This window comes from Rhinolophus sinicus, chromosome X (genome assembly GCF_036562045.2).
Source record: "Rhinolophus sinicus isolate RSC01 chromosome X, ASM3656204v1, whole genome shotgun sequence".
Taxonomy (NCBI): Eukaryota; Metazoa; Chordata; class Mammalia; order Chiroptera; family Rhinolophidae; genus Rhinolophus; species Rhinolophus sinicus.
In genome coordinates this window covers 36,073,065-36,622,441 of record NC_133768.1, presented here as the reverse complement: position 1 = coordinate 36,622,441, position 549,377 = coordinate 36,073,065, and the positions used below count along the sequence as shown (strand labels likewise).

The window sequence follows — 549,377 nt, the reverse complement described above, 5'->3', positions numbered from 1 at the left end:
TGGCCAGTGGGCTCTCAACCACAAGGTTGCCGGTTCAACTCCTCGAGTCCTGCAAGGAATGGTGGTCTCTGCCCCCTGCAATGAAGATTGAACACGGCACCTTGAGCTGAGCTGCCTCCCGGATGGCTCAGTTGGTTGGAGTGCGGGCTGTCCACCCCATGGTTGCCAGTTCAATTCCCCGACTCCCGCAAGGGATGGTGGGCTGTGCCCCCTGCAACTAGTAACGGCAACTGGACCTGGAGCTGAGCTGCGCCCTCCACAACTAAGACTGAAAGGACAACAACTTGAAGCTGAACGGTATCCTCCACAACTAAGACTGAAGGGACAACAACTTGACTTGGAAACAAGTCCTGGAAGTACATACTGTTCCCCAATAAAGTCCTGTTTCCCCTCCGCAATAAAATCTTTAAAAAAAATCTTCACATTATAAAATAAAGGGTAGTTATAAGTATAAAGTAATACTTAAAAATAGAACAAAAAGAAATGATTTAGCAATGTCAAGGCCTGTTATGGAGTGACATGCGTGCCTTGGTTTAATTTGTCCTCAGGAATGTTTTTGGTTTGTTTAGCAAACACCTAAATAATTTTTTTTTAGAAAAGAGAGATGAGCTATCTCTTCCAAAATATACTGGTTTTGGGTGGCGGGGGTGGGAAGAGGTGGTATTAACTGTTTTAAGGATGGTTTTTTGTCACAGGCAAGCAGCAAGTATACTAAAGTTAGGGCAATTAATAAGCTCCACAAAATGTCATGAAGTAGCATGAGATACGTGCAAACAATTTTGGAGTTTCCTTTGTCCTTTATTGTAGGTAGTGGTTTCTCATGCTTAGTGGTGATATTTATTTTGTTTTTGGAGGGGAAGTTGTGGGGGTGGGTATGTGTTGTTTGAAACTTAGTGAACTCTCATAAAGCTTTTAGATGACTGGATCCACTGTTCTAAATTTGCTCTACACACCAAGGCTGCCAGCTTTCAGCATCTCTAAGAATTCTAACTACAAATTGTTCTTTGCAAAAAGAGTTAGATACTTTAAATGTATGTTCTGTAAAAATGATAAAATTTGTTTTTCCTTATAAAAATAATACATGTTCCCCTTTATGTGCAGGGGATACATTCCAAGACACCCCAGTAGATGCTTGAAACCGTAGATAGTACCAAATCATAGATATATCCTAGGGTTTTTCCTGTACATACATAACTTTTTTACATGGCGGCAGCACTTTACAGCTTCTCTTTGGCATATCTGCATTGCCATCATCACTACTCTTGTGTTTGGGGGCCATTATTAAGTAAAATAAGGGTTAGTTGAACACAAGCACAGTGATACCACGCAGTTGATCTGATAACCAAGATAGCTATTAAGTGATTAATGGGCGGGGAGCAAATGCAGCGTCCAGATGCTGGACAAAAGGGTGATTGACATCTTAGGCAGGGCAGAGCAGGAGGGCACCAGATTTTGTTATGCTACTCAGAACAGTGTACAATTTAAAACTAACGGATTGTTTATTTCTGGAATTTTCCATTTAATATTTTCAGACCGTGCCTGACCACAGTTAACTGAAGCTACGGAAAGCAAAACCACAGATAAAGGGGGACTACTGTAAGTGTAAATTTAGAAATAGAGAAAAGTATAATGAAAACAAATCCGTAATGTTATTTCCCACAGATAAGATAGTCACTATTAAATTGTCTTGGCATATGTATAAGGTTATTTATTACAGCACTGTTTATGATACCAGAAGTTTGGAAATAACCCAAGTGTCCATTAATCAGAGGCTAACTAAATAAATTATGATATATTCACACAGTGAAATACTATTTATCTATAAAAATGTTTTATGTACTGAAATAAAAAATCAGCAGACTTTATTATTAAATGAGAAAAGCAAAGCAAAGAACAGTGAGTGCTACCTTTTCTGAAAGAAAGGGTTGGGATATGTGAAATATATTCATATTGGTTTGGATGTATTTACTTAGGAAACGGTAAAGATAGATAAGAAATAACTAAATGTGGTTATATGGGGTGGGGGAAGAAATGGAGGTAGAGAATTTACATTGGGAGTGCGACTTTTCAGTATCCATACTTTTATTTTGATTTTTGAATCATGTAAATGTTTAACCTGTTTTTAAAATGTTAAACCCATGAACACTGTGGAGCTGAAATATAGCCCCATATTTTCTGTTCAAATTGAGGAAAGGAACATAATTCTTAATCAGAAGTACAATAACTTATTACAGCCAACATTGGAAATTTTAAGGTATTCATCTTTTTGAATTAATGCCTTTATTATTTATTTTTTATTTTATTAAATTTATTGGGGTGACAATTGTTAGTAAAATTACATAGATTTCAGGTGTACAATTCTGTATTACATCATCTATAAATCCCATTGTGTGTTCATCACCCAGAGTCAGTTCTCCTTCCATCACCATATATTCGATCCCCCTTACCCTCATCTCCCACCCCCCACCCCCACCCCCCTTACCCTCTGGTAACCACTAAACTATTGTCTGTGTCTATGAGTTTCTGTTTCTCATTTGTTTGTCTTGTTCTTTTGTTGTTTTTGGTTTATATACCACATATCAGTGAAATCACATGGTTCTCTGCTTTTTCTGTCTGACTTATTTCGCTCAGCATTACTCTCTCAAGATCCATCCATGTTGTCACAAATGTTCCTATATCATCTTTTCTTACCGTCGAATAGTATTCCATTGTGTATATATACCACAACTTCTACCCAAAAAATCTGAAAACATTTAGAGATAAAGACACGTGTGCTCCAATGTTCATTGCAACTTTGTTTACAGTGGCCAAGACATGGAAACAACCAAAATGTCCTTCAATAGATGAATGGATAAAGAAATGCCTTTATTTTTAACAAAGACTGGTGATAGGGTTCAGGGCAGACTATCCCAAAATATGGCATCTTGGCATATTGTATATTTTAAGCTGAAGGAGTTTGAGGAAACAGCAGGTGCAGTAAGGTCACTCTAACCGTACCCCGACTCTTCCCTGAAACAAGTCTTAAAACCCTCATGTGAGAGATGCCCTCATATCCAGAGGAAAGGAGCATTCTTATCTCTGAAGATGAATCCTAATGAACAGGCTTTGCTAGATTTCCCGTAGTTTACTACACTTACCCCATACACCTTGACTTTCATCAAACCTGGAATAAAAATACTCAGGTCTGTTTCTTGAGTCTTCATTTCCTTATGAAGGCTCCTTGTCGTGTAACACTTAGATAAAATAAATTTGTGTGCTTTTTCTCCTGCTAATTTGTCCTTTTCAGATTTTCTGACCAAGCCAGGGACCCTAAGAGGGTTGAAGAAAACCTTTCCCTTCCTTACACTGGAGAGTTTCTGGTTTACGATAATCCGAGAAACAGATTACTTGTTCATTTTTAGATTCAGAGGAGTATAGGTAATTTTGTTTTTTGTAAAGCAAGAGTTGATTAGGAATTGAGATGAAACTGAGATAGGCTCGTTCGTAATAGATTCCTTTTTCTTTTAAGAGAAACTGATCCAATATGAATGAATGGGATCAGCTGGCTAGTAAAGTCAGGACTTAGCTGCCTGTTGGTAGTAATTTAATTTGTAATCTCTCACCCCCAGTCGGGGTTGCTTGAGAACATATTTTATGTGAGAATATTATGTAAATATTCAATAAAACATCAGGGAAATGGCACAAGTAACAAGTTTTCTGGAAGAGTCTGAAAAGATTTAGAGGGTAAAAGAAAAAATATGGTGATGGAAGGAGAACTGACTCTGGGTGGTGAACACACAATGTGATATATAGATGATGTATTACAGAATTGTACACCTGAAATCTATGTAAATTTACTAATGTCACCCCCAATAAACTCTAATTAAAAAAAAAAAAGAATCAAGGCACAAAAAACTATAGAAACAAAAATTTTATAGCTAGAGACACATATCAAAACAAACAACAACAAAAACCAAGTAACCAAACAAAAACCCTGTCAGTTTGGGTTATTTATTGACTGATAAAAAGTGGCAAAAAAATTGATGAAGTGCTTTTAATTTGGGAATGAACCGACCCCACCTGTGGGGTGGGGAAGGAAGAGGGGGGAACCAAGTCCCGAAGAACTGCAAGAGAGGGGAAGCTGCAGGAGTAGAAATAAAAGGAAACTACAGATATCCAGATAAATCTGCAAATCTGCAGTTCCATGAGTTCGGCTCTATAATGAAATTTGGTGTTTTGGATGAAGAACTGGAAGAACTGCAAGACCCTAAATTGATGAAAATTCTGTTTTCAGCATTTGGGTTTAACAAGGGAGAAAGCAGAACTGGGAGATTTTTTTTTTTCTAATGAGTTGGGAAGTTGTGGTAGCTGACTTCAAAATTCTCTTTTAGTTCCCAAACTGATTCTACAGTTGCAGTGCTTGTAGAGTTACTTCTTAAACCAAAAGCTCGTAGTAAAATGGAGTGTCACTTCTGTTGCATCATGAGAAAGTATATCATGAAAACCGAGTAGCTCTGTGGGATTGAACAATTTGTATGTATTGGAGTAAAACAGTGGTTCTCAAAATGTGGATCCTCAGCATAATGTTTTTGAGATGAATCAATGTGCATATTACTAGTAGTTCGGCCATTGTTGTTGCCAAGTAATATTCCATTGTATGAACATACTTACAGTTTATCTATTTGCCTGTTGATAGATACAGAATATTTCTGGCTTTTATGTTAAAGCGGCTATGGACATTTGTGCCCAGTTCTTTGTGTAGATATATTTTCATTTTTTGGGGGTAAATATCTAGGAGTGAAATATCTGGGTCTTAGGTAGGTTATGTTTAACTCTAAGAAGCTGCCGTGCTGTTTTCCATAGTGGCTGAACCGTCGTGCATTCCTGTCAGTAATGCAAGGGCATTCCAGTTGTGCTGCATCCTTGCCAACACCTTGAATTATCAGGTGTTTGAATTTTAGACAGTCTAGTGGGGGTATAGTAGTCTCTTACTGTGGTTTTAATTTGCATTGCTCTGTGATGACTCATGGTTTGAACACCTTTGATTTCGTGCCTACTTTTTAAAACTTTGTAAAATACTAAGCTCAAAGAGAGCCTGTACCTGTGGAATCATCTGATTCCAGAAGTCTTAGGGTGACAACAGCATAGCCATGTCACATTGGTATAAATCTCTACAATTCCCAGTGCTCTTCAGGTGGGTACTGTACACACAGTTCCCGACATGGTACTTTCGATAAACATTGGCTGAATTACAGTCTATTGAACTTACCATAAGTTACAACAGTTACCATAAATACGGCTAGGAATGGTTTTTCAGAAGGTGATATATCTGATTTAACTTGAATATTTCAATATCTTTGATTTTATTAGGCAGTAAGGCTCCTTGGAGGAAAAGAGTGTTTAAGATTATTTATTTGTTTGGGGGGGAAGGGGAACAGGACTTTATTAGGGAACAGTTTGTATTTCCAGGACTTTTTTCCAAGTCAAGTTGTTGTCCTTTCAGTCTTAGTTGTGGAGGGTGCAGCTCAGCTCCAGGTCTAGTTGCGGTAGCTAGTTGCAGGACAAGGGAGTCGAACTGGCAACCTTGTGGTTGAGAGGACGGACTCCAACCTACTGAGCCATCTGGGAGGCAGCTCAGCTCAAGGTGCCATGTTCAATCTTAGTTGCAGGGGGCGGAGCCCACCATCCCTTGCAGGACTTGAGGAGTTGAACCGGCAACCTTGTGGTTGAGAGCCCACTGGTCCATGTGAGAATCGAACCGGCAGCCTTCGGAGTTAGGAGCATGGAGCTCTAACCACCTGAGCCACCGGGCCGGCCCCTTTAAGATTATTTTTAAATAAAACGTTCCGAATAATGACAGAGTCCTTGAAACTAGAAGACTAGAAAAAGACTCCTGTGTAAAGCAGTTCTTCAAAAATACAGGGCATGTTCTCAGTTTCTTCATCTACCAAATGGGACAATTATTGAATCTGAGTCCCCTTTTAGCTCCAGTCAATGCTTGCTAATTATTTATTTATAATTTTAAAAAGTTATTTTAAATTATAATTGACATGCAATGTTATATTAGTTTCAGGTGTATAATGTAGTGGTTCAACATTTATGTATCCTACAGAGTGATCACAGTAAGTCTAGTAGCCATCTGTCACTGTACATAGTTATTATGATATCATTGACTCTATTCCCTATGCTGTACCTTACATCCCTGTGACTTATTCTATAATAGGCAATTTGTACTTCTTAGTCCCCTTCACCTTTTTCACTCGCTATTTTGAATTGCCCTACAACTATTAGGTAGTTTTTTATGTATTAGATTTAATAACATGGTTTTAGAGGAAAAACAATATCCTTGTTAGTGTTGACAGTGAAATAATTTCCTTTCTTCTCTATTTAGGATAATTAAGTTAAAGGAACCTATCGATTTTCTAGCTGGGATAGTCAAAAATGCATGAATGTTTCTCCTAACATTTTATTATGAAAAGTTTTCAAACACACAGAAAAGTTGAAAGAATGTTATGTACATTCATATACCTACCACCTAGATCCTACAATTAACATTTTACTATACTTGTTTTATCTCATATCTTTCCATCTATCGCTCGATCCATCATTGCTTTTTTTACATATTTCAAAATAAATGACAGACACCAGTACCCTTTCCCTTAAAAGCCTATAAATTCTTTTTTAAGGATGGAGACTCTCGGTATACTGCTGCATGCATATACCTGTTTTCTGGAAATAAGAGATGCTGGTGTATTTCCTAGAATAAATATCTTTAGATATTAGCCTTTAGGACAGTGGTTCTCAACCAGGAGTGATTTTACCCCTCAGGGGCCATTTGGCAATGTCTGGAGACATTTTTGGTTGTCATGACTGGGGTGTGTAAGTGGCATTAAGAGGGTAGAGGCCAGGGATGCGGTTAAACATCCTAGGATAGCCCCCCACAACAAAGAATAATCCAGCCCAAAATGTTAGTAATGAGATTGAGAAACCCTATTTTAGGAGATGGTAAACTTATCTCTCGAGTTACCTAGAAACAAACTGGAATATAAAGTTCTTTTGACACTCTGTAGGAGAGCCCAGTAAAACTGAGAGGAACAAAGGCTTGGAGTAAAGTACTTTTGTTGTTTTTTAACTTGCTTTTCTGCTTGTGAAATTATTTTACTGAGATATCATGTGCTCATCATTTAATTTGTTCTGCTCCTTATTTTTTTCACTTAGATCTAAAATGATCACACATTTTCTTGCGAAGTGGTCTGAAATGTGCTGATAACAAGAGACAAAGAACTCAACATTTTAAAGATAACTGGCAGTTATCTTTCAACTGCCACACCCAAATACCTCCTAAGGAATGAACAAACCATCTCAGCAGTTAGGGAGGAAAGGGGCGAGTCATATAGGAAGAGGGGTCTAAATGAGACACATGGACTCATCTGTTTTTCTGGTTTTCATGTATGTCATTGTTACCTTAACCCCAATGGTATGTCAATTTCAGTCATCTGAACAGAGTTTGCTCTGAGTTTCTCATCTTTACTTTGTATGACATACACATACTCAGGAAGAATAAAAAAGGAGAAAAATAGAAAATAAATAATATAATAGCAGGTGTAAATCAAACCATCTCAGTAATTACACTAAATATAAATGGACGACTGTGATATTGTGATTTATAATAAATATCTATTTGGTCTTTGTCAAAAAAAAAAAAAAAGGAGGGAAAACAAACATTTGAAAGACTAAAGCAAAAATGTAAATTCATACTCAGCAACAATTATTCATTCATGGTAATTATCAATGCATGCTTGCCTCTGAAAAGTTAGATGTTCCTTTTCCCTGTACCCACCAACCTCATCCTTGTCCACTGTCATTAGCCGATTGTCATAACAACTACTGCGGAGAGGAGGAGTACAAATCTTTATCATTTCTCCTGGTAACTGCATTTGAAAATCACCTTGTGATTGCACTCCCTCCAAGCATCACAAATGCAGACTGATTTACCACATTGATTTTGGTACATTATGGTACATTGTGGTATTTTTGTGTTTTTTCCCTTGAGATTATTTACTTATCTTTAAAGTAGATAAACCACTTATATGGTAAACATTCACCGATGCAGGAGGATATACAACGCAAATGAGTCTCCATCCACTCTGCATCCTCTTTCAGTGCCCCAGACAACCATTGTTCCTAACTTTTTATGCATTATTCCAAACACATTATATGCCTATCCAAGCATGTACTTAGAGTCTCCCTGTTCCTTCTCATGCAAATAGAAACTATACACACTGTCCTGTACCATACTTTTTGTTTTAAATGAGGTATATACATACAGTAAAGGGCACAAATCTTAAGTATACAATTCAATGAACTCTTATAGAAGTGTACACCTGTGAAAACAATCAAGATAGAGAATGCTGTCAGTACCACAGAGGTTCCATGGTATCCAGAGAAGCCAAGAATGTTCAGTCGAAAGAAAGACATCCTCCTGTGAAGCTTTGAAGTGGCAGTGAAATATTTTGAAATATTTATTTATTTGGGAATACAGTTTTATTTTATTAAATTAGCATGAGGATGGGATGTCTTCTCAAGGGGTGAGACTTCTCTCACCATTATATTTATAATACAGATTAATCCTCGCAATATGTAAACATATTACAATTAAAGCCAATTTTTACCCATAAGAAATTCCCTTTTGGTAGTTTTAAATTATTCATGTTCCTGCAATACAGATTTTAACATCTGTCCCAATGAGTAATATGTCACAAAAATATCACTATTGTAACATCTTGTTGAAAGTGTTTCTCAAAGGGATGATTTTTGTATTTTAGCTAAGACAAATATTTGCTGTGTGAGATTTTCCTGTGCACTTTAGGATTTGTAGAATTACTGAAAATGAAATGTCACTAGTCATCACTCTGGCTGTTATAAAACAAATACCCAAACAAGGATAGAAATAAAATTATAACAACAAAAAACAACATACTCATATCGCAAAAAATGAGTGATGGTTTCATTACATTATTCTCTCTTGTATATTGTAAAACTTTTCATAATTACAAATTGAAAAATGTCACCTTATGTTTTTAAATTCTGTCTGAGGAAGTAGGGACATCTCTCTTCCAAAACTCCGTACTCAAGTAAGCATTGAACTTTTCACAAGCAGATATAAATTATTAGGGTAATACATTACCTGAATTATAGTGTGAACTGAGCAAAATATAGTGTTAAATACCATAGGTTTTCTTTGTCTATTCTCTTTAAATCACTTCACTTTAAAATTACAAGTCAAGATAAACCATAGTTAATAAGAGCTCTGTTCAACTATAGTAGTAGGATCTCTAGAAGACTGAGTTATTCATAAATAGGATTTAAGTTATTCTTATATACCTATGCTAAAGTCAAATACTGTCCTCGGTGCTGTTGGTGACTAAAATTGATCTCCAAAGAAAAATACATCTTTAAAAATGCCATCAATTTATTTTTTTCCCAATGATAGGGGAAACTTATCATTGATTTTAAATATTTGCAATAATGTGAAGACTTTGACATTCTGAGCTTTTTTTGTGTGGTTTCTTCCTTTTTTTAGTTTCAGGTGTACAAAACAATGTAATAGTTAGACATTTCATCCCTTACAAAGTGATCACCCCGCTCCCCCAATCTATTGCCCCTCTGACATCATATACATCTATTACAATTCCATTGACTGTATTCCCTATGCTGTACTCCATATCCCGTGACTATATATATTAAATTATAGTTGACATACAATATTATTCAACTTCAGGTGTATAGTGCAGCGGTCAAGCATCTACACCGTCCATAAACTGGTCTCCCTAATAAGACAGGTGCCCATCTGACACCCTACAAAATGTTTATAACATTATTGATTATATTCTCCAAACTGTCATATCCCCGTGGCAATATTGTAGTTAACCAACTTATGCTGTCTAATCCCTTCCCTTTCTCCCTCATCCCCACCCCCTCCCATCTAGCAACCATCAAATTTTCCTCTATATCTCTAAGACTATTTCTGTTTACTTTGCTCATGTATTCAGTTCTTTTGATTCCACATATAAGTGAGAGCATATGGTATTTGTCTTTCTCCAACTGACTTATTTCACTTAGTATAATGTTCTCTAGGTCCATCCATATCGTTGCAAATGGTAAGATTTCATTCTTCTTTATAGCTGAGTAATACTCCATTGTATAAATGTACCACAGTTTCTTAATCCAGTCGTCTATCGATGGTGCATTTCGGTTGTTTCCAAGTCTTGGCTATTGTAAATAGCACGCCAATAAACATAGGGGTGCATATATTTTTTCGAATTAGCGTCTTGGATTTCTCTGGATAGATACCTAAGAGTGGGATCCTGGGTCATAAGGTAGATCCATTTCCAGTTTTTTGAGATACCGCCATACTGATTTCCATAGTGGCTGCACCAATCTGCAATCCCACCAACAGTGCACCAGGGTTCCCTTTTCTCCACATCTTTGCCAGCACTTGTTTGTTGATTTATTGATGATAGCCATTCTGACCGGAATGAGGTGGTATCTCATTATGTTTTTTATTTGTATTTCTCTAATGATTAGTGAGGTTGAGCATTTTTTCATATGTCTATTTGCCATTTGCATGTCCTCTTTAGAGAAATGTCTCTTCATGTCCTCTGTCCATTTCTTAATCGAGTTGTTTGCTTTTTTGGTGTTGAGTTGAATGAGTGTTTTATAAATTTTGGATATTAACCCCTTATCAGATGTACCATTGACAAATATCTTCCCCCATTCAGAAGGCTGCCTTTTTGTTTTATTGATGGTTTCCTTTGCTGCCAAAATCTTTTAAGTTTGACGTAATCCCATGTGTTTATTTTTTCTTTTACTTCCCTTGCCCGAGGGGATAGATCAGTAAAAATATCACTCAGGGTAATGTCTGCAAATTTACTCCCTACATTTTCTTCTAGGAGTTTTATGGTTTCAGGTCTTACATTTAGGTCTTGAATCCATGTTGAATTTGTTCTTGTATATGGCATAAGGAGGTGGTCTATTTTCTTTTTTTTTTAAAGATTTTTTTGGGGAAGGGGAACAGGACTGTATTGGGGAACAGTGTGTGCTTCCAGGACTTTTTTCCAAGTCAAATTGTTGTCCTTTCTATCTTAGCTGTGGAGGATGCCTTTCAGCTTCAAGTTGTTTGTCCTTTCAGTCTTAGTTGTGGAGGGCGCAGCTCAGCTCCAGGTCCAGTTGCCGTTGCTAGTTGCAGGGGCACAGCCCACCATGCCTTGCGGGAGTCGAACCAGCAACCTTGTGGTTGAGAGGATGTGCTACAACCAACTGAGCCATTCAGGAGCTCAGCGGCAGCTCAGCTCAAGGTGCCGTATTCAATCTTAGTTGCAGGGGGTGCTGCCCACCATCCCTTGCGGGATTTGAGGAATTGAACTGGCAACCTTATGGTTGAGAGCCCACTGGCCCATGTGGGAATCAAACCGGCAGCCTTTGGAGTTAGAAGCATGGAGCTCTAACCACCTGAGCCACCAGGCCGGCCCCTAGTTTCATTTTTTTTTTTTTTTTGCATGTATCTGTCCAGTTTTCCCAGCACCATTTATTAAATAGACTGTCTTTACCCCAGTGTAAATTCATGCTCCCATTGTCATAGATTAAATGACCATATATGAATGGATTTATTTCTGGGCTCTCTATTCTGTTCCATTGATCTATGTGTCTGTTTTTATGCCAGTATCATACTATTTTGATTACTATAGCCTTGTATGATTTGATGTCAGGTAGTGTGATACCTCCCATTTTGTTCTTATTTCTCAAGATTGCCGTGAATATTCGTGGTCTTCTATGGTTCCAAATAAATTTTAGGATTATATGTTCTATTTCTGAGGAAAATGCCATTGGTAGTTTGATAGGAATTGCATTGAATCTATATATTGCCTTAGGTAGTATTGACATTATAACTATATTAATTCTTCCTATCCATGAACATGGTATGTGTTTCCATTTATTTGTATCTTCTTTGATTTCTCTCTTCACTGTCTTATAATTTTATGATTACAGGTCTTTTACTTCTTTGGTTAAATTTTTTCCTAGGTATTTTATTGTTTTTGAAGCAATTGTAAATGGGGTTGATTTCTTGATTTCTCCTTCTGTTAGTTTATTATTGCTGTATACAAGTGCAACTGATTTCTGAATATTAATTTTGTATCCTGTTATTTTAGTAAATTCATTTATCTGTTCTAATAGTCTTTTGGTGGAGTCTTTGGGGTTCTCTGTAGATAGTCTCATGTCATCTGCATGTAATAAGTGTACTTCCTCCTTTCCAATTTGGATGCCTTTTATTTCTTTTGTTTGTTTGTTTGTTTTATTGCTGTGGCTAGAACTTCCAGAACTATGTTGAATAAAAGTGGTGAAAGTGGGCAGCCTTGTCTTGTTCCTGATCTTAAGGGGAAAGCTTTTAGCCTTTCCCCGTTGAAGATGATGTTAGTTGTGGGTTTATCATATATGGCCTTTATTATGTTGAGATATGATCCCTCTATTCCCACTTTGCTAAGAGTATCATAAATGCTGCGGGATTTTGTCAAACACTTTTTCTGCACCTATTGATATAATCATATAATTTTTATCTTTCATTTTGTTAATGTGGTATATCACATTAATTAATTTGTGGATGTTGAACCAACCTTGCATACCAGGAATGAATCCCACTTGATCGTGGTGTATGATCTTTTTAATGTGTTGCTGAATCCAGTTTGCTAGTATTTTGTTGAGGATTTTTGTGTCTATGTTCATTAGGGATGTTGGCCTGTAGTTTTCTATTTTTGTAATGTCTGTCTGGTTTTGGGATCAGAGTAATAGTGGCCTCGTAAAATGTACTTGTGAGCCTTTCCTCCTTCTGGATTTTTTGGTATAGTTTGAGGAGAATAGGTGTTAATTCTTTTTTAAATGTTTTGTAAAATTCACCTGTGAAGCCATCTGGTCCAGGACTTTTGTTTGTTGGGAGCTTGTTGATTACTAATTCAATTTCTTTGTTAGTAATCAGTTTGTTCAGAGTTTGTTTCTTCTTGATTCAGTCTTGGAAGATTGTATGCTTCTAGAAATGTATCCATTTCTTCCAGTTTGTCTAATTTGTTGGCATATAGCTGCTCGTAGTATTTTCTTAAAATTTTCTGTATTTCTGTGGTATCTGTTGTCACTTCTCTTTTATTTCTTATTTTATTAATTTGAGTCCTCTCACTCTTTTTCTTGGTTGTTTGGGCTAAGGATTTATTGATTTTGTATATCTTTTTTTATAAACTTTTTTTATTTTAATAATTTCGGCAGAGGTTTTTATTTTTTTATTTTATTTTAAGATTTTATTGGGGAAAGGGAACAGGAATTTATTGGGGAACAGTGTGTACTTCCAGAACTTTTTCCAAGTCAAGTTGTTGTCCTTTCAATCTTAGTTGTGGAAGGCGCAGCTCAGCTCCAGGTCCAGTTGCCGTTGTTAGTTGCAGGGGATGCAGCCCACCATCCCTTGTGGGAGTCGAATCAGCAGCAACCTTGTGGTAGAGAGGATATACTCCAACCAACTGAGCCATTCAGGAGCTCAGTGTCAGCTCAGCTCAAGGTGCCGTGTTCAATCTTAGTTGCAGGGGACGGAGCCCATCATCCCTTGTGGGAGTCAAGGAATCGAACTGTCAACCTTGTGGTTGAGAGCCCACTGGCCCATGTGGGAATCAAACTGGCAGCCTTCGGCGTAAGGAGCATGGAGCTCCAACTGCCTGAGCCACCAGGCCTGCCTGATTTTGTTTATCTTTTCAAAAAACCAGCTCTTGGTTTCATTGATATTTTGTATTTTTTTTTTTTTTTAGTCTCTATTTCATTTATTTCTGCTCTGATGTTTATTATTTCCTTCCTTGCACTCCCTTTGGGTTTATTTTCCTGTTCTTTTTCCAGTTCCCTTAGGTGTAAAAATAGCCTATTGGTTTGAGATGTTTCTTGTATCTTTAGATAGGCCTACATTGCTGTGAGTTTCCCTTTTAGCACTGCTTTCACTGCATCCCATAGATTTTTGGTTGTTGTGTTTTTATTTTCATTTGTCTCGAGGTATCTTTTGATTCCTTCCTTGATCTCATTATTGACCCACTTGTTATTTATTATCATGTTATTCAGCCTCCATGTATTTGTGTGTTTTCTGGATTTTGTCTTATAATTGATTTTTAGTTTCATAGCATTGTGGTCAGAGAAGACGCTTGATATGATTTCAGTTCTTCTTAAATTTATTGAGACTTCTTTTGCGGCCTAGCATTTGGTCTATCTTGGAAAATGTTCCATGTGCACTTCAGAAGAATGTATATTCTACTGCTTTGGGGTAAAATTCTCTAAAAATATAGATTAAATCCAACTGGTCTAAAGTGTTATTTAAGGCCACTGTTTCTGTGTTAATTTTCTGTCTGAAGGATCTGTCCATTGGTGACAACAAGATGTTCAAGTCCCCTAGTACGATAGTGCTACTTTTGACATCTGACTTCATGTTGGTTATAAACTGTTTTATATATTTAGGAGCTCCTATGTTGGATGCATAGATGTTTACTAGGGTTATGTCCTCTTGTTGTGTTGATCCCTTGTTTATTTCATAGTGCCCTTCTTTGTCTTTTACTGTAGTTTTCGTTTTAAAGTCTTATTTCGTATGAAATAAGTATTGCTACCTCAGCTTTTCTCTCGTTTCCATTTGCGTGAAATATCTTATTCCATCCCTTTACTTTCAGTCTTTGTGTGTCTTTTGATCTGAGATGAGTCTCTTGTAAACAGCATGTGCATGGGTCCTGTTTTCTTATCCACTCAGCCACTCTATGTCTTTTGATTGGAGCATTTAGCCCATTTGCATTTAAAGTGATTTTTGATAGGTACATATTTATTGCCATTTTGTTATGGTATTTCTGGCCTTTCTTTGTTAATTTGTTTCCCCATTTTTTCTGTTTAAAAAAGCCCTTTTAACATTTCCTGCAATGCTGGTTTGGTGGTAATGATTTCCTTTAGCTTATTCTTTTTCTTGGAAGCTCTTTATCTCTCCTTCAATTTTAAGTGCTAGCCTTGCTTGGTAGCAATCTTGGTTGTAGGCTTTTGTTTTTTTATCACTTTGAATATTTCCTGCTACTCCCTTCTGGCCTACAGAGTTTTTGTAGAAAAGTCAGCTGATGATAGTCTTATGGGAGTTCCCTTGTATGTAACCCTCTGTCTTTCTCTTGCTGCTTTTAGATTTCTCTCTTTGCCATTTTAATCATAATGTGCCTTGGTGTGGGCCTGTTTGGGTTCATCTTTTTTGGAACTCTCTGCACTTCCTGGGCTTGTATGTCCCTTTCCTTCACCAGGTTAGGGACGTTTTCGGTCATTATTTCTTCAAATATGTTCTCAATCCCTTGCTCCTTCTCTTCTCCTTCTGGTATTCCTATGATGCGAATGTTGTTGTGTTTGATGTTGTCCCACAGGTCTCTTAAACTATTTTCATTGTTTTTTATTCTTTTTTCTTTTTGTTATTCTCATTGGGTGATTTCTGCTGTCTTGTCTTCTAAATCGCTGATCTGATCCTCTGCTTCATCTAATCTACTGGTGATTCCTTCGAGTGTGCTCTTCATTTTAGTTATTGTATTCTTTAGTTCTAACTGGTTGTTTTTTATGATTTCGCTATCCTTCCTTATGTTCTCACTAAGTTCCTTAAACATTCATATCATCAGTGTTCTAAACTCTGTCTCTGATAGGTTGGATGCCTCTGTTTCATTTAGTTCCATTTCTAGAGGTTTCTTCTGATCTTTTATTTGGGACATGTTTCTTTGTTTCCTCTTTTTGGCTGTCGCTCTTTGATTGCTTTGATGTATTAGGTAGGTCACCTATGTCTCTCAGTCGTTGGTGGGTGGTCTTATGTAGTATATGTCCTTTATATTCATATTGCACAGTCTCCCTATTCTGTCCCGTGTGTTCCAGAGGTGTCACTGTTGAAGTTGATCTTTAATTGCTTTTGGCATGTCAGAGGCTGGGATTGACCCTCAAGCTGATTAGCTGGGAGAATTAGCTCTGCTCCCCGTGTATGAGCTGCTGTGTGGAAGTTGACCCCCTCAGAGGAGGCTTGGCCCCTGTGGGTTCTTGTGCCTGTGGAAAATTTCCTTTGAGAGTGCCGCTTGTAGATTCAACCAGGTAGTGCTCTGGTTTGGTCTGACACTGGCCTCTGGGTATATTGGTTCTGGTGTCTCTTGTGCGGGGCCATTTCAGCACTGTATGTTACTGGCCTGTGGCTACCTGGTAGATTCCTCAAAGCTGTATGCGTTTGGCTGCTGCCCATGCTGGACCTGGAGTTATGTGGGGTGGTCTCTCTATGAACTGAGACTGGCTGCCACCAATATTGGTCTTGAGGCAGTTTTGCAAAAGGCCCAGGGCCCCCTTTGCCTGTTGCCACCTGTCAGTTGCCCGTAAGGCCCAACTATTGAAAGAGGCTTTTTAGGAGCATTTGTCTGGCTGTTTGACCCGGTGTTGAGGGTGCCCTTGGCCATGCGGCACTATCTGGGCAGGATTGAGTTCAAGTGAGTTATGAGCCGTGATTGGTGGTTTTTAAGACGTTAATGCAGATTCAGATCTTACACCAATACCTGGCCTGTGACCCCCTTGTATAGCACCCTGAGGGCACTACAGGCAGCCTCCATCTCAAGCTCGCAAATTCCTGAGAGCTGCTCCCGAGTGGCTGTGGTGCAAGTTTGGGGTCAAAACACCACCAAGATGACCCCAGGGCTCTGTGGGCCATCTGCTATTTTAAAAAACCTTTCCCACAGTTTGTGGGGGTGGGGCCAGTCACCCAGGCACCCAGAGTGTCCGTGGCAATGCAGCTGTAGGTGGGCGAGGTGGTGTTACAGGTGGGTAAAGGCTGTGATCAGTGGTTTCTACAAATTCAGTGTAGTCTCAGCTCCTGGACCAGTTCTAGGCCCATGTCCACTTTGCAAAACAAATGCAAAGCAAGGCAAACCAACAACACCAAAAAACAAACACACCCCCACAAAAACATGATAAAAAACAATCAGACAGAAGAATCAAAAATATATAACAGAGACAAAAATAGAAGAACAAGGCAGAAAAACAGAAACCAAAGCAATAACAAGACAAACCTGAGAAACAACAACAAAAAGAAAACAGAAAACAACAACAACAAAAAGAAAAAGAAGAAAAAGGAACAAAAAGATGAAAGAGAAAGAAAAGAAAAAAGATAAAAAGGAAACTGTGGTAATAAAAAAGGGAGGGAAGAAAAAAGAGAAAGACTAAAATAAAATAAAAAAATCCCCCCATTAAAAAAAAGGCTCTCTGTGTGCTTTAACCTGCAGGCCGCTTGCTCAGCAATAGTCTCAGGGCAACTCAGCACCAGCTGTGTTGAGGGGAAGGGCCCAGTGTGTCCTACGCAGGCCTCCCTCTTAGGCTTGCAATGAGCTGCCCGCAATTGGCTGCTGTGGCCTTACTCACCACCTGCAATTGACTGCTGGGATCTTACTCACCACCCAAAATCTCCAGAGGTTGCTGCGGGCTGTCCGCTGCTGCCAAAACCCTCTGTGGCCTGAGGAGGTAGGGGCCAGGCACCAGGGGCCTAGGGTGCCCCCAGCAGCACAGCTCTAGGTGGGCGGGGCAGGCCCCCAGAGCACCATGGGTCGTAGTCAGTGGCCCCCACCAAGTCAGAGCAGCATCAGCAACCAGCCCGCACAAACGTGCCACAAATGCCTTGGCCAGATTGCGCCACTGTGCAGCTCCCGGCCCAACACTCAGAAAAACTCTTAGTCTCTGACTGTCTCAACCAGCAGCCCGTGGATCAGGTAGAGCAGCCCGACAGTCAGGCGCTACCCTGGCAATGCTGCACACACAGTGTGGAGAGCAGGGACCCAAGGCACCATGCACGCACCCAGGCACACGAACACGTGCAGGCCTGCGCAGATTCCACCAGACCAATGTGGTCCTTAAACTGACCCTCTGTGGGAGGGCCCAATCCTGAAAAATGCTCCCTCCTATACACCACCCGTGTGCAAGCTCCACACAGGGGGAACAATGGTCCCAAAACCTCCGGCTCCCTTGCCAAAGGTGCTCAGCTCAGTCCTTCCCCGTAGGTTCCTGGGCCCCAGCCTGCAGAGCCATTCATTCCGCCAGGGACCGTGGGAGTGCTCGCCAGTGAGCAAGTCCATATGCCGGCTCCACAGGAGGGCAACTGGGTCTCTAGTTGCCCTCTGCCCCACTGAGTTGAGCAAAAGAGAGTCCTCACTGAATTCTACTGCCAGCTATCGTGGAACTCCCCTTCCCGGCAGAGGAACTCTGGGCTGGGGAACCCAGTGTGGTGCCAGAGGGTCCCTCCCCCAATAGGGGAAGCCTCTGCCACTGAGGTGTCCCTGGCGGGGTTCACCCTCTCACCATGGGCCTGGAGTCAGCCTGCCTCACGTCTCCGCCCCTCCAATCTTGATGTGGTCTCTTCCTTAAATCCTTAGTTTAGAGTTTCTGCTCAACTAGTGTTCAGATGAATTCCAAGGTTGAATGTTGTATACATTATTTGTAGTTTTGGTGTGATCCTGGGAGGCAGTTGGCACAGCATCCATCTATTCTGCCATCTTAGCTCCTCCTGCGAAGTATTTTTTTTTTTAAGTCAGAAATTTCTACAGATGCCTTTGCTCCTTTGCCAAGCCAGTCAGAGGTGAATTCCTGGGTGTCTAACACCTATTGTAAATACAGTGTTAATTTTTTAAAAAGTATAAATGGTAGGACCGAAATCCCACTATTTACTCTGGATTCATGGCAGTCTGGAAAATGGCAGTTTTGAGAGAGGCAGAGTGCTTTGAAAAGCATCATTCTAGTTTTGGCTCTACCACCTAAAGGCTTTGTAATTATGGACAAGTTACTCAACCTCTATGAGACTGTTTCTTTATCTGTGTGAGTAACAATGCTTACATGGCAAGGAAGTTGAGAGAACTGCAAATAGTAAATATCCAGTGCCTGGTACATAGCAGCTGTGATCAGAAGAGAGGGTTGTGGACTTAAGAGGTAGAGAATTAGGAAGAGACAGTCTTTAGAGCCATAGCAGAAAGGGTTTTGCTTCAATGATAACCAAGTAGAATATTTAATTTCCTATACAAAGTTTGAGATTCTCTTTTCTCAACAAGGAAGTATGAATATGTTTTGGGAATTTATTAATCTCTTTTTGTTTGGGAAAATATGCCTGGAGGTGGCATGGCTGTGGGGCTCTTAGGATCTCTCTGGTTCCCTGATATCACCTTTTTTCTAAAGTGCTGTAGTGTGGAGATGGCAATATCATGATAGGATTATCCCTTGGGGCCTTGGCTGGCTGCCCAAACCAGGCCACCCAGGTTGACTTCAACCTTGCAGATGAAGAACCTGAACTTTATCTGTGGCTGCAGTGTGGATAGTACTCTGAAGGGGCTGGCCCATGTTTAAAAGACACGGAATGCCAAAGTATTAATTTTGCAGCCTGGAGGGTATTCTGTTTCAAAGGCCAGAAAACTCATGGCTCTTAGCCAGATTAACTCTCTTCTCATTGAGGGAATTTGGGGAGATGAAGTAGTTGTTACAAAACAAAGCGGTAAGGATGGAATCAGAAGAAATGGCTTGTTCATCCTTTCTGTGTGTTTCTTAGCCAGTGTTGGATAAACATGGCCTACTTCTGGGTTTCTGGGCTTTCTTTTCTAGTTTGGAGCTTTACTTCCCTTTCTGTGGTCACACTTTCTCCAACAGGTGAAAGTCAATTGATTTAGTTTCCATTTAATGTATTATAACCACATTTGGTCTTTTTCCTTTCTGAGATTATAACCAGGATACAGAGACAGATCTTGGGGGGTGTGTGTGTGTGTGTGTGTGTGTGTGTGTGTGTGTGTGTTTGGAGGTGGGTGAGGGCTCTCATTAAGAAAAATATCTACAGTTAGATTTTAGTGTGACTAGAAGGAAACCCAATTTGAAGTATTTATTAAGAATGTCCACAGCCACTCCACTAGCACCCTACAGGAGGGAAAGTGTGATGAAGAGTATGTCGCAGTGGGAAGAGACAGTGGTCTTAGCTGATTGGAATTATACAGTCTGACTGGCATGAATTGAGTGTGCCCCCCCCCTCCACCCGCCAATTCATATGTTGAAATCCTAACCACCAGCATGATGGTATTAGGAGGTGGGGCCTTTGGGAGGTGATTAGATCATGAGGGTGGAAACTTCATGAATAGGATTAGTGCCCTTATAAGAAGAGACACCAGCGAGCTCTCTCTCTGCTCTCCAACATGTGAGGCTACAACAAGAAGGCAGCCATCTGCAAACCAGGAAGTGGACCCTCACCAGACACCAGATCTGCCTACACCTTGATCTTGAACCTCCCAGCTTCCAGCACTGTGAGAAATAAATGTTTGTTGTCTAAACCACCCAGTCTGTGGTACTTTGTTATAGCAGCCTGAACTGAGACACTGACTTTCATAAATTTTACAGAAACACCTGAATATGTGAACACATAGCTAGGACTCCTCCCCAAAGCCTTAGAACGTGCCCATGAAGTGAGGGACGCTGTAAGCTTCACAGTAAAACCACATCTGCCAGGTTAGAGAAGTCCCACCTGTAGCAACCCTGACAGATTGCTCCTGCATGTGGCCTCTTATATTTCCATGTGGATTTTGCTAGTTCTCTCATAGAGGTCAACTGTATTCTCAAGCCTCCCCATATAAGTGTTACAGAAGAAGCCAAATGTGTTAAATGACTAAATAATTGACACTTTAAAACCTTATTTTTACCAGTCCAATGACCATTTAATCTTTCCCCTTATTTTCTATTTCTTTAATACTGTACCTGGTTGGAGTACTGTAGGGAGGGAGGGATTGGGATAAAGGTTCTCTAAAAGGGGCATAAGAGATTACAGATGCTATGCTAAGACATAGTTGCCTCTTTCTAAATGCTTGTGGCTTTAAGGAGCTGCCCAAGGAGACATGCTATCTATAGCCAAGTGATCTTTCATTACCTCTGGCAGACTTTATGAATTATCATCCAGAAGTGGGTAACATGGAAGGAAGTGACAGACTGATATTCATTCTCTCTATACAAGATGTGTCAAGAAGAAATGGGTTTAGATAGTAGCAAGAGATTGGGGTTAGATATAAGGGAAAACAATTTTATTTTGAGGAAGTATAGACTATTAAAGCAATTGTGGATCTATCTTTCTTGTAGCTCTTAGTGGATCATCAGATTCTCATCTTTCTGAGACAATTTAAGACACAGGTTTATCTCATGTTAGGAGACTAATCAAAATTACTGTTCAAGATTCCTTCCAGTTGAGATAACATTAAGTATGGGTTTACCTTATTTAAAGCAAATCCGATATCCTAAATTCAATTTAAAAAGGGTTTCAAGGTGATGGACAAGGGGGAAGAAACAACAGAAATTCATTTTGTCACAGTTCTGGAGGCTACAAATCCAAGATCCACTGTCAGCAGGTTTGGTTCCCTCTGAGGACTTTCTCCTTGGCTTGCACATGGCTGTCTTCTACCTGTGTCTTTCACATGGCCTTTCCTCTGTCCTGCTGTTTGGTTTTGTAAATAAAGCTTTAATGGAACATAGCCACATCACCCATTTGTTTATGTTGTCTATGGCTGCTTTTGTGTAACAATGGCAGAGCTCAAGAGTTGCCACAGACACCATATGGCCTGTAAAGCCTAAGACATTTGCTCTCTGGCCCTTTATGAATAAAGCTTGCCGACTCTTGGTTTCTATTATGATTAGATTTACATAAATTTAATTACACACATAGTGTTTGATATGAGATACAGTTTGGTTTTACTCAGTTGCATAGTTCATGAAGTATTTAATTGGGGTACATTTTATAGGTTGAAGATTAAATTTTCACATTAGTGAAAAATCTAAATAAATAGTCCTCTCACAACGTCTGTCCTTTTCTAGTTACGGCAGCTCAATGTAGTGCTAACTAAATAATCGACACAAAGTATTTTATGTTGAATCAGATTATGTGGACATATAACAATGCTAGGATTCTGTGATTGGTTTCAGGAAGTACTCACATGCCATTCTTACCATAAATGAAGTAAATGGTTTAGATTATGGCATTGCTGACATGGTAAACTGCTTTAAACCAGAAGATGATTTGACACTAGACTGTACCACCTATTGCTCCATTTTCTATTTTGCTAATGTATCACCTTAAATTTTTTGTGTTACTTTGTCAGCTTTTTTATCTGCATTGCAGTATGCTTCCTGACATCTGCCTGAGTAGAATATTCAAATTGCCTTTTCATTTTGTTTATTGCTATATCCTTAGAGTTTAGAACAGTGCCCGGAACCTAATAGGTACTTGATAAATGTCTGTTGAATAAACGAATTAGTAAAATAGTGAATAGTGACTTCCCTTCCATTTTCTCAACCATGGGATCTGTGTGAATGATTGCATGTATGTACATAGATGTGGCAGAGAGCGCCAAGAGAAAGGTCACATTTAATCCCAAATTAATGGAGCATGGGGAAGAACCTCCAGAAATCCACAAATTACCTGAAGCTGTTCAGATTAATGAAAGGAATGATTGGATAGTAGCTAGGTTGACCAGGTTTAAAGTCAATCTTTACCGCTAACCATTTGGGCAAGTATTTAACCTCTCTCAGCTTCAGTTGTATCATCTGTAAGATGGAGGAGGGTGTGTGTGTGTGAAATAAACAAAATAAATAATCATTGAGAAAAAGTATATAGCACTCTATGATTAAAAAATTTATTTACGTGTATTACTTCTGAATCCTGGGAGGCAGCCAGGGCAAGTAAATAGATGTGACAGAACACAAAACCTTTTTTGTGGTTGTTGTTAATCGTAGTCCCTCACTGGATTCTAAGGAGGGTGGGTCCCAGAAGTGGAGGGCCTTTAGTATGCTGAGCAGGTGATGGGGGACAAGTTTGGACTTGTGTCAGGGCTAGACTGACTGCTTTATATAAGAATCAGCCAATACTAAGAACAGGGCAAAAACCTGGAGCAGAAGGTGGGAGAAGCTGAAGAAGGCAGGTGGCAGAGACCTGCTTGTGGACGTCAGGAAGAGGCATTCTTGTGGCGAGATGAGCAAGTGGGGCATGGAAAAGAGAACTAGCAAGAAGGATTGAAGTTGCTCTGCCAGGTGTGATGTAACCCCTTCCGACATCTACCTCAGATAATTCACATTGCCTCTGAATGCTTTGGCCCAATGAAATTATATCAGGAGAACAGAAAGAGGTGAGGACCCCGTGTGGAGGCTACCAGAAGGGAGGGGACAGCCAACATTTTGGTCACGTGATGGGGAAAGGAGAACTAATGCTCAATTCAAGCAGGGCCGTGGCCCAGAAAGGGTGGCCAGCATGCACAGCTCCACCTATTCTTATACTTACTTCTTAGGATATAGTATTGCTCATTTCCCCCTGAATGTCATGGAAAGGGCTGCTCTAGACTGAATGTTTGTGTCCCCCTAAAATTCATATGTTGAAATCTAATCCCCAAGGTGATGGTATTATGAGGTGGGGCCTTTGGGAGGTATTAGGTTAGTGCAAAAGTAATTGCGGTTTAAAAGGTTAAAAATAATTGCAAAAACTGCAATTACTTTTGCACCAACCTAATAATCTGGTCCTCATAGCAGAGCCCTCATGAATGAATCAGTGCCCTTATAGAAGAGACCCCAGACAGCTCCCCAGCCCCTTCCACCATGTGAAGATGGGCATTTATGAATCAGGAAGTGGGCTTTCACCAGGTACCGAATCTGCGGGTGTCTTGATCTTAGACTTCCCAGTCTCCAGACTTGTGAAAATAAATGTCTGTTGTTTGTAAGCTACCAGGTCTGTGGTATTCTGTGATAGCGACCCAGACTAAGACAGGCTCTTATTTATTTATTTTAATCTCTCATCAGTTTATTATAATGAGACACTCTACTGCCTTGCACTCAGTAATTGCTTTTAGCAGGAGAACCTTCCTTGGCCTGCTGAAATAGTCATCATGTTAAGCGATTAGGGTTGGAATTGAAGAAATCTAGAGCCCTTGCTTAGCACTTTGACTTAGCAATTAATTTTTTGATTTTGCACACTTAGGTAAACTGGAAAAGCACTTTGAACTCACTTTTGGATAATTAGCAGAAAGAATAAATGGCTTTGCAAGTTACAATGTGGTATGATGCAAACTGGGCAAATAAGAACAAAAATCAATACTTTCATATTCATACAAACCTCTGCCACAGAGAATTTTCATTTAATTTAATGTGATAACTCTGGGTAATTATGTGATATGATTATTCATACAACTTAATCAAACTCATATTTTGTAGCATCTCATACATAACTGCGATTGGAATATTTTAGGAAAGTCTATTATCTGAATTTAAAAATATCCATTGTATCTATTTATCAGCAAAGATGGAAAAATGTATCTTGGCTAGTTCTGTTTAGTCAGTTATTGCAATGGAAGGTGTTAGATAGTATCTAAGAAATACAATTATAAATAATGCAATGTGTACCTGCTTCTCATGCATACCCCCTGGTAAACATCCAGTGTAAATAAAGAAATAGAAATTGGGTCTAGAATGGATATAAAAATGCTTTAAAAGTAAAAGTTTGTCATGGACATTTAAAGACAAAAAAATCCTTTCTCCATTTTCTTTATTCTGTTAAATACATACATAAGTATTTTTTGAGAGTATCTAATGCTTTTACTAGCCAGTATCTTATTCAGACATTTGCCATCTGAGATAGGAAGGTATAAATAGAACCAAAATAAAGGTGGAAAGGTCAGAGGTGATTTTAAAGGCTGGATGTGTTTGTTCTAAATAGCAGAACATGATTCCTGACATGTTTGGAAGAATCCACATATTCACTTTTAGACACTAAGCTTTGCTTATGCTCAGCCTCATTAAATGAAATTAATTCTCATGTGGACTTGGGGGTAGGCACCTTTCAAAAGCATATTCCCTTTTCAGTAGTTTAGAAGCTTTCATTTGCTTCACTTGGATTATCCATATTCTCTTTCGGCTCAGCAATTTCCAGCTCACTTTAGAAAGTCATTTCATCCTTGGGTAGAAGTGCATTTCCAGATATATTGGGCACTTTTGATCCCTGTTGGCTCAGAAGCCTTCTTTGAAGATCACAGTCAGTGAAAACATTTTTCTGTGGATGACAACAATTGAGAGAATTATGGGTAACTCTTAGAGCTGGTGAAATAAGCAGTTCATTTTTCAATTGGGGTGGTTCTCTTGCAGATTAGCAGATGGGTTGGCAGTCAAGATTAAGGGAACATATTGAGAATTGAAAAAAAAACTTAATTAACTTCACTTTCCTGTTGATGGACATTTAGGTTGTCTGCAGTTTTTCTACTGTTACAAATAATGTTGCAATGATACTTGTGGGTGTTCCCCTGAGACTACATAGAAGATTTTTCTCTAGAATATGTTCCCATAGGTAGAATTGCTGGGTCCAAGGGAATATATATCTTCAATTTTACTAGATATTATCACATTGCTCTCTAAAGTGCCTGTACCAATTTACACTCCCATCAGCAGGACATGAGAGATTCTGCTACTCTACATCCTTGCCCAAACTCAGTATCATCTGGATTTTTAATTTTTGCTGGTCCAATGGAGGTAAAATTGCATTTCATTACTGTTTTATTTTGTATTTCTCTGATGACTAGTCATATGGAGATCTTTATATATATTTATTGGCCTTCAAGCTTCCTCTTCTGTGAGTTACCAATTCATATTCTGTTGGCTTGGTTCCCCTGCCCCCACCCCCACTGATTTATAGGAGCTTCTTGAAAATTATTCTTTGTAATTTTATTTCTTGCAAATAGTATCTCCTAGTCCATCAATTTACTTTTTCACCTTATCTTTTGGTGCATCTTACAGCTCAGAAGTATATAATTATATGTAGTTGAATTTATTGGTCTCACCTTTTGTATTGTAACCAATCCTTCCCTGCCCCATGGCCATGAACATATTTTTCTAAATTTGGTACGTAAATGTGTAAAGCTTTGTTTTTCACAACTGGAATTTATTTTTGTTTATTGTGTATATTAGTTCTCTATTGCTGTGTAACAAATTACCACAAACATGGAAGCTTGTAACAGCACAAATTTATCAGCTCACAGTTCTGTAGGTCAAAAGTCTGGCACAACAGCTGAGTTCTCTAATGAGGCTCTCACAAGGTTGAGATCTAGTTGTTGACTGTGTGGTCATCTGGAAAATCGAGCCCTCTTCCAAGCTAACATGGTTGTGGCAGAATTTAGTTGCTTGCAGCTATAGGACTGAAGTGCCCATTTCCTTGAGGGCTATTAGCCAGAGGCTGCTGTCATTTCCTACAGGCCATCCCCATTCCTTGCCACATTGTCCCTCTATCTTCAAACCAAGAAATGAAGAATCTCCCATGTGTGGAATCTGATGCTTCAAAGGTCCCTGATACTGAATCTCTTCAGGAAGAGTTCCATCCCTTTTAAGAGCTCCCTGAATAGGTCAGGCCCACCCAGGATAATCTCCCTATCTTCTATTTAATTTGTTTTCAATTACAATTCACATAAAAGATTAGTTTCAGGTATACAACGTAGTGATTAGACGTTTATTTAACTTACAAAGTGATCACCCCAACAAATCTAGTACCCATCTGACACCATACATAGTTATTACAATTTACTGACTATATTGCTTATGCTATACCCTACATCCCCATGACTACTGTGTAATAACCAATTTGTATTTCTTAATCCCTTCCCCTTTTTCACCCACTCCCAATCTGCCTCCCATCTGGCAACCATCAGTTTCTTCTCTATATCTATGAGTCTCTTTTTTGTTTTGTTTTTTCATTTATTTTGTTCTTTAGATTCTATGTGTAAGTAAGATCATATGGTATTTGTCTTTCTCTGTCTGACTTACTCTACTCAGCACAATACCTTCTAGGTCCATCCATGTTGTTGTATGTGGCAAGATTTCAATTTTTTTTAGCTGACTAATATTCTATTGTATATATGTACCACCTCTTCTTAATCTACTCATCCATTCAGGGACACCCAAGTTACCTCCATATCTTGGCTATTGTAAACAATGCTGCAATGAACATATGGATGCACATGACCCTTCAAAGTAGTGTTATGGGTTTCTTCAGATAAATACCAGGAAGTGAGACAACTGGGTCCTTCTTTCTCTTTTGTTATAGCCTTTGTTTTAAAGTCTATTTTGTCAGGTATAACTATTGCTACCCCAGCATTTTTGTTTATTTCTATTTTCATGAAATATCTTTTTCAATCCCTTTACTTTCAGTCTGTGGGTGTCTTTTGATCTGAAGTGAGTCTCTTGTAGGCAGCATATGTATAGGTCTTTTTTTCTTATCCATTCAGCCCTCCTATGTCTTTTGATTAGAGCATTTCATCCATTTACATTTAAAGTAATTGTTGATAGATATGTACTTATTGCCATTTTATTATTCATACTTTTTAATCTTTTTTATTTTTTCTTCTCCTTCTTAAAGAAGTCATTCTAACATTCCTTGTGATTTGGGTTTGGTGGTAATGAACTCTTTTAGCTTTTTCTTATCTGGAAAGCTCTGTTTCTGTCCTTTGATTCTTTTTTTTATTTAATTTATTGGGATGACAATTGTTAGTGAAATTACATAGATTTCAGGTGTACAATTCTGTATTACATCATCTATAAATCCCATTGTGTGTTCACCACTCAGTGTCCTTTGATTCTAAATGATAGCTTTGCTGGATAGAGTAATCTTGGTTGTGGCTCCTCGCTTTTTATTACTTTGAATATTTGTGCCAATCCCTTGTGGCCTGCAAAGTTTCTGTTGAGAAATCAGCTGACAGTTTTATGGGAGCTCCCTTGGAGGTAACTAACTGCTTCTCTCTGCTGCTTTAATATTATGTTTGTTTTTAACCTTTGGCATTTTAATTACGATGTGTCTTTGTGTGGGCCTCTTCAGATTCATCTTGTTTGGGACTCTGCGCTTTCTGGGCTTGTGTGTCTATGTTCTTTGTCAGGTTAGGGAAGTTTTCCATCATTATTTCTTCAAATAGGTTTTCAATTCCTTGTGCTCCCTCTTCCCCTTCTGGTACCCCTATGATGTGAGTATTCATATTCTGATTTTGTCCCAGAGGCCCCTTAAACTGTCCTCATTTTTTTGGATTCTTTTTTCTTTTTGCTGTTCTGATTGGGTTTTTCTGCTACCTCATCTTCTAAATTGCTGATTCAAACTTCTGCTTCAACTAATCTACTGTTGATTCCCTCTAGTGTATTCTTCATTTCAGTTATTGTGTTCTTCATTTCTGACTTTTTAAAAAATGTTTTCTATCTCTATTTTTGTGTTTTCTATTTCTTTGTTGACGTTCTCCTTGAGGTCATTGAGCATCCGTATAACCAATGTTTTGAACTCTGTGTATGTCAGATTGCTTATTTCTAATGTATTTAGTTCTTTTTCTGAATCTTTGTTCTGTTCTTTCATTGGGACATGTTTCTTTGTCTCCCCATTTTGGCTGCCTCCCTGTATTTGTTTCTATATATGATGTAGAGCTGCTATGTCTCCCAGTCTTAGTAGAGTGGCTTTATGTCATAGGTGTCCTGTGGGGTCCAGTGGTGCAGTCTCCCTGGTCATCAGAGACGGATCCTCCAGGTGTGTCCCTTGTGTGGGCTGTGTGCCCTCCTCTTGTAGTTGAACCTTGGTTACTGTTTGCAGATCAGTGGGAGGGATTGACTCTCAGGCTCATTGGTTGTGACAACTGGCTGTGATTTTGGTGGAATAGCTGTGGTGCAGGAACTGACCCTACAGAGCAGGATTCACTTTAGCAGAGCTCTGGTGCCTGCCCAGTCTACCCTTTGGGTGTCTCATCTGCAGAGGTGGTGCTCCAGCTTGGTCCGAAGCTGATCACCAGGTACGCCGGCTCTGAGACCTCCTGGGAGGGGCCCCACCACAGGCCAAGTTCAGTTGCAGCCTGTGCCTGGCCTGGGGCCACCTGACATGAGCCACAAAGCAATCCATGGATGGCCACTATCTGCACTGGGCTTGGAGTTTCCTGGGACAGGCTAAGCCTCAAACTGAGGTTACCAATACCAGTCTTAGGGTGACTCAGCAAGAGGTGCGGGTCACACAGAGGCAGATGGTGCTTGTTTGGGGTTTGTGAACCTTTGGGAGATTTTAGGAAAGTAATAGCATAAACCAAGACAGGCCGTTGGAAAAGCCACTAGGCGTGGCTTGTGTGGTCCCACAAGTTGGGCCAGGCAGGGTCTGGAATCACCAAGGCAAAACAAGTGGTGTTGTCCAGGTTGATGGAGACTTAGGTATGACGGCAGCCTGCATCTGTATGCTGGGAGGGAGGGCTTAACAAATAAACAATGGCTTTTGCCAGCACTTCTGTCCAGTAGAAAGCTGCCCCTCCAGCCCTCGATCTGAGGCCAGGCAGTTCAGCTCCTTCCTATATGTCCCTGGTGCCTTTTGAGCTGCTTCTTCAGTGCTGGAGCTCAGAGCGAGTGAGTTCATCAGCAAATAACTCCATTGGCGGCCCTTTAAGAGGAACATCTGGGACTCCAGCCACCCTCCATCTTACTCATCCACAATCTCTTCTCATTTTCACAGCCAGAAGTTGAGGGGACTTCTCTTTCTGGCACTAGAACCCTGGGCTGGAGAACCTAGGGTGGGGTTGGAACCCTTTGCTTTTCAGGGGGTACCTCCACAGCCAAGATATCCCTCCTGATTTTTAACTGCCACATGTAGTTGTGGGACTAGCCCATTCTGCATCTCTGCTCCTTCCTTTCAGTCTTGAGGTGGCTTCTTCTGTATATCCTTAGTTATAGGACTTCTGTTTAGATAGATTTCAGGTGATTCTCGATAATGGTTTTTCTATAATTTAGTTGTAATTTTGATATGCTCATGATAGGAGGCAAGGACAGCGTTTACCTACTTCACCATCTTGACTGGAAAAAAACATAATCTCCCCATCTTAAGGTCAGATTTGGGATGTTAATTACAGCTGCAAAACTTCACAATATTACCTAGATTAGTACTTGATTGCATAACTGGGAGGTGTGTATTATGGGCCTATAATCTTGGGAACCATTTTAGAATTTTGCCTACCACATGGTGTAAAGTAAGGGTCCATATTTCTTTCCACCTGGATCACCATTTTATTTTTACTTTGGAAAATTTAAAACACATACAAAAGTAGAAAAAATAATTTCATGAATCTATGTTCCCAGCAGCCAGTTTTTATGATTCCACATGGCCAATCTTGTTTTATCTATGTTCCAACTTTCTTCTCCCCACCCTTTAGATTATTTTTCAGGAAATTCAAGACATACCAGTTCATGTGTAAATGCTTCTGTATGTATCTTTAAAGACAATAACATGTCCTTCCATGTCCTTAGGGACGCTTCCATACCCTCAGGGATGCATTACCATCCCAGCATTAATATGTGGCCATACATGCACAGAGTATTACCAACCCAGGAAACACACCTGAGCTTTGGTGTCTGGACTTTGTATTGGGGTTTCATTAAGTAGGCACGATTGATTGAATCATCACCCATGTGGTTGAACTCAGTCTCCATCCCCTCTCTGCTCCCAGAAGTCAGGCTAATATCATGTGGCTCATAGCCCCAACTCTCTAATCATGTGGTTGGTCTTTCTGGCCTGGACAGCCTCTATCCTGAGTCATTTTAGTAGCATAAACTATAGGGTGTGGTCTGAAAGACCCACAATAAATAACAAAGACACTCCTATAACTTTGGAAATTTCAAAGGTTTAGAGATTACCTCCCAGGAACAGGGATAAAGGCCAAAGAAATTCTTTTTTTTACCTTCCTTCCTTCTTTCCTTCCTTCCTTCCTTCCTTCCTTCCTTCCTTCCTTCCTTCCTTCCTTCCGTCCTTCCTTCTTTCCTTCCTCCTTCCCTCCCTCCCTCCTTTCCTTCCTTCCTAACCACAATATCATTATCACACCTAAAAAATAAAGCAAGTCCTTATTTTCATCAAATATCAAATAAATGTTTTATTTTCCCCCCCATTATTTCATTAAAAACAAACAAACAAAAAATCCCCAGTTGATTTCTACAAATCAGTATCCTAACAAGCTTTACACATTGCACTTGGTTGATATGTATCTTAAATTTCTTTTAGCTTATAGGTTCCCCTTTCCTGTTTTTTTGTGTGGTTTTTTTTGCAACTTATTGGTGGAAGAAAATGAGTCATTTGTTCTATAGAGTCTACCACATTATGGATTTTGCATAAGTTGCATATCCATGAAATTCACCCAGGTAGTGTTTACACTTGACATATTTTAATTCACTTAGCTAGAGAAGACAGTTGAAACACATCTTGTGGTACAAATTTCACAGGCACAAGCAAATACTCTAAAGACCTTTGTGAAATAGTCACTAGTTTAGTGAACAGCTTGGTGACTTGGGAACTCTAGAATATCTATTCTAGTCTGTCCTTGATCCGTCCTACAAGCTTAACTTCATGTCACCCTTATGTTAATGTATACTCCAGTGCTTGGAAAGGTCTAGGTTGTCAAGGCCTGTTCTATATGACAGACACTTCATAGAATTCTGTCACTATAGCCCTGCTTAAGGGGATTTCTAAGAATAAAACAAACTGGCCTATCTGTGACTTCCCATAAAGAGATGAAGATTTGACCAAACAAAGGCTTTTTTTTTGGGGGGGGGGAGTCCACTTGTATGAATTCTGGAAAATCAAAACTGGAATTCTGGCTAGATTGGGAATTGGGTGTTCTGGGCCTAGATGAGCTTCAAGTCAGGATGGCACACATTTACAGAATTCAACTGTCAAAAGCTCAACTGAATAAAACTGGCTCTGTCTTAAAAACAGACAGTCTTTTTAAAAAGGTCTTTGAGAAGTATTCAGAGGGCTAAAATGGATGTGATTTATCTAATTCTGCTCCACCATAAAAGCATTGAAATTATGTCTTCCTTTAATATGGCATGCCATGAACAGTCCTGTCCTATCTAATGCATTTATGGTAATGGTGAAAACTGAGCCCAAGATAAGTTCCTTTAAAAATCCTATCACAGTTATCTTAAGATTGATGTACTACATGTCTTTTGTCTAAAAGAGCTTCATTGTCATGTTCAGAGGAAAAATTTATCCTCACAATGAGTATACATTAAATGATCTTAATATATTTTTAAAGAGACAAGGCTAAGGCTCACTGCTATGGCTTTAGTCCAGGTTTTTTTCCTGTTGACCACACTGAGGATGGATGTACACCATGACCATTCCATGGATCCTCTTATGGCCAGCAGGAGCCCTTGGTCAGTGAGGCTCCATGAGGTACTCTGACCAAATGCCAAGGTTTTTGGCAGATTTAAAATGTAGGTATACAAACATTTTATACCATTTTATACCTGAGTTCCACAGAAACTGGAACTGAGAAACACATATGCTCCCATATTACAAACCCAATACTCTCTCCATCCCAAGATCTGTCTCTCCATTAGCTGTCCAGCAACATAACTATGAAGCCCAGAGCACCAGGAAAGGTCCTTTTGAGGAACACAGGCTGTTAACTATGGTGGGCTTCAGGGATGAGGTCAGGATTTTGTTCCTCCCTGGCTCCCATCACTAGAATCTTTCCTTTACCACTAAAGCCAGGTTTTGGGGAACAGAAGATTTGTTTACTGTGGGCTTGGGACTGTCTTGTGGAGGGAGGCTCTATACTTAGGAGTAAGTTTTCAGGAGGAAATGGCGCTCTGAATTTTTATTCCTCCAGAACTGCTAGAAGCAACCCCACGTTGGGAGCTAGAGCCAAGAAGGGGAGCCTTGTAAGATAGCCCTGAAGAGTGGTAGAATGTCATTTTACCATGTGGCTCAGAGAAGAGGAAGATGAGGCTGGCATCGTATGAGATCTGTTTTGGGGGCTGGAGTGCCTCCTGAAGAGGCTGCCATGGAGGGATGGACACAGGAAGATTTTGGTTCTGGGAGGTCGTTGCCAAATGGAACTAGGTGGGGTGTGGGAGTGAAGCTTTATGCTCTTCAGTGCCTGCATACAAGACTGACTTGGTCTGGGCTCTGAGGTGTCACAATTTAGACTGTTGTTCTGGAAAGCTTTGCTGAGGGGAACCTGGTAGGAGAGCTCTTTGTAGCCAGAACTCTTGGGATTTTTCTCCTCAGTCTGCTCCAGTGCCACTGTCTGTTCAGACAGATTATTGAGGGTGTGGTTACAGAGAGCTAGAGAGTGATGGTCCAGAGACTTAGGCTTTGGAAAATTCCCTTTTTAAGTTCATACATAAAGACTTGTGACTTTTATGTAAAGCAGTTGGGCTGCCAATTTGGCTGATAGGATGAGAACCTTTTTACAAGGCTTAGTCTGTGATTCCTTCACCTTGACTTTGAAGGAGCCATTACTTTCTTCTTGGTCAGTATCCATGTCAGGGACCCATAGTGCGGTCTGCTCTCCTTTCACAGAGACCTGATCTGTACTCAGCTTTGGGACCACAGAGTTTGGACTTGAGTATCTAGAAAAGCTTTCATGCAGTCCTGCCCAGTCTGGCTCTTGTTTCTTTCCAAATCATAGTCTTCCAGTTTCATCATAACCGCCTGACAGCATCTTCCTGATTTCAGCATTCCATTGCAATTTCTTACAGCCTCTGCTCCCCTTTTCTTCTTCCTTACTCAAACACATCTATTCTCTCGGCTCCTTGTCTTTCTCCTCTTCCAGCATCTCTGCAATCTTTGCTTGTGTGTGTACGTGGCATTCCTCCTGGTACTTGGCCATCTGCCCTGGCAGTGCCCCGCCAATAGCTTCTTTAAGTTTCTATAGAGTCTCCTTCAGATGCACCCCTTCAGCTCCCAGAGATGAAATTTTTGAGCAAATGTGACCAGGGTTTCCTTGCTGCAGGGCAGGAATGAAGTCAGATGGCCATGCACCTCAGATCAGACCTGGCTGTCTGGCTTCTAGGTTTGTACCTCCATCATGCCCAATTGGATACCCCTTATATCCTGGGTGGAAAACTTCTGTTCACACTCTCCCTTAGCCTGAACCAGCTCTTCATTGTGCATTTCCAGGGGCACTAGCAGACCTTCAAGGATGGAAGAGAACTGTCTGAATTCCTGGTCCAATCCCACTCCACAGTAATCTCTGATATCATCTATATCACAGAAGGGTCTTCCTTTGGGAGACTCAGTGAGCAGCTGTTTCAAGTCCAAATCAGTCAGAGGGACCATGGCAGTGACCTCGTGAAGCAAACTCTTGTCAGAAGCAGAGCAGAAGCTTGAAGCAAGGGTGGGAGGGGTTTCCCCATTCCCACAGGCTTATGCTCCTCGTGCCTGTTTTTCCTGGACTTATTTTTCTTTCTGAAATTTCATGCATATCATGTAGAGCCTTAAGAGCATTTATTATTGTCCTTCTCTTTACCAGCACTGAAAGCTCTGAAGCCACTTTGGGAAAACCTGTGCTTTGTTCATTTCTTCTCACTGTTGAAAGTGTCATCTTTTTTAATTTTTTCTCTTCTCACCACCTTCCTTCAACTTCTTTGGTGATTTTTCTTCTTTAATGAAGATATTGTCAGATTCTGATGTTTGTCATCACTGCAAGGTTCTCAAGTGAATGTAAAATCCTCAATGCTTGGAGGTCAGAGTAGCAGGAAAAAGCTCATCAGATGCTTCAAGTCAAAACCAGTCGGTGGAAGAGTCAGATTTATCATACTTAACCCCCACACCAATCAAGTCCTGTGTTGAGTCTTTTCTATGATTCTTTCCACCCTTGTTTCAGGATGAAGACCTCCCACTTTTTCCTGTGCACTCTTCACCAGCTGTGGGTAGAAGAATGCTGGGCAGCGCTCTCTGTGTGAGTAAAAGCAGTGAGTGTAATCTGAACAGTTTAGCCAGCTTAGGATCTCAATGCTCATCTGCTCTCCCAACCTCCACTTGCCCAGATTTCTTTAAAAATGTGGGATTTGGAGGGTCTGGGAGAGAGGTGAAGTGGATCCTAGGGGTGTTTCTGACATGACTACAAATAAGTCTTGGCAGTTGTTAATGTTTGGCTTCTTTGTCACAAGTGTGATAGCACTGTGAGCTGAAAATGTTCCATCGCTAGCGGGATGGGCCAGATGCAGCGGCCGCAGCTCTAGTTATCAACTAGGCCTTGAAGCAAGTCTATCAACAGTGGCCCATGCAGTTCCACGGTCCATGTCCACAGATCAAAAATCTCCTGTGAGAGTCAGGAAAGAGGAGAAATATCAACTCAAAGCCTGTGAAACATCTCAGGTGACAGCACGGTGGCTTGTAGTTAATGCCCAGGAGAACTTAGAGATCTGGCTTTTCCAAAACCTGTCATTAGAAAAAAAAAAATCTTCAAATATATGGTGATGGAAGGAGAACTGACTCTGGGTGGTGAACACACAATGGGATTTATAGATGATGTAATACAGAATTGTACACCTGAAATCTATAATTTTACTAACAATTGTCACCCCAATAAACTTAAAAAAATAAATTAAAAAAAAATGAAAAAAAAATGAGCAAAAGATCTAAGCGGACACCCACCAAAGAAGATATACAAATGGAAAATTAGCATATGAAAAGATGGTCAACATCATATGTCATTAGGGAATTGCAAATAAAAACAATAGGGAGACACCACTGCACACCTATTGTGAATGGCCGAAATCCAGAACATTGGCAGCACCAAATGCTGGTGAGGAGGTGGAGCAACAGGAACTCTCATTCATTGTTGGTGGAAATGCAAAATGGTCCAGCCACTCTGGAAGACAGTTTGGCATTGCTTACATAATTAAATATACTCTTACCATGTGATCCAGCAATCACGCTTCTTGGTATTTATTCAGAGGAATTGAAAACTTACATCCACACAAAAGCCTGCACATGGATGTTTATGGTAGCTTTATTCATAATTGCCCAAACTTGGAAGCCACCAAGATGTCCTTCTGTAGGTGAATTGATAAATAAACTGTGGTACATCCTGACAGTGGATGTTACTCTATACTAAAAAGAAATGAGCAATCAAGCCATGAAAAGACATGGAGGAAAAGACATACTTCTAAGTGAAAGAAGCCAATCTGAAAAGGCTACACACTGTCTGATTCCAACAATAGTTTGTTCTAGAAAAGGCAAAACTATTGAGACAGTAAAAAGATCAATGGATGCCAGGGATTGGGGAGGAGAGAGGGATGAATAGGCGAAGCACAGAGGATTTTTACGGTGGTGAAACTATCCTGTGTGATACAGTAATGGTGGATACGTGTCATTCTACATTCTACAAAACCTATAGAATGTACAATACCAACAGTGAACCCTAGTGTGAACTGTGGACTTTAGTTAATAATAATGTATCAGTATTTGTTCATCAATTGTAATAAATGTACCAAACTAAACTAAGATGTAAATAAATAATAGGGGAAACTGGGTTGATGGGGGAGAAGGGACATTTGGGAACCCTCTGTACTTTCTGATTGGTTTGTCTGTAAACCTAAAACTGCTCTAAAAAATAGTCTGGTTAATTAAAAAAAGAGAAAGCACTCACACCATAGGAGAACAGAACTTCCACAAGGTGTCTAGCAGATGAGAGTGGCATCTGGAGTACAGAGGACAGCAGTCACTGAGCCCAGTGCCTAGAGGAGAGAAAAGGGAATGGGGCTTCTCTGGGCCATGCCCTGGGTGCACTGCACTAGACTTTTGACATTAAGGGAGAAGGGAGTGGGGTTTGGGGAGGAGGAGTTGCTTGTGGTCAGAAGTCCAAGGAGTAGGGAAGCAACCCTGCCCCCTTTTCTTTTCTTTTCTTTCTTTTTTTTTTTTGTCCTCTTCTTAATAGATGTTATACCTTCACTGATCTCTTGGAGTATCCAAAACATAATTACTTTTAAGACTCTTTCTGTTCATAATATTGACTTCACTTGTATTGAGTTCATATCAGATTCTTTACTAGATGTTTTTTCCTCAGCATGAGATTTCTTAATATGTACTAGAATTTTTGTTTTCACGTTCATTTGGAGTGTCTTTTGCTTTCTCTTTGTTTTCCTTTTCCTTTGTTTTGTTTTCACTTACATTCTAACTTAGTCTGTTGAGCTGTTTGGCAGCTGCCTCAACTCAGCACTCCTTTAATAGCAGGAAATTGAATACAAGAGTCATGCACACCTTCTATTTCCTCGGTTTATTACTCCGTGTACTATTGAAGAACCATTGTGCTTCAATGTGAAAAGTGAAACCACCGCTTCCACGCTGAACCAGTGGTATCTGTTAGAATGTGATTCTGCATCTGCTCAGACTTCTCTCTTACAAGGTCACCAGCCATGACTTTTTTACAGGCTGAGGCTTCTGTCTCTGTGTGCAGAGACTGCATTAAAATTTTTGTGAACTTGACCCATGTAGAAGTTTGGTGCAGGGCAATGACCTTCTTCTTATCTCTACCTGCTTCTTTTGTACCAACTAATCTAGAATCTTTGCTTTCATTTGCTTGGGACACAAGGAAAACTTTTATGCAGTGAAAGAGGAGGGCAAAGCAGAAATGCAGAGAGAAGCAAAACCTAAAGATGAGGACAGAGGAATTCATGAGTTCCCCATTTTCCTCAAGATCTGTTCTCTTCCCTTCCTAAAGTCTGATTGTCTAACTTTTCCTTCAATTCCAGGACACACCTCAGTATCCATATAATACATCTTCCATATATTTTTTGTATAAGCAAAAATGCACTGAGTCCAGTGTGTTTGTGATTCCTCTGCCAAGCACCACTGCATCCCACACTCTGGGAGTTCCTGCTCCCAGAACTCCTGCTTAGGAGTAGCAGCATTGGCTCTCACGGTGCAGTGGGAGAGTTTGGACATCTCTCAATACAAGGAAACTTTGACAGGAAAACAGAGTTTGGTCAGGAAAACAGAGCCACTCTATGTATTGCAGAAAGCTAAGAGCTTGAGGGTTTACACGACGTGGGGAAGCCGGGGGAGTGAGGGGTCTGAGGGCTGTTGCTGGAAGACTATAGAAATAGTCACTGGTGCTTCCTTTTAGCATGAAGCACTGGGTGTAGGAGGTGGTTCTCAGAAGTTCTCCAGGAAATTAGCACAATTTTCAAGTGTTTAGAAATAACCCAACCAACTTTCTCTTCAGCAGCAAAGTGGGAACTTGAGAAGTTTAGGAAGCTATGGTATTTGGCCACGATGACTGCAAAGTGGGAAATCATGGACAATTCTGACAGTGTGTAGTGCACAGAGAGCTCTGAGAAGACAGGGTTTGGAGAAAAGACCTTAGAAGTGGGTGGTAACCATGCAAAGTTAACAATTAAATCTAAGGACCTTTGAAGGTGTGAAAATTGTCATGTATTGAGAGCCAGAGGACATTTCCTAAAGCGATATGGCTGAACCAGATGATCTCTGAAGTCCTTTCCAATTTTAAGGCATTATCAATCTTTAACATGGTCCAGGTAGTGTCCCCTGTAGACTCATCAAGAGCAAGGAAAACATGAAAGCTTGTAGAGCTGGACCACTCTTAGTAAAGTGACATGAGCCCCTTGGATACTGACCTGTGTTTGAGAAGGTCATGCTTAATGTTCAGCACAGTTTGTTTTTCTCATAACTTTCCTCATCAAGCCAACCTTGCCTCCAATCCAGAGCCATCTCCCATTGGTTCTGCCCCAGCTTACCTGCTCAGTGCTAGTCCATGAATGATATCGTTATACCCAGCTTGGCTGGAGGGTACAGAATCACTTTTGCCTCCTCTGTCTCCTTGAACAATTTGCTTAACCAAATGCACAAGGACCTGGGACAAAGATTCATGCCTCCTTCCCTTTTAAAATATTATTCCACCTTTTTCAAACCTCTTCTTCAGTTGACCTGTTTTACTCTCCTCCCTGCACTGAATATGTAAAATATTTCTTGTACATTACGAACTTTGTAAAAGATTTACTTGCCTTAGCCACATGATTTTCCAAATGTGTTAATTATGCATTACTCACATACTCTGAGCTTTTGCTGGTAATGTCGTTTTATTGGACTGGAGAGAATGTACTTGTAATGGTTACATAATCCTCAACTTGCTGACTGGGAATTTTATAATATGCTTAAGTGTGGCGGTCCTCATTTTTGATTCATTGTCCTGATGAAATAATCCTTCTGGTATTTTCACCCTTTTGTTGGATGTTAAGAAAGTCAGCATTTACTTTTATCTGAATATTCAACTTTAATTCCATAGACAAATATCATTGACATATAGAAGTAATATTGAAGGTCTAAACAGAGAACTCAAAATTCCTATACTAAAGATTAATTTTTTTTTACCAAAGTAAACCACAGAACATATTTCTAACCCCTCAAAATAGTTTCAAAAAGGATGCATAATTCAATACTCATAAACATAGTGAAAATAACTGACCAGAAATGCTACAATTTCTTCATCGTTGCCGTAAAAGGTATAAATACTAAATAGACTGACAGAACACTTGACAGCTCTTTCTTATACACTGTTATTAATCTTGAAACCAGCTTTATTTGTCAATTAAAAAATAAGTCAATGTCATCAAAATGGCGGTGTGAGGTGAGATTCTGTAAAGCTCCCCTGGAATTTACAACTAATCGAACAACAATAACTCCCCAAAGGACTCCCTGCACAGCACACAGGCAAGATGAAGAGGCCCACTACTGAACTCACCTAAAGGTTGGTGAGTCACATGAGTGGGGGAGTAGGGAAGGGAGAAGTGTGGAGACTGAGCCGCGTGGGCGCAGGACACAGACCTAGCTCAGTGCTCCGAGCTCGCTGCATCTAGGAACTACAGCAGCTGCAGGAGAGGGAAGAACTCAGACTGCTAGGGCTCCGCTTATAGCCCACAGGGCTGAGGGGGCAGCATATAACACGCTGACCAAATGCTCACGGCAGAGACCTCGGAGAAAAGACTGAGGGAAGGAGGATGAAGACGGTGGCTTAAGCCCTCACTGCCAAGCAGAGAACGGAAGCCATAGGCACTGAGACTAGTCGCACCATCCCTACCCTCCCAGTGCTCACCTCGCCCCCACCTGCCTGGTGCTAGAAGTGGAACAGTAGCAGTGTCGGATCAAAAGAAGAGAATATTTGCTGTTCTGAGAACTGCGGATCGCAGACATAGATTCGCAGCCCAACTAGTTCCAGCAAAGGGGAGGGAGCTGTGGAAGCAGGACCGGCTGTGGTGGTGGTCGCCGCCATTGCTCTGGGCAACCTCTCACAACTCAGAAAGACCTCTTCCTATCAACCTGTTGCAGAAGCCACTCCTGTAGATGTCTAGGAAGGGAAATAAAAAATCAGTAATTGTCATAAATAACCAAGGCAACAAGGCAGCTCAGAAAGAAAATGAAAAGTCTGCAGAAAAAGAACTTAAATATATGGAAATATGTGACTTAAAACAGAGAATTCAAGATTGCAGTTCTGAAAAAACTCAACGAGATGCAAGAAAACACAGAAAGGCAGTTTAATGAACTCAGAAACACAATCAAAGAACAACATGAGCATTTTACGAAAGAGATTGAAATTTTAAAAAAGAACCAAATAAAATTGCTGGAGATTAAGAACTCCATAAAATAAATAAAGAAAGAAATATCCAGTTTAGGTAGTAGAGTTGACCAGATGGAGGAAAGAATCAGTGACATTGAAGATAGGAATCTGGAAATGAAACAGATGGAAGAAGAGAGACTTAAAAGAAGTGAAACAACTCTACAAGAACTTTCTGACTCCATCAGAAAGAACAATATAAGAATAATGGGCATACCAGAAGGAGAAGAAAGAGAGAAGGGAACAGAGAATATATTCAAACAAATTTTTGATGAGAACTTCCCAAACTTGTGGACAGAACTGGATCCTCGAATCCAAGAAGCAAATAGAACACCTAATTACCTCAATCCCAACAGGCCTCTCCAAGGCACATTGTATTGAAGATGTCTAAAAATCAACGACAAAGAAAGAATCCACAAGGCAGCCAGGGAAAAATAGACGGTAACCTACAAAGGAAAGCCCATTAGATTATCATCAGATTTTTCAGCAGAAACGCTACAAGCCAGGAGGGAGTGGAACCAAATATTCAAACTATTGAAAGAGAGAAATCATGAGCCAAGAATAATATATCCAGCAAAGATATCCTTTAGATATGAGGGAGGAATAAAGACCTTTCCAGACATACAGAAGCTGAGGGAATTTTTTTTTTTAATTTATTGGGGTGACAATTGTTAGTAAAATTACATAGATTTCAGGTGTACAATTCTGTATTACATCATCTATGAATCCCATTGTGTGTTCACCATCCAGAGTCAGTTTTCCTTCCATCACCATATATTTGATCTCCCTTACCCTCATCTACCACTTCCCATCCCCCTTACCCTCTGGTAACCACTAAACTATTGTCTGTGTCTATGAGTTTTTGTTTCTCATTTGTCTTGTTCTTTTGTTGTTTTTGGTTTATATACCACATGTCAGTAAAATCATATGGTTCTCTGCTTTTTCTGTCTGACTTATTTCGCTTAGCATTATACTCTCAAGATCCATCCATGTTGTCACAAATGTTCCTATATCATCTTTTCTTACCGCCAAATAGTATTCCATTGTGTATATATACCACAACTTCTTTATCCATTCATCTATTGAAGGACATTTTGGTTGTTTCCATGTCTTGGCCACCGTAAACAAAGCTGCAATGAACATTGGAGCACACGTGTCTTTATATATAAATGTTTTCAGATTTTTGGGTAGATACCCTAGAGAGGGATTGCTGGGTCATATGGTAATTCTATTCATAATTTTTTGAGGAATCTCCCCACTGCCTTCCTTAACGGCTGCACCAGTCTGCCTTCCCACCAACAGTGTATGAGGGTTCCTTTTTCTCCACAGCCTCTCCAACACTTGTTACTATTTGTCTTGTTGATGATAGCCATTCTGACTGGGGTGAGGTGATATCTCATTGTGGTTTTGATTTGCATTTCTCTGATGATTAGTGATGTTGAGCATTTTTTCATATGTCTATTTGCCATTTGTATGTCCTCTTTGGAGAAATGTCTCTTCAGGTCCTCTGCCCATTTTTCAATTGGGTTGTTTGTTTTTTGTTGTTGAGTTGCATGAGTTCCTTGTATATTTTGGATATTAGCCCCTTATCGGAGGCACTATTTGCAAAAATCTTCTCCCATTCAGTTGGTTGCCTCTTTATTTTGTCAATGGTTTCTTTTGCTGTGCAGAAGCTTTTAAGTTTCATATAGTCCCATTCGTTTATTTTAGCTTTTACTTCCATTGCCTTTGGAGTCAAATTCATAAAATGCTCTTTGAACCCAAGGTCCATAAGTTTAGTACCTATGTTTTCTTCTATGCAGTTTATTGTGTCAAGTCTTATGCTTAAGTCTTTGATCCATTTTGAATTAATTTTGGTACATGGTGACAAATAGCAGTCAGTTTCATTCTTTTGCACGTGGCTATCCAATTCTCCCAGCACCATTTATTGAAGAGGCTGTCTTTCCTCCATTGTATGTTTTTAGCTTCTTTGTCAAAAATTATGTGTCCATATTTATGTGGTTTTATTTCTGGGTTCTCAATTCTATTCCATTGGTCTATGTGTCTGTTTTTCTGCCAATACCATGCTGTTTTGATTATTGTAGCCCTGTAGTACAAGCTAAAGTCAGGAAGTGTGATACCTCCATTATTGTTCTTTTTTCTTAAGATTGCTTTGGCTATTCAGGATCTTTTGTGGTTCCAAACAAATCTGATGATTTTTTGTTCTATTTCTTTAAAAAATGCCATTGGGATTTTGATGGGGATTGCATTAAATCTGTGTATTGCTTTGGGTAATATGGTCATTTTAACTATGTTGATTCTTCCAATCCATGAGCATGGAATGTCTTTCCATTTCTTTGTGTCTTCTTCAATTTCTTTGAAAAATGTCTTATAGTTTTTCACATATAGTTCCTTCACATCCTTGGTTAAGTTTATTCCTAGGTATTTTATTCTTTTTGCTGCAATTGCAAAAGGAATTGTTTTTTGTATTTCTTTTCTGAGATTTCATTGTTAGCATATAGGAAAACAATGGACTTTTGTACATTGATTTTGTAGCCGGCAACTTTACTGTATTCGTTGATTGTTTCTAATAGCTTTTTGGTGGAATCTTTAGGGTTTTCTATATATAGCATCATGTCATCTGCAAAGAGTGATAATTTATCTTCTTAATTCCCAATTTGGATGCCTTTTATTTCTTTCTCTTGCCTGATTGCTCTGGCAAGGACTTCCAACACTATGTTGAAAAGCAGAGGTGATAGGGGACAGCCCTGTCATGTTCCTGAACATAGAGCAAAGGGCTTCAGTTTTTCACCATTAATTATGAGATTAGCTGAGGGCTTGTCATATATGGCCTTTATTATGTTAAGGTATTTTCCTTCTATACCTATTTTATTAAGTGTTTTAATCATAAATGGATGTTGTATCTTGTCAAATGCTTTTCTGCATCAATTGATATAATCATATGATTTTTGTCCTTTATTTTGTTTATGTGATGTATCACATTGATGGATTTATGATGTTGAACCATCCTTGTGCCCGGGATGAACCCCACTTGGTCGTGATGAATAATCTTTTTAATGCATTGTTGTATTCGATTTGTTAGAATTTTATTTAGGATTTTTGCATCTGTATTCATCAGAGATATTGGTCTGTAGTTTTCTTTTTTGTGTTGTCCTTACCAGGTTTTGGTATCAGGGTAATGTTGGCCTCATAAAATGAGTTAGGGAGTACTGTCTCTTCTTCAATTTTTTGGAAGAGTTTGAGCAGGATTGGTATTAGATCCTCTTTGAAGGTTTGGTAGAATTCACTAGTGAAGCCATCTGGTCCCGGACTTTTGCTTTTGGGAAGGTTTTGGATGACTGATTCAATTTTGTTACTGGTGATCGGTCTGTTTAGATTTTCCAGTTCTTCATGGTTCAGCCTTGGAAGGCTATATGTTTCTAAGAACTTGTCCATTTCTTCTAGGTTATTGAATTTGGTGGCATATAGTCCTTCATAGTATTCTTGGATGATCCTTTGTATTTCTGTGGTGTCCGTGATAACTTCCCTTTTCATTTCTGATTTTGTTAATTAGTGTCTTTTCTTTTTATCTTAGTGAGTCTAGCCAAGGGTTTGTCAATTTTGTTAATCTTTTCAAAGAACCAGCTCTTTGTCACATTAATTTTTCTATTGTCTTTTTGTTCTCTATTTCATTTAGTTCTGCTCTGATTTTTGTTATTTCCTTTCTTCTGCTGACCTTGGGTTTCACTTGTTCTTCTTTTTCTAGTTCTTTAAGGTGTAACATGAGGTTATTTATTTGGGAGTCTTCTTGTTTCTTGAGATAGGCCTGTAATGATATAAATTTCCCTCTTAAAACTGCTTTCGCTGCATCCCAAAAATTTTGGTAGGATGTATTTTCATTGTCATTTGTTTCTATGTATCTTTTGATCTCTCCTCTAATTTCTTCTTTGACCCAGTCGTTCTTTAAAAGTATGTTGTTTAATCTCCATGTATTTGTGTTTTTCCTGCTTTCTTTTTGCAGTTGATATCCAATTTCAAAGCCTTGTGATCAGAGAATATGCTTGGTATGATTTCAATCTTCTTAAATTTGCTGAGGCTGATTTTATGTCCCAATATATGGTCTATCCTTGAGAATGTTCCATGTACACTAGAAAAGAATGTATAGTCTGATGTTTTAGGATGAAGTGCTCTATAAATGTCAATTATGTCCATTTCATCTAATGTGTCATTTAGGGCTGCTATTTCGTTATTTATTTTCTGTTTGGATGATCTATCCATAGCTGTCAATGATGTATTTAAGTCCCCTAGTATAATTGTGTTTTGGTCAATTTCTCCCTTTAGTTCTGTTAGTAGTTGCTTGGTATATTTGTGCTCCCTGATTGGGGGCATAAATATTGATGACTGTTATGTCTTCTTGTTGTATAGTCCCTTTACCATTATGAAATGTCCATCTTTGTCTCTTGTTATCTTTTTCACCTTGAAGTCTGTTTCATCTGATATCATTATGGCTACACCTGATTTTCTCTGGGTACCATTTGCTTGGAGTGTCAATTTCCACCCTTTCACTTTGAGTCTATGCTTGTCCTTGTAGCTGAGATGTGTCTCTTGGAGACAGCATATGGTTGGGTTTAGTTTTTTGATCCAATCTGCTACTCTGTGCCTTTTTATTGGTGAGTTCAGTCCATTTACATTTAGGGTGATTATTGATATGTGAGGATTTCCTGTCATTCTATCTTTAGTTTTCTGGTAAGGCTGTGTCTCCATTGTTTCTTTGCCTTTTTGTTGTTGTCTATTATTTCTGTGTGATGGTATTCTGCGATGTTTCCCTCTTTTTATTCTTTTATTACAGTATATATTTCAGTTCTGAATTTTTTTGAGTGGTTCCCCTTAAGTTTCTGTAAATTAAAGTTTGATATTTAGAGTATTCCATTTTCTTCAGCACGCTTTCTTTCTCCATTCCCATATTCCGGTTCAGGCCTTTACTCTCCCCCTTTTTATGTTTTGTTGCTACAAATTGTCCCTGTTGATGGTGGTTGAATAGCCTCCTTTAGTATTTCTTGTAGTGCAGGTCGTGTATTAGAAAATTCCCTCAGCTTCTGTATGTCTGGAAAGGTCTTTATTCCTCCTTCATATCTAAAGGCTATCTTTGCTGGATGTCTTATTCTTGGCTCATAATTTCTCTCTTTCAATAGTTTGAATATTTGTTTCCACTCTCTCCTGGCGTGTAGAGTTTCTGCTGAAAAATCTGATGATAATCTAATGGGCTTTCCTTTGTTGGTTATCGTCTTCTTATCCCTGGTTGCCTTGAGGATTCTTTCTTTGTTGTTGACTTTTGACAGCTTCAATGCAATGTGCCTTGGAGAGGCCTGTTGGGATTGAGGTAATTTGGTGTTCTATTTGCTTCTTGGATTCGAGGATCCAGGTCTTTCCACAAGTTTGGGATGTTCTCAGTGTGTTTGGTCCTTAGTATGGGGTTCTGTAACGAATGTTGAAAAGGTATTAGGAATTGTGGTTATTATTGGAGAGCTTTAATCGATTATGATGAAAGGTCTCAGCACTAGGGAAGTATGTTTAGTTCAGAAGAAGGAGGCCTGTGAGAAATGCTCCTGGTCTTCAAGTGCCAACAAGCCCCACATTTCACGACTTCTTCATATTGTTCTATTCTAATTCTTTTACACTAACAAAGGCCCATACTTCCCTCCCTCTGCTTCAGTCTTCCAGTTCATTCAGCAGCTAGCATAGACAGCCAATAAAAGGAAGCCAGAGCATGTGTGTGGTAGGGTTTTCTCTTCTGGGAAATGTTTGGGAACCCAATGACCTGTACCCAAAAGGAAGGACTGACTCCCTATATAGTAAGGGGTTTTAACGGTGATAGTTTTTCCCATTTCCATTGAGGACAATGTGAAAGGAAATGGAAAAGCTGGAACAGAAGGGATTAGGATGAATTGAGCAAGATCTTCCAAGTCCCTCAGTGCTCAAAGATTCCATACTGTGAACACATTGCCTCTGAGTTTATTTGGGTATAGTCCAGGTTTATGATTCAGCATTGGTTTTGTGTTGTTTAAGCTACCCCAAAGAATCCCCATACATAATACAAAATGCATACATTAAGAATAAAGCCTAGGATTTTTTTAAACCATTATGTTTAAAGTCATTTGGGGTGGGGGGAGTTTCAAATTATCTTCTTTCATTATATTCCCCACTGTTGTCCTTCTCATAAATGTTGATGTTGCATAATAAGTAGGATTGTGAACAAGTTTATTTGCTTATTCGTTTTGGTGAAGGAAGGGGGACTTTTTTGAGAAAAGAAAATTGGAACATTTGTATAAGAAAAGTTTATGCCAAAAGAGTATTCTCTGTTTTGGAAAAATAAGAAAGTCAGATCTGTTCTGAGTCTTTCAAGTTAGATAACAGTTTTAGAGTATGTCTTTACATCTTATAAAATAATCATTGTACACACTGTGTATCCACTTTTCCAGAATAAAGTACTTCTTGGTACGTACACTTGAGTGAACTTAGAGATACGAGTTGGGAGAGGAGGGAGTGTGCTCCTAGCTTCTTTTTCTTCTGCAGTAGGGAAGGCAGATTGGGTAAGGGCACATGTGCACACATAGCATTCACTGAGATACAGGCTGTCATGTTGCACAACCCCGGGGGACATCATGACATTGTATCCTATGTGAATGGCACTCTCTGGAATACAACAGTGTCAATGGTGAGCCCTGGAATTGTGCCTCACTTCATAATGTCCACATTTTGCTTCTAAATGCCACTTTTGGGGTCATACGTCATTTAGTGTCCCTAGGAAGCATTATCTACAGTCCAAGCCACCATGGCAACAATTTGAAGTCAATATTATTAGAACAGAAGCTGGCAACTAAATCCAGTTTAAGATCCCTTCTTCCTCTGCATACCTGCTGGGATGCGGAAGACAGACTAAGGCTTAGTCCCTTGCTCATGATGCTCACAGCACAGGGGTTGAGCCATCAAAGGCAGGAGATTTTGGTTCTTTCGTCTAGAGAGTTTGGTGACCATATTTTTTCAAAAAAAAGTCAGGACAAATGGTCTAGCAAAGGATTATTTATGGTGTGTGAATGTATTTAAAAGGAGTCTTAGTGATTTATGTGACAAATCATTGTGTAGAAAAGAATGAAACTGTGAAATTGTCCCAGGAATTTTAATTTATACTTACTACCTATCCTATGAATCACTACCATTTATTAAAGGCTTATTATTGAACCACCAAATGAAGTGCTTTACAGAAATTATCTCATTTTCTCCTCAGGACAACTGTGGGAGGTGGGCACTATTAATCTATTTTATAGAGAGGATAACTGAAGTTCTGACATGAGAAGTAGCTTACTAAGATCATGTAGCAAGTAAGTGGTAGAGCTGACATTCCTACCCAGGCTGGCAGAGCCCATTCTTTTCAAGGATACAACGCTATACTATCTGTTCTATTTAATGGGGCATTTTACTCTTTTGTGGGCAAGTTTTCCTCTTTTGTTTAGGTCTAGAGTGCAGCACAATGCTGTAATTCCATTAGGCCTAGAGATTTGCAACTTTCTCCTGTTGGTGGAGACTAAAACATTCATTATCTCTTCAATTTAGTTCACAACAACAAATATTAATTAAGTATCTACTTGGTACCAGGCACTGGATTAGTAGTTATGGAATATAAAGATCAATGAATATTAATACTGCATTCTTCCTACTCTCAATATGTATAAATTAGAGAGAAAAGGCAAGCACACAAATAACTATCATATAAGGCCAATTGTAATAAGTGACATATTTGAGAAGCTAATTGTTATGAGAGTTTCAGGAAGGTAGAAATTAAATCCCACTAGGGAGGCTTCGTATGGAATTGGCATTTAATGAGGGCACTGGCAGATGGTAGGGCTATCATAGTGACTATGGTTGTATAGCAATTTACCCTCAAAATTAGTGGCATTAAATAATCATTTTAGTTTGCTAAAATTTTTATGTTCAGGAATTTAGGAAGGTCTCAGCTGAGCAGTTTTTGCTTGGGGTCTTTTAAGCAGTTTTGATCTGCTGTGACTGGGGCTGCAGTCCTCTGAAAACTCAAGTGCCTAGATGTCCAAGATGGCACACTCACAGGACTGGCATTGATGCTGGCTGTCACCAGGAACTCAGCTGGAAGCTCAGCTGGGCTGCTAACTGGAATGCCTACACATGGCCTCTATAGCATGGTGATCACAGGCAGATGTTATGTGGACTTTCCTGCCCTAGCCTTGGAAGTCATGCAGCATGTTTTACTGGTAAGGACAGAGTCACTATGACCAGCCCAGATTCAGCGGGAGGGGCCATAGGCCTCACCTCTTGATGGAAGGAGGGTCAATGTCTACCACAAGGGTATGACAGGTAGAGGTAGGGGCAGGGGGCCTTCTGCCCAGATAAAACAGTAAGATCAGGAAAGACAGGTGTTCAAAGTGTGTTGGAGGAATGGTGAGTTGTCTGGTTTGGCTGGGGTAAGGAGTATGATGAATGGGGAGAGATAAACTTAAAAAATTATTTTGGGTCCTGTCCATAGAGGGCTTTGAAAGCCAGAATACTGAGTCTGGATTTATTGAGTGATAACCTAGTGATGACATTAAAAGCATGGCTTTGGAACTCTTTAGGTCAACCCTTTACTGTAAGCTGTGTGACCTTGGGTGAATTCCTTAGTTTTCCAGAGACTGAATGTTGTTACCTGCAAAAGGGGATAATTATAACTTTGTTGCAGTTTTACTTTACAGGATACAGGTAATGAATGTAAATCATTTAGTATATAATAAAGGGAGGCAATTATTATTACTTTGAGAGTAATAAGGTAGCCAGTGATAGTATTGGAGGATAAAGTAACATGATCATATTCGTATTTGTCATTCAGAAAGATATCAGCAGGCAGCTAATAGGTCTGAAGTTAGGAAGACCAGTTAGGAAGAAATGACATGAACCTAGCTGAGAAGCCACGAGAGCCTAAACTGGGGTGGTGACTGGGGAGAAATTAGAATGATAAGAGGTTAAGTAGACAGGTTTTATTTGGTGGCGCATTGGCTACTTGGGTCAGAGGTCAGAAGTCAGAGTGCAGGTAGGTGCTTCTGGTGGGGTGCTGCAAAGAGGCAGCATTTCTACTGTCTAGGATTGCTCTTGCTCTCCACATAAACGAAGTTTCTTCAGCAGGGTTCTAGAGGCAGAACCTGAGACAGGGATTCTTGGATAAGTGATTTATTGGCGGACTGTTCTCAGGAGAATGCGAGTAAGGGAAGAAGGATGGAGTAGAGGAAAACCATTAAGAAAGGAGGTAGTGTCACCTGGAGACTGGCTTCAGCCAGATCTCACGGGAGCTCTGTAGCTGGATTGTACCATATAATTAGTTGTACCTTGAGGCAAGGTGGCCTGACATTTGTATTTCCCAGTTAGTCCTTGGCTTTGGGCTACCTGGGGGTAGTGGGGTAAAGTGTAATCTCCCTTGCTATATGGCTTTATTTACCCAAGAGCAATTCTCTGGAAAAGGGGGCAACTATGAGCTCTCAGCAACCACCATTCCTGGCAGCCGGGGAATGGGTGCATTGGCCTGGAAAGGGGGATTGGATGAGGCACCACCGTTGTGTCTTAAAAGGGTCGGTGTTGCAGTCAATCTGCTTGACACCTTTCCTGAGCCAGGGAACCAGTGCAACTGAACTTCTGCTCGGCGTGATTATGTTCATTATAGATAATTCCTTTAGGTTGCAGGCTGTGACAATAACTAACATTTTGTGTTTGGGAGGCCATCTTTTCTTCTTAAAGGACCATAGGGTGTGGCATCATGCATGGCTAGACGGCTGAAATGGAGGCCAGCAGTATTGTCCGGAGAGCGTCTTGGCCTGCAGATGGGCAGAGAAAGAGAGGGAAAAGGAGAGAGGCCCGTAGAACAAACAGCACACAGAGATGTGCATTACATCGTACTTACTGAAGATCTTTCCCCCTCATAATTTATGTACTTCTCAAAGGACCCAGCAGGTGCTATTTATTTCATCTCCGGCTCTGTGATCTTCTGTTCCATGCACACTGGGTTTGATTGAGATTAGACAAATCACTATTTTCTTTGAAACAGGAGACTTCTGAAGCAATCTCTGTATGTAGTGTGTGATAAATTTAACTTTTCATATAGGTGCTGTTCGCTTCTTTAAAGTCAATATAAATGATTAAATGGAAGTAACATATAATTCAAAGTAAACACATAGACACATACCAAATCTTTAGATGAATGGTTTGGCTGCCTGCCACCAGAAACCTACCACTTCCCTTTTATTATTAGAAGCAAACACAAAACCAAATCAACAGTATCAAGGGTTTGTCCACTTGGAAAGGATATTGCATTCCAGAGCAGTCCAAAGGTTACATTTCTCATGACGACTGTATATTGTTTTCTTTAAAGTTCATGGATAATAGCTATTACTTTCTGCCTTCATACCAGCTTTCCAGCACTCACAGTCCTAAAAGGTAGAAGCACACCTTTTGTGTATTTTGCAAAGTGGGCTTCTGTGCGCAGTCTTTGGGAGCCCTCCTACAGGACTGAGCCCTTCTATTTACTACCATGGTCCTACCGTGTTTTGTTATAGGAGCCTGAATGAACTAAGATATCCTCAATTTCAGAAGGAGAGAAAATATTCATGAAAACCACTCACAGACTATCACCATTCCTATACTGGACAGATAACTATATAAGAATGAATTACTAGAGATCAGAGGTTATGTTTTGACCAGATGACCACAATAAATGGTTTCCAAATGTGTTAGATTGCATCTCATTGAGTGAGCTAATTAAGTCCTAGAGGTTAAATGCTAGTAGTGGGGTTTGTCACTTCCACCAAGATTAATATTCAAGATGAGCATGTTCTGTATTAATTAAAATGAAAAACAATCACCTTCTGTTATCCGATGTGTAATGAAAATATGAAGCGTCAGGAAGCCCCGACTTGTAGTGACAGATTTTGGACAAGTCTTTAAGCCTCAGATTCTGTATCTCTATCTAAAGTTATAATATTTGTCTGACCTGTTACACAGTATCACTGGGAGTATCTCAGGAGTTAGAAATTGAAAGGAACTTTATAAACTCCTGAGCAATGTTCAAATATTGCAAACTAGGGGACATTAAAGAATTATACAATTAAAATGTCCTCCTTTATTCCATTACATAGGAAATATATACTCATAACAAAAATATAGAAAAGTGAAAAAAGGGGGAAACAATTATAGGATTAAAGGGTTATTAGATTAAAAGTGATACTTCTTTGAGTTCGATGATATAGTAGGTGGAATGGTGGCTACCGAAAAGATAGGTCTGAGTCCTAGCCCCTGGACCTGTGAATGTCACCTTATTTGGGAAAAGGGTCTTTGCAGATATAATTAAGGATCTTGAGATGAGACCATCCTGGATTAACTGGGGGGGCCCTAAATCGAAAAGGCAAGCACCTTATGAGAACAGGAGAAACACAGAGAAAAATGTAGGGAAGGCCATGTGAAGATGGAGACAGAAATTGGATTAATCCTTTGGTCAAGGATTGCCAAAGATTGCCGGCAGCCACTGGAAGCTGAAGAGACAAGGAAGGAGTGTTCCTTAGAAACTTCAGATGGAACATGGCCCTCCTGACACTTTGATTTCAGACTTCTGGCCTCCAGAACATTAAGAGAATACATTTCTATTCTCGTGAGTCACCCATTTTATGGTAATTTGTTATGACAGCCTTAGGAAACTAATACAGATGCTCACAATAAACAAAGTCGTACGAATTTCTTCTTGTCACAATAAGAAGAGTATTGAAAAACAAGGAACACTTGTTGCTGACAATCTGCAATGCATGGCTTTTCTAATGAAAAAGTTTACTTTCTGCCCTTTTGTCATGCGGGGAGTCATGCGGGGTCTCTGCTCCCGCTCCCTGCACAAGAACACAGGTGTCAGTGCGGGGCTGCCTGCAGGGTCTCTGCTCCCACTCCCCACATAAGAACGCAGTATATGGTGAGGCCCAAAAGGAACACCCACGGAGCCATAGGTAGGGAAGTCATAGGACTATATTCTCGCTGGCGGCAGGGTTGGAGACACAGGAAACAGGAGCCACACATTCTCAACCCTCACTGCGCCGCTTGCTAGCCCAGCCACCATCTTCTTGCTAGCCCCCCATTTCCTGCTAGCGTAGCCACAGTAGTTATATTAGTGGCCAACGGCTCACTGGTTACAGCTGACAGCCAACTAGCCACAGCCGATGGCCATCCAATCACAGTTGATGGCCATTTACTACCTGAGCCAGCACCTTTCCACATGAGGCCGAGAGCGTGGAAACTGCTTTCTGGATCTGTCCCCACACCTTTTAAAAGAGAACAGTCACGGGGTGGCCAGATGGCTCAGTTGGTTAGAGCACGAGCTCTTCCCGCTTTCTTTTTACAGTTGATATCCAATTTCAAAGCCTTGTGATCAGAGAACATGCATGGTATGATTTCAATCTTCTTAAATTTGTTGAGACTGATTTTATGTCCCAATATATGGTCTATCCTTGAGAATGTTCCGTGTACACTAGAAAAGAATGTATAGTCTGATGTTTTAGGATGAAGTGCTCCTCTATAAATGTCAATTATGTCCATTTCATCTAATGTGTCATTTAGGGCTACTATTTCGTTATTTATTTTCTGTTTGGATGATCTATCCATAGCTGTCAATGATGTATTTAAGTCCCCTAGTATAATTGTGTTTTGGTCAATTTCTCCCTTTAGTTCTGTTAGTAGTTGCTTGGTATATTTCAGTGCTCCCTTATCAGGGGCATAAATATTGATGACTGTTATGTCTCCTTGTTGTATCGTCCCCTTTACCATAATGGCAAGTTAGGAGAAGGTTGGGAAGGAAAGCAATCACAGCAAATCATAAGTCTGAGTCAGTTGAGTGGCCTTATCTTGGATTAAGGAAAGATTTTTGGCATAGAATTAAGTAGGTGAGCATTTCCTCTTTAAAGTGGAGCATGAAAATAAAAGAATAAAAGGGATTAGGAATGGAAGCAGTTAAGGGATAAAGAAATAACACCTAATTGATTCAGAATATACACTATCTTTGGCTCAGACGTAATCTTTCCTATTTTTGACTTTACATTTAGTTATGTTTAAACATTTTAATAAAGATATCAATTCTTGTTAAGTAATGGAAAAAATTAATTACTTAATTTGGGTGAGTTTGGGCAAAGAAAGTCCTTGGCTATTTGAGCAACCTTAATGTGTACCTGGCATGTACAGTTCAACCAGTTGAAGCTCAAATTTATAATATGGATTTTTTTTGTGTGTGGAATTGACCTCTTCCCCAGAATGATATTTAAGAGAAGTCCTGTCCAAGGCAGAAGTAACCTTAATTTAAAGTCTGCCTGGTTCCTATTTTGTCAATACCCACCCCTTCAGTTTCTTTTTCACTACTCACTCAATGACGTTCAATTCCTATTGTTGTTTTGTTATAAAATAAAAAGAATAATAAGCACCAGTTGCATCTAGTCAGTTATGTTTTAGTAAATACCGTTTGATTCTCCTGATGACCTTGAGAGGTACCTATTACCATCCCCATTTTAAAAACATTTTTATTAAAATATAGCTAACATACAATATTATATTAGTTTCAGGGGTACACCATAGTTATTCAACATTTATATACCTAAAGAAGTGATTGTCATGGTAAGTCCAGCAACCGTCTGACACCGTCCATACTATCACAATATTATTGACTATATTCCCTATGCCTTACATTACATCCCCATGAATTACTTGTTTTATACCTGGAAATTTGAACCTCTATTCCCTTTCACCCTTTTCCCCTCCTTTTTAAATTTTTTTCAATTTCAGTTGACGTTCAATATTATTTGATATTAATTTCAGATGTACAGCATAGTGATTAGACATTTATATAATTTAAGAAGTGATTCCCCTGAGTAGTCTACTACCCACCTGGCACTATACATAGTTATTACTATATTATTGACTATATTCCCTATGCTTTACTTTACATCCTCATTTTGTAACTACCAATTTGTACTTTTTCATCCCTTCACCTTTTTTACCCTACCCCCAAACCCTCTCACATCTATCACCCCGATAAATCTAGTCCCTATCTGACACCATACATAGTTATTACAATATTATTAACTATATTCCTTGTACTATACCCTACATCCCCATGACTACTTTGTAGCAACCAATTTGTACTTCTTAATCCCTTCCCTTTTTTACCTACCCCCAACCCCTCTCCCACTAGGCAACCATCAAAATGTTCTTTATCTATGAGTTTGTTTCTGTTTTGTTTGTTTGTTTATTTTGTTTTTTAGATTCCACATATAAGCAAAATCACATTGCATCTGTCTTTTTCTGTTTGACATAGTCCACTCAGCACAATACCATCCAGGTCCATCCATGCCACCACAGATGGCAAGAACCCATTCCGGTCCATAGCCGAGAAATAGTCCATTGTATATATGTACCACCTCTTGTTTATCCATTCTTCCATCAATGGACACCCAAGCTGCCTCCACATCTTGGCCATTGTAAATAATGCTGCAGTATACGTATGGGTAAACATGTCCCCTGAAAGTAGCACTTTGGGTTTCTTCAGATAAATACCCAGAAATAAGATCACAAGGTCCTTCTTTGTCTCTTGATACAGCCTTTGTTTTAAAGTAGATTTTGTTTGGTATAACTGTTGCCACCCCAGGTTTGTTTGCTTGTTTCCCTTTTCATAAAATATCTTTTTCCATTTTTTATTTTTAGTCTGTGTGTATCTCCCTATCTGAAGTGAGTCTCTTGTTGGCAGCATATGTATGATTCTTGTTTTCTTATCTATTCAGCCCTCCTATGTTTTTTGATTGGAGCATTTCATCCATTTACATTTAAAGTAATTGTTGATAGATATGTAGTTATTGCCATTTTATTATTCATATTTTTAATTTTTTTTCATCCCTCTAAGATTCCTTGTAATACTGGTTTGGTGGTGATGAACTCCTTTAGCTTTTTCTTGTCTGGGAAACTCTTTTTCTGTCCTTTGATTCTAAATGATAGCTTTGCTGGGTAGAGTAATCCTGGTTGTAGGTCCTGCTTTTCATCACTTTGAATATTTCATGCCAATCCCTTCTAGCCTGCAAATTTTCTGTTGAGAAATCAGCTGACAGTTTTATGGGAGCTCCCTTGGAGGTAACTAACTGCTTTTCTCTTGCTGCTTTAATATTCCCTCTTTGCCTTCAACTTTGGCATTTTAAATATGATGTGTCTTTGTGTGGGCCTCTTCAGATTCATCTTGTTTGGGACTCTCTCTGCTTCCTGGACCTGTATGTCTGTTCTTTACCAGGTTAAGAAAGTTTTCCATCATTATTTCTTCAAATAGGTTTTCAATTCCTTGCTCTCTTTCTTCTTCGTCTGGTACCCCTATTATGAGAATGTTGGTATGATGATGTTGACCCAGAGGCCCCTTCAACTGTCCTCATTTTTTGGATTCTTTTTTCTTTTTGCTGTTCTTATTGGGTATTTTATGCTATCTTATCTTCAAAATCACTGCTTCAAACCTCTGCTTCATCTAATCTACTATTGATTTCCTCTAATGTATTCTTCATTTCAGTTATTGTATTCTTCAATTATGACTGGTTCTTTTTTATGTTTTCTATCTCTATTTTTATGTTTCCTACCTCTTTGTTGAAGTTTTCCCTGAGATCATGAGCATCCTTATAACCAGTGTTTGAACTCTGCAGGCTGGGTTGGGGGAGGGCTCAACAAAGAAATAATGGCTTCTGCCAGCACTTCTGTCTGGGAGAAAGTTGCCCCTCCAGCCCTCGCCTCAAAGCTAGACAATTCAGTTCCTCCCCATATGTCCCCGGCACCCCTCAAGCTGCTTCCCCAGCATTGGAGCTCTGAGCAAGTGATTCCATCAGTGAGTAAGTCCATGCTCTGGCCCTTTAAGAGCATCACCTGGGACTCCAGCCACCCTCCGTCTCACTCAGCCACAATCTCATCTCGTTTACACAGCCAGAAGTTGTGGGGACTTCTCTTCCTGGAACTGGAACCACAGGCTGGCCAGCCTAATGTGGGGCTGGGACTCCTCACATTTCAGGGGGAACCTACACAGCTGAGATATCCCTCATGAATTTTAACTGCCACACATGAGTGTGGGACCAGCCCATTCTGAGTCTCCACCTTTCCTACCAGTTTTAAGGTGGCTTCTTCTGTATGTCCTTAGAGGTAGCACTTTTTTTCAGCTAGATTTCAGGCAATTCTCAATGATGATTGTTCTGTAGTTTAGTTTTAATTTTGATGTGATCATGAGAGGAGGTAAGCACAGCGTTTACCTACTCTCATTTTGACCAGAAGTCCACCATTCCTATTTTATACATGAAGTAGCTAAGAAACTGTGACATTGGAGGTACTGTGTAGTGAATGGCAGTCAAACAGACTTGGATTAGATTTCTGGCTCCCTGTGCAGAAATAGGCTGTGTGACTTTGGACAGATAAGTGACATGACCACTGTAAGCCTCAGTGTTCTCATATATAAAATGGGACAATACTCCATTTTCTTGTGTTCTAAGGAGCCCTTTATCTTCACTTTTTATTTTGTTTGAAATTGAGATGTGCCTTCTAATTGCTGTGTCTCATAAAGTATTTTTTCACCCTGTAAAGCTGCTATTAAATTGATGAACTCTTGCCATTGATAGCATTTGATAATTGAGGGATTTAATAATGCATACCCTCCAAGGTTCTTATGATGTTTATGTATTATATATGTAAGTGCTTGGTACAGCGTCAGAGCTCAAGAAATGTTAAATTTATTACGTCTTAGTAACTTGGTCATAGGTTATATTACTAGTAAGTGGCAAAGCCTAGATTTGAACCATGTTTATAACTGTAGTTACAGAGCTCCTCCTTCTCTAGCCAAAAATTCTAGCTCCAAGTAGTGAGGGAACTAGCTCATTATATTAGCTGAGAGTTGGTCCTCCATATCATGATCCAGACTCCTCGATTCTCATAATTCTGCCTGCTCTTCCTAATTTTTAATATCTTCACCAGACATAAATCCTGTTGAACTTATCAACATTCTAAATTTTAAATTGTAACCCTTAAATCAATGCACATAGCACTTTTATAATTATTATTTGTTATATTAAGTTGTCATGTTATCTTCTGGAGAGTGAGCTTGTGGAATAATAGGAACTAAGTGAGATAAAATAAGCTAGAGCAAATAGGAAGGTAAATCTTAAAATTATTGAAATGAAGTTAAGCCTATAGCCTATTCCAATGTCCTCTGTTTTGTGGGGGGGGGGTTTCCTTACAGAGGAAGTCATCAGTTTATCATTGAACTAATGATAGGTGTCAATGTCCCCTTACCCACTGAAAGTGACTCTGAACTGGGGAGGGGAGTGTGGCCAAGAATCTCAACCACAAAGGTAGTGTAGTAGATATTATTATTATTATTTGCCTGCCCAGCATCCAATCTTTCTTCTTTTCCACTGGAGAAACTCTGTCCTCCCTCAGTCCTTGTAATTTTTTGGAGGTATGATTCATCCTAGGTGTGGTTGAGAAACCCAGGCCTGGACAATCAGCACATTTTATCCCTTTGACTGCAATATTTGGTTGAACAAATAACTTACAGTTTCTGCGTAAACTAGTTTGAGTTTTCACTTTCTAATACTTTCGATTGAAAGAGTCCATCTTCACTAATATAATTGGAAATCAAGGCCAGTTGGTGATTGGGGACAACTCTGATAGCCACAGGCCAACCCTGGAACTAAACCCTTAATGAGGAGTTGATGAAGTTTCAGGGTCCTCCAGCACCATCAAGGAAGAGGGTTGCTCTGATAGACTGACACAGGTGTAAAATCAGTCAGGCAGATATTTTCATTAGCAGTGAGGTTATGATACCACAGATCAATAATCATAATTTAAACCATAGAATTTCCTCTTTTTGAATCCAGTACTTCTCAGCCAATCATTTGGACTTAATTTAGTCTTTCTTTTCTGGGAAGGGAGTACAGATAGCAGGTGGGGGGTATTTGGTAGGGTAGTATAAATGAATAAACTCATGGTCTGGTTTGTAAGTGAAACTCCTATGAGTTTCATTATCATGAGCTAGTCCAACTGGTGATCTCAACTTCAGATAATTTAACACATTTGAATTTCTGACCCTTCAAATTTGAAAATCACATACAAAACAGAAACAATTAGTAGCAAGTAAAAAACCACCTTAAAGATTACCAAAGAACACCAAATTTTAAAATTACTATTTATTGTTTTCTCTTAAGGTGTTTATTCTTTGAAATGTATTCACTCATCTAAGATCCTTGGTGCATTGTATGGGCAATCAGTGAGGATTTGGGGGCTGATTGACTTGCCTACTTTTTCCCCAAGACCTCAGCCACCAAACTTTGTGATCCTTTGTATGGTTGCTGAGATGTTAGCTGTGAAAAGTGGCCGTCATAGCCCTGGTAAGATGTTCTAAGATGTTACTTGATAAAGTGATTCAGTCTTTCATAAAGATTATATCCATGATTACCTTGGTAAAGCATGAGGTTCCAGAGAAAGGGGTAGAAAATTGAATGTCCAATTTATTTTACAGTACGGCTTATGGCAATATCTTCAAGATAAAGAATGCCATTTAGAGGATTTTTCTCTTCACTAAGAAGGCTTGATATTCCCATGTGAATTGGAAATATTAAACTATTCATAGACTTGCTAGGATTTTTGTTTAAGTGCAACCGATGCTGAATATCCACTGTGTACATGGCATGGGTTAAATAAGTGTTCCTTTTTACACAATCTAAGTGCACAATACTGTCAAAATAATTTCATAATCATTTCATAAGCCAGATAAAGGCACTTGCCATAAAGGTTGTAATGTTTTTCAAATGTCACACCAGTAACTGAACAATTATAAAATTTAGGGCGCATCTTGTTATTAATGTATCATTCTTACTATGACATTAACTTCCTCAGAATTGCTTATTTGACATTTTTCTAATCCAGACTATGTGAAGAGCTTCACAATGCACATTGCCTGATTTTTTTCTTTTTTTTTACATTTTTTAAAAAACAGTGTTGTTTTTCTTTAAAAAACAACAACATACAAATTAACTGCAAACACCTTCTTGTAAAAATTTTTCAAATGATGTAAAAGCAAATGTACCCTTTTATTCCTACCCAATCTTATTCCCCTTTCCAGAAGGTACACTGTTAACTGTTTAATGTATCTACTTCCATATATGCATTTATGAAAATATATGTGCATATATCAGCATATGGTTTTATTCTTTGGTAAGTGCGTTTATAAATTGGATTATAGTGTATTGCTTTGCAACTTGCTTTTTTCATTTAATAAGATGTGTTAGGGATCTTTCCATATCAGTACATGTAAATTAGTTCATACAATAGTTCAACAAATATCTATTGAGCATTACTGTGGATTTTATTGTTATTCAGAAAATATTCACTTTCCTTTCCCCAGCTCCTCAGGGGAGGAGTATATTTCCCTGCTCCATTGATGCGGAACTTGCTCATATCACTTGTTTAGACCAATGGAATGTGGGTATTGGAAGGGGAAGTGTGCCAGATCCTAGTAGAGACTTTGAGAGGCATTGTAATTTCCATTAGCCTTCTTGGGCTTCTGCTGTCCGCTAAAAGAATAGTATGTCCTCCATGTTCTTCAGCCTGATCCCTGGCACAGGAAGACACATGGAACAGACCTGAACCCAACCCACTACCTGGAACAAAGTTGCTACAGTTGACTGTACGTGTAGAACAGTGAGCAATAAATAAATGTTTGTTGCTATAAGCCATTGAGATTTGGGGATTTCTGTAACTCAGCATGATCACAGTGAAAGTTGACTGATACAGACACTTGCTATTTGCCAGACTTTGTTCTAGATGCTGGGAGAACAACAAAAATCCCTGCCTCATGGAATTGACATGGAAAAGCTGGACAGTAGTCCATGGAATGATTGAACTATGCATTGAATTAAGGAATTGTTTCTTTTCAGTCTTATAGGCCTTTTGTAGAAAGTGCTTAGCACATAATGTCTGTGCCCTCAATGCTACTGCTAACTTCATCCCCTCCTTCCCACCACCACGGCCACCTATTCAGTTCTCCCCACTTCACCATCTACCTTGACTGACCGCAGAAGAGCCCACTGGTTCTTCCTCTAGGTTCTCCCCACCTTAAGTTGTCCCAATGCATTATGATAGGTGCAATTTCTAGCCATGACTGTGCCTCATGCAAGACTCAGTAAACCTTTTTTGTTCTTTACCAAACACAAAGTCTGGCCTTCAATGTTCATCCCCTCTCAAGTTTCCAACTTCATCCTTTCCTTAGTCTTGCACTCTTGTGTTCTGCTAGATGACCCTGCTTACTGTACAGGGCATACATCCTGTAGTGAACTTCGTGGTAGGCCACCCAGAATTTCCCCTTCTGAGATACTCACTTCCATAGCTGCTGGGAGTTTTGGCAGATGATGGCTTTCATACAAGTCTCTGTGGATTTTTCTCAGGTGAAGAGAAACAACTCATCCAAGACAGAGAACAGCTTACATTCAATGACTAGTTGAAAGAAGGGGCTCTAAAGACTTAACCCTCTTGTTGCAAGGCAAAACAACTCTGAAAAGTCATCCCAGCTTCAGAACTCATGAGATGGCTAATGCCTTTTTTGTGATTATATTGCAGCCAAACACCTTCCTCTGCCTGATCCTACTTCCTTCAGTCCCCACAGGGGCTGATACCAAGGACACTTTTTAATTCTTTTTTTTAAAAATTTTATTTTATTAAATTTATTGGGGTGACAATTGTTAGTAAAATTACATAGATTTCAGGTGTACAATTCTGTATTACATCATCTATAAATCCCATTGTGTGTTCATCACCCAGAATCAGTTCTCCTTCCATCACCATATATTCGATCCCCCTTACCCTCATCTCCCACCCCCCACCCCCCACCCCCCTTACCCTCTGGCAACCACTAAACTATTGTCTGTGTCTATGAGTTTCTGTTTTGTTTACAGTGGCCAAGACATGGAAACAACCAAAATGTCCTTCGATAGATGAATGGATAAAGAAGTTGTGGTATATATACACAATGGAATACTATTCGGTGGTAAGAAAAGATGATATAGGAACATTTGTGACAACATGGATGGATCTTGAGAGAGTAATGCTGAGCGAAATAAGTCAGACAGAAAAAGCAGAGAACCATGTGATTTCACTGATATGTGGTATATAAACCAAAAACAACAAAAGAACAAGACAAACAAATGAGAAACAGACACTTTTTAATTCTAAATGCTAAGCTCCATATCAGAGTCTGCTTCCTGAGAAACCTGACATAAAACACACCCTGTTGGTCCTTGGGCCTTTCTCACACTTTGGGACCTTTGATCATGCTGTTTTCTCCACCCAGAACACCTTCCCTATAATCCTCTGTTAGTTAAAACTGTTCCCATAATTCATGGTCTCCCCAGAACATCATCTATTCCATAAAGTTTACTTTGACTCCTCAACCCAGGAGCCCTTGCTCTCCCTTTGAACTCCCCATTAGTGACACTCTTTTCATACTTCTCACATAGTGTGATGGGAGCTGGCAGGTTGTAAAGGAAGAACTTGGGCTTTGGAGTCAAGCACACTGGGACTCCTCCACTTACTAACTGCATGACCACAGACTCCTCAGTTTTTCTCATCAATAAAGTAAAGGGAGAAAAGGCTACTTCATAAGCTATTGTGAACATTAAATGAGGTAACACAGATAAAGTGTCCAGAACAGAGGAGATGCTCAAGTTCAAGATCGTTCCACACTCTCCTTTCTTCTCTTCTTTATTATAGCTTGTATCTTTATTGATTACACCAGTCTTTTGTGGACTTGTCTCATGTGCCTATGGGCTTGGTAAAGGCTGGAATATGCCTTGATTATCTTTGTATTCATAGAGTATTCATAAATATTGAACTGAATACCACTGCTGGGCAAAATCTTCTAGTTTGTTTTTGGAATTAAGAATTTCCATATTGTATCCCATAATTCATAAACTTATCACACAAATAAGTGGGTTCAGAATGTCTAATTATGGGTTTTCAATAGGAACTCTAGCTGCAGAGAGTTCTGGTAACCCTCCTGCTGGTCTTGTCTCTCACTGCAAGCACCACATGTGAAGTCAAATGGCAAACAAATGTGCACTTAGAGAGTCTGGATTCAGATAACAGCTAAAAAATTCAAAGGCAAACCATATACACTGATATTCCTATGACTAAAGTTTCTTTTAACTGAATTTTTTTTGTAACCATAGTTAAGAATTCTAAAATAATCTTAACGGTTAGAACCGGGGCAAGAAGTGACCAAGTTAGCACAGTGCATAGCATACATATGTTCAGGACATGTTTTGTGAATGAATAAAAAAAATGGATGGATGAGTGTGGCTGAGCCATGGATGAAGTTCTTTGGCAGGAATACATTAACCTTCTCAGACACACTCAGATCATCTTCAGAGAAAACTGAAGGGCAGAGTCAGACTATTCTCCTATGTAGCCACTCAGGTTGCTGGGGTAAGTGAAAGACCCCTCTTGTGTCCAACAACATTGTTTGTGAAACATAGATGGTGATAATGCTGTGGTGTTGGAAGTTAAATTTATTTAAAACCCCAGTATAGCTTTAAGTCCAAGTTTCTTAATAGACATTAATGGCTTGTGTCACAGGTTGGGTTCTCTTTAGAAGATGAGACTGAGTGTAGTGTGCAAGATGTTTATTAAGGAGAGCCCTTGAGATCAACACCCATGGGAAGGAGGAGAGTGAAGCAGAAGTGAGCAAAGGGAGAAGTTGAGCTAGAATTCAGGCCCAAGGAAAGCTTTGGTCTACCTTACAGGGTGCTCTAGAGCTAGACAGTCCGTCAGAGTTGTCCCAAGTTGGGCCAAAATAATTAGGCCTTTATACCCTTGCCTTAATCAGTCATTGTATGTGGTTTGTCCCTAGAATGATGTGATTTGGGTGACTATAGAGCTCTGCAGCTGAGGAAGACCCTGAAGGGGCTGAGGGCTGTCTGCTTACTATACTCACACAGCTGAAGTATCAAGTGCTTCCATATAGGGGGCTTGGGAGATGTATCTTCATATTCACATAACATTAAACCCTATCTCTGTCCTTCCCCCATACCTCTCCTCTGCCATCCTTGCCTTCCCTTTATACTACAAGCAGTGCTTGTAGTCTCCAAGCCTTTGCTCATGCTGCCTCTCTTCTTAGAATGTCCTTTCCTCCTTTTTGGGCTAACTTCCACTTGTCCTTTAAGATTAATCTCAGAACATTATCTTTTCTAAGATGTTTTTCTGGATTCCTCAAAACAAGATAAGATGTTTGTCCATGGTGCTTAGAAAATATACTGCATCTCATGCTTCTTTACCACTCTATTGTGTGTCTGTCTCATTCCAGACTGGGAGCCCCTTCAGGGCCCAGCACCAGATAATGTCTGATTCAGATATGGGGATTCAATTAAATGAATGATTGGATGGAAGAATGATGGGGCTCGTTAACAGTATGAGTATGTGAGTGTGTAGTCCTATTTGCTAAGAAGTTACAAAGTAAGTCTATTATAACATCATAAGTGTTTATTCAGACTTTTAAACTTGAAATAAATAGGTCTCGTAAGTCCTCTGAATCCTTTTCATTTGGCTGGCAGGCTGTTTTGCAAAATGGATGGCATATATGATACTTTTCTGAGCTGCTATTTCCCAACCGACAGGTTGGGACACTTTGGTGGGCCACAAAGATGTTCTTGATGTGTCACAATATCCTCCATTTCCTCATTCTCTATTATTGATTTCTAACTGGTAGGGTAGAATGTGGTAGATAGAGGAGGTGGGACAACATAGGCAAATATGTGAGTGTCTAGAGGTTAGGTGTTTGAGGTTGGGTGGCTACAGAGCTGAATCACTGAAGGGCTGGATGGGATGAAGCATGAGGCAGGAGGCAGCACACCCTGCCTTGTTTGTATATCCTGCTTTGCACAAGGTTGGTGAACACAGAGATTTCAATGACTGTAAATGATGTTGTAACTGAAGCTTCCTAGTGTGGAATCCAGTACCACTGCCAAGTCAGGACTTGCTAAAGATGGAAAATGAAGCAGAGCATGAGTTGAGGATGTAGACCAGGCACAGAGGGGCTTTTATGTGGTAAAAAGGAAAATTAGCTCTGTATATGTCCGTGCAAAGAACACTCATATATTAGAACTCTTGTGGTTACAAATGATAGAAGATTACCTGGAACCACCTAAAGCAAAATGTATATGGCTTATGTAGAAAACCCAGGTAAAGGCAGAGAGACAACTGGCTTCTGGGATGACAGGAACAGAGGCTAGTCCCTCACTAGGGTGGAGAATGCTAGTTTCTCTGTGTCAGTTTTCCTTTTTCAGACAGACTTTTCCATGAGACTGGACCATGGATGAGAGTAGCTGCCAGCTCTCATCTTCCAAGATTTCACTCATCCAATTCATAAAACACTTACCTATAGAGCACCTATTACATGCCAGACATTGTTCTAGATACTGGGAATAGCAGGCGAAGAAAAACAAGGGGAAAAAAACACAACACTTCTGTTTATATTCTAGGGGAGGAAATTTGGACAATAAACCAAAATAAAGAGGAATATTTTTTAATTTGTTTTTTTATTAGTTTCAGGTGTACAAAGTAATGTAATAGTTAGACATTTAAACCCCTCATAAAGTGATAACCACTCCCCCCAGCTATTACCCCTCTGACATCTTATATAACTGTTACAATACTATCAACTCTCTTCCCTGTATTGTACTCCACATCCCATGACTATATATACCTATATATTTAATTATAGTTGACATTCAATATTATTCTACTTCAGCTCTTTGGGTGTATAGTGCATTGGTCAGGCATCTACACAGTCTATGACGTGATCCCCCTGATAAGTCCAGTGCCCATCTGGCACCTTACATGACCTTTACAACATTGTTGATTATATTCCCCATACTGTATTAACTATAAATTTTTATTGCTTAATGCCTTCACCTTTTTCACCCTGCCCCCAACCCCATTCCCTTCTATCACCCTGATAGATCTAGTACCTATCTGGCACCATATCTAGTTATTACAATATTATTGACTATATTCTTTATGCTATACCCTACATCCCCATGACTACTGTATAACAACCAATTTGTACTTCTTAATTCTTTCCCCTTTCATCCATCCTTAATTCCCCTCCCATCTTAAAGAAGTGCCTCTAAGAGTTCTTGTAATATTGGTTTGGTGGTGATTAACTCCTTCAGCTTTTTCTTGTCTGGGAAGCTCCTTATCTGTCCTTCAATTCTAAATTGGCAGCCTTACTGGGTAGAGCAATCCTGGTTGTATGTATGTTGCTTTTTATCACTTGGAATATTTCCTGCCACTTCCTTCTTGCCTGCAAAGTTTCTGTTGTGAGATCAGATGACAGTCTTATGGGGGCTCCCTTGAAGATAGCTACAACTGCTTTTCTCTTGCTGCTTTTAAGATTCTGTCTTTGTATTTAACTTTTGGCATTTTAATTATGATGTGTCTTGGTGTTGGCCTCTTTGGGTTTATCTTGTTTGGGACTCTCTGTTCTTCCTAGGCTTGTATGTCCATTTCCTTCACCAGGTTAGGGAAGTTTTCTGTCATTATTTCTTCAAATAGGTTTTCAATTCCTTGCTCTCTCTCTTCTCCTTCTGGTACCCCTATAATGCGAATGTTGGTATACTTGATATTGTCCTGGAGGCCCCTTAAGCTCTCCTCAATTTTTTCGATTATTTTTCTTTTTGGTACTCTAGTTGGGTGGTTTCTGCTACCTTATCTTCTACATCACTGGTTGGATCCTCTGCTTCATCTAATCTACTGTTGATTCCCTGTAATATATTCTTCATTTCCATTGTTGTATCCTTTATTCCGACTGGTTCTTTTTTATGGTTTCCATCTCAATTTTTATGCTTCCTATCTCTCTGTTGAAGTTCTCCCTGAGATCACTGAGCATTCTTACAACCAGTGTTTGGAATGCTGTGCCTGATAGATTGCTTATCTCCGTTTCACTTAGTTCTTTTTCTGGAGCTTTGTTCTGTTCTTTTATTTGGGACATGTTTTTTTGTCTCCCCATTTTGGCTGTCTCCTTGTATTTGTTTCTATGTATTAGGTAGGCCTGCTATGTCTTCTGGTCTTAGTAGAATGGCCTTATGTAGTAGGTGTGCTGTGGGATTCAGTGGTGCAGTCTTTCCGGTCACCTGAGCCATGTGCTCCAGGTGTGTCCCTTGTGTAGGTTGTGTGTGCCCTCCTCTTGTAGTTGAGCCTTGGTTGATAATTGCACATCAATGTGAGGGGCTGACTCTTGGGCTCAGTGGTTGTGAGGACTGGCCTTGACTACAGTGGAAGAGTTGTTGTGCAGGGGCTGATCCTACAGAGCAGGATCTGCCTCAGCAGGACTCTGGTGCCCCCACAGTCCCCACCATGGGTGTGTCCTACTTGGAGGTGGCTAGGTAATGCTCCAGCTCATTTTGAAGCTGGCCACTGGGAGGCGCCAGCCCCAGGACCACTTTGGAGGGGATCTACTGTAGGTTTACTTAAACCACAGCCGGCTCCCCACCCAGGGCCACCTAGCTCAAGCCAGAAAGAAATCTGCAGATGGCTGCTGCCCATGCTGTGCTTGGAAGCACCTTGAGAGGCCAAGCCATGAACCAAGGCCGTCTGCTGCTTATGCTCGCTTAGGGCTGCTCAGCCAGAAGTACAGGACATGCTCAAGCCACATGCTGCTTGTCTGGGTTCCATGAACCTTTGAGAAACCCTAGGAAAGTCTGCAGCTTGAGACAAGGGAGGCAGTCTGCATGAAAAAGCCACTGAAAGCAGTCTAGGTGTGCCTGAATGTTGGGCGGGGCAGGGTCTTGAACCGCCAGGGCATGGCAAATGAACAGTGGAGACTCAGCTATGGCAGCCACCTGTGTCCGCACACCAGGAAGGAGGAGAGCTCAACAAAGAAACAGTGGCCTCTACCAGCTTCTGTGTCCAGGAGAAAGCCACTTCTCCAGCCCTCATCCCAAGCCTGACAACTCAATTTCCAACCATATGTCCGTGCTGTCTTTCCAGCTGTTCCTCCAGCACTGGAGCTCAGAGCGAGTGATTCCACTGATGGGTAAGTCCGCGTGTGGTCCCTTTAAGAGGAGCGCCTGTGAGTGCAGCTGCACTCAATCTCACTCAGTCACAATCTCTGCTCGTTTTCACAACCAAAAATTATGGGGACTTCTCTCCCCAGCACTGGAACTTTGGGCTGGGGTGAGATTGGTAAATCTCGCTCCTTTAGGGGATGGGGGGCTGTGGGGGCAGAGCCCCAGAAAGAAGTTTCCAGGCTCTCGGCCTCACATAGAAAGGTGTTGGCTCAGGTAGTAAATGGCCAACTGTGATTGCATGGCCATCAGCTGTGGCTAGTTGGCCGTCAGCTGTAACCAGTGAGCCATTGGCCACTAATATAACTGCTGTGGCTACGCTAGAGGGGAGAAGGAAGAAGAGAGAAAGAATGGGGACTAGCAAGAAGATGGTGGCTGGGCTGGCAAGCGTGGATGGCGGTTTGCGGACAGTGTGGATCCAGCCTCCATTGAGAGTATAGAGCCGCCAGAGAGAATATAGTGGTATGACTCCCCTAACTATGGCTCCGTCGGTGTTCCTTTTTGGCCTCACCATATCCTGTGTTCTTGTATGGGGAGTGGGAGCAGAGACCCCGCCGGCCTCCCTGCATGACAGGGGCTCCACAGCCGAAATAGCCCTCCCGATCTTTAATGGTCACACATGGGTGTGGGACCAGCCCATTCCGTGGTCTGCCCTTCCTACCAATCTGGAGGTGGTTTCTTCTGCATGTCCTTATTTGAAAGGCTTCAGTTCAGCTTGATTTTAGGTGATTCTCAATAATGGTTGTTTTGTAGATTAGTTGTAATTTTGACGTGGTTGTGAGAGAAGGTAAGCACAGTGTTTACCTACTGCGCCATCTTGATTATCTCTAAGAGGAATGTTTTATAGTATGTCAGAGAGTGATAAGTGCTATGGAAGAAAAATATCAAACATAGAAAAGGGATAGGGAGTGCTGGGTGCGTGTGCGTGTGTTGTGTGTGTGTGTGTGTTTCATTTTAAATAGACTAGTCAGTGAAGTCCTTCCTAGGAATAACATTTGAGCAAAGACCAGAAGGAAGAGAGAAAGTGAACCACAAAGTTAACTGCAGTTTTGGAGAGAACAAGTGCAGAGGACATGAGGTAGATGTGGGTTTGGCATGTGTACAGAACATCAGCAAGGCCACTTAGACTGAACTGGAGGGAGCAAGGGGAAAGAGCAGGAGGTGAGGCCAGGGAGATAAGGGGAGGCGGGTCAGATTGTGCAGGGATTTGTGGGTCATAGTAAAGACTTTGACTTTTGATTTAGAGTAGGAGACGGGCAACCACTAGATGATTTTGTGAGGGGGAGCAATGTTATCTTATTTGCATTAGGCTCTGGCTTCTGTGTTGAAAATGAACTGTAGAGAGGCAAGGGTGGAAGTACAGAGATCAGTTGCCTATTGCAATAATCCAAGTGGGGTATGATGGGTGCTTGGACCAGATTGTGCCACAGGTTTGCTATCTGAGAGGGACTTCTCCTGTTTCCCAAGCTCCAATTAAAAGGGTAATGAGCACTATGAAGTCATAGGGGTCAAATGGCCACAAATATGGCTGGTTGCCCCAGTGGGAGCAGTTGAGTGGAGTGGGAGAAGGAGCAGTTTACCTTAAATGTGGAGAACTGTTTCTAGAAGAGTGAAAGACAGACCACAATAACTGTCTACTTCATTGTTTACTAAAGACTACTTTACAATTTTAGAAGCAGTCTCTTACCTTTGCCTGTATGTTTGAATCAATCTGAAAAAAATGACCTGCCTGTAACTCACATAATATATTCTACTACATCCATAGACTAATCTGCAGAAAACAGAGCTAAGACTTTTGTGAAGAACCGAGCCATAAGATTTCATCCTGGCACAATGTCTTTCAGAGTCCTTGTCTTCCTTCTTAGAGAAGTTTTCTTTGTTGAAACATAGCTTACTCAATTTCTTATTTACTGTCACAATAAATGACCTAAATGGTTCCATATGTGTGCACCCGTTTTTCTCAAAAATTACTTCTTTAGAATGCCATCTCATTGTTCTGAAAACAGAGAATGTGTGATGAACATTGCATTATTTGTCATCTTTGCTTCTGAGTGATTCTTGAAAATGCAGGACAAAAATTTAGGAATCAAAAGAGTAAAATAGGCTCTTCCAATATTGCTGTTACAATTACAATGAAAGATTCTAAATACAGAAATGGTCTCCCTTTCACTTATCTGGGTGGTCTTATATATTCAACCATTATGCAAACTCAATGTGTGGTCCTTGAACAGTGCATTCTTCCCTCTCAGTTCTTTTTCTACAGAGGTATAATATGATGATATGATATCTGCAACCACTTCAGATGACATTCAGTACTAAAATATTTATCACTTACAATTGTAGTGCGCTCCCACCTCAGCTTTTATTATATTTATTACTCTTGGTTTAGATTGAGTTTAATGTTATCATCTTGTATCCCAGAAGGAGAAGCTGTATATTTCTCTCTTCTTTGTTTACAAGCTTACCTATGGCCTTTCTAGAATGAGAAGTTCAGACTTCGTCTCTATTGTATACTCTCTGAGTACCACAAGGTACACCTCGGTGGGAATAATTCTTGGTAAGGCACCATTCTGTTCACCTTTGATTTTGTGGTCTACATCTTCTGACAGCCACAAACAGAAGATGGTATGTAATCAATTTATAACGTACGAAGGAAAATGTGACAAGTAGTCACCAAGCTATCTTCATAAATACTACTAGATACCCTGTACAGTGGTACCTCGGTTTTTGAACGTAATCCTTTCCGGAAGACCGTTCGAGTTCTGAAACGTTCTAAAACAATCGACAGCTAGGCCTCAGGATCTTGCACTCAACGGAAGCTGCGTGACATGTTCGACTTCCGAGGTGTGTTTGAAAACCGAAGCATTTACTTCCAGGTTTATGGCATTCGTAAACCGAAAAGTTTGTCAATAGAGACGTTTGAAAACCAAGGTACTACTGTATATCCTTGTCTTATAACCCTTTTCATTATTCCAGAGGCTACTATTATCCTCAATTAATCTTTCTCTACTTTTTCTATTTTATTATTTATTTATTTTATTTCTTGAGTGTGGATTATTTTGTACGTACAAAAGAATGTTATATAGATAACAGACACCCATGTGTCTACCATCTAGCTGAAGCAATAGACTATTACCAAGACCACTCAAATTTCTGTATTTCTCTATGAACTTAAAAAACCACTCCTCCAGCACTTCCCTAAATTTTGTGTTGATCACTTCCTTGCTTGTCTTTATAGGCTTACTACATTTTAAATGTATCCCTAAGTAATACATTCTTCAGTTTGACATTTTAAACTTCATGTAAATGGTGTAATATTGTATCTGTTCATCTGTGACTTGCTTTTTGTGATCAGCATTATGTGTGTGAGAGTCTAGGGCTGTGGAGACCAATTATGCTTGTTGCATACTGCACAATTCTAGGGGGAGCTCTTTGCTTTGAGGTCCAGGGAAATGGTAACTCCTGGAGTTGTATAGCATACAACCTGCTTGGCTGTACCTGATGGCTGTGATAGATTGTGTTTCCAAAGATGGCCATAAAAATCTCTCCCATCCCATGTGCTTTTTTGCAATGTGACTTCATCATGGCCCCTTCAAGATGTGTTTATTTCCCCTCCCCTTGGATTTGGGCTGGCCCTCTGACTTATTTTGACTAACAGAATGTAGGAAAAGTGATGTTAGATGACTTCCAAGGCTAGAAGTTTCTGCCTTCACCACTTGGAATGCTCCTTCTTAGAATCCAGTTACCATGTAAGACATCTGATTACTGTGACACTGCCATGCTGTGAAGAAGTCCAACCTAACCATATGATGAGGTAGAAGCCACTTGCAAGCGCATTATGTGCCAGATATATGAATGAAGCCTTATTGTACCTTCTACTTTAGCTTAGTCACCAACTTAATGTAACTGAGTAAATGACCCCAGCTGATGCCATGTGGAGCAGAACTGGTCAGCTAAGCCCAACCAAATTCCTGACTCACGAGCAAATAAAATGAAAATAGCGTGGCTCTTCAGAATATTCATGGTTGTTCTAAATTGGAATAGTTAGTCATTGTATATGGCTATCTCAGTAAGGAAGGTGACTTTGGACAAGGCAGTTCTCTGTAGCTGAGGCAGTCCCTGAAGGGTTTGACAGCTGAAGGCAGATGGCCAACAGTACTCCCAATAGTTGAGGCCACAAGTACTTCCTTGAAGGGGGATCTTGGAAGTGCATCACAGAGCCCACAAGTTTTTTTTTTTTTTTTTTTGTATGTGACTATTAACCCTTTTCCTGTTGATGGATATTTGTATTTTTAAGATTATTAGATATTCTCTTGTATTTTCTAAATATGTTAAAGTTTTGCTATTCATATTTAAATTTTGAATGAATCTGGAAGTGCTTTTTTTCATGATATGAGGTAAAGATCAATTTTTTTCATACAAATAACTTAATTTGCAATGACGCCTGTCATATATCAAGTGTCTCTGTATGTTTTGGTGTCCTGCTGAGCCATCAGTTATGTTATTGTGTTCTGGCTCATTTGTCTTCTCTGATCCAATATCACAGTGCCTTAATGATTATAAATTTATAAGGCTTGGAGCAGGGTTCCCTCAACATTGTCCTTCTTCTAGAGTGTCTGGGCTATTCTTGACTCTGCTCTACCATATAAATTTTAAATCAGTTTTTCAAATTCTACACACAAAAAAATCTATTATGAATTCTTTGTTTTATACTGTTTTCTATGAAAATGTCTTTATTTTAGAAGTGGTCTGTATCTTACTGAAATTTGAGAAACATTGAATTGAGGTCATTGGCTAACCACTTGAAGTGGTTGAATGGTAGCCCCCCCCCCAAAGATATGTCCACACCCTAATCCCTGGAACCTGTGAATGTGACCTTGTTTGGAAAAAGGGTTTTTGCAGATGCAATTAAGTTAAGGATTTTGAGATGAAGGGTTATCCTGGATTATCCAGGCAGGCTCTGAGTCCAATGTTAAGTGTCCTTATAAGAACAAAAGGAGAGACAAAAGAGAAGAAAAGGAGGCAAAATATCCACAGAGGCAGAGATTGGAGTGATATAGTCACAAGCCAAGGAACAACTACAGCCACCAGAAGCTGGGAGAGGCAAGATTGTCCGTTAGAGCCTTGGGGGACGGGGGAGGGGGTGTCTAGCCCTGCTGACACCTTGATTTCACACTTTTGTGATTTCTCCACAATTGTGAGAAAATAAATTTCTGTTGTTTTAAACCACCCAATTTGTGTGATTTGTTACAGTAGCCACAGAAAACTAATACACCACTCATTCCTTATTTTCTCTAAGCTCTTCTGTTTGTTAGATCTCAAGAAAGCAACATGCCAGGGGCATATTATTATCAATATACCTATAAATAAATATAAATGTCATCAGTGAATTTAAGTCAGATATTACGTACTGGAATTTTCTAAAGAGTCTGTATGAGAAATAACCACATGAAAAAGATGTCTGCATCTTCTGCAAGACAGCAGCCCTAGTTACCAGGAGAAGGTCAAAGCAGAACATTCCTGTGGCTAAAATGAGTGCCCTCAGTCAATTCTGACAACAGAGCATAGAGAGGAGAGCCACAAGTTTGTAAGTTGTGCTCAAGACAAACCAACTTCATACCACATTTCCCTGAAAATAAGACCTAACCGGAAAATAAGCGCTAGCATGATTTTTCAGGATGACATCCCCTGAACATAAGCCCTAATGCATCTTTTGGAGCAAAAATTAATATAAGACCCGGTCTTATTTTCGGGGAAACACGGTAGAAAAACCTTGGTCAGTCTTACTCAGGTATGCAGTTCTCAGGTTAAAAAAAGATGGTGCAAAGGCAGTGGGCATCTTGGTAATGGCATCCCTCAACATTCCTATCACTTGAATCACCTGTTCCAGTTTGGACTGGTTGCAAATGTCTGATGCACAGCTGTCATCCCAGGATATCCCTTCACTGTCTACCTGGGGATTCTCTTAATCTGTTTCTTATGTTGGAGTTCCTGTTTCCTAAGTCTTATATCTTATTTTGTCTTGATTTACTCTTCTCATTTTGGTGAACACTTCTTAGGAAACTGTGCTTGAGGAATAATTATTTTGAGACCTTGCATATCTACAAATAGATTTATTTACTTACTCTAAAATGGTAGTATAATTTTCCTTCAGAATTTTGAAGGCATTGGTCAATTGTTTTCTTGTTTCTGTTGCTGTTGTAAAGAATAAAGTCATTCTGATATCAGATTTTTTTATGAAACCTATTTTTTTCTGTTGTAGAAGCTTCTGTTTGTTTCCGTTGTTCCAAAATTACCTTGATGTAGTCCTAGTTTCTTCCATTGTGCTGTGTTCTAAGTAGGCCTTTTTATCTGACAAGTCATGTCTATATGTTTGGAGAAACTTTTTTTATTCCTTTCAGTGATGATTTTCTCTCTTCTACTTTCAATATTCTTTCTTTCTATAACTCACATTTCCAGATGTTGTACCTCTTGGTCTGGTGCTTTCATTCTCTTACATTTCTTACATTTCTCTTACATTTCTTTCCTCACCATTATTCCTTTTCTTTTGTTTATCAGCTTCACTATTGAGTTGTTCATTTCTGTTACCTTCTTACCATACTTTTACTTTCCAAGACCTTTTTTTTGTACTCTATTTTAATAGTAGTATTCTGTTCTTGTTTCTTTTCTCTGATTTCTTTTAATATGTAAATGAAATTGTTTTAAAGTTTTTCTTTGCCCTGTACAGATTATGTTTCTTTCAGGTCACTTTCATCAATTTGTTTACTGGTAGTTTTTGTTTGTTTTTTACTTTGGACTCTATCTTTTGTATTAGAGGTTTGCCTATGATGTTTGTTAGACCTTGTTTGCTCATGATTTAGTCTAGGATTAAAGAGTTGATTGAAAGCTCTGACCACATGAATGAAACTTTGTTGACTTTGAGCTTTACTGTTGAGTGATCAGAGTGAGTCATTTGGAGGTGGGGGGAATCCCTAATGTCAGTATCTTCAAGTATTTCTTTGTGGATTGGCTGATCTCCCTAGAGGAGTATCTGCTAATTTTCTGCCAGGAAGGTAAAGGTTTGGCTGCCAGAGCTTTGTAATCCAGCAGGGGGAAGACTTAGGGGTGCTGTGGAATGGGATCTCAGTATTTAGCATTTAAAGATTTGGTCACCTACTCACTTGGTTTGCAGTAATGCACTCCTACCTTCAAATAATCCAATTCAAAAATGAGCAGAGGACATGAAGAGAAACTTCTGCCAACAAGACATACAAACGGTCAACAGATATATGAAAAAATGTTCAATTTCACTAGCTGTTAGGTAAATGCAAATCAAAATCACAATGAGATAACACCCATACCAGTTAGAATGGCTATCAGCAAGAAGACAAATAGTAACAAGTGTTAGAGAGGCTATGGAGAAAAAGGAACCCTCATACACTGTTGGAAGGAATGCAGACTAGTGCAGCTGCTATGGAAAGCAGTGTGAAGGTTCCTCAAAAAATTAAGAATAGAATTACCATATGACCCAGCAATCCCTTTCCTGGGTATCTACCCCAAGAATCTGAAAAACATTTATCCATAAAGATATATGTGCTCCAATGTTCATTGTAGCATTATTTACAGTGGCCAAGACATGGAAACAACCAAACTGTCCTTCCATAAATGATTGGATAAAAAAGATGTGGTATACGTGTATCTATATAATGGAATATTACTCGGTCATAAGAAAAGTGAAATATTGCCATTTGTGACAACATGGATGGATCTTGAGATTATTATTCTAAGCAACATAAGTCAGGCAGAAGAAGTTGAGAACCATATGACTTCACTGATATGTGGGATATAAAACTGAAGGCAACAAAGACACAAGACAAACAAAAATAAAAAAACTCATAGACACAGACAATAATTTAGTGGTTACCAGAGGGTAAGGGGGCAGGAAGGATGGTAAAAGAAAGTAAGGGGGTCAAATATATGGTGATGGAAGGAGAAATGACTCTGGGTGGTGAACACATAATGCAATATATAGATGATATATTATAGAATTATACGCTTATGTAGTTTTGTTGACCATTGTCAACCCAATAAATTTTAATTAAAAAAAATTTGCCTATTGTCTGCAGTCCAGAGGCCCCCTGTTGTCCCTGTATAGAAAATAAACCTCCGTATTTGTATCATTTTGGGGAAGGACAGTTGCTTTATCTTTCAGCAAAGCTTTATAACTTTCTCTATAAATGTCATGCATATCTTTATTCAATTTAGTCCTGGGTAACTTTTTTTTTGCTATCGTAAGTGGTGTGTTTTGAAACATGTTTTCCATCTGTTGTTGTTGTATACAAGTGAAATGAATTTTAAATCTTACCATTTTAATCAATCATTCTCAATTATTCTATTAACTCCAATCATTTGTCAACCGATTATTGCCTTGGGTTTTCTGTGTTAGCAATGAAATACTTTTCAAATTATGACAGTTTTTCTCTCTTTTCATTCCTTATAACCTATAAATTCTCTTTCTCATTTTACTTAACCAGATAGGATCTCTAGTTTGACATTAAATAGAAGTGGTAATAGTCCATGTCTTGTTCCTGATCTGATTTTAAAGGTGAAGTTCTCATGCTTCACATTTAGGTATGAGATTGGTTTTAGGTGTTTGGTAAGTAACTTATTAAGTTATGTTCTACTTTTAGATTGTTAAGCAATTTTATTCCAAATAAGTTTGGAATTACAATGAATGCTTGTCCTGCATTTATTAAGATAATAATTTGTTTTTTTCTCTCTTAATTAGTGAATAAAAGTAATGGATTTTCTAATATTAAAATAACTTTGCCTTCCTTGGATAAGCATAGCTTAGTTGTGATGTTTAGTTCTTCTATTCATTGCTAGAGTCAGTTTGCGTACATTTTTTTTAATTACTTTTTTTTCAAAGATTTTATTATTATTATTATTATTATTATTTTTATTGGGGAAAGGGAACAGGACTTTATTGGAGAACTGTGTACTACTTCCAGGACTTTTTTCCAAGTCAAGTTGTTGTCCTTTCAATCTTAGTTGTGGAGGGTGCTGTTCAGCTTCAAGTTGTTGTCCTTTCAGTCTTAGTTGTGGAGGGCGCAGCTCAGCTCCAGGTCCAGTTTGCAGGGGGTGCAGCCCACCATCCCTTGTGGGAGTTGAGGAATCGAACTGGCAACCTTGTGGTTGAGAGCCCACTGGCCTATGTGGGAATCGAACAGGCGGCCTTCAGAGGTAGGAACATGGAGCTCCAACCACCTGAGCCACCGGGCCGGCCCCAGGTTGCGTACATTTTGTTGAAGGTTTTTATATCTGTGTTGGTGAGTAACATTGTGCTGTAATTCTTACTCTGTTTTTTTCTGTGTTTGCTATCAAGGTTGTATAGCCTCATAACAGCTGGAGAACTGGAGAGTTTCATTTCTATTTCTATTCCCTGGAAGATTTTTCATGATATTGGAAAGACATATTTTCTTAAATACTTGGTAGAACTTTACTGCAAAACCATGTGGGCCTGATGTGTTTATATATTGATTTTATTTCCTTGGAGCTTTTAAGAATATCCAAAAGTTCTATTTTTCCTGAAGGTCAATTTGGGTTGGTTATACTTTCTAGGAGTCAGGCCATTTTGTGTAAGTTACAAATTTATTGACATTAAATTTTCCATAGTATTGTCTTTTCAATAAACCAACTTTTGACTTTGTTGGTCCTCTCTGTTGTTTGTCCTCTGTTTTGTTACTTAGGTCTATTATTTCTGCTTTTTCTATTTTGGGGGGTTTATCCTGTTTTTCTTTTATTAACTTCTTAAGTCCAATGCTTAGCTCATTACTTTTCGTTTTATCTTATTTCACAATTTAAAAAACTTTTTAGTTTGAAATGATTATTCAAAGGAAGTTACAACAATAGTACAGAGCGGTCCTCTACCATTTACCCAGTTTCTCCCACTGTTTACATCTTGGGTAACCATAGTATAATATCAAAATCAGGAAACTGTCTTTAATAAAATGTATGTATATAGTTTTATGCCATTTTATCACATGTATTGATTTGTGTAAACCACCATCATAATCAAGATACAGAATGATTCCTTCACTACCAAGATCTCTTGCCTGCTAGTCTTTTGTAGTCATACCTCTTCCTCTCTAATGCATCACTCTAACACCTGGTAATTAAAAATCTGTTCACCATCTCTAGTTTTATCCTTTTGAGAATGTTGTATAAATGGACCCATACAGTATGTGACCTTTGAAATTGATCTTTTTTATTTGGCATAATGCCCTGGAGTGCCATTTAAATTGTTGCATGTATCAGTAGCTTGTTCTTTTTCATTCCTGAGAAGGTGTTACACAGTTTGTTTAACTATTCATCTATTGAAGAACATTTTAGTTGTTTCCAGCTTTTGACTGGTACAAATAGCGCTGCTATGTACATTTGTTTACATGTTTTTGTGTGGACATAAGATGTCGTTTCTCTGTGATAAATTCCCAGCAGTACTTTTGCTGGATGATGTAGTAAATATGTGTTTACTTTTTTAAAGAAATTGCCTAATTATTGTCCAGAATTGCCATAACATTTTACATTCTCACCACCAATGTTTGAGAGATCTAGTTTCTCCACATTTGATTTTTTTATTTTAACTTTTCTGATAGCAGTATTTCTCTAATGGCTAGTAATGTTGAACTTTTTTTTTTCATGTGCTTAATTGTCATCTGTAAATACTCTTCAGTGAAATGGCACATCATGTCTTTTTCCCATTTTCTAATTAGATTGTTTGCTTTTTTTACCATTAAATTTTAAGAGTTCTTCCCTTTTTTAAAAAAACAACACAAAAACACATGATAGATTTTTATTTTAGTTAAATGCAGTGGACCAGTACACAGCATTATTTTTCGTTTTTTTAAAATTAAATTTATTGGGGTGACAACGGTTAGTAAAATTACATAGGTTTCAAGTGTACAATTCTATAATACATCATCTATTTATCACATTGTGTGCTCAACACCCAGAGTCAGTTCTCCTTCCATCACCATGTATTTGACCCTCTGTACCCTCTTCTACCATCCCGCATCCCCCCCTTACCCTCTGGTAATCACTAAACTGTTGTCTGTGTCTATGAGTTTTTGTTTCTTTGTCTTCTTCTTTTGTTGCCTTCAGTTTTATATTCCATATATATATGTGAAGTCATATGGTTCTAGATTTTTTCTGTCTGACTTATTTTGCTTAGCATAATAATCTCAAGATCCATCCATTTTATCGCAAATGGCAGTATTTCATCTTTTCTCGTGGCAGAGTAATATTCCATTGTGTATATATACCACTTCTTCTTTATCCAATCATCTATAGAAGGACACTTTGGTTGTTTCCGTGTCATGGCCACCGTAAATAATGCTGCAGTGAACATCGGAGTACATATATCTTTATGGATAAATGTTTTGAGATTTTTCCATAGATACCCAGGAGAGGAATTTCTGGGTCATATGGTAATTCTATTCTTAGTTTTTTGAGGAACCTCAACACCACCTTCCACAGTGACTGCCCCAATCAGCATTCCCACCAACAGTGTATGAGAGTTCCTTTTTCTCCACAGCCTCTCCAACAGTTGTTATTATTTGTCTTGTTGATGATAGCCATTCTAACTGGTATGAGGTGATGTCTCATTGTGGGTTTGATTTGCATTTACCTAATAGGTAGTGAAGTTGAGCATTTTTTCATACGGGGCTGCCAAAAAAATGTATACACATAACTTATTATTCATCTTTTGTTATCGGTATATAGTGAATATTACAATTTTATGCAGTTTTTTTCTTTTCTTAAAATGTGTATACATATTTCTGGCACCCTCTGTATATCTGTTGGCTGTTTGTATGTCTTCTTGGGAGAAGTGTCTGTTCAGGTCTTCTGCTAATTTTTAATTGGATTATTTGTTTTTTTGTTTTTGACTTGTACGAATTCTTTATATATTTTAGATATTAGACCCGTATTGGAGGTGTTGTTTGCAAATACCTTCTCCTATTTAGTTGGTTGCCTTTTTCTTTTGTTGATAGTTTCTTTTGCTGTATAGAAGCTTTTTAGTTTGACGTAGTCCTATTCATTTATTTTAGCTGTTACATCCCTTGCCTTTGAGGTCAAATTCATAAAATCCTCTTTGAACCCAAGATCCATAAATTTAGTTTAATTTTTTTGTTTTTTTAATTACAGTTGACATTCAATATTATATTAGTTTCAGGTATGCAGCATAGTGGTTAGACATTTATATAACTTATGAAGTATTCCCCCAATTAGTCTAGCACACATGTGGCATTATGCATAGTTATTACAATATTATTGACTACATTCCCTATGTTGTGCTTTATACCCCCCTGACTATTTTGTAACTACCAATTTGTGCTTCTTAATCCTTTACCTTTTTCACACAGCCCCCAAACCCCCTCCAATTTGGCAACCATCAGTTTATTCTCTGTATATATGAGTCTATTTCTGTTTTGTTTGTTTGCTTGTTCTGTTCTTTAGATTCCACATATAAGTGAGAATGATAAATGGTATTTGTCTTTCTCACTCTTACCTATTTCCCTCAGCATAATACCCTCTATGTCCATCCATATTGATGCAAATGACAAGATTTCATTCTTGTTTTATGGCAGAGTAATACTCCCTTGTATATATGTACCACAACTTTTTTATCCAGTTGTTTATTGATAGACATTTTGGTTGTTTCCATATCTTGGCTATTTTGAATAGCACTGTGGTAAACATAGGGATACATATATCTTTTTGATTAGTGTTTCGGATTTCTTTGGATAAATATCCAGGAGTGGAATTGCTGGGTCATAATTTAATTTTTTGAGGAAACTCCATACTGTTTTCCATAGTGACTGCACCAATTTGCAATCCCACCAACAGCACACGAGGGTTCCCTTTCCTCCACATTCTTGCCAACATGTGTTGTTTGTTGATTTATTGATGATAGCCATTGTGACAGGTGTGAGGTAATATCTCATTGTAGTTTTAATTTGCATTTCTCTAATGATTAGTGATGTTGAATGTCTTTTATGTCTATTGATCATGTGTATGTCCTCTTTGGAGAAATGTCCATTCAGGTTTTCTACCCATTTTCTAATTGGATTTGTGTGTGTGTTGAGTTGTATGAGTTCTTTATACATTTTGGGTATTAAGCTTTTATTGGATGTGTCATTGGCGAATATCTTCTCCCATTCAGTAGACTGTCATTTCATTTTGTTGGTGGTTTCCTTTGCTGTGCAAAAACCTTTTACTTTGATGTAGTCCCATTTGTTTATTTTTTCTTTTGTGTGCCTTGTCTGAAGAGATATATCAGAAGAAAATATCACTAAGAGCAATGCCAGAGAGTTTACTGCCTATGTTTTTTTCCAGGAGTTTTATGGCTTCAGGTGTTAAATTTAAGTCTAATCCATTTTCAGTTTATTCTTGTACATGATGTAAGAAGGTGGTCCATTTTTTTGTTTTTGTTCATGTTTCTCTTACGCCTTTTATTGAGTAGACTGTCTTTGCCCCATTGTATATTTTTGCCTCCTTTGTCTTGAGAGTTCTTTATATATTCTAGATACAAGACTATTGTCAGATATGTTTTACAAATATTATCTCCAGGTCTATAGCTTATTTTTTCATTCTCTTTAAGAGTCTTTTACAAAGCAAAAGATTTAAGTCTTTTTTCTTATTTTTTTATTTTTTGACATTCAGCATTATTTTATATTAATTTCAAGTGTACACCATATTGCTAGACATTTGTATAATTTAAGAAGTGATCCCCCTGACTAGTCTATTACCCACCTAGCACTATACATAGTTATTACCGTATCATTTACTATATTCCCTATGCTTTACTTTACATCCCCATGACTATTCTGTAACTACCAATTTGTACTTTTTAATCCCTTCACCTTTTACACCTTGCCCCCCAACCCCCTCCCATCTATCACCCCAACAAATCTAGTACCCATCTGACACCATACATAGTTATTACAATATTATTCACTATATCCATTATGTTATACCTTACATCCCCATGACTACTTTGTAGAAATCAATTTGTACTTCTTAATTCCTTCCCGTTTTTCATTCACACCCCTACACCTCCTCCATTCCTCCTCCCATCTGGCAGCCATCAAAATGTTTTCGGTATCTATGAGTTTGTTTCTGTTTTGTTTGTTATTTTTATATTAGCAAAATCACATTGCATCTGCCTTTCTCTGATATACTCCACTCAGCACAACACCCTCCAGGTCCATCCATGCCACTGCAGATGGCAAGAACCCATTCCCTTCCATGGTCAAGAAATATTCCATTGTATACGGGTACCACCTTCTCTATTCATTCTTCCATGCCAGACACCCAAGTTGGCTCCACATGTTGGCCATTGTAAACAATGCTGCTGTGAACATATGGATGCACACATACTCTCGGAGTAGCATTTTGGGTTTCTTCAGATAAATACCCTGAAGTGGGATTAGTCAGTCCTTCTCTGTCTCTTGTTATAACCTTGTTTTAAAGTCTATTTTGTCTGGTAGAAGTATTGATACTATAGCTTTTTTTTTAATTTCCATTTTCATGAAATATCTTTTCCATCCCTTTATTTTCTGTCTGTGTGGTCTTTCAATCTGCAATGAGTCTCTTGTAGGCAGCATATGTAAGGTGTTGTTTTTTGTTTGTTTTGTTTTGTTTTTTAATCCATTCAGCCCTCATATATCTTTTTTTAAATTAGTTTCAGGTGCACAAAACAATTTGCTAGTTATACATTTATCATTTATATCCCTCACACAGTGACAAACCCCCTCTCCTGATCCACTACCCCTCTGACATTACACACAGCCATTACATTTCCACTGTCTCTATTCCTAATGCTGTATTCCACCTTTCGTAAATATATATATATATATATATATTTGACATTCATTATTGTTCATCTTCAGCTTCAGGTGTACAGTACAGTGATCAGGCATCTACATCATCCCTGTGGTGGTCTTCCTAATGAGACAAGTGTCCATAGGATACCCTACAAAATCTTTACAACATTATTGATTACATTCCCCAAATTGACTTTCATTTCCCCATGGCAATCTATCCCAAATTTATAAAAAAAAAACCTCACTCAACTCAACAACAAAAAACACACAACCCAATTAAAAAATGGGCAGAGGATGTGAAGAGACATTTTTCTAAAAGGGACATACAGATGGCAAACAGACATATGAAAAAATGCTCAACCTCACTAATCATTAGAAAGCACAATCAGTAACCTCCTATGTCTTTTGAATGGAGCATTTAATCCATTTACATTGAAAGTAATTTTTGATAGATGTGTAGTTATTGCCATTTTATTTTTCATAATTTGGTGTGTTTTTTTCTGTCTTAAAGAAGTCCCTTTAACAGTCCTTGTAATACTGGTTTAGTGGTGATGAATTCCTTTAGCTTTTTCTTGTCTGGGAAGCTGTTTATCTGTCCTTTGATTTTAAATGATAGCCTTGCTAGGTACAGTAGTCTTGGTTGTAGATCCTTGCTTTTCATCACATTGAATATTTTATGCCAATCCCTCCTGGCCTGCAAAGTTTCTGTGGAGAAATCAGCTGACAGTCTTATGGGAGGTCCCTTATAAATTACTAGTTGCCTTTCTCTTGTTGCTTTTAGGATTCTGTCTTGGTCTTTAACTTTTTCCATTTTAATTATAATGTGTCTAGGTGTGGGCCTGTTTGGGATCATCCTGTTTGGGATTATCTGCATTTCCTGGACTTGTATGTCTATTTCCTTTACCAGGTTAGGAAAGTTGTCAGTGATTATTTTTTCAAACGGGTTCTCAATGTATTGCTTTCTTTCTTCTCCTTTTTGTACCTCTATCATGCAAATGTTATTACACTTGATGTTGTCCCAGAGGTTTCTGAAACTAGCCTCATTTTTTTGTCTTTTCTTGTTGCTGTTCCAATTGGGGTTTTCTGCTACCTTGTCTTCCAAATTGCTGATTCCATCCTTTGCTTCATCTAGTCTGTTGGCAATTTTTTCTAGTGCATTCTTTATTTCAGTTATTGTATTATTCACTTCTGACTAGTTTTTTTTTTATGGTTTCTATGTCTTTCTTTTTTTTAATGCTTGCCATCTCTTTGTTGAAGTTCTCACTAAGTTCCTTGAGCACCTTTCTAACCATTGTTTTGAACTGTATCGCTGGTAGGTTGCTTGCCTCCATTTCGTTTAGTTCTTCTTCTGGATTTTTTCCCCCTCTTCTTTCATTTGGGATGCATTTCTTTGTTTCCTCATTTTGGCTGCCCCTCTGTGCTTGCTTCTCTGTATTAGGTAGATCTGCTATGTCTCCCAGTATTACCAGGTTGCCTTATGTAGCAGATGTCCCGTAGGGCACAGTGGCACAGTCTCCCTGGTCACCTGTACTGGGTGCTCCAGGAGTGTCCCTTGTGTGGGTCTTGTGTGCTTTCCTGTTGTAGGAGAATCTTGATTGCTATTGGCACATCAGTGGGTGGGATTTACCCTCAGGCTGACTGGCTGTGGGGTTTGGCCACATCCGTAGCTTACAGGCTGCTGTGCAGGAGGCTTACCCCACTGAGTGGGATTCACCCCATCAGACTCGGGTGCCTGTTGAGACCACCCTTTGGGTATGCCACTTGTAGGGCTAACTGGGCAGTGCTCTGTTATGGTCTGAAGCCAACCTCCAAGTATGTTGGTTCTGGGGCCTCTTGGGAGGGGCTGCAGTGCAGGTCACCCACTGCCTGTGACTGGCAGGGGGCTACCTGTTAGGAGCCACAAAGTGATCGGCAGTTGTTCGCTGCCTGTGCTAAACCTGGAGGCATGTGGGAGAGGCCATGCTTTGAACCAAGGACAGCTGCCACCAGTTTCAGACCTGGGGTAACTCCGCAAAAACTAGGACACCTGGAAGCCTGCTGCCACCTGCCAGATCACTTAAGGTTCAGCCACTGAGAAAGCCTTGTGCAGTATGCAAGTGGGTGAGGCAGGGTCTTAGGGAATCACTAGATTGAGAAGAATTTTGGTCACCAGGTTAATGTAGACTCTATTTTGGTGCAAGTAGTCAGCCTGGAGCTACTCAGCAAACGTCTCAGAACACACTGAGGCCTGGGGCCTGTGGGCTCTGGTAATTTTCCACAAAAGAGTACAATGCGGCAAGGGCTGGCTGCTTGCAGAGAAAGTGCCTCTGGGGGGGTGCCCAAGTTGGGTGGGGCAAGGTCCCAGCTGAGTCAGCAGGATGGAATAGTGGAGCTCACCACGCCAATCAATTTCATATTTGGCCTGTGGAGGCAGGCTCAACATAGGAAATATGGCACCCACCTGCCGGCTGCAGGGGAGGAGAACCTCGCCAGGAAAATGCTGACTGTTCTCCAGTCCTCCCACTGAAACCATACACCTCAGCCTGCCCCCCCATATGTCTCCGATGCCCCCGAGGCACCATCCCTCCACTAGAGCCCAAGGTGAGTACCTATGAGAAAGTCAGTCTGTGCGCGGGCTGTTTAAGAGGACCCAGATGGGTTTCCCACAGCTTTCCATCCCTCCCAGATGGTTGGACTCTCCACTGTTTTTCACAATCATATGTTGTGGGGATTCCCCTTTCCCGCACAAATACTCCAGGCTGGGGAGCCTGGCTGGGTGTTGGGGTCCCTTGCTCCTATGGGCGGAATCTCTACGGCCAAGATATCCCTCCTGATTCTCAACTGCCACAGAGAGGTTTTGGGCCCATTCAGGGTCTCCGCCCCTCCTACCAGTCTCAACATGGCTTTTTATTTATATTTTCAGTTATAGGACTTCTGTTTATATAGACTTCAGATGGTTCTCTGGGTTGATTGTTCTATAATTTAATTGTAATTTTAATGAGTTCACGGAAGGACTCAGGCACAGTATTTACTCTGCCATCTTGGATCTCTCCCCTGCAATCTATTTTGTTGTTCCTTTTGATTTGGGTTGGTATTCTATTTCATAATTTCTATCTTCCCCTTTAAAAAAATTTTTCCTTCTACTTGTTTTATTTCTAACTTTTTGAGTTACTTTTTAGCCTTCCGACTTTTATTTTTCCCCCAGCTTTATTGAGATATAATTGACATATAACATTGTATATGTTTAAGGTGTACAACATGCTGTTTTGACACATTTATATATTGCAAAATGATTACCACCATAACATTAGCTACTACCTTCATCCTGTCACATAATTACCATTTCTTTTTTTGTGGTGGGAATATTTAAAACGTACTGTCTTAGCAACATTCAAGTATATGATACAGTATTACTAGCTATAATCACCATGCTGTATATTGGATTCCCCAGGACTTGTTAATCTTATAAATGGAAGTTTGTCTCTGTTAACCAATATCACACCATTTCCCCACCTCACAACCCCTGGCAACTACCATTCTACTCTCTGGTTTTATAAATTTGTTTTTTTAAGATTCTGCATATAAGTGAGAGTGAGATCATATAGTATTTTTCTTTTTCTGATTGACTGAAGAGTGACGTAATGGTTCATACTTATTAGAGCTGTTTTAGGCACAGTTTTTGTCTCTAATTACTTTGGTACTGCATATTCCTGAGATTAAATAGATTAGAAATAAGCAACGATATCACAGTGTTTATAAACCAGAAGAAACAGAATATGGGATGATTCGATTCTATCATTTTATGTTACCACTTGGAATTTGTATTTGTTTTTAAAATTTAAAACAGTGAAGCAAAGCACAAACTGTGATATTTAATATTTTTGTTGGTAAGTGAAAATATTAGTTCATACATGAAAATTTTTTAATTAAAATTTAAAGTTGAATTTTAAAGTTAAAGTTGAAATGTATTCTTTTTAATAATTAGTTGTTCAGTTTAAAACTAAAGAAAGAATTAAGAACATAATGATATTATATTTTCTCATGTAGAGATGGGTGTGCTAAAAGATGATCCACTCTGGGTGTCAGATTCAGTAGGTAGATGTATTAGTTAATAATCTGGGTTCTCCAGAGAAACAGAACCAGTAGAATATATAATATATACTGGAGGTGCCAAAAAAATGTATACAAGTGGACACTTTGGTCAACGTTGCTCAAGTAGTAGTTCGCCATAATCAGAAGTGTCTGGGTGCTGATGGTAACCACTTTGAGCAGCTCTTATAATTGCAGAAGTCAAACGTGACTTGTACTCATCTTTTGCTATTGGTGTATATTGAGTATTACAATTTTAATAGTTTTTTCCTTTCTTAAAATGTGCGTACTTTTTTTGGCACTATATATGTCATATATATATGATATATATATGAGATATATATATATCACATATATATGAGATATATATGGATATATATATATATCTCACATATATATCCATATATATCTCATATATATGTGATATATATATATATATATATATATATATATATATATATATATATATATATATATATCTCAAAGATGGGAATGCTCTTTGTATATATGTTACCCCTATATATATATGGTAAAAGTCCCAAGATCTGCAGTCAACAAGCTGGAGACCCAGGAGAGCCAGTGGGGGTAGTTCCACTACAAGTCCCAAGGCCTGAGAACCAGGATATCCGATGATGTAATTCCAGTGTGAGCCTGAGTTTGAAGGCAAGAGAAGACTGATGTCCCAGCTTGAAGATAGTCAAGTAGAGAGATAGAGTTCTTTCTTACTCAGCCTTCTATTCAGGTCTTCAATTGATTGAATGAGGCCCACCCACATTGGGGTTAGCAATATGCTTCACTCAGTCTACCAATTCAAATGTTAATCTCATCCAGAAACACCCTCACAAATACACCCAGAATAATGTTTAACCAAGTGTCTGGGCACCCAGTGGCTCAGTCATATTGATACATAAAATTAACCATCACAAGTGTGGGTTACTGGTTTGATCAGATAATATTTCTTTATACATTACTCTCTCCACCTCATACAAATCACAATACTGTGACCTCCACCCACATACATTAAAGTAGTTCAGGTCATGGGCTGTGTCCAAGTTAGCTTGGAAAAGTTATTATTGCCCCCTAAAGCAAAATACCCACAGCCTCTGAGGACATTACTCTTGGTAAATGCACTGTGTCCCCTGCAATTGTGATAACACTCATTCATACGTAAAGAGAAGACTTAATCAGAGTAAAGGAATGCACTCCAGTGCCCTACAGAAAATGTAGAATCTCAACACAAATATGTTCAAGTAAATAATTCTAGTGTAGAGAATGCTTGTACTGAAGCTAAGAAAATGAGAAATAAATTAGGCCATTTATAAATTCCGTGGCTTAAAGGACAAATACTATTTTGTGAATAGGAAGTTTGACATAAGACATTCTGATTAAGTGATCTTGGATATTTTGTAGGACAAATCTTTTGGCCTAAAATCAAAGAGTATATAATAAGTGCCTGCTATAACATGGTTAGTTTGTTGGATGGGTGTCACTCTTATCCTGTGTCTATATTAATATGGAGAAGGTCCTGCTGTATGCCTGACTGAATAAGCATTTTCCCTCTGGAGCATACAGAATGAAACCCATATGGTTCCCTGGAAAATTTCTTTTCCATTTATGAACTGTTTCTTGGCTCTCAATAAACAATACAGGCCTCGTTTGTGTATGTATTTGACCTTACTAGTTTCTTTTTTTCCTTTAGTTATCTTGCAACATCATTCATTGTAATGTTATGTATCAATCTCGAGTGGCATTTATTACAGTCTCTGACTTACAGATCTTTATATAGATCCTTCTCCCTCAAAACTGTTGAAACCATAAAAAGCATCAGAATATAGGTATTCATACCTCAGCATAAATCTTTACTTTTTTTACTGCCAGGCAGATAGTATTCCAAACTATTTTTAGATGATAATTTGGTATCTGAAATGGTTAATCTACCCATTCTTTACACATAGCTATTTGTATGAAACATGGTCTTTAAAAAGACAAGTTATCAATATCTGAAACCTCTAAATGCATGAAGAACTCATTGCAACATGGCTCCCTTCTTTGGATCTGTGATCTTATGATCTTTCTGACACCACTGTCCCCATTCAGAAAAAAATTGTTCACTTGCAAGAGGCCCTTAGGCATAACATGACATTTATGATGTATAGAGTGTACATTTCATGTTTATTACTCATGTATTTCCTTTGGTTAAAAACTGATATGCAATCTACAATATTCAAATAAATGACTTGACACATTTTATATAACACATGTTCAAGTAATTAATTTTCTCATGGAAATGTCACACCATTTAACTCATAGTTATGAGCCAAATATTTGTGCAGTAGTTTATAATGAATATATGCATAATCACAGATTGCCCTATTTTCTTTGTACTCAAATGTAATTTAAAGGGACAGAAATAGGGTGCAGTGGACTTCACTTTATTTAATGCTTAATAAGTATTAGGCTGTCAATAACTCCTCGTTGGATGAATAAATAAATAAATGACTAACCAATATGGCAGATTTTATCAAATCCTATGAGTTTAGGTTTTTGGTTAGTCTTAATGGAATCTTATTATTATATTACTAACACAATTAACTGTGTGGGATATGTTTTGAAAATACTTGGTTACCAAAGAGTGTAGCAAAAATAATTATGGCTATATGGTGAGCAAAAAAAATGACACAAAAATCAATTTATATGCATCAAGTAGGGAAGCCCTGTATCAGTCAGATTATTTCCAGTGGCAGGTAAGAGAAATAGGCTCAAACTGGCTTAAAAGTAAGGAAATCCATTACCATGCCCAAAGGTAATACGAACTCCAGGCATCATTTGAACAGGGCTCTGCTTTCTTTCTCTCAATTCTCTTGGCTCTGCCTTCCTTAACGAGTTTCTTTCATCCTCAGTCTGACTTCCTTCATGGTTGCAAGGTGGCTGCCAGTGCCAGCAGCAGCTGGGACAATATGCTTCCTTGCTCATGTTCAGTGGGAGAGCAAGAAAGTATCTCCCCCGAATCATGGCCTAAAAGTCTTTTCCTGCAGTGTGATTGGCTGGGATAAGTTCATGTGAGCACAGTTGCTTGGGGAATGCCATAAACTGATTGCATTTAGCCTGGGTTTCTCAACCAATTGCTGGCAAGAATGATAGGATTAACCTATTAGCTAAGACTGACTAAGATCTATTCCTGGAGATGAGAAAAGAGTCAGCTTCTCTTGAGTCAATTGGGCTGTGTGGAAGTGAGGAGGATGTTTGAGCAAAGTTGGGTTCTATTAGGAAAGGGGAAGAGGGAAATGGATACTCTGCAGGCAAATAACAGTGTCCATTCCAACACTTCTTTAGAATTTTTTTATTATTTTTCTTTCTTTAAATTTTTTTTATTAGTTTCAGGTTTACAAAATAATGTAATAGTTAGACACCCCTCACAAAGTGATGACCCCCTCCCACAATCTACTATCCCTCTGATATCATATATAGCTGTTATAATTCCATTGACTCTATTTCCTATGCTGTACTCCATATCCTGTGAATGAATCTATATATATATCTATATATAATATATTTAATATATTTAATTATAGTTGACATTCCATATTATTCTACTTCAGCTTCAGGTGTACAGCGCAGTGGTCAGGCATCTACACAGTCCATGATATGGTCTCCCTAATAAGACAAGTGCCCATTTGACACCCTACAAAATCTTTACAACATTATTGATTATATTCCCTAAACTGTATTTCATATCCCCATGGCTATATTGTGATTATTTAATAAACAAATTTTTAAGATAATAACCTTAAAAAATTTTTTATTAAATACTTTATTTTTCTACAGCAGTTTTAGATTAACAGCAAAACTGAGAGCAATACATAGACATTTCCTATGTATCCCTTTCCCCCACACATGCGTAACCTGTAACCTCCGCCATTAGCAACATCCCTTACTAGAGTGGTACATTTGTTACAATTGATAAACTTACATGTACACATCATTACCACCCAAAGTCCTTAGTTTACATTAGAGTTTATTCTTTATGTTGTACAATCTATGACATGTATCCACCATTACTGTATCATACAGAGTAGTATCACTGTCCTAGTAATCCTCTGTGTTCTACCTATTCATCTCTCCCCCCACCCTAACCCTTGGAACACCTCCCGTCCAAAAGAAGATTTGAAAGAGTCAATCAGTCAGTAGTATTCCTATATCTCCACAAAAATTAGGATTGATTTTGTCCTAAAGGTACATTCATCAATGAATTAAAGAAATGAGGGCAGTGTGGGGGTTCCTCAAAAAATTAAGAATAGGATTTCCATAGGACCCAACAATCCCTCTCCTGGGTATGTATCTACCCAAAAAATCTGAAAACATTTATCCGAAAAGATATATGTGCTGCAATGTTCATTGTAGCTTTATTTACCGTGGCCACGACATGGAAACAACTAAAGTGTCCTTCAATAGATGAATGGATAACGAAGATGTGGTATATATGCACAATGGAATACTATTCTGTCATAAGAAAAGATGAAGTACTGCCATTTGCAACAACATGGATAGATCTTGAGATTATTATGCTAAGTGAAATAAGTCAGACAGAAAAAGTAGAGAACCATATGATTTCACTGATATGTGGCATATAAAACTGAAAACAACAAAAGAACACGACAAACAAATGAAGAAACAAAAACTCATAGACACATACAACAGCTTAGTGGTTACCAGAGGGTAATGATGGAAGGAGGGGGATGGTAAGTGAGGGTAAAAGGGATAAAATATATGGTGATGCAAAGAGAACTGACTCTGGGTGGTGAACACACAGTGTGGTACATAGATGATGTATTATGGAATTGTACACCTGAAACCTATGTAACTTTACTAACAATTGTCACCCCCATAAACTTTAATTTAAAAAAAAAAGAATGAAAGAAATGAGGACAGGATTGGAGAATGTAGTCAGTCTTTTCCAAGTTTTTTTTTTTAAATTCACTTTCCCCTTGACCTGTATCTATCAAGATCCCATCATACTTTGGTTCTTTTTACCTGCTATCTATTCTCTTACTCTCTTTTCAAGAGTGATCATCTTCTTTGTGTCATCTCTGGGAAAAAAAAAAAGTCTAAGAATCACCAAAATAAAACCTTTAGCATTTCCTATATGTTTTCCTTCTTCAGCTAAACTTGATCTGAAAATTAAAAGCCTTGCCATCCCATCAATGTTTATTAAAAATAATGTGGGTTTATCAGTTGCATTCTGTAGGGTATCAGCACTCCCACAGTTATTTAACTTTTTCTGAAATTACTTAAATTTATGACTTGCATAGAAAACATTGTGCCTACAGCTTGGATATCATGCTTGCCCACATCTGGTTTAAGAGGCAAAGAAATGGTGGGTCATTGGCTCACTGAAGAGCAGGTTGACAGGGCTCTGGCCACTTGGACGAAAGGATAGAAACCAAATGAGAGGTCTACTGAATCAAACAGAGGGACTTTGGGATGAAAACAAAACAGGCTTCCAGGATTCATCCACTTTCTGTGCAACCCAGTACAAGTTTTGGGTGAATATAGTGGACAAATAGGTACAGCTTATGGTTTTTTGAAAGAATGATTATATTTTCTGTAAGGTCCTACTTTATGTAACAACCAGGACCAAACATTAGGGAAGGCAAAATCTCTTATATGTAAAGAAGAGTGCTATCATTGCCTATAAAATTTTTTAAACTTTTCCATCTTTTCCCATGCATATGTTGTATAAAATGTTTCCTATGAAAAAATGGGGCCATTCTTATGTATGACTTTGTGTCTTGCCTTTTTTACATTTAAGCATTTCTCCATGTTATTAATCTTCAGAGAAATGATTTTAAATAGCCATGTTATGAGCCACACTATGTAAGTACCACAATGAATAATTATCTCCTTTTTATTCTTTAAAACATTTTAAAATAGAGATATAATTTACAGATTGTGAAATACACAGATCTAAAGCATACAGTTTGATGAGTTTTGACAAATACAGATAGACCCTAATCAAGACAAAAATATTATAAGTGGAATTATACAGTATACTTCTTTATATCTGGCTTCCGTTTTGCTCAACAAGTACTTTGAGATTCACCCATGATGTTGTGTTTTCCAGTAGTTCATTCCCTATCATTGCTAATATATCACAGTTTGTTTATTCACCAGTTGATGAACATTTGGGTTTTTTCCAATTTGGGTCTATTATGAAATATACTACTCTAAACATTTTTTAAAGCAATTTTAGAGGAGATGAGAAATGGTAAGAAATGACAGATAGGTCCATGATTATTTTCTTAAGAGAAGATACAGAGAAGTGGTTGAAAGACTGGGGATGGAGGGGTGATGGAAAATGAAACAAAAGGGGCTTTTGAGAAACGTACTCCAAAGGGAAATTAATTTAAAAAAAAAGAGAGAGGAATTAAAATGAGCAAGGATAAGATGAAACAGTAAACAAACAATAGAGAAATGAAAAAAGAAATGCCTATAAAAACTAGAAAAAGTAATAAAGAATTAGAACCATGAAACTTCTGTTTCTAATCATGTTCTTTGAGCACTCTGGAATGTAGACAAACTTTTGAGCCTCTTCCATTCTCATTTCAGACCCTCACATGTTCCTGATGCTCTCTATGTTTTACACGAACATTTTCTACAGGCAACACTCTTTCCCTTGCTTGCCAGAGCAGAAGAGTGTTCAAAGCGGCTTTGATCAGGGCAGCACACTCAGGGCAGTCTGTAAGAGAGGAAGCTAGGAGGCTTTTTAATTTAAAAATAAGTGCAGCTTTGTCTCCCAAGTTTCCTTAATTGAGGCAGAAGCTGAATCTAGGACACAGACTGGTGGGAGATTGGCTATGGCATAGTCACATGGAGCCTGGATTCTGAGTGAGAAGGGAATGGTGAGCACCAGAAAAGCGTGTGTGAGTGAGTGTGTGTGTGTGTGGGGGGGTGGGTGTGTACAGTTATAGGTAAGTATCCTCAACTGTCAAGCCTGTCAGATTAAGATGTCAGAATGGGCTATGAGGGAGAGAAATAACTGCACCCACAGTAACTGTGTTATTTGATTTTGTAGACACGTTGTAGAAGGATTTAAATGCCTTCAGCCAGAGACGGAAGAAAGGAAAAAGGGTACAAGATGGCTGGAATTATTTTTGTCTTAAAGAGGCTGCAGGCCTGAGAGATGAAAATTTAGTTTTTACTGTGATGTTGCTGACATTTTGACCTAGAATATTTGTTTTCTCTTGAAAACAAAGAAGAGGCACAAAAGTAATTATAAGAAATGGGAGGAAAGAAGGGTGAGGAAATATATAACGTATATGTAAAGACATCGCTGATGGAGTTGGATGGTGCTTTATGGCAGTCTTACCTCTCCCCCCCCACACACACTATCAAATGGCTTTGAAATGAAGTTGATGGATAAATGCATGACAGGAGGGAAGGGAATGGGCCATGGATGTGTTCTGGTCTACAACTACTGAAAGGTGTTAACACGGAGGAGGGATTTATTTGATCTATAAATCCCTGCGAGACATAACCATGAGAAATACGTTGTGGTTTACAAACATTCTGATTGAAAAAAAGAAGAATTTCTTGATGTGAGAACTATTGGAATACAAAATAAAATAAGATACTATATATTGTCACACTGGGAGGAGTAAAAGTGTTGTGCAAATTCAAAGCATCATTATCATTTAACCCTTAAGGGAGATGGTGGTAACTCCACCATTAAAACTCACCAGAGCTGCCAGGCTTACATCCTCACAGCTTCAAGTTCAGGGAGAAGAAAGCACGACAGGAGCCAGAGAAGAAAGATATAAGTTCAAGGTCAGGCTTGGGTCATGTGGCCACCCTGGGCCAGTGGTTGGGAGCAAGTCCCATCCAAGACTCACGGACTGAGTGAGGCGAGAGTGAAAAATTTCAGGAGCTATTATTAGCAGAAGGAAGGACAGATTATCAGTAGGCAAAAAGAAGAGATGCCACCTAAAGTAGAATCCAAAAATGAGGATTGGGCATTCAGAAATGATAATGGGAGGTTAGCAAAGCAGATGGGTGGGTCTAGAACCCAAATAAGCCTCTGAGAGCCAACAAGATTTGACTGTCACTGCCCTGCAGACATCAACACTACACCACTTGATAAAGCAGCTTGGCAACCTCAGGCACATATCACCTCCGTTTGTCTTTCCTTAAGTGATAAGACTTACAACCCAGCGGTTGTAATGATTTAATTTAAATCATTGCTTCTAACTTTTCCAGCAGAATACCCCCAAAAGACATGGAGAGTGAGCACTCTGGATTTTGGGGTGGGTGGTGGAACAGGAGGCTGGCAGTATATTTTGAAAGAGTCTGCTGCAAAACTGAAATTTACTTGAAGTCTCATGCTTTTTCTTGAAATGTTTATTAACTTTGAATTTTAGTCCATAGACTTACCATGTAATTAAAAAAAGTTTTTCATTACTAACCATTTAAAATTTTCTCATTTTTTAAAAATAACATTGACACTCCCAAGTGACAAAAAACAAAACAAAAAAACAAAAACAAAAAACAAAATCCACCAGGATAGTAATATAGATAACTGATCCCACAGTGGCTGCGGATCCCAAAATACAGGTGCTGGGGACCAGATGAGATCACAGTGTATGCTGGGATCCCTTGGGGAAGTGAAATATTCTGCCTGCTTTCCCAAATTCCCCAAAGGTTACCACTTCTATTTGATGGACTTTACTCCACCCCTGATGTAAATGGTTGCATCTGTTGAACAATCTTAAGAGATGTATGTAGCTGAAGACCATCTACTTGGTTTCAGGTGATGAGTTAGGGCAGACATTAACCTTTCAAGAACTTGGTGAATTTTCATATCATAAGTATTAAAGCATATTCTTCGCAGGAATCAAGCAGAGGTAGGGGGCATTTCCATACGCGGTGTTGTGGAGAAATTGGAACTGTGCATGTGAATGTGAAAAAGAGTTCTCTTTGGGAAACCACTTTAATACAGAAAGTACAGTTTTCTGTTCCATTGTATAGCCTGGGGGAGGGAGTTGGGAGGCTCACAATAATAACAATATCATCCACTTTCAAGTTAATCCTATATTCTGGCCCTTTACACCTGTAATCCTGTTTAATACTCACAGCAGCCCTATGAGGAAGGCTATTATAAGTGAGTAAACTGAGACTCTGAGATAGTATATAACTTGACCAGGATTATAGAATTAGGATATAGACAGTTTGGGATTAGAGTCCAGCCCTATCTGACTCCAAAGCCTCAGGGGATATTGATTGCTTTCCTTACTGCAGTCAGCTTTAATGTCTGTGTTTTCATTTGGGTTCTCCCAGAAGCAATTCTGAGAAAGGGATTGGGAAGCATGTAGTTTATTCAGGAGGTGATCCCAGGAAACACTGGTAGGGAAGTGGGGAAGGGAAACAGGGAAGGGATGGCAGCCAAAAAATGCTCCATTATTAAGCATGTTCCCACTCTGGGTGACTGGAGCTCAGTCCTGCAGCAGAACTTTGAAAAATGACTTATCTTGCCTAGGGGAGGGGAAGGAAGCTGGTGCATTTTTAAAAATCGAGCTGTAATGGACCTATAATATTATATTAGTTTCAGTTGTACAACGCAATATTATGATGTTTGTATACGTTGTGAAACGATCACCACTATAAGTCTAGTTGATATCCATCACCTTATAGTTACAAAAAAGTGTTCTTTCTTGAAATGAGAACTTTTAAGATCTACTCTCTTAAAGCCGGTGCATTCATATATTGTTAACTCCTCTCCGTCATTGGTTGAAGGTTGTTGGGTAGGGATGGGGCATTAATTCCTGCAGGCAAAGCTGGCTCTGGTGGCCAGAGAATGCCCTCAGCCTAAGAACTGAAGGTGCTGGAAGTAGAGGTCAGGCTGCATGCACTGAAGTGCAAAGGGTGAGGGCAAATAAGGTACAGATGCTTGGGGACCGTGAACCTCTCCCCTGCCCAGAGTGCTGGCTAACTTTGTGTTCAGTAATGAGCCTTAAATGGTGCTGATCCCCTGGCTCTGCACCGTGTTAGGCACGGCCAGAGGAATGAGTCACTGGAGACCAAAATTGGTCTATTAGAATTTATTTGGCATGTTTGAGCTGTGGGAGGTCAGGCTAGAAAAGACCATAACATCCACGTGCAAAAAGAGGTACGGAGTTCTATAGGAGGTGTTAAACGAGGTTGTTCCCCCTTCAATGCTTCAAGGAGGTTTCGTTACATTGTCTCTAGCAAAAAGGGTTTCGTGGCACGACCAAGCCCTCCTGCTCCACATCCTGGTCCCCAGGCCTCCATCTGGACTGCCCAGGCCCGCTGATCACAAGCCCCTAGAAAACAAATAAAGTACAAAGCAAGAAAGGATAAAATGGTAGGGCTTCTCCAGGCCTAAGACAAACACAAGCTGGCAGGTACAAGGTACAAAGCAAGACAAGATGGCTTTTAAGATAAGAAGGTTCCTGTTTCTTGCCTAAACATGGCCTAACACAGAGGCTCAATATCCCCCTCTGCACCACCATAGGAGAGTGGCAGGGAATTCAGACACCTCCTGGCTAAGAGGGAAGGCCACTATGTTGTGCATAGAGGGAATAATGGTGTTATTTTTCTTACTAGAGGAGTCTGTCTTAGACATATGATTGCCCAGAAACCCACTGATGTGCTCGCCACCTATAAGAGATACAAAAGCAAAATATATGCAAGTTACTAGAGAGGATGGAGGTATGACAGAGGATACACTGACACTTCTAGATGCTGTGTTCTGGATGTTGTGTAACACTCTAAAAACTCTCCCAGGTCTCTTAGCAATTAGCATGTGTCATTAAAGTCTTATCTATAATTATACTCTCCAATCTAAATTCTAGCTTTGAGTTTTGCCTCATCTTTTCTTTCCAGAGCACATGAGTAGTTCACAGGTCTGTAAAATAGACAAACCCTGTAGGGGGTTTGATGTCCCAAATGACACTGAATATTTTACTGAGAAGGTGAAATTTTAAAAAGAATTCCTGAAAGGTAATGCTCCTTTCCTTTGAAGATCAAGCTTTGTGGTTGATAAGCTGTTACTGTTAGTTTGGTCAACACTCTATTTTAATAACAGAAAACTTGCCTTGAAAGGAGCCAAAGAAGCAATGGGGCTCAATGACAGGATGAGATGGTCTGCCTGAAGCTAGGTTTTCCAGGCAGGAATTTCCACCAATTCTCATGAATTTTTTTTCACTTTCCCCTACCTGAAGCTATCAGAGCCAACTTTGAGACATATATATAAGGACACATTCAGAGAAAACAAACTGTTCCTACCTTTCTTGGACTGTTTTTTTAAAAAAAAAAAATCTGAGGATTGCAGTATTTTAATATGCAAATCTAATGTAGCATTCACTATAGATAACACTGTATGACTTATCAAAAATGAGTAGTTTAGAGACGTCATCAAAATGGCGGTGTGAGGTGAGTCTCTGTAAATCTCCCCTGGAATTTACAACTAATGAAACAACTATAATGCCACAAAGGACTCCCTGCACAGCAGACAGGCAAGACGAAGAGGCCCAATACTGAATTCACCTAAAGGTGGGTGAATCGCGTGAGCAGGGGAGGAGGGAAGGGAGAAGTGCGGAGACGGAACTGCGCGGGCTCAGTACACAGACCTAGCTCAGTGCTCCAAGCTCGCTGCATCCTGGAACTACTGCAGCTGTGGGAGAGGAAAGAACTCGGACTGCTAGGGCTCCGTTGATGGCCCACAGGGTTGAGGGGACAGCAAATAACATGGCTGAACCCAACGCTCATGGGAGAGACCTCAGATAAAAGACTGAGGGAAGAAGGCTGAAAATGGTGGTTTAAGCCCTAACTGCCAAGCAGAGAACAGAAGCTTTAGGCACTGAGACTATCCGCCCCCTCCCTACCCTCCCAGAGCTCGCCCTGCCCCCAGCTGCCCGGTGCTAGAAGCAGAAGAGTAGCAGTGTCAGATCAAAAGAACAGAATATTTCCTGTTCTGAGAACTGTGGACCACAGACATGGATTCACAGCCCAACGAGTTCCGGCAAAGGGGAGGGAGCTGTGGAAGCAAGACCGGCTGTGCTGGTGGTCGCTGCCATTGCTCTGAGCCACTCTCACAACTCACCCCGCCCCTGGCCCCACCTATCTGGGTGGATCCCTGCAGGAGTAAACAGAACTGCTGAAACATACAGGCTCTGAATCTGGTGCAGGAAAAGCTCTGGAACTTCAAAAGCTTTCCACATACCCACACGGTCACTGCACCCTGTGACCCAGGCGAACTATTAACAGAGGAGAATTCCATCTCCCAGGGAATCCCCACATTGTGTGAGAAGCTGGAATAGTGCAGAGAAAACATAGCACTAATGTGTGAGAGAGAAAAAAAGGCTGCAGTTGGAGAGAAAATAAAACATTCTACCAACAAGTACTCAATCCCAACAGGCCTTCTCCAATGCACATTGTATTGAAACTGTCTAAAATCAATGACAAAGAACGAATCCTCAAGGCAGCCAGGGAAAAGATGACGGTAACCTACAAACGAAAGCTCATTAGATTATCATCAGATTTTTCAGCAGAAACTCTACCAGCCAGGAGGGAGTGGAACCAAATATTCAAACTACTGAAAGAGAGAAATTATGAGCCAAGAATAATATATCCAGCAAAGATATCCTTTAGATATGAAGGAGGAATAAAGACCTTTCCAGACATATAGAAGCTGAGGGAATTTTCTAATACACGACCTACACTACACGAAATACTAAAGGAGGCTATTCGACCACCGTCAACAGGGACAATTTATGGCAACCAAAACATAAAAAGGGGGAGAGTAAAGGACTGAACCGGAATAGGGGAATGGAGAAAGTAAGCGTGCTGAAGAAAATGGAATACTCTAAATATCAAACTTTCTTTTACATAAACTTAAGGGTAACCACTCAAAAAAAATCCAGAACTGAAATATATACTGTAATAAAAGAAGAAACAGAGGGAAACATCATAGAATACCACCACACAGAAATAATAGACAACAAAAAGGCAAAGAAACAATGGAGACACAGCCTTACCAGAAAACTAAAGATAGAATGACAGGAAATCCTCACATATCAATAATCACCCTAAATGTAAATGGACTGAACTCACCAATAAAAAGGCACAGAGTAGCAGATTGGATCAAAAACTAAACCCAACCATATGCTGTCTCCAAGAGACACATCTCAGCTACAAGGACAAGCATAGACTCAAAGTGAAAGGGTGGAAATTGACACTCCAAGCAAATGGTACCCAGAGAAAATCAGGTGTAGCCATAATGATATCAGATGAAACAGACTTCAGGGTGAAAAAGATAACAAGAGACAAAGATGGACATTTCGTAATGGTAAAGGGGACTGACTATACAACAAGAAGACATCAATATTTATGCCCGCAATCAGGGAGCACCGAAATATACCAAGCAACTACTAACAGAACTAAAGGGAGAAATTGACCAAAACACAGTTATACTAGGGGACTTAAATACATCATTGACAGCTATGGATGGATCATACAAACAGAAAATAAATAATGAAATAGCAGCCCTAAATGACACATTAGATGAAATGGACATAATTGACATTTATAAAGCACTTCATCGAAAACATCAGACTATACGTTTTTTTCTAGTGTACATGAAACATTCTCAAAGATAGACCACATATTGGGACATAAAATCAGCCTCAACAAATTTAAGAAGACTGAAATCATACCAAGCATATTCTCTGATCACAAGGCTTTGAAATTGGATATCAACTGAAAAAAGAAAGCAGGAAAAATCACGAATACATGGAGATTAAACAACATACTTTTAAAGAAGGACCGGGTCAAAAAAGAAATTAGAGGAGAGATCAAAAGATACATAGAAACAAATGACAATGAAAATACATCCTACCAAAATTTTTGGGATGCAGCGAAAGCCATTTTAAGAGGGAAATTTATATCATTACAGGCCTATCTCAAGAAACAAGAAAAATCCCAAATAAATAACCCACGTTACACCTTAAAGACCTAGAGAAAGAAGAACAAATGAAACCCGAGGACAGTAGAAGAAAGGAAATACCAAAAATCAGAGCAGAACTAAATGAAATAGAGAACAAAAAGACAATAAAAAATTATTGTGACAAAGAGCTGGTTCTTTGAAAAGATTAACAAAATTGAGAAACCCTTGGCTAGACTCACTAAGATAAAAAGAGAGAAGACACTAATTAACAAAATCAGAAATGAAAAAGGGGAAGTTATCACGGACACCACAGAAATACAAAGGATCATCCAAGAATACTATGAAGGACTATATGCCACCAAATTCAATAACCTAGAAGAAATGGACAAGTTCTTAGAAACATATAGCCTTCCAAGGCTGAACCATGAAGAACTGGAAAATCTAAACAGACCGATCACCAGTAACGAATCAGTCATCCAAACCCTTCCCAAAAGCAAAAGTCCGGGACCAGATGGCTTCACTAGTAAATTCTACCAAACCTTCAAAGAGGATCTAATACCAATCCTGCTCAAACTCTTCCAAAAAATTGAAGAAGAGACAGTACTCCCTAACTCATTTTATGAGGCCAACATCACCCTGATACCAAAACCTGGTAAGGACAACACAAAAAAAGAAAACTACAGAGAAGTATCTCTGATGAATATGGATGCAAAAATCCTAAACAAAATTCTGGCAAATCGAATACAACAATGCATTAAAAAGATTATTCATCACGACCAAGTGGGGTTCATTCCCAGGGCACAAGGATGGTTCAACATCCATAAATCCATCAATGTGATACATCACATAAACAAAATAAAGGACAAAAATCATATGATTATATCAATTGATGCAGAAAAAGCATTTGACAAGATACAACATCCATTTATGATTAAAACACTTAATAAAATAGGTATAGAAGGAAAATACCTTAACATAATAAAGGCTATATATGACAAACCCTCAGCTAATCTCATAATTAATGGTGAAAAACTGAAGCCCTTTGCTCTACGTTCAGGAACACGACAGGGCTGTCCCCTATCACCTCTGCTTTTCAACATAGTGTTGGAAGTCCTTGCCAGAACAATCAGGCAAGAGAAAGAAATGAAAGGCATCCAAATTGGGAATGAAGAAGTTAAATTATCACTCTTTGCAGATGACATGATGCTATATATAGAAAACCCTAAAGACTCCCCCAAAAAGCTATTAGAAATAATCAACGAATATGGTAAAGCTGCCGGCTACAAAATCAACGTACAAAAGTCCATTGCATTCCTATATACTATCAATGAAATCTCAGAAAAGAAATACAAAAACAATTCCTTTTGCAATTGCAGCAAAAAGAATAAAATACCTAGGAATAAACTTAACCAAGGATGTGAAAGACCTATATGCTGAAAACTATAAGACATTTTTGAAAGAAATTGAAGAAGACACAAAGAAATGGAAAGACATTCCGTGCTCATGGATTGGAAGAATCAACATAGTTAAAATGGCCATATTACCCAAAGCAATATACAGATTTAATGCAATCCCCATCAAAATCCCAATGGCATTTTTAAAGAAATAGAACAAAAATCATCAGATTTGTTTGGAACCACAAAAGACCCTGAATAGCCAAAGCAATCTTAAGAAAAAGAACAATACTGGAGGTATCACACTCCTGACTTTAGCTTGTACTACAGGGCTACAATAATCAAAACAGCATGGTATTGGCAGAAAAACAGACACATAGACCAATGGAATAGAATTGAGAACCCAGAAATAAAACCACATAAATATGGACAGATAATTTTGACAAAGAAGCTAAAACATACAATGGAGAAAGACAGCCTCTTCAATAAATGGTGCTGGGAGAATTGGATAGCCACGTGCAAAAGAATGAAACTGGACTGCTATCTGTCACCATGTACCAAAATTAATTCAAAATGGATCAAAGACTTAAGCATAAGACCTGACACAATAAACTGCATAGAAGAAAACATAGGTACTAAACTTATGGACCTTGGGTTCAAAGAGCATTTTATGAATTTGACTCAAAGGCAATGGAAGTAAAAGCTAAAATAAACGAATGGGACTATATGAAACTTAAAAGCTTCTGCACAGCAAAAGAAACCATTGACAAAATAAAGAGGCCACCAACTGAATGGGAGAAGATTTTTGCAAACAGTGCCTCCGATAAGGGCTAATATCCAAAATATACAAGGAACTCATGCAACTCAACAACAAAAAACAAACAACCCAATTGAAAAATGGGCAGAGGACCTGAAGAGACATTTCTCCAAAGAGGACATACAAATGGCAAATAGACATATGAAAAATGCTCAACATCACTAATCATCAGAGAAATGCAAATCAAAACCACAATGAGATATCACCTCACCCCAGTCAGAATGGCTATCATCAACAAGACAAATAGTAACAAGTGTTGGAGAGGCTGTGGAGAAAAAGGAACCCTCATACACTGTTGGTGGGAATGCAGACTGGTGCAGCCGTTATGGAAGGCAGTGTGGAGGTTCCTCAAAAATTACGAATAGAATTACCATATGACCCAGCAATCCCTCTCCTGGGTATCTACCCAAAAAATCTGAAAACATTTATCCATAAAGACACGTGTGCTCCAATGTTCATTGCAGCTTTGTTTACGGTGGCCAAGACATGGAAACAACCAAAATGTCCTTCGATAGATGAATGGATAAAGAAGTAGTGGTATATCTACCCAATGGAATACTATTCAGTGGTAAGAAAAGACGATATAGGAACATTTGTTACAATATGGATGGATCTTGAGAGTATAATGCTAAGCGAAATAAGTCAGACAGAAAAAGCAGAGAACCATATGATTTCACTGATATGTGGTATATAAACTAAAAACAACAAAAGAACAAGACAAACAAATGAGAAACAAAAACTCATAGACACAGACAATAGTTTAGTGGTTACCAGAGGGTAAGGGGGGTGGGGTGTGGGAGATGAGGGTAAGGGGGATCAAATATATGATGATGGAAGGACAACTGAGTCTGGGTGGTGAACACACAATGGGATTTATAGATGATGTAATACAGAATTGTACACCTGAAATCTACGTAATTTTACTAACAATTGTCACTCCAATAAATTTGAAAAAAAAGTGAGTAGTTTAAGTGTGTCACTTAAATAACTGATTTCTTTGTAAAAATCCAAATTCTTAATCATATAGGGCATACTCATTGAGTCAAACACTCTGTAGGACTAAATTACACAATTATAAATGAGGCATCTCAGTGATTTCTTAAATTCTTCCAGGAGATTTAGTATTAAGTCATTTCCTCAGGTAGTAAAGTCAATTTTTGGTTTCAAAATGACAGACTATTCACCTAAGCAGGAAGTAGTTGAGGCCCTAGGAGGTCTCTGATCCATGAAAATGATGTTTCTTCTTATACTATATTCACCCTCTGTGTACAGTTTTGTATAACAGGGATCATATTTTATGTATTATTGTATAACTTGTTACATTTACTGAATATATGTGTCCTGACAATTAAGTTCGCGAACTTGTTACAATGATGTTGCTAACCTTTTTTTTTTTTTTTTTTTTTTTTTTATTAATTAGTTTCAGGTGCACAAGACAAAGCAAAACTTAGACATTTATCATTTATATCCCTCACACTGTGTGAATCCCCCTCCCCCCATCCACTATCCCTCTGTACGTTCCCAAAACCTCTCACCTTCCCCTTATCCCCACCCCCCCGCCCCTCTAGCAACCCTCTGTTTTTTCCTCCATGTTTCCAAAACTGTTTCTGATTAGTTCATTCACTTATTCTTTTCTTTAGATTCCGCATATAAGTGAGATCATATGGTATTTGTCTTTCTCTTTCTGACTTATTTCACTTAACATAATGTTCTCTAGGTCCATCCATGGCTAACCTTTTTTGATATCCCTTTTTTTGAGGGATTATTCATTATGAATTTGTACCAACTGGATGAACAGTTACCCATCTTTACTATTTGGAAGTGCTGTAAAGGCTGCTTGAAAAAGTTAGACAACCTAAACTTTTTCCAACAATTCATGGCTCTTGCATCACGACAATGCTCCATCTCATACGGCACTGTCTGTGAGGGAGTTTTTAGCCAGTAAACAAATAATTGTTTTGGAACACCCTCCCTACTTACCTGATCTGACCCCCAGTGTCTTCTTTCTTTACGTGAAGATAAAGGAAATATTGAAAGGAAGACATTGTGATGACATTCAGGACATCAAGGGTAATACGACGACAGCTCTGATGGCCATTCCAGAAAAAGAATTCCAAAATTGCTTTGAAGGGTGGAGTAGGTGCTGGCATTGGTGCATAGCTTCCCAAGGGGAGCACTTCAAAGGTGACCATAATAATGTTCAGTGATGATGTATGTACTACTTTTTCTAGGATGAGTTCTCTAATTTAATTTTCTTACCTTAATATGGTGCCAGTTGAGCAGTAGACTTGTCAGGGGATCACTTTTTAAGTTGTACAAATGTCCATCCACTATACTGTACACCTGAAACTAATATTGAATGTCAACTGTAATTGAAAAATGAAAAAAAAATTTATAGAAATGTGGTAAGTCTGCTTTCATGTGTAATTCAAATCTACGAAGTATTCATTCACGATGAAAACGGAGAACAGCTATTGATCATCCTGCAGACTGTTGTGTTTCCTGGGATTGGAAGCTATTTTTTAAAATATCCCCACTTTTCATTTTTCTCTCTTCTTAGAAAATTAATCCCAGTTTTTAAAGTAGTCCTTTGTTTTAACTTTTGGACCTTTGAATTCTAGTAAAGTGCATTGATCCTTTAGGTTAAAGTTTCTTTTTCAGGGGAGTTACAGAAAGATTCAATTGTCTAAAAGTTGTTAAAAGGGTTACCGAGTCTTTTTGCTTTCAATGTCTAATCCCACGTTCTTCTCTTGTAGAGAACAACCATATTGATGAGTTTTAAGGAAAGTTGTCTGAAATGTGTGTCATCACACAGCAGCTTAACCATTTGTTTCCTTCTACCTGCCCCCAAAGAAAGGAGAGTCTGTAAGATGGATCCTTTCAGGGACTTTGCTAAACCTTTGTGTTTGCACCTTATGCCTCCCTGTTTGGTCCCAGAAAGATGACTGGACAGTCAATGATGAGTAAGATTCCTCACGGAAGGAACAACTCAAGCCAGGCGCAGTCATGTGGGGACCAACAGGAGAACACACGGGGTTCACAGAGGTGGGCACAGCCCCCACCTTCCCCAGGCTAAGGAAAGCCTCAGCCTCTGTGGCTCCATTCCTTCCCAAAACCTGCAAGGGAAGTGATTCAATGAGGTGCTCTCCATCTATTCATATGCATATAGGTTTTGTCCTTCAGGGAAGTTGAGACTTACAGTCCACCTGTCTGCAGGCAAGGGTGATTGACTTAAATCCATTTCCTATTATGATGTATAGGATTCACAGATCTTGAGATTGACAAGCTTTATCTCCTTTACTTCCCGCCAAACTAATAAAAGCTGATGCAATGCCAGATTCGGGGCTTCCAGTCCTTGAGATTGGGGGTCCCTTGGTCTGCTTAAACTCTATTCATGACCACTGTCTTTTCTTAACCCTGTGCCGCCCTCCTCACTCCCCACAACTCACGTAGTGTGGGATGCGACAAATATGGGCCAGGGTGATGGTGAAGCAAGTGAGGCATGTAGACCCTAGGTGGTTAAACATGGTTTGGCCTGGAGGCCTGGAAATGAAATGGAAAACTTCCTGGGTTCCTCCTGCTCTATGGACTGTCACTGACCTAGTCTTCTGAACTGGGAGGTGTTCTCAATACATGATATTGGCTCTGGGGAAAAAAGAGTTGTTTCTTGAAGAATACAGGGCCTGCAAATATTAAAGTAATGTTTTCTCTCACAGGGATTTTGGCCAACACAACCCTCTCTAGTGGGAACTGAGTTAACTCAGAGCATCATTTTCCTAATTAGAAGAGCCAAAGCAGTGGTCCTCAAGAGAGGAAAGCATGGAACAAAATCACCCAGGGAATTATACACATTATATCTTCCCCTTTCTCTGCAGAGTCTGATGGTAGTAAGCATGTCAGAATGACCCAGGCGAGTGGGTGCAGGTGATTTTGATAAGTTTCCTAGGCAACACAGAGAGGACGCTCTCTCTCACCCAACTGGGAATCACTGTGCAAAAGAAAGACCCAATGTTATTTATGAAAGTTTGACTCTACTTCTAGGAATCTATTATGCAGAAAAACTTGTACACACATTCAAAGATAAGTGCACAAGAATGGGAATTACAGCACTTTATTATAGCAATGATAGTAATAATAACAACAAAGACAACAACAATAACCTTAAAGCCCATGAGTACTGGTTAAATGTATGGTTTAGCCATACTATTGAATTTTATGCCTTGGTTAGAAAGAACAAGGTCTCACTTGGTAGCTCTTCATGCACTAACATGAAGTGATCTCCAAGGAATATATTTGGGTAGAAATAGCAAGTTGCACAATAAAATGTATAATGTGATATATTTGTGAAACAAAAATAAACAGAAAACAATGAAATCATGTGTATACATGTTTAAGTACATAAAAAATTCTGGAAAGAGATACACAAATGCTTAACACTGGCTACTTAAGATGGGAGTAGAATAGGGTGGAATTTTCAGTGTTTTAAATGGACTTCGGCACTTGACCTTTTTTTTTTTTTTTACAACTCACATTCATTAATATATTTTTCGTCCAATGAAAAATTAATTAAAAAGATAAATGCTCAAACAAGTCTCCTTTGCCTCACATGGTGCTCAGCTTCCTTTCTATTACAACCTCTTCAGTTATCTTCACCACCACTAGCTCCTCTTATTCACACCCACACCAACACTGCCACCATGAGTATCATGTGACACATGAATAAAGGGAAATAAACAAAAGTTCAAGATAGTCTACAGGGGAAGGAGAAAGGGAAGAGCCACAAAGTACACATCCTGTGACTGGCCACTTTCTGCTAGACATTGTATATGTGTTACTCAAGATGATCCTAGAGATAGCATTTTACAGATATTGTCCAAGCCAATCATAGTCTCTGTTTTGAATACACCTTAAAATATGGACTTGAATTAGGAATAAGTAGTTCTATTCTTAGGTCAGGCCCTCCTAATCCCCCATTGGGATTAGCCATCATCTTCCTAATTGGACTCAATGTCTTCTGTTTCATCCCCCTTCAGTCTGCCACAAGGGATATTTTTTTCTACTATAAAGCTCATCATATCATTTTCTTGCACAAAATTCTTCAAGCATTTAACATTGCCTATAGAACAACATCAACATTCATAAGCATAATTTCCAAGTCCCTTCACGATCTGGCCTCTGACCATCTTTTCAGTTCTGTCTCCTAGCAGGTGCCCCACCCTTCAGGAGCTATTAATAGTTTTTCTAAGCTCCTGGCAATTCCTTGAACTGCCATGTTTTTGTTCTTTGGGTCATTGTATATGCAGAATATTGAGGATTCTCTGACGAATTCCTATTTATCTTTCAAGACTAAATTCAATATATCTCAAACCTTTTCTGACTCCTTTGAACTGTATCACCTTTACTTACTCCATGCCCTGAATACCTCATGTTTTACAGATATTTGTATTTTTAAAACCTGTTTGATTTTCCTATTAGACTTTTAGTTCCTTGAGAATAGTGACCTTGTTTTCTTTATTATTTGTATCCTAACATCTAGAAGTCATGTGATACACAGTAAATAAATGTTTATTCTATAAATAAATAAAAATGGATGTAGAATCTATTGAAATCAGTTTTGGGGGATAAGAATTTGAAGAAGAACATATATAGGAAGCTCATTATTTGAAATAATCTTGTAGGAGTAAATATTGAGAGTTATTGCTCTGTAAGATTTGGGCAACGGGTGGACCAGTTAGCTCAGTTGTTTAGAGTGTGGTGCTAATAAAACCAAAGTTGCGGTTTGATCCCCGCATGGGCCACTGTGAGCTGCGCCCTCCTTAAAAACAAACAAAAAAAAGATTTGGGCATCAGATGAAACAGAAGAATTCTCAGGAAGTAAGAGTCTGACTTGAATAAAATGTGATTATCACTGATTTCAAATATTTCCCTGTTTACGAAGCTTTGATTTTTGCATACAGGTCAAGCACAGAGTAAACAAAGAAAGAGAAGTAAAAATCAGACCCATAAACAAACTCAGTACTGAAAATATAGTTCCTGTTCCACACATAACAGATGAGGTGTGGACCTTAAAGAAACAAATGTGACTAAAGTAAAGAAGAAATGTTGCTTAGAGTTATATTTTTTTGTTCTCACCCAGAGTACCTGTATTTAGAAAATTGATGTTAAAAGCAGATGAAACAAATTCTAATGACTGAGGAATGATTTTAAAATAGAACACTGATAGTAGGCCACAATACTTTCTTATAGTTACTCATCTGGGTAAGGACTTCAAAACATATTAGCTATAAACCAAAGACTCCAGACAAACATTTGCAACTCAAAATGTTTAGGCTGTCTCCAGTACAATGGCTATTGTAAACATATACAGACACACCCTCAAAGTTCAAATATGTGTTGATTAAATTCTATTAATAAGCCTTTGCTTTATATCTTAAGAGAGTGGAATAATGACACAACTCATGAAGAAAGAAAAAAGTACTCCTGGGAAAAGAGTTCAGAAAAGAGTTAACATACAACGCCTAACTGTTTATCCATAGAAAGGCCTACTTACAATGTTGGCCCTTGGCTAGTATCTGGGAACTTGGATTTCAGGAACATTCACACCATTTCCAGAACTGATAAGAGTGGCTCACTGAGCCTGTTTGTGCAAACATTAAGGTTTATGCTGAACACCTGCTTTCCTGCTGGGAGTCTGGGGTTTGAGTACATGCCAGGCAAAGGGTGTCTATGTGTCCAGCCCCCAATAAAACTCCTGGGCACCGAATCTCTAACAAACTTCCACAGTTGGCAACATTTCACATTGTGTTGTCACACTCATTTATGATTCCACTGGAAGAGGACTCTTGGAAAATTGCCCTGGTCTCCTCTGGACTTTGCCCTGTGTGCCTTTGCCTTTAGCTGATTGTTGCTTTGTGTCCTTTCACTGTGATAAATCTTAGCCATGAGTAAAATTATACTCTGAGTCCTGTGAGCCCTCCCAGTGAAACTCTGGACCTGTGGATGTTCTTGTGGATACCTGCCACACACTCAAACACCAAATGTGGATGCTTTTATGACCTTACTTGAAGATTATTTTCCTTAATATTCTCATTGTCTCCCAGCATATCTTCCTCTTTGATGTGCTGCAAACATCCAGTCAAAGCAGAACCTGTTTTTTAAAAACAATCTCATTGTTACATATATAGTTCTACAAAACAAAATACAGTTGATCCTTGAACATCATGGGTCTGAAGTGCATGGCCCACTTATTTGCAGATTTTTTTCAATAAATATTGTAAATTGTTTTCTCTTCCTTATGATTTTCTTTTTATTTATTTTTTATTATTAATTTCAGGTGTACAAAACAACATGATGATTAGACATTTCACCCCCACAAGGTGATAAACCCAACAGGTCTACTATCCATCTGACATCGTACATAGCTATTACATACCATTGACTATATTCCCTATGCTGTACTTTAGATCCCTTGAATATATATATATATATATATATATATATATATATATATATATATATATATACACACTGGGGGTGCCAAAAAATGTATACACATGACTTGTATTCATCTTTTGTTATCGGTATATATTGAGTATTACAATTTCAATACAGGTTTTTCCTTTCCTAAAATGTGTATACATTTTCTGGTACCCTCTGTGTGTGTGTGTGTGTGTGTGTGTGTGTGTGTGTGTGTATCTATATATGTAATTGTCAAAATAATTGACATTTGACATTCAATGCTATTTTATGTTTCAGGTGATTTTCTTAATAACATTTTCTTTAACGTATGTTATAAAAATACAGTATACGAAGTTTGGACAATTAAGTTGCAACTCATCTTAGAAAAAGTACTACATACTTCATTGCTGAATATAACTATAGTCACCTTTGAAGTACTCCCCTTGGGAAGCTATGCATCAATGCTCATGCATAGTCCACCCTTCAAAGCAATTTTGGAACTTTTTCTGTAATGGCCATCAGAGCTGTCATCGTATTACCCTTGATGTCCTGAATATCATCAAAATGTCTTCCTTTCAATATTTCCTTTATCTTTGGGTAAAGAAAAAAGTCATTGGGAGCCAGATCAGGTGAGTGGGGGGGGGGGTGTTCCAATACAGTTATTTGTTTACTGGCTAAAATCTTCCTCACAGACAGTGCTGTGTGAGCTGGTGCATTGTCATGATGCAAGAGCCGTGAATTGTTGCCAAAAAGTTCAAGTCGTCTAACTTTTTCAGACAGCTTTTTCAGCACTTCCAAATAGTAAACTTGGTTAACTGTCCTGTTGGTACAAATTCATAACAAATAATCCCTCTGATATCAAGAAAGGTTAGCAACATCATTGCAACCAGTTCGCGAACTTAATTGTCAGACGTCGTACAATACATATAATACAAAATATGTGTTAACCGACTGTTTATGTTATCAGTAAGGCTGTTAGTAGTTAAGTTTTGGGGGAGTCAAAAATTATACCAAGATTTTTTACTGCATGGGGGGGGTGGTCAGTGCACCTAACCCCTGCATTGTTTGAGGGTCAACTGTATAGTTAGAAGTTGAAATCTCCCCAAATAGGCCAGCCTTTTCTAATCTAAACTTAAAGTATCTGAATATTGTAACTGACAATGAAAAAGTCTGTAGGTATATGCAGCTCTTTGGGGATATTCTCTTTTGATGTCAAGACACCTGACTCACTTTTCTAAAAAGTGAGATTTCCTTTTTTCTACCTGTCAAATCCTTACTCAGCCTTTAAGATTCAGTTAAAATGTCACCTCCTCAGTGCAGCTTCTAAACTACCCCAGGCTATAAGTTTATAAGTTGGAACATTGTATTTTGTGCCCATCGCTTCCATAGACTGATCATGTTACATTAATATCATTTACCTCCCTCTCTCTTGAATTTCGAGATTCAGAACAAGGTCTAACCATCCACCAATTCCCAGAGTGAAAAAAGCAGGTACCTATAAACAATTTGTCACATGATATTAAATGAATCACTAGGCATCTATTTGATTAACAGATGAATTTAAATATACTTATATTTGTGGGACCTTTTATTAATTGTGGTACTCTGAGATATAATTGAGTGAAATCACAATTTTGAAAAATTTCTGAAAATTCTAAAGCACTATATTACTCTTGATTATTGTTGTTAATCATCATAATCACTGAGAGTTTGTATTATTATAAAAAATATAAGTTCTGGCATTTTCAAAATGTGGAATTGAGAATCACTGTTCTAGCTCTTGCCTGAGCCTATATGGAGCCAGACAGTATCTCATCTATTTAGAAACTGACCAAATATGACCACAAAGGAAGTAGCAAAGGGCTCACAGTTGTACTACTTCAAAGCAAACCATGTAAGAAGAAAGCAGTATTGGCCAGTGGTGCTGGTCTCTTAAAAATCAGCAAGGACCGCCTACTTATCAAATACAGTGGCCTTTTCTCCTAAAACTCTGCAGTGTCTGAAGCTGTTCCCTTCCTGTTTCTTTTTATTTATATTTTTAAAAAGATTTTTATTAAAATATAGCTAACATCCAATATTACAATAGTTTCAGGTGTACACCATAGTTATTCAACATTTATAGATAAAGAAGTGATCACCATGATAAGTCCAGCAACCATCTGACACTGTACCACACTAGCACAATGTTATTCCCTATGCTGTATATTACATCACTATGACATTTGTTTTATACCTGGAAATTTGAACCTCTTATTCCTCTTCACCTTTTCCCCCTTTTTAAAATTTTCAATTACAGTTGACATTCAATATTATTTGATATTAATTTCAGGTGTACAGCATAGTGGTTAGAGATTTATATAAATTAAGAAGTGATGCCCCTGACTAGCGTAGTACCCACCTGGCACTATACATCGTTTTTACCAAATTATTGACTATATTCTCTATGCTTTACTTTATATCTGCATGGGTATTATGTAACTACCAATTTGTACTTCTTAATCCCTTCACCTTTTCCACCCTGCACCCAACCCCTCTCCCATCTATCACCCTGATAAATGTAGTACCCATCTGACAGCATACATAGTCATTACAATATTATTGATTGTATTCCTTATGCTATACGCTACTTCCCCATGACTATTGTGTAACAAGCAACTTGTATTTTTTAATCCCTTCCCCTTTTTTACCGCTCGCTCCCCCAGCACCTCTCTCATCTGGCAACCATCAAAATGTTCTCTGTATCTATGAGTTTGCTTCTGTTTTATTTGTTTATTTTGTTCTTTAGGTTCTAACATACAAGCGAAATCCCATTGCATCTATCTTTTGTTGTTTGACATACTTCACTCAGCACAATACCCTCCAGGTCCATCCATGACACTGCAGATGGCAAGAACCTATTCCCTTCCCTGGCTGAGCAACATTCCATTATATAGATTTACCTCCTACTCTTTCTCCATTCATCCACTGACAGACACCCAGGCTGCCTCCATATCTTGGCCATTGTAAACAATGCTGCAATGAACATATGGATGCACATGTTCCCTCAAAGTAGCATTTTGGGTTTCTTTGGATATATATGCAGAAGTGGGATTACTGGGTCCTTCTTTGCCACTTGTTATAGCCCATATTTTAAAGTCTATTTTGTCAGGTATAAGTATTGTAACACAGCTTTTTGTTTGTTTCTTTTCATCTTCATAAAATATATTTTCTCATCCATTTACTTTCAGTCTGTGTGTTTCTCTTGATCTGCAGTGAGTGTCTTGTAGGCAGCATATGTGAGGGGTCTTGTTTTCTTATCCATTTAGCCACACTATCTTTTTTTTTTTAACAGGACTTTATTGGGGAACAGTGTGTACTTCCAGGCCTTTTTTTTCCAAGTCAAGTTGTTGTCCTTTCAATCTTAGTTGTGCAGGGTGCCGTTCAGCTTCAAGTTGTTGTTCTTTCAGTCTTAGTTGTGGAGGGTGCAGCTCAGCTCCAGGTCCAGTTGCCGTTTATTTCTAGTTGCAGGGGGCACAGCCCACCATCCCTTGCGGGAGTCGAATCAGCAACCTTGTGGTTGAGAGGACACATTCCAGCCAACTGAGCCATCCAGGAGCTCAGCAGCAGCTCAGCTCAAGGAGCTGTGTTCAATCTTAGTTGCAGGGGGCAGAGCCCACCATCCCTTGTGTGACTCGAGGGATTGAACTGGCAACCTTGTGGTTGAGAGCCCACTGGCCCATGTGGGAATCGAACTGGCAGCCTTTGGAGTTAGGAACATGGAGCTCTAACCGCCTGAGCCACTGGGCCAGCCCTAGCCACACTATCTTTTGATTAGAGCATTTAATCAATTTTTATTTAAAGTAATTGTTGATAGATATGTAGCTATTGCCATTTTATTATTCATAGTTATGATTTTTTTTTTCTGCCTTAAAGAACTCCCTCTAAGATTCCTTGTAACATTGGTTTGGTGGTGATGAACTCCTTTAGCTTTTTCTTGTCTGGGGAGCTCTTTTCCTGTCTAAATGATAGCTTTGCTGGGTACAGTAATCTAGATTGTAGGTCCTTGCTTTTTCACTTTCAATATTTTGTGCCAATCCCTTTTGGCCTGCAAATTTTCTGTTGAGAAATCTACTGACAGTCTTATGGGAACTTCCTTGTAGGTAATTAGCTGCTTTTCTCTTGCTGCTTTTAAGATTCTCTCTGTGTCTTTAACATTTGGCATTTTAATTATGATGTGTCCTGGTGTGGGCCTCTGCGTTCATCTTGTTTGGGACTCTCTGCTCTTCCTGGAAATATACCTATTTCTTTCACCATGTTAGGGAAGTTTTCAGTCATTATGTCTTCAAACAGCTTTTCAATTCCTTGCTTTTTCTCTTCTCCTTCCGGTACCTCTATGATATGAATGTTGGTATGCCAATGTTGCCCCAGAAGCTCCTTAAACTATCCTCATTTCTTTGGATACTTTTTTCTTTTTGCTGTTCTATTTGGGTGTTTTCTGCTACCTTATTTTCTAAATTGCTGATTCGACCCTCTGCTTCATCTAATCTAATGTGTCTTCCCTGTAATGTATTTTTCATTTCAGTTATTGTATTCTTTATTTCTGACTGGTTCTTTTTTATGGTTTCTATCTCCCTTTTTATGTTTCTTATCTCTTTGTTGAAGTTCTTTCTGAGATCACTGAGCATCGTTGTAACCGGTGTTTGAAACTCTGCATCTGGTAGATTGCTTTTCTCCTTTTTGTTTAGTTTTTTTCTAGAGCTTTGTTCTGTTCTTTCATTTGGGACATGTTTCTTTGTTTCCCCATTTTGGCTGCCTCTCTGTGTTTGTTTCTATGTATTAAGTAGGGCTGCTATGTCTCCTAGTCAGAGTGGCCTAATGTAGTAGGTGTGCTGTGTGGCACAGTCACTATCCTCACCAGAGTTGGGTGCTCCAGGTGTGTTTCTTGTGTTTTGTGTTTGCCCTCCTTTCGTAGCTGAACTTTGGTTGCTGTTTGCACATCATTGGGAGGGATTGACTGTTGGGCTCATTGGTTGTGAGGACTGGCCGTGACTGCAGTGGAGGAGTAGTGTAGTGGTACAGGGGCTGACCCTACAGAGCAGGATTTGCTGTAGCAGGGCTCTGGTGCCTGCCTAGTGAGCTCTTTGGGTGTGTCTTCCTTGGAGGCGGCCTGGTGTTGCTCTGGCTGGGTCCAAAGCTGGCCACCAGGTGTGCTAGTCCTGGGGCCTCCTAGGAGGGGTCCCACCTCAAGGCAAGTTCAGCTGCAGCCTGTGCCCTGCACAGGACAATCTGGCATGAGCCACAAAGCATTCCACTGATGGCCCTTGCCCATGCTGGGCTTGAAGATGCCTCAAGAGACTAAGTCACAAACCAAGGCTGGCTGTTGCTAGTGCAGGACTTGGGGCTGCTCAGTCAGAAGTACTGAATATGCCGAAGCCAGATGCAGTGTGTTTGGGTTTTGTGAAACTTTGAGAGATTTATGGAAAGTCCACAGCATGAGCCAAGACAGGCTGTTTATGAGGAAAAGCCACTGGAAGCAGCTTGGGGGTTCCCAAAAGTTGGGCAAGGTGGGAACTCAGGGGATCAGGGTGAATGAACGGTGTTAGCCAGGTTGATGGAGACTCAGTTATGGTGGCTGCCTGCCTTTACACACTGGAAGGGGGGTGCCCAACAAAGAAACAATGGCTTCTGCCAGCTCCTCTGTCAGGGAGAAAGCTGCCCCTCCAGTCCTTGCTCTGAAACCAGACAACTCAGTTCTTCCTCATTCATATATCTCTGATGCCTTTCAAGCTGCTGCCCCAGCACTGGAGCTCAGAGTGAGTCTGTCAACAAGTAAGTCCATGCAGAGGCCCTTTAAGAGGAGTTCCTGGGACTGGAGCTGCCCTCGTCTCACTCAGCCACAATCTCTGCTGTTTTCGTAGCCAGAAATTATAGGGACTTCTCTCCTTATCACTGAGACCTTGGGCTGGGGAGCCTAGTGTGGGGTTGGGACCCCTCACTCCTCTGGGGGTCCCTTCACAGCTGAGATATCCCTCCTAATTTTTAATGGTCCCATGCAGGTGTGGGACCAGCCCGTTCTATGTCTCTGCCCCTCCTACCAGTCTCAAGGTGGCTTCTTTTGTATGTTCTTAGTTTTAGGGCTTCAGATCAGCTAGACTTCAGGTGATTCTCAAAGATGGTCATTCTGTAGTTTAGTTGTAATTTTGTTATGATGATAAGCAGATGTAATCACAGCATTTACCTACTCTGCCATCTTGTCTGGATCGCCCCTTATGTTTCTTGAGACTCTCTTTCCTTGCTTTCTAGGACACCACACTCTTTTATCTGCCTTCCAATTCTTCTGCCTTTCTCTACTTTCCTGTCTGGCTTTCCTTTCCCTTCCCACCCCTTAAGTGTGTGCTCATTCACTCATGTTCTCTCCATGGCCCTCTTATCTTCCTATTCCCTCCCTTGGAAAACAAGATAGCTAACAATTATTGAGCATTTGCTATTTAATTTAACCCTCAAATTATTATATAGGTAGTATTATTATCCCCCTTTTAAAGATGAGAAAGCTAAGCACAAAGAGATTCAGTAAGTAGACCAACATCACATAGTTTGTAAGGAGACAGGCTGGGATTGAAACTCAGGCAGCCTGGCTCCAGAGTTCAGACTCATTAATTTACTGTTCTATCAGTCATTCTAAAAGGCATCTACAAAGTAAGACCCTTTGGTTTAAGATCTGGACATCAATGGCAGTAGAGTGCTGAGTCTAGAAGAACTGAGAATTGGCTGTTTTCTTGTGAATTCCTCAACAGGATCTCAAAATCAGCTTACTTAATACAGAAACCACCCTTTGCTCTAAAACTGTGAGACCAGGTAACTGAAAAAAATCTTGATAACACTGACCCCCCAACTAGTACCCTTTTTGACTATCTTGTCTCTGGTATTGATGCTACCATAATGGTGGAGACTTCACTGATGAGATATTTGAGTTCTGTGACTGTATCAGTCCAAAGTGACTTCTTAGCTCTCCATTTACTCTTGGTGTGATGGAAATATCACAACCACTGTCTATTGCACAGTGCTAGGCACTTTGTCATCTTCTGTGAAAAATATCGTGGAATGAATGAACACATTTCTATCAGATTGTAAGTGTCTGAAAAGTAGGGGCCATGGCTCTCCTACATTGTATTCTGTAAGGTTCCCACTAAGTAACACTAAGTAATCCTTCAATTAGGTACATGTCTTAAGTTCCATTGATTGGAATCAAACTTTTTGGGTGGACACATTTGAATGCAGTGGAAAGCTTATTTCAGGACTTAAGAAATATTTGCATCACTTTTAAGGAGCTTATTAAATTCTGAAAAGAGCCAATTTAAAAGCCTTTTTATTGAACCAAGAGTGAAAGTAATGAAAACCAATTTTACAAAGTTAAAAAAAACAGTGGCACTCTTAATAATAATTGTTTTTGAACTCCCCATTGCTTAACTCAATACATTTTGTTTCTGAGTAAAACTTTTCTTTTCCTCTTGGGAACATCTTAACCAACCCCAAAGTTACATAGTAATTGAAATTGTTAACTACTCTGCCAAATGCAGATCATCTGCCTGGGAGTCTGAATCACTTTTAAAAGCTCATGAATATTGCTCCTGCTGCAGAAATGTTCATGGATAGTTTAAAATATTCTTGCAGATTCACTTTAGTTTTTTTCCTCAAGTTAAATTAAGGTATTATTAAATTTCATATGTTTTATTAGATATAATATGTCTAGTCCAACTGTATTCTCATGAAATTATTTCAGGCTATCTGGATTGTTATATTCTCTGTCTCCCTCATTGCATGTGTAGATGCTAGCTTTTGCCATGTGATGGGACTCAGGGGGATTTGCAGCTTTCTTCTTTGTACTTTTATGTATTCCTTGACAGTTTTAAAAGAGCATTTCTCATCTTTTATAAAATCTTTATCATTACTTGGTTTAAAAATTTTTACTTTCTGTGTTTCAGATTCAGTTCAGACAGTAAGTACCTACTGAGCTTCTACTATATATACTAAGATGCACCACTGAGTAAGTTGGGGTGTTTTTCCTTAATGAGCTTTCAACTCAGTTGGAGAGAAAAACACATTACATGGATAAAAACACGTATGCTAGTGGTCTGCACAGGAGACTATGGAGATAGAAGAGTACTATTGGAAGAAAGAGCCTGGGTATGACAAAGAGGACAAATAGTAACTGATCAGGTGGCCTGGGACAGGAAAGGCAGAGGGGCCAGCATGAGAAAAGGCCTAGAGATAATAAACAGTGGGGTTTGTGTTGCTCCCTATAAGCCTCACTGGGATCACTGGTGAATAATGTGCTGAGCACAATCAGTATGGAGAGATACTAGAGAGGTGTCCAAGACCAGCTCAAGAAGGGCTTCCTTGCTTTTCCAAGCCAGCTATGCCATGCTACAAAGCTTGGCAGGAAATGAGGCACTGTGGAAGGGTTTTCTTTTCTTTTTTTTCAAAGGGACAGTGGGAATGTAAATTGGGTCAGCCACTATGGAAAACAGTATGGAAGTTTCTCAAAAAATTGAAAATACAACTACCATATGGTCCATCAATCCCACTTCTGAGTATATCTCCAAAGGAAATGAAAACAGGATATTGAAAAGATATATGCCCTCCCATGTTCGTTGCAGAATTATTTACAATAGCCAAGATATGGAAATAACCTAAGTGTCCATCAATGAATTAATGGATAAAGAAGATGTAGTGTATATATACAATGAAATATTAGCCACGAGAAAGAAGGAAATTCCGCCATTTATGACAACATGGATAGACCTTGAGGGCATAATGCTTAGTGAGATAAGCCAGACCTAGAAAGGCAAATATTGTATGATATCACTTATATGTAGAACCTGAAAAAGCCAAACTCATAAAAACAGAGTTGAATGGTGGTTACCAGGGGGTGGGGGAATTAGGGAGATATTGCTAAAGGTACAAACTTGCAAATAGAAGATGAATAAGCTCTGGAGATCTAGTGCACAACATAGTGATTATAGTCAACAATACTGTTATAAACTTCAAAGTTGCTAAGAGACTAGATCTTAAATGTTTTCACCACAAAAAAGAAATAATAATTATGTGGCATGATAGAGATATTTACTAAAGCTATGGTGGTAATCATATTGCAATATATAAATGTATCAAATCAACACATTGTACACCTTAAACTTACACAACATTATGTGACAATTATATCTTAATAACTAAATAAATGTTTTTAAAAATTAAACTTAAATTGAAAAAGCAAAAATAAAATAAAATTAAAAGGTCAGGTTTGCAATTTAGGTAAATCACTCAGGTGGCACTGGGTACGGATGTGAGACTGACAAGGCTAGAAGGTGAGACCAGTTAGGAGGTGTTTGCAATGATCTGTAGAAAAGATAGCTTGAACTAAAGCAGTGGAATCAGGTCAGGAGTAGACAAATGGGTGATGGGTGTGAAGTAGGTGGAATTACCAGGGCGTGTTGTTTGATTGGCTGTGGAGGGTGAGAAGAGAACTCTAGGATAATCCTCAGGTTTCTGTCTGTGTGCTTTGGTGAGATGAAAGACAGGAGAAAATTTTCAGGGGAAGGAATGATGAGCTCTGTTTCGGACTTTTTGGGTTACAGCTGTCTGTGGAACACCCAAGAGGGTTTGCATAGCAGGAATTTGGATATAGTATTCTAAAGTTCAGGGGACAGTTCTGGGCTAGGACAAAGATTAGGAAGTGTTTGTGATTAAATTCTTGAGGTCAGGTAAAATCAATCAGAAAGCGCATGTGAACAGTTATGGACTGAGGATGACACCTTAGAAAGAATCAGGTAGAGGGAGAGAGGAGCATGAAGGAGACAGAGAAACAACATTGGGGTGGAGGTGGGGTGAAAAGAGGACCAGGAGAGGGCAATGCTTTTGAAGCTGGGCTAGTAGAGACATTCTAGAAGAGACTAGTGGACCACTGTCAAATCCCTTATGACAATCCAGAAGGTAAAGGGTGGGGGTGGTGAATGTCCATTGGGTTTGGCAATTAGAGGGTCATTTTTAATCTTTGTTAGAGCAGTTTCAGCGCAGGAGGCAAAGTAGATTTTCTAACCCTGATCTGCATGAGGGCACACCTAAGGTTAAGGGGAGATTTTTTTTCCACCTTAAGCCAGTCCAAGTCAACCAAACTGCTTTGTATCTCCATAGGTGGTAGGAGGATTGTTTTCTAGTCTGTTTCATGAAGGGGTAGGGACCTGGAGGATTCCAGCCTTGTTTGGGCTCCAGGCCTCTCTCCTGGTCCTGCAGGCTGTAGGCTTTAGTAGTCTCTTAGTGACCACGGCTGAGAAACAGTCCAACTTGGGGTAGGGCAGCCAGCACCATGTTTGGTGGTTCACCACGTTAGTTTGCAGCATCTTCTACATTTTTGTACTCCAGTAGTTTTCTTACTTCCTTTGCACTCAGTTATTATATAAAAGGAATTTGTGCTGGCAACTGTAACTAACTAACTAAAACTAACTAACTAACTAAAAGGAGATTGTCATATTTTTATCTAGGCTTTATATATGTCCCTTAGTGAAGGGTTTTAAAGGATATCTACTGTCTTATATTGCCAGAAATGGATAGATATTTTTTTCTGTACATTTAAATACACTGCATATATATATAGTGTTTTTTCTTGGCCCCATAGCTATCATATTTAACAAAACAACTTGCTTGAGCTTTTGTCGTATTAAGTTCTTGCAAAGCCTAAAATATTCTTGGGGAATTTTCTCTTATTTCTTGTCACGATGTACCACTCATTCAATATGTTGCTAGATTCAATTTTCTAATATTCTATATTTAGGATTTTAGTATCTACACTTGACCCTTGAACAACATGAGGGTTAGGGGCACCAACCCCTATGCAGTCAAAAATCCACATATTATTTTGACTGCCCCAAAACTTGGTTGTCCCTTGGTATCTGGGAGGGGTGTGTTCCAGACCCCCTGCGGATACCCAAATCCACAGACGCTCAAGTACCTTATATAAAATGGTGCAGAACATTGCATACAGTCAGCCCTCTGCATCCACGGATTCCCAACCACCAACTGAAAACAGTACAGGTAGTTGAAAAAGATCCTCATATAAGTGGACCCATGCAGTTCAAACATGTGTTGTTCAAATGTCAACCGTATATCAATAAGTGAGATTGACCCATAGTTTTTCCTTATTCTACTCACCCTTTTCTTTCTCCTTTCCTCCTTTTCTTCTTTCTTTCTTAGGACTCTTTTTTCTGTTGTCAATATTAGGATTATGCTAGTTAGCATCACAGAAAGAGAGTTAGAAACTTAATATTTTTCTAAGTTCTTTAACAGTGCAACAAGGAGAACATCTGTTCTCTGAAGGGTTAGAAGACATCTCCTATTAAGCACTCTGGGCTTGGTGACTTTTTAGCACTAGATTATGGATTATCTTTTATATTTCTTCAGCAATTATTGGTTTATTCAGTTTTCCACTTTTAATTTAAAAAATTATTATATAGTAAAATTGACTTTTTATTTTGATGTATGGGTCTATGGCTTTTAATACATGTAGGTTTGTGTTATTCTTACCATAATCAGCATGCAGAACAATGACAACATCTCCCAAACTTTCTCATGCACCACTTTATAGTTACACACTGCCCCTATCTCTGGTTCCTGGCAACCACAGACCTGTTCTCCATCACTACAGTTTTATCTTTTCAAGCATGTCATGTAATTGAAATCATACAGTATGGAACCTTATGTCAGGTTTTCTCCACTTAGCAAAATGCATCTGAGATTTATCCATGGTGTAGCATGTATTGGTAGTTTATTTTTATAGCTGAGAAATATTCAATTTTATAGATTATCACAGCTTGCTTATCTATTCATTCATTGAAGGACATTTGTGTTGCTTCTAGTTTTTTGCTATCAGAGCTAAAGCTGTTATAACATTTGCACCAGGTTTTTGAGCATATAAATTTTCATTTCTTTATGATAAATACCCAGGAGTGGAATTTCTGGGTCACATGATAAGTGTATGTTTAACTTACAAGAAGCTGCTCAACCATTTTTCCAGAGCCGCTATACCATTTTGCATTCCCAACGGCAATGTATGAGAGTTCCAGCATCACTCATTTTTGTTCACTTTACTTGTCCTTAACTATGTTTCCCTATAATGTTGACGGTGACTTTTTGCTGCATAGATACATTTTCATGGTGAGCTTTTGTGGCTGAGTTTTATTTTTATTCACTTGAACTGTGAGCTAACTAAGGATTCATGTCTTTCAACCATTGTGGAAAATCCTTAGTTATTACAACTTTGCAGTTTATTTTTTCCACATTTTAATTTATTTTTCTGGAACTCTATTAAGTATATGTTGAACACTTTCATGCTTTTCTACATGCCTCTATTTATGTCTCTTTCATATTTTCCTTCTCTTAATCTGTTTGTATTGCATTTTGGGAAATTTCCCGAGAAACGTCTTCCAAGTGACCAATTCTTTCTTCAAATATATCTAATTCCTTAAATTGTGCATTGAGGTTTTAATTTTAATTATAATATTTGTTATTTCTAGAAGTCATTTCAATTATTCCTTATCTTTTTTTGGTAACATAGTGTTCTTTTCTCACATTTTTATTTTTTTATTCTAAAAATATTTGAAATATTATTTTACAATGTTTATTTGTGATATGGTTCTCAGATTTTCTCTATTTCCTTGCTTTCTCACTCTCTGATTCTCTCACCTAGAGAATAAAGGAAAGAAAAGAAAAAAAAAGAAAGGGCATCTTTACTTAGAAGAAAAATACAGGTTTCCTCCACTATCCAAAAGTTCCTATGAAACCTTTCATAAGCCGAAATGGCATAAAGCAAAGAAACAATTACCTTTGGACAGGGCTTCCTAATGGATGCACATGAATAAGTCGAGATAAAGCACAGATGCTCACAGATACAGTTCAAAGCAATGGGGCTTGATGCTGAGTTGCTGAGTGTAGTTCCTGCGGAAGGAACTTGGTAGTGCCACTCTCACTGCTCATTCTCAGTTTTAACAGTCATCTCTGTTACATGTAACAGTTACATGTAAGTCATGTAACTTACTCCCAAATATATATTTTTTTCAGTTCTAACATCTCTTTTCAATTCCCTAATATTAAATATACAGAGAACAAACTGATGGTTGCCAGAGGGGCATGGGAGGATGGGCAGAAAAGGGGGAGAGGTTTAAGAAGTACAAACTTTCGGTTATAAATTTATGGGGATGTAAGGTACAGCGTAGGGAGTAGAGTCAATAATAGCATAATAACTATGTATAGTGACAGATGGATACTAGACTTATTGTGGTTATCAGATTTGTAAGGTTTATAAATGTTGAATCACTATGTTGTACAACTGAAACTAATATAATATTGTATATCAACTATAATTCAAAATTATTTTAAATGCTAGAAAAATAAAATTTGGAAAAAAAAAGATGTGGAACTGGACGTTGCCTAATAGATATTAATAGGCAGAATTGGAAAACAGTTAAGAACAAAGGCCTTCGGTGTGGACTGCCAGGATTTGAATTCTACTTCCACCACTTCTCAGCTGAGTAACTTGGGCAAGTTGCTTCAATTCTCTGTGCCTATATTCTCACCTATAAAAGGAGAATAAGTTCGCTATTATGTCTCAAACACATCATTTCTAAAACTGATCTCTTCAACCTCCCCCTAAAAGCACATCTTCCCTCTTTCTACCTCCTCCCCTCATTAGATTTGGGCTCTTTCTTGTCTCATCAGTCCCTGGAGCCCTTCCATCACTTTCTTTCCATTCCTTGGCCACTACACTACACTATGTCTGGCTTACTTTAAGAACCCTTTTTTTTGCTCTGCTTTTAGACAGTTTCCCTTTTAATCCATCCAGTATTTTTGCCATATAATGTACTTTTAATACTTCCTGCTTATCTATGATTCTTTATTAAAATCTTTTTCATTTTCTTTTTCTTTCTGATAACAAATTGCAAAAACTCCAACTGCTACACAACAGAGAAAATTAAAGACTGCCAAACTTCCCCTAGGAACACTGTTCGCAGTTTGGTACACATTTTATTTAATATTATACATAACCATTATTAAAATCAGGTACATACTTTATTTAATATTATATAAAACCACTGTTAACATTTTTCTTTCATATTTCCACTATTAACAATTTGTGCATATTCTATGTAATATTCTACATTACCATTATTAACATTTTGGTTCATATTTTATTTAATATCATCCATAAAGCTTTTCAACATTATCACTGAACCATATAAGTTGTTGACATATTTCTACAGTAGTGATGTAGATATATATCGTTACTTTTCAAAAATTGGTTTTATTAAATATTGATTGAACACAAAAATATGAATGTGTGTAAAGTATAAAGAATTTTCATACAATGAACACTCATGTTCACACCACTCTGTTTAAGAAATCGAATATTATTTCTTTTTTAAATTTTATTTATTTTTAATTAAAGTTTATTGGGGTGACAATTGTTAGTAAAGTTACATAGATTTCAGGTGTACAATTCTGTATTACATCATCTATAAGTCCCATTGTGTGTTCATCACCCAGAGTCAGTTCTCCTTCCATCACCATATATTTACCTTCATCTACCTTTACCCTCATCTCCCACCCCCCACCCCCCTTACCCTCTGGTAAGCACTAAACTATTGTCTGTGTCTATGAGTTTTTGTTTCTCATTTGTTTGTCTTGTTCTTTTGTTGTTTTTGGTTTATATACCACATATCAGTGAAATCATATGGTTCTCTGCTTATTCTGTCTGACTTATTTCGCTTAGCATTACAGTCTGAAGATCCATCCATGTTGTCACAAATGTTCCTATTTCATCTTTTCTTACCGCCGAATAGTATTCCATTGTGTATATATACCACAACTTCTTTATTCATTCATCTATCAAAGGACATTTTGGTTGTTTCCATGTCTTGGCCACTGTAAGTAAAGCTGCAATGAACATTGGAGCACACGTGTCTTTATGGATAAATGTTTTCAGATTTTTTGAGTAGATACCCAGGAGAGGGATTGCTCGGTCATACGGTAATTCTATTTGTAATTATTTGAGGAACCTCCACACTGCCTTCCATAACAGCTGCACCAGTCTGCATTCCCACCAACAGTGTATGAGGATTCCTTTTTCTCCACAGCCTCTCCAACACTTGTTACTATTTGTCTTGTTGATGGTAGCCATTCTGACTGGGGTGAGGTGATATCTCATTGTGGTTTTGATTTGCATTTCTATGATGATTAGTGATGTTGACCATTTTTTCATATGTCTATTTGCCGTTTGTATGTCCTCTTTGGAAAAATGTCTCTTCAGCTCCTCTGCCCATTTTTCAATTGGGTTGTTTGTTTTTTTTGTTGTTGTTGAGTTGCATGAGTTCGTTTTGTATTTTGGATATTAGCCCTTTATCGAGGCACTCTTTGCAAAAATCTTCTCCCATTCAGTTGGTTGCCTCTTTATTTTGTCAAAGGTTTCTTTGGCTGTGCAGAAGCATTTAAGTTTGATATAGTCCCATTCATTTATTTTAGCTTTTACTTCCCCTGCCTTTGGAGTCAAATTCATAAAATGCTCTTCGAACCCAAGGTCCAGAGGTTTAGTACCTATGTTTTCTTCTGTGCAGTTTATTGTGTCAGTCTTATGCTTAAGCCTCTGATCCATTTTGGACTAATTTTGGTACATGGTGACAGATAGCAGTCCAGTTTCATTCTTTTGCATGTGGCTTTCGAATTCTCCCAGCACCATTTATTGAAGAGGTTGTGTTTCCTCCATTGTGTGTTATTTGCTTCTTTGTAAAAAAAATTATCTGTCCATATTTATATGGTTTTAATTTTGAGTTCTCAATTCTATTCCATTGGTCTACATGTCTGTCATGTTCCTGAACGTAGAGCAAAGGGCTTCAGTTTTTCACTGTTAATTATATTAGCTGAGGGTCTGTCATATATGGCCTTTATTACCTTAAGGTGTTTTCCTTGTATACCTATTTTATTAAGTGTTTTAATCATAAATGGATGTTGTATCTTGTCAAATGCTTTTTCTGCATCAATTGATATAATCATATGATTTTTGTCCTTTATTTTGTTTATGTGATGTATCACATTGATGGATTTGTGGATGTTGAACCATCCTTGTGCCCCTGGGATGAACCCCACTTGGTCGTGATGAATAATCTTTTTAATGCATTGTTGTATTCGATTTGCTAGAATTTTGTTTAGGATTTTTGCATCTGTATTCATCAGAGATATTGGTCTGTAGTTTTCTTTTTTTGTGTTGTCCTTACCAGGTTTTGGTATCAGGGTAATGTTGGCCTCATAAAATGAGTTAGGGAGTACTGTCTCTTCTTCAATTTTTGGAAGAGTTTGAGCAGGATTGGTATTAGATCCTCTTTGAAGGTTTGGTAGAATTCACTAGTGAAGCCATCTGGTCCCGGACTTTTGCTTTTGGGAAGGTTTTGGATGACTGATTCAATTTGTTACTGGTGATCGGTCTGTTTAGATTTTCCAGTTCTTCATGGTTCAGCCTTGGAAGGCTATATGTTTCTAAGATCTTGTCCATTTCTTCTAGGTTATTGAATTTGGTGGCATATAGTCCTTCATAGTATTCTTGGATGATCCTTTGTATTTCTGTGGTGTCCGTGATAACTTCCCCTTTTTCATTTCTGATTTTGTTAATTAGTGTCTTCTCTCTTTTTATCTTAGTGAGTCTAGCCAAGGGTTTGTCAATTTTGTTAATCTTTTCAAAGAACCAGCTCTTTGTCACATTAATTTTTTCTATTGTCTTTTTGTTCTCTATTTCATTTAGTTCTGCTCTGATTTTTGTTATTTCCTTTCTTCTGCTGACCTTGGGTTTCACTTGTTCTTCTTTTCTAGTTCTTTAAGGTGTAACATGAGGTTATTTATTTGGGATTTTCTTGTTTCTTGAGATAGGCCTGTAATGATATAAATTTCCCTCTTAAAACTGCTTTCGCTGCATCCCAAAATTTTGGTAGGATGTATTTTCATTGTCATTTGTTTCTATGTATCTTTTGATCTCTCCTCTAATTTCTTCTTTGACCCAGTCGTTCTTTAAAAGTATGTTGTTTAATCTCCATGTATTTGTGTTTTTCCTGCTTTCTTTTTGCAGTTGATATCCAATTTCAAAGCCTTGTGATCAGAGAATATGCTTGGTATGATTTCAATCTTCTTAAATTTGCTGAGGCTGATTTTATGTCCCAATATATGGTCTATCCTTGAGAATGTTCCATGTACACTAGAAAAGAATGTATAGTCTGATGTTTTAGGATGAAGTGCTCTATAAATGTCAATTATGTCCATTTCATCTAATGTGTCATTTAGGGCTGCTATTTTGTTATTTATTTTCTGTTTGGATGATCTATCCATAGCTGTCAATGATGTATTTAAGTCCCCTAGTATAATTGTGTTTTGGTCAATTTCTCCCTTCAGTTCTGTTAGTAGTTGCTTGGTATATTTCGGTGCTCCCTGATTGGGGGCATAAATATTGATGACTGTTATGTCTTCTTGTTGTATAGTCCCCTTTACCATTATGAAATGTCCATCTTTGTCTCTTGTTATCTTTTTCACCCTGAAGTCTGTTTCATCTGATATCATTATGGCTACACCTGATTTTCTCTGGGTACCATTTGCTTGGAGTGTCAATTTCCACCCTTTCACTTTGAGTCTATGCTTGTCCTTGTAGCTGAGATGTGTCTCTTGGAGACAGCATATGGTTGGGTTTAGTTTTTTGATCCAATCTGCTACTCTGTGCCTTTTTATTGGTGAGTTCAGTCCATTTACATTTAGGGTGATTATTGATATGTGAGGATTTCCTGTCATTCTATCTTTAGTTTTCTGGTAAGGCTGTGTCTCCATTGTTTCTTTGCCTTTTTGTTGTTGTCTATTATTTCTGTGTGGTGGTATTCTATGATGTTTCCTCTGTTTCTTCTTTTATTACAGTATATATTTCAGTTCTGGATTTTTTTTTTGAGTGGTTACCCTTAAGTTTATGTAAAAGAAAGTTTGATATTTAGAGTATTCTATTTACTTCAGAACGCTTACTTTCTCCATTCCCATATTCCGGTTCAGGCCTTTACTCGCCCCCTTTTTATGTTTTGGTTGCCACAAATTGTCCCTGTTGATGGTGGTCGAATAGCCTCCTTTAGTATTTCTTGTAGTGCAGGTCATGTATTAGAAAATTCCCTCAGTTTCTGTATGTCTGGAAAGGTCTTTATTCCTCCTTCATATCTAAAGGATATCTTTGCTGGATATATTATTCTTGGCTCATAATTTCTCTCTTTCAATAGTTTGAATATTTGGTTCCACTCTCTCCTGGCTTGTAGAGTTTCTGCTGAAAAATCTGATGATAATCTAATGGGCTTTCCTTTGTAGGTTGCTGTCTTCTTTTCCCTGGCTGCCTTGAGGATTCTTTCTTTGTCGTTGATTTTAGACAGCTTCAATACAATGTGCCTTGGAGAAGGCCTGTTGGGATTGAGGTAATTAGGTGTTCTATTTGCTTCTTGGATTCAAGGATCCAGTTCTGTCCACAAGTTTGGGAAGTTCTCATCAACAATTTGTTTGAATATATTCTCTGTTCCCTTCTCTCTTTCTTCTCCTTCTGGTATGCCCATTATTCTTATATTGCTCTTTCTGATGGAGTCAGAAAGTTCTTGTAGAGTTCTTTCATTTCTTTTAAGTCTCAAGTCTCTTTCTTCTTCCATCTGTGTCATTTCCAGGTTTCTATCTTGGATGTCACTGATTCTTTCCTCCATCTGGTCAACTCTACTACCTAAGCTGGTTATTTCATTCTTAATTTCTTCTATTGAGTTCTTAATCTCCAGAAATTCTATTTGGTTCTTTTTTAAAATTTCAATCTCTTTGGTAAAATGCTCATGTTGTTCTTTGATTGTGTTTCTGAGTTCATTAAACTGCCTTTCTGTGTTTTCTTTCACATAGTTCCATATCTTTAAGTTCACTTGCTGGAGACTTTTCACTTTCTTTCTGAGCTGTCTTGTTGCCTTGGTTATTCATGACAATTACTGATTTATTATTTCTCTTCCTAGACATCTACAGGAGTGGGTTGTACAACAGGTTGATAGGAAGAGGTCTTTCTTTTGTTTTCCAGGAGGTGTTGGTAGAATGTTTTATTTTCTCTCCGACTGCAGCCTTTTTTTCTCTCTCACACTGTAGCGTTGTTTTTCTGCACTATTCCAGCTTCTCACATAATGAGGGGATTCCCTGGAAGGCGGGCTTCTCCTCTGTTAACAGTTCACCTGGGTCACAGGGTGCAGTGTCCGTGTGGGGATGCAGAGAGCTTTTGAAGTTACAAAGCTCTTCCTGCATCAGATTCAGAGCCCATATGTTTCAGCAGTCCTCTTTACTCCTGTAGGGATCCGCCCAGATAGGTGGGGACAGGGGCGGGGTGAGTTGTGAGAGGTGGCCCAGAGCAATGGTGGCGACCACCACCACAGAGGGTCCTGCTTCCACAGCTCCCTCCCCTTTGCCGGAACTAGTTGTTCTGCGAATCTGTGTCTGCGGACCACATGTCTCAGAACTCCAAATATTCTGTTCTTTTGATCTGACACTGTTACTGTTCAACTTCTAGCACTGGGCAGGTGGGGTGGGGAGAGCTCTGGGAGGGTAGTGAGGGGGTGGCTATTTCTGTGCCTAAGGCTCTCTTCCGTTCTCTGTGGCAGTGTGGGCTTAAACCACTGTTTTCAGCCTTCTTCATTCAGTCTGCTCTGAGGTCTCGGCCGTGAGCGTTGGTTTCAGCCGTGTTATATGCTGTTCCCTCAGTCCTGTGGGCCATAATCTGAGCCCTAGCAGCCCGAGTTTTTCCACTCTCCTGCAGGTACGGTCGTTCTGGGATGCAGCAAGCTTGGAGCTGTGAGCTAGGTCTACGTCCTGCACCTGAGCGGTTCTGTCTCTGCACTTCTCCCTTCCCTCCTCTCCTGCTTGCGCAATTTGCCCACCTTAGTCGAATTCATTAGTGAGACTCTTCGTCTTGCCTGTCTGCTGTGCATGGAGTCCTTTGTGGAGTTGTATTTGTTCGATTTGTTGTATATTCCAGGAGAGAGTTCCAGAGGCTCACCTCACACCACCATTTTGATGATGTCTGCTTTTTCACTTTCTTTTTTTTTTTTAATTAAATTTATTTAGGTGACAATTGTTAGTAACTCAAAGACGCTTTTTCACTTTCTTGATGTCCTCTGAAGCAGAAAAGTTTTAAATTTTGATAAAGTACAATTTATCTTTTTTCTTTTGTTCCTTGTGCTGTAGGTGTCCTACCCAAAACAACAACAACAACAACAAAACAACAGAGACAAAAAACATTGCCTAAACCAAGTTGAAGAAGATTTACTCCATATTTTTCTCCAAGAGTTTTAAAGTTTTAGCTCTTATATTTAGGTCTCTGATCTATTTCAACTTAATGATCATATATAGTGTGATTGACCATGTATTGGTGTTTAGCAGTGGTACAAATTTATTCTTTTGTACATGGATATCCAGTTGTTTCAGTATCATTTGTGGAGAAGATTATTCGTTCCCACATTTAATTATGTTGACACCCTTATCAAAAATCTATTGACCAGAAATTGAAGAGTTTGTTTCTGGACTGTCAATTTTTTTCCATTGATCTGTATGTGTATCCCCATGCCAGTACCATATGACATTGATTATTGTAACTTTGCAGTAAGTTTTGAAATTGGCAAGTGTGAGTCATTCAAGTTTGTTCTTCCTTTTCAAGATGGTTTTGGCTATTAGGATTTTCTATACACAGGATCACATCTTCTGTGAATAGGGATAATTTTACTTTTTATTCCAATCTGGATGCTATTTGTTTGTTTGTTTATTTTTGCCTAATTGCCTTGGCTGAAACCTCCAGAACAATGTTAAACAGATGTGGCAAGAGCAAACATCTTTGTCTTTTCCTGACCTTAGGGAGAAAGCATTCAATATTTCACTATCAGGTATGTTGGTAGCTGTGGTTTTTCATATATGGCTTTTATTAGGTTGAAGAAGTTCCCTTCTATTTCTAGTTTTTCCTGTCTTTCTTTTTAATCAAAAAAGGGTGCTGGATTTTGTCAAATGCTTTTTCTGTGTCTACTGAGATGATCATATGATTTTTATCTTTCATTCCATTAATATATTACATTGATTTTCAGATGCTAAACCAACTCTGCGTTCTTGGAATAAATCCCACTTGATCATGATGTATAATCCTTTTTATATATTGCTGGATTTGTTTCCTAGTATTTTGTTAAGGATTCCTGTGTTTCTATTCATAAAGGAAACTCATAACTCTTCTTTTTTTGTGTGATGCCATTGCCTGGTTCTGGAGTCAGGGTAATGCTGATCTAATAGAATGAATTTGGAAATGTTCCTTTCTCTTCTATTTTTTGGGAAGAGTTTGTGAAGGATTGGTGCTAATTCTTCTTTTAAATGCTCAGGATGAGGACTAGAAATGTGGATGTAACCCAAGTAAGCACAAAATAATAAAATGTCTCAGCTTTCAGAAGCTCAGAGGAATGAGGCAGTGATATTTATGAGGATATCAGGACGAGGAAGAATTGAGAAGCAAGGCTGCAATAGAGGAGAAAAGAAAGTTCTCACAGAAATACTGTCAAAGGCACTCCCTGCTTATGCCAAGGACTCTCGCATCTTGTAGAAAGGCTCTAGATTGCTGAATGACCTCATTCTTCAAAAGAAATTTTCCAACTGGGCAAATATTTCCCTATTATAGGCCAGCTTGAGCTTGTTCAGAAGTGTTAGCTCTGCTGACCTCCCCTGTGCTTTCTTCATCCATGGGTGTGTTTAACACAGATTCTTTGAACATCAATAACAGTGCTTCCTGGTGCTTGTCCTGACATGCACCAAAGTGTCTTCAGTTATTTCAGGGGATATCCTGTAATTCTTGGAACTAGTTTACTTTAAATTTATCTTAAAAAGAAATACTCGCCATTTTAGATGTTTCTTTGGGATAGATGTGTCAGGGGAGGTGGAATGGGAAAATAGGTGTCATGGAAAGAAAACAAAGCAAGAAGGTAAGTTGTATGTTACAGAAGACCAAGAATCTCAGATCTGGGTTGTTTAGAAGTGTTCACTCTGTCCTAATCATTGATTTATCTCTATGTTTGGAAGAGGTCCTGCTATATAAGAGTAGATACTCAATAAATATATTTGTTAAATGAAAAACTATTGAATCAATAATATAAAACTCTATGTGTGTGTGGGAGAATAGACAATAGGTGTGGAGTATCTATGGAAGTACAAAGGTGGAGGTGTCAGTTTGCCCAAGGCAGATAGCATGTATGAATACCCAGGGCAATAGGTGGATGTATTGTGGGAGCCTCAGGTTCTAGATTTTCAGGCAGCTCTAATTTAAGATATTTTGTTCTGTCACTCTCTTAAGAAAGCCATTCTTATTAGATCTGCTTTTCTGTTTGGAAAATATCCTCCTTGTGGAAGGCCTTGTGTGTATGTGGAGTGTGGCTGTGGTTGGACAGTGGTCAGTGTGTGAGCTGTTGCATCTTAGAGAGGACACTGGACTTGGAATCAGAGGGTTGGATGCCCAGCTCTACAACTTGCCACAGAGGCGGGATCACCAGAAACATTTATAAACAAGTAAGGGAACAACCTGTCATGGAAAAGAGTCAAATGACACAGGAAAGAGAAGTGGCACCCCAGGAACATAAAAGAGTAGAATTGTTGGTTAAGGACTCTAAATTAAGTATGCTTAAAATGATTAAAGAGATAAATTAAGCGAGAAAAATTACAAGAGCGGGATCCCATTTAAAAGAAAGAACATATAGATTTAAAAAGAATAAAAAAACTTCTAGAAATGAAAAATATATTTTTTGAAATTAAAACTTCAATGTATTGGCTATAATCACTTTTAAAAATGTAAAATTACTTGGTAAAATTGAAAATGCTTCATTCTTTTGAAGAAATTACAAGTACAAAAATAAACACTGGAACAAAAATGTAAGTGTTCCGAAATATCAAAAGAAATTTAAAATTTTTTTTATTTATTATTTTAAAAAATTTTTTTCATTTCCATTCTTTATTATTATTATTAGTTTCAGATGTACAAAACAATGTAATAGTTAGATATTTATTATTTATATCCCTCACACAGTGATAACTCCCCTCCCCCATCTACTACCTCTCCGACATTGCATACAGCCATTACATTTCCACTGCCTCTATTCCTAATGCTGTTCTCCACTTCTTGTAACTATATATATATAATTGTAGTTGACATTCATTATTGTTCATGCCTGATCAGGTGTACAGTGCAGTGATCAGGCATCTACATCATCCCTGAGGTGGTCTCCCTAATGAGACAAGTGTCCATTGGATACCCTACAAAGTCTTTACGACATTATTGATTACATTTCCCAAATTGACTTTCGTATCCCCGTGGCAATCTTGTGGTTATCGATTGTGCTTTCTAATCCCCTCACCTTCCCCTTATCCTCATCCCCCCTCCTATCTAGCAACCCTTAGTTTTTCCTCTATGTCTCCAAGACTGTTTCTGCTTAATTCATTCATTTATTCTTTTCTTTAGATTCCACATATAAGTGAGATCTTACGGTATTTGTCTTTCTCTGTCTGGCTTATTTCACTTAGCATAATGTTCTCTAGGTCCATCCATGTTGTTGCAAATGATAAGATTTCATTCTTCTTTATGGCTGTGTAATACTCCATTGTATAAATGTACCACAGTTTCTTAATCCAGTCATCTACCGATGGGCATTTTGGTTGTTTCCATGTCTTGCCTATTTTGTATAGTGCTCCAATAAACATAGGGGTGCATAAATTTTTTCGAATTAAAGTTCTGAATTTCTCCGGATGGATACCTGGGAGTGGAATTGCTGGTCATGAGGTAGTTCCATTTTCAGATTTTTGAGACACCTCCATACTGTATTCCATAGTGGCTGTACCAGTCTGCAATCCCACCAACAGTACACAAGGGTTCCCTTTTCTCCACATCCTCACCAGCACTTGTTGTTTGTTGATTTATTGATGATAGCCATTATGACCGGAGTGTGGTGGTATCTCATTGTAGTTTTCATTTGCACTTCTCTAATTGTTAGTGAGGTTGAGCATTTTTTCATATGTCTGTTTGCCATCTGTATGTCCTCTTTAGAAAAATGTCTCTTCATGTCCTCTGCCCATTTTTTAATTGAGTTGTTTGTTTTTTTGGAGTTGAGTTGACTGAGTTTTTTATAAATTTGGGATATTAACCCCTTATCAGATATATCATTGGCAAATATCTTCTCCCATTCAGTATGCTCCCTTTTTGTATTATTGATGGTTTCCTTTGCTGTAAAAAAAAAAAAGAAAAGAAAAAAAACTCTTTAGTTTGATGTAATCCCACATGTTTATATTTTCTCTTACTTCCCCTGCCCAAGGGGATAAATCAGTAAAAATCTTACTCCAGGTAATATCTGTGAAGTTTCTTCCTATATTTTCTTCTAGGAGTTTTATGGTTTCAGATCTTACATTTAAGTCTTTAGTCCATTTTGAATTTATTCTTGTATATGGTGTAAAGAGGTGGTCCTGCATCATTTTTTTTGCATGTGTTTGTTCAGGTTTCCCAGCACCATTTATTGAATAGACTGTCTTTACCCCAACGTAAATTCTTGCTTCCATTGTCATAGATTAAATGACCATATAGGCATGGATTTATTTCTGGGTTCTCTGTTCTGTTCCATTGATCTATGCATGTGTTTTTATGCAAGTAACATGCTGTTTAGATTACTATAGCCTTGTAGTATAATTTGATGTCAGGTATCGTGATACCTCCCCCTTTGTTCTTATTTCTCAAGATTGCCAAGGCTATCTGGGGTCTTTTATGGTTCCATATAAATTTTAGGGTAATATGTTCTATTTCTATGAAAAATGTCCTTGGTAGTTTGATAGGAATTGCGTTGAATTTGTATATTGCTTCAGGCAGTATGGACATTTTAACGATATTAATTCTTCCTATCCATGAACATGGTATGTGTTTCCATCTATTTGTATCTTCTTTAATTTCTCTCTTCAGTGTCTTATAATTTTCTGACTACAGATTCAAAAAAAATTTATAAATTACAATAGCAAAGAAAACACATCATGAAGAAAAAGAAACAGTAAATATATATAATACACATGGTGATTACAATTTAAATAATCTATCAGATTTGAGACCAAAAATATTTGTCTTATCAGTAAATGTGAATGGGCTTAACTCAGCTACTAAAATAAAAATATTTTCAACATGGCTCACAAAGCAAGACCCAGCTATATGTGGTATTCAGGAGATACATCTAAATCAAAATGATTCAGACAGGCCCAAAATAAAGCCACATGCAAATGGAAATAATAAGCAAGTGGGGACAGTGATCCTTCATATCAGACAAAGTACAATTCGGCCAAAATAATTAAACATGACAAAAAATAGGATACTTTATAATGTTAAAAGCCAATTTCACAATGTAGGTATATCAGCTATGCAAATCTATGCACCAAATAACTGTCTTTAAAAAGCAGAAACCACTGATGCACGGAGATACAGATAGAAACACACTGATAATAGGTGTCTGTAGCACTCCACTCCCAGTGCAGAATAGATCAAAAGGGAGAAATATAAGTAAGAATATGGAAGAAGTAAACAACATAAAGTAGATTTCATTGCTCTTTATTGAAGTTAAAACCTACTAATATAGAATACACCTCCTTTCTCAACTATACGTGGAATAGTCAGAAAAATTGATTGAATATTAGGTCACAAAAAAAGCATCCATAAGTTCTATACAGTGGAAATGTTACAAACAATACTTTTTTATTCTTTAAATTAAAATTTATTGGGGCGACAACAGACAATACTTATTATAGTAAAATAAAACTAGAATTAGAAACAAAACCCCAAAAGCTCTTCCAACTAGAAATTTAAAATTTTCTATTAAACAACTCTTGGGTGAAAGGAAAATAAAGTCAAAATTACAGAACGCCAAACACACACACACACACACACACACACACACACACACACACAACACCAAAACAAACCCAAAACAAATAATGAAAGTACTACATATCAGAGACTACTGGATACATAAAAAAAAACATTTTACTAACAATTGTCACCACAATAAATTAAAAAAAAATCACCAATGGGCTTTATTTGTCGCTGTGAAAAATCTGAATTTTAAACATTCTTGGACTGTGGGCTTATATCCGTCAGCTCGTTCAACTTTAGCACCTACTCATCCTCAGTAGCTTTTCCAGAACTGCTACCTTCACCATGAAGCTCCATGAATTCTCCCAATTCAAACTTGGGCTTCTTTAGCATCTTGACTTTTCTGTTAATAACAAAGACATCAAGGAGAGGATAAATAGATTGGCAAAACTTTTCTATGTTTTTTCCAATGCTATCTGGAATAAATTTATTGACCATTTCTTTCAAGTCATTTGTCTGCACCTCGGGTCATGATTTCCCTCATCTTCTTCTGGATTTGGCGGACCTATTGATGCTGAGCAAAAGAGGCCATTCGAATCTGATTGTTGTTTTTTTTTTTAGTAAAACCAACACAGGATAGATGAAGCAAACAACCATCGGTAGTCATGACATCAACATGAGCTTCAATCATGGGCTGCCATTTTTTTTACCATGGAGCACATTTTGTCACTGGTAAGATCCATGCCATGGAAATTAGCCAGTCAGTTTTTGCCCTGAACATCCTCAGTAACTAACTTGAGTTTTCTAAACGTAACTTCATCATTCTGCAGATCAGCTAGGCTCACTTCAAAAACACGACCCTTGAGACCATCAGATGCAATTTTAATTCCTTGAGTTCTCGTGACTAGTGTTTTCCCAATATTTCTTATATTGAACATAGATTGTGCTTTCACATCATACCAATCTTTCTTTTTTCTTTGCTCCCTTCTTACCGCCTTGTGTAAGGCACTATTCTTGCCGACCGCCATGGTACTGCTCAGAGAACCAAAAGGGCTGGATACATTTAAAGTAGAGATCAGAGGAAAATTTGTAGGCTTAAACACATCAATAAAAACAAAAGAATGAGATACCTCCATACTGTTTTCCACAGTTTATTGCAGCACTACACACCATAGCCAAGACATGGAAACAACCAAAATGCCCATCGGTAGATGACTGGATTAAGAAACTGTGGTACATTTATACAATACACAGCCATAAAGAAGAATGAAATCTTACCATTTGCAACAATATGGATGGACCAAGAGAACATTATGCTAAGTGAAATAAGTCAGACAGAGAAAGACAAATACCATATGATCTCACTTATATGTGGAATCTAAAGAAAAGAATAAATGAACAAACTAATCAGAAACAGTCTTAGAGACATACAGGAAAAACTGAGGGTTGCTAGATGGGCGGGGTGGTGGGAATAAGGGGGAAGTTGAGGGGATTAGAAAGCACAATCGATAACCACAAGATTGCCATGGGGATACAAAAGTCAATTTGGGCAATGTAATCAACAATGTTGTAAAGACTTTGTAGGGTATCCAATGGACACTTGTCTCATTAGGGAGACCACCTCAGGGATGATGTAGATGCCTGATCACCGCACTGTACACCTGAAGCTGAAGCTGAACAATAATGAATATCTATTATAATTATATATATATAGTTACAAGAAGTGGAGTACAGCATTAAGAATAGAGACAGTGGAAATGTAATGGCTGTATGCGATGTCAGAGGGGTAGTAGATGGGGGGAGGGGCTTATCACTGTGTGAGGGATATCAATGATAAATGTCTAACTATTACATTGTTTTGTACACCTGAAACTAATAAAAAAAACCCAAAAGAATGAAAATGAATTAATTATACAATCTTATAAAGTGAGAGAAAGAACAACAAATGAGTCAAAAGAAACCACAAGGAAGAAAACAATAAAGAAAAAAGCAGAGAAATAATGAAGATTTGGAATAGGAAAACAGTAGGCCCAAGTAACAAAATAAATTTCTGGTTCTTTGAAAAATTAACAAAACATAAACCACTAGCTAAAGTAATCAAACAAACACAGCTACAAAATAAGAAAGACAAAGAAGAAATAGACAAGGATGGAAGAAAAAAAGTTAATGTGAAATACAAATGGGTACAGAATGAACCAGACTGTTTTTCATACGTGTAACATGAGTTGCATAAACACTCTAAACATGGAGGGACAAGAGGAGTGGGGAAACAAACGTAAGTCATTTGGGAACACAGTATTTTGACTAACTACATTAAGACTAAGAAAAAAACAACAGCAACCTGAAAACATATAGTGAACTCTAGTTAGTAGGTTTGTTTTTTATAATGACATTAGTTACATATACTGAAATGGTTTTGGGGGGTCTTTTAGAGTGAGCAAATAAGTAAATATTTGGAGGGTAATTGGAATCAGGTTTCTCATTGTTTGAGAAAGGCAGTACAGATGTGGAAAAGAGAACTCGAGCATGTTCTCTATTGCGTTGATTCGAGTGTGAGGTATCAATATAAACCCAGGGTTTTACTATATCTATTTCTGTATATATCTACATCTGTATCTATCTAACTATAGACAGAAATGGAAAGAGATTTATACATCTATAGCTATATGTGCATATCTATAGCTACCTATATAGATATCTCGAATATTTTGTAGTGTCAGAGCAAAGGAAATGCTTGGAAAATGATGGGGGACAATCAAAAGAAAGAGGAGTAAGCTTAGAGGGACGCTCACTGACCAAATGTGGGACAACTTTAGGATCAAAATAAATAATAATAGTAACAGATGATAATCCACTGAATAAAATAAGAATCTGTAGACCATTCTGAATAAATGAATTAATAAATAAATAGAGAGGAAGAAAAACTTCCTTGTAATTGTATGCCAACTAATATATGTAGAAGGAATGATGGAGTTGAGAAATCACCATTTGGCAACCACCATGGCAATAAATGATTTGGGCAAAATCCTCAATTGACGTTAGTAGTTTATTGAGGAACTTAGTATTAACATAGCCTCAAAATATTTCCTCACAAAACTGTTATTAGTTGCAAAGGAAAAATAGTAACTTTACAGTGGACAAACTTCGCATACACCACCACTTTAAACCAGTGATCAAAGTTAACTTCACCACTGATGGTTAAAATACATATTATGTACCTACTCCTTTGATGAATGAGAAGGACACAACATTCCTCTTGTGGTGTTCCTGCCGAAAAGCCATAAACAAAGAGCCATTAAAAACTAACAAACATGAATCTATTCATGAGGAAACATCGGTCAAAGCTAAACTGAAGAACATTCAACCAAATATCTGGCCGATTCCCTTTAACAATATCAAAGTCAGGAAAGACAAAGAAAGATGGAAGAACTGTTCCAGGTTAAAGGAGAATAAAGAGACATGACAACAATGATGTTGGATCAGATTCTGGACCAGGTTTTTAAAATTAACTTTTTGCTCAAAAGGACATTTTGGGGGGTAATCGACAAAATTTTAGTATTTTAGATTAGACAATAGTACTTCATTAATACTAATTTTCCAATTTTGGTTATTGTATTTCAGTTATGTAAGAGATTGTCATTATTAGTAAATATGCACTGAAGTAGTGAGTGGTAAAGGGGCATGATGTCTGCTATTTACTCTAAAATGGAAAAAAATGTATATAGAGAGGGAATGATAAAACAAATATGAGAAAACATAAAACAATTGGGAGAATCTGAGTGAAGGATAAGGTAAACAGGAGTTCTTTGTACTATTCTTGCAACTTTTCTAATTGGTTTGAAATTATTTCAATTTAAAAAGTAACAAAAGAAATATTTAAAAATATTTGTAAGAATATGTAGGAGAATAATTTTGTTCTATAGGATTTTTTGAATTCACATACAAAGTACAAATCATAACGGAAAGACTAATCTATTTGAGTAGAGTAAAATGACACATTCATGTATAATAAAGAACTCTATAAATGGAATTAAAAGACGAACCACGAACAGTGAGAATATATTTGCCATGCCTAGAATTAGTATCCAGGTTATATTACAAAAATTACAAATGATCAAATAGAAAAATCAGCAAAGGATGTGAATAATGAGTCACAGAAGAAGGTAACAAGCATATGAAAAGATGACTAACCACACTAAGAATTAGGGAGAAACAAATTAAAATAACAATGGTACCCCATTTTACATTTATTTAGATGATTGTTCAAAATTATACAATTTGTTAATACCCATTGTGGAAAGGATGAAGGGGAAAGGGAAATTTCTTAATTGGTTCAATGATTCTGGAGATTGTTTAGCAAGATCTAGTGAAGCTGAATGTGTGAACAATTCCACTTTTGGGTACGTAGCCTAGATAATTTTTTTTCAGTTAAAGTTTATTAGGGTGACGATGGTTAGTAAAGTTACATAGGTTTCAAGTGTACAATTCTATAATACATCATCTTTGTATCACATTGTGTGTTCATCACCCAGAATCAGTTCTCCTTCCATCACCATATATTTGATCCCATTTACCCTCATCTACCACCTCCCTTCCCCCTTACTCTCTGGTAACCACTAAACTATTGTCTATGTCTATGAGTTTTTGTTTCTTTGTTTGTCTTGTTCCTTGTTGTTTTCAGTTTTATATACCACATATCAGTGAAATCATATGGTTCTCGACTTTTTCTGACTTATTTTGCTTAGCATAATAATCTCAAGATCCATCCATGTTGTCACAAATGGCACTATTTCATCTTTTCTTATGGCAGAATAGTATTCCATTGTGTATATATACCACATCTTCTTTATCCAATCATCTATCGAAGGACACTTTGGTTGTTTCCATGTCTTGGCCACTGTAAATAAAGCTGCAATGAACATCGGAGCACATATATCTTTACGGGTAAATATTTTCAGATTTTTGGAGTATATACAGAGGAGAGGGATTGCTGGGTCATATGGTAATTCTATTCTTAATTTTTTGAGGAACCTCCACACTGCCTTCCATAGAAAGGAACAGGAGAGACTTGTTCATTGCAGCATTGTTGGTAACTAGTGAAAAACTGGAAACAACCTAATTGTTATCAACAGATGAGATCAACAGATGGATTAGTAAATTGTGATATTATCATACAATGTACTTAAAATGAATGGAATATATCTACATGTGTTAACATGTAGAAATCTCAGAAACAAAATCTTAGGTGAAAAAAGCAGGTAGCAGATAATTATAGTGTAAAACTTATAACTGCAGAAAACAATATATGTTGTTTATTAATAAAAAAGGAGATAGAGCCCCTGTCCTGGAAGAATTTGGGGGCATATGAAGAGAGGAAAGTAAACGCATGATTACAGTGCAGTACCACGAAAGTCACAATTCGATTGGGCACCTAGTACAGATAGGGAGCGGGGTGGAGAAGGTGAAGATGAACACCTTCCAGAAATGGCAAAGCCTTCCATGCCTCCTTCCCACACTGAACCAAGTCTTGAAAAAAAGAAGGGGTTACCCAGGTGAAAGATAGGAAGGAAGGGTGTTTCTTTCAAAATCCCAGAGGGGAGAAACCACAGAGCCTGGTTTGGAAACTGCCAGTGGTTTCTCAGAGCTGGAGTAGAGGAGGGGGGGCAAAGAAAGGGATGGAGGGCGGGCGTTGGAAGGCAACCCCTGACATACAGGCTTTGACCAGGCTAAGGAGTTTGCCTGCCTCCTGAAGGCGGGGAAGGCTAAAAGAATACTGAAACAGGAAAGTAACAGGCGCATGAATCGTAAGAGGATGGCTTTAGAGGAAAGATCAGTTCGTTGGGTTTTTTTTTAAACATAATTTTTAGAAAGAAAACTACGCAAGAAATAACGTGCCTCAAATGAGACAGCGGAGGTGGTGACTGAGAGATACCAACCAGCCTGTACAACGCTTAGGACTCAGGGAAGGATTAGCTGTAGGTGTGGGGAGAGGAATCAAGGAGGCTCCTAGCCTGGGCATCTTGGGTGCATGATGGAGTGACGGGGGCCGCATTTTGTGCCAACCGACCCCGCCCCTGGCCACTGTGATTGGACCAGGAACGAGCACGTTACAAATGTTTAGTTCAAATACAAAAATGTACAGAGGGCTGAAGATGGTGGTTACCAGTGAATGGGTTTTCAAGGGGGGTGGGAGAAGACTGTGGGGACAGAACCCCAAAAAGCAGTTTCCAGGCTCTCAGCCTCACATAGACAGGTGCTGGCTCAGGTAGTAAATGGCCAACTGTGATTGCATGGCCATCAGCTGTGGCTAGTTGGCCGTCAGCTGTAACCAGTGAGCCATTGGCCACTAATATAACTGCTGTGGCTATGCTAGCAGAGAAGAGGAGAAGAGAAGAATGGGGGCTAGCAAGAAGATGGCGGCTGGGCTGGCAAGTGTGGATGGCGGTTTGCGGACAGTGTGGATCCAGCCTCCAGTGAGAGTATAGTGCCGCCAAAGAGAATATAGTGGTATGACTCCCCTACCTATGGCTCCGTGGGTGTTCCTTTTTGGCCTCACCATATCCTGCGTTATGTGGGGAGCGGGAGCAGAGACCCCACAGGCTGCCCCGCATGACAAAGACAGTTGAAGTCTGTGTGGCTTTGGATCCACCTGGAACGTTTTAATTACAAAATAAAAGCTGCTATAAATGCAACATTAACTGGTGTTACATTTCTGTAAGCACACGGGTGTCATGATTTTCTGCACTTTTCTGTGTATTTGAACTAAATTTAATAACCAAATGGCAAAAAATGGGGCAAGAATCGGAGGAGCAGAAGTCTTTGAGCTCTATTAAGGGGTTAAACCAGAAAGCGGCGGGGGTGAGGAACGCTGTAGCCGTCAGTCTTTGTGTGCGCAGAAAGCCTGCAGAGAGATAAGCTTTGAGAGGCCTGCACCCCACAGAGTGGGTGGTGGAGCGCGGGGGAGGAGGAGCGCGCGGGGAGCTTCCGGCCGAGCCCCACCCCGGTCCCGCCCAGAGTCCCGACCCGTCGCAACCACTCCCTCTTCTGTGACACCGCCTCCCGTCTCTAGGTAACGCGTTGTGAGTAGAGGCTTAAACATCGCGGCCCGCCGCAAAGCTGCTACCACCTGTGGGCCCCTCTCCTGTAGGACCCTTGACCCTTGGAAGCTCAGAGCCATGGCCTTGCCGCTGCTGCCGGGCTACAGTTTCAGCCGCAACGTGAGTAGTGAGGGTGCCCGAGGTCAGAAGAGGTCGGGGTCTGGGGTCCAGACGTGGCCACCTCCCGGGACCCTACTGGAAGCCTCTTGCCGCTGCTTCGCCAGATTTAAATTGGGCGCAACTCGGACCTAACTTAGTAGGCCAGTGGAACCCTTACTCTTTGCTTCTTTTTCCCCCGTCCCTCCGACTGCATCTGGATGCTTTTCCTACATGAGATACATGAGTACAGCCTTTAGAGGTGGCAGGACCCTAGAAAGTAGCAGATGGTAATGATGATAATCATTGTTGAGCATTTAAGGTGTGCGAGGCATTGTGCTTTAATTACCTTCCTTGCTCAGCGTTTGATGCTCCTTACAACCCTTTGTATTAAGTACTATTTTTATTTCCCAGTTGAGGAAACTGAGGCACAGAGCGATGAGTCACTCATTATCCAGAGCTACACAGTCTCAGTGGTGAAGCTGTATTTCTTCCAGACAACCTGTTTCCACAGCCCAGTAGGCTAATCGTTATTTTTAATATCTTGTGTGAAAGAGATACATTTAGTTTCTGTTACTAAATTGAAGAAACCTGGCACTCTCAAGGCTGGTAGGTGGCAGATAGGTAAGGGTTCTTTTATGGAGAGAAGCACCCAAACTTTGAGGAGTTTTCTCTTTATTTGGAATTGGGAGAGGTTCAGTTCAAAACAAGGTACAAAGCAACACAACACAACAACATAAAAAAACCCTGACCATGAAAAAACTTTTGCCAATAAATAGCATCTTGTTTAAGCAGCAGCAGAAAAAAAGATTCAGGCTTTTGTTTCCACTGGATAGTATTCTTTACTTGGGTTTTCCATCTGTATCTGTAGGAGGAAGGTAAGTAATACACCTATAGGAGGGAACTAGATGGAGCTGCTCAAGTTATTTCGGTAAATCTCTGGTAAATTTAGAAAGCAGGCAACAAATTGAAGCATTCAATTTTATGCATTTTGAACAGTGTCTTTATCTACTAAGTTGTGGGCCCCAGAGTACTGGTTTTCTTTGTAGCTTCAGCTCACTGCATTCTGACCCCTGCAGGTGAGCTGACCACTCGAACTTGTTTCTGGAACACTGGTTTGTACCTTTCTTGGCTGATGGGTAGAGAGAGGCTGGCCTTCCAGTTTAGCATTGCTCTTTGGTAAGATTAAGCCAGCTGCACAAATAAGAAAGACCCCTGAGAGGCAGCACATAAAAAAAAAAAAAAGATTCCAGAAGTAAAGAAGCATACTGTGTAAAAGTAATTGTAATCAAAATGAAAAGTAGAGCCCACAGCTTTGGGCCCAGCCACACTTGAGATTACCAGCGCCTACCTCCTGCAGAAGTACCACAGCTCTCACGTGCAATGATTAAAGGTGGGAAGCAAAAACAGTAGTTGGATGTGATATTTTGAAATCTGCAAGGCTGTACTGACTGTACTTTTGCTTTTAACTTTTTTTTTTTATTGTGAAGTACAACACGTATAGAAAAATGCACAATGGATGATCGTTGAGTGAACAACAAAAAATAAAATATTACCAGCACTTCTAAAGCATCCCCCTTGACTAGAAGTGCCAGATTCAACACATAAAAACACATATCCCAAATATTGCATGGGACCTATGTATAAGAAAAGTTTTCTTGTTGTTTATTTGAAATTCAAATTTAACTGAGCATCTTGTAATTCATGTGGCAATCCTAGCATTTCCCCTTCCCTATTCTCCAAAAGTAACCACTACCTTGGCTGCTATTATAAGTTTTGCTTGCTTTCGAAATTTGTGTCAATGGAAATGTCCGGGGTTTATTTTTTTGTGACTGGCTTTTTTTAGCTCAACATTATGTTGTTGAAGTTTGTTTGTGTGGCTGTCTGTAGACGTAGTTTGTACATCTACAGACATTTTTCATTGCTCTGTAGTATTCCACTGCATGAATATGACATCATTTATATATACATTTAATATTGACAGAGATTTGGTTCGTTTGGAGTTATTAATAATAGTTTTCTGTGACTATTTGCATGTATGTCTCATGATACAATTGCTAGATCATGTGGTATTCATATGTTTGGCTTTAGTAGATGCTGTCAAAGTATACCAATTTAAATTCCCATCAGCATTTTATGTTCCTATTGTTCCACATTCTTCCTAACACTTGTTACTGTTAGTCTTTTAAATTTTAGTTATTTTGATCAGTGGGTATAGTACAACTCTAATTTTAATCTGAATTTACACATTTATTGACCATTTGGATATTCTCTTTTTGTGCAGTACCTGTTTGTCTCTTGTCTAATTTTCTACAGGGTTGCCTGCCTTTTTCTTAGTGATTTGTAGGAGTTCTATATAGATTTTGGATATGACTCCTTTGTCAGAGATATGTGTTGCAAATATCCTCTAGTCTGTGGTTGGGCTTTTCACTCTCTGGATGGTGTTTTTGAGGAATAATTTTTCCTTTAGAGTAGTGCTTTTTGTTTCCTGTTTAAGAAATAGTTCCTTATACCAGGGTCATGATGATATTTTCCTGTGTTATCTTCTGGAACTTTTGTTGTTTTTTACTTTTAATGTTTAGATCTGTAATCTAACTAGAATAAATTTGTGAATAAATGTGTGTGTGTGTGTGTGTGTGTGTGTGTGTGTATGAAAATAGGTAGCAGTTTATCGTGCGGGGAGGCCTGTGGGGTCTCAGCTCCCGCTCCCCACACAAGAACACAGGATATGGTGAGGCTAAAAAGGAACACCCACGGAGCCATAGGTAGGGGAGGAGTCATACTGTCGTGCGGGAGACCCTGCTCGCTGCACCATTTGTCATGCAGGGAGGCCTGCGGGGTCTCTGCTCCCGCTCCCCACACAAGAACGCAGGATATGGCCAGGCCAAAAAGGAACACCCACGGAGCCATAGATGGGGGAGTCATACCACTATATTCTCGCTGGCGGCATCTGCCTCTCTGCAATCCGCTCTTGCTAGCCCCCATTTTTTCCTCTCTCTGCTAGCATAGCCACAGCAGTTATATTAGTGGCCAATGGCTCACTGGTTACAGCTGACGGCCAACTAGCCACAGCTGATGGCCATCCAATCACAGTTGATGGCCATTTACTACCTGAGCCAGCACCTGTCTATGAGAGGCCAAGAGCCTGGAAACTTCTTTCTGGGGCTCTGCCCCCTCACATACCACGATAGTTTTGCTGGCAGCTGGGTTGGAGACACAGGAAGCAGGAGCCACACTGTCCGCAACCCGCTGTTCTAACTGCAATCCGCGCTTGCCAGCCACTATCTTCTTGTTAGCCCCCATTTTTCTGCTAGCGTAGCCACAGCAGTTATATTAGTGGCCAATGGCTCACTGGTTACAGCTGATGGCCCACTAGCCACAGCCGATGGCCATCCAATCACAGTTGATGGCCATTTACTACCCGAGTGAGCACCTTTCCACGTGAGGCCGATAGCCTGGAAACTGCACTCCTGGCTCTGTCCCCACAGAGTCAGTTTGTATTTTTTTCCCCATATGGATATTCAGTTGACACAGAACCATGTGTTAAAGAACAAAATCCATGAATCAGGCAGCATCCAATCTAGCAGATAGAAAAAAATTCCAAAGAACTGTACAAAACAGATTTTATAGGCAGAGGGGAGCAGGAACCAGGAATCTGTACTAGGCAAAAAGCAGATTAGTTATTGCAAGGTTATTTTCCTTATAGTGGATGGCAGGGTTTATCAGGCAGGTTACCTAACTAATGCTGATCAGGAGATTCACGATTAGCTGGTTTAAGATTCTATTTCTGGGAGAATTGAAACTAATTAGGTTTCAGTTTGGTGACAGTTTGGTGACATGGGGCATATCATAAGTGACTCCATTTTCGGTCTGTTGGCTTGAACACTGTCGTGCGGGAGACCCTGCGGGGTCTCTGCTCCCACTCCTCATACAAGAACGCAGGATATGGTGAGGCCAAAAAGGAACACACAAGGAGCCATAGATAGGGGAGTCATACTTAGTATATTCTCGCCGGCGGCACTATACTCTCACTGGAGGCTGGATCCACACTGTCCGCAACCAGCCATCCTAACTGCAATCCGCGCTTGCCAGCCCAGCCACCATCTCATTCCTAGCCCCCATTTTCTTCTCCTTCTCTTCCTCTTTTCTGCTAGCACAGCCACAGCAGTTATATTAGTGGCCAATGGCTCACTGGTTACAGCTGACGGCCAACTAGCCACAGCTGATGGCCATGCAATCACAGTTGGCCATTTACTACCTGAGCCAACACCTTTCTATGTGAGGCCGAGAGCCTGGAAACTTCTTTCTGGGGCTCCGCCCCCACACTCCACCCCTACAGGCTCTCGCCTCACAATCTACGCGACAAGCGTCTTCCGCGAGGGGACCTGTGCGAGGAGCCTGGGGGTGAATGCAATATCCTGGACACAGCCAGGCTCTCTGGGCACAGCCAGGGTTTCTCAGGGCACCACCAGTGCTTCTGGGCACAGCCAGACTTCCTGGACTTCTTAGGGTACCACCTGTCTTCCCGGACACAGCCAGGGTTTCTCAGGGCACCACCAGTACTCCTGGGCACTGCCAGACTTCCTGGACTTCTTAGGGTACCACCTGTCTTCCCGGACACAGCCAGGGTTTCTCAGGGCACCACCAGTACTCCTGGGCACAGCCAGACTTCCTGGACTTCTTAGGGTACCACCTGTCTTCCCGGACACAGCCAGGGTTTCTCAGGGCACCACCAGTACTCCTGGGCACAGCCAGACTTCCTGGACTTCTTAGGGTACCACCTGTCTTCCCGGACACAGCCAGGGTTTCTCAGGGCACCACCAGTACTCCTGGGCACGGCCAGACTTCCTGGACTTCTTAGGGTACCACTAGTTTCCCCGGGCACAGCTAGGATTTCTCAGGGCGCTGCCACTTTCTCTGGGAACAGCCACACTTCCTGGACACAGCCAGGGCTTTCAGGGCACTGCCACTCTCTGTGGGCACAGCCACACTTCCTGGACACAGCCAGGGCTCTCAGGGCACTGCCACAGCCACACTTCCTGGACACAGCCAGGGCTCTCAGGGCACTGCCACTCTCTGGGAACAGCCCGACTTCCTGGGCACAGCCAGGGTATCTTCAGGGCTCAGCCAAACTTCCTGGACTCAGCCAGGGCTCTACTCTCTCTGGGAACAGCCCGACTTCCTGGGCACAGCCAGGGTACCTTCAGGGCTCAGCCAGACTTCCTAGACTCAGCCAGGGCTCTCAGGGCACTGCCACTCTCTCTGTGCCTCTCAGGGTACCCTGCTGGAACAACAGCGACTCACAATCAAGGTGCTTACATATTCTCAATGGCGGCCAGTCAAGAGACAAAAGCAAATATCCCCCAGTTCCACTAACAACAGTTCCCAAACAAACAGTCAAGCGGTCCATTAAATTAGGGATGGAAGGCAATTCCCCATAGTCCATAGTCATTCACCAGGGCTGTCCTGGGGGTGAGGATGACCTTGACCTCACCCTCATCTCCCACGGAGGACTCAGCAAGCGTTACCTCCTGGGACTATAAGTCCTGCATCCGGGCTGCCTGAGCAGGAACTTCCCCGGCCCACAGGGCTGCAACGACCTTCGCTTTCTCCGGCCTGTGCTGGTTGGGGAACCGTCCACATCTTTCCACCTCTCCACGGGGCTCCATCTCTCCAGCAGCTGCATGGCTTTTCCTGTGCTGGTGGGAGAACCGTCCACGTCCTCCCACCCCTCCACGGGGGTCCAGCTCTCCGGCAGCTGCTCCTCCTGGTCTTCCTCAGACTGGGTGTTCACACGCACAAACTGCTCCACCGTCCTTTGGAGAGCTTTGGCCGGCACCATACCCTGCTCGCTGCGCCATTTGTCATGCGGGAGACCCTGCTCGCTGCGCCATTTGTCGTGCAGGGAGGCCTGCGGGGTCTCTGGTCCCGCTCCTCATACAAGAACGCAGGATATGGTGAGGCCAAAAAGGAACACACAAGGAGCCATAGATAGGGGAGTCATACTTAGTATATTCTCGCCGGCGGCACTATACTCTCACTGGAGGCTGGATCCACACTGTCCGCAACCAGCCATCCTAACTGCAATCCGCGCTTGCCAGCCCAGCCACCATCTCATTCCTAGCCCCCATTTTCTTCTCCTTCTCTTCCTCTTTTCTGCTAGCACAGCCACAGCAGTTATATTAGTGGCCAATGGCTCACTGGTTACAGCTGACGGCCAACTAGCCACAGCTGATGGCCATGCAATCACAGTTGGCCATTTACTACCTGAGCCAACACCTTTCTATGTGAGGCCGAGAGCCTGGAAACTTCTTTCTGGGGCTCCGCCCCCACAAACACACTTTTGGAAAAGGCTACCCTTTCTCCACTTCTCTGCAAAGCTTCATTTGTCATAATTCAAGTATTCAGATATGGGTGGGTGTGTGGGTCTGCTTCTAGACTCCTGAGTGTATTTACTTTATGCCTCAGACCAATAGAGAGAGAGAGAGAGAGGAGAGAGAGGAGAGAGAGGAGAGAGAGGAGAGAGAGGAGAGAGAGGAGAGAGGAGAGAGAGACACACACGGGAGAGTAGGGGAGGGGAGGGGAGGGAAGGGAAGGAAGAAGGGGAGAGCAGAGGGAAACTAGGGTGTGGGGATAGAGTTCCGGAGAGCAGTTTCCAGGCTCTCGACCTCACGTGGAAAGGTGCTGGCTCGGTTATTACATGGCTATCAGCTGTAATCAGATGGCCATCCGCTGTGGCTGGGTGGCCATCAGCTGTAACCAGTTAGCTATTAGCCACTGATATAACTGCCGTGGCTCCGCTAGGGGGTTGGTTGGTTGGGAGAGAAGTGGGGCGTATTGTGTGGCTCCAGTTTCCTGTGTCTCCAACCCAGCTGCCAGCGAGACTACAGTGGTATGACTCCCCTATCTATGGCTCCATTGGTGTTCCTTTTTGGCCTCACCATATCCTGCGTTCTGGTGCGGGGAGCAGCACCAGAGTCCCCGCACGACATAGGGAATGACAGTATACTTAATAGATCCCTGGGGTTGTCATTCAACAAATCAGTATTTATGTATTGAGTATCCTAGTATGTGCCCAAATCAGGTGGCTGCATTTTAAAAATTGTTGCAGTAGTCTTGGGACTAAATGTGCTGTGTGGCCGTAAAATTAATATTGTTTTAAAAACTTGTACTTGGGTAAAAGATTGAATACTGCCTGGCATAGAATGGTCAGAAAGTCAGTAAAGCCAAATCTGGCCCTTTTATCACTTTCCTCCCTCCCCCACTCCAATTACAGAGCCTTTCTCGCTGAATTAAATTATCAAGTGAAAAACCTGGGCCTCCTGGAGATAGCATAATTGCTGGCTGTTTGGGTTTAAAGTTATAACACAAGCTAACTTTCACTGCTTTTTCTCAGAAATTAAAAAAGGACCTTGTTTTCCCTTAATTAGCTGCTGGTAGTAATGAGCAATATAGATTGGTTTCCGTCCACAGCTAGGTGATGTGCAACCTATACTTCTATCTCTGAAATATAAGAAGTATTGTGCTTTTTAAATATAAGCATTTATACCACTGATGACATTAAATTTAATGTGAATTAATTGAAAACCTTTGGGAAAGATCACAACTAAATTCCAGACACACAGTATTTCTTTTCCCAACAGTTTACATGCTGGATTTGTATTGAGCTAAGAGAATCTCAGGCATATTTGTCAAAAATGATAGGATATTGAAGTTAAAAAGGGACATTTCCAGCCAAAGCTGAAAATCCTTTTTCTCCATCATTTTGGACAGAGGTCGTGTAGTTGATCCTGAAAGTCTCTAATGAATGATGAGGAACACACTTTCTGTTTTTTATGAAGCTACCTTGCCACCATCTTTGGAGGATTTGTTGTAAATAGTCCATCATCTGATTTATAACGAAGCAACTGTTTCCTTAAGAAAAAAAATTATTTGAATTCACAACAGTAAAATAAAACAGAAATTCAGAATCTCTCTGTCTCTTACAAAAAGTTGCAGGCAATACCGTGAATTTTATTTTGATCTAGACTAATATAAGTCTATAAATATGCAGGGAAAACTGTTCTTTGGGAAATATACCAGTGATTTTAAATGATAAACAGCTGAAAGAGAAAAACACGGTAATACATAGTACACATATTGTCTTCATTATGTGATGTTAGATAAGTCAATTTAAATTTAGCTCAATGACAAATATAATCATAAAACAATCACTCTATTCACAAGGTGGAGGGTTTTCCCAATCTAAAATTCTGCCTACAGATTTCTGATTATGTTCTTAGTGGTCAATTCCATTGCCTTAAAATAACCTGCATCAGGTCCAAACCCCTTAACCTGACACCTGGGGCCATTAGTTTGCCACACTCACTGTGTGGGATCAATTTAATGAATTATGACCAACATTTTTTTTAAAGAAACAGAGTAGAGTAGAACAAAAAATCAGAGTGTATTAATTATGCTTGGGAAGGGTAAGTATTGTTTTACAAACTTTTGTTTCTGTCACGTGTGTATGTGAACTGGATTGCGCTCAAATCTGTTTGTTACTGTGGTTGCAGTTAGTTTGAAAACCACTCTCATTAGAGCCATCTCCACCAATTTTTGCCTTTGTTTTAAATTTAGATCTTCAACTTCCTGCAAGACCATATCTAGTCTCTTGCCATTCAGGAAGCCTCAACAGATCCTGTTAACCATTAACATTTAAAAGTGTACAATGCAGTGGCATTTAGTATATTCACAGTGTTTTTCATCTATCACCTCTAACTAGTTCCAAGACATTTTCATCACCCCAAATCTCAATCTTTTTATCCCAGAAGAAACTTTGAAATGATTTTCAGGTCTCGGGGAACTCCTGAGTAAAAATGATTTCTACAGCCCATGGTACCTCAGCATGATCCATGAGTTGTAGATGTAATGATCCAGTAATAATGTTTCTTTTGAGTAAAGAGTAATAGTTTTCTGTACTTGTTGATTTTTGCCAACTTATTCACCTTCCCTGTGTGGTTTCCCTTTGCCACAAAGGATATCAACTCTAATGCAAATGGGAGTGTAATAGAGGAAATGTCAGGTGTTGTTTTTTTTTTTTTTTTTTTTTTTTTTAATTTCTAATGGTAAAATTTCCTGCTTGATTTTTGTTGTTGTTGTTGTTCTTTTCCCCTTATCTGAGTAGGACTAAAAATCCTTTCATAGTTTCTACTATAGAGGGTACTATGGTAGTAGGTATGAGATGTGATATATGCTATGAACAAGAGTAGCTTTCTCCCAGATTTAAAACTAAAAATGATGTTTAGCCACCTTTTCTCGAGAAACAATCAAATAAGTAGTTAAGCTTAGCTTACTTTTCTTTCCTTTTCATACATTTAAAAAATTCATAAGGCAGCATAATACATTTCTGTTAAATAACTGCTTTAACCCAAGATGGGATTTACTTTCTCAAAAAGTAGGCTCAGTTGATTTAATTTAACTAAAGGTTGTAAATTCATTTTAATTAATCTGCCTACAACATTAAAATATATTGACAATGTTAAATCAGTAAAGCTATTAAAACCATGACAAAGCAATATGAATAACGTAGCCTAAGACACAATTTTATATGTGTTGACATAAGAAATGTCCAAACCTGTAGAGAACTTTAATGAGTTTACTTGAGCCAAACTGATGATAGTTGCCAGGAAGCAAAATTTCAACAGATTAAGAAAATGATCCGGAAAATGGCAGTTTTGCAGTTTATTTTATACATTAGAATCAAAGGAGGAGATGTAAGGAGATGTACATGAAATCCATTGGTGGTAGATTAAGGGGATGGCAGAAAGCAAAAGGGGGAAATCTCCGGGATTGGATAAAAAATATGATGGAGAGACACATATTTCTTTTACATTGATGGGTACAGGATAGTTAATAATTAACATTTTACAGCACATAGAGATGGTATTCGGGGGAACAAGATAACAATGAGGGGTTATGTAGTCTGGTGCTCTGGTGCAGCGGTTGTGTCCTGAGGGGCCCTGAAAAAGGGGGATTACTCTGACATTCCAAGGGTGTGTTATCTTAGATGCAAAAAGACAATAGACAGGCTCACTTAATGTAAAGATTGACCTTTGTCAAGGAAGCCACAGGCCGAGGATGTGATTACTGGCCGTGATCTGCTTTTAGTTAGGAATTTTTATGTTTAGACCATCCTATGTGGTTAATTTCTGTCTCTGAGTTTGTAGGGCCTGCCATGCCCCTGAGCTTGTCAGGTTTAGTATGTGACCCCTTTTCATTCACATATGAGACTTATTATTTAAGTTTTTTGCTGACTGACATGATCAGGCTCAAATATAGGCAGTTACAAAGTTATTGTAATCTTGAGCTCCTTGTAGACTTGTATATACTCGTACACAAGAACATTATTTTTAAACGAATAATTTATTCCTTATTGTAAGTTAATTACTTTTTCAATGTGAAACCTATGCTTGCATTTTGCCATATAAATACTCAACTCTGGGTCATATGTGAGATAAGCTCACTTAGATTTCGTTTTTAACTGAAATGAGATTATTTCTGGCCTTCCTCTTGAAACCTCTTAAACAAGGAAAGCTTTGCTTATACATGTGAGAAGTTGAAAACTGCAGCAAAGTGGTCACTGTTTTCCTATGAATGGCAGAATACTTGACTTTCACATGAATTTGGAACTGGCCATAGGTGTGTGTTTAACTTTATAAGAAACTGCCAAAATGTCTTCCAAAGTGGCTGTACCATTTTGCATTCCCACAAGCAATGACGACAGTTCTGTGACAATCTTTGTGAGCAATTGGCATTTTCAATGTTTTAGATTTTAGCTATTCTAATAGGTATGTAGTAGTAGCTCATCCTGGTTTGTTTTTATTTCCCTAATGGCTAGTGATGTTGAACATCTTTTCATGTGCGTATTTACCATTGTATATCCCCTTTGATGAAATGTCGGTTCATGTCTTTTGCCCATCTTTCATTGGGTTATTTGTTTCCTTACTGTTGCATTTTGAAAGATGGATATGTGGTTTGCTAATATTTTCTCCCGGTCTGTGGCTTGAATTTTCATTCTCTTAAAACAAGCCTAGAAAATATGTACACATTTTTAAAGATAAAATATGACATGAATCCAAACTGACATTTCCAATGAAATGAAGGATTATAAGGTTTTTATTTAACTTCTTGGATTCTTTAGTTATCTTTTACTTACATTGAAAATCTTGATTCATAAGGATGTAAGTATAACTACTGCTTTATCCTAAATGTCAGGGATGGGGAAATTTCCCCTTACCCCTCTTGGTTATTTCTGGCTGGTCCAATAATTAAATTGACACAAGACAGATTAATATGAGGGAAACAAACCTAATTTTGGACATACGGAGGTTTCATAGATATGGGACCTAAAGAAATGACCAAAGCTGACAGCTTTTATACTTGTTAAACAAAGAAACAATAAATTCATGAAGTATTAATAAAACAAAGAAAATTAGGTTTGGATACTAATTAGTGTAAAAACTAGACAGAGTTTTGTCTACACAGACTTCTTGGCCCTGAATTTCCTATCTCTGGTGATAAGGATATCTGTCTACCTCCTGGTACAGGGAAAGTACCTTTCACATGGGAGATTTGTTTGCTGCTTTCAGGGGGGCAGAGAGAAGGGTAACAGTGTCCTTCATGTACTGGTTGTTTCTCAAGTAACTTTAATTCAAAATAATCAATATGTCACATTGGCATATTTTGGGGCAGCCTGCCCTGAGTCCCATCATACCATAAATAAAAATATATATCCATAGGATAGTTTTTGATTAACAGTAACATTATTATTAATAGTTTGAGTTTTGGAAATAGTTTCAGATTTCTTTGTAGTTCTTTTGTTTTTAGAATATATCCTACTAGGAATGTATGGTCAAATTATTAAGTTTTAATTTCATTGAAATGATTACTGATAGCATGGTTAAGTCACCAACTCAGTATACAGTTAAATTCATTTGTATCATTTTGCTTTTGATTTTTAAGTTAAAAAGTTTTGTTTTAATGTAAAAATAAAACATTTATGTGGCTTCAAAGTTAAATTTACAAAGTGAGGTGCGTTCAGACAAATGTAGCATTTATCCTGGTCCGTTTAATCTTATTCCCTCTCTCTATAAGTAACTTAAAAAAAACCACATCCTATTTATTTAGTTTTGGGTTATCCTTCCTGTTTTGTTTTTTAAAATAGTAAATTCTTAAATATTTTCACATAATCTCTTATTAAATAAATGGTAGAATACACATTCTCTTGCATCTTTTCTTTTTCCTTTTAGCAGTATATCTTGGAGATGTCTTCATTCCATTGGAATGTGTATTCCATTCACAGCTACATAGTACTCCATTGTGTGGACATACCACAGTTTATATAACCCATCCCATTTTGATATGTAATTGTGTTATTTCCAGTCTTTTGCTATTAGAAATAATGCTGCAATAAATAGCCAAAGTTGTGCTTCAAAAGAAACCGTCAAAAAAGTGAAAAGATAACCTATAATATGGGAGAAAATGTTTTCAAACTGTATATCTGAATAGCCCCAAAGTAGAAACAACCCAAATGTCCATCAACTGATGAATGGAGAGACAAAATGTATATCCATACAATGGAATATTATTTGGCCATAAAAAGGAATGGAGTACTGATACATGCTATGACATGGATATAAACCTCAAAAAACATATTACAAACAATATGCAAAAAACTTCATATTATGTGATCCCATTTATGTGAAATGTGCAGAATAGGCAAATCTACAGAGACAGAAAGTAGATTAATGGCTGCCTAGAGGAGTGTGGGGAAAGGAGGGAAAGGGGAACCAACTGCTAATGGATATGGGGTTTCTTTTTGGAGTGATGAAAGTGTTCTAAAATTAGTTTATGGTGATGATTGCACAGCTTTGTAATTATAGTAAACTCCATTGAACTGTATATTTTAAATGGGTGAACTTCATGATATATAAGTTACACCTTAATAAAGTTAAAACATAAATTGCTAAAGAAAGGAGTTGGTGGTGGAGAATTGCTAGGCAGACAAACAATAGGTGTCTATTTACCAGATCACAAGATGGTGTTGATTTAAAGTATTCTGTTAGTTGCTCCCAGTAACTATTGAAGTGTCCTTGAAATCACATTGTTTCAGACTGGACCACTTCTTTTTTTTTCTTTTTTTAAAATTAATTTCAAGTGTACAAAGCAACATAATAGTTAGACATTTAAACCCCTCATAAAGTGATAACCCATCCCCCAAGCTACTACCCCTCTATTATCTTATATTGCTATTACAGTACCATCGACTATTTTCCCTATGTTGTACTCCACATCCCGTGACTATATGTACCTATATATTTAGTTACAGTTGACATTCAATATTATTCTACTTCAGCTCTTCAGGTGTACAGCGCATTGGTCAGGCATCTACACAGTCTATGATGTGATCCCACTGATAAGTCCAGTGCCCATCTGGCACCTTACATGATCTTAACAACATTGTTGATTATATTCCCATAGTATTAACTATCAATTTGTATTTCTTCACCTTTTTCACCCTGTCCCCAACCCCATTCCCATCTATCACCTTGATAGATCTTGTACCTATCTGGCACGATACCTAGTTATTACAACATTATTGAGTATATTCCTTGTGCTATAACCTATATCCTCATGATTACCCTCAAAATACCCAATTTGTTCTTAATCCCATCCCCTTTCACCCATCTTTAATCCGCTTCCCATCTTAAGCCCCTTTAAGAGTCCTTGTAATACTGGTTTGGTGGTGATGAACTTCAGTTTTTTCTTGTCTAGGAAGCTCCTTATCTGCCCTTCAATTCTAAATGACAGCCTTGCTGGGTAGAGCAGTCTTGGTTGTATGTCACTGCTTTTCATCACTTGGAATATTTCCCTGCTACTTCCTTCTTGCCTGCAAAGTTTCTGTTGAGAAATAAGCTGACAGTCTTATGGGGGCTCCCTAGTAGGTAACTGCTTTTCTCTTGCTGCTTCTAAGATTCTCTCTTTGTATTTAACTTTTCACATTTTAATTATGATGTGCCTTGCTGTTGGTCTCTTTGGGTTTATCTTGTTTGGAACTCTCTGTGCTTCCTGGGCTTGTATGGCCATTTCCTTCACCAGGTTAGGGAAGTTTTCTGTCATTATTTCTTCAAATAGGTTTTCAATTCCTTTGCTCTCTCTCTCTTCTCCATCTGGTACCCCTATGATGCGAATGTTGGTATGCTTATATTTTCCTGGAGGCCCCTTAAACTCTCCTCAATTTTTTGGATTCTTTTTTCTTTTTGCTGTTCTGGTTGGGTGTTTTCTGCTACCTTATATTCTACATCGCTGGTTGGATCCTCTGCTTCATCTAATCTACTGTTGATTCCCTGTAATATAGTGTTCGTTTCCATTATTGTATCCTTTATTTCTGACTGGTTCTTTTTCATGCTTTCCATCTCCATTTTTATGAGATCACTGTCCATTCTTATAACCAGTATTTGTAATTCTGTATCTGATAGATTGCTTATCTCCTTTTTGCTTAGTTCTTTTTCTGGAGCTTTGTTCTGTTCTTTTACTTGGGACATGTTTCTTTGTCTCCCCATTTTGGCTGCCTCCCTGTGTTTGTTTCTATGTATTAGGTAGGGCTGCTATGTCTTCTGGTCTTAGTAGAGTGGCCTTATGTAGTAAGTGTGCTGTGGGGTTCAGTGGAGCATTCTTTGTGGTAACCTGAGCCATGTGCTCCAGGTGCATCTCTTGTGTGGGTTGTGTGTGCCCTCCTCTTGTAGTTGAGCCTTGGTTGATAATTGCATATCAATGTGAGGGACTGACCCTTGCGCTCACTGGTTGTGAGGACTGGCCTTGACTACAGTGGAAGAGTTGTTGTGCAGGGGCTGATTCTATGGAGCAGGATCTGCCTCAGCAGGACTCTGGTGCCTGCCCAATCCACCCTTTGGGTGTGACATACTTGGAGATGGCTAGGTGATGCTCCAGCTCATTTTGAAGCTGGCCACTGGGGGTGCCAACCCCGGGAATACCTTGGAGGTGGTCTGCTGTAGGTCTACTTCAGCCACAGTGTGAGCCCCACCCCAGGCCATGTAGTGGGAGCCAGAAAGAAATCCGCAGATGGCTGCCGCTCATGCTGTGCTTGGAAGCGCCTTGACAGGCCAAGCTGTGAACCAAGGCTGGCTGCCGCTAGTGCTGGTTTAGGGCTACTTGGCCAGAGGTACAGGACACACTTAAGCCAGATGCTACTTACCGGGTTTCCATGAACCTTTAGAGACCTTAGGAAAGTACAGCTTGAGCCAAGACAAGTGGTCTGCATGAAAAAGCCACTGGAAGTGGCCTGGGTATGCCCAAAAGTTGTGCAGGGCGAGCGAACAGCGGAAACTCAGAAATGGCAGCTGCCTGTGTCTGCACACCAGGAAGTAGGGGCTCAACAAAGAAACAGTGGCCTCTATCAGCTTCTCCATCCAGGAGAAAGCTGCCTCTCCAGTGCCCGTCCCAAGCCAGACAACTCAGTTCCCCACCATTTGTCCCTGCCACCTTTCCTGCTGCTGCCCCAGCACTGGAACTCAGAGCGAGTGGTTCTGTTGGTGGGTAAGTCCATGCGTAGTCCCTTTAAGAGGAGCGCCTGTGAGTGCAGCCACGCTCAGTCTCACTCAAATCACAATCTCTGCTGTTTTTCACAACCAAAAATTATAGGGACTTCTCTCCCCAGCACTAGAACCCTGGGCTGGGGTGGGGCTGGTATCTCTCACTTCTTTAGGGGATGGGGGGACCCCCACAGCCGAAAATAGCCCTCCCTATCTTTAATGGTCACACACGGGTGTGGGACCAGCCCGTTCAGCGTCTCTGACCTTCCTACCAATCTGGAGGGGGCTTCTTCTGCATGTCCTTAGTTGAAAGGCTTCAGTTCAGCTTGATTTTAGGTGATTCTCAATAATGGTTGTCTTATAGATTAGTTGTAATTTTGATATGGTTATGAGAGAAGGTAAATACAGCGTTTACCTACTGCGCCATCTTGGTTGTCTCTTGAACCCTGGGCCACTTCTTAAAGCTGCCATTCATACTTTGGAATTGACATAATATTCCATTGCTATTCCTAAATGTTAATTTGGGGTTCAGAAATATAGTCATTTTGCCTACTCGTATTCAGGGATTAAGCACCTAACTTTGCTCACTTTTGTATTCTGTCCTGAAATTTATAGCTGTGTCACTTATGATACTTTTGTCTATAAGTAACAGAATACCTGACTAGCTGTAGATTAAACCAAGTTAATTATCTCATATCATAAGAACTCTAGAGGTGTGGCAGTTTCAGGTTTAGGCAGTGGCTGATGAATGTCATAAAGGACTCAGACTCTTTTATCTCTCCATTCTGCTATCTTCATAACAGGCTTTTTTCTTTCTTAGGCTTGTGTCCTCATGGTTGCAAGATGGTTGCCTTAGTTCCAGACATCACAACTTCTCATAACTATGTTCAAGACAAGTAGGGAGGAGAGGGGAGGGGAAAAAAGGCTCTTACATCAGAAAAAGTGTTTCCCAGTCTCTTAGTAGGTTTGTCCCTTGCATCTTATTGGTTAATGTTGATTCATGTGGCTTCTTTGCTACAAGGGGATTTAGGAAGTTGATTTTTCACCATTTATTTTTGGAGCTGGGAAAGAGAAAAGGGAGTAAATAATGGCTGTTGGGAAGTAGCAAACTTTGCCACACCAGTCACAGACTCCATACCTGTGAGTTTAGATGCTCTCCTCATCCTTGGTATCCCTTTCTTTAAAATTTTTTTGTTTGTGTTTTTTAATTATACAAGTAACACATGAGTACGTCATCATTGTAACAAATTCAAACAATGCCATTCTTTCTCGACAATCTTCTTTTTCATAATTGAAAACAAGCCACATACTCTAGTTAACATGTTGCGTACGGATCACGAGAATCTTCGTTTTTTTCTGAGCCATGCGATAAGGACGGATAACGAGAATTCTCATTTTTACTGTTGACTCTTTTTACTTTGCACATTTTATTGAATTATTTGTGTTTCGTTAATAACAAAGGAAGCTGCTTTCTGCAGTATCACACCAGGAGGGATTACTAACATCATAGGTGAGTAAATCCTAAAAAATTCCATAGAAAAATAATAAATGACATAGAAGCATTTACGCTTTAAAGAGAAGAGTGCATTTTAAAGTAGTTGCTTTTAAAAACCTGCTGGAACAGAGGGGTATGAGGGATTTAAACCCTGCTGTATGCAACGTGTTAAACCATCATGCTTCCTTTCAGTCCTTTGAATGTATTTTGGTCTTTTCCACTTATTTATTTTTGTAACTCGTCCCCTTCCTTGACAGAATTCTCATGCCTCTTCCTCTTCCCATCCAGATCCTACCTAGCCTTCCCTGGAAACTAATCCCCCTCCTTATTAAAGCCTTCCCTGATCATCTCAGCAGGAGTCATCTCTCTGTCTATATAATCCTGAACACTCATATTGTTCAGACCACTCATTTACTGCCTTATTGCCTGTGTTGTGTTTTACGTTCCTTGTGTAATCATGGCATTCTTCACTGGCTGAGAAACTGTGATTGACTGCTTTTTGGATCGCACTTCCTTACCTATGGCAGGCCCTTAATATGTGCCTGTCGATTGCCCCTGTCTACCTGTAGCAGCCATGCCTAAAAACTAGAGAGGATAAACATAGCTTGGGAGAATCACCTCTGGAATTAGTTTCTTGCTTGTGTCTTCCACTGCTGCTGTGGAACAAAATACGTGTTATTTTAGGAACAGTGCTTTTGTGGTTTAAATAGGTTATAAGCCTCTCAGGATGCATAGTTTATACAAAGTGACCAGGACAGCATGAAGATGTCACTTTGCAAGTTGTGACTAAAAGCCTCCCTGTGGCCTATTGTGTCATGCAGAGGGACATTGCTCTTTTCCTTGTTGGCATCCAGTTTGGCTTTTTCTGGAGGCAGCAGACAGATTGTTCTCTGAGCATTCATCAGGCAGGACCAGCCTCCCAACAACAGGATTCTAGATATGCAATTTTGCAAATGTAAATACATTTCCTGGGCCATTTCCTGAGGAGTTCATCCTATTCCTACAGTTGTAGAAAGGGCAGAGCCAACTTTGTATGTGTGTTGGGAATTCCCCACAGCAAAGGGAAGGGACAGGTTGTAATTTCACTCCCTCATTAATCAGGCCCCATGATGCCTGAATTTGACCTGGCAACTCCACTGTGACAAAGTGACCAGCTTGACCAGTTGAAGGCCAAACAAATTCTTTGCTTCCCTAACTGTGTGTTTGGCACCACAAAGGAGGGAATGATCACAACTGCTAGAGGTTTGGGGATCAGGTCAATTCACATGGCTTAATGGTTAATTTAGACTACCTTTTCTTCTTCACATGAGCTTGGTAATTGAAACAGATGTTTGTTTTATCATTTATAGAACCACTTGCATCTCATTTCTGTGAGACTTTAGTCATTTATTGCTCATCTGTGTTTATGTTCATACTTATAAACGGCACCTAAGTGGAACCTCTCCTAGTTACCAAGGAAAGTGGACCCTCTCTTTCCTTTTATTGTTAATTGAAATTTTTATTGAGATCACTGTTGATTCACATGCACTCATAAGAAATAATACAGAGAAATCCTGTGACCATTTACCCAATTTCCCATTAGTAACATTTTGCAAAATTATAGTATAATAGCACAACCAGGATATTAACATTAATATAATCCACCGATCTTAGATTTCCCCAATTTTACTTGTACCCGTGCATGTATATTTAGCCTACACGTTTCATCACATGTGTAGGTTACTGTGATCACTAAGACAGTTAAGATACAGACTAGTTCCATCATCACAAAGATCCCTCCTGGTGCCCTTTTATAACCACACCCATGCTCTTTCCATCACCGCCCCCACCTAAACACACACAACATCCCTAACTCCTGGCAACTACTAATCTGTTCTCCATTTCCAAAATTTTATTACTTTGAAAATGTTATGTAAATAGAATCATAAAGTATGTACCTTTTAGAATTTTTTCCCCCCACTTGGCATAATTTCCTGGAGATGTGTCTGGGTAGTTATGTGTATCAATTGTTGATTTTTATTGCTGAGTAGTATTCCATGTATGTACAACAGTTTCTTTAACCATTTACCTGTTAAAGGACAGCTGGGCCTATTCCAGTTTGGCTGTTATGAATAAAGCTGCTTACAAACATTCATGTACAGGTTTTTATGTGGACATATGTTTTCATTTTATGGGTTAAATACCCGAGAATGCAATTGCTAGATCATACACCGTGTTTCCCCAAAAATAAGACCTAGCTGGACAATCAGCTCTAATGCATCTTTTGGAGCAAAAATTAATATAAGACCTGGTCTTATTGTACTATAAGTAAAATGCTTATACTAAATTTACTTATAGAAAATAAGACCAGGTCTTATATAAGACTGGGTCTTATATAATATGATATGATATGATATAATATAATTAATATAATATAATATAATATAATATAATATAATATAATATAATACCTAGTCTAATATAATACCAGGTCTTATATTAATTTTTGCTCCAAAAGACACATTAGAGCTGATTGTCCGGCTAGGTCTTATTTTGGGGGAAACACGGTAATAATTGCATAATGAGTTTTATAAAAAAAAATACCAAACTATATTTGATAGCAAATATACCATTTTATATTCCCAGCAGTAGTGTATGAGTGATCTAGTTTCTCCGCATCCTAGTCAGCATTTAGTGTTGTCACTATTTTTTATTTTAGCTATCTGATAGGTATGTAATGATATCTCACTGTGAGTTTAATTGGCATTTCTCTGGTGGCTAATGAGTTGCATATCTTTTCATGTGCTTATTTGCCATCTGTATATCCACCTTGGTAAAATGTCTATGTCTTTTGTTGGTTTCTAATTGGATTGTTTTTTTTTTTTACTACTGTTGAGTTTTGAGAATTCTTTATACATTCTAGATATAAGCCCTTTGTCTAAGATGTGGATTGCACATATTTTCCCCCAGTCTGTAGCTTGTCTTTTCATCCTGTTAACTATCTTTTGCAGAACAGAAAAGTTTCTAATTTAGATGATATCCAATTTATCAATTTTCCCTTTTATAGACTGTGCTTTTGGTGTTACGTCTACGAACTCTCTGCCCAGCCTTAGATCCTGAAGATTTCCTCAATTTTTTGAATAGTTCTACATTTTACGTTCAAGTCTGTGATTCATTTTTTGTTAATTTTTGTGTAAGTTGTGAGATTTAGATCATGATTCATTTTATTTTGCCTATGGATATCTAATGACTCCAGCTCCATTTGTTGAAAAGGCTATCCTTCCTTCACTGAATTGCCTTAGCACCTTTGTAAAAAAAAATCATTTAAGCATACTTGTGTAGGTCTCTTTCTGTGTTCTCTATTCTGTTCCATTAATCTATGTTTCTATCCCTCTGCCAATATCACACTGTTTTTACTACTGTAGTAATATAGTAAACATTAATAATAGGTATAGTGATTCCTCCTACTTTATTTTTCTTTGTCATGATTCTTCTTTGTCTAGAGCCTGTACCTTTCCATATGAATTTTAGAATAAGCTTGTCTATGTCTACAAATAACTTTGCTGGGATCATGATAGGAATTGCATTAAACCTTTAGATAACTCAGGGAGAATTGGCATTTATTATGTCATGTCTTTCAATCCGTGAACATGATATGTCTCCATTTCTTGAGGTCATCTTTCATTTTTTTCATCAGCATTTTAAAATTTTCAGCCTACAGTTCCTATACGTATTTTGTATTTCACTTTCCTTGGAGTGATTATAATGACACTGCATTTTTGTTTCCTTTTCCCTTATCTGCCCCCCACCCTGCCAGCAACCCTCAGTTTTTCCTTTGTGTCTCTGAGACTCTTTCTGATTAGTTTGTTCATTTATTCTGTTCTTTAGATTCCACATATAAGTGAGATCATATGGTATTTGTCTTTCTCTGTCTGACTTATTTTGCTTAGCATAATGTTCTCTAGGTCCATCCATATCGTTGCAAATGGTAAGATTTAGTTCTTCTTTATGGCTGCATAATACTCCATTGTATAAATGCACCAGTTTCTTAATCTAGTCGTCTACTGATGGGCATTTTGGTTCTTTCCATGTCTTGGCTATTGTGAATAGCACTGCAATAAACATAGGGGTGCATAGATTTTTTTCGAATCAGCATTTTGGAATTCTCTGGATTCTCTTTGGAACTGCTGGGTCATAAGATAGTTCCATTTTCAATTTTTAGAGATACCTCCATACTGTTTTTCATAGTGGCTGTACCAGTTTGCAATCCCACCAACAGTGCACAAGGGTTCCCTTTTCTCCACATCCTTGCCAGCACTTGTTTGTTGATTTATTGATGATAGCCATTCTGACCAGAGTGAGGTGGTATCTCATCGTGGTTTTTTATTTGCATTTCTCTAATGATTAGTGAGGTTGAACATTTTTTCATGTCTGTTTGCCATCTGTATGTCCTCTTTAGAAAAATGTCTCTTCAAGTCCTCTGCCCCCTTTTTAATTGGATTGTTTGTTTTTTTGGTGTTGAGTTGAATGAGATTTTTATAAATTTTGGATATTAACCCCTTATCAGATATATCATTGACAGATATCTTCTCCCATTTAGTAGGCTGCCTTTTCGTTTTATTGATGGTTTCCTTTGCTGTGAAAAAACCCTAAATTTGATATAATCCCATATGTTTATATTTTCTTTTACTTCCCTTGCCCAAGGGGATATATCAGTAAAAATATTACTAAGGGTAACGTCTGCAAATTTACTTCCTATGTTTTCTTCTAGGAGTTTTATGGTTTCAGATTTTACATTCAAGTTTTTAATCCAATTTGAATTTATTCTTGTATATGGTGTAAGGAGGTGGTCCAGCTTCATTTTTTTGCATGTGTCTGTCCAGGTTTCCCAGCACCATTTATTGAATAGACTGTCTTTACCCCACCATAAATTCTTGCTTCCATTGTCGTGGATTAAATGACCATGTAGGCACGCATTTATTTCTGGACTCTCTATTCTGTTCCATTGATCTATGTGTCTGTTCTTATGCCAGTACCATGCTGTTTAGATTACTATAGCCTTGTAGTATAATTTGATGTTAGGTATTGTTATACTTCCCACTTTGTTCTTCTCAAGATTGCCGAGGCTATCTGGGGTCTTTTATGGTTCCATACAAATTTTAGGATTATATGTTCTATTTCTGTGAAAAATGTCCTTGGTAGTTTGATAGGAATTGTGTTGAATCTGTATATTGCCTCAGGCAGTATGGGCATTTCAATGATATTAATTCTTCCTATCCATGAACATGGAATGTGTTTCCATCTATTTGTATCTTCTTTCATTTCTTTCTTCAGTGTCTTACAATTTTCTGAGCACAGGTCTTTTACTTCTTTGGTTAAATTTATTCCTAGTTGTTTTATAGTCTTTGAAGCAATTGTCAATGGGACTGTTTTCTTAATTTCTCCTTCTGATATTTTATTATTGGTATATACAAACACAACTAATTTCTGAATATTAATTTTGTATCCTGCTACTTTACTAAATTCCTTCATCAGTTCTAATAGTTTTTAGGTGGAGTCTTTGGGGTCCTCTATATATAGTATTATGTCATCTGCGTATAATGACAATTTTACTTCCTCCTTATCCATTTGGATGCTTTTTATTTCTTTTTCTTGTCTGATTGCTGTGGCTAGAACTTCCAGCACTGTGTTGAATAGAAGTGGAGATAGTGGGCAACGATGCCTTGTTCCTGATCTTCAGGGGAATGGTTTTAGCTTTTCCCCATTGAGTATGATGTTAGCTGTGGGTGTATCATATATGGCCTTTATTATGTTGAGATATGATCCCTCTATTCCCACTTACTTAAGGGTTTTTATCATAAATGGCTGCTGGATTTTGTCAAATGCTTTTTCTACATCTATTGATATGATAATATGATTTTTATTTTTCATTTTGTTAATGTGGTGTATCACATTAATTGATTTGCGGATGTTGAACCAACCTTGCAAACCAGGAATGAATCCCGTTTGATCATGGTGTATGACCTTTTTCATGTATTGCTGAATTCTGTTCGCTAATATTTTTTTGAGGATTTCTGCATCTATGTTCATTTGCATCCTGTAGTTGTCTTTTTTTGTAATGTCTTTATCTGATTTGGGGGTCAGGGTGATAATGGCTACGTAAAAAGTGTTTGGGAGGGGCTGGCCCGGTGGCTCAGGCGGTTAGAGCTCCGTGCTCCTAACTCCGAAGGCTGCCGGTTCGATTCCCACATGGGCCAGTGGGCTCTCAACCACAAGGTTGCCAGTTCAATTCCTTGAGTCCCGCAAGGGATGGTGGGCACCGCCCCCTGCAACTAAAATTGAACACGGCACCTTGAGCTGAGCTGCCTCCCGGATGGCTCAGTTGTTGGTTGGAGCGTGGGCTCTCAACCACAAGGTTGCCAGTTCAATTCCTCGACTCCCGCAAGGGATGGTGGGCAGCGCCCCCTGCAACTACAATTGAACACGGCACCTTGAGCTGAGCTGCCGCTGAGCTCCCAGATGGCTCAGTTGGTTGGAGCCTGTCCTCTCAACCACAAGGTTGCCGGTTCGACTCCCGCAAGGGATGGTGGGCTGTGCCCCCTGCAACTAGTGATGGCAACTGGACCTGGAGCTGAGCTGTGCCCTCCACAACTAAGACTGAAAGAACAACAACTTGAAGCTGAACAGAACCCCCCACAACTAAGATTGAAAGGACAACAATTTGACCATTGTTCCCCAATAAAGTCCTGTTCTCCTTCCCCAATAAAATCTAAAAAAAAAAAAAAAAGTGTTTGGGAGCCTTCCCTCCTTCTGGATTTTTTGGAATAGTTTGAGGAGACTAGGTGATAGTTCTTTTTTGAATGTTTTGTAAAATTCTGCTGTAAAGCCATCTGGCCCAGGGCTTTTGTTTGTTGGGAGCTTGTTAATTACTGATTCAATTTCCCTGGTAGTAATCAGTGTGTTCAGGTTTTCTGTTTCTTCTTGAGTTAGCCTTGGAAAGTTGTATGCTTCTAGAAAATTGTCAATTTCTTCCATATTGTCTAATTTGTTGGCATATAGTTACTCATAGTAATTTCTTAATTTTTTTTTTATATTTCTGTGATGTCTGTTGTCACTTCTGCTCTTTCATTTCTGATTTTATTAACTTGGGTCCTCTTTTTTTGATGAGTCTGGCTAAAGGTTTGTTGATTTTGTTTATCTTCCTGAAAAACCCACTCTTGGATTCATTGATCTTTTGTATTTTGTTTTTTTTTGGGGGGGGTCTCTATTTTATTTATTTCTGCTCTGATTTTTATTATCTCCTTCCTTGTACTCCCTTGGGGCTTATTTTGCTGTTCTTTTTCCAGATCCCTTAAGTGTAAGGATAACCTGTTGATTTGTGATTTTTCTTGTTTCTTTAGGCAGGGCTGTATTGCTATGAATTTCCCTCTTAGGACTGCTTTCACTACATCCCATAGATTTTGGGTCATTTTGTTTTCATTTTTGTTTGTCTTGAGATGTCTTTTGATTTCTTCCTTGATCTCATTATTGACCGCTTCATCATTTAGTAACATGTTATTCAGCCTCCATGTATTTGTGTGTCTTCCAGTTTTTTTCCTGTAGTTGATTTCTAATTTCATAGCACTGTGGTCAGAGAAGACAATTGGTATGACTTCAGTTTTCTTAAATTTATCAAGACTTGTTTTGTGGCCTATCATGTGGTCTGTCTTGGAAAATGTTCCATGTGCACTTGAGAAGAATGTGTATTCTGCATCTTTGGGGTGAAATGCTCTGAAAGTATCGATTAAATCCAACTGGTCCAATGTGTCATTTAAGGCCGCTGTTTCCATATTTATTTTCCATCTGGAAGACCTGTCCCTTGTTGTCAGTGGTGTGTTGAAGTCCACTACTATGATAGTATTACTGTTGATCTCTGTCTTTATGTCTGTCAGTCAGTATCTGTTTTATATAATTAGGTGCTCCTATATTGGGTGCATAGATGTTTACCAGTGTTATGTCCCCTTGTTAGATTGATCCCTTTATTATTATGTAGTGCCCATCTTTGTCTTTCAATATATTCTTCATTTTAAAGTCTATTTTTTCAGATGTAAGTATTGCAAGTCCAGCTTTTTTCTCCTTTTCATTTGCATGAAATAATCTTACTCCAACCCTCACTTTCAGCCTCTGTGTGTCTTTTGATCTGAAGTGAGTTTCTTGTATACAGCATATGCAAGGGTCTTGTTTTCTTATCCACTCAGCCACCCTATATCTTTTGATTGGAGCACTTAATCCATTTACATTTAAAGTGATTATTGATAGGTACCTAGTTATCACCGCTGTTTTGTTATTTGTATTTCTGTTCTTCATTAGTTAGATTGTTTTCATCTTCTGTTTACAGAAGCCCTTTTAACATTTCCTGCATTGCTGGCTTTGCGGTAATGAATTTCTTTAGGTTATTCTTTTCTGGGAAGCTCTTTATCTCCTTCAATTTTAAATGATAGCCTCACTGGATAAAGCAATCTAGGTTGCAGGCCTTTGTTTTGTATCACGTTGAATACCTCCTGCAGTCCCTTCTGGCCTGCAAAGTTTGTGTAGAAAAGTCATTTGATAATCTTATAGAAGTTCCTTTTTATGTAACCCGCTGTCTTTCTATTGCTGCTTTTAGGATTCTCTCTTTGTCTTTAACCTTTGCCATTTTAACTACAATGTGGCTTGGTGTGGGCCTGTTTGGGTTCATCTTGATTGGAACTCTCTGCACTTCCTGGGCTTGTATGTCGGTTTCCTTCACCAAGTTAGGAAGTTTTCAGTCATTATTACTTCAAATATGTTCTCGATCCCTTGCTCCCTCTCTTCACCTTTTGGAATTCCTATGATGTGTATGTTGTTGCACTTGATATTATCCCAGAGGTCTCTTAAACCATTTTTATTGTTTTTTATTCTTTTTTCTTTTTGTTGTTCCGCTTGGGTGATCTCTGGTAACTTGTGTTCTAAATCACTGATTCGATCCTCTGCCTCATTTAACCTGCTGGTAATTCTTTCAAGTGGGTTCTTTATTTCATTATTTATTAAAGTTATTGTATTCTTTAGTTCTAACTGGTTGTTCTTTATGATTTCTCTATCCTTCTTTTTGTTATGACTAAGCTCCTTAAGCATTCTTATCATCAGTGTTCTGAACTCTGTCTCTGATAGGTTGGTAACCTCTATTTCATTTGGTTCCAATTCTGGAGATTTTTTCTGTTCTTTTATTTGGGACGTGTTTCTTTGTTTCCTCATTCTGGCTGACTCTCTGTGTTTGCTTAGATGTATTAGGTGGATCCCCCAGGATTCTCAGTCTTTGCTGTGTGATCTTATGTAGTATGTGTCCTTTATATTTTCCTGATCGTGTGCTCCAAGGGTGACCCTTGTGTAGTGTGTATTCTCCTGTTAAAGTTGAGCTTTAATTACTCTTGGCTTGTGAGTAGGTGGGATTGACTCCTAGGCTGACTAGTTGTGAGACTTGGCTCTGCCCATAGTGGATGAGCTGCTGCGTGAGGGTTGACTGATCAGATGAAGCTTGGCCCCTATGGGCTCTTGTGCCTGTAGAGAATTCCCTCTGGGTGTGTCACTTATAGGTCAAACCCAGTAATACTCTGGTTTGGTCTGGTGTTGGCCTCTGGGTGTGTTGAATCTTGTGCTGCTTGGGCTGGACCCTGGTGTAGGGCAGTTTCAGAACAAAACAAATCAACAAGCACAACATGAACAACAACAGCAAAGAACAAACCAGACACACTCACCTGTAAAAACAGCCAGTAACCCACACTCAACATAGGCAAAAATATCAAAAAAACAAAGCAAAAAAAACCCCCCAAAAACAAAACAGCACCAATCTTGGCTTAAGCACACCAAACAATCTCCAGGCTGTCGTCTGTTGTACCATAGAGTCCTGTGCATCTTGAGGAGGCAGAGCCGACCACCTGGTGCCCACCGTGTCCCTGGCACTGCAGTTCTAGATGAGGGGCTATTGGAGTATCGATGGCAGTTTTTACAAAGTCAGTGCAGTTTCTGCTCTTGTCCGCACATAACATGCTCTGAGAGTACCGCCACCAGCCACTAGGAGGTGGGCTTCTTCCCTGTGCCCAGGTCTCCTGAGTCTTAGGGCACTTTGTCCCTGGGGGGGTGTAGAGGGCACCAGATTTCTGAGCTGCTGAAAGCCCAGAGGTGCCTCTGCCACCTGCTGTTGACCTCTGTGTGTGTCTCTGTAGCTGTAATTGTCCTGTGCTGCAGCCCAGGAAAGCTGGGGGCTGGGAAGGGAGGTGTCTTCCATCTCCCAGCCCAGTAGGGTCACACTCTTCCCAGCCTTTTCCTTAGGTCACAGCTGTAAAGCGGCTTTTTCTAGGTCCTGAGCACTATAGCTCCTCTGTAATCTGATACTACTCTTTAGTTCAGATACCAGTTTGAGACTCTGAAAGGGCAGGGGTAGAATTGCTGTGGGAGAGTGGGGGAATGGGCCCAGGTATGGAGTTTGCCTTTTGTCTTTTTTGTGTGACCTAGGGTCCAGCTGGAGGTCGCAGCTGAGGTTACTGCCTCAAAGGCTGGATATGATGTTCTCTGGGCAGGAGAGATCAGCTGTGGGACGCAGAGAAGGAGCCTACCTCCTGGCTCTTATGATCTCTGTTCTGTGTCCGGAGGCCTCCACATCCTGGCAGCTACAGATGCGGGCCAATCTTTGCAGCGCTCCCTTCCCTTTTCACCTGCTCACCGGGATGCCCACTTTCAAGTAATCCTCATAAGAGTCTCTTAGCTGTTCTGTGTGATGAGCAGAGAGTCTTTTGATGTGTTATAGATGTTCAATTTGTGTTAAATTCCGGAGGCGAACTCAGACCACCGCGCTGCCTCCATTCCTATTATGTCACTCTCATGACATCGTGTTTTTGTTTTTGGTTTTGGAGCTTAGATTTTCTTTTCTTTTCTTTTCTTTTCTTTTCTTTTCTTTTCTTTTCTTTTCTTTTCTTTTCTTTTCTTTCCTTATTTATTTATTTATTTATTAAAGTGATTTTATTGAGGAAGGGGAACAGGACTTTTATTGGGGAACAGTGTGTACTTCCAGGACTTTTTCCAAGTCAAATCATTGTCCTTTCAATCTTAGATGTGGAGGGTGCAGCTCAGCTCCAGGTCCAGTTGCCGTTTGTTAGTTGCAGAGGGCGCAGCCCACTATCCTTTGCGGGAGTCGGACCGACAACCTTGTGGTGGAGAGGATGCGCTCCAACCAACAGAGCCATCTGGGAGCTCAGCTGCAGCCCAGCTCAAGGTGCCCTGTTCGTTGTGGGGGTGAAGCCCACCATCCCTTGCGGGATTCGAGGAATCGAATCGGCATCCTTGTGGTTGAGAGCCCACTGGCCCATGTGGGAATTGAACTGGGAGCCTTTGACGTTAGGAGCATGGAGCTCTAACCACCTGAGCCACTGGACTGGTCCCCTCTTTTTTTTTTAAACTAAAGTTTATTGGGGTGAAAATTGTTAGCAAAGTTCCATAGATTTAAGCTGTACAATTCTGTAATATGTCATCTATATATCACATTGTATGTTCAACACCCAGAGTCAGTTCTCTTTCCATCATCATATATTTGATCCCCTTCACCCTCATCTATGACCCCCCTTTTCCCTTACCCTCTGGTAACCACTAAACTATCGTCTGTGTGTATGAGCTTTGTGTCTTCATTTGTTTTTCTTGTTCTTTTGTTCTTTTCAGCTTTATATACCAATGTCAAGTGAAATCATATGGTTCTCTACTTTTTCTGTCTGACTTACTTCGTTTAGCATTATAATCTCAAGATCCATTCATATTGTTGCAGATGGCATTATTTCATCTTTTCTTATGGCAGAATAGTATTCCATTGTGTATATATACCACATCTTCTTTATCCAATCATCTATCGAGGGACACTTTGGTTGTTTCCATGTCTTGGCCACTGTAGATAAAACTGCAATGAACATTGGAGCACATATATCATTACAGATAAATGTTTCCAGATTTTTTGGGTAGATACCAAGAGAGGGATTGCTGGGTCGTATGGTAGGTAATTCTATTTTAAATTTTTCGAGGAATCTCCGCACTGCCTTCCATAGCGGCTACACCAATCTGCATTCCTACCAACAGTGTATGAGGGTTGCTTTTTCTCCACAGCCTCTCCAACACTTGTTACTGTTTGTCTTGTTGATGATAGCCATTCTGACTGGGGTGAGGTGATAGCTCATTGTGGTTTTGATTTGCATTTCTCTGATGATTAGTGATGTTGAACATTTTTTCATATGTCTATTGGCCATTTGTATGACCTCTTTGGAGAAATGTCTGTTCAGGTCCTCTGCCCATTTTTTAATTGGATTGTTTGTGTGTTTGTTGTTGAGCTGTATGAGTTCCTTATATGTTTTGGATATTAGCCCCTTATCACAGGCATTGTTTGCAAAAATCGTCTCCCATTTGGTTGGTTGCATCATTATTTTGTCAATGGTTTCTTTTGCTGTGCAGAAGCTTTTTAGTTTGATAGAATCCCATTAATTTATTTTAGCTTTTATTTCCTTGCCTTTGAAGTCAAATTCATAAAATGCTTTTGAACGCAAGGTCTATAAGTTTAGTACCTATGTTTTCTTCTATGCAGTTTATTCTTTTAGGTCTTATGTTTAGGTCTTTGATCCATTTTGAATTTATTTTAGTACACGGTGAGAGATAGCAGTCTAGTTTCATTCTTTTGCGCGTGGCTTTCCAATTGTCCCAGCACCATTTATTGAAGAAGCTTTCTATTCTCCATGGTATGTTTTTTGCTTCTTTGTTGAAAATTATCTGTCCATGTGTCAGTTTATTTCTGGGTTGTTGATTCTGTTCCATTGGTCTGCGTGTCTTTTTTTGTCCCAGTACCATACTGTTTTGATTATTGTTGCCCTGTAGTACAAGCTGAAATCGGGGAATGTGATACCTCCAGCATTGTTCTTTTTTCTTAAGATTGCTTTGGCTATTCAGGTTCTTTTGTGGTTCCATACAAATTTATTGATTTTTTTGTTATATTTCTTCAAAAAGTGCTGTTGGGATTTTGATGGGCATTGCATTAAATCTGTATATTACTTTGGATAATATAGCCAATTTAACTATGTTGATTCTTCCAATCCATGAATATGGAATGTCTTTCCATTTCTTTGTGTCTTCTTCAATTTCTTTTAAACATGTCTTACAGTTTTCAGTGTATAGGTCTTTCACATTCTTGGTTAAGTTTTTTTCTAGATATTTTATTCCTTTTGTTACAATTGCAAAAGGAATTGTTTTATTTAAATTTATTTTTCTGATATCTCATTGTTGGTATACAGGAATGCAATGGACTTTTGTTCGTTGATTTTGTAGTCTGCAACTTTACTGTATTCGTTTATTGTTTCTAATAGCTTTGTGGTGGAGTCCTTAGGGTTTTCTCTATATAGCATCAGGTCATCTGAAAAAAGTGACAATTTAAGTTCTGCATTCCCAATTTGGATGCCTTTTATTTCTTTCTCTTGTCTGATTGCTCTGGCTAGGAATTCCAATATTATGTTGAAAAGCAGAGGTGATAGGGGCCAGCCCTGTCGTGTTCCTGAATGTAGAGCAAAGGGCTTCAGTTTTTCACCGTTAGTTATGAGATTAGCTGAGGGTTTGTCATATATGGCCTTTATTACGTTAAGATGTTTTCCTTCTATACCTATTTTATTAAGTGTTTTAATCATAAATGGATGTTGTATCTTGTCAAATGGTATTTCTGCATCAATTGATATAATCATATGATTTTTGTCCTTTGTTTTATTTATGTGATGTATCACATTGATGGATTTGCATATGTTGAACCATCCTTGTGCCCTTGGAATGAACCCCACTTGGTCGTGATTAATAATCTTTTTAATGCATTGTTGCATTCGATTTGCTAGAATTTTGTTTAGGATTTTTGCATCTGTATTCATCAGAGATATTGGTCTGTAGTTTTCCTTTTTTGTGCTATCCTTACCAGGTTTTGGTATCAGAGTAATGTTGGCCTCATAAAATGAGTTAGGGAGTACTGTCTCCAATTTTTCGGAACAGTTTGAGCAGGAGAGGTATTAGATCCTTTTTGAATGTTTGGTAGAATTCACTAGTGAAGCCATCTGGTCCAGGACTTTTGCTTTTGGGAAGGTTTTGGATGACTCATTCAATTTCGTTACTGGTGATCGGTCTATTTAGATTTTCCAATTCTTCGTGATTCCACCTAGGAAGGTTATATGGTTTTAAGGACATGTCCATTTCTTCTAGGTTATTGAATTTGGTGGCATATAGCCCTTCATTGTATTCTTGGATGATCCTTTGTATTTCTGTGGCATCTGTGATAACTTCCCTTCTTTTATTTCTATTTTGTTTATTAGTGTCTTTATCTTAGTGAGTCTAGCCAAGGGTTTGTCAATTTTATTAATTTTTTCACAGAGCCTGCTCTTTATTTCATTATTTTTTTCTCTTGTCTTTCTGTTCTCTATTTCATTTAGTTCTGCTCTGATTTTTATTATTTTCTTTCTTCTGCTGACTTTGGGTTTCATTGTTCTTCTTTTACTAGTTCTTTAAGGTGTAATGTGAGGTTATTTATCTGGTTTTCCTTTCATGAGATAGGCCTGTAATGATACAAATTTCCCTGTGAAAACTGCTTTCACTGCATCCCCAAAATTTCTGTAGGATGTATTTTCATTCTCATTTGTTTCCATGTATCTTTTTATCTCTCCTCTAGTTTCTTCTTTGACCCAGTCGTACTTTAAGAGTCTCTTGTTTAATCTCCACATGTTTGTGTGTTTTTTTGCTTTCTTTTTCCAGTTGATATCCAATTTCAAAGCCTTGTGGTCAGAGAATATGTTTGGGATGATTTCAGTCTTCTTAAATTTGCTGAGGCTTCTTTTATGTCCCAATATATGCTCTATCCTTGAGAATGTTCCATGTACACTAGTAAAGATATATAGTCTAATGTTGTCGGATGAAGTGCTCTATAAATGTCAATTATGTCCATTTCATCTAATGTGTCATTTAGGGCTGATGTCTTTATTTATTTCCAGTTTGGATGCTCTATCCGTAGCTGTCAATGCTGTATTTAGGTCCCCTACTATAATTGTCTTCTGGTCAATTTCTCCCTTTAGTTCTGTTAGTAGTTGCTTTGTATATTTCAGCGCTCCCTGATTGGGGGCATAAATATTGATGACTGTTATGTCGTCTTGTTGTATAGTCCCCTTTACCATTATGAAATGTCCATCTTTGTCTCTTGTTACCTTTTTCACCCTGAAGTTTGTTTCATCTGATATTATGGCTATACCTGATTTTCTCTGGATACCATTTGCTTGGAGTGTCAATTTCCACCCTTTCACTTTGAGTCTATGCTTGTCCTTATAGCTGAGATGTGTCTCATGTGGGCAGCATATGGTTGGGATTTGTTTTTTGATCCAATCTGTTACTCTTTGCCTTTTTATTGGTGAGTTGAGTCCATTTATATTTGGAGTGATTATTAATATATGAGGTTTTTCCAACATTCTATCTTTGATTTTCTTGTAGGACTGTGTCTCCCTTGTTTCCTTGCCTTTTTGTTGCTGTCTATTATTTCAGTGTGGTGGTATTCTATTGCTTTTTCCTGTGTTTCTTCTTTTTTTATGTTATATATTGCGGTTCTCGATTTTTTTTGAGTGGTTACCATTAAGTTCATGTAAAAGAAAGTTTCATATTTAGAGTATTGTATTTTCTTCAGTATTTTTACTTTCTCCATTCCCTTGTGCTGGTTCATTCCTTTACTCTCTCCCCTGTTATGTTTTTGTTGTCACAGGTTTTCCGTGTTTGTGCTGAGTTGATTTCTGTGCTGCAGTTGCAAGCTGTCTTTTTCCTCCTTTTTTTTAAGCATTTTTTTTCCCTTCTTTACCCTGAATGTTACGTTTATGTGTATAGTGTGTTATTTCGTGTAGGGTATATTTTTTTCCATCCTTTTACTTTCAGTTGACCTATGCCAGTGAATTTGATGTGAGTTTCCTGTGAATGGCATGTAGTTGGTCATGCTTTTCTAATCCACTCTGCACATCTCTTTTGATTAATGTATTTAATGTAAATGTAATCACTTGCATTTATGGTGATTATTGATATGTTAATGCTTAAGTCTGATATATTATTATCTATTTTCTGCCTTTTCCTTTGTTTCTCTTTTCTTGTCTTCCCTGTGGGTTACTGGAATATTTTTTTAGGATTCCATCTTGGTTAATTTATAGTGTTTGTCAGTGTATCTTAGTGTAGTTCTCACAGTGGTTATTATAGATGTACAATATGTATGTGTAGACTTCTGTAGACTGTGGTTGATTACTATTAGTGTTTTACAACTTGAAATGAAGTGTGGAAACCTCATTCCCACCTAGGTCCCTATACCTTTCCCACTTTTAAATATGATTTTCATGAGTATCAGATTGTTGTAAGTTCTGTTTTAATCCTTACTATTGTGGGATCAGGGACTGTTGATGAAGATGGGACTGTTGATGAAGATGTTCAGATTCCAGTCCTAAAACATACTGAGCACAATTACAGAATCACCACCCTCTCCCACCCTTGGGCTTCTGTCATCCACTGTCCTCACAGCTATGGGATGAGGTTGCCTCTGTCCCTGTAAGTCTCTAGCAATTTACTCAGTATAGTTGGAAGCTGTGTTATATTGTATCCCACCTTTTCACTCTGACCCAGGATTTTGGAATCCATAGGTCCTACCCTTAGTGGTCCATGGTCTCTAAAGCCTACAGACTCTTTGCTGGGTGGGAGAGGGAAGTCACATGAGACTGTTGCACAGACTTCGTTTTCTGGTGTCAACTTTTTTGACCATAAGTTTCCATCAGATGCTATTATAGCCAGTGTGTTATTATAGGTGTTCTGAACTTCAATGTTATGAGGAGCTCACTTCAGCCTACCTACCCCTGACTCTGACTCTGACTCTGACTCTGACTCTCCCTCTCCCTCCCCCTCTCCCTCTCCCTCTCTTTATCCCATGAAAAATTCCCTAGTTTTACCTTGAGGTAGACTTTCCTTCATAATATCCATAAAGAACGTAGTGGGCCTGATCATGAACTCCTGGTTTCCATCTGAAGACGAACTGCCCATGTGTATACAACTCACAGCTGCCTTTAGCTTTTCTGTTCTTCTGGTCTCTGTGGAACCAGTTGCCCCTCTCTACAAATTTTAAAATTAATCTCAAGTGGATCCCTTAAGTCAGTGAAGGTGATATATTTTACTAATATTTGTTGCACTCAAAGTTTTTTGTTTATTTTTTCTATTTATTTTTGCAAAGTTTGAGAAGAGATTTATTTTCCTCAATGTATAAAGAAAATTACCCTGTAGATCACTTAATAATAATATTCTGTAAAAAAGCATTAAAGCACAGCTTTTAGAGACTAAATCTATTAGTTTGTAATGCTTTCTACTGCAATGGCATACCTAACCAGTAGAGGCTTAAACAAGCAGGGATTGATTTTTTTCACCAAGCAGGAAGTTTGGAGGTAGGTGGCTGCTGGCATACATTTAAAGGCTCAGCTTTGTCTGCAGCAGCATCTCTAAAGTCCTTTCCACATTCCTGCCCATGATCCCAAGTTGGATGCTGCAGCTCCTGGCATCATGTATACATCTGAAGACAAGAAGAGATGACCTAGGGACAGCATCACCTGAATTTTTCCCTTGGCTCAAGAGGACAGGAGCCTTTTCCAGAATCCCAGAACACACTTCTGAAAAAGAAGCTGAGGAAACAAGTGGAGTATTTGGCCTTTTCTGACTTCTGAATGGAGATGGGCAAGGAAGAAGGAATTTGGGAATGGATGCAATGAGCCGGTGATTTTAATTGACTTGGCGAAATCTTTAGAATTCTTTTTATTGATTGGTGCTTTGAGTTGAATTATTTAGAAAAAAATCAGAGTTTTCTGAGGAAGGCACTGTATATCTCTCTAGATTGTATTAATTTAAATTTTATTTTCCACTCTACTGATTTAAATACATTATTAAATATATAACATCAATCTTATTGTTAGAATGAGTTCATGGCTAAGAATCATTATTAGCACAATACTTTTCCAGGTTAGGTTTGGAAAGAGAAGAAAAGTAGCTTAAAAATGTTTGAAGTTTTTTTGGCATGGATTTTTAAAATTTTTACATTTGGGGTATCTTTTTGTGTAGTTTAGCTTTATCAATAAGTAATGATAGCTTTCTTGCTCTTATGGTTCTGAACTCTAAGATCCCATTATACCCGAAGCAATTTTGTTGTTATTTTCTCTGGGAGGTTCACAATGTTTGCTGAGTGACTTCTTTTTCTCTGTAAAAGTACAGAAAAGAAGAAAAGAGAAAATGAATTTCTAAAATAAATATGATATGAAGGGAGAAAAAAAATCTATTCACGGAACAGAAGCAAACTAGTCCTAAACCTGATCAGGCAGGAATATCTAAGAATGATAGTTACAGGTAATTCTATATCATATTTTCCACTAACCTCAAGAAGTAACATGTTTCCCCGAAAATAAGACCTAGCTGGACAATCAGCTCTAATACGTCTTTTGGAGCAAAAATTAATATGAAACCTGGTCTTATTTTACTATACTATAAAACTGGGTCTTATATAATATGATGTGATATAATGTAATATAATTAATATAATATAATATAATACTGGGTCTTATATCAATTTTTGCTCCAAAAGACGCATTAGAGCTGATTTCCAGCTAGGTCTTATTTTCGGGGAAACGGGGTAGTTAGAAAAGTATTGTTAATGTACATTGAAATGTTAAACGTTAGTTGGCTCTCTTCAGTTCCCAAATTTCCAGTAACTGCTGGTGGCTATAAAAGGGTTTCTACATCACTCTCTAATATATGTCCTGCTTTAAGGGGTTGAGTCTAGGTACAATGATCTGATCTAATCCCTCCCTTCCAGGTCATGGTGGTCATTTTCATTAATACGTTTGTCAAAAGCAAAAGTATTAATTCAACCCTGATGATTTAAACAAGGGAAGACCTATTACTTTTCTCTGAAAGGGCACAAACAATGCAAGGCCTAATGCTTAAGGGCTCAGGTATTGAGTTTACCTCTTGAATTCATCACCTATACCAGTTGAGTGAGCTTGGAAAAATTACTTAAACTCTGTGCCTGAGTCTCCCCATCTATAAAATAGAGATAATGATAAAACCTACTCAGAGATTTGCTCTGAGAAATTAAAAGAATTTAATGCTTCTAAAGTACTTAGAACAGGGCTACATATGTTAGCTATTATGGCTACCGGAATCATATTCACATCTGCAGATAGACTTCTAGCTCATGGTGGCTCTAATGAGCTGTCAGTTTCTTACCAAGCACCTCACTCTTCCTGCCTTTGTCATATGGTTGTTTAGCATCTGGGCTTTGGAATTCTGCCTAGAAAGAAACAAAGAGACTCTGATGTGCTTTGAAAGAGAGGTTATAAATGGATAAACTCGTGCTGATGACTATAGCCTGATTCTCAGTTTGGGTTAGCTTTATGGTTTCTGTAGTGGTCCTGACAAATTATTGATTATTCATTAATCAATCCAACCATGTGATAAAATTGCTGTTCCAATCTTTAGCAACATGGAAGAGGTGGTGATATCAGCTATTAATTTGATATGAAACATCAAGGAGAGTCTGGATTTGGTTGCTGTTTTTCCAATAGTTATGTCATAAATGTGATGGGATCTAGAAATTGAGATATCAAGGGGTGCTGGATCTGGAGATAGTATGTAACTGACTTTATTATTTGCTAAGACATTTGTCTGATTTCTTTGGACTGAGACAGCAACATTTCACAGTCACTAGGTCAAAGGGCTGGTTGACATGTGATACTAAGAGATTATAATGTAGCAAATATCAGCTTGTGTGTTTGTGTCAGGAGGAGAAAACATTTGAAACAGGTGTTTTATGGAATTTCACATCATACCAAACGAATCCTCAAGCAATTAGTTTCTAAGGTATTGAATTTTGAATTGAAATTTCAAGTTAATACTCCAGTAGTACAGAAATGGAATTTTGCATGCTGTGCTGATTAGAATGACAGTAGAAATTGGCATTACTGAACGTTAAAGAATGTGTGTGTGTGTGTGTGTGTGTGTGTGTGTGTGTGTGTGTTTTGTTTTTGGTTTGAATGTGTGAATTCATAACTCACAAGCCAAGAGTTTTGGAAAGGTTTTAATAATAGTTCCTTTCATGCTAAAGTATTCTTCCTAAGAGTTAGGTCTGGCTAATTTTAATTTATTTAGCAAAAAATTGGCAATATTTAGGAAGTTACCTAGCTAATACTCGTTGGATAGAGAAATTGCTTATCAATTTAGCAGGAACTTGAGTGAACTACCTTCTGAATTTTATATATTGTGGTTTCTCTGCAATTTTCATAGCACTAGTGGTTTTATGTTTAAAATAAAAAGGCCCTGTTGTGTGGTATTCTTTTTAAAAAAAAATGTATTGGGGTAACAATTGTTAGTAAAATTACATAGATTTCAGGTGTACAATTCTGTATTACATCATCTATAAATCCCATTGTGTGTTCACCATGCAGAGTCAGTTCTCCTTCCATCACTATATATTTGACCCCCCCTTACCCTCATCTCCCCCCCCACCCCCACCCCCGTACCCTCTGGTAACCACTAAACTATTGTCTGTATCTATGAGTTTTTGTTTCTCATTTGTTTCTCTTGTTCTTTTGTTGTTTTTGGTTTATATACCACATATCAGTGAAATCACATGGTTCTCTGCTTTTTCTGTCTGACTTATTTCACTCAGCATTACACTCTCAAGATCCATCCATGTTGTCACAAATGTTCCTATATCATCTTTTCTTACCGCAGAATAGTATTCCATTGTGTATATATACCACAACTTCTTTATCCATTCATCTATCGAAGGACATTTTGGTTGTTTCCATGTCTTGGCCACCGTAAACAAAGCTGCAGTGAACATTGGAGCACACGTGTCTTTATGGACAAATGTTGTCAGATTTTTTGGGTAGATACCCAGGAGAGGGATTGCTGGGTCATATGGTAATTCTATTGCCTTCCATAACGGCTGCACCAGTCTACATTGCCACCAACAGTGTATGAGGGTTCCTTTTTCTCCACAGCCTCTCCAACACTTGTTTCTATTTGTCTTGTTGATGATAGCCATTCTAACTGGGGTGAGGTGAAATCTCATTGTGGTTTTTATTTGCATTTCTTTGGTGATAGGGATGTTGAGCATTTTTTCATATGTCTATTTGCCATTTGTATGTCCTCTTTGGAGAAATGTCTGTTCAGGTCCTCTGCCCATTTTTCAATTAGGTTGTTTGTTTTTTTGTTGTTGAGTTTCATGAGTTCCTAGTATATTTTAGATATTACCCCCTCATCGGAGGCACTGTTTGCAAAAATCTACTCCCATTCAGTTGGGTGCCTCTTTATTTTGTCGATGGTTTCTTTTGCTGTGCAGAAGCTTTTAAGTTTCATATAGTCCCATTCGTTTATTTTAGCTTTTACTTTCATTGCCTTTGGAGTCAAATTCATAAAATGCTCTTTGAACCCAAGGTCCATAAGTTTAGTACCTATGTTTTCTTCTATGCAGTTTATTGTGTCAGGCCTTATGCTTAAGTCTTTGATCCATTTTGAATTAATTTTGGTACATGGTGACAGATAGCAGTCCAGTTTCATTCTTTTGCACGTGGCTATCCAATTCTCCCAGCACCATTTATTGAAGAGGCTGTCTTTCCTCCATTGTATGTTTTAGCTTCTTTGTCAAAATTATCTGTCCATATTTATGTGGTTTTATTTCTGGGTTCTCAATTCTATTCCATTGGTCTATGTGTCTGTTTTTCTGCCAATACCATGCTGTTTTGATTATTGTAGCCTGTAGTACAAGCTAAAGTCAGGAAGTGTGATACCTCCAGTCTTGTTCTTTTTCTTAAGATTGCTTTGGCTATTCGGGGTCTTTTGTGGTTCCAAACAAATCTGATGATTTTTGTTCTATTTCTTTAAAAATGCCATTGGGATTTTGATGGGGATTGCATTGACTCTGTATATTGCTTTGGGTAATATGGCCATTTTAACTATGTTGATTCTTCCAATCCATGAGCATGGAATGTCTTTCCATTTCTTTGTGTCTTCTTCAATTTCTTTCAAAAATGTCTTATAGTTTTCAGCATATAGGTCTTTCACATCCTTGGTTAAGTTTATTCCTAGGTATTTTATTCTTTTTGCTGCAATTGCAAAAGGAATTGTTTTTGTATTTCTTTTCTGAGATTTCATTGTTAGTATATAGGAATGCAATGGACTTTTGTACATTGATTTTGTAGCCAGCAACTTTACTGTATTCGTTGATTGTTTCTAATAGCTTTTTGGTGGAGTCTTTAGGGTTTTCTATATATAGCATCATGTCATCTGCAAAGAGTGATAATTTAACTTCTTCATTCCCAATTTGGATGCCTTTTATTTCTTTCTCTTGCCTGATTGCTCTGGCAAGGACTTCCAACACTATGTTGAAAAGCAGAGGTGATAGGGGACAGCCCTGTCGTGTTCCTGAACGTAGAGCAAAGGGCTTCAGTTTTTCTCCATTAATTATGAGATTAGCAGAGGGCTTGTCATATATGGCCTTTATTATGTTAAGGTATTTTCCTTCTATACCTATTTTATTAAGTGTTTTAATCATAAATGGATGTTGTATCTTGTCAAATGCTTTTTCTGCATCAATTGATATAATCATATGATTTTTGTCCTTTATTTTGTTTATGTGATGTATCACATTGATGGATTTGCGGATGTTGAACCATCCTTGTGCCCCGGGGATGAACCCCACTTGGTCGTGATGAATAATCTTTTTAATGCATTGTTGTATTTGATTTGCTAGAATTTTGTTTAGGATTTTTGCATCTGCATTCATCAGAGATATTTGTCTGTAGTTTTTTTTGTGTGTGTTGTCCTTACCAGGTTTTGGTATCAGGGTAATGTTGGCGTCATAAAATGAGTTAGGGAGTACTGTCACTTCTTCAAATTTTTGGAAGAGTTTGAGCAGGATTGGTATTAGATCCTCTTTGAAGGTTTGGTAGAATTCACTAGTGAAGCCATCTGGTCCCGGACTTTTGCTTTTGGGAAGGTTTTGGATGACTGATTCAATTTCGTTACTGGTGATCGGTCTGTTTAGATTTTCCAGTTCTTCATGGTTCAGCCTTGGAAGGCTATATGTTTCTAAGAACTTGTCCATTTCTTCTAGGTTATTGAATTTGGTGGCATACAGTCCTTCATAGTATTCTTGGATGATCCTTTGTATTTCTGTGGTGTCTGTGATAACTTCCCCTTTTTCGTTTCTGATTTTGTTAATTAGTGTCTTCTCTCTTTTTATCTTAGTGAGTCTAGCCAAGGGTTTGTCAATTTTGTTAATCTTTTCAAAGAACCAGCTCTTTGTCACATTAATTTTTCTATTGTCTTTTTGTTCTCTATTTCATTTAGTTCTGCTCTGATTTTTGTTATTTCCTTTCTTCTGCTGACCTTGGGTTTCACTTGTTCTTCTTTTTCTAGTTCTTTAAGGTGTAACATGAGGTTATTTATTTGGGATGTTTCTTGTTTGTTGAGATAGGCCTGTAATGATATAAATTTCCCTCTTAAAACTGCTTTCGCTGCATCCCAAAAATTTTGGTAGGATGTATTTTCATTGTCATTTGTTTCTATGTATCTTTTGATCTCTCCTCTAATTTCTTCTTTGACCCAGTCGTTCTTTAAAAGTATGTTGTTTAATCTCCATGTATTTGTGTTTTTTCCTGCTTTCTTTTTGCAGTTGATATCAATTTCAAAGCCTTGTGATCAGAGAATATGCTTGGTATGATTTCAATCTTCTTAAATTTGCTGAGGCTGATTTTATGTCCCAATATATGGTCTATCCTTGAGAATGTTCCATGTACACTAGAAAAGAATGTATAGTCTGATGTTTTAGGATGAAGTGCTCTATATATGTCAATTATGTCCATTTCATCTAATGTGTCATTTAGGGCTGCTATTTCGTTATTTATTTTCTGTTTGGATGATCTATCCATAGCTGTCAATGATGTATTTAAGTCCCCTAGTATAATTGTGTTTTGGTCAATTTCTCCCTTTAGTTCTGTTAGTAGTTGCTTGGTATATTTCGGTGCTCCCTGATTGGGAGCATAAATATTGATGACTCTTATGTCTTCTTGTTGTATAGTCCCTTTAACCATTATGAAATGTCCATCTTTGACTCTTGTTATATTTTTCACCTTGAAGTCTGTTTCATTTGATATCAGTATGACTACACCTTATTTTCTCTGGGTACCATTTGCTTGGAGTGTCAATTTCCACCCTTTCACTTTGAGTCTATGCTTGTCCTTGTAGCTGAGATGTGTCTCTTGGAGACAGCATATGGTTGGGTTTAGTTGTTTGATCCAATCTGCTACTCTGTGCCTTTTTATTGGTGAGTTCAGTCCATTTACATTTAGGGTGATTATTGATATGTGAGGATTTCCTGTCATTCTATCTTTAGTTTTCTGGTAAGGCTGTGTCTCCATTGTTTCTTTGCCTTTTTGTTGTTGTCTATTATTTCTGTGTGGTGGTATTCTATGATGTTTCCCTCTGTTTCTTCTTTTATTACAGTATATATTTCAGTTCTGGATTTTTTTTGAGTGGTTACCCTTAAGTTTATGTAAAAGAAAGTTTGATATTTAGAGTATTCCATTGTCTTCAGCACGCTTACTTTCTCCATTCCCATATTCCGGTTCAGGCCTTTACTCTCCCCATTTTTATGTTTTGGTTGCCACAAATTGTCCCTGTTGATGGTGGTCGAATAGCCTCCTTTAGTATTTCTTGTAGTGCAGGTCGTGTATTAGAAAATTCCCTCAGCTTCTGTATGTCTGGAAAGGTCTTTATTCCTCCTTCATATCTAAAGGATATCTTTGCTGGATATATTATTCTTGGCTCATAATTTCTCTCTTTCAATAGTTTGAATATTTGGTTCCACTCCCTCCTGGCTTGTAGAGTTTCTGCTGAAAAATCTGATGATAATCTAATGGGCTTTCCTTTGTAAGTTACTGTCTTCTTTTCCCTGGCTGCCTTGAGGATTCTTTCTTTGTCGTTGATTTTAGACAGCTTCAATACAATGTGCCTTGGAGAAGGCCTGTTGGGATTGAGGTAATTAGGTGTTCTATTTGCTTCTTGGATTCGAGGATCCAGTTCTGTCCACAAGTTTGGGAAGTTCTCATCAACAATTTGTTTGAATATATTCTCTGTTCCCTTCTCTCTTTCTTCTCCTTCTGGTATGCCCATTATTCTTATATTGCTCTTTCTGATGGAGTCAGAAAGTTCTTGTAGAGTTCTTTCATTTCTTTTAAGTCTCAAGTCTCTTTCTTCTTCCATCTGTGTCATTTCCAGGTTTCTATCTTCGATGTCACTGATTCTTTCCTCCATCTGGTCAACTCTACTACCTAAGCTGGTTATTTCATTCTTAATTTCTTCTATTGAGTTCTTAATCTCCAGAAATTCTATTTGGTTCTTTTTTAAAATTTCAATCTCTTTCATAAAATGCTCATGTTGTTCTTTGATTGTGTTTCTGAGTTCATTAAACTGCCTTTCTGTGTTTTCTTGCATCTTGTTGAGTTTTTTTCAGAACTGCAATCTTGAATTCTCTGTCATTTAAGTCACATATTTCTATATCTTTAAGTTCCTTTTCTGGAGACTTTTCATTTTCTTTCTGAGCTGTCTTGTTGCCTTGGTTATTCATGGCAATTACCGATTTAGTATTTCTCTTCCTAGACATCTACAGGAGTTGCTTCTGCAACAGGTTGATAGGAAGAGGTCTTTTTTTCGTTTTCCAGTACATGTTGGTAGAATGTTTTATTTTCTCTCCGCCTGCAGACTTTTTTTTTCTCTCTCACACAGTAGTGCTATGTTTTCTCTGCACTATTGCAGCTTCTCACACAGTGGGGGGATTCCCTGGGAGACAGGCTTCTTCTCTGTTAATAGTTCGCCTGGGTCACGGGGCACAGTGTCTATGTGGGTATGCAGAGAGCTTTTGAAGTTCCAAAGCTCTTCCTGAACCAGATTCAGAGCTCGTATGTTTCAGCAGTTCTGTTTACTCCTGCAGGTATCTGCTGAGTTAGGTGGGGCCAGGGGCGGGGTGAGTTGTGAGAGGTGGCCCCGAGTTATGGCAGCGAACCACCACCACAGCCAGTCCTGCTTCCCCAGCTCCCTCCCCTTTGCCGGAACTAGTTTGGCTGCGAATCTGTGTCTGTGTTCCACAATTCTCAGTACAGCAAATATTCTGTTCTTTTGATCTGACACTGCTACTGTTCTGCTTCTAGCATCGGGCAGGTGGGGGTGGTGCGAGCTCTGGGAGGGTAGGGAGGGGGCGGCTAGTCTCAGTGCCTAAGGCTTCCGTTCTCTGCTCGGTAGTGAAGGCTTAAACCACTGTTGTCAGCCTTCTTCCCTCAGTCTTTTCTCCGAGGTCTCTTCCGTGAATGTTGTGTTGAGCCATGTTATATGGTGCTCTCTCAGCCCTGTGGGCCATAAGCGTATTCGTAGCAGTCTGAGTTCTTCCCTCTCCTGCAGCTGCAGTAGTTCCGGGATGCAGCGAGCTCGGAGCACTGAGGTAGGTCTGCGTCCTGCATCGGGGCAGCTCTGTCTCTTGCACTTCTCTCTTCCCTCCTCCCACGCTGAGGTGATTCGCCCACCTTTAGGTGAATTTAGTAGTGGGCCTCTTCGTCTTGCCTGTCTGCTGTGCAGGGAGTCCTTTGTGGAGTTATTGTTGTTCGATTAGTTGTAAATTCCAGGGAAGCTTTACAGAGGCTCACCTCACGCCGCCATTTTGATGACGTGTTTATGTGGTATTCTTAGGCATTGTGACTACCTGGATAAAAATGGGCTGACAAGACTTCATAGCAGTCGCCTATGTATATGGGTAGGTTGATAGGTATACCTCATTTACCCTTTGCTTCTTCCAGTTCCTTTTCTTCCCCTTGCTGTTGTGATGGTGACCAAGAAAGGAAGGGCTAGTCTTTTTGAGGGTGCTTCAGGCTCAATCCACTAGTTTAGTCTCCTTCAGAAATTTCAGAAATGAGAAACAGTCTGTGCTGCTAGAACCATGCTTGGGAGCTGTGCTGTATGTAGGCTAAGGAGCCAGGTGGTGGAAGTACTTTGTCCTCCTTGTTATTTTTCCTCTTCCTCCCCCCCCCCCCACTTTCAAAGTGGAATTGAGGCTGACATAAATCTTTTAAGTCACCTTCTAATCAATCTTTCTTAATACATCCAATCATAGATGTTGATTTCTTTACTTGATGTCTACCATAGCAGTGCTATTCAGAGTGTGATGTGTGTTTGTGACATTGGGACTGTTTAGAAACTTACATAGTAATTTGACTTGATATGTTATATAGAAACTTATATAACAATTTGCCATGATATCTAAGGTATGATCAGTGGGCTTGTAAGTTTTTATATCAGTTTTTTATTTCAATTTATTGGAATTTATTGCATATTACAAAAATATCAGTCTAAAATGATTTGGGAAAACAAACAATCAATCTTACCCTTCCTCAAACATTGAGTGTCCCTGTTTTTTAGGATGTTCCTTTCTTTCCATTCCCATTGTCTTCACCCTTGTGCAGGCCTTTTTTTTTTTTACCTTGTTTGTCTGCTTAGCTATGTTAGCAGCTTGTCTAGTCTGCTTGCATTTCACCTCTCATTCCAACCCATCGTATTTTTAAATGTTAGGTGCAAAGAAGTGAAATAATTCTGTTCCTCCATTTCTGGCACAACATCATCATTAATCTGTGCAAGGTCTCTCTCATGTTTTATGTAATTTTATTCCTCATCATTCCCTCTCTACTTTATATAGGCTTCCATACAAATATCTTTGTACATTCTTGAATTTGTATGTATCCTTATAAAATATGTAGCATTTTTAAAAAATATGTAAATTATATTGTGGGCCATATATATAATTTATTTTTCACCTGACAATATGTTTTAGGGATCTGTCTGTGTTGCTGTATGCACATCTGATGCGATGGAATAAATTGTGTCCCTCCAAAATTTATATGTTGCAGCTCTAATGTGATGGTATTTGGACATGTGGCCTTGGGAAGTAATTAGGTTTTAAATGAGGTCCCGAGGGTGGGGCCCCCATGATGAAATTAGTGCTCTTATTAAGAAGAGACACCAGAGAGGTTGCTCTCTCTCTCTCTCTCTCACTGTCATGTGGGGACACAGTGAGAAGTGGGCAGTGTACAAGCCAAAAAGAGAGTCCTTACTGGGCAACTAAATTGACTAGCACCTTTATCTTGGACATCCATATCTCCAGAAATGTGAGAAATAAATTCCTGTTATTTAAGCCACCCAGTCCATGCAATTTTATTATGTCAGCCTGAGCTAATACATCTGGTTTATTCTTCTTAGCAGTGAGGTGAAGTTAACATCCATCATAGTGTACTTACCCATTAAACCATATATTCTTATGCATTCCATCAACACGGATGTCTAGGTTGCCACCAAGTTCCCCAAAATATCATGACACATCCTCATATATATCTATTTATTAGCTACCATGAAAATTTCTCTGAGTTATATAACCAGGAGTGAGATTCTTGAATCAGAAGGAATACACATCCCAATTTTTCCAAGTAGTACTACATTGCTTCCCAAAATGACAGTTAACTTCCCCATCAACAAAGTACTAGGATTCCTGTTTCCCTATATCCTCTCCAACCTTTGATATCATCCAACTTTCTAATTCTTGCCATTCTTTTTTTTACAAGATTTTTATTAAAATATAGCTAACATACAATATTATATTAGTTTCAGGTGTACATCATAGTTATTCAACAGTAACCACCTGGCACTATACAGAGTTATTACCTCATTATTGATTATATTCCCTATGCTAAAGAAGTCATCACCATGATAAGTCCTGCGACCATCTGACACTGTACCACACTATCACAATATTATTGACTATATTCCCTATGATATACATTACATCCCTAAGTCTTATTTATTTTATACCTGGAAATTTGAACCTCTTATTCTTCTTTATCTTACCCCCTCTTTTTAATTTTTCAATTAGAATTGACATTCAATATTATTTTATATTAGTTTCAGGTGTACAGAATAGTGGTTAGACATTTTTTTAATTTAGGAAGTGATCTCCCTGACTAGTACCCACCTGGAAGTATACATAGTTATTACCATATTATGGATTATATCCCTATACTTCACATCCCTGTGACTATTTTGTAACTACCAATTTGTATTTCTTAATCTCTTCACCTTTTTCACCTTGCCCCCAACCCCCATCCCATCTATCACCCAGATAAATCTAGTACCCATCTGATACCATACATAGTTATTACAATGTTATTGACTATATTCCTTATGCTATAACCTACATCCCTATGACTACTGCATAACAACCAATGTTAAACAACCCTTTTCACCTATCTCCAACCCCCTCCCATCTGGCACTCAACCAAATGTTCTCTGTATCCATGAGTTTGTCTCTGTTTCGTTTATTTTGTTCTTTAGATTCCATCTATAAGTGAAATCATGACATTTCTCTTTCACTGTCTGATTTACTGCACTCAGCACAGTACCGTTTAGGTCCATCCATGTTGTCACAGTTGGCAAGATTTCATTCTTTTTTACAGCCGAGTAATATTCTATTGAATCTATGTATCACTTCTTTATCCATTCATCCATTCAAGGACTCCCAGGTTGCCTTCATATCTTGGCTTATGTAAATAATGTTGCAGTGAACATATAGATGAGCACGTCCCCTTGAAGTAGCATTTTCAGTTTGTTTAGATAAATACCCAGAAGTGGAATTACTAGGTCCTTTTCAGTCTCTTCTTATAGTGTTTGTTTTAAAGTCTATTTTGTTTGCTATAAGTATTATTACTCCAACTTTCATTTGCATGTTTGTTCCCATTTTCATTAAATATCTTTTTCCATCCCTTTATTTTCAATCTGTGCATCTTTCTATCTGAAGTGAGTCTTTTGTATGCAGCATATGTAAGGGTCTTGTTCTCTTATCCATTGAGCCCCTCTATCTTTTGACTGGATTATTTAATCCATTTACATTGAAAGTAATTGTTAGGTAGGTAGTTATTGCCATTTTATTGTTCTTTTTTTTTTTTTCATCTTAAAGACATCCCTCTAACGTTCCTTATAATAGTGGTTTGATGGTGATGAACACCTTTAGGTTTTTCTTGTCTGGGAAGCTCTTTATCTGTCCTTTGATTCTAAATGATAGTTTTGCTAGGTAGAGGAATCTTGCTTCTAGGTCCTTGCTTTTGATAATTTTGAATATTTCGTGCCAATCCCTTATGGCTTGCAAAGTTTCTGTTGAGAAATCAGCTGATAGTCTTATGGGAGCTCCCTTGTAGGTAACTAACTGCTTTTCTCTTGCTGCTTTTAAGATTCTTTCTTTGTCTTTAACCTTTGCCATTTTAATTATGATGTGTCTTTGTATTGGCCTCTTTGGGTTCATCTTGTTTAGTACTCTGCACTTTCTGGGCTTGTATATCTATTTCCTTCACCAGGTTAGGGAAGCTTTCTGTCATTATTTCTTCAAATAGGTTTTCAATTCCTTACTTTCTCGTACCATTATGATGTGAATGTTGGTATGCTTGTGGTTGTCCCAGAGGGCCCTTAAAGTTTACTCAATTTTTTGGATTCTTTTTCTTTTAGTTGTTCTGATTGGGTGTTTTTGGCTACCATATCTTGTAAATTGCTGATTTGATCTTCTGCTTCATGTAATTTGTTGATTTCCTGTAATGTATTCTTCATTTCCATTATTGGATTCATTTTTTGTGCCTGGTTCTTTTTTATGTTTCCTATCTCTTTGTTGAAGTTCTCCCTGAGATCATTGAGAGTCCTTATAACCAGTATTTGTAACTCCATCTGGTAGATTGCTTGTCTTCATTTTGTTTAATTCTTTTTCTGGAGCTTTATTCTGTTCTTTTATTTGGGACATGTTTCTTAGTCTCCCCATTTTGGCTGCCTTCCTATGTTTGTTTCTATGTATTAAGTAGGGCTGCTACTGTGTTTCCCCGAAAATAAGACCTAGCTGGACAGTCAGCTCTAATGTGTCTTTTGGAGCAAAAATTAATATAAAACCCAGTCTTATTTTACTATAATATAGTACTGGGTCTTATATAATATAATAATATAATACAATATAACATAATATAATATAATATATTAATATAATATGAGACTCGGTCTTATTTTACTATAGGAATGGGTCTAATATAATATGATATAATGTAATACTGGGTCTTATATTAACTTTTACTCCAAAAGACGCATTAGAGCTGATTGTCCGGCTAGGTCTTATTTTCGGGGAAATACAGTATGTCTTCTGGTCTTAGTAGAGTGGCCTTATGAAGTAGGTGTGCTGTGGGGGCTCAGTGGCACACTCCAGGTGTGTCCATTGTATGAGTTGTGTGTGCCTTCCTTTTATAGTTTCGCCTTGGTTGATAATTGCACATCAGTGTGAGGGACTGACCCTCAGGCTCACTGGTTGTGAGGAGTGACTACAGTGGAGGAGTTGTGGTACAAGGGCTGGCCCTACAGAGCAGGATCTGCCTCAGCAGGACTCTGGTACCTGCCCATTCTGTCCCTTGGTTGTGTTGTCCTTGGAGGCAGCTGGGTGATGCTCCATCTCATTTAGAAGCTGGCCACAGGCGGCGCCATCCCCAGGGATACCTGGGAGGGTACCTGCTACACGTCAAGTTCAGCTGCAGTGAGTGCCCCTCTGGGGCCACCAGGCAGGAGCCATAAAGAAATCTGCAGATGGCTACCACCCGTGCTGTGCTTGGAAGCGCCTTGAGAGGCTAAGCCTCAAACCAAGGCCGGCTCCTGCTAGTGCTGGGCTTTCGGCTGCTCAGCCAGAGATACAGGGCATGCTCAAGTCAGCTGCTGCTTGTCTGGGTTCTGAGAGCCTTTGAGAGACCATAGGAAAGTCTGCAGCATGAGCCAAGGCAGGCCGTTTGTTACGAAAAAGCCGCTGGAAGTGGCTTGGGTGTGCCTGAAATTTGGGCAGGGTGGGGTCTCAAAGAACCAGGGCATGACCAGGGCATGACGAATGAATGGCATTAGCCAGTTTGATGAAGACTCAGATATGGTGGCCACCTGTGTCTGCACGCAGGGAATGGGGAGGGCTCAAAAAAGAAACAGTGGCCTCCCTCAGCTCCTCCATCCAGGAGAAAGTTGCCCCTCCAGCCCCTGTCCTAAAGCCAGACAACTCAGTCCCCCCCCACCCCATATGTCCCTGCCACCTCTCCAGCTGCTGCCCAGCGCTGGAGCTCTGAGCCAGTGATTCTGTCGGTGAGTAAGTCTGTGTGTGGTCCTTTTAAGAGGAGCCGCCCTCTGTATCATTCGGTCATAATCTCCACTGGTTTTCACAGACAGAAATTATGGGGACTTCTCTCCCCAGCACTGGAATCCTGGGCTGGGGAGGGGCTGGGACCCTTCACTCCTCCAAGAGATATCACCAAGTGTGTGTGCAGGTGGCGGCATTGGGGGGCTGGTAGAAGTGTTGGCAATGGATTCTGTAAGGGACAGAGCCAGGCTGCAGCTCACCATCCTAACCACTGCCTGTAGCTTTCCTCCCGTAGCCGTCAAGCTGGGCGGTTTATCTGCTCAGTGCGGCTGTTGTGGCCTGGCTCCCTAGGGCAGGGCTGCTCAGGCCCTTCCCCATTCTTCCTGGCTGCCTTCACTTTAAGAGGAAATGAGGCCTTTTCTTTTTACTATTGGGTATTTTAATTTTTATTTTTATTGAGGTGTAATTGACATATAACATTACATTAGGTACAGGTGTACAATGTAATGATTTTATATATATATGTTATATATATTATCTATATCTATATCTATATCTATATCTATATCTATATCTATATCTATATCTATATATCTATATATCTATATATATAGATATGATCACCACAATAAATCTAGTTAACATCCGTCACCATACATAGTTAAAAAATTTTTCCTTGTGATGAGAACTTTTAATATTTACTCTCTTAGCAACTTTCAAATATATAATACACTATTATTAACTATAGTTACCATGCTGTAAATAACATCTCATGACTTATTTATTTTATAACTGGAAATTTTTTATAACTTTACTCCTTTTGCCCACCACCCCCAACCCTTCACTTCTGGTAACCACCAATCTTGTCTCTGTATCTATGAGCTCAGGTTTTTTTTGTTTTGTTTTGTTTTTTTCCAGGTTCCACTTATAAATGAGATCATATGATATTTGTCTTTCTCTGTCTGACTTATTTCACCTAGCATAATGCCCTCAAGGTCCGTTCATGTTTTCACACGTTGCAAGATTTCATTCTGTTTTATGGCTGAATAATATTCCATTATATATACCACATTTTTCTTTGTGCATTCATCCATTGGTGGGCACTTAGGTTGTTTCCATGTTTCGGCTATTGTAAATAATGGTGCAGTGAACACAGGGGATGCATATATCTTTTCAAATTAGTGTTTTCATTTTCAGATAAATACCCACAAGTGGAATTACTGGGTCAAATGGCAGCTCTAATTTTAGTTTTTTGAGGAGCCTCCATACTGTTTTCCATACTGGCTGCACCAATTTACATTCCCATCAACAGTGCACAGGGTTCCCTTTTCTCCACAACCTCACCAACACTTGTTATTTTTTGATAATAGCCATTCTAACTGGTGTGAGGTAGTATCTCATTGTGGTTTTGATTTGCATTTCCATGATGATTAGTGATGTTGAACATCTTTTCGGATGTCTGTTGTTCATCTGTATGTCTTCTTTGGAAAAACGTCTGCTCAGATCCTCTGCCCATTTTTTTTATTATTTTATTTTATTTTATTAAATTTATTGGGGTGACAATTGTTAGTAAAATTACATGGATTTCAGGTGTACAATTCAGTATTACATCATCTATAAATCCCATTGTGTGTTCCCATTTTTAAATAGAATTCCTTTTTACTATTAAGTTGTATGAGTTCTTTGTACATTTTAGAGATTAGCTCCTTATCAGATAAATGACTTGCAAATATTTTCTCTCATTCAGTAGGTTGTCTTGAAACAAGAAAAGACAAAGAAACAATGGTCCTTTTGAAGTTCCTCTCAGACTTCCTTGCCAGTGCATCATGCTTTGCAAGAGGCTACAGCCCTGGCTGTATATAATCCTGGCAAGGATTCAAGTTCAAGTAGCAAATTCAGGATAATGGTTTCTTCTAGAGAGGGAGACAAAGGCATGAACTCTGAAAGGGGCTTCAGTTGTACCTGAAATGTTTTATTTTTTATACATGGCTGTAGGGTACACAGTTGTTCATTATGATAAGATATATGATATTTATTGTATAATACATTATTATGGATATTGTCTGGAATTTGCTACTTATAATTTCCATGTTTATATTATCCATAAATAACACTATTTTAAAAAATATTTTCAGGCTTTATATATGTGGAATGAGGAAATTTTATGTGCCCTTTTAGAACCTATTGTTTTTGCTTCACATTTTTTTGAGATTTATCCATATCGATACATGTAATTTTAGACCTTTGTATTAATATTCCATTTTATATAAAGCAAACACAATTGAGTTATCTTTTCTGCTATTGATGGATATTTAGATTGTTTCTGACTTTTCACTCATTCAAACACTGCTGTAACAAATCATCTGATATATAGCTCCTCCTGCGCAACACAAAATATATTTTGGGGTGGACTTGCTAGGCCGTAGGGTACATATACCTTTCACTTTGCTAGGCCTTGTCATCTTTCTCCGCAGAGGGAATCTTCTGCTTTACTTTCTTACTAGCAGTGCATGCGAATTGATGTTGGCCCACAACTTTGCCAGCCTTTGGTAGCATTATCTGGACTTTCCTTTCTATGCCCAGATCCCCAGAAAAGATGGGAGGGAAATGAGGAAGAGGGAGGGCAAGGTTCTATAATTAGGAGGAGAATGTCAGCTCTGAGGAATTTCCTGTTACGTTTATTTTAATGAGGAAAAGATTTTATTCTCTATTTGGTGAAAATAATGTTTAGACTTCTGTGGGGAAACAAACATTTTTACTCTGAAGTACAGGAATTTTTTTTTCCCGTTTGCATTCTTGGCAAATAAGGAGAATAGACTAGTTAGCAAGCTAATGTTCTAAGTGTTCACTTGCGGCAATAGTTATTTTTAAATATTTTAAGTAGCATGGAACATTAGGTTTATTATTATTGCTTTTCAAAGTTTTGAATTTGTTAAAATGAATTGAATTTAAAATGTGACACAACTTTATGGATAAAGATTGATCATAATTATTTGCCACTCTAATATGTATTCTGTAATGGGAAAAATAAATGATGGTCAATGTGTTTATCTTTTGAAACAAGTAAGTAAAGTCATAAATGGTAACTTTGGCCATTTTATGTTGTCTCGTGTTCACAGGTGGAAAGGAAGAAGTTTCACAAATCTCAAAATTGGGGCTTTTGCAACAATGTTAGCATGCTGGTGAGTGAAAGTAAACCAGGAACAGGTGGAAAACTGCTTGTCCAGCAAAAGATGAAGCCTAAATACAGTGTATTTGCTAAAGAAGTGGGAAGTGACACACCATCCTGGGTAGCTTTTGATAAACAGGTAAGTCACATGACATTGGGAAAAATGCAATCTTAAAATGTTACATGTACTAATTAAGTATATTTGAGAAAATAAGAGTCCTCAATGTAAATGTTAAGGCTAGTCCTTCTGAAAAGACACATTCAAGAACAAAAGTACCCTAAACAAAGAAAAGTTATCCCTGCTCCTGTTTCTGACCAGGTGCTTCGGTTTAAAGATGCCAAATGTTCACCTTTGTTGGCTAATGCTTATCAACCTTTCTCTCATCTCCTCTCCTGGACAGGATAAGCTTCCCTTCTCTGGACACTAAGAGTCTGGTCAGGCTGATCAGAGGACCAAAGGGTGACATGGCAAGAATTGTAGAAGTGAAGGAAAGAGGTGCTATTATTTGACAAGAGTCTGAACTTTAGTGTGCATGTTTGTACACATAACATACACATATACTGGCATACTGACAGCTGACAAAGGCAATCCATTTGAATATCTTAAAAAGAGACTAAGGTCAAAGGGGAAAAAAAATCCCAAGGTGACCAGTTATTTCCCATAAGGCAGCTGTATGGGTATGCTGTGTTTTATGACAATCCTGTATCACCACCCCATGTTCTGTTATCCAAAAAAGAGCCTGTTATTACATTATTTAGGTCCTATAATTAAAAAATAATTTAGGACTAGATAAAGAACTCAAACCTAGTATGCTGTTTACCAGGTGTTTTTTAGCAGCCTTAACATAGATTTGTTGGCTATACTTTGATTCCAATGAAAATGTCTTCCAATTCAGTAGAGTGACATATCCCATGTCATCAGTGTTAGGGTCCATCAATTAGAAGACATTTTTTTTTGAAGCCCAGTTCTGATACTTAACGGCAATCTAACTGACTACAGGGAAGCTTCTTTCCCGGGAAGCCATCTCTACATTGAACATGGACCAACATTTCTCCTTTTTTTATTTATTATTATTTTCATTACCTGGCTCAGTGCTGGACCCAGAGTTCAGAAACAATTTCTGGGCTAACTTACTTGAATGGATCACACATGGTTTCCTGGTAATATCAATCTTATAGGTGTTTGCACATCATCATTCTAGAATATTTAATTTGCAAGGGCCAAAGAAAAGATTGTACTTTTACTTCTGTCAAAATGAGGGTTATTTAAAAGAGCTGAGTAGAGTGACCATGACTGTCCAACTTTCATGACCCAATCTTCTTAAAGGCCATCATTGTCATTGATAGACTTTTATTGTCACTTGGAATTATTAGAAAAGCAAACTTTTACTCATTTAGAGAAAGCATCAGCTTTCAAAGAATGATAATGATTTTAAAACTCTCAGGTTCCCAAATGGCTTTTAAGATCCAAATTGCATGACCCAATAGGGCAAATGCTTTGAACTAGAATGGAGAGATAAACTTTATGGTTGTTTAAAAAAATATGAGGGTTATTTACAATAGTTGAAACTAATCCACTACTGAATAACTAATGTTGTAGACCACAATATATTAAACTTCTTTTGCATTTAAAGCTGAAAATTCCTTTTCATGTTTTTCTCAATATGTGCCTTTCAAGCCTATTTTGTAGCCCTTTAATTACTTATAAAATTATGTAGACTATTTCATGAAGTTGGAATAATTTTAACTTCCAACTACTTGAGAAAATGAAGAGCTGGCTCATTTGAGGCCTAACAAATGCAACATAATTCTTTCAGTTATTTTGTTGGTCAACTTCAATTAAATATTCATTGAGCTTTAAATGAGACACTAAGACTATGAAATATTTACATGCTCTGATGAGATTGTGAAATACAAACTGGATCCTGGTTAATACCCATAGCAAATTATAAAGCACTTTCTAGATTCGTGGTTCAACAAAACAAGTCGATACCTGTTAATCATTTTTCTTAAAAATGAGACATTTTCAACTCGTTGCCAGTTTTTCCAATAGCTTTTAGTCATAGCTGTATATAACCATATATATGTATGTGTGTGTGTGTGTGTGTGTGTGTGTGTGTGTATATATATATATATATATATATATTTACATTCTCAAACAAAAAAGTAGGAATAAAGGCAGTTCCTTGGAAAATATCAAAATTAATATTTGTAGTAGATGCTCTTGGTGCCTACCCATATCCACATTAAGGGTGGCCCCCTGCCCCCGCTGCAACAAATGCTTTGGCAAACTGTTCACATCTGTAACCCACTATGGAGTGTTGCTCTTGGCCAATGGACATTGCATCACCCAGAGAAGCCTGGGAGGTTACCCTGGTCCCTTCATCACAAGGGGTTGATTGATTTGACAAGGGTAAAAAGCTTAGCTTCTTCAAGGCAGGCACCTTTGTATTCTGATATAGACTCATAGCTCCTTGTACAACCAGCCAAGGCAAAACTTCATGTGAGAATGCATTCTTGCTTGGCTCATTTCCCTTCCCTTGGCTGCTCCCCTCACTCCCTTCCAGGTTTCTCTCATGAGTATGCCCAACAAACTACATTTAAATCTAAATTTAACATCTAAATCCCTGTTTCAGGCTCTGCTTTTGTGGAGCCCAGACTAAGACAACATTCCAGTTTTTATCTATAATTCTAAAAGTGACCCTCAAAATGCTCTGCTCAGGCCAACCATCAAATTACAAGCAGAGAAGATACTATTTGCAGTCACCAAGAAGAGCCAGCATTTATTATCCTATGTGGCCCTCATGGCAGATATTTCTAGCTGTTCATCTTTTATTCTCCCTTCCCTTCATTCTCACAGAGAGAACACCAGTTTTATTCAGGCTGGAGATGTGACCACTTAAAAATATTTACATCCCCAGGCTCCTTGCAGCTAGGGCTGGCTACATGACTCACTTCTGTCCAATAACATATGAGTTAAGGTCTATTGGGTGTGGTTCCTAAGAAAGTTATTTTTCTCATTAAAAGAGTTAGGCTCAGTTGGCATGTTTTTCCTGCCCTTTGCTCTACCTTTGTTTTCCTGCCTGGAACTAAGACAATTCTTCAGGGCACAGCAGCCACCTTGTAAGTGCAGCAAAAATAAAGGGGACCTAGAGCCCTACTGATATTATGGAGTCATTGTTATCAGGCCTGGGTTGTCTCTTTCTGAACTCCTTGTTATATGAGGAAAAATCAGTCCCTATTTCAGACGTTCTTAATCCAAGGAGACCTTTGGAATTGTATGGAGGTATTTTGGATTGTCACAATGACTGGGAGCAGTGGACTAGAGGGAAGTGAGTGAAGCACTTACGTTGGGTGCAAAATTTAAGGGGCACCCCAAAACTCAGTAGTCAAGGTATGTAATATTTTAATGCAATATCTTTAAAAATCAAAATTTATGCAAAAATTCTTGCCAACATTTCAAATAAAGATAGGGTCAGTACTGCCATGCTGAGCCATATTGGAGCCTGAGCCAATGTCATGCAGGGTGTCAGGCGGGGTCTCAGCTCCCACTCCCCACATAAGAACGCAGGATATGGTGAGGCCAAAAAGGAACACCCGCGGAGCCATAGGTAGGGGAGTCATACCACTATATTCTAGCTGGCGACTGGGTTGGAGATACAGGAAGCAGGAGCCACACGAAACGCAACCTGCCGTCCGCTTCTCTGACAACCAAACCCACTTGCTAGCTGCAATCTGCCGTGCTAACTGCAATCCGCTCTTGCTAGCTCAGCCACCATCTTCTTGCTAGCCCCCATTTTCTGCTAGCGTGGCCACGGAAGTTATATTAGTGGCCAATGGCTCAATGGTTACAGCTGATGGCCAACTAGCCACAGCTGATGGCCATCCAGTCACAGTTGATGGCCATTTACTACCTGAGTGAGCTCCTTTCCACGTGAGGGCAAGAGCCTGGAAACTGCACTCCTGGCTCTGTCCCCACAACCAAAAAGGAAAAATCAGTAATACTGAGTCTATCATTGTCGTGTGGGAGACCCTGCTCGCTGTGCCATTTGTCGTGCGGGGCAGCCTGCGGGGTCTCTGGTCCCGCTCCCCACATAAGAACGCAGGATATGGTGAAGCCGAAAAGGAACACCCACGGAGCCATAGGTAGGGGAGTCATACCACTATGGTCTCACTGGAGGCTGGGCCCACCGGACGCGCGACCTGCCGTCCGCCTTTCCGCCAACCAACCGACCGACGACTCCTCCACTCTCCTCGTCTCTCTTCCGCTCTCCTCGGCTCTCCTCTTCCACTCTCTTCGGCTCTGCTCTGCTCTGCTTGGCTCCTCGGTAATCCTCGGCAATCCTTCGTAGCCACAGCAGTTATACCAGCGGCCAATCGGCTAACCGGCCACAGCCGACGGCCATCTACCACCCGAGCCAGCACCCTTCCATGTGAGGCCGAGAGCCTATAAACTACTCTCTGGGGCTCTGTCCCCACAATCGTTATTTAACATTTTGACATTTTGATATTTTATTCATGGATTTTTGCATTAATTTTGATGTTTTAAATTGCCTTGCCCTGGGGCCAGCCCTAACCAGAAGGTACTGCTGCTATTGAGTAGCTGGAGGCCAACCATGTATTTTACATTCTGCATGTAGGGATGGAGTCCCAGAGAGCAGTTTCCAGGCTCTCTACCTCACGTGGAAAGGTGCTGGCTTGGGTAGTTAATAGCCATCAGCTGTGATCAGATGGCCATCAGCTGTAACTAGTTGGCCATCAGCTGTAACCAGTTAGCCATTAGCCACTAATATCACTGCCGTGGCTATGCTAGCAAGCGCGGATTGTGGCTAGCAAGTGTGGTTAGCGAGCAGATTGTGGATTGCGGATTGTGTGGATCCTACTACCTGTGTCTCGCCCGGCCACCAGCGAGACTGGGGTGCAGGAAGACCCCTTGTTGGGTGTGGGGCCAGAGTCCCAGAGAGCAGTTTCCAGGCTCTTGGCCTCACGTGGAAAGGTGCTGGCTGGGGTTGTAGATGGCCATTAGCTGTGACTAGTTGGCCATCAGCTGTTACCAGTTAGCCATTAGCCACTGATATAACTGCCGTGGCTGAGCTAGCAAGCCTGGATTGCAGATTGCAGATGGTGTGGATCAGACTTCCTTTGTCTCTCCCGGCCGCCAGCAAGAATATAGTGGTATTAACCCCTTATCTGTGGCTCCGTTCTTGTTCCTTTTTGGCCTCACCATATCCTGTGTTCTTGTGAGGGGAGTGGGAGCTGAGTTCCTGTATTACACTGCAGTAGGGGAAAGGCAATCCCTCATTGGAAAGAATGTTCTACCTAAAATGCCAATACTGCTCCCATTGAGAAACACAGTCCTACCTGCTTAAAAACTCTGGCATTGGGAGGATTTATGCAAATAGCGAAACATAATTTTGCCTGATACTACACCTACCCCCAAATAACCACCAAAGACTAGTTAATTTACTGAGTTCCTTTAAATATGAGCAAGCACATATTCACTCACACCAATTAGTTCTAGTCAGCATCCCAGCACCTCCATGAGGAAGAAGCAAATGTGGATGATTGCTCTCACTCTATGTGAGGAATCGTTTACAAGAAGTGGGGCAGGGGCCACGGTTGAAGGTACTGTAATTGTCATGTAATGTTAACCTTTAAAATTAAATGGCCAGTTATTTTACCAGTAAAAATGAGTTTATTCAGGCACGGTGGAGGAATTAAAACTTGGGGCATGTAAACTATGGCAAATCATAGGCAAGTCTAGAGAACAAAGGAGGGGAGTGTTACTTTATAGAGAAAAGGAGGACGTTGAGGGGTCGTTATGAGTGAAAGTCCATTGGAGGAGAATGAGAATTCAGGGTGGTGATGACTTCTCATTGGCTGAGTTGTGGCGTTTCCCATTGGCTGGGTGGTTGCTGGTCAAGGAGAAAATCTTCCTTACTACTGTTACTGAAAGACTAGGGTTTGGCTGCTTGCCTCACAAAAGCTAAAGTTGGAGACACAAGGGTTGGTGGAAAGAAAAGGAGGTTTATTTAAAATGCCAGCATTCTGGGAAGATGGTTGACTCTTGTCTCAAAGGCCATCTTCCCCGTTCCTAGAACAGCCAGAAGGTTTCACAGGCACATAAGAAGAGGCAGAATAAAGGAAAGGGGGTGTTAGTCAGGTGATACCTGGGTGCTGACATCCGGAAAAATGCATCCTAGTGTTCTGTTCATTCCGAGATAATGTTATCTGGGACCTGGAAAATTGCAAGGGAGTTGCAGCCTGGTTATCGGCGTCTAGAGGTCTAAGGGCTGAAACAGTTTCTTTTAAGCCTGTGTTGTGGTGATTAACCAGATTAACAAGCTGTGTCTATAACCTTGGGAAAACAGAGCAATTGAATCAGGGAGGAGGGGAAGGAAACAAAGAAAAGAAGACAACTAAATAAATTAGATTGTTAAATCTTGCAAAATATACTGTCACCTTTACACTCCTGCTGAAGTAAAGTATAATCTTGGGAAAACAGAGCAACTGAATCAGAGAGGGGGGTAAGGAAACAAAGAAAAGAAGAAAAAAGAAAAGAAACTCGATTGTTAAATCTTGCAAAATATACTGTCACCCCTATACTCCTACTGGAGTAGTAAAATAAGCCTCTTCCTGTTGGGGATTACAAGGTATGCTTCTTTGTGCTGGAGTCTGCAGATGGCAGTGGGTGGTAGTGTGTGAGAGCTCTCCCTTCAGGGCTTCCCAACTCTGATGATTTTAAATGAGGTTTCCTTTATTCATTTCCACTTGCCTCTCTGAGCTTCAGTTTTCTTGACTGTAATGTGGGGCTTGGCTAGCTGATCTCTAACGATGTTTTACCATGCCTAAGACTTTAGTCCTAGTCTGGGACATTGTGGAGACAGAGTCTCAGAGAGCAGTTTCCAGGCTCTTGGCCTCATGTGGAAAGGTGCTGGCTTGGGTAGTAGATGGCCGTCAGCTGTGACTGGTTGGCCTTCAGCTGTTACCGGTTAGTCATTAGCCACTGATATAACTGCTGTGGCTGAGCTAGCAAGCCTGGATTGCAGATTGTAGATGGTGCGGATCATGTGGATCCTACTTCCTGTGTCTCTCCCGGCCGCCAGCAAGAATATAGTGGTATGAACCCGCTATTCATTGCTCTGTTGTTCCTTTTTGGCCTCACCATATCCTGCATTCTTATTCGGGGAGCGGGAGCTGCGACCCCACATAACACCCTGCATGACAGACACTTAGTCTGCCACTAAAGGCAAATTCAGCTTGTTCATCTTAGAACAGAGCCCAGACCCTGGATCTCCTGGCCTGGGGCTCTTTCTAATTACACCAGGCACCTAGTGCTTCATTATTAATTGAAATTTGGCATTTAGTAGTTTATGATATGCTATTGTTGCTATCATATGTGATCTATCATTAGCTGCTATTATAGAAAGTCAGACTAGTTAGACATTTTCAAATGACTGAATGTTTTTATGTGACTTTTATCTGGATGTTAAGTACCATTTACATCGACTCTACAATTATGCTCTCATTTCATTTCATCTGTCAATGGGTCCTAGTTAGCCTAATTTGTTTGCTATTTTGCAGATGACTCTATTATAGTAAGTGGCAGGATAAAGGTTGATCCTATGGGATATGCATGCATTTAAAAATGTATTATAATTTCATTTTTCCCATGTATTGTAAACATAATAATTATAATCAAAACAACTGACCACAGAACTAGAATTTTAATAACTTTGCATTCATTGACATTGGGTTTGTGCCAAGTTGATTATTTATATAGTACTGTGTGAATCTATGCTTTGAACAAAGTAAAAATAAATTTGTAAACTATAGTTTGATCTCTTAGGTCACCTTGATTTTTTTAAAATTGAACAAGTTGGTTTATTACTCATTGCAGTGAGGGAAGACACACACCCTGAGTAACCATGGGCTGTCTAAGTAAGCAGGTGTTAGAAAAGACTTATTATAGGATTTGGGCTTGTGTTAGGTAATTTTGGGGAGGGCTTAAGGAATTGGAGCCTTGCTCTGGATTGGTTGCTATCAAGAGGTGGGGGTGCTTCTATGATTGTGTATCTTAATAGATCTCACTTATAGTGAGAGCAGACTAGAGCGAGGCTACAACTGTAATTGAGAGAGAAGCAGCCATCACTCCTGTGAGCTAGGAGAGGGGCATGTTTGATATTTTGTGGCTTGGACAATGTTCATGTTTTGTCTGTGTTCAGATGTGGTTATGGAGTGGTCTTGTTTTTGTCTTGATCCATTGTGGTCACAGACTGGCCTTGTCTGAGATTGATACTCAACAGAAGAACACCAAGGCCTTGCTGTGGCTGCCAGCTCAGCTTGTAGCAGCACCAAGGCTAGCTGATAGTGCCAGGCTGGTTCCTGCATATCAAGGGCTGCTTTTCTCTTTCTCACCCAATACTAGCCAAAAATTTTAATTTACCTACAGGTGATCAAGGAGTAATCACAAGTACATTAGAATCTCATGATTAGCAAAGAACAATACACAAATACAGATTCTTGACATTTTGTTTAAAGCCAATTAGAAATGTTATAAAATATAATCAGACTATATAAAAATAAAATGCAATTAAAAATTTAAAAGTAACTGGAAGATGTGTCAGATATACCTTTAAACCATACCCAAAATTTCAAGTGAAAAATTTTCCGTAGGTTCATGTAATTTTGAGATTATCTGTATCATATTAGAATCATTTTATAAAAGACACCAATATGTATAATTATAACATAATGTAATTACAATACATTGCAGTTTAAATCCCATGTTTTACATCACAATTACATAAATTTTCAGCTATTTAGTTCCAAAGGAGAAATCAAAGCCTTGCCTGAAATCAAACATGTCATGCCCCAAATTCCCATCTATGCATTCTGCATTTATCACTAAGAATAAAACACAAAATTAAATTTGTGTTAAAGTGTTAAAGTTTCCAGTTTCATCATGCAATATGGGTTTCTCTAAATCTTTTGAAATTCAAAAGGCATTTAATAAAAAATTCCCAATTTGGAATGTTTTTTGAATAAAAAGAATGAGATGCATAAATGAGTCTCTTATTAAAGAAGAAAAAGTTCTTTCTTCCCTCTTTTCTAATAACTAGAGTTTAGTTGTTAGACAAAATTTTAAGACCCTCTCCTCAGGCCTAAACTTTTTATCAATAACTAGGCCTATGGCTTATTTTCATTAGCCCAAAGTTAAAATTGTCTTTTTGAGCTTAAACTTGAGTAGATAACACTACATACCCATTAGAATGGTTATTATTTAAAAAGACTGACAAGTACTAAGAACAACTGGAAGTTTCATAATTCCTGGTAGGAATGTAAAATGATACCACTGTTTTGGAAGACAATTTAGCAGTCTCTTAAATAGTTAAACACATAGTATCACAATCCAGTAATTCCACTCCTACATATCTAAGAAAAATTAAAACATGTTCACAGAAAAACTTGTATATGGTCATTATTCATAATTGCCCCAAACAGGAACACCCTAAATGTACATCAACTGATGAATGAACAAACAAAATGTGGTATAGCCATGCAGTGGAAACTATTCAGCAATGAAAAGAAACTACTGACGTATACAATATGAATGAAACTGAAAAACATACTAAGTGAAAGAAAGCAGACACAGAAGACTTCATATTATATGATTCCATCTATCTAAAATCCTAGAAAAGGCAAATACATCAGAGAAAGCAGATCAGTAGTTGCCTGGGCCTGGAGGTGAGAGAGGGAAATTTTGGGGGGTGATGGAAATGTTCTAAACTGGAGTGTGGTGATAATTACACAACTGTATAAATTTATGAAAAGTTGTTGAACTGTATACTTATAAGAGGTAAATTTTATGGTGTATAAATTATAGATTAATATATTAGTTTGCTAGGACTTCTATAACAAAATACCGTAGACTGGGTGCCTTAAACCACAGAAATTTATTTTCTCACTGTTGTGGAGGTTGGAAATCAAAGATCAAGGTGCTGATAGGATTGGTTTCTCTTAAGGCTTCTCTCCTTGTCTTGCAAATGGCCCCCTTCTTGCTGCCTCTTCACGTGGTTGTCTTCTGTGCACACCGATTTTTTTTTAATATAAAATCTTTGTCACGTGTAACATTGTAGTTCACAAATTAAGAACTAACAGTTGCTATTTGATTTGTTGACTGATAGTTTAAGCTAATTTATATTTTGTTCTGAAATTTTAATGTTTATTTATGTACTCTCCCCTTCTAAATTCAGACCAGTTGCAAGTTTATTGACATTTAAAAATTTATTTACCTTTCTCAATTTTGTATTTGCAGTATTCTGCCCTATAATAAGCTCACTGTTTTGTAACACTGATGGTGAGTGATAGTACAAATACTGACTATATAATGTGTGTTCTTTTTTTAAAAAATATTTTTGAAATAATTTCAACTTAGAGGAAACCACAAGGATGGGCCAAGACAGTTCCTATGTACTCTTTCTGCAGCTTTCCCCAATGATAACATTTTATATAACCATAGTACGTTATCAAAACCAGGAAATTGACATTGTTATAATACTAAACTTGCAGGCTTTATTTTAATTTCACCAGTTTTTCATCTTCTCCTTAGTTTATAGTTCTTTAAATTTTATCACATGTATAGATAGATTTGTATAACAACTATCACAATCAGGATACAGAATAACTGTTCCTTTAAGATTTTATTGTTTGAGTCTTCATATTAATCAACTTTATTGAGGTAAACCTTATTTTAATTTTTGAGGTCTAATTTATATATGATAAAATGTGCCCATTTTAAGCATACTGTTCCATGAGTTCTGACAAATGTGTGCATCTGTGTAACCACCACCCCAGACACCATGTAGAATACTTCTACCACTCCAGAAAGTTCCCTCATGCCCCCTTTCATTCAGCCCTCTGCCATTGCTCTGACTTCCCTCATCATAGCCTGTTCTTGAACTTCATATAAGTGGAATCTTACAGTGTGTCCACTCAGGTATCTGGTTCTGTTTGGGATTTAAGATTTGAGTCACAGCTTTGATAATATATATGTATGTAAATAAAGTATAGCCAATTCATGTAATAATACACCATGGCTGATTTCAGGGTATTTGTATAATCTTTTTTTCATCCTCTGGATTCATATCCTTTATTTTTAAACATGCTGGTTTTATTTTTTTTAAATAAATTACTCTCCTAACCCCATTCAGAAGTTTTAAAAGATTTTAAGATGTTAGAATTGTCTATATCCTTCTATCTATTTTATTAATAATTATGCTCCTCCATTTAAATACCTGTTTTGACCATGAAATTCATTGTGCTGTTTAGTGTGGTGATAGTTCTTTTAATAAAGAGGATTCTCCAGGGACACATGTCATTATCATAAACCTTTTATCAGAGGTATAAATAGTTGAGAGAGCATGGTAATTTATTCTAGGACATAAGAAATGGGAGGTGACAGGGAGGGCATGAATGCCACATATTCAAAGGGAGGCAGAAATGCTTATCTTCATTCTTTTTTCGAAGTTGTCCCATTGCCTTTTCTTTCTCCCCATCTCTCAACCTCCTTATCCTTTTCCCTTCCATTCTTTTAATTTTTGTCTTCATTTCTTTTTCTCTTTTATTGGACTTAAGTCTCTTTGTCCTTTTTCTTTACTTCCATCCATTTTTATTCATCTTACATCCTGAGTGCCCTTTTTAACTTTCTTCCCTTTTCCTACTTTGTCTTCCTCTGCTTCAGGCCTTGCAATTGCTGACTTCTCCTGTTCTTCCTCTGTCTCTTAGTCTTGAGGACCCATTTCAGAAGTCACTTCCCCTGTGATGCTTCAGGTGGTTTACCCCTTCCCTCTCCTACTGAGCATTTTCAAACCCCTGTTAGAATAGCCCTATTACTTCTTCTCTGTGTCTTCCACTGAGCTAGAATGTAGTGGGTATTTTTGTGGCAGTTCAGGAAATAATTGTTAACTTATGGCCTCAAGCTAGGCAGCTTGAGTTCAAATCCAGATGTCACATTCTCTTACCTCGAGACCTTGGGTAAATTACCTCCTAAACCTTGACTTTTGTAAAACAAGGATCATACTATTACCTACTTTATAGATGTGTTGTCAGGAGTAAATGAGATAGAGTGTAAAAGCACTCAACACATTGCCTGATCCATTATAACTACTTAATGTTAGCCATTTTCATTAATCTTTGAATTCTCAGAGCCTAGCACAGTGCCTGACACATAGCAGGTGCTCAGCAATGTATCCTGAATGGATTTTTAAAAATATTGAGTCTTTCCAAATGGCTTTTAGATATATCTCCAATGCATTTAAAATTATTTGGAGGTACCATACCGTTTTGCAGTTATTTGCATAACATCAAGTAGTCTAATGTCCCTTACTTGAGGTGCATATAGTCTAATGTCCCTTAATTGTCCCGTACAATTCTTGTAGCTGGAGAGATTGACTTACTGTTGAACCTTTCACACAGAGCTTTGAACTTAGCAGGTGCTCTGGAACTGGGTTGGTCTGTATTAACTTTGGTTTTGATAAAAGCGGCTTTCCATATCAAGTATCTATTTTGTGATCTTAGCTCTTGATAAACTTGTGGGTAATATACTTTGAAACCAGTGGGATAATCCAATGTCCTGGGGAATCTAGTTTATTAGTAATTACTAGAATTAGAATAGATTCTATTGGAAGAGATCATAAAAGACATCGAAGCATCTTTCTTCTGACTCTTTTGGGTGGAATCCAGTCTTTTAATATACATAATATGTCAAAGTGATGGCGTGGAGAAGTATTTTTGCCTCAGTTCTCATATTATTCCTTCTGAATATATGTATAATATTTGGTAAATTTCATATATATATCAAATATTTTTCCTTTATATTTTCTATTGTAGGTGGTTTTTCTTTTGTATCTTTAATATTGAATATTTGAATATTCAGTTTATGAATCTCCACAATTAGCAATGTGATTTCTGGTGGGTGGGGGACCCCCTTCTTCTAGTGCTATTTTTCTAGGAAGTCTGATTTTTAAGCAGTGGGTTTGAACTTCTTTTCTTAGTAATATAAAGTGTTTTTCAATTGCCTTGCTCAATAGATTCTATAAGGATGTGAAAAGACTATTTTAGATGTGGTTTTGACAGTATATTTAAGCTTCCAGCTTTGTATCCTACACTGATTTATGTATTATTCAGTATTTTTATACATTTATTTTCTCTCCAAAGCTGTTTTATATACACACACACGTATAGTTTTAATCCTTTAAATAGTGCAGCACTGTCTTGTGGTTAGCAAGTGTTCATTTTCTAATTTTGGCTCAAAGGTTAACCAACAAACAGAGTTTAAGTGGTTTGTACCAGTTATAGGTTAGTGATAAAGCTAAAAAAAATATTCTAGCATTCTAGCCACATCTTTTCCCCCTTTTATGCATTATAAAATCAGGTCTTAAGAAGAAGTAAACAAGTAAAAATAAATGTGATGAATGCTTATACTGTCCATAGAGGTGCATTTCATCTTAAACTCTAGATTTAGTCATGAAAATTTGAACATAAATTACAGATTTATAATATTTTTGTAATACAAATTACTTTGGAAGTCCTCTTTTTATGATTTGTATTTTTTGTCATTTATTTTACTTGCCTTATTGACTATCTCTTATGTTCAACAAGCTAAATGAGATTCAGATTTGTATAACTTGAATTGTCTTAAAAGATATGCCTATTTAAACACAGTATCCATAGGAACATAAATTTATCAAAAAAGAAAAGTGAGAGAAAAAAATGAGAATTTGGAGTGAAATTATAGCTTAAGACTTGATATTTGGATGAAACTATCTTCATAATGCTAATTAAAATGACTGCAAAATTTTAAAATATGGAGAAACCATTTTATTTAGTGTTGAAGGCCAGGAGTTCCATCTTCATGCTGAAAACTTTGAAGAATTTCCACTAGATATAGTGCAGATGGGATCATATTGAATAAATATACCAAAAACAAAATTTCAATTTCACTTTCTAAGAAAGTGACAAGAATTGAGTTGGGGGTTAGGACAACTTGTAGAGGCTTCCACTTGGTTTACTTTCACAGCTATTAATGGGTTAAGTGTCTCTAGGAGGTCTAGGAATAGTCAGAGGGAAAAGCAGGCCCTCCATTAAAGCATCTCTGATGTGACAGGCAATGCACATGAAGGACTGGCTACACACACTCTGTTCCTGGAGTGGCGGCAGTCAGGTCAATTTATAAAATGTTTATATGGAAAAACTTGAAATTTTTCATGCAGGGGACTATCCATGGCCCCAGCTTCCTCCCTAGTTCTTTTAACATGCTGTATATGAATTTCTATCAACCAGCCTCCCACTGAGATGAGAGGAGGAATCAGAACATTAGAACAGACTGTGAAGGAAGGGAAAGACAACTTACCCACCCTATTGTGGGGAAAACACCAGTCTGGATAGACTGCTCTTTGTTTGAGAATGAATGAAGAAACCCAGCCTAGGGTTGCTAAAAAGACTCTGCAACATAAATGGAGAACATAGTATTTAAGAGGCAGAGGAAGAACAAATATTTATTTCAAAAGTATGTTTTCTATAGGAAAATATATGTTTCCTTTGTGCTTCCTACTGAGTGCAAGAAAGTAACAAAACAAAGTAAGCAGTTAAAGCAGACTTTGAATCGAAAGCTGGAAGGAGAAAATAGAATAAGAGAATACATTCAAAATATTGCTGAATGAGACTAGGCCAAAAGGCAAAGGGAGCTCACTTGAAGAAGGAAGAAATGCGAGGAAGCTAAAAAAAGAATGCATTATATGTAGTAAAGAAAAAAAATGAAACAAGAAAATGGGATGAGTAACAGAAAAACTCAAACTTGAGAATTCTCCCAAAATGCAGAGGAAAAGATTGTCATGGTCGCATGTGGGTTGTTGAAAGAATTCACAAAGCATGGGTAGAGAAGTCAAAACTTTATTTAAGAAGTGAGATATCGGCAGAGGAGTTGTTGGGGTTAGAGTCTAGAGTAGATAGACAGCTGCACCCTGATTCTGTTTAGCTGGAATTTTCTATTCTCCAACCAGGATGTAAATTGCTTTAGTCTGCTGGGGAATTTTCCATTGTGGTCAGCTTTGTCCGTTGGGGTGGAAGAAGGTGTGGTTAAACTTGTTATCACAACCTTTGCAGATTTATGTAAGCATAAGCTGGAGCCAAATGGCTGCCGCCTAGGTTCGTTCCTGTTTTCCCATACCTATCTTATCATTCTCCCATCTCTGATCGGCAATGAAAAATCTTAGGAAATTGGGATGAGGGTCCGTCTTCTGTAACTGCTTCAGAGCTGGGCAGGGGCGTAGAGCTGTCCCTACCTACAAGATTGCCGGTTAAAGATGGTGGAATGACCAGGCCTTGGAAACTTTGGGTGTCTCTCTAAAAATTGGACCAAGTTGGGGGCTTCAGACTGGGAGTTGGAGCTCTTATCTATGGTACTGAGGGTTGTTTCAGAGTTATTTGTGGGGATGGGTTGGAAGCCTTGCATGAGTGCCATCTGCAATTTAATGGACTTGATTCTGGAAGAGACAGATTTAACCAGGTTAAAGCAGCATGGCTCAAATAGAAGTAACCCAAGAATAAGGAGGGGAACCAGTAAAGGTGACAAAAGGGACCACAACTAGGATCTCCAAGAGTGAAAAGGGGATCCCAGGTAGGGTGTAAGTAAAGAAGAAAACAAGAGCTTTTAAGAGAAAGGTGATAAAAAGCAGCTCCAGGAGTCTGGGGTTAGTTATTAGTCCTTAGCAGTCTTGGGAGAGTGACTTGTTCCTCCGTTTGAAATGGAGCTTAAGGTGTTCACTTGGTTCACAGGAACAGAAGTGACAGTCTTCCTTCTGGGGGAGTCCTGCGGAGACTTAATGAAAAAGGTTTGATTAGAGGTAAGTGGACCCAGCTACTGACTCTCTGAAGCCCAAAAGTAGTTGGGATGATTGGGAAAACTACAAAGGGTCCCTTCCATTTAGGAGCTAACTGGTCTGTCAGGTACCCCTCCCCCTCAAGGCTTCTAACAGTACTTGGTCCCCTGGCTTTCCAGAACTACAATGTGTAGAGGGGTCCGCCTAGGGGAGGTGCCGGTCCCCTATATTTCCTAAGTGCCTGCTGAACCTCTCCCAAGTTAACAACATAGGAAATAACAGAATTGAGGTCAGAATCTAAAGCAACGGACAGCAATTAGAGCCAGGGCTTAGAGGTCTCCTGACAAAACTTTTTTTAGAGTTCTTTTTTTATTTATTTTTTACTTGCCTTTTAATATTTTTATGGTAGTGACTTTTATATTTAAGTATGTTTAGAATGTCCGTTCTCATCTTGAGGTCAGATATACTCACCTACATTTTGATTTAGTTTAGTTTTTTTTTAAATTTATTGGAGTGACATTTGTTAGTAAAATTACATTGATTTCAGGTGTACAATTCTGTATTACATCATCTATAAATCCCATTGTGTGTTCACCACCCAGAGTCAGTTCTCCTTCCATCACCATATATTTGATCCCCCTTACCCTCATCTCCCACCCCCACCCCCCTTACCTTTATAGTTCTTTTTAAGGTCTGATAGGCTTGTTTTACATTCTAAGGTATAGACCGATGGTAACGAACAGGCTGAGTATGAGCCCAAATCTGTGGGCTCTATTTATCCCCACGACGGAGTAGGAAATAGGTCCAGAGTGAGCTGTCAAGACAGAATAAATGACTCCCGTATCAATCAAGAAATTAATAGGGTCACCTGCAGTTCCTCCCCTGTGATGAGAATGGCCTTTATATCTTCAATAAAGTACAAAACATTTATTAACAGATCTCAATTATCTTTTAACATATGACAAGAAGCCAGAAATAGATGAACTCGGACCTATCTAATAACTAATATTTCAGCATTTTAGTTTGAAATACCTATTCTATAATTTTTATTATTTAACATAACTTAGCAAAACTAAATATTTGGTTACCAACAGAGACTGGGAAACCATGTCCAAGCATCTGTATCATATAGTTATTACTGAAAAGTTTCATCTAAAACTTTATTTTAGTTACTTCTTATCTCTATGAGATTTTAAAGTTAATTATTACCCAAGCTATTTTCTTTACAAATTTTGTAACAGAGATAACATGAATTTATTTTTGTAAACCCAGGTAAAACAAAAGACACCATATTTAATGTTAATAACCTTAAAAGACATGTCTATTTAACCGAAAGTCAAATCAGCCTTAGCAAATATATTCTTAGAGCACGTGATCCTGAAAAGTACTTGGGTCTCTTTTAATTATTTATTTCTAATTTATGTAAGTGCTTAATCTTTTTCTTTAAGCCAATCAAATATTATAATCTGGTTAATACCATCTGGAGGCAGAGACATTATATCACATATAAAACATAAACACAGGTATCAGAGATCATATATATAAACAGAACTACCAGCAATTGCAAAGAAGAAGAACTAAGATCTTTTAATTGTCCTCATTAGGACAGTTTCTTAGAGGCTGCAACAAAAGGGTGGAGGTCTGGCTTGAGAGACTAGCAGTTGTTTTCAAAAATGCCCCCCCCCCCATTTCTTCAGTTATCTCAAACTCAGGCAATAGTGGCTAGAGTTGGGAAAATCTTTTTTCGAGGAGAGAGGTCAAATTTTGTCCAATTCTTGAGAAGACAGCCAAGAGGAGAGTCTTGGGGAATAGAGGGACCACCTCCCATGACTATGGGGGTAGTGTTTCATGATAGCTGGGTGGGAGATCAAGAGGTGTCCCTGAGTCTCTGAAGGAGTTCCTCCAACTCTGGGTTATGGACTTAATCAGTACCTTACCGTGTACCTGAGAGGGAGCGAATGAGAGAAACTGACTAACAGTTAGCTACAAGGGCATCCCCAGCGCTAAAGCTGAGGGTTGTGGACCTGGCCTGTGGAATTCCTGGCACCCCATAGACTTCCCTAGGCATATCCACTTACTGACTGATGCCCCAGTGAGTGAATGGAGGTGTTTCCCCAGAATATTGGATGAAAGTGGAAAGTAGAGGAGGGAGGGAGGGAGGGGGGCAGAGGGGGAGAGGGGGAGGGAGGGAGGGAGGGGGAGAGAAAGAGAGAGAGAGAGAGAGAGAGACAGACAGAGACAGACAGACACTGATTTACACCGTTTGGCCTTGGGAGTCCCCTTTGGTGTACAGGTCAGGCTTTTGATTCCACTGGAGAGTGGCCCCAGCCAGGAGATGTCAGTTCCCACCTACCCTGTGGGGAATCCATGAGAGACTAGTGAAAATGAGAAAGGAGACCTACTAGCATGTGTGGGTTCACCCTGGATGAGCTGCTGCTGCCAACTGCGCCACACATTGGAGAGAGTAGGCCTCAGGGAATAGAGCCACTAGGGAAGAACCCCGGTGGGGATAGGATAGAGCCTAACCATATGGGTCACCAAAATATCATGGTCACAAGCAGGTTGTTAAAGGATTCACAAAGCATAGAGGGTAGAAGTCAGAAATTTTATTTAAGAAGAGAGACATTGTCAGAGGAGTTGCTGGGGGCAGAGTGTAGACAGATACAGGGAGATTCTGTTTAGCTGGGGTTTATATTCTCCAACCTGGATGTAAATTGCTTTAGTCTGCTGGGGAATTTTCCATTGTGGTCAGCTTTGTCTGTTGGGGTGAGGAAGGTGTGGTTAAACTTGTTATCACAACCTTTGCAGATGTTGTGCAAGCTTAAGCTGGAGCCAAATGACTGCTCCCTAGGCTCATTCCTGTTTTCCCATACATATTTTATCAAAGGTCAGATAAGACCAGTGAGATAGATACTGAAAGGTTGGGCAGAGAATGGAGTTTTAACATACAGACAATTCTTCCTGAAGAATTTGAAGCTAGATTAAAAGCAACTGAGTTAATTAAGCAGGCCATAAGAAAATAATAAAAACAAACTATCTTGACTATAAAAAGACATAGAACTGCAGATGGAATGCTTACTATGCACCAGAGAAAGTAACAAGAGACCAATAATTCGCCATATTCTGGCAATTTTATGTTAATTTCAAGGATAATGTAAAGAAATCAAGCATTTTGACAGAAAAAGTAGTTTAACCCCAAAGAATTTCACATTAGATTCTTTGCAATATTAAATGCCAGTAGACAATGAAGCAATGTCTGTAACTTTTAGGGGAAAGTGTTTGTGACCTAGAGATTCTAGACTCAGCCATGGAGTTATTCATTAGTGAAAACAGCAGAAAGATGTTCTCAGATATATAATTTCTCATAAATATGCCATCCACATACCTTCTCTGCAAAAGTTTCTTGAAGATATACTCCAGTTATAAGGAAATTGAACAGTTCAACCATGGGGAAGGCAGGAAATAAAAGGATTAGTGGTAAGCAATGGCAACAAACTTACAAGTAATTATAAAATATAAAGTTAAAAAATAGAATATAAACATTTTAAGTTTATTGGAAGATAAAAGGATAATAATAACATAAAGAGTCCTAAATGCAAGATAGGGATATAACAAGAAAAAAAAATATTACTTTTCTCTATTTAAGTGAGTTTCAGTATATATTATTTTTAGAATTAATACTTGAACTGACAGTTGTTTAAAAAGTGAAAGTAACAATGAATAATTAAAATCTCTCTCAGTCAAAAGTAAAAAAGCTTATCTTTGTATCACCTTTTTCTAGGACCTGTAAATGTTCTTTAACTCTGTTTAATAAACATATATATTATACTTTGTGTTTTTAACGCTTTTTTAAAAGACTGTAGTAAAAATACACCAGAACATGAATATTGTATACAGATTGGTGGTGAGATTTTTGTGGTATGTTAATCTTCAGTTAGTATGGGAGTGAAAACATATGCATTTTTAAAAGGTATGTATAATTTGGCATAGTTATATAATCACAATTACATTGGGAAAGACATTAACAAAATAGTGTGTTCTAGACAGTAGAAATACCTTGCACTTTCTGTTCCTATTTTTGTATTTTTGTAATGCATATGCATTAATTTTTATAGTGGGAAAGTAAACTTCATTAAAATAAAAATTCCTATAGATACAGCAGAGTTACAATTACAGGCAATTTATGGTACTGAATGCTTTGTTCTCCACCCTTCAAATTAAAAATAAACTAAGCATTTAACTTAAGGCATTAGAAAAAGCACACATACACCAAAAATAAAGGACATCTGAGAACTGAAGAAAAAAATCATAAACATAAAAGCAGAATTTTATAAATCAGTAAACAAAAATAGATTTGAAAAAGAAGTCTAAGTTGATTCTTTAAATCAAACAACAGACTTAAACTTCTAGCTTATTTGCTCAGGAAAGCAAACAAAAATACACAAATATATTTAAATCACATTCAGAGAGAGACAGCAAAATGTGCAGCTATGGTAATTATGAAGTGAAATGAATATTATAGTAAATATTAACTAGCAAAATTGACTCAAGGAGAACAAAGCTGGAATTGGCCAACATTAGAGAAACTGCCAAAGAGATACTCCAATTGTTAAAGTGATTGTTTCTAAGTAGTAGGATTATGGACTATTTTTTTTGCACTTTGTGCTCTTCAGTAGTCTCAAAAATTCTACAATAAGCAGGTACTAATTTTGAAGTCAGATATGAATAAAGACCAATTGAAAGAAACAGAATCCCCCATCTCCCAAGACAAAGTTGTTCCTTTTTTGCTTTAAGACAGAAAGCAGCTGCCTTTCTAAAATTTAAGTGAAGGGAAATATTGACCCACAGTGAAATGACTGCCAAGGTTCAGGGAGCCTGTTAATGGGCCTGAGAGGTCCTATGACTCCAGGCTGACTGATGGGCTAGGGACCACTAACGGCAAATTGAATTTCTAGATCACCGGCTGCCTTCATGGCTTTCTGATGTCACCAGAACGGTAGAGTAGACACACCAAGTGCCATACAAACATAGGAATGCTAAATCATCATTCTTCGAGATTCAATGGAATATCTGTTTACAAAGTAGAAAACTATTTACAAAGTACTCCAAATTTTGCACATTTGAATTGTAAGTTTTTGCTGTGTGTGTGCGCGTATGTTTTTTTTACTAGTAACATGAACAGGTGAAGTGTTCTTTATTTCATTCATGAAATAAGTAAAGGAAGATTGTGATTTTTGGTTTAGGCCACTCTAGATATACTACACTCAGAAAAGACTACATTGCTCACTCCCATTCTTGCAGAAATAAAGCTGAATATGGCAAGGCTCGCTCCTGCATGTTAGAAACACTAGAGTATAGTCTATGATTTGCCATGAAAAATGTAGAGGGAGAGAAGCAGGTAAGAAAAGTATTTTCTCTCTATAAAAAGATCTTTTTTTTTCAGAAAGGAAAACTAATTATGTATATATCCTCTTTATCTTGTTAAATGTGTACTTACAAATGCAACCGTTTATTCACACCCATTTTTAAAATGCCCGCTTGGTAATGTCACTTTGCTAGGACCAGATAAATGACATTTTGTTCTCCGTGGATGTTATGTAGTGAGAAAGGTAAATGAAAGAGAATGTTAGAATATGATGAGTAGAGAGATACATACAAAATGTGATAAGGGCTTTGCAACAGAGAGAGTCTGACTGAGGTAGCATTTCCTAAATTCACGTTCCCAAAGAACGTGAACTCATTGAACTGACCTCAAATTAATCAAAATTATCTAGAAGTAACTTTGAGAAACACCCACAGTGTTTGTGGCTCACATTAACATATCGAAGGACATGCAAGATCCAGAAATAAACAAAAATCTGTGGAACTTTGTACAACTCAGTATTTCCCCAAAATGTGTGTCCACAACTCAGTATTTTTATAGAATGTGTGTCCATGGAACCCTCTTTTCTGCAATCCTTTATAAAAAGTTCAGGGCTCCTCTGGGTTGAGGGACACACTTTGAGCAATCTCTATTGAAAGTGTACACTAAATGGAAAAAAACATTTCTTAATTCAAAACATTGGCTTAATTTTTGAAGGTTTTCTGTCTTGAAAAATAGAATCAAATCACACCTTTAACATTACATCAGCTTCTTTTGTGTGAAGCACTCCAGCTACCGCTTTCTGATACTTTCTTCTTAAAAGACTGGATTTTCAACAAAGGGGAAAATCTGTGATATACTCAGTGTTATTTATAGAGAATATGAACTATCAAGTTCCTGGTAAGGCTTGGCCTTATTTATTTCTTTTATTATGGATGACATCTAACAGCAGAGTATATGTGGCCTTTCATCCTTGCCTTGCCTTTTGAATTAAACAGGGGTGCTAGAAATATGATGGTATTATTTCTCTTTTCCTAATATCCCCTTGTCCAAATACTGTCATTAACTCCAAGGTGTTAATGAAGTCTGTTATTCATCCATATGTTAATTTAAGAAATCTTTGCTGAGGCGTGCCTGCTCTGTTCCAGGCACTATTCTAATATTGGATATATGAACAGTGTGAACGAGACTGACAAGCTTGTAAACGTACAACCTAGTGGGGAAGATAACCAATGAACACAAAACAATTAACAACATAATCTCAAACAGTGCTAAATGCTATGATTAAATCAAAACAATAAGCTAAGGATTTTTTTCCTCCCAGTTGAGGTGAGCACTATAGATTGGTGACCAGGGAGGGCTTCTCTGTGGAGGAGACATTTGAGCTGGGAACCAAATGGCAAGGAGCTAGTTGATTTTTCTGGATCCAGATAAATGGGCACAAAAGAAACTAGAGAAGTCTGGAGTATTCTGGGTCTATTTTCATTGGCTATTTGTCAAGTGGGCAACTGAAGCTCTTCTCTGTTTCTGTCTTGTTGATGCTTTTGAAGCCCTTCTGGAGAACAGTGTTTCTAAGTGGTATACATTTGGGTCTTGTTAAGAATAAGAGCAATTTGAAAGAACAGTTGCTAGTATTATATACTGGATATCTAAAGAGCTTTGGAATTATACAACTGTTGAGAATTCAGTTCAGATTCAAAACTTATCTCCTCAGTGGTAGTCTATGATTCACCCGATTTGGCCCCCATCACTCTAAGCTCCTCCACAGCCCCCCTTGGCACATTATGACTATTAACTAATTTTTATCTGAATCAGTTTCCTTTTCGAGGAAATGTTAGTGTTGGTTTATCTGTAGAAATAATAAATTCCAAGTTGAACAGTCACTGAATTTATGAATTTAACAACAACCCATATGGATTATAGAATTCCTATAATAACAAATACATTCAGGGAATAAACAGAATAAATCACCTAACTTACTATTAAAATCCAACATTCCTTGTTTTCTTTTTTTTAAACACAAGTAGGAGGGTGATTTTATTCATCAACACCTCAACAACACAGACTGCAAGGAACAGGAATTTAGATTAGCAAATTCTCTGTACGCTAACGAACTCTTTCTTCTTTACTGACTATGCTGGCAGTCTGGCTGGGAGGAAAAACCCTGATAAAATCAAGATCCCCTTACCTCTCCTCCCATCGCATTGCACCCCATCTCACCAGCCAGAAACAGAAGTCTTATAAAGAGGTCTTGAGGAAAACATCTTGTCCTGGTTTTTTTCTGTGCTAGTGGGCTTGCTGAGTACATCGTTGGCCTGGGATACAGGCAGAGTTCAAACCAAGTCTATGTTGTCAGGCTCCTGGTCTCCTTTTATTTGGAGTACTCCTGACTGTGCCCTCTCTGATTAAATACTGTAGAGGCGACTAGTGTTCCCACGCAAGGTGGCCAAGATGTGGTAGAGTGGCTTATCTTTGATTCTGGCAATCTCTTGAATTGTGTGCAGGGCCATGCCTGGGTGGGCATACTGGCAAAGGCTTTTGGGAACCCCACGAGGAAGGAAGTAGGGAGCATCAGTTTCCACGACAATTCTCTCCAGTGGAATCTTTTTCAGAGCATCCCGGGCCTCAGAAGCTGAAGTGTAAGTCAGGACTGCTGTGAAGCCCACATACATATTGGGAAAGTACTTCAAAAGGGGCTCAATGACTGGGTAACTGTTAGTGAAGCAGTGCCTATGGATCTTGTAGTCAGGGGGCACAAATTTTTTCATGATGTCCAGCAGATCTTTGTCAGCTTCTCGGCAGTGGATCACCAAGGGCTTCTTTAGAGACACAGCCAGCTGCAGCTGTCTTTCAAATATCTTGTGCTGCTGTCGGATAGGTGTAGTGCACTTATAAGAGTAATCCAAACCCATTTCTCCAAATGCTATAGCCTTGGGGTGCTGTAAGGCTTTCAAAAGATTTCTTTCATGATACTCACTGTAGAATTTTGCAAAATGGGGGTGACAGCCAAAGGCTCCCCAAACCAGATCGTCTTTCAACAGATTCTGCCATAGGCCATCCCTTAATATGCGAGGATCACAGAAATCAGTGATGCAGCCCTGAAATTCCTTAGGGAAGGAATGGCTGTAAATTTTTCTGAACTTGGTAAAGGTCCCTTTGAAAGACAACTTGGAATAGAGCATGTCCAAGTGACAATGGGTATCAATGAAACCCTCTTTTAGCCTTTGTTCCCAGTGGCTCTTTCGCAGGGAACTAGATGCATGTCTTCCCCAAGTACATGATGGTGTCTCCTCTTGGAATGTTCTTTTCTCCTTCATCTTTGCTTCTGAACTTCTGGGAAAACGAAATGAACTAGAATTCTGGGAATGACCTTTCTCTGATGCCTTCAGGTCTCTGGACCAGTTCTGGGAGCGCACTGTACAGCTCGAGGAATAATTACTGGAGAAGCTGCGGCGGCTCTTCCCAGCCTGCAATATATTGTTGTTGCTGCTACCCAGGCAGGGATTTTGAGAAGGCTTGTGACTGCTGGTTTGGTAGCTGGCATAGTCATGCAAAGGACCACTGTACAAAGGACGCTGATATATGACACGGTCAGTGGTGAAGGATGAAGGCTTTGAAACTCTGGAGAGACTCAGTGAGACTGGCTTCTCCTGGGAAACTCTGGCTGCAGAAATCTCATCCAAGTTAGACCAGTCACTTCCTGAAGAGGGGTGCTTAATCACCACTCTCCTTTCTTTATGCTTTTGGATTTCTGAATTAGCGGCATGCTTGTCTAGAAATTTTAGGGCTGGAGAGCCTTTTTCAAAAATGACTGCTCTTTGGTCACCAAGTGGCTTCATACTGGGTTTCTTTTGAGGATCTGTAAGCACTACCCTGTCAAGGTAGTCACTCATCTTTATAACTGTCTTTTCCTTCTCTGCTCTGACCTCTGGGGCTGAAGGTTTCTGTTTCTGAGGACTAGAGAAGGTGACAGTCTTAGCTGGTCTTTGTCCATGCTTTCCTGTGCTCTGTTTTGCACTAGTGGCAGCCTCTCCCTTTCCTTTTGACACTGATTTTACCAACATGCTTTGGATAGACATCCCGTAGGTCACTGAGGAGCCTTGGTGTCTCTGCCTGCCTCTCCCTCTCTGGACCGTGTTCGGTTCCTCAGTGTTACCATCTTGACCCCCAGCTTTGGCTGCAAATTCAGGGTTCATGGAATTACGGGAACTGTGTTTGGAATCAAATCTAAAGTTGCAGGCATCCTCTAGAGAACCCATTTCTTCTAGAAAGGGGCTGGCACAGCGTGTAGGGAATGGCACAGATGAAATTTCACAGACAAAAGGAACCCGGAATGCTCTGAATCAGACAGTCTTTAGAGGGCGCTCCACCCACACCTGGGCCTGAGGAAAGGGAAGAGGAGGAATTTCCTTGGTGGGATGAGCCCCAGGAAAACTTCCACTTAAAAAGGCCAAAAGGTACTCCTTCTGGGCTTTCAGGCACTCAGGGCTGCTGGCCTCTCCCGAACGGCGATGTCGAACTATGAGCTGGACAGCCGGAAGGGGCCGCGCTACTGGGATCCCAGAAGTGTTTGATTTGCTGGGGGATCCTACCTCTGTGCCGCTCCTGTGGTACCGGACTATGCTCCGCTCCGACAGCTACGGACCGTTCCTGGTTCTTTTACCACCCCATCATAGTTTTCACTGTTCCAGAGATTTCAAAGGCCTTCCACTGAGTTTATGATTCCAAAGCGCTTTGGAAAAGTCGCAAAAATGAAACCTACCGAAGGCTTGGATTAGCGTCCAAGCCTTCGGTGTGTTTCCGAGATTACTAACCACGCTTTTCCACACAAAGCACTTCCGGTATGACAGAGCACTTCTGGGATATTAAGACACTTCCGGGGCACCATAAACCTCTTCCGTTTGATTTAGGAGAACTTTCCAAGATATAAAAGCCCTTAAAAAGGCTGCAGGTCCTGTAGAGACCACACACTGGGCACCCCTGAACTGGGCTTTTGGACTAGAGGTATAGGCCTCCACCAATTTGTAGAAGGGCAGAGCAGAACCCAGTACCAGAACGGAGTGGGAGGGGTGCAGGGAGCCGAGGCGGAAGGGAGTGGAGAGGGGGGTGCAGGGAGCAGAGTGGGAGGGCGCAGGGCACAGCTCACCCGGTCCACCAGTCCTGGCTACCAGAGCGGAGCCCGTAGGAGGCAGGGTGCAGCCACCCGTCCTGGCCACCGGAAGCACTCCTCCTAATCAGCGGCCCCTCCACTTCCACCTCAGGTCAGTCCACCCCTCAGCTGCCGCTTCCCCGCCCCTGCTCCCCACTCCCACCTCTGGCCACCGGAAGCACTCCCCCTAATCAGCGACCCCTCCACTTCCACCTCAGGTCAGTCCACCCCTCAGCTGCCGCTTCCCCGCCCCTACTCCCCTCTCCCACCTCTGGCCACCGGAAGCACTCCTCCTAATCAGCGACCCCCTCCTTCCACCTCAGGTCAGTCCACCCCTCAACTGCCGCTTCCCCGCCCCTGCTCCCCACTCCCACCTCTGGCCACCGGAAGCACTCCTCCTAATCAGCGACCCCCTCCTTCCACCTCAGGTCAGTCCACCCCTCAACTGCCGCTTCCCCGCCCCTGCTCCCCACTCCCACCTCTGGCCACCGGAAGCACTCCCCCTAATCAGCGGCCCCTCCACTTCCACCTCAGGTCAGTCCACCCCTCAGCTGCCGCTTCCCCGCCCCTGCTCCCCTCTCCCACCTCTGGCCACCGGAAGCACTCCTCCTAATCAGCGACCCCCTCCACTTCCACCTCAGGTCAGTCCACCCCTCAACTGCCGCTTCCCCGCCCCTACTCCCCACTCCCACCTCTGGCCACCGGAAGCACTCCTCCTAATCAGCGGCCCCTCCTTCCACCTCAGGTCAGTCCACCCCTCAGCTGCCGCTTCCCCGCCCCTGCTCCCCTCTCCCACCTCTGGCCACCGGAAGCACTCCTCCTAATTAGCGACCCACTCCACTTCCACCTCAGGTCAGTCCACCCCTCAGCTGCCGCTTCCCCGCCCCTGCTTCCCACTCCCACCTCTGGCCGAGATGACTGCTACCCTAATCCGGCAGCCCAGCCAGGTCTCCACCAGAGTTGTCACCATTGCTTGCTATTTGTTCTTTTCTCTCCCCCATTCTTTTCGAAAAATGCAGTTAATAGTTTTTAAATCATAATTCAAATATAGATGCTTTCAAAGACATATTTATAATTGTATTTGCCATTTTCAGTCCTGCGTTTTTTTTCCACTCAATATTTCTGCATATCAGAATTTTTCTTATTGCTGCATAGTTTTCAAAAACCTCCTACTAGTACCTTCATCAAAATCCAGGAGTAAGTAGATGTGCCATAATTCACCAGATACTTCCCTTTTTGTTAACTCTTTATGTTTCCTTACTCTAGTTTTTTTTTCTCTAATAAAAGAAAATGCTGCAAAGAACGTCTTTGCATGTATGTTTGTCCATTTTTTGGTTTGTTTCTTTGGGCTACATACCCAGAAATGGAGTTCCTGAGAAGTATAGTAATTTCAGAATGGCTCCTCATAGCACCAGATTGCCCAAGAAGAATTGTAGTAATTTAACATCCCATCCATGCTGAATAATCCTACCAGGTCCATTTAATAGGAGAAACAAATTCAGTGCCTCACTTATTTTAATTTGCATTTAACTGATAATTTCTTAGAGTGAACACTTTTATTTATTGACACATTCCTGAATTTTAAGTCCTTTTTCATTTCTTTTTTTTAGGGTGTTTTAAAAGTTAATTTTAAAAATTATAAAATAAATTAAACTTTTGTCATATTTTCCAAAATTTTATTACTATTGTTAATGAACAAAAATTCAACTGAGTAAATTTAAAGATCTAATTAGCTTTATTGAATAAGTTGTGAATCGGATAGTACCCCACCTAGTAAATAGAGAGGTTGTGGGGACGGGGCCCCAGAGAGTAGTTTACAGGCTCTCGGCCTCACGTGGAAGGGTGCTGGCTCGGCTGTGGCTGATTGGCTGTCGGCTGTGGCCAGTTAGCTGATTGGCTGCTGGTATAACTGCTGCGGCTACGGAGGACTGCCGAGGATTGCCGAGGAGCCGAGCAGAGCCGAGGAGAGCGGAAGAGGAGAGCCGAGGAGAGCGGAAGAGAGTAGAGGAACAGAGTGGAGGAGTCGTGGGTTGGTTGGTTGGCGGAAAGGCGGATGGCAGGTCATGCGTCCAGTGGGCCCAGCCTCCAGTGAGACCATAGTGGTATGACTCCCCTACCTATGGTTCCGTGGGTGTTCCTTTTTGGCCTCACCATATCCTGCGTTCTTGTGTGGGGAGTGGGAGCAGAGACCCCGCAGGCCGCCCTGCCTGAAAAATGGCGCAGCGAGCAGGGTCTCCCGCACGACAGAGGTCCTCTGAGAAGTTGTACAAAATAGAAGGTTTTTACAGGCAGAAACTGAGAGGAACAGGAAAGTTATTAGCAAAAGAAAAGAAAGGGTTGATTCAGGCAAGGTGACCTTTCTTTAGGGGGAAAGCAGCAGGTCTTATCAGGCAGATTATCTTGCTAGAGAATTCCAGACTGGTTTAAGGTTACATTCCTGGGAAGGGCCAAAACTGCCATTAATTCTTGGTTTGCTGTCTTGGTGAAGTGACTCCACCTTGGGCATGTTCCTTCTTTCTCTCTCCCACCCTCCCTCTCCCCTCCCTCCTTCCCTCTTCTTCCTTCCTTCCTTCCTTCCTTCCTTCCTTCCTTCCTTCCTTCCTACTTCCTTCTTTTTTTAACAGTATGTTGTTTGTTTTTTATTTGTATTTTGGTCTTTTGAAGTTTTAACTTGTGTTTGTAGTCAAATTTTAATTTTTCCTTTCATAATTTTCTTTTTCTCCTAGGCCTTGAATGGTTATCCTTCCTTTCAAGGCTTTGACACATTTATAAGTGTTTTTTGGAGGGTTGATTTGTTACATTTAAGTTAACAGTCCATCTGGTATTTAACTTGGGTTATAGTTTATTTTAAGTGGTTTTTCCAAGTTAGTACTTTTCTAAGTTAGTACTTTTTTCACTTATTGATATGTGACTCCTCTTTCACCATGTGGTAAATTCCTATATGTAATAGAGTCTATTTCCAAACCATCTATTCTTTTCCACATGTTAGTATGTCTCTTGTTACTGCGGTGTAGCACTAATTAAACAATTGAACCATTATAGTATGCTATAAAATCTGGGAGTGTTAGGTCTCCTACATTACCCTTTTCATAATTATCTTTAATAGGCTGGCATTTTTATTTTATCAAGTAGACTTCGAATTATTTTTTTAAGTCTCTCTAACATACCAATGAAATACCCACTTGAAATACGGCATTTTATTCTGCTTATCCAGAATATACTTCACCTATCCTGATAGTCAACTTCTGTTTCTTCTAGTAAATATTTTTAGAGTTTTATCAGGGTCACAGAGTTTTGATTAAAACTAATTTTAAGTGTTTTGTAATTTTTTTTTATTCTCTTGTGAACATACTTTTTCCTCCCACTGTATTTTCAGCTGGTTATTGCAAGTGCATAAGAATATTTTTGATTCAGTTGAGGTTATACTGAAATCTTTCATTTATTCTTAGGTTTTCAGCCTTTACCTAGGCCATTATTTTATCTGCCTATAATGATACTTTTGTCTCTTCCTTTCTAATTTTTACTTCATACCTTCTCACGTTGTCCAGAACTCCTAAAAACAATATTAAATAATGATGTTGGTAGGGCATTTTTGTTCTGTTCCTGGTTGTAGTAGACACATAGTTTAATTTTAATGCTGGATATTTAGGCTATTGTTTTAAAGCAGATGCTTTTAAATCTTGTTAAGGAATTACTTTTATATTTTAAAATATATGTTGTAGGAAACAATATGAGATCATTACATATTTACCCTTATTTCTTAATTTGGAAACATTTTTGTATCTGGGAGGAAAATGCTGCTTTTTGTGTATGTAGGTGACTTACAACTGTTACCGACTATTTAATTCTGTTTGCTTGTAATTTAGTTAGGATCTTTGCTCTATAAATCATAAGTAGTGAAATTGTTCTGGAGCAGTTCTCAACTTTGGCTTGCACATTGTAATCATATGGGGACTTTTAAAAATCACTGATGCTTAGGCCCAATCTGAGAGATTCTGATTTGTGTGTGTGTGTGTGTGTGTGTGTGTGTGTGTGTGTGTGTGTGTGCGTGCGCGCCCCAAGCATCAGGAGTTTGAAAAGCTCTACCGGTGATTCTGATGTGCATCCAGGGTGACAACTATTGCTCCATAGTTTACTTTTTTATGGTATGTCTGTCAGGCATTGGAATTCACCTTTGTGGCTTTCCATCATTTTTGGTATTCTGGGGGAGTTACATAATGTAATTTTTTTCCCTTGGAAGTTTGAGAGAATCCATTAGTCAATCATCTTGGTTGGAGCCTTTGTTGGGGCAATTTTTGGGTAATTTGTTCACTTCTTACGTGGTTATTTATGCATTGTGTTTTGATAGTTCACAATCTTAAGCTTACATAATTTGTCGTAAGATAATTTACATATTTTTTTCCTTTAAAGTTTATTGGGGTGACAATTGTTAGTAAAGTTACATAGATTTCAGGTGTACAATTCTGTAATACGTTAGCTATATCTCACATTGTGTGTTCCCCACCAAGAGTCAGTTCTCTTCCCATCATCATATATTAGACCCCATTTACCCTCTTCTAGAGCTCCGCTCCCTCCTTCCCCTTATCTTCCGGTAACCTCTAAACTATTGTCTATGTCTATGAGTTTTTATTCTTTCATTTGTTTCTCTTGCGTTCTTTTGTTGTTTTCGATTTATATATTACATATCAGTGAAATCATATGGTTCTCTACTTTTTCTGTCTGATTTATTTTGCTTAGCATTATAATCTCAAGATCCATCCATGTTGTCACAACAGGTACAATTTCATGTTTTCTTAGTGCTGAATAGTATTCCACTGTGTACATATACCACAACTTCTTTATCCATTCATCTATCGAAGGACATTTGGGTTGTTTCCATGTCTTGGCCACCGTAAATAAAGCTGCAGTGAACATTGGAACACACTTGTCTTTATGGATAAATGTTTTCAGATTTTTTTAGGTAGATACCTAGGACAGGAATTGCTGGGTCATGTAGTAATTCTATTTGTAATATTTTGAGGATCCTCCAGTCTGTCTTCCATAGTGGCAGCACCAATCTGTATTCCCACCAACAGTGTATGAGGGTTCCTTTTTCTCCACAGCCTCTCCAACACTTGTTACTATTTGTCTTGTTGATGATAGCCATTCTGACTGGGGTGAGGTGATACCTCATTGTGATTTTTATTTGCATTTCTCTGATGATTAATGATGTTGACCATTTTTTCATATGTCTATTTGCCATTTGTATGTCCTCTTTGGAGAAATGTCTCTTCAGGTCCTCTGCCCATTTTTCAATTAGGTTGTTTGTTTTTTTGTTGTTGAGTTGCATGAGTTCCTTGTATATTTTGGGTGTTAGCGCCTTATCGGAGGCACTGTTTGCAAAGATCTTCTCCCATTCAGTTGGTTGCCTCTTTATTTTGTCGATGGTTTCTTTTGCTGTGCAGAAGCTTTTAAGTTTGATATAGTCCCATTCATTTATTTTAGCTTTTACTTCCCTTGCCTTTGGAGTCAAATTCATAAAATGATCTTTGAACCCAAGATCCATAAATTTAGTACCTATGTTTGCTTTTATGCAGTTTATTGTTTCACGTCTTATGCTTAAGTCTTTGATCCATTTTGAGTTAATTTTGGTTCATGGTGACAGATAGCAGTCCAGTTTCATTCTTTTGCCTGTGGCGCAACTTCCATGGGGTGATGTGGAGAGCTTTTGAAGTTCCAAAACTCTTCCTGCACCAGATTCAGAGCCCGTATGTTTCAGCAGTTCTGTTTACTCCTGCAGGGATCTGCCCAGATAAGTGGGGACAGGGGCAGGGTGGGTTGTGAGAGGTGGCCCAGAGCAATGACAGCGATCACCACAGCCAGTCCTGCTTCCACAGCTCCCTCCCCTTTGCTGGAACTAGTTGGGCTAGGAGTCCATGTCTGTGGACCACAGTTCTCAGAACAGCAAATATTCTGTTCTTTTGATCTGACACTGCTACTATTCTGCTTCTAGCACTGGGCAGGTGGGGGCGGGGTGCATTCTTGGAGGGTAGGGAGGGGGCAGTTAGTCTCAGTGCCTAAGGCTTCCGTTCTCTGCGGCAGTGAGGACTTAAACCGCCGTTTTCAGCATTCTTCCCTCAGTCTTTTCTCCGAGGTCTGCCGTGAGCCTTGGGTTCAGGTGTGTCATATGCTGTCCCTTCAGGCCTGTGGACCATAAGCGGAGCCCTAGCAGTCTTGAGTTCTTCCCTCTCCCACAGCTGCCATTGTTCCAGAATGCGGCGAACTCAGAGCACCGAGTTATGTCTGTTCCTGTACCCTTGTGTCCCAGTCTCCGCCTTCTCCCTTCCTTCCTCCCCTTCTTGCACCATTTGCCCACCTTTCTGTGATTTCAGTAGTGCCCGTCTTACTTTTGCCTGTCTGTTGTGCAGGGAGTCCTTTGTGGAGTTATAGTTGTTCAATTTGTGGTAAATTCCAGGGAAGATTTCAAGAGACTCACCTCACACTGCCATTTTTATGACGTCTCGATAATTTATATCTTATAATTTATTACATCTCTTTGTCATGCAATGTTTTATTTACTTATATATTTTTTTGATCGTCTTTGCTAGAATCTTACCTGTTTGAGAAATTTTTGTTCAGTCCATTGCTCACGGGTTCAGAACTCTGACTGCATTTCAGAATTACTTGGGAAGTTTTAAAAAATACTAATGCCACTCTTACTTGCTTCAAGATTCTGATATAATTTATTTTTTATTCTTTTAATAGACTTTGAGGAAAAAACACGGTTATTGGGGAATATTGGGGAACAGTGTGTTTTTCCAGGACCCATCAGCTCTAAGTCAAGTCGTTGTTTTCAATCTAGTTGTGGAGGGCGCAGCTTACTGGCCCATGTGGGAATCGAACCGGTGACCTTGTGATGAGCACTGCACTCCAACAAACAGAGCCAACCGGCCACCCCTGATATAATTTATTTAGGCTTGGCTCTCGTCGTTCTCTTCAAGGTCCGAATTCGATGCCTAGGCTGAGAATTGCTGAGTTAGCACATTGAACTAAGTTAGTTCTGATAAATTCTCTAAAGTAATAATCTAAATCCCGTAAGTTACTCAAAATCACAGATTTGCCTGCATCTTACAGGTTTGTACGTCTTTAAATTTTATTAGATCCTATATTTGTTGTATTTAAAAATTTATTTTCAGCATAATAATTATGTAAACCAAAATCAATTTCAAACTGTAATAAAGAATGAAAACATTTATTTGAGCAAAAAGAGCTGCAGCCTCGGAGACACAGATTCCAATAGCAACCTAAATCATGTTCCACCAAGGCAAAGGGAGGCCATCTTTTATAGAGAAAGTTCCTGCCCAAGTTCCCAATTTGGTCTGTTTTAAACATTTCTGATTGGATGGGCCAGGTCTCAGTCCATTGGTCAGAAGATGAAACCAGGAACTTCTTGTGGTTGTGGTTGACTCTGGGTGTAAACAGGCTGGGACAGAGTACTGGGGGTTGGAAGCTCAGTCTGTGGCTTTTCCTGATATGCAGAATATGTGATGGGCTTCTGTCAGCAATGGCTGCTAGCCTTGTTATGAATTTGGGTGCAGTTAACTAAGAGAAGTCTATTTTGACAGATAATATTTATTCTTGGGATTCACAATTATTATGAGTGACAATTTTTGTTTATAGTTACATGATACATTTCCAATTGTATTACTTTGTGATCAGTGACTATAACTTGCATAATTTCTGTGTTTTAAATTTATTAGAATTTTTTTGTAAGTTAACTTATATAGGGAAGGAAAAAAAATAGTTATCCCTTTACCCTTTTAGGTTCTTGGCTCAGTTACCCCCTGTAATAAAGGACAGAGCAACAGAAGAAAAACAAATAGAAGTTTAATAGCAATGGGAGATATATGGGGGAGATACCCAGGAAAACTGTATACATGGGAGATACCCAGGAAAACTGAGTGACTCCCAGAAATGGCCCAAGCCATCATCTTAAATACCATATTTACTAAAGATGAAAAATGTGGGAGTGGGAAATAGGGGGAGGCCAGTTACTGGGAGGTTATCAGGCAAAACACAATAAAACAGAGTATGGTTGTTATGAAGGTTTAAATCCATGCCTTCTCCATTTATGTTTCTAAACATTTAGTTTTCCCCCTCTTCCTGGTACAGAGAGGGAGACACTCTTACAAATGGAGATTTTTCCTTATAAATGTAAATGTCTCTTACAAAAGCGTAACTTTTAGTCGGATTTCAGAATCTCTCCTGTGTGTTTTGTTTTGTAAAAATAATCAGCTCAAGATAATCCCTATGCCAATGAGGCGTATTTTGGGGTTTCATATGATAAGTTACATATGATAAATTTCTATAAATATACCATTGGCATATATAAAGGAGCCATCCTCTATGTGCAATACAAAATTTATTATGGTTTATTTCCTTAATTCTAAGACTCCATAATCGTAAGAGAAACTATTGATTTAATAACAGCTTTTGGGGGAAGAATAAGTACCACCACATTAAATGTATATAAATTTTTATTGTTTACTAACTTATAATAGCATGCATTTATCCTTATTATTATCTAGTACTTTCTTCTTTAATGTCGCACAATGTAACTTTTTCATCAAATAGAACCTAGACATTGGTCATTCACAAATATATAACAGTAGCATTCAATACATAGAGGTTGGTGAGAGCTATTAATATTCTCTTCACATTTTCCTACCTGATTATAAAGAGAAAAATTTTTTTCAAATTGAATACTACTATAGGGGTGGAAAACTTCCCTTCTTTCCTTCTAGGTTCTTTGTCTGGTATAATAATTAAGTTGACATAAGACAGATTAACATCAATTTCAGGTGTGTACCATATAGTATAAAATAATATTGAATGTCAACTGTACTTGAAAAAAATTTAAAAGTGGGGGAAAAGGTTAAGGTGAATAAGAAGTTCAAATCACAGGTATAAAACAAATAAGTCATGGGGATGTAATGTACAGCACGGGGAATATAGTCAATAATATTCTGATAGTGTGATACGGTGTCAGATGGTTGCTGGACTTATCATGGTGATCAGTTTTTTGGTATATAAATGTTGAATAACCATGATGTACACCCAAAAACTAGCATAATACTGTATGTTAGCTGTATTTTAATAAAAATCTTTTAAAAAGGTTAACCTAAAAAAAACAAACTTTGTGCATACAGAAGCCCCATAAAAACATGGGACTCCTTGGCAGTTAGGTATTTGAAGCTTGTATGCCATCCCGAGCTAAAGAGAAGTGGGTAGATGTCTGGGGCTTCAAAGGGGAGGAGGACAATTCACAGGTAAACAAATATTTGCCATGCTATGCAGGTACCGTGTTTCCCCCAAAATAAGACCTAGCCGGACCATCAGCTCTCATGCGTCTTTTGGAGCAAAAATTAATATAAGACCTGGTCTTATGTTAGATAAGACCGGGTCTCTTATTTTACTATAAGACCGGGTCTCATATTAATTTTTGCTCCAAAAGACGCATTAGAGCTGATGGTCCGGCTAGGTCTTATTTTGGGGGAAACAGGATAGGTCTTTCTGATATAAAGAGTTTGTTCTGGTAATAGCTCCCTTGCTGGTACAGGGCCCCTATCTAAATTCTTTTAGGTAGTTAAGGGTGTGGTAAAATGTTCTTCCTGCATCTAATGGGTCCTGATTGTCTTCAGCTTGAAATAATCCACATGCTTAAGTGGTACATTCTAGGGTGGCATATTCTGCTCTCCCTCACTACCTTTACTGAAAGCTTGATAAAGTCCTAGCTCCATTGTCCTTTTAGATGTTCCAGCAACATCTTTTTTCCACTACTATTTTTTTTGAGGTATAATTCATATAACATAAAATTCGCCATTTTAATGTGTTCAACACAATTTGGTGTCCAGTGTCTTTTTTTTAAGTTGAGGTAAAATTTACATAACATAAATTAATCATTAGCCATTTTAAAGTGTACAATTCAGTGACATCTAGTATATTCACCATATTATACAACCATTGCCTCAATCTAGTTCCAAGACATTTTCATCACTTCAGAAGGAAACCCTGTATCCGTTCAACAGCATCTTACCAGAAATGTTCACTCAGCACAAGTATGACGATATTCTAGTAGTGGGTTTAGCTAACTTCTAACTGGAATCAGGCCAGATGCATTCCCCAAGAGAGCAGCTGAACATAGGAGCGTTTTGGAATGAAGCCCAAAGGTACCAATTTGAAGGGTATAGATCTCTGGGCTTACTAGATTCTTAAGAACCTGATCCAGTAAAGACAGTGCCTGGTTGTTTGTAACTGATCCATTCATTTTGAATACAATCATTTTACTAACTAAAACTCATTTCTGCCAACCGTTATGGCAATTAGCAACGCTTCTTGTGTTGATAAGAGATAAACTACTGAGGCATTTTGTCAACCTCTTCTGAAATGTGGGCTTCTGAGAGAAATTTGCTAAACACTCCCAGAGCATACATTTCTAGTTAGGGTTACTGACCACCCCTAGAGAGTATATTGTATTTAACAGACTCACTCATGTGTATCATATTGTCCATGTTGAATGACCCTGGTATTGCATCATGTGCACAATTAAATTTTGCAACTTTAATTATAAAAATTGATCAAAAATGAAAGCAAAGGGAATATTAAAATTGGGGACCAATGCCCCATGTGAAGCTTGAAATGACAGCCTAAATCTACTGTTCCCTCAGTTGTCCTCAATTATCATGTCTTTCTCAGTGTGTGACCGTGTTACTATGTTGAGAGTGATTCCAGTGGTTAAAGATGTTTTTTCACATATAACATGGCACCTAAGCCTGAGGAAGCTATTTCAACTAATCTTCAACTGAAGAGGCAATCAGTCCTCTGCTTCAACATGGGAGAAAAGTGGACTGTGTTGTATTTACTGAGAGGCACAGTTTTCCAAAATGGTTAAGAAATTTGCAAGGGTATTTTGACTATCTCTGATTTTTACTGTAACTACTTTAGAATCCACCCCTTCTCTCTGAGCATCCCTACCCACCCAAACACACACACAAAATAAGATGAGACTGGGTCTGGCATTGAGCTGAGAGCTCTTTGAGGTCCCTGAAGAATGTTAAGGTGAGGTCTCTGTTGCACTTGAATTTCAGATGTGTCTGTATTAATTGCCTCAAGGCAGGCAATTAGCAGGACCAGAAGTCAAGATAACTTTATCCTAGAACCAAGGTAGCTTTGTGTTACTTTTAATGGGTAAAAAATGATAAAACTTATATTCATTTTGTGAAAAAGAGTATTATTTTGTCTATAAACATACATATAGAATCCCACTGTGAAATTCCAAAGACAGATTATAGTTCAGTTTATGGTAGAGCTGAATGATGGATTTATTGCCTGAATATAATTTCCTCATTTTAACCAGACAGTGATGAAAATGTAAAATAATCCTTATATACTGAAACCTAGATTGAATACCCATTCTCATAGCTGATGTGTAGTATGTCTTCTTGCAAAAGTCTCCTCAACCTTTTGCTTTACAGTAACAAAAAATATACAGGCGGTAGCTTTATTAATTTTAAGTTTGCTGATTTTTTTTTTCATTTCTTAGTTTCTAATTATGATTCCGACAGGTATTATCTTTTGATGCCTACGTAGAAGATGAAGTGCATGATAAAAGTCAAGAAAACTATAGAATAAGACGCTATAAAATCTTCTTCTACCTTGAAGATGACACAATTCAAGTAAATGAACCAAAGGTGAAAAATAGCGGACTGCCTCAAGGTATCTAAAGTATCTAAAGAGTTACTGTTCTTTCATTTCTGATTTCTGCCTTTATATTCTATCTTTCTCTAGCTTTCTAAAGAGTTATTGTTCTTTCATTTCTAATTTCTGCCTTTATATTCTATCTTTCTCTAGCTTTATAAAAGACCCCATGCTACTGATTAGGTATCTAACTTGTTGACAGTGGTGAAGTTAAACATGCTGTTAGCTTGTAGTTATTGATAGTGACTTATCAGCTTTCTACCCTCACCCCCAAACACACCTCAACATCGGCCATTTCTTTCACTCTTCTATGACATACTTGTATCCTTTCAGGTAGTATGACCAAACTGTCCCATGTCTTTGACGTTTTTCTTTAACCTTTTTGGTCTTTTTGCTATGACCACATTACTTCCTTCACAACACCCTTAGGGGAAGAGAGAACACTGTTCTCTACTGCCACTTCCAGATTGGTGTTCTCTCTTTCTTGAATTCACAGCCATTAACTTTAACTACCCTCTCCTCATCCTCATACCCATTAACTACAGAATTTGATGGTACTTAAATGAAGGGTCATTGTTCCTTCACCCCACGTATGCCAATTATCTTTATCTGTACTCCACTTTGGCCAGGTATGTGTTATCTCTGTGATGTGGCCACCAGAGAAGGTTGCATTATTAGAAGCATGGCCGAGATCAAGAGTGGTGACTGATTTTTTCTGTTTGTGTTGTGAGTTCTTCATTTGGGATGATGCTAAGTTCTGTGTGTCTTCAGGGGATAGCAACCACCATGGTTAAAGGACTGAAAATGTGTCATGCATAAGGCAAAATAGTGAAAAGGGTTTTTGTCCGTAAAGGGAAGACGCAGGTATGCCTGATAAAATGTCTTCAGAAATCTAAAAGGATGTCACGTAGAGGAGGGGTGACCTAATTTTCTTTATCCTCAAGGGCAGGACCTAGGAGGTCAGGATTCAGGTTAGAAAGAAGAGTAGTTTTCTGGAAGAGAACCACCAGAAGTTGTAGTGGATGGCTGTGGATGAGCATGATCAGGGTTGGGTGGAGGGGTGGAGGAGAGGGCAGCCACACATTCGTATAGATCTATGGCCCTGGGGTCAGGTCGGGTTATTTTTCACTGATAGCTTAGTAGAGGTGTAGGAAGGCAGTCACGTGTTTGTTTGGTGTTTGGTATAGATGAGCTTTCAAGGCCCCTCTAATCCCTGATGAGCCATGATTCTTGGGTACATTGTTGTGTCTCTGTCTTGGAGTATTGCCATCTTCAATGTCTTAGGTCTGAAATTGGCCTTTTATTTATTGTAGTCTCTACTCCTTTTACTTTCTCTATTTGTTCATACCCACCATCCTTGTTCTTCATTTTCCTAGCAATACATATCCTGAATCTGTCCATGTCTGTCCCTCTTTCCCCCTCTTTCTACCATCCTAACCTAAGCTACTTTCCTTTCTTGACTAGAGGAATGGAATAGCTGCCTAATACATCTCTCTACTTCCATTTCTGCTCTTCCTACAACCTGTTCTCTATGCAGCAGCTAGAGTGTTGTGTGGGATATTACCTTGGTGTAGTGGTGGCCTCCAAGAAGCATACATGCAGGATTTCCTAAAGACCACACAACAGAAAGCTCATGGGCCATATTAAAATGCATGAATCACACAATGCATTAAGACAATTTAAAATATATAGCATATATATCAAGAAGCCAGGGGAAAGAAGTGGGGTAGATTCACACACTTAGGACAGGGTAAAAGTGGATGGAAGGACCACCCTGTTTGAATCCTGAGGTAGGCAATGGTCCTGGCACTCTATGCTGCATCAGCTTTTCCTGCTAATAGTGTGGTTTGGAGACCAGAGTTGAAGTTCCAGGAGGACCACACACAGAAGGGACCTTGGGCTAATGGCACATACTCTATAAGAGAGATACAGAGAAAAGTGGGCCTGGCCACAGCTGTAGCTCACCAATAAGTCTGCTGAATAGTCATGGGTTTTGTCTGTGTTTTTTAGGCAAAGGGCACATAGGGCCAGAATGGGTGTCACCAATGAATGAGTGGCTGAATTATGGCCTCATGAATATTGAGTACTCACGAATATTTAGTACCTCTTGTAGATTAGTATATCATGAATATTTAGAGCCCAGGTGCCTAATATATATTTAATATATACTGAAAATTGGTTATCTCTTGGTTCTTCCATCCCCTTTCTATGTTTAACGTATACATGCTCTACTTACTATCTGCTTATAGTTATTTAACTCATGTTATGATTTTCTGTCTATGTTGAATAAAATTTTTGCTTACTGACTACTTAACTGGGCCCAGTGCTTCCATATTGATATACCACAATAGATTCTAGGGGGAGAAACAGGAATTTTGGGACCATGGGCCTCTGAGAGTAAGTCTGTGATGAGTCAGTATGTAAAGGACTTCCTTCAATGCTTATGAGATTGAGTTTTTTCTTAAGGCATGGCTTTAGTGTGTCTAGATGCTGAATTTGGAGCCAGTCAGCAATGCTAAGAAGTGTTTCTTGAATCCTGTTCTGTGCCAAGCACTGTGGTGGGTTTTGGGAAAATGGACAAAAGGAATAAGATCCATTATATTCCTATCTCATTGAGCTTATAGGCAAGCAGGTTAGAGAGAAAAGGAAGCAAGGTGACTAGTCCAAGAGTTTTGCAGTTATTCAGGTTAGAAATGCTGAGTGTCCAAACCAGGACAATGATGGTAGGAATAAAAAATAGGGGAAAGATTTTAGAGATATTTGGTTGGCAGAGTTAATAGGTCTTGACCAGCGATTAAATATAGAGTGAGGAAGGGGAATATCTAATGATAAAGTACCCGCTTTATCATTATGTTATTTAGTACCCTAACGACCATCATGAGCTTTTACAGAAAAGGAAACAGGGTTAGAGAGGTAATTTGCTCCATCTGAATCTTAACTGACTGCCTGGGAGGCTCACTGTGTGGTTGAGAAGATGGTGATGCGTTAATAGAGCCCAGGAGCATGGAGCAAGGAGCAACACTGGGATTGGAGCTGAGGTGTGTTTGTTTGGGTCATGAGGCCTTTGAAGGTGTGTTGGGACATCTGTATAGTGATGCCCATCATGCAGGTGGAACCTTGAGATGTTTTTAGGAAAAAAGTAAAGACTATAGATGTTGACTGGGACTCAGTGGTGTCTAGATCAGGCTTATTCTAACCTGTTGCAAGACAGCTGCTGTTGAAGTGGTGGAAAGAGGAAGAAGATTCGATTTAGTGTGTGCTTGGTTTTGCTAGTGGAGGGAGAAGGTGAGGATTGATTTGAGGAGGCATTATGAGCTGTCTTCATTATTCTTTGTATTCTAACTGATATACTCTGTACTCCCTGGTCTTTTCATTTGGAGAACTTATGACTTAATGGTAAATCTTTTAGGAAATATGGATATGCCTTGGTATTTTTTAAAAAGTCTTCACAAACTTTTAAGGTTGGAAGTGGGACATTTTTGTAAAGGTAGAAGAGGTCTTTAGGCTCTTTAGAGTCATTTTTAACATGTATAAAAGGCAGTTTTTAAAGACTGACAATAATGTATTAGAAGTTTGAAGGATTACTTCAGAAAAGAACGAAAATTTACAACCTTTAATTTCTATGAACATCTGTGTGTGTATGTTACTTTACTTACTTTACTTAAGTGTGTATGTTAGATAAGTGACAGTATCACTTTAGCAAAAAAATATTTTCTTACAAGTTTTTACTTAAATGCTTTACTCTGATATTGTCCAACCAAGTTTTGCTTATTTTTTGATTACCTTCCCCACATGACACCAAATGTACACAAATGATGGGCTGGAGGTCATAGGACACCCCAAACCTGCATTGTTTTTATTATGATTACGTTTTAAGTGAAAGCTCATATTCCTTTAACTCACTGGCACCTGTCCAGTAAGTCTCAGTTTTATTAAACTATCCAAGAAGAGAAATGAAATGCAACCTCTGTAAGGATCTTGGAAAGGCTTTTATTAGGGTTTTTCAATTCTCTTAGCCTCTTGATTTCAAATCACACATCAGCAGATTCCAAAGGCAAATTAAAGATCGTCATAATGATTTATTTGAAAATAATTTTCATGTAAGTAGTAAGGAATGTTACTCATGAAGACTCAGAAAACACCCTGAATAAAAGACAATTTTAAAGTCTCTTTTGAAAATTTCAGAATTTCTAGTTGGCTCATTTTGATCAGGATATTTCCCTGAGTGAAGACACAGCTCAAGGGATCTGTACAGAATACACAGTGATCATGATATGTAATGAGACAATTTGTCAGCGGAGTGGAGATACCTGGTGGGCTCTAGCAAGTCCTGTGGAAAGCAAACACGAATAACTGCTGTATCATCAATCTTGGTTTAGTGAGAAACCAGTCTTTTGACATACTTAATGTGATGATTTTTGTTAAGGAAGGTCTTTTTGGACAGAGGATACCCTGGAAAATTATTTAAATTAGGGTTTCCAGGTGGGAATTTATGCCCGTTCTCAGAAATTTTCCCCGCTTTCCTGTTCCTGAATCCCGAGATATAAACTGTTTTCTGTTCTCCACAATGAATCGTTTCCACAAAGTGACGGCCAATACTACCAACCACCTGGGTTCAAGGAGCCAATTTTCCCGATTTCCAGACCAACTTTTCTTGGGATTCGGAAACAGAAACGCGAAAAAAAATTCCCGAGAATGGACAGGAATTCCCACCCGGAAACCCTAGCAATAAATAGGAAAAATGTCTAAGAGATACACTGTGAGTAGTTCGTTTATTTCCCATTGTGGGTATTACTGGGTTCAAAGAGCCGATTTTCCCGATTTCCCGACCAACTTTTCTTGGGATTTGGGAATGGGAAAGTGAAAAAAATTCCTGAGAACAGGCGGGAATTCCCACCTGGAAACCCTAATTTAAACGCCTTCTTAAGCTTTCCTGAGTTAAATGATTGGGGAAAAGAAAACAAGCTTAATGGGTGGCTTAGACCTCAGTGGGATGAGTAGGTAGTGTTCCTTTCAGTTGTATTTTGAGAGGCATGAGCCTGCTTTTCATGAGCCTATGGACCCTGGGAAGAGGCTAGGGGTCACATTTAGGTGTCACACACTCACTGATGATGTTCCTGTCACTTCCATAAGGTTTCAGTATTTTTCAAATGAACTCGGAGATCAGATGCACCTGTTTTTTATTTGTTTGGTTCGTTTTTATTTCTCATGGAGCTGACCATTCAGAAATTAATGCACCTGGATAAATTAGCCTCCCTTTTAGTTGCCTCTTCTATCGTGATTTTTTTTAGGCAGTGGGGAGTTTGGAAAAAGCGAGAAACAAAAGAGGCATCCCTTAGTGAGATGCCAAAATAGGCATTCAGTTCCATGCAGCTTCTAATCAGAACAACGCATTTTTAACGTTCACGAATCCTTGTTGGCAGAGATATATGTGTGTGTTACAAGTCACGTCACTGTCGCACTGCAAGACTCACTTTCATTTCTTGCCAGGATGTCACTTTTTTTTTGGTTAGATGTGTTATATTTATAGAATTTGTTGTTGTTCTGTTGGAATGTAGTTAAAACGTTACACCATGCCAAGAATGTCAGAGGTTAATCCCAGTAGTTTTACCTCCAACTGTCTAACAGAATAATTGTTTGTCAAATACTACCAACTCCAACTAATCTATGTTAAAGAAAGGATAACGATTAGAAATGTGCCGTAATTTTCTGGTAAGGTCTGTACCAGTTGTTCTCAGCTGAGAGTAATCATCTCTCCAGAATCTCCGGGCCCACCCCAAGAATTTCTGATTCTGTAGGCCTGGGGTCAACAACTGGTTTCCACTGGGTTCTTAGTGTATCCCTGGTTAAGAATAGTGATTTCCACTAGTGACTTGTTTCAGCCCTTCAACAGGGTAGTATTTCTTATTTTTATTTTTATACTCTAAGATAATCTACCTTAATCAGGCAAATGTAATCACAAAATAGAAGTCAGTCATTCATATGTCATTCATATTGGGCATATACCATATTTAAGTACTGCATTCCATAAAGCGGAGGCGGGGTGGTGGTAGGATTGCCAGATGAAATACAACATACCTAGTTAAATTTCAGATAAGTGATAAAGAAGTTTTTAGTATAACTATGATCAAAATATTGCATGGGACATAGTTATACTAAAGATTATTAATTGTTTATCCTAAATTCAAATTTAACTAGGCATGCTGTATCTCAGTTTGCTAAATTGGCAACTCCAGAGGGTGGACATTGGGGAGGGAATTGTCACTGAATGGAGCAGAGTAGAATTCAAGAGTGGAGATAAGTCATTGATCTGTGAAGGTAGGTGGTTGGTGCATGTTGGCTGCTTGATGAAAATTTATTGAAGAAAGAAAGGAAGAAAGGAAGGGATGGAGGAAGGAAGGAAAAAAGGGAAAATGATAGACAATGCTCATAACACAACGGAGGCATCATAAATGGTACCGGGTGCTTTGAGGGATCAAAGGAGGCAACACCAGTATCCACTAGAGAAGAAGGCATTTGAGTGGTACCTCAAAAGTTTCTCCAGATAAAGATGGAAGAGGAAGAAGGCACATTAGTCAAAAGAAACAGCATGAGATAAAGAGGTGGGATGAGCAGTTGGGAGGTATTTGGGAGCACATTATTCGGTGTGTAAGGAAAACTAGGTAAGAAGGCAGTGATCAAGAGTACATTAGAGCACCGAACATGCTATCATTTGGGGCTCATTCAATGGCTGAGGGAAGATGCATAAGCTATGTTATTTTTTATTATGGTCAGAGATGTAGAATTTAATTTTTTTCTTCTTTTGCTACAAGACAGGTGTCAGGCTATCTATATAAAAAAGTTATTTTTATGATACCAGAACTCCATAGATGACATTAGATAAAAATAAAAGTGGCTTAGTCATTTTAGTGAAGGAATAATAATGAAATCAGGAGGAAAAGCTATTCTGTCATGTCTGGTCACAGTGAAGAGTCTTAATATTTTTAGGATTCAGACTTAGTAGACACAATGACAAGTGACAATTCTAGTTGTATATTCATTCACTTAAGAAATATACTTGCCTCTAGACTTGGATGTACCCTAGGTCTGCAGTGTTACCAAAATGAACTAAGAATACTTAAGATACAAGTAAGAGGTTGGAGTCTTAATTCTGGAAGGTGAGTTCCTTAAAAACTAAATTTAGTGGTATGAGCAAAGATCTAAAGCAAATCTCAAGTGAATGAAATGAAAATGCATTAAACATGAATGGATACATCATCATTTTGATCTAAACCACAGGGAAATGTTAGAAAGTTACAGTTTCCAGAGTATTATCAGATAGCAAGGCCTTTAAAAAGGAAGATGTGAAATATGAAGGTAAGGAAGATCTTAAAAGCAGGCATCTGATGCCTGGACATCTTCCCAAGTTGTCTTTTTGGGGCAGTTAAGAAGGTAAATATTTAAAAATTTAAAGGACAGATACGGTACTTTTGTTTTGCTGTTTTGCAGCATTATTTTTATGTATGTATTTATTTAAAGAGTGAACCATTATTTTTTTGTATAATTTAAAAATTTTTTCTAAAAAATTATCTTTCAATTACTGTTGACATATATTATTATATTAGTTTCAGGTGTACAACATAACATGATGGTTAGACATTTAAACTTCACAAAATGATAACCCTAATAAGTCTGTTACCCATCTGACACTGCACATAGTTTTACAGTATTATCGACTATATTTGCTATGCTGTACTTTATATCCCAGTGACTTTTTTTTAATTATACATGATATGTGGAATATAGCCATCAGTATTGTAAAATCTATATATAGTGTCAGGTTGGTACTAGACTTATCAGAGTGATCACTTCATAAACGATATGAATGCATTATTTTTATTTATATACCTTGATCGGGTACTTTTCAATGTGTGCCAAAGACATGGCATCCTGCCCATTTCTTTGATATTCTAGAACAAATTCCTGCTGGTGGAGTTTCTGCCATTTATCATGGAAGACTATAAACACAATAAATAGAAATTTCAGTCCCCAAAGGACACAGTTGAGAGACCCCACGAATGTATTATTGAAAGCTCTCATGTGTAACTGTACATTTCAAATGGCCCACATTAGTTTTCTGATTAGCATGGAATTGTGACTTTGGATTTCTTGTTATTAAAATTTTCTTGTTTAGTATTAGACCTGCCTTCTCTTTCCAACCCATGGGTGGTCAGGACTCTTTTTTTGATACCACAAAGACCTTCCCTGGCCTTTTCTGAGAACCATCTAGTAAGAGCAGTGTGGGAACTAAGATGAGGAAGAGGGTAGGTGTCTGGGATATACAGGTTCCTAAGGGAGGTGGAGGGGACGGGCAGTGCAGTGGTATTGGCCCTGGAGGGGGGATTGCTGCAGCTAACAAATGGGCCCTCTCCAGAAATTTGCCCTTAGAGAAGAGAGAGTCTATTCTTTTGGTAGAGCATTTTCATCATCTCTCTTTCCTTTTCATGATGGCTGGCAGCTCTTCTCCCTACTTCTGTCCTATTTTGCCTGTAACACTCCCACCTCTCCTCCACTGAAGTTAATTTGTGGCTGTAGGACCCTGAGATGCAGTTCAGTGCCAACTGTGGAAAGTAATAATATTTACTTCTTAGCTTGAAAATCCAGGTTCAAGAGCTTTTTCTGCCATTTGGTAGGGCGTTACCTTGGGCACGTTACTTAACCACTCTGAGCTTTGGTTTTCTCATCCATAAACTGAATATTTATATTCATGCATTATTATCTGCCTCATAGGATTATTGAAGATTAAATGAGAAAATATATATGAAAGCATATCCTAAGGCTATGATGATTATGATAATGATTATTATTTAAAAGCTCAGTGGGTGGGCCAGTTCTTCCCACCTAGAAAAATGTAACATTCCTATTTAGAGTCTTGCAGAACAGAAATCAGCACTAACTTGCTTATTTGAATTTTTATAATGAAATACAAATGATAGATGGAGTTTCTGAAGAAGCTCCTGGCTATTGAATAAATCTTACATATTTTAAAAACTGTCACAATATAAGTATTTTTAAAGAGATACATAATGATTCCTGAAAATACCTGAAATGCCCATGCTTTTATAGATATGTAAGTATGCAATTTGTTTTAAATGTCTAATCTTGAATGATTAAGTAATTTGCATACTGTTTTCAGTGGCATGAATTAAAGGCTAATTGAAGTGTAATTTTTTTGCAGTAAAATTATATCTTTTATGTATTACATTTAAAAATATTCTAGGCCAGTTCTAATTTTATAGTTTTATTATTTTAATTTAATGTGCCAAGTAATTAAAAGTTGCTACAAAGAAAATAAGATGAAAATGATTTTAGTTAATTTACCCTCAACAGAGTGAAAAGACGATTAGCAGAATAATGGAACAGAGCTCAGCACAGTTCCTGGCACATAAAGATATTCATTAAATGTTCCCTAATGAGTAAGAATGAATAATTAATAAGTATTTCTAGATGTTGGTAAAAGATGCCATTTACAGTGCTATATAAACTGAAGAAGATTGCTTGACATCTTTATACTAAAATACTTCCATACAGAGGTCACACAAACCAATTTTACTTGAGCCATTAGACAATCAGTTTGCTTATCTTTTCTCCTTTTATTTTTTCATTTTAAAATTTTCATTTTTTATTTTTCAATTACGGTTGATGCTCAATATTATTTTATATTAGTTTCAGGTGTATAGCGTAGTGGTTAGACATTTATATAATTTACGAAGTAATTCCCCCCAATTAGTCTGGTACCCACTTGGCGCTATACATAGTTATTACAATATTATTGACTATATTTCCTATGCTGTACTTTATATTACCATGACTATTTTGTGACAGCCAATTTGTCCTTCTGAATCCCTTCACCCTTTTCACCCAGCCCACCAAGTCCCTTCTCATCTGGCAAATGTCAATTTGTTCTCTGTACCCATGAGTCTGTTTCTGTCTTGTTTGTTTCTTTTGTTTTTAGATTCCACATATAAGTGAGATCAAATGGTATTTGTCTATCTCTGTCTGACTTATTTCACTTAGCATAATACCCTCCAGTTGCATCTATGTTGTTGCAAATGCTAAGATTTCATTATTTTTTATGTCTGAGTAATATTCCTTTGTGTATATGTACCACATCTTCTTTATCCAGTTGTCTACTGATGGACACATATGTTGCTTCCATATCTTCATTATTGTAACTAATGCTGCAGTGAATGTAGGGATGCATACAACTTTTCAAATTACATATTTTCAGTTTCTTCAGATAAGTACTCAGAAGTGGGACTGCTGGGTCTTAAGGTAGTTCTATTTTTAATTTTTTGAGGAATCTCCATACTGTTTTCCATACGGGCTGCACCAATTTGCAGTCCTTCTGACAGTGAACGAGGGTTCCCTTTTCTCCTCATTCTCGCCAACATTGGTTTGTTGATTTATTGATGATGGCCATTCTGAGAGGTGTGAGAGTATATCTCATTGTGGTTTTAATTTGCATTTCTCTGATGATTAGTGACATTGAGCATCTTTTCATGTGTCTGTTGGCTACTGTATGCCTGTTTGCAGAAATGTCTATTCAGGTCCTCTGCCTATTTTTTAATTGGGTTGTTTGTTTTTCTGGTATTCAGTTGCATGAGTTTTTTTTTTTTTTTTTTTTTTTAACAAATTCTGAATATTAACTCCTCCTCAAATGTATCGTTGGTGAATATCTTCTCCCACTCAGTAGGCCGTCTTTTCGTTTTGTTGGTTTCCTTTGTTGTGCAAAAACTTTTTAGGTAGTCCCATTTATTTATTTTTTTTGTTTCCCTTGCCTGAGGAGGTGTAGCAGAAAAAGTATCATTAAAAGCAATGTCAGAGAGTTTACTGCCTATGTTTTCTTCCAGGAGTTTTATGGTTTTGGGTCTTATATTTAAGTCTTTAATCCATTTGAGTTTATTCTTTTTTTAAAATTTATTTTTTAAATTTATTGGGGTGACAATTGTTAGTAAAATTACATAGATTTCAGGTGTACAATTCTGTATTACATCATCTATAGATCCCATTGTGTGTTCATCACCCAGAGTCAGTTCTCCTTCCATCACCATGTATTTGATCCCCCTTACCTTCATCTCCCACCCCCTACCCCCCACCCCCCTTACCCTCTGGTAACTACTAAACTATTGTCTGTGTCTATGAGTTTCTGTTTCTCATTTGTTTGTCTTGTTCTTTTGTTGTTTTTGGTTTATATACCACATATCAGTGAAATCACATGGTTCTCTGCTTTTTCTGTCTGACTTATTTCGCTCAGCATTACTCTCTCAAGATCCATCCATGTTGTCACAAATGTTCCTATATCATCTTTTCTTACAGCCATATAGTATTCCATTGTGTATATATACCACAACTTCTTTATCCATTCATCTATCGAAGGACATTTTGGTTGTTTCCATGTCTTGGCCACCGTAAACAAAGCTGCAATGAACATTGGAGCACACGTGTCTTTATCTCTAAATGTTTTCAGATTTGTTGGGTAGATACCCAGGAGAGGGATTGCTGGGTCATATGGCAATTCTATTCGTAATTTTTTGAGGAACCTCCACACTGCCTTCCATAACGGCTGCACCAGTCTGCATTCCCACCAACAGTGTATGAGGGTTCCTTTTTCTCCACAGCCTCTCCAACATTTGTTACTATTTGTCTTGTTGATGATAGCCATTCTGACTGGGGTGAGGTGATATCTCATTGTGGTTTTGATTTGCATTTCTCTGATGATTAGTGATGTTGAGCATTTTTTCATATGTCTATTTGCCATTTGTATGTCCTCTTTGGAGAAATGTCTCTTCAAGTCCTCTGCCCATTTTTCAATTGGGTTGTTTGTTTTTTTGTTGTTGAGTTGCATGAGTTCCTTGTATATTCTGGATATTACCCCTTATCGGAGGCACTGTTTGCAAAAATCTTCTCCCATTCAGTTGGTGGCCTCTTTATTTTGTCAATGGTTTCTTTTGCTGTGCAGAAGCTTTTAAGTTTCATATAGTCGCATTCGTTTATTTTAGCTTTTACTTCCATTGCCTTTGGAGTCAAATTTATAAATTGTTGTTGAACCCAAGGTCCATAAGTTTAGTACCTATGTTTTCTTCTATGCAGTTTATTGTGTCAGGTCTTATGCTTAAGTCTTTGATCCATTTTGAATTAACTTTGGTACATGGTGACAAATAGCAGTCCAGTTTCATTCTTTTGCACGTGGCTATCCAATTCTCCCAGCACCATTTATTGAAGAGGCTGTCTTTGCTCCATTGTATGTTTTAGCTTCTTTTTCAAAAATTATCTGTCCATATTTATGTGGTTTTATTTCTGGGTTCTCAATTCTATTCCATTGGTCTATGTGTCTGTTTTTCTGCCAATACCATGCTGTTTTGATTATTGTAGCCCTGTAGTACAAGCCAAAGTCAGGAAGTGTGATACCTCCATTATTGTTCTTTTTACTTAAGATTGCTTTGGCTATTCGGGGTCTTTTGTGGTTCCAAATAAATCTGATGATTTTTTGTTCTATTTCTTTAAAATATGCCATTGGGATTTTGATGGGGATTGCATTGAATCTGTATATTGCTTTGGGTAATATGGCCATTTTAACTATGTTGATTCTTCCAATCCATGAGCACGGAATGTCTTTCCATTTCTTTGTGTCTTCTTCAATTTCTTTCAAAAATGTCTTATAGTTTTCAGCATATAGGTCTTTCACATCCTTGGTTAAGTTTATTCCTAGGTATTTTATTCTTTTTGCTGCAATTGCAAAAGGAATTGTTTTTGTATTTCTTTTTCTGAGATTTCATTGTTAGTATATAGGAAGGCAATGGACTTTTGTGCGTTGATTTTGTAGCCAGCAACTTTACTGTATTCGTTGATTGTTTCTAATAGCTTTTTGGTGGAGTCTTTAGGGTTTTCTATATATAGCATCATGTCATCTGCAAAGAGTGATAATTTAACTTCTTCATTCCCAATTTAGATGCCTTTTATTTCTTTCTCTTGCCTGATTGCTCTGGCAAGGACTTCCAACACTATGTTGAAAAGCAGAGGTGATAGGGGACAGCCCTGTCGTGTTCCTGAACGTAGAGCAAAGGGCTTCAGTTTTTCACCATTAATTATGAGATTAGCAGAGGGCTTGTCATATATGGCCTTTATTATGTTAAGGTATTTTCCTTCTATACCTATTTTATTAAGTGTTTTAATAATAAATCGCTGTTTTATCTTGTCAAATGCTTTATCTGCATCAATTGGTATAATCATATGATTTTTGTCCTTTATTTTGTTTATGTGATGTCTCACATTGATGGATTTGCGGATGTTGAATAATCCTTGTGCCCTGGGGATGAACCCCTCTTGGTCGTGACGAATAATCTTTTTAATGCATTGTTGTATTCGATTTGCTAGAATTTTGTTTAGGATTTTTGCATCTGTATTCATCAGAGATATTGGTCTGTAGTTTGTTTTTTTGTGTGCTGTCCTTATCAGGTTTTGGTATCAGGGTAATGTTGGCCTCATAAAATGAGTTAGGGAGTACTGTCTCTTCTTCAGTTTTTAGGAAGAGTTTGAGCAGGATTGGTATTAGATCCTCTTTGAAGGTTGGGTAGAATTCACTAATGAAGCCATCTCGCCCCGGACTTTTCCTTTTGGGAAGGTTTTGGATGACTGATTCAATTTCGTTACTGGTGATCGGTCTGTTTAGATTTTCCAGTTCTTCATGGTTCAGCCTTGGAAGGCTATGGGTTTCTAAGAACTTGTCCATTTCTTTTAGGTTATTGAATTTGGTGACATATAGTCCTTCATAGTATTCTTGGATGATTATTTGTATTTCTGGGGTGTCCGTGGTAACTTCCCCTTTTTCATTTCTGATTTTGTTAATCAGTGTCTTCTCTTTTATCTTAGTAAGTCTAGCCAAGGGTTTGTCAATTTTGTTAATCTTTTCAAAGAACCAGCTGTTTGTCACATTAATTTTTTCTATTGTCTTTTTGTTCTCTATTTCATTTAGTTCTGCTCTAATTTTTGTTATTTCCTTTCTTCTGCTGACCTTGGGTTTTATTTGTTCCTCTTTTTCTTGTTCTTTAAGGTGTAACATGAGGTTATTTATTTGGGATATTTCTTGTTTCTTGAGATAGGCCTGTAATGAGATAAATTTCCCTCTTAAAACTGCTTTCGCTGCATCCCCAAAATTTTGGTAGGATGTATTTTCATTGTCATTTGTTTCTATGTATCTTTTGATCTCTCCTCCAATTTCTTCTTTGACCCAGTCGTTCTTTAAAAGTATGTTGTTTAATCTCCATGTATTTGTGGTTTTTCCTGCTTTATTTTTGCAGTTGATATCCAATTTCAAAGCCTTGTGATCAGAGAATATGCTTGGTATGATTTCAATCTTCTTAAATCTGCTGAGACTGATTTTATGTCCCAGTATATGGTCTATCCTTGAGAATGTTCCATGTACACTAGAAAAGAATGTATAGTCTGATGTTTTTGGATGAAGTGCTATATATATATGTCAATTATGTCCATTTCATCTAATGTGTCATTTAGGGCTGCTATTTGTTATTTATTTTCTGTTTGAATGATCTATCCATAGCTGTCAATGATGTATTTAAGTCCCCTAGTATAATTGTGTTTTGGTCAATTTCTCCCTTTAGTTCTGTTAGTAGTTGCTTGGTATATTTCGGTGCTCCCTGATTGGGGGCATAAATATTGATGACTGTTATGTCTTCTTGTTGTACAGTCCCCTTCACCATTATGAAATGTCCATCTTTGTCTCTTGTTATCTTTTTCACCTTGAAGTCTGTTTCATCTGATATCATTATGGCTACACCTGATTTTCTCTGGGTACCATTTGCTTGGAGTGTCAATTTCCACCCTTTCACTTTGAGTCTATGCTTGTCCTTGTAGCTGAGATGTGTCTCTTGGAGACAGCATATGGTTGGGTTTAGTTTTTGATCCAATCTGCTACTCTGTGCCTTTTTATTGGTGAGTTCAGTCCATTTACATTTAGGGAGATTATTGATATGTGAGGATTTCCTGTCATTCTATCTTTAGTTTTCTGGTAAGGCTGTGTCTCCATTGTTTCTTTGCCTTTTTGTTGTTGTCTATTATTTCTGTGTGGTGGTATTCTATGATGTTTCCCTCTGTTTCTTCTTTTATTTCAGTATATATTTCAGTTCTGGATTTTTTTTTTTGAGTGGTTACCCTTAAGTTTATGTAAAAGAAAGTTTGATAATTAGAGTATTCCATTTTCTTCAGCACGCTTACTTTCTCCATTCCCATATTCCGGTTCAGGCCTTTACTCTCCCCTTTTTGAGTTTTGGTTGCCACAAATTGTCCCTGTTGATGGTGGTCGAATAGCCTCCTTTAGTATTTGTTGTAGTGCAGGTTGTGTATTAGAAAATTACCTCAGCTTCTGTATGTCTGGAAAGGTTTTTATTCCTCCTTCATATCTAAAGGATATCTTTGCTGGATATATTATTCTTGGCTCATGATTTCTCTCTTTCAATAATTTGAATATTTGGTTCCACTCCCTCCTGGTTTGTAGAGTTTCTGCTGAGAAATCTGATGATAATCTTATGGGCTTTCCTTTGTAAGTTACCGTCTTCTTTTCCCTGGCTGCCTTGAGGATTCTTTCTTTGTCGTTGATTTTAGACAGCTTCAATACAATGTGCCTTGGAGAAGGCCTGTTGGGATTGAGGTAACTAGGTGTTCTATTTGCTTCTTGGATTCGAGGGTCCAGTTCTGTCCACAAGTTTGGGAAGTTCTCATCGACAATTTGTTTGAATATATTCTCTGTTCCTTCTCTCTTTCTTCTCCTTCTGGTATGCCCATTATTCTTATATTGCTCTTTCTGATGGAGTCAGAAAGTTCTTGTAGAGTTCTTTCATTTCTTTTAAGTCTCAAGTCTCTTTCTTCTTCCATCTGTGTCATTTCCAGGTTTCTATCTTCGATGTCACTGATTCTTTCCTCCATCTGGTCAACTCTACTACCTAAGCTGGTTATTTCATTCTTAATTTCTTCTATTGAGTTCTTAATCTCCAGAAATTCTATTTGGTTCTTTTTTAAAATTTCAATCTCTTTCGTAAAATGCTCATGCTGTTCTTTAATTGAGTTTCTGAGTTCATTTAACTGCCTATCTGTGTTTTCTTGTATCTCGTTGAGTTTTTTCAGAACTGCAATCTTGAATTCTCTGTCATTTAAGTCACATATTTCTGTATCTTTAAGTGCCTTTTCTGGAGATTTTTCACTTTCTTTCTGAGCTATCTTGTTGCCTTGGTTATTCATGGCAATTACTGGTTTACTATTTCTCTTCCTAGACATCTACAGGAGTGACTTCTGCAACAAGTTGATAGGAAGAGGTCTTTCTTTTGTTTTCCAGTACTTGTTGGTAGAATGTTTTATTTTTTCTCCAACTGCAGCTCATTTTTCTTCTCCCACATGGTAGTGCTCTGTTTTCTCTGCACTATTCCAGCTTCTCACAAAATGGGGTGATTCCCGGGAGACGGGATTCTCCTCTGTTAATAGTTTGTCTAGGTCACAGGGCGCAGTGTCCTAGTGGGTATGCGGAGAGTTTTTGATGTTACAAAGCTCTTCCAGCTCCTGATTCAGAGCCCGTATGTTTCAGCAGTTCTGTTTACTCCTGCAGGGATCCGCCGAGATAGGTGGGGCCAGGGGCGGGGTGAGTCGTGAGAGGTGGCCCAGAGCAATGGCTTCGACCACCACCACAGCTGGTCCTGCTTCCACAGCTCCCTCCCCTTTGCCGGAACTAGTTGGGCTGCGAATTTGTGTCTGTGGTCCACAGTTCTCAGAACAGCAAATATTCTGTTCTTTTGATCTGACACTGCTACTGTTCCTATTCTAGTACCAGGCAGGTGGGGGCAGTGCGAGCTCTGGGAGGGGAGGGAGGGTGCGGCTAGTCTCAGTGCCTAAGGCTCTGTTCTCTGCTCAGCAGTGAGGGCTTAAACCACTGTTTTCAGTCTTCTTCCCTCAGTCTTTTCACCGAGGTCTCTGCCATGAGCATTGGGTTCAGCTGTGTTATATGCTGCCCCCTCAGCCCTGTGGGCCATAAGTGGAGCCCAAGCTGTCCGAGTTCTTCCCTCTCCCGCAGCTGCGGTATTTCCAGGATGCAGTGGTCTTGGAGCACTGAGCTAGGTCTGCGTCCTGTGCCCGTGCTGCTCCGTCTCCCCACTTCTCCCTTTCTTCCTCCCCCCCCCTCCCCCCCCCTGGCTCACGCGAATCTCCCACCTGTAGGTGATTTCAGTAGTGGGCCTCTTCGTCTTGCCTTTCTGCTGTGCAGGGAGTCCTTTGTTCAGTTTTTGTTGTTTGATTTGTTGTAAATTCCAGGGAAGCTTTACGGAGGTTCACCTCACGCCGCCATTTTTCCTCCGTCCGTCATTCGAGTTTATTCTTGTATGTAGTGTAAGAAAGTGATCCAGTTTCATTTTTTTGCATGTATCTGTTGAGTTTTCCCTACACCATTTATTGACAAGACTATCTTTACCCCACCGTATATTTTTGCCTCCTTTGTAATAAATTAATTGACCGTATAGGCATGGGTTTACTTCTCGGCTCTCTATTCTGTTCCATTGATCTATGTATCTGTTTTTATTCTAGTACCATGCTGTTTTGAGTATTATGGCCTTGTAGTATAGTTTGATATTAGGTAGCATGATACCTCCACCTTTGTTCTTCTTTTTCAAAAATTATGTGGGGTCTTCTGTGGTTCTATATAAGTTTTAGGAGTATATGTTCTAGTTTTGTGAAAAATGCCAGTGGATTTTGATAAAGATTGCATTGAATCTGTAGATTGCTTTGGGTAGTATGGACATTTTAATGATGTTATTTCTTCCTATTTATGAGCGAGATATATGCTCCCATTTATTTCTATCTTCTTTAATTTCTTTCTTCAGTATCTTACATTTTTCTGAGTACTGGTCTTTTAACTCCTTGGTTATTTATTCTTAGGTATTTTATATATATGTATTTTTGATGCAGTTGTGAATGGAATTGTTTTCTTAATTTCTCTTTCTGATAATACAGTATTGATATGTAAAAATGCAACCGATTTCTAAATATTTATTTTATATCCTGCTACTTTACTGAATTTATTTATCCGTTCTAATAGTTTTTTGGTGGAATCTTTGAGGTTCTCTGTATGTATTATAGTGTCATCTGCAAATAATGACAGTTTGATTTCTTCTTTTCCAATTTGGATACCTTTTATTTCTTTTTATTGTCTGATTGCTGTGGCTAGGACATCCAATACTATGTGACATAAAAGTGATGAAAGTGGACATCGTTGTGTTGTTCCTGATCTTAAGGAGAATGCTTTTAGCTTTTTCTCATTGAATTGTGGGTTTGTCATATGTGGCCTTTATTATGTTGAGATATCTTCCCTCTAGTCCTCCTTTACTAAGTGTTTTTATCATAAAATGGATGCTGGATTTTGTCAAACACTTTTTTGCATCTATTGATATGATCATATGATTTTTGTCTTTCATTTTGTTTATGTAGTGTAATCTTGTTAATTGATTTGTGGATATTGGACCAACCTTGCATTCCAGAAATAAATCACACTTGACCGTGGGTTATGATCTGCTGAATTCAGTTTGCTTATATTTTGTGGAGGATTTTTGCATCTGTTTTCATCAGGCATATTGGTGTATAATTTTTTGGTGATATCTTTGTCTGGTTTTGGAATCAGGGTAATGCTGGCCTCATAAAATAAGCTTGGGAGCCTTCCCTCCTCTTGAAGATTTTGGAATGGTTTGAGGTGGATAGGTGTTAATTCTTCTTTGAATGTTTGGTAAAATTCACATGCAAAGCCATCTGGTGCAGGAGTTTTGTATGTTGGAAGCTTGTTAATTACTGATTTGGTTTCATTAGTAGTTTGATCTGTTCAGATTTTCTGTTTCTTCTTGATTCAGCCTTGGAAGTTTGTATATTCATAGGAATTGATCCATTTCTTCCAGATATTCCAATTTGTTGGCATATAATTGTTCTTAGTATTTTCTTATAATCCTTTGTATTTCTGTGATGTCCATTGTCACTTCTTTCATTCCTGATTTTTTTATCTAGTTTCTGTCTTTTTTCCTGGGTGGTTCTCGGTAAAGTTTCATCAGTTTTGTTTTCTCTTTCAAGGAACGAGTTTTTGGTTTCATTAATCTTTTGTATTTCTTTACATTTTATTTCTACTCTGATATTTATTATTTCCTTCCTTCTACTCATTTTGGGTTTTGTTTGCTGTTCATTTTCCCAGTTCTCTTAGGTGTAAAATTTGACTATTTATTTGAGATTTTTCTTGTTTCTTGAGATAGGCTTGCATTGCTATGAATTTCCCTCTTAGGACTGCATTTGCTGTGTTCCATAGATTTGGGGTTGTTGTATTTTCCTTTTCATTTGTCTCATGATATCTTTTGATTTCTTGCTTGATCTTATTGTTAACCCATTCATTGTTTTGTAGTTTATTATTTAGCCTCCATGTGTTTGTGTATTTTTCAGCTTTTTTCTTGTAATTTATTTCTAGTTTCATACCTTTGTGGTCAGAGAAGATGCTTGATATGATTTCAGTCTTCTTACATTCATTGAGACTTGTTTTGTTGCCTAACATATGATCTGTGTTGGAAAATGTTCCATCTGCACTTGAAAAGAATGTGCGTTCTGCTGCTTTGGGGCAAAATGCTCTAAAAATATCAATTCAATCCATCTGGCCTAGTCATTTAAGGCCACTGTTTCCTTGTTGATTTTGCGTCTGGAAGATCTATCCCTTGATGTCAGTGGGGAGGGTGTTAAAGTCCTCTACTATGACTCTATTACTGTCAGTTTCTCCCTTTATGTTGGTTAATATTTGCTTTATGTATTTCAGTGCTCCCATGTTGGGTGCATAAATGTTTACAAGGGTTATATTCTCTTTTGGGATTGATTTTTTTATCATTATGAAGTGTCCTTTTTTGTCTCTTATTATAACCTTTGCTTTAAAATCTATTTTGTCTGATATAAGTGTTGGTACCCCAGCTTTTTTTTTCATTTCTATTTGCATGAAATACCTTTTTCAGTGCCTTTGCTTTCAGTCTGTGTGTTTCAATCTGAAGTGGGTCTCTTGTAGACAGCATATGTATGGGTCTTGTTTTCTTATCCATTCAGCTACCATATATCTTTTGATTGGAGTTTTTAATCCATTTATATTTAAAGTGATTACTGATAGGTACATAGTTATTTCCATCTTATTATTCATATTTATGTACTTTATTTTCCCCCTTCTTCTTAAAGAAGTCCCTTTAACATTTCTTGTAATACTGGTTTGGTGGTGATGAACTGCTTTAGCTTTTTTTTGTTCAGGAAGCTCTTTATTTCTCCTTCAATTTCCAATGATAGCCTTGCTGTGTAGAATAGTCTTGGTTGTAGGTGTGTGAAAGTGTTCCTGTTTGTCTGGGAAAATACATGGTAGCAATGTCTGGCATATTAGGTCACTCTGTTATGCCCTTCTTCCCTACCATCCTAGTATTTATGGGTTACTAAAGTACTTCCCCAGTACCACTTAGGGAACTCTAATAACATGCAAGTCTGGTCAAATAAGTCTTGACCTCCGAAGTCTCAGCTCCCTGTGGTACCATCAGAGTTTGAACATACTAATGCTGTCTCCATGAAACAGCTCTTTGCCAAGTGACTGTTGTCAGAAAGCATTCAGGGCTGTTAGAGTTGTGCTGTGACTTCTTCCTTGTTAGCCTCATGATGAAATAGTTTTATTTTATTTATGCCATAGGGACTTTTATCCGGCGTCATCGGGTTTCTCTTCCACCTCCTCATGATGATCAGTTTTATACTGTGTATCATTTCAATATCAACATAGACATTGTCTTTTATGGCTGAACATTCAAGATTTATGACTGTGATGCATTCACAAAAAACTTTTTGAAGAAAATAGGAGTCAAATTAAACCCTCCAGGACGATGTCCAGAAGATCCTTACCTGAAGATATGGAGAAAGGTAAGAAGTTGATACATTTGTGAGTTTTTATCTTCAGAATGATAACCCCTTCAGAAAGTTAGTAGAGTGTACTGTTACTTCTGATGCAAATGTGAGAGAACTTTTGAGGCCATAGTCACTGGAGTTGCCTTCTTTTGGCTTCATTCACTGCCCCTGCCCTCACTTCTCTCCATGGAGAGTTTTCCTTCCAGACCATAGGAGTTCTCAGTGAGCTGCCCACTTAGGACCATTTCTAAGAGCCCACAGACGGTTTTGTGGTCACTGACAGCGAAAGAGTTGGGCCCACATTTACCTGGCTTGTCTTTTCCCATTTAGTTGCCTAACTCTGGAGAAATCTTTGCTTCTGTACTATTGATTTAGTGAGTCAAGCCCTCACTACACCTTTTACCTTTTTCTTTTTTTCGCGGGACTCCCAGTTCCCCTTATGGTAGCATCAGATGCAGAGATGTTCTGGAGGAGTGAGAAGAGTATGATTTCAATATACCCCCATTATGAAAGGATGATTGTTTTCAAAGTCTGACCCCAGTTAGTGTAGGGAGGAAAGAATCAGTGTTAGTAGTAGTATTATTTTCTTTCTAAAGTTTTTTTTTAATTATCCCTTGGCCCAAATTTTATGTTTTATAGAAGAATCTGAACACCCAAAAGGGCAAGTGTCATGTGGAAGATCACTAACTAGCCAATCTTCTTGCTGGGACTTGAACTCAAATCTCTTCATTAGTACCCTGGTTTTCATTATTCTCATTTGTTTTTCTCTTTTTATTGAAGTATGATTATACATAGTAAAATACACAGAAATTAAGTATACGGTTGGGTGAGTCTTAACAAATGCATATACCCATGTAATCCACACCCAAATCAAAATATAGAACATTTCAGTCACCACCCCTCCAGAAAGTTCCCTCAGTCCTTTTTCCAATCAATCCCTCTTCTCACCAAGTGATAACAACTATTCTCATTTCTATCCTATAGATAAGTTTAATCTTATTTTTATTGTTTCTAGATTTGTAATTTATTTCTTTGCAGAAAGATAATATAAAATTGAGAATAAAATTCTCCTTGTTTTGATCTCTTGTTAAAAGCTGAATGTAGGATCATTCCTGCCTCCTAGCCCCATCAGAATTATTCTTCAATGTTGTAGGCATACAACCTTCCCGAGAAATATATATTGTTGATCCTGGAATATCTAAGGTGAAATCCTTGTGGCATTATACCTGTGTGTATTGGTGTGCAAGAAGATTTATGGTTTGGGTTCATTTTTATTTTTCCAAATGCCTTAGATAAAAACAGTTTTTAGAGCTAGCAGAGAGAACCTAAAAGAAATGGATCCATATGAATTACCACCCTTTGCGTATGGCTGCACTCATTCACTAACAGTTAGTATTTTATGATGGTGATTGTGAATGATGATGCATTATATGAAATATATAGAGCACTGTGCAATTTCCTAGGTTTATAATAAAAATAATCTTTTGTGCCAGGAATCAAGAATAAATACCAAGAACAGCCAAGAAATGTTTTAAGTAATTTCCTTTTAGATTGGGAAAATCATTTTAGCATTTATTCCCTCAGGGAGAAAGCTCTTCAATAAATATAGAAATCTGTGGAAAATTAGGAGTTTAATATGAGGCTTTTATATTGATTTTAATACTTTTACTTCTCCAGTGTTTGCCGTCTTGAAATTTAAAGTTAAAATTAAACAGTTTAATGTAAACTGAAAATAGCCCCAATGGTGTGTAATCAATAATGCATTTCTTAGAGGAGTTATAATACCAAAGAAATATTTTTCAATTGATGAAAGTAGAAGTCCCATTCCTTCATTTAGAGATCAAGGATAAGACTGAAGAGCCTTTGGAAGGCCATCGTGTCTCCCACTGTGTTGGGGCAAGTCTGCACCTAGACTGCCCTGGACAGATAAACAAATTTGAGAATTTCCAAATCAGATTACATAACACAATGTAATCTCCCTTGCCACTGAGCACTTCCTTATATAATGATCCTATTTGGCTACATCAGATAGAATGGGGGTACTTTTGCTCCAAGGGCTGAGAACATGCAAACAGAGAAGAGTTGCACTAAGAAGACTGCAGAGCTCGTGGTTGCTGGGTTGGAAGACAGAGCCCAGGCAGTGGTTCTGTGCTGATTGGGATGTTTTCCATTAGCTCTGCTTCTGTTTCTATGACCTTTCAAATCCTCAGTATCTAAAGCTTTTGAGCAAAATAAACTACAAATATATTTCTTCCCTTTTACCTTCACAAAAATCTTTGGCTGAATAAGAAGGCTATGCCAATATGAATTTTCAGTGAAAAGACAAACAGTTATTTTGGTTGAGATATAATTAACATAGACTCATGTACAAATCTTAAGGATACAGATCAAGTTTTGAAAAAATGTGTACAATTTAGTAATCAGCATGAAAATCAAGATACAGAATATTTCCATCACCCCAGAAAGTTCCCTTGTCCCCCTTTCCAGTCAATCTCCCTCCAAAGGGCAATTGCTGTTCTAATTTGTCACCGTACATTAGTTTTGTCTTTTCTTAAACAATAATTTTAGTTCTTTGAGAAAATCAGTCTTTACAAACATTACAGAAATATATTTTAGTGTATTAAAATAATTTCTAATATGACAGGCTTCCTAATACTTAATTATATTTTTAAGGTTAAAACATTATATGTGCCTATATATATGGATATTGTTAGTTGAAATTTAAAAAAAAATCAGAATATTCTATGGAAAAGGTATCTTTATGTTCTTTGATTGCTTGCATCCCAGAAGTGCTTATACCCAAACCACAACTGTTATTGACCTTTGCTCCATTTTCAGAATCTAGACTACATAAAGCGCTTACATCCCCATGGGCCCTCCAACGCCCTGAAACAGTTCCTCGAATATGATGGGAAGGTTTTGCGTTTCTTCTGCCTGTGGGACAATTCAACCTCATTGTTCGGAAACCGTAGAGAGCTCATCTTGCATTATTTTCTGTCTGATGATACTATCGAAATCAAAGAATTGCTACCACACAACTCAGGCCGAGATGGTATGCCATTTTTCCTCCAGAGGAGAAAGCTGCCCAAGGTGAGCAGTATACAGAGAACCATTTTCCCAGTTTGCTTGTAGTCTGAAAGACTCTAGTCACTTACTGAAATGTTAAGTATTATGACTATGTGATAACAGTTACCATATATTAGTGCAAGTGTTTAGAAGACTTTCATTTTGTGCCCTATATTAATATATATCTTTGAAAGTAATACAGAGGATATGACAAATTGGAGTTGGAATATTCTGGGCTTAAGGCAAGTAAAGGAAAAAAGTCAGATGCAAGAGAAAGCATCTATTTATCATTGAGTTCACAATCAGTCTTATGAAGGTAACTGACTCTCTAGCAGTGACTCATGGCCTTGGATTGGGCACTGGCCTCTGGCCTCTGTAGCTTACTGAGGAGATTCCATGATATTGGTTTGGGTTCTGAGTGTGCACACAAACATACATGCATACGCACAGGAGTGACTCTTCTGAGAGTAGCCACCAGTCACCAGCTAGCCACTGGGTAGTGGCAGTGACAGCATTTGCATTTTATTTACTATTAAAAAGGAGTTGTCAGATTGATTTCTATACATATTTATGGCAATTTGAGAGCTAATATAACTTGGGTACAGCCAGAAATGACACAGAGACAGAAGACCTGGGTTAGACTTGTGGTTCTGCACTTCATAGCTGGATCATCTTGGGCAAGTCACTTAACCTTTTTGAGTGTATTTCCTTATCTCTAAAATGCAGTTAACACAGCCTCCATCCTGAGGTAACTATAAAAATAGAATAAAATAACATAGCAAAAAATACTATCAAAGGACCTATAAAGATTTATAAGGACACACAAAAATATAAAGGCTTTTTCACAGTTCCATGTTATGTTTTATTTCTTACTTGGATCAAGTATTTTTTAACTTAATTTTTAGTGCTATAGAAGGGGTTACTGAAACTCCCATTTCTGATGCAAACAACTGCTGGTTATATGGTCTACACAGGAGGCTCTCCCAGATTCTCTGAGCCCACCCCCAGAAGCCCTGCTGTGTTGCTGGGAGGGGATAGCTGGGGGAGGTAGGCAGGATTTGTCACAGAGGGAGCTCTGGGGTATGCATAGCAGGTAGCCAGAAGGTACCAGGGAAGCCTGTTTTTAGAATGGCTTTGAAAAATAGGCTGAATATAAAATAATAATGACACATCTGAACTTTGCAATGTACCTTTTCATCAATTGCTTCATTTATTCATTAATTCAACAAATATTTATTGAGTGTCAATTGTGTGTCAGCTCTGGGATTATAGTGAGAAAGAAAATGGATTAAGTCCTGCTTTGAGGAGCTCATGGGGAAGAGACACAATAGTTGTGGGTGTTCCCCTGATATTCTCAATATCTTTTGAGAAAGCAAGGAATAAGTACTGTTGTTACTATAGATGACAAATTCAAGTTTTGAGTAGATTCCTGGCCCCAAGGCCTGTAGCTAGTAAGTGGTAGAGAGAGTTTGCATCCAAATGTCCTGTTTTTCTATGTTACGTGGCTTACTTATGCCCCACACATTATAAATGCACATGTTTGAACTTAACATTTTATGTCACATGTATCAGAGATGATTCAGATTTCTCATCTGTATGTGATAAACTGATCACTGTCAATTTATAAGTTGAAGTATTTCCTGCAGCTCATGCAACTGCTTGGACCACCTCTAGTGCATATGGAACTGAGGAGTGCCCTGGCTTGTTCCAGGCCACAGTCTCTGCTGGAGGCTGTTCTTGCCACCTCACTGCACTACTTCTCTCAGCCAGCAAATGCCTCCTGAGCTCAGGATCAGGCAGGGTGATATGTGGAGTAGAGAAGAGTAGGCAAGGCATGGTTTCTTCTTCAGGGTTGTTTGTAGTTGAGTGAAGAGGAAAAAGATGACTGCTGGTGAAGCAATTAGAGAACCACAAAAAGTGGTTTAATCCTGCAGTAGGTGCTGTGGAGCTTTGGACTGTGGACAGGCCAATCGGATGGGGAAAGATGGGGCTTTATCAGGGCCTTAACAGATGGGTGGAGTATAGACCAGCCTGCAGCAGGTGAGGAAGTACAGGAAGAGGTGTATGGCGTAAGTTGTCTTGTCTTCCCTGTGGGTGGCAGAGAAGAACCATATAATGCCATATAATGCATATTTCCCTCTTGAGCCCCTCAACAGGTCCATCTTTGTGTTTAGAGGCTATCCACCACATCTTGTTTTGCTTTTGTTTTCCAGTATGGCCCACCTGGAGTCTATCAACCAGGCGAGATGACGGATGAAATAGTTCTCAATATGTATGGTGGCCTGGCAGTGAACCAAGTGCATGGCTACCTGTTGGATAAATACAAGGTGAGAAACCTCATGTTTTAATACTGTTTCCAATATGATGTCCCTGGAATCTGAAATGTGGAGTGAGTTACATATTCTTTTCTTGTGAGGCTGTGAATAAAATTGATGAATATATAAATGTATGCATTGCATTGCTGTTTATCAATAATAAACATGTTTAAGTGCATATGTAAATTATGTATTACATTGCTATTGGGTAGCAGTACATTGCTAAAAGAATGTTTTAAAATGTTAGTATCAACTGGTTGTCTTTTGATTTGATTTTTAAAATTTGGTTATAAATGATATAATTGAGGGTTGTGTTTTTTTTAATTTCATTTTTGCTTTGGGAAGGGTTAGGTCTTTGGAGGATCTGCGGTGCCAACACTGTGTTCCTTTCTTTTTTATTAGCTAGGAAAATTAGAACAAGAGTTTTACAAAGACAGTGACCTGTCCTTAGGAACCACCATCAATGTGTGGGGAAGGAAAGTGCTCCTTTGTGACTGTGATGAATTTACGAAGACTTATTATAAGAATAAATATGGAATTGGTAAGTGATATGTCTGTCAATTAGAAAATAATATTGAAACTTAGAATCTTTGTTCCCTAGTTAACATTTTTACTTTTGAGTTTCAAATGCTTAGCTCATAATAGCTACCATTATAGCTATCATTTATTGAACATTTGCTATCTGTCAGGCATTTGTTGTCTTATTTCTTCCTAACAACAATTCAAGAAGGATAGGCCCATTATCTCCATTTTAGAGGTGAAGAAACTGAAGCTTAAAATGGGCTAACTTGTTGAAGGTCATGCAGCGAGTAAAGGGTGAGCTAAGATTCGAACTTGTTTGCCAGATGCCAGAGGCTTCCGTTTTCCCTCATAGCCCTCTGCCTCACTACAATTTGGGTACATGTTTTGGTCAAGCAGTTGGAATGGAAATCTAAATGCTTTTCTTTTCACTGAATTCTTGCTTACACAGTGGATATATTTGAGTTCTCTGGGGCATTCTCTTGTGCCAATTTGGTCTACCTTTCCTGGGGAGGCTCAGCCGGGTTTGTAGCTTCTCTGTTCCTAGATATCAGTTTGCATCCAGGTTAGTTCAGTTCAGAATGAAAACCAGTGACTTATTTAAGCACCTACTAGGTGCAGGTCATTCTAATAGACTTGGGAGCTCCAGAGTTGGGTAAGGAGTTTCTAGGCTGGAAGGGGAGCTGAGACCCACTGCATGTTAGATGGTGTTATGAGGGTCGTAGAAGCAGGTGGAAGATCTGATATGAAGCCAGAGAAACAAACCCCGGGGGCGGCTGGGTGGCTCAGGCAGTTGGAGTGCTGTGTTCCTAACGCTGAAGGCCGCTGGGTCAATTCCCACACGGGCCAGTGAGCTGCGCCCTCTACAGCTAAGACTGTGAACAATGGCTCTCCCTGGAGCTGGGCTACAATGAGCAGCCGTAAGTCAGTGTGAGCTGCTGTGCGCTGCCGTGAGCGGCTGACCGACAACTGGTGACCGACTGACAACTGGCGACTGACTGCCTCAGCCAGGGGTAGCACAAGGTTGATAATACCAGCGTGGAACAGGGAGCTGTGTCCTACACAACTAGACTGAGAAACAACGGCTTAAAAAACGGGGCGAGGGTTGGGGGGAAAGAAGCCCCTTATTTGTTAAACCTGCCAGCCATCTCTGCCCGATTCCTGGGCCTTCTAACCCAGGCTCCTGACACACGGCACCGGTGCTAGGCTAAGTAGGGGCAGTGAGAGTTGCCGACCTGCTAGATTGGAGTTTGGAGCTGGAGTAGGGGATGCTTACTTCTCCACTGAGTAGTCATGTTAGTGCACTTCCCGGAGGGATGAGGTGGAAGCCAGAAGCAGCCACAGCTTTCTAAAAAACAAGATGCTTTGTCTCTAGGATGAGAGGAGGCCCGCTTTGTGCCTTGGTATCCCCATTGTGTAGTGTTCCTGGCCTCCTGGGAACCTTTACTATGTGATAGAAAGCACATCAAATGCACCCAGGGGTTGGAATAAAAAAAACAAAACCCTTTCAGTTTCACTCTTTGGTTCATTAAGGGAATTTGTTCCACTGCATCTTCCTGCCAGATTAGTACCAATCTGTGGGCCTTATGGGGCCATATTGGTGGCCCCTTCTTATTTTCTATCATTGGTCTTCTTTAGTGGACACAGTTGAGCATATTTGTTTTGGGGACTCTGTGAAAGAGGCAGCTGGGAATGTGCAGGTGGTGGCTGCTGAGAAGAAGCTGCTAGTGAACCTTAGATCACTGTGAGGAGAATTTGATCTTTAAAAATGTAGATGCCTATTTAGATTCAATAAGTCTTTAGTGCAGACTTGAAAGTTTGAAAAAAGAAGCATATAAAAGATGAGTCACAAAAATACTTATTTGTGTCCTACTGACAGATTATCTTGACATAAAGGATATGGTGAAGGTTCTAAAACATCACATGGTCCCTTAAACATAAAGTCCAACATTTGGTTGATGTTTGTCTCTCAGCTTGATTTTGAGACTAAAGGTTGTGTTTGGGAAAATGAATATAGTGCTGGAGAGACATGGTTCATTGTTCGTCTCTTAATGGGTTTGCAGGGGTCTTTCAGAGGCAGCGTGAATTCACTGGTGCACTCGGCAAATGTATCAGCTTCACATGACCTATAGTTCTTTTCAGCTGAGCCCTAATGCTTTTTTCCTGCTCACTTCTTTTGTTCACTCTATAGACTTACTGTATTTTGTAGAAAAAAGTAGTTTGTGCCTCCAAAGCTAATATAACATGAGCATTATGCATTTAAACAGAAAATTATGCAAATGCAAAATTGTGATGCATTTTACAGTCATGCTGACTTTTTGTATTTCTCATAACATATGTTAAAATATCCCATTTAGCAGACGCTATTATTATACAACAGTTCTTGAGTAACAACAGTGTACTTAATGCAGCTAATGACTAGAAATTATATCAATGATGTAGGGTAGGCGGGGAGTGAATAAATACTCTCTGATAATCTTTACATTTGCTTTCCTTAACTTTTTGGTAAGGTTAAATTAATACACTTAATGTTACTTAGATAGTTACTTCTGATATTTTAATTTTATGTATAATTCATGTTCCAAAATTCATAAGACTGAGCAAATTCTATACATTATATTTTGGTATTTTTGATGCCCGAACCAGGACAGAGTCCCGCCAATAATTATAGTCACAATTCTCCCTTGTCAATAATTGTGGTCAGTAGAATACGTAGTGTCTCCACTCTGCAGTGACATAGGAAGAAGCTGACAAATGCCCACAACACAGCTAGGGACCTCCCTAAGAGGAAGCCAACGGGAGATTTCTAATGCAGTATATAACCTTGGTGCTTTAGTACCTTCTTTTAACTAATGATTCCCCGACATATTTTGTGGGAGAAAAAAATGGCAGACAGACTAAGAGAAGGAGTTGGCTGCAGTCCCAAGAAAGGCACATGAGTAAGCTTTCGGTTTATGTAGAAGCACAGGGCTTGATAGAATTCTAAGAAATATCTGTACCCCCCTTTAAAACCAATCTGACTCCTAAATAGATGAGATTCTTTCATGCATTTAAGGTTCTAAGGAGAAGATGATTCCATAGAATTCTTCCACAGAACAGTCCGGTGTGACTCCTCCACTAGGCAGCTTGGCCATCCCACTGGCTCAGGCTTGCCTGCCAGGCTATAGCATGTCACTCCCTCATTATTTCATGTGGATGAAAGACCGGCAGATGGAGGCCTGTTGGACTTTTCTGTAGCATGAAGGTTGGAAAAGGCTCCAGGGGCTCCAGCAGCAGGTGTTTCTTTCACTGAAGGGATGTGAATGTAAACTGTTTGTACCTAGAATTCCTTCCTTGGGTTATTATTTCTTTGTCTATGAGTGGACTTTCTTATTATCAATTCTTAGTGCTTGGGACAGCCAAACCAGTAACACCACCATTCATTCCCATTGCCCTTGAACATTTATTAGGCTGTATTAACATTAAGGATGAGCAAAAAACTTAAAGCACCTTTAATTTTGTGGAGTCATTTCTAACCATCTCTGAATTCTTGGTGTAAGAAGGACATCCAAGATGAATGTTTAATGACCATTTGAGCAAATTAGCCATCCCAAGGTACAGTGACAGGGTGAAAATCACTTCCAGTCTCACCACATGGCCTCGATGGACCTAACAAATTTGCCTCTTTTTCCTCCCACCTGCTTCTACGACCCTCATAACACCATGTAACATGCAGTGGGTCTCAGCTCCCCTTCCAGCCTAGAAACTCCTTACCCAACTCTGGAGCTCCCAAGTCTACGAGAATGACCTGCACCTAGTAGGTGTTTAAATAAGTCACTGGTTTTCATTCTGAACTGAACTATCCTGGATGCAATTGATATCCAGGAAGAGAGAAGCTACAAACCCGGCTGAGCCTCCCCAGGAAAGGTAGACCAAATTGGCACAAGAGAATTCCCCAGAGAACTCAAATATATCCACTGTGTAAGCAAGAATTCAGTGAAAAGAAAAGCATTTAGATTTCCATTCCAACTGCTTGACCAAAACATGTACCCAAATTGTAGTGAGGCAGAGGGCTATGAGGGAAAAAGAGGCAAATTTGTGAAGAGTATTGAGGATTAGATGAGTTCTAAGGATTTTTCTAGTTAGAGCTAGAAAATTATGTGATTCACTAATTATTTGACCCAGAAATGAGCATCCCATCATAATCATTCAGCTTGGGTACTGGGTACAAGCAGAGGTAGATTTACCTTTAAGTTCATAAAGTTAACGAAGATTAAGCTTTAGGGTTCTTCTTTTGCAGGGTCCCCAGTCCAAAGCCTTGGGCCTAATTTTGTCTCAATAATTTGGCATTCTTTGCCTTGAAGAGCTTCTCCCAAAATTATATAAGCCTCAGGCCTCCCAAAACCTGAGTCCATATCTGGCTTACTAGAACATACAAGATAAATTTTGAGGTAATTGAAGGCTTTTCCCAGCATTCTTTCCAACTGAGATGGTGAATAGCAAATCACTGTGTCTCCTTTAAGACTCCTTTTAAATATATATCACCTCTGTAAATTTGTTGAAATCTAGATAATTGTAGATAGACATTCAACATATATTTTCACAAGTCACTTGGAATTCGAGGAATCAGACTATTTGAAAGACGTGTCTCAGAATCCAGCAGTGCCAGTTTAAGAAGATATTTGGGAAGGTGCCTTGTACAAAAATGTATACTTTTTAATTTATTCACCAAATATTTTTTTAACACTTGAAATATGCAGAGTGCTGGGATGATGGAAAACTAAAGACAGGAAACTTATTCAGGCGCAAATCCAAAGCTTTGTGAATATAAGCAATTACCCAGAAAAATATATTGAGTTAGAGTATCCTCAAAGATGAATGTGAAACAGAAACTCAGGCACAGACAATAGTTTAGTGGTTACCAGAGGGTAAGGGGGGTGGGGGGTGGGAGATGAGGGTAAGGGGGATCAAATATATGGTGATGGAAGGAGAACTGACTCTGGGTGGTGAACACACAATGGGATTTATAGATGATGTAATACAGAATTGTACACCTGAAATCTATGTAATTTTACTAACAAATGTCACCCCAATAAATTTAAAAAATAAATTAAAAAAAAAAAAAGATGAATGTGGTGTTACAATAGACATGATGGAATGGAACACTTATCGGCTTTTATACACTAGATGGCACTGTGGGTGCAGAGGAACACTCTAAATTGGTTCTTTTTTACTTAAAACTTGCAAAAATTATGTAGTTGAGAAAACAACACTATGTTACAAAACGTATAATTTTAGAGGGAAGTATAGAATGCATTCTTAATTAGTTTGCGATTCAATATGTGCCCTCTTTTGGTTAAACTACTCAGATTAGTATGTAGAGTTGTACATACATGTATCCTGTAAGAAGACACTGATCATGTCTCAATTTTCTAATAATCACAGAGTTCTCCCTGCCATCCCTATAATTCTTTCCCTGAAATAAAGGTACCAGTTGCTGACGGGTTTCATGTAACAGTTAGCAGTGATAGGGTCTACTGCAATTCTGCCTAAATCCAAGATTTGAACTTTCCTCTTTATTACCAAAGCTGCTTCTTAGTTGCCACAAAGATAGCAATAGGAGAGGCTCATGAGTCACTTCTCTTCTGGCAGCCTGGCCGCCCCCTTTTGTTGAGCCAGTGAGAAATATCTGATGGCGTTCTCTTTACCAGTATGTCTTCTGTGAGCAGTTTCTGTTAGGATGGAACAGTACTCATTGGGGGATTATGTTTGAGGGGATTTCAAATACAGGATGTTAGGAAGTCTAAGGAAATGTGAAAGTTGAAAATGTTTTCACAGTTAAGAAATATTCTCAAACCCTTGACCTTTTGAACAATCAGTAGAAAAAATAGTCCCTCAATTTTAAGAGTTAGGTTGCCTTGGATGACAAATTGATGCACATTTTCAATTAGAGAGGTGTGCACTAAGTCTGTACTCTTCTACCGTGTTTCCCCGAAAATAAGACCTAGCCGGACCATCAGCTCTAATGCATCTTTTGGAGCAAAAATTAATATAAGACCCGGTCTGATTTTACTATAAGACTGGGTATAATAATATAACATAACATAATATAATATATACTGGTCTTACATAAATTTTTGTTCCAAAAGACGCATTAGAGCTGATGGTCCGGCTAGGTCTTATTTTCGGGGAAACACAGTGTCTATTAGAACTTTGACAATGGAAAAGGAAATCTTTGCTACTCTGGAATTCCTTTCAGTCACAAATAGCAATATCTATGGATACTCAGGCTTGGGGAAGGAGTAGAAATTTAGATTCCTTGGGTTGTATTGTTTTGTTTTGTTTTGTCTTGGGAAAGATTCTGGAGTCTGCTTTGCCATTTTTTGTGGGACAAACAAGTGATTTGAATCTATCCAGTCAGTGTGTTATTTGCTGTGGAGAGCACACTTGCTTCTCAGAGATTGTACAGCCTCACAGATGAGTACCTAAAAGCTCATAGGCTATTACAAGTATGTCTGCAGCTCTCTCTCCATTTCTCCTTCCTCACAGATGATAAGTAAATAAAGAAAACCAACAGTATTTACCATTTAACACTCCTTTTGAGAGAGTAGGCTGTGGCGATTTTAAAAGTTTTATTTGTTTGTTTTGTTTTGGTTTTATTTTCATTTTTTTGCTTCATCACATTTTAGTACAATTGCAGTCTTTTCTTGGGCAGAGCAACCCGAAGCACTGATTGGTGACAAAAAGTTTTGTTTTTGTTTTTTAACTAGATAGTGAAGTACCATGGCCTAAAGTTGAGTTGGAGGAAAGGGAGAGGTCTTCAAAAGTGGCCACAGGAGGAGGGGACAGTGGACAGGGATGATAAAGGCAAAAGAGTCAGGAGTCATTCCTGTTTGGAAAGGAATTTTATTAGTGACTGTTGACTAAAGATAGGAAAGGGCTGAAGTACAGGTTAATATATGGAATGGGTGGCATAAAGTTCTAAGTTTGAATTTTCATATCATTGGAAAAATCAGAGACGAACAAAAAATATTCAGAAATGGGATGTGATGACAAAAGATAAATGTTTACTTATTCGACAGTTTCTTTTGTTTTTTTTGTCTTTTGAACCAATGACGATTATTGAGTGAGTTCTGTGGTTTTTGTAAACATGATTGAAACTTACCCTCATAGGATTTTGCTGTGTTTTGTTTGAAAGAGTTTAAAATAGTCTACAAAGATCTCCATGTTCATCTTGAAAACATAACAAACTTTTCAAAACAGCCATAAGCAGGACAAAAAAATATTGATGTTTCATTTGCTTTTGTTTTGTTCTAGAGAACTTTACCTCTATTTCATACAAGGCTCCACCTCCTCCAAAAGTAGAAAGGAAATTTCCACCTTATACCGGCTTTGGTTCTGAAGAGGATTCTCTCTGCTCTTGTATAGGCCTCCTGCCCAAACCTTGTCCTCATCTGAAGGACATCAGGAAATTCATGGAAAAAGACAGGTGCTTGAGGGAACCATGATTTTGGTCTAATCTTTCCCAGATGTGGTCAAGATTTATAATACAGTCCTCATGACAAAATAAATGACACTCAGCTCATCTAATTTCAAATGTATGGACATGTTGTTACAGCTTTTAAATGAAGTTGTTCAATGTGCAAGTATTAATAGGTTTTTACTTGAAAGGTTACTTTATTTATTTTATTTTTCCCAGTTTAGCCAAGATATAATTGACATATAACATTGTGTAAGTTTAAGGTGTGTAATGTAATGGCTTGATATATATATATATATATATATATATATATATACACACACACACACACACATATACACACACACACACACACACACACACACATACATGCATATATATATACATACACACACATACATAAATGATCACCACACTAAGATTAGTTAACATCCATCACCTCACATAGTTACAGTTTTTCCTTGTGATGAAAACTTTATAAAGATTTACTGTCTTTGCAATTTTTAAATATATTGTACAGTATTGTTAACTATAGCCACCATGTTGTACATTGCATCCTAGAATTTATTTATCTTATACCTGGAAGTTTATACCTTTTGAATACCTTCATCTAATTCCTCCATCCCCCACTCCCTGCCTCTGGCAACCATCGCTCTGATGTCTATTTCTTTAAGTTTGGTTTTTTTAGATTCCACATATAAGTGAGATCATACAGTATTAGTTTCTCTGTCTGACTTATTCATTTAGCATAATGCCCTTAAGTTTCATCCATGTTGTCATAAATGTAAGGATTTCTTTTTTATGGCTGAATAGCATTCCATTGTGTATATATACACCACATTTTCTTTATCCGTTCATCTGTCAGGGGACACTTAGGTTGTTTCCATGTCTTGGCTATTGCAAATAATGCTGCTATGAACATGGGGGTGCAGGTATCCCTTTGTGACAACGATGTCATTTCCTTCAAATATATACCCAGAAGTGGGATTGCTGTATCATATGTTCTATTTTTAAAAAATTTTTTAGGAACCTCCATACTGTTTTCCGTAGTGCCTGCACCAACTTACATTCCCACCAACAGTGCACAGGGTTTCCCTTTACTACACGTCTTTGCCATTGAGTGGTTATTTTAATAATAAGTGTCATCTGGAAGCAACTAAAGTCATAATAGTCAGTGGGATTGCCAAGCAGTCAATATATATGAGTTTGTTTCTGTTGCAATTAATTATGTATATATCTCCTCAAGTTGGTCCCTGGGAAATAGTATAGAGTAGGGGTCAGCAAACTTTTTCTTAAAGGGTCAGATAGTAAATATTTTTGGCTTTGTAGGCCATATGGCCTCTGTCACAGCCACTCAACTCTGCTGTTGTAGTGTGAAAGCAGTCACAGATAGTCCATAAACAAATGTGTGACTATGTTCCAATAAACTTTGTTTATGGACACTGACATTTGAATTTCATATAATTCTTACAATCACAAAATATTCTTTTGATTTTTTTCCAATGATTTAAAAATGGAAAAGCCATTCTTAGCTCACAAACCATACAAAAATAGGTGGCCTGCTGTATTTGGCCCATAGGTTGTAGTTTGCCTACTCCTGGCATTAGAGGCTTCAGTGATTTATAAGTGTTTTTCAGAATGTTATTTGGCCATTAATGTAGTTGTTTTTTTTCAATTACAGTTGACATACAATATTAGTTTCAAGTGTACAATATAGTGATTAGACATTTATACAACTTACGAAGTAGTCATCCCCTCTGATACCGTACATAGCTATTACAATATTATTGACTATATTCCCTATGCTGTACTTTACATCCCTGTGGCTATTTTTATAACTGACAGTTTGTACTTATTTATTTATTTATTGGGGTGACAGTTAGTAAAATTACATAGATTTCAGGTGTACAATTCTGTATTACATCATCTATAAATCCCATTGTGTGTTCACCACCCAGAGTCAGTTCTCCTTCCATCACCATATATTCGATCCCCCTTACCCTCATCTCCCACCCCCCACCCCCCTTACACTCTGGTAACCACTAAACTATTGTCTGTGTCTATGAGTTTTTGTTTCTCATTTGTTTGTCTTGTTCTTTTGTTGTTTTTGGTTTATATACCACATATCAGTGAAATCATGTGGTTCTCTGCTTTTCTGTCTGACTTATTTCGCTTAGCATTACTCTCAAGATCCATCCATGTTGTCACAAATGTTCCTATATCATCTTTTCTTACCGAATAGTATTCCATTGTGTATATATACCACAACTTCTTTATCCATTCATCTATCGAAGGACATTTTGGTTGTTTCCATGTCTTGGCCACCGTAAACAAAGCTGCAGTGAACATTGGAGCACACGTGTCTTTATGTATAAATGTTTTCAGATTTTTTGGGTACATACCCAGGAGAGGGATTGCTGGGTCATATGGTACTTTATTCGTAATTTTTTGAGGAACCTCCACACTGCCTTCCATAATGGCTACACCAGTCTGCATGTCCACCAACAGTGTATGAGGGTTCCTTTTTCTCCACAGCCGCTCCAACACTTGTTACTATTTGTCTTGTTGATGATAGCCATTCTGACTGGGGTGAGGTGATATCTCATTGTGGTTTTGATTTGCAATTCTCTGATGATTAGTGATGTTGAACATTTTTTCATATGTCTATTTGCCATTTGTGTGTCCTCTTTGGAGAAATGTCTCTTCAGGTCCTCTGCCCATTTCTCAATTGGGTTGTTTTTTGTTGTTGTTGTTGAGTTGCATGAGTTCCTTCTACATTTTGGATATTAGCCCCTTATCGGAGGCACTGTTTGCAAAAATCTTCTCCCATTCAGTTGGTTCCCTCTTTATTTTGTCAATGCTTTCTTTTGCGGTGCAGAAGCTTTTAAGTTTCATATAGTCCCATTCGTTTACTTTAGCTTTTACTTTCATTGCCTTTGGAGTCAAATTCATAAAATGCTCTTTGAACCCAAGGTCCATAAGTTTAGTACCTATGTTTTCTTCTATGCAGTTTATTGTTTCAGGTCTTATGCTTAAGTCTGATCCATTTTGAATTAATTTTGGTACATGGTGACAGATAGCAGTCCAGTTTCACTCTTTTGCACGTGGCTATCCAATTCTCCCAGCACCATTTCTTGAAGCGGCTGTCTTTCCTCCATTGTATGTTTTTGCCTTCTTTCTCAAAAATTATCTGTCCATATTTATGTGGTTTTATTTCTGGGTTCTCAATTCTGTTCCATTGGTCTATGTGTCTGTTTTCTGCCAATAACACACTGTTTTGATTACTGTAGCCCTGTAGTACAAGCTAAAGTCAGGGAGTGTGGTACCTCCAGTATTGTTCTTTTTTCTTAAGATTGCTTTGGCTATTCGTGGTCTTTTGTGGTTCCAAACAAATCTGATGATTTTTTGTTCTATTTCTTTAAAAACTGCCATTGGGATTTTGATGGGGATTGCATTAAATCTGTCATTGCTTTGGGTAATATGGCCATTTTAACTACGTTGATTCTTCCAATCCATGAGCATGGAATATCTTTCCATTTCTTTGTGTCTTCTTCAATTTCTTTCAAAAATGTCTTATAGTTTTCAGCATATAGGTCTTTCACATCCTTGGTTAAGTTTATTCCTAGGTATTTTATTCTTTTTGCTGCAATTGCAAAAGGAATTGTTTTTTGTATTTCTTTTTCTGAGATTTCATTGTTAGTATATAGGAATGCAATGGACTTTTGTACGTTGATTTTGTAGCTAGCAACTTTACTGTATTCGTTGATTGTTTCTAATAGCTTTTTGGTGGAGTCTTTAGGGTTTTCTATATATAGCATCATGTCATCTGCAAAGAGTGATAATTTAACTTCTTCATTCCCAATTTGGATGCCTTTTATTTCTTTCTCTTGCCTGATTGCTCTGGCAAGGACTTCCAACACTATGTTGAAAAGCAGAGGTGATAGGGGACAGCCCTGTCGTGTTCCTGAACATAGAGCAAAGGGCTTCAGTTTTTCACCATTAATTATGAGATTAGCTGAGGGCTTGTCATATATGGCCTTTATTATGTTAAGGTATTTTCCTTCTATACCTATTTTATTAAGTGTTTTAATCATAAATGGATGTTGTATCTTGTCAAATGCTTTTCTGCATCAATTGATATAATCATATGATTTTTGTCCTTTATTTTGTTTATGTGATGTATCACATTGATGGATTTGCGGATGTTGAACCATCCTTGTGCCCCGGGGATGAACCCCACTTGGTCATGATGAATAATCTTTTTAATGCATTGTTGTATTCGATTTGCTAGAATTTTGTTTAGGATTTTTGCATCTGTGTTCATGAGAGATATTTGTGTGTAGTTTTCTTGTCTCGTGTTGTTTTTGCCAGGTTTTGGTATCAGGTAATATTGGCCACATAAAATGAGTTAGGGAGTACTGTCTCTTTTTCCATTTTTTGGAAGAGTTTGAGGAGGATTGGTATTACATCCTCTTTGAAGGTTTGGTAGAATTCACTAGTGAAGCCATCGGGACCCGGACTTTTGCTTTTGGGAAGTTTTTGGATGACTGATTCAATTTCGTTACTGGTGATCGGTCTGTTTAGATTTTCCAGTTCTACATGGTTCAGCCTTGGAAGGCTATATGTTTCCAGGAAATTGTCCATTTCTTCTAGGTTATTGAATTTGGTGGCATATAGTCTTCAGAGTATTCCTGGATGATCCCTTGTATTTCTGTGGTGTCCGTGCTAACTTCCCTTTTTTCATTTCTGATTTTGTTAATTAGTGTCTTCTCTCTTTTTATCTTAGTGAGTCTAGCCAAGGGTTTGTCAATTTTGTTAATCTTTTCAAAGAACCAGCTCTTTGTCACATTAATTTTTCTATTGTCTTTTTGTTCTCTATTTCATTTAGTTCTGCTCTGATTTTTGTTATTTCCTTTCTTCTGCTGACCTTGGGTTTCACTTGTTCTTCTTTTTCTAGTTCTTTAAGGTGTAACATGAGGTTATTTATTTGGGATTTTTCTTGTTTCTTGAGATAGGCCTGTAATGATATAAATTTCCCTCTTAAAACTGCTTTCGCTGCATCCCAAAAATTTTGGTAGGATGTATTTTCATTGTCATTTGTTTCTATGTATCTTTTGATCTCTCCTCTAATTTCTTCTTTGACCTGGTCATTCTTTAAAAGTATCTTGTTTAATCTCTATGTATTTGTGGTTTTTTCCTACTTTCTTTTTGCATTTGATACTCAATTTCAAAGCCTTGTGATCAGAGAATATGATTGGTATGATTTCAATCTTCTTAAGTTTGCTGAGGCTTCTTTTATGTCCCAATATATGGTCTATCCTTGAGAATGTTCCATGTACACTGGAAAAAATTGTATAGTCTGATGTTTTAGGATGAAGTGCTCTATAAATGTCAATTATGTCCATTTCATCTAATGTGTCATTTAGGGCTGCTATTTCGTTATTTATTTTCTGTTTGGATGATCTATCCATAGCTGTCAATGATGTATTTAAGTCCCCTAGTATAATTGTGTTTTGGTCAATTTCTCCCTTTAGTTCTGTTAGTAGTTGCTTGGTATATTTCTGTGCTCCCTGATTGGGGGCATAAATATTGATGACTGTTATGTCTTCTTGTTGTATAGTCCCCTTTACCATTATGAAATGTCCATCTTTGTCTCTTGTTACCTTTTTCACCCTGAAGTCTGTTTCATCTGATATCATTATGGCTACACCTGATTTTCTCTGGGTACCATTTGCTTGGAGTGTCAATTTCCACCCTTTCACTTTGAGTCTATGCTTGTCCTTGTAGCTGAGATGTGTCTCTTGGAGACAGCATATGGTTGGGTTTAGTTTTTTGATCCAATCTGCTACTCTGTGCCTTTTATTGGTGAGTTCAGTCCATTTACATTTAGGGTGATTATTGATATGTGAGGATTTCCTGTCATTCTATCTTTAGTTTTCTGGTAAGGCTGTGTCTCCATTGTTTCTTTGCCATTTTTTGTTGTCTATTATTTCTGTGTGGTGGTATTCTATGATGTTTCCCTCTGTTTCTTCTTTTATTACAGTATATATTTCAGTTCTGGATTTTTTTTTTTGAGTGGTTACCCTTAAGTTTATGTAAAAGAAAGTTTGATATTTAGAGTATTCCATTTTCTTCAGCACGCTTACTTTCTCCATTCCCATATTCCGGTTCAGGCCTTTACTCTCCCCTTTTTTATATTTTGGTTGCCACAAATTGTCCCTGTTGATGGTGGTCGAATAGCCTCCTTTAGTATTTCTTGTATTGCAGGTCGTGTATTAGAAAATTCCCTCAGCTTCTGTATGTCTGGAAAGGTCTTTATTCCTCCTTCATATCTAAAGGATATCTTTGCTGGATATATTATTCTTGGCTCATAATTTCTCTCTTTCAATAGTTTGAATATTTGGTTCCACTCCCTCCTGGCTTGTAGAGTTTCTGCTGAAAAATCTGATGATAATCTAATGGGCTTTCCTTTGTAGGTTACCGTCTTCTTTTCCCTGGCTGCCTTGAGGATTCTTTCTTTGTCTTTGATTTTAGACAGCTTCAATACAATGTGCCTTGGAGAAGGCCTGTTGGGATTGAGGTAATTAGGTGTTCTATTTGCTTCTTGGATTCGAGGATCCAGTTCTCTCCACAAGTTTGGGAAATTCTCATCGACAATTTGTTTGAATATATTCTCTGTTTCCCTCTCTCTTTCTTCTCCTTCTGGTATGCCCATTATTCTTATATTGCTCTTTCTGATGGAGTCAGAAAGTTCTTGTAGAGTTCTTTCATTTCTTTTAAGTCTCAAGTCTCTTTCTTCGTCCATCTGTATAATTTCCAGGTTTCTACCTTCCATGTCACTGATGCTTTCCTCCATGTGGTCCACTCTACTACCTAAGCTGGCCATTTTGTTCTTCATTTCTTTTATTGAGTTCTTAATCTCCAGAAATTCTATTTGGTTCCATTTTAAGATTTCAATCTATTTGGTAAAATGTTCATGTTGTTCTTTGACTGTGTTTCTGACTTCATTAAACTCCCTTTCTGTGTTTTGTTGCATCTAGTTGAGTTTTTCAGGACTGCAATCTTGAATTCTCTGTCATTTAAGTCACATATTTCCGTGTCTTTAAGTTCCTTTTCTGGAGACTTTGCACTTTCTTTCTGAGCTGTCTTGTTGCCTTTTTTATTGATGGCAATTACTGATTTATTATTTCTCCTCTTAGACATTTGCAGGAGTGGCTTCTGCAACAGTTTGATAGGAAGAGGTCTGTCTTTTGTTTTCCAGTACTTTTTGGTGGAATGTGTTATTTTCTCTAAGACTGCAGTCTTTCTTTCTCTCTCACACAGTAGTGCTGTGTTTTCTCTGCACTATTCCAGCTTCTCACACAGTGGGGTGATTCCCTGGGAGACGGGCTTTTCCTCTGTTAATAGTTCGCCTGGGTCACAGGGCGCAGTGTCCGTGTGGGTATGCGGAGAGCTTTTTAAGTTCCAAAGTTCTTCCTGCACCAGATTCAGAGCCCGTATGTTTCAGCAGTTCTGTTTACTCCTGCAGGGATCCGCCCAGATAGGTGGAGCCAGGGGTGGGGTGAATTGTGAGAGGTGGCCCAGAGCAATGGCAGGGACCACCACCGCAGCTGGTCCTTCTTCCACAGATCTCTCCCCTTTGCTGGAACTAGTTGGGCTGTGAATTTGTGTCTGCAGTCCACTGTTCTCAGAACAGCAAATATTCTGTTGTTTTGATCTGACACTGCTACTGTTCTGCTTCTAGCACCAGGCAGGTGGGGGCAGGGCGAGGTCTGGGAGGGTAAGGAGGGGGCGGCTAGTTTCAGTGCCTAAGGCTTCCATTCTCTGTGGCAGTGAGGGCTTAAACCCGTTTTCAGCCTTCTTCCCTCAGTTTTTCCTCAGAGGTCTCTGCCTTGAGCGTTGGGTTCAGCCGTGTTATATGCTGTCCCCTCAGCCCTGTGGGCCATACATGTAGCCCTAGCTGTCCGAGTTCTTCCCTCTCCTGCAGTTGTGGTAGTTCCGGGATGCAGCGAGCTCGGAGCACTGAGCTAGGTCTGCGTCCTGCGCCCGCGCAGCTCTGTCTCTGCAGTTCTCCCTTCCCTCCTTCCCCGCTCTCGGGGTTCATCCAACTGTAGGTGAATTCAGTAGTGGGCCTCTTCGTCTTGCCTGTCTGCTGTGCAGGGAGTCCTTTGTGGAGTTATAGTTGTTTGGTTAGTTGTAAATTCCAGGGGAGATTTACAGAGGCTCACCTCTCGCCGCCAGTTTGGTGATGTCCTCCAATTTGTACTTCTGAATCCCTTTCCCTTTTTCACCTATCCCACCTACCCCCCTGCTAGCTGGCGACCATCAAAATATTCTCTGTGTCTGTGAGTTTGTTTCTGTGCAATTACTGTGGTTTTAATTTGAGAAGTTTAGTTGGGTTCAGTAACCATATATTGCTCACATGGCTGAATGTAATTTCAAAAGATGGACTTTCAAAAGTATTCCTAATATACCAGGGTGCCAAAGAAATGTATACACATTTTAAGAGATGTTACCTTAAAATGTGTATATGATTTTTGCACCCTTTATATAGGAGGAAATATCTGCCACTGAGTCAGGTATACAATGTGGTCACTGTCCATGGCCACTTTTTGCTTTTGCAAGGTGAGCAGGCCCTAGGGAAAGAAGTCGGGCCGGGGGCGGGGCGGTAAGTGGTGGGAAAATGTTACAGATGCTTCAGTAGGATGTGGGCTAAACCATTGAAGTCCTGTGTGAGGGAAATAAAGGGTCAGGAGAACCAATGGAGAAATGTGATAAAGGGAACATGTAGTCAAACCAGGAGAAGGAGAAGAAAAAGACGGCATTTTGAATTGGATAAAATTTAGTGGGTCAGATGCTGTTGTAGAACATTTTGAAGTAGAGAGAACCATAGTTTTGCTATAACTGTGAAAATGGTCAAAATACAAAGGTTGCCTGGAATGTCTAAAAGGCTGCCTTTGCCGTGACATGATGTCCTTTGTCTTTCAAGAAATAATTCTTTATTTTTAAGGACTTCAGAGTTTTAGATTTTCAGTTTTAGAATCAATGCTACTGAAAATGTGGCACCCACGTTTGTTAGAAATGCTAATTCTTGTGCCGCACCCCAGACCTACTGATGCAGAAACCCTGGGGGTGGGGCCGGTACTCTGTTTCACCATACCTCCATGGTTTCTATTGTGCACCATGGTTTGAGAACCACTGATTTTAATCATCTAAGAGGGACACCAACTCATAGTCCATCATCCTCTCTTGTGATAGCAGTGTTTACAGGGAGGTTCCAGGGCAGAATTTTTTTTTTTATGAGTTTGTTTATTTTGTTCTTTAGGTTCCACATAGGAATGAAATCACACTGCATCTGTCTTTGTCTGACATGCTCCACTCTCCTCATGCTTTTTTATAATTCTGCTCTGTCACACCTTTCTACCTCCAGGCGATCACTGGTTTGCTTTCTGTCACTAGAGTTTGCATTTGTTAGAAATTTTTATCTGGCTTCTTTTAAATAGTAAGTACTATTATTTTGAAAATTTTCCAAGTTATTGCATGTATCAGTTGTTCATTCTTCATTGTTGAGCAATAACCCATTATATGAATATAGCATAATTTGTTTATCCATCTGTTTGTTGATGGACATTTGGATTGTTTCCAGTTCTTTTTTCTTTTATTTTTTTAAATTAGTTTCAGGTGCACAAGACAAAGTAATACTTAGACGTTTATCATTTATATCCCTCACACTGTGTGGACCCCCTCCGCCATCCACTATCCCTCTGACATCGCACAGAGCCATTACATTTCCACTGTCTTTATTCCTAATGCTGTACTCCACTTCTTGTAAGTATATACATACACACACACACACACACACACACACACACACACACACACACACACACACATATATATATATATACATACACAAACTTGTAGTTGACATTCATTATTGTTCAGCTTTAGGTGTCCAGGCATCTACATCTTCTCTGAGGTGGTCTCCCTAACGAGACAAGTGTCCATCGGATACCCTACAAAATCTTTACAACATTATTGATTACATTCCCCAAATTATTTCTCAAAACCCCGTGGCCATCTTGTGGTTACTGACTGTTTTCTAATCCCCTCACCTTGTCCCTTATCCTCATCCCCCCCCATCTAGCAACCCTCAGTTTTTCCTCTATGTCTCCAAAACTGTTTCTGATTAGTTCATTCACTTATTCTTTTCTTTAGATTCCACATATAAGTGAGATCATATGATATTTGTGTTTCTCTGTCGGACTTATTTCACTTAACATAATGTTCTCTAGGTCCATCCATGTTGTTGCAAATGGTAAGATTTCTTTCTTCTTTACGACTGCATAATACTCCATTGTATAAATGTACCACAGTTTCTTAATCTAGTCATCTACCGATGGGCATTTCAGTTGTTTCCATGTCTTGGCTATTGTGTATAGTGCCAGGGCAGAATTTCTGATGGATACTTTTCACTAACTGCTGTTTTTAAGGGCAGGAACCTGAAAGAGGCGGGCAGAAAGAATGTTCCTATTGTAAAAGGAGAGGGAATTTTTCTTATAAGTAAACAAAATGAAACATGATCCAGGGTGTTGCTTCTAGAACCTGGGGAAAGCAGTTCCTTTTGGGTAGTTACCTTAGTCTGTCTTTCTGTCTATACCACGTCAACTTGCCCACAGAGCTGAGTGTAGACAGCATTCCATGTTCTTGTCATGCTGTTGTCTCTGAAGGATGGTGGTACAGGCACAGATGTCTCTAATTTTGTTTCTTTCTGTCCACTCCTCATTCTGTGTCAGGAATCCACTTACCTCAAGCTTCCACACAGTGACCTTGATTCCATAGTAACTAGTACGTTCAGCTGGCAACTTATACATGAGTTTGAATAATCCAAGGTTTTAAAACTGTGAGAACCTAAGGAAGATGATCTCACAAAGCATGCAAAGAACAACTTCTTAATGCAAATAAATAAACTGTGAATTGATATGTGCAATTGTACATGACATATATTGGTAATATGTATTTCTATTAAAAATGTACTGGGTGCTAGTTGTTGTATGAGGTTAATAGTGATCTATTATGAGTCGTTGGAGGAAATAGTTTCAAATTAAAGCATGTGAGGGAATGAAGACCTTTATTGTCTGGGTAAAAATTCACTGTGGTGGCCTGCTGGGCAGATTGTCTAATCTGACTTGGGAGAATCAGAATAATGTCTTTCTTGCTGCATCAGGCTGAATTAGTTATTTTGTTCTCTGTGTGCCCACAATGCTCTTCTGATCACACCTCTAATAATAACAGTATTACTAATAATAAAAAGCAATTTATGGTTATTATGTGCTAACTACTTTACAGTACTTGATCTCATTAAATCCTCAAAGCAACTTCATAAAGTAGATAATATTATTGTACCCATTCTTCACACGAGGAAACTGAAGCTCAGAGACACTATACAACTTTCCCAAGCTCACATAGCTGATATTTAGTTGAACTAGAATTTGAATCCAGGGAAGTCTGACTTCTGGAGTTCACTTTTCTTGCCACAGAACCTGTATGTATCACAGTGTATGGCAATTACTTGTGTATGTCATTGTGATCTCCCTCCTTGAGAAAAGGGACTAGTTTCATTGCTTCCCTCAGAGTAGAATAGTGCTTGCTACATACTTGGGGCTCAATAAATATTTGTCCAGTAAGCGAAGGAAGGAATAAATAAGTGAGTACATAGAATAAACATTCACCCTTCTAGTCTTAATGATAGATAGAAGAGACAGGTGGACTTCCTACTAGGAAGACTATTATTCCAGACTTGTGCTATTCATAACCATATAACATCCAAAATTCTTAGTTTAGTCCTAATCTCTGACTTGTTTCAGATATTGTCTATGTGCTGACTCCATCAGTCATTTTTTTCCTCTTTAAAAAATTTTCCCCACAATAAAAATAAGCCTTCCCATCTCTCCCAACCATAAGACTATAGCTTTATCCGTTTTTGAGGGTTTTGGTAGGTATGTAGCCCTCGGTGAGTCATTCATTTTCTTTGTTAACATATGTTTACTGCGTACTGCTATGTGTCAAATACTGATCTAAGGGCTTGAGACACATCAGTGAACAAAACAGACACAAATCCCTACCCTCAGAGAACTTACATTCTAACTGGGGAGGCAGAAAATAAACAATAAAAATAATACATAAGTACATTCTGTAATATATGGAAGGTATTAAGTACCATGGAAAAAAATAAAGAAGGTAGTAAGTTGCTATGAAAAGAATAAAGAGGAACTGAGAATGTGGGGTTGAGAGGCACCCGCTGTTTCAATTTTTAGTAGTGTGGTCTGGATGGATCTTACTGAGGAGAGGTAACATGTTTAGGCAGAAGGACAGTTGGTGTAAAGGGCCTGAGCAAGGAGCAGGCTTGGGGTGTGCAAGGAACAGCTAGGAGGCTGACACCATTAGAACAGATGAATAAAGGGCAGAGTAGAGCGACTAAGAGAGGTAATGGGGGGATCAGGTAACATAGGGCCTTGTAGACCATTATTAGGATTCTTTTGACTTTGAATGATAAGGGGAGCCATTAAGAGATCTGAACAGAGGAGTGACTTGATCTGATTTACATATTAAAAGAATGACTCCAGATGCCTTGTTCTGAGTAGACTGTAGAAGGGCAATGGTGGAAGTAAAGACCAGGCCAGAGGTTACTACAGTAGTCCAACAGAAAAGGTATGATGACTTAGATCTGGGTGGGTGCCATGAAAGTGATGAGAAATAGATTCTGGAAATATTTTGAAGGACAAACCGATAGGATTTTCTGACAGATGGGGTATGAAGTGTGAAAAAAGAGAGGAGTAAAGGATGAATCTCAAGGTTTTGGCCTGGGCAACTAGAAAGATGGAGTTGCCATCTACTGAGATGGGAAAGACTGTGTGTAGGTAGAGTAGGTTTGGGGCAAGAGCAGAAGTTCAGTTTTGGAACAAGTTAAGTTTGAGATGTCTGTTAGATAGCAACTGGAGATATTGAGTAGTCAGTTGGATGTATGACTTTGGAGTTTGGGAGAGAGGTCTACACTAGAGATAGAAATTTGGAAGTCATCAATGTGTAGATGGTATTTAAAGCTTTGAGACTAGAAGAGATCACCAAGGGAGTGAATATACACAAAGAAGTGGATACCAAGTTATTTCTTGTTATCCCCGGGACACCCCAAATTAAGAGATTGAGGAAAAGAGGAGGAACCAGCAAAACAGACTGAAAATTAGCAAACGAGGTAGGAGCAAAACCAAGAGAATGCATGATTCTGGAATCCAAGTGAAGCAAGAGTGTCACAGAAGAAGGAATGATCATTTGTACCAATTGCTGCTGCTTGGTCAAGTTAGACACAAAAATGAACCACTGACATTGACATTGTGGGGATCATTGTGGACCTTGACAAGAGCAGTTTAGGTAGAGCAAACCTGATGGAAGTGGATTTAAGAGAGAATGGGAGAAGAATTCAAGACAGTGATTATGGATAACTCTGGGCTGTGTGTAGAAAAAGTTAAGACATAGCTGCTGGACCTAGGAATTTATCACTTGTTTTCAGACAGTGGGAATGAACACATTAAAAAAACACCCAGCCAAGAATACAAGTCTATACAGTACTAAATAGGGTGCCACAAATTATGGTCTGTGCAGGAGGTATGAGTTGGTGGTCAGCTGGGAGGGCAGCCATGGTCAAGGAGAGCTCTACTGATTGGGCCCAAATGGGTGGACAGGGCCCAAATGGGTGGACAGGACCCTGAGCAGGCACAGGAAAGGATGAAGGTGTGCCCTGGCGGTGGGGATGATACCAAGTGAAAGGCCTGCAAACAAATGAGCACAAAATGGAACAGTAAATGAAGTGGCTTGTGTGACTTGAGTAGAAGAGTAAGTTATAGGAAGTCATGCCAAATAGCTGTATGTATGTGTGTATTTGAACCTTGATTTCTCAATGGCCTGGAAAGCCAGATTGAACAGAATAGGTGGTATAATAGGAAGCAGGGAAAATGCCAAAGTTTTTAGAGTCCTGGGAGTATTGTGATAAAGAATATTTAGAGAAGTTTGATAAATTAGCTTAATAGTCAAGGAAATATCTGAAGATACTTGCAGTGTTTTTCAGAGTTTGCGCTGGGGACCACTTCATTAGAATCTCTTGGGGAGCTTTATTGAAAATGCAGGTTTCAGGAGATGTAAGCTAACTAGTGAATCCATATCTCTGGGGGTGGGACTCTGTATTCTGTATATTTAACAAACTCCCCAGGTGACTTTTATACACGATAAAGTTTCTGAACTGCTGGTCTGAAGATTTTGTTTGAACAGATTATGTTCCTGATTGATGAGCTCTCCACAACACTAGAATTAGGTGAAAAATGGCATATTAAACATGAGAAATCCACACTTAACATACACACTTATAAATTTATGTAAGTTCTAAGAAGCTAAATTTACAGGAGCATTCATTTGCCCTGACATTTGACCTCATTCAGTTGTTTCAGTGATATTTCAGGCATCTGTAAAAGTTATGGCTCTTTCATGAGAGAGGGTTACCAAATCTTTTTGTTACTTGTAAATCCAATTATGTACCAGAGAAGATGCCTGACAAGGTATAGCTGCAACCCTGCACCGTATGAGGTCTGTCTAAAGCCTGGGGAAATAGGAACTCAGAAAACAGCCATGGAGATCTGGTTATTCTGCCCACACTGCCCTGGGGCTACCCTTATAAATTGCTACTTTTCATCTCACATGAGGCCTCAGACTGGGAATCTTGGTGCCATGTTTTTTCAGTCCTGCTCCCTTGGACAATCTGAGAAAGGGGCAGAAAAAAACACTTTTGTCTTGTTGATGATCGACATTCTGACTGGGGTGAGGTGATATCTCATTGTGGTTTTGATTTGCATTTCTCTGATGATTAGTGATGTTGAGCATTTTTTCATATGTCTATTTGCCATTTGTATGTCCTCTTTTTACTAACAATTGTCACCCCAATAAATTTAATAAAATAAAAAAAAAACACTTTATACCTCTGGAAATCAGAAATGTTCTTTGTTTTTGCTTTTCTGTTTTTTTAATTAAATCACTGTGACCACAAGGAAAGACTGAATTTTAACAAAGGAGAATTTGAAAGCAAGAACCTTACTTCTTAGAGTTGTGACAGGGAAGTGACGAAGTACATGGTTTATTTTACTCTATGCCACCTTGGGGTACTGATTTTGATTATCAAAGACCTCTGCAAGTGTTTAGGATTTGTTATGTAGCTCACATTTCACCAGCTGATATCCACCAACATGCTTCTGCTGACAGACCATAAATTAATTTCTTCAATGATGAGGTCATCAGCTTTGGGAACTTTTGATTCTAGACTTGATCCCATCTTCAGTCTACTAGATTATTCTATTCATGCATAGAATTCTAAATGCAAATTTCAATCTATATGGATCTTATAACAACTTTCTACAAACATTTATTGAGTACTTAAAAGGTAAAAAATGTTATATTAGATAATGGTTAGTAAGATGCAGTCTTAGCCCTCGGAAAACAGACTTAAAATGGCTACTTAGAATTTGGATGATAAGTGAAATAATATTTAATATAGTATTTGAAAGGGAAAAGCTGATTATTTCCTTGAAGTGAGTTGGAGGATACTGGAGAACTGGCGGAATGCCTCAGGAAAGAGAGGACGTGGGGCTAGAAGAAAAGAAATGGGCATGAGAAAGTGGAAGGTGGCTCTAGGTACCCGTGGAACACACCTGCTGGCATGCTTATGCTTGGGCAATGAGGGCTAGGTGCTATTCTTTTTGCTGACGTGATTGTTGTGATTGTTGATTAGCTTTGTGAGTAAGGGACAACCATTTAATGAAGCTGGTTTGAGTAGTGTGTTTATGACATTTAGTTTGCATATATTTTCCCAATGTGTTACCCTGGACAGCTAAAGAATAAGTGATATTTTAATACATCAAGAAAATTCATCTGCATATAGATATAAAGCCTTAGTAAGAAGATAGTTGAGCTTTTTCAACTTCAGAGAGTTTATCCTACTATCTTAAAAGCATAGCACACCTGGGGGATGGGGAGATGCATGAAATGGGTGAAGGAGGTTAAGAGGTACAAACTTCCAGTTTCAATCTATGTGGTTATAAGTAAGTTATAAGTAAGTTATAAGTAAGTCATGGTGATGTACAGCATGGTGACTATAGTAAACAATACTGTATTGCATATTTGAAAGTCGCTAAGAGTAGATCTTAAAAGTTCTCATCACAAGAAAACAATTTTGTTACTATGGTGACAGATGTTAACGAGACTTATTGTAGTGATAATTGCACAATATACGAGTATACAAATATCGAATCATTATCTTGTACATCTAAAGCTAATATAATGTTATATGTCAGTTATAACGAAATTAAAAATAAATCCATAGCACACCTTTTGCAGGTTTTATTTTATATACACAATGTGTAGAAGATTACTTGTATAATGCTGTAACCCTCATTTCTCTTCCATCTAGCTATGGCATCGAAAGCAATGCACTCCGGTTCTTAGCAAAACTAATCACAAACCAATATGCCAACATGGGCAGGCTGTTTATTATTTCATATTTTCTCAGCGATGACACAATTTCAGTGTTTGAACCCACAGAGAAGAATTCGGGTAAGAGACATACCTCTCATAGCAATTTCCTCAGAACAATTAACTGTCTCTTCATTTTGAAAATTAGTATGATCTGATTTTATAGCCTAGATGACCTAAGATAGTGGCTTTCACTTTTTTAACTACTAAAGTTTAGCTTACAAAGGTGTCTAAATGGGAACCCAGATATAAAATGCAAAAAGTGGGACAGTTTTGGTTGGCTCAGGTCTGGGAGACTTGGGATGCCTCCTTTTGGACATTATCCCTCCTTCCTCTGTGGCCTCAGAGGCACCTCTGAGGAATCCAAGGGCTTCAAAATCATGGGCTGGCTATTGCCAGTTGCACTCATAGCCAACAAGACAAGAAGGAATCTGTATTCTTGATAGTACTGCTTATAAAATTTTTGCTTAACTAAATGACAAGAACCCCAGATTAACAAATTTAATCTTCAGAGTCCATCTTCCCTTGGCTCTTCTGTCTGTTGACGCTGTTGCCAAGTTTCCAGCACCCAGGCCCATGGAGTGCCCTGGACAGTGTGCCGACACCATGGCCCTTGCTGAGGAGAGCCATTGATTTTGACTTACCAGATTATGGAACTGCTGGGCTGTGTTCTTTGTCCCAACATGTTTAAAACTTGTCTGTGCTGAAGACACTTATTTGGGAAGAATAATCAGTGGTGTTCTGGTTAATTGGCTCTCTGAAAAAAATTTTAAAGGCCCTAATTTGTACCATTTGCCAATTTCTGTGGTGTAAATACCCCAGTCATGGCCAATTCCAATTTCAAGCAACCAACAGTTTAACCACTAGCTTGGAAATTCCCTGAAATTTGGTCAGCCCTTAAGAGCTGGTATGAGTCACTCAGCACACCAATGAATAATGAATAATTAGTATAGTTAAATCAGGCTCCACAGTGATTTGAGTAATGGATCAAATCTTAAAATATGAAACAAATAGGGATGAATATCAAGTCATGCTCTTAAAGGTGAAAAAATCAACTCTATGTCTAGAATTGGGAAGATATAGCCAAGCTAGTTGCAGCATATGTAAAACAGTAAGAGCGCTAGTAGTCAACTACATGCTTGCTAGTAATAATAGCAGCCATGATTGAGTACCTACTATTATCCTTACAAGAACTTTACTAGGTTAAGTTTTTGTTAGTCCAGGTTCTCTAAGAGGCAAACCCCAGGATGGGATTAAATGTGCAAGAGATTTATTAGGGGAGATGCTGGTGAGGGAAAATGTGGAAGGAGCCAGAAAATGCCAGGAGAGGCCTCAGACTGCAGTGCATGTCTGACTCCTGCAAAGGACAGAAGGAAGAAAGAAAGGGGGAGGTCTTAGACTGCACTGAAATTCTAAGAAAGTTTCATTAAGGCCTGCCGGGAGTCCTAGAGCCAAAGTCAGTAGTTGGAGGAGCCCCCATATTGCAGAAACGGACCTATCTCAGTATCCCTGCCTTGCTTAGTCATTTGTTGGCAGCAGCCTGTGGGAAGCATGACCTTGGCACAAACCTGGGGATAGATTTCAGAATATATCAGCTGGGGCCTTACATCACCTATATTCCCCACAGTGGGTGATCTGAGAGGTACATTTTCATAGCCCCCAAAAATTTTATCCTCATTTTACGAATGAGAATTCAGAGAGATACAGAGAGATTAAATAACTTATAAAGATCACTGAGCAAATGACGGAGGCAGGGTGGACTCCAACTCTATTTGGCTCCAAAGCCTAGTCTCCACCACCTCTGGTTTCTGAATATGGTAGGAGGAGTGTGATGAAGCTGACCCCACAAGCTCATCTGGTCTCAGGTTGTAGTCATAGGTCTGAAGATTTCAGTTCACTATCAGAAGATTACTGGAGTCCCCATGTTCAACTCTGCTCGCTGTTTTCCAAGAGGTCAAAAACCAAGTAATGCCCAGAAGAGTGCCGATGAAATGCTGAGAATTCTGGAAGCAAGAAATAGGAGGCATTGCTAAGAGAAGCAAAGATATTTTAACTATAGAAAAAAGAGTTAAGGCGACTCTCATTGTTAGCTTCCAACAATTAAGCTCCTTTCCAGAGGTGGGGCATCTTACACTTAATCTGCATGTCAGAATAAGTGTAAGACATCATCTGGCACACATGGGTGGAAATAAACTCGTGAGGAATTTTCTACCTGATGCTGTTCAGACACGCTCTAAAGATGAGTATATTCCTGATGTCGCAGTTCCCTACATGCTGCTGGGCATGTAGCTGGGCATGATAAGTGTTTATTCAAGTGTTTGGATTGGGAAGGGACTAGAGAGAGGAAAGAAAAGGCTGGAATGCCATACCACTTTTTTCTTTGCACACTCACCTAGGAAGTCTCATTTCTTCACCCATTGTCTCATTCTTCCCTTCATTCTGAGAATAATAGGCAATGTGAGTTCACAGCTAAGTTGTATGTTCTGGTTTTGAGCATGAAGTAACTCTAAAGGCAAGTTGTATGGTTCTTTCAAGAATAAAGGCTACTCATTAACTTTTTTTTCATAGGGAATTCTGGTGGGAAGTTCTTTTTTTATTATGTTTCAGGTGTACAAAAACAACATAAGACTAGAAACTTATACCTCTCACAAAGTGATAACCCCAGCAAATCTACTACCCGTCTGACACCGTACATAGCTTTTACAGTAACATTGACTATATTCCCTATTCTGTACTTTATATCCTGTGACTATATATTTTTTAAAATTATCATTGACATTCAATATTATTTTATACTAGTTTCAGGTCTACGGAAGTTCTTAAAAAGAATGCGTGTTAAGAGGCCCAGACAAGAAGTCTTTAAAAGTGAACTATCAGAATATATCAAGGTCGAGGAGCTGTATATTGGAGCCAAAGTGAATGTGAATGGCTACGTGTTTCTTTTGCTCAGTGCTGATGAGTACACCTTAAAATTCATGGAGAAGAATTCAGATAAGGTGAGCTTACTTTGTATAATTCTTGACTTGCCTCTCAGCACTCTGCAGTCTGTGTTTTTCTTTCTCTAGGCCTTTTCTTCTTCATCTTGCTATCCGTTTTACATTGTGCATTCACACATGTGGGCATGAATAATGGATCCGTGCAACTTGGCCACAAGTCCTTTGACAGAGGCCAGGTCCCGGTCTACTCTGTTTACACGCTGGGTCCTTCGCTGCCCAGCATCACAGATGCCAGGCACAGGCAGGAGGCAGGCCCAGAGTTGAATCAAGTTTCCTGGTTTTCTGCTGACGCCAACAATGTTTTCAGAAAGAAATTCAGCAACTGTAGGAAAGGAAGAAAATCTGGTGCCACACACTGTGCTGTCCCAGTTAATTGGCACAGTCCTACCGGGAAGGCCAAGACCTGAACAAACAGAAACCCCAAGGGAACCCAATAGTTGCTGGGGTTGCAACTTCCCATAACAGGAGCCACCTGAGGCCTAAATAAGAATTCAAAGACAAATTGGCAACAGTGAACTCAAAGAGTGTTTTCGTTTGAAATAAGATGGCAGATGGGTAGCGTTACTAAAAGTACTATTATGGCAATGCTGTTCAATAAAAATAACATATTGATAAAATCTTGATTTTAAGTGTGGACCAGTTTGGTATACAAACATGTCTATTTGAGAGTCATTGCCTAATATTGAAAAATCTATCTAGAAACTGCTTTAAAAATCTGCCTGTAGGAAATAATATTTATATGCAGAGAGGAGGGGTGGGGGGGGGAGAGAGAGAGAGAGAGAGAGAACGAACCAGAACCAGTTCTATTTTATTTATATATAAAATGTTCAGGGGTAAGTTGCTAAGATCAGTCTCTGTGTATGTATATTATACCACATCATCTGTGTCAGTTTGGGTCCTCTGAAGCAGATGCCAAGACAGAATTAGACGTGTAACAGATGTATTGGAAGAAACGCATATAAAGGATAAAGGCAGAGGAAGCAGGAGTAGGTGGGGAGACAAGAGATGCAGGTTTGACCCCTGAGAAAGGAGAGGGAAGGAAGGAGGATGGGGGATGAAGAGCCTCAGATGCAGCATAGCTCTGAGAAAGTCGCAGCCAGGCCGATGGGGAGCCGAGAGCAAAGACTGCCCATCAGAGAAGTCCCGTGTCAGGCAGAGTGGCCCAGTCCTGGTGCCCCTGCCCTGCTGTCATTGGTCAGAGCAGTCTGAGGAGAGTGGCCTCAGTGGGAATACTGCACTAATCATGAAGGTACAGCAGCTGAGCGCTGTCAGCTAATAATGTTCTTTTCTGCTCAGGCTCTCTGACACTCCAGGACTGCCACATCATCTCTCATTTGCAGTGTTAGGAATTCAGGTTATTGTAAAACCATGAACCGATATCTCTTCAAAAGCACTGAAGTCAGGTGAGAGGCTCAATAACAGGGTAATTAGATTTCTGGAGCCCATTATGCTTGTTGGGGAAACCTGACTCCACATTTGAGACGCCTTAGACATGTAACTTCCCTGAGCTTCACTTTCCTCATCTTTGAAATGGGAGTAACAACAGTTCCTCTTTCATAGATTTGCTATGAATATTAGATGAGATAATATGTGTGAAGTGCTCAGCTCTATGTGGCCCATAGCAAGCTCAGTCATTGTCCAATTTACAATAGCTATTATACATTAGGGCTTGATTTTCAAACACAGGGTAAACCTATACCTTCATATAAAATACAGTTGACCCTCGAATAACATGGCGGTTAGGTGCACTGACTCCCCTACACAGTCAAAAATCTGAGTATAACTTTTGGCTCCCCGAGAACTTAACTACTAATAGCCTACTGTTGACCAGAAGCCTTACCGATCAATAACATAAACAGTCAATAAACACATGTTTTGTATGTTATATATATTATATACTGTATTCTTACAATAAAATAAGCTACAGAAAAGAAAATATTAAGAAAATCATAAGGAAGAGAAAATACATTTACAGTATTTATTGAAAAAAATTCACATATAAGTGGAGTCCTGCAGTTCAAACCATTGTTCTTCAAGGGTCCACTACACATGCGCGCGCGCACACACACACACACACACACACTTTTTTTTTAAATTTTTTAAATTTACTTTTCAATAACAGTTGACATACAATAATGAATATATATATTTTTAAGCTATAAAGGGCTTTTCTCCTTTCAAAAGGTAAAAGAAGGGTAGGACATTACCTGGTATCAGCATCCCAAGTGAAAACTGCATTATTTTAAAACTGCCGTTAACAAGGACATTCTAAGCAGCGAAAGATTAATATACTCTGAGGAGTCTTTTCAAAAGAGCTAAGAGATCCTATCATGGAAATAGATGAAAGGAAATGCAAAAAAGGGAAGGAATGGGGGGGCTGCAGTAGGTGCCAAACCCCCTGGTGGAAGAGAAGGAGCTTTACACTAAATTACCATCAGAGTTTTTATTTTCGTATGTAGTGTTCTCATTTTTTAGCTCTTAGCTGTAATTATTTACAACCTTATGCTTTATTGGATTGAATAAAGAATATTCTTACAGAGTCAAAAACCAAATCATAGAGTAGGAGAGTAGGAGACAGAAACTGGAGAGTGCATGGAGAGTGAATGTAAGAGGATTGCACTGTGTGTGTACCTTTGACACCCAGCCTTGCTCTGCTCGGTGTATCACAAGGTGGCCAACAAACAGTTCCAGGGGTTCGCTCTAAAGATCTGGAGAAAATGGGAGTTCACTCATCCAATTTCGAATCCCCATTCTGTCCATTAGGGTCTCCCAGCATACAGCACCAGTGTCTAAAGGTTACAGGGAGGAAGCTGCTGTGGTGGGAGCAGGAATTGTTTTTTGATTCCTGTGGCCTGCTGTCCCTTAAGCTCATTTCTTTCTGATCTGGGCCTATGCTAACATTAATCCTTGTCCTAAAGCCTTAACTGAAGAGATGCAAATTTAGTCTTGTCTTCTCTGTGGTGATCTCTATGGAAAGACATGCCCCACTAACTTCAGATTCACAGTGTGAAGTCTTTTTCCTGGCCACCAGAAAGATGGGGCTCCCTATGCCTCAGGCATTTTTAAATATCTTTCCTTTCTTTTCCCCCTTCCAGTTTCCTTTGAGCAAACTTGAACTTGCCCTAGAAAAGCTGAAAGAAAAAATACCAAAATCCGGAGACATCAGGCAGGTATTTAGGGCTGCTGACGCTGGGTTCATGAAGAAGATGGATTATAATACATTCAGGTAAGCCATATTCTGCTCACAATAATCTGTTTTCCTCTCAAGATTGTTCAAATATCAGAAAAAACAGTTCCTTCCCTAGTGCTTCCTAATTAATGCTACATACTTTTTATTAGAAATTGCCATTTCTTTGCATTCGTATTACTTTGTAGTCCAGTTTTGCCCATTTTTAGTACATCTTATACATTTGCTTAGTAAAGAAGTTTATAGGTGAGAACAGAGAGAGAAACGTGTAGAAAGACAGTTGGTCACATTGTCTTGTGAATCATGGTGTTGAAGGATCGGGAATGCTGGCAAGGGTGCATCTGAATGAGAAATGCAGGAAAAAAATGCAGTTAAGAACACCTCTCCAAAATCTGGGCAATCCTTAGGAATGTGATCCAGTTGGAAAAGATAGTGGAAGCTTAGTATACTGAGTATTAGAGAAAGGTGGTATGTATGAGTGTGTATGTGTATGCTCATACACATCTGTGTATTTCTATAAGAATATAGAAATCAAGGGAAAATATATGATAGTAGTTAAAATAGCATAAGAAATCATGAGCAATAAAGATTTTCTCTAAGGTAAAGCTGAATTCTGGGACGGTCCAGTGAGTGGCTGACCTAGGCAAATTTCCAAACAGTGGAAACACAGGGAAATTCAAATTCAGGGTCTAGTACAATTGTGAGGCTTCTCTTAGACCGAAAACAAAGTGAATGGAGCCTTCAGGAGAATATAAATTAAATCATAGATGGAGGACAAAGGGGACTTTCTCTTTAGGCTGAGAATTCTGGCTCCTGAAAACAATAGTGGCTAAAAGCTATATTGGAAACTTGGCTTGATGCAGTCCAGATATGGGCTGAGAAATGAGGAAGTGAGCCCAGGAGAGGGTGGCAGGGAAGGCTCCAACTTTGTGCCTGAAGTTACCTATTGCATCAGGGCTTGGTGACCTGAGCCCATCATTAGGCCCCAAGTGTCCCAAAGCTCATTTGTTGTTTTAACAAAGCTCTTTTGTTTTTCCAAAATATTCTTTTGAGAGAAGCAGTCAGAGGATATATTTTTATTGTTTAGAATTCCCAACCTTCTGGGATTAATAAGAATTTATAGTTCGTTGTTATTGTTCATAGTAGTACACATGTTCATGGTCTTTTGAAAAATAAATGGAGACAGAGTAAAGAACAAAGACAATTGCTCAGGCCACGGACTAATGTCAAGCAGTAGAGGAGAAAACAAATTTCCACCAGAAATGAGGGAATGGTTTCGTTTTATTATTTTGTGTCCTTTTATGAAAGCATCCATTCTCCCAACACTCTAGCAAAGTCTATTGGAAACACTTTAGAGAGTTTATGGGGCTTTGGGGGAAGCACTTAGGCCAAGCAGGAGATCCAAGAAAGAAAAGTTGCTCCACAGATGGAGGCCTGACCCTGACTGTGGGTGGAATAAAGGACCACTACACTGTGATTGGAGGATGGTCCCAAGACACTACATGCTCGGAAAGAAGCAACTCCTGATTTTTAGGCCCTCTCCTGGCCAGAAATCCCTTAAGATGAAAATCAGATCAGGTCATGACTGGCTTGAAAAACCATTCAGTGGCTTGCTGTTGTCCTTACAGTAAGATCCAAATATTTTACTGCAGCTGGCAGGGCCTCGAGTGATGCTACTCTCTGTTTACATTTCCAGTGTCATCACTTCTTTTTCTCCAGCCCTGTCCTCTGCCCTTGCTGGCTGTCACTCAGTTTCTCAAACACATCAAGCTCTTTCCAGCCTCTAAGCCTGTGCAAACGTAGTACCCTCTATTTGGAATGTCCACACCACCATCCTCTGCTGGCAGAGTTTAGGACTCATCTTAAATGTCACTTCCTCAGATGGACTTATTTTCTGACTATCCTACCTAAAGTAGATCACTCACTTATTCTTCGTCCTTTGTTTATATTTTTCGTAGCACAACTTACAGTTTACTTAGATATCTGTACGTGGTGTGTGTGCTTGTGTGGGTCTTATCCTATTAGAATGTGAGCTTTCTAAGGGGCAGGAACCTTGATGGCCCTGTTCACTGCCTTATCCCTTGTTACCATGTTAAAGTTCTGGCTGCTCGCCGCATGAAAGCCAAAATTCAAGAGACAAGGTTGGTGGAAAGAAAAGAAGGTTTATTCAAAATTCCAGCATTCTGGGAGGATGGTAGACTCTTGTCCAAAGACCATCAGCCCCCACCCCCCCAGTATGGCCCAAAGGTTTTATAGGCCTGTAAGGAGAGGCAGAACAAAGGAAAAGGGGCTGGGGTGGGGAGGTGGTCTTGGCCTGGAGTAAAGAGTCACTGAAAATGCGCTTCCCAGAGGCTGGTTTGTTTCAGGGATAGGCGTGGATCTTTCGCAGATGCAAAAACTTTTTTCAAGTCAGTGTCCTGGAAGTTTCCTTGAGGAAAAGAGTCATTGATCCTGGTATGCATACAGTCCAGAGTAAACAATAATGGAAACTGGCATGCATGGTAAATATATAGTAAATAGAGTCATTAAGGTTTGGCGGGGGTGGGGGTGTGGGGGTGTTGGGGGGCTGAGGAGAAGGGAAGCAGAGAAAAAAAATTCAAAAAGTCCCAAGCTAAACTACACCGTTAAATTGAATTACACTAGAGGATTAAATCTCAAGATAGAAGATACAGTGTCACCCTTACAAGTACGCATCATAGTTCCTGAGCAGAATAATGACCTAGAATTACTCTTTGGGGTTCTAGTTTGAAGGTGGTGGCATTGTCTCCAGATGAGAGTGTAGACCAGAAGTCAAGTCGTCCACTCTATATGACGTGCTATGTGGTGGACACTGTGCCTTCTGTGGTTGGCCCACAACTGTGAGTCCCTAGTTCATGGTCTTCAACCCTCTCTTTTGCTTCTCAGGTTCTTTCCTGGGCAAAGGCAAAGGAACTACATAGCTAGTTGTTATCACACCACACCTTATAATTCTGTGCTTGGCACTTTTACTAGCTAATATGTTTCTTTTATTTATATGTATATGTATATGTGTATATTCTGGCTCTTCTCACCAGAATGTAATCTCCCTCAGGGCAGGGACCTTCTCCTGTTTTCTGCTCTATTCTTAATCACTTTTCACAGTGCCTGGCTGATAGTAGGGTGTTAATAAATATTTGTTAAGTGGCTACATTTTATCCAGCCCTCACTGCTCTGGCTGTCAGCCGAAGGCTGAGTTATCCGTATTAGATCCTCAAGCTTGGACCTTTCTCCTGAACTATAGACTTGGAGATATGAATGCCTCCGGGACAGCTCTCCCTTGGATGTCCCGTAGGCATCCCAAAATAACTTCCTCTAAATTGACCTCATTTTCTTCTCCCATAAAGTTGCAGCTGGGTACTCTGTCTTGGTAGAGGCCACCATACTTGTGCCCAGTGCCTGGGCCAGGGTTTGCCTTGTCTCTCACCTCTCCCCTATCTTGACCTCTCCCAACCTCTTGAAATTGCACTTCTTAAACTACTTTTTTCCATCCCCAGCTGCACTTTTGCTGTCCAGTTTTTCATCACTGTTCACTTGGACTCTCTTGAGAGCTACATAACTGATCTCCTTTTCTTAATTCTCATGTTCCTAAGTTTTGCCAGAGCGACCTTCCTAAAATCTGATCATGTCATTTCTCTGCTCTAAACCCTGCCTCAGCTTCTTATTATCTTCAGGGCAAATCCCACTGGTCGTGATCTGACCCTTGCCTATACCCCTCTCTTTATTTTCATCTCACTAGAAAATTACTTTTGTAGGAGTCACCATTTATAGAACACTTACATTGGGCCAAACATCATGCTAAGTGCTTTTCATCTACTATCCATTGGTAGCCCCTATTGAGTTATTTGTTTACTTCTCTGCCTCCACAATTGGCTCCTGCCAAGTACAATAGATGTTTGTTGAATAATTTAATGAATGGTCCTATTTCTCAAGGAACATTCAGTCTACAGCAAACAAGTAAATAATTGATTACCTTGCACTGGGGAAGGGCAATCTATCTCTTACTGTAGGAGAGTCAGGGATAGCTAGACCTCACTCACCCTTACAAGCCAAGTGATTTGGGCAACTCACTTCACCTATGTGAACCTCACTCTTTTGTCTATAAGGCTTGCTTCAGGCACTGATATTCTAAAACTCTTAAAATGTAGCTTTATATATACACTTGTAAGATGTCCCCTTTTCAAATCCATACATTGAGATAGACTAGTAAAGTAGGCAGAGGCAGGATTGTGGCATAAGTCTCTGGGCTCTACCTCTGTGGCCCTGATTCTTTTCCCTGCTTACATACCTGACACTGTCAGTATTCACTTGGGGACCCAGATCCTAGACCTGCTGCTCTGGCCGGTGGTCCAAGTCTCAGGCATTTTTTTTTTCCCTTAGAGATTTGCACTTCTTCTAAAGGAAACCTTCAGGGTGGTAGCTAATAAACTATCTCTGCATAAGGTGCCAGGGTTGATAATGGACTAATGTATGGCTCGTCCTGAGATATTTGCCTCAAAATGGAGGAATGCAGGGATGGGAAAAAGAGGCAGTTTGGGGAGGGAATGTTTCTCTTCTGCCTTGTGTGGGTCACTAGTTCTGCCTGTCTGGGATCCTCTTTTCATGGTCTGTCCGATTGGCCTATGAGAGCTGCTGCTTGTTATCAAAGAGTGCAGAAAGCCTTTCTCAGAGCCTCGGATACCTGAAGGGCAGATTTCAGCAGGGAGCTGGGCAGGGACTAGGCTTGGCAGGGCTAGTGTTTCGTGCAGTCGGGAACATGGGCAGGGTGAGGCTTCCCAGTCTGGACCCTGGACTCTGAACCACAGGCGGCAGCAGCAACAGCAAGGTCCTTGTGCCAGGAAAGATGTGGCCAGTCCCTCTCTCAGGCCACCACCCCGAGCCTTGACCTACTCATCAGAGATGGCACCCGCCCCATGTAGCCTGCGTTTATTTTGGTTTTCTGTGTGCTCACCTCTTCTCCCCACCTGGGTGGAGCTCTCAGAGGGCAGGGCCCATGCCCAGTTCTCCCTTATGTCTTTTCCAGATACTTCCAGTACCGTGTCTCGGGCCTCAGTGAATGTAATGAATGATTAGAGTTCTTCCTCCGACCCCTATTATCATCTGCAGGGTCAGGAGATTTCCTGTGAACATCCACATAATAAATTCCTAAGATGTAGAGCCTCAAAAAATTTTCTTTCTTGTAAAACTAAAATTCTTCCTGAAGGAAGTAGTATAATATAAATCCGATTTTGGACTGCAAACCTTAATCCAAATTTCAGCTCTGCCTTTGTCAGCTTGGTGACTTTGAGTAAGTTGCTCAACAGTGTTTTCACCTGTAAAATGAGGATAGTAATACCGACTATGTACAGCAGTTGTGATGACTAAATTTGATAATGGATGTAAAGTTCTTATTTTAGCACATTGTAGTACATAGTGGGTACTAGAAAATTAAACCCCTTTATCAATAATTGCAACTTGGTGTCACTGAAAATAGTAGTAGGAATCTGTGTTCTGTTTTTGGTATTTCAATTAGTTATATATTTACCCATGATGAGGTCATTGAAAACACTCTTTAATAAATGAGGTTGGAAGAAACTCTTTAAAAACTTGGAGGCCATGAAAGTGGAAAATAAACATCAATATTGGTGGACTAAGGTTGGAAAACATTAATATAATCCACCCTATTACTGTCCTTTGCCCCAAGGAAGAAGATTATAAATTTAGTGCTTAGATCATTGTAATGATCTCATCCTGATTTATCTAGGACAATTATCTCTTCTTTTATGTGGTTTTGCTCTATCTTTATTTGAACAACTCTGTGTACATTATTATTGGTGTTTTTATTGTAAGCTGTCTAATATCTTGTAAGGAAGCCGTTAGTCTGTGAATCTGTATGAACAAAAGCAAAGACAAATTCCAAAAGCACTCAAACATCTATGTCATTGAGAATCAAATAGACACTTTGACAGTGTTCATAGCATGTCTTTGAGATGGGAGCCTCAGCATACATTTTTGAAAACACCATTTTGAACCTTCCTAAAAGCATTAAATATAAATAATGTGATGTCATAAAAAGAATGCTGGCCTGGAAATCAAAAACACTGAGATCTTTGATTTGATTCTGTCACTGCCTGATAGTGTTTGTATTGGTGAGGGCTGAGTTTTAAAAAGCAGAATCCTCTCTGGCTAGTTAAGCAGAAAAGGAATTTATTAAAAGGATCCTGGGTGGTTCACAGTATCTTTGGAGAAATAAGCCTGAGGCTAAATTCTAGGAACAGTGCCCAGAACTGGGCTGTAGAACTTGTCTGATGAGAAAATGGCCTCTGTTACCACTGCACCACCCACGACTCATTACTACATTTGCTGTGCTGCCAAGAATTCGATTTTACTGCAGCCATCAGTACCACCGCTTTTGGCAACCTTGTATCCTTTGCCACCCCAGAAAGCTTGACTTCTCTGAGACCAAATGTGGCCCATACCTAACTGTTTTTGTCTGTTAATCCCTTTCAACTCAAAGCCTTATGTAAGCTTCCCTGATTGGTGGAGCCTGCATCACCTGCCTATTTTCAATTGCAAGGAAGGCTGGGAAATTGAGCTCTGACTTCCATGTTGGGGTGACAGGGAACATAATATGGGACTTCCCCCAATATATAAGGGTAATTTAAAAGGTACCCTTTTAATTTGCCATGATAGCAAATCCAAGCCAAGATGAGCCAAATAGGGAACATAAAATGTTAACATCAGGGACTAAACTCCTTGTTTGTAACCAAACCAAGCAAAACACTTGCCTAGTTTTAGCACTTTGCAAATACTGTTCTGACCACCAAGCAGCTAAACAAAATACAAAGCCCTCCCCTACATTCTGCTACTTTGGCAAACTCTGACACACCTTTCTGAGTTTAAATTGCCTTAAATGAAGGTATTGGATTAGATTCAAGTTCCTAGATTGAAGGCTGGCAGTTATATTTGGTTTGGCTTTTGTTTAATGTTTTGAAATTTAGGAGTTTAAACGTAAAACTATATATCCGGTGCCTCTTGAAAAGTAGAAATCGGGCCTATATTTCCCCGTGGTATCAACCAGTTGTGGGTGAGTGGCAGTTGCCCAACTCAGAACCTATTTATTCTCTGTATTTCTTCCCAGTCTCTACAATTCCTTATTGTCCTATACCCTTTCCCAGTTATTTTACCTATATACTCTAGTAGGTTTAGGTAATCCTTGGACTAGATCATTATAAGGTCCCTTCCAGCTATAAAATCCCATTATTTTCTTACCCTAGGTATGGTGGAAATAGGCATTTAGGAATCACTGTTTAAAGAACCCAAAATAGAACTGAAGACTGATTTTTAAATTAGAACCCGAATATGACTGTGTATCTAAAAACCCAAAAGACTCCATTTAAAAATGGTTAGAACTATTAAGAATATTCAGGAAAGTAGCTAAATACAAGAAAACTACATAAAAAGCAATAGTTTTACTTTATACCAGTAATAACCAGTTAGAAAAAGTTATGTAATGGGGGATACTATTCACTATAGCAACAAAAATAATGAAATACCTGGGAATAAATTGGACAAGAAATGTGTAAGACTAAAATGAATAAAATTTCAAAACTTTATTATATCTCTGAGTGGGAAGACATGATTGTAAAAATTCTCATCTGTCCAAATTATATTTGAAGCAATTCCTATCAAAATTACAATGTGGGTTTTTGTTGTTGTTAGATTTGGTTTTGTTTTGTGGGTTTAGAGGAAGAGAAATTGGCTCATTGATTATGAGGTTCCTCAAGAAAAATAAGGGATTAAGAAATGTTGAAAAAGAAGAATATTAAAGTCTAGTTACTAGAATTTATGTAGTTTATAGATATTTTAAAACATCAAAATGTACTAGTAGAGGAACAAACTAAAATATTAGTGAACTAGAGTATAAAGTCCATAAAAGACCCATGTTTATGGACTTTATTGTAAGGTATATAGAACTTTTCAAATCAGTGGTGAAAGAATGGATTATTAATAAAGGTTTTAGTGGCAATTGATTGGGAAACATTTAATACATTTGTATTTTGTGGTAGAGCACAGTTTCCAAAAACTATGAAGGAAAAGTTGACTATATTGATTACAAGAAAATGGTATATTTCTCTATAGCAAAAGATACTATAAACAGACTTAAAGACAAAGGATAGACTGAGAGAAAATATTTACAGCCAGTATAAGAACCAGGGGATTACGGGTGGGGGGTGGGGGGTGGGAGATGAGGGTAAGGGGGATCGAATATATGGTGGTGGAAGGAGAACTGACTCTGGGTGATGAACACACAATGGGATTTATAGATGATGTAATACAGAATTGTACACCTGAAATCTATGTAATTTTACTAACAATTGTCACCCCAATAAATTTAATAAAATTAAATTTAAAAAAAAGATTTATGAAAAACTTTAAAATCAACAGACAAAAATGGGTTAAGAACACGATAGACAATTCTCAGAAGAAATATAAATAGCCTTTAAATCTATGAAAAGAAGGCCAGTAATGGTGCAAGTTGAAACAACAATGAAATAAAGTTTCAATGGGATATTATGTTGGCAACATTTTAATTTTTTAAATTGGGGAATATTGGGGAACAGTGCGTTTTTTCCAGGACCCATCAGTTTTCATGGGATATTATGTTGGCAACATTTCAATTTTTAAAATTATTTTAATTGGGGAATATTGGGAAACAGTGTGTTTTTTCCAGGACCCATCAGCTCCATGTCATGTTGTTGTTTTCAATCTAGTTATGGGGGATTTGGCTCAGTTCCAAGTCAAGTTGTTGTTTTCAATCTAGTTGTGGAGGGCACAGCTCAGCTCCAGGTCAAGTTGTTGTTTTCAATTCAGTTGTGGAGGGCACAGCTCACTGGCCCATGTGGGAATCGAACTGGTGACCTTGGTGTTACGAGCACTGCGCTCCAACCACTGAGCCAACAGGCCGCCTACTGGCAGCTCAGCTCCAAGTTCAAGCCGTTGTCTCTCACTGGCCCATGTGGGAATCGAACCAGTGACCTTGGGGTTATGAGCACTGCACTCCAACCACTGAGCCAACTGGCCGCCCTGGCAACATTTAAAAAGAATAATATAATGGACTGCCGGTGAGCATGTGTGATAACAGGTACTCTCATTTTCTATTGGTGGGAATTTAAATTGGTTCAGCATTTTGGAGGGCAATTGTTAGTATCATGTCTAATGTTTAGACTCCTTTGCCTAGTAATTGCACTTTCAGCAACTTTTTATTCAGAAAAATTTTGACAAGTGGGTTGTAATGGATGTGTGTGTGCACAATATTTATTGCAACAAACTTTGTAATAGAAAAAATTTGGAAAAATCAAATACCTAACAGTAGGGGAATAGTTAGATACATTCTACTGTATTAGTTTAAGACAGTACTGTTCAGCCATGAAAAAGACTGAGATAGACCAAATATGCATACCTGAAAAAATATTCAATGTATTGGCTAAGTAATGCTGCAGTTACAATTAACCCCCGTATCCCAGGGAATTAAATCAACAAAGGATTATTTCTTGCTTGCTCTATGTCCATTGTTGTCGGAGGGAATTTTGTTCATAGTAGCCACTCAGCGACTGAAGCTGACAGAACAGCCACTACCTTGAATGTAGTGATCACTGTATCAGAGAAAGAAAAGACCTTTGGAGGGTCGAGCCCAACAAATTCTTAGCTAGGAAGAAATATGTATCATTTACACTCTTAATTCATTGATGAGTACTAGTCACATGGCCCCATCCATTTGTTCAGAAGAAAGAGGGAAACCAGATGTTGGTGAATAGCACTGATGGCTACCATATATATGTCATGCTGTTTTGTAGATAAAGCAAAATTTTGAAGTCTGTATAATATGATCTGATTTATGCCATAAATCTAAAGGTTATGTGCGCATGTATATTTATATAAATATTTCAAGGATTGTATATCCTTTGAAGAAATCCTAGCAGGCTACACACCAGGCTGTTAATAGAGTATGTCTCAATCTTTGATTTTTTTTTTTTAACAATGAAGGAATTGTTTTAAAAAATAAAAAAAGATAAAAACAAATAAAACCCAAACAAATAAAACCAAAAAGCCTGGGCCAAGAACACTGAACATTTTTTATTTCTTGTTTCAGTTTCCAGAAAGAGCTAATGGCAAATGCTGGCAGAATGTTTTGAGCAAAAGTCAAGCATCTCAGAATCATAGAGCAGGGTATAAGTTATTTCACTTGAAGTGCTACTCTGATTATTGATTAGAGTCAAATAATTTCAGTGTGCTTATTAAAATTCTTATGTTATAGGCCAGAATATCTTAATGTTACAAAATTCTAGAGCTTTAAAATTAAATTTTGGGATGGAATAGTTTTTATAACTTTAATATTCTTACCAGATTAGCAGCAAAGTCTTACCCATTCATTCTCCCCCAACATTTTATGAAAAATTTAAAACATTCAGAAAATTTGAAAGGATTGAACAGTGAACACCCATATACCCACCACTTAGAATGTATTATTAACATTTTACTATATACGAAAGGACAGACAATTAAGTTCGCAAACTTTCCACCGTGTAAGTGCACGGTGGGAAGTTCGCGAACTTAATTGTCCAACCTGTAGGCATATCTTGGAGATATGCGCGTTCGGTTCCAGATCGCTGCAATAAAGCGAATCGCAATAAAGGGACTCACATGAAGTTTTTGGGTTTTGTGCATATAAAAGTTATGCTTCAGGTGTATAGCACAGTGGTCGGGCATCTACACAGTCTATGAAGTGATCCCCCTGATAAATAACAACTATATACAATGTCAGAGGGGTACTAGATTGGGGGGGGGGGTTATCACTTTGTGAGTGGTGTAAATATCTAACTATTACATTGCTTTGTACACCTGAAACTGATAAAAAAAAAAGTTATACTATATTGTAGTCTAAGTGTGCAATAGTATTATGTCTAAAAAAAGCAATGTATATACCTTAATTTAAAAATACCTTGCTAAAAAATGTTATCCATCATCTGTGCCTTCAGAGTAATCTTTTTGCTGGTGGAGAAAGGTTCTTTCCTTGATGTTGATGGCTGCTGACTAGTCTGGTGGTTGTTGAAGTTTGGGGTGGCTGTGGCAATTTCTTAAAATAAGACAACAGTGAAGTTTGCTGTATCAGTTGACTTCCTTTAACAAATGATTTTTCTGTAGCATGTGGTGCTCTTTGATAGCATTTTACCCACAGTAAATCTTCTCTCAAAGTTGGAGTCAGTCTGCTCAAGCTGCTTTATCAACTAAGTTTTGTAATATTCTAAATCCTTTGCTGCTTTACCTTGCACTATTATGGTATGGAGATGGCTTCTTCCTGAACCAACTTCTGCTAACTTCAAACTTTTCTTCCGCAGCTTCCTCACCTCTCTCAGCCTTCATGGAATTGAAGAGAGTTAGGGTCTTGCTCTGGATTAGTCTTTAGTTTAGGGGAATGTTGTGGCTGGTTTGATTTTCTATCCAGACCACTAAAACTTTCTCCATATCAGCAGTAAGGCTGTTTTGCTTTTTCATCACCCGTGTGTTCACTGGAGTAGCACTTTTAATTTCCTTCAAGAACTTTTCTTTTCCATTCACAAATTAGCTGTTTGGTACAAGAGGTCTAGCATTTGGCCTGTCTTGGCTTTTGACATGCCTTCCTCACTAAGTTTAATCATTTCTAGCTTTTGATTTAAAGTGAGAGACGTGTGACTCTTCCTTTCATTTGAACACTTAGAGGCCATTGTGGGATTATTAATTGGCCTGATTTCAATAGTGTTGTGTATCCTTAAATAGGGAGGCACAAAGAGAGGGATAGAGATGGAGGGAATGCCAGCTGGTCAGTGGAGCAGTCAGAACACACACAACATTTATTAAGTTCGTCATCTTATATGGGTGTAGTTTATGGTGCCCCCAAATAATTACAGTAGTAACATCAAAGATCACTAATCACAGATCATCATAATAAATAGTAATGAAAAAGTTTGAAATATTGTGAGAATTACCAAAATGTGACAGAGACACGACGTGAGCTAATTCTTTTGGAAAAATGGTTCCAGTAGACTTGCTTGATTCAGGGTTGCCACAAACCTTCAATTTGGAAGAACCACAGTATATCGCCAAAATGCCGTAAATCGAAGCACAATAAAATGAGATATGCCTCTATTTGCTTTATCAGGCATCTCTCCATTCATATGTCCCTCCATCCATCCATTAATAGATCTTAACTTTGGTGCATTTCAAAAAAAAATCAGTCGTCAGTTATTTCCCTCTAAATTCAGCATGCTTACCATTTATTTAGTGTTTTTTTTCTTTTGATGGAAGATTTATGTTCAATAAAATGCACAAACCTTAAGTATCATTTGCTGAGTTTTGACAAATACATACACCTGTGCAACCCAAACCCCTATTAAATCATAGAACATTACCATCACCCCAGAAAGTTCCCTTACACCCCATCCCAGTCAGTCCTGGCTCACATTTCCCATTCAATAAGTGACCACTGTTCTAATTTTTTTCACTGTAGATGGTTTTTTCCTGTTCTAGAATTTCACATAAATGGAATTATACAGCATGTACCCTTTTGTGGATTCGCTTATTCAGTGTGATTTTGAGATTCATCCATATTGTTTATTGTATCAGTAATTCCATTTTGCTGAGTAGTAGTCCATTATGTGAATATACCACGATTTGTTTATTCTTTCCCTTGCTGATGGATACCTGGGTTAGCTCCAGTTTGGGGGCTAATATAAATAAACCTATTCAGGACATTCTTGTACAAATCTTTTTGTGAACATAAATTTTTATTTCTCTTGGTTACATACCCATGAATGGAATTACTAGGATATAGGTATGTTTTTAGTTTTATAAGAAGCTGCCAAAGCTTTTACCAACATGGTTGTACCAGTTTACATTCCCCCTAACAAGGTACAAGGATTATAATCGCTTCACAGCCTTACCAGTGTTTGGTATTGTTAGACTTTTAAATTTAAGCCATCTGGTAGATATGTAGTAGAGTCTGTCTCATTGTAGTTTAATTTGCATTTTCCCATGTTGAGCACTTTTTAAAATGCGCTTATTGGCTATTTGTGTGTGTGTGTGAAGTGTCTTTTCAAATCTTTTTCCAGTTTTTGTTCTCTGTTTGCTGTTGTATTATTGAGTTGTAGTTGTTTATACTTTCTGGATACTAGGCATTTGACAGATACATGTTTTGCGAATATTTTTCTCCTAGTCTGTGACTTTCCTATTCACTCTCTCAGTGGTGTCCTTTGATGAGTACTGTATGCATTTTACATTTTGATGAAGTCCACGTTGTCAGTCTTTTATTTTACGGTTATTGCTTTCTGTAATCCCAGTTAACTGAGGAATGTTTTTGGCTACCTCCAAATCACCAAGATATTCTATGTTTTCCTTTAAAAGCTTTATGATTTACCTTTCACTTTTAAGTCTGATTCATCTCAAATTTTGTATATGCTGTGAGATAAGCATGAAGGTTTATTTTACTTAAATTCTTAAAATGCTTATTTGAAATTCTTATATTATGGGCCAGAATATTTTATATTAAAGTAAAAATAAATTTCAGATATTTAAAATATAATTATGAAATGGAAGAGTTTTTTAAATTTTCAAATTCTTATTAAATTAGTGACAATGTCTTACCCATTTGTTTTCTTTTTCTCCTTTTGCCTATTAAAATTGCAAAATTTCCTTTGCAAAAGAAGCTCAAGTGTTGATTTTAAAAAATATTTTCTTATAGTTTTCAACAATATCCTTATGTAATACATTTCCACTTCTTGAGAATCAAAGTATCCTCACTAAATTGATATCCCAGTTAACTGAGGAATGCTACATACCAATGATCTTAACTGAAGGAAACTATATACTACACGCATATGGGATATTATATTTTTCAAAGATAGCCGCAGTAGTATCTTCCATCCTCCATGTTCACAGTGTGATCATGACACTTTCCCCTGAGAGGTGGGGTCTATGTCATTTTCCCTTGAATCTGGAGTGGCCTTGTGATTCACTTGTAATTAGTAGAATGTGACAAAAGTTATGCTGTGTGACTTCTGAGGCCAGGTCAGAAAAGATAATGTAGCTTCTGCATTGTCTACTGTGACACTTGCTTTTGGAGCCCCGAGCTACTATGTAAGAAATCCTACCACCTTGTGGCTGTCATGCTGTGAAGAAGTCCAGGCTTTATGGAGAAACCATGTGTAGGTGGTAATTCAGTTGACAGTTGACAGCCTGAACTGAGATCTCGGCTAATGGTCCTTGCTGTGCAATGGAAAGACACCTTCACATAACTCAAGACATCAGTTACATAATCTTCTAAATTGAAACTTCAGGTGTTCTTCTGTACCCTGTCTGAATTCCTGACCCACAGAATCCATGAACATAACAAAATGGTTGTTTTAAGCTGTTATTTTTTAGGATAATTTGTTAAACAGCAATAATAACTGGAGCGACATGCACCAATACATTCCAGGGAATTAGAAGACTGAAAATATGTAGCCCTCAAACTACTATAAGTATTTAATTTTTAATTATTTGAGAGACAAGTTGATATCCTTTTATGCCTCAGAGTCATGGCTTCCCAGTTCTTTAATTGCAGAGGTGGAGAAAGCCTGTGGCACACCCTGGAAGTTGCTCTTGTGAAAAGATTAACATATCTAATTAGAATGCAAAATATGCCCCCCCTCCAAAAAAAGAAAAAATATTCTTTGTACTCATACCTTCCACCTGGAAAAATAGTAGTAAACTCTTCCCTTCCCCCTTAACTGAGGCAGGTGAGTTGGGGGCTTGCTTTTGTGAGTTTAGATGTGTTTTCCATTAAAAGAAGATGTGGCCTCATTTTCCAGGACCACATTTTATTTTTTAAATTCTATTTTATTTTTAAAATTTCACACAAGATTCACTCTTCTTGGTATAAAGTTCTATGATTGTGACAAATTATTAGAGTTGTGCAACCACCATCACAATAAAGGTACATAAGAGTTTTATCACCCCTACCTCGCCCCTCCTCACCTCCCACCAAAAAAGAAATATGCTTTCTCTTGAGTAAATACCTAGGAGTGGAATGTCTGGATCATATATAGGCATATGTTTATCTTTGTTAGAAACTACCAAACTTTTTTTTTTTTTAGAGGTTTTCTACATTTTTGCTAGAGTTTTTCCTATATACTTGATATTTTTGGTGCTATTATAAATGGTATCTTTTTTAGTGGTTGCCCAAGAGTTTGCAATATATATTTACAGTTAATCCAAGATCCAAGTCCACTTTTAAATAACATATCGCTTAACAGGTAGTTGGGGAACTTTATAATAACAAAATATTCCTAATTCCTCCCTCCCATCCTTTGCATCATTACTGTCATTCATTTCACTTACATAGAAGCATATATATATATATATATATATATATATATATATATATATATATGCTATTATTGTGAACAAAATGCTGTGTCAGATCACTTAAGAATAAGAAAAATGAAAGTTTTTATTTACCTTCACTTATTCCATCTCTCATACTCTTTTTATGTAGATCCAAGTGTCTGACCCATACCCAATTTCCTTCTTTCTGAAGAAGTTCTTTTAACATTTCTTGCAAGGCAGGTCTCCTGGCAACAAATTCCCTCAATGTTCGTTTGTCTGAGAAAGTCTTTATTTCTCCTTCACTTTTGAAGGATAGTTTAACAGGATACAGAGTTCTAGGTTCATGGTTTTTTTTTCCTCTCAACTCTTAAGTATTTCACATCACTCTCTTCTTGCTTGCATGGTTTCTGAGAAGTAGGATATAATTCTTAGTTTTGATCCTCTGTAGGTAAGGAGTTTTTCTTCCTCTGGTCTCTTTGAACATTTTTTTCTTTATGTTTGATTTTTTTTAACAGTTTGAATATGATATGCCTAATTGTAGTTTTGTGGGGGCACTTATCCTGCCTGGTGTTCTCTGAGCTTCCTAGATTTGTGGTTTGGTGTTTGACATTAATTTTGGGGAGATTCTGCCATTATTGCTTCACGAGTTTCTCCTGTTCTTTTTTCTCTTCCCTCTCCTTCTGATATTCCCATGATACCTTTAGTTGTTGTCCCAAAGTTCTTGGATATTCTGTTCCATTTTTCAGTATTTTTTTCTCTTTATTTTTTAGTTTTGGATGTTTCTATTGACATATCCTCAAGAGCAGAGATTCTTTCCTCAGCTGTATACTAATGAGCCCATCAAAGGCATTCTTCATTTTCTTCGCAGGTTTTTTGATTTCTAACATTTCTGTTTGATTCTGTCTTAGAATTTCCATCTCTTTGCTTATATTTTCTATCAGCTCTTCTTTTTTTTTTTTTTTTTTTTTTTTTAGTGGTACCACAATTTATTCAGCCATTCCTGTACATGTACATTTTCACTTTCTTTTGCTGTCATTTCATTTTGGCCATTGATAACAATAGTGCAATAAACAGCTTTGTACATGTAAACAGTACTTTTAGTTTTATGAGATAGGTTCCCAGGAAGAGGACTACTGGTATTTTAATTTTAATAGATTTTGCTGACAGCATTCCAAAAAAGATAAAAGAGTTTACTTTTCCTCCAGTTATGAGTTAAGAGTATCCTTTTCCCAATAACCTGGCTAACAAATATAGATACCTCTCTATTTCCTGATAGTCTGATAGGCTTAGAGTAATATGTAATTGTTATACCACTATAATGCCAGCACCTCTTCATGTTTGTTGGCCATTTGGATTTGCTTTCCAGTAAAGTGTTTATTCACATCCTTTGCCTAGTGTTCAAATATTGTTTAATAGAGGCATTAACCTTTTGTCTCAGCTATTCTTGAATATTGTCTACTGTTTCCACTAGATTCTTTTGCATATTAATTATAGTCATTTTAAATTCACAGTCTGATAATTACAACATCCCTGCCGTATACTGATTCTTGCTCTGTCTCTTCAAACTGTGTTTTTTGCCTTTTAATATACCTTGTAATTTTTTTTGTTGAAAGCCAGAAATTATGTACTGGGTAAAAGAACTCTGGTAAATAGGCCTTTAGTGATGTGTGGGGGGATGCCTTCTCTATTGGTATGATTAGGTCTCAGTCTTTTAGTGTGCCTGTGTCCTTTGGCTGTGAATTTCACAAGTACATTTCAGTTTCCTCCCCCTACTCCCCCTAAGTGGGACAGGATGGCTGGAGGGGGCTATATTTGGGTATTTTCCTTCCCCACATAGAAGTCTGAAGGGGACTAGAGTTGAGTAAATTCCCTTGCCCCAGGTCAGTTAGGCTCTGATAAAACCTCGGTAGGTTAGGCTCTGGTAAACTAGTTTATCTTGAGGGAAGGCTTTGTTAAGAAGAACAGAATTTGGCATATTTCAAAGTGGTTATTTTCCCCCTCTCCCTGCCAGAAGCCAGAGGAGATTTTCCTTTAGTATTCACTATGAGACCCTGATTGAGCTCCTGGAGATAAGATTCACAAAAGTGTGGGGTCCCCTTGAAGACTGGCTTCCCCTAGAGTTTTTATCTCTTAGATTTGTCCACACTGAGCCTTCAGAAATGTGTCAGTTACAGCTCAGATTTTCCTACCTTGCTTCTAGTCCCCATGGAGGTTTCTGCTCTGGTAAGTCATGATTCTCTGCATCTGCCTGCCTGTCTTTCTAATTTGAAGGGCAGTAGTTTGTCCTGTGACCTCACTTCTTTGATGGATCTAAGAAAATTTGTTGGCTTTTCAATTTGTTCAGCTTTTTACTTCCCAGATTGTTTTTTAAAACAATTGTATCATTTTTCAATTTTACCAAGAGTTTTTGAGAGTTCAAGCTCCTCCACATACTTACTACTCTTGGTATGTTCTGTCTGTTTAATTTTAGGCATTCTAATAGATGTGTAGTAGTATCTCATTGTGGTTTTGATTTGAATTTTCCTATTGATTAATGATTTTGAACATATTTTCATGAGCTTGTTTGCCATCCATAAAATCTTCTTTGATGAACTTTCTGTTCAAATCCTTTGCCCATTTTTTTTCAGTTATTTTTCTTCTTTCTGAGTTTGAGAATTCTTGATATCTTCTGGATACAAGTCCTTTATTAGATATATGATTGCCAAATATTTTCTCTTTGTGACTTGTGGTTTTATTCCCTTAAAAGGATTTTCTGAAGAGCAAAAGTTTTAAATTCTGATTAAGTCCAATTTATTAGTTTTTGCTTTTGTGGATCACGCATTGGTATTGTGTCTAAGAAATCTTTGACTAATCCAAGGTCACAAAGGTTTTCTACTATGCTTTCTTCTAGAGACATTGTAGTTTTTGGTTTTACATTCAAATCTATGATCCACTTTGAGTCAATTTTGTGTTTGTGGTGTAAGGTATGGGTTCAAGTTCTATTTGTATGTAGATACGCAATTTTTTTTCAGCACCATTTGTTGAAAGAACTATCCTTTCTCCACTGGATTGCCTTTGAACTGTTGAAAATCAGTTGTCTGTATATGAGGTTGGACAATTAAGTTTGTAATCTCATCCTAGAAAAAGTGCTACGTACTCATTGCTGAATATCACTGTGGTCACCTTCGAAGTGCTCCCCTTGGGAAGCTATACACCTATGCCAGCTCCTAGTCCACCCTTTAAAGGAATTTTGGAACTGTTTTTCTGGAATGGCCATCAGAGCTGTCGTTCAATTACCCTTAATGTCCTGAATATCATCAAAATGTCTTCCTTTCAATATTTCCTTTAGCTTTGGGTAAAGAAAGAAGTCATTGGGGGCCAGATCAGGTGAGTAGGGAGGTGTTCCAGTACAGTTATTTGTTTACTGCCTAAAAACTCCCTCACAGACAGTGCCCCGTGAGCTGGTGCTTTGTCGTGATGCAAGAGTCATGAATTGTTGGCGAAAAGTTCAGGTCATCTAACTATTTCATGCAGCCTTTTCAGCACTTTCAAATAGTAAACTTGGTCAACTGTTTGTCTTGTTGTTGCAAATTCATAATGAATAATCATGTTAACAAACTGAAACAGAAAACCAATACAATCACCTCAAAAGGACTTGATAAAAATCTAAGGACTTTATAAAAATATAAATCTAAAAATTTATGTTTATCTTTAGTCTTTTAGGAATAGAAAGGAATTTCCTCAACCTGATAAAAGATGTCAAAAAAAGGTTAGCAACATCATTGCAATGAGTTCACAAACTTAATTGTCAGACCTGTGGGCTTGTTCTATACTCTATGCTGTTCCATTGAAATATTTGTCTGTCTTGTCACTGATACCATACTTTCTTGGTTACTGTATCTTCATAATAAGTCTTGAATCAGGTACTGTTAGTGTTAGTCCTCCAACTTTTTTTTTTTTTAAAGTTAAATTGGCTATACTAGGTCTTTGTATTTCTTTTTGAATTTTGGAATCAGCCTGTCAATTTCTACAACAAACCCTGTTGGGATTTTCATTACAATTGCATTGAATCTATAGACAAATTTGTCAATGGTATTGAGTCTTTTGACTCATGAACATAATATATCTCTTCATTTATTTGGGATTTAATTTGTCTGAGAAATACTTGATAGTTTTCAGGGAACAGTTCTTGCACATCTCTTATTAGATTTATTCCTGAACATTTCATATTTTTGATGCCTTTGTAAATTCTGTTTTTAATTTCAATTTCCAATTGTATATTGCCAGTATTGATATTTATATATTTATCTTATATCCTGCTACATTGCTAAACTCACCTATGTGTCCTAGTAACTTTCTTTTTTATTCTGCATTGGTTTTCTACATTGACAATCATGTTGTCTGTGAATAAAAGCAATTTTACTTGTTTATTTTCAAACTGGATTTTTTTTATTTTCTTCTTGCTTTATTGCACTGGTTAGAAGTGCAAGTACAATGTTGAATAGAGGAGGTAAGAGATAAAATCTCTCATTTCTAAAATTAGGGGGAAGGCATCCAGTCTTTCAACACTAAGGGTAATGTTAATTATGGGTTTTTGGTAGACATCTTTTATCAGGTTGAGGAAATTCCTTCTATTCCTACATTGTTGAGTGCTAGATTTTATCAAGTCCTTTCTCTGCATCTATTGAGATGATTGTGTTGGTTTTCTGTTTTAGTTTGTTAACATGGTGACTCACATTGCTTGATTTTTATATGTTAATCCTTGCATTTCTGGGATAAACCTCACATGGTCATCATGTTATTTTCCCTTTTATATATTGTTGTATTTGATATGGTAAAATTTTGTTTAGAATTTTTGCATCTATTTTCATGAAGCCTCATAGAATGAGTTGCCTGCCTGTTATGGTGTCCAGATCACTTTACCTGTTGAGATTTCATTTCCTTATTTGTAAAAAGAAGAGACTGGATAGATGATCTATTCATTATTTTCCATTATAATGGAAAATGGTCTTTTCCATTGTTCGTATTTATTTTTCCATTATTTATATTTATCTTTAGTCTTTTAAAATTATTTTGCATGTATTTCATTTATATAAAAGTACAATAGCATCAGCATATTATTATTGATAAATATATATATGTGTGACTGCTCAAAATTTTTTTAATAGAGAGGTGCTTGATCATAGAATGTTGGCAAACACCACTGTATATAAAATTCTCCCAGCCACCAGGGCTAGGCTTTCTCATAGGCCTTAGTCTTTTCCACCTGGAATACTTTGCTATTAGTGTTTGAAGTTGTGTTCGACACTTGTATAAAACTTCATTTCATCCTTAAAATAAGCCTAAAGGCAGACTTACTAGTTAGCCCAAGGTCACAGAGCTATATGTAAGGGCAGAGCTGGGATTCAGACCTAAGTCTGTTTGATTCCAAATCTGATATTTCTCTTTTAAATTTAAATTGTAATTATGAAATTTTAAAAATACCAAAATGTAGAGAACTAGTAACTGTTAACATTTTGTATACATTTTCTTCTTATCTTTCTGTTTAAAAAATAAATGAGAAGTGAGCCTCAACATCGCTTTCCCTTACCAGTATCAAAATGTGTATATAATCCCCATGCTTAATTTATATATATACTTTTTTCCAAATATATATAATTTTTTCCATATATATATATATATATATATATATATATATATATATATATATCCCAAAAAATGTATACACATTTTAAGAAAGGAAAAAACTGTATTAAAATGGTAATACTCAGTATATACCGATAACAAAAGATGAATGCAAGTCATGTTTGACTTCTGCAATTACAAGAGGTGCTCAGAGTGGTTACCATCAGTGTAATTTTAATAAAGTTTTTTCCTTTCTTAAAACGTGTATACATATTTTTGGCACCGTGCATGTGTGCTTACAATATTGTTTTGTGCATTTAAAAGTGTTCACAATGGTACAACACTTTATATATCCTTTTGCAACATGCTGGTTTCACTCAACATATAATATTGAGATATTTTCTTGTTAGTACATGTAGATCCAGTTCATTTATTCTCATTGTTTTATAGTATTCTATTTTATAATTAAATACAGTTTATGACTTTCTTACTTACTGTATTAGTTTCCTGTGGCCACTGTAACAAATTACCACAAAGTAGGTGGCTTACAACAGCAGAAATTTATTGTCTCAGTTCTGGAGGCCAGGAGTCCCAAATCAGTATCACTGGGACAAAATCAAGATGTTGGCAGGGTCCTACTCCCTCTGAAGGTTCTGTAGGAGAATCTGATCCTTGCTTCTTCCAGTTTCTGGTGGCTACTGGCATTCCTCGGCTTATGACCACGTCACTCTAATCTCTGCCTCTGCCTTCACATCATTTCCTCCTCCTCCTCTTCCTCCTCCTCTTCCTCCTCCTCCTCCTCCTCCTCCTCCTCTCTCTCTCTCTCTCTCTCTCTCTCTTTGTCTTATAAGAATATAAACATTTGATGGCAATTGGGGCACCCCTGGATAATTAAGGATAATTTAGGGTAATCTCTCAAATTCAAGATCCATAAACTAATGATATCTGCAAAGACTATATATTTTTTCAAATAAAGTAACATTTACAGGTTCCAGAGATTAGGACCTGTTAATCTTTGGAGGTCATTCTTTAGTTTCCTACACACATGAACAGTTATTTTGCTATTATAGACAGCTGCAAGGGAACATACTCGTCCATGTCTCTGTAAATATGTGATAGTTTCAAGTAGGAACGGAGAAATAGAATTGCTGGACTATATATAGGCTGTGAGTATCTAAGGATTATTAAATTATTCTTCAAAGTGGAAGCACCAATTTGTATTTTTATATTTTGCATATTGCTCATTTTTCTGTTGGGATTCAAGTTTTATTGCTTTGTTCTTCTTACATTTTGGATATGATTCCTCTGTTGGTTATATGCATCGCAGACACATTCTCTGTCTGGTCTTCTCTTTGCGCTTTCTGCACTGTATCTTTTGTCATATGGAAGTGTAGATTTTTAATTATAAATGAATTTATCCACTTTTCCCTTTATGGTTTGTGAATTTTGCAACCTTTTAAAGAAATTGTGAATACCATTTGAATCTCCAGTTGTTCCAGCAGCATACATTCTGTCCTTTTCCCAGTGGAGTGTATTGACACATTTAACATATTTCATGGATCCATGTTTATATGAGTTGATTTCTCAGCTCTCGGTTTTGTTAAATTTGTCTACTTGTCTATCCCTAAGCCAGTACCGCCTGTTTTAATTAGTTACTATAGTATCATGATAAGTCGTGATACCTAACAGGGTTCTAATTTTTCTTCTTCTGACTATTGCTAGGCCTTTAATTTGCCTTATCAACTTTATGATTCCTTTTTCTAGTTCTTTAAAAGCCAGATTGGATTTTGACTGGAATTATGTTGAATTTATACATTAATTGGGGGCAGAATTACTGTCACTATGAAATAGAGATTTTCCATCTGTGAATGTAGTATATCATGTTTTATAATACTGTATAGTTTTGTTGCTATTGCCAATATTGTCTTTTTACATTAAAATTACTTTTCGTATTTGGATACTGCTGGTGTATATAGATGCTGTTAATTTCTTACATTACTTTTTTATATGTTGATCTTATTTTCTCTTTTGAGTTCTGAGGGTGTAGGTTCTTTTGGATTTTATTTGGACAATATCATATAAACTGTAAATAATGGCAGACTTCCTTCTTCCCTTTTAATTCTTATAACTTTTTCCTATTTTCCTTATATTGGTTAGAAGCTATAACACAATATGTAAGATAAGTAGTAATAGCAGGTATCCTTAGATTTATCCTGACCTTAAAAGAAATATTTCTTTTTTTTCCAGTAGCAGTTCACATTCAATATTATATTAGTTTCAGGTATACAGCACAGCGGTTTAGACATTTATATAATTTACAAAGTGATTGCCCTAATAAATCTAGTACTCACTTTGCACCATGTATAGTTATTAAAATATTATTGACTGTATTCTCTATTCTGGACTTTACTATCTTGTGACTATCCCAATTCATACTTAATCCCTTCATCTTTTTCACTCAGCCCCCCAAACTTCTCACAGCTGGCAAACATCAGTTTGTTCTATCTATGAATCTGTTTGTTTTGTTTGCGCGTTTATATTGCTCTTTAGATTTCACTATAAGTGAAATCATATGGTATCTCTCTTTCTTTGTCTGACTTACTTAGCATAATATACTCTAGGTCCATCCATATTGGTGCAAAGATAAGATTTTGTTTTTTTTAATGGCCAAGTAATGTTCCATTGTATACATGTATCACATCTTTACCCAGTCATTTATTGATGGACACTTAGGTTGCTTCCTATCTTGGCTATTGTAAATAAGGTGGCAATGAACATAGGGGTGCATATGTCTTTTCAAATTAGTGTTTTGGATTTCTTCAGATAAATATCCAGAAGTGGAATTGCTGGGTCATGTTTTTAGTTTTTTGAGGAATCTTTATACTGTTTTCCACAGTGGCTGCACCAATCTATAATCCCACCAACAGTGCACGAGGGCTCCCTTTTCTCCACATCCTCGCCAGCCTTGTTATTTGTAGATTTATTGATGATAGCCATTCTGACAGGTGTAAGATGATATTTCATTGTGCTTTTTATTTTATTTTTTTATTATTTTTTTAAATTTGTTGGGGTGACAATTGTTAGTAAAATTACATAGATTTCAGGTGTACAATTCTGTATTACATCATCTATAAATCCCATTGTGTGTTCACCACCCAGAGTCAGTTCTCCTTCCATCACCATGTATTTGATCCCCCTTACCCTCATCTCCCACCCCCCACGCCCCTTACCCTCTGGTAACCACTAAACTATTGTCTGTGTCTATGAGTTTTTGTTTCTCATTTGTTTGTCTTGTTCTTTTGTTGTTTTTGGCTTATATACCACATATCAGTGAAATCATATGGTTCTCTGCTTTTTCTGTCTGACTTATTTCGCTTAGCATGGTACACTCAAGATCCATCCATGTTGTCACAAATGTTCCTATATCATCTTTTCTTAGCACCGAATAGTATTCCATTGTGTATATATACCACAACTTCTTTATCCATTCATATATCGAAGGACATTTTGGTTGTTTCCATGTCTTGGCCACCGTAAACAAAGCTGAAATGAACATTGGAGCACACGTGTCTTTATAAATGTTTTCAGATTTTTTGGGTAGACACCCAGGAGAGGGATTCCTGGGTCATATGGCAATTCTATTCGTAATTTTTTGAGGCACCTCCACACTGCCTTCCATAATGGCTGCACCAGTCTGCAGTCCCACCAACAGTGTATGAGGGTTCCTTTTTCTCCACAGCCTCTCCAACATTTGTTACTATTTGTCTTGTTGATGATAGCCATTCTGACTGGGGTGAGGTGATACCTCATTGTGGTTTTTATTTGCATTTCTCTAATGATTTGTGATGTTGAACATTTTTTCATATGTATGCCATTTGTATGTCCTCTTTGGAGAAATGTCTCTTCAGGTCCTCTGCCCATCTTTCAATTGGGTTGTTTGTTTGTTTGTTGTAGAGTTGCATGAGTTCCTTATATATTTTGGATATTAGCCTCTTATCCGAGGCACTGTTTGCAAAAATCTTCTCCCATTCAGTTGGTTGCCTCTTTATTTTGTCGAGGCTTTCTATTGCTGTGCAGAAGCTTTTAAGTTTGATATAGTACCATTCATTTATTTTAGCTTTTACTTCCCCTGCCTTTGTAGTCAAATTCATAAAATGCTCTTTGAACCCAAGGTCCATAAGTTTAGTACCTATGTTTTCTTCTATGCAGTTTGTTGTTTCAGGTCTTATGCTTAAGTCTTTTACCATTTTGAATTAATTTTGGTACATGGTGACAGATAGCAGTCCAGTTTTCTGTGTTTATTTTCTAATTTGTTGAGCTGACATTTCTTTCACTGTCAGTCTTTATTTTCTTTGTTTCCTGTTTTTAATGCTGTAGCTTTATTTATTTTTACTTTATACTTTCTTTTTAAAAAGATTTTTATTAAAATATAGCTAACATACAATTTATATTAGATTCATGTGTACATCATAGTTATTCAACAGTACCCAACTGGCACTACGCATAGTTACTACCACATTATTGATTATTTTCCCTATGCTAAAGAAGTGATCAGCATTGTAAGTCCAACAACCATCTGACACCGTACCACACTATGACAGTATTTTTAAGTATATTTCCTATATTATATGTATATTACATTCCCCAAGACATATTTGTTTATACCCTGAACTTTGAACCTCTTATTCCCCTTTATCTTTTCCCCCTTTTTTAAAATTTTTCAATTACACTTTACATTCAATATTAGTGGGTATTAATTTCAGGTATACAGCATATTGGTTAGACATTTATATAATTTGCGAAGTGATCCCCCTGTCTAGTACCCACCTAGCATTATGCATAGTTATTACCATATTATTGATTATATTCCCTATGCTTTGCGTTACCCCCATTACTGTTTTAGAACTACCAATTTGTATTTCTTAATCCCTTTCACCTTTTTCACCCTGCCCCCTACCTCCCTCCCATCTGTCACCCCAATAGATCTATACCCATCTGATACCATACATAATTATTAGAATTTTATTGACTGTATTCCTTATGCTATACCTTACATCCTCATGACTACTGTGTAATAACCAATTTGTACTTTTTAATCTCTTCCCATTTTTCACCCACCCCCAAATCCCCTCCTATCTGGAAACCATCAGTATGTTCTCTGTATCTATGAATTTGTCTCTGTTTCGTTTGTTTGTTTATTTTATTGTTTAGATTCCACTTATAAGTTGAAATCATATGACATTTGACTTTCGCTATCTGACTTACTACACACAGCACAATACCCTCTAGATCCACCCATGTTGTCACAGATGGCAAGATTTCATACTTTTTCATGGCTGAGTAATACTCCATTGTATATATGTACCGCCTCTTCTTTATCCATTTATCCATTCACGGACACCCAGGTTGCCTTCATATCTTGCTATTTTAAGTAGTGCTGCAATGATCATATGCATGAGCATGTCCCCTCGAAGTAGTATTTTGGGTTTCTTCAGATAAATACCCGGAAGTGGAATTACTAGGTCCTTCTTTGTCTCTTGTTATAGTCTTTGTTTCAAAGTTTATTTTCTCTGGTTTAAGTATTGGTACCCCAGCGTTTTTTTGTTTTGTTTTTTCTATTTTCATGAGATATCTTTTTCCATCCCTTTATTTTTAGTTTCTGTGTGTCTTTTGATCTGAAGTGAGTCTCTTGTAGGCAGCATATGTAAGGGTCTTGTTTGCTTATCCATTCAGCCCCCATATCTTTTCACTGGATTATTTAATCCATTTACATTGAAAGTAATTGTTGATAGATATGTGGTTCTTGCCATTTCATTATTCATATTTTTGATTTTTTTTCATCTTAAGGAGGTCCGTCTAAGATTCTTTGTAATACTCGTTTTGTGGTGATGAACTCCTTTACCTTTTTCTTGTCTGTGAAGCTCTTTACCTGTCCTTCAATTCTAAAGGATAGCTTCGCTGTGTAATCTTGATTATAGGTCCTTGCTTTTCATCACTGGATATTTCATGCAAGTGCCTTCTGGCCTGCAAAGTTTCTGTTGAGAAATCAGATGACAGTCTTATGGTAGCTTCCTTGTAGGTAACTAAGTGCTTTTCTTTTGCTGCTTTTAAGAGGCTCTCTTTGTTTTTAAACTTTGGCATTTCAATTATCATATGTCTTGGTGTTGGCCTCTTTGGGTATATCTTATTTGGGACCCTGAGTTTCATGGGCCTGTAAATCTGTTTCCTTCACCAGGTTAGGGAAGTTTTCAGTCATTATTTCTTCAAATAGATTTTCAATTCCTTGCTCTCTCTCTTCGTCTGTTACCCTTATAATGGGAATGTTTGTATGCTTGATGTTGTTCTAGAGGCCCCTTAAACTCTCCTCATTTTTTGGACTCTTTTTTCTTTTTGTTGTTCTGATTGGGGGTTTACTGCTACCTTATCTTCTAAATCATTGATTTGATCCTCTGATTCATTTAATCTACTGTTGAGTCCCTGTAATGTATTCTTCATTTCCGTTACTGTATTCTTTGTTGCAGACTGGTTCTTTTTTTTGTTTTCTGTCTCCATTTTTATGTTTCATATCTGTTTGTTGAAGTTCTCCCTGAGATCATTGAACATCCTTATAACCAGTCTGCATGTGGTAGATTTTGTGTCTACATTATGTTTAGTTGTTTTTCTGGAGCTTTGTTCTATTGTTTCATTTGGGACATGTTTCTTTGTCTCCGCATTTTGGCTTGTTCCCTGTGTTTGTGTGTGTGTGTGTGTGTGTGTGTGTGTGTGTGTGTGTGTGTGTGTGTGTTAGGTAGGGCTGCTATGTCTCCTCGTCTTAGTTCTGTGGCCTTATGTAGTAGTTGTGCTGTGGTGCTCAGTGACCCTGTCTTCCTGGTCACCTGAGTCACCCACACTCTAGGTGTCCCTTGTGTGCATTGCATGTGCCCTCCTATTGTAATTGAGCCTTGGTTGCTGTTTGCACATCATGGGAGGATTAACCCTCTGTCTTATTGGTTGTGAGGACTGGCTGTGGAGGAGCTGTTGTGCAGGGGCTGACCCTACAGAGCAGGATCTGCCTCACTAGGGCTCTGAAGCCTGCCCAATTCATCCCTTGGGTTTGTCATCTTTGGAGGTGGCTGGGTGATGCTCCAGCCACTGAGCATGCCAGCCCCAGGGCCTCCTAGGAGGAGACCTGCTTCAGGTCATCTTTAGCTGTAGCCCATGCCCCACCTGGGGCCACCCAGGAGGAGCCCCAAAGCAATCCAAACATTGTCACAGTCTGCATGGTGCATGGAAGTGCCTTGAGAGGCCTAGCCGCATACCAAGGCCGGCTCCTGTCAGTGCTGGGCTTAGGGTTGCTCAGCCAGACATACGGAGTATGCTGAAGGCAGATCTTGCTTGTCTGGGTTCTGCAATCCTTTGAGAGACCCTAAGAAAGTCTGTAGCATGAGCCAAGGTAAGTGGTTTGTACCAAAAAGCCACTGAAAGCACCTTGGGTGTGCCCAAAATTGGGGTAGGGCTGGGTCTCACAATCACCAGCACATGGCAAATAAATGGTGTCAGTGAGCTTGGTGGAGACTCAGATATGGTGGCCATCTGCGTCTGCACACTGTGAAGGGGGAGGGCTCAACAAAGAAAAGAAACAAGGGCTTCTGCCAGCTCTTCTGTTCACGAGAAAACTGGCCCTTCAGCCCTTGTCCTGAAGCCAGACAACTCAGTCCCTTCTGCCCTGCCACCATATGTCCCTCTTGCTTGTCCAGCTGCTGCCCCATCACTGAAGTTCAGAGCCAGTGATTCCGTTGGTGAGTAAGTCTGTGTGTGGTCCCTTTAAGAGGAGTGCTTGGGACTGCAGCCCCCCTCTGTCTCACTCAGCCACAGTGTCCCCTGGTTTTCACAACTAGAAATTATGGAATCCTGGGCTGGGGAGCCTGGTGTGGGCTGGGATACCTTACTCCTTTGGGGGGACCTCTGCAACAGATATCCCTCCTGATTTTTAATGGCCACATGCAGGTGTGAGACCAGTTCGTTCTGTGTCTCTGCCCCTCCTACCAGTCTTTCGGTGGCTTCTTCTCTATGTCCTTAGTTGTAGGGCTTTGGTTCAGCAAGATTTTAGATGATTCTCAATGATGTTTTTTTGTAGTTTAGTTGTAATTTTGATGTGTTCTTGAAAGAAGGCAAGCACAGTGTTCACCTACTCTGCCATCTTGACCAGAACTCCTAATATTGTTATACAGTAGTACCTCCATTTTCAAACATCTCCGTTGACGAATATTTCGGTTTATGAATGCCATAAACCCAGAAGTAAATGCTTTGGTTTTCAAACATGCCTCGGAAGTCAAACATGTCACACGGCTTTCGCTGAGTACAAGATCCTGAGGCCTAGCTGTCGGCTGTTTCAAACGTTTCAGAACTCAAGTGGTCTTCCAGAATGGATTACGTTAGAAAACTGAGGTACCACTGTAATTTCCTTTTGACCAATTAATAATATGTTTTAAAATTTCTGAACATGTATGACATTGGCTTTCTTTTAGCTCTTGATTTCTATTTTTATTACATTTAGTTAGGGAATATGGATTCCATGATACTGATTCTTGGATATTTATTCAGACTCCCTTTATAATTCTGGGAGTAAACTCTTCTGAAATGTATTTTGAAGTTTAACTGGGTAGGCAAATAATTCTAGATTTATAGTTATTTTCCCTTGAACTGGTGAAGATATTGTGTTGTCTTCTGCCCTCCATTGTGGTTGTTGGTAAGTCTTTTGTTAATATAATTGTTCCAGTGTATTAGTTTGTTTTTTTCCCCTCTGGTTGCCTTTTTCTTTGTTTTGGGGGTTCTGCAGTTTATTGCAGTGTATCTTGGTATTATATGTAATTCTTCAATTTGAAAATTATTCTGAGCTATTATCTCTTCAGGTATCTTCTGTTATCTATTCTGTTTTCCGTTTCAAACTGTGAATTTTTTCTTTCTTCTTGTCAAATTTCTCCCTCTTCTCCATGTCTTTTAACCTTTCATTAATTATTTTCATTCTGTACTTCATTGTTGGAATTTTCCTTAAATCCATAATCCAGTTTATTGATTCAATGATTATACCTTCCAATTCCTTAAGTACTACTTAGTTTTATTTTTAAAAAAATATTTCCGTTATTTTCCATGGCATCTTGTTCTTCTCTTATGCTTTCTCTCTAATAATTTCAAACATAATAATTTCATAATCTATTACTGATTTTTGTTCTATTGTCCCCAGTTCATGGCATACTAATCATTTTGTTATATCTGCTGACTCTCACTCATAGTATGGATTATTTCCTTTTATGTTTTCTAAGCTCATCTTAAACTGAACTTTCTTCCCCATTGAAGTGTTCACTTTGCTTCTTGGGTTTGCCCTTCAGACCAGTTTTTTTGTTTGTTTTGTTTAAATCCTTTCATTGTGAATTAATTTTAGATTTACAGAAAAGTTTCCAAAATAGTACAGAGATTTTCCATATACTCCTCGTCCAGCTTCTCCTGATGTTAGCATCTAACTGCAATGCAATTATCAAAACCAGGAAATTAACACTGGGACAATGCTATAAACACCTTATTTGAATTTCACCAGTTTTCCACTAATGTCCTTTTTCTGTCCCAGGATCCTATCCAGGATCCCACATGGCACATTTAGTTGTTTATTCTTAGTCTTCTCTGATCTGTAACAGTTCTTCAGTCTTCCTTTGTCTTTTTTTATGGCCTTGATGATTTTGAAGAGTATTGATTAGTTATTTTGTAGAATATCACTCAATTTGGATTTATCTACTGTTTTCTCCTATTTGGACTTAGATGATACATGTTTGGCAAGAATACTGCAGAAATGATGTGTCCTTCTTAGTGCATCATATCAAAGGGTTTATGATGTCAGTATGTCTTAGTGCTAGTAATATTGACCTAGGATACTTGATTAAGATGGTGTCTGCCAGATTTTTCCATTGTAGAGTTCCTTTTGTAGTGAATAAATACCTTGAGAGAGTTAATTTGAGAGTATGCTTTTTTTCAAACTTTTGTCCACTAATTTTGGTATCCAGCTGTAGAACTTTCAAAAGGTTTTGGTTTTGCCTCTCCAAGCTGGCGTATAAACTGGACCTAATTCATCTTAGTTTTGATGTTAATTTATTGCCTTGGAGCTTTCTCACTAAGTGGTTAAAATAAATTTGTACTCCAAATTCTTTTTAGGCAGAATATTGGCTTTGAGTTCTCTCAGATAACTTATTATTATTTTTGTACTCAGAGACTCAGCAGAGAAAAGATCCATTGTCATCGCTCTTGGCCAATGGGTAGAGTTTATTAATCCTTTCACTTCAATTGCAGCCTTTTACAGTTCTAGCTTTGTGCACAGGTTTCATGTGTTAAAGTTCCAAATCACTACCCTCCTTGGCCAGAGGCCTCGTGTCTTGTGCCTGAGTGAGCATTAAAGTCCAAGCTCTTACCTGTTAATAGTGTTTGATTCCCATCTCCCCCCAAGTGTCATCCTATTAACTTGTATACCTTCCTCTCTGGCTGTCAGCTTCCTCTTTGCCTTGGCACCTGGGACATTTTCTCTCCTTTTTTTACAAGCTCATCCAGGAGTTTGAGTTTTAATTGCTGCCTCATCTACCATTTTGCCATATACAATTTCTCTCCCATGCTATATGAGCTCTCTAAAATTACACTGGAGAAAATACTATCTAGACATATTATTATTAGGGAATGTCACATTATTATTAATACCTATGTTGAAGTGGATTTGGCTTTCTTCATATAGGCCTAGTTAAAATCAGCTCCACTATTTAAAAATCTTAATAACTCTCAGACTTTTCTCTTTCTATTTTTGAAGCATATCCATTCTTATAGCCTTGAGTTTTATGGGATGCTAGAAAAAATTCTTGGCATTTTAGAATAAATAAACCATATAATGTCGTGCCAAAACAGATAGACTATTTCTTATGTTTCTAAAGAGTGGAAAAAGGACCAACTCTTTTTCTGAGGTTTTATATATACATATATATTTATACTGTGTTTCTTTTATTTCTTTTTCCATGATTATATTCTTGTGGGAGTGGGTAAATCATTAACAGTGAAACTACTATTTCATCCAAAATACAATGTTCTAATGGTCTCTTTTCTAAATGAAGTTTCTGTGAATAAAATAAGGCAGCCATGTGGCCATCTAGTTGGTAACAGATGACCAGGTTAGTGCCACCCATGCTTTCTTCTGTAATTAGCATCCAAATTTTGTTTTTTTTAAAAATGATAACAGTAACTAAATGCTAATTTTCAGTTCCTCAGAGGGAGAATTCTGACATAAAAATTGTGATGTAAAATGAAAGAATACTGTAGAGCAGGAAGGGAATGATACTTAGGCCACAAAAGGCTCTATCTGGCTGTTGTTCATTCAAGTAAATTTTGCAACCCAAAGTACTGTGTATGGAAGGCATGTCTCATAGTATAGTGTTTAACCATGTATGTTTATCATTCATCTGTGCCAGTTCCCATGGTAGGTGATGGAGGTTCAGAGATGAATGAGCTGCCTTGGAAAATGTCAGCCTGATCTCTGAACTTCCATCACCACTGTGGGACATGGCACTGCTGATTCCAGGCTTCTCAATCTGGGTCATTTTCTTCCCACACCATTTTGGAGGGGGTTTCTCCTTTGCTGTCCAGTTTTCTCCTACCCCTGAAAATGTGATTCATATTATATTTCTTCTTTTAAGATGTTTCTGACTGCCGACCTCACAGAGATCCCTGCCTCTTTGATCTCATTGCATTTATGGCTGGTGCTACTCAGCATATCTTTTTTATTTCCTTATGCATGTTAGTTGAATAAATGAACGCATGAACAAAGGCAGTGCCCTTTGTTTACATTCAGTTTTCACTCACTTAGAGCCTCTGCTCATTTTTAACAGTTGGATTGTTGTTTTTTTGGTATTGAGTTGTATGCATTTTTTATAAATTTTAACCCCTTATCAGATGCACCATTGGTGAATATCTTCTCCCATTCAGTAGGATGTCTTTTTGTGTAGTCCCATATGTTTATTTATTCTTTTGTTTCCCTTGCCCGAGGAGATACATCAGTAAAAACATTATTAAAGGTCATATCTGAGAGTTTACTTCCTGTATTTTCTCTAGGAGTTTTATGGTTTTGGGTCTTACATTTCAGTCGAATCCATTTTGAGTTTATTCTTGCATGTGCATAAGAGGGTGGTCTAGTTTCATTTTTTTTTGCAGGTATTTGTCCAGTTTTCCCAGCACCATTTATTAAAAATACTGTTCTTATTTACCCCAATGTTAATTCTTGATTCCTTTGTCATAGATTAAATGACCATATATGCATCGATTTATTTCTGGGCTCTCTATTCTGTTTCATTGATCTCTGTGTCTGTTTTTATGCCAGTACCATGCTGTTTTGATTACTGTGGCCTTGTAGTATAATTTGATACCAGGTAACGTGATACCTCCAGCTTTGTTGTTCTTTCTCAGAATTACTGTGGCTATTCGGGTTTTTTTATGGTTCCATATAAATTTTAGGATTATTTGTCCTAGTACTGTGAAAAATGCCATTGGTATTTTGATAGGGATTGCATTGAATCTATATATTGCTTTGGGTAGTATGGATATTTTAACTATCAATTATTCCTATCCAAGAGCATGGTATATGTTTCCATTTATTTGTATTTTCTTTCATTTCTCTCTTTAATGTCTGAGTAAAGGTCTTTTACTTCCTTTGTTAAGTTTTTTCTTAAGTATTTCTTTTTAAATGCAATTGTAATTGGGATTGTTTTCTTTCTCTTTCTGATAGTTCTTTATTGGTATATAAAAATGCAGTGATTTCTGAATATTAATTTTTTATCCTTGTACTTTACTAAATCCATTTATGAGTTCAAATAATTTTTTGGTGGAATCTTAGAGGTTCTATATATATGGTATCATGTCACCTGCAAATAATGACAGTTTTACTTCTGCCTTTCCAATTTGGATGCCTTTTATTTCTTTTTCTTGTCTGATTGCTGTGGCTAGAACTTCCCGTACTATGTTGAATAAAAATGGAGATAGTGGGCATCCTTGTCTTGTTCCTGAATTTAAGGGGAATGCTTTTAGCTTTTCCCCACTGAGTATGATATTAGCTGTGGGTTTGTCATACATGGCCTTTACTATGTCGCGATACATTCCCTCTATTCCCACTTTACTAAGAGTTTTGATCATAAATGGATGCTGGATTTTGCCAGACACTTTTTCCGCATCTATTGACATCACCACATGATTTTTATTTTTCATTTTTTTATTTGGTATATCATGGTAGTTGATTTGAGAATATTGAATCAACCTTGCATACCGAGAATATGTCCTACTTGATCATGGTGTGTGATCTTTTTATTGTATTTCTGAATTCTGTTTGCTAATATTTTGTTGAGGATTTTTGCATCTCTGTTCATTAGGGATATTGCCTATAGTTTTCATTTTTTTGTAATGTCTTTGTCTTATTTTGGAATCAGGGTAGTGGTTGCCTCATAAAATGAGCTTGAGAGCTGTCTCTCCTCTTGAATTTTTTGAAATAATTTGAGGAGAATAGGTATTGATTCCTTTTTGAATGTTTGATAAAATTAACCTATAAAGCCATCTGGTCCATGACTTTTGTTTGTTGGGAGCTTGTTTATTACTGATTCGATTTTGTTGGTAGTAATCTGTCTGTTCAGATTTTCTGTTTCTTCTGTATTCAACCTTGGGTGGCCTTATGTAATATCTGTCCTGTGTGGTTCAATGGTGCAATCTCCCTGATCTCCTGTGCATGTGATCCAGTAGTGTTCCTTGTGTGTATTGTTTGTGTTCTTCTATTGTAGTTGAGCCTTGATTGCTTTTGGCACATTGGTGGATGGGATTGACTCTCAGGTTGACTAACTGTGAAGATTGGCTATGCCCACAGTGTATGAGCTGCTGTGTGGAGGCTGACCCCTCAGAGGGGGATTCGCCCTAGTAGGTGCTTTTGCCTGTTTAGACCCCCCTGTGGGTGTGCTGCTTGTGAGGCTAATCAGGTTGTGCTCTGGTGTGGTCTGAAGCTGGCCTTTGGGTATGTTGTTTCTGCTTTCTCTTGGGATGGGCTCTGATGCAGTCCAATCTCAGTCTTCTTTATGACTCGTCCATGGCTACATGGTAGGAACTACAAAGCTATATGTGGTTGGCTGCTGCCCATGTTGGACCTGGAGGCATGTGGGGGTGGCCTTGTTCTGCACCAAGGCTGGCTGCCACCAGTATTGGACCCGAGGCAGCTTAGCAAAATACCCAGGGGCCCCCTAGGCCTATTGCCACCTGCTGGCTGCCTGTAAGACTCAGCCATTGAAAGAACCTCCTTAGTTGCACAGGCCAGGCTTTTTGACCCAGTATGGAGAGTGCCCTCAGCGATGCAACACCAGGTAGGCACGGCGGGGCCTGGGAGTATTACCAGATGTGGCTGGTGGTTTTTACAGCATTAATGCAGATTCAATTCTTGCACCAGTGCCCAGCCTGTGACCATTTTGCAAAGTGTTCTGAGAACACTGGAGCCAGACATTGCTTACCTTTTGCTCGCCAGCCCCCCAGTGGTACATACGCAAGAGAGGCTGCAGCATAGGATTTGGGTCGCTGCCTGTCCCCAAAAGCTCCCTGGGCTGCCTCAGGCTGTCTGCTGTTCTAAAAGGCTTATGTGCCTTGGGGGGCGGGGCCAGCCACCGCGATGCCAAGGGTACCCCTGGCAATGCAGCTCTAGGTGGGGTTCCAGGGAGCCTCAGGTGTGGGTGGTGGTTTTTACAAAGTTAATGCAGTTTTGGTTCTTACACTCGTGCTAGGTCTGTGACCATTTTGCAAAAATACCCTAAGGAAATTGTGGCCAGCCATCGCTAGCCTCAGGCACTCAGGTCCCTGTGAGCTGCCCAAGAAAGGCTGTGGAGCATGTTGGGTCACTGTACAACACCAAAATTTTCCCGGTGTGCTGGGGGCATTCCACTGCTATAAAAAGCTTCTGCAGCTTATGGGGCAAGACTGGGTGCTTAGTAGTCAAGAATGTTCCAGGCAATGCAGTACTAACTGTGTGGGGCGGGGACCCAGGGCGTCACTAAGGTGGAGTGTATGTGTGGATTTTACTACATCAGTGTGGTCTCAGATTTGGCCCTTTGATGGGAAGGTTAAACAGAGAAAAGATGTGGCCATCCTGTAGGCTATACGTGAGTCAGGCTTCACACAGGGATAATGGTAGCTGTCCCTCTACCCCTCTCCCTGGAGCTGCACAACTCCGTCTTTCCCTGTATGTCTCTGGCACCTCTCAAGTTGCCACCCCTCCACTGGAGACCAGGTGTGTGCAGGCTCTGTAAGATGGCGTCTGGATTTCCAGCCTCCTTCCATCTTACCAGGATGGGGAGACAGAGTCTTCACTGATTTTCTCTGCCAGATGTTGCAGGACCTCCCCTTACCAGCTCAGGACCCCTAGGCTGGGGAGCCTGGCCTGGGGCTGGGACCCCTTCCTTCTCCAGAGGGGACATCTGCCACTGAGGTGTCCCTTCAGCCTGTCCCATGTCACCACTCCTACCAGTCTCGATGTGGCTTCTTCTTTATATCCTTAGTTATAGGGATTCTATTTTGCTAGTGTCAGATGAATCTTGAGGTTGATTGTTCTATAATTTATTTGTAATTTTGGGATGTTGCAGGCATAGTGTTTACCTAGTCCACCATCTTTGACCTTATCCTGATTTTGGCCTTTCTTTCTTTTTTTTTTTTTTTTAAATAAATTGGTAAAGTCACTTTTTTTTTTTGAAGATTTTATTGGGGAAAGGGAACAGGACTTTATTGGGTAACAGTGTGTATGTACTTCCAGGACTTATTTTTCCCAGGTCAAGTTGTTGTCCTTTCAATCTTGGTTGTGGAGGGTGCAGCTCAGCTCCAGGTCCAGTTGCCATTGTTAGTTGCAGGGGGTGCAGTCCACCATCTCTTGCGGGAGTCGAACTGGTAACCTTGTGTTTGAGAGGAAGCACTCCAACCCACTGGACCATCCGGCAGCTCAGCTCAAGGTGCCGTGTTCAATCTTAGTTGCAGGGGCATATCCCACCATCCCTTGCGGGATTCAAGGAGTCAAACCCGCAGCCTTGTGGTTGAGAGCCCACTGGCCCATGTGGGAATCGAACTGGCAGCCTTCGGCTTTAGGAGCATGGAGCTCCAACTGCCTGAGCCACCAGGCCGGCCCGATTTTGGCCTTTCTTAAAGAATAATTTATTCTACCACATAGTAATAATAATAGGTAACACTTCTGTGCTGCTTATTATGTGACAGGTGCTGTACTAAATGCTTTCTATATATTAATTCATTTAATCTTTACCACAGTCCTAGGAAGTTAGTGCTATTATTTTGCCTATGAGGAAGTGGAGGCACAGATAGGTTAAGAAACCCACCTAAGATCGCATATTAAGTGTCAGAACCGGGATTTGTACCAGGCAGTTTAGCAGTTTCATCATGAGTTAAGATTTATAGTAAAACTAGCTAAGTTTGATCCCTTATTCTGCCTCTCTGATGCTTTAAGTTCTTCATCTGTGAAATTAGAATAATTTAGGAGATTACTGGAGGGAAAGTGATTTCATATAGGCTAAACAGCCAGTAAATGCTCAGTGTTATTAGTTCCATTCACATCCCTTCACCACTGGCCATGTTGAACTTACATTTTCTGGGTCTAGAAAGCATTTGTGTAACTCTGGCTGGTCCAGCAGCTGTTACCATCAACTTTGAGATCTTTGCTCTCATTGAAATCTTCTTACTTGACTCTACCCTTTCTGGATGTCTCTCTTCTGGAATGAGGGCAATTGGAGTAGGATTAAAAAACTTCCTGGGTATATATATACCCCTTTAATTTTTCTTCTCATTATTATATGTGGTTTTATACTTACCTATATTTTATCTTATTTCAGAAATGGATTTAAGGTGAGTTACTAAGATGCAAAGAATTCTATAACATAACATGGATTGGATATACAAATAATAAAAGTGAGAGAAAAAATAAAAGTAGGAAAGAACCATGGATCTAGGGTAAAGTTGACACAGAAGAGAGTATTTATAAACTCTAAAGTCGTGGGCATTAAGTAGACGTCATCCACAGGCTGGCTCTTAACTTCCTAGTGGTCAGCACAAAATAGGAGACCATGAGTATGAAGCAACAATAAACCAGTTGCTTAGGAGAAGGAATCTTAATGCAAATCCAGAGAAAGACATTCTCCACTAGCCACTCACAGAGTGGACCCTCTGGTGGCTATGTGGTGTTCTCAAAAGGATACCTATATGACAGCCAAGGACATGAGCTCCAGGTGGCTGTTTCTGACACCATTCCTCAGAACTAAACAGTAGCATTCCACCAGACTACTGTTCAGTCAAAGCAATTCTGTAAGTACATTGATCATGCGCCATGGCTCAGAAGATGAACTTCCTGAGGTCCAGCTTAACCCGGAGTGCAAAGATGCCTCTTGCTAACCTCTAGAAGGAGAGGAGAGGAGAGTGCAAGAAGGTGGGACCTAGGAGAGGTATCAATCATCTATTGCCACAATTTTGCTGTATAATAAATGACCTCAAGATCTCAGTATCATGCAAAATAAGCATTTATTAGCTCACACATCTGTAGGTTGTCAGGGGTCTGTTGGTCTGGGCTAGGCCCTGCTGGGATAGCTCTATTTCATGTCTCTCATTTTCCCTCAGGGAGTACTGGGCTAACCTGGGTATGTCATTCTCATGGAGATGGCAGAAATGCTGTCAGGGAATGAGAAATATGGAAGACCTCTTGAGGCCTAGACTCAGAACTGACACACCTTGGCTTCCACATCATTGTATTGACCAAAGTAAGTCCTGTGACTTACCCCGTTGTCAAGGAGCAGGAAAGCAATTGTGCCACTTTAGAAGGTGGAAGAAGAAAGTCACATGGCAAAGGGTGCAGATGCAGGGAGGGGTGAAGAATTGAGGGCAGTGATACAACATCCCACAGAGGGAATACAAATGACTTTGGGAAAAGCTCACTACCTGCTGAGGCATGGAGTCCCTCTCCCCCTCCCCTGCTCTCGTTGTACCTGCTGCCATCCTGCAGGTCTGTTCAGCCTGCAGGAAGTTTGGGCATGCATTGGCTGTGGCTGCAACTAGTCACTGTTGCTGCAGATCAGCTCTGAGCAAACTGGACTCTGGGAGTGATCATTGAGAGGCTTGGGAGGGACTGTCCTCTAGCACATGTTAGAGCTGCTCCCTCCCACCCGGAGTAGAGAACATGACCTCTGAAGTATCAGGGAAGTTGGTTTGTGACTCACAATCAGCTTCCCCATTTTCTTTTATCTTAATTGATTCTTGCTCATTTTTCCTTCATTTTTTTTAATAAGTAGAAATGTCAAACTCTTAATATATGAACATATTTACTTTATTTTTTGATTTAGAGCCATTTATGCTTTAAAGATGATGATACCAGCATATGGATTTCATGTATGACTTTTGAAACTTCTATATTTAGGCCTGGTATTCTGTGGTAATACACTAATATTCACTGTAAAATTAAAATACAGAGTGTTTAAAACAAGGAGCCAGGAATAAGTTCTCAGACTCAAAATGATTTCTCATTGACATTGCAAAGTTTAAAATTTCTAGCCACTGTCAAAATGTAGTTGGGTCAATTGCCTAGGTTGTGTCTATGACTTCTGATTCAGATAAATGATTTAATCCTCATCCCAGTGCTGCCCTCTCCCACTCAGAATTCTTCATAGAAGACCAAAACAAATCCAAAAATAGACAACGACAATAAAATGTAAGAAATTTTCCTACTTCATATTCTGATAAGGAAATGAATCATTGTATTCATTGATGGACTTATATTTCTTCCTTTTCTGATTCATTTTCTGGCATAGACGACCCATTGTCCCCATGACAGGCTGTTAATTGAACATAAGCCAAAGAAGCTACCCTGGAGCCTCTATGTGATTACGTGGTCATAGGGAAGGGCCACTGTAAGGGTTGTGCAGATTCTGAACTGCCCAACTCTGGGGACAGTGTACGTGAAGAACCTCTTTTGGAGTCCCTTTATCAGTGGTGGGGGTATTGGGACAAAGCTCCCAGCTTTTACTCTGCCACTTATCCTCTTCTTTCCCTATCAAACCCTCACCCCACATTTGACTTCTTGGACTCCAAATCAAAAACTTGTCTTTTTCTCTCCCTTCCACCTTCCCTCCCTCTTTTCCTATTGACTTGGGCATATTTATTGAGGATGGACATAGTGGGATCCCCTTTTTCTTTTTTTTAAATTTATCAGGGTGACAATTGTTAGTAAAATTACATAGATTTCAGGTGTACAATTCTGTATTACATCATCTATAAATCCCATTGTGTGTTCACCACCCAGAGTCAGGTCTCCTTCCATCACCATATATTTGATCCCCCTTACCCTCATCTCCCACCCCCACCCCCTTACCCTCTGGCAACCACTAAACTATTGTCTGTGTCCATGAGTTTTTCTTTCTCATTTGTTTGTCTTGTTCTTTTGTTGTTTTTGGTTTATATACCACATATCAGTGAAATCATATGGTTCTCTGCTTTTTCTGTCTGACTTATTTCGCTTAGCATTATACTCTCAAGATACATGCATGTTGTCACAAATGTTCCTATATCATCTTTTCTTACTGCCGAATAGTATTCCATGGCATATATATACCACAACTTCTTTATCCATTCATCTATCGAAGGACATTTTGGTTGTTTCCATGTCTTGGCCACTGTAAACAAAGCTGCAATGAACATTGGAGCACACGTGTCTTTATGGATAAATGTTTTCAGATTTTTTGGGTAGATACCCAGGAGAGGGATTCCTGGGTCATAATGGCAATTCTATTCGTAATTTTTGAGGAACCTCCACACTGCCTTCCATAATGGCTGCACCAGTCTGCATTCCCACCAACAGTGTATGAGGGTTCCTTTTTCTCCACAGCCTTTCCAACACTTGTTACTATTTGTCTTGTTGAGGATAGCCATTCTGACTGGGGTGTGGTGATATCTCATTGTGGTTTTGATTTGCATTTCTCTGGTGACTAGTGATGAGCATTTATTCATATGTCTATTTGCCATTTGTATGTCCTCTTTGGAGAAATGTCTCTTCAGGTCGTCTGCCCATTTTTCAATTGGGTTGTTTGTTTTTTTGTTGTTGAGTTGCATGAGTTCCTTGTATATTTTGGATATTAGCCCCTTATCAGAGGCACTGTTTGCAAAAATCTTCTCCCATTCAGTTGGTTGCCTCTTTATTTTGTTGATGGTTTCTTTTGCTGTGCAGAAGCTTTTAAGTTTCATATAGTCCCATTCATTTATTTTAGCTTTTACTTCCATTGCCTTTGGAGTCAAATTCATAAAATGCTCTTTGAACCCAAGGTCCATAAGTTTAGTACCTATGTTTTCTTCTATGCAGTTTATTGTGTCAGGTCTTATGCTTAAGTCTTTGATCCATTTTGAATTAATTTTGGTACATGGTGACAGATAGCAGTCCAGTTTCATTCTTTTGCACGTGGCTATCCAATTCTCCCAGCACCATTTATTGAAGAGGCTGTCTTTCCTCCATTGTATGTTTTTAGCTTCTTTGTCAAAAATTATCTGTCCATATTTATGTGGTTTTATTTCTGGGTTCTCAATTCTATTCCATTGGTCTATGTGTCTGTTTTTCTGCCAATACCGTGCTGTTTTGATTATAGTAGCCCTGTAGTACAAGCTAAAGTCAGGGAGTATGATACCTTCAGTATTGTTCTTTTTTCTTAAGATCGCTTTGGCTATTCGGGGTCTTTTGTGGTTCCAAAGAGATCTGATGATTTTTGTTTATTTCTTGAAAAAATGCCATTGGGATTTTGATGGTGATTGCATGAAAGCTGTACATTGCTTTGAGTAATATGGCCATTTTAACTATGTTGATTCTTCCAATCCATAAGCACGGAATGTCTTTCCATTTCTTTGTGTCTTCTTCAGTTTCTTTCAAAAACGTATTACAGTTTTCAGCATATAGGTCCTTCACATCCTTGGTTAAGTTTATCCTAGGTATTTTATTCTGGTTGCTGCAATTGCAAAAGGAATTGTTTTTTGTATTTCTTTTTCTGAGATTTCATTGTTAGTATATAGGAATGCAATGGACTTTTGTACATTGATTTTGTAGCCGGCAACTTTACTGTATTCGTTGATTGTTTCTAATAGCTTTTTGGTGGAGTCTTTAGGGTTTTCTATATATAGCATCATGTCATCTGCAAAGAGTGATAATTTAACTTCTTCATTCCCAAATTTGGATGCTTTTTATTTCTTTCTCTTGCCTGATTACTCTGGCAAGGACTTCCAACACTATGTTGAAAAGCAGAGGTGATAGGGGACAGCCCTGTCGTGTTCCTGAACGTAGAGCAAAGGGCTTCAGTTTTTCACCATTAATTATGAGATTAGCAGAGGGCTTGTCATATATGGCCTTTATTATGTTAAGGTATTTTCCTTCTATACCTATTTTATTAAGTGTTTTAATCATAAATGGATGTTGTATCTTGTCAAATGCTTTTTCTGCATCAATTGATATAATCATATGATTTTTGTCCTTTATTTTGTTTATGTGATGTATCACATTGATGGATTTGCAGATGTTGAACCATCCTTGTGCCCCGGGATGAACCCCATTTGGTCGTGATGAATAATCTTTTTAATGCATTGTTGTATTCAATTTGCTAGAATTTTGTTTAGGATTTTTGCATCTGTATTCATCAGAGATATTGGTCTGTAGTTTTCTTTTTTGTGCTGTCCTACCAGGTTTTAGTATCAGGGTAATGTTGGTCTCATAAAATGAGTTCGGGAGTACTGTCTCTTCTTCAGTTTTTTGGAAGAGTTTGAGCAAAATTGGTATTAGATCCTCTTTGAAGGTTTGGTAGAATTCACTAGTGAAGCCATCTGGTGCCAGACTTTTGCTTTTGGGAAGGTTTTGAATGACTGATTCAATTTTGTTACTGGTGATTGGTCTGTTTAGATTTTCCAGTTCTTCATGGTTCAGCCTTGGAAGGCTATATGTTTCTAAGAACTTGTCCATTTCTTCTAGGTTATTGAATTTGGTGGCATATAGTCCTTCATAGTATTCTTGGATGATCCTTTGTATTTCTGTGGTGTCCGTGATAACTTCCCCTTTTTCATTTCTGATTTTGTTAATTAGTGTCTTCTCTCTTTTTATCTTAGTGAGTCTAGCCAAGGGTTTGTCAATTTTGTTAATCTTTTCAAAGAACCAGCTCTTTGTCACATTAATTTTTTCTATTGTCTTTTTGTTCTCTATTTCATTTAGTTCTGCTCTGATTTTTGTTATTTCCTTTCTTCTGCTGACCTTGGGTTTCACTTGTTCTTCTTTTTCTAGTTCTTTAAGGTATAACATGAGGTTATTTATCTGGGATTTTTCTTTCTTGAGATAGGCCTGTAATAATATAAATTTCCCTCTTAAAACTGCTTTCACTGCATCCCAAAATTTTTGGTAGGATGTATTTTCATTGTCATTTGTTTCTATGTATCTTTTGATCTCCCCTCTAACTTCTTCTTTGACCCAGTCCTTCTTTAAAAGTATGTTGTTTAATCTCCATGTATTTGTGTTTTCTTGCTTTCTTTTTGCTGTTGATATCCAATTTGAATGCCTTGTGATCAGAGAATATGCTTGGTATGATTTCAATCTTCTTAAATTTGCTGAGGCTGATTTTATGTCCCAGTATATGGTCTATCCTTGAGAATGTTCCATGTACACTAGAAAAGAATGTATAGTCTGATGTTTTAGGATGAAGTGCTCTATGAATGTCGATTATGTCCATTTCATCTAATGTGTCATTTAGGACTATTTCGTTATTTATTTTCTGTTTGGATGAGCTGTCAATGATGTATTTAAGTCCTGTAGTATAATTGTGTTTTGTTCAATTTCTCCCTTTAGTTCTGTTAGTAGTTGCTTTGTATATTTTGGTGCTCCCTGATTGGGGGCATAAATATTGATGACTGTTTTGTCTTCTTGTTGTACAGTCCCCTTTACCATTATGAAATGTCCGTCTTTGTCTCTTGTTATCTTTTTCACTCTCAAGTCTGTTTCATCTGATATTTATGGCTACACCTGATTTAATCTGGGTACCATTTGCTTGGAGTGTCAATTTCCACCCTTTCACTTTGAGTCTATGCTTGTCCTTGTAGCTGAGATGTGTCTCTTGGAGACGGCATATGGTTGGGTTATTTTTTTGATCCAATCTGCTACTCTGTGCCTTTTTGTTGGTGAGTTCAGTCCATTTACAGTTAGGGTGACTATTGATACGTGAGGATATCCTTTCATTCTATCTTTAGTTTTCTGGTAAGGCTGTGTCTCCATTGTTTCTTTGCCTTTCTGTTGTTGTCTATTATTTCTGTGTGGTGGTATTCTATGATGTTTTCCTCTGTTTCTTCTTTTTTTACAGTATATATTTCAGTTCTGGATTTTTTTTTTGAGTGGTTATCCTTAAGTTTATGTAAAAGTAAGTTTGATATTTAGAGTATTCCATTTTCTTCAGCACGCTTACTTTCTCCATTCCCTTATTCCAGTTCAGGCCTTTACTCTCCCCCTTTTGAGTTTTGGTTGCCCCAAATGGTCCCTGTTGATGGTGGTCGAATAGCCTCCTTTAGTATTTCTTGTAGCGCAGGTTGTGTTTTAGAAAATTCCCTCAGCTTCTGTATGTCTGGAAACGTCTTTATTCCTCCTTCATATCTAAAAGATTTCTTTGCTGGATATATTATTCTTGGCTCATAATTTCTCTCTTTCAATAATTTGAATATTTGGTTCCACTCCCTCCTGACTTGTAGAGTTTCTGATGAAAAATCTGATGATAATCTAATGGGCTTTCCTTTGTAAGTTACCGTCTTCTTTTCCCTGGCTGCCTTGAGGATTCTTTCTTTGTCGTTGATTTTAGACAGCTTCAATACAATGTGCCTTGGAGAAGGCCTGTTGGGATTGAGGTAATTAGGTGTTCTATTTGCTTCTTGGATTCGAGGATCCAGTTCTGTCCACAAGTTTGGGAAGTTCTCATCAACAATTTGTTTGAATATATTCTCTGTTCCCTTCTCTTTCTTCTCCTTCTGGTATGCCCATTATTCTTATATTGCTCTTTCTGATGGAGTCAGAAAGTTCTTGTAGAATTCTCTCGTTTCTTTGAAGTCTCAAGTCTCTTTCTTCTTCCATCTTTGTCATTTCCAGGTTTCTATCATCGATGTCACTGATTCTTTCCTCCATGTGGTAAACTGTACTACCTAAGCTGGTTATTTCATTCTTAGTTTCTTCTATTGACTTCTTATCTCCAGAAATTCTATTTGGTTCTTTTTTTAAAGTTTCAATCTCTTTCGTAAAATGCTCATGTTGTTCATTGATTGTGTTTCTGAGTTCATTAAACTGCCTTTCTGTGTTTTCTTGCATCTGTTTGAGTTTTTTCAGAACTGCAATCTTTTATTCTCTGTCATTTAAGTCACATATTTCCATATCTTCAAGTTCCTTTTCTGGAGACTTTTCACTTTCTTTCTGAGCTGTGTTGTTGCCTGGTTATTCATTGCAATTACTGATTTATTATTTCTCTTCCTAGACATCTACAGGAGTGGGTTGTGCAACAGGTGATAGAAAGAGGTCTTTCTTTTTTTTCCCAGTACTTGTTGCTAGAAAGTTTTATTTTCTGTCCGACTGCAGCCTTTTTTTCTGTCTCACATGGTAGTGCTATGTTTTCTCTGCACTATTCCAGCGTCTCACACAATGGGGGGATTCCCTGGGGGACAGGCTTCTCCTCTGTTAATATTTCGCCTGTGTCACAGGGCGCAGTGTCCGTGTGAGTGTCCGGAGAGCTTTTGCATTTCCAAAGCTCTTCTTGCACCAGATTTAGAGCTCGTGTGTTTCAGCAGTTCTGTTTACTCCTGCCGGGATCCGCCCAGATAGTTGGGGCCAGGGGCGTGGTGAGTTGTGAGAGGTGGCCCAGAACAATGGTGGCGACCACCACCACAACCGGTCCTGCTTCCATAGCTCCCTCCCCTTTGCCAGAACTAGTTGGGCTGCGAATCTGTATCTGCGGTTCACAGTTGTCACAACAGGAAATATTCTGTTCTTTTCGTCTGACACTGCTACTGTATCGCTTGTAGCACCGGGCAGGTGGGGGCGGGGTGAGCTCTGGGAGGGGAGGGAGGGGGCGGCTAGTCTCAGTGCCTAAAGCTTCCGTTCTCTGCTCGGCAGTGAGGGCTTAAACCACTGTTTTCAGCCTTTTGCCCTCAGTCTTTTCTCTGAGGTCTTTGCCATGAGCGTTGGGTTCAGCCGTGTTATATGCTGCCCCCTCAGTCCTATGGGCCATAAGCGGAGCCCTAGCAGTTGGAATCCTTCCCTCTCCCATAGCTTCTGTGGTTGCCGGATGCAGCGAGTTCGGAGCCCTGAGCGAGGTCCGCGTCCTGCGCCCACAAGGCTCCGTCTCCACACTTCTCCCTTCCCCCCCACCCACTCGCGCGAGTCCCCCACCTTTAGGTGAATTCAGTAGTGGGCCTCTTCATCTTGCCTGTCTGTTGTGCAGTGAGTCCTTTGTGGAGTTGTTGTTGTTTGATTCATTGTAAATTCCAGGGGAGCTTTACAGAGGTTCACCTCACGCCTCCATTTTGATCCCGATCCTCCCCCTTGTTCCTTAATTGTCCCCTCATACACATACACACATGCCCATCTGTAACAGAGCCTATGGAATTTGGTGAAGGACAGCCACATGCCAGTGCCCTTAGTGCACTCGAGACCTCTTTGTAAGGTTGACTAATCAGAGTAAAACTAACTGTGCAGTGTAGGGGGGGATCCATGCATGTTGCAAAAGTGATTTTATTGCATGAAAAGTTGTATTTTGTTTGTTTGTTTATGTATTCATTTAATTTTAGAAACTAGTTATGGTTGCAACCAGATGTATAATGGTCTCAGCAAGGGCAGGCTATTTTGAGAAGCAAACAGATCAAAATATGGAAAGGGTTGTATTAAAATATGCAAAACACATATTTTCTGAATTAGAAATTAAACAGGAGGCATTCATAAGAGACTGAACATTACAGACAACTAGGTAATAAACCAGGTAAATGCTTTTAGAAACATCCCCAAACAGACAAAAATGAGAAAGGGATTAAAACAATGAGAAAGAAGAAAGCAGAAATAGAGGTAGAGAGGGAACTGGACAAATGGATCTTAGGTAATAATAAAAGCTAATTGTTTTAGAAAAATTATTCTCGATGCTAAAAAAAATGTATCTGAAAAATGATAGAACTCAGTCTATTCCAAGCAAAATATATTAAAAGAGATCACTGGAAATACCTTGGTAAAAATTTAAAGGATGTAGTTAAGGAAACAATCATAAACATCAAAGCAAAACATGCACAAAACAAAGCTTAAAAATACCACCACCAGCAGCATAACCAATGACCTAAAAACCAAAAAGATATGGCCTCAGATAACACAAGGAGACAATGGATTAAATCTTCAGTGCTTTGAGGGTAAACCAATTGGGGACAAGTTGTTTTTTGTACATGGGGATAATGTTTTTAAATCTTCAAGAATATAGTTACTTTAGTATATATATATAGTTTCTTTAATAAGTTACTCAAAGCAATGCATTATTTTATTAAATTATTCCAGAAAATGAAGAGAAAAATCAGAAATTAAGAACTCAAGAGACATATTATTTATATAAAAATTTGATAAAAGCTCATGAAATATCTAATAACAGAATTATGGTGTAACATTTTGGTTTTACAAGAAAATGTGATAGCACAAACTATATTAGTTAAATGAAAAAAAGCAAACTATAAAATGTTTACAACTATTAAGAAAAGAAGACAATTAAATACCAATGCATCAGAAAGAGACTGCGTAGAAATGTGTGGGGAGTGTGTATGGCCTTTCTCTTTCTTTTTTCCCCCTTGGTTTTATATGTTATCCAAATTCTCTATAATTAGAAATGTGTTCCTTTTATAATGGAATAAAGCCAATAAATTTTACAGTTTAAAGTGTGTTCAGAAAGAATTAAGAATGTGATTATAGTTTTTTGGTATGAGTAAGTCTTGAATTACTAAGTTGATTGTAAGCACAAGGTGGGCACAGCTCTGGTCTTGTGTTCAGCCCATTATATGATCAGTAAATACCTGTGGGTTTATGTGGAGTCACCCTCCATGTAAGGCGCACCCTTACCCTCCCTTGTCACAGGGCTCAGCATGACCTCTAAAACATCTGGCAACCAGTTAGAAAGTTAAAAACGGAAAGCTGAACAAGTGAGGTTTGCTTGGAGACAAATAATCCCCAAACACAGCATGGGTGTTAATGAAAAGGAAGATGGCAGAAAATGAATAAATTTGCTTGTAAATGAAATTAATATTCATTCCTTTCTGCTCACATTGCAAGTTAATCATGATCATCCAGACTTCCATTTGCTGTTCCCAAAAAATCTTGATGTTTTTTAAAAAACAAAAAACACTGTTGTCGTAGCTTGTTTAAATGCACCAAATTGTAGAAAAATTACAGATAAGCGTTTTAAAGGGTTTCTCAAATTGTACCTCTATGAAGAATACTATTAATAACATACAGTAATTGCTATGAAATGCATGAGAGTATTTCATTTTGTTTGGCTGCAGTTAAATAGCCCCAAAGTAGAGTGCACCAAGACTTACCAGATTTCAAACTAAATACAATAAAAATTACCATGTACATTCCACTACATGTCAAAATAGAAAAAGCCATAGAATTTGATGTGAATTGAAGACTAGAGCAGTCACCAAGAGAATCTAGAAGCTGCTTACATTTATTTGGAATAAGAAAACAGGGTCAATGATTTTCAATGTAGACGTACTTCTGTTCAAGAGACTATATTTTAAAAAAATCAATTTACAAAGCAGATGAATTTGGCAGTGATTATTTGTACTGTCAAAAGATTCTTAAGGTTCCAAAGGACTTATTTCAGGGTTCAGTGTGCTTGCTTGTTATTGAGAACTTGACAGAAATTAGGAGAATTTAAAGCTAAGGTGTTAGGTGCCATTACCAATTAAAAATGACCAAAATGAAGATAGAGTATATGTAATAGAGAGTGAAAGAGGGCATTTCATTTGATATCTAAGAATTACGCATCTGTGCAGCTTCTCAAATATATCCATTATATAAAGGAAGGCACAACTAGAGTTTATTAATTTATCACTTCAGAGTGAATCCTGAATATGACTATTTAAAACAAAGAACTGGAAGATCTAAATAGACTGGTCAACAGTAAGGAAATTGAAACAATTTTCCAAAACCTCACCAAAAGCAAAGTCCAGCACCAGATGGCTTCACTATTGAATTCTACCAAACATTCAAAGATGATTTAATACCTGTCATTCTCAAACTCTTCCAACAAATTGAAGAAAAAGCAATACCTCCTAACTCATTTTATGAGGCCAACATTACCCTGATACCAAAACCTGGTAAAAATAACAGAAAAAAGAAAACTACAGACCAATATCTCTCATGAATACAGATACAAAAGTCCTAAACAAAATACTAGCAAATGAAATACAAAAATACATTTAAAAGATCACAGTTAGTGGGGTTCATTCCAGGGACACAAGGATGGTTCAACATGCACAATTTGATCAGTGTGATACACCACATAAACAAAATAAAGGATAAAATCATGATTATATCAATGTGCAGAAAAAGCATTTGACAATATACAACATCCATTTATGAATAAAACATTTAACAAAATGGGTATAGAGGGAAAGTACTTCAAGATAATAAAGAACATATACAAGAAACCCTCAGCTAATACCATACTTAATAGTGAAAAACTGAAAGCTTTTCCTCTAAAATCAGAGCTGTCCCGTCACCACTGTTACTCAACATAGTATTGGAAGTCCTAGTCAGGCAAAAGAAATAAAAGGCATCCAAATTGGGAATGAACAAAAATTGTCACTTTTTGCAGATGACATGATTCTTTATGAAGAAAACTCTATAAAGACACCACCAGAAAACTAATAGAAACAATAAACAAATACAGTAAAACAGCAGGATCCAAAATCAGTGTACAAAAATCCATTGTGTTTCTATATTTCAGAAAAAGAAATGAAAAAAAAACCACACAATTCCTTTTGTAATTGCAACAAAAAGAATGAAATAACTTGGTATAAACTTAACAAAGGATGTGAAGGACCTATGCACTGAAAACTATAAGATATTACTTTAAAAAACTGAAGGCACAAAGAAATGGAAAGATATTCCATGTTCATGGATTAGAAGAATCAACATAGTTAAAATGGCCATATTACCCAAAGCAATATACAGATTTAATGCAATCCCCACCAAAATCCAAATGGCTTTTATTTTTCATTTTAATACTTAATCCAATATCCAAAATATCATTTTAACAAGAAAAATGTATAAATTATCAGTGATAATTTACACTATTTTTTACCATAGTAATCTTCCCAAGTTCAATGTATATTTTATAATTACAGCACTTCTCAATTTGGATTGGTCACATTTCAAGTGCTCAATAGTCACATGTGTGCAGTAGCTACCATATTGGACAGTGCAGCTCTAGGGTTCTGAACAAAGATTCCTCAAGTCTGAGGAGCCAAGAGTAAGCTGAACTATGTAGAGGAGTGATATGCATTTCTCCATGGTGGCCGCTTTCTGCACTGGAATGTACAAAAATGGGCAAAGGGATGCATGACTGCTTTGTGTTAATATGTTCTTCTGGACTATGCATACACTGGTTCAGCTTGCAGTAAGGTTGCTGGATAATACACTGTACCACTCTCTCTTCTGTGATTGCAGTTACCTTTAGGCAAAAAAGGCCTGAGCATTCTTGTCCAGTGGAGAGAGTCCCTGGGAAGGAGAGGGACTGTGTCTTAGCTCTTTCAGGGTTTGGCCCAAGGGGCACGCTAGTGAAATATGGCTCAATAAATGATGATGGAGGTCTACAAATAGTAAATGGCATTCAGAACACAGACAAGATGAAAGACTAGTGTGAAATATTTACACTCATACATTTGTGTGTTACAGAATTTATCCAAATGGCATTTTTTTTAAACACACAATGGGATTTATAGATGAAGTAATACAGAATTGTACACCTGAAATCTGTGTAATTTTACTAACAATTGTCACCCCAATAAATTTAATTAAAAAAAAAAAAGAAATAGAACAAAAAATAATCAGATTTGTATGGAATCACAGAAGACCCCTAATAGCCAACGCAATACTAAGAAAACAGAACAAGGCTGGAGATATCACACTCCCTGACTTCAGCTTGTACTACAAAGTGACAATAATCTAAACAGCATGGTATTGGCAGAAAAAGAGATACATAGGCCAATGGAATAGAATTGAAAATCCAGAAATAAACCCACATATATATGGGCAGATAATTTTTGACAAAGGAGCCAAAAACATACAGTGGAGAAAAGAAAGCCTCTTCAATAAATGGTGCTGGGAAAATTGGAAAGCCACATGCAAAAGAATGAAACTAGACTGTTAGATCTATCACCATTTACCGAAATTAACTAAAAATGGATCAAATATCTAAACATAAGACCTGAAACAATAAACTGCATAGAAGAAAACATAGGTACTAAACTTATGGACCTTGGGTTCAAAGAGGATTTTATGAATCTGACCTCAAAGGCAAGGGAAGTAAAAGCAAAAATAAATGTGTGGGACTATATGAAACTCAAAAGCTTCTGTATAGCAAAAGAAATCATCAAGAAAACAAAGAGGCAACCAACTAAATGGGAGAAGATATTTGTAAACAACGCCTCAGATGAAGGACTGATATCCAAAATATCTAAAGAACTCGTACAACTCAAGAACGAAAAACAAACAATCCAGTTATAAAATGGGCAGACGACCTGAACAGACACTTCTCCCAAGAAAACATAAATGGCCAACAGATATATGAAAAAATGCCCAACTTCACTAGCTGTTATGGAAATGGAAATTAAAACCATAATGACATATCACTTCACCCCAGTTAGAATGGCTGTTATCAACAAGAGAAATAACAAGTGTTGGAGATGTTGTGGAGAAGAAGGAGTCTTCATACACTTATGGTGGGAAAGTAAACTGGTACAGCCACTATAGAAAACAGTATGGAGGTTCCTCAAAAAATTAAGAATAGAATTACCATACGACCCATTAATTCCTTTCCTTGGTATCTACCCAACAAATCAGAAAACATTTATCCATAAATATATGTGTACCCCCATGTTCATTGCAGCATTGTTCATTGCAGTCAAGACATGGAAACAACCAAAGTGTCCTTCAATAGATGATTGGGTAAAGAAGATGTGATATATGTGTGTGTGTGTGTGCATGTGTGTGTGTGTGTGTATACACACGCACACACAATGGAGTATTACTCGGCCATAAGAAAAGATGAAATACTGCCATTTGTGACAACATCGATGGATCTTGGTATTATCATGCTAAGTGAAGTAAGTCAGACAGAAAAAGTCAAGAACTATATAACTTCTCTCATATGTCGTATGTAAAACTGAAAGCAACAAGTGAACAAGACAAAGAAACAAAAACTCATAGACCCAAACAACAGTTTAGTGGTAACCAGAGGGTAATGATGGAGGGATGTGGTCGAAGAACATAATAAAAGGGGGTCAAAGATGCGGTGATGGAAAGAGAACTGACTGTGGGGTGGTGAACGCACAAGACAATATATAGAGGATGTATTATAGAATTGTACATTTGAAACCTATATAATTTTGCTAACCAATTTAATAAATAAAAAAGATGGAAACCCCTGACAGATGCTCCTCTAAAAATAAATAAAAATAAAATAAAACAAGTGTACTATTTTCCTTTTACATTCTGCAGATAAATTCTATGATTTTATTTATAAAAAACATTTCCCCCTTTTTTTTTTTTCAAAGTAAAGTCTCTTAACAGAGGTAACTTCCAGTTTAATACAACTTGAAACTACAGTAACCCCTGTAACACGGTTGTTAGTTTCCTAAAAAATGCCGTGTTATGTGAACCTGTGTTATACGAAACAAAGAACTAGTACCAAAAAAAAGGGGGGTAGGGTCCAAAAATTAAAAATATACTATTGTATTTTTATAATTAAGAGAAATTATTAAAGCAACTTTCACCAAAAGTATAACATGTGAAGATATATTAAATAATGTTTTCTTCATCACCACCACTAAGCACCATTAACTGAGGGCATTTTCTTTTTGACAAGATATCCTCATCCTCTGAGCTTAATACTCCATGAACAAAATGGATTTAAAATTCTAATAAATTTTAAAATTCTGCAGTCAAATCTGATATGAAATCCATGCTCGAATAAAAAATTTCAAATGAGATATCTTTTGCTCTTAAAAGCTCTTATTCTCCATGTTGTTCAGGGATTTCCCTAATTTCAAATGAGGTATTTTTTGCTCTTAAAAGCTCTTCTTACGCTCCATGCTGTTCGGGGATTTCTTTAATTCTCAAGCCATGTTCTAGGATGCCGTGTTGTACGAAGTTTTTCCCCAGTTCTCAAACCGTGTTAGAGCGAAACCGTGTTATAGAAATGCCATGTTATACGGGGGTTGCCTGTCTCTTCACTGTGGAACTATGAGAATAATAAAAATTGCTTATAGTTTATTGAGTGTTCATAGTTCCAGGCACTATGCTAAATGCTTTTCATACCTTGCTAACTTAACCCTCATTTTCTTTTATTCAGCAAACTATTTATTATAGAGTGCTTACTATTTGCCAGGGGCTATTTAAAGTCTTGGGGATTCGGCAGTGAACAAAACAGACCAATATCCCTGACCTTTGTGGACCTTATGTTCTAATGGGGAGAGAAAGACAATGCACAGAATAAGAAAGTAAATGATATACTAGGTTGGAGAATGATGAATTCCCCTGAGGAAAAGAAAACAAAGAACGGGTTACGGAATGACAGACTTGTAGGGGAAGGATTCACACTTTTTAAAAGGATAGTCAGAGAGGTCTTCATGGAGAAGATGACACTTGAGCAAAAGAGAAGATGGCCTACAGGAGGTGAAGGACCAGACTGTAACCATCTTGGGAAAAAGCATTCCAGGCAGAGGGAATAGCAAGTGCAAAGACCCTGAAATTGGAACATGCCTGGCTTGTTTGAGGAAGAGCAAGGAGTGTAGTGTGGTGGGTGCAGAGGCAAAGAGAGGTGACGAGGTCTGAGAGATACCAGAAGAGAGGACAAACCACGTCAGGTCTGGTAGGCCATTATGAGGCTTTTTATGAGGCCGTCATGAGACTTCAGGAGAGATGGCAAGCCCTCAGAGGGTTTTGAATGGAGACGTGAAATGATAAAACTCACATTTTGACAGGACCATCCTGGCTCCTGTGGTAAAATAAAATTCTACGAGACAAGTGATCTTGGCCAGTTACACAGATGAGGAACACGGTCTCAAAGAAGTTAAGTAATTTACCAGAGTTCCCATTTATTAGTGAATTAATGGGACTGGAATTTTAATCCAGGACTGTGTAATTCGAAACCTCACACTTGTCTCTCTGAACCACACCACCTCTCAATTGCAAACAGGTTTGTGACCCAAGCTGGAGTAGATGATTTTCTTTTAGTTTGCAGTGACCTCTTTTTTCCCTTTTCTCTGGAGTTCCTTGGCTTCTCTGGCAAGGCTACCATGCCGCACAACTCCAGGGGACACTATTTATACCATAAGTCTATAAATGTACTCTGTGGAGGTGGGCAGTGCCCAGGCAAAGTGGCATTATGTAATGACCGTGTTCTCCAGTGAGGTTGAAGAGCTTTGTAAATGGTTTTGAACTATGATTAGGCCGGTAGCAAAACCTGCTTGGTCAGACATTTGTATTGGCCCTTTTTTGATATACAAGGTGTGATCAAAAGATAGGGCGAATGTTTAAATAAATAAAAAATTATTACAGGGGCGACCAGATGGCTCAGTTGGTTAGAGCGCAAGCTCTGAACAACAAGGTTGCCGGTTTGATTTCCACATGGGCCAGTGAGCTGCACCCCCACAACTAGATTGAAGACAACGAGCTGCCGCTGAGATTCTGGAGGGGCAGCCAGATGGCTCAGATGGTTAGAGTGCAAGCTCTCAACAACAAAGTTGCCGGTTCAATTCCCACATGGAATGGTAGGCTGCGCCCCCTGCAACTAAAGATTGAAGATGGCAACTGGACTTGGAGCTGAGCTGCACCCTCCACAACTAGATTGAAGGACAATGACTTGGAGCTCATAGGCCCTGGAGAAACACTATTCCCCAATAATAAAAAAAGTCATTAAAAACAAATTTATTACAGTAAAAGACGTATTGCCATTAATCCCCCTCAGAATACACCCCCTCACTTCAAACACACTTATCCCATCGTTCTTGCCACTGTCTGAAGCAGTTCTGGAAGTCCTTTTTCATTCATGTCTTTAGTTGTGCTGTCGTGGCTGCCTCAATGTTGGGAATAATTTTGACTTTGGGGAAGAGCCAGAAGTCGCATGGTGCCAGGTCCGGTGAATAAGGTGGATGATGGCACACTGTAATGTTTTTATTAACAGAAATTGCCGTATCAGAAGCGATGTGTGACATGGAGCATTGTCATGAAGGAGGATGAAACCATTTGCCCCTTTCTTGTTAATGTGTTGTTCTTGATGCATGATTTATGGCACACTTTAAAACACATCTTCTCTCAACTGTAGCTCACATGTGACTGACTACACCGAATAAGTTGAAACTTGTCACACACTGTTACTGAGGTTTGACTCACTGCTTCCCATATTGAAGATCCCTGTCTTTCTGTTGGATGGCACTCAGCAGCAGCATTCACTGTACTTTTTTTTTTATAATTTGCGTTTTATTTTAATTTATTTTTTAATAAAAGTTTATTGGGGTGACAATGGTTAGTAAAGTTACATAGGTTTAAGGTATACAATTGTGTAATACATTATCTGTATATCACATTGTGTGTTCACCACCCAGAGTCAGTTCTCCTTCCATCACTATATATTTGATTCATTTTACCCTCATCTGCCATTGCCCTCTCAAGATTTTCAGTTTTGATATTTCTATTTTTTGTAAGAAATGGAAAGTCACTGATAACATGATCTAATTTATATTTTAGAAAATCACTTTTGGGAGTGAGAATGAATTGAGGGTGTGAAGATGGAAACAAACTTGGAAGCGATAAGCCAGTTAGGAGGTTATTGGATCAATCCAAGGAAAAAAAGACTATGGTGGCTTAGACCCAAGTGCCAGAGGTGGTGATGGAGAGAAGTAGGCAGATTTGGGGACTGTTTTGGAAGCCATGCCAGCAGCTGTTGAATTGGATATGTACACACCATATTTTTTGATCACACCTCATATCTTTCCATTTCTCCTTCCTCTGACACATATTCTATCAGCTGCCTCTTCCACCGTCTGCTGTCTGGGAACACACTAATCCAACAGTATGTCAGGATGGGATGTAACTGATGGTAAGGCAGGGTTTTCTGCTTTGTATGGGCAGCCTAGGCCGACAAGTGTAGGAGAAAGCCTGAGGGAGTATAGGATGTGAGCAGGTGTGTGTCTGGCTTCTGATCAGATGAAGTGAAACACATTTTATTTGATGAATATCATATTGAAGGAAATGATAAAGGGTGCTACCTAATTGTCATTAAAATTGTGACTTGGTTTAATTTAGCCTCAACCAGTTTTTCTTCTAAGCCTTAGAGCCCAAGGTTTACACTCTTGAGCCATTGTTTTCTTCGAAACTAAATTTGTTCAGTTTGTATGAAAGACATTGCTAACCACTAAACTATTATCTGTGTCTATGAGTTTCTGTTTCTCATTTGTTTGTCTTGTTCTTTTGTTGTTTTCAGTTTTATATACCACATATCAGTGAAATCACATGGTTCTCTGCTTTTTCTGTCTGACTTATTTCGCTCAGCATTATACTCTCAAGATCCATCCATGTTGTCACAAACAATGGGATTTATAGATGATGTAATACAGAATTGTACACCTGAAATCTATGTAATTTTACTAACAATTGTCACCCCAATAAATTAAAAAAAAAGAAAGACATTGCTTAGACTTAACAGTTCAATATGTAAGAAAATGCTCTGAGATCCAGAACTTTAAAATGAAGTTTCGATTTACCATTACTTGACTGGGTGACTTGAATGGAATTATGTCTCGTAAAACTGTTTAGTGCATTTCATGTTTCAGAATTCTGCAGTTACCTCAATATCCTAGAGCAGTTTGGCATTGTGGTTTTTCTTTCTTTCTTTTTTTTTTTTTTTTTTTGGAGTCTTGTAACTTTAATTACAAAAACAGAGAAAATCATGGCAGTATTCCTTATAAGATTAACTAAATAATATTGTGAGGATCTGTATAAAATATTAATGCAAAGAACATAGTGCAGTGTTGGGTAAAGGCAAAGGTGACTTGGTATTTGAATCTTTGAGATTTGCAATAGTGATCACAGAATACTTGATCAAAAAAATTACAGCTGCTTTTAAAAATGCATGTTTATTTCCCTTAAATGATTGGGTAGGAAGTACCAAGATGAGACTTTGCTCTCAGACCTTATTTCAGGTTCATTTTGAAGGTTTAGGTTAGGAAGACCTATGTTTGATGGAAGTTGGCTTTGTTTCTGTGGCTGCTGCTAAGCAAAAATGGAGTATGCAGAAAATAAGTTGGTGAATCTTCAATAGATTAAACATAGAATTGCTGTATGACTCAGCAATTCCATTCCTGGGTATATGTACCCAAATAATTAAAAACAGGTGTTCAAATAAAAACATTCCATGAATGTTCATGGAAGCACTATTCACAATAGCCAAAATGTGGAAACAACCCAAATGTCCATTGATGCATGAGTAGATAAGCAAAATGTGGTATATCCATACAGTGGAATGTTATTCAGCCATAAAAATAAATCAAGTACTGATACATACTACAACATGGAGGAACATGAAAACATTATGCCAAACAAGAGAAGCCTGACACAAAAGACCACACTGAATGATTCCATTTATATGAAATAACCAGAATTGTAAAATCTGCAGAGATAGAGAGCAGATTAGTGGTTGCCAGGTGGGGAGAGGGCTAGAGGGAAGGAGAAAAATGCAGTGACTGCTTCTTTGGGGTGCTGAAATATTTTTGAACTAGGCATAGGTAGTGATTGCACAACATGATTGTACTAAATGCTAATGGTGGCAGCCACTTGAGTTCTGCAAGGCAAGCCTTGTACTTCCTGGTTGGGATCGCCCGTGCCAGGACCTGCCTCGTTTGGGTGCAGCGGCCACACTGTCAGCCACTCTGGGGCTCCTGTGGTGTTCTGTATAACTGAGGGCAGTTTTAAGTCTGGGGCAGCTTGTTTGAAACTCACATAAAGCCATGGAAAGTCATGGAATACTGAGCTGTTTAAAACCCAAGCGTACAGAAACCCAGCAGGTATAAACTTTAACTGCAGTGAGACCAGGATAAGTTCAGTTTATCCAATGAAAAGGAAAATAAACTTTTATGATCTGATGTTGCTAGAATAAGTTTAGTTAAAGGTGCGTGGAAAGTTTCTTGTCATTGCCGCACACGTTCTTTTCCCTGATCCTTGGGTGCATGCCACTTGTTCTTCACACTGTTTTCTACCCTCAAAAGGAAAAAGCTTTCAAGTGCTTGTTTCTCTGATGATGAAAGTAATATTTGATTATTACAGAAATTTGAAAAAAGACTATATATGTTATGTATGTGTCATATATATATACATACATATGTATGTATGTAGCATATATATAACATATATATAAATCTCAGCAATCAGATATTATGCTATAGATGTTTTGGCATATATCCTTCCAGTCTTTTTTTCTATGAATATACATGTACCCGTATCTTCACTTCCATCATACTACAGTTATCAACATAGCATGAACATCTTTCATACCATTATTTTATTGTGGTAACAGACACATAACATAAATTTACCATTGGTGACATTTAGTACATTCACAGTGTTCATGCATGTATCATGACTGATTATTCCATGACCATTTTCTAAATGAGCTGGGGGCTTTCCTTGGAGTAATTTCTCCATGGTCACTTAGTCCTCTGTCAGAGATGGTTGGTAACTCAGGGTTTCTGAAATTATTTTCTCTTACTTATTTATGCTGGTCAGTCATAGCCCTAAAGCAGAGGTCATGGATGGTAAAGGGAATAGAGGCCTGTATAAAATCAGCTCAGAACCAACTCCCTTTGGAAGTTTTCCCTGATTGAGTCCCACTCCATCCAGTCACTCTGTCTCCTGTGTCCCAAAAGAAGAAGGTCAGAATAGAACACAGGAGCATGGGCTTTGACTGCAAGGGTTCACATTCTGGCTTTCACGACATTGGGCACATTCCTTAACATTTTTGTGCCTTAGTGTCCTCATTTGTAAAATGGGGATAGTAGTACACCTTCTAGGCCAGATGAGATGATCCATGCCAAAAGTACCCAGCAGCACAAGACCTGGCACATAGCTTGTACTCAGCGAATGGAGAGGTTTCTTATTACTCAGTTCATTCACGTGGCCCTCCCAGTTTGTGGTTTTGAGAGCTCATCTGTATGCTTGGACAGCCCAAATAGATTATAGACCCTGAAAAGTTCAGATGCCAAAGTGACTGTACAGTGCTTTCCACACAGTGAGCCTCTGGCCAATATTACTGATTGACTGTCTGAACCAAACTAACTTGCTACAGTTGTGGGGTCTTCCTGGTTGAATTTGGCCTTCATTTCCCGTTAGAAAACAAGACAAAAGAACAACAGCAATAGCAAAACAGAAGCAAAGCAAAACGAAAAAACCCCCAGAAATTCCAAGAAGTGGATGTAGGTGAAATGCAGTTCTTTCAGATAGGTCAACATCATAGCTGTGGGCTTTCCTATACTCTAAGGAAATTCTTAACTAGGAGGACTTAGAATTATTAAATGATAATTACAATGACAAGAAATAAATAAAAGAACTAAAAACCATTATTCTGAAAGACCAGTCTGTAGCAGAAGAACACATAAAATCTTGTATTCCCTCATTTATTTGTGATTCTTAGGAACTGAATTATTTCCAGTAAGTAAATTTTCTTGAAGGTGGAAGCTTATTCATTTAACTAGCATAACAGTTTGCCTTTTAACTATTTTGGTGTAATTCTTTCCAATGCATGCTGCATGGTTTATAGCTTTCATATAAAGAAAAAATAATTCAGCCAATTTGTTAGGCTTTGACTCTTCATCGATAATATGTTGTTGTCATTTTTTTTTCAGTTTTGCCAAATAATCTCAGTTCCATTTGCCTTCTAAAGACTTAGACAACTGAACCCTTACACAGCTCTTTTCACATTTAACTTTTTCGTTGTTTTCCTCATTGGCAGAATGTGTCAGTTTTTACTTTTTACTACAGAAATGTGCATAATTGCTTTCCCCATCTCCAAACACCTTTCTAATTTACTGATCCCCAAATCTGTTAACTATTTTGTGTAAAGTAAGATTAATAGTCATTGCATGAAATCATGTATTTAGTGACAGGTTTTTTGACCATTCAAGTACTTAAAAAATGTACTTCCTGGTTGCAGCCCGTTATCTGGTAGACATTTGACTCTGGACAAAATGCCATTTTATTTATAAGCTGTAATGCTTATGGTTTTCCATTCTAGCACTGGTGTCTTCCTGCTACTCATAAGCTTATTAGAGAAATTAAAGAAAAATAATCATCTGTCCTCTCCACAGTTGGTAAAAGTTTTATAAAATGGGATTTGGTTATTTTTAATATAAAGAGAAGTAAAATATTCTTAGATATAATTACATGAGTGATTTTTCGTTTTCTTTACAGAGACATAGTGATGACTACAGCTGCTGGAAAACTCATAGAACAAGAAATTGTAACCATTGCACGTCACTACAGGGTGCCCGATGACCCTTGTCTAGACATGAATGTCCTAATTGCAGTGGCCCATGAACAGCTCAAGAAAAATAGTTTTGAGAATTTTGAAATACTCATTTATAGATGTGTATACCAAGATCGAGAAAAGTAAGCTTTTATTTTATTGATTTTAGTAAATCATTTAAGTTTCTGTGAACCTGAGTAATGAAGGAATTTATATATATATATATATATATATATATATATATATATATATATATATATATTTAATTAAATTTATTGGGGTGACAATTGTTAGTAAAATTACATAGATTTCAGGTGTACAATTCTGTATTACATCATCTATAAATCCCATTGTATGTTCATCACCCAGAGTCAGTTCTGTGAAGGAATTTATATTTTATTAAAAAGGGCAAAAAGAAAATTGACATTGTCTTACATACTCCACTGTTTAGCAAAGCCACCGTAAATCATTTTTTGGAGAGTATCTGGGTAAAAGTATTTCATAGTGATGGTGAGCTTTGTTTCTTTATGGAATAGAGGAAGCCCTATATCTTTAAAAGAATGGGATGCCCTTTTGCATTTTCTTTTTTTTTTAATTTATTTTTAAAATTTATTGGGGTGACAATTGTTAGTAAAATTACATAGATTTCAGGTGTACAATTCTGTATTACATCATCTATAAATCCCATTGTGTGTTCACCACCCAGAGTCAGTTCTCCTTCCATCACCATATATTTGATCCCCCTTACCCTCATCTCCCACCCCCCACCCCCCTTACCCTCTGGTAACCACTAAACTATTGTCTGTGTCTATGAGTTTCTGTTTCTCATTTGTTTTCTTTTAATTGGTTTCTAGAAGCTTTCAATTGAAACATAGCAAATCAAGATGTTAGAAGGTTTAATTCTGAGATGTCTTCTTTTTTTAGTGATGACAGGTTTATAAATGTGACTTTTATAATATACAGAACAGGAAATTTGCAAGTAAACTTTCCATAGAATTCCCATAGAATTTGAAATTATTTTTTCTTGAAAATAGTGAAGCTTAGTATAATCTATTTCAAGTACATTTATCATGTTTGTATTGAGTTTTATTAAATCATTGTTATAAATAACTTGAGCCCCATCTTAATGGTTTGATGTTCATTTTACCCACAGACCTGATATAGTGGGGTGAGGGTGGGGGGATTACTCATCTGGAGTTAGAAAATCTTAGTTCCAAATCTAGCTTCTAATTTTGTTACTACACACCACTGCCATCTCTCTTCCCCATGACCCCTTCCCTTATCCTCAGACCTGAAGTCTGCACTCAAGTGGCCAGTGTCATACCCTAAATATCTTTGAAAGTCCTATAGATTATCTTATTAATGAACATGATTGTTTCCCCTAATCCATATATATCCTCATCGAGTTTTTATAAACATGATATTTTTCCTTGAATCTTTAAGCTTACCTGAGCTTCCCAGAGGATGTGTGGCCTAAGCTTTGCATGACCCTGGCCCTGCCTTCCACCCTGGTGGTACCCCTTCCCCAGGGTGAAAAGTGTGTCCCTCCTTCTCTAAAGGAGCACCTCTCAGAATAATGGGGCTGCTTGATCAGAGAACTCTGAGGTTCTTCCAAATCCGACAAGTTTTAATTCTAGACATAAATATTCTCTCATCATCTCATAACTTCATTGCAAAGAAAGAAGCCCACTTGCTTTCCTGTTGGTAATAATTTTGCCTGTTGCTGAGAACATTGGCTGAGTGAGTGCATTGGACAAGCATTTCTGTGTCCCCAGCAGACAGGGGAAAAATGACTTTCGGGCTGCTGTGGAGAAACCATCTGACAAAATTATGAATGTTAAGACCCCAGCTGGGCCTTCTGGGTTGTGGCGTTTGGGTCCAAGGAAAAGACTAGAAAAACACCCTCAAGTCATATAATGCTTGCATTGGAGGCTCTAGATGCCTCTCAAATTAAGAGATGTTCTCAACTATCAGAACCATTTTTGACTAGTGGTCAAGACTCCAGGTCGATTACTTAGAGCAACAATCATAGCTGCAGCCTTAATAGGCTATACTATCACCAACCAAGGATCTGAATCTTGATGGAAAGGCATTTATAAGGACATAATCTGGTGACTTCGGAAATGGAAAAAGTTGATGAAATGCAATATGGCTATTTTTCCTTACTGTGAATTCCAATACCAATTTTCATGTGCACAGTTTTAGAACATAATGCATTTTCATTCCTATAGAATACAATTGTTACTCGAGAGAACCAATGTGTATGAAAGCTCATTTATTTTGTTTTAATCCAGAAAAAAAGTATTACCCAGCAAAGACATCAAAAGGCTGTGCAAGTCCTCCAGGTTACCTTTGACTGATGATCTTCTAGGATCCTTACTGTCCATGTAAGTGAGAGCTGCACATTTCATGGGAATTGTCCTGCATATTTTTGTTTGGGGTACTGTTCCTGGTTTTACATTTACCTTTAATTACCTTTGATTTACCCTTGACTGTTTTGATTATATTATTGATGATGCACCTCCATTTAATTATTACAAAAGGAAAAGTTAGTTATGATTTTGAATGCTAGCGAGTTTATTATGAATTATTATTATTATTTTATTTTTTATTAGTTTCAGGTGCACAAGACAAAGCAAAACTTAGACGTTTATCATTTATATCCCTCACACTGTGTGAACACCCCTCCCCCCATCCACTATCCCTCTGTACGTTCCCCAAATTAATTTTCAAACCCCCATGACCATCTTGTGGTTACCGACTATTTTTCAAAACCTCTCACCTTCCCCTTATCCCCACCATGCCGCCCCTCTAGCAACCCTCTGTTTTTCCTCCATGTTTCCAAAACTGTCTCTGATTAGTTCATTCACTTATTCTTTTCTTTAGATTCCGCATATAAGTGAGATCATATGGTATTTGTCTTTCTCTTTCTGACTTATTTCACTTAACATAATGTTCTCTAGGTCCATCCATGTTGTTGCAAATGGTAAGATTTCTTTCTTCTTTATGGCTGCGTAATACTCCATTGTATAAATGTACCACAGTTTCTTAATCCAGTCATCTACTGATGGGCATTTCGTTGTTTCCAGGTCTTGGCTATTGTGTATAGTGCTGCAATAAACATAGGAGTGCATAAAGATTTTTGAATTGGAGTTTTGGATTTCTCCGGATAGATACCTAGGAGTGGGATTGCTGGATCATAAGGTAGTTCCATTTTCAGATTTTTGAGATACCTCCAAACTGTTTTCCATAGTGGCTGCACCAATCTGCATTCCCACCAACAGTGCACCAGCGTTCCCTTTTCTCCACATCCACGCCAGCACTTGTTGTTTGTTGATTTATTGATGATAGCCATCTTGACTGGGGTGAGGTGGTATCTCATTGTGGTTTTTATTTGCATTTCTCTGATGGTTAGTGAGGTTGAACATTTCTTCATATGTCTGTTTGCCATCTGTATGTCCTTTTTAGAAAAATTTCTCTTCATGTCCTCTGCCCATTTTTCAATTGGGTTGTTTGTTTTTTTGGAGTTGAGTTGAGTGAGTTTTTCTAAATTTGTGACATTAACCCCATATCAGATATATCATTGGCAAATATCTTTTCCCAATCAGTAGGATCCCTTTTTGTTTTATTCATGGTTTCCTTTGCTGTGAAAAAGCTTTTTAGTTTGATGTAATCCCACATGTTTATTTTTTCTTTTTAACATTAAGACACACAACCATACACACAGGTTCCTGGGACAAAACAAAAATGTACATCTTCATTGGTTATAAGGGTATTAGATGTAAAATTCAGGGTAGATTTTTCTTTACTATTATTATTTTATTAATTTCAGGTGTACAAAACAACGTAGTGATTAGACATTTACACACCTCATAAAGTGATAACCCCAACAAGTCTACTACCCATCTGACATTGCACATAGCTATTAACAATACCATTAACTATATTCCCTATGATGTTCTTTACATCCTGTGACTATGTATATTTTTAATTATACTTCACATTCAATATTATTTTGTATTAGTTTCAGGTGTACAGTATAGTGGTTAGACATTTATATAATTTATGAAGTGATCCCCCGCTGATGAGTCTAGTACCCATCTGATACTATACTTAGTTTTTACAATATTACTTACTGTATTCGCCATACTGTATTTCACATCCCCGTGACTATTTTGTGACTACCAATTTGTACTTCCTAATCCCTTCACCTTTCTCACCCATCCTCTTAAACCCTCTGAAATCTGGCAACCATCAGTTTGTTCTCTGTATCTATGGGTCTGTTTCTGTTTTCTTTGTTCGTTTATTCTGTTCTTTAGATTCCACATATAAGTGTGATCATATGGTATTTGCCTTTCTCAGTTTGACTTATTTCACTCAGCATCCCATCTATGTCCACCTGTGTTGTGGCAATTGGTAAAAATTCATTCTTTTTAATGGCAGAATAATACTCCATTGTATATATGTACCACAACTTCTTCTTTTTAAGTTTTATTTATTTATTTATTTTTATATCAGTTGCAGGTTTACAAGAAAACATAATTAGACATTCGTAATCCTCATCAAGTGATAACCCCCCTTGCAGTCTACTACCCATATGATATTGTACATAGCTATTCCAATACCACGGACTATGTTCCCTATCCTGTACTTTATATCCCGTGACTATATATTTAATTATAGTTGGCATTCAATATTATTCTACATCAGGTTCAGGTGTACAGCACAGTGGTCAAGCATCTACGCAATCTGTGAAGTTATCCCCCTATAAGTCCAGTACTTATCTGACACTGTACATAATATATATAATGTTATTGATTATATTCCTCATACTGTATTTCACATCCCCATAATTATTTTGTGACTACCAATTTGTACTTTCTAATCCCTTCACCTTCGCCCCTCATCCCACAAACCCCTCTCCCATCTAGCAACCATCATTTTTTTCTCTGTATCTCTGTGTCTATTTGATTGTTTGCTCGTTTATTCTGTTCTTTAGATTTCACATATAAGTGACGTCATATGGCATTTGTCTTTCTCAGTCTGACTCATTTCACTTAGGATAGTATTCTCTAGGTCCATCCATGTTGTCACAAATGGTTGAGATTTCATTCTTTTTTATGGCCAAGTAATACTTCATTGTATATACAGATGTATACACATTTTAAGAAAGGAAAAAAAAAACTATATTGACTTACAGTACACAATATATACCGATAACAAAAGATGAATACAAGTCTTGTGTATACATTTTTTTGGCACCCCCTTATATACCATAATTTCTTTATCTAATTGTTTACTGATGGGCATTTCAGTTGTTTCCATATCTTGGTTATTGTGAATAGTGCTGCAGTAAACATAGGGGTACACATATCTTTTCGAATTAATGTTTTGTATTTCCTTGGATAAATACCCAGGAGTGGAATTGCTGGGTCATAACAGTTCTATTTTTAATTTTAACAGAACCTCCAAACTGTTCTCCATAGTGGCTGCACCAATTTGCAGTCCCACCAACAGTGCCAAGGGTTCCCTTTTCTCCACATCTTCACCAACACTTGTTGTTTGTTGCTTTATTGATGATAGCCATTCTGGCAGGAGTGAGGTGATAGCTCATTGTGGTTTTTATTTGCATTTCTCTGATAATTAGTGATGTTGAGCATTTTTTTATATGTCTTTTGGCCATCTGTATGTCCTCTTTGGAGAAATGTCTCTTCAGGTATTCTGCCCATTTTTCAATTGAATTGTTTGTTTTTTTGGTGTTGAGTTGTATGAGTTTTTTTATGTATATAAATTTTAATATTAACCCATTGTCAGATGTATCATTGGCTAATACCTTCCTTCATTCAGAAGAATATCCTTTTGTTTTTTGATGGTTTCCTCTTCTGTGCAAAAATTTTCAGTTTGATACAGTCCCATTTGTTTATTTTTTCTTTTGTTTTCCTTGTCAGAGGAGATATATCAGTATAAATATTACTAAGGGTAATATCTGAGAGTTTACTTCCTATATTTTCTTCTAGGAGTTTTGTGGTTTTGGATCTTAACGTTTAAGTCTTTAATCCATTTTGAGTTTATTCTTCTATATGGAGTAAAAAGATGGTGCAGTTTTATTTTTTTGCATGTATCTGTCCAGTTTTCCAGCCGCATTGATTGAATAGACTGTTTTTACCCCAATGTATATTCTTGCTTTCTTTGTCATAGATTAAATGACCATGTAGGCATGGATTTATATCGGAGCTCTCTATTTCGTTCCATTGATCTGTGTGTCTGTTTTTATGCCAAAACTATGCTGTTTTGATTACTATGGGCTATAGTATAGTTTGATATCAGGTAGTGTGATACCTCCAGCTTTATTCTTCTTTTTCATGATTTCCATGGCTATTTGGGGTTTTTTATTGTTCCATATAGATTTTTGGATTATTTGTTCTAGTTCTGTGAAAAATGCCAATATATAGATTGCACTGAATCTACATATTGCTTTGGGTAGTATGGACATTTTACCTATATTAATTCTTCCTATCCTTGAGCATGGTATATGTTTCCATTTATTTGTATCTTCTTTAATTTTTTTCTTCAATGTCTTATAATTTTCTGAGTACAGGTCTTTTACTTCCTTGGTAAAATTTATTTCTAAGTATTTTTTTGATGCAACCGTAAATGGGATTGTTTTCTTACTTTCTCTTTCTGGTAGTTCTTTATTGGTGTATAAAAATGCCACCAATATCTGAGTATTAATTTTGTATCCTACTACTTTACTGAATTCATTTATCAGTTCTGATAGTTTTTTGGTGGAATCTTTGGGGTTCTCTCTGTGTAGTATAATGTCACCTGCAAATAATGATAGTTTTACTTTTTCCTTTCCCTTTTGGATGCCTTCTGTTTCTTTTTCTTGTCTGATTGCTGTGGCTAGGACTTCCAGGAGTAGGTAGAATAAAAGTGGAGAAAGTGGGCATCCTTGTCTTGTTCCTGATCTTAAGGAAAATGCTTTTAGCTTGTCCCCATTGAGTATGATATTAGCTGTGCATTTGTCATATATGGCCTTTAGGATGTTGAGATATGTTCCCTGTATTCCCACTTTGCTGAGAGATTTTATCATAAATTGATGGTGGAATTTGTCGAATGCTTTTTGTGCATCTATTGATATGACCATATGATTTTTATTTTTAATTTTGTTTATGTGGTGTATTAACGTTGATTTGCAGGTATTGAAGCAACCTTGCATATCAGGAATGAATCCCACTTGATCGTGGTGTGTGATATTTTTAACATATTGCTGAATTCACTTTGCTAATTTTTTGTTGAGGATTTTTACATCTATATTCATTAGGGATATTGGCCTATAGTTTTCTTTTTTTGTAATGTCTTTGTCTGGTTTAGGGATCAGGGTAATGGTTGCCTCATAAAATGAGCTTGAGAGACTTCTCTCCTGGATTTTTTGGAATAGTTTGAGGAGAATAGTTGTTAATTCTTTTTTGAATGTTTCGTAAAATTCACCTGTGAAGCCATCTGGTCAAGGACTTTTGTTTGTTGGGAGCTTGTTGATTACTGATTCAATTGGTAGTAACTGGTCTGTTCAGATTTTCTGTTTCTTCTTGATTCAGCCTTGGAAGATTGTATGCTTCTAGGAATTTATCTTTTTCTTCCTGATTGTCCAATTTGTTGGCATATAGTTGCTCGTAGTATTTTGTTAAAATTTTTTGTATTTCTGTGGTGTCGGTTGTCACTTCTCTTTCATTCCTGATTTTGTTTATTTGGGTTCTCTCTTTTTCTTGGTAAGTCTGGTTAAAGATTTGTCAGTTTTGTTAATCTTTTTAAAAAACTAGCTCTTGGTTTCATTGATCTTTTGTATTGGTTTTTTAGACTCTATTTTGCTTATTTTCACTCTAATCTTTATTATTTCCTTCCTTGTACTCACTTTGGGCTTTGTTTGCGTTCATTTCCCAGTTCCCGTAGTTGTAAAATTAGACTTTTTTTTGAGATTTTTCTTATTTCTTGAGGTAGGCCTGCATTGCTATGAATTTCCCTGTTAGGGCTGCTTTTGCTGGTCCCATAGATTTTGGGTCATTGTGTTTTCGTTTTCATTAGTCTGAGGTATCTTTTGATTTCTTCCTTGATCTCATTGTCAACCCATTCATTATTTAGTAGCATGTTATTTAGCTTCCATGTGTTTGTGTGTTTTTCAGTTTTTACTTGTAATTGATTTCTAGTTTCATACCATTGTGGTCAGAGAAGACACTTGATATGATTTCAGTCTTCTTAAATTTATTGAGACTTGTTTTGTGGCCTAACATGTGGTCTATCTTGGAAAATGTTCCATGTGCACTTGAAAAGAATGTATATTCTGCTGCTTTGGGGTGAAATGCTCTAAAAATATCAATTAAATCCATCTGGTCTAGTGTGTCATTTAAGGCCCTGATTCCTTGTTGATTTTCTGTCTGGAGGATCTGTCCATTGGTATCAGTGGGGTGTAAAAGTCCCCTACTATGATTGTGTTACTGTTGATATCTACCTTTATGTCATCAATGTTTGTTTTGTATATTTAGGTGCTTTTATATTGGGTGTATAGATGTTTACTAGGGTTATGTCCTCTTGTTGGATTGATCCCTTTATTATTATGTAATGTCTTTCTTTGTCTTTTATTATAGTCTTCGTTTTAAAGTCTATTTTGTCTGATATAAGTATTGCTACTTCTGTTTTTTCTCATTTCCATTTGCATGAAACATCTTTTTCCATCCCTTTACGTTCAGTCTGTGTGTGTCTTTCGATCTGAGGTGGGTGTCTTGTAGACAGCAGATGCATGGTTCTTGTTTTCTTATCCACTCAGCTACCCTGTGGCTTTTGACTGGAGCATTTAATCCATTTACATTTAAAGTGATTATTGATAGGTACATAGTTATTGCCATTTTATTATTGATGTTTTTTATCTTTTGTGTGTGTGTTTGTTTTCACCCTTCTTCCTAAAGAAGTCCTTGTAACATTTCTTATAACACTGGTTTGGTGGTAATGAATTCCTTTAGCTTTGTCTTGTCTGGGAAGCTCTATTTCTCCTTCAATTTTAAATGGTAGCCTTGCTGGTTAGAGTAGTCTTGGTTGTAGGCCTTTGCTTTTTATCACTTTACGTATTTCTTGCCACTCCCTTCTGGCCTGCAAAGATTCTATTGAGAAATCAGCTGATAGTCTTATGGGAGCTCGTTTGTAAGTAACCAGTTGTCTTTCTCTTGATGCTTCTAGGATTCTCTCTTTTTCTTTAACCTTTGCCTTTTTAATTGTAGTGTGTCTTGGTGTGGGCCTGTTTGCGTTAACCTTGTTTGTGCCTCTGTGCTTCCTTCGTTAGTGAAGTTTTGGTCATTATTTCTTCAGGTAGGTTCTCAGTCCCTTGTTCCCTCTCTACTCGTTTTGGTACTCCTATGATATGAATTTTGTTATGCTTGATGTTGTCACTGAGGTCCCTTAAAGTATCTTCATTTTTTTTCCTTTTTTAAATTCTTTTTCTTTTTGTTGTTCCAATTGGGTGTATTCTACTACCTGTCTTCTAAATTGCTGATTCGACCCTCTACTTCGACTAATCTGCTGTTGATTCCTTCTAGTGTATTCTTTATTTCAGTTATTTCTGACTGGTTCTTTTTTATGGTTTCTATGTCCTTCTTTATGCTTACTATCTCTTCGTTTGCGTTCTCACTTAGTTCCTTAAGCATTCTTATAACCAGTGGTTTAAACTCTGTTTCTGGTAGGTTGGTAGCCTCTATTTCATTTAGTTCTTTTTCTGGAGATTTCTCCTATTCTTTTATTGAGGACATGTTTCTTTTTCTTTTCATTCTCGGAACCTCTCTGTGTTTGCTTCTATGTACTAGGTATACCTCATATGTCTCTCAGTCCTTGCTGGGTTGCCTTATGTAGTATGTGTCCTGTGTGGTCTAGTGGTACAGTCTCCCTGATCACCTATGCATGTGTTCCAGTAGTGTTCCTTGTGTATGTTGTGTGTGTTCTCCTGTGTAGTTGAGCCTTGATTTTTTTTTTGCAACATCAGTGTCTGGGATTGAGTCTACAGTTGACTGGCTGTGATTATTGGCTATGCATATACTGTATGAGCTGCTGTGTAGGGACGGACCCCTCAGAGTGGCATCAGCATGCTCTTGTGCCTATTAGTGCTCTGGTGTAGTCTAAAGCCAGGCTTGGGTGTATTGTTTCTGGTGTCTCTTGGGAGGGGCTCCCAAGCAGGCCAATTTCGGCCTTGCCTGTGAGAGACCTGAGGTTACCTTGTAGGAGCTACTAAGCTATATGTGTGGTTGGTTGCTGCCTGTGCTCAACCTAGAGGCATATGGGGGTGACCTTGCTGTGAACCAAGGCTACCTGCCACCAGTATTGGGTCTGGGGCAGCTTAGTAAAAGGTCTAGCCCCCCCCCACCCCAGGCCTGTTGCCATCTCCAGGCTGCCTTTAAGACCCATGTGTTAAAAGAGCCTCCTTAGGTGCACTTGCTGGTCTGGTTGACAAAGTGTTGTGAGTGCCCCCAGAAATGCAGCACTAGCTGGGAGGGGCAGGGTCCCAGGTAGTCATGAGGCATGTGCAGTGTTTCTTACAAAGTTAGTATGGTTTTTAGAATTGGCCCTTTGGGGGAGGGTTCAACACAGGGAAGATGACGCTCTCCTGTAGGCTACACATGAGGCTGGCTCCACACAGGGACAATGGAGGCTGTCCCTCAAGCCCTCACCATGCAGCCACACTACTCAGTGTTTCCTCATATGTCTCTCCCACCTTTCGAGTTGCTGCCCCTCCACTGGAACCCAGGTGAATGTCTACAAATGAGCAAGTCTGTGTGCAGGCTCTTTGAGATGATGTCTAGGTTTCCATCTGCCCCGTGTTTCACTGGGACAGATGGACAGACAGATTCCTTGGTGATTTTCACTGCCAGATGCTGTGGGGACTCATCTTCCCGACACAGGACCCCTAGCCTGGGGAGCCTGGTGTGGCGCTGGGACCCCTCCCTCTTCCAGGGGGACCTCCGCCACTGAGGTGTCCCTCCTGGTATTCAACCACTCTCTGTGTGTTTGGGTTCAGCCCGTTTCGCATCTCCACCCCTCCTAACAGTCTCTATGTGGCTTCTTCTTTATATCCTTGGTTATAGGGGTTCTGTTTAGCTAGTCTTCAGATAATTCTTGAGTTTGTTTAATCTATAATTTAGTTGTGATTTTGATGTGATCCTGGGAGGCAGCAGGCATAGTGTTTACATAATCCACCATCTTGGCCAAATTCAGGGCAGATTTTTCAAAGCAGTAATTTCTGATGGCTATAGATATGCCATAAGAGGACCTAGTGTTATTAGCACAAGGCTTTATCCTGCTAGAGCACCAGATGTAAAGCATAGAGATTATGATGTTGCAAAAGGAGAGCACGGTTTATTGCTTTCTAAAACATGTAACTTCTCCTTTTCAACCTGACATTTAACTTCCTGGCACCACCGTCTTACCCATTTAGACTCTGGTCATGTTTTATGCTTCCTATGACATTACTCCAGCCCCTCCTTTGATGTACTTATCTTGATAATTCTGATATTTTGGGCTGTATACAAACATTGTTATTATTGTTTTGACTATATTATCTCAATTACTTTGTGAGAACAACTTGGTGAGGTCAGAACTATTATCTTCCTATTTTATATTAAGATGCTGAGGTTTAGAGAGATGAGGTATTCTGTGCCATAGTCCAGAAGAAGAGCTGTGACTTAACCCCTGATCCGTTCAAATGTATACCTCCTGCTTCTAACCATTTTTGAGTTATTGTCCAAATAGCCAGTAGATTAGAATATATTGGTAGTTCTACCGCCTTCCTACTGCTTGCATCCCCACTCTCTCCTTTCCATTCCCACTATCTTTACTCTTGTTCTGACCCACATTTCTTTTTGACTGTTTCAGGGCTTCCACGTTGTTCTTTCTTTCACCAGTCTCTAAATTTTAAAATCTGTCTTTACATACAGCAGGTAAATACCTCTTGAGAGCAAAAATGTCATAATGTCATTATTTTACTCACAAACCTCTGTACCCTCTCTTTGCTCCATAAAGGAAGACCAGACTCCTTAGATTTAAACTCCTTCTTCCCCTTCTCCATCATGGAGCTTAGGGTTGTCAGAGCAGTGTTCTCAAGCAGGGGCTTGAATAGGGAGTCCTTATCTGAGACAAAAGGAGAACTAAGTCCCATGAAGGTGACCTAGGATTTAAGGTGTCAGGAGGGGAATCAAGAAGAGGGCCAGACCAGTTGGGTGTGTGTGTGCATTGGATTGATGTGGGGTTATTTTCTAGACTGTCAGCTCCATTTACCTTTATTTGCCAGCAGCAGTGTGAGGGATAACTGGGTCATCCTGGTGTAAAGGACCTGCGATGAAGTAGGCAGGCCTAGGACTCAAGGTTCTTCAAAGTTACCAGATTCCTAGAGCTCCACTTCCCATTCCCAATAGTCCAGCCAAATGGGCCAGTTAACATTTCACATGGATACCTCCTGCCTTCCCACTTTTTTTCCCCTTTTCTCTTACTATATTTTTCAGTAGAAAATAGTTTCCAATTTTCTTTACTTGCTAAAAGCTTGCTTTTCCTTTAAAGCTCATTTCAAGTAGCACCACATTTCAAGAAGCCCTTTTGGATTTGCTTGGCTGACAGTAATAATCTCCTAAGGATTCTCAAAACATTGTGTTTCATTTTCTGTCCCTCACCTTGTAATGAAGATTTTTGATTTGACGTTTGATCTATTCAGATGCAGAGACCTACTTCTAACCTGCTTGATTTACCACCTATAAACAAATTGTAGTGCACTGTTACATCGTGACAATTTTACTCCTACCTTGTCGCTTACATTCTTTGAATCTACTTACTACCTGTTTGATCTTGTACAAGATTTTTTACCTGCCTGATGCCGATTCCTTACCTCTAGAATGAGATAACAATACCTATTTCCCAGTGGTTCTGAAAATGAAGATAACATATGTAAAGTACCAAGCACAGTACCTGATACTAAATATAGATTGGGGATGAGGAGAAAAGTTTAAGTCAGGGACCATAGACCCCATAGTTTGACTTAGAAATGAACAAGAAGAAACCTGTGTCTTTCTACATAGAGGAAGCCTTGGTTTTTAGCAGTTGGATCTTAATGCCTTTCATATATTAAGCTGTCTTCTAGTCAGGAAGCTGCAGATGTTTATTAGATTATCTCTTGATGGTCTCGAGCATGAATTGTCTTGGAAAGTCCAGAATGTGGGAGCCTGGCCTCTGGAGGACATAGATGTTTCTTATCCAATACTGGGGCCACCAAGTCATCATCCTCTCATCCTCTCAGCAGACTGTTTTGTCTTTGCCTTTACAATTTGACATTAAAGGCAGAAAGACTATCCCACAACTCGCTTCGAAGTTGTCCCAGTCTCAGAATCAACTGCCTCTTAGCCCAGCTTAGCTTGGAGGAGGTCATCCCTCTGAGCCACTAAGCAGACCATGTTCAGTCTAACTTTGCTTCTAATTGTGCAGTGACCCTTCTCCACCCTCAGGGGAAACTTCAGACTAATCAGATTAGAAAATGTCTCATTCCCATTCCCCTCTCCCTCCAATATGCCCTGCAATGATTTGGGTCACATGCTTGATGTTTTGCATCATCTCCGCAGATTCCTTTCAAAGACTGCCCTAATTCCTAATGGGCCCATCAGCCTGCAGCTTACATTTATATTCTGCATTCTTATTGTTCCCCACAGACTCCACAGGGCTTTCCAGAGCCTTGACCAGACTCTTTCTGCACAGCCCTCCCATGGCACGCTAAACCAGAGCCCCTCTGACGTCTATAGTCTCCCGTGGGAGGCAGATGTGGAGTTTGTTGATTTGGTTTGATGTACACTCTGCCCAGGGGCAGTTTTACCTGCCTTGGGATAGAGCTGGGCAGCTGTTGAATAGTCGTATAGCCCTGAATTCCTATCAGGAGATGAAAAATAATATAGCTAAAGATTTGGATGCTTTCTTTCACCCAGTGATTGGTACCCATGTGTTTCTCCTGGCCCTGTGTTTTGGTACTAAGATTTCGGCTTATCTCCATTTCCATTTGTGTGTGTGTGTGTGTGTGTGTGTGTGTGTGTGTGTGTGTGATTTAGTAGGTATTTTCCTTATTAACACAACTCAAGCTGGAATCAGGATTTCAAAATCTTTCCACATTCTGATACCCTGCCCCTATCAGTTTGTGCTGTAGTAGTTGGTATGAAGTTACCTTTCTTACCAAACAAAGTCATTTCATTAATGCACAGAGCATCAGACTTCAATGTTCTATGTAGTGGTACCTATTACCCATTAATAATAGGAGTAACACTCTGTATTAACATAGTGCCAAATGCCCTAGACTAGTTTGGAAATCCTTGAGTACACTAAAAGGAACATTTTAGTTGATGGTAAGTATGATTCCTCATTTTGTAAGTGCAAACATTGAGGTATAAGGAGGCTCTCTCAGTGAAAGCGCATGCTTCAGGCCAAGATGAGTCTCTAATGGAATTAGAATGAAAACGCTTTAAGGTATCTTAAATCTTTGTTCCTATCTGAGCTCCTAGGGACTATGTCTCATTCGTCTTTGCAGCCTCAGGGACTTGTCCTATACTAGTATGCTGGGCAGAGGGGAGAGAAACATGGGCTTGATTTCTACCAGGCCTGTTTCTGAAGTCCAACTCTGCCTCCTGCCCATGTGACCCTGTAAATTGACTCAACCTCTCTGAGCCTTCATTTGGATATTAATATTTCCTCACTACTAATAAGAAATTCTGGTTCTCAGACAGTAACAATATAGAGAATATTCTGAGGTCATTCCATTCTTTGTTCCTTGAGGGACTGTGGAGTGTAGAGGCAGCCTCCTCCCCTAATTGTGACCTTCTGAATTGAGACTTGGAATAGATGGAAATTCAAGTGGAACTCTTTCCCCAGCAGCTCTGCCCCAAGCTAGTCTTTTACAGCTGGCTTTGGGCTCCATGGAATGCCTTAGAATTGGCCTCCCAAGAGAGCTGGTGCCTCATCCAAAAATATCAGTTAAAATGGAAAAAGTTAACAGGGCTTTAAAATCATCTCATTATACTCTACCCAGCCTCGCCCCTTGCCCCCCTCTCAGCAGCATGGTTTGGGCTGAGGTGATTTCATCCAGTAATACCTGGCAATAAAGCTGAGGGGCAAGGGTTGAGCCACGTGGCAGCTATTGTTGCAGTGTTTGGTGTACTGGAAGTTTCTAGAGAGAAGCCCCCCTACATCCCCCCCCTCTCGCACACACACACACACACACACACACACACACACACACGTGCGTGTGCACATGTTTTCTACCTTTTTAAATATAAGGTGATTTGTAGTTTGAGAAATTTTAAAAAATTCAAAACTGGACTAACAGAGCATTGACTGTGTGTATGGTCAGTACTTGGCAGCTGTCACACGCATCACTGAGGTGATCTGTGCTGAGATCGCAATTGGAATTTAATGGCCTGGCTATTTGAAGTAACCAGAGGTACTCATTGGCAACTTGGGCAATGCCATGTTGCCAACTCTACATTTTTGTGTCATTACTGCTCAGTGGCCCAGAGCTCCATTTTTTTCTCAAGTGTCTGTTTTTTAAGAATCTCACCAGGTGTTTCAGTGTGTACCTCTGGGTTGGCTGGGTAATGAACTAAAACCAAACACAACTAAGTGAGTAAAAAATGTGTCTTCATTGCCCTCCTTTCCTTCCAACCCTGGTGATGCAGGCAGACCATTCCCTTAAGTTATGAGATGGCCTTTGCTGCAGAGGGGAACCCATGTTAGTCTTCAGCAAAATACAGCTGCTGCTGTGCCTTTTCCCTCCACAGATGGTGGAAATAAAGCAGATCAGCATTATTCCCTGTGGCAAGGAGATGGATGGCTTCTGCAGTTTTCAAGCCATTCATCATTTTTGGGAGGGGGAGCAAGATCACCTGTCAAATGACACATTAGACTTACTTCTAAGAACTCCCACCAACAAAGCATCGGGAAGCATGTTTGAGGATCATTATTATCTAGAGAGGAACCAGAGAAATTGCCTGCCCTCCCTCTTCTTCCACAAACATGTCACATAGTTTGTATAGGGAAGGAAGTAGTTGCTTTCCCAAGTATCAAAGGGAAAGAAGAATTTATGGAGGTTTTAGGAAAGCACTTTAACACTGTGAGCTGGGGCTTTAAAGTATGGAGGCTGACTTTTTAACAAGCATAGAAACACTTAAAAGCCAGAATTAGTGTTGCCCTTTAGGGCAGTCACCCTGGAATCCTGTGCACCAATTCCAACAGTGTTGCCATAGAAAGTTCTTTGGAATTGCCTTCTCAGCCTTTTCAAAAGAATTTCCTCCAGAGTGCAAATCATCGTCCTTTTGACCATGGATCAGAATCTTAGCAAGAGCCAAATGTTGTTTGGAGAGAAGCAAAGTAGGGGATTCAGGTGGAGAATCAGGGTGCTAACATTTGTTATCAGGAGCACAGCATGACTCTGAAGTAAGGAGATACATTTTCTATATGATTCATAATTTGAAAGGATGGATGGGTTTGGCACAGGGAGGACTCCATGATGGGCAGGTAATACTCAGGGGTGAATGTAGGCACTGACCCACTTGTTCTCACTCCCCTAATAGTCAAGCCTTTCTCCATCTCTGAACTGCGTACCCTGGTCTCCTTTTCCTCCAACCTGGACTTTTTTTTTTTTTAAAGAACTGGAGCTCTCCTTTGTATCCTAGTCTAACATTAGCATATATTAGATATAGTGTATATTGTAATGGCAAATGAGGACATGAAAAATCTCACTATATTAGTGGTCCAGCAGAGGAAGCTGTGGCAGAATTTTGGAGCAGGGAGGAAGGCTGGGAAACTAATTTCTCATCAACATGTTACCAGCTTGTGCTTCTTCCTTTCCATATCTGACTTGTACCAGTTTACGACCTTGAAAAACATGTTTCAAGGTCTCACATCTGCTTTTTACACTTTAAAAACATTTATTTATATCAAGCTGATATATGTTCATAGTAAAAAATAATCAGATCATTCTAAAAAACTTATTGTAACAGAAGTAGTTTCCAGCTACATCCCTCCCCACCTCCCAGACCCATTTCCAAGAGGCAGCCACTTTCAGTCCTTGTAGCTGTTTCTTCAGACGTTTAAATAGCATGCACATACTGTTATCTCTGTATTTCTCATTTTTACATACTACTACCTTCCTGGTAATGATGCTTGAGAATTTAGCATAATATTGATTCCCATATTGTTCTTTCTGGACGTTCTTAGGATATTCTCTTTATTCCTGGTGTTCTGGAAGTTCATGATGGGACCTTATAGGGTGTGTGTGTGTGTGTGTGTGTGTTCGTCTATATATATTCACTGTGCTTAACATTTTATGTGCCCTTCTGGTCTGGAGACTGTCCTTTGGTTCTGAGAAATTGTGTATTAATTTTTAGTAATTTCTTCCCTTCCATTTTCATTTTCCTTTTGTGAGAGCTCCTGTCATTTTGATTTTGTATCTCCTGAATTTGGATCTTTTCTCTCCCCAATTTTCTCTTTGTCATTATGATGTGCTTACTAAGGGATTTCCTCAACTTAATTTTACTCCCCTTGTACTGCATCTGTTAACTATGTGCTATCATATCTTTTATTCCAGGAGCACAGTTTTAGTATGAATGTCCCTTTTTGTAGTCTTCTGTTCTTTTTTCTTGGATATAACATATTGTCTTATCTCACACCTTTCCCTCTGCTACTTGAATTGTCTTTGCTTCTCTGATCCCCCCTTTTTTTCTGTTGCTATTTTGGCTTCTATCCTTAATGCTGGAAGCTTTGTGGGGATGGATCTTGTTGATTGGTGAGTTTCATTGCGTGAGTCATCTCCTAACCCTCATTTTCATTAGGTAATCCCCAGAAAGTGGAATCAGTAGATCTTTCTAGGACCATTCAGAGTACTGAGAGAAGAATCCTATCTTTTCTGGAAATGAAAAGGGAAGGAAGAGGGCTGAGAGGCCCAAGTTCATTGTGTAATGCTCTCTCGTCTGCTCTCCATTACGCTTCATCTCCCCAAGACTGAAGCTTCCTTAGTTGAATTTCTCTGGAGAACAAACCTCACTCTCCCACAGAGAAGAATACATTGTAGAGGAAGATATTTGGGCTCCAGCTGCTCTTGCTTTCTTCAGGCTTTCAAAAAGTCCTTGTTTTCAATCCCACACAACTTATCCCTGCCTTCATTGGCACCTGGAGTCTGCAATCGCTGAGCCTCTCAAGAGTGTTGTGGGCCTCATTGGCTAATCTCTTAAGTGCCCCCTGCCTCCACCATAGACATTTAGAGTTCAGCTACCCTTCCTCAGCTCTGCTAAGTTACTTACCAATCCTCCACCTGCTTTCTATCCTGCAAAAGATTTTTAAATCTCTTGTCCACTGTTGTCTTTTTTGTATCTGTCTTTGTCATTGTGGGTTATTATCTATTTTTATTTATTTATTGTCATTTTGGTGGGAAAGGAAGATAAGAGTTTATGATTGATCTGTCATGATTTACTGCAACTCTATTCACTTCCCAAGAGCGAAGAATTCTTCCAAGATGCATTGGCTAGTTTCATCCTTTTTAATTGAAAGATTATTTGTTGTTTTCTCCCTTGCTCCTTTTGGGGTGGATTCCATACCCATGGAGGTCCTCTAAGACAGAACCAAAAAGAAAAACTTGGAATATTATATACCACATTAATGCAACTCTTCTCTGAGGCCTGGCTCTGGTACTTTGGAAAGATTAAATCTTTCAAACATTTTCCCTCAAAAAGATTTTATGTGTCGGTTCTGAGCTGTGTACTCTTTCATTTACAGCTTTTGGTCCTTCCTGAATATCATTTGATTTGGGAATATCCTTCCTAAATATCCTTTGAAATGGGTAAATAGGTATGTTGAGTCTGACATATAAGTTTGGCAGGGAAGAAGGTTGGGGTCCTATGGGTAACAGGTAAGCATGAATAAATATCAGTCATATTGGTAATACGGTTTGATAATAGAACCTCAAGTGGTGATTTCCAGAAACTTCTGTAAGTTCTAATACCATCATCCAGGGAAAATGTAGATTCAGGCATGAGGACTCAGTTAGATAAAAGGAACTTCAGAGGGGCCTTCCTGAGGAAGCACCATTTGACTTGAGACTTTCCAGACAAAGGGACCAGAAGGTGTAAATGCCTTCCATTTCTGGGAACAATCTTGGCATCCTCAGAGAACAAGAAGGCTAGTATGCCTGAAACATTGTAAACTGGGAAAGAATTTGTCGAGATTACATAGGGTCTTATAAGCTTTGATAAGGAGTTTAGCTTGTGTTCTAAATAGACTGAGAAGCCATTAGACAGTTGCAAGCAAGGAAGTCATTGACGTGATCTCTGTTTTAGAAAAATCATTCTGGTGGTGGATGGCCTGCAGCAAGGTAAGTGCAAAAACAGCCAAGACCAAAACAAAGCTATTGCTGTAATCCAGGAGAGATGGTGACTTAGAATTAGTGGATAGAGGAGATGGAGAAAAAGAGACTTGTGATAGGCTATAGGGTAGAACCCACAGGACGGATTAGTGGATTCTATATGAGGGTGAAGTCTGATGTGATCCTGGAACTGTTTGGTAGTCTTTTGGTTGGTTCCAAAATTACTCAAATATTACACTTCTAAAACCTCTAGGATTAAGTAAGTGCCTCCTGTAATTGATGTAATGAGGATTTACTGACAATTAAATTCTGTATTGTAGGAACAGTAGAAAAACTTATCTCATCAGTGATCTCATCCAATCTCCTAGTCTGGTGGCTTTAAACACCATCTATAATGCTAATGACTCTCACATTTCAATCTTCAACTTGAACCTCTTCTCTGAACTTCAAACTCATGTACCCTCCTGCTCATTTCCAGTCAACTTGTAACATATCTGAAATCTATTCTCCCGATCTGTAGCCCCTGCAGTCTTTCCTATCTCAGTCAGGGCAGCTCTGTTTTTCCAGTTGCTCAAGGAAAACCCTTGGAGTTGTCCTGAATCCATTCTCGCCTCGCCTCTCCTCTCCTCTCCTCTCCTCTCCTCTCCTCTCCTCTCCTCTCCCTACACACGCACACACACACACACACACACGCACACACTATACAATCCTTCAGGAATCCTACACTCAAAATATGTTCAGAATTAACCACTCCTCACTGCCCGCCACTTCCACTGCCACCAGCGTCATCTAAGCTGCCAATATCTCGTATCTGGATTACTGCAAAGGACTGCTAATTGTCCTAGTCTGTTTGGCCTTGCCTCCTACATTCTGTTCTCAAAATATCAGCCAGAGTGATCTTTAGAAAATATAACTTAGATCCCATTACAGCTCTGTACAATGTGCTCCAGTGGCTCTTAGATTTCCTCAGTATAAAAGTCAAAGGCCTTTCATGATCTCATTCTCTGACCTCAGCTCCTACTCAGAGTATTAGGGAACACTTTTCTTCAAAGGCTCCTTGCTAAAGGAAAGTTTCTTATAAAACATCTTTAATTGATTGAGTTTTAGTTCTCCCAAAGCACACACAAAATAAAAGACATAATCGTCCTGCATTTTGGCTACAAATATTTCCATAAACAGAGCATGTTCTCTCAAGGAGTTCAAATGACAAGCAAGCCAAAATTCAGAGGATAGGCAGTGGTGGGGGGCAGCATATTGGAGTTGTATCCCAGAATCCTTGACCAAAGAAGATGTACACAAAAGAATTACTGAATTCCCTTTCCCCTCTTCTGATCATTCTGTTTACTCTATCTTGTTTAGATTGATGAGTCTATGTTACTTCATCTTGTAACATTTAATTTGTTGGTATTAATTTTTATTAATTTATAAATATGAGCTATTATTTTCTTAATATTTTGAGGAAAAAGCGAGAAAAGTCCTTTGACTGACTACGAGTATATTGTTTTCCTACTTTTATCATCATTGAATTTGCTTATAATTATCCTGTATTCATCCTTGCGGTAGTCACTTAACTTGTGCACCTCACCTGTTGTTTGAGTTGGAGGTTCTGAGAGAAAGGCAGGAGCTTGGGGCATGGTGCATGGAACAAGGCCTTACTGACCACCTTTGTGTTTTCCTTCAAAAAATGGTGTTACATGACCAGTGTATGGGGGGTGGGAGATGAGGGTAAGGGGGATCGAATATATGGTGATGGAAGGAGAACTGACTCTGGGTGATGAACACACAATGGGATTTATAGATGATGTAATACAGAATTGTACACCTGAAATCTATGTAATTTTACTAACAATTGTCACCCCAATAAATTTAATTTAAAAAAAAATTGGCAGAATGTGGTCAAATTCAGAATAAGTAGCATTGAGGTATGACAGAAAGAAATATTTTGGTCATTATAGCAATTGTGTTGACATTACTGGGTCTTAATGGCCAAAACTCTATTATAGTTAAGGATGAATTTATGCCAGTGTCCATAATTAGGAAATAATAGTCAAATAGATTGATTATTTTTGACCTATAGTTTTATGGTGCAAGATAATCATTTATTTCTTTGTAATGAAATTGGGCTTAATTTTTTCTGATTATAAATTTAAAGCCATTCAGATGATTCAGGAAAGTCTAAAAAGCAAAAATATAATCTATCTTCCCAGAGATACCTAGTCTTAATACCTCAGTTTATTGTTACTAGACTTTTTTCTATGCCTTTTTATATAAGTATAAACCTAAAGTGAGATCATAACTCTACATGCTATTTTATAACCTCCTTTCCACTCAACAATATGTCATGAATATACATTTCCATGGCAGCATATATAGATTAAATAACCCCTTTTAACATCTACATAATAAATGATAAAGATGTCTTTTATTTTTCCTAAAAATATATTAGATAAAATGAATCTAGGCTTCCCTTAAAGATTTAAAAGGCATGCAATTTAAGAAATACAAGGACATTTTATTTTACTGACATATAGTATCAACCACATTAAACTAAAAAGACCTTCAAATATTGTTAACAAAATATAGCAGTGGTCTTAGTTACTGAATAAACTAATTTGTTTTGGGGGCAACTGTAACAAATATTTATTGAACACCTACTAAGTGCCAGTGTTGATCTAGGTAAGGGGATTCTTTGGTGAATTAGATGAGTGAGATCTCTCCTTGCAAAGAATTTACATTCTGAAAGGTTGGAAACAGATAAAAACTAATAGTAAATAAGAAAAATACCAGATATCAAAGCATATTATGTTTTCACGGTAGCATTTAAGCTGACATTTTGGTCCTGAATTCTGCAGATTGAGTCAAATCATACACTAATCATATTTTCAGATTTGAAAACAGTGAAGAACAAATCAATTATGAGTCATTTTTCTGTGCCCTGAACTGGAGAATAAATCCGATGCCCGAACTGGTAGAAATATCGCCTGTGAAAGAGGTAAAATTAACACCTATTTAAAAAACCAGCATGGTACCTCCTTTGCATTTTTAATATCTTTAATCTTAAAGTTATTTTTCCATGTAAAATACTAACATCAGTGCTTTTGGAAAAAATACTTAAGTATTTCTGGGTATTTATGTTAAAGGCGAATTCACTTTCCATGCTGAGCGAACATCTGTTCTATAAGAGCTTGACTTTACTTATGCAGCTGAATTTTTTTTAACCTTAGTCACATCCAATTATATGGAAGATAGGATAATAGGTTACAGTTATAAATAGATATAAACACTGTTATCAAGGGATTCTGGTAACATCATCATGAGCCACAAGAGCAAATTTTAAATGGTGAATATGTCAAGAATTCCCAGTGTATCTGTGGCTGTGCACACAGGTTTGCCTTGGGTCAAACAATACAGTATGGGGATGAACATTTCACAGTGGAGCCAAATTTAAAATAAAAATAAAAAATAGTAGAAAAATGCTTGGTTAGGGAAAACAAAGTTCATGTGATCAGATGGTGCTCTCAACATTGTGGAATTGTCTGAATTCTCTAAGATCTTTGGACCAATTGTCTTTAAGGAGTGAGTGGGTGGGTGGTGGTTTGTTTATATTTTAACATGCTCCAGAAATTGATTTTCTTGGGAAAGTCCCTTGATAAAGCAAATGTCATGTGTTTGATACTCCCAGAAAGGAGGCATTTATTCCTCCCAGTCTCTGCTGACCAGCTCATTCTGGCCTGAACGGGTCTGGTGTCCCTGGGGAGTTCCCTCAGGCATGCAGCTATTCTGGAGTGTCAGGCAGCCTTAGAACTTCCAGATGGTGGAGAGACAGTGGTGCCCTTTGAAGTCAAACAGAGCTAGGGTTGAATTCTAGCTCGGTAACTTACTTAACTCGTTCATTTATAAATTTGATTCTCAGACAAATCATAATTAAGTAGCCACTCTCACTAGGTTCTATGCTTCATGCTAGAGTCCGGAGACAAAGGTCATTATTGCTACCTTTGAGGTACCCACTGCTGATGGGGGAGTCAATACAATCATGATTTGGAGTATGGTGTGTTACAGCCTGCATGGGATGTAATGAGATGAGGGAGAAGATGCTTATAAATCAGACTGGTGGGGCAGGGCAGGAAGTCTTCTCAGGGGAGGTGATACTTGAAATTTCAATGATGAATAGTAAGAGTTAGCAAGTTAGGAAAGTGGAATGGTATGGAAAACGCATTCCCAACAGAGGTTCTGGGACGTGTGGTAGCATGGTGCTTATGCAGAGCCAGAATGAATTGGTGTGGCTGGAATGAAGGCACAGAGTGGAGAAGGATGAGGCTGGAGTTACCTGCAAGGGTGAGGTTTGAATATTGTCCTGCAAGGTATGAAGACCATGGATAAATTCCAAGGAAGAAAGTGACATGATCAGACATACGCTTTAAAGGGAGCTTGGATGGTAGGTGGATTGGAGAGGAGGTATGGAGACAGACCCATTAGGATGCTCATGACATTTCATCATCATCGTAATAACAGCAAACACTTGAAGCATTTACTATGTGCCAAGCACTGTTCTAAGACCTCAAAATCTATTAGATTATTTAATCCTCATAGCAACCCTATGATGTAGGTACTTTTATTATTCCCATTTTAGAGATGAGGAAGTTAGAGAAACAGCAAGGGTCTGGTAGAGTCAGAAGTTTAATAACTCAGATCTGTTTTACTGCAAAGAATAAGAAAGAAAATATTTTTAATGCAATTATTATTGAAGATACTGGATTTAATTAACTAAAATCCAAGATACCATCACAAAAACATATCGATACTGTCATTTCTTTTCACTTTTGAAGTTAATTTTTATTTTTATTAAAGTAGTATGTAGTTTAGAAGTCAAATAGTGGAGAAAAAGTAAGGAAAAAAGGGCTCCAACATTGCCCTCTGTTCCACCACCACACTGGTATCCCACCTCATTTCTTCACCAGTGGCTACATTCACTTGTTTGAGTTGTTTCTTGTATTTACTTTCATATTTCTTCTTTTCTTAGTGTTTAAAATTTTTTCTTATTAAATTTATTGGGGTGACATTGGTTAGTAAAATTATATAGGTTTGAAGTTGTACAATTTTATAATATATCATCTATATAGTGCATTGTGTGTTCATCACCCAAAGTCAGTTCTCCTTCCATCACCATATATTTAACCCCCTTTATCCTCTTCTACCACCTCCACTACCCCCTTACCTCTGGTAACCACTAAACGGTTGTCTGTGTCTATAAGGTCTTGTTTCTTTGTCTTGTTCGTTTGTTGCTTTCAGTTTTATATCCCACATATGAGTGAAGTCATATCATTCTTGACTTTTTCTGTCTGACTTATTTCGCTTAGCATGATAATCCCAAGATCCATCCATGTTGTCACAAACGATACTATTTCATCTTTTCTTATGACAGAGTAGTAATTCATTGTGTATATATACCACAGCTTCTTTATTCAGTCACCTATTGAGGGACCTTTTGGTTGTTTCCATGTCTTGACCACCATGAATGATGCTGCAATGAACATAGGGGTACATATATCTTTACAGATAAATGTTTTCACATTTTTTGGGTAGATACTCAGGAGAGGGATTGCTGGGTCACATGGTAATTCTATTCTTAATTCATTGAGGAACCTCCATACTGTTTTCAATAGCAACTGTGCCAATCTGCATTCCCACCAGCAGTGTATGAGGGTTCATTTTTCTCCACAGCCTCTCCAACACTTTTTACTGTTTGTGTTGTTGATAATTTTTCATTTATCTGTTTGCCATTTGTTTGTCTATTTGGGAGAAGTGTCTGTTCAGGTGCTCTACCCATTTTTCAATTGGATTATTTGGTTTTTTTGTTGTTGTTAAGTTGTATGAGTTCTTTATATGTTTTGGATATTAGCCTCTTACTGTTTGCAAATTATCTCCTCCCATTTGGTTGGTTACCTCTTTGTTTTGTTGCTGTGTAGAAGCTTTTTGGTTTGATGTACTCCCATTCATTTATTTTAGCTTTTACTTCCCTTGCCTTTGAGGTCAAATTCCTAAAATCCTCTCTGAACCCCAAATCCGTTAAATTTAGTACCTGTGCTTTCTTCTATGCAATTTATTGTTTCAGGTCTTATACTTAGATCTTTGATTCATTTTGAGTTAATTTTGGTATATGGTGACAGGTTCATTCTTTTGCATATGGCTTTCAAATTTTCCCAGATGACATGATTCTTTATATAGAAAACCCTAAAAACTCCACTGAAAAACTTAGAAACAATAGACAAATACAGTAAAGTTAAAGGATACCAAATTAATGTACAAAAACCCATTGCATTCCTATATAATAACAATGAAATTATAGAAAAGGAAATGGAAAAGACAATTCCTTTTGAAATTGCAGCACAAAGAATAAAATACCTCGGAATAAACTTAGCAAAGGAGGTGAAGGATCTATACACTGAACACTGTAAGACATTATTCAAAGAAATTGAAGAGGACATAAAGTAATGGAAAGATATTCCGTGTTCATGGATTGAAAGAATCAACATTGATAAAATGGCCATATTGCCCAAAGCAATATACAGATTTAATGCAATCCCCATCAGAATCCCAATGGCATTTTTTTCAAGAAATAGAACAGAAAAAATCATCAGATTTGTATGGAACCACAAAAGACCCCGAATAGCCAAAGCAATCCTAAGAAAAAAGAACAAAGCTGGTGGTATCACACTCCCTGACTTCAATTTGTACTGCAAAGTGACAATAATCAAAACAGCATGGTATTAGCAGAAAAACAGACACACAGACCAATGGAATAGAATTAAGAACCCAGAAATAAACCCACATGTATATGGTTAGATGATTTTTGACAAAGGAGCCAAAAACATGCTCTGGGGAAAAGAAAGCCTCTTCAATAAATGGTGGTCCATATGGTCATTTCGCAACCTTTAATTCTTATCTATGTAAATATTTAATTTTTACATGTAAAAAGAGAAATGATAAATGGAGTTTTTATTCAACTTTTTCGTTTATTGTTATAGTATTCTGTGCTGGATAGTATCCATTTGTCCCACTAGAACTTTTCTCCAGCCCCCTCTACCTTGCTCTGAGACCCAGGCAGCTGACTTTTGTGGATTATATCAGTGGGGACCTGAGCCCTCTGGCTTATAATTGGGTTGGCCAATGGGATGCAGTACCGCGAGAGTGGAGGGTGGGAGGAAGGAGAAATCATCTTCCTCCCTGACAGTCACAATAGATTGACTGCTTCCTGCTGCCAGGATCCACAGCACCTATCTGGAGGTTCTCTCCATATAGCTGCCCACTCCAAGTTCTGGTTACTACCCCCCACCAACTCTCACTACCCCCCACCTCCTGTCTCCCTTCAGCCCCAGGTGGTAGTAATGGCTCCCTGCTCCTATAACCCTGAGGGACCAGAATAGCCCCTATTGGTTTTCCTGAACACTTCTGCAACTTTGTAAGTAGTCCCTTTATTAAACTCTTCTCAACTTACACAGTTTGCATATGTTCTCTGCTTCCCGTGGGATCCTGAATGGTACATGTACTTATTTTTGCTAGTTATCAATTGCCTTTGTTGTTTTCCTTACTTCCTACTTCTCTCCTTTTTCTTTCCACTCAAGTTGCCACCCAAATGATTACCTATATGTTGGAGATTTCATCATTTATTGTACAAAAATACAATTATATTATGCACATTTATCTGCAGTATGTTTTTCTTAATAGTAAATAATGGGAAATTTCTCTAGTTTAATATGTATAGACTTATGCCATTCTTTAATAACTGTAGTGTGGATATAGAATAATTTATTCCTCCAATTCTGTTTGATAGTCATTCAAGTTGTTTTTACATTTTTGCCTCTGAAAACATGTGCTTTACTACTTTAATTTTTATTTTCCTGATGACTGTTGAGTTTGGATGAAATTTAATTATCTTTTGATACTACAATCCACAATAAGAAAGACATTTTTTCATAGTAACCCAGCATGTACATATACAATGGGACAAAAGTTTCATGAACCAATATTATTCTAACTACATTTGGTACAGTATGACCTTTTCTTTCCTTTCTCTCTTCCTTCCTTTCTGTTTTCATTTCATTTCTTTATTTTGTTTCTTTTCTCTCCTCCCCCCTTCTTTTTCTCTTTTGAGTGTAGTTCGTGACCCATTAAATTGATTTAAGGACTCACAAAAGGATCAGCTCCCATACTGGAAAAGGAGTCAGAGTGTGGGAAGCTCAGAGATCCATTCTTCCTTTAACTATCCCTCCTCCATTTCATCTGTTACCTGCTCTGTCAGTTAGGACAGTTAATGAACAATGGACCTCAGGTGATTTAGGGAAGATGGTAAAGCAGAAAGTCTGGAGCATGAACCTGACCTCAAATCCTTAGCTCTGTGATTGACTAACTGGGTGAATTTGTACAAATTACTCAACATTTCGGATTTCCCCATCTCAAAAATGGAGATAAGAATAGTACTTCCAATTACATCATAAAAATGGCAAAGTGAGGTGAGCCTCTTGAAATCTCCCCTGGAATTTAGAACAAATTGAACAACGATAATTCCACAAAGGACTCCCTGCGCAGCAGACAGGCAAGACTAAGAGACGCACAACTGAAAGCATCTAAAGGTGGGCAAACAGGGCGAGCAGGGGAGGAGGGAAGCAGAAAGTGTGGAGACAAGGGCGTGCAGGATGCAGACGGAGCTTGGAGCTCTCTGCATTCTTGAGCTACTGCAGGGGCAGGAGAGGGAAGAATTCAGACTGGTAGTGCTCCGTTTATGGCCCACAATCCCGCCTGAGGGATCAGCATATAACATGGCTGAACCCAACGCTCACAGCAGTGACCTTGGAGGAAAACTGAGGAAAGAAGGCTGAAAACTGTGGTTTAAGCCCTCACTGCCAAGCAGAGAAAGTAAGCCTTAGGCACTGAGACTAGCCGCCCCCTCCCCACCCTCCCAGAGCTCATCCCACCCCCATCTGACCAGTGCTAGAAGCAGAAAAGTAGCAGTGTTAGACAAAAAGAACAAAATAGTTACAGTTCTGAGAACTGCGGCCTACAGACACAGACTCACAGCCCAACTAGTTCCGGTGAAGGGGAGGGAGGCTTAGGTACAGGACTGGCTATGGTGGTGGTCGCCACCATTGCTCAGAGCCATCTGTCATAACCCACCCGCCCCTGTCCCCATCTGTCTGGGCAGATCCCTGCAGGAATAAAAACAGCCCCTGAAACACACAGGCTGTGAAACTGGTGCAGGCAATGCTTTGGAACTTCAGAAGCTTTCCAAATCCCCCAACAGAGGCAGTGCCCTGAAACCCAGGCAACCTGCTCACAGAGGAGAAGCCCACCTTCCAGGGAATTCCCCCATTGTGTGAGAAGCAGGAACAGTGCAGAGAAAGTATAACACTACAGTGTGAGAATAAAAGGCTGCAGTCAGAGAGAATATAAAACACGCTACTAGAAAGCAAAAGAAAGACCTCTTCCTATCAACCTGTTGCAGAACCCACTCTTGTAGATGCCTATGAAGAGAAATAATAATTCATTAATTTCCATGAATAACCAAGGAAACAAAACAGCTCAGAAAGAAAACGAAAAGTCTCCAGAAAATGTACTTAACGCATGGAAATATGTGACTTCAATGACAGAGAATTCAAGATTGCAGTTCTGAAAAAACTCCGTGAGATGCAAGAAAACACAGAAAGTCAGTTTACCAAACTCAAAAGCATAAAGCACAAAATGAACATTTGACCAAAGAGATTGGAATTTTAAAAAAGAACCAAATTAAATTTCTGGAGAGTAAGAACTCAATACAAGAAATGAAGAATGAAATGGCCAGCTTAGGTAATAGAGCTGACCAGATGGAGGAAAGAATTAGTGACATCGAAGATAGAAACGTGGAAATGACACAGATGGAAGAAGAGAGAGACTTGAGACATAAAAGAAATGAAAAAACTCTCCAAGAACTTTCTGACTCCATCAGAAAGAGTAATATAAGATAATGGGCATACCAGAAGGAGAAGAAAGGGAGAAGGGAACTGAGAGTGTATTCAAACAAATAGTCAATGAAAACTTCCCAAACTAGTTGAAAGAACTGGATCCTAGAAGCAAATAGAACATGTAATTACCTCAACCCCAACAGGCCTTCTCCAAGGCACATTGTATTGCAGCTGTCAAAAATTAACGAAAAAGAACTAATCTTCAAGACAGCCAGGGAAAAGAAGACAGTAACCTACAAAGGAAAGCCCGTTAGATTATCATCAGATTTTTCAGCAGATACTGTACAAGTCAGGAGGTAGTGGAATCAAATATTCAAACTATTGAAAGAGAGAAATTATGAACCAAGAATAATATATCCAGCAAAGATACCCTTTAGATACGAAGGAGGAATAAAGAGTTTTCCAGACATACAGAAGCTGAGGGAATTTTCTAACACACGACATGCACTATGAGAAATACTGAAGGAAGCTATTTGACCTGAAACAAAAAAGGAAAAGAATACAATACCATGAGTAGTAGTATGAACAGACAGAAGCAGGAAATGGCAACCCTTACACAAAATAGGACACTGTATACTTAAACATAACATACAGAGTAAAGAAGAAAAAAAACATTTAAAAAAAGAGTAAAAAGACAAATTGCTACTTCAGCACGGAAATCAACTCACAGCATAAATAGGGATAATTTGTGACAACAAAAACATAATAGGGGAGAGAGTAAAGGTCTGAACCATCACAAGGGAATGGACAAAGTAAGCATACTGAAGAAAATGGAATACTCTAAATATGAAACTTGCTTTTACATAAACTTAATGGTAACCACTCAAAAAAAATCCAGAACTGAGATACATAACATAAAAATAGAAGACATAGAGGGAAAAAGCATAGAAGACGACCACATTAAAATAATAGACAGCAACAAAAATGCAAAGAAACAAGGGCGACACCATCCTACCAGAAAATCAGAGATAGAATGACAGGAATATTCTCATATGTCAATAATCACCCTAAATTTAAATGGACTGAACTCACCAGTGAAAAGGAACAGAATAGCAGGGTGGATCAAAAAACTAAATCCAATCATATGCTGTCTCCAAGAGACACATCTCAGCTACAAGGACAAGCATAGACTTAAAGTGAAAGGGTGGAAATTGACACTCCAAGCAAATGGTACCCAGAGAAAATCAGGTATAGTCATAATGATATCAGATGAAACAGACTTCAGGGTGAAAAAGATAACGAGACAAAGATGGACATTTCATAATGGTAAAGGAGATTATACAACAAGAAGACATAACATAACAAGAAGATAAGTGATCAATATTAATGCCCCCAATCAGGGAGCACCGAAATATACCAAGCAACTACTAACAGAACTAAAGGGAGAAATTGACCAAAACACAATTATACTAGGGGACTTAAATACATCATTGACAGCTATGGATAGATCATCCAAACAGAAAATAAATAAAGAAATAGCAGCCCTAAATGACACATTAGATGAAATGGACATAATTGACATTTATAGAGCACTTCATCCTAAAACATCAGACTATACATTCTTTTCTAGTGTACATGGAACATTCTCAAGGATAGACCATATATTGGGACATAAAATCAGCCTCAGCAAATTTAAGAAGATTGAAATCATACCAAGCATATTCTCTGATCACAAGGCTTTGAAATTGGATATCAACTGCAAAAAGAAAGCAGGAAAAACCACAAATACGTGGAGATTAAACAACATACTTTTAAAGAACGACTGGGTCAAAGAAGAAATTAGAGGAGAGATCAAAAGATACATAGAAACAAATGACAATGAAAATACATCCTACCAAAATTTTTGGGATGCAGCAAAAGCAGTTTTAAGAGGGAAATTTATATCATTACAGGCCTATCTCAAGAAACAAGAAAAATCCCAAATAAATAACCTCATGTTACACCTTAAAGAACTAGAAAAAGAAGAACAAATGAAACCCAAGGTCAGCAGAAGAAAGGAAATAACAAAAATCAGAGCAGAACTAAATGAAATAGAGAACAAAAGACAATAGAAAAAATTAATGTGACAAAGAGCTGGTTCTTTGAAAAGATTAACAAAATTGACAAACCCTTGGCTAGACTCACTAAGATAAAAAGAGAGAAGACACTAACAAAATCAGAAATGAAAAAGGGGAAGTTATCACGGACACCACAGAAATACAAAGGATCATCCAAGAATACTATGAAGGACTATATGCCAGCAAATTCAATAACCTAGAAGAAATGGACAAGTTCTTAGAAACATATAGCCTTCCAAGGCTGAACCATGAAGAACTGGAAAATCTAAACAGACCTATCACCAGTAACAAATTGAATCAGTCATCCAAAACCTTCCCAAAAGCAAAAGTCCGATGGCTTCACTAGTGAATTCTACCAAACCTTCAAAGAGGATCTAATACCAATTCTGTACAAACTCTTCCAAAAAATTGAAGAAGAGACAGTACTCCCTAACTCATTTTATGAGGCCAACATTACCCCGCTACCAAAACCTGGTAAGGACAACACACAAAAAAGAAAACTACAGACCAATATCTCTGATGAATACAGATGCAAAAATCCTAAACAAAACTATAGCAAATCGAACACAACAATGCATTAAAAAGATTTTTCATCACAACCAAGTGGGGTTCATCCCCAGGGCACAAGGATGGTTCAATATCCGCAAATCCATCAATGTGGTATATCACATAAACAAAATAAAGGACAAAACTCATATTATGATATCAATTGATGCAGAAAAAGCATTTGACAAGATACAACATCCATTTATGATTAAAACACTTAATAAACGAGGTATAGAAGGAAAATACCTCAATAAAATAGATATAGAAGGGACACCTTATTACCTTGTTGTAATACTAACCTACCTTATTTCAAATCCTCCTACAAAATACTAATACTATGATTAAGTTCCAGTGTGTTTGCATCCACAGCATTCCGTTTTGAATACAAAGTGTTAGATTAATGATAAGCACCTATTTTATTAAAACACTTAATAAAATAGGTATAGAAGGAAAAGGCCATATATGACAAGCCCTCAGCTAATTTCATAATTAATGGAGAAAAACTGAAGCCCTTTGCTCTATGTTCAGGAACACGACAGGGCTGTCCCCTATCACCTCTGCATTTCAACATAGTGTTAGAAGTCCTCGCCAGAGCAATCAGGCAAGAGAAAGAAATAAAAGGCATCCAAATTGGGAATGAAGAAGTTAAATTGTCACTCTTTGCAGATGACATGATGCTATATATAGAAAACCCTAAAGACGCCACCAAAAAGCTATTAGAAACAATCAACGAATACAGTAAAGTTGCTGGCTACAAAATCAATGTACAAAAGTCCATTGGATTCCTATATACTAACAATGAAATCTCAGAAAAAGAAAAAACAGCATGGTATTGGCAGAGAAACAACTCATAGACCAATGGAATAGAATTGAGAACCCAGAAATAAATCCACATAAATATGGACAGGTAATTTTTGACAAAGAAACTAAAAACATACAATGGAGGAAAGACAGCCTCTGCAATAAATGATGCTGGGAGAATGGATGGCCACATGCAAAAGAATGAAACTGGACAGCTATCTGTCACCATATACCAAAATTAATTCAAAATGGATCAAAGACTTAAGCATATGACCAAACACAATAAACTGCATAGAAGAAAACATAGGTACTAAACTTATGGACCTTGGGTTCAAAGAGCATTTTATGAATTTGACTCCAAAGGCAATGGAAGTAAACACTAAAATAAACAAATGGGACTATATGAAACTTAAAAGCTTCTGCACAGCAATAGAAACCATCGACAAAATAAAGAGGCAACCAACTGAATGGGAGAAGATTTTTGCAAACAGTGACTCTGATAAGGGGCTAATATCCAAAATATACAAGGAACTCATGAAACTCTACAACAAAAAACAAACAACCCAATTGAAAAATGGGCTGACAACCTGAAGAGACATTTCTCCAAAGAGGACATACAAATGGCAAATAGACATATGAAAAAACGCTCAACATCACTAATCATCAGAGAAATGCAAATCAAAACCACAATGAGATATCACCTCACCCCAGTCAGAATGACTATCATCAACAAGACAAATAGTAACAAGTGTTGGAGAGGCTGTGGAGAAAAAGGAACCCTCATACACTGTTGGTGGGAATGCAGACTGGTGCAGCCATTATGGAAGGCAGTGTGGAGGTGCCTCAAAAAATTAACGAATAGAATTACCATATGACCCAGCAATCCTTCTCCTGGGTATCTACCCAAAAAATCTGAAAACCTTTATACATAAAGACATATGTGCTCCAGTGTTCATTGCAGCTTTGTTTACAGTGGCCAAGACATGAAAACAACCAAAATGTCCTTCGATAGATGAATGAATAAAGAAGTTGTGGTATATATACACAATGGAATGCTATACGGCGGTAAGAAAAGATGATATAGGAACATTTGTGACATCATGGATGGATCTTGAGAGTATGATGCTAAGCGAAATAAGTCAGACAGAAAAAGCAGAGAACCGTATGATTTCACTGATATGTGGTATATATACCAAAAACAACAAAAGAACAAGACAAACAAATGAGAAACAAAAACTCATAGACACAAACAATAGTTTAGTGGTTACCAGAGGGCAAGGGGTGTGTGGTGTGGGAGATGAGTGTAAGGGGGATCAAATATATGGTGATGGAAGGAGAACTGACTCTGGGTTGTGAACACACAGTTTGATATATATATATATGATGTATTAAAGAATTGTACACCTGAAATCCATGTAACTTTACTAACAGTTGTCCCCCCAATAAACTTTAATTATAAAAAACAAAACAAAACACAATGGTACTTCCATCAGGATGTTTGTGAGAATTGAGGCGATACACGTGAGCCACTTACCACAATACCTGTTCCAAAGTAAGGTCTTACATGTTAGCTATTATTACTGTTTGTAAAATGGAGACCTTACTTCTTCAATTCAGGGGTCTGGGCCTTCAGCAGTCAATTTCCAAGTCTAAGATCAGTGATTCTATTCTTAAAGATAAGAGTTAGAACAGTTACAGAACAGGAATATAGCATTAGAAAGGGCTTGTGCTTCAGCAGGAGATTCTTCCAATTGTTACTCATTTGTGGTGAGAAGAACTTAACTCTTGGGGTCTCATCAGTTTTGCTAAGGAAGCCTAGAAGTTGTTTAGTCTATGAGGAGATATTTGGAAGGGGCCATTTCTTTTCAGCCAGTTTTTTTTTAAAGATATACATATAAAATGGTAACCGAATGATTTAACCAATGAGAATTTAACTGTATTCCTAGAGTATGCAGTACTTTGGTACTCCTAAACTTGTTATTGTTTAATAAGAGGATATAAGATTGCTTGGGAATGTTACCAGTGAGTCTCTAAGCTCATGTACGAGGTTTGACAATCATGTTTGCAAACTCATCCTAGAAAAAGTGCTTACGTACCTCATTACTGAATATCACTACGGTCACCTTTGAAGTACTCCCCTTGGGAATCTATGCGCTGATGCCAGCACCTAGGCGACCTTTCAAAGCAATTTTGGAACTCTTTTTCTGGAATGGCCATCAGAGCTGTCCTCGTATTATCCTTGATGTCCTGAATGTCATCAAAATGTCTTCCTTTCAATAGTTCCTTTATCTTCCAGTAAAGAAAGAAGTCATTGGGGGCCAGATGAGGTGAGTAGGGAGGGTGTTCCAACGTAGCTGTTTACTGGCTAAAAACTCCCTCACACACAGTGCCATGTGAGCTGGTGCATTGTCATGATGCAAGACCTCCTTCAGGACCATTTTTGCACACAGCTTTCTCATGCCAAGATTTTCAGTTAAGATTTTCCTGTTTCTCTGTCAGTGTTTACTGGGTCTGCTATCCTTCTCACAGTCAGCCAATGATTTTGATGCACAATACGACAAATTTTTGCAATTTTTTCATCAGTTTTGCTTGTTGCTAGCTACCCTGACCTCTCCTCTCTTCATCAGTGGTGCGTTCTCTCCCCTCAGAAAAATGTTCAATCCATTTGTACACTGCCATTTTCTTCGTGGCATTATCCCCATAAACATGGATTAATGTGTCCCTGATTTCACTTCCACTCTTGCCAAGTTTAACAAGAAGTTTAGTGTTTATTCATTGCTCTAATTCAAGTTCAGACATTCTCATCGCGACACACAAAAACACGCAACAACAATAATGAACACTGCTCAGCAAGATACCACCACACATTGACACGAACAGAACTGTGAGACACTGATATACCAAGGTTATGAAACCTTACCAAGTTGTTTGTACAGTGCTGCCAATGTAAGCACACAGTGACAAGTTTGCAAACTTAATTGTCAGACCTTGTAAAAATATTTAGTGTGAATAGATTGAACATAATATTTCATAATTCATGCAGTAGAATCAATAGTGAAAAGTATAATATCTCCTGAACCATGTAAGTGAACCATTAATATTAATATTAATATCTAATAATACCCTGAATTGCTCTGGGTCAGAGCCTGTCACATGTTGGGTTCTCCAGGAAACAGATGGAATCTAACATTGAAGGATATTTATTCAGGAGTGTCCTTGGCTCAATATCCATGGAAGGGAGGGGAAGAACACAGGAGTGGGTTGAAGGACAAGTTGAGTGTGATGCAGACCTAAAGACAGCCCTGGTTAGCCCACAGGGAACCCTGGAGCTAGAATGGCCTTTCAGAGTTGTCCCAAGTTGGGCCAAAATGTCCTGGCCTTTATCCCTGTGGGTTGGTTTAGTAAGAGGTATAACATTGGGCAGTGTGGCTCTTTGCAGCCAAGACAGCTCTGTAACTGAGGCAGTCCTTGAAGGACTGGCAGCTAGGCCACCAAATCCTTTCTCAAGTGGATTCTGGATAGTACATCACAGGTGGTAACCAACCACTCTTGAAGCTCTTGTTGATTTCTTGGTATCTGCTGGGGTCTTGGCAATGTGGCACATCTTCTTCCCACACCTGCTCCATGGTTAATGTCTGATCTTGCACCTGTGGCAGGGAACTGATAGGGCAGTAGTAATGCCAGAAGAGGCCATGTGGGAGTTGGACCAGATGTGTAGGTCCTTGGAACCCAGAGAAAACTTCTCACTTAGAGCTTTGGGAGTTGCCAATATTTGGGAAGTCTGCCATAGCCAAAAAGTCATAAGTGGGACCTCAGAGCAAGATCTACAAGGTTGTGAAAGTCACCCAGCTCTGAGTGTAATGTGATGAGATTCAAGTTATGTTGAAAACAAGGAATGCGCTCCTCTGTGGAAGCCAAGGGTTGGGCAGCTGCACACTTTCTCCAATGTATGAGCGGGACAGGCTGGATGTGGTTGAAGTTCCAGAGATGCCATGGACACCTCTCTAGAAAGTACTGGCACCAGCCACCATTTGGAACCTGGATGTCTTTACTCCTAGCTGAATGTTATCCTCCACATGATCTCTTCCCTGAACTGGGGACCTTGCTGACAAATAGAAAGAGACTTCTTGGCTGATAAGAGCTGAGCAGGCCTCAATACTAGATTCAACACCAATTCTGTTTGTATCAGTTTTAATGGCTGGGGATGGATGGTAGGAGTGGGCATTTGGGACACCTTCCCAGTCTACCTGGATTAACTGAAGCCAAAAAAGAGTAACAGGACCACAGGTGTCAGCCTGTGGGGTGGTCTGGTACACCAGACATGGGATTGGAAGGGCAGGGCGTCAATGAGGTCTAGCAGGGTGTCTCTCCAAAACAGAGATCACAGTGGTGGGGAATCCTGAACTTAGCACTATTCATCGAAAGGAGCCAGTCAGCAGGCTTGAACCAAGCCTTCAGCCCTGCCCTGGGAACAGAGCAGGTTAAGTCCCTATACGAGTGAGATTCCAGCAGGAAACACACACACACACACAAACACACACTACACACATAAACACACACACCCCACACCACACACACACACACACACACACACACACACACACACACACAAAGGAGTCAGGGATGTGGATTTAATGAAGGGACTTTTTTTTTTCATTTTTAAAAAATTATCTGTAGTTTTCAATTACAGTTGACGTTCAGTATTATTTTAGTTTCAGGTGACCAGTATACTGGTTAGACATTTATGTAATTTATGAAGTGATCCCCCAATTCATCTACTATCCACCTGGCACCATGCATATTTATTACCATATTAGTGACTGTATCCCCTATACTTCACTTTATACCCTCTGCCTATTTTGTAACTGTCAATTTATCTTTCTTAATCCCTTCACCTTTCGCACCCTGCCCCCAACCCCTCTCTCATGTATCACCCCGAATAATCAAGTACACATCCGACACTATACATAGGTATTACAATATTATTGACTATATTTCCTCTGTTGTACTTTACATCCCTGTGACTATTTTGTGACTACCAATTTGTACTTAAATCCCGTTGCCATTTTCACCCAGCCCCCCAAACTCCCTCCCATCTGGCAATCATCAGTTTGTTCCCTGTATCTATGAGTCTATTTCGGTTTATTTTTTGTTTATTTACTTAGTTCTTTAGATTCCACATATAAGTGAGATCATACGGTATTTGTTTTTCTCTGTCTGATTTATTTCGCTTAACATAATACCTTCTAGGTCCATCCATGTTGCAAATGGTAAGATTTCATTCTTTTTCATGGCCAAGTAATATTACATTGTATATATGTACCATCTCTTCTTTATCTAATTGTCTACTGATCGGCACTTAGGTTGCTTCCATATCTTGACTATTGTAAATAACACTGAAGTAATCATAGGGGTGCATATATCTTTCCAAATTAATGTTTTTGGATTACTTTGGAAAAATACCCAGAAGAGGAATTGCTGGGTCATAATGTAGTTCTATTTTTAATTTTTTGAGGAACCTCCATACTGTTTTCCATAGTGACTGCACCAATCTGCATTCCCACCAACAGTGCACGAGGGTTCCCTTTTCTCCATATCCTCGCCAACACTTGTCTGTTGATTTACTGATGATAGCCATTCTTACAGGTGTAAGGTGGTATCTCGTTGTGGTTTTTATCTGCATTTCTCTGATGATCAGTAATGTTGAGCATCTTTTCATATGTCTATTGGCCATCTTTATGTCCTCTTTGGAGAAATGTCTGTTTAGGTCCTCTGCCATTTTTAATTGGATTATTCGTTATTTTCGTGTTGAGTTGCATGAGTTCTTTATGAATTTTTGGATATTAACCCCTTATCAGATGTATCATTGGTAAATATCTTCTCCCATTCAGTAGGTTGCCTTTTTGTTTTGTTGATGGTTTTCTTTTATGTGCAAAAACATTTTAACTTGATGTAGTCCCACTTGTTTATGTTTTATACTTTTTCATTGCGAGAGGTGATATATCAGAAAAAATATTATTAATAGCAATGTCAGAGAGTTTACTGCCTATGTTTTCTTCTATTAATTTTATGGTTTTGAATCTTACATTTAAGTCTTTAATCCACTTTGAGTTTATTCTTGTATCTGGAGGAAGAAGGTGGTCCAGTTTCATTTCTTTGCATGTATCTGTCCAGTTTTCCCTTCACCATTTATTGAATAGACTGTCTTTACCCCATTGCACATTCTTGCCTCCTTTGTCATAGATTAAATGACCATATCGGCATGGATTTATTTCTGGACTCTCTATTCTGTTCCGTTGATCTATGTGTCTGTTTTGATGCCAATACCATGGTGTTTTGATTACTATAGCCTTGTAGTATAGTTTGATATGAGGTAATGTGATACCTCCAACTTTGTTCTTCTTTCTCAAGATTGTTGTGGCTATTCAGGCCTTTTATGATTCCATATAAATTTTAGGATTATTCTAGTTCTGTAGATTGCATTGGGTAGTATGGATATTTTAATGGTGTTAATTCTTCCTATCCATGAGCACGGTATGTGCTTCCATTTATTTGTATCTTCAGTTCTTTCTTCAATGTCTTAAAATTTTCCAAGTATAGTTTGTTGTTGTTGTTGTTGTTGTTGTTTTATGTCCTTGGTTAACTTTACTCCTCGGTATTTATTTTTTTTAATAAAGTTTATTGGGATAACAATGGTTAGCAAAAATTACATAGGTTTCAAGTGTACAATTCTGTAATACATCATCTATATGTCACATTGTGTGTTCACCACCCAGAGCCAGTTCTCCTTTCATCACCATATATTTGATCCCGCCCACCCAGAAACCAGAGAACAAGGAAGCTCAAGGACCAGTATAATCCACATAGGCCAGCCTCAGAGCAGAGAGCTCAGTGAAAAGGGCAGGGCAGAAAATGGATCTTGAGGAATAAATGGAGTACTACCCAGCACAATCTGTTATCAGAATAGACTTGGGCTCATATGAATAACGCCCATATCCAGGGTATAAGACCAGATCCAGACTAACAGCTCCTGTGGTTGGTCTGCTGAATGTCATGACTGGTCCCCCAGACTCAGATGCGGCTCCCCTACCAGTGATGGTTAGGTCGCATCAGCTAATAGGACTGGCATCCAACAACAAACAAGAAAACTTTACTAACAGGACTGTGGTTGTAGCTGGTCCAGCTTTGATTAGTCCTGCTGCCCTTTGGTGAGAGGTTTTCCTACGTGGATAAGTGTAAGCTGAGTGTCACCTACCCTGACTGTTGACTGTAGCCTGTAGCCTGTTTTCTCAGTAGCCCCTTTGGTCAGGCCTCTGCCTGGCCCTTGGAGCAGCTTGTAGTGAACCATTGAGGCTGTAATTTAACTCTCACTCCATAATTTGACTGTCAATGGTCTCAGCATGTTGCCCTAGTTCTGTCACAGTCCGGAGACCCCGTTTCCACTCTATTGTGTTTGCTCACAGATGGTAGCTGTAAAACTGGCAAAATAGGTCCCACTATTTAGAGCCGGTCTGGTTAATCTCAGAAGTCACGTTTTAAAAAATAACACTAAATCAGTTCTCATATAAACTTCATAAGTTGCACTGTGTAACTGGCATCTTATCTTTTGACGTTTCTGAGAAAAATTGGATGTGGCTTCATTTTATGAGCACTGGAACTGCAGAAACATTAGCAATTGGCTCTAAAGCTCCATTTTCACAGCAGGATTATATATAGCCTTGGCAGTGGGAACTGGGGGCAGGTGGGTGCATCATCTTTGGGCACCCCACTTGTTAAAGATCTCCTTTTGGTATTTAGAGGATGGAATATCCTGTGACATTTTATTGTCCCAACAATCTTGTGGGAATAAGTGTCATTCCCAGTTTACAGATAGGAAGCTGAGATTAAAGGCATTCCTAAAGGTAAGGATTATATAGTTAGGGGCCAGTGCCAATGCTTTAATAAACAGTTATTTTTAATATTGGAGGTTGAATATAACAGTTAAAATAAAAAACATTATTAATCATTCTCACTAGATTTAAAAAGTAACTTGTAAACACCGATTACCTTACACAAAACAATAACCTAGTAGGAAGCAATACTGCTGAAATCTACTTTGACTTAAAGCGTTGGATAATGTCTACTTGTATGCATAAGTCTGTCACTAAAGTGCAAAAAAATCCATGTCTCCTTGAAAACTTTACTTGCCCTGTAATGCAGTTTTAAGGAAAGGTTTCTTGTTCAGAAGGTACACCTGTGTTTTAGCTATACTCACACAGATGACAGCTCTATGGAAGCTTGGTTTTGAGCAAAGGGAAACAATTGTGAAATATTGTCATTACAATAAAGGCATAAATGGATAGAAATATAAGCAAATCTCCTGGCTTAACATATGAGCTTTTCCTTATGTCATCAGAATGCTCTTGATTATCTGAACAACTATTTGTGAAATTTCTTCCCAAAATTAGTTTTAATTTGATTTACTGGAATTTAACTGTTTTTTATGATTTTGTCAACTTAATTTGATTATTTCTAAGGACATGTCAACTTATTAAAAGGAAGAAAATCCAATAAAACCATACACACTACTACACTACTGGACTTCTTTTTTTAAAAAACAAATTTATAGGTATTTCCTGTGGAAACATCCTTTTTTTGACTGACTGGAAAGGAGTGACAGGGTGAAATCACTAACATGACTATCAGCCTTACATTTGGAAGGGATAAAAATAACCTTGTTTCAGTGAAGCGTGGAATTTAATTGGCTCCTGATCTTTTTCCCTCATGCGTCTGGTGGCCAGTACTACAGTAGAAAAAATTTAAAACTAGAAGGAGACATAATCCAATTAAATTTCCTTTTAAAAATGTCAAAGCAAATAAATCCAGGGCCCATGAGCTCACACACAGCTTTGCTGTTCTTGCACTGGGCAGCTGCTATTTACTGGGTTTCCATCCAGTGCCATCTTTGCTTCCTATTTCAAGGGTATGTGATTTTACAGATCGGCAGCTACATTTTTTCACCATTGATGAACAAGTAATTTATTGCCAACTTGTTTGACATCTTAAGTAGCTCTAGTGACAGCCAGCTTGGAAGATGTCTTAGGGCCCTCTTGCAGACAATGATTCCCAGCCATTTTAGAGTCATGATTTTACATCATTGTTGAATTTCACTCTCCATTTCACAGTTCTTCTTTCTTGCAGAAAATGCTATGTGGCACATATTGTTTATGCTCCAGATTAAATTGAACTTTTTTTGAAATTTGTGCACTGTCTCTTGAGTTCTCTGGAAATCACATTGGAAACTCTAGACCTATCCACAGTTTGTCAGGAAGTTGCTTTGTTCCAAGCTGTGCTGTGACTTTCATAGACATTTTATTAGTTTTGATAAATATAAAATTGCATAATGTCTTTGTTTGACTTCCTCTAGAAGCCAACTTGGAGACAAGGATTTGAGTATAAATCTTTTTTTTTTTGGTGGGGTGGGAAGTGAAAGGAGCACTAGTAAGGGAGTGGGGAAGTGAGAGATGCAAGAAAAGGAGCTTATACAGGGCATATTATCAAACCAGTAACAAATGTGGATGACTGGAGCTTAATGCCTCTGGGAAACAGGGATCCAGTGGCTGGCATGTACCTCACAATTATCCCACCCAAAGTGCAAGGGAGCTGTGGTATTCATCCATCAACTCCCATCAGTCCTTGTTTGAGGACTGCTCCTGAAGTAGGGGGAAATAATTAATTCCCAGGCGCTTGTGGCATGTCACAGGGACAGCCAAAGCAGGCCTCAGAGGCCAAAGAAAAGCTCTCAGACAAAGGAACACAGGTACTAGCAGTTGGAAGTCAGGCTGGTGTGCTCTAAGAGGAAAGTGTGAAGGAATCAGGAGGGGGACTGGCAAAGCCTGCTACACAAAGATATTTAAGATTCTAACATGCACCATTGGGCGAGCTGTTTTACAGCAACACAAGCAGGCTTGTCCTCAAGTGAGGGGGGAGTGTTTGGAGGGGCATTAATGGCACTGTGTCTTTTACTGTAATTAAATTTTTTAAAAAATTTAAACATGCACTGTGTTTTTTTATCACACTTCATAATCTGGAGTTTTCTTTGCATTTTGTAGTGTATGATGAATAAATTTCAGTGAAGACAAAGACTATTTTAATTCACTGACTAGATTGTCATAAATATTCTGTAATGTTAGGAACATTTGTAGATTTATTATAACAATTAGGCAGTGGTAGTATGGGGATTTCTCATGTCACCAAAGATCTCTTTATTTTGCAAAGAGATTGGCCTTTAGATGAACCCAATTACAAGCAAAAGTGATGAAGAAAATATCTTTTCCCTTTACTTCATTGGTGCCCCCCAACACACCGCACCGAGTTTCTAAAGTCTTATCTCCTGCTTCCTACCCTCCTTTGGATCCCAGTTTGACTCCTGTTTTCCATTTAAACTAGTACTTGTGAAAAATCTCCCTAAAATTGAGTGTTGGCTACAATTCTGGTACCAATTCCAATATGTGGGTTCTTTCCCCATATCAAGTAATTATTTTTTTTGTTTTGTTTTTGTTTTTTTAGTTAAAATTTATTGTGGTGGCAGTGGTTATTAAAGTACATAGGTTTCAAGTGTACAATTCTGTAATACATCATCTATATATTACATTGTATGTTCACCAAGTAATTCTTGACAACAGCTGGGTGTCCTACAGTTCAACTCAATTCTGACACTCAGAATTGTACTTTGTGCTATGTGCTCCAAACCACACTGGGCTACTCACCCTTTCTTGAAAATAGATTTTTAGATCTCCAGGCCTTTGCTTATGCTGTTCCCTATGCCTGGAACACCCTGGAGATAGCCTCAGATCCTACAGGGTAAGGGTTTAGTCCCATGAGATTTCCTCCCCACTTCAGACACTATTCGCATGTCCAGGTTGTCAACCTGTGCTTCTGACCTACTGGCTGTAAATTGAAAGTTCCCACGACCCCCTCCTTAGGTTTGATTAATTTGCTAGAGAAGCTCATAGAACTCAGAGAAACATTTTACTTAGTAGATTACTGATTTATTGTAAAAGGATATAACTCAGGAACAGCCAGATGGAAGAGATGCACAGGGCAAAGTGTGGGGAAAGGGTGAGGAGCTTCCATGTCCTCTTCAGGTGGGCCACTTTCCCGGCGCCTTCACGTGTTCACCAAACCAGAAGTTTGGAGGTTACTGCAATAATAGGACTTCAGTGTGTCCTTTTGATAGGACACAATTCAACCTGTAACACTACCCCTTTCTTTTATGACCACTTCAAATCAGTTATCTTCTAGTTATTGCATGTTCTACTGCAGTCGAGTCTTTCAGATGCGGATCTCATTCATCCCAGCTTCAGCTGCCCTGGTTATGGTACAATTATCTCTCCACAGGGTTGTTGTAGTAACCTCCAAAGTAATTTTCCTCCTTCATTCTTCATACATCCAACAAGTTATCTAATTCATTGCTAATCAGATTTTTCTGGCTGAGACCCGTCAGTGACTTTCCCTAACCACAGCATAAAGTATAAACTAGCACAGAAGCCCCCAACTTTGGCTTTATCTTTTCCTTCCAACCATCTTTCTTGCCACTTTGTCCTATGTACTCCAAACCACACTGGGCTACTCACCCTTTCTTGAAAATAGATTTTTAGGTCTCCAGGCCTTTGTTTATACTGTTCCCTATGCCTGGAACGCCCTTCATCACTTAAATCTCCTGACGAACTGCTTCTTATCCCATAAGACCCAAATGAAACATCACTTGCTCAAGTTGCTTCCACAATTTCATCACATAGAATTATAGAGTCCTTACTTGTTTTTCTGTGACACCTTGTGACTTTGGATACAAATTTAGCATTAGGAAACATATAGCACCTCTTATATAAAACAACCTTGATGATACAAATATAAGCAGCCACAGTTATGGACTTTTCCCCTCTGTTGATATTAATTGACCACTGCAGCATAAACAAAAAGCATGCATGTGCATATGTGCACATATATAGGTTTACATATACAAGACATTTTGAGATCTCTTTGAATCATGTTTATTACTTACATAATTTTGTTGCAACCCACCTCATCAAAATAATTCTTAAAACTCTAGAGTGAAGGTATTTATTTTTCTGAAATTAGCAAATGCATATACACATATATGTATGATGTATGTTATATATAAAGTATATGTGACTATATATTTATGCATACATCTATATATATAAAGTATATATGAAATAGCTTATCCCCAAGAGCATACAGTGAATGATCCAGTGCTCTTTCCATTGTTAGGCTGAAGAAATAGTAATCAAGCAGCCAGTATAGCTAGCACTTTGGATTTTAAAACAATGAGTTCTTAATAAAGTATAGGAGGAGCTATCATTGCAATAATGCTGCATAACAAACAGCCCCACACATTTCAGTGGTTACAACAGACATTTATTTTTCTTGTCCATGAGCCTATAGGTCAGCTGGGTTGGGTTCCAGCTCTGCTTGTTCCACCTGTCATTCTGACTAGTAGCATTTTGGGCCATATTCTTCTGATGGTGATGGCAGAGGTACAGAAGGCCAAGCCAAATCATGCCAGCACATTAGGGCCTTTGTTCGTGGTACATCTGCTAATATTACATAAGCCAAAGACAGTCATGTGGCCAGTCCCATATCAAAGGGACAGGAAAATCAACTCGATGGAAGGCGCCACAAAATCCCATCTCAAAGAGCATGAGTGATAATTATAATACAGGAAGGGATGAAGAATTGAGCACAAGAATCCAATATCCTCGTGATCTGAAAGTGGATGGTAGAAATGTCTGCTTTGAAAATTAACTGTTTTCCAAGAGCTTATGTAACAACAAGAAACAATTCGATGTTGCATTTGCAAAACTGTGCTTTGAAATGTGGTTCTAATTATATCCATCTTTGTTTTCTTTTCTAGAGATATGACGATGTGTCAGTCGGAATACCATCAGTTATTTCTTTGAAATATATTGACTATTTAAAATTTTTAAAGGACACATATGGCATAGAGGAGCAGTAACATGACAATTTTGCTCAACTCCTTTTGATTTTCTGCTCTAATTTTGCCAAGTTTATTTCAGGAGATGTAATTTCATTAAAAACAAAAAAGAAACACGGTTCATATTGAATTGAAATCCATAGACTATAATTAATCTCCTTTTGTCATTTTAGTTTTTCATAACATGATATTATATTGCTGATGTACCAGCACTAATAAAAATGTCATATAAAGGAACATCGAGCATTTTTATTATATGTGAGATTTATTAATAACAAAGAATCTTATGGTAATTTTGTAACCAACATAATTTGATTTATTATAACACAAAAATAAAATGACTTTTGACAGCTATATATGAAAATATAAAATCAAATTATATCAGAGCAGTAAGTTGTTATTCTATTAAACATTTTTTGAAATCTTTTTGACACATTTGTTATATAATTAAACTTTGTAGCAACCCATCTTGTCAAAATAATCCTTAAACCTCTCTTGAGTGAAGATATTTATTTTCTGAAATTAGCAAAGCTATGAGAAGAAAAAGAGTCCCCGCAACACACACTCACCACACATAAAACTTTGGGAGAGAAATTGAAACATATGCAGTATTTATATTTTTAATGCCTTTTTTTATATCTAAAGTTAGCTGTTAATTTAGGAATATATGCATGTGTATATAATTTTAGTATGGCCAAAAATGTATTATATCTAAAATATTTAGGGACATGAATGCTGAAGGTTTTGGGAGATCTTTTTGGTTCATTTTCCACACACACATACCACCCACCCGAGACGTTTAAATATTCTAAGACGACAACATTTCCCTCCTGCATTTCTCTAGTTCTATTTTTATTTTTCTTCTAGGCCTATGCATCATGAGTCTCAGCAGAACTTTTTTCATGTAGTATATATTTGATTAACACTCATAACCATGGAACTCTGGAAATTTCATTATGAGAAGTTTGTCCCAATCTAACCCGTTCTTCAGTCTTGAGTGCTGTGTGTCATAAGTCCAGTTGCCTGGTGTTCTCAAAGACAATGGAAGTCTGTGGAGAAGGGAGTTTGACCTTTACCTTTCAGGGAGTGCTCTTACGAGAGGAAGAGGAACTTGATGACACCTCAGGGACCCTTCTATGTCATTATTCTTTCACTCTCATTTGCGGTATCTTGCCTAGAAACGAGCTGGCTTCTTGGCACTCAGACGTACCAATTTGCTCAATAACAATGGCTCTTTCATTTTTAAAATTGAAGTTAATTAATAAACTGTTTCTATATATAAACGTAGGATAATTCTACGTGTGCCATTGTTAAAATAGACTCCATAGAACTTTTGAATAAACTAGAATACCCAATTTACTCATATATGGTAGAATCACTTACCCATAAAATATAATTTTTGACTACTTGATTTTTGTCCCATTTGTTTTTTAAGACGGCTGACAAGTGCCAAGCCATTTTGTCACTAAGATTTTCCATTCCTGAGAGAACAAGCTTTTAGAAGGATGACACTTTCCTGGAACTTTTCAGGCTGACGTATTTGTCACTTACCTATTCAACTCTTCAGTTAGTTGTCTTTCCCTTAACTTTTTAAATATGTAGATAATTTAGCTTTTGCACAGGCTTGTAATATAATTCATTTGAGAAGTAGGAGGAGAAGAGATAAAGAAGTAAATCAATGATTTGCTCCTGAGTTTGTAGGATGACCACTGCTCATTCTATTGCATAGATATTTGTCACTGCCCTGGTTATTCGAAGTTCAAGCCCACAGTTAGCAGTTAAATGGCCATTATAGGAATCATGCCGATAAACATGATACATTGCAGCCATAGAGACACTTTAAATAATTATTCTTTTTATAACTAAGCCATATACTGAAGGAGATTTATAATTTAGAGATAATATCTCCATTAGTAAAGTTTATGACCCAATAAACAGCTCCCACTCTAGTAATAGAATTTCTGTACCTCCCTCTTTTGCTGGTGGTCTCAAGGTACTGAAGGGAAATGCTATCTTAGGAAAAACACTCTCATTATATAAATATCAATGAATTGTCTTACAATTAATCTGGAAATATCTCCGCCCCCCGCCACCCGTCGTCCCCCCCCACCACCGCCTTGGTCCCACTTAGTTCCGAAATGCTGATATATTCTGCTTAGGTTTCAAGAAGTAGATATCTGGTTGTCAGCGCAAATAAACCCTGTGACTCAAATCTTTGGGGGTGGTGGGGAAGACTCCTAGAGTTTCTGTCTCTTCCCTCTGAAAAATAAATTCCAGCTATTGCCAATATTCCAGAGTAATAATTTTAAAAGTTTCACAACCTTTGCATACACTTAAATTTTTAGCTGTCTCTTTCCTCTGACAAAGAGAAATCCCAGTTATTGTCATTGTTCCAGGGTAATACTTTTTAAAGTTTTACAACCTTTGCATATACTTATATTTTTAGCTGCTAACATTTTCTCATTTCGATGGAAAAGCAAGTGCTGCCTGTGAATGTCTGGGTGAGCTGAACGTAAATATAGGCAAATCTTTTCTACTAAGCATGAATTGTTTTTTTAGTACTCCTGCAACTGTGGAAATGATTGATAAAGTCATTGGAAAGCCCAAATCAAATTGTCTTTTCAAAAGAAACTGATTAAAAGCTGTTCAAGTTTACATTAAATGGTTTGCTGAGTCATTGTTGTCAAATAGGGATGTTGTCAGCAGATGACTGATTTCCAGTGTTTACTTGCCTTTTCTCCTTTTTAACCTAACCATTTGAACTGTTTGAACCTGTTTGAAAAATAATGTGGGTAAGTCTCTGGGTTGACTTTAGTGCTTACTAAAATAGTTACAATTTTAGACAATAGGTAATGAAGAGCACTGTAACTTTCAAGTATTAGGATAGTTTAAACATTTTGCCTAGTTTACGTATTACCTTTGATCCAATTAATGCCAGACATACCATTTCTTGGTCTTTTTTTTGGTATGTTATGCTATTTGAAGTTTTGTTATTTGGGGTTGTGGATGTAACCAAACAGAGAGTTCATCCCTCCTGGCACACAGTGGAACCAAACTGAACTCTGAGAATTGCAGTGGAGAAATTAGGGTTGTTTTATTGCTAGGCCATGTAAGAAGAACAGGGAAGCTACTGCTCAAAAGTTCAGCAAACTCCCCCGATGGCTTACAATCAGAGGGTTTTAAGGAGTTAGGGAGCACAAGTATGTGGAAGCGCTGGTGGGTTGAGTTTTAATTAGAGAACCTGAATCTTGGCCATTTATAGTCAAGGCAGAATTCTTGATTCATCCTGAAACCTAATTTTTTTCTGGTATATGACTAATGAATGACAGTACCATCCATCTAGTTGTCAAAATGACCCAATCCTTATTTTTATTTCTTCTCCCTTATCTCCAACATTCTTAATATGTCATGAATCTATCCACTTCTCACCAACTTCACAACATGACTGACATTTCATTATTCCAAACCACCCATCATGTCTCTGGCAACAGCCTCCCAGTCAGCCTTCTTACCACCAAACTCACTCTTGTAGTTCATACACACAAAGCAGCCAGAGATTTTAAAATACAGATATGATCTTTGCATTCTCCAAATAAAATCTTTCAGTAAATGCTCATGCCCTTCACATGAAGTTTAAATTCTTGAACATGAGTTAACACACACAAGGTGGTCCGTATTCTCATCCTGACGCCCCTCTGCAATTGTCATCTCTTACACTTAACTTTGTCTCCACGCTCCAGTCATAGTTAAAACTGGGGATATCTGAAGCAATTTGAAATGGCTTTTCAGTTCCTGTTCTGTACTCTGTGAATGGCCTCAGCAGTAATGAAGAGCAGTGGTAGCAAGGGAGGAAAAAGCAGACAAAAGTCATTTTATCAGGTTCCTGTTTTGGTCAGATCTTATACAGGCTCCGTAGGAAAAAGGAAACACAAAGATGACTGGTGTAACTATTTCTAGAGGAGAATGCATTTTCTGTTTTTCACCAAACCATCAGCCTCTCTGGATTTCAATATGGTGGGGTCATAGCAAGCATTCCTCTATTGGCTTTACACAGATGCAAAGCAGCACTCAAGAAACTGGGAGATTGATGAATAGTTGGTTTGATGTATTTGAACCATTCACCACTTTGAGTTCAATGTGCATTTCTGTTAAAAATAGACAATGGGGAGAGGCGGCCCTCCCTTTTCTTCTGTAATTTGCACAACCTCAAGCCTGAATGCTTAAACTAATGAGTGTTTAGAAGGAAAGGCTCCTACTGATTCTAGCGAGTTATTAAGTTTCTACTTGCAGAGTCGCCATGGACTTTTTCATCTGCCACATTTTTCAGCCATTTCCCTGTGCCATGCACCAGACACATAATGGGCTCAAAAGTCCCCTTGGAAAGAATTTTGCTGAGGACCAGGAACAAATGCACAGATGCACATTCTAATCTCATAACTGTTAGTTTTGGGGAACTTCATTGACCTTGAATGAAAAAATTAGACATTGTTTAAACCAATATATAACCTGGTAGAAAAAAAGGTGAGTGTGGGGGTGAATTACAATTTCTCTAAAATTAATTGCACAGTCAGCACTACCCTTTGGAATAATGTTGCTCCATTATCACTACAGGTTGATTTGCTGAACAGATTCATTGATCTTGCCTCAGTGGGTTTTCCATTTTTACGCATTACATTCTCTTGGGAATTGAAAAGACTGTGTCTGAAAATGCTCAGTCACCTCGAAAAGACTCATTTTCTAAAAGGTCTTAAGCTGCCTTCAACTTGAAGGAATTCAAATTTTGCTCAAACAAATATTAGGGCAGCGACTCCACTTGAGTATATGTTTAATATTTGGAAACTTTGAAAGGTCATTTACAGACTGTGTAGGGGAGCAGAATTTGTGACCCCAAATTATGTCTCTTTGGCATAAGGATTATTTTAGTCTGATTTTTTTTTAAACTGCAGGCACAGGAAAAGCTCTGAGTAGAAGTTACCATTTTGTAAGAGACATTTACATTTATAAGGGAATCTACATTTATAAGGGTGTCTTTTTCTTGTACCAAGAAGAGGAGGATGACCCTAAATTTCTAGAAACTGTTATCAATGGAGAAGGCAATCTTAAATCTTAATATTAAATATAAAATGGAAAAGGCAAGCAAATCTGCATAACAACCTTATCCTTGTTTACTGTTCTTTTCCTGGTAGGCTTGCATAACTGACTCCCCATCCCCAAAATCTTTAGTCTTTAGCTGAAGATGGATGGTATTTAGGGTGATAGCTTGGACCATTTTGGGGAGTTACTCAGTTTTCCTGGGTCTCTCCCATATATACAGGAAGTATACATATTATTAAACTTGTTTTTTTCCTTTTTAATGTGTCTTATGTCAATTTGATTCTCAGACCAGCCAGAAGAACCTAGAATAGTAGAGTAAAATGTTTTCCTCCCTGGCAGTCAGCATAGTCATCAGGATTCAGTTTTACTGGCTGGACACTACTCACCCTGAAGCTGCTGTAGCTGAGAGATCTTGGGCCTTTTGACAAAAGCTAGCAGAAGGTAAGAGTTCTTACCACTTCCGTCTCTCTGGTCTCTGCCTGCAGGGTCCAGCAGAAGTGAGAATGGTGAGATTTTTTTTTTTTTTTACCTCGTTTGAAATTTAGATTAGCAGGAGAAAATATTTGTGGAACTAGTTCCTTGGGCATAGCATAGGAAAACGAGTACTTTTGGTTTTTATTGATACTTTTTCTTCAAGAGATGTCACTGTTTTTTCTCTGTCCTTGTTTGTTATGTATGTAGTTTCTCTTGTTCTGAAACTGGAGGCTAAACAAGTCCGGGGGCTCATACTGCCTGCTCTGCTCAGCCAACAGATCAACACAGGAGTTGGGTCATAGAATAAGCGTTTATTATCAGAGCACCAGTGGTCTGAGAAGGCAGCGGGTTAACACCTCCAAAAACTGCCTTAACATTCTCAATCTGACTTGGGATATTTAAGAGAAAATCTGGGCATTCCTTCAGAGGCTACATGATGGTTCTGAGGGTCTGCATGGAGTCTTCCCTCAGGTGATGTGGCTCCCCTTCCTGGTCACCAACCCAGGAGCAGTGATTACAACAACCTGGAAAGAATGCTAGGCCGTAAAGATTGTGATCAGTAAGCAAGCTTAAGTTTCAGGGTAATTATCTAAAGCAGGAAACTGGGACAGGGGACATCATATCCTAAGCCCAGGAACTGGGAAGGGACATTCCAAACTCAAACCACAGGCAGGAAGGGGGTTGATCAATTGTTAAGCTCTAGAGTAGGAGGAGGCAAGGCCAGGGACATTGCAAGGCCTCTTTTGTGGGGGGTTCCAACCGGGCCCTATTTCAGTTCTATGTCTTGAGAGCTTAGCTTTGTGATCAGTGAGAGTATTCTGTCAGTCTCCATCATCTGGAAGGTGCACTTACTGGGGTATACCTTGGTGGCCAGTTGAATAAACTGGGGTCTGAGATATGAAGTCACAAGCAGCACTCTCTGTCCAACTATGACAGCTCTTGGGAATTTGTCATAAAGTGTCCCAGTCCAAAAGGGGCCTTTGTCGTCTCAACCTTCATTGTTTTGTTAGTGATGGAAAAGTCCCATTTCAATAGTGCCTGCCAGTGTCACAGATTAGCAAATTTGTGACTGGAGGTGTCTCATATTTTTGTGGGAAAATGGAGACACCATTTACACTATTCCATTCTTACTACCTGTAGCAACGAAGGGCTTTTACTTTACTAGTAAACTATCTTTGGGAGTGAACTGTCTGGATCTTTTGAAGGATCTATATCTTTGCACCCTCTTTGAGGATGCCTCTTGCATCCATGATTAAGCCATATAAAGTCACTATGGAGAAAATCCTACTCATCAAGGCCAGACAAGGCTAATTCTTTGAATTAGAAAAACTTCTAAATCGAAAAGGGTTTTATAGAACTCTCATTTTAAACAATTGTTTCATTGGTATCTATAAAAAGATCAAGTTAAAAATGAATAAAAAGAAAATAACTGCTAGCCTTTAGGGACTCCCTTGGGGCTTCTAAGTTTTCAGAAATTAAACTTAGAACAAAATTGAAGGTTCACATCCAATTTAAGTTCCCATTTTTAAAACCAGCCCCATCTCCTCAGCAGATTCTCAACTCTTCCGCCTTTCCAGAAAATCCCTTAAACACCAGCTGCCCATTTTACGTTCCCTTTCCCTATAAGATTTACAGAGAGCACTCCAGCCTAATCTCTAGGCCCAAAGTTACTCATGTAAATGCTAAAGCCAGGAAATAAAGTCAGCAGAAGCACCCAGGATGGATAATAAGGTTTGTTTTGCTAGGCTCTATAGTTACGATCTGCCGGCTTCAGGCCTTACTATATATACAATGTCCTTTGTGGATATATTCTGGACCCCCCCACCACAAAGAATCCTTGTCCCCTATATAGAAGCAAATCTTCTAAATTATAAAGTCCTTTTTTTCCCTCCACTTTCAGAAGATCTTATCAAATTTAGAGAGGAACTGGAAAGATTAGTGGCTATTCACAACTCCACTCACAGGGATCTTGTTTGGCTGAGGGGGCAATATTCTTCCCACCCATGATTCTACTGTGGTTTATAGACGGGCTGGACAACTCCCGGGGGGAAACCCCCCCCAAAGTGAATTGGTCTAAGGTTAAATTGTGCATTCAGAAAGGAGAGCATCAGAAAGCCTTTGTTAAACACTTTAGATATGTATTTTTAAGGTATGCTGTATTCTAGAACATAAATCTTTTTAATTTCTTAAAAATTTATTTTTCAATTACCGTTGACATAGAATATTAGTTTCAGATGTACTAAACAACATAGTGATTAGACATTTACACACCTCACAAAACGATAACCCCAATACATTTATTGCCCATCTGATACTGTATATAATTGCTACAGTATTTTTGACTATATTCCCTATGCTGTACTTTACATCCCTGTGACTATTTTTTTTTTCAATTGTAGTTGACATTCAATATTACTTTATGTTAATTTCAGGTGTACAGCATAGGGGTTAGACATTTATATAATTTATGAAGTGATCCCCCTGATAAGTGTAGTACCAACCTGACACAGTACATAGTTTTTACAATATTATTGACTATATTCCCCATACTGTACTTTACAACCCCATGACTGTTTTGTAACTACCAACTTGTACTTCTTAATCCCTTCACCTTTCTCACTCAGCCCTCCAATCCCTTTCCCATCTAGTAATCATCAGTTTGTAGAACATAAAAATCTTTCAATTTCTATCTTACTTGGAAATCTCCCTGATACACAGAAGCAAGTTTAGTTGTATGGGTCAGCTCTTTGTTATTCAGCTGCAATCTAATTTATTTGGGGGAACTGGGAACAACTGTCTTTGTCTTGCAAATCTTTGCAAAACCAGACTTACAACTCTAGAAACAATTCAAAATCCCACCTATCTTTATCAATCCCCCCAACCTTGCCTATTCATCTCAAAATGCTTGTAAATACTGGGATGTTAGAATTGTCTTGCAGTTAAGAAAAAGAAGGAACAATTTAAATAACAATTTCCCTGGGCCTCTGATAATAAGCAAATATACCCCCAAAACTCCATCTTGGAGAAAACTCGAATATGTTCTCTCTGCCTTTGTGATGTAGATTTTCTACTCCCATCTTCTCTAGGACCTAAAATTCATTCTTTGAAATAAAAATGTTTTTATCAGAAGAAAAAGGAGGGAGGGGATAATAAGAAAATCTTATCTACAAATATTAGTAAAAAATTGCTCTAGCCATCTGAGCAGGTAAACTTAACTCTTTCCAACTGCTAAAACAAAATTTAGATCCAACTGTTCTTTTATAAACTAGTGAGTTTTGGATTATCATACCTGTCTCATGGCTAAAAGGTCTCTGTTTGCATCTGTCTATATGTTTGTGTGTGTGCCTAAATATATTGTAGATGTATGATATTTTTCTACCTCTGGATAGTATTGCCAAAATTATTTTTTAAAACTCGATTTAATTGGCTTAAAAACAAGCACTTGTGAATTGAGTATTTTCAAGTTCACATGATCGAAGATATTTTTTGGTAAATAAAAGCGGTTAATCAAATAGGTATGTCTTTAAAATTATCACCATTAAACATAATGAAGATAAACAACTTTTATTCTACCTGGGTTTATTAGTCAAATAAGTTCATGTTATCATTGTATCAAAATTTGTCAGCCAGAAAAATGACTTAAGATGAGGACTGGCATTGTCTAATGTATGGTGAACTTTTTGTAGGTAATGTAGACATGGTTGTTGGGAAGAAGTAAATTAAATAGGTGTAAGGGGGTTTAAAATTTTTAGATGAACTTTTCAGCAATATTTGTGTTTTATGGTATTTGTATTTTAAATTAGTTTTCCAAATATTTTTGGTAACTTAGAACTTCAGATTTTTGCTAAGTGAAGTTAAATGATGGGAAATTCGTTGAATATCTAGATCATTTCCAAGTAAGATAAAAATAGTAAAACATTAATTACTGAACATAGGTTTAACTACTTTTGGCTTCTTATAGTAGATAAAGATAAACATGAGTCTCTTAGTAATCATGTCTTGTGTGACGTTGAAAGATTGTATTAAAAAGGGCATGTGTTTCTAGAAATTATGAAATGTATTCTTAAATTTGCCAATCTAAAGAATGCTGGTATAACAGATAATTTACATTTGCTTACTACTCAGTTTTACTTGAATATAAAGTTTCTAAGGATTAAGAATTCTAATATATGTCATTGAAATGACTAGAAATAATAAGGGATACATCTCCATATTCATGGAAAGTGAGATATGTGTTTTCAGTAAAACACGGTGTGAGGAATGGAGATAATATTTTTGTTGAAGGAAAAGTAAGTTTTAGAAGGTTTATGGAAAAGGAACCTTTGGAAAGGAACTTAATGCACGGTTAACATTGGCTAAGATTGGAATGAATGTGGTTTAATATAAAAAATAAGCCAGTGTAAAATTAAGAATTGGTTTTCGCTCTTTTAAAATTACAAAATTTTCTTGGACTATTGGTCTACTCTTGATAATCAGAGATTGTAAAGGGTTTCTCCTTGCCCTAAAAATAATCTGCCTAGAAAAGTTTTGTGTTTTATCAAAATAATACTGTGTGCTTCATGTCCTCTTAATAAGATATTTGATTACTTAAGAAAATGAAATCTCCTCAATATTAAACAAGCTACGTTTTACTAGCAACTATGTAACTTTCTATATTTGCCTTTGAAATCTTTTATTGTTACTTTGATTAAATAGATAATTAATTAGTGTTTCATAATGATCTGTGACCCTATTTAGTCAAGTGTCTAAACCTTTTGATATTTTGTACAAACTTAGCAAAATCAAATTCTAAGTGAAGGCATTTTGACCTCTAGTTAACCTTGTGGGTTTTTTGATGGGTCCCTGAAAAATCTAAAAAGATTTGCTCTCTTCTTATGAGAAGAGAGACATTATACTACTAATTGTGTTTACCTGCTATGTTAAATTACATGGGAAGCATTATCGTATAAGTGATGCTAAACCTTCTTAGATTATATTTGTGTGTCTACATGTTAATATAAGAATTCTAGAAATTGTATGAAATACTTAGAAGTCTGATATGTCTTAGTATAATATTATCACTTGTAATTCAAATTATCTCAAAATATTGTATGTCACAGAAATAAGCAAATTTCCTTGTCAATTGCACTGCAATGAACTCTTTAACCATGACCATTTTTAAATCTTTTGTCATTTACAGTTATTGTTTTACTATGATGCTTTCACAGATGTGCTTCATCTTCAAGGAGACTCACGGAAAGTACTCTAGAACACAGGTGTCTGATAACTTTAAGATCATAACACTGAACTGGGTAAGAATTTCCAGAACTAATGGAAAAACTGGATTTAAGCAGAACAATAATAACATGGTAATAAATGAACTGAGGAGGGTGATTATAATTTTTATGACTTTGAAAAATCGCTGATGTTTTAGTTTTCCAGATTTAAGGAAACTTCTTTTCTTTTCTCTTAAGCTATCAACAATTTGGTAAAGTATATCTTTATGAGCAGAGATGAAACAATTACTTGTTCTCCCTACCTCATCCTTCCAGAATTTGGAAACCCTTAGTGAGTATTCTCATTTTCATGGAAATATAGTTATTTTCATAAATTCAATAACAATCTGTTCTCCTTGTAGCAGGACACAATTGGAAACGTTGGTTACATTACCAAGGCTTTGACTAGAATATCGTATTTGAGAACATGCATAGACTCATGACCAGACAGTTTTAAGGAACTAAGGCTGATTTTATGGAGCCAATAAAGCCCCTCCCTTGGAAAAAATTGGCCAGGTACCTTGCTTACAGGGTTCCTGGTAGCCTTACCAGGTGAGTAAAGAAGATCACATCCTGGCAAATACAGAAATCTCAGCACATTTTGGGGACCGCAAGAAGAGAAGTATTCACCCAAATCTATAAGTATTGCAGGCAACTCTAATAGCAAGTCCTTGTATCAGCAGAGCATGTAACAGAGTGAAATGCTCAGCCTCCCTGACCATCTTGTTCAAGCTTTCTTTGTCCCCATGGCCTTCAGGCTAATAGCTTCTGCTTAGTCTTACATATTGACATGCTAATCATTAGAGTAATTCTGCTTTTTGTTTGAGTTTTACAAAAACAGTCCCTTGCCAGAAAGTGCCTCTCCTGAGGAAATAAGGAAAGTATGAATTGTTAATCAAAGATTTGCAGGAAGCTCGTGACCAGACTCACATCAACTAGCACAATCTCCCTCAGACCCCTGCTGGCGCCCGATGTCTGTGGTGGTCAGTCACCTCTTGCCCTCCCATTTGCCCTTCCCTTGACATAAAAGAAGCCTGAACTCTGTACTTTGATAAGATGGATTTGAGGAACCACTAGGATGCCCATCTTCTCAGTTGGCTCCTTCGTGATCAATAAAACTTGCCTCGCTCCAAACTCTGACATTTCAGTTTTGGCCTTTTGAAGCATTAGGCACACAGACTTTGAATCAGTAACACACACACTTTCCGTTTTTGCTGGAGGCTGCATCTCCCTGGTTTGCAAACTGTTAACTGAATGAAGACTCTCCTTTTTCGCTCTAGTACCTTTTGGATTTGTTTACAACTGGATCCTGAATTTTTCTAGTTTACTTATATTGGGCTACAAATCTCCCAACTAATGTATCCAGTTTTCTTCCATCCTTTTGACTTGGAATCATTGACAGCTAAAACTGTCCTTTTCCCCAAAGCTCTGCAAACTGAAACTAGACAACTTAATGTAAACTTCAGAGAAATCCTAGCAATATCCCTCATTTAAACAATCTTCATGCCTGTTGTGTGGCCCACTTAGAAAGTTTACTTGAATACCTGATGACGTCATCAGAGACATCTCAAAACTGCAAAAGATGCTTCAACCTCTACATCTGAAAATCTTCTCTCTACTGGTTTCCCTCCTGACTCACATGGGGTTTACGGTCATTAACCTTTATTTTTCTTCTGTTTCCATAGAAATGCCTCTTATTAAATACCTGATTGCTTATACCATTTAGGTCTAACTTTAGGAGCCTACCTACAAGACTGTCTCCTGAAATGAACTGAACGGACCTATTCTCAGGACTGAGAGGCCTGTTCAGTGAGATGGAGCAATCTACTAACTTAGTTTCTGGATTGTGAAACTTTTGGGGGAAGTTTCAAACCTGGGACTCTAGGTGAGCAGAATTTACCACCCCAAAATATGCCTTTTGGTGTATTGATTATTTTAAGCTGATTATTAAAACAACAACAACAAACAAACAAAAAAAACAACAACCCCCCTTCCCAGCAGATATGAGAGAAGCTCTGAAAACAGTGGAAGTTCCCCTTTTATAAGAGACATTTATATTTATAAAGGGAATCTCTATTTTTGAGGATGTCTCCCTCTCTACCAGGAAGAGAAGGATGGCTCTAAATCACAAGAGAGTCTTATCAATGGAGAAGGCATAGACTTAAATCTGTATAGCGACCTTACCCTTTTTTGCTGTGCTTTTCCTGGTCATCTGCCATAACTGAATAACTGACTCCCCACCCCTAATATCTTTTGTCTTCAACTGAAAGATGGTAGTTAAGGTGATGGCTTGCACCATTTCAGGAAGTTACTCAGTTTTTCTGGGTCTCTCCCATGTATACAGGAGGTATACATGGTATTAAACTTTTGTTTTTCTCTTGTTAATTTGACTTATGTCAATTTGATTCTTAGACCAGCCAGAAGAACCTAGAAGGGTGGAGGAAACTTTTCTTCCCTGAAAAATATCATACCAATCAAGATAATTAACTTATTCCCTCCCTCCGAAATTTTCTCATTTTCCTTTAAAATCCCTCTCTTCTACATACCCCCATTGTAGGGGAGGAAAGATGATTTCCACTTTACCCTTCTGAGTACTTGGCTGAGACCTGTAGTAAAAGACAAGTCAATGAGAGAAAAATAAACAAGTTTATTAACATGTGTAACTAATGTATACATGGGAGATATCCAGGAAAAATGAGTAACTCTTAAAGGTGAACAAGTGTAAGGTTTGTTATGCATATTTTTCAGTGTCTTCTCCACTATAAGAGTTTCTTGTGATTTAGTCATCCTTCTCTTACTTGTAAAGAGAGGGAGATGCCCTTACAAATGGATATTTGCCTTATAAATATAAATATATCTTATGGAAGGGTATTTCTACTATGTTTTCAGAGCTTTAACTGTGTCTGCTGTTTTTTCAAAATAATCAGATCAAAATAATCTTTATGCCAAAGAGATATATCTTGGAGTGGCATATTCTGCTATCCTCCACCATCCCCCAAACCCAGGCAAACATTTCCAGTTATTGCCTATCACGAATAAAGCTGATATGTATAAGTGTTTGGATATATGCTTTCATATTTCTTAGGTAAATATACCTAAGAGTAGGAGGGCTAGATTTATGGTTGATATGTTTAACTTTTTAAGTAACTGCCAAGGTGTTTTCCAAAGCAATTGTACGATTTTACTTCCTTTCCAGCATTGTATGAAGTCCCAGTCCCTCCACATTTTCGCCAATAGTTGGTATAGTCAATCTTTTAAATTTTAGCCATTTTAATAGATGTGTAGTAGTATCTCATTATAGTTACTTTCTTATTATTGAGTTTTGGGAACATATTCTAGGTGCAAGTCCTTTATATGATATGTGATTTCCAAACATTTTCTCCCAAACTGTGGTGGCCTTTTCATTCTCTTAGCAGGGTCTTTTGGAGGGCAAAAGTTTTTATTCTGATTGTCTATTTTATCAATTCATTCTTATGTGGATTGTGGTGTTGGTGTTGTACTTAATAAATCTTTGCTTAAATCAAGGGCAGAAATATTTTCTTTTAGAAATTTTATAATTTTAGGTTTTTAATTAAAATTAATTACACACACACACACACTCATAGTGTGAGGCATAGATACAAGTTTTCTTTCTTTTTCTTTTTCTTTTTGTGCATGTGGATATCCAATTGTTATAGTACCATTGGTTGAAAAGACTATCATTTCTACACTGAATTGCCTTTGTATTTGCTGAAAGTCAGTTGTCGATATACCAGGGGTGCCAAAAAAATGTATGCAAATGACTTGTATTCATTTTTTGTTATTGGGATATATAAATATATATATTGTCAAATTTACTGGGGTGACAATGGTTAGTAAACTTACATAGGCTTCAAGTGTACAGTTCTGTAATACATCATCTATATATCACATTGTGTGTTCACCAGAGTCAGTATATATTGAGTATTAAAATTTTAATACAGTTTTTTTCCTTTCTTAAAATGTGTATACATTTTTTTTGGTACCCTCCTTATGTATAGGTTTATTTCTGGACTTTCTATTCTGTTCCATTGATTTGTATGTCTATCTCTACACCAATACTACACTGTCTTGATTCCTATAGCTTTATAATAAGTCTTGAAGTCAGTGTTTATTCTCTCATTTCACTCTTCTTTGCATAGTAGTTTTGGGTCTTCTAGATCTTTTGCATTTTCATATGAATTTTAGAATAAGCTTGTCAGTTCTAAAATCCTGCTAGATTTTTTATTGGGATTGTGCTGAATCTACAAATCAATTAAGGAGAATCGACATCTTAATAATACTGAGTTTTCTGACCCACGAACACAGTATATTACTCCATTTATTTAAGGCTTCTTTAATTTATCTCTGCAAAGTTTTATAGGTTTTAGTGTGCAGGTGTTGCATGTTTTTGATATACTTCTCCCTAAGTATTGCATACTTTTCAATGATAATGTAAATGGTAATTTTTTTAAATTTTCAGTTTTTGATTGTTTGTTACTAGAAGATAGTAATACAACTGATTTTTGTACATTGGTCTTGTATCCTTCAAACGTAATAAACTCATTTATTAGTCTTGTGACTTTTTTTAGATACCATCAGATTTTTTATGTACATAATCCACACAGATGATCACAGGTGATCAGATTTTCTACATACGTGATATTAATACATGAATAAAGTTTTATTTCTTCATTTAAAATTTTGATGCATTTTATTTTTTATTTTATTTATTTTATTTTATTTTACTTTATTACTGCATTGACTAAAACCTCCAGTACAATGTTGAATGTAAGTGGTGAGGGTGGATATCCCTTTCTTATTGCTGAACTTAGGGGGATAGCATTTCATTTTTCATGATTAAATATGATTCTAGCTGTAGAGTTTTGGTAGACTCTGTCAGGTTTAGGAAACTCCTTTCTGTTCCTACTTTACTGAGAGATTTTATTAGGAATGATATGGGATTTTAAAAATGGTTTTCACTGTGTCTAATAAGATCATCATAAGACTTTTTAAAATTTTTGTTAATTTTGTTAATACATTAATATTTTTTATTAACATGAAATTCATATAACATAAAATTAACCATTTTAAGGGTAAAATTCAGTGACACTTTATACATCACAGTGTTGTGCAACCATCACCTCTATGGAGTTCCAAAACATTTCATCACTCCTAAAGGAAACACCATACCCATTAAGCAATCACTCCCAATTACCACTTGACCCTGGTCCCTGGCAATCACCAGTCTGCTTTCTGTCTCTATGATTTTACCTATTCTAAATACTTCATATAAATGCAATCATAAAATATGTGGCCTTTTGTGTGTGACTTCTTTCACTTAACATAATATTTTTGAGGTTCATCCATGATGTAATATGTATTGGTGCTTCATTTCTTGTACTGTGGGTCAGCTGGTGATTATTTTGATTTTTTTAACGTATCAAAATGTCTTTATTTTGCCTTCATTTTGGAAAGATATTAAAAAACAATTTTTTTACTTATTGTGAATAATAATTTAACATATTAAACAATTTAAATAATCATTTAAATCTCTTCACTGCTGGTTGGTGAGGACATGGGAGCCTGTTTCAGAAGGAATGGGGGTCATCCAGCCTGGACCCCCGTGGTAAGTGCCATCCATTGCAGCCTGTTATGTATGTCTTCTAAATGACACCTCACATAAGCAGTTCTGGAGGCTGAAAGTCTGAGATCAGGGTTCCAGCATGGTTAGATTCTGGTGAGTGTCCTCTTGTGAGTTGCCAACTTCTCATTGTATCCCAATAGTGTGGAAAGGGTTGAAAGATACTTTCACAGGGTATAAATGCTTAAGTTGAAAGTTTTTTCTCTTTATTCTTTAAATACATTACCTCCCTCACTTCTAGATTACATTGCTTTACACAAGAAATCTGTCAACTTAATTTTTATTCCTTTGTATGTAATGTGTCTTTTTCTTAGGCTAATTTGAATATTTTCTATTTATTACTGGTTTTAAGAAATTTGTTTATGATGAGCCTTGGGCTAGTTTTATTGTGCTTAGGGTTTGTTGAGCTTTTTGGATTTGTAGACATATAGTTTCCATAAAATTTGGGAAAATTTGACCATGTTTTATTCAAATGTTTTTTTGTTTCCTCTCTCTCTCTCTCTCTCTCTCTCTCTCTCTCCCCTCCATTGCTGACTCCCATTGCATGTATATTAAGCTTCTTAGAGTTGTCCTACAGCAACTCACTGATACTCTGTTCATCTTTTTTTTTTCATTATTTTTCTCATCTCTGTGGTTCATTTTGAAAAGTTTCTACATTCACTAATCATTTATTCTATAATATCTAATATACCATTAATCTTATCCATTATATTTTTCATCTCATGTATTGTAGATGGTGTTAGATTTAGGTCTTTTTATATCTTCTTTGTCTCAACATGTTAAAATTTTCCTCTAGCCTCTTGTACTTAAGGAATACAATTATAATAATGGTTTTAATGTCCTTGTCTACTAATTCTATAACCTATGCAATTTCTGTGTCAATTTAGATTGATCGGGTTTTCTCCACATTATGGATAATATCTCCGTGTTTGCTAACTTTTCATTAGATGCCAGGCATTTCAACTTTCACCTTGTGGTTACTGAGTATATTTATGTCCTTATAAACAGTCGTGAGCTTTGTTCTGGGGTTATGATTAAGTTACTTAGAGTCAGTTTTATCCTTTCATGACATGCTTTTTAATCTTTGTTAGGCAGGGAAAATTAGCCTTTAGTCTAGGGCTAATATTTCCACAGTACTGAGTACTCTGGCCAATTCCAAGTCATTAATGATTTTTTTCTACTCTGGTGGGAATAAGAATGTTGTAGGCAGAATTCTAATATGATCCCAAGTGAATCACACTTTTATATAATCTCCCCACCATTGAGTGTGGATATGAACTGTGAATAAGATGCTATAACCACTACTGTGATTAATTTACGTTATACTGTACAGTTGGTGTTAAGAAAAGCTTATTACTTTGGATGGATCTGACCCAATCAGATGAGCATTTAAAAAAGGACTAGGTTCTTCCTGACCAAAGAAATTTGATGCATAAGAGGGATTCAAAATGAGGGAGATTCTCCCTTGTTGGTTTGGAAGATGGAGAGGGCCACATGACAAGGACCTGAGATCAGACTCTAGGATAAGAGCAGCCCCTGCTGACAGCCAGTGAAAAACTGGTGCTTCAGTCCTAACAACTAAAAGGATCTAAATTCTGGCCAAAATGAGCTTGGGAGTGGATTCTGCCTTGGAGCCTCCAGAAAGGAACCTAGGCAATCCAACACCATGGCATAAGCCTGTGAGAACCTGAGCAGAGGACCCAGCTAACTTACATTCAGACTTTTGACTTAAAGAACTATGAACTAGTAAATGGGTATTATGTTAAGCAACTAAGTATGTGGTAATTTGTTATGCAGCAATTGAAAATTACTATAAGAAACTATTCTTGGCCTTTTGTGACCTTGGAAGATTTTTTCCTATAATTAAAAAAAAAATTTTTAATGGGGAATATTTGGGAAAAGTATGTTTCTCCAGCACCCATCAGCTCCAAGTTGTTGTCCTTCAGTCTAGTTGGGGAGGGTGCAACTCAGCTCCAAGTCCAGTCGGCGTTTTCAATCTTAGTTGCAGGGGACGCAGCCTACCATCCCATGTGGGAATTGAACCGGCAACCTTGTTGTTCAGAGCTCGCGCTCTAACCAACTGAGCCATCTGGCAGCCCCCTTTCCTATAATTCTTTTGGCTAATTCTTTCCCTGGCCTCAAGTGTTTCCCTCACATGCATACGCGGATCAGTACTCAGTGGAAGACTGAAGTGGGACCTTCTACATGTCTTTAGAGTTCTACGTTTTGTATTTCTCTTTTCCAACACTCTGCCTGAGAGCTTTAGTCTTCTTGATCTCTCTGAACTCCAAGCCCTGTCTACTCAACTCAGGGAGCTTCTAGGCTATGCCTGAGATCTTTCGCCCTGTACTTCTGAAATTCTCTCCAGGCTATAAGCTGGGAAACAGTAAGGTTCACCTCATTTGTTTCCTATCTCTTAAAGATCACTGCCATTGGTTGGTTGATATTCAGTGTCTTAAAAACTATAGTTTCACATCTTTTGTCTATTTTATTTTGTTGTTTCAAGACAAAAGTAGAAGATGTAGCTTTTTTTGTAGTGTTAATTGGTAGTGTTCTAATTTTGTATTTAAAAATTAAGCATCCTGCAAAACATTTTTCTCTTTGGTACCATGTGCATCGTATTTATTGCTATTTTCCACAGTGTTTAGCACAATGCCTTACAATTACTAAGCATTCAATAAATGCTTGACTTGAGTTTTTAAAATTCACACTTTTTTGTAGCAACCATTCAAAAATACTGTGGATAATATCACCTGAAACATTAGTTTTCACTAGTAGCATTGCATAACTACACCAAAACTGGTTATTATAATGTGTATTATATACATACATAAATGCAAATATATTCTCTACTGTCTTAGCCTGGCTTTCCCTAAGAGCAGATCCTAAGATTAAGGCTGTGGACAGATAGTTTATTTAGAAATATGATTCCAGAAAACAGATGTTCACAAAAAGGAAGTGGTGCAGAGAAGGAGGAAAAGAGGCAATCCAAGCACAGGGATTGGCCACCACTGTAGAAGACTGATGCTCAGTCCAACTGGGATCTTCTGTAAAGTGGTAAGAAATGAGTCTCATTTATTTAGTTAGGGGAAATCATTTCTCTATTGTCTCCTGTTCCCTACTGGTCAAGAATTGGCTGCATGTGTATTAAACTCCCTCACACTTTCTGGTTATCCATGTATGAATGTAGAGGGGTTTCCTACTGATAGAGTCAGAGAAGCCTCAGAGAAAGAAGTGAAATATATGTGTCACCAGCCAAGGAAAGACACTGACCCATTACACCTGTTCAAAGCCAGTCAAAGTCTGAATCCAACTAGCAGTGGCTGGAATCAGAGGAGAGGCTAAGAGGATTTTGGAATGGTACGGAGGGCTTGTCCAATACACATAAAATTATGTATGTTATTTAGGAATGTAATCTGTTACTAGTTTTTAACAGTCTTTTAAATTGATACCCATGCAATTTTCAGTAGCCTCAAGCTGCAGAACACTAGAAACTCCCAGAAAGTCACGAGAAGGAGCCACAAAAGATGAAGACACCCAAATCAGCAATAGTGTTCTTGACATAATAATTTTTTCCAGCTTTATTGAGATGTAATTCACATGCGAGGTCTGACAATTAAGTTTGCGAACTTGTTGCAACGCTGTTTCTAACCTTTTTTTTTTTTTTTTTTTTTTTGACATCAGAGGGATTATTCATTATGAATTTGTACCAACTGGACAATTAACCAAGTTTACTATTTGGAAGTGCTGAAAAGGCTGCGTGAAAAAGTTAGATGACATGAACTATTCACCAACAATTCATGGCTCTTGCATCATGACTGCACCAACTCACATGGCACTGTCTGTGAGGGAGTTTTTAGATTTTCTTTTTTTTATTGGGGAAGGGGAACAGGACTTTATTGGGAAACAGTATGTACTTGCAGGACTTTTTCCACGACAAGTTGTTGTCCTTTCAATCTTAGTTGTGGAGGGAGCAACTCAGCTCCAGGTCCAGTTGCCATTGTTAGTTGCAGGGGGTGCAGCCCACCATCCCTTGCGGGAGTCGAGGAGTCAAACCAGCAACCTTGTGGTTGAGAGCCCACGCTCCAACCATCTGAGCCATCTGGCGACCCGGGAGCTGAGTGGCAGTTCATTGACTTCATTCTAGTTGCAGAGGGCACAGCTCGGTGGCCCAAGTGGGAATCGAACCAGCAGCCCATTGCCCCGTGCCCACGCTCTAACCAACTGAGCCACCCGTCCGCCCTCGTGAAGGAATTTTTAGCCAGTAAACAAATAATTGTAACACCCTCCATACTCACCTGATCTGGCCCCCAATGACTATTTTGTTTACCCGAAGATAAAGGAAATATTGAAAGGAAGACATTTTGATGATATTCAAGACATGAAGGGTAACGCAACAGCTCTGATGGCCATTCCAGAAAAAGAGTTCCAAAATTGCTTTGAAGTGTGGACTAGGCACTGGCGTCGGTGGATAGCTTCCCAAGGGGAGCACTTCAAAGGTGACCATAGTGATATTCAGCAATGAGGCGTATAGCACTTTTTCTAGGATGAGTTTGCGAACTTAATTGTCAAACCTCGTATAACTGTTTAAGGTGTACAATGTGTTAAATTGATACATTTATATATTGCAAAATGATTACCACTGTAGCATTAGCTAATTCCCCCATCACATCACATAATTACCATTTTTTTTTTGTGGTGAGAGCATTTAAGATCTACTCTCTTAGCAACTTTCAACTATATAATATGATATTGTTAACTATAATCACCATACTGTACATTAGATCCCCAGAACTTAAATTCATCTTATAACTGGAAGTTTGTACCCTTTGACCACCATCTTCCATTTACATCACCCTCCAGTCCTTGATAACCACTACTCTACTCTTGGTTTCTATGAATTTGTTTTTTTAAAATTCCACATATGAGTGATATCATATAGTATCTGTCTTTCTCTCTCTGACATATTTCACTTAGCATAATGCCCTCAGTTTCACCCATATTGTCATAAATAGCAGGATTTTCTTCTTTCTTGTGGCTGAATAATATTCCATTGTATATATCTTTATCCATTCATCCATGATGGGCACTTAGGTTGTTTCCATATCTTGGCTATTATGAATAGTGCTGCAATGACCATGGGAGTGCACATATCTCTTTGAAATCCTGCTTTCATTTTGGAGTAATGATTTTAAAAATTATTACTGTTAGAAGTTTGGCTTCTTGCCAAGATGTAGTAACGGGGTCCAGGTTTGCTTTGCTGCCTGAAACAACTAAAAAACAGGCAAAATATATGAAACAATGCTTTTTCAAGACTCTGTGTTTCAGGCAATGACGGACAGTGATCCATGAGAGACAGGAAACAAATGTGGTGAACTCAAATATTGCCCCAGATTACTACCTTGAGAGAGTTTCTGACCTGTGGCACAGGAAGAGTGAAACCAAGTAGAATATGATGGGCTCCCTGACTAGAAGAAATGGGGCTTAGAGTCCAGGACCACCGAGGGATCTCGAGTTCACAAGAAAGATTACTTGAGAGAACTGTACAGAGATAAAACTTCAAAAATCTTCAGACAGTCCCTTGAGTATTTAGGTGAGTACTGAGCAATGCATGTATTTGAAGAAACTATCCAAGATTGGGGAAATAATCACCTGAAAGGATTAGAGGAAACAGTACCTCGTGTTCATACAAAACTGGTAATAGTGCTTATTCTCAAGAACCTGACTGCAGAGTCTCATAACTCATGGAGTATTGTACTCAGAAGGTTTTTGCTTTAGTAATGAGGAATAATTAACTTATCCTACCTAACAAATTTTCAAAGCAAGACCTAAAAGGATCAAACTGTTTACAAGTAATTTTGCTATGTCCCAGGGGAAAAAAACTTAAGAATGTTTATACACTGATATGTGGTATATAAACCAAAAACAACAAAAGAAGACAAACAAATGAGAAACAGAAACTCATAAACACAGACAATAGTTTAGTGGTTGCCAGTGGGTAAGGGGGGTGGGGGGTGGGAGATGAGGGTAAGGGGGATCGAATATATGGTGATGGAAGGAGAACTGACTCTGGGTGATGAACACACAATGGGATTTATAGATGATGTAATACAGAATTGTACACCTGAAATCTATGTAATTTTACTAACAATTGTCACCCCAATAAATTTAATTAAAAAAAAAAAAAGAATGTTTATAAAAATACATACATACCCAGCACCCAAAAAGGTAAAATTCATAAGGTCTTGCATCCAATAAAATGTAACCAGGAATGCAAGAAATAAGGAGACTTCAATTCACAATGAGGAAATCAATAGAAACTGATCCAGACTGACACAGATGTTATAATTAACATTTAACTACAATGAAATAGCAATTGTAACTTTTTAATATGATCAAAAAGTTAAGGAGAGACATGGAAGACTTCAAAGAAAGACTCAAAACACTATTGATAAAAACTACAATGTGTGAGATGAGATGAAAAATATAATGAATGAGATTAGTGTCGGATTAGACCTTGCAGAAGAAAAGATTAGTGCATTTGAAGACAGCAATAGAAATTATGCAAAATGAAACACAGAGAGTAAAAAGATTGGTGAAAAAAATGAATGGGACATCCGTGAGCTGTGGAACAACTTAAAGCACTCCAATATGTAATTACAGTAGCAGAGTGAAAAGAAAGATGGAAATAGTGGCCTGAAAATTCCCTAATTTTATGAAAACTAGTAACATATGGATGTAAGAACCTCAAAAAAACTCAAACACAAGAAATATAAAGAAAACTACACCAAGAAACATCATAAATAGCTTGAAACTAGATACAGAGTGAAAATCTTTAAAGCAGCCACAGAAAAGTGACATATGCACAGAGAAACAAAAATAAGGATTTCAGCAGATTTTTTTATCAGCGAAATTCAAGCAAGAAGGTAGCGGACCAACATCTTTAAAATCCTGAAATAGTAAAACACAATGTAGAATTCTATATCCAGTGAAAATATCTTTCAAAAATGAAGGCAAAACAGGTACTCAAATACCTATATACAAATGTTCATAGCAACATTATTCACAATAGCCAAAAAATGGAAACAGCCTAAATGCTTCTCAACAGATAAATGGATAAACAAATTGTGGTATAAACATACAGTGCAATATTATTCACCCTTAAAAATTAATGAAGTTCTATACATGTTGTCACAAATGGTACTATTTCATCTTTTTGGAGAACCGATTCTGGGTGGTGAACACACAATGTGACATACAGATGATGTATTACAGAATTGTACACTTGAAACTTATGTAACTTTACTAACATTGTCACCCAATACACTTTAATTTTTAAAAAAAAGAATTATCAAGTGTGGAAGGCAAAAAAGAAAATAACTGATGCATGCTAAAACATGGATGAACCTCAAAAACTTACGCTAAGTGAAAGAAGGCAGATACAAAAGGTCAAATATTGTATGATTTCATTTATATGAAATATCCAGAACAGGTAAATCTATGGAGACAGAAAACAGAGTGGACTTGAGGGAGGGAGGAAGGAATGGGGAGTGACTGCTCAATGGATACGGGTTTTTTAGTTAGTTTGTTTGTTTGTTTTTTGCAGTGATTTAAATATTTTGTAACTAGGTAGAGGCAATGGTTGTACAACATTGTGAATGTACTAAATATGGCTGAAATTTACATTTTAAAATGGTTAATTTTATGTTATATGAACTTCACCTGAGTAAAAATATATCAGTTAACTTTGGCTTGAAAACTCAATATACTAAAGGTGTGCATTCTCCCAAATTGATGTACAGATTTAATGCAATTTCTTTCAAAATTTCAGAAAGAATTTTTGGATATATAGACAAGCTATTCTAAAATTTGTATGGACAAGAAAAGGAACTAGAATAGCTATAGCAATTTTGAAAAAGAATGAAGTGGAAAGAGCGTATCTGATTTAAAAATATATAGAGATACAATTATCAAGACTTTTTGTCATTGGTGAAAGGGGAGATATATAGATCAATGGAAGAGAGTATAGAACTCAGAAATAGGTCCACACAAATGTGACCAACTGACCTTTGACAAAGGTGCTAAAGCAATTCAATGGAGGAAGAACAGTGTTTGAACAGATGATGCTGAAGTAATTGAACATCCAAAGGCAAAAAACAAACAGAAAAGAAAACCTTTGACTTAAACCTTACACTTTATACAAACATTCCTTCAAAATGGGTAATGGACTTAAATGTAAAATGTAAAGCCATAAAACATTTAAGAAACATCTAGAAGAAAATATACAGGATAAGGGGTAAGTGACGAATTCTTAGATTGGACATTGAAAGCATGATCCATAAAAAAAGAAAGATAAATTGGATTTAATCAAATTTAAACATTTACTCTGCAAAAGACCCTGTTAAGATGAAAAGACAAGCTACAGACTAAGAGAAAAATCTTTGCAAACCATATATCCAACAAAGGAGTAGGATCTAAAATATATAAAAAAATCTCAAAACTCAACAGTAAACAAACAGTCCATTAAGATAGACAAAAGACAAGAACAGAGATTTCACCAAAGAGAATATACAGGTGAAAAATAAGTACCTGAAAAGACATTCAACATTATTTAGCCATTGGGGAAATGCAAACAAAGTTACAATGCAATATCACTACACATCTATCAGAGTGTCTAAAAAAAGTAGTGACAACAACAAATAATGGCTGGATGTGGGGAAGCTGGATCACTCATACACTGCTGGTGGGAATATAAAGTGGTACAGCCACTCTGTAAAACAACTTGGCAGTTTCTAAAAACTAAAATGTAACTACCATACAACCCCGCAATCTCAGTCCTGGGCATTTATTCCAGAAAAAATGAAAACATGTTCATACAAAACATATATATAAATATTTATAGGAGCTTTATTCATAATAGTCCCAAACTGGAAACAACCCAGCTATCCTTCAATGGGTTAATGGTTAACTGCAATACCTCAGTACTGTAAAATGCTATTCAACAATAAAAAATGAACTATCGATACAATGCAACAACTTGGATAAGCCTACAGAGAATGATGCTGTGAAAAAAAGCTAATCCACAAAAAAATTGCACATTATTCCATTTATATAAACTTTCTCGAAATAAAAAAAAAATAGAAGTGAAGAACAGGTCAGTGGTTGCCAGGGGCTAAAGGGGTAGTGTGGATGGTGGGAGAAGGAGAAATGGATGTGGCTACAAAATGGCAATATGAGGAATCCTCGTTATGTATCTGTATCTTGATTGTTATCAATGTCAATATCCTGGTTGTGATACAGTACTATAATTTTTCAAGATGTTATCATTGGTGGAACTGGGTAAAGGAAACATGGGATTTCTTGTTTTTCTTTTTTAACTGCATTTGAATCTACTATTAGAGAAAAATAGAAAATTTAATTTGAAAATGTTTTAAAAGGAAGGCAAAATAAAGACTTTCAGAAACAATAAAGATGAAACTTTATCTGAGAAATTCTCTCCAAATTGGTCTACAGATTCAAAATGATCCTAATCACAATGTGAGCAGGCATTTTTGTAGAAATTGACAAACTGATTCTAAATTTCCTATGAAATGCAAAGGTAGTCTTTCTGGCAAATGGAAAATCACTGGGGAATTGTACTAAATATTTAATAAAGAAATAATACTGGTTATACATAAACTCTTCCACAAAATTGAAGAGAGAGAAATACTTTCCAACTTATTGTAAGTGTTGGGCATTACTCTGATATAAAAACTAGAAAAAAATATTTAGAGGAAAAGAAACTACAAATCAATATCCTTCATGAACATAGATGTAAAAATTCTTAACAAAATTTTAGAAAAATAAATTCAATAATCTATAGAAATGATAATACATCATGACCAAGTAGAGTTTAGCTCAGGAGTGTAAAGTTGGTTTAGCATTCAAAAATCATCAATGCCATTAATGTAACAGATTAAAAAAGAAAAATCAGATGATCATTTCATTAGGTTTAGAAAAAGAATTTTAAAAAAATCCAAGATCTATCCCTGATTTAAAACTCCAAGAAAAATAGTAGAAGGGGACTTTTTCAACACCTACAAAAAACCTACAGCTAACATCATACTTAAAGGTAAAAGACCGAATAGTTTCCTTCTAAGATCAGGAAAATACTAGAATGTACACTCTCACTACTTTTGTTCAACATTATACTACAGGGTATACAGATAAGCACATGAATGGATGCTTAACATGAATAGTTTAGGTAATGAAAATTAAAACCATAACAAGATATCTATACATACCCAATAGAACATTTAAAATTACATCTTAGCTATTGCCTCACACCTGTTAGAATGCCTATCATCAAGAAGACAAGAGACAGAGGGTAAGGGGGATGGTAGAAGAGGGTAAAGGGGATCAAATGTGTTGGAAGGAGAACTGACTCTGGATGGTGAACACATAATGTGATATACAGATGATGTATTATAAAATTGTACACTTGAAACCTATGTAGTTTTGTTGACCATTGTCACCCCAAAAGATTTTAATGAAAAAAAGAAAACAAACAAAAAAATAAGACAAGAGACTAACAGATGCTGGCAAGGATGTGGTGAAAAGGGAACCTTTATACATTGTTGGTGGGAATGTAAATTGATCCAACCATTATGGAAAACAATATGGAGCCTTCCTCAAAAAATGAAAAACAGATCTACCATATGATTGAGAGATTCCACTTCTGGATATATACCTAAAGGAAATGAAAACAGGATTTCAACATAATATATACATCCCATGTCTATAGCAGCATTATTCACAATAGTCAAGATATGGAAACAACCCAAATGACCATCAATGGATGAATGGATAAAAAAGATGTGGTATATGTACAATGGAATATTATCCATAAAAAAGAATGAAATATTGCCATTTGCAACAACATGGATGGATCTTAAGGGTATTACGCTAAATGAAGTCAGATGCAAAAGGACAAAAACCACATGATTTTACTCATACGTGGAATATAAAACAAAAAAACAAATGAACAAAACAAAAACAAACTCATAGACACAGACAACAGATTGGTGGTTACCAGAGGGGAAGGGGATGGGGAAAAGGTGAAATGGGTAAAGGGGGTCAAATGTATGGTGATGGATGCAAACCGGACTTTTGGTGGTGAGCATGCTATAGTGTATACAGATATCAAACGATGATATTGTAAACCTGCAACCTATATAATGTTATTACCAATGTTACTGAAATAAAAAAATGATGTGGTACATATACAAAATGAAATATTCAGTCATGAGAAAGAAGGATATCCTTCCATTTGTGACAACATGGACGGATATTAAGCATATTATGCTAAGTGAGATAAGTCAGACGGAAAGACAGACAAATACTGTATGGTATTAGTTATATGTGGAATCTAAAGATATTAGACATAGGAAACACAGTAAAATAGTGGTTACTAGGGGATGGAGAGGGGAGGCAATAAGAATGATGGTGTCTAAGGGTACAAACTTGTTACGAGTAGTATATACATCATTAGAGATCTAATGTATAGTATAATGCATATAGACAATAATATTGTACTATAATTTTGTAATGTGATAAATATAACTACATTGGCAATCATATTCCAATATATAAATGTATCAGTAAAAAAATAAAATTGCATCATAGCAGGTGTTGGTGAGGATGTAGAGCAACTACAACACTGCTAGTAGAAATGTAAACTGATACAACCACTGTGGAAAATAGTTTGGTGGTTTTTTCTTTTAAAGTTAAATATACCTTCTTATAGCCATTCTACTCCTAGGTGTTCATCACAGAGAAATGAAAGCACATGTCTATACAAGGGCCTCTACATAAATGTCATAGCAGTTTTATTTGTAACAGCCACAAACTGGAAACAAGAGGGCCAGGGGGAAGAAGCGGGAGAGTAGATAAAGCATTATAGAAAGTATGCCAAAATATTAACAATTGGTGAATGTAGATGAAAGGTAAATGGGTATCTATTGAAATATTTTTTTAAATTTTTCAGCAATTTTTAATTTTTCCAAATGAAAAGTTGAGAAAAAATAAACTTGATTTAAGACTTTAACATAACATGTTGCAAGTTTTTTTAAAAAATTTATTGGGGTGACAATTGTTAGTAAAATTACATAGATTTCAGGTGTACAATTCTGTATTACATCATCTATAAATCCCATTGTGTGTTCACCACCCAGAGTCAGTTCTCCTTCCATCACCATATATTTGATCCCCCTTACCCTCATCTCCCAACCCCCACCCCACTTACCCTCTGGTAACCACTAAACTATTGTCTGTGTCTATGAGTTTTTGTTTCTCATTTGTTTGTCTTGTTCTTTTGTTGTTTTTGGTTTATATACCACATATCAGTGAAATCATATGGTTCTCTGCTTTTTCTGTCTGACTTATTTCGCTTAGCATTATACTCTCAAGATCCATCCATGTTGTCACAAATGTTCCTATATCATCTTTTCTTACTGCTGAATAGTATTCCATTGTGTATATATACCACAACTTCTTTATCCATTCATCTATCGAAGGACATTTTGGTTGTTTCCATGTCTTGGCCACCGTAAACAAAGCTGCAATGAACATTGGAGCACAAGTGTCTTTATGTATAAATGTTTTCAGATTTTTTGGGTAGATACCCAGGAGAAGGATTGCTGGGTCATATGGTAATTCTATTCATAATTTTTTTTGAGGAACCTCCACACTGCCTTCCATAACGGCTGCACAAGTCTGCATTCCCACCAACAGTGTATGAGGGTTCCTTTTTCTCCACAGCCTCTCCAACACTTGTTACTATTTGCCTTGTTGATGACAGCCATTCTGACTGGGGTGAGATGATAACTCATTGTGTGTTTTATTTGCATTTCTCTGATGATTAGTGATGTTGAGCATTTTTTCATACGTCTATTTGCCATTTGCATGTCCTCTTTGGAGAAATGTCTCGTCAGGTCGTCTGCCATTTCTCAATTGCGATGTTTGTTTTTTGTTGTTGAGTTTCATGAGTTCATTGTATATTTTGGATATTAGCCTATTATCGGAGGGATTGTTTGGAAAAATCTTCTCCCATTCAGTTGGTTGCCTCTTTATTTTGTCGATGGTTTCTTTAGCTATGCAGAAGCTTTTAAGTTTCACATAGTCCCATTCATTTATTTTAGCTTTTACTTCCATTGCCTTTGGAGTCAAATTCATAAAATGCTCTTTGAACCCAAGGTCCATAAGTTTAGTACCTATGTTTTCTTCTATGCAGTTTATTGTGTCAGGTCTTATGCTTAAGTCTTTGATCCATTTTGAATTAATTTTGGTACATGGTGACAGATAGCAGTCCAGTTTCATTCTTTTGCACATGGCTATCCAATTCTCCCAGCACCATTTATTGAAGAGGCTGTCTTTCCTCCATTGTATGTTTTAGCTTCTTTGTCAAAAATTATCTGTCCTTATTTACGTGGTTTTATTTCTGGGTTCTCAATTCTATTCCATTGTCTATGTGTCTGTTTTTCTGCCAATACCATGCTGTTTTGATTATTGTAGCCCTGTAGTACAAGCTAAAGTCGGGTAGTGTGATACCTCCAGCAATGTTCCTTTTTCTTAAGATTGCTTTGGCTATTCAGAGTCATTTGTGGTTGCAAACAAATCTGATGATTTTTTTGTTCTATTTCTTTAAAAAATGCCTTTGGGATTTTGATGAGAATTGCATTAAACCTGGATATTGCTTTGGGTAATATGGCCATTTTAACTATGTTGATTCTTCCAATCCATGAGCACGGAATGTCTCTTCATTTCTTTGTGTCTTCTTCAGTTACTTTTAAAAATGTCTTATACTTTTCAGCATATAGGTCTTTCACATCCTTGGTTAAGTTTATTCCTAGGTATTTCATTCTTTTTGCTGCAATTAGAAAAGGAATTGTTTTTTGTATTTCTTCTTCTGAGATTTCATTGTTAGTAAATAGGAATTCAATGGACTTTTATACGTTGATTTTGTAGCCGACAAATTTACTGTATTCGTTGATTGTGTCTAATAGCTTTTTGGTGGAGTCTTTAGGGTTTTCTACAAATAGCATCATGTCATCTGCAAAGAATGATAATTTAACTTCTTCATTCCCAATTTGGATGCCTTTTATTTCTTTCTCTTGCCTGATTGCTCTGGCAAGGACTTCCAACACTATGTTGAAAAGCAGAGGTGATAGGGGACAGCCCTGTCGTGTTCCTGAACGTAGAGCAAAGGGCTTCAGTTTTTCACCATTAATTATGAGATTAGCTGAGGGTTTGTCATATATGGCCTTTATTATGTTAAGGTATTTTCCTTCTATACCTATTTTATTAAGTGTTTTAATCATAAATGGATGTTGTATCTTGTCAAATGCTTTTTCTGCATCAATTGATATAATCATATGATTTTTGTCCTTTATTTTGTTTATGTGATGTATCACATTGATGGATTTGCTGATGTTGAACCATCCTTGTGCTCCTGGGATGAACCCCACTTGGTCGTGATGAATAATCTTTTTAATGCATTGTTGTATTCGATTTGCTAGAATTTTGTTTAGGATTTTTGCATCTGTATTCATCAGAGATATTGGTCTGTAGTTTTCTTTTTGTGTTGTCCTTACCAGGTTTTGGTATCAGGGTAATGTTGGCCTCATAAAATGAGTTAGGAGTACTGTCTCTTCTTCAATTTTTTGGAAGAGTTTGAGCAGGATTGGTATTAGATCCTCTTTGAAGGTTTGGTAGAATTCACTAGTGAAGCCATCTGGTCCCGGAGTTTTCTTTTGGGAAGGTTTTGGATGACTGATTCAATTGTGTTACTGGTGATCGGTCAGTTTAGATTTTCCAGTTCTTCATGGTTCAGCCTTGGAAGGCTATATGTTTCTAAGAACTTGTCCATTTCTTCTAGGTTATTGAATTTGGTGGCATATAGTCCTTCATAGTATTCTTGGATGATCCTTTGTCTTTCTGTGGTGATAACTTCCCCTTTTTCATTTCTGATTTTGTTAATTAGTGTCTTCTCTCTTTTTATCTTAGTGAGTCTAGCCAAGGGTTTGTCAATTTTGTTAATCTTTTCAAAGAACCAGCTCTTTGTCACATTAATTTTTTCTATTGTCTTTTTGTTCTCTATTTCATTTAGTTCTGCTCTGATTTTTGTTATTTCCTTTCTTCTGCTGACCTTGGGTTTCACTTGTTCTTCTTTTTCTAGTTCTTTAAGGTGTAACATGAGGTTATTTATTTGGGATTTTCCTTGTTTCTTGAGATAGGCCTGTAATGAGATAAATTTCCCTCTTAAAACTGCTTCGCTGCATCCCAAAAATTTTGGTAGGATGTATTTTCATTGTCATTTGTTTCTATGTATCTTTTGATCTCTCCTCTAATTTCTTCTTTGACCCAGTCATTGTTTAAAAGTATGTTGTTTAATCTCCATATATTTGTGTTTTTTCCTGCTTTCTTTTTGCAGTTGACATCCAGTTTCAAAGCCTTGTGATCAGAGAATATGCTTGGTATGATTTCAATCTTCTTAAATTTGCTGAGACTGATTTTATGTCCCAATATATGGTCTATCCTTGAGAATGTTCCATGTACACTAGAAAAGAATGTATAGTCTGATGTTTTAGGATGAAGTGCTCTATAAATGTCAATTATGTCCATTTCATCTAATGTGTCATTTAGGGCTGCTATTTCGTTATTTATTTTCTGTTTGGATGATCTATCCATAGCTGTCAATGATGTATTTAAGTCCCCTAGTATAATTGTGTTTTGGTCAATTTCTCCCTTTAGTTCTGTTAGTAGTTGCTTGGTATATTTTGGTGCTCCCTGATTGGGGGCATAAATATTGATGACTGTTATGTCTTCTTGTTGTATAGTCCCTTCACCATTATGAAATGTCCATCTTTGTCTCTTGTTATCTTTTTCACCTGAAGTCTGTTTCATCTGATATCATTATGGCTACACCTGATTTTCTCTGGGTACCATTTGCTTGGAGTGTCAATTTCCACCCTTTCACTTTGAGTCTATGCTTGTCCTTGTAGCTGAGATGTGTCTCTTGGAGACAGCATATGGTTGGGTTTAGTTTTTTGATCCAATCTGCTACTCTGTGCCTTTTTATTGGTGAGTTCAGTCCATTTACATTTAGGGTGATTATTGATATGTGAGGATTTCCTGTCATTCTATCTTTAGTTTTCTGGTAAGGCTGTGTCTCCATTGTTTCTTTGCCTTTTTGTTGTTGTCTATTATTTCTGTGTGGTGGTATTCTATGATGTTTCCCTCTGTTTCTTCTTTTATTACAGTATATATTTCAGTTCTGGATTTTTTTTTGAGTGGTTACCCTTAAGTTTATGTAAAAGAAAGTTTGATATTTAGAGTATTCCATTTTCTTCAGCACGCTTACTTTCTCCATTCCCATATTCGGCTTCAGGCCTTTACTCTCCCCCTTTTCAGCATTTGGTTGCCACAAATTGTCCCTGTTGATGGTGGTCGAATAGCCTCCTTTAGTATTTCTTGTAGTGCAGGTCGTGTATTAGAAAATTCCCTCAGCTTCTGTATGTCTGGAAAGGTCTTTATTCCTCCTTAATATCTAAAGGATATCTATGCTGGATATATTATGCATGGCGCATAATTTCTCTCTTTCAATAGTTTGAATATTTGTTTCCACTCCCTCCTGGCTTGTAGAGTTTCTGCTGAAAAATCTGATGATAATCTAATGGGCTTTCCTTTGTAAGTTACCATCTTCTTTTCCCTGGCTGCCTTGAGGATTCTTTCTTTGTCGTTGATTTTAGACAGCTTCAATACAATGTGTCTTGGAGAAGGCCTGTTGGGATCGAGGTAATTAGGTGTTCTATTTGCTTCTTGGATTCAAGGATCCAGTTCTGCCCACAAATTTGGGAAGTTCTCGTCAACAATTTGTTTGAATATATTCTCTATTCTTCTCTCTTTCTTCTCCTTCTGGTATGCCCATTATTCTTATATTGCTCTTTCTGATGGAGTCAGAAAGTTCTTGTAGAATTCTTTCATTTCTTTTAAGTCTCAAGTCTCTTTCTTCTTCCATCTGTGTAATTTCCAGGTTTCTATCTTTGATGTCACTGATTCTTTCCTCCATCTGGTCAACTCTACTACCTAAGCTGGTTATTTCATTCTTAATTTCTTCTATTGAGTTCTTAATCTCCAGAAATTCTATTTGGTTCTTTTTAAAATTTCAATCTCTTTTGTAAAATGCTCATGTTGTTCTTTGATTGTGTTTCTGAGTTTATTAAACTGCCTTTCTGTGTTTTCTTGCATCTCGTTGAGTTTTTTCAGAACTGCAATCTTGAATTCTCTGTCATTTAAGTCACATATTTCCATATCTTTAAGTTCCTTTTCTGGAGACTTTTCACTTTCTTTCTGAGCTGTCTTGTTGCCTTGGTTATTCATGGCAATTACTGATTTATTATTTCTCTTCCTAGACATCTACAGGAGTGGCTTCTGCAACAGGTTGATAGGAAGAGGTCTTTCTTTTGTTTTCCAGTACTTGTTGGTAGAATGTTTTATTTTCTCTCCGACTGCAGCCTTTTTTCTCTCTCTCACACGGTAGTGCTATGTTTTCTCTGCACTATTCCAGCTTCTCACACAATTGGGTGATTCCCTGGGAGACGGGCTTCTCCTCTGTTAATAGTTCACCTGGGTCACAGGGTGCAGTGTCTGTTTGGGTTTTTGAAGTTACAAAACTCTTCCTGCACCAGATTCAGTGCCCGTATGTTTCAGCAGTTATGTTTACTCCTGCAGGGATCCACCCAGATAGGTGGGGCCAGGGGCGGGGTGAGTTGTGAGAGGTGGCCCAGAGCAATGGCGGCGACCACCACCACAGCTGGTCCTGCTTCCACAGCTCCCACCCCTTTGCCAGAACTAGTTTGGCTGCGAATCTGTGTCTGCGGTCCACAGTTGTCAGAACAGCAAATATTCTGTTCTTTTGATCTGACACTGCTACTGTTCCACCTCTAGCACCGGGCAGGTGGGGGCGAGTTGAGCTCTGGGAGGGTAGGGAGGTGGCGGCTAGTCTCAGTGCCTAAGGCTTCCATTCTCTGCTTAGCAGTGAGGGCTTAAACCACTGTTTTCAGCCTTCTTCCCTCATTCTTTTTCCAAGGTCTCTGCCATGAGCGTTGTGTTCAGCCATGTTATGTGCTGCCGCCTCAGCCCTGTGGGCCATAAGTGGAGCCCTAGCAGTCCAAGTTCTTCCCTCCCCTGCAGCTGTGGTAGTTCCTGGATGCAGCGAGCTCGGAGCACTGAGCGAGGTCTACGTCCTGCGCCTGCGAGGCTCCGGCTCCATAGTTCTCCCTTCCCTCCTCCCCCACTCTCTCGCTTCACCCACATTTAGGTGAATTCAGTAATGGGCCTCTTCTTCTTGCCTGTCTGCTGTGCAGGGAGTCCTTTATGGAGTTATTGTTGTTCAATTAGTTGTAAATTCCACGGGAGTTTTACAGAGGCTCACCTCACACCACCATTTTAATGATGTCCTCTGTTGCAAGTTTTAAATCAAGATTTTTTAAAAATTGATGCACATGCAGTCATATGCTATCACTAGAAATACTGATAAACTTTTGGAGAGCAAAGTGTTTTTGTACCTTTAATAAACAAAAGTTTTATGTGTAAAAAATTTCAGTGGGAGAAGATACGCACTATTCAATACATTGAAAAAAAAACAGCTCTTCAGATAAGAAACCTTCATAGCTCACCTGAACAGTAATTTTAAGTGGATTAATGCTCACTGTCAAAATTCAAATCATAAAAACTGAACATTTACTGACTAAGTGTACTCTGAATGGAGAAGAACTTTCCAAGTACAAAAGAAATTAAAGACAGCAATAAAAGATTTATAGGTTTGATAATGAATTTAACTTTGGAACATCAAAAACATTAAATTAGACAGTAAATATTTTAAACAGATACAATAAATGATGGCTTACCAGATTTAGCTTCAGTTTGTAAAAAATATGTCATACATATTTGATATGGAATCTTCTAGGACTAGTGGAAAATAAGTAAAAAACATAGTCACAAAACAGAGAAATAAAAATGGTTGACAAACCTAAAATTGTATTTAACTTGGAATGTAATGAAGGCAATGCAAGTGAAATAATATAATAAAGTTCTATTTCCATGAAATCAATGTCATAAATTTTAAAAAGTGGTAATTTCCCTATTGCTGAGAAAAATGGGGAATCTGTATTTTCATTTCTGGTGGGAATGTAAATTGGTACAACCTTTCTGACAAGCAATTGCGGGACATTTATTTAAAGTCTTGAAATATCTATAGTAAGGCATCCTATGGAAATAATCAGAGATGCAGACCAAGATTTATGCACTAAGATAATCTTTGTAACAGTATGAAAAATAGTGAAGTTGTGGAAATAGCAGAAATAGCCCACAATTAGGGATTGGTTAAATCCATTTCTGTACATACAAGGAAACAGTATCATGCAGCCATTAAGAAGCATTGTGAAGCATTTTTAATAGCATGAAAAATTACTTAAGATATAAATACTAAGGGAAAAAATCAGAGCTCAAAATTCAATATCAAGAAAATTTCAACTATTTAATAATACATGCTTAGAAAAGGGCTTGAAAGAAATAATCTGAAATGTTCACAGTATTTATCTCTGGGTAATAGAATTTAGCTAACTGATTTTCACTTTTCCTTTGTGCTTTTATAAATTCACATTTTCTTCAGAATATATATCTTACCTATATTCAGAACATTGACAGCATTATTAATAAGAATGAGATGTGGTCTCTGCTCGGTTGGGGAAGTAAGGACCTGCACTGAAATATTGCTAGATCGGCCCTGAGACCATTTCATCTAACTTGTCCCATTTAGAATTCCGTCCTGTGATACTTCTTCCTAGTGGTCCCTCATCTGCAGCAACACTTCCAGGGCTGGAGGAAGGGAGGTGCACAGATAGTTTGAGGCAATCCATTTACGTATACAATGATTCTGAGTGTTTGGAAGTTCTTCTTTATTGAGCTGAAATTGGAATCGTCTTAATGTTATATAGCTTCCCCTCACTGCTCTTGGGCCAGCTAAGGGTGATGTACTACTTCTTATCTCCAAATATCCAAAGCCAGCCACATAGGTCCCCACCTCAACTATGCCTCCTGTGTCATAGTTGTCAGAGTCTTCGAGATCATGGGCACCCTAACCACACTACTCAAACTGGTCTGTGGACCAGCAGCATGGACATCATCTGGGAGTATACAGGAATTTAGAATCCTGAATGAAATCTACATTTTAACAAAATCCTTAGGTGGTTTGTGTGCACATTAGAGTTTAAGAAGCACTGGCCTTGTGGATGAAACATTCTCACTTGTCAGCATTTCATTTAACAGGTGCTCTCCAGACCAAAGAATATTCCAGTATTCTTGTGGTATACAAAACAGTTGTTAGTGCTTCTTTTTTTTTAATTTAATTTTATTAAATTTATTGGGGTGACAATTGTTAGTAAAATTACATAGATTTCAGGTGTACAATTCTGTATTACATCATCTATAAATCCCATTGTGTGTTAGTGCTTCTGATATATCCATTCATCACAGAAATGAATACTTATGGAGCTTACTGCTTTATGCAAGCCACTGTTGTCAGGCACTGTTAAGTGAAAAACAAAAGTGAAAAACGAAATCACTGCAAAGGTCTAAGGCTTTTAGGCCCCAATGGAAGAGTTGTCATAAGACATAAGTGATAAACTGGCAAAAAGATTATATAGATGATGGTGGCTACTGAGGCTAAGAGGAAGAGATCGTCTGGGAACAAGGTAGTTACAGAGGAGTAAGCTTGTATCTGGGTTTGTAATGATTAAATGCCCCTGGTAGGGGTCAAGCTGTGGTCAGCTCATCCCTGGATATGATCATGGTGGATTTGTGGTACAGGACAGGGGTTCTGAAACCTTAAGGAGCATCAGCATCACCTGGAGGGCTTGTTAAGACACAAATTTCTGAGCTTCTGTAATTGTGTTTCTCATCCTGTAGATCTGGAGCAAGACCCAAGAATGTGCATTTCTAATAAGTTCTTAGGTGATGCTGATGCTGCTGAGTTGGAGAATCACACCTTGAGAACAACTAATTTAGAGGACATAGCATGGGTCTTGGAGCCAGTCTTAGTTCTACCACTTATTAATTTAGGTGGTAAATAATTTTTTTCAGGTTTGTCTTTGAGAAGTGGAGAATTACAATACCCATCTTACAAGTGTTTGTAACAAGTAAACATCTTAGTATACTGCCTGGTACATTTCAGGTACTCCTTGTTTAACTTAGTTTCCATTCCTTTCCCCAAAGTAATCCTACTTGACAATGTTAGTTGCAACATATTCGGGAGTGAAGGAATAATTTGTTGTTGATGTTTGTTTTGGTGTGAAGTTCACTTGGGAGTGGGTATAGTCCCTTTTTGAAGAACCTGGGGTGAACTTCTCATACAATCAGCACCATCTGGTTAGTGTCTTTTGTGTGGCTGTTTTGGCCATCTTTTACTCTGATGAGAATTCATATTTCCCAGCAATGAGTCAAAACAAAGATACGTGAAAGCTTAAAGAGACCAGTGGCATTCCAGGTACACTGCATAAAAGAATGATTTGAGAAATAGAAACTAGGACTCACATTCTACCAGGAAAAGATAAAAATCTATTTTTCATTTATTAGAACTGAAAATTGTGAGGTAACTACCTTAGATGGTTTTATTTTTGAGAAATTCAAGTAAGCCTATACATTTGGAAGAATGTGAATATAGACCTTTCTTCTTTCTCTGTCTAATAGAGATGCTTTAATTTCAATACCATGAACAAAGTGATTTTGCAACTGAGCCTATTCATCCCCATCGCAACTTCTTTGGGAACTTCTAGAATCCTTAAAACATAGACATGGTTTTGTTCAGGTGTATTTCTTCAGTTGTAGTGTTCACACTAACAGGATCCATTAATAAAATTAAGATCTTGCTATGCGATGCCCAGATTGAAATGGGAAATTGATGGATTCTCCTTGTACCACCATTAGTTCTTGACTCTATGGGAATTAGTTTATTAGATTACAGATGACAGTTAATTAATCACATAGCAAACTTTTAAAGATTAAGGCACAGCACAGGTATGTTTTGGTTGATTTAGGGTAAAATGAGGATTGTTCTGGATCAGGAGTCATTGCCCAGTTGAGTTTGGCACATTTAGGGGTGAACGTCAAGACAGTGGACACCTGAGTGAAGGACATCAAGCAGGAGAATGAGATAAGAAAGGGGACAAAGTTTTCCCACTCTGCAGTCTCACTTGAGGTTTCTAAACTAGATGTAGGGCCTGTGCTTGTTTCTTTACCCTCTCAATAGCTGAACTTTAATAGAGAAAAACATGTCACCTCCCAGATTATGTGTCTTTACTGGCTCCACTGGTTGCTTTCTGGATCAAATTTAAACTGCCTATTTCAAGAGTAGCCAGCATCCCTTCACTCCAGTGGTGCATTATATAAATAGCCATCATGGGCAATTAGTGTCTCTGATTTTCTTCTTTCTAAATAATGTGGTTGTGTGATGTTTAATATATTTCAGTTTTTCTCTCCCCAAATCATGTCAAGTAAATTATGTTTTCTTATGCTTTGCAAAGTTCATGCATATATCACTTCAACTGTGATTAAAAAGGATAAGGGGATAAAAAAGAATTATGAACCAGCTACTCACTAACATTTTATGAGCATAACAGTGTTTTGGTCAGATGAGTTTCTTAAGAAAAAATGTATTTTTTTTTTTAGAGAAGACTTTTTACATAGTGACTATTAAGTTACTGTATAACATTAAATGGGAATTTTTGTTTATTATTCTTGTCTTTCTTGCCCACCCACCCACACCAATGTCACACACTTTTGTTGCTCCGAACCACTTTAAGCTATCCATAAATCTGCACTTTCATAACCCCAACAGCAGAACAAGAAGACTGTCTGAAAATCAAGGGAGAAAATACTCTCAACTTTTTAGGTTCTTAAGAAATTAACAATTTCTGACACAATGCCTTAGGCACAGACTGACGGAGAAGAAGGGGGTTTCTAACAACACTTGGGAGGGGAACACTTTACCTGAGTGCCAGGGTACAGTTGCAGTGACCACACTCGAGTGATGTGCAGGCCCTTCTTTTCCAGCTTACACTCTTTAAGACTTCCCATTTGGGCAATAGGATGATCTTATCCACTATTTTCTCTTACATTCTATTATATTTCATAATCATCACTGGCCTAAAGAAGGCAAATGGGCTCAAAATTTTTCCCAAAGGATGACTTCAAAAGATTGTGCTGGCAGACACCCACTTAGCAACTTTGTCAGTACCCCAAGCCACCACCCCACCCTGCAGCATCTTTCCTTAGTTCTCATGGTGCTGCTGTTTCTACTCATCACCTGCCCCCAGGATCCTTAACTTCATCTTGTCACACAAACTTCTGTGTGTTGAGCCAAGGATCACCCAGGCTGCTGCCCACCCAAGCCTTAAGAAATCACCTCAGCCCAGTCCAAAGCTCTGACTTCCAGAGAGCCAGAGCAGAAGAAGGCAGGTTTGGGCCCTTCCAGGTAGACTAGCAGATGTGTGAAAGAGCTGGACATTAAGAGGATGGGTGGGCTTGTGGAGCAGAAACGGATGGGACCTCATCAAAGAACCCTCAATACTTGCAATTCCCATGTAGTCTGACCTGATGGCTTGCTAATTCAAGTACCTAGGGCTCTCTCTGCCTGAGGTCTTTCTCTGGCCTCCAGAGTGAGCTAGACTCATACAGGAGCACACTGAAGTGATGGGCACTTAATAGGTCTAGAAGTAGCCCTCAACAGTGACTAACAGAAATTGGTGGAGAATACCCCAGGTCCCTCAGCCCTTAGGCAGGATAACTCTGAGGTGTGCTCTCTGCAATCCTCCAGAGGTCCCCAGTAATACTGAGTCACAGTTGCCCAGAGTAGTAATCTCATTAACTCAGCCTGTATTGGTTTCCTTTCTTTCCCTGTCTCACTTACCGTCTCCTGTACTATTGCTTCCTGGCATTACTCTTCAAATCCTTGTCTCAGGGTTTGCTTCTGAGGAACCCAATCTGAGAGCTAGAACATGATGTATGAGGTTGTGGCTGCACACACCAGCTGGGAACATGTTGTGGAGACCCCGAATTTCATGTTGAGGTGAGACTGTGTTATATGGTGAATGGGTGGTGAATATTTGATCAGACTCCTGTGCTAGAGGAGCATTGCAGAAACAGAAGAATGGATTAGAGGAGTGGTTTTCAAAGTGTGGTCCTTGAACCATGAACATCACCTAGAAATTTTTTTGTAAGTAAAAAATATATATTTTAAGATTTTTATTAAAATATGGCTAACATACAATACTATGTTAGTTTTAGGTGTACACCATAGTTATTCAATATTTATAAACCTAAAGAAGTGATCACCATGATAAGTCCAGCTACCATGTGACACTGTACCATGCTATCACAGTATTATTGACTATATTCCCATGTTGTATATTATATCCCCATGACTTATGTGTAGAAATTTTTTAATAATGCAAATTCTTGCCTCCACCCTAGACCCACTACATCAGGCAGTCTGGAGGTGTGGCCCAGAAACCTGTGTTTTAATGAGCCCTCTAGATAAATCTGATACCCACTAAAATTTGAGAACCACTGGGTTAGAGACTGGAGGAGAAGTTGGCAGCATGGAGTCCAGTTATCAGGCTATGGCGAGAGCCCTGGTGAGAAATTGTAAAGGCCTGAGCTATCGGTTTTGATTCCCTTCTCCTACTTCTTTTGCCTCGGACTATGTTCTGCATGTAGGGTGTCCTTAATAAATATTTGACTTGATGTCTCCCATCCCATTATCAAGCAAATGGGAGTGGTAATGAGAGTGCAGGGATGGAGAGATGTTATATCAAGTAACTCAGTTCATATGAGGTTCAACGACCACTAACCACATAGCATTTCGAGCATTATCCTTTTCTTGTTTCAGAGACAGAGTCTTTCTTTCCCTAAAGAAATTGGGGCATTAGCCAAATCTGATGTCTTCAGAAAACATCAGCAGCTACTCCCTTTTCAGAAATCAAGATCCCATGGCTTATGTGTATGGAGCCTGAGAAGTATTGTAAATCTGAGAATGAAATCCCCATAAACCAGGCAATAAAAGCTTTTTAACAGAAATTACTTCCTGAGAAAGGGAACACTGTGTGTGGACAAGGGGGAGGGATAGAGTCTGGGAAGATGGATAGGAGGTTTCCTGCTACGTGGCCTAAAATCCCAAATTAGTTTGTATTAGTTTGAGACCTAAACCACATTATTATTATTTGCTGTTGTTTGAAAATCTTTTATTTTTTTTTAAGTTTAGAGTCAGCTTGACCAGGGTCTTTATAAGTCATGAGTTTCAGAACCCCATAATTATGTCCTGAAACCTTGTCCAATGGCATCCCAGACACTCAGTGGCTGCTTATGGGGCAATGGGAACTCAGCATCCCCCAACAGTACCCAGGGCTGGGATGGGTAAGGGCGATGTGGTTGGCAATGTCCCATCCCACTGGGGTACCAGCTCCTAGAACAACAAGGCCTTTGACTGAGACCTTCACTGGAAACTGGATGACATTCTCTGGGCCAAAAGGAGCAATTGGAAAGGTAGTTCTGTGGGTTGGCTTCTGAGCTAGAGTTGAAACTAGGCTGTAACAAGTCTGAAAGAAACCTGGCAGAGGAGGAAAAGGCCCTCCCTGTGCCAGGAACTGCATGAACCCACGACCAATCAAACAGAATCAGTGTGATGAGGAAATGTTTCTGACTGGCAGAGATGGTTCCACCATCTAGTGATTTACTGTAAGTGGTGATGAGGCCAGTGTCCTGCTTGGTAGAGTATGGCCTGTTGAAGGAAAGCTTGGCTGGAATGATTGCTGTGTTATTTCTCTTCAATCTGCAAAAGAGTATGCTTTTTATAAAGGAACTAAAGGGGAAATCTTTTGTGATTGCAAAACCTTAAAAGGGCATTCTATGCCCTTTTTAAGCAGACAGATTGAATTATTTCTTAAGTTATGTTGCATAAAAGTAATGAAAATAAAGATGTACATGGGCTAGAATTTACTAGGCACATGGATAGTTTTATAAATAAAGAGAAATAATTAGCTTGAAGAGCAGGCTATGGTAGGCTACAGCAAAGGACTTTTCAAGTCGACCAGGGTTGCTTTGTGGATTAAATACAAAGTTGTTCTAAAATGAGTAAGCATAAAACCTTATATCAGATAGAAAGACTAATGGGACCAGTGTTGGCCCAGGCCTGGAGAAAACAAATCCATAGGGCCAACTCGACCCTTTTAAAGCTTCCATAGCAGAAGGGCTTCTGGTTGTGTCCATGTCTCTCCACTGAGTCCTTGTCTTTTGCAGCAATGTTTCTGGTTGTTATAACAACCAGCTGTGGAATGATCAATCTGGATACTTACTGGCCTACTCAGTTCAGACATTAGAAACTAACATAGATTTTTAACTATTTCAGTGAGTTTCATGATTGACATGAACAAATCTGGCAGCAATTGGCTTCATTGCTTAGTTATCAACCTGAAAGTGGTCAAAGAACCAGGGAAAGGGCCCTAGAGATTAGCTAGTCCAACTTCTTCTTTTCCAGAAAGTAATACCCAAGTCACTTGGCTAGCATGTATTAGAACTGTAATGAGACTCCCAGGCCAGTTTCGTACCGCTCTCTACCATCTGGTCAACCCACAGCACCTACTCTTATTTACAGAAATAAAGGTATTTTTTAAATTATGCTTTTTTCCAACAGAAATTAATCCCTCAAAGACACTTCTTAATTAAGGTAGCATAAGAAAAATAGCAGCAATAACTATAAAAATGATGCAAGATAAATACTGTCATTCTTTGCAGCTTAATTTATTACGACTTTAAAAGGGTTGCTAGAGCTTGCCTTGCTTCTGTGAAACATAGTGCGTTTTTGCAATTCCCTTCAGTTATAAATTAATATAGGCCATTAGGGATGAGGCTAATGGTGGATGAAGACTATCTCACAGGGAGTAAGCTGCACCTGACAAAATGAACAGCTGTGGTATATTGGACCCCCAACTGGTCCCACAAATGACACAACTTGTCACAAAACTAGTCCCCACAGAGGCATATTAATTTATAATAAATAAACCCAGCCACTTAAAAAAAAAAAGTTTTGCTCTCCTATATAAACACGTTCCCACATCATTGTACCCAGAAGGGTTCTGGTAGAGGTATCATGGAGCTGTGTAGGCTCATCTTAAGCCAACCTGTGTGAATGTTTTATACTGAAACTTGGCTCTTCCCACTTGGGAAATCTAAATTTACAGCTATTATGTGCTAATGAGAAGAAAAGCTAACATATTCACAGGTTTGTTAGCCATTATCAGCATATTCAAAAATTTCCTTTTCAGAAATACAAGCCTCAGAATCTTTCTAATTCCCAGTGCAACAAAGTAAAATCTAAGGAGCTTTAGGAAAAAATAGGGATTAGATAAAACAATATATCTGAAGTTCCCCCCTCCCCCCCCCATACAGTCATACCAGGTTGCTGAGAGAGGCTCAAAGGAACTTAGCAACTCACTGGGGGAGGCTTGAGATAAAAGACAAACTTTATGTGCCTACAGATTTTTAGTTAGAAATGTAGTCACTTTGAAATTGAAAAACCAAGGCCAAGTTTTAGACTTACAATAGCCGTACAGACTCCGAAAAGCAAGGCAGTATGTCTGAGGAATGAAGATCTGTGCTGTCTTTCTATGAACTGAATCAATCTCTAAGCAAACCATACCTGGGTGAGCTGCTGACTTCAAAGCCCCCATACCCCACCTATCACTCGCACCCCCAGTGTGACTTTACTCTTCCTTAGTACTTTTGTTTTGGAGATTTAAATGTCCAGTCCTGCCTTTCCTCACCCAGGAAAATAAGTGTAGCCTTTCTTTGTGTGACTAATAATAAAACTCTGCAATAAATTAATGTAGAAGGATGAATGCGCATCTGGTGTTATGAATTTTGATTTATTGCAACAGCCCTGAGCTCCCCAAAAAACCCCCGGCTGCTTGTGCCCGTGCATACACACACAGCCAAAGAGAAGAGCTTAGAGGTGGTTGGGCCCTTGGAGAACAATGCTGTGCTGTCTAGGGAGCTGTGGGTATCACATCACAACAGGTGAACATCTGTGCTGCCCAGAGTCTCTGAGCATGAAGGAAACCACCATTTGGGACACCTTCCATTGAATGTAAGGCTAGTTTGATTTTTCTCACTTTATTTCAGTAAGGGAATAATTGACCAGGTAATTACCTCATGATAAATCACAGTAATTGCCAACGTACCCAAGCTGTGTCCAACCCAGAGGTGAGGCAGATGCAGGACAGAAACAAAGCTTACAATTTGTTTACTATAAATTATTTTTTTCCCTGAAAAAGGTCATTATCTCCTTGAAAGAATCTCTCTCTTATTAAAAGAACTGAGAACAGCTTTCAGAAAATGGGATGAGGATATATGTAAACGAATGAGTTACCATTTATAACCCCAAGAAACACAGGATGGTGTCTTTCAGTGGTAATTCAACATGGTTTGTGGTTTTCTCTGAGAGGAATAGGTAAGAAGGAATCAAATTCATTGTAGTTTTCCATTAGTCATGCAGGAAGTTGGCTATTATGCGAATAATGGTTTAAATAGGAAACAATCCTGAGTGATTGTTGGTTTCCTCACATTAATTGAGAGGATATAATATATGGCTTTGTAGGGGAAGAAAAATAATTTTCTCTCTGCCCTTCTAGGTTGTTGGCTAAGACACTTCTCCCCTTTAATAAAAGACAGATAAACAGGAGGAAAAAAACACACCCAGAAGTTGAATAACATGTATATCTCCTGTATACGTGGGGAAGACCCAGGAAAACTCAGTAACTCCCCAGAATGGTCCAAGCCACCACCCTAAATGCCATTTCTAGCTAAAGATAAAAGATGTTTTATGTTCCACATATGAGTGAAATATTGTTTTTGTCCTTCTCCATCTGACTTATTTCACTTAGCATAATCCTCTTAAGATTCATCAGTGTTGTCACAAATGGCAATATCTCATCCTTTTTTATGGCTGAGTAGTATTCCATTGTATATATGTACCATATCTTCTTTATTCAATCATCCCTCGGTGGACACTTAGGTTATTTCTATGTCTTGGCTATTGTAACTAATGCTGCAAGATTAAGACACAAACTAGAAAAACTAACAGAAGCAAACTCATAGATACAGACAATAGAATGGTGGTTACCAGAGGGGAAAGAGAGTGAGGGGAGGGTGAAATGGGAAAAAGGGGGTCAAATGTATGGTAACAAAAGGAAACTAGACTTTGGGTGGGGTACATGCAATAGAGTACACAGATGCCTAATTAAAATCTATACATCTGAAAATTATATAATGTTATTAACCAATGTTACCCCAATAAATTTAATTAAAAAAAAGATGTTAGAGGGAGGGCAGAGCCAGGTATGGGAAATTATCAGGCAAAGCACAGTAAACAGGGTAAGGTTGTTATGCCAACTTAAGTCAGTTGCTTTCTCTATTGATAATATTTTTTAGACATTTAGTCATCCTTCTCTTTCTGGTACAGAGAGGGAGACACTCTTACAAATGGAGATTTCCTTTATAAATGTAAATGTCCCTTACAAACAGTAACTTTTACTTGGATTTCAGAGCTTCTCCCATATCTAATGTTTTGTTTTGTTTTTTTTAAACAGCCAGCTCAAAAAAATCTTTATGCCAAAGCTACCTATTTTGGGGTGGCAACTTTTGCTCCCCTTCAGAATGCAATATACCCATGGTCTATTCACAGAAGAATGACTACTGCAATCTCATAGTTTTCTTCTCTGCATTCCCAGTGTCTTTTCCAGTACCAAGCATATAGGAGACTTCAATGAATGTGTGTTGAATGAATGGGTCCTTATGTTGAAAGGGAGCTCAGAGATAACCCATCTAAGCCCCAGTTTCCTTATTTCAGAGGAGAGGTGATCAAGATGTGTGTGTTAAGGAGGGAAAGTGGTTTATTGACTCAGTCAAAGCCATCCAAGTGGTGGTGGACATAAAAACTGACACCAGAACCAGTTCTTCTGATTGTCTACTCAGTGCTCTTTCTACAACTTCATCATGTAACCATAAAACCAGCTTAAAATGGTTCTATCCTGTTTCTAACAAGATACTGAGTTGTTTTGCAGAGGCAACAGACCAAAACCACAAGTCATGCAGTGGAAGCATTCAAAAAGGAGAGAACTTTGACCTCCAGCTACACCCGAAATCAAAGTCTCTCCCCCTTTACAGAAACAAAGTATTAGGACATAACTGGAACTTGAACACCAGAACCCTTTCAGAAGCAAAGGGTCCGTTTTCCAGGAAGATCCAGTGCTGAAGCCCCTTACCATAAATGACCAAGTTCCAAGGTCCTCCAATTAAAACTTGCCCCCCAGTATTTCTGCATACCTGTTCCCCTTAACCCCTTAAAAACCCTCTGGGAACCCTGGATTGGGGAGGTAGATTTGGGCTTTCTCCCCCATCTCCTTGTTTGGATGCTTGAAACAAACTCCTTCTCTGTTGCATACTTAATGCTTTAGTGATTGGTCTTACTATGTGTCAGGCATATGAACTTGGGGTGATTACAATAATGCCTTAGCCACCAAGTTCTGTCATCCCTTTCAAACCTGCTTGCTTTGCTGAAATTAGTTAATTCTCTATTACTTTGCATACTTTATGTCTTCTGTTTCCTTGCTATCTCAAATTTCATAGTTCATAATTGTCATCATCAAAACAAGATTCAATCTTTCCTTGGATGAAAGATGCATACCTAGATAAGAATATCTTTCATTTCAGACATTCTTTGCGAAATGGCCAAGACAGGTTAAGCATGCCTCATGACTTGCTACCTGCAAACCAGACACCACAGATGTTTGTTTCTTTGTGACAAGTTATAATTCATACTCTGGGTTGGTAGATACTTCAGATACCAATCAAGAGCTTGTGGAACCCATTAACATGCTCAATGTATTAAGAAACAGAAAGGCACACTGAGGCACATACCCTACCCTCAAGAAGCTTATAAAGTTACTGGTAAGACAAGACTAGCACATGTAAAACTATGTTAAGCTGTGCAGGAGGAAAGAGGAGAAAGAACCACTGTCTATGGAACCCAAAAGTTTTACCCATATGATCTCATTTATTCCTCACAAAAATGCAGATGTAGTAGTTGTGTTTATCTTGATTTTGAAGATGAGGAAATGGAGGCTCAGAGAGGTAAAGAAGCTTCCCTAAGTTCAACCAGCTTGCAAGGGCTAGAGCTGGAATTAAAACGCAGGTAGTCTTGCTCTGGAGTCTACGCAAGCTTCACCATACCACATTGCCTTCTGTAGCTTTGCAGCATAGGCTATGTGAGTCAGGGGACCCCAGAGGGGAAGGGAGTCCCTGACATTTAAAGTACTATAGCCAGGAAAGGTTTCAGATAACAGGTGGGATCCAAGTTGATTTCCAATATGGATAAGCAGAGAAGAGAATACCAAGTGAAGAAATAAAATGGGCAAAGGCCGGGATGAGGGACATTCAGGGACTTCATAATTCTTTTTACTTCATGGGCACTTACTACACTGTTCTATGTAGCGTCTCATTTATTTTTTCCCCACAGCCATCGGAATCACCTAAAGGCAAAGTCTCAGTCTTCATATTACTTGTCAGCATTTGATCCGGTGGATCACTCCTTCTATCTTGGAACATTCTCCTTGGCATCCGGGACACTTGGCTCTTTGAATTTTCATCCTACCTCTGGTCTTCTCATTCTTCCTCATTTCCCTGACCTCTAATTGTTGGAGTGCCCCAGGCCTCAGTTCTTAGATCTCTTCTCTTTTTAATCTAAACCCACTCCTTTAGTAATTTTATTTAATCAGGATAATTGTTTCAATGCATAACTGCCCAAACTAAATGGTTGAAATATCATAAATATCACGCATGCTCGTACACACACATAAAATTCCCAGAATTTCCAGGGCCAGCCAAGATAGAGTAAGTTTACTTAGTCTATCTCTCTCACTGATTACAACTGAAAACCCTGAACAGAATACACAAAGAAACTACCTTAGGACTCTCAAAAGAAAATAATAGCAGGTGGATGGGAGGTGAGGGCAGTTAAAACTTGAATGGTGAGTACCAGTGATATTTCTGTTTCTTTTTTTCCTCTTGTGTCTCCTGACTAGATGTGAGGGGTAGCCTGGAGGCCTGAGTCACAGAACTTTGAAGTGGGGAGCACCCAAAGCTCCAATAGAAATCCTACTGTTTATGGCCAGGGGACTGAGAAAATGGACCCCTGTGGGCCAGAGAGTATGAGGCCATCTTCTTTTTTTTCCTCTTCTTTTCTTTTCTCTCCTGGCTTTGTCCTGAAGCCAGTCCTAGTTGCAGATCTGTACTGCTGTGGTGACAATGTTGCTGGTAGTGTAAGCACCTGAACCTTGTTTCTCTGACTAGTGGGACTTGGGAAAGGGATCCCGGTGTGTAAAGAGTGTAGGAGGAGTCCCCATTATATTTTTTTCTCACTACTTCCCCTCAAGGGTGGCTCCAGTGACACAGAACTGTATGACAGTGTGGTGGTGGTGTGTGTGTGTGGGGGGGGCAGTGGATAAAAGTTTGAGAAAAATCTATTTTTCTGGCCAAACAAATTGGGAAAAGAGGACCTTGTGAGCCAGAGATTGTGGAGAAAATCCCAGAGAGAAGAGAGCTGTACAAGGGAATCCCTCTAATTCTGTGTATGAACTGACACAAGTCCTGGGCCCATCCCCAAGTTGTACATGAGGAGCACAGACACAAAAGATTCAGAGGAAAATCTCTGGGAACTGAGCTATGATATAAAGTACTCCCAAGTCCCAAACACACTCTTGAGTGTCACATATACTGGGACAATATAAATAATGGCATTGAATCCTGAAGTGATATTTGAACCACTGCCCATAGAAAATGGGACAAAACCTGTGGTCTTAACCTAACTGTGTTGATTTCCTGCTAAAACAACAACAAAATCTATTGACATTCCATTCTCAAGGAGATTTTAATAAGACTTATAATATAATATAATATAATAGTCAATATATCCAGTATGCAATCTAAACTGATTCAACATACAAAGAACTAGGAAAAGTTGACCAATTCTAAAGGGAAAGGACAATAAACAGATGTCGACATCACAATGTTCCAGATGTTCAAATTAGCAAAGACTTTAAAGTCACTATCATAACCATGTTCCATGAAGTAAGGGTGAAAATTCTTGAAATAAATGGAAAGTTAGAAACTCAAGAGAGAAAAATAGAAGCTATAAAAAATTTAAATTTGTCTTTCTCCATCTGACTTATTTCACTTAGCATAATGTTCTGTAGGTCCTTCCATATCATTGTAAATGGTAAGATTTCATTCTTTATGGTCGAGTAATACTCCATTGTATAAATGCGCCATAGTTTCCATATGATATCACTTATATGTGGAATCTAAAGAACTGAATAAATGAGCAAATTAAACAGAAATTGCCTCAGAGATACAGAGGAAAAACTGATGGTTGCTAGTTGGGAGGGGGGTGAGGATGAGGGAGAAGGTGAGGGGATTAGAAAGCACAAATTGGTAAGTAACCACAAGATTGCCATGGAGATATGAAAGACAGTTTGGGGAATATAATCAATAATGTTGTAAAGATTTTGTAGGGTGTTAGGTGGGCACCTGTCTTATTAGGGAGACCACTACATGGACAGTGTAATGCCTGACCACCGCAGTGTACACCTGAAGCTGAAGCTGAAGCTGAATAATAATGAATGTCAACTATAATTATATATATATATATATATATATATATATATATATATATATATAATATTATATATATATATATATAGTCACAGAATGTACAACGTAGGGAATAGAGTCAATGGAATCGTAACTGCTATATACAATGTCAGAGGGGTAGTAGATTGGGGGAGGGGGTTATCATTTTGTGAGGGGTGTAAATGTCTAACTATTACATTGTTTTTACTCCTGAAACTAATAAAAAAGAATCCTCACATATAGGGCTCACATTTTTTTAAAAATTGAAATTTAAGGACATCTTAAATTAAAAAAAAATCACTGGATGAGTTCAACAACAAAATGGTGATACTAAAGAAAAAAATGAGTGAACTTGAAAATAGACAATTAGAAATTATCCAATCTGAAAACTAAGAGAAGAAAGAATTAAAATGAAAAAGAAAGTGCAGACTGAAAAAAAAAAACAAAAAACAGAGCTTCAACAAATGGTTCTGGGACAATTGTCTACCCAACATAAAAAAAAAAGAAAAGAAAAGAAAAGAATGTACCTTGATGGTACCTCAAGCCTTATACAAAAATTAATTCAAAATGGTTCACAGACCTGAATGTAAAACATAAATCCATAAGTCTTTTAAAAGAAGATAAAGGAGAATATCTTTGTGACCTTGAATTAGGCAATGAGTTCTTGGATACAAAACCAAAATCATGATCTGTAAAAATAAAAATATGATAAACTGGGCTTCATCAGAATTCAAAACTTTTGCTCTGCCAAAAACACTTTTAAGAGAATAAAAAGATAAGCTACACACTTGGAAAATATATTTCCAAATCACATATCTGACAAAGGACTCGTAAGCAAAACTATATAAAGAATTTTCCATACTCAGCAATATGAAAACAAATACCCCAATTAAAAATGGGCAAAGATTTTAATGGATACTTCACCAAAGAAGATATTTGGATGGAAAATAAGCACATGAAAAAACACTCAGCATCATTAGTCATTAGGGAAAGGCAAATGAAAACCACAATGAGATGCTATTACACACCTATTAGAATGGTTAAAAAAATAAATTAAAAAAAATAATTTCAAATCTGATATTGCTGGTGGAAACAAAATGGTACAGCCACTTCAAAAAACAGTTTTGCAGTTTTTTATAAAGTTAAACATACACTTACTGTATGACTCAGCAATCCTACTCCTAGTTATATACTCAAGAAAACTGAAAACTTTTGTTCACATGCTCAAAAAATGAATGTTTATACCAGCTTTATCATAATTGCTAATAAGGGGAGACAACCTAGAGGTCCTTCAATGGGTCAGTGGGTAAACAAACTACAGTGGAATACTACTCAGAAATAAAAGGTAATGAACTATTGAAAAACACAACATGGATGAATCGCGAATGTATTAGGTTGGTGCAAAAGTAATTGTGGTTTTTGCAATTATTTTTAACCTTTTAAACTGCAATTACATTTGCACCAACCTAATATTATGCTGAGCCAAAGAAACCAGATTCACAATGCTATATACTGTATGATTTTATATGACATTCTGGAAAAGACAAAACTCTAGGGTTGGAGAACAGATCAGTGGTCACCAAGGGCTGGAGATGAGGGGTGGGTTTGATTACAAAGAGGTGGCATGAGGGAATTTTTTTAAGATAATGGAAAAGTTCTGTATCTTGATTGTGGTGGTGGTTACACGACTATGCATTTTTCAAAACCCATAAAACTGTACAAACAAAAAGGAAGAACTTTTCCGTAAGTTAAAAAATAAAGTAAAAAGTTCTTCCTGTGTACAATTCTGTACACTTGAAACATATGTAACTTTACTAACCATTGTCACCCCAATAAAATTTAATCAAAAAAGATTCTTCCAAATGTACGTCTCCAGATTGGGTATCTCCCCTTCAGTCATACATCTATTTGATATCTGCTCTTCGATGTTTAATAAGCATCTTAAGCCTAACCTGTCCTAAACCAAACTCCTGATGTTTTCCCCCAAACCTGTCCCATCTACAGACTTCCTCATCTCAGTGGATGGCAGCTCCATTCTTTTAGTTGCTCAAGCCAAAATGCTCGGAACCATTCTTGACCTCGCTCCTTATCTTATAATCCATATCCAATCTACCATAAATCCAGGTTGTCTCTATCCCTCAAGAACTTATTCAGAATCTCATTACTTTCCATTCCTATCAACCTGGTCCAAGCCATCATTGTTTTGCAATGATATTCTCACTAGACTCACTTGTGTTAGGCAAAGAGATGTGCCATCCAGCTGCCTCTTTCAGGAAGAACTTGCTGCCCAGCTTCAGGAAGTGCCCTCAGCAGAGAGCCTTTTGCTATTAACTCCTTTGAAGTCTGCTTCAGCTGCAGAGAGCTCCATCGCCCCCTCCATTCCAAACACACAGGCCTCCTTGCTCTTTCACAAGGAGATAGGTAAAAAAACCTGCCTCAGAGTCTTTGTACCTGCAGTTCTGTTTGCTTAACCACTCTTTCCTTAGATACCCTCTGTATTAGTCTTTCAGGGCTACCATGAAAAACACCATAAGCTTGGTGGCTTAAAACAAAAGAAATGGATTCTCTAAAAGTTATGGCGGACAGTAGCCTGAAATCCAGATCCATGCTCCTTCTGAAGTCTCTAGAAAAGAATCTTTCCTTGCCTTTTCTAGCTTGTGGTGGCTCCAGGCATTTCTTGGCTTGTGGCTGCATTACTCCCATCTCTACCTCCATCTTTACATGGTCTTCTCCTCTGTGTCTGTCTTCTCTTCATCTTTCTAAGGGCACCTTAGAAAGGTGCCATTGGATTTAAGGCCCATCCCGAGTATCCAGAATGATCTCACTCAAGATCTTTAACTTAATCACATCTGTAAAGACTCTTTTCCCAAATAAAATCACATTCACAGGTTCCAGGGATTGGGATATAGACATAGCCTTTTGGGGGCCATCATTTTAGTCACTACACCCTCTTATCTCCTTCACTTTCTTCAAATCTTTACTCCGGAAGATGTCATCTCAGTGTATGACCTACCCCTACCACCCTACTTAAAATGGAAACTTACCTTCCCTCATCCCCTTCGTTGCTTAATTTATCTCCATAACATACACCACCATCTCACATGCTGTGTATTTTACTTATTTATTCTTTCCCATTACAATAATTCTGCTTCCCCCATTAGAATTGGAAGATTTTTTGTGTGTGTCTGTTGTGTTCATCACTGTATCCCCATCCCCTAGAACAATGCCTGGTTCAGTCATGGTGTTATTAGGTTGGTGCAAAAGTAATTACGGTTTTTGCAAATTTTTTTTTTTAACCTTTTAAATCGCAATTTTTTTTTGCATGAACCTAGTAATAAGTGATTATCCCCATTTTACGAATGCTTAAGCAGGCGTAGAGAGAGGTCAAGTAATTTGCCCAAGTGTGGCCTTCCAGACAAGGTTTCTCACACCAAAACCCATGTTGCTAATGTGATGACAAACCATCTGAACCATGACGCTTCCCTGCAGTGGCAATGACCTCTAGGGGACAGACGGTTTGAGGAAACATTGAATTGGCTTCTTACCCTTAGACTATCTGGAACACAAAAACCACTTCTTTCATCTAAAAGTCTTCTCCTGCTCTCAATTTCTCTTGATAACATTTCCTGTTAAAGAAGTTTTCCCTTCTAACTAGCCTAAATCTTTCATGCTACAGTGGAGGTTCATTTCTTCTTCTGTCCTGAGTGGCAACAGAGAGCAGCTGTTCTCTAGCCCTCTTGCATTTGGAGATTATTATCAAGTTGCCCTGTGGGCATTACTGGTGCAGACAAAACACACAGACAAGTTCCTTTAGCTTTTCCAGAAATCTCATTTTATTGTTTCCTTCCCTCTCCCTCTTTTTTCCCTCTCCCTCTCCCCTTCCCTGCAATGGATTTCTGATAAAACGCAGGATGAGATTTTTGGCTTATAGCATGCACTGCCCTTAGGTGATATTCTATAAATAATGAATGGAACAGAACAACATTTTTTTAAATGCATGTTTTGGCACAAATTCAATTAGTGGTATTGGCACTTTGCTAACCTAGCAAATAAATGCATTTTTCCTGGCAACCAATGCCAGGCTCCAGCTCTTAATGCCTATTTTCTGGAAATCTTACTTGAAAACTGTACTTTCATAAACAGCAGAGAATACTCAGAAGGAGAGGGGAGAGGCAGGTTATAGTCCCACCCAATTCACAGGCAGGGAGACTGAGGTGGGAATGGACTGTGCTCCTCCAGGTTGGACAGACAGCCTGGGGCTTCTCATACTGGGTCACACTGATTCATAGAGCTCCAGAGACCAAAGGCATTTGCTCATTCCATCATGCAAGCTGCCCTGGAAAGGCCAGACAAAACCCAAGCTGATGTTTGGATGGACATTATTCTGTGCTCTGTCAGCCAGATTCTCAGCCTGTGAAGAAGCTTCGTGGTAATGTGTGTGGAGACTCATCTCAGGCTAGTTGATGGGAATGTCTATAATAAGGAAAGCTGAAGCCAAATTCTCAACCAATATAACTGTGAATTCCCATAGAATTACATAAGTTGAGAATCTGGCCTATGTGTACATGCATGTATATAACTCACATTATTTTATGAGGTCAGTCATAAAGATGACCGTAAAAGTAGAGATTACCATAAAAGTGTCTCCATTACATTTGTATTTTTTTGGAGGGGTCATGATTTTATACTGGGATTCTATAGTGGAATAAGTGGAAAATTATGTATGTGTGTATGTGTATATATCTTTATGTGTGTGTGATGTATGTGTATATATATATCACATATACATATATACTGGATTCTGTACAAGAATAAGAAAACTCCATGTTATTCGAATCCACCAGGTGCAGTTGTGATTATTTTATTTTATTTTATCTTATTTCTGTCTTTCCAGGAAGTTTTATTTTCCTCCATTTTGTTTGATTGAAGTATGGTGACCCCATTTTTGAACAGTTCTAATCAACCCTGGAGAGATGAGCTCTTTAAATTGTTCGGAAAGCGCTTGAGAATTCTATTCAGGAAGTTCCAAATGCTAGAGCAATTTAGAGTTGGCTGTCAGTGTCTTCCCCAGTGCAGGTGGCTTTTATCTTTATTATGGATTGTTCAATGAAACAATTTGGTCATTTAAGTTTATTTTTCAATGTAATATTTAAACCTGTAAAGAATAAATCCCATATGTGCAAGAGGGAATAACAGCAGAAAAGGAGACATGGAAACTTTTACCTTCTCCCTCTAGCCATTTGTTCAGGGCCAGCCTGGGTCTGCATTGGCAGAACATATCAACCTTTCAATGAATGCCACTTCTTGTGCTGTGTAAAAAAGGTTGGTGGTCTTGGTCTGGTGGGCCTATGTGGGTAACTGCCTACATCACTGGCCTGAGCCCAACAGTTGGCACTGACCCATGGCACAAAAGCTAAAGAGTGGTTGGACTCAGTGAAGAGTACTATCTCCCATATCTCTGGGTCAAGGCTGATGTGAGGCATTTTTAGACAATCTTTGTTGACTCTTCACTGTTTCCTGTCATCTGACTGTATAGATGGGTTTTCTTTCTGGGGATGTGGGTAATGTTTCTCCTCTGCGGTTTCAAGCTTCTTTCACATTTTAAAGGCATTTAATTCAGCCAATTACTGAGCAGATGCTACATTCTTAGGCCTCAGGTACGGCTCTAAACTGAAAGAGGGAGTCCAAGCCTTAAGAAGCTCACAGTTTGGCAGGGAGTGGGGAAGGCCAAGGCTATGCCCAGCTTGTGGAATCCTGGAGCTAAACAATGAGGTGTAGTGCACTATGGTTTAGTTGGCAGGGAGAAACCCAACAGAGAGGAGCTAGGGATTAAGACCTTGAAAGATGAGTAGGACTTTGTCAGGAAGTGGAGTGAGGTGGGGAAGAATGTTCCAGGCTGATGAAATCCCATGTGCAAAAAGCAAAAAACAGTCAAATATATGTATGGTTTGGGGAATCCCTTTAGTGGCTCCCCTTAGGAATTATGCTACAAGGCAAACACCACAGCACACCTACAAAGCCCTTCACTTGGCTGGCCTTTCTGCCTCAGAGATTCTTCTTTCATGTTTCCCTTCCTCTTACCTTCACCTCCAGCATTTTTAACTCCATAGGCTATACCTCACATTTCTGCTTACTTGCATTTGCTACCTTAATCACATTTTTCCTGCTCCCTTTTCTGGCTAAGTCTCTCTCATCCTCCTAAGCTTTTCCAGGATTCCCTCCCTGACTCCTTCTCTTCTTCCCAGAGGTGACATTTGATGTCCCTATGGTATTTTCATGCCCCCTTGCACACAACTCCACCATATTATCATTGCTGAGCCCTTTGTGGCAGAAACTACACCTCTCAGCTCTGTATCCAAAGCACCCAAAACACTATCTAGTTCTGGGAAGAAATAAACTTTTCCTCTACCCTCTTAGGTTCAGTAATTGGGGTACTGCAAATTAAACTGAAAAAAGACAGAATAGCAAGAAAAAAAAATTTCATTAAGTACCTATGCTCAGGGGTTCGCAAAGAACTGTGACTCAAGGAGGTAGTTTAACTTTTTGTATGCCATCTTAATAAGAGATGGAAAGGGGCAGAAGGGCACTTCTGGGAGAACAAATGACTTTTTGGGGGAAAAATGGGCACTTAGGAAGATATATGGGAGATACACTAGTTTTATGATAATGTCTGTTTAAGTGATTTCTTACCCACATGCTGACTTGTGCTGACTTCTCCTTTTCAGTGATAAGAGTCAATCTTCCCTGGTTTTGAAACTCCAGGGACAGGTATTTATGACAGTTGAATTATTTTGGGAGGCTTTGTTTTTAGGAAGTTGAGGGAAGTTTAGAAAAAGTCTCTTCCTGTAGCTGTTGATTCTTAAATGTTTTCAGCTCAAATAATACTTATGCCACTGTGCATGTACTGGACCCCTTTACTAGCACATTGCAGATGCTCTACAAACATTTGGTGGACAAATAAAGTATTACAAACCTGCTCCTTTTCCAGTGTCCCCCCCTCAGTAAAAGGCACTATCATTAGCTAGTTGCTCAGGCCATAAACCTAGGAGTCAGCCTTGATTTCTCTCTTGTGCCACATCCAATCCATTAACTGTTCTTGTCAGCTCTGCTTCCAACACGTATCATGAGTCTACCCACTCCTCCATCTGCACTACTATCCCCTCATCTCAGGAACCATCATATTTTGCTTGGACAACTGCAAGAGCCTCTTAATGTGTCTCTCCTGACTTCCACACTTGACCCTGCATAATCAATTATCCATAAGCCAGAGTGACCATTTTAAAGCACAAATCTGCACATATCTGTCTTAGCCCCAAATCTCCCCAGAAAATAGAGTCTGTGGTAAAGCTCACATGGTACCATGATATCAGGATGTGCAATCCCAGGAAATTGGAGTGAGGGACAAAGGAAGTGAGGCAGGGAAGGATGGCAAACCAGTGGAGAGTTTGTTACTGAGCTGGCCACCCTTCAGTATCAAGTGAAACTGACTGCTCAAGCTCATAGGCTGGCTTTGAAGAAGCCATGGAGGGACTGCATCTCAAGACAGCCTGCTCAAAGGGAGAAAAGGGGAGGAATCTACCAAATCCTGTCTTCTATGGGTGAAAAGATATCAACTCTCCATGAGACATCAACTCCCTGCACTGACAGGTTACATATTCAAAAAATGTATACAAGTGGACACTTTGGTCAATGTTGCTCAAGCAGTAGTTCGCTGTAATCAGAAGTGTCTGGACACTGATGGTAACCACTTTGAGCACCTCTTATAATCGCAGAAGTCAAATGTGACTTGAATTCATCTTTTGTTATCAGTATATATTGAGTATTACAATTTTAATAGTTTTTTCTTTCTTAAAATGTATATACATTTTTTTGGTACCTTGGCACCACCCTCTGTACAAGGACTGACAATTAAGTTCACAAACTTGTTGCAACGATGTTGCTAACCTTTTTTGATATCAGTGGGATTATTCATTATGAATTTGTACCAACTGGACAAACAGTTAACCAAGTTTACTATATGGCAGTGCTGAAAAGGCTGCGTGAAAAAGTTAGACGACGTGAATTTTTCACCAAGTCATGGCTCTTGTGTCACAACAATGTACCTGCTCACACGGTGCTGTCTGTGAGGGAGTTTTTAGCCAGTAAACAAATAACTGTATTGGAACACCCTCCCTACTCACCTGATCTGGCCCCCAATTACTTCTTTCTTTACCAGAAGACAAAGGAAATATTGAAAGGAAGACATTTTGATGACATTCAGGACATCAAGCGTAATACGACGACAGCTCTGATGGCCATTCCAGAAAAAGAGTTCCAAAACTGCTTTGAAGGGTGGACTGGCTGCTGGCATTGGTGCATAGCTTCCCAAGGGGAGTACTTTGAAGGTGACTGTAGTGATATTCAGTAATGAGGTATGTAGCACTTTTTTTAGGATGAGTTCGCAAACTTAATTGTCTGCCCTTCGTATATAGGCTTTGTACGTGCCTTCTTGTCAATGGGGAAATCCTGAGGGGAGGTGAGAGGCACTTTCAAAGAGGCATGAGGTGAGGTGATGTTGGATTGTGTCTACATGAAGTTGATCACAGAGCTCATACAGAGCTGGTCACCACTGTAGCCAGAGCAGACAAACCAGTTAAAGGACCAGTTGACAGGTGAAGCTGAGATGATTCTAAGTGATGTCTGAGAGGTGTCACATATGTCACTCCTCTTCCTCAAACCCTCCAGTGGCTTCCCATTGATTCCATCTCACATGCCTGGCCTGCAAGCCTCCTGCTTATTCCCCAACTTGTCTCTTCCTATCCCCTCTTCAGACATCTACTTCAGCCACATTAACCTTGCTGTTTCTTGAATATACCAACCTAGTTTTCACCCTAGGGGCTTCACGTTTACTCATCCCACTCACTGCAAAACTCTCCTGTCAGATTTGCATAACTGCTGTCTATTTGTCATGGACGTGTCCCTCCAAAAGTCCCTTCCTCAAAGACCCCTTCCCCAATGACCTACCCCTACATAGGTCACTTGGTTTTATTTTCCCCATAGCACTTATCTTCGTCTGTAACTATCCCAGTCATTCCTTTGCTTGCATATTGTCTTTTTACCATGACTAGAATGTGAATGCCATGTAGGCTTAGTGCTGGCTGGTGAAGGTTCTGAATGCTGGGCTCAGCAGAAAAATGAACCTGATCTTATCTCCCTTGAGGACGAGGCCTCCTGAGGTTTCCAGGTGATGATTGGTGAATCAGATAGAGTTATTGGAGACAAAAAGAACTAGAAGAGACCCAGCCCATGGTGGTACCTTTATTTCCATTAATAATAGTAATCTCTAAACTTGGTTTCCCTTCCTCCTCATTTAAAATCCTTTGGCAGTTTCCCATTGCCTTCAGGATAAATTCCCCAGACCTCAAGATTCTGTAGAAAACCCTCTTTGATCTGAGCTCTGACAACCTAGTCATTGAGTACTTCTCCCTGCTTTCTTCCCTACTCTTTTTTCCTCAGGACTGCTAAAGATGGATGCGCAGGTTGTGCACAACATCATTCTAGAAAGTGCCATTGTAATCTTTGTGAGTGACATCCCCTTGAGCTCAGAGCACGCAACCTGAGTCATGCAGCCCTACCCTACCCTCTTCAGCAGCTCTCCAAAATACTCTGCCTGCTCTTACCCTCAAGGCCCTATTTCCTGTTCACTCTGCCCGGAAGGCAGAATTCACAATGTCTGCCTACCCCAAACTGATCACTCCCCCCAGGAAACCTTTCTCTCTCAGCTGTGCCCTCACAGCTTCCTGTGGTATTCTGATCACAACACTCACCCCACAGTGCTGTAACTAGGTCGATTGGTCTCTGTCCTCCTTTAGTGTGGTAGATTGTATCAGAAATGTCAGCAACAGGTGGTATATCCATACAGTGGAATGTTGCTCAGCCTTATGAGGGAAGGAAATTCTGACACATACTACAAAATTGGATAAAAATTGAGAACATTACGTTCAGTGAAATAAGCTAGACACAAAAGGGCAGATACTGTATGATTCCACTTATATGAGGTCTCTAAAGTAGTCAAATTAATAAAAACAGAAAGTAGAATGGTAGTTGCCAGGGACTGAGGGAAGGGGTAATAGGAAATTAATGTTTACCTAGTACAGAATTTCAGTTTTGCAAGATGAAAAGAGTTCTGGAGATTGATTGCACAACAATGTGAACGAAATTAATACCACTCAACTGTACACGTAAAATCGGTTAAGATAGTAAATTTTATGTTATGTGTATTTTACCACAATTAAAAACAAATTTTTAGATTTCCTATCAAGATGGTGGAGTAGGTAAACACTGTACTTGCCTCTCACAACCACATCAAAATTACAACTAAACTACAGAACAACCATCATTGACAATCGCCTGAAGTCTAGCTCAAAAGAAGTACTATAAGGACATAGAGAAGAAGCCACCTCAAGGCTGGTAGGAGGGGCGGAGACCAGGAACCGGCTAGTCCTGCACCCGCATGTGGCAGTTAAAAATCAGGAGGGCTATCTGGGCTGCGGAGGACCCCCTATGGAGTGAGGGGTCCCAGACCCACACCAGGTTCCCCAGCCCAGGTTTCCAGTGTGGGGAAGAAAATTCCCCATAACTTCTGGCTGTGAAAACCAATGGAGATTGTGTCTGAGTGAGATGGAGGGCAGTTAGAGTCCCAGGCATTCCTCTTAAAGGGCCTGAGCACAAACTTACTTACTGACAGATTCACTTGCTCTGAGCTCCAGTGCTGGGGCAGCAGCTTGAAAGGTACTAAGGACATATGGATAGGAACTGAATTGTCTAGCTCAGGGTGAGGGCTGGAGGGACAGCTCTGTCCCAGACAGAAGTGCTGGCAGAGGCCGTTGTTTCTTTGTTGAACCCTCCTCCCTCCCAGCATACAGAGACAGGTATACACCATATCTGAGTCTCCATCAACCTAACACTGTTCGCTCTGCCCTGTTGATTCCGAGACCCCACCCAAATTTCAGGCCCATCTAACACACTTCCAGTGGCTTTTCCATACAAAAGGCCTATCTTGATTCATTCTGTGGACTATCCTAAAATCTCTCAAAGGTTCACCAACCCCAAGCAAGCAGCATCTGGCTTCAGTATGCTACGTACCTCTCGCTGAGCAGCCTCAATCCCGGCAGTAGCTGCAACTGGCCTCGCCTCGCGACTTGGCTTCTCCCAGGCACCTCCAAGCCCAGCTTGGGTGGCTGCCACCTGCAGATTGCTTTGTGGCTCATGCCAGGTGGCCCCAAGTTGGGCACAAATTGTGGCTGAACTTAGCCTGCAGTGGGGCCCCTCCCAAGAGGTCCCGGGGCCTGCATGCCCAGTGGCCAGATTTAGACTGAGCCAGAGTACCACCCAGTTGCCTCCATGTGCAGTACACCCAAAGGACATACTGGGCAGACACCAGAGCCCTGATAAAACAAATACCGCTCCATAGGATCAGCCCCTACACAATAGCTCTTCCACTGTAGTCACCGCCAGTCCTCACAACAAATCAGTACAAGGGGCAACCCCTCTCATTGACATGCAAACAGCATCCAAGGCTCAACTACAACAGCAAAGCACACACAAACCACACAAGAAATGCACCTGGATCACCTGGCTCAGGTGACCAGGGAGACTGTGCCATTGGGCCCCACAGGACACCTACTACAGTGTTTCCCAGAAAATAAGACCTAGCCAGACAATCAGCTCTAATGCGTCTTTTGGAGCAAAAATTAATATAAGACCCAGTATTATATTATATTTTATGACCCAGTCTTATATTATAGTAAAATAAGACTGGGTCTTTCATTAATTTTTGCTCCAAAACATGAATTAGAGCTGATGGTCCAGCTAGGTCTTATTTTTGGGTAAATACGGGACATAAGACCACTTTACTAAGACTGGGAGGCATAGCAGCTCTACCTAATACATAGATACAAACACAGGAAGGAAGCCAAAATGAGAACACAAAGTCACATGTCCCAAATGAAAGAACAGAACAAAGTTTTAGAAAAAGCAATAAATAAAATGGACACAAGCAATCTACCGGACTCAGAGTTCAAAACAATGGTTATAAGGATACTCAATAAACTTAGAGGAAGAGTAGTTGAACTCAATGAGAACTTTAACAAACAGATAGGAAACATAAAATGGAGATAGAGGGCGGCTGGGTGGCTCAGTTGGTTAGAGTGTGAGCTCTGAACAACAGGGTTGGCAGTTCGATTCCCACATGGGCCAGTGAGTTGTGCCCTCCACAACTAGATTGATGACAACGAGCTGCCACTGAGCTTCCATAGGAGTGGCCAGATGGCTTAGTTGGTTAGAGCTCGGGCTCTCAACAACAAGGTTGCCGGTTCAATTCCTGCATAGGATGGTGGGCTGCACCCCCTGCAACTAAAGATTGAAAACGGTGACTGGACTTGGAGCTGAGCTGTGCCCTCCACAACTAGATTGAAGGACCACAACTTGGAGCTGATAGGCCCTGGAGAAACACACTATTCCCGAATAAAATTTATTTTAGGAAAATGGAGATAGAAAACCTAAAAAATAACCAGTCAGAAATAAAGACTACAATAACTGAAATGATGAATACATTAGAGAAAATCAATAGCAGATTAGATGAAGCAGAGGATTGAATCAACAATTTAGAAGATAAGGTAGCAGGAAATACCCAATCAGAACAGCAAAAAGAAAAAAGAGTCCAAAAAAATGAGGATAGTTTAAGGGGTCTCTGGGACAAAATCAAGCATACAAATATTCTCATCATTGGGATACCAGAAGGAGAAGAGAGAGAACAATGAATTGAAAACCTGTTTGAAGAAATGATGAAAAAACTTCCCTAACCTGGTGAATGAAATAGACATAGAAGTCCAGGAAGCACAGAGAGTCACAAATAAAATAAACCCAAAGAGGTCCACACCAAGACAAATCATAATTAAAACTTTACAGGATAAAGACAAAGAGAGAATCTTAAAAGCAGCAAGAAAAAAGCAGTTTGTTACCGACAAGAGAGCTCCCGTGAGACTGTCAGCTGATTTCTCAACAGAAACTTTGCAGGCCAGATGGGATTGGCACAAAATATTCAACATGATGAAAAGCAAGGACTTACAACCAAGTCTACTCTACCCAGCAAAGCTGTCATTTAAAATCGAAGGACAGATAAAGAGCTTCCCAGATGAGAAAAAGCTACAGGAGTGCATCAACAGTTAACTAGTATTGCAAGAAATGTTAGAGGGATTTCTTTAAGGAGAAGAGGAAGAAGAAGATGAAGGAGAAGGAGGAGAAAGGGGAGAAGGGGGAGAAGGTGGAGAAAAAGAAGAGGAAGAGTAAGAAGCAGAAGGAGGAGGAGGAAGACCCTTACATATGTTCCCTACAAAAGAGTCACTTCAGATCAAAAGACACACATAGACGGAAAGTAAAGAGATGGAAATAGATATTTCATGAAAATGGAAATGGAAAAAAAGGCTGGGGTAGTAATACTTAAACCAGACAAAGTAGACTTTAAAACAAAGGTATAACAAGAGACAATGAAGGACTCAGTCATCCCACTTCTGGGTATTTATCCCAAGAAACCGAAAACCCTGTTCCAAAGGGACATGTGCATCCATATGTTCATTGCAGCATTACTTACAATAGTGAAGATACGGAAGCAACCTTGTGTCCATCAGTGGAGTAATGCATAAAGAAGAGGTGGTACGTATATGGAATATTATTCAGCCATTGAAAAGAATGAAATCTTGCCATCTGCAACAGCATGGGTGGACCTAGAGTATATTGTACTGAGTGGAGTAAATCAGACACAGCAAGACAAATGCCATAGGATCTCACTTGTATGTGGAATCTAAAGAAATAAAATAAACAAACAAACAAAACAGAAACAAACTCATAGATACAGAGAACATTTTGATGGTTGCCAGATGGGTGGGGGTTTGGGGATGGATGAAAAGGGGAAGGGATTAAGAAGAATAAACTGGTAGTTACAAGTAGTCATGGGAATATAAAGTATAACATAAGGAATATAGTCAATAATATTGTAATAATTATCTATGGTGTCAGATGGGAACTCGGTTTATTTGGGTGATCACTTTTTAAGTTATATAAATGTCTAATCACTATGTTGTACACCTGAAACTAATATAATAGTGTATGGATAAAATTATTGGCTACAACAATATGTTTTGTGCCCACAAGTTCTTGTCACTTCACCATCAAGTATTGGAGTGTATTTCTATACCCCTTGAACTTGGGAAGGCCATTGTAACTGCCTTTATATATAGAATGCAGAAGTGCTACTACATGGTTTTCTGAGGCCAGGTCATAAAAAGGAACACAACTTCTGCCTGGCTTTCTTTGGAAACGGGCCTTGGGATTCCAGATCTATCATGTAAGAAGTATGTCTACCTGGAGACCACCAGGCTAGAGAGGGCACCAGGAGAGATCACATAGAGATAGAGAGATGACTGAGGAGCAGCAGCGCTCTCAACCTGCACCTGTTTGAGTCTTCCCAGCATTAACCACCAGATGTGTGTGAGTGAGCCTTGGATGGTTCCAGCCCCCAACCTTCCAGGTGCCCCAGCTAATGAGGAGGGCAGATATGAGGTGTCTCCTCTGAGACTTACCCATGTTACAGATTTTGGGGAAAAATAAATGTTTTAGGGTCACTAATTTGTCCTGGCTTTTCTGGGTCTTTCTTCCTTTTAGCACTGAGAGTTCCACATCCCAGGAATCTACTCAGTCCTGGGAAAATCAGGATGGTTGATATTATGGACTGTGTTGTGTCCCCCAAAATTCATATGTGGAAGTCCTAACTCCCAAGACCTCAATATGTGACTATTTGGACCTAGGGCTTTTAAAGAAGCAATTAAGGTAAAATGAAGTTATTAGGGAGGGTCCTAATCAATTGTGACTGGTGTTCTTATAAGAAGAGGAGATTAGGACACAGACAATGCACAGACTTTGGGACGACCATGTGATGACACAGCAAGAAGGCAGCCGTCTGCAAACCAAGGAGAGAGGCTCAGAAGAAAGCAACGCTGCTGACACCTTGTTCTCAGACTTCTTTCTAGTCTTCAGAATTGTGAGAAAATAAATTTCTGTTGTTTAAGCCACCTGGTCTGTATTTGTTATGGCAGCCCCAGCAAACTAATACAGAGGGTCACTCTTATGGACTAAATGTTTGGGGTCACCCTCCAATTCATATGTTGAAGCCCTCACCCCTAATAGGATGGCATTTGGAGGTGGGGTATTTGGGAGGTAATTAGGTTTAGACGAGGTCAAGAGGGCAGGACCCTCGTGACCTCAGAAGTGACTCCCTAATGGGTATTGGGTTTCCTTTGGGGTGATGAAAATATTCTCAAATTTGATAGGGGTGATGCTTGCACAATTCTGTGAAAATACTAAAAATGACTGAATTTGTATACTTTGAAAGCGTGAATTGTATGGCCTGTGCATTATATTTCATAAAACTGTTATTAAAAACCTCTGGTCAAGATGGCAGAGTAGGTAAATGCTGTGCATAGAAAAAAAAAACGAGGAAGAGGGAGGGAGAGATCTCTCCAGGCACACACAAAGGAAAAGCCACATGAGGATTCAGTGTAAGCCAGGAAGAAGGTCCTCACTAGGAACCAAAGCTGCCGGCACTCTGATCTTGTATTCCAGCACTGTGAGAAATACATTTCTGTTGTTTAAGCCCCCCAGTCTGTGGTATTTGTTATGGCAGCCCAAACAGACTGGTTGTTCTTATATTGAAGCCCTAAGTTTTGGGGTGGTTCCTTATGTAGCAGCCAATAACCAGGCCAACTTTGAAGGCAGGGTTCATATCTTTCATTATTATATTCCCAACACTCCACTTCATACATATTCTTTTTTTTTCCTTTTCAAATGTTGGAATGACTGGCTGAACAACTGAATACATTGGGGTGGGAGGCAGGAACTGTCCCAGATGGGCAGCACCTTAGGTAAATTATATAATTGGATTTTAGGATGTCTGCGTACATAAAGCTATGTTATAAAATGATTGCCTTTAGCAGGTTAACCCCATCCTTTTCCTCCTGGCAAGCACAGGCAATATGATTGCTTCTACCTCTGCCGTTACTCAGTGGCCCAAATGTAGTTTCCAATGAGACCTTTTGCTTATTTCATCTCCCATTCAGCAGAGGCTATCATAACATATAAAAATCATCCTGGGGCCGGCCCGGTGGCTCAGGAGGTTAGAGCTCCATGCTCCTAACTCCAAAGGCTGCCGGTTCGATTCCCACATGGGCCAGTGGGCTCTCAACCACAAGGTTACCAGTTTAATTCCTCTAGTCCTGCAAGGGATGGTGGGCAGTGCCCCCTGCAACTAAGATTGAACACGGCACCTTGAGCTGAGCTGCCGCTGAGCTCCTGGATGGCTCGGTTGGAACGTGTCCTCTCAACCACAAGGTTGCCAGTTCGATTCCTGGAGTCCCGCAAGGGATGGTGGGCAGCGCCCCCTGCAACTAAGATTGAACACGGCACCTTGAGCTGAGCTGCCGCTGAGCTCCTGGATGGCTCGGTTGGAACGTGTCCTCTCAACCACAAGGTTGCCAGTTCGATTCCTGGAGTCCTGCAAGGGATGGTGGGCAGCGCCCCCTGCAACTAAGATTGAACACGGCACCTTGAGCTGAGCTGCCGCTGAGCTCCTGGATGGCTCGGTTGGAACGTGTCCTCTCAACCACAAGGTTGCCAGTTCGATTCCTGGAGTCCCGCAAGGGATGGTGGGCTGCGCCCCCTGCAACTAGCAACGGCAACTGGACCTGGAGCTGAGCTGTGCCCTCCACAACTAAGACTGAAAGGACAATAACTTGAAGCTGAATGGCACCCTCCACAACTAAGATTGAAAGGACAACAACTTGACTTGGAAAAAAGTCCTGGAAGTACACACTGTTCCCCAATAAAGTCCTGTTCCCCTTCCCTGATAAAATCTTTAAAAAAAAAAAAAAAAAAAGAATCATCCTGGCTTACATCTGCTTCCCCAATCATCACTGGCTGGGATTTCAGATTATTATCTGTCTGTAATGATGTCTGTCTTCTCTCAATAGTGTCCAGACTTATTGAATTTGAACGTCTTGGATCTTACTTACTGAGGACAAACCTCCCGGGTTTAAAACTCCTCACCCAGCTCTCAATTAAGAGTCACCAACAGCTGTTCAGCATACACTATTTAAGATGCAGGTGTACTCTGCCAGTAAAATAAATACCCAATTTATGTGGGTATTATGTGTGTGATCCAGAATATTACCCAGATACTGGGATGAATACATTGGTATCATCTGTGGGAAAAACACATTAGCTGCTGCAATGGGCAGAGGCCCTTGACAGAGATGATGTACAACCCTGACTGTGAAGTGTCAGGGTGGTGAATGCTGAAAGGCCATAGTGGATCCCACCCTTGAGCGACAGTCTGACTCTGTCATTGCTGCAAGATTGTTGGTTTAGGGATAAACAATCTAGATTAAAAGAGAAAATATCCCACAGTTCTCTGCCCAATTTGGAGCTGGGCTCTGTTTGTCGTCTCAGTTTGTCGATAGTCAAAAGAATTGTCTTGGTCCCAGCAGACAGGCTGTGGTACCCTGAGTCCCCTCACTTCTGAGCTATCTACCTCCAGCCTATGCAAGACTACTCAAGCAGAGGGCGGCAGTGGCAGGGCAAGGACAATGACAAGGACAAAAGGGACTTTCTGGAATTTGTCCACCTTCTGACTCAGCAGAGTCATGTCAAGGCTCCCAGTCTCCCACCTTGGGAGTGAGAAGGCAGCAGCTAAGAAATAAAAGGTAATGTTTAAGTTTTAAATATTTTGTTGAAGTATAATAGACAAACAGAGAAGTACATCAATTACAAATTTAGATCTTGATAAATTTTCTCAAACTGAGCACACTCACATAACCAATACCCAGATCATGAAACAAAGCATGACCTGCGGCATCCCAGGAGCCCCCTCATGCTCCTCACTCACTATCCCCATCCCCAAGGGTGGCCTCTGTCTTAACATCTAACAGTATCAATAAGTTTTACATTTGGAGGAACTTATATAGATTCCATCATCAATATACACTCTATTTTTTGCTCAACATTATATCTGTGAAATTTATCAATATGTTGTTTGAAATTATAGACCATTTATTCTCATGGCTGCATGGTATTCCTTTGTGTGAAGACATCATAATTTACTTATCTATTCCACTGTTGGTGGGCATTTAGGTAGTTCCTAGTTTTGATTATTATGGAGAGTGCTTCTATGAACATTCTAGTACTTATATTTTGGTAATGGAACACTTGTGTTGGTTGTAGAGCTGGGAGAAGACTGGCTGGATTGCAGGGCATGGGGTAATAGGTCGTGGCTGTTCTAATTTATTCAGGAGAGGTTTGGTTGAAAGAAGTAGAAGTATGGATGCTCATTATTTTGGCCTGTTGCCATACCAAGTCTAGGAAATTATAAGAGGAGAAAAGGAGAAGGTGACCTTTCCCCTTTTGCTTTACTTAGTGCTTTCTCCTGCACGCACACCCAGGGCTGCATACATGGCCTTCTCTATCACAAGATGGGCTGCAAAGAGAAGCCTTCTTCTTGAGGCATTTTGAGGGATTGTCATAAAGACACCTTGCCTCCAAATATGTCCCCCTTTGACCTGATGGCAATTTTTGAATTTCCTTGGTTAAGACTTGATAAATGAATGACAAATTGTTGTGTAAAAGGTAATGTTTAACTTGAAAGACCAAAGCAGGCCTGTCTGAGGTCAGGTGCTGCTGGCACGGGCTGGTCACCAGTACTAATCCAATTAATTCAGGTGGATGCAGACTGTGAGTAATTACCAGGTCAACATAACATTGGACATCCAATCTGCATGGGGGTCCCTGTGACAGTCCAAAATTATGGACAAATCTGAAATCAACCCTGGTACACACTGGAATTCCTTGGGAAGTGTTTAAAAATCAGGAAGTGCAGGCCACACCCAGACCAATCAAATCAGACACTATGGGGGCAAGTCCCAGGCATCACTGCTTTCTAAATTTCCCCTGGTGGTTCCAGTGTATAGCCAAGAGGTAATTTTGCTCCCCAGGGTAAATTTTGACCCCCAGGATATATTTGGCAATGCCTGGACACTTTTTCTTTTATTTAAGAGTTTATTTGAACCAAACTGCCACACTAGACTGGGAAGCAAATCTCAAATGCTCCCCTGGAGTCATTTCTTTTGTTGCCACAACTAGGTGGCATTCAGTGAGTAGAGGCCAGCGATGCTGCTAAACATCGTACTATGTTTAGGAGAGCCGTCACAACAAAGAATTATCCAGCCCCAGAGGGCAGTCATGCCTAAGTTGAGAAACTCTGTTCTGGACAAATTCTCATGGACAGTGGGAGCCTGGCATGATCTCTTTAAATGCCCAAGGCTTTGTCCCAGCAGACTCCATTGATCAGGATCACTGGATGATATATTTTAATTTTGAGCAAGGAAATTTCTCATCCTTCCTGTCTTCTGGAGACTGAAGATCACATCTCTTTCACCTCTTCACCTCCCAAAAGAAGTAAAATGCATGAAAGAAACCAGGAGAAATGAGATGGAAAAATTCATTTCTATGTCTATGTCAATATCCAGCCTTTGTCAGAGCCTTGAAATGCTATTGGTGGCATTTCAAGAATGCCACCAGAATGGTGATATGCCATTCTCCCCATCCCTGAGTTGGGGTTAATCCCTTTGAATCAAAGTTCCCTTTCATATGAAATTTGAAAACTAAGAAAAATTTTTTTCTTACTGTATCATGGGGCTCATTAGCATCCCATTGTTGGACTTTTATGTGGTTATGTCCTAGATGGAGAGAGAGTGAAGAAAGTCTTCACATAGTATAATGAAATGCTTTGAAAATGATCTGGACCCCCTCCTGGACAGCTTGACACCTCTGCCCCAGAATTTTATAGCACACACACTCTGAATCATTCACCTAATTGAGATTCTGACTAATAATGATATTTAAATGTGTCACATATTTATATTTTACACCCCAAGGAGAATACTCATTAAGAGCAGGGATTCTGCCTTTTATTTTTTGGCAAACACCCCTCCACTCCACCCCACACACATACATCCATTGCACCCATGTATAGCAGAGAGCTATGAACGTTTGAGGAGCTCAGGAAATGATCGTGGAAGGAAAAATAAAGAAATGGAGGAAAGGTGGAAGAAAGAAAAGAAAGGCGGGAAAGAGGGAGGGAAGGAAAGAACAAAAGAAGGGAGGAAGGGAGGAAAGAAAAAGGGAAGAGAAGGAGGGGGACTTGATGTGGGCCCTGATATAACTGAATCATGTAACTATAGTGATGTAATGACATTCTACAAGGTGTCTGAACAACCAGGAAACACAGGATGTACTTATTATCGAGCAGTATGTTACCTACATTTTCAAATATTTCTAGACGTTCTGGACACTGGAATATATTTATTTATGTTTTTATATATTTATAAATGCATTCTTTTCTCTGTGTTTCTAGACACTTTTGGCACTCTGTAATATATTGTCATATATTTAATATATTATATATAACGTTTTTTCAGATTAACTATTGGACCCATAGCTTTAAATTTGGGGGTGTTTCACCTTAGAAGATGTCTGGAATTTGAAGACAACTGTAGCAAGCCTGTTTTTGAAATAGAAGCAAACATATTGTTTAAATATACATTTGTCCTATAGGTTCTTGATTTTTTTGGATACTCTGTGTTAAAGAATTAGAAAAAAACCATTTGAGTGATCAACGGTGCCTTAAGTTTTGGGTGGCACTTGTTTTAAGGAGACCATCTGCAGAAACAGAGCTTCCATGGATGCCTGCATTGGAACTACTTGGGGAGGCTTATTAAAAGAGCAGATTTCTGGGCCTTACTCCAGATTGGCTAAAGCTGAGCTTTAGACTCTCCATTTTAAGCAAGCTTCCCTGGTGATTCTTGTGCACCCAAGAGTCATTGTAGTAAAGGCAACCTACTTTATAAGTCCCCAGTGCCACTACATGATATGTGCAGATGCTTGGTGAATAGCAAACTCAGTAAGTCCCATTGTAACTAAGGCCAAGAAATAAAAATGGCCAAGTGGAGAGAATTGTCATGGGCACTGGCAATAGCCGGCTCAGAGTCAGGAGTATCCTTCTGGAGGGCTTTTATGAGAAGGGGGAATTTGCAGTTTGGTTCCTGGAGGAATTGTCTTGTAATATTAATAATGATAATAGTAACAACAACAATAAAATAGCTAGCAGCCATTGAGTGCTCACTAAATGTTAAATTGTGTAGTAAGCATATTATAGGTATATACCAGGGGTGCCAAAAGACAATGTATACAAGTGGACACTTTGGTCAGCGTTGCTCAAGCAGTAGTTCGCTGTAATCAGAAGTGTCTGGACACTTATGGTAACCACTTTGAGCACCTCTTGTAATTGCAGAAGTCAAACGTGACTTGTATTCATCTTTTGTTATTGGTATATATTGAGTATTACAACTTTAATAGTTTTTTCCTTTCTTAAAATGTGTATACATTTTTTTGGCATCCTCTGTATAGCTAATGCTCCCCATGACTCTAAAAGATAGGTACAATTATTATCTCCATTTTATAGATGAGACACAGAACGGCAATTAGCTCACCCAAAATCATACAGCCAGAAAGAAACAGAGCTGGGACAGGCCAACATTCAGGCAGGCCAACCTCAAAACCCACAAGTGTGGGCGGCCGGTTAGCTCAATTGGTTAGAGTTCCATGCTCGTAACACCAGGGTTGCCGGTTACATCCCCACATGGGCCACTGTGAGCTGTGACCTTCATAACTAGATTGAGAATACTACTTGAGGCCCCTCTTAGGCCTTGCCTTTGCTCCAGCCTGCTCCAGACCCTTTGGAGAGTACTTTTTCTTCTAATAAACTGCTCTCTCACTTAAAAAACAACAACAACAACAACAAAAAAAACAAATCTACTTGACTTGGAGTTGATGGGTCCTGGAAAAACACACTTAAAATAAATAAAAGTGTAAAAAAGAACCCCTCCCCCTCACAGGTGTGACCACTGAGCCTTGCACAAAACAATATTTCTTTTTCTGAACCGAAGGAAGAGCCAAATTTGGAAATATAAAGACAATAAGGGTGAGGTTTTGCTTAGAGTGGTCCATTTATAAATGTGTGAAATAATTGCCCTCCTACTATATGCCAGGTGCTGCCAGGCTATATGCCAGGCATGATTTTAGGCCTTGGGTATATAGAAATGAACAAAGCAGTGTGTCTCTGGCCTTAAGGAGCTCACAGTCCTTAAGATGGAAGGCATGAAACACATTACTATGTGTATCCATGTGAACTTGTAGATCTTGTTTATGCTGCTCTGAGCAGGTGTGAAGCACGGAGTCCAGCCTGGCCAGGGAAGAAGGCCAGGAGTTTGGACAGGGCATGGTGGGGATAGCATGTCGCTGCTCACTGATGTCTGGGACTTCAGCTGGGATGGTTTGAAAGCTTAGGCTGGAGTCATCTGGAGATTTCTTCACTCACCCAGCTGGAGCTTGGAATGCCTTGGTGCCTGGACTCAGCAGTCTGTTAACTGAAGCCCCTACACGTGGCCTCTCCATGTGGTTCAGTCTTACAGAGCAGGGCAGCCCGATTCCAAGAGGGAACATCCCAAGAGTGACCATCTCAGGAGAGCTAAGCAGAAGATGCATGGACTTTTTTTTTTTTGACCCAGAATTGGAAATTACCTAACCCATTGGTTCAAACACTCATCAGCCTGTCCACACTCAAGGGGAGGGGACATAGATGTCACTCCTCAATAAGTTGCATGCCATGAATATTCATAGTTTAAAAGGAGAGTTTGTTAATCGTGGGAATGACTCTTTAACTCTGGACAGTTCTTTGCTAGTGTTGGTGGAGGAGAGATTTTTTTTTTTTGGAGTGTCTCGTGTCATACCCAGCAGTCACTTTCAATTGTTCAATGGGTTTGACTGGTGGAGGTTGGGAAAACATCTCAGGACTTTCATCACTTCCTCAGGTGACTCTGAGCACTGAAGGTAGGAATCCAGCAATGTCTATTTTGACAAGCCCTCCAGGTAATTTTTATGTGAGCTACAGTTTAAGAAACACATTATGTTCTACAGCATAGAACTGCAGAAAGGCTGAAGAATTGAAGATCCCGTGCTAAATCGTGAGACCACTGTCTCCTTTCTCTATTCCATTGCAAGAGTGCCACCCATCAGGCTATTACTCCTCCATGCAGTCTTTCTTCTGTTTACTACCTTTGTCTCAAGGATAGAATATTAGATGAAACTGAGTGAACGTAGAGCTAAGTTCTTTAGATGAGTGGGGTCCCCCAATTAAACAGCTTGATTTTTGCCAGATTTCTCTAATGAAAGCCAACAGTTGACAAGTGCTGCCTTCACACACAGAGCCTCACTCATCTTTGCCATGCCTCTCTCTTAAATATGAGTGGACAGCCAAGGATCAGCAGACATGTGGGGAAAACCACCACACTAAACACAGAGATCTAAAAAGTAAACTCACGGAATGAAGGGATGTAGAGAAAATTCAGTGGACAGAAGAAAACTTCAACAATAACAATGATAATGAAAAAGTCCAATAATAATTAGGCTCCTAAATATATACGAAAAGACACTAGATTCATGAAACAAGAAACATGACATAATAAAATAGAACAAACGGGATAAGTAGAAGTTCTTAGAAATTAAAATAGGGTGCTTGAAAGTTTTAGTAGAGGGTTGCAAGATAAAGTTGAAAATAATTTTCCCAGAAAATACAACAGAAAGACTAAGAAATGAAACACGGGGGGGGAAAAATAAGAAAATCAGTTGGAAGGCACATTTCACCAGCCTCACCACTTTCCCCCTAGGCAGGCCTGGTATTTAGCAAACATTAAGGTGAGAGCTACATTCGTTGAGTATAAGTGCTATGCATCAAGCTTGCACCTTGTGTATCTGACTGACGTAGGACTCTAATAACAGGGTTCAAATCACTGAAACAGACATCCCTGAGAGTGAGGGATTGTGTTTCTCTGGAAGTGCACATTGAAGAGTCAATGAGATGTGAAGACTCAGGTCCAAGGTGGGCTCCTAAAAGTGAGGTCAATGCCAAGGCAGGACTACACTGATCTGAGTAAGAAGATACGAGGGAGTTTAGGTTTTGTTTTATTGCCCTCTCCCACTGCCCAAGATGAAGGGGAAGAGAAAGACAGAGAGAGAGAGAGAGAGAGAGAGAGAGAGAGAGAGAGAGAGAGAGAGAGAGAGATTTGACAGCTGGAATTATAGTTAACAAAAATGATTATGGTATTTTGTAAGTGCAGAGTGGTGAATATTAATTTTTTTAAATTTATTGGGGTGACAATTGTTAGTAAAATTACATAGATTTCAGGTGTACAATTATGTATTACATCATCTATAAATCCCATTGTGTGTTCACCACCCAGAGTCAGTTCTCCTTCCATCACCATATATTTGATCCCCCTTACCCTCATCTCCCACCCCCCACCCCCCACCCCCCTTACCCTCTGGTAACCACTAAACTATTGTCTGTGTCTATGAGTTTTTGTTTCCCATTTGTTTGTCTTGTTCTTTTGTGTGTTTTTTTGGTTTATATACCACATATCAGTGAAATCATATGGCTCTCTGCTTTTTCTGTCTGACTTATTTCACTCAGCATTACACTCTCAAGATCCATCCATGTTGTCACAAATGTTCCTATATCATCTTTTCTTACCGCCGAACACTACTCCATTGTGTATATCTACCACAACTTCTTTATCCATTCATCTATCGAAGGACATTTTGGTTGTTTCTATGTCTTGGCCACTGTAAACAAAGCTGCAATGAACATTGGAGCACGTGTGTCTTTATGTATAAAAGTTTTCAGATTTTTGGGGTAGATACCCAGGAGAGGGATTGCACGGTCATATGGCAATTCTATTCGTAATTTTTTGAGGAACCTCCACACTGCCTTCCATAACGGCTGCACCAGTCTGCATTCCTACCAACAGTGTATGAGGGTGGTGAATATTACATTTTAAGTGTGTAAATTGCAGCAAGGTAAACCTCCTTTTGTTCCCCAGACCATCAGTAATAAAATCTGCTATACACACGTGACCTTGTGTGAGTGGGTTGGTTTTTGCATGTGTGTGAATACACTGGGAAGAACAGGGATGACCTATGTTGCACACACACAGCAGGGAATCCAGAACAGGACTAATTCAGGAGAATGAAGAGTTTATGGCCACCATGGCTGGGACAAACATTAACCACCCCCCATCCCTTTTTTCCTAATCTCTCCTCAAGTCCCTAGAGAGACTGGAAGTGATTTGGGGTCCTCTGCACACACTGGATGCAGTTTGAACAAATGTCTATTGAAACCCAAGGGCAGGGTTACCTTAGCTGACATCATTGTTGCATAAACACCATTTCATTTGAATTCATGAGAAATCTGCAAGTTAGTCATTATTGTCATGTTTTTACAGAAGATGAAACTTAGAAGGTTTAAAATGGAGGTTTGATAACTTACCCCAGGTGCCCCAGTTTTAAGAGGCTGAGCTGGGATTCAGAGCCAGATCTCACTGGTTTCAAAGCTCATGCTTCCCCCATTATTCCAGGTCCCACAGCAAGAAACGATGTGCCAAGTTCAAGTCCTTCAGCTCTTTGCTGAAGGCACTTCCGAGCTGCTGGCTATTGATATGGCTGAAAAAACTCTAGTGTGGAGTAGCTTTTGGTCTAAGGGTAGGCATTTATCTCTATAATATTTCCTGACTGCTTGAGGCTTTGTCTTCTTTCCTCCTCCTCCTTCAATTCCAAAACCTATTCTGTTTCCTTCCATAAGCAAGCAAGCACGAGATATAGACAGCCTCATTTATTTTAACTATAAAGGAAGAGCCCTGGGAAGTTAATCAGACTGCCAGGAATCTGGAATTTGCTGATGAATGGACATTTGGCTAAGCATAGTAAATTCTCAGCTAATTGAAAGCAGATAACAAGAGTAATGCATCTACCTTGAAAAACATCACATTCCTAATAAATAATTGGAAATGGCAATCTTTTGACATATGAACTGTGGGGATAAAGTCTTAAATAAATTCTGGACTAATTCCTGTCACATATATTATACTGTATTTAGCAGTTGTGCTATATGAGAAGATTAAAAGCTATAAATCTCTGTGCAACACCATCTATGGCAGTTCTTTAAACTCTGAATAAATAGGAGTGGGGTTCTTAGAATGCCTCATACAAAATTGACTTCCATGGTTTTAATGGTGTGTCTGTGTTGAGGGGGGGTTGTTATTTCCCTCACCATCTGAGCCCAGATTCAGAGGAAACAGGTGTTAGAAGAGATCCAGGAGTCATCCTGGCAACCTAACTGCTGCCACACAGTGCATCTTCTAGGAGGTTCTTGGTAAACCCAGTGTGATCCATGGATCAAAAAAGCATGGGCATCACCCAGGAGCTTGATAGAAATGCAGAATTTCAGGCCTCATCCTAAACCTGCTGAATCCGAATCTGCATTTTAACAGGACCCCTAGGCAATTTTTGTGCACATTAATCTTTAGGAAGTAGAAGTGTTACTCTGGTGTTCAACCCAGGACAATTTTAGATAACTTGAGTGATAGCAGAGCTAACTCAATTCAACTAGGCTTGATTTTACCCCAGGGTCTGGGATAAGCTTAATGCTCAGGCTATGTACTGAAAAAGCCCTTTATTTTCATCTTGCCTTGTCCTAGGAGCTGGACTATGTCGCCTGTTCAGGCTTCAGCCTGACACTGTGTTCTAGAAACCAGGTCCTTGACCTGCCCTCTCACTCATACTCCCCAGTTCAGTCTCTCTCTGGAGCCCCAGACTGGGAATTTCCTCTACACTGGGAATCCCTTCCTAGCTGGGCCCTTCCTGAGCCTCCGGGGGACAACAGCTTTTCCCAGGGCTATCTCAAGCGCATGCACCTGTGGGTCCTTGCCTGCTGCCATCTTCTTCGGACAATACCCATTTGCCTGCTCGGTGAGGCCAGGGTGCTGTGCTGGTGAGGAGCTCACAAGTAGGCTACTCAAGGAGGGAGCAGAAAATCTGTAATATCTGCCCCTGATCTGGAATCGTCTTAGATTTCTGGATGATGCAGACTTATTAAGATTTCTGAAGTCCTTTACCTTGAAGAAATGTGTTTTAGCCATCATTTCTTGAACATCTACTGTGTGCTTAAATACTGTACCAGAAGACACTTTCCTTATATTATTTCATTCATTCCTTACAACAACCCAATGAGATAAACATTTTTTGAAAAATTTTTTAAATTAAAGTTTATTGGGGTGACAATTGTTAGTAAAGTTACATAAATTTCAGGTATACAATTCTGTAATACATCATCTATAAATCACATTGTGTGTTCACCACCCAGAGTCAGTTCTCCTTTCATCACCATATATTTGATCCCCTTTATTTTACAGTAAAGGGCACAGATTTTAAGTATACAGTTAGATAAATTTTGACACATGCATACAATTGTGTAACCCACACCACAGTCAAGATACAGACCATTTTTATCACTGCAGGGAATGACCTTCTGCTCCTTTTTGGCCAGTTCTCCCCACAACAGAGGCTACTACTTTTCTGACTTCCCATTGATTCATTTTGGCTGTTCTGAAAATTCATATAAATGGAATCATACAGTGTGACACTCTTTTGTGTCTGTTTTTTTCTTTTTTTCACTCCATCTGAGGTCTGTGAGAGGCTTGGATGCTGTCGTGTATATCAGCAGCTCCTGATGAGATATTTGAATCCCTGTGTTACCTGTGAATAAATGGAGAATTGGATAGATTGGCTAACATGCCCTGGTTATATAAGAAGAATCTAGAGCTGGTAATAGAATCCTGCTCAGTCTGACCTAAGAGCCATTTCAATTTTCCTTCAGGTTGTACCACACCAAATATTTTAATTGTATTTTTCTAAATGAATTGTGTTGTACTGTTTTCTGCATTTGGAGATTTTCTTTAACTCTCACTGATGGCTACCCTGTCCTGTCTTTTGTTAATGAGTTTGTTTTGACCTAGATAGGCTTGTGATATCCAGCACTGAATGGGATCTTCAGAGGGCATTTCATCCAGGCCTCCTTGAGGAAGTGTCTTGATGTGACCACCTGGGTAAAGACAGGGCCAGAGCAAAGGTAGAGCTCCTCAGAGGTAGAAACTGCCTCCTTGACATGAGATTAGAGGGTGTGATGATTAATTTTATATGTCAATTTGACTGGGCCGTGGAATGCCCAGATATTTGGCTAAACGTTATTTCTGAATGTGTCTGTGAGGGTGTTTCTGGAAAAGATTAACATTTGAATCAGTAGATGGAGCAAAACAGATTGCCCTTCCCAATGTGGGTGGGCATCATCCCATCTGTTGAAGGGCCTGAGAAAAAACAAAACGGTGGAGGAAGGGAGAATTTGCTTCTTCTGCGTGACTGAGCTGAGACATCAGTCTTCTCCTTGCCCTCGAATTGGAACTCATACCATTGGTTGTCAGATTCTCAGGCCTTCAGTCCTGGACATGAACTTACACCATCAGTTCTCCTGGGTCTCGATACAGAGTTTGCAAGCTAATCAAATGGGAAAAAGAGTGCAAAAATGATTTATAAACTGCAAAGTGCTTTATAAAACTGAGCTGTTGCTACGGTTCTTCACTCTTGGATTCTGGGTTCCTTCAATGTGAAACTTTAGCCAAAAGGATAAATTAGAGTCAATCTCCTATCTGGAAAGAGCAATTAGTGTACAATGCTGGTGCTATGTGGTGTTTTTTCACTCGTGGGCTTCTTTTATGAATAGAAATAGCTACATTTTATTGCTTTTAATTCCTACAGTAATTTCCCCCTAAGATACCCTAGCCAATTAGACTGAACTTTTAAAATGGAGAGGATAGAAATGCAGAATATATTGAAATAATTATTAAAGAATTAGTTACATAAACGAGTTGCTTTCTCACACCATTTCAGGAAAAGGAAAGAATAAAAATAATCTGCAATTTGGGTTGAGTAAAAGAAAAACTTTCCTGATAGAGCTAACTATTTAATTAAAATGGATTAATATTAGGAGCATGCTTGGCAATTTTTTTTTCAATTTGCTACAGTTGAACATCTCCAATAAGATTAAACCTGTGATTTATTTATTTATTTTTTATTATTAGTTTGAGGTATGCAAAACAGCATAGTGATTACACAGTTACAAATCTTGGAAAGTGATAACCTCACCAAGTCTACTACCCAGTACATAGCTATAACAATACTATTGACTATATTCCCTATGCTGTACTTTACATCCCATGACTATATAATTTTTTAAATAATAGTTGATATTCAATATTATTTTATATTAGTTTCAGGTGTACAGTGTAGTGGTTAGACATTTATGTAATTTTTGATGTGATCCTCCCAATAAGTCTTGTATCCATCTGACACTATACATAGTTTTTACAATATCATTGACTATATTCAACATACTGTACTTCACATGCCCGTGACTATTTTGTAACTACCAATTTGTACTTTTTTTAATTTCATGTTTACAAAACAACATAATGAGTAGATATTTACACCCCTCACAAAGTGATAACCCAACAACTCTACTTCCCCTGTGACACTGTACATAGCTACTACAATACCATTGACTATATTCCCTATGCTGTACTTTACATCCTGTGACTAATATATATATAATAGTTGACAGACAATATTATTTTATATTAGTTTTAGGTGTACAGTGTAGTGGTTTGGCATTTATACAATTTATTAAGGCATCCTACTGAATGGGAGAAGATATCCTCCAATGATAAATCTGAATATCTAACAAGGAGTTAAGATCGAAAATTTATAAAGAACTCATGCAACTTAACATAAAAATAATCCAATTAAAAATGGGCAGAGGTGTACAATTCTGTAATACATAATCTATATATCACATTGTGTGTTCACCACCCAGATTACAGAATTGTACACCTGAAACCAATGCAACTTTATTAACAATTGTCACCCCAATAAACTTTAATTAAAAAAAAGGGCAGAGAACCTGAATAGACATTTCTCCAGAGAGGACATACAGATGGCTAATACACATATGAAAAAATGCTCAATGTCACTAATTATCAGAGAAACACAAATCAAAACCACAACGAGATATCATCTCACACCTGTCGGAATGGCTATCATCAGTAAATCAACAAACAACAAGTGTTGCCGAGGATATGAAGTAAAGGGAACCCTTGTGCACTGTTGGTGGGATTGCAAATTGGTGCAGCCACTATGGAAACAGTATGGAGGTTCCCCAAAAAATTGAAAATGGAACTACCTTCTGACCCTGCAATTCCACTCCTCGGTATTTATCCAAAGAAATCCAAAGCACTAATTCAAAAAGATATATGCACCCCTATGTTTACAGCAGCGCTATTTGCAATAGCCAAGATTTGGAAACAACTGACATGCTCATTAATAGACGATTGGATAAAGAAATTGTGGTACATATATACAATGGAGTATTACTTGGCCATAAAACAGAATGAAATCTTTCTCTTTGCAACAATGTGGATGGACCTAGAGGATATTATGCTGAGTAAAATAAATCAGACAGAGAAAGACAAATGCCATATGATCTCACTTATATGTGGGATCTGAAGAAAAGAATAAACAAACAAAACAGAAATAGACTCATAGATACAGAGAACAAACTGAGGGTTGTTAGATGGGAGGGGATTTAGGGCACGTGTTAGAAAGGTGTAAGGATTAGGAAATACAAATTGGTAGCCACAAAATAGTCATGGGGATGTGAAATACAGTATGTGGAATATAGTCAATAATGTTGTAAAGACTATGTATAGTGTCAGATGGGTACTGGACTTATCAGGGAGATCCCTTCATATATAAATGCCTAACCACTGTGCTGTATACCCGAAACTAATATAAAATAATACTGAATCCTAACTATTATTTTAAAAAACATATACATAGTCACAGGATGTAAAGTACAGCATAGGGAATATAGTCAATGGTATTGTAATAGCTATGTATGGTGTCAGATGGGTAGTAGACTTGTTGGGGTTATCACTTTGTGTAAATGTCTTCTCATTATGTTGTTTTATACATCTGAAACTAATAAAAATAAAAAAATAAAAACGTTTTGCAAATTCTAATGATTTCTTACTGAAGACAGAACCAAACCTTTATTGAGCACAGGTCTTAGAATGCTGTAGGTGTTCAGTAAATCAATGTTAGATGAACAAAGCAATTTCCTTCCCATTTTAAATCAATCTCTCTCTCTCTCTCTCTCTCATTACATATAAAGCAAATGGAAGACAAAAATAACTTGTTACTTAAATTTCAGGTAGATAGAAATTGAATTAGTCACCAAAGTCCCTTACAGGTCTAAAATTCTGTGAGGACACCCATTGGTAGGGTGAACAACCACCACCCATGTGTGCCTGAAACTGAGGGGTTTCCTGGGATGCCAGGAAATATGCATGTATGTATGTATGCACATATATTTGCTAAATGCTGTCATATAGCTCCCCTTACCAGAGCCTCTGTCTTGGGGTTGTGGGCCAGAAGCTCCAGTTTCCAGGCTTTCTGCAGTCCCCTATCTGCAGACACTGTTCCTGGGTCTGAGTCTTCCTGGTGGAAGCCAGAGCAATTATAATGAACAGGACTTGGGCATTCCTGGTCAAATATCATCAAAATCTCATATCAATTTCTGATAAAACACCAATAATGACCTTGATCAGCTTCCAAGTAAATATTGTTGATTTCCTTTTTAATTTAAAAATGTTTTTGGCAGTGTCAGCTTTATGTCCACATCGAAGTTGAGTTTGCATAGCAGTTTCTATATTCCTCACAGGGCATTTGAGGGTTTGGGGGTGGAGTGGGCAGACGTCATCAACAGGGTGCATTCTCCATCTGTTATACAGACCTCTTCACATCCAGGGCAAACTAGAACCTGGCCCTCTATCAGAGCCAGCTATGACATTGGGGGCGTCTTCAGTATTACCTCTGAATGAATTCTTCCGGCCTGTAGAGGGTAGAATCATAATGTTAGAATTATTTGACAAGCATGGTGCTAGATTTTTTTTGGGGGGGAGTAACTCATAGTTAGTTATTAGTTGTTTATACACAAAGATGTTTAGAGACGAAAGTTAAAAAAAAAGAAACCTCTCTATAAATCTCACTTTTTATATTGCCTTGGTAGATAGTTTTAAAAAGTAAAGATATACATGGTTAGAATATTCAAATAGTACAGAAGTGAACAAAATTAAAGGGGAATATTTCTTGCCTTGCAATTCCAGTCTTTTCCCAAAGGCAACTACTATGAATACATTTTTGTCTCTCCCTCTCCACGCTCTCAAATTATTTAGGCATATGTTAGGAAATTCATCAGTCTGTCTATCTATCTATCTATCTATCTATCTATCTATCTATCTATCTATCATCTATCTATCCATCCATTTTTAACCTTTATTTACACAAAAAGAATCATTCCATACACACTCTTTTGCACCTTAATACTTGGAGATATTTCCACATTAGCCCAGACAGACTTGACCATCCTTTCTTGATATTTACAAAGTGAAAACACAAAGTGTTGTATAATGGTTAAGAGCATGAACCCTGAAGCCAAAAGCAGGGAGAAAGAGAGGGCAAAGGGGAAAGAAGGGGGAAATATAGAGGAGAGTGGAAGAGAGAGAGAGAGAGAGAGAGAGAGAGAGAGAGAGAGAGAGAGAGAGAGAGAGAGAGAGAATGAGAATGTGAGATGGAAAATAGAATGCATAGAATGTACAAGTAGGAGCACGTAGTCTGGAAGTTTCTACAGGAAAGCTTTTATTCAGGTGAGGCTTGCTATTTCATAGGAGCAGGCTTTATGCTAAGATGGGTCTGCATGCCAGGCCTGATATCCTCACCTTGGCCACAACAGGTAAGGAGAGAAGGATCTGGGTAGAGTAGCAGATATGACTCAGTAGATATTATCAGTACTGTAGAAATATTGCAATTCTTAATTTTTCTTAAATCAATTTAATTTATACTATGATTCCATCAGGTTGGATTGATAGAAAATCCAAACTTTTAGAAGCTACCCCTATTCCTAGGGTGATGCAAAGGTCCTGTGGTTTTACAAATGAGAAGACACATACATTTTTGTCTTTAGGTTAACTGTCACACTTGTTACTGTTGAGAAGCCCTTCCTCCCAGCCCATATGCTCCCATCACTCACCAGGCATGCAATTTGCCCTAGAATGGGAAGCCTTGTGGTCAGTGGTAACCTTTCTAAGGGCTTCTTACAGTCCTTCTCTCTGAGGTTTTATGGCCCCTTCCCTAAGATGCAGAACTGCAGATCTCTCCTCTATTTTCAGAAGCCACAAAATGTGGCCCCTTTTGGATTTCCCAGGCTCTCTCTCTTCCAAGGTCACTACCTTAAGGCACTCCCTCTCTTTTCCTATGGCTCCCGTGGCACTCCAAATAATCAACTTAAGCATTCCCACTGCCAGCTTTCTCTGAGGTGAGGAAGTCCAGGGTCTGGTAATGAACTGGAAATAGAAAAAGGGAAAGGGAAAAAATATATCAGGAGAGGGAGGATATAAATTAATACCTCAAGAATTGTCTTGTCACATTAACATGAAACTAGAACAGTTTTCTTGGGAGACTCATCCTTATTCAGGAATATTGCAGTAAGTATACTATTTTTTTTTTATTGGGGAAGGGGAACAGGACTTTATTGGACAGTGTGTACTTCCAGGACTTTTTTCCAAGTCAAGTTGTTGTCCTTTCAATCTTAGTTGTGGAGGGCACAGCTCAGCTCCAGGTCCAGTTGCCGTTGCTAGTTGCAGGGGGCGCTGCCCACCATCCCTTGCGGGAGTCAAACTGGCAACCTTGTGGTTGAGAGGACACGCTCCAACAAACTGAGCCATCTGGGAGCTCAGCGGCAGCTCAGCTCAAGGTGCCATGTTCAATTTTAGTTGCAGGGGGCAGAGCCCACCATCCCTTGTGGGACTCGAGGAATTGAACTTGCAACCTTGTGGTTGAGAGCCCACTGGCCCATGTGGGAATCGAACCGGCAGCCTTCGGAGTTAGGAGCACGGAGCTCTAACCGCCTGAGCCACCGGGCTGGCCCAAGTATACTATTTTTATTTTTCAGGTATGAAGATCAGTCCATCACCCTTGAATTCCTCTGGTTTTACCATCAAGCAATCACAATATCCACTATGGAAAAGCCAGTGTTCACTTCTTCCAAAGCTGCCAATATGGGACAGAGCAGCTTTGAGAATGAGCATGACACGAGGGCTAGGGGTTTATAATGCTCAGGCTTGGTCACAAGAGGACATATGTTGGCCCAGGTTTGATTCTGGGAATCACTGTAGTGAGGCATTATCCTATCACTCATAGAAGATAACAGGAAGAAGAAAGCTCGAGACTAATTTCCACCAAACATCCTCATCTCTCATACCACAAAGCATTCAGGGACGTCTTGTGCAGTCCAAGCCAGAATAAAGATTCAGTTTGCCATAAGGAGGACTTATAGCACCTTGTGGTCTGGAATGGCCTCTTACATGGGCTATTCTGGAACAATCCAGAATCCAACACTTTCAGACTATCCTTGAATTTTCTCTACTGAAAGCCCATTGTGGACAGGCCTGGGTCTTGGCCAACATTGTATTCCCTCATGTGTTGGACAGCATGTGGCCCATAGCAGGTGTGTAAACAATTATAGCTGAGTGAACAAATAAAAGAATGAATGAGCATGTAAGAGTGAAACAGAGCAAAAGAGTGTTAAAAACCACAACAATCAAGATCATCTGCATGGGGATGCTATTTATTCATCACCAACAGCCCTCCCTCACCAGGAGCACAAGAAAATTTATTTCAGGGCTGGTGTTCATATTGGGCAGCATTACAGCCATCCTGACCATGGGAGGAAGAAACCAGCGTATTCAGAGCCAGAACATTACCCAGCCTTGTGGAGTCCCAGCTTTAAATTTCTGCCTCTTCCACATCCTGACAATCTTGGCTGATTTATTCCCCTTTGGTTTTATGATCTGAAGCTTCTCACATTGCTAATGCATTACTCATTTTAGCTATATAGACAGCAGGGTCAAACTAGTGACCTATTGGAGCTCAGAAATGACTGACGGCCATGTAGACCTGGCTTCACTCAGAGGGGTCATCTGTTATCTCACTTTCTTGGGTAAATTTATAACTTTGAAAATTCTAATTTCTACCTCACTCCTCCCCCACCTCCAATACACCCACCACCTCCAACCCTGCGGGCTGGGTAAATTATATTGCCTACTAATTGGGCACACTGCTCCTGCTGCTCAGTAATGAGTCAGAGGGATTTGGCGGTGTCTGCTCTTCTGGCTTACCCCTCTCATAAACAGTCAGAGTGACAAACTTTTTCTTTGGCCTGGGGTCATAAAGAGAAAAAACACTCTTAACTTCTTTTCCAACTTAAGACTTCAGTGAAATATTTTCCATCATCCTCAGCAAGACATAATACTTCATGTCATGAATAAGTTAATGAGGAAAATGTGGATGCCCCCCAGTTTTGGGGGGGACCTGCTGGCCATTTTGCCCCTAAGAGGACCAGTTACTCTAAATCTTTTGGATTCCCTGAGAACTCTTTGATTTGAGTCTGGTCCCAAGGTTGTGGGGATTAGCCTGCCTCTCTCTCTCTTAACTGTCTGCTATTGCATTTACCTTGAACTTGGACACCCCTCCCTACTGAACCACCTTTAGAAGTCCCTGAGGAGCTGTTAAGTGGGTGAATGGCCCATAGCAAGCATCACCAAGTGCCAACTACCAAATAATTCAATATGGCCCTTTTCATATTTTATTTCATCTCTGGGTCAAAAATGTGCTTACCTAAAGAAGAGTATCCAGGTTCTTCACTAGGCATTCAGCTAGTTCCTTACCATCTGGCCTCAACCTGCCTTGGCAGCCTTACTTTCCACAACCTCTTCCCAGCTTTAAGCAAACAGTACCACCACCATTGCCTGAACTCTCTCCCTGCCTAAAATACTCTTCCTTTCAACCAATCTAAACACTTTTCCTTAGAGACAGTTGGTGGGGACAACAGGATACAAATTTTGTCCTTTTTCATACTGATATTCTTGAAATATTTACTCAATGTTTTCAGTGTGTGTGATGGAGAGAAAAGCTAGTGTTTTTATTAATAAAAATAATATAAAGAAACAGATACACTTTCTAAGTCCTTTCCAAAGGCTGAGCAGAGTCAATATTCTAAAAAAAGTGAACAAAACCTTTCTGTCTTTTAAGTAGTTTCTATTTTCTTTTGTAATTTCCCAAGTCACATAATTTTTTTTGGAAGCATATTATGGGATTTTAAATGCAGGTTATTAAGTCGATCACCCTTTCCTCATAGACAATCCCCATATAAACATTATTCACGTTCAGAAATTCATTTGATTGTAAGTAGTCGTAGGTGGGTAGAAAGACCTATGGAGGTTGTACTTGCATGTTTATGTCACAAAATATAAAAGGATCTATTTATCTAATAGATAAGATATCTATACATCTTAGATATCTATAATATCTAAGGTCTAATATATTATATTAGGCGCCTGTGGGGAAAGAGTCAATTTTATATTTCACCAATTTAGTGAGGATTTGCATGAACAAACCGGAGTTGTAATTCACTCTAGGACTCATTTGGGCTCCTCATGAGAACTTTGCAAGTGGGAATCTTTGGTTAGACTTTAAAACGTGCTAGATGCACATTGTTACAGATCTGCATACTTCCTCTGTGAAGAATTTTTCACCACTTTGCTACTCAAAGTGTGGGCCACAGACTAGCTGCATTAGTATCACCTAGGAGCTTGTTAGAAATGCAGAATCTCCCACAACTAAGATTGAAAGGACAACAACTTGACTTAGAAAAAAAGTCCTGAAGTACACACTGTTCCCCAATAAAGTCCTGTTCCCCTTCCCCAATAAAAATAAAGAAATAAATAAAAGGAAAAAAAGTCAAAAAAAAAAAAAAAAAAAGAAATGCAGAATCTCGGGCCCCACCCCAGAACTCCTGAATCAGGGATGATTTGTATGTACCTTAAAGTTTAAGAAGCTCTGGACTAGAACACACTGTACAATATAGTACTCTTTCCGGTAGCTTCCTATGTGTGACTTGTGGATTCTGAAGAACAGTCACCATGTTTTCTAATTCTTTTCTCACCCCCACAGCACTTAGCTGGACACAGAAAAGGTGTTAGAGACAATTCTGTTGCAAGATTGGTCTATTTTTTAGTTGAGACCAGCCCCTGAATAAGAGAGGAACTATTCTTTTCATAGTTCTTACTCTAGCTCAAACTTTGGAAGTTTAAGTTTGACGGTTTTTCCAGGAAGTAAAAGAGCTAATTTTCCCTTCAAAACCTATGGTTTCTATGATTCTGTAATTGAGCCCCAAAGGCTGTTTTTAATTTGACCTCAAGCACAATTTATGAAGACAATTTTGACAATACTAGTGCCCTTCTGGGCAAAAATACTCCCACTGGAAATTCAGAAAGTGTCTTATTGAGTAAATGCTTCTTAACTTACTGTAAAAAGTATATTTAGAAAAGCAAATAATCTATGACAGAACATAGAACTGTCCACTACTATGAAACCCAATGAAGAATTAAAAAGTAAACAGAGAGCTCCAAATATTTTTTATAATAAAGCCAACAACTCTTGACTTCCTTGGTTGATCTGTTTGCAGCACATATCAAATGTAATCATGCAAGGGGCCTAATTTTCTATTCACCTTCAGAAATCTAGGCTTTCAGGGCAAGACCTCAGTTCTAGTTGCATGAGGATCTCGAGGCCTCCTGGGATATTGGGATTTAAGGATCAAGGCAAAAAGGGAAGAAAATTGCATAAATCTCTCTTTGTGTGTGAGGAGTCAGGGGTTGTTACTGGAGACTAATTCTGGACAGAGACAGGGCTGAAACGTATGTGGCTTTGGATATTTGTTGGTCATCACTCATATACTCTCTGAACCTTTTTCCCCAAAACTTATTTTGAGCTTCTTGATAGACTAGAGTTTAACAATGGAGAGATAAGTGTGACTTCTGAAAACCTAAAAATGATTTGTGGTTAAACCACCCAGGCTAGCTAAAAGCTCTGATTATTTGAGAGAAAAATACTTCCCTTCTTTAGGAGTGAGACAAAATGGTGACCTGCCCCTAGGAGTGATCCTGAATATGGGTGAAAGGTGAAGTGGAGCCTTGGAGTAAAGATGGAGGCTACCAATGAGGAGTTCTATGAGGTTTTCATGGAAAAGGGTGTTGTCTGGGGCATGGGTCCTTAATGATACTAAGTGGGCTCATCACCGACTTCCAAAGCCCCAGTCATCACAAGCTTTGATTGCCCAGAGACTGATAAGGGATGATGAAACAAGGGTAAAGAACATCATTCATTCATGGAAAAAAAATCCATTCATTCATGAAAACAAACATCCATTCATCAATGAAAACATTCACTTATGAGAGGCCTACTGTGTGCTAGGTATTGTGCTAGATGCTGGGGATAGAGAAAGGAATAAGACACTATTTTCCCTTTTGAAATGCTTTCAGACTAGCAGGGAGCCAAGGAAACAGACCTAGATGCTGGTGTGGTAAGTGCTGATGTGGAAGCATATCAAGATATTACGGACTGGGGTTTAATATCTATAAAAGAGATTTAATATCTTAGGGCATCTTCAGGGAAGGCTTTCTGATTATTGGTCTTGATTCTTCACCCTTCCTTATAGCTATGCCTTTTGCCTTGTGACTTTGTGCTTCTTCCCACAGAGTATATTTCCCCACACTTTAGACTTGGCCATGTGATATGCTTCACCAATGAGATGTTTGCAAATATGACTTACGCAGGGGCTTGAAATGTGTCTATATGGTTGGGCTTGCATTCTTGTGCTTCAGACACCACCATGAGAAGAATATGCTTTGACTAGTCACTCAGGAAGAAGATGAAACATACTTGGAGCTCCCTGGAGCCAGCTGGACCTGCAGTTTGAAGTGGAGCTTAGCTCTTCAGCTGGCTGCCAGCCCAGGAGAAGGGGTAAAGAAAGCAGGAAGAGTTAGGCATATGAAATTATTAAACACTCATCCTGTGTAAAGCACTGTCTCAGGACCCTAAGCATGAGAATAATGAGAAGAGTAAGAGACACTAGGCCATACTGTGTTTGATTAATAACAGTACTAGCTATAGCTACCATTATTGAGTGCTTCCTTTGGGTCAGGCCCTGTGCTGAAAATTTAACATTTTCTCATTCAGCCCTCACTAAAACAGCAGCTCAGTAAGTACTACTATAATCCTTATACTACAGGAGAGGAACCTAAAGCTCAGAAAATTTTGTAACTTGCCTGAGGTCACAAAGCACATAAATGGTAGAGCAAGGATTTGAACCTGACACTGACTCGAAAACCTCAACACAGCTACTTGGCTACAGAGAAGTGAGGAAGAAGGCCCAAGATTAGACTTTGCTCAAGCCTGAATATGCCTGATGGTCCCTGCTAGTATTATTCCCACCTACCTGTGGGCTGGGTTCCACTAGGTCCTAGAGTCAATGGAGACTTGGCTTGATGAGGAATCCCCTCACCAAAAGCTTAAAGGACTCAGTATAGCCTCTTGTTCTATGAGTAGACATGCCAGGGGGAATCATTATGTGCCAGGCACTACGCTAAGCACTGGACATGCATTCGGTGAACTAATGTCATCCTGCCTGTTAACAACTACCCTTTGAGATGGGCACAACTATGATTATGCCCATTAGTAATCTAGCTTTGCCAGCTGGGAAGCCCCAATCATCTTGTTCATTCCGCACATTGTTACTGAGACTCTATTGTGTGCCTGGCCCTGCCCCCAGCTCAGGGGAGTGTGTAAATGAAACAGATGGGACCTCTGCCCTCATGGAGCTTATAATTTCTGCTAACCACTTCCGCCAAGCCTGGTCCCATCTTTCAGCCTTGTTGGTGTCTGTTCAAATAAACCCATTTACATTGTTGCTTGGGAGCCTCATCACCTCCCTGCCCCACATTTGGCCAGACTTGAGTCTCTCAAGCTCATTTAGATTCAGAGATTTGCTCTGACATACCCTCCTTATAGAGAGAGGCACATGTGCTGGCCCTAGTGGGTTCCCCCCGCCCCATTCCTACTCCAGCTCTTCCTGTAACTGTGTCTTCCTTGTAACTAAGAGCTCCCCACATGACCTGGCATTGGACCCTTTGTGGAGACGGCAGAAGCACAGATCACTTTGTCATACTTCCTTTGAAAGCAGTGTTTCTGGGTGGGCCACTCCTGTAATTGACCACTTTGTACCTGTGTGGGAGGAGGCGATATTTTCCCCACTTTAGGTTAACGCATGCTAGCCATACAAATGGAAGCAAAGTTGATTTATGCTCCCAATCCCTCAGCAATGGAAATCCCTAGCCTCCACCAAAATGCCATTTGGAATGTCAGAAAAATGTACATGAAAGTATTCTCAGAGGAATCATAATTTACTGGATGTGCTCTTTAGACCAAATTCTCTTAAAGTAGCTAAATCGTGAGGCCTTTGTAATGGTGTCCCTTTGGAAATGGCAGCCTGCCTCTGATTCACAAGACTTCCCAGGATATTTATTCAAGAGTGGGCTTTCTCAGAGTTCTTACAAAGCAGGGCTCCCAGTCACATTAACAGAAAAATGTGGCCTGAGCTACAGACTGCTGAATCTAGCTGTTTTCATGAGGAATAATTTAATATTCAAATAAGCAGTAATTAAAGAGCAGCTCTTCCTCCTGCTCTTCACCCTTCCCTCTCTGACCCATGTCACTGCTAGATGTAGGCCATGAATCCTGTGATTGTGAGGCCAAGGGGCTGACTTGATTGCCAGCACAGTTAAGCCAGGCAGCACAGAAGAAAATACAATATGGCTCACTGGGTCATAATACCTCATAAATCAAATAGATTTTTCCCATAATCAAATGGTCTTGCCACATTCTGGTTTCCAGTTAGATTTATGAGTGTGCTCTCTACATGAGATACATACCACAATGGACTAATTGGCACTGAAAACAAAGAAATGCAGAGTACTTAGGACCCAAAATATAAGGAGCCTGTTGACCCCAGTCAGGCTCTCTTTCCTGACAAGTTATTTTGATTCCCATTTGGGGACAGCTCAGGTCACTAATAGCTTCTCAGTGTCCTAATGAAATTGAGGGAAGGAGAAAGCACCCCAGTTTTGGGAGCTATCTTTCATGTGACTTTTTTTTTTCCTTTGAAAGTGATTTTGGCTGGATCAATAAAAATTATCCTGGTTCTCATTGGATGGCCTGGGCCAATGAGGTGAACAGAGTTACTGAGAAGAGAAAATGACTTTTAAGCATGAGCTGAGAACCTCTGGCATGGAGATCCTGCAGGCTAGTCTGGGTCTTCCTTACTCCAAAGAGAGTCCAATTCCTGCTTTACACAAGTGCTGTAGGGAGCACCTGGGATAATACCCTCAGCCTCCTGCCAAGCCAAGTCAGTACTAATTCTTGTCCTACTTAGAGTTCCAAGGATTTTGTGAAGCCAAAAAATGAAAAAAAAAAATGCTTTGGGAGGAGAAAAAGTATAAAAGTAATTTGACGAAAATGGATGCTTTTCTCTTTGAGCTTGGTGAGCATAAATCAAATGCAATCACCACAAAGTTGCGGAACTTCTTTAAAACACGAAGGAAAAGGAAGAGGCTTAAATATTAGGTTGGTGCAAAAGTAATTGCAGTTTTTGCAATTATTTTTAACCTTTTAAACTGCAATTACTTTTGCACCAACCTAATACATTTAGTGACATATCAGCATTTGCTCAGGCTTTTATAATCATGGACGTCTCACCCTGCATGTTACACTGAATACATATTGCTTTGTTCTTTTGGCTTCAATAAAAAACCAGATAATAAATATGGAAAGCCTGGTTTACCCAAAGCTGAGAAGTAATTAATGCATTGCAGGCTTGTGACAAATTCTGGACTTATGACAAGGCCGTCATCATTCATGTGGCTGGACATTTTGCTAAAGGCTTTTGTAGAAGTGAGGCATTCTAATTTAACCAATTTACTACTCCAGATTTACTACTCAATGGTCATTCTGGTAACTGCTAGTGCAAATTTTCCACAGATTTGAAGTTCTTTGGAAGTTTTCTAGGGTGTGCTTTGCAACACATGGTAGAATATGGCCTAAAAAAATAAAGGTGACTCAGGGTCAGGGTGTTTAAACACTGGGACAAATTATACACTCCTTCCCTCCCTTATTTCCCTATCTTGCAAACAAAACATTTTTATTAATAAAATGAGGTTAAAATAAACCTCAAACAACCTTGAAATATGTTAAAACCACAAAAAGCCCTGCAGCTTGAAGGGATATGCTAAGGGAGAAGGGCCAGTACCACCCACCTGGCCTTGGGGATGAGTCATGGGGAGATGGCACAATTGCCGATGTTTCCATCTATTTTTAATACCAGCTGATACAGCCATCTCCTTCTGATCCCCTCTCTCTCCACCTGAATAATCTTAACATGAGGGGCCCCAGGCCAATATTCCCAGTGCCCTAAGACTGGCTCTGTTCATGCTTCTCTTTTGGTTAGAGAAAGTTTTCCTAATATCTCTTAAAAGGTAGGAAGGTCTCCCATTGGTGTCTATCTTTATGGGTGATTTATATACCAGAAATAGACTCATGTGACCCCAATACTCTTATTGATATTAATCACTTATAACAGTCTCTTGCTGTTTGCATGTATAGGGAATATACAACAGGAAAAATCTGGAAGAGCCCATCTGTTTTCCTCAATTTCTAACTTCTGCATGGTCACTGAAAGGACAAGGTCTAACTGGTTTCTAACTTTTACAGAGCCCACATGACCCCAGCTGGGTTGAACATTTTCCAGAGACATACAATAGAAAGAACGATATGTTCATTTAGAAGATTAACAGCTCTGTTTATGCAGTGTTTCTGTGAGAAAGGAGTATGTTTTCTCCTCTGCATCACTGTAAATTATACAAAATAACCATCACATCATGGAAAATAAGCTAATGTTAATATAGTTGGGCACATTTTGTTTTCCTTGTTGTTCCGTAGTCTAGAAAATGCAAAACACTCAAATATAGGGATGTTGTAGGTAAGTAAAAAGAATTTTACAGAATCTCTTAGGGAATTGTGTATACCGTCTCAAACAACAGGATAAAGTCTTTTATTAGAACCAGTGTCTGTGCTTGCTGGGTCCTGGAGATGTTTGGCTGCCTTGCAGATCCATATTACCCATGTTTACTTTTATTAGACTAGGATGCTTCCATTAACCAAGATGTGCCCGTAACTTTTCATTTATTGGTAGTAGTCTCTGAACCCTCAGACATGCATTTTTAAAAAATTTATTGGGGTGACAATTGTTGGTAAAATTACGTAGATTTCAGGTGTACAATTCTGTATTACATCATCTATAAATCCCATTGTGTGTTCACCACCCAGAGTCAGTTCTCCTTCCATCACCATATATTTGATCCCCCTTACCCTCATCTCCCACCCCCCACCCCCCTTACCCTCTGGTAACCACTAAACTATTGTCTGTGTCTATGAGTTTCAGACATGCATTTTAATGGAGGAAGCAGGATTTAAGAATCATCCTTTCACCAAACTGAAGTTTGTTTGCTTTCTTATTTGTTAATAATAATTTCAAGACAGTTACTCTTTCCTTACTCCTCCCACTAGAAAATAACCTTCCTTCAACTGTTTTCTGTTGTCCAAGGTCAGACTCTCTTGTCCTGGGTGGAGTAAGCCCAGTGTCAAATGCTGCTTATTATCTTCAGCTGGATCTGGCTAACCTGTCAGTCTATCAGGGGCAGCTTATAGAGGCCATGGCCCTCTCCGGATCCACCAGTGCTCCTTAGAACAAACGCAAGTTGGGGGTTCAGACAGGGGGCCACATACTCTTGGATTTCCTTCCTGGCTCAGCCAACTTATCCCCCGAGTTATCCTGGGCAAGTTATTTAAACATTCTGCTCCTCATTTCCTCCACTATCATAAAATGATAACCATCATAGTTACTTGGGAGTCTTTTGTGCCTGAGATGAAAGGAACCATCGTAAGTGCAAAATCATATAAATGCAAGGAATTATTACCAAGACTTCAGTGAATAGTCTTGGTAAAAATATCCCCAAGAAAAGAGAGCATGGGTTGATCTAAAAGTTCCCATTATGGGAATTTAACATGTTTTTCTCAATTCAGGAAACAAAATTGTCGAGGCTAATCAAAATAGTCAGTTCTCCTTAGGTGTCCTGTTTTTGATGGGCAGAGTTTCCATTTGGGAAGACAAAAAGAGTTCTGGAGATGGATGACAGTGATGGTTGAACAACAATGTGAATGTTCTTATTCCACTGAACTTAATTCTGCTTAAAAGCAGTTAAGACAGTAAATGATGCTTTATTCATTAAAACTTAAAAGAAAATGTTTTAATTTCAAAATTTAGAAAAAAGAAAATAGTAAATGGAAAGTGGTGATATTGGGGAGTTTTCGGGTTTCTTCAGGTTGTGGTGCACATTAAGTTTATGTCAGTACAGCCCAATGCATTTTTGTTTCTTAGGCATTAGAGCAATTTAGTGAGAGTTAAAGGCAGTTCCTACTGAGTCCAGGGAATTTGTACATGGGCCATTGAAGGTGTTCTTTTTTTTTGTATTGGGGTGACAATTGTAAGTAAAATTACATAGATTTCAGGTGTACAATTCTGTGTTACATCATCTATAAATCCCATTGTGCGTTCATCACCCAGAGTCAGTTCTCCTTCCGTCACCATATATTTGATCCCCCTTACCCTCATCTCCCACCCCCCACCCCCCTTACCCTCTGGTAACCACTAAACTATTATCTGTGTCTATGAGTTTCTGTATAGAAGGTGTTTTTGATAAGACAGACAATCCAGCTTCATCTCTGAAATTCCCGAACATTCTCCTGTTTTTATTTTTTGGTCTGGAAACAACATATTTATTTTATTTTTTAATTTTTCAATGACAGTTGACATTCAATATTATTTTATACTAGTGTCAGGTGTACCACATAGTGGTTAGACACTTGTATTTATGAAGTTATGCTAAGTGAAATTCCCGAACATTTTTAGGTGCCATCCTAAGATAACCCCGAGCTAGCAAGTCCTAATGGGAGGGGAAAAGGCAAGTTCTCCCTCTAAGGGATGAAGGAATCTACAGTTCTGTTCACTTGCTTGCCAACTGTGTGATGATTTTAGGCCCTACTGGAAGTCTCAACAGCGCTAAAAGGGCATTTTTTTCCCACAACTTTATGAGAAGGCACCCAAACAGATGGTTTCCTACTCAGATGGTTGCTAAAGTGAGCTCCAGACTCTTCTTTTGAGAGACTGAGATGTGAGATACATTATTATGAAATTCCTTGAAGGGTTCCACAAAAAGCAGGAAGTAATATTCGATCACTCTTTCTGGACAATTTCCTTTGATTTCCCTTAAAGAGAATCAACTATGGGGATGACTGGAAGGCCCTCAGCATCCCTCCACAAAAGACATAAAGAAATTCTACTAACTCCCTTAAATAAAAAGAAAATCAAACCAAAGCGTTCCCAAATAAGCTGAAATCTATAAGGCCCCCTTGGGAGGGGGTGGGGGTGAAGGTGAGAAGTTCTTTTTTTTTTAAATTTTATTTTGTTAAATTTATTGGGGTGACAATTGTTAGTAAAATTACATAGATTTCAGGTGTACAATTCTGTATTACATCATCTATAAATCCCATTGTGTGTTCACAACCCAGAGTCAGTTCTCCTTCCATCACCATATATTTGATCCCCCTTACCCTCATCTCCCACCCCCATCCCCCCTTACCCTCTGGTAACCACTTAACTATTGTCTGAAATTCTAATTTCTTCCATTACCATGGTTCTGGGCCCTGGGGGCAGATGACGCTCTATTAGTGTGACTCAAACGTCAAACAAAATCTTTCCCATGGTGCCTCTAAACAGGGTCAAGACAGACCAGAACTTCTGTAAAAGTTTTATTCAATTCTAAGAAAAAAAAAGCAAACAGGAAATAAACACAGATAATGGTACAAGTTTCGCAAAATAGGTTTTTTGGGGGGTAGCTTGTTTCTAGGGCTTTTAGCTCACATTTCTTTTCATGTACTGTGCTGGGATTTGTGTACTGAAACCCAGATTGTCAATCTCTTGCTTGACCTATCCTTTTATATTTCTGCTTCTGTTGTCCCGTGGCTGGTGCCATCATGAAGCCTGCCACTGGAGACTTTGGCTAACCTATAAGGCATCTGTGTGTGAATTTGATAAAGATACCCTCTCTGGGAAGCTGCAGCTCTGCAGGTTCTTGTCTTGGAGAGCAGAGGGCTGCCTGAATTTCAGCCTCTACTTATTCCCTCCAACAGGTAGTCTTGTGCAGTGAATGACCTTCCCAACTGTATTTAGTGACCCTGTCCATCACCCAGGGATATTGCAAATAACTTGATTGCAAACACGAAGTTTCCTCTACCTACCTAGGACCTTAGCTTTCATGTCTGGCTTCTGGTCTAAAGAAATGCTTCTTCTCCAAGTAACTGCCACTAGGAATGACACCAACAGTATTCCTCTCCTTATAAAGACTTTCTTGCCAATCTACCAATATGTCTCAGTTTAATATCATGACTATATCATTTATAGAGTAACTATATATTTGGAGCCATAAAGGGGTTATTCCTGCACTAAGAGAATTTTTTTAAAACAAGTTTAGAGGTCACTGGATAAGAAATAGTTGAACTCAGTTTGGACTTCTAAAGGGCAGGTCCCCTTCCAACAACCTCATTCTTTAATTAAACAGCATTCATGGTGAGCCTGTGTGGAGTACCTGTGTTGATTGCCATCCAATGCTACAAAAACTCAGAAATATGTATTTTTGAGCAAAGCAGATAAGCTTTGTGTTTAGGATCAACATGCTGATTGATATTCAGCAAAATACGCATCCTGCTGGGTCCTGCTGTACTCACTCTCCACACATTTTGAACAGACTATCTTACAAAAGCAAAGGGTTGTTTCCTTGTAGAAAAGCACAAGCCCCTTAAAAGGGTAGTGCCCTGAGTGTGTTATTTGTTGGTGTGCATGTGGTGCTTGGGATAATCTCTCCTTGTCCTGGTTTCCCTGGGGCTAAAAAGACATCTGAGTGACAAAAGAAACCCTTAATTTAAAGGACTCAATTGACAGCATAGACGCGGAGTTTTAATGTACAAAGAGGCTGTGTCTATAATATTCTCCCATAGAAGCAATGTTACTTCTATGTTTCTCAGTACTCAGTATGGGTACTCAGTTTCTCTGGTTAATCTGCATACTGCCCCAAAGAAATAACACTAATAATAATATACATTTTAGTTGGAATTATGTTAGAATATTTTTTGCAGAAAAAATTTTTAGCTGGGATATTATTAGCACAAATAATGTTCATTTAGTTGGAAACAAAGCTTGTGTAAAATGAGTTACTAAGGAAATATTTAAAAAAAACCACATGTTTTGTTTTTAATGATTTAGAATGATGAGGTTTTGGGTAAAAGCATGCTTGGAAACATTTAAAAAGGTAAAGGGTGATTAGGAGGTCTTCCAGATTTGTTTAAAGATCTCTAGAGGTTAATTATGTGATTTTCTATTTTACTTTATTTCATTTTCTGTCTCCCTCATGTTGATATGTATAATTTGTGTGATAGGGGCATTTGGAGCTCACAAATGGGAGAGGGAAGAAATGTAGGAGAGGGATGGGAAACTAAACAGACAGCATGTGAAGTAACAGAAATAGACAAGGCAAAGAGGAACAAAGGAGGAGCGAGATCACCTAAGACGGAGTGAACTAAGATGTATATAATCTAAAAGGCAAGAAAAGAGGCGGTAGCCCAGCACCATTGGTCCTGGTGCCTGTCACTTCAGTTACTAACAGGAGTAGTCACAGGGGCTGGATGGCAAAGGGAAAGGTAAGGAACAAATCACTGGCTATTTATATGTACATGGCATTCTTGAGTTAGATGTGTATGGCTTGTGGAAGACTTTTCTCTGGTTAAGCAAATCAAGTGACAGAAAATATGGAGAACAACAATTTTATCAGTACTGGTTAACATTTATTAGGCTCCAATTACAAGTCAAATATTCATCTAAGTTCTGAATATTTAGCTAAGTGCTGAAGTGTTTACCCCTTTCTTGCAAACACTCTACGAGCTCCGTTCTATGATTCTCCTCAATTTGCAGAAGAGGAAGTTAAGGCATAGAAAACACAGAGCTGGTCACAAAGTTACAGAGCTTGTAAGTGAAGGAATTGAGTTCAAACCAAGAAGTTTCCGTCCAAAGTCACATTATACAGTCATTACGGAAATACGAGATAGCTAAATAAATGATTTGTAGTCAAAGAGGGATAAAAATCAGTTAACACATTTCAAAGAGCAAGAATGTTTTTGTGACTCGATCAGCTGTTTAGCTGTGCTTCTCAGAGGAAGTAGCCTGAGGATGGTAATTCAAGGTCCATCCTTCACCCTTTCTCTCCCTCTTTCTGCTTCAATCAATAAACAACATTTGTTAAGTTACCTACTCTATGCCAGGCATTGTGCTAAACTCCAGGAAAACAATGGTGAAGGGGATCAGGCCCTACTCTTAAGGGGCTCCCAGAGGAGTAAACAGATTCTTACAACAGAAAGTTATTGGGTTAAGAACCCCAGATTTGTAAGAGGGGAACCTCACCTAGCTTTGGGATTAGGAGCCAAGGACAACTTCTACACTGAAGGATGAGTAGGGGTGACAATGTATAGGGAAAAGTGAGGTAGAGGAGTCAAGTGTGACCTAAAACCCAGAGGACTGATTTGTCATTTGTCTTCTGAAACAGAAACTGGTCAGTTTCATATCACTCAGTGGAGTGCCCCATTCAAGTGAAGCATGTGGGGTTGGAGGAGGGAAGGATTATACTCTGGTGTCCTGGAGCCAGCTTCACATTTCTTCCTAACAGCATTGAATGAGGTCAGGTTGGTAGTTTGAAATTGACTGTGGTAGGAATATTTATACCATGGAAATTGACAGCTGCTACAGATCAGAGTTTTTTATTTCCTGGAGATCTGGTTGTTAAACATTTACTAGCACACCACCGGACACTGGTCCTGAAGACCATCCTAATACAATTATATGTCTGTGATATGGCTTTAATTCTGCTTCTCATCTAGAACTGAACATATTTTTTCCCGGTCTGCATCACCCACAGGTTCTTGAGCTGAAAGTAGAATTGAGATGAGCGACAGGATGCTACTGCAATGGTTTCATCACCCTGGTCTCCCTTGACTGCAAATCTTGCCACATTCACACATGCTAGCATCCTGTGAGTTTTCCCATCTTCGCAGCTTTTAAAGTCAAACATATGTTAAAAAAATAAACTGACACTGTTTTCCTCAGATATTAATGCTCATTAACACACACACCTACACTCCCACAGCTTCGTTTTCACACCTGTAATTTGATTTACATGAATAACTAAGTCTCCCTGTATCTGCTTGAAGTGATCCGGAAGAAACCAACACTTCACTTTCAGAAGTAGATTCCTGCTGTACAGATATCAGCAAACTTCTCAGAATGGTATCATAGATGAGTAATACATTCAAAGTATACCTTGCCACTCTGACCCAGTTTCCATGGCAAAGGTCATGGGCTATGATCTTACAGGAAATAAGGAATAGACTAGAGGTCAACTAGGTCAAGCATATGACACTTTGTCATTTTCAGTCCCTTGACCTCCCTTTTTTTCTCCATTTATTGATTTGGCACAGATTTATATGCTCAGAGCAGACTGGGCAAATTCCCTTGTACCTTGTGGATGGTGTTGCTCTGTGTCCCTGGAAAGAAGGCAGCAAAGATAGATCAACTCATACTGACATGGTGAGTGGAGCAGGTTGGAAGAGGACTGGCTCTGTCTGAGAGGTAGAGGAACAATTTTGTCCAACTCACTGCATGCTGGAAGTTTATTTATTTTTCACATTTAATGCAAATTAGCATTTTCAAATTCATCCATATGCTTTTTCAGCAGGAAGAGGAGCTTTATGTCCTGGAATTCATGCCAAATGTTCTGGAGAATTGCATGAATATCTAAATCATTTTATGCCTGCAGATTTAGATGTTAATGCTTTGATACACAGGCACTAAAACAACTTCTCAAAATTAATTGAAATGAAGCAAGGCTGTCCCCTCTTAAGAGCACATCAAGGAATGAGAGGGTGAAACATCAAGGAATGAGAGAAGGAATGAGAGAAGTGATTGGATTACCCAACTAACTTGATGGGACAAGACTTCTTCCTCCAAATCTACCATTTTTACTCCTAATTAAATTGTTTATCTATACTCAATAAGCCACTACTAAAACCAATACAGAGTTGGTGTTAATATCAATGAATAAAATAGTAGGATTTTTTAAAAAATGAAATACTTAAAAGTTTACATAAACCAACTTTTTAAAAATGCCAATTATTGATTTCCTCACCCCCCTCCAATTTTTTCTCTCATTTCCAATTTAGAAGACAGTGTAGAGTAGTTGAAAAAGCATGAACTTGAACTCAAACTCCAGCTCCACTTCTTTCTGCTCATAAGGCATTGAGCATTTCACCAACCCTCTCTATGCTTCGGTTTCCTTATTTTACAAATAATTCCTCAATTTTACAAATTGAGACAATAATATCTATTGCCTAGAATTGCTGCTGGGATTCAGGGAGATAATATATGTATAGTTCCTGGTCTATAGCAGTATCTCTGTATATTTAAACTTTCATTCCGTGTATCTAGTTTGGTAGTTCTAATTTGTAGTGTAGAAATAAGAAAAATGCACAATTCAAGACTTTATAGAAGTTATTGTGGGATCAAGGGAGTAATGGGAGTAGGGTCATCATAACAGATGTTCAAGCCCGTATTCTTTTGCTATGATGCACATGGAGAGGATGAAGCCATGTTTCTAGAGATAATTTTTGTAACCTCTCTATGCAAAACATTTTGTATTCTTTCAACAGCTTCCTCTTGCCTTCCTTCCTGTCCCAACTTTTAACAGTATCCTTTTAAATTCTCTATCCTGTGACTCCATGTGTTATACACAAAAGTCATAGTAAAAACCAACCTCCAGGAATTGAATTTGTCTTTTTTCCATTAACTACCCATGGCTGTACTTGATTAGATCATTGATTTCATCTGAACTTTACAATACATACCCTCCTATTCTAGATTAGCTTGTGACTTGCAGAAGAGATTTTAGGTGACTCTTTATGTATTTATAGAATCTTATTTCACATGAGAGAGATTGTTAAATAAAACCATAATCATCTTCATAATTGGAAGAATAGTTAGTACAAAGCAGTTTTCCAAAATTTACTCCACAACCCTCAGGGATTCAGTCCCATCACATCAACTTTCTCCAAATTAAATTTAAAATGACTTCAGAGCCAGTTTGGCAAGGGCCCCAGCATCCTCCATCTGTGTCAACCATCCCTCATACTCCACTAGTCACTGAGAGTCTATGCTCTTGGACACCTGAAAGCCACTGCTGGTGTGGGTCAGCTTGTTGCTGCATGGCTGCCATCCCTCCTGAACTCCTCAAAGCCCCCCAAGGGCCCTAGGCCCCTCCATCTGCCTGCTGTTGGTGGCTTTATTACAGTATAATCTTGCTGGCCCCAGGCTACTGTGGCCCACCAGGAGAGCACAATCCCCCAGATAGGTGAGGTTCAGGCATTTACCCTTGACAGAACTACAAATACCATTCTTTTTTGTTTCTTTTTGTTTTGTTTTGTTTTGTTTTTTTAATTTTATTTTATTTACAAATACCATTCTTTTTCCCAGTCCTGGAAACTCCATCTCAGGGACCAGCACGTCCTCTTTTCCCCTTGAAACACAAAGTTGTCATTTTGTTTCTTTTATATTGCTCTGTGACTTTACTTTTGGTTGGAATGATACCAGTTCAGCATGGGGGTTCTTGGCTCTATGCAGGTGAGAAGATATTAACAGTCATGCATGTTTCTAATAAGAAATTTAAAAGTTATTTTAAAATAAATACATTTTGTTTGTTAGTTAATGTCTTTATTAGTCAGGGTCCTGTAGGAAACAGATGGCACATTCCAGGGGTGATTAAAAAGTAAAGGACTATTTATAGAATTGTGGATAGGGTTAATGGAACCAAAAAGTTTGGTGAGGAACCCAAGAGACTAAGAAAAGTAAGAAGCCATTATCACTTCAGAGTTAAAGGGGCAAGGGAAGGATACTGTTCCTGGAACTCAGAGAGAGCTATGATGGTGGGAGACGGGCCACCTGACCAATGACTGTCGAGTTAATAAAGGAAACTGACTTGGCAGGGAAGTAGGGTGGGGGTGGGATACATTTTCTAATCTCTTTCCTCCAACCCTCTGACTTATTGCCAGTGCCTCACATTGGCCCAGCCCAACCAGAAGTCAGAGGTCCAGTGAGCCCAGCTGATGCAGCACCGTAGAGGGCAGCCTCAGGGCACAGAGAAGGGTGGAGAGGGGAGGAACATGGATCTGGAAGAGCAAACTAAGGAAATTGCCAGAAGAACGTCTTTTAATGCAATAGAAAATATAATATGGCCTCACAACCTCCAGAGTTTTTCTGAGTGTGGCCTCTGAAATCTTCTCAAGTCATCTAAACTGACATTTTTACAGCATGGCAATGGTCTTCCAAGGGGCATTCTAAAAAGACAACCTCCAGGCTCAGCACTGGCACCAAACCAGAATCTACATTAACCTAGTGAACACTCATCCCACCCAGGTGACTCACTGAGACCCTGCTTCCCTCAACTCACATACTGCATTAGTCTCTATTAGTGATTGAGCCTTAGGAGAGTTGGCAGGCTGCAACAGGCCTTGGGGTGTCCTGGGCATTTTGTGGAGCTACCCCAGCCTTGGTACTGATGGCAGCCATCCTCAGTTCGCATTGTGGCCTCTTCCAGGCACCTCCAGGTCCAGCACAGGCAGCAACCAGCCATGGATCACTTTGTAGCTCTCACCATGTAATCCCCTGCCAGTCATGGGCAGTGGCTGACCTGGTCCTGCACCAGAAACCCTCCCAAGAGGCCCCAGAACCAACATACGTGGAGGTCGTCTTCAGACCACATCAGAGCACCATCCAATTAGCACCCAAAGCAGTACACCCAAAGGGTAGTCTCCAGAGGCACTAGAGCCCACAAGGGGGAATCTCATTCCATGGGGTAAGCCCCACACACAGCAGCCGATAAGCTATTGACATTGCCAAACCCCACAGCCAGTCAGCCGGAGGGAAAATCCCACCAAATGATGTGCCTACAATGATCAAGGCTCAACTATAACAGGAGAGCACACAAAATCCACACAAGGGACACTCCTGGAGCACCCAGTTTAGGTGACCAGAAAGACTGTGCTGCTGGGTCCCACAGGGCACCTAATATAAGGCCACCTGGCCAAGACTGAGAGACGTAGCATATCTACCTAATACATAGAAACAAACACAGAGAGGCAACCAAAAAGAAATATGTCCCAAATGAAAGAACAAGAGAAAACTCCAGAAAAAAGAACTGAATGAAATGGAGGCAAGAAGCCTACCAGAAACAGAGTTCAAAACAGTGATTATAAGGATGCTCAATGATCTCAGGGTGAACTTCAAGACATAGCAAGCATAAAAAAAGGACATAAAAATATAAAAAAGAACCATTCAAAAGTGAAGAACACAATAAGTGAAATGAAGAACGTGCTAAAAGGAATCACCAGCAGACTCAATGAAGTGGAGGATTGAATCAGCAATTTAGAAGACAAGGGAGCAGAAAACACCCATACAGAACACCAAAAAGAAAAAAAAGAATTTAAAAAAAAAGAGAATAGTTTAAGAGACCTCTGGGACAATGTCAAGTGCACCAACTTTCACATTATAGGGGTGCAAGAAGATGAAGAGAGATAGCAAGAAATTGTGAACCTATTTGAAGAAATAATGACTGAAAACTTTCCTAACCTGGTAAAAGAAATAGACATAAAGCCCAGGAAGCTCAGAGAGGCCCGAACAAGATAAAACCAAATGAGCCCACACCAAGACACTTTATAATTAAAATGGAAAATGTTAAAGACAAAGAGAGAATCCTAAAAGCAGCAAAAGAAAGGCAACTAATGACTTACAAGGAAGCTCCCATAAGATGGTCACCTGATTTCTCAACAGAATCTTTGAAGGCCAGAAAGGGTTGGCATGAAATATTCAAAGTGATAAAAAGCAAGGACCTACAACTAACACTACTTTGTCTAGCCAAGCTATCATTTAAAACTGAAGGAAGGTAAAGAGCTTCCCAGATAAGAAAAAGCAGAAGCAGTCCATCACTACCAAGTCAGTATTACAAGAAATGTTAAAGAGACTTTAATAATAAGAAGAAGGTGGGGGGAGGGCATAAAGATGAATAATAAAATGTCAGTAACTATGTATCTATTAATAATCACTTTAAATGTAAATGGATTAAATGCTCCAATTAAAAGACACTGGATAGCTGAATGGATAAGAAAACAAGACCCATACATATGCTGTCTACAAGAGACCTACTTCAGATCAAAAGACACACACAAACTGAAAGTAAAGGGATGGAAAAGATACTTCATAGGAATGGAAATGAAAAAAAGCTAGGGTAGTAATGCTTTTATCAGACAAAATAGATTTTAAAACAAAGGCTGTAATAAGAGACAGAGAGGGATATTACATATAATCCAATTAAAAATGCACAGAAGACTTGAATAGACATTTCACCAAGAGGGCACACACATGGCCAAATATTCATATGAAAAGATACTCAACATCATTATTCATCAGAGAAATGCAAATTAAAACCACAATGAGATATCACCTCACACCTATCAGGATGGCTATCATCAATAAATCAACAAACAAGTGTTGGCAAAGATGCAGAGAAAAGAGACCCCTCATACACTGTTTGTGGGATTGCAAATTGGTGCAGCCACTATGGAAAACAGCTTGGAGGTTCCTCAAAAACTTGAAAAATAGAACTACCACGTGACCCAACAATTCCACTTTTCGGTATTTATCTGAACAAATCCAAAACAGTAATTCGAAAAGATATATGCACCCCTGTGTTCATGGCAGCACTACTTACAATAGCCAAGATATGAAAGCAACCCAAATGCCCATCAATAGATGATTGGACAAAGAAGAAGTGGTACATATATATAATGGATTATTACTCGGCCATAAAAAGAATGAAACCTTGCCATCTGCAACAACATGGACTTAGAGGGTATTATGCTAAGTGAAATAAGTTAGACAGAGAAAAACAAATGTCATATTATTTCACTTAATACGTGGAATCTAAAGAACAGAATGAACAAACAAAACAGAGACAAACTCATAGATACAAATAATATTTTGATGGTTGCTAGATGGGAGAGGATTGTGGGAGTGGGTGAAAAAAGGGAAGCGATGAAGTATAAATTGGTAGTTACAAGTCTTTATGGGGATGTAACGGGTAGCATAGGGAATATAGTCAATAATATTGTAATAATTGTGTATGGTGTAGATGGGTATTAGATTTATCTGGGTGATCACTTCTCAAGGTATGTAAATGTCAAATCACTATGTTGTACACCTGAAACTACTATAATATTGTATGTCAACTGTAATTGAAAAATTTGAGAACTGACTCTGTGTGGTGAATATGCAATGCAATATATAGATGATATATTATAGAAATGTAGACTTGAAACCTATATAATTTTACTTACCAATGTCACCACAATAAATATAATAAAAATAAAAAGTTAAAATAAAAAATTATTTTAAAATTATAATAAAAAACGTTTGGTACTTCATTTTTATAAATACATGGGCAAAATTTCTAAGAGTGTTTATTTTTTTCTGGCATATATTTACTCAATTAATTATTATCATTAAAAGGACGTAGTCCCTTGGATTATTTAAGATTTAGTTAGATTTTTGTTGAAAATCTCACTTCTCGATTCAATTTGAATTGAGCTCTATCTATTGTGGGGCATAATGGCATTGTTGATGTCTATTGAAAGAGAAAATGATGAAAAACTCGAAACCCATTTCTTTTAAGTAAGTCTGTTTAAATATTTTGAAGACTCTCTGGTAATAACACTGAACTTTGATGAACTTATTTTTTTTAGTTTTAGGAAAAATACGTGGCAAGCTCGATGCCTTTGCAGAAAAGTATTTCTCCATGGAAGACATAAATATATTGAATTAATTTGCTATTTGAGTTCTCTAACTGTAATTAACTTCTGTGAACATATCTATTTCTAATTTTTAAATAGAGTATGCCCTGTTTTCTAGAGTCAATTCCAATTAAATCATTTCCTTCAAGAAGAATTTATGAAAACACTTGAGAAAACAGGACCTCAGCTGACCCCTAGAATAAAAGGCAATTGGATTGGACTTTACCGGTTCTCCATTTTTCTTTTTCACCCATCTGTAGAGCTTTACTTGAAAAACAAAAAAACTAGAGTTAACCTTACATTCTTTTATCCAAAATTCCATGATTTTACATGGCTCTCTGAGTTATATGTAGGAAAGGTATTGAGGAGAGGAAGTAAGTCATAATCAAACTCTGCTTTTTAAAAAATTTATTTTTGTAGGCATTTAAAAAATGTCCAAATTCTGGTGATTGGTTCAAAACCCAGAGGAAGAACGTGACCCAGAAATTGAAGGCACTTTATCTAGAATACTTTAGTGAAGAGGTTAAAGAACAGTGTGTTTGTGTGATATTAACAACTATTTAAAATAAAAATGAAGTTATCCTTAGAGGCTGGAAGGATATCCATGTTCACTACTTTATAAATAGTAATAACTAACTTTTCTAGATCATGTGCTATGTGCCAAGGACTCTGTAGGTTCTTTCTATGGATGTCTTTTAAAAAAAATTATCCAGTGAGAAAAATAGAACAAATTCAAATTATTATAAGAGTTTACCTCCACTGTATTTAAATGCCAGCTTATAGAGGTTCAAAGAGAAAATGCTTATTCATAAATTCAATAATTACCCAATGGTTATTCTTTTTATATCTTGCCAATAAAATAACATCTAATCAAATGCTAGTTGACATGGTCTATACTGGATTGTGATAGCTTTGGAGTAGGGTTTCTCAGTCTCTGCACTATTTTTCCATCACCTCAACCCTGTCCCCTTTGGCAACCATCGTCTTGTTCTCTGTAGTTCACAATTCACTATATCTATGGGTCTGTTTCTGTTTTGTTTATTCATTTGTTTTGGTTTTTATGGGTTCCACTATATAAGTGAAATTATATGGTATATCTTTTTCTGTCTGACTTATTTCACTTAGTATAATACCCTCTAGATCCATCCGTGTTGTTGCAAACAGCAAGATTTCATTTTTTTATTGCTGAGCAATATATACATACATATATATATATATACACACACACATATATACATATATATGTATGTTTATACATAATACATATATAGTATATATTCATACATGCGCACATGTACACACACACATACACACACACACACACACACCATATCTTCTTTATCCATTTATCTGTTGATATACACTTAGGTTGCTTCCATATCCAACTATTGTAAATAGTGTTGCAATGAACACAGGAGTACATATGTCTTTTTGAATTAGTGTTTTTGTTTTCTTTGGATATATACCCAGAAGTGGAATTGCTGGTTCATATGGCAACTCTACTTTTAACTTTTTCTAGCTCTCCATACTGTTTTCCATAGTGGCTGCACCAATTTACAATCCCAGCTACAGTGGGATTTCTCCACATCCTCACCAGTACTTGTTATTTGTTGACTTTTTGATGATCTACGAGAGTTCGAATGCCATCTATCTACCGTGAATTTATTATCCTATAACTTTTTGTTGTTGACTTTTTCCTTCAAAATCAAAAGATTCAAGGAAAACAGCTCCAAAACACATTCACTTCTTAAATATAAAGCTACCTTAAGCTGACCTTCAGAGGGAGCTCTGTCAATGGAGAGCCTTACAACTCAAGACATAGTTCCCTGGAAGGGAACATGAGGTAGGAGGCTGAGCCCCTTTTTCTTGGCTGTGTGTCCCACAGCTTCTCTCCACCTGCCTGTGAATGGAACATTAGTAGATAAGTGTACCATGATGGTGGTAAATTATAAGTTGCAAAAATTTGACTAGCCCTCCCTGCTGCTCCCCACAAGCATCCCCTCACCCAGATCTCAGCTCCCACACTCCACATTGATCTTGTGAGTAGTTGGCGTCTCCCTCTTATTGTATGCTTTGCCCTGTAGGTGTCTTTTAGACACCCTGAAAAATCCAGACATTCTAGTCTATGGGTGTCAGAGTCAGAATTCTAACAGGAAAGGATTGACATATTCAATAAAGAGCAATTTAAAGAGGATTTATTTACAAAGTTGGCATAGGGGAACCCCAGGATAGTGCAGTAAGTTATAACTAGTAACCACCAAGTTGTTACCATGAAGGTATGAGGGAAGGGGGTGTTACTGGAATTGGGAAGGGCTGAGTGAGTCTTGGAATTGTCAGAGAGTTACCACCTGGAAAAAGGGATTGACGGATCCAGCCAGCCCAAGGCAACAGTTCAGGGAGGGAGTCAGGGGCATAAATACCTTGAGATCGCTCTCCTTTCTCTCTGATCTTCTGTAGATGCTCTCCATTGGCCAAACACAAGAGGGCATGGGAACCCTATTGATGTACAACAGTTCCTCCTTACCCACCAGACACATGTTCCAAGACCCACAGTAGATGTCTGAAACCATGGATAGTACTAAACCCTATACAGGCATACCTTGCTTTATTGAACTTTGCTTTATTGCACTTTGTAGATATTGTGCTTTTTACAAATTAAAGGTTTGTGGCAACCCTGCATCAAGCAAGTCTACCAGCGCCATTTTTCCAACAAGTTCAGATGATAGCCTTTTTAGCACTAAAGTATTTCCAAGTTAAGGTGTGTATGTTTTTTTAGACATAATGCTATTACATACTTAGTAGACTACACTACGTGTAATGTAAATATAACTTTTATGTGCACTGGGAAACCAAAAAAATTGTGTGACTTCTTTATTGGGATGTTCACTTTATTGTTTTTTTTCCTATACATACATACATACATGTATACCTATGATAAACTTTAACTTTAGGCATAGTAAGAGATCAACAATAACGAATAATAAGATAGAACAATTATAACAATATATCATATTAAAAGTTTTGTGAATGTGGCATTATTAAGTCAAATAAGGATTACTTTAACACAAGCACTATGATACCTAGATAGTTGATCTGATAACTGAGACAGCTGGTAAGTAATAACGGGCAGGGAGCATCTATGGCATGGATACACTGAACAAAGTGAGGATTCACACCTCCCCCACACCACCACCCCCAGGTGAGATAGAGTAGGACGGCACGACATTTCATCACGTGACTCAAAACAGCATACAATTAAAAACTTATCAATGGAATTGTAAGAAATATACATGATGTCAGAAGGGCAATAGATTGGGGGAAGAGGTTATCATTTTGTGAGGGGTGAAATGTTTAACGATTACATTGCTTTGAACACCTGAAACTAATAAAAATCTTTAAAAAAAACCTTATAATTGTTTATTTCTGGAATTTTCCATTTAATATTTTCAGACCACAGTTGACCATGGGTAACTGAAACTGCAGAAAGTGGAACTGTGGATAAGAGGGGACTACTGTAGTCAAGATTCTCAGGATCCTGGCAGAAAGCAGGGAAGAGAAGGGTAGAGAGTGGAACTGAAGGGACCGCAGGGAAGATACCTGACTAGTGGACTCATTGATGCATCTTGAATGAATGCAGGTCCTTGATGTCACTTGAGTTTATAAAGTGCTCCTAAACCACTCAAGTATATCTCATACTTGGTAGTAAGACTTTTCATTCTTCAATTATTGATGCTAGTATAAATCATGTGGATAATTCTATCGCACTTCTGAAAAAAAAATTTTTTTTTGCAAATCTCCTCCACTTTTCCCTGACATTTTACAGTTAGGGGTGAGTAAAGATTATGTGGATTAAGGTGTGAAACATGACTGTCCATGCCAAGACCATAATATAGTGCTCTAACTGTCAGGCATCACAAAGAACTGTGTCATCTTTTAGATGGTCTAAGATTTTCATTGAAACTGCTAGGGATTCATGTTTTGTGTTGCTGAGCCATGTAACAACCATGCAAAATTTGTGGGACTTTCTTTAATTTTAGATTTTGCTTTTATACTTACAAGTCAATATTTTCTCTAGATAGTCACTATGGAATGCAGTGTGTAGGTTCCTCAAAAAATTACAAATAGAATTACCATATGACCCAGCAATCCCACTCCTAAGTATCTACCCAAAAAATCTGAAAACATTTATCCATAAAGACACGTGTACTCCAATGTTCATTGCATCTTTGTTTACGGTGGCCAAGACATGGAAACAACCAAAATGCCCTTCGATAGATGAATGGATAAAGAAGTTGTGGTATATATACACAATGGAATACTATTCGGCGGTAAGAAAAGATGATATAGGAACATTTGTGACAACATGGATGGATCTTGAGAGCGTAATTCTGAGCGAAATAAGTCAGACAGAAAAAGCAGAGAACCATGTGATTTCACTGATATGTGGTATATAAACCAAAAACAACAAAAGAACAAGACAAACAAATGAGAAACAGAAACTCATAGACACAGACAATAGTTTAGTGGTTACCAGAGCGTAAGGGGGGAGGGGGTGGTAGATGAAGGTAAAGGCGATCAAATATATGGTGATGGAAGGAGAACTGACTCTGGGTGGTGAACACCCAATAAACATTAATTGAAAAAAAAAAGTGAAATATTTCCTCTAGATAACAGCACGAAAACACATTTAGATGTCTCATCCATTGATTTCCATAAAGCCTTAATAAATGTGGAGAGAAAAGGCCTGAAATACCCTTAAAAATATCAGGGAAACAAGAGATCATATGCTTTTCTGGGATAAAGTTGAGTCAGGCAGACACCTAAGTCTGTTCCCTTTACCTCCTGAACTGCAGGAATACAGCAATGTCCATGAATGATGGCTAGAAAATACAACAGGTACTGGGCAAACACTGCCACGTTTATCTACTGTAATAAATACGCTACCACAAGGGACTGTCCCTTGTCTCCCTGTTGTAGAGGTTCAGGATTGCTAGTTGTTGACATCGGCACATAGAATCAAATATCATGTTCAAAATTGGAGTCAGGGTAGGATTAAACTGTATGAAGGCAAAAACGTGCAAATGTCACATTCTATACATACAAACGGCCCTAAGGCACTTTCTGTAAGTATGATGCCCATAGACAGTATTAAGTGTCATCTAGGAAATGATTATTAGTGTTGCAGGGCATTCGGATTCAGAATTTTGATGGCAAGTAAGAAATGCGTTAATTGTCATTTGTTCTTTGAGCATGTCTCAAATATCTTTGTCCCCTGCACTGTCCTGCTAGTAACTGGAGATGTCAAAGAAGCAGATTCCATGCTTGCCTTAAGGAGACAAGGGAGAAATTGGTGGTCAGGAAATATATTTACAAAACAGACTGAGGATAAGAATACAAGTGGGAGATGTGGTCGTATCTACCTCAGAAATGCAAAGTCAGTGTGAGTGAACCAAGCTAAGCAAAGGTATTGGGATCATTGGATATTGATGAACATAATGCACATGGATGCGGTTGGTGGTCAGACAATGTGTGTGCACACACACGCACTCACACGACTCGTATGCATTGCATAATAGAGTCCTGAGAGCTGCCCCTTTTCTCACTCTTCTTCACTATTTCTTTGCAGTTCTTTCAAAAAGACAATTCTATCCCCACACAACTCAAACAAAACAAAATTGGGTGTAACAGAAATATTAAGGGCTTGTTTGTTTGTTTGTTTGTTTGTTTTTCTAAAGGTTCTGGATGGCCATATTCTTTCCTTTATGCAAGCCAAGGGAACATTTCTCAACACTTACTCCTATGCCAACCACAAGTTCTAAATCTGATTTTCTTCTGAATCCAATTTTTAAAGAAGAGCATATCCAAATGTTACTCAGAGAGTATCACCAAGGTGCCTACCGGTTCACAGACCTTCAGCTTCTCATGTCCTTGAATACCTCATGAATGGGCCTTGAAGCAAGTATAAAAAGTTTTTAAATTTGAAAAATAGATGCAAATAATAATAATGTATAATTTGGAAGCTGAAAATGGATGGCATATATATATATATATATATATATATATATATATATATATATATATATATATATTGTTTTAACAGATATAATATTTTAAATAAAAATTAACACTTAAAGAAAAAATATTACTGTCTTTTGTATATGATTTTGATGAATGCCAGCTTTTTAATCTGATTGAATCAGTTCAAGGGTCTAAAACTTTGGGATAGAAAATGATCTTCAGCAAATAAAAAATCCAGGGCAGTATAATTGGACCCATTTATAAAATCTTTTACAAGAGGATCTTTCTGTGTTTAATGGTCACTTTCCACTGATAGCTGAACTCTCAAGATTACAGAGTATCTTTACTGGGAATGAGAGGGGAAAAGGCTGCAGTTTCCCAGAGGATTGTTGCATACAAAATTGAGGGGGGAAACAAGATGTTGGGTAGGTAGACAATTTGTATTACTACAGTCCGCTCTCAGTTGTGAATGGAGATTTTCAAATGGGAAATGAAAGGAAAGAAAAGCAGCCTAAGTTACTGTGCTTAACAACACCTTGCGTATTATAAAATATTTTCCCTAGAAATTTGATGGCTCTTACTGATTTAGGCTTTCTTAAATTATTGCAACAGAGCTTCTAAAGTTAAGACAACAAATGAGTGCTTTGGGCTGATCCAGAACTGGCATGTGGACAAGGTTAGAGGTAAGTATGCATTTATAAACATATAATCAGATAGGAAGCAGATAATGCATTTCCTTCATTCAGAGGAGCACATTCTTAGGAGGAGCTAAGGCACTACATCCCATACATACTTCAGAGAAACAGCTGTGATATTCACAACTGAGCTGGGCAGAAATGCTTTGGGTGAGGAGTCAGTGCCCAGCAATTTACCAGTCTGAAGCTAGAGCTAGACACTATCATCATCCCAACACCTGCCTTGGCTGGTTCCTTGTCCACAACAATCATGGGCAATATAGTGGTTGAGTGTTACACAAGTGAGAGATCAAATACGGATGTTCTCCTGAACTTTAGCTTTAAAAAGGTTGGTTCTGCCTTCTGTTTAATCTAGAAAAATGAGTTCCCAATAATTTGATAGGATTCAGCAAAGCAGCCAGAAGTTTTGGTCGGGAGGGGGAAGATGAATGCATTCGTACTAAAAATCATGTGATGATAATATTTGGAAAGTTTATAGGCTATTTCAGCATTTCCATTCCTGCCGTTTTTGTTTTTTAATGAATATTTAGTCTAAAATTTCACAGCCTGATGACATGGGCCATTTTGAGGTGTTTCTCTTACAGACCTGAAACTCCTGGAAGAGGGTCTTTTAGAAACCTGCTTCTGGGGTTCATCAAAAGATGTACTTCAGGTACTATTCATGGGCAGGTCCTATAGTAATAGCCCTCAAACTTTAATATCATACAACTCTGTTATTATTATGGGCCTTCAGAAAAGTAAAGGAAACCTGAGCCACAATTTATCAGGTGGCTTTCTGATCGGCAGGTCCCCTGCCACATTTTCTGAAGTTGGGTCATGGGCTATACAGAACCAGCCTCCACCCACTCATTCCTTTGGGAATTTTGGAATTATTTGTAACTAAGTAATATGCTTTTCTTGGATAGGGAATTCACTAATTGCTTATTTTCCTTGGTGCTTTGCAAATCTGACTAATGTTGACTCAGGTAGATATAAAGTTATTTATGCTGTGGGTAATAATTATTTGCAACTACATTTATAGTTAGAGTGAAGCTTCAACAAGTTTATACATTTTAATTACATAACCCTGGGTAATGATTTCTCCTCCTCCTTTTAAAAATGTTATTAATTTTTCTTAGCTTACTGTTAATGAAGATGGTTTCCTGAATTTCACCTCTCTAGCTCATTACACAAGTCATCAATGTGGAAAACAGAGACAAGGGTAATTTATATTTCTTTTTGAAATACAAATCTGTGATGCCTTGAACCTTCCCTTTGCAATAATTTATACATAAAATATATTGAATGGCACCAGATTTTGCTAGTGAGGTAATTAAGGGTAATAGTCATTATCTCACCAAGCTCAATAGTCACTTGCTGCTTGCTTTAATACTTTCAATTAAATTTAAAAATCCAGTAATTCTTTGTTAAGAAAACTAGAATTGCTAAAAGGAGAAGATTATCTACAAGTTGTGAATGAATATGTTAGTAATAAATTGCCAGTACTTCATAGCTACAATTAAACATACTAAAAATTACTTTTTTAAAAGATACACACTAAAAAAAGAAAAGATACCCACTTTAATCATATCTTTTAAAAAAGTTACTACTAAATAATTGACATTTCTTTGGGTAACAGTAGATTATTTTTCCCCACCCAAGATTTTGGCTTGTATTTCAAAATATTTTAAAACTGAGTTTTACTACCAGTCACAGTTTCCACAGGAAACTACCTCTGTGGTGAAATAACTTACAACACACATTTTTCATACAGCACTACCCATCAATATTGATTTTCATTTAACTTTTTTTCCCCTAGCAGAGAATTTAGAATAGCATTTCTTTGAGAAAATTTCTTGGGAATGTGTGTGAACAATCAAACCTGTAGTATTTTTAAGTTTTATGAAACCTCAATTTGCATGCATTGGACAGAAATCTTAAGGTATTTAAGATTAATGTTGTGCCAGAATCCCTCAGTGTAAAACAAAAAGAAAAATGTAACCAGAATAAGAAACATGGTTTATGTGTATGGGGTGGGGGTGGTTTATAGGGAAATAATTTTGGTGGGAAGGCAAGAATCCCCACAGCTGTTAGATCTCTTCCTGGCTTTGGCAAACTGTGTATCTCCCAAAGATGGCCGAAACAGTATCTCCCATCTCACATGCTGTACACTGTGGCTTTGACACTCCTCCCATCACAACGTAGAGACTGTGTCCCCTGCCCGTGACACTGGGTGTGCTGTTAGAACTATTTCAACAAGTAAAGTATGGCAGAAGTGACAGAATGAGGCTTCTGAGGTTAGGTCATAAAAAGCAACTCAACTGCCACCTTGCTCACTGCAACACTAAAGCTCGCAGTCCTGAGCCTCCATAGAAAGAGACTGACTACCCCGAAGCCCCCATGCTTTAAAGAAGCCCAGATCAGCCCACATGGAGGGACTATGTGAAGCGATGAGACTTCTTGGAGAGAGATGGATTCCAGTCAGGTCCTGGCTGCTCCAGCCCTCTATTGTTCTTGTTCAAGGCATTGTCTGACTGCAACTGCACCAGAAATTTCACACCAGACCTGTCCAGCAGAGCCCTTTCCAAATTCATGACTTGCAGAAACTAGGAAAAATAATAAAAAGATTGTTGTTTTGAGTCAGAGTTTTGAGGGGTGACTTGTTTTTCAGCAATAGTGATTGGACCATGGGTACACTGGCTCAGGATGAGGCACCTGGATGGAATGGGGTTGGACAGAGGCAGTAGAGGGGTGAGGGAGGTTCATATCTCTGTCTTCCCTATTCTTCACCATATTTCCTTAGGGCTCTTCTGCCTCCACATCTGGTTATCAGAGACTCTCCCCTTTTATTCCTCCACTCTGGCTTCCTTCAGTGAGAAAGGCCCTGCCCTACACTGGCTGGGTGCCTCTTCTATAGGTATGAAACCAAAGTGACAATATGTCTGTAATCCTCCTTGAGGCTTCAAGTGGTAAAGTAGCTAAGAGAAACAGTTGAAGAAGAATGCTTTTTATCAAGCAGCTGGGGAAACTCCACATGACTTGCTTGAGAAAGGAGCAGTCCCCGACCTCAGGGAGCTCAAGTCCTTTTGACAGACATAGACTTGTAAATCAGTATTTGCCTTGGGGAAGTGCTAGAAGGAGGTATGTACAAAGTACGGTGGGAACATAGAAGAGTTTGGCATGAGATAGCTGACTATAATCTGTCCTGACCTAGGCAGTTTACTACAATTCTCTCTCCATCTCCTCCTCCTCCTCCTCAGACCACTAATTAAATTGCTTGCTCCCAAATATGGAGAGGTTCTTTAGAATTGCCAGTAAATTTCAGAAATCTAATATGGAGGTTATATTTAATTCTCAGACAACTTGGGAAGCAAAGGATGATCAAAATATATTTAGTGCAGCAAACATTCAGGCATTCCCCTGCTGAGATCAACTTCTTTCTGAAATAATTTTTTTAATCTCCTCCCTCCCCACAGGCAGTCCCATTTCCTTGCACAGGCAGTAATAAATGGTTGATGAACTGAATTAAACTTAGGTGTAACTAGTACATTTACAGAGTTATATAATCCCTTAACCATAAAAGACAAGCCACATGATTATGAAAATAAAGTTAGAGCTCTCATAACTTAGCTTATATGAGAAAAAGGAAAGGCAGCATATGTGATTTGGGATGCTATATATAGAGATTGGTGATGGTGAAGAAAATGGGAGAAAATGTGTTTTGAAAATTAAAATATACTCCAAATTTTTCATCTAAGAAAGCTAAGTACAAATCAGGCTTTTTAAAGCTAAACTTTGTTTGCACTGGGTAAAGTGCAACTTCCTGTTTTGAAGAAAAAGTTTTAGTAGGTTCAAAAGGTCTCTTGGGGACTCACTCATCTTTTACCAACATAACATTTGGACAATTTTAAATGTAAATTGGGGAAAATATGGATTGGATTTCATTTGAAACATGACTTAAATAAGAGAAAGGAAAAAATAGGTTTGAAAATTATTGCAACCATTTGAGAGTTCCAGATCCTGGTCTATTTCCATTATCCTCCATCAGCAGGAGGCCCACCAGCCCCAGCAGCTGAGCCTTCATTCCTCTGTCAGTACAATGGGCATCAGTTTGGCTTCTTAGCCTCACTATAAACAAACACCCAGTTATGGCTCATCTCCCTTCATTCAGACTCATTGGGAAGATAGTCTCTCTGAATTAGTGAAAGAATTCAAAACCAGGCTACTCAAAGAAAGACAGTTCTATTTCTTTTGAGTGTAATTAAGAACACTCACACATCTAACAAACAACTGTTTTCTTGTGCAGTGTTCTCACACTTGAGTGCACATTGGAATTCCCTGGAGGGCTTGTTAAAACACAGATGGCTTAGTCCCATTCCCAGAGTTTTGGATTCGGTAGGTTTGAGGTTGGGGACCAAGAATTAGCATGTCTACCAAGTTCCCAGGTGATGCTGATGTTGCTGGTCTAAGGACCACACTGTGAACCACTGTCATGGTGGGCAGAAACATTCTTGGGCCTCCTCTGAGGGGTAAAAAATCTGCATACTTTGCATTCATGTATTCACTAATTGATTCAACAAATTAAGCACATAGCTACCTCTATGCCCACGTAATGGGTTAGATCTAATTGGTTTACAATGAATGTGCCAAGGTTTCTTAAAACAATTATTTTGCTTATACAAGATGAAAATGCTTTCACTTATTCTTGTTTACACTACAGGATTTTCCTTATCACATTCTTTCTTCAGAGAAAGTGCAGGGGTAAAGTCACCCTGACCTAGATTAAATAATCATAAATTAATGGACTCCAAATCAATAAAAACTTACTGCATTTAATGCAGAAATTTTGTATGTTTGAATTTAATTATCTGATGTGGGAACACTTTGCTAGTGCTGAATTCTACAAATTAAATAATTTTTTTCATCAATTCTTATTTATACTGTCTTAGATGTTCAGCATTAAAATGTGACCGAGGGTCAGTTATTCATGAGATAAGCTCCAAATTGAGAAATGGCAATGTTGGACTCCCTCTTTTAATCAAAGAATACTTGCGTGAACATGGAGAGATCATACCAATTCTCATTAAATACTGACTGCACAGAATGACATGCAATTATGAGGATGAAAACATTCCTAAATTATCGTCATCTCTCTTCCTTGTATAGAAACCTTCTCAGATCTTTAAATCTTTAATCAATTTGTTGTTCTGGAAAGAGCATCTCATATCCATCTGTGGAGCCAGTTCTCTTGTTTTATATCTATTTTTTTGTGTGTGTGCCCAACCTGACACAAGCCTATAGAACAAATGGCTGCCACTCTCTTTGTGGAAAAAAAAAAATTCGTATTTAATGAAGATACTTTAAGAAGATCTCAGAAACTGGGGCTCATGGAAAATGGAAAGGTGAAGAGGCAGCAGGAAGTAGTGAAAGGAGCATAGGATGTAGAGTAAAAAAGCCTAGATTTGCATTGTACCTTTGCAACTAACCTTCTTTACTGACCTTCTCTGATTTTTCACTTCTTTATTTTTAAAATTAGAAATGGGGGGGGGGAGCTATCATTAAGGATTTTTATTAGGTTTAAAAAACAATTTAAGCTGAAACTACAACAAATTATGAAAATGCTATTACAAATAGTAATTATTTATAGGATTAAGTTCCATTACATGTGTTGGACTTAGTCAATGAAAATAATGCTTCCATAATTTTTTATTGATTTTTTGGAATTGTACCTAGTTATCCACAGTATTCAGATAGGTCCTCTTGGGTTGGTCTTTAATGGCTAGTATTTGGCCATGAAACAAGGTAAATCTGATGTGGCCTAACCCCAGAAAGAAACCCTTCACTTAGTACCATGCTTTATGGCATAAATCAACTTAGGTTACATTGAAATGGACCTCAGAGAAGACAACAAGTTATGTCTATTGACACAATTTACTTTAAAAGGAAAATTGATGTCACCTATTGACTAGGACCTCAATCCTGGTTAATTTGCCAGGACTGCCAAAGTAGCATAGACTGGGTGGCTTAACCAACAGAAATATATTTTACTGTTAGAGAAATTTATTTTCCTTCTGGAGGCTGGAAGTATGAGGTTAAGGCGTCAGCAGGGTTGGTTTCTTCCGAGGCCTCTCTCCTTGGTTTGCAGATGGTCACCTTCTTTTTGTGACCTCACATGTCTTCCCTCTCTGCATGTTTGTGTCCTGATCTCTTTTTATAAGAACACCAGTCAGATTGGATTACGAGCTCATTTTAACTTAATTACCTTTTTAAAGGCTGTATCTCCAAATGCATATATTCACATTCTGAGATACTAAGGGTTAAGACTTCAACATATAAATTTTGGGGGGACACAACTCAGCCCGTAACACCATACATAAGCCCATTACTTGTTTATCTTAATGGGGTGGAGATGGCAATATCCTCATGTGACTCCTTTTTACACTTAAATAAAGGTAACACTTTGAACATTTCTAAAAATGGTTTTGACCACCAGAGGGCTCCTGTATTTATGCAATGAAACATAATTAAAATGACGTGTTCAAAATTAAATATAAAGTTGATTATGAAAGTTAAATACTTGGTGTTTGTGCATCCTCAGTGAATCAATCCATAAGCATCTTTTATTAATAAACCTGATGATGAGAATGATGATGATGATTATAGCTGCATTATTGAGTCACAGTGATGTATCACTCACCTTATCAGTATTTTTATTATATCACTATTACAAATGAAGAATCTATGATTTGGAGAGCTTAAATGATGACACTCAACTCACATGAGGCTAAATGGAAATATGAATCACTAGCATCATCATTAGTGCTAGTTGTACCTTATAGCCCTTGGAAGATAGTTCCTAATTAGCTATGCAAGGTTTACGAACTTCCTGAAATACTTTGCAAAATATGGAAGTGTATGGACAAGTGCAGAAATGAAAGATCCAAATTTGCTGTCTTGTTTAGAAGCTCAGCTCTGCCCCGTAGTCTAGGAAATGTTGATTAGATATATGACAAAGGGTCAAGGTGGCTCTAATCTACACTTGACACTTCTTGCTTTCATTGTTTGACTCATAGTCCCCAGAGTCCCTCCTCTGAAGTTTTTATACGGGATGTATGATTTCTATTATTATCTCATTAGCTTTATCAGTTATTTTGTCCTGTGTGCACCTGGCTGAATTTTCTTTCCCTTTTAGTCAGGACTTTTGGTTGCAAATGATAGAAACACAACTCACATCAGCTTACAACCCAGGAAAGGTGGAGCTGGCCCCAGGATACCTAGAACCAAGAACTTGAACTCCATCAGGACACTGGTTTATCTTCTCTCCGTGTGCCTACTTCATTGTCTTCCATTACAGATGAGTTTTTTCCATCTGGCAGTAGCTTGACCATAACTGTGTTAGGTTTATGTCCTCACTGTCTTAGGGCCAGAGAAAGAAAGATAGTTCTTCCTTCTCAGTTCTATTTAGAAAAATCCAAGGGAAAGACTGATAGACTGACTGGGAGCATGTGCCTACCCCTTGAATAATCACTGTGCCCAGGAGAAAGTGATACAATGGATGTCCAGGATTCACTTACATGCTCTTGTCTCTGACTAAGAGGATGGGATATCATGAAAGGTGGCCCATAAAGAATCACATGGATGAGGTCAGGGAGGAGCAGACCCCAAGGAAGAGTCACGCTATTAGTCCCTGAAGGTCATAGTAGCACACATGCCCACATCCCCAATTGAAGAGGTCATGGGGACTTTGCAATGAGACCTTGGACATAAACACTCTTTGGGGGAAAAGATAGAGGGAAGAGGAAAGGCCCATGTGAGAAGATCTGCCTGCCTTTGTCTTCCAGATCTAACATTTTCTCTATTCCTTCTCCCGTCTTCATATCTATCTATTTCAGATCTTGTGATGTTTTCCTGTTCTCTCCACTATACTTTGCCATTTGATATTGGCTATGTTAGCCTTCATTCTAGTTTCTATAAATATAAAATTAGTTGAATAATAAGCCAACTTTTCTCCAAGATTTCCTGTAACTATACATGAAACAATATTTGTGATTCCCTGTGGTGCTATCCTGTATGCATAAGGGGATCAACAAATGCTAATAGGAAATATTAGGTTGGTGCAAAAGTAATTGTGGTTTAAAAGGTTGAAAACAATTGCAAAAACCACAAGCACTTTTGCACCAACCTAACACATGCAGTGTTAAAAAATATATAAGAATCACCACTTACTGAAATGTTACTATATGTCAGCATTGTACTAAGCACTTTATATGCATTATTTCAGTTGAGCTTATAGGGATTATACATGATAGACCTTATTTTTCCATTTTACAGATAAGGTAACTGAATGCCCACTTTCACCCAGCTAGTAAGTTGCACAGTCAGGATTTGAACTCAAACCTCATTGACTCCAAAGCCTTAGGACATAGCAAATTGTCAACACTTTTAAATAAATTCAAGAACAATACAACCCGTTATAAAGCTCTTCATTGTCCTGTGTTTTTTGTTATACTTGGGATCTGTTTGACTGGGTCTTCTCCTCTGTGAATTCTGTGACATTTGGAAGATTTCATTATAACCCAGGAAGCATATCATGTGGCTCTTTTCCTTGTCTCTCTACACAGCATTAAATCCAGAGTCTTAATAAAAAAGTATTTATTTTATTAATACTTTAATAAAATCAAGTATTATTTTGCATCTCATCTTTTCTGATGGAAGTCTCCCAAACACATTATTGTATGTGTGAAGATAATAATTAGGCCCAGACGGACTACAAATCAGCTAGGCTTTAAAATTTTTCAGAAAAGAAAAGTGGAAAAAATTAAAAAAAATTTCAGAACATCATCCGGGATTAGAGGTTGGACACATAGACATGATATGCTTTATTTAGCATGACGGATGATTTTCTATGGGAAATGACTGAGTGCCCCTGCCCTGTTATGCTTTCCCTTACCCCATCTTAGCTTGCCCACTCCATTTTTTTGTGGTTGGGAGTTAAGTCTCTCCTTGTTCCCAAGGTTCTGAGCTAGTTATCACCCAGCCTTCCCTGCCCTATCCCTGGATCGCCAAAGGAAAATGGTCAGAAATGCTTCACATTTTTATTTCTCTTTAAGGCTATTGATGCCACATATCCAATAGCAACTTTCATCAGTTTTATAGATGGAAGTACTGAACAGTTGAGTTCATCTAAATTGTGATCTAAATAGCAGCTATATATATTTCATTAAGAAGATGATTTTTGCTTAATTAAGTCAAAGTGTTTGAATAATCCCCCATCTCATTCCCATGGTGTTTAAGTTTTGACTTCCAAGGACTTCAGACAAAAAACACACACAGGGTGGCATATCATACAGCAAAATGAGCTACAGGTTGTATATGCCAGAAGTCTGAGAAAAAAAATCAAATGAAAGCAAGTGTGTTGGGCCAAATAATAAGAAATAAACAGAAATGAAGTAAAGTCACAAACCAAGCCAGAAAAGAAACAGAAACCCCATAAGAAAACACACTTAAGGAAATCAACAAAATGCGTAGCCAAAGGAACATCAGGAAGGTTGCTCCCAGATGGCCATCTCTCCTGGGCAGTCTCCCCTTGGGAATGGAAACTCTTTAGCAGGCAGCCAGACTCCACGCTTTGGGTCCAGAGCAGAGTGTTGCCTGTGGAAGGGTCTGGGCCTTGTTAACCTTCAAAAGTTTTTAGTGAGTACATGGGAAAGGATTCTTTTCTCAAAGCCCAGCCCTTTCTGGGGGAAGCCTTATTTCTGAGGCTCCAAAGTGCAGGGTTGGGGAAATGGGGTATGAAGTGGAGGAGTAAGGGGCCTCCCCACTTCCCAGAGAAAGCAAGGTACTTAAGAGACAAAACAGCATGTGGTAAAGACCAAGAACTTTGTAGTTCTACAGCACTGGGTTTGAGTCTTACCTCCTTTCATTCTGTGACTTGGGATGCTCATTTTAGTCATCTATATTTCAACTTTCTCCTCTGTAAAAATGGGGATGATAATAGCACTTAGCTAAAAAGGTCACAGTAGAAAAAAATGAGATAAATTAGGTAACCACTTCAAAATGGTATCTGTTGTTAATGTTAGTTAAGGTGTCTGTTAAGTTAGTGATTGAATGGGGAGCAGAAAAAGGACGAGTGGTTAACCAGAAGATAGCAGAAGTCCTATAAGGCAAGAAGGAATACTGGTTTGTCTAGGAAGCTGCCCTTGTGAACATTTTAGCCACAGTATTCTTATTCGAAGTTTCTTATGACTTCTAAGTTTCTCCAGGGAGTAAGTCCCCTGGGACCTTCCCACGAACCAATTTGCCCTTCCCAGATGTCCTCAGAATTGTCTGGAACAAATTCCCCACACAAATATGTAGATCAGGTGTGGTTTCTCTGTGACTGAACCCAAAGATTCTGGCATCTCTGGAATTTCCTGGGTACCAGGAGTTGCGTCCAGGAAACCAGCAACCCAGCATGGCTGGCTACAAAACACACACACACACACACACACACACACACACACACACACACACACAACAGAGAGTGGAAAATAACTACCACTTCTGTGGGGTTTCCCCAAGCTTATCTGAACCTTCACAGTCTCTAATGGCTGAATCAACACGCAGTACAGAGATATAGGAAAAATAAAGATAAGGTAAAGAAAACAAGTATTCAATCTGCCTTAATCTTGGCCAATTCCCAAAGGGTCTATTCACATAGCCATTGGTCTCAGTTGTCTAGTAACACAGGGGACACTGTTCCCTCAAACTGGGTGACTTCATCATTGGTGGAATATCAGGAGTTTTTTCCATCACATTTCCCCTTTCCTTCCTTTTATAGGAACATGGTTGCTATATTAGTCAAGTTTAGATTGTGCTCTGTCAAGTAGGAATATTACAGTGGGTTCCATAGACAGTTTGGAGTCCAGTTTTCAAAGCTCCACATTACATACCTACTTTTTTGTCTTAAAGATTGTTGGATGCTCAATAATTATCTCACATTGCACACAGTATGTATCATGTGGACATTTATATTCCAACTGTGGCATTCTTAGCAGCTTTTCATGGTAAAATTGTTAGGTAAGTGAATATTTTCCTTGATACTTCTATAACTTCTTTTTAGGTGTTCTCTATTCCTTGCCCAATGCTTTCCTCCTTCTTGGGGCCTCAAACATACCCCCCACACTTGTACACACCCCCACCCCTTAGCTAGCCTTTCTCTCCCCAACCTCTCTCTACACTCAATAAAAATGTTTGGGTTCTGAGTCCCAGTCCCTCAATGCCAGGAGGTATCTTGTTTGACAAGGTGACAACTAACTAATCCAATCAATGAATTCCTGCTAGTATGTTAATGTCCATAATGAATTCATGCATAATCACTCTTTGGGAATATATATCCATTTTAACAGGAACTTTCTGAGGTCTTGATGTCATAAATTAATCCAAATTTATGGATTAATTGGAGAGATATTTGTATATCCATTTGGAGCACTTACTATTGCCTTTATGATGCTGTTTGTCTTCACCATCACACATCTTGATAACAAATGCTTAGAAAAAGCATTTGTTATATTCCTGGATTGGGATAGTGTGCCTGGACATCATTGATAGCCTGGCTGTGCTACAGAAAATAATCCAGAAGCTCTTGTCTTTCCAGGCTTGAACTATTTTATTTATACTGTCAGATACTTATGAGGTTGCTGCTTTAAGGGTGGCCTTGAGGATATTAACAGATTCTCCACTAGAATTGAGAAATTCAGCACTACCTCTGTTACCAATTAGCTTTGTGGTCCTATGAGAGTCCCTTCACCTCTCTGAGGCTTGGTTTCTTCTTTCTGTAACCAGGAGAGATGGACTAGATGATATCTAACATCATTACAAGCTTGAAAATTCTGTAATTCTAGAATCCACTGGTAAAACCTGCTAGGATGTTGACTGTCTATGTGTTGAACCCTGAGGTATTTTCAGTGAGGTTACTTCAGGGCGTTTTGGTAATACTCACTGCAGACATTGTTTTTTGCCTGAAGATTGGTATCTTCCCACAGAGAGTTCTTTTGCATTGCTCCAAGTGCTGCATTACAAACCCATAAACAATGTCTTAATAGTTTTATCTTTCCAAGAACAATCAGATGGTCAGTGAGTATTTCTTCTACACATCTTCAGTGTACTTATTTTAGCTTCACTTGATTCCAATCCAAAGTTTTTTAGTTGAAGTATTTGTCTTGATGCTATTTGAGCCAGAGATTTTGTCTGTCCAGTTGGGAAGGCCACACTATTGAACAACTAACTACGTGGGATATACTCATAGTTTTTCAAACTTGATACTTCCACATTACCTCTCTTATCCTTCAAACTACCAAGGTAGTCTCCTGACAATTTCAAACATCATGTTATCTCCCAAAAGGGATCATGCACCTATAAGTGTGATTAAAAATAATTGTTTTCACCAGTAATTCCACTTCTGGGTATGCATCCAAAAGAATTGGCAGCAGGGTCTTGAAGAGATATTGTACACCCATGTTCATAAAAGCTTTATTCACAATAACCAAGAGGTAAAAGTAACCTAAATGTTAATTGATGGATGTATGGATAAACAAAACGTGGTGTATCCATACAATGGAATGTTATTCAGCCTTAAAAAGGAAGGAAATTCTGACTTATGCTACAACATGGATGAACCTTGAGGACTTTATACTAAGCAAAATAAACCAGTCACAAAAAGACAAATATTGCATAATTCCACTTATTTCTGTATGGTATCTAGAGTAGTCAGTCTCATAGAAAGGAAAAGTAGAGTGGTGGTTGCAAGGTTGCCAAGGGCTTGGGAGAGGGGAAATTATAAATTGTTTAAAGTTCTGGAGATTGGTTGCACAACAATGTGAATATAGTTAACAATACTAAACTATACACTTAAAAATCGTTAAGATGGCAAATTTTATGTTTTGTGTATTTTACCACAATTAAAAATAAAATAAAATTCTTAAAAACTTTGTTTTCTATACTACTTCAAGTTCAACAATTCTGCCACAGAAGCTCACTAGTTTGATGTTCAGGCAAGCTGCTGGGAGCTGTGTCTGGTGACCTTGTTGTCTGTAGCCTGTTTACAAGAAGCTTCCCAGTTAATATATTCTGAATGTCAAGTTGAGCTCATAATTTTGATGTTAAGTTTTGGTTGTATAGATCTTGTATTTTTCCCTGTTTATCTCAAGGGATTGCCATTTGGAGGTTAAGACACATCCCAGGGGTGCTAGATATTCTCTTGCCACTTTTGGTATCATCTTAGGAGCTAAGCAAGTAGCTCTTCTATTGGAAACATGAACACAACAATCACCCAAACAGCTCCTCAAAGACTGAAAGAATGGCACATTGTCTGTCTTATTCACGTTTTCAAACATATATGACACTCAATAAATGCTGAAGTGTGAAAAGAAATATTCCCCAGGGCCAGCTTTGAGAGTATGAAGTACGTATAGTTGTGCAGAGGACCATACTCAGAAATGTCCTGCACTTTGGTCTAATGCCTTGGTGTCACTTTTTTGACCTTCTTAACAATCTTACCTTCAAACTTGTGTTTTGTTAGTGAAATCTAATGGAACAATGGAGCATGAATGTTAGTAAAGAATATATTAGTGATACAAGTGTCCACTGTTCTTTGCCATCCTATTAGTGTATAGTATTTGTGATGCCCCATGAGTACAGAATTCCAGTGGACCCACAAAGTGAGTTCAGAGAGACTCAAAGTGTATTTCATCTACAACTGAGTAAGTAGGGTATCTGAAAGCCCTGACGTGACACTCTCCATTTGAACCAGAATTTGCTTCGATTGCAGAATGAAGGCAGTGATGTTCTAAGAAACATGAAGGAACAAAGAACCCCATCATGTTCTTTTTTTAATTGTGTCACTTTCTTGTATTAGCCAACCACTCACACAGAAAAAGAAGACATAGAAAGAAAGAGAAAAATAGGGCAACCCAGAGCTCCTTTTCCTTCCAGTTCTTCCTTACTCATTGTAAGCCAAAGATTAAGAATGTTGATAGAATGTTGTTTTGTACACCTGAAACTAATACAAAAAAAAAAAAAAAAGAATGTTGGTAGAATGTATGCATATGAAGACGTGACAGTGGAAATGTAATGACTGTGTGTGATGTCAGAGGGATAGTGGATGAGGGGAGCAGGGTTGTCACTGTGTGAGGGATATAAATGATAAATGTCTAACTATTACATTGTTTTGTACACCTGAAACTAATAAAAAATGTTAAGAAAAAGAAACAAACAAAAAAAGAAGTGAAATAAAAACAGTTAAATTAGTTTTGTGCAGTGTTTGCATCTTCTGGTATGAACAAAATACATATGAATGTATGAGTTAGGAAATCTGAATTGTGTAATTTCAGTAATTCCATATGTTGTTTAAATACTCTTATATTTGCATTTATAACTGGCATTGTGCAATGTAAATGAATGGTAAATTCATGCTAATAATTTAAATTTTTAATTTTTCTTTACTTAGAATGACATTAAATAGCAAATGAAAAACATCATGACAAAGCAAGAGAGAAACTGAAAGAAAGAAAAAATCTTTATATTTTAGTACCTTTAATGGTGACTTTTCCCCGCTTTGTGAACAAGGAGATCTGCATTTTCATTTTGCACTGGCCCTCACAAATTATTAATATGTAGCTGGCTCTAATGTCCCCTACAACATTTGGCTAGCATGCATTTCAGGGAAGTGGGGAGAATTGTCAAAGGGCCTCTGTGATCAAGGGGCCTTGAAATTAAATTCGTATCTCTGGTTCCAAGGATTAAATCCACGAGACATAGCCCTTGCAAGTTTGGTCTTTATATTTGCTCCTCATTCATACTGGATGTGTGGTCAGGCCAGAAGGATTTGAATGAGCCACTCACATCCTAAAGGTTACATGCAAATCATGTTTGCTTCCATAATATTAACTAATGGCACCTATGCTAATAGTTACATGTGCAGTTAAGTTAGGAACAGATGGAGTTCTAAGGCCAACCATTGCCAGTCATTGAAAACCTGCCCTCCTTAAATAGCCTCTGGTGTAATTGTCTGCCCACATTCTGCCCACTTTTCAGGTTTAAATACAAGGCGACATTTGGTATGCATTTCCTGTAATAAAGAAACTTGTGATGATTATTCCCAAGATGTTATTTTTAAGACTATTGTTAACTGTGGTCTGTCTTTGGTTTTTCAGTTAAGGAAAATGCAACCCGTCTCAAAACATCACTTGATTCAAGTTGGGCAACTGCAACAGAGCAAATCCCCTGAAGGAAAGTGAGTGGGGACACATTTATTTCTTAGTTTACAGTCACTGAGGTACGGGATGAGTTGGTGACTCCTGAGAGAGATCAAATATTACAATGCTGTATACAACAGTGAGAATGCAACCTATGCATGTAGCTATCTGTTTTCATAGCAATCATAAATAAATATATAGTTATTTGAATATACCATCTTGAGGATAGGCATCCACAGCTTTGATGTATCTTGCTTTTTTGGTTTCTATTTTTAGTATTAAAAATAACATGAAAATCAATTATGTAGAAAGGTAGTAGCTTCTATTTCTTTCAATATAAAAGAAGAGAATTACAATGCAGATTGAAGTCATTAATTAAAAGAATAAGACAACGTGTGCATTCAAATTTGGAAGGGGTTTGTAATAGAAAAGAAGTCTGTGATCATAGAGTCGGAACATGGTGGAGCCCAATTCACGCTTAGGTCTTCTGTCTTGTGCCCAGTGCTCGTCTCACAAGGTCCGTGCCAAAATACGTAAGTAGAAGGAAGGGGTCGAATAGAGGCTAATATTCCCAGGGGAATGTTAAGAAATGCTCTGCAGTCTCATTCCCAGGTGAGCAGTAAGACATTAGTAATGAGGTGGTGCCTAACGACTAAAGAAAGACCGGGACTCACTGCAATTTCCAGGAAGGCTTTGGATCTATGAAAATGATTGAGATCCATTTACTTAGTCCCGGAGCAGACGTTTTCAGATAAGTGTGTTTGAGATTAAGTGCAGTTTATTTAAGAAGGTATCTGGCCAAGGTTAAGAGTGAGGCAGGGCCTTTTTAAATCTATATTGTACCTATAAAATCTATAAAATCCCAAGCCAATGTTCATAATTAGTGTTAGGTTGAACCGTATGAAAATACTGATGGAGATTTCATATGGTTCAAGTTAATACTTAAAATATTTCTACTTTTTTATTTTCATAAAATGATACTTTTATGTTGGAAAAAAAAACATATTTGGATTGTAGTGTATTCCTGCTTCCCCCGTGTTAATTGTGCTTGGGGGAAGATGAGCCGTTTGTCTTATGTAGTTTTATCCTAAATCTCACATGGTTCTGTACCATCTTTTTTGGCCATTTTGGTGTGTAGTGATGAGTTGTAGGATATGTTGCAAATAATTTATTATTGATAATAAAAGTGCTGACATTTGTGAATTTTTAGCATAGTAAAAGTAAACCAGTGCAGAACTGAGGTTATGCCTGTAGTAATGATACTCTCAACCAATTACAGAATGGGCTTTCTTGAGTGGAGGACAAAAGGCTACCTGAGCATGATGCCCAGTGGAGAGAGTCATATATGACACTCTGATGATAAGGATCATGGTAGAAAAATCTTGGAAACAAGTAGTATGGTGCTTGCTGCAGTGGTACAGTATAAGTGATGATAGAGGCTTGGATTAAGGAGGTAGCAATGGGAATGCAGCAGTCTTAGATTGAAGTTTCCAAAAGTAGACCCTGAGATAAGGATTCATGTGCAAGTAGATTTTTCACAAAATGCTCCCAGAAGAAGCCAGTATGGAGATGGAGGAGGTAAGACAGCGAAGGAGAAGAAGACTAATGAAATGGGTTTGGAACAAGAGTCCCATGGATGGCAGCCCTGCCTGATCTTGTGGAGAGGACTGGAGGGTAAATTATATCTCAGAGTCCTCTCAACTCAGGACAAGGGGGCTAGGCTTTCATATTCCAGGGGGCTAGGCTTTCATATTTTCATACCTATCAGCCATTGGCTAAGGGCTGGTCAGGCATGGGGAGGTGAGGGTGAAGGGGATGGAAAATCCTAGGCACACACTTCCAGAGTCATATTTGGGCAAAGCCCTTCAGTAGCTGGGGGGACAGTCCTGTGAAGAAGGCCATTAATGGCAAAAGTACACTGCAGCCAGGAGATGGGCGCATGGGAATAATAAAAAGGGATCAAGGGGATCAGAGCATATCATCGACAGTATCTGCTACAAACCATAAAGCAAAGGGGAATTCAGAAACACCCCATACAGCAAAGGGGAAAGAGCATAGCTTGGGGGAGGGTTCCACAATGCTCAGGAAGCTACTGAACTGGTGGACCACGTCAATTATGTCCTTACAGAAAAACAAGGTTCTTCAACAAATCCACTTTGCTCCATTCCCATTGTTACCTCCTTAATCCAAACCATTATCATCTTTCACTTCTACCACTGCAGTAAGCATCACACCTAGCTGCCAGGCATCTACTTTTGTTCCCCTATATTCATTTGCTACACAGCAGTCATGATGCTTAAAAAACACACAGTGATGATGCCTGAGGATGAGAGTGTGTTGAGTTGAGTTGGAGACACTTTGATCACCATTAACCTCCCCCTCCATTTTTTGTTAGGCCCAATGGACATTTTCTCAATTATATGAAAAGTGGTATGCAGCTTTATACTGCTTCCCATATCTCCCTCTCTTCACAAACCCTCTTCCAAAAAAAAAAAAAAAAAAAAGAGAGAGAGAGAAAGAAAAAGAAAAGAAAGCCCCTATAAACATCTTACCACTTTCAAATTTCTTCTGTATAGGAATTCTGGAACCACAAAAGATAAAATGTAAAACTAGTCATGTTGCGACCCTACTTGGAACCCTTCAAGGCCTCTCATCACACTTGGAATAGAATCAAGGTTCCTTACCATGACCCATAAGCCCCACCTCAGCTGGCTCCTGTCTCTCCAAGTAGTGTTTGTTCCCTTCCACTAATGTGCCAAACTCCCTCCCACCTAACAACCTCTGCCTTTGCTATTTCCCCTGCCTCAAACTCTCATCCCCCTTTTCCAATTTGGTTTCACCTCAAATGTCCCATTATTAGAGAGGTAGCGCTCCATAATCCTCTGACTACCACCCTTGTCCAGTCCCTTTCTAACATGTTACACTGTTTGATTTGCTTCACAGACATTTTTGCTACCTTACCCATAGATTTACTGGTTTATTGTCTGTCCCCTCTGCCCAAGTATAAGCTCTGGGAGGCCTTGTCTGCACCGGCCACCACTGTATACCTATATAACAGTGCCTGCCATAGTCATAATAGGTGCTCAGTAAATACTTGCTACATTTAAAGTCAGCCTACCAAAGAAGCAATTTATTTATATGCCTGGCCAAAGACTTCACAAGCTTTATAATTGAATCTGTGACAAATAATTTTTGCTACAAGGTTTCTGATGCAGGTAGATAAAGAAAAATGAGTCCATTCCAGAAGTCTTCTGAAAAGGTGGTTGGACATGATTAGATTCTCCATCTTCCATATACCCAACTGGTCTGAGCCTACCTAGGTAATGCTGTTTATTTCCCACGGCTATACTTTGTACTAGAAAAAAGTCCACAGTCATGTAGCTGAGTGTAGTTAACTAACAGGCTGTAGCTACCACACCTTTGGGATCTACTGCCACATTCACACTCTGGAATAACCGAGCACAGTGCGGATATTAGAGCTGGGCCATTTCAGCCTAACATGGGACTTCTCTTATGGACAATCTTTATTCTAATGTTCCCCATCTGCTGAGACTTTTTCAGAGCTGCACTGTAGTCTATGGCTCCTTCTACCCAATCTTCCTTCCTTCCCTCTCTCCCTTCATAGGTGTAAAACCAGCATCTTGGCCTAAGCCTCTCCCCACATACTCTGATTCCTCCTTTCCATTTTCTCCTTCATACAAATTTCCTTCAGTAAATCTCCTCTACATCTAATCCTACCTTAGCATTTGCTTCCTGGAGGACTCAAACTGACATAGAAAGCCCAAATCTTATGTAAAGAACATATTTGTCCTGAGTTTGGAAGCATCTGTAGAATTGAAAATATCTGTTCACTTTCTTTTCAGTGAAAGTACACTAATATTAACATCCCTGAAAATTGCAAGTCCTGGGACCCATTTTTTCTCCTATCTGGGATCCCAATAAAGCATAATTGCTCTAAATTAGTTCCATGGGGATTGATGGTTGTTTGGCTACTAGAAAAAGTTTCATGATCTGGGAATTATAAAAATGATTCATATATTTCTTAAACTTTTTATTTAACTCAAAATATGTAAATTTGCAATAATTTCCTGATCCTTTGATGAAGGACCAAAGCTTTTTCTTGAATATCACTCTGCTTACAAAAACCACACTATTCTGTAGTCTCCATTTTTTTCCCACTTGTTTTTTTAAAGTGAAGCAGAAACTAAAAGATGCTTGTCATGCAATCAGAGTGCAGAAGCCTTTTCATGTTTTTCTTAAACTTCTACAGTTATTTAAAAAATCAATTCACCCTAGTTAAGAATTTGCAAAGAATTCAGCTTTGCAACTTTCTTCTCATGCTCATATATAATCAATTTTTGATGTTTTTAGCCAAAATCACAGAAATATAATATTCTAGCATGAACAGAATGGACAAGACCTATCAACAGATCTTGGTATGGATCGACTCAATGGGTGGGACCAAAAGTGTGAGACAATGATATGCTGGAGGCAGCAGTGAGTGTATTTTACAGATGAAACAGAAAACATTGGTTCAGCAGGAAAGTCTCTTAATGAGTGCTTGATCAAGAGAACTTTTACTACATGATGCTTGATTTAAAATGCTTTAAATTGTTAATTATATTATTTCTGCACTACCTTTGGCTCTCTGAGCTGCCTCTGTCAGAGGATGGCAAAAATTGATGCTGACTCTCTGGCAATGGAACATCCTTTTACACTACTTAGTCTTATCCTTTTTTTGGCTCATGGGGTCTGTTGAAAATCTGATGAGTTATAGATCCTCTTATCAGAAAGATGTACACCTACACCTACACACACACACACACACACACACACACACACACACACATTGTACATAGGGTTTTTATCCCTGAATCTTATTTGAAGATGTGTTATTCATAAATTCCATATGCTGTAGATTGAGTGTTTGCATCCCCCCAAAATTCACGTGTTGAAGCATCCTCAATCTGATGGTACTTTGAGGTGGGGCCTTTGGGAGATGACTAGTTCATGAGAGTGGAGCCCTCATGAATGGGATTAGTGCCTTTATAAAAGAGAGCCCAGAGGGCTATCTTACCCCTATGCCATGTGAAGACACAGAGAGAAAGTGCTATCTATGAGGAAGCAGGCCCTCAACAAATACCAAGTCTACTGGAGCCTTGATCTTGGACTTCCTGCCTTCCAGATCTGTGGTAAATAAATGTTTATTGTTTATAAGCCATCCAGTTTATGGTATTTTTGTTACAGCAACCCAAATAGACTAAGACACCATGTTACATTATTAAAACGTACAGAGTAAAATGTCAATAGACAGTATAGGGGCTTGTCATTTTCTAATTGAGAAAATAAAGGGCTATATTTACCTGATAAGATTGATTCATCATGAATGCCACTGTCTAGTTCTTAGAAAAAGACACACTCACACACAATCACATTTGCTTAGTTCCCTCAGAGAGTGGCAAGAGTCATGCCAGTCTGATTCATCTCTCAGGAAGAAAGTGGGAAGTACAGTGTAAAGCCACAACCCAGGCCACAGAAAGAACTTGGTCCTAGAGCCCAGCAGAGGTTGAGGCCATCCAAGGATAGAGCAGTGGCTGTCAGTTGAATAAGACTGTGCCACTGAACCCCAGACGGACACAGCTTAATGGGGCCTTACAGATCATCCAGGCCAACTCACTTCATAACTCAGTTCTAAAGATGCAAACTATTACAGAGTTACAAACAAGAGACCATTCTCTCAAATCTGTCAACTCTAGGAGGACCAAGAATTGCTTTCCTGGCCTTGATTAGTATACAAGTGGTTGGTGCCAAGTGTCTTCCTCCTTGGTCTGAAGATGATAAAACTTGAATGCATCATGGTTAGTGCCTATAAGTTAGTGATAAAAACTGGGTAGAAGGCCAGTCCTTCTACTGCTCTTCCCATATTCTTGCTACCAAATACCTCTGCTCTAGGCCTTGAAGATGCTTTTGCAATTTAGCTAATTCTATTAAAATGATTTGAATATAAAAACTTTCAAGAAACTTTTCACTTTGTCCCCACTCTCCAAACTTGTTCCCCAGCTCAGGAACAGCTTTGAGGCCTCAAACATAACTTCCAAAAGCACAAATGACATTAATGCTTCTATTTCACAGGCTTGAGAAATCAGTGTGAGGTTGTGTTCCATTCCTTAAGGGCTGCTACTAACTTTGTACAAAGTGCCAAAACCTCAAAGTTGAGTGGTTAAAATTTGCAATTGAGTACAAGGCAGCTTAAAAGTATTGGTTCGGATTACCTCCTGATTTTGCTATCTTTTTTACAGCATTGAAGGATGACTCATTCATTTATAAACTGAGGTAGAATGAACTAGTAATTATGTACAAAGTAAGGTGGTAATTGGTAGGAAGCTTGATTCTCAAGTATCAAGCCTTGAGCTGAATAATGACCTGATTTAGGAGTAGGGATGGAAGGAACCCCAGAGAGAGAGGAAAAGGATATTTTTATTTATGTTTTTGTCTACAATGGAAGAGGAATAAATGCGGAGGTTGTGGTAGGCAGAATAATGTCACTCCTAAAAATGTTCTAATTTCTAAAATCTGTGAATATGTTAGGTTACACAACAAAGAGGAATTAAGATGGCAGGCGGAATTAAGGTAGCTAATCAGCTGATCCTAAAATAGGGAGATTATTCTGGATTATCTGGTCAGGCCAATGTAATTACTTTACCCTTCTGCCTCCCTCTTCTTCTTCGAAGAAGAGGGAGGCAGAAGGGTAAAGTCAGAGGGACATGTGACTATGGAAGAGGTCAGAGTGATGCAATGTGAGAAGGACTCTACCTGTTGTTGCTGACTTTGAAGATGGAGGAAGGGGCCATAAACCAAGGAAGGCAGGTGGCCTCTTGAAGCTGGAGAAGGCAAGAGAATATATTCTTTCCTAGAACGTCTATAATGAATGCAACCTTGGTCACATCTTGATTTTAGCCCAGTGAGACCTGTGTTGGACTTCTAGCCTAGAGAACGATAAGATAATAAATTTGTATTGTTTTAAGCCCCTAATTATGTAGTAATTTGTTATAACAGCAAATAGAAAAGCAATGCAAGAGTGATGAAAGTAAGGATGAGGATGTTCCTGTTTTAGGTATGTTTCAGGCTGGCTGTTGCATCTTTGTTTATTGTTCTTTAAAAATAGCATCCAGGATTAATTTCTATTTGTAGCTCTGTGCAAGTGCCTGTGATAACATAGTTAGCACTCTCTGTAGATTATTAAGAACCTTTCTTACTGAAGTCCTCAGGGGCTAGTCAAGTGCTTAGCATCCCAATGACCTGGGACACAGGAGGTGCTCAGGGAATTTGTATTATGAGCACAAGTCAGTGGTACCAGAATATGTCTATTCTCATTTGTATTTCAAAGGAAATATCATTTCTTGAATTTTCTCTTTGTATCCCAAAGACACGTATATATTTTCTCTTTGCATTCCAAGTGGAGCCATGAATTCAGATTCTCTTCACATCTGTTTCACTCATGCTTCTTCTTATAGTGTTACTATTAGCCCTCAATCTTCCTTGGTATGAAATCTAAGTCCAGAAGAGGCCAGAACGTTAAGAGCATGACTTTATAAAAGAATTTACATAAAGTAATACAATAAAAGATTTCTAGCACTTGAAAAAAAATTTTTTTCAAAGGAACAATGATTTCTTGAATAAGCAAATATTTTGTACTATGCATTTATAATGCTTCCTCTTTCATAACTTTGGACATTTGAGGAAGATGTGCAAAGCTTATTGGAAAGAACAATCTAATTGTGATTGTGATAACTGTTGCAATAGTGACCCTGAATAAACCACACCTCCATGTATTTTCTCTGTGTGTAGTTCCTTTCACATTGACCCTGGGCTTCAGCCTATGACTTGCTTTAGCCAATGGGACATTGCTAAGCTCACACTAGCAGAGGCTTGACAAACGCTTGCACCTTGAGGTTTTTCTGCTTGGAAAACTTACTCTAAGAGCCAACTTGACCACTGTGTAGGAAGTCTGACTATCCTGAGATCATTATGTTGTCGGGAAGTTGAAGTTAGCCATGAAGAGTAGCCAAAGTACTCAGGCAGTATTAAACAGAATAATGGCTCCCCAAAGATGTCCATGTCCTAATCCTTGGAACCTGGGGATATGATATGTTACATGTTAATTTTGTGCAGCATTTACACTGTTCTGGTAAGAATAAAATATGTATCCACGTAACAAGCTACAAAACATGAATTGAGTAATATTGGTGATTTCATATATGCGTTAAACACTCTTATACATGCATTAAACACTGGTATTGCACAATATGAAGATAAATGGTAAAAATCACACTAAATAAGTTAAAATTTTAATTTTTAGTGACAGACTTCTTGATTGTAAGTAACAGAAAATTACATGAGCTATCTTAGGTTAAAAACAAAAATGTTTGGGAAGGATTGATTATAACAATACAGAGGTGTCTCAGAAACCAGGAAATTAAGGAAGAATACAGGAGGGCCTTGAACTAGGACCTGAAAAGTCATCAGAAACACAGCAAGGCTTCTCTGTCCCTCCAGGGCTACACAATCTCTCAAACTTGCTCTATTCTGCTATCTGCTTCTCTCTCTCTCTCTCTCTCTCTCTCTCTCTCTCTCTCTCTCCCTTCTCTGCTTTTTCAGGCATTCATGGTAAAACAGGATATTCCCAGCCCAATCTTTCCTTTGTTTGCAATCTTAGCTCTTAGTACACTGATCAGTATCTCTGAGCCTCAATTCTAAATTCTTTGGAGAAAGAAAGTGGTCCAGGTGGGTCAATTATGCAGTCCTGGTCCAATCAGCAGTGGCCAGGAGGCCACTAGCACTTAACTAGCATAAAGATGGCCAACTGGGTGGGCACGTGTGTGTGTGCATGCACACATGTGTGTGAATGTATACACACATGAATATGCATATGTGTGGATGTGTGCACACACATGAGCATGATGACATTTTGAGGCAGGCAGACATTCTAGAGGTATTCCTATAACCCAGATCACCTAAGCAATAGTAATCTATTTGGTCCTGGTGATATGACTTTGAGAAAAGTCAGAAGAGCAGAACAGGTGGTCCCAGATGTCAAAGCCAGGAATTCTGGGAGTACAGAGTGAGCCAGATGCTCATCCAGGGCAAGCCTGAGTCAGAGCATGGGATTCTGAGATGCTGCTTCCTGGAACTCTCACACCCCACCCACTTATACTCAGATAGGGGAAATCCTAACCAGTGGGACATTTGGGGCACAGGCATTCAGGAAGTTGAATATGTGTTGTGGGTGGTGAAGAAATAGACAGTGTGTCTGTGTTTTGTCTGTTTCTAGACAATATGCTCCTTTATGTTTCTCCACCTTTCCTAACACATGTCTCCATTTGAGGAATTGAAATTCCCACACCCTCTTAATTGTGATTACATCTTCAAAGGGGATTAATTATCGTTACTAAAATAAAATCTGTAATTATAATGTTGATCATTCTTTTTCAAATAAACATCTGTCCAGGAGATTCCAATAGATCTCTTTGGGAGAAGGGAATGTTCGCTCCCCTGTCCCACACCAATTGCATCTCCCCTGTGGTTGAGAATAAATGATTTCAGCAATAAAATAATCAATTCCATTCTGCAGCTATTCATATTGGTGGTAATCATTGTTAAATCAACACTTTTGGAATCTAAGAAACGGCCTTAGAGTAAAGGTTCATGAGGATTCATTTACTTGCAGTGAAGAAATAGCCTTGGGCCATTTCATTTCATTAAATTGCCATTGTATTGGACATTTTTATATCTGCCATTAAAAAGTCAGCTATTTTAGATGTGCCCACATACTGTGTCATACTTTCTGAAGTATATATAAAATGTAATTTGTGCAAATGAATAAAATCTCAAACTCTATGGTAACTGCTATATACATGACTGAGATAATAAGTTTTCTTAGTGTGGCACTCCTGCCTACAAACCAAATGGTAGTCAAGAGCGGTATTATGTCTTTATTACTCTAACATTCCATCATTCTTTTAAAATTGGGTTTATTAAGGCCACCTGTTTTTGTCTTGAGCATTGTCAAAAGACTTCATCAGAGAAGTCACGTTATTTCTGCTTGAAGAATAGGTTGTTTTCAACAAATATCGAGAAAACATTGTTGTGTAGAAATCTTTTTCCTAGAATAATTAAAACAAGAATGTGTTGGGGTGCTCTTTTCTTGGAAAGGTCTAGAGTGGCCTTTCCCCAAATGCCATGTCTGTGTGATGTTATCAGATATGATGTAGAGAGTGGGGGATGAGTGTCCTTGTGCAAACAAACATCAAGAGCTTTACTGCAGGACCACTCAGAGCCTTTAAAACATTAATGCAGAGTAGGTATATCCAAGAAGAGGACATTTGTGTACTGCTTTAAAACAAATTGGATCACAGAAGTTCTTTTTTGAGGACCATGTTAGGAGACTATAATACCATGCAATGCAGTTTTGAAGAAGTAATCTATTGTATGGTGAAATTCACATAACATAAAATAAAACATTTTAAACTGGACAATTCAATGCCACTTAGCACACTCACATTGCTGAGCAACCACCACTTCTATCTAGTTCCAAAACATTTTTATCACCCAAAAGAAAACCCCATACCTATTAAGTACCCTTTTCCCATTCGTGCCTCCTTTAAGCCTCTGGCAACAACCAATTTGCTGTCTCTACAGATTTAGCATGGTGGCTTTTTAAAATAGACTTTATTTTTAGAGCAGTTTTAGGTTAACAGCAAAATTGAGCAGAAGATACAGAGAGTTCCCATATACCCTTGGCCCCACACATGTACAGCCCTCCCCACTATCAACATCCTGCACCAGAGTGGTACATTTGTTACAATCATATGTTGGCTTTTTTAATGGAACATTTTTAATGGTTCTTTAAACTCTTGTTTTCATAACTCAAATAGTTTATATAAACAGATATCCATAGCAAATTTCTACAGAATTGTTCTATAGTTCCACTTTTAATGCTGTTGTCCTCTCTTCCCCAAATGAAGTCTACATGAGCTTTTCCCCCCTACTTACCTATGTCAAAACATTCTACTTCATGACTGTGATAATGAACTGTAAAGATATTTCTTTACAGGGGCTCAGATAACCCTTTGGAATGGGGTCCCTTCATCTGTCCAAAGTTGGCATTATAGCTTCCATGAAAGTAGAAGACATTGTTAAGCATACATTACATCTCCTCACCTCCCTGAAACAAGAAGTCTGTTTCTTGAACACAATTATGGATGGATTATAAGAAGAAGGGAGAGCATCTAGTTTTTAAATGCAGTCCTCTTAATCTTTGTGTGAAATGCAAAACTTCAGGTCATTGTTCTAATCCTAAAGTAGTCACTAATTTAATTTTCAAATTAATTAATTGATCTTTCAGTCACTCAACAATTATTTGTCAGGCATCTTCAGGTCTTACAGATGCTTTGGAGGAAAACCAAGAAGGAAAAAAAAAATACCTATCTTAGTTTGGGAGATAATGCCTAGTAGTGGGTAAAGTTCCTTAGGCTTAAGCCTATGTACTTAAAACATACAAGTACTATTGGTTTACTATAGTTTTCTAAAACTCTTTCTGTAACTGGTTATCTTTAGCTTCATAATGCTTGGTAAAAGAAATTCACTATAGTTACTTTCACATAAATTTAGTCAATCCAAGGTTTTCTTGGTCGATTCAAAGCTTCTCCTTCCGCCTTTGTCTCTATGGTAGTAGCTAAGTTCCAGCAGGCTCAGTATAAGGAAAGTTTTGGGGAAAGAGCTTTAGCAGAGAAGCCAGTGTGAACTTTCTCCCACTGGTCCCTGGACATCATTGGCACTTGTGCTCACTGGCACCTGCCCAGATATTTCCATCTGGTCTTTGGTCAATGGTCTTTGTTAATCACTTGTATCATTCTTATCTGAACTCAGAATACTTAAGTCAAACCATTGTTCTCTCAGCTACCCCTATGCTTGGGAAGACCTGGGATGGCTTCTTGAGCCCTGTTGGACTGCATACAGGCTTCCCATGTCTTTCTTATGTCCTGTTGCCTGGACATCCCCAATCCTCAAGAGCCACTATCACTTACCTGTCCTTACTCCACAGAAGAGGGTATGGGGAGTCTGCTTGCTGTAGTTTCTTCCACCTGGAAAGGGAGCACAGGTTCCCATACTTATCTCCCACTCCTATAAAAGCCTCTCCCCTGGTCTTTCTTCGTCTTGCCTTTGCCCAACCTAGGTCATTGTAATCTCCTTCCCAGGCCAATCCTACACTCCATGTCTTTTGTTTAGCATACACTTTGTGTTCTGAATCTCCTCGGCTTTTAAAATTGAAAAAGATCATGCCCTTGGGACTCAAATCCTCTGTACTCAAACTACTGTCTCTGCGACAAGTTTCAAAAGCCTATTTTTAAAAAGCAAAACCAAAACTGAGTGCATTTTCCCCTTTACTCTGCTCTAGAAATTCTTTCTTCCCTGAGTAGATGATGCCTGTAACTGGAAGTAGGAGACTGACAATGTATGTACAAGGAAGAGCATGGAGGAGGACCTTCACTCAGGTCAAATTTTTAACTTCATTATCTCCCTTTCTCTATCTCTTGGTAGAGTGTAGTGTTTGTCTCTCAAAGAAGAATATAAGAATTAACTAACTATATGGCTACATTACAAGAGATGTCACAGAGCCATATTTGGCCATTGACCAAAATGGTATCTATAAATACTGTGCAGTCAAATCAATATGGGATGGTCTCAGGAGTTTTCAAAGAGGAGAGGGGCATTGATTGGTTTATAATATATAAATCAGTGGAAAGAAACATCTAGTGGATTCCATGTTGAACCACAGAGATGGGAATACACAAGGTGAAGTTGTGGAAGTGATGTTTGTAGTTGTACAAAGATTGCTGCAATAATGTGGTGTTACAGAAGCTGGGGGAGGAGAGGATTTTCAAGGAAGTGGAAATTGTATTTAAAGCTATACGGAACTAAAAGCAAATACCTATTGAGAAAAAGCTATTATGTTAGTTGGACAGTTCTCATGTGTTGGGAGTGCACAAAGTAACTTCCTAATATTTCAAAGTTATTCACTTCTCAATACAACTTGACATATAATAATAGCACAATGGAGATTGTAGGAGTTAGGGTTATTCCCACCCATTCTCCTGAATTTTTTTCGCTTTCCTCTTCCCGAATCCCAAGAAAAGTTGGTCAGGAAATCAGGAAAATCGTCTCTTTGAACCCAGGTGGTTGGTAGTATCAGTCATCACTTTGTGGAAACGATTCATCGTGGAGAACAGAAAACAGTTTATATCTTGGGATTCAGGAACGGGAAAGCAAAAAACATTCCTCAGAACGGGTGGGAATTCCCACCTGGAAACCTAGTAGGAGTGAACAAAGAAAGGGGAGAAATATTGGAAAATGGTTACTGACCCAGAACTACTAGAGAACACTTCCACCTTCCACGGGTATTGGTCCCCAGAGCTCTGTACCCATAACCACATACCTGGGGATGGGAGTTATTTGACTCTTAATAAGCATGCAAATGAAAAGTGAGGAGTAATATTAGGTTGGTGCAAAAGTAATTGCGGTCTTTGCAATTATTTTCAACCTTCTAAACCACAATTACTTTTGCACCAATCTAATAATATTAGCATCCTATTGCAAACTGGCAGGATAGTATATTCAAAATCAATCTTACTTTAATCTTTGTTTATAACTGGGAGTTCTATCAGCCGAGGTCAAAATTTATTTATTTATTAGTATTCTAGATGGGCTCTCAAAGGCGTATGTCTACAGTAGAAATGTACAAAAGGATTAGCAGAAAATCAAGATACAGTACTACATTTTAAATTGTATAGCATATTCATAACATACTTGGATCTGTCTTCTTTTTAAAGAATTCTGTTTGGTTTAACTTATTTTAAAAGAAAAAAGACCTTCACTAGATTATAAAAAATGAGCTTTGGTTTAACTAGAATGAATGTCTTGAAGCCATTTTAGTCTCAGCTTTGTACTGTGAATACAGAAATCTGCTCAAAAAAATCTGTAGCTTTTAAGAGTCAACCTATTTTAATTACTTACTGAATGATCAGTTTGATATGTGATGAAACCTTAAATAGCATGAATTTTGAAGTAACTACATGGTGGACATTTGCTGCTAACCAAATAACATTTTTGGAACTTGGTGGTAAGAATAAAATCTTGCTCCGAGTCAGAAAACACTAGTAGAGCCAAATTGTCTGTCTGCCCAACAGCTGGATAGCAGCTTCATGGAATGACTGGGAGTTAGACCCCATAGCAAAACGAGATGGTAAGTCCTCAGTGACAGAAAGGGGTGTGTGTGTAATTGAATGAGTGAACTCAGATGATTGATGGATGACTGTGAGGGCATGAAGAGAATGAAATTTATTTAGAGAAGCTCCCAGGTGCAAGCCTCCATCCACACATGACCATGGGGTCACAGTCTTTCTGTTTACTTTCTGTATGCCAAGTGCTGACTTGGTGGCCACACTCCTTCATGCATTTCACCAGAATCAGGCAGGGACCTAGAAGTTTGAAGGGCACCAGGAAGTTTTAGGAAAGGGAAGAGTTTGAAAAGTAGAGAATGAGTATCATGAAGGATGCTCGTATCAAAATGAGTGAATTCTGAAAAGAGGGTTTTCTATTCTCATCACCAGACTTTCAGGATTCATGTATCTGTGATTGAAGACACTTTTTATAATGCAGGGTCTTGATCAAGAAATCAAGTTAGTAATGAATGACAGAGCCCATATTGGGGAATAAGGACTAAATACACTCCAGCACACCTGCTCAAACACAAGTGACAGAAGAATGCGAGTGGGTTCTGATGTCTATCGCCAGTGCCTCCTCATAGGACCCATTCAGCCTCACTTGACTTTTGGATTCTCGAACCAGCTCAATTTTTCTCTCCTCTGGACCTGCATGCTTTACTTGGAATGTTTTCTCTCCTTCGCAGGTCACTTCCTTCTGAACCTTCAGGTTGCAGCTTAATCTGTGCTACTTGGTCTGAACAGTCCACAAGTTGTAATTATTTTTTGTTTGTTCCTCATCCCCTTGATGGAAGGCGTATTCTTTTCCTAGAGCTGCTGTAACAAAGTACCACAGACTGGATGACTTAAGCAAGAAAAATTTATTGTCTCACAGTTCTTGAAGCTGGAATTCCCAGATCAAAGTGTTGTCAGGGTTTGTTCTTTCTGAGGTCTGTGAGGGAAGGATCTGTTCCAGGCCTCTCTCCTTGGCTCGTAGGTGGCATTCTCTGTGTTTTCACATTGTCTTCTCTCTATGGGAACCTATGTACAAATTTCCCCTTTTGATAAGGACACTGGTCATGTTGAATTGTGGATGGGCCCACACCAATGACCTAATTTTAACTTGAATATCTCTGTAAAGACCTTATATCTAAATGCAGTCACATTGTGAGGTACTGAGGGTTAGGATTTCAACATATGATTTTTTTGGGGGAAATTCAATTCAGTCCATAACAGCAGGAATTGTAGAATTTTCTCATCATCCATTCTTTAGCTGCTCAGCACTTAGAAAGTATCTGGAATATAATAGACCCTCAACTAATGTTGGTTGAGTGGATGAATGACTTCTTCCTAGTTGTTTAAGGGATGATTTCTTTTGCAGGTTTAGCATTGACCCTCCTCTGCTGGGCTCTGTAGTTCTTGCATGCTGGGGAATTCTCTTATTACTTCAGGGCCCTTAGTGGGAGCACTTGTTATTTTATACAGATCCTGTGTCTTTCTTGGAAAGACTTAAGCTGACTTACCAGAATACACAAAATACAAGATGACAAGGTTTTCAATGGAACAATTGCATGTCACATAGACTCATACCCTCATTTACAGAGATGGACATAGGTTGGCTTCAAGCTTTCTAGTTTACATGGTTCCTAGGGTGCATCAGATAAAAACAGATCAACTGCTCAGGACATAGCAACTGTCATTGCTTGGTGTCAAGAATGGACAAAAATTTCTCCTGTGTGTTCCCCTGAAGGAAACACTGTGTATCATGATAAACAAGCTGATAACATGATTTCTGTATGACACACAAAGAGGTCCTCAAAACTGCTTGTTTCTCTTTTTTTGATTTTTTAAAAAGTTTATCTTAATGTATTTATAATTTCTGATTATAAAAGAGCACATGTTCATTAAAGAAAATATGAAACTTATAGGTAAGCAGAAAAAAGATGCTATAGGTAATCTAAAGTCCCAGCATCTAGTAAAAAACTGTTGTTAACACTCTGGTATGTGTTTTTCCTGTCTTATGTTATGCATGAATATAATTTTTAACAAAAGGTTCAAACTGCATATTATTTTTCATTCTGTTTTTAATTAAACTATATATTATGCACATTTTCCTAAGCCAGTAAATATTCTTCTAAAATATTTTAATAACTTCTATGTATTTCATTAGATAAAGGCATTTATTTATTGAGCCAATCCTTTATTGTTGGATAGTTTGTTGGTTTCCAAGATTGGCCACTATAAGAAATGATGTCGAGGACATATTTTTAGATAAAACATTGCAAAAAAAGTATAATTATTTCCTTAGGGCAAATTCCCAGAAGACCAATTTGGAAGGTTTTTAAAAATATATATAAATGATCACTTTTCAGTATAGAATGTTATAAAATTTACACTCTGGCCAACTGGGTTCAAGGGTACTAGTTGCTTGCAAACTTACCAGAAATTTGTGTACCATAATTTTCTTTAATTCTTGTCAGTTTGATACACAAAATGTAATGTTTAACTCTTTTATGTATAAGCATGTTAACATTTTTATATAGTCAAATAGATCATTAATTTGTTTATGATGTTTTTTTCAGTGTCTTATTAGAAAAGCCTACTGTTGCCCAAGATTACATAAATGTGTATCTATATTCTCTTCTGGAATCTTCATGTATTTTTCTTAAATCTTTACATTTTCAGTCCAGCTGAAATCTATTCTGGGATATATGAAGTTAACTTAATTTTCCACAAATATTTAGTTAAATTACATAATAAATATGATTTTATATGACACAACTATCATACATTACACTTTGAAACATTCCTGCATCTGTCCTGGATTTTCTATTTTTGTTACCTTGAATTGTTTGTCTAGTCTTGCACCCGTACCACATTGTTCAAATTATTGTGGCTTTATAATATATTTCAACATTTGGTTACAAGTCCCTTCTCATTTTTCTTTTTAAAATTTTCTTGGTTATCCTTGCATGTTTATTCTTCTGGATGAACTTTAAAAACATTTTGTCAAGTTGCAAGAATGTTCAGTTGATATTGGACTAGATTAGAAACATATCATATTTATAAAGCAAACTGTGAAGAATTAACATTTTAATAATAATTGGACTTTCCTATCCAGAAATACGGTGTCTTTCTCCATATTAAAACCTTTTAAATTATTTTTGATTTTCTTTACATAGTAGTACACATTTCTTTTTAAGATCATTTGTAAATATGTTATACTTTTGTTCATTTTGTGAATGAAATCATATTTATTTCTAAATATAGCTATTAATACTTGTATATTTATGTTGTTATCTACTACTTCCTAGTAGTTATAACATTTTCATGGATGATTTTTTTTGAAGTTTCAAAGTAGGTAAAAAAAAAAAAAAAGGAAAATAGCTTTAGTTTTATTTTCTTCCCAATACTTATACCTCTTATTTCTTTTCTTGTTTTATTATATTGTTTGGAAATTACAAGAAGCAAAGAATCGTGATGATTTTAAGCATCATTATCTCATTCTTGACTTCAGTTGAAAAGCCTAAATATGCCATTTATCATGTTAAGAAAGTTTTCTTCTAATCCCAGTTTACTACATATAAGTAATGGATATTTAATTTTATCATCTATTAATTAATTTGGGAATATTTATTGAAATTCAGGCTTTTCTCCCTTGATGTGATAAATTATGTTAGTTGATTTGTAAATATTAAATAAGCCTTGCATTCCTGGTATAAATTCTTTTTCATTGTGGTGTACTATTCTTATATTTTTATGCTGGATTCAGTTTGTCAATGCTATGTTTAGGGTTTTTGTTCCTATATATTCGCTAGACTATTTAATAAGCTTTCCCTCTGAGTGTTTACTTTTTATCAGGTTTTAATATTGTGGTTTTGCTAGCTTCATAAAATGAATTGGAAGCTTTCCATCATTTACTCTGCTTTGGAATTCTTTAAATAGTATTGGAATATTATAAAAATGAATTCATCTTTTGCCAAGATGTATGATTTCTTCCATGTTTTCTGGTTTATTCCAATGTCTTACTTCTTCTTGACTCAGTACATAAGAAAAGTGCTTCTGGAAAGTTCATGTGCACACAGAACTTCTTGGGATCTCATTGGTGTTTAGATTCTGATTTGTTAGAACTGTAGTCCAAATGTCCCACTCTCTAGTGAATAACCTGAATTCACAAAAAAGAAAAATAGTAGAATATCTAAGGAGATGGATTATCTCTTAGGTTTTGTGCTCCAGAAACAGACACTAATTTGAAAATTCATGTACGTGTGATTTATTTAAAAAGTGTTCCCAGGAAAAACAGGCATGAGAGTTGGGAGAGCAGGATAGAGAAGGGAAACAAGCAGAGCAAGGGTGTGAGCTCAGGTGATGTTCCAGCTTCAGATTAATCCTGCAGGGAGCTCTGTAGGAGAAACTACAATTCAAAGTTTATTCTGACTTGGGGCAAAGGAACTGGGCTTTGTTCTGCACTCATCAGTCATTGGCTAAGGACTGTGGGGGTCCAGAAGTATGGTGGCAGTGATGTAAACTCCCAGTAATTGCTGCTTTAGTGCCTGTGGGCAAAGTAACTCCAGTGGCCTGAGATCAGTCCTTGAAAAAAGAATTGCAGAAGTTGTGTGTGGGGGAATACATGCTAGTAAAAGGGATCCAAAGGGATCTGGGCAGAGCAATGAGAGTGCTGGCTACAAGGTAGACCCTGTTTCCCTCAAGTAATCTTCCCTAGACATTGTTTATTTCAGAGGAACATTATGTTAAAAATAGGGCAACAGAGAGTTCAAGATTGCACTCTCTGATAAGTTCTGACAGTCAGCCCTTCTATGTTGGAATACTTTTGCAGACATCAATTGCCTGGGAATAGGGTTGACATCCTTTTGTGAAAAGTGCAGAACCATCTAACAAGGGTGTGTGCCTGAATGGGGAACCATATTACCTTCGCTTTAAGATGAGACATGGGAAAACCATGGGCAAGGCCAAGATTCTCTTAGAATAGGTTTTTCATCTACCACAGTAACACGGAAAATAAAAACCTCCATTTCATATAACATAACAAATATATCTTTAGTTTAGAAGCTTTCAAGGCTTTGAATATTTAAAGTATCTCAGTAAAGAACCCAAATAAAGTTATTTCCAACAATGTAAGATAACTAAATAAAATGATGTATATGGAAATTTTATCTGTATATTAGTTTGTCATTTGAGGAAGGTCTACCAAAAACAATGTCTTTTATTTTAGAAAAGTTTATCTGCTGCATCTTTTCTTTTATACAATTATTAACTAGTGTTTTAGTAAACTGTTCAAAACATAACATCTGTATATAAGAAAATATGTGTGATTCTCTTCTCTATAGTAGAGAGCACACATTCAGCTTGTCCAAAAGTGGTGTCAGATCCTTAACAAACAAATTATTTATTTGCACTACGGAAAATTGTATTTTCCAAAGATGGCTGCTATATGGATATATCTATATCTCTACATCTATATCTCATTTTTCATGCCCTTCTTACAATATGACATTGACACTTCTCCATCAAGAGGTAGCATCTGGTTTCCTCTCTCAAACCTGGGTGAACCTTTGTAAAGGTCTTGATCAACAGAATATGGCAAAAGTGACGGTGTGTGACTTCTGAGGCTTGGTCACAATAGGAAACATAATTCCTTTTCTTACTACATTCACCCTTAAAACCCAGTCACCATGTTATAAGGATGTCTAGGCTATGTGGAGAGGCCACATGTGGGTGGTATTCAGCTGACAGTCCCAACTAAGCCTCAGCCAAGGGCCAGCATCAGCCTCAGACATATAAGTGAACGAGCCTTCAGAGTATTCCAGCCTCCAGCCTTTGAGCTGCCACAGCTGAGGCCTTAGACATCATGCATGGTGCAGAAACAAGCTGTTTCCATGGTGACCTGTTTGAATTCCTGACCCACCGAATCTACAGGAGATAATAAATGATATTGTTGTTTTGAAACACTAAGTTTTGGGTTAATTTGTTAACTGAGACATGCACCAGTAATCCATCTTTCCACACTGATTTAAGACACCGCTGACATATGCTAAACTTCCAAATAGATATGGGTCTATTTATGAACCCTTTTATATTTCATTGATCTGTTTAGTATAATAGTATCTGTTGAGGAAAGTTTCCTTTTGTATCAGTATATACATAGGTAATGTTATGGTAAAACACAAACCCCCAAATCTCGGTAGTTTCATACAACAAAGACTTATTTCATACTCACACAAATTCCACCATGGGTCAGATGACTTGCCAGGCCAGTTGTCTTCCATTGGAGATTCAGTGATGTGGGCTGCTTCCTTGTTGTGATGCCACAATCTTAATATATGGCCTCCAGGTCACTGGAGCATGGGAAGAGAGAACTGAAGAGTTTGTGCACATGGATCTTAAATGGTCTGACCCAGAAATGACACCTTTACTGCCCATTGGCCAGAACTAGTCCCAACATCCGATCAACAAAGGGGCTGCAAAATGTGGAAAAGCACATGGATATTAGGTAATAGATGTTTTTGCCACACCATTCATTATTGTCTATTTTTCCAGAAATTTCTTGGCTATTGTCACACATACATTGTTCCTGACAAAATTTTAAATCCAATATATTTAATTTTATTTGTTTTTATAAAAATCAGATATTTTGGGGGGAGTAGGCGGAATAATCTAAGACAAAGAAAGACCAGAATACCAGAATAGTTCCCTAATTTTTATTGTTTGACAATTATATTTGTTGTTCCATTCCTACCAACCAAGACTCTTTCGGTTCCTGATTAAGTATTACTAATCATGATTTAATGTTTAGTTCATTTAGATTAGGCTATAACAAATTCCTGCCTCTAAATCCAAAAGTTGAGGAAAGGTCAATGACATTTTCAAATTTTCCTGATGACTTCTCCTCAGAGTAAGAAAGAATATAAGAATCATATCTGAAGCATTATTGCTCGTAACTGAAACATTGGTCTGAGAAACCTAGACTTGAAACAGAAAACAGACACATCACATGAGGGAAATATTCAACAATTTAATAGTTCTATGTTTTGGGGGAGGACAGAGTGAAATACAGCCTTATTAAAGATAGGATAAAGTGTCCTATTCAAAAGGAAAACAAACCCTGCTCAAAGAGCTTTAGAATAATTATATAATTTTAATCGAAATCTCTGGAAGAGTAAACAAAGTATAGAATTTTATGAATTTGCTGTTGAGCTGGCAGGTAATTCTCCTTAGCAGAGAGAGGAGAAAGCTGTGCTTTTAATATTTGTATATTTATCATGTTTTGTATTCACCCATTACCTTGGAACATGACGCTTCATGTCTATCTCAGGCCTGCCTGATGCAGTAAATCACAGATATTGTTTTGAGCTTACCTTGTGCTTAAATGTTCCTTCTTTTCCTGGTATAAGCAACCAAGAATCTGCGTGGAGTAGTGGGCATTAAGCCTGCTTCAGGCTTGTACATATTGGCATAACTCAGGCAGGATTCAATTTGTTGCCCTTTTCTCTATTCTATTTGGTCGTAAGTTGATCCAGTCCCATGACTTTAAAAAGCACCTGTGGGCTGATGACTCTAAAATTTATATCCACCATGCAGATCTCTCCCCTTAAGCAACAGGTGCTATCCACCTCTCTACTTGTGTTATCTATTAGGCATTTCCAAATCAGAGCTCTTGATTCCACTTTCATCCTCACCACACATCCCTTCAACCTTCCTTATTTCTGTCAAAGACAACATGAATAAATCAGTTGTTTCAGGCTATAAACCTATATATACACTCCTTAATTCTTCTTTTCCCCCTTGAATCACAAAGTCAATCTACCAGCTAGTTCTTTAGGAAATCTACATTCGGAGTATTTCTAAAATCCAACCACATTTCACCACTCCACTACTATCAACTTAATCCAAGATTTTACTAAGAGGTAAATGTTAATTTGTCCATAAATTTTCCCGTCGAGAAGAAATTGGCCTCCTGAATATCTCCATAGAAACTGGCTAAGGCTAGTACTTAAGGCAATCAATCCTGGTCAACCATTAGGCTTGGACATCAGCTCTCCAAGCATGCTCAGATGGAGGCTGGTGCTTTCTCCAGTCATGAGTATTTATATGGCAAATCCTGCTGTTAGCTCTCTTTGTCATACAGTTGCAACATGTAGCTTGGATCCTCCTCTCATTTCCATAACACTAGAGGAGGAGCTGACAGGATAGAGACTGAACAAGGTTCTGTTAAATCCAGTTATTATATCCTGGTCCCTGATCACCCCAGAGGAAGGACTGGCAGGATGGGGATGCAGCATGGTTCTACTGTATCACATTGCTATTGCATCCTGGCCTCTCATTATATCAGGGGAGAGCCTGGTTCTTCCTTAACCATTCAGCTTAAAAGTCCCACATCCAAAAAGTTATGTCCCTCTTCCACATCTGGCATTTGGGATGAAGCTAACCCAGAGTATGAGGGGCAATGGGGAACTCACATATGTGCCCTGATCCTATCTCTATGAGTTTCTCCCAATGACTGATGTTCCTGCAGATCTGGTCTTTGTGCTAGCAGAACATTTGTCCTTGTTGCACAATAGGTGTTCTATTATGTTTAAATCAAAACTCTAGGTTCTCTCTCCCCTATCCACTCTACTCATCCTCTAATCTTCCTTCTTTCAATTAAATAGGAGCACCAATCACCAGTTGTTCATACCAAAACACTTAAGTGTCATTGCCAATTCTTCTTCTTCATCCAAACCATAAATTCAATACATCAGTATGTTCTGCAAGAGCTCCACTTTCAAAATATAGTCAGAATTCAACCATGTTTCACTGCATTGGCGTCCTAACCAGACTCCCTATTTCATCAAAAGACCCAAGGTCATGTTTTA

General features: G+C 38.6%; 1 protein-coding gene and 4 pseudogenes across 1 annotated transcript; 1 reads left to right on the top strand and 4 right to left on the bottom strand.

The window, feature by feature from the left end:
* Positions 1–28,808: 28,808 nt before the first annotated feature.
* Positions 28,809–34,319, bottom strand: LOC141566992 (ubinuclein-1-like; annotated as a pseudogene).
* Positions 34,320–34,332: 13 nt separating this feature from the next.
* Positions 34,333–37,786, bottom strand: LOC109438361 (ubinuclein-1; annotated as a pseudogene).
* Positions 37,787–136,368: 98,582 nt separating this feature from the next.
* Positions 136,369–137,188, bottom strand: LOC109438360 (small ribosomal subunit protein eS1; annotated as a pseudogene).
* Positions 137,189–143,239: 6,051 nt separating this feature from the next.
* On the top strand, positions 143,240–413,214 carry EFHC2 (EF-hand domain containing 2). Its single transcript, XM_074323645.1, is given in 15 exon segments — positions 143,240–143,377; positions 195,866–196,054; positions 233,911–234,061; positions 254,814–255,037; positions 257,861–258,112; positions 260,302–260,415; positions 260,806–260,944; positions 268,219–268,390; positions 284,889–285,031; positions 287,756–287,946; positions 291,042–291,172; positions 351,951–352,148; positions 354,300–354,392; positions 374,303–374,408; positions 408,588–413,214. Coding segments are annotated over 15 exon segments (2,343 nt in total). The 5' UTR covers positions 143,240–143,335; the 3' UTR covers positions 408,786–413,214.
* Positions 219,112–223,277, bottom strand: LOC109438359 (putative deoxyribonuclease TATDN2; annotated as a pseudogene).
* Positions 413,215–549,377: the final 136,163 nt, after the last annotated feature.